General features: G+C 42.3%; 1 protein-coding gene and 1 pseudogene across 2 annotated transcripts; both read right to left on the bottom strand.

The window, feature by feature from the left end:
- Window positions 1-76,997: 76,997 nt before the first annotated feature.
- GRIA3 (glutamate ionotropic receptor AMPA type subunit 3) lies at window positions 76,998-344,191 on the bottom strand. Of its 2 annotated transcripts, XM_047844668.1 has the most exons (17): window positions 343,906-344,191; window positions 343,519-343,645; window positions 342,173-342,331; window positions 272,537-272,776; window positions 210,940-211,127; window positions 178,629-178,682; window positions 164,416-164,577; window positions 159,693-159,860; window positions 155,224-155,328; window positions 153,958-154,065; window positions 152,324-152,530; window positions 140,209-140,585; window positions 129,674-129,872; window positions 102,210-102,457; window positions 101,533-101,647; window positions 84,336-84,583; window positions 76,998-79,167 (listed from the first exon to the last, which is right to left on the bottom strand). In XM_047844668.1, exons 2-16 carry the CDS (start codon window positions 343,625-343,627, stop codon window positions 84,338-84,340), a joined length of 2,685 nt encoding a protein of 894 aa, XP_047700624.1. In that variant the 5' UTR covers window positions 343,628-343,645; window positions 343,906-344,191; the 3' UTR covers window positions 76,998-79,167; window positions 84,336-84,337. The 2 variants fall into 2 exon arrangements, with proteins under 2 accessions (XP_047700624.1, XP_047700623.1); XM_047844667.1 differs by lacking the exons at window positions 76,998-79,167; window positions 84,336-84,583; window positions 101,533-101,647 and having other exon boundaries at window positions 101,988-102,457; window positions 343,911-344,191.
- Window positions 344,192-364,556: 20,365 nt separating this feature from the next.
- Window positions 364,557-364,642, bottom strand: LOC125158051 (uncharacterized; annotated as a pseudogene).
- Between the last annotated feature and the right edge of the window lie 160,237 nt (window positions 364,643-524,879).

The raw sequence follows: 524,879 nt of genomic DNA, 5'->3' as shown, positions 1-524,879 counted from the left end.
AGAGTCACATGCTCTTCTGACTGAGCCAGCCAGGCACCCCAAGATGGCAAGCATTTTTATAGCTGCTAGAATGAAGCATAGAAGCATCATTTATTCCCTGCACAACACCCTGCCCTTGCCCCACCTTTTTTTTTTTTTTTTACCCAAAGCCTTTAGAGGTCAGAGAGCTAGTAGCCTGTAAACTAAACTTCTTTACCATCCTAGGTACTCCTGGTTCACTTTACACAATAACTATGTTCCTCGAAAGCTCTCCAGAGTGCACACATACATAAATCTAATAATTTTCTCATCAACTCACACTTTCACTTCTGATCTTCATTTGTCAACAGATTATTAAACTAACCCAGTCAGATACTTAATAAGAGGTACTTAAACACAGAAGGGGATTCTACTGTTTTAGGGAAACTCTGGTGAATTATTTCATGAAACAATGAAGCTTTAGGAAAATGTGTACTCTTGTGTCCTAAATTCAAATTTCATGCATTTCCCTTCCTGAAAGTGAGGACTGGCTGTGTTTTCTGTCTCTCATTTTTTTCTTTTTTATAATTTTTTTAATGTGTATTCATTTTTGAGAGAGAGAGAGAGAGCACAAGCGGGAGAGGGGCAGAGAGAGAGGGAGACACAGAATCTGAAGCAGGCTCCAGGCTCTGAGCTGTCAGCACAGAGCCCGACGTGGGGCTTGAACCCACAAACGATGAGATCATGACCTGAGCCGAAGTTGGACGCTCAACCGACTGGGCCACCCAGGTGCCCCTCATTTTTTTCCATGGCTATTGTGATATTCCCCCTGAATTCTAGAAATGAAATTTTCTTACTTCATTTATTCATTTTGGTTATTTGTTGTCAACTGTCACAGTTACAGAACAATCGTTTATTCTACAAATGGTGATTGATCATGTAGGGTGTGGGAGGTACTGTACTTGCCATGGGGATCCACAATCAACCAAGGCAAGATCTGTGCCAAGGTACTCGCCATCTGGTAAAGGAGAAGGAGAAGGAGACTCCATGGGCAGTTCCTATGCAGTGTGAATAGCGCTTTGAGAGGGAAGTGCAGGCTGCTGTGGGAGCACAGAAGATGAGTGGGAGGTTGGAGGGAGAGGGGTTCAGGGAAAATTGCTTGGGGTAGGCGATGTCTATAAAAGTGCAAGTCTCAGACAAAGTGATTTGTTAGCACATGTCAACGTTTTATTCAACCAATTAATGAAAGAATCAGCAGATACACAAGAATGCTTTTTCAAAGAGCATTTGAAAAACAGGGCTTCATCTAACCGGTTGGGAAAAGAATGCCAAAATAAGATGACTAAGTTATATTCAAAACTGACTAATGTTTTCTAGTGCAATAAACTGAAACTTTGGGGGTTATTTACTGAACCAAACATCCTCCAAAAAATAAATTGCATTTTGGTAGTTTTCTGCACGTTAGCCTCTAACTTATAGACTAAAATTCTCTGGACCCTAAATGAGTTGTAGATAGTCAAAGTTACAAACCTAGAGCCAGATGACTGACAGGCTTATTAGAAACTGTGCTGCCATGATATTTAATACATTCTGCAGTCATCATTTTTCCTTATTTTCAAGTTTTAGGTAAGTTTTCCCATATAGTCTTATGGGACCTTGGACCATTTCTTATTTTTTTAAACGTTTATTCATTTTTGAGAGACAGAGACAGAGTGTGAGTGGGGGAGGGGCAGAGAGAGAGAGAGGGAGACACAGAATCCGAAGCAGGCTCCAGGCTCTGAGCTGTCAGCACAGAGCCCGACTCAGGGCTTGAACCCATGAATCGTAAGATCATGACCTGAGCTGAAGTCAGACACTTAACCGACTGAGCCACCCAGTTGCCCCAACCTTGGACCCTTTCTAAAGAGTGGTCTTAGCCACGCACAACAAAGCTGGTCTCATTGTGGTTTTGTGTCAAGACAATTAGTTGGACTTATTACTTAGTTAATCATTTTCTGTATTCTTTTTTTTAATATTTTAATGTTTTATTTTATATTTGTGTGAGAGAGACAGACAGATAGACAGCACGAGCAGGGGAGGGGCAGAAAGATGGAGACAGGATCTGAAGCAGGCTCCAGGCTCTGAGCTGTCAGCAAAGAGCCTGATGCCAGGCTTGAACTCACGAACCTTGAGATCGTGATCTGAGCCAAAGTCGGATACTTAACTGACTGAGCCACCCAGGCGCCCCACATTTTCTGTAATTCTTGGAGGTGATGGAAATTAGATGTAGACTCAGTAGGGTAGATGATGTTGTTCACAGTTCTTTACTCTCCACCTTCCCTGTAAGAGGATTATGTATTCCTGCCCAATTGCCAGGTGACCTGCCACGCCTTTGGTGGCGGGAGTACAGATTTGGCTTGGGGCACAACTGACATGCTTTGGCAGTTAATAGAGTGTGAGTGGATATGACGCATGCCACATCCAAGTAAAGTTCAAGGCGATTACATAGTTTGGCTTAACCTCTTGTTTTAGCCAGGACAATAGTATAGTCCAGGTAAGGCCTCAGGCTGGGTCCTAGAATGAGAAGACATTTATTTATATCTATGAAGTAAAGCTAAGAGCTGATCATGGTTGCAACTAGCCTGTCATAAGGCCACAGCTTATGTGTAATATGAACAAAAAATAAAAGTGGCAAGCCACTGAGATTTCCCCCAAAGGTCAAGAATAAGATGAGAATGTCCATTCTTTCTGTTTCTATTCAACACTGTTCTAGGCAGGGCAAGTAGACAAGACAGTGACATTAAAGGTATCTAAACTGTGAAGGAAGGAGTAAAACCATCCCTGTTTACAGATGACATGATCTAGTAAATAGCAAATCCTGAGGAGCCCATTAGTGACGATTAGAACTAATAAATGAGTTCCACAAAGTTGGAGGATACAGAATGAATATACAAAAATCAAGTATATTTTTATACAATGGCAACAAGCCACCTGAAAATGAAATTAAGAAAACAATTCCACTTTTAACAGCATCAAAAAGATTAAAGTATATAGGAATAAATTTAATAGAAGGAGTGCAAACCTTGTCTTTTTAGAACTACAAAACATTATTGAAAGAAATTAAACATGAAGTAAATAAATAGAAAGACCGCTTGTATTAACATGGCGATACTTCCCCAATTTATCTATAGAATCAACTCAGTCCTTAACAGAATTCCAACTAAAAGACGGGCACATGAGGGGCGCCTAAGGTGACTCAGTCGGTTAAATGTCTGACTCATGGTTTCGGCTCAGGTCATGATCTCATGGTTCATGGGTTTGATCCCGTGTCAGGCTCCACACTCTGTGGGGCCTGCTTGGAATTCTCTCTCTCCTTCTATCCCTGCCGCTCCTCCACTCGCTCTCTCTGTCTCTCCTGAAATGAATAAGTAAAAACTTTAAAAAATGGGCAAATGATCTGAAATGATTTTTTCGAAGAAGATAGAGAAAAAAAAAGAAGATACAGAAACAGCCAAGAAACACACAAAAAGATGCTCAACATCATTAGCCATCAGGCAAATGCAAATCAAAGCCACAATGAGATAGAGACCACTTCACATCCAACAGGATGGCTATACTAAAAAAGATCGTAACAAATGTTGACCAGGATGTTGAGCAATGAGAACTTTCATATGCCCTTGGTGGGAATGTAAAATGGCGCCATCACTTTGGAAAAGAGTGGCTGTTCCTCAAATGGTTAAACACAGAGTTATAATTTTGCTCTACCAATTCTACTCGAAGGTATATACCCAGGAGAACTGAGAACATTCTTCTACACAAAAACCTGTATCCAAATGTTTATAGCAGCATTATTCATAATAGTAAAACAATACCATTGATCATCATCAATTGATGAATGAATAAATAAAATGTGTTATATCCATACTATGGAATATTATTTGGTCATAAAGAGGAATGAAACTATAACATGAATGAACCTTGAAAACATTACACTAAGTGAAAGAAACTAGTCTCAAAAGACTACATATTATATGATTCCAGTGATGTGAAATGTGCAGAATGGACAGATCTGTAGATGTTGAAAGCAGTATCTAATTCTAGAGGAATTATGGGGAATGATGTAGCTAAAAGGTATCAGGTTTTTCCTTAGGGTGATGAAATATTCTAAAATTGATTATGGTACTGATTGAAAAATCCTCTCTATATACTAAAAACCTTTGAACCGTACGATTTAAGTGTGTGAATTATGTGGTGTGTGAATTATATTTCAATAAAACTATTACCCCCAGACGGGCAGTTTTTTTGAACAGTGCTTGTGAGCTTGACTATGCTTCTGTCCATCCTGAGGGACACAGTAGCTGAAATACTCGTATTAAGAACATTTGATCTATAAAAAATACTGGTGGAGTTGGAGCTTCTCTTTATTTGGCAACGTTTCTCATATTGTGGGTGTGATGACAAGAAAGCCTTTATAATAATGTTCATATGATTTTAATTTTTTATGTTTATTTATTTGTTTTGAGAGTGGGAAAGAATGCAATCAGAGGAGAGGCAGAGAAAGAGAGAGGGAGAGGGAGCAGGAGAGAATGGGGGGGAGAGAGAGAGAGAGAGAGAGAGAGAGAGAGAGAGAGAGAGAGAAAATCCCAAGCAGGCTCCACACTGTCAATGCAGAGCCTGATGTGGGGCTCCATCCCATGACCCTGGGAACATGACCTAAGCCCAAATCAAGAGTCAGATGCTTAACCAATTGAGCCACCCAGGCACCCTCATATAATTTTAAAATATAAAACAGAGGCTTCTAGTAATTGTGGAGGAATGAAGTGGTCATATGCAACTTCTTGCAGGTAACAGTTATAAAAATTGATTTAAAAAACTCGTTAAAGACACCGGAAAGTGCACAAAATCAGACACAAGACCAAACTGCAAGGACTGAGTTGTGAGTTTGTAGCTTTCTGGTCTGAAGACATTTCTCGGTCCTCATGGCTATGGCTGGAAGAAGTCGCAGTGGGAAAACACAGCCTTATTGGCTCAAGGTACCTTTCAGGGCTGGAAAATCAGCTGGAAATTAAGTCAGTCAGAGAAGGACAGATATCATATGTTTTCACTCATATGTGGATCTTGAGAAACTTAACAGAAGACCATGGGGGAAGGGAAGGGGAAAAAATAGTTACAAACAGAGAGGGAGAGAGCAAATCACAAGAAACTCTTAAAGAGAACAAACTGAGCATGGAGGGTGGGTGGGGGAGAGGGGAAAATGGGTGATGGGCACTGAGGAGGGCACTTGTTGGGATGAGCACTGGGTGTTGTATGTTAGCCAATTTGACAATAAATTATATTCACAAGAAAAATTTAAAAAATGAGGAAAATCCTGGCAGCAAGAGAAGTATAGAAAGAATGAGACCCAAATTTCGAATATAAATTCTGCCCAAATCCTTTTTGACAGCTAAACTATGCATGTGCAAGAGGATTCATGAGACCCAACACAGAACAGGTAAAGACCAGAGAGAAATCTACACTTGATATATGGCACGACATAGAGCAAGATCGGGGTATTTGCTACTTTTTTTTTTTTTTTGGTAGGCTGTTTGGTTTAACTTTTAAAAAATTATCTTTATTTTTAAAAATCAACTTTATTGAGGTTTATTTCACATTGTATTTTTTTTCCTTTTTTATTTGGAATCAATTATAAATTCACAGGAAGTTTCAAAAAATAGTACTGAGAGATCTGTGTACCCTTCTCTCAATTTCCCCCAGTGGTTATATATCTTACATAACTGTAGTACGGTATCAGCACCAGGAAATTGACATTGATAGACTGTGTGTGTGCAGTTCTGTGCCATTTTGTCACATGTATAGATTAGGGTAACCAGCAGCACAATCAAGATGCAGAACTATCCTGTCACCACAAAGATGTCCCTTGTGCTTGCTACCCCTTTATTAGTCCCATTCACCGCTCTCCTCCCCACCATCCCTAACCCCTGATAACCAATGATCTGTTTTCCATCACTGCAATTGTGTTACACGGAGAATGTTATATAAATGGAATCATATAGCATATGAATTTTTTTGACCCTACAAGATTAGCTTTTTTTCACTTAACATAATTCCCCTGAGATCTATGCGTTTTCAATATTTCATGCCTTTTTCTTTTCTTTTTTAATTTTTTTTAACGTTTATTATTGAGAGACAGAGAGACACAGATCATGAGCAGGGGAGGGGTAGGGAGAGGGGGAGACACAGAATCCGAAGCAGGCTCCAGGCTCCGAGCTGTCAGCACAGAGTCTGACGCGGGGCTCGAACTCACGAACTGAGAGATCATGACCTGAGCTGAAGTCGGATGCTTAACCGACTGAGCCACCCAGGCGCCCCGCCTTTTTCTTTTTTTTTTTTAAGTTTATTTATTTATTTTGAGAGAGAGTGAGAGTGCAAGCAGGGGAGGGGCAGAGAGAGGGAGAGAGAATCCTGAGCAGGCTCCGTGCTGTCGGTGCAGAGCCCAACATGGGGCTCGAGCTCACGCGCCGTGAGATCATGACCTGAGCCAAGATCAAGCCTCAGAAACTTAACCGACTGAGCCACCCAGTCGCCCTGCCTTTTTATTTCTGATTAATATTTCATGAAACAGGGGCGCCTGGGTGGCTCAGTCGGTTGAGCATCCCACTTTGGCTCAGGTCACGATCTCGGGGTCCGTGAGTTCGAGCCCCGTGTCGGGCTCTGGGCTGATGGCTTGGAGCCTGGAGCCTGCTTCAGATTCTGTGTCTCCCTCTCTCTCTGCCCCTCCCCCGTTCATGCTCTGTCTCTCTCTGTCTCAAAAATTAAAAAAAAAAAATGTTAAAAAAAATATTTCATGAAACAGATGTACCACAGTTTATTTAACCATTCACCTATTGAGGGATTTTTTAGTGGTTTGCATTTTTTGGCTATTACAAATAAAGCTGCTGCGAGGGTTTGTGTACAGGTTTTTGTGTAGATGTAAATTTTCACTTTTCTGAGATAAATGCCCAGGATTATGATTGCCGGGTTGTATGGTAGTTGAATGTTTAGTTTTGTAAGAAACTGTCAAACTGTAATCATTGATTTTACGTTCCCACCAGTAATGTATGAGGGATCCAGTTGTTCCATATACTTGACAGCATTTGGTATTGTCACTATTTTTTATTTTAGCTGTTTTAATAGGTGTGTATTTATATCTCATTGTGGTCTTAATTTGCATTTCTTCAATGGTTAATGGTATTGAAAAAATAAGAAATAACATTGCAGTGAAACTCACACAATGTAAATTAATTATTTTAAAGTGGACAATTCAGTGGCATTTAATATATACATGTGAAACCACCACCTCCATCTGATTCCAAAATATTTCCATCACTCCAAAGTAAAAATTCGTGCCCATTAAGTGGTTTCTCCTCAGCCCCCCCCTCCCCCCAGCCCCTTGCACTCACCAATCTGCATTCTAGCTCTATGGATTTATCTATTCCAGATAGTTCATATAAACCGATTCATGTAATCTGTGATCTTTTTGTCTGGCTTCTTTTACTTAGCATCCTGTTGCACTTATAATCATCCACGTTGGAGTGGAGATCAGTACTTCTTTCCTTTTTCATGGCCGAATAATAGTCCACTGTCTTTATATACCAGAATTATCCATTCATCCATTGATGGACATTCAGGCTGTTTCAACCTTTTCGCTATTGTGAACAGCGTTGCTATGAACATGCAAGCACATGTGCTTATTTGAGTTACTTGTCTGCAGTTCTTTTGGGTATATATCTAGAAGTTCTTGGTTTTTTTTTTAACTGAATGCATTCCCATCTGTGCTTTGATGGAGCAGCAGAAAAATGAAGCCTGTGGACTTGAAGGCCAGCAGGACAGCTGGTAATTAGGTATAAAACCTTAGAGGCAAGGAAGCCATGGAAAAGCTCAGCCTCATCTCTGTCCAAATTCTTGGCCGACTGTCAAATTACATGGGCCCATGAGAGACTCCATAGGGAGTCAGGCTAAAAATCCAAGTGGATAGCTATAAGAGCAAAGCAAAGATATCATTTGCTGCATACCACAAAGGACACAAAGTTCACAGTTTGAATTCAGGTAAGTTAACTGTCTACTAGATTAAACACCCAGTAATTATAGGAATACATCAGAATCCAGAGTCACTACAGCATATTTTCTATAATGCCTAATTTTCAAACCAAAATACCAGACCGTGAAAGAAACAGAAAAGTGAGACTCAGGCCTAGGGGAAAAGGCAGTCAATAGAAACGGACTCTGAGTGGATTCAAATATCAGACTTAGTGGACAAATTTTTAACATCTATTATGAATATGTTCAAAGAATTAAAGGAAATTTTTGAAAGAATTAAAGGAAAATGTGTTATTGATGAATAACACACATATATGTGTGTGTACATGTGTGTGTTTCATACATATGTAAATTTGAAGAACAGAAAAGACTGAAGAAATTGAAACACGAAGAGACACTAGTCCAATATATGTGTAATTGATATCCCTTAAGGGGAGGAGGAAAAAAGGAAGACAAAATATGTGAAAAAATAGTGGCTGAAAAGTTTAAAAACTATCAAGTGCACCTAATTCTTTCTAGCATCCTCTTTGTTGTGAGTGCTTTGCAAGAGGTTACAAAGGGGAGGAAGCAGCCTTTGGTGCTACCTAGGGGCCATTTGGAAGTGACAGCAATAATTTGGGTATAAAAAACACCCAGGTAATTTTAATTCTTTGAATCTTGGAATTTGTGGCTCGTCTCAGAGAAGGGCAACATCAGCAAGGGTTTCTAGTTAATAACACAGATCCCCAAATAGGAAATGGCCACAGCCTTGTCTGTGTTATTAATCAGGAAACAAATACTTTGTAAGAACTGAAAGAAAAAAACAAGGGTTAGTAATTTCAGCTACTTTATAACTGCGGAAGCCCTTACTCTATTTAATTGTAATCATGTATAGTTTTAAAGTATGCAAAATTAGCACAAAAACAAGAACACTAACAGACCCCCTTTGAGCTATTGTATTTGGGTAGGGTGAGAAAAACAACCTTCTGCCATGTGGGTAGAACCTGCAGAAGTAAATAACATTTTACACCCTCATGGTTGAGAACAAACCATATACTCAAAGACCACCTTTTTTTTTCTGAGTTACCAGTCCTCTACATAGCTTCTGTTTTTAAAATCAAATAGTTTTTTTTTAATGCTCATTTTATTGTTGAGAGAGAGAGAGAGAGAGAGCGCGCGTGAGCGGGGGAGGTGCAGAGAGAGAGAGGCAGACAGAGGATCTGAAGCAGGCTCCACGCTGACAGCACAGAGCCCGATGCAGGGCTTGAACTCACGAACTGTGAGATCATGACCTGAGCCGAGATCAAGAATCAGACGCTTAACTGATTAAACCACCCAGGGGCCCCAGTCAAATAGTAGACTTTAATATGTACATATATAAAAGGATAGATGACCTCACTAAAGCTTTAAATGTTAGCTTAAAAGTTAATCTTACAAGCATATTGTAAGACCTTTTATTGTCTGGGTTTTCCCTTGTAATCTAAATGTCATGAAGAACAAATACATTTATATATTAATGAGTGAATTAAAAGTGAATTTTTATAATGACCAGGTATTTTCACTTTTTCTGGATCTCTTTATTTGAATTTCTTTAAAAATTGTTGCATGTATGTAATGCAATATTACACTTGCGTTATAGTCTTTAACGGAGTAAAATCAAGGAGAAGACATTCAGCTTCTTAGAAACCAAATTTGTCAAATCACTGATTTGTGGGAGGATTCACTCTGATAGGAATATTAGATGAACTTGGATATGTGAATTTTAATATTTATTTAAAAATATTAAAAATACTTCACAGAAGTTTTCAGTAGTGCTTTTTTATGATTACTAGTTGATAGCTTGATATGTATTTTCATTTCTTTCTTTCTTGGGAGCCTAACATGCAACCATTTGACTGTCTCAGGTTGTCCGTTTCTGAATTGGTAGTTTCTGTGTGTGAACAAGTTTTCTTAAAAGGTCAGTACATTTAAAGCATCAGAAGCCTCGAGGTGCCTTGGTAGCTCAGATGGTTAATTGTCTGACTGTCGATTTTGGCTCAGGTCATGATCCCAGGGACATGGGACCAAGCCCCGTAATGGGCTCTGTGCTGAGTGTGGAGCCTGCGTGAGATTCTCTCTCTCTCTCTCTCTCTCTCTCTCTCTCTCTCTCTCTCTCTCTGCCCCTCCCCCTCTTGCATGCGCATGTACTCTCTCAAAAAAAAAAAAATCAGAAATCTGATTTCTTCCTTCTGTAGGAATTCCTGAGTTCTTTCCTTCTAGGTTTATATAAGCACTTGTTACTCTCAATAAGCTAAACGGAGCAGAATGTCTTCTTAATTTTAAGACCTTATAATCAAATTTATTACCTCTCTCTGAAGGTAAGAGGGAATGTTTTAAATTATTTCTCTAGAAAATACTTTACATTCATATAGTGGAAGAATCATATCACACTTTTAGACAAGCTGGATATGCCCAAGTTGGAGTTCATGGCTGAAGTTTTTGCTCCTCTATTTTGTTATGTGCTATTTTCTGTAGCACTTATCCAGTCAATGTATGAGCTGAGCTAGAGGTTCAATGCCAGCACACACACATTTTTTTTTTTTACATTTTGACTTGGCTTAATCATGTATGTCTATAGGATTTCCTCACTTCTTACAAGAGAGAGAAAAAGAAAATGGACTCAAGAATTCTTCAGATTTCTCAGATAATTAGAGGTCACAAAGTTTCTGGACAAACCAAAAGCAGACGGGCATACCCCATTTCCTGTTTTCTCATTCCATGTAAAATTTAAGGCTTTAAATACCTATATAAACTCATTCATATTATTGTTATACAGGCCAGGTAAATTCTTTAGAAGTGAAAACTCTGCTCGGTAAGCTATGCAAAGCCCGTTTCAAGTCTATTTCTCTTACTTGGATAATAAGTCTGTCTGTTTGGATTAAGTATTTACATCACGTGCACAAATGGCAGATTCCTACATCGATTAATCTCTGAAAATGCTCCTCCCAAAAGCCAGACACAAAGGGTTACGATTGCAAACAGATGAATGTACATGGCTAATTTCCTCTGTGAGGAGGGAGTAAAGGTTTTTCTCACTTAAACACACACTTAATTGTCTTTAGCCCGGGAGCAAAAGGAAATACAGAGACAAATACATATGTGACATTCACTAGAGGGAAAAAGAAATAAAAATACCCATCCTAGGGACGCCTGGGTGGCTCAGTCGGTTAAGCATCCGACTTCGGCTCAGGTCACGATCTCATGGTCCGTGAGTTTGAGCCCCGCATCATTCTTTGCCCTCACAGAGAAGAGCCTGCTTAGGATTCTTTCTCTCTCTCTCTCTCTCTCTCTCTCTCTGTTCCTGTTCCTCTCTCTCTCTCTATCTCTCTCAAAATAAATAAACTTTAAAAGTGCCCATCCTAATAATTTTTTATGGGATAGTCACCATTATTCAGCCATATGACACACTGCTGTGAACCACTAGTTTCTTTCTATTTGATCTGGGACTTATCATCCCTAATCCATGGAATTACTTAAATAAGAGAAACACTGACAAAACCCCTGTAAGTCCATAATTCGACTTTTGAAACTTTTAAAAACTTTCAGGTAAGTCTTACTGTAGCCAGGATGATATATATCCAGACTTTTGGTCTCAAACTGAAAGACAGGTGTCCAGTCATATCCAGCCAGTTTTCACCCTGGAAATGTGGTTGCCGTCTTGACCTCTGGCTGAAAACCAGACTAGGTTTTTCAAACTCTTAGAAAAACTTAAGGTCTCAGGAGCTTCTAAATGGCAGACAGTCATGATTTGCAAATACAAATTTTCTCTGCAGATGAGAGAGGGGAGAGTTAGAAGGAGCAAGGCCCTGCAGGAGTTTATTGTCCTTTATTGTTCTGATCCCAGCGGGTCCCTCTGGAGCCTGGGTTGTCACCTTTTCCTGTCATTGCTCTTGTCCTAGCATGTGGGGTTGGATCATGATACTATTCCCTAAGTGAGATGAGTGCACACAGTCCAGAAAGAAGAAGATTAGGCCCAGCTTCATGAAGCATTTCCAAGTCAGGCATTTAATTGTTTATACTTTTGCTGGTATGTTTTTAAATTTTTATTTCTAGACATTTAAAATTTATTTTTTTATTTGAGAGAGAGAAAGTGGGTGAAAGGAGCAGAGGAAGAGAGAGAAAGAGAGAGAGAGAGAGAGAGAGAGAGAGAGAGGGAGAGAGAGAGAAAGTCTTAAGCACCCTCCATGCTGAGTGTGGAGCCCAATGCAGAGCTCAATCCCATAACCCTGGGATCATGGATGCTCAAGTGACTGAATCACCCAAGCGCCCTGATTTCTAGGCATTTATTAAGGAAACTTCCACTCCACAGAGAATGTGGTTTGAAGACCTTCTGATTCCCATGCCATGTTTCCTCACACTCTTTCTCCTTTTTATCCAAGAAGATAAAAGTTATTTGATCTATAAAAGTGATTTGATCTATAACTACTGTAATCCTAGGCCAACTGATAGACCATGCCCCAGTGGAGTGTAGATGGAGGGATTCTTGGTACCCTTTATTCAAAACCATCTTTGAAAGCTGTAAAGAGGGCTGATGTGGCTGTTAGGGATCATTATGGGTAAAAGGGGGTTGGAATTTTTTCTGTTTGATTTTTGACCCTATTTATTTATTTGTTTGTTTGTTTATTTATTTAATGTTTATTTATTTTTGAGAGAGGGAGACAGAGAACAAGCAGGAGAGGGGCAGAGAGAGAGAGAGAGAGAAACACACACAGGATCTGAAGCAGGCTCCAGGCTCTGAAGCAGGCTCCAGGCTCTGAGCCACCAGCACAGAGCCTGATGCGGGGCTCGAACCCACAAACTATCAGATCATGACCTGAGCCAAAGTCAGACGCTTATCCAACTGAGCCACCCAGGCGCCCCTGATTTTGACCCTTTAAAATATTGGTATTTATATGCTAAATACAGCTAGAGGAAATAGGTTGGGGTAAGTTACATAGCCTCTACCTCTATTTTTAAAAAAAGTTTCTGAAAAAAATTAAAAAAAAAAAAAAAGAAAAAAAATTGGGGTGCCTGGGTGGCGCAGTCGGTTAAGCGTCCGACTTCAGCCAGGTCACGATCTCGCGGTCCGTGAGTTCGAGCCCCGCGTCAGGCTCTGGGCTGATGGCTCAGAGCCTGGAGCCTGTTTCTGATTCTGTGTCTCCCTCTCTCTCTGTCCCTCCCCCGTTCATGCTCTGTCTCTCTCTGTCCCAAAAATAAATAAACGTTGAAAAAAAAAAATTAAAAAAAAAAGTTTCTGTTGTTCATTTTGCCTTGGCCTCTGCCTGTTAAAATACTGATAATGACAGGATTCTCTTAGAGAATTCTAGAAAGTTGGTCAACAGCTGGCTCTGACAGGCCATTCCCAATTGCCCTTGAGAAACGATCAAATGCAGGATCCAGCCTAAAATACGAATAGACTGTATGCTAAAATGGCCGCTCTGAATCATGTTGGTAAGTTTGCTGGTAGCTGGCCTGCTTCCTGGTAGCATCTGTATCAAGACTTTTGTTCTGTCTTGACATAATCAAGATGGAAAAGGTTGTACTTGCCTAGAGGGAAACAACAAGCATCTTGCCATCATTGCATATTACTTTAGGTCATTGCAGACTCTTCAGTCTTGCCCAGACTGAGGACAGTAGCTTGCACTGTGCTTCTACATCCAATGTGCACGAAAGCCTGGCGGAGGAAGCACATGCCGTTTAACATACCAGAACTGTTCCAGCAATACCCATCGCTTAGCACCGAATGGCCTTAACTTTTGCACATCATGTTGCAGACCCAGACAGGATACCTGACAAGATACTTCTGTAATATTGCAGTGGTCCTCATTTGTGGGCATATGTACTAAAAGAATGAAGTCGATTTTAGATTGATACCTATTACATAATTTAAGCAGAAGCTCGACAGGTCCAGGATTACGAAGTGCATGTTGGACCAAGTTTGCCAAGATCAGCATCTTTCAAGATGGCAGGGACCACCCAGGTGATGTTGTTGGGAGATAGCTCATCTTTCCGCTTTGAGTACTGAGTAGCAACTGCATGCCAGGCCAGTTTATGCTTGTTATCACTCTAAAAAGCCCCTTGTGAGACAATGGATTCCTGCCACTGGAAACCAGTGTCCTAGGAAAAAAAGCCAATACAGTAGGGCAACCACAGGAAGTTGTTGATGAGTTTTTTTCTGGAAGATTTTCTTGGGGTTACTGGGAACCTACTTTGGAGCATCGAGGATTAAATATATGTAGCAACTGAACCCATTCTCTTGAGTGAAGGCAATGAATGCAGCTTTGCAACATGTAGTATAACAAGAGCAGAAGCTTTGGGAACAAACGGACCTGGGTGTGAAACACATTTCTCTTACTTAACTTGCTGTGTTACCTTGGGAAAGTTATTTTACATTTCTGAGGTTCAGTTTTCTTATCTGTAAAATAAGAAGGCTAATACTACCTGTTTCATAGGTAGGAGGATTCTGTATCTCAGTTTGCCTGGGACTATCCCATGCATGATTTGTGTTTTATCCATGCATGATTATGTAATAGTGCCCTCTTCCTCTTCAAAGTGTCCTGATTTGGGCAGCAAATTATATCACCACTATCATCAGATTCAGCAATCAATATAACGAGGCACAGTGTCTGAACTGTAATAAGTTCTTTTTTTTTAATTTATTTTTTTTTAATGCTTATTTATTTTTGAGAGGGAGAGAGAGAAAGACAGAGTGCAAGTGGGGGGAGGAACAGAGAGAGGGAGACACAGAATCCGAAGCAGGCTCCAGGCTCCGAGCGGTCAGCACAGAGCCCAACGCGGGGCTCCAACCCACAAACCGTGAGATCATGACCTAGGCTGAAGTTGGACGCTTAACCGACTTAGCCACCCAGGCTCCCCTTAATTTAATTTTTTTAAATTTACATCCAAATTAGTTAGCATATAGTGCAACAATGATTTCAGGAGTAGATTCCTTAATGCCCCTTACCCATTTATCCCATCCCCCCCTCCCACAACCCCTCCAGCAACCCTCAGTTTGTTCTCCATATTTAAGAGTTTCTTATGTTTTGTCCCCCTCCCTGTTTTTATATTATTTTTGCTTCCCTTCCCTTGTGTCTCTCTGTTCTGTGTCTTAAAATCCTCATATGAGTGAAGTCATATGATATTTGTCTTTCTCTGACTAATTTCGCTTAGCATAATACCCTCCAGTTCCATCCACATAGTTGCAAATGGCAAGATTTCATTCTTTTGGATTGCTGAGTAATAGTCCATTGTCTATATATACCACTTCTTCTTTATCCATTCATCCATCAATGAACATTTGGGCTCTTTCCATACTTGGCTATTGTCGATAGTGCTGCTATAAACATTAGGGTGCATGTGCCCCTTCAAAATAGCACACCTGTGTCCCTTGGATAAATACCTAGTAGTGCAATTGGTGGATTATAGGGCAGTTCTATTTTTAATGTTTTCAGGAACCTCTATACTGTTTTCCAGAGTGGCTGCACCAGCTTGCATTCCCACCAGCAATGCAAAAGAGATCCCCTTTCTCCACATCCTCGCCAACATCTGTTGTTGCCTGAGTTTTGAATGTTTGCCATTCTGACAGGGGTGAGGTGGTATCTCATTTGTATTGCTTTTGGTTTGTATTTACCTGATGATGAGTGATGTGGAGCATTTTTTCATGTGTTGGTTGGCCATCTGGATGTCTTCTTTGGAGAGTGTCTATTCATGTCTTTTGCCCATTTCTTCACTGGATTCTTTGTTGTTTGGGTGTTGAGTTTGAGAAGTTCTTTATAGATTTTGGATGCTAACCCTTTATCTGATATGTTGTTTGCAAATATTTTCTCCCATTCTGTCGTTGCCTTGTAGTTTTGCTGATTGTTTCCTTCGCTGTGCAGAAGCTTTTTATTTTGATGAGGTCCCAATAGTTCATTTTTGCTTTTGTTTCCCTTGCCTCCGGAGACGTGTTGAGTAAGAAGTTGCTGTGGCCAAGGTCAAAGAGGTTTTTGCCCACTTTCTCCTTGAGGATTTTGATGGCTTCCTGTCTTACATTTAGGTCTTTTATCCATTTTGAGTTTATTTTTGTGTATGGTGTAAGAAAGTGGTCCAGGTTCATTTTTCTGCATGTTGCTGTCCAGTTTTCCCAGCACCACTTGCTGAAGAGACTGTCTTTATTCCATTGGATATTCTTTCCTGCTTTGTCAAAGACCATATAAAACCCATACGTTTGTGGGTCCATTTCTGGGTTCTCTATTCTGTTCCATTTATCTGAGTGTCTGTTTTTGGGCCAGTACCATACTATCTTGATGATTACAGCTTTGTAGTATAGCTTGAAGTCTGGAATTGTGATGCCTCCTGCTTTGGTTTTCTTTTTCAAGACTGCTTTGGCTATTCGGGGCCTTTTCTGGTTCCATACAAATTTTAGGATTATTTATTCTAGCTCTGTAAAGAATGCTGGTGTTATTTTGATAGGTATTGCATTGAATATGTAGATTGCTTTGGGTAGTATCGACATTTTAACAATATTTGTTCTTCCTCTCCAGGAGCATGGAATCTTTTTCCATTTTTTGTATCTACTTCAATTTCTTTCATAAGCTTTCTATAGTTTTCAGTGTATAGAGTTTTCACCTCTTTGGTTAGATTTATTCCTAGGTATTTTATGGTTTTTGGTGCAATTGTAAATGGGATCGATTCCTTGATTTCTCTTTCTGTTGCTTCATTGTTGGTTTATAAGAATGTAACCAATTTCTCTGCATTGATTTTATATCTGGTGACTTTGCTGAATTCATGAATCAGTCCTAGCAGTTTTTTGGTAGAATCTTTTGGGTTTTCCATATAGAGTATCATGTCATTTGCGAAGAGTAAAAGTTTGACCTCCTCCTGGCTGATTTGGATGCCTTTTATTTCTTTGTGTTGTCTGATTGCTGAGGCTAAGACTTCCAACACTATGTTGAATAACAGTGGTGAAGTGGACATCCCTGCCTTGTTCCTGACCTTAGGGGGAACCTCAGTTTTTCCCCATTGAGGATGATATTAGCGTTGGGTCTTTCGTATATGGCTTTTATGATCTCGGGGTATGATCCTTCTATCCCTACTTTCTTGAGGGTTTTTATCAAGAAAGGATGCTGTGTTTTGTCAAATGCTTTCTCTGCATCTATTGAGAGGATCATATGGTTCTTGTCCCTTCTTCTATTGATGTGATGAATCACATTGATTGTTTTGTGGATATTGAACCAGCCCTACATCCCAGGTATAAATCCCACTTGGTCGTGGTGAATAATTCTTTTAATGTATTGTTGGATCCGGTTGGCTGATATCTTGTTGAGGATTTTTGCATCCATGTTCATCAGGGAAATGGGGCTGTAGTTCTTCTTTTTAGTGAGGTCTTTGTCTGGTTTTGGAATCAAGGTAATGCTGGCCTCATAAAAAGAGTTTGGAAGTGTTCCTTCCATTTCTATTTTTTGGAACAGCTTCAAGAGAATAGGTGTTAACCCTTCCTTAAATGTTTGGTAGAATTCCCCTGGAAAGCCATCTGGCCCTGGGCTCTTGTTTTTTGGGCGATTTTTGATTACTAATTCGATTTCTTTACTGGTTATGGGTCTGTTCAAATTTTCTATTGCTTCCTGTTTCAGTTTTGGTAGTGTATATGTTTCTAGGAATTAGTCCATTTCTTCCAGATTGCCCATTTTATTGGCATATAATTGCTCATAATATTCTCTTATTATTGTATTTATTTCTGTTGTGTTGGTTGTGATCTCTCCTCTTTCATTCTTGATTTTATTTGGGTCCTTTCCTTTTTCTTTTTGATCAAACTGCCTAGTGGCTTATCAATTTTGTTCATTCTTTCAAAGAACCAGCCTCTGGTTTCATCGATCTGTTCTCCTGTGTTTTGGTTTTGATAGCATTAATTTCTGCTCTAATCTTTATTATTTCCTGTCTTCTGCTGTTTTTGGGTTTTATTTGCTGTTCTTTTTCCAGCTCTTTAAGGCATAAGGTTAGGTTGTATATCTGAGGCCTTTCTTCCTTCTTTAGGAAGGCCTGGATTGCTATATACTTCACTCTTATGACCGCCTTTGCTGCGTCCCAGAGGTTTTGGGTTGTGGTGTTATCATTTTCTTTGGCTTCCGTGAACTTTTCAATTTCCTCTTTAACTTCTTGGTTATCCCGTTCATTCTTTAGTAGGATGTTCTTTAGTCTCCAAGTATTTGTTACCTTTCCAAATTTTTTCTTGTGGTTGATTTTGAGTTTCATAGTGTTGTGGTCTGAAAATCTGCACAGTATGATCTCGATCTTTTGTACTTGTTGAGGGCTTATTTGTGTCCCAGTATGTGGTCTATTCTTGAGAATGTTCCATGTGCATTGGAGAAGAATGTATATTCCACTGCTTTAGGATGAAATGTTCTGAATATATCTGTTAAGTCCATCTGGCCCAGTGTGTCATTCAAAGCCATTGTTTCCTTGTTGAGTTTTTGATTAGATGATCTGCCCATTGCTGTCAGTGGGGTGTTGAAGTCCCCTACTATTATGGTATTACTATCAATGAGTTTCTTTATGTTTGTGATTAATTGATTTATATATTTGGGCGCTCTCACATTTGAAGCATAAATGTTTACAATTATAGTCCTTCTTGGTGGATAGACCCCTTAATTATGATATAATGTCCTTCTTCATCTCTTGATACAGTCTTTATTTTAAAGTCTACATTGTCTGATATACGTATGGCTACTCCAGCTTTCTTTTGATGACCGTTGGCACGCTAGATGGTTCTCCATTCCCTTACTTTCAATCTGAAGGTGTCTTTAGATCTAAAGTGGGTCTCTTGTAAACAGCATATAGATAGATTTTATTTTCTTATCAATTTTGTTACCATATGTCTTTTGATTGGAGTATTTAGTCCACTGACATTTAGAGTGAGTCCTGAAAGATATGAATTTATTGCCATTATGTTGCTTGTAGAGTTGGTGTTTCTGGTGGTGTTCTCTGGTCCTTTCTAGTCTTTTTTGCTTTTGGTCTTTATTTGTTTGGTTTTTTTCATCCCTTCTCCCTTCAGAGAGTCCCCCTTTCTTGCAGGGCTGGCTTAGTGGACACAAACTCCTTTAATTTTTGTTTGTCTGGGAAACTTTTACTCTCTCTTTCTAGTTTGAATGACAGTCTTTTTGGATAAAGAATTCTTGGCTACATATTTTTCCAATTCAGGCCATTGAATATACCCTGCCACTCCTTTCTGGCCTGCTAAGTTTCTGTGGATAGGTCTGCTGCCAACCTGATCTGTCTTCCCTTGTAGGTTAAGGACTTTTTTTCCCTTGCTGGTTTCATGATTCTCTCCTTGTCTGAGTATTTTGTGAATTTGACTATGATATGCCTTGTTGATGGTCAGTTTTTGTTGAATCTAATGGGAGTCCTCTGTGCTTCCTGGATTTTGATGTCTGTGTCTTTCCCCAGGTTAAGAAAGTTTTCTGCTATGATCTGCTCACATAACCCTTCTACCCCTTTTTCTCTCTCTTCCTCCTCTGGGACCCCTATGATTCTGATGTTGTTCCTTTTTAATGACTCACTGATTTCTCTAATTCTTAAATCATGCTCTTTTGCCTTAGTCTCCCTCTTTTTTACTGCTTCATTATTCTCTATAAGTTTGTCCTCTGTATCGCTGATTCTCAATTCTGCCTCATCCATCCTTGCCGCCATGGCATCCATTGGAGATTGCAGCTCAGTTATAGCATTTTTTATTTCATCCTGACTAGCTTTTACTTCTCTTATCTCCAAGGAATGGGATTCTAATCTTTTTTCAACTCCAGCTAGTATTCTTATTCTTGTGATTCTAAATTCTGGTTCAGACATCTTGCTTGTATCTGTGTTGGTTAAGTCCCTGGGTGTTGTTTCTTCCTGCTCTTTCTTTGGGGTGAATTCCTTTCTTTCATCATTTTGTAGGGAGAAAAGGAATTAATGAGGTAAAAAATAAAATAAAAAAAATTAACATTAAAAATATTAAAATTAAGGGGCGCCTGGGTGGCGCAGTCGGTTAAGCGTCCGACTTCAGCCAGGTCACGATCTCGCGGTCCGTGAGTTCGAGCCCCGCGTCAGGCTCTGGGCTGATGGCTCGGAGCCTGGAGCCTGTTTCAGATTCTGTGTCTCCCTCTCTCTCTGCCCCTCCCCCGTTCATGCTCTCTCTGTCCCAAAAATAAATAAACGTTGAAAAAAAAATTTTAAAATATTAAAATTAAAAAATTAAAAACAAACACACGCACACACACACAATCAAATAAATGATGCTAGATCCTAGGTGTGTTTTGGTCTGGGTGTTGAAAGGGGCTTGATAGATTGGAGAAAAAGGGGAAAAGGAAAAAAAAGAGAAAAAAAGGAAATCATTTGAAAATTTGAAAAAATGAATAGTCACTGAAGTAGACTAAAATGAAATGATGGAAGTAAAATAGAATTTGAAAAAAATTACCCAAAAGTAAAATATATAGTAGAAAAAAATTAAAGAAAAATATTTTTCATAAAAATTGAAAATAAAAATGAAATTTTTCTTTCTGTTTTCAAGAAAAAGGAAAGAAACGCAAAAGAGAAAAAAAAAGAAAGAAAGAAAATTGAATAGATGGACCAGCGAATAGGCTGAAATACGACCGAAATTACTTTGTTTTCCCTCAGAAGTCAACTATAAAACACTATATAGTCCATAAAGTAAGCAGGTGGAGAGACTTGTGTTCCTGAAGGGCGAGGTTGGCCCAGTTGGGCGGGGCTTAGTGTAATGGCTCCGTTCTCCACTAGGTGGCGCTGCTTAGCTTACCGTGGTGGATTGTTGTGGTGCTTTAGGTGCGTATGCGCATGCGCGGAAGCAGTGAAAATGGCGTCACCCGGCTACCGAGTCTCTAGTATCAGAACTCTGTTCTCCCCGATCAACAGTCATGCACCCGTCCTTTGTCTTTGGCCTCTGTCCGCTGCCTGCTTTCACACTGTCCATGACCAAGCCCCACGCAACACCTCCCTCCTGAGTTTTGTCTCCGATGTGGCTGTTTTTCCCAACCCCTTACTTCTGAGGGACTGTGGCTTTGACGTGTTCCGCCCCTCTGCAGAGGGTCTCACTGAGCAATGGCTGAATGCCGGCCACACCCAGGAACGTTTGTGGGTCCGTGCTGCTGCCAATGTCCAGAGAATCTGGCCGGGTGCCAGCCCGCCCCAGAAAAAGTTCACGAGATACTGTAGCAGCAGCGTTTCAGGGATTATGGAAAAATCACCACACATTTCTGGCACCAGGCTTCACCCTCAACGACCTTGTTCCAGCACCGGCAAATGTGGTTGTTCTCCCGGGTCCATTGGGGCCTTGCCTTTGGGGGACCCACACAGCCTCTACCAGGTGTCCTCGCAGCAGGGGAACTGCCTCTCCCCTTGTGGGCTGAAGAACCCTGGACCCCACTCTGCTCCTGGGGAATCGCCCTTCCCACCGGAGCACCGCCAGGTATCAAGCTGCAGAGTTTCAGACTCTGCGCTCCCCCTGTTTATAGTCTTAATGGAATTTAAATCCTCTCCTTTCTCCTTTCTCCCTTTTTAGTTCAGTCCCTATGGCTGTTTCCACTTTTCCACTTTCTCTCCAGCTGCTTTTGGGGCGGATGCTTTTCCTGTATTTTCCCCCACCCCGTCTCCATCCTCTCTCTGCGCATAAAATTGGCTCCCTGCCCTCCATGGCTTCTCTCTTTCCCAGTTCATCTCTCTGTGCCACGTACCTGCTGAATTCTGTGGTTCAGTTTCTGCAGATTGTTGTGTTAATCCTCCAATCAATTTTCTAGGTGTGTAGGAGGGTTTAGTGTTGGTCTGACTGTATTTCATGGATGCGAGACACACAAAAAGCTTCCATGCTGTTCCGCCATCTTGACTCCTCCCCCCAGTAAGTTCTTAATGATGCTACTTTCTTATTACTTTGCTATTAGGGATAATAACAAAAAATATCAGGAAAATACTTTTATAAAAAGTCTTTTTTAAATTTAGGAAAGATTAATCACTTGAGAAGCTAGCTTGAAGAGAGTGAAGAATTCTTGCCTTAAACACAAAACATGAGATCCTTAGCAATTAAAACTCAGGTCATAAGTTTCATGTAAAGAGTAGATTACTGACAAAGGATAGAAAGAATTGCCAAGTTTCAATAACAAAAAACTAGTTAGGAGACATGGGTTGCAGCCTGAACTGGTTAAGACAAAGGTTACAAGCAACCAACAATGGAGGAAGAACCATGCTTTGATTTTGGTTTTGGATGGCAGGACGTCCCCTAAATTGCTTCATTGAAGGAAAGCCTAAGGGTTCTTTTTTTTCTAAGAGTTGTTTTTTAAAATATTTATTTATATTTGAGAGAGAGAGAGAGAGAGAGAGAGAGAGCATGAGTGGGGGAGGGGCAGAGAGCAACGGAGACAGAATCTGAAACAGGCTCCAGGCTCTGAGCTGTCAGCACAGAGCCCTATGTGGGGCTTGAACTCACAACCCGTGAGATCATGACCTGAACTGAAGTCGGACCCTTAACCTACTGAGCCACCCAGACGCCCCAGGAATCCTAAGGATTCTTCAACTTGGTGTTTAAAGTTATTGGACATTGCACTTCCTCAGGAGTCACCAGATTCACAAAGCAAAAAAAGTCCGCTCTTTTAGCACCACCACAGGTTCTAAAAACAACATCTGGAAACCCTCCCTGCCTAGTTTATCAAAATTCATGTTTGTTAAATGTTTGTTAAAATTCATGTCCTGCCTCTCTTTTTATAAACATAAACATTTATTATCCTTTTAAAATCTGATTTAACATCCAATATAAGTCCATATGGTGGCAAAAAACAAAAACAAAAACAAAACAACAACAAAAACCAAAAACCAACCAGCAAAAGGAAATGCATTTCCAGAATGGTGGATTAAGGACTTCTGAAAATTTGCTCTATCATAAAAACAAGGTCACGGGCAAAAATTGTCAAAATCAACTTTTTTGGAACTTTGGAAATTAACCAGAACTTTCAGTGATATGAGGAGTATTTATTTAAGAAAAACAGAACCTTACAAGTTCTAGATTTAAGAAAATGTGCACTCTAGTAAGAACAGTGAGCTTTGTGCCATTTTAACTTGCCTAATCCCATTCCTTCCTCACCATTTCTGCGACAATAGAAAGCCAGCAAGTTTTTGAAACCATGATAGCTATAAAACCCAGCAAGCCTAGAAACCACTGGAGGGGTTAGGAGTTTCCCGGAAAGTTCTATCTTAAGAGAACTGTCACTATTTGACCCATCTGAAACTTTCTGAAAAGATCCTTTCTCAGGGCTTTCGTTTATTTGACCTGACTCAGAGCTTGTCATGTATGAAGAGCTCTGTCTCCAGATTACTTGTTAAAAACAGTCAGTGTAGGGGCGCCTGGGTGGCACGGTCGGTTAAGCGTCTGACTTCAGCCAGGTCACGATCTCGCGGTCTGGGAGTTCGAGCCCCGCGTCAGGCTCTGGGCTGATGGCTCGGAGCCTGGAGCCTGTTTCCAATTCTGTGTTTCCCTCTCTCTCTGCCCCTCCCCCGTTCATGCTCTGTCTCTCTCTGTCCCAAAAATAAATAAACGTTGAAAAAAAAAAAAGAAAAAAAAAAGAGAGTGGTAAATAAGGGGCTAACAGGAAGCTGTCCAAAAAACTTAACCAGAAAAACTGAAGAATGAGATGTCCACGGGGAAGTTTGAAAGCTCTGACACATTCCTGGGAATCTCAAAGGCCACATGCACATTTGGGGCTGTGTGCATGCAAGACTAAGGCTGAGTTGTACACTGCCGGCCAGAGTGTTGAAGGCATGCCCCAACGCAAACACACACACACACACACACAGCCTCTTGGAAAAGGCTCAGAGACTTATTGTTTCAAGGCATTTGAGGAAATCTCTGTTCACTAATGAGCTGACCGCTAATCTACCCAAGTGGAGACTATAGGGACTACATTTGTCAAGGAATACAAACTTGAGGAATTAGTGCAGTAATATCACCAAACAAACATCAGCAGCAACAACAAAAACAGCAAACCCTGGGGAGAAGGAAAAACCGATTTTCAGAGTTGACACATTGTATTATTTAACATGTCCAGTTTTGGGCAAAAAAACCCAAAACAAAACAAAAACACAAAACAAACAAACACACGGAAAACAAACACGTAAGTATGGCTCATACTGAAGGAAAAAAGGAATCGATAGAAACTTCCCTCGAAGAAGTCCAGACATTAGAGTGAATAAACAAAGACTTTAAGGTAGCTATTAAAAATATGTTCAATTAACTAAAGGAAACCATCTCTAAAGAACTAAAGGAAAATGTGAGAACAAAATCTCACCGAACAGAGAATATCAATAAAAAGAAATTAGAAAAAAGAGGCAAGTAGAAATTCTGTAGTTGGAAAGTACAATATAAGTGAGTGAAAAACTCCCAAGTGGGATATAACTCAAGATTGTAACTGGCAGAATAAAGAAGCATCAAACTCAAAGGTAGGTCACTTGAGATCATCCAGTCTGGGGAGCAGAAGGAAAAAGGTGAAGAAAAATGAACATAATCTCAGAGACCTCAAGCAATACCAGCTTATGCATAATGTTGATGGGCATACACTGGATAAAAATGTGGTTCATATGACTATATTAGCACAAAGGAGGGGGGTGGATAAGGATTTATATAAGAGTAAAGTTTTTGTATACTATTGAAATGAAAAACTAGATTTTTATAAATTAAAACTAAATATTTATAAATCGAAACTAGATCTTTAAAAATTAAAAAGTATTCTTAACACTAAGAAGATGTCAGTAACATGATGATTCCATTCAGTTTAATAATTACATGGGTATTAAAAATGGCAATTTTGTAGACTTGTAAATGTAAGTAGACATGCATACATATTGGGTAACCAAACAGTACAAAAATAGTATGCATAAAATATTAGAACTATGCCTTATATCTTCATATATGCCGACAGATTAAAAGTGAATATGGAGTCATAGAAGTAGAAAAAAAATTAGTTTAAAAATTTTTTTAAAATGTTTTTATTTTTGACAGACTGAGAGAGAAAGAGCATGAGTAGGGGAGGGGCAGAGAGAGAGGGAGACACAGAATGCAAAGCAGGCTCCAGGCTCCGAGCTGTCAGCACAGAGCCCGATGCGGGGCTCGAACCTATGAACCGTGAGATCGTGACCTGAGCCGAAGTCTGAAGCTTAACTGACTGAGCCACCCAGGTGCCCCAAAATTAAGTTGTTAATAGTAATCCCCAGAACAACAACTAAGAAACTGACTAAGAATATATAACATAAGCAATGATAAAGGAATGCAATGATACACTAGAAGGTATCTATTTAACACAAAAGAGGCAGTAATGGAGGAAGATAAATAAAGAGGACAGAAGCCATATAGAAAACAAAATGATGGATATAAATGATACTTTATTAACGATTACATTAAATAAAAGTGGATTAAACACTCCGATTATAAGGCAGAAATCGGCAAAATGGATTGAGAATACATGATCCAACTTGATGCTGTTTACAAGAAACATACTTTAGATTCAGCAACACAAATAGGTTGAAGATTAAAAGAATGGAAAAAGACAATGACCCAGCCTCAGTCTTTTTGAAGTATTATTATTTTTAATTGTTGAAATTAAAAATTATTGGAAAAATTTCAAAAAAATGTGGACAGAGTAATATAGGGAACCTCTATGTCTTTGATGACTTCCTTGCTTTCTGGTATGACAAGAGTTCCTAAGCTCATTTTGTACAATTTCTCTCCCCTGCCTGGAATCAACCATTTCTCCAAGAAACCCTGGTTCCTTTTATTTGTTGGTTGTTAAATTTGCAAATTAGTGCTCACTGTCTAGCAGGCTTTCATATATTATTTGGCAAAAGTATACTAGAAGGAACAAAGTTTACAAGTCAGGGTACTTTACTGCAGGGTCTTAAAATTTCCTTGTGCTCAGCACAGGGAGTGCCTCTATGATTCAGGAGAGGGGAAATATTGAAGTCATAGGTTAACAAACATCCAAAAGCTGATTTATTCATCAAAACATATCCCTGTTCGGGGGACCCTGGGTGGCTCAGTAGGTTAAGTCTCTGACTTAGGCTCAGGTCATGATTTCAGGGTTTGTGAGCTCGAGCCCTGCAGCGGGCTTTGTGCTGACGGTGCAAAGCCTGCTTGGGATTCTCTTTCTCTCTGTTCCTTCCCCACTTGTGCTCTCTCTCTCTCTCAATACAAACTTAAAAAAATATATATCCCTGTTCAATTAGTATTCTTTCTCTTGGTCAGGCACAAAGTCTGGGCGATTCTATGATATTTGAGTCTATTTTCTGGAATGTCTATCATGAATCAGTTCATATGCAAAATTAGTTTTGACTTTCAAAACTTTGTGTATTTCAAGAGGAACCACATTTGAGTAAGGGAAAAAAACTACCTCTCAGCTGGTTTTGATCCAGAACCCGGGTTGAGAACCGTAAATGTTTTCTAGTCTTATCCGTGATTGTTACTCCAGACACCATCTTGATGCTGACAGCTTCCAGAATTCTGTCTTCCATCCAGTCTCTCGCCCAACATTGGAACCTACTAGATATGTCCACGTGGGTGTCCTACAGGCATCTCAAGTGCAATGTGTCCAAAATTGAACTCATCAGTTTCTCTTATCACACTTGTTCTTTTTCTTCCTGTGTTTCATTGAATGGGTCCTCACATATGCCAGGCACTGTTTTAAATCATGGTGATTCAGTAATTCACAGGATAGACAAGGTCCCTGCTCGTTTGGGATTTGGGGAGACAGTTAATAAATAGAAACATGTATAAAGAAGGAAACTATTTGCTAGAGGTGTTATGTGGAGAACTGAAGTAGGGTAGTGTGATACATGGTTAGCAGATTGGACTAATGGGGCATTTCTAAGGAGGTTACATTTAAGCTGATATCTGAAGGATAGTAAGTAGCCAATAGAGCAAAATTGTTGTAAAAAGACTCCATCCAGATAGAAGAAATAGCAAGTGCAAAGCCCCTGAGGTAGAAAAGAATTTGGTCTCTTCCAGAATATGTCTTTGTGGAAAAAGTGTAGTAGTGAGCAAGGGGGAGAGTGGTCAGTGGGGTTGGAGAGACAGATAGGGACCAGATCATGCAGACTCTTGTAAAGTCTGGTAAGGATTTTGTATTTTATTCTGAATGCAGTGGTAAACCATCAGGGCATATTAGTTATAGGAGTGATAAAACTGGTTTGTAGTTAAAAAAAAAAAAATCAGGGGCACCTGGGTGGCTCGGTTAAGCTTCCAACTTGAACTCAGGTCGTGATCTCACAGTCTGTGGGTTCGAGCCCTGCATCTGGCTCTGCGCTGACAGCTCAGAGCCTGGAGCCTACTTCAGATTCAGTTCTCCCCCTCTCTGCTCCGCCCCTGCTCACACTCTGTCTCTCTCTCTCTCAAAAATAAATAAACATTAAAAAAAAAAATCAGTCTGGCTGTCGTGTGAGCCAGAGGTGAATGAATTTACCACGAAACTAATCGTTCCCTTCTAAGGGCCTATGGGGAGCCCTAATAGTGTGTGTCCATGGCCATATGTTTTAATAATATTTGCACAAGTCAGATTTTTAACAATTTGTTATAACTTCCATCTCTTTTCATTGAGCCTTCCATTCCATCATATTTCCCCCGTTGTTGGTTGGTGGCCTATGGGAATCCCTGGGATCTGGCTACTGGGTAATTGATGGAAATGCATTGTGTGTAGTTAGGTTATTGACAATGTAAGAATGTCTTCCGGGAACACTTCTACTCCCCAAAGTGTGCCTAAAGTGTGAGACCACGGGTTGTGCAGCAGTAACGAATGTGCCTCTCATGCCTGGCATAGAGAGTATGTGGTTCGTGCAGAAGGAACAAGGCTGGAAGTGTACAGAGCCAGAAGCTAGTCTATAGAAAGTTCTTCTAATTGCCAGACTTGTAACATTTTACATGGAGGATTTGGTTCTTAGCAATACCTAATCAAAACGTAAGTTCTGACCTGACAGGGATAAAATCAGTAATGCAGCATAAATGATGATAAATATACCATAAACATTTTTCTTTCTTTTTGATGGAAATATAATTAAAAGGACTTTACCGGAATTTCTCTGTAAGCTCAAACCTATAGCAGTACCATAAGCAATTAGTATGTGTATGAAGTCTCATGTTTTATGCATCCCAGCGTATTGGACTGTGTTTTGTATATATGATCCATGCTTTCCAGACGGAGTCTGGCAGTTTTGCATGGACCAGCTTGTAAAATTGCCACTAATACAACAAAATGGCTTGCAGAAACAAATGCTCCAGTGGCAAATGCCTACACGTAGTGTCCAATGTGTCAAGGTCTGGAGCATAAGAGTGATGTGATGTACAATGGATAATATGTATCCTATGTGGATCCCATTTTAATTCAGAAATATTCACTGACCCAAATTCGAATAGGACCAGAAGAAAAGTGTACTGGAAGCCAAAAACAAAACTGAAAGAAAGACTGTCAGAAGCATCAACGTGTTAAAACCTCTTCTATCACAATCGAAACTAAACACTCTAAAAATAAAAAAAAAATTGTAGAATGAAGGAAAAGAACAACCATAACCAAGAAAACATTGATAGTGGAGATGATGACAAAAGAAAAGAAAGAAAGTTGTAAGCATCAGACACACCTCAAGAGGAACTGAAAAAGTGGAGGATGAAGGTAATAACAATGTAAAACACAATTTGTAGGGTCAACCGAGCGTGTATGAAAGTTCCATTCATTGACTTCAGTAAGAACTGTGAACTTTGTGATGAAGAATAATTCCATTTCACATTGTTTAATGAAAGACATGTTTTCCCCAAGTCATTATCCCAATAGTATTTGCACAGAATCAAGCACAATGTAAAATGAATCTTATAAATGCTTAAATTAAGCTGTTATGAGATCCTCTTTAGCCTATCTCAAGACTAAAGATTATTGTTTTGCTTCTAAACTCTTCATCAAAACAGACTGGATGAATATATTAATTCATGAAGACTCCACAGAGCACCAGGAGACTATGTTTTTTTAAATGTTTATTTTTGAGAGAGACAGAGAGAGAGCGCAAGCGGGGAGGGGAAGAGAGAGAGGGAGACAGAATTCAAAGGAAGCTCCAGGCTCCAAGCTGGCAGCACAGAGCCCGACACGGGGCTCAAACTCACGAACCGTGAGATCATGACCTGAGCCAAAGTCGGTTGTTTAACCAAGTGAACCACCCAGGCGCCCCAAGAGGCTATGTTTTACTTGGAATACCTGAAAGTCAAATGAAAATGCACTAAACCAGTGTCTTGAAAAACAGATAAGAAAAGACATTCAGTATAGTTGCAGCTATTAAATTTTTAAGTGAAAGAGGTTTTCTTTTCAGAAGTTACAAAGAAAAGCAGCATTCTTCAAAAACCAAATTTCATGGGAATCTTTCAACAAATTAATAAAGTGGGTTGATTATTGCATAAGTACTTGGAAAAATGGAAAAATTAAATGGGACTTATTTATTCAAAGTAGCTTTTAAGAATTTATGGAACCAATGAGGAAATGAAGGGGGAAATGAAGTTAGCAAGGCAGACACTAAATACTACCCCCTTATTGTAGATTCTACATTGGATGTGACAAGCACTCACCAGTTGGTCATAATCGGGCACTACTGTTGTGGATATTCCTCGATAATGCACCAACATTTGACAAGTGGAAGTTTCTTAGAAGTTAGTTCCAACATGGAATCCGAAACAATATCCGTGAACTTTTTGTGTTTTTGTACATGAGAAATCCATTACTGTCTCCTCATGTCGAATGGATATTTTTTAGCTATGCATGATTTTGTGACATCACGCATTGATCCTTTGAAAAATATTGCTTCACTGAGTTATGTAGATCTTCTAAATATTGACCTAATTCATGATACGATATAAAAATATCACGTTTGTTACTCTAGCCATGGATCGCACCGGAAAAGTACGTTTTGGAAAGTTGTCAAGCTCCTGGTGGCAGATGCAAGTTTTCTAAATCTCTAATTTTTACTTAAAAACCTGAATTTTCTAACTGGCAAAAAAAAAAAAAATGCTGTCAGTTGTTTTCCTTGAAGTGACGGTCTCACTTTGTTAATTTTAGGGGAAATGGCTGCCAAGAACCCAAGTCTGAATAACCAAAGTTTCCCTGTCGGTGGTTCCTCTAGGTAAAAATGGTGTTTTGTGAAAAAGGTGGCTTTAAATTTTTTTTTTCAACGTTTTTTAAATTTATTTTTGGGACAGAGAGAGACAGCATGAACGGGGGAGGGTCAGAGAGAGAGGGAGACACAGAATCGGAAACAGGCTCCAGGCTCTGAGCCATCAGCTCAGAGCCTGACACGGGGCTCGAACTCACGGACCGCGAGATCGTGACCTGGCTGAAGTCGGACGCTTAAGCGACTGCGCCACCCAGGCGCCCCAAAAGGTGGCTTTAAAATTGCACAAGTGTTTGTCTTTGAGGCAATTATTATACTTCAGGATGCAGCTCAAGTGCTTTATATGTGGTTCCCAATGTGTCGTACAGAATATTAAGAAACCGTGTACTTAAGGGTCAACATAGATAACATAGAGAATTTTCACTGCTCCATCGAAGACATTCTTTTTATTATTTATTCATTTTGAGAGAAAGAAAGTGAGAGAGAGAGAGAGAATGAATCCCAAGCAGGCTGCACGCTGTCAGTGCAGAGCCCCATACAGGGCTTGAACTCATGAACCACGAGATCATGATCTGAGCTGCAACCAAGAGTTGGCCGCTTAACTGACTGAGCCACCCAGCCCACCCCCCTTGTCAAACACATTCTTAAGTGCAGCTGGCCTTTTCTTTTCTTTTTAATTTTTTAAGTTTATTTATTTTGAGACAAAGAGAGAGAGTGTAGGGGAGGGGAATAGAGAGAGGGAGAGAGAGAATTCCAAGCAGGCTCCACACTGTCAGCGTGGAGTCGGATGCAGGGCCTGAACCCATGAACTGTGAGATCAATGACCTCAGCCGAAATCAAGAGGGAGACACTCAACCGACTGAACCACTGAGGCACCCCTTGGCTTTTTCTTTCTTTCTTTTTTTTTTAATAAAACTGCTTATGGTGGTGACAAAGACAATGACCACTAGTACCATTTGGTGCTACTTCCTAGTTTCTTAGGGCTACTTAACAAATTCCTACAAATTTGGTGATTCAAAACAACACACATTATTCTTTTGCAATTCTGGAGGTCAGAAGTCTGAAATTAGTTTCACTGGACTGAAATGAAGGTGTTGGTAGGGCCGTACTTCCTCCAGAGGCTCTAGGAGAGAATTCGTTTGTTTGCTATTCATTTTCAGCATCACGAGCCACAGTCCTTCATTCCTTGGCTCATGGCCCCTTCCTCCATTTCAAAGCCAGCAACACAACATTTTGTTTTAGTCATTAGGTTACCTTTTTCTGTTCAAATCTCCCTGTCTCTGCTGTGATTGTTGGAAGAGGTCAATAGAGAGGACGTGACCACTGGTTGACCCTTGAACCGATCTTGGGCAATCGGAGGCTCTGCACCCCCTCTCCTGTCCTTGGAATGTACACTCTACCCACTGTTCTCTCAGTGGGAGCCATTTTTAAGGATGCAGTCTTGAGAGAGCAAAGACTTGTTGAGAACATTGGGACTGAATAGGTGACAGAACCCCACTAAGGCTTCTATATAAACTTTTAGGATTCTGGTGGGTGGATGTGGAGATCAACTCTTCTCACGGCCACCAAACATAGGCCTGGTATTTAAGTTTCCTTGCTTATGAAACCTACCACCTTCCAATCTGGAGCGGCCAGCCTCTTTCTTTGGTCTCTCCTTGCCCTCCCTGTAGAAGGCCAGTTTGCAAACCAATAGTGACCATCCTAAAGAAACACGATGGAACCCCACTCCCCCAAATTGGTCTGGATGTCAAGACTGATGGTGCCACACATACACGAAGAGGGTATGAAAAGCTTTATTACTGGGGCCCCTGGGTGGCTCAGTCGGTTGAGCAACCCACTCTAGGTTTCAGCTCAAGTCATGATCCCAGGGTTGTGGGATCAAGCCCCGTGTGGGGTTCTGTGCTAGACGTGGAGCATGCTTAAGATTCTCTCTCTCTGTCCTCTCCCCTGCTCTCTCTCTTTCTCTCTCTCTCAAATAATAATAATAACAATAACAATAATAATAATAATAATAAAATATAGAACTGTCTTTAAAAATGTTTATTTTTTATCTTTGAGAGAGAGAGAGAGAGAGAGAGAAGACACAAAATATGAAGCAGGCTCTAGGCTCCAAGCTGTCAGCACAGAGCCTGACATAGGGCTTGAACCCACAAACCATGAGATCATGACCTGAGCTGAAGTCAGACGCTTAACTGACTGAGCCCCCCAGGTGCCCCTGGAAGCTATTTTAAGCTATCTCAACTTCATTTATGTGGTTGAAAACAAAGAACAGAGAAGTTCACTGTCTCACTTTTGCCTTTCCTCCCTTCTTTCAGTCTCTCTCAGAACTAGAGTAAGTAGCTAATTCAGTTAGTGCAGAGGGCCTCAAACTTCTTATGTAAATAGCCAGATAGTAAATATGTTAGGCTTTGTGGGCTGTAAGGTCTCTGTCGTAACTACTCAACTTACCATGCAAAAGTAGCCATAAACTCTGTAAGTTCCAAAAAAGTTCTATTTATAGATTTTGAAATCCGAATTTCAGACAATTTTCATGGGTCACGAAATAGTCTTCTTTTTCTGATTTCTATTCAACCATTTAAAAATGTACATAAGACACCGAGTAGCATAGAGCCTGCTTGGGATTCTCTCTCTCCCTCTCCCCCTGCCTCTCTCTCTCTCAAAATAAGTAAATAAACATTAAAAAAAATAAGAATGTACAAACCGCTCAGCTCACAGATCGTACAAAACCAGTTGATGAGCTGGATTTGTCCTATAGGCTACAATTTGATGACCCCTGGATTCGTGTTTCAGAAGAGATGGGAGAGCTATCACCTTACAGTTATTTAACAATTCCCAAAACATTTTCCCGCGTATTATTTCATTTGATTTTTAGACCAACTCCCCGAAGTATACATTCACATCTTCTCATTTTACCGAGGAGAAAACTGAGGCTCAAAGATTGGTCTAAAGCAGTCGCTCTCAACCCTGGCTGCACATTGGAATGATCTGGGGAGCTTTGAAAGAATATCAGGTTCTACTCCGAGAAATTCTGACTTAATTGGTCAGAGACCATGGCTGTCAAGTGGGGGCACTCTTGCTCCCTGTCTACCAAAGGACTTTTGCCAATGTCTAGAGATAATTTTGGTTGTAATGACTGACGAGGGGCGGGCAGTGAACCAGCACGTAGTTGGTAGAGTCCAGTGATGTTTCGAAACATCCTACAAGGCACAGAACAGCCCTTCACTACAAAGAATTATCTGACCACAATGTCAGTGGCGCCAAACTTGAGAAACCCCGGTCTTGGGCAAGGCCCCGCTATTGATCTACACGAAAAGCTCCCCGAGTGAGTTTCCAGGTGGTAGCCTGTTATCTATTGTCTACCTGTGGCTTGAAGCCTCAGTCATAACTTGGATAACTCATATCAAGAGACAATTGTGAATTTTCAAGGAAATATGATCCTAGCTCTTCACTGACAACTTTTTTTTTTCTTGAGCTGCTAATAAGATGCTAAATGCATGGGTTTGAAGCCCCTTTGTTTTATCTTGTCCATTCTGTGAGGTGATATTAAGGACAGAAAAGGCTTAGATAAGTCCTTCTTTGTTAACAGGGAGGTTTGCAAGAAATAGAGCTTATGTATTGACTTGAAAAGCTCCTGCTTTGAGACACACAGGAATCCGATTGGCTTAGGGAAGACTGCAAGTCTTCCAGAAGGGTGCAGTTAACTGGTGCTTTCAGAGGGGAAGGCACATGTGTGAAGGCCTGAGAGGTATGAGTCTGGAGAAGGAAAATGTAGAGAATGTAACTTTTTCCAGTACAGGCTACTGAGGTGGGATGGGGCCCTGGGAATATTAGCGCAAGTTGATTAGGGCATCCAGAAGGCACTCAAGAGAAATGCCGGAAAGATCTGTACACAAGGGTTCAAAACAACTTAATGCAAAGGGAGAAGAAAACATTGTGTGGGTCAGTGTTTCTCCCAATGTGGTCCTTGAATCATCTACAAAACTACTATCTGGGCTATTTGTTAAAAGTACAGAGTTTTCAGGCCCCGTGAAGATCTTTGGAATCAAGACCAGTGTGGGGCCCTGGAATCTCCACGTTTAACAGGCTCTCCAGGTGTTTCTGATGTATACTGAAGTTGGAGAAGCACGGGTATAAGCAGAACTTTGGCTCTAAATGGAGGATGGTTAAGATGACAGTGTAATTTGAAATAAGTCCCTTGCCTTAGGAAAGCATGTCTTCCTGAGAAGTCGTGTGTTAATGGAGGGTTTCTATATTTACATTTATTGTAATTGCACCCATGGGACTCATTATTACTCAAAGGAGGCCAAAGGTTTAGACTTCCGTAGCGTGAATGTTCACATTCAACCGATGTTTGAAAACATTTGGGGGATCTTGAATCACTGTATTGTACACCTGAAACTAATATAACACTGTATGGGTCTGGCGAAGAGACTCATTCTACTGGAATTTAAATACAAACTTGAAAAAATTGGGGGATCTAATCTATTATTATCAATATTTGTTAGCTATCTAAAACAAAATGTAGGCATCTAAAAGTATTCACTTTATACCTATTTCTGTGATCCTTTAGCATTTTTGCCTTTCACAGAAACGTTTTATGTCAATTTTAAGCTCAGAAAATAGAGCGAATTAGGTTTAATGAAATTTGACAACCATGATAACATGCTTGTTATGATTATACAAATGAGATTTTTGTGGCTTCCATATCTGTTGCATCTCGTGTTCAAACAAAGATCTCACATCGGAGCAGAAATATGCTGATTAGATGAATGACATTAAGTACAAAATTGTATTGTGCTGTGTGCATTTGAATTTTACACAAAGAACAGACTCGGAGTCTGATTATCCCCGTCTCTGATTGCTTTGTCATTCACAGTTTTGATAAATGGTTTAATCATTTAATGAATTGATAATTTGCTATTGAGTCAACAAAATATCAAATTGCAAACCTTACTTATGAAAATCTGAAGACTAGCTGGGTTTTCATCCGTTGCGTTATTTAATCGTGTATATGTAATTGTTTGCATTTTTTCTACTGTCCTTAATCACTTCCACTTGATTTGATAAGGGCCTCACAGGCTCTCTGTAAGATTTTCATTTTGACGAGATGATGATAATACATGGCACATTGAGAATTACAGCAACTCGAATAGAGGAGAATAATGGCTTTATAGTGTGGAAATGTAGAGTCCCTATTTAGAAAATCAAATCGGTGGATAAATGAAATGCATTCCCAGCTTGTTTCCAAATTATCTGTTCAGTGAGGCCCATGTCAATCCACAGTGTTTTCAGTGTAAAGGAATCCGGAAGAGTATAGAATTTCGGAATTAAAGATTGTTAGAGCTGGAAGGAACTTAGGATTTCTCAAAGTCAAATATCTAAAAGGGCCAGGTAATTAACATAAATGAATGATGTGCAGCAAACTGCAGTATAAAGGGGGGCCCCTCCCCTTGTTGGTTGTGGAGGTGTGGGCTCCGTGTTTCTAAATATTCTGATTTTTCACGAGGTGCCCAAATTTGGTGTTCTCTTTTCATCCTCCTGCTGAGTCGCTACCAGGACCTGCTTCTTAGTCACTGCTGATTGCACCAGGGACAGATGCCTGTATTTGAGGGATGCTGCTGACCCATAGGATGGCAGCCAACTCTTGTGGCCCCGGCTTGAATCGAACAGGGGCATATTATTACCTCGGGAAGTTTGTTTCATGACACGTCAGAAATTTACCAGTTGGTAGCAGAGCAGAAAGAAGTAGACACGGAGACTGGAGCCAAGTCATGTTAATTGCAGAGCCCTTGCCACAAGGTCACACACTTCTGCAACTGAGGTCCTCAGGGTGGCTTAGTAAAAGGTGAAAGATTTATGCGATCTAAAGAGAAACCAGAGAATTCCTCAGGGTGGCTTAGAATCTAAACCCACACACCACCTAGGTCCCCACGCTAGGTAAGGTGTCTTATTTTAGCAGTGATCTAAGCCAGAGAGAAATGGACATACTGTATTCAGAAATGTGTATGTGTAGCATTAGGTTAATAGGGATAAATGTACTTATCTTCCAGAGCCATTCTAAGAATTAAATGAGAATATGTGGAAGGGTCTAGGTTAGTACCTGACACATAATAGGTACTTAGTCTACCTTCCTGGCTCCCTTCCTTTTTCCTCCCCCACCACCTATGTGTGGATATGTAGTGCTGGGCTCAGTCAAGGGCAGGATGCCAGTATCTGTGACTCAGGCCAATAATGGATAAAGAGTTTTTTTTTTTTTTTTTTTTTTTAATTTTTTTTCAATGTTTTTATTTATTTTTGGGACAGAGAGAGACAGAGCATGAACGGGGGAGGGTCAGAGAGAGGGAGACACAGAATCCGAAACAGGCTCCAGGCTCCGAGCCATTAGCCCAGAGCCTGACGCGGGGCTCGAACTCACGGACCGTGAGATCGTGACCTGGCTGAAGTCGGACGCTTAACCGACTGCGCCACCCAGGCGCCCCTAAAGAGTTTTTTTTTTTCCTATTAGCCGGCTGTTACCTGAAAGGCCTCTGTATATAACTCATATTTTTCCAGACTCAAGTCTTGAGGGGAATTGGTAAAAGAACTTGACCCTGACCCTGTCTGCCTTTGTCTGTCAGAAGCTACTCTAGGTATTTCCAGAAGAAAGGGATTTAATAAGGAAATTAGATTTGAAAAAACAATTCTTGGAAGGACTGGAAGAGTGGGCTCTAAGATGGGCCTGAAGAAATGGCTCTCAGAATCTTGTAGAACTGATCTACCAATTGGCTACTACCTCTGATACCACCACTGGAAGGCTCAGTTCAAGAGCATAGCACCATGGCTATGGCCCCAGGAATAGAAGCTGGCATCAGGAAATGCCTCTGTCACTGATGGGAACTGCCTCTTGACACCAAGACGCTGGAGACTAGATTCTGGTACATGGCTGTAGAACTTTCTCAGGATTATCAGGGTAAAGGAGCCCAAAAGGTCAGGGAAAGTGGCCTTGGCTTAACTTCTGCTTTCCAAATCTCAAACGAGTGCACATAATTGGTAGAAGCTATTGCACACCCAGAATTCTAGCTATGAGTCTGAAATATTTAATACAATCCCTATCAAAATGCCAATAGCATTTTTCACAGCACTAGAACAAAGAATCCTAAAATTTGTATGGAATCACAAAAGACCTTGAATAGGCAAAGCAATCTTGCAAAAATAAAACAAAACTGGAGGCATCTCATTTCCAGACTTCAAGTTATATTACGAAGGTGTAATAATCAAAACAGTATGATACTGGGACAAAAATAGACACATGGATCAATGGAACAGAATAAAAACCCAGAAATAAGGATCAATGGAACAGAATAAAAAGCCCGGAAATAAACCCACAGCTACATGGTCAATTAATCTTTGACAAAGGAGGCAAGAATATGCAATGGGAAAAAGACAGTCTCTTCAACACATGGTGTTGGGAAAACTGGATAGCTACATGTAAAGAATGAAACTGGACCACTTTCTTATACCATACACAAAAATAAACTCAAAATGGATTAAGGACATAAATGTGAGACCTAAAACCATCCAAATCCTAGAGGAGAGCATAGGTAGTAATTTCTCTGACATCAGTCATAGTATCTTTCTAGATAAGTCTCCTGAGGAAATGGAAACAAAAGTAAACTATTGGGACTACATCAAAATAAAAGTCTTCTGCACAGCAAAGGAAACAGCCAACAAAACTAAAAAACAACCCACTGGATGGGAGAAGATATTTGCAAATGACATATCCAGTAAAGGTTTAGTGTCCAAAATATATAAAGAACTTATACGACTCTATACCAACCTCCCCCACAAATAATCCAATTTAAAAATGGACAGAAGACATGAATGGATATTTCTCCAAAGAAGACATACAGATGACCTACAGACACATGAAAAGATGCTCAACATCACTCATAATCAGGGAAATACAAATCAAAACCATAATGAGATATCACCTTACACCTGTCAGAATGGTAAATAAAAACTCAAGAAACAAGTGTTGGTGAGGATGTGGAGAAAAGGAACCCTCATGCGCTGTTGGTGGGAATGCAAACTGTGCGGTCACTGTGGAAGACAGTATGGAGGTTCCTCAAAAAATTAAAAATAGAACTATCCTATGATCCAATAATTGTACTACTGGATATTCACCCAAAGAATATGGAAACACTAATTTGAAGGCATATATGCACCTTGATGTTTATTGTAGCATTATTTACAAGAGTCAAACTATGGAAGCAGTCCAAGTCTCCATCAATAGATGAATGGATAAAGAAGATGTGGGGTGTGTGTGTGTGTGTGTGTGTGTGTGTGTGTGTGTATAATGGAATATGATTCAGCCATAGAAAAGAATAAAATCTTGCCATTTGCAACAACATGGATGGATCTAGAGAGTATAATGCCAAGCGAAATGAGCCAGAGAAAGGCAAATACCATATGATTTCACTCATATGTAAAATTTAAGAAACGAAACAAATGAACAAAGGAAAACAAAAGAAATAAAACAAAAGAAACAGACTCCTAACTATAGAGAACAAAGTGATGGATGCCAGAGGGGAGATGGGTGGGGGATGGGTGAAATAGGTGAAGGGATTAAGAGTACATTCCTCTTTTTTGTTGTTGTTTGGTGTAAACGTAACTTTGTTTTTTAAAGCATTGTATTAGTTTCAGGTGTACAATACAGTGACTCAACAATCCCAAGCATCACCTGGTGAAGAGTACACCTACCCCGATGAACACAGTAATATATGGAGTTGTGGAAACACTATATTGTACACCTGAAACTAATATAACACTGTATGTTTTTTTTTTCAACGTTTATTTATTTTTGGGACAGAGAGAGACAGAGCATGAACTGGGGAGGGGCAGAGAGAGAGGGAGACACAGAATCGGAAACAGGCTCCAGGCTCTGAGCCATCAGCCCAGAGCCTGACGCGGGGCTCGAACTCCCGGACCGCGAGATCGCGACCTGGCTGAAGTCGGACGCTTAACCGACTGCGCCACCCAGGCGCCCCATAACACTGTATGTTAACTACACTGGAGTTAAAAGAAAAAAGAAAAAAGAACAAACAGGAAAATAGGGAACATATACAGTAAAAACAAAAACAAAAGAGTCTATGAAATGTATTTTCAGTTTTCCAGTCTTTACAGCACAGAAGGCACACTCTAGGAGCAGGTGGGAACAAAGGTGGGAATAAAGGGTGAATCCACAGTGTCTTGAATGCTATCCTACATATTAGTCTGTGAAGGCTCTCAGGATCCCCTTGGACTGGGCCTGCCACCTAGTACCATCTGAATTCTAAACTGCAGTAAATCCTGATTACATTGGTAATTCTGATAAAACACATCTGTCGTTTTGTGCCTGTCCTTTACCTGCCCCCAGCTCACTAAGGTCCTATATTTTCTGCAGGGATGGTGGTGGGTGGGGGAGGGATGTAGGAACGACTGTCTCCTGATCACTGGGGACTTTTCAGTTCAGCATAAGGTCTCCCGGGTACAGTAAGTTTACCAGATCTTTACTTTTGCGCTTCTTGAGACAGTAGAGACCAAGTGAAAAATATGTCTTTTTGTTAGCTTTGCAATGCTATATGACCCTGCATTTTATGTGATTAAAGTTTTGGGCCTCACTTATAGCTTTTTAAAAACTGTTCCATACTTGCTTCTTGATTGTATTTTCTTTAGTATACTCTAGGGTTTGAGATAATGCTTTTAGTGCATTTAAACGGGGGGGGGGGGGAGGGGCAGGATTCATTATACCTGGGTTTAAGATCATTATCTCTGGCAGGATCATAGCATGAGCCCACATCCTGAAGGAAAAAGTGCCCATCTGTAGGGGTATGTATCAGTCAAGGTCCCAGCTAGGAATAGTTGACACAATTTGAGTAATTTGACAAGAATTTAATTAAAGATATAGGTAGCTCTAAGGAATCCTCAAAGGAGAGTACAGGACTTCAGGGCTAGCAACAGTGGAGGATTTATTACATCTGATGCCTAAAGGGTGGTTACCAGAATGTGGTTATGACATTACCAGTGGTTACCAGAATGTGAGGAAGGTAACTATGTGGAAAGATCCTCTTAACAGCAGCTTGTTGCCTTCAGTAGGTCCCAAAGGGAGAGAGCTGGGAGAATAAATACTCTCTCACCATCCTCTAAACTCCTACTGGTGCTCCCCATTGGCCAAACCCAAGCAGAAGCCAAAAGGCAAGGGAGGCCATTGGCTAAGTCCATACAGGCCAGTTTTCTGAGGCACAAAGCATGGTAGAGAAGGTTGAAGATGGAGTTGATGGGCAAATGGAAGATATCCAGCACAGGCAGGATGGAAACTACTGTCTGAGCAAGCCTCACAGAAGCGACACAGCCCTGGAGGTCCTCATTCTTTTCCTTGGCTCCAAATTTGTACATTTGCATCTTTGGGAAGGTTCACTTTTCTCACGCCTATGCCTACAGGTGTGAATGTATACATCTGCTGTGTCAGATAGTGTGGGTCTCCTCTTTTGTGAAATGTCCAGCTGCTACAAGTGAGGGAAGAGGTGGATCCGTGGAACAGAATAAGAAGCCTAGAAACAGACACCATCAGAAATCAATGCTTAATAATTGAGAGTGGCAAAAAGAAGTTAAGGAGAAACTGTTATTTCTTCTAGTTAATGATTGTGTCACCATTATTCAATAAAGCTATAGTCTGACCTCACATTTCACCAAAATAAATTGCATGTGGATGACATAGTTAAATGTAAATAACAAAACAAGAGATCTAGAGGAAAAAAATATAATTTAGGAAAAGGGAAGACCTTTTAAAACAAGGCCCCCAAGACAGAAACCATAAAGGAAAGGATAGATGTGACTGTATAAAAATCAAATCTCTGGGGCATCTGGGTGGCTCAGTTGGTTAAGTGTCCAACTCTTGGTTTCAACTCAGGTCATGATCTCATGGTTCGTGGGTTTGAGCCCCGTGTCAGGCTCCACAACAACAGTGTGGAGCCTGCGTGGGATCCTTTCCCTCTCTCTCTGTCCTTCCCCTGCTCATATGCACACACTCTCTCTTAAAAAAACAAATATACTAAAAGAATGAGGTTTCAGCTGCTTAAAGTAAATAAAACAAAAATAAAATTTCTATATGCTGAAGAAATAAAAAGACAATGATATGCTGAGAAGACTCGTGACCTATGAAAAAGGGTTAACACATATGGTGTTAACAAATCAGTAAAGAAGATAAATATTCCAACAGGAAAAAAAAATAGGCAAAGGACAAGGACAGGCAGTTTACAAAGGAACAAATACAAATAGCCAATGAAAAAATGAAAGCAGTTCAAATTCACTGATAATAAAAAAAGCACAATGAGCTCAAAACACCATGCCATTTATCAATTTTTCCCCACGTTTTGCCGATCATGGCAAAGAATAAAGGTAATGATAATAGCCGGTGTTGACTGGGGCGTGAGGAAATAAGCACTTTCAAATACAGTTGTTGGGAGAATAAATTGGTATCATCTTTCTGGAGGGTACTTTGGCAGTATGTTTCAAAAGTACGAAATGTGCATGCTCTTTCACAGAGTTGTTAAAATCACAGGCATTGATCCTAAGGAAATAATCAGATATGTGATTTGTAAGGAAACTCCTAAAACACTATTTTACAATGTTGAAAATTTAGAAACCATCTGAATGCCTTAACAATATGGAATTGGCTAACTAAATGATACATCCACCAGTGAATCACAGTACATCCATGTGTTGGAATACTATTCAGCCATTAAAAATAATGTTATACAAGAATGACATGGAAAATGTCTGTGGTATACCACTAAGTGCAAAAAGCAGGCAACGAATCTGTGTGTATTGAGTGTATTGATAACATTGTGTTATTCATAGAAAGAAAGGAAATAAAATATTAATGAGGTTTATTTCTGAGTGGTAAGGTTATGGATGATTTTAATGCTTGTGTTGTTCAGCTTTTTGTTCCCAATTGTTTTGCATTATGAAAGCATTTTCTAGGGAAAAAAACCTAGAAATCACTATTACAGTGTAAACTCTTTTGGATTTTTCTCTTGTCTATAAAGGCAACTGACTGAGGATAAATCATTTGTGTTCATAGTGGTCTTGGGCCAAGTCCAGCCTGTTAGACCTATACTAAATTTCCATAAGCAATAACAAGAGTGGATCAGATTGTGAATAGTTCGAATGAGAAAATTGCTGGGAAACTCACCTTACTCCATTCTGCACTACGAAGACATTGCTTTCTCGGACACTTGCTTTTCAACCTCCAGTGGCCACCGAATGTCCCTGTGGCTCCAAGGAAATGCAGTGAAGACAAGCCTTTTTGGTCTTGGTAATGACTGTGGAGATTGGGGCAAGAAAAATAAATAGGCAGAGCAGCCCCAGAATTCTCTAGAGCCCTGCATAATGCCTACAGCCTCCTGTTTCTACTTACAATACATTTGGGCTGATAATGAGCAATGAGAACAAAGTGTTTGAGTCAACACTTCTCAGACTTGAAGATTTTCCAAGTACCATGTAGTAAAAACCCAAAGCCCCGGGTTGTGACCCTGGTTCTACCAAACACTGGCCAGATTCCTTCAATGGACAGATGGGGAAACTGAGCTCAGAGATGGAGAACCGCCTCAGGAGGCAGAAAGGGGTTACCCAACAGGCTGACTAGACACCTGCTTAGGGTACCAGCCAAGAGCAAAGGGACCAACTAGTGATGCCTTTCCTGGAGGCAGAAGCCACGTAGCATTCACTCATCTCCACACACTGGGGTACAGTGCGGGGTCTGGCACATAGTAGGTGCTAAGAAAAGTTGGAATGGCATGCCTGACTACCATCCCTTCAGTCTGAATTAGGTGTCCCTCCCTAGTGGTGCCACAGTACTTGCGTTTACTTCTACCATAACACTTACGGTGCTGAGTTACAAGGATCCACTGACATGTCGGTTGGTTGCTTGAGGCCAGGGACTGTCTTTTGATACAATCTTCTGCACTTAGTGCAAAAGAAAGAAAAGTTTTTATAATCCCTCTCTGCTCTCCCCCATCCCTCATCCCCCCAAGGCGGCATCATGGTAACTATCAAATCCTCTCCCCCTGCCTCAACGGGCCGAGTTACAAGTTTGGAGAAGCTGGAGTTGGATCAGGGGTAGGAATAAGAGGTCCAGGAGTAGAGGTTAGTGAGGCTAGGCAGCTCTAAGTCGGCGGTGCCAAAAGTATCCCATTGGTGGGGTGGTTGGACAGAGAGACTGAGAGTAGGAGACATGTCAAAAGGGGGCTGATGACGTTGCATATGATGTAAATGTTTCCTCTATCTCCCTGTGAAATCTTCAGTATAATCTTCAATGTTTTGTCAATAGGCTTTTGGGTGTGTGTGCGAAGAAGTATTAACACTGGTGAGCAAAAACAGGTGCTGCCCCTGGGAATAATGAATCTATGTGTTATAGATGCACACACGCACCTCAGCCCCACGCTCTTTCCAGGACAGCTGATTTGTCTTATTCAAGTAGGCCTGTTATCATCAGCTGTCCTGGTATCTGAGATCCTCAGAGACCAAATGTGACTCTGTATAAGGTCAATCCCAAGTGTTCATAGAGTGGCTACCTCTGTGGTACTGACCCCTCTCCCTCTTTTTTATCTTTTTTTTTTTTTTTACTGAGGTATAATTGACATAACACTATATTAGTTTCAGGTACACAATGTAATAATTCGACAACTGTATATACTGCAAAGTGATCACCACCACAAGTCCAGCCAATAATCGTCACTGTACGTGGTTACAAATTTTTTTTTCTATTAACCGTAGTCACTATGCTGTACATTACATCCTTATGACTTATTCACTTTATTTTAAATTTATTATTGTTATCATTTTGTAAAAATTGAAGTACAGTTGGATTATATTATATTAGTTTCAGGTGTATAACATAGTGATTCTACATTTATATACATTATGAAATGCTCACCACATTAAGTGTAGTTACCATCTGTCACCATACAAAGTTATTACAGTATTACTGACTGTATTCCCTATGCTGTACTTTACATCCCCATGTCTTACTTTTTTATAACTGGAAGACTGCAACTCTTCATCCCGTTCACCTATTTTGCCCATCCTCCCCAACCCCTCTCCCCTCTGGCAATCACTAGTTTGTTCTCTGCATTTTTGAGTCTGTTTCTGTTTCGTTTCGCTCCTTTGTTTCATTTTTTAAATTCCACATATAAGTGAGATCATATAGTATTTATTTATTTCTGTCTGACTTCTTTCACTTACCATAATACGCTCTAGGTTCATCTATGTTGTCACAAATGGCAAGATTTCATTCTTTTGAGCGGCTAATATTCCATTGTGTGTGCATATATATACTACATCTTTTCTTTATCCATTCATCTATCAATGAACACTTAGGTTGCTTCCTTGCCTTGGCTATTGTGTAGATAATGATACAAAGCCACACAAAGACACTACAAAAAAAAAAGAAAAGAAAAGAAAAGAAAAGAAAAGAAAAGAAAAGAAAAGAAAAGAAAAGAAAAGAAAATTATAGGCCAGTATCCCTGTTCAACATAGACACAAAAATCCCTACCAAAATATTAGCAAACCAAATTTGACTTATTCATTACTGGAAATTTGTATCTTCTGATGCCCTTCCACCCATTTCACCCAACCCTCACCCCCAACTTCAGGCAACCACCAGTCTGTTCTCTATATCCATGACTTGGGTTTTTGTTTGTTTTGTTGTTTTACATTCCACATATAAGTGAGATCATACAGTATTTCTTTTTTCTGTCTGACTTATTTCATTTAGCATCATGCCCTCAAGGTCCATCCATGTTGTCATAAATGGCAAGATTTCATTCTTTTTTATGGTCAAATAGTATTTCACTGCGTATACATACATCACGTTTTTGTTATCCATTCATCCATTGATGGACATTTAGGTTGTTTCCATGTCTTGGGATTTGTAAATAGTGTTGCAATAAACATAGGGATGCATGTATCTTTTTGAATTAATGTTTTTGTTTTCTCTGTATAAATACTCAGCAGTGGAATTGCTGGATCATATGGTAGTTATATTCTTAACTTTTCGAGGAACCTCCATACTGCTTTCCACAGTGGCTGCACCAATTTACATTCCCATCAACAGTACAGTAGGGTTCCCTTTTCTCCACATCCTCGCCAACACTTGTTATTTCTTGTCTTTTTGATAATTACCACTCTAACAGGTGTGAGGTGATATCTCATTGAGGTTTTGATTTTCTTTTCCCTGATCATTAGTAATGTTGAGCATCTTTTCATGTACCTGTTGGCCATTCATATATCTTCTTTGGAAAAATGTCTATTCACGTCCTTTGCCCATTTGTAAATGGGGTTCTCTATTTTTTGCTACTGGGTTGTAATATATTTTACATATTAACCCCTTATCAGATGTGTGATTTGCATATAGCCAGTTACCTTACTCATTAGTCATTGCTTTTTGGGTAATGGGAGGAAATATTTACCTTGAGCCATGACACCCATTGTCCTCTTCCCTGGACACTCCCTTGTCTATTCTCCAGATCATCGTGCTTCCTATCTGAACCATCCCCATTCCATCCTCTCTCCCATTCCTTCAAGGACCTACTCTCTGTTAAGTTTCCAGGCCACACCTCTTTCTGAGGTTGAGGACCCTGTAAACACCCTTGACTTCTCTCTTTCTCTTTTAGCCTTCATCCAATTCATCAGCAAATCCTTTGGCTCTACTTTGAAATACATTTAGAATCTAACATCTTCTCCCCACCTCTACTGTTACCACTCTCGTCCAAGCCATCATCTTCTGTCTCATTGGGACTATCGCAGTAGTTTTGTAAATATTCTCCCTGCTCTTACCCTTGTCTTGTACAGTCTATTCCTTCCTTCCTTCCTTCCTTCCTTCCTTCCTGCCTTCCTGCCTTCCTGCCTTCCTGCTTTCCTGCCTTCCTTCCTTTATTTTTGAGAGAGGGAGAGAGAGAGAGAAAGAGAGAGAAAGAGAGAGAGAGAAAGAGAGAGAGAGAGCGCATGGGTGACAGGGAGGGGCAGAGAGGGAGAGGGAAAAATCCCAAGCAGGCTCTGCGCTGATAGTGTGGAGTCTGATGCGGGGTTTGATGTCATGAACCATGGGATTGTGACCTGAGCTGAAATCAAGAGTTAGATGCTTAACTGACTGAGTCTCCTAGGCACTCCTCTCTTTTCTTAACATAGCAGCCAGGTGACCCTTTCAAAACCAAAGTCAAATCATATAACTTATTTCTCCGGGTAAAAGCCAAAGTCCTTACCGAGATCTATAAGCCTTTCCATGACCTCACTGACTTCATTTCCTATTTCTCTCACCTATTACTACTTGCTGCACTCTAGCCACAGTGATTTCTTTGCTGCTCAAACACACCAGGCATGCTCCCATCCCAGGATCTTTGCTTACTATTTTTCCTACTGGCTGCAATGATCTTCCTCTAGATATCTACAGAGATCATTCATCACCTAAAGGTCTCTTCTTAAATGCTGACCATAGTAGCTTTTGTGCAAATTGTTGCTTTGGGAATGTGATCTAAGGGAGCAGGAGTAAGGGGCAAGGAAAATGAAACAGGAAAGGAGGGAGAGCCAGTATAAAGATAAGTTATGGAGTTGACCATAGCTATGGGACAGTGTTTTCTCAATCCTGCTGGATATCTGAGATATGCATGCCACGTGTATCAGCACCATTTTCTGGGAGTTAGAAAGGGAAAAGCAGAGGCTCCTAGGTGGCTCGGTCGGTTAAGTGTCCAACTCTTGGTTTCAGCTCAGGTCATGATCTCACAGTTTGTGAGTGTAAGCCCTGCATCAGACTCCGTGCTGCCTGTGCAGTGCCTGCTTGGGATTCTCTCTCTTCCTCTATCTCTGCCTCTCTCTCTCTCTCAAAACTAAAGATTTAAAAAAAAGAAAGGGAAAAGCATTTATCCATCAGCTCCCCATCCCTCCTGCAGGACCAGCTACATAATTTGAAGGACTCAGTGCAAAATGAAAATGCAGGGCCCGGTGTTCTGGTTAGATCAGAGAAAAGAACTCTTGATAATGTTACTAATTCTCTTCTTGTTCCTCCATGGCTCCTCTTTTCCCTTTTCCGAAGGAGTTAGGGAAATGTGCAAGCATTCCTTAGCACAATCTGTACCGTCGTGGGTCATGGCATTAATACATTGGGGGATGAACAATGTTTTTCTTTCTTATCCTTTCTCACATTGGTGAGTTTGCCTGGACTGCTATGTTCCTTCCTCTAGTTTGTGGCTTTGGTTGGGTGATGGGTGCTGACATGAAAAATGAAACGCTATCATAGACCTTGTGCTGTGTACAGCTTTTCATCCCAGTGTTTGTTTTGAGTATGCAAACAGCAAAATAGGGGCAGTCTTGACTCTCCATCTGTGGCAAAGACTGCTGGTTGATTACCAAAATATGTTCTTTCCATAGGAACATGGTGTATGGCTACATCTTCCCCAGTCCCGTGTGCGGTAGGTGGAGCCATTTGACTATGTTCTCCCCAGTGGAATGTGAACGAAAGTGATGTGTGCCACGTCCAGGCCTTCAGAAAGTGAACGTGCCTCCTGGGCACTGCAACCCATCATGACCTAACTTGAACCAAACATGATATCCATGATTTAAGAGCTGGAGGGGCAGGCCCATAAAAGGAAACCAGATCCTTAAGTGATCACAGGTCAGAGCTGCCTTGTTTACCATGACTTTTGTGTTTACGTCACAAATATTATGAGAGAGATATATAAACTTCTTTTTAAAAAATCCCTGTATTGTTAGCACTCTTTGTTATATCAGCTTAGCATTTTGCCGTAATCCACTGCAAATGCGCTCTATATGGACTCATACCAGAGCCCCAGTTAGTACCTGTTTGCTGCTGTTAAACCTTGTGCAGGTGAAGGCAAGCCTTATTATACCTGTGAATAGAGATTGAGTTATTCCCCTGGTAGGAGCGTTTGCACAGACATGGCCATCAAGTCACTTGTCCTTCTAGGGCGGAAAGTGCCTTGGCCAAGATCAGAGGTCACATTGAAGTTGGAGTCAAGGGTGCAGCCTGTCTCTGGAAAGCCCAACTGGCCCACGCAGGGACTGAATCCATTAAGACCTTAGCCTCATTAACAATAAGCACAACTCAATTGAGTTAATGATCCCAGGGAAAAAAGCCTGAGCATATGATAAGTTGTTTTCTTGAAAAATAATAGTGAAAGAAAACCTTTAGAATTCTAATAAAGGATCCTAGACACAGAAGAGAAAAGTCACATTTTTGTCATTCTAACTTGATTCTACGGTTACTAAAGATTGTATTCTGTGGGAAATTTCACTTGAATGAGTTATTAGAGCTTCAGATTTACTTGAGAAAAGAAAAGTAGGGTTGTCAAAGAGTTGCCAAACCTCAAAGACACTTGATACAAGGTATTATGAATCTTTATGGTGCAGACAAGCTATCCTTTCTTTAGGTGGCAAGAAATGGAATCTTTTGTCTTCCTAGAAAGCCATGGGAAGCTTTTATTGATTTCATGAAAGCAGAATTGTGGGTTTAAGAAACATTAGCTGCATCACCTCTTCAAAGACACTGAGAAATGTGCACCCTTTAAACATGAAAGAAGTAGAGTGCGAATTAGTTTAGCTGCAAGTTTAAAGGGTGATCTTAGAAATCTAATTCTTTGGCAAGTAAGATGTACCCCTCTTTATAAATGGGGGACAAGAGGTGAACCTGCACAAAGAATTAAGCCCATGTAAGAATTAAATATTTATTTGACTTAAAACAAATGGAAGCAATAAATTATAAAAATGTCTTTGAAAAAAAAGTCTTTGAAAATAAATTTTCATCTCTTTCAGGGAAAGAAAATCCATCACCTGGTTAGCACCAGGTGGTATCAGTAGTTGATTGATATTTTTCTTTTTTTATGTTAATTTCTTTTTAAAATTTACATCCAAGTTAGCATATAGTGCTACAAAGATTTCAGGAGTAGTTTCCTTAATGCCCCTTAGCCATTTAGCCCATCCCTCCTCCGACAACCCCTCCAGCAACCCTCAGTTTGTTCTCCATATTTAAGAGTCTCTTATGTTTTGTCCCCCTCCCTGTTTTTATAATATTTTTGTTTCCCTACCTTTATGTTCATCTGTTTTGTCTCTTAAAGTCCTCATATGAGTGAAGTCGTATGATATTTGTCTTTCTCTGACTAATTTTCCTTAGCATAATACCCTCCAGTTCCATCCATGTAGTTGCAAATGGCAAGATTTCATTCTTTTGGATTGCCCAGTAATACTCCATTGTGTGGGTATATATATATATATGTATATATATATATATACACACACATACATATACCACATCTTCTTTATTCATTCATCCATCAATGGACATTTGGGCTCTTTTCATACTTTGGCTATTGTTGACAGTGCTGCTATAAACATTGGGTGCATGTGCCCCTTCAAAACAGCACACCTGTGTCCCTTGGATAAATACCTAGTAGTGCAATTGGTGGATTGTAGGGCAGTTCTATTTTTAATGTTTTGAGGAACCTCTATACTGTTTTCCAGAGTGGCTGCACCAGCTTGCATTGCCACCAACAATGCAAAAGAGATCCCCTTTCTCCACATCCTCGCCAACATCTGTTGTTGCCTGAGTTGTGAATGTTAGCCATTCTGACAGGGGTGAGGTGATATCTCATTTGTATTGGTTTTGGTTTGTATTTACCTGATGATGAGTGATGTTGAACAGTTTTTCATGTGTTGGTTGGCCATCTGGATGTCTTCTTTGGAGAGTGTCTATTCATGTCTTTTGCCCATTTCTTCACTGGATTATTTGTTGTTTGGATGTTGAGTTTGAGAAGTTCTTTATAGATTTTGGATACTAACCCTTTATCTGATATGTTGTTTGCAAATATCTTCTCACATTCTGTCGTTGCCTTGTAGTTTTGCTGATTGTTTCCTTCGCTGTGCAGAAGGTTTTATTTTGATGAGGTCCCAGTAGTTCATTTTTGCTTTTGTTTCCCTTGCCTCCGGAGACGTATTGAGTAAGAATTGGCTGTGGCCAAGATCAAAGAGGTTTTTGCCTGCTTTCTCCTCGAGGATTTTGATGGCTTCCTGTCTTACATTGAGGTCTTTCATCCATTTTGAGTTTATTTTTGTGTATGGTGTAAGAAAGTGGTCCAGGTCCATTTTTCTGCATGTTGCTGTCCAGTTTTCCCAGCACCACTTGCTGAAGAGACTGTCTTTATTCCATTGGATATTCTTTCCTGCATTGTCAAAGATTAGATGGCCCTACATTTGTGGGTCCACTTCTGGGTTCTCTATTCTGTTCCATTGGTCTGAGTGTCTGTTTTTGTGCTATACTATCTTGATGATTACGGCTTTGTAATGCAGCTTGAAGTCCGGTATTGTGATGCCTCCAGCTAGCTTTGTTTTTCTTTTTCAAGATTACTTTGGCTATTCGGGGTCTTTTCTGGCTCCATACAAATTTTAGGATTATTTATTCTAGCTCTGTAAAGAATGTTGGTGGTATTTTGGGGCGCCTGGGTGGCTCAGTTGATTGAGCGTCCAGCTTCGGCTCAGGTCATTATCTCACGGTGTGTGAGTTCGAGCCCCATGTTGGGCTCTGTGCTGACAGCTTGGAGCCTGGAGCCTGTTTCAGATTCTGTGTCTCCCTCTCTCTCTGTTCCTCCCCTGCTCGTACTCTGTCTCTGTCTCTCTCTCAAAAATAAATAAACATTAAAAAAAATAAAAAAGAATGCTGGTGGTATTTTGATAGGTATTACTTTGAATATGTAGATTGCTTTGGTTAGTATTGACATTTTAACAATATTTGTTCTTCCTCTCCAGGAGCATGGAATCTTTTTCCACTTTTTGTGTCTACTTCAATTTCTTTCATAAACTTTCTATAATTTTCAGTGTATAGATTTTTCACTTCTTTGGTTAGATTTATTCCTATGTATTTTATGGTTTTTGGTGCAATTGTAAATGGGATCGATTCCTTGATTTCTCTTTCTGTTGCTTCATTGTTGGTTTATAGAAATGTAACCAATTTCTCTGCATTGATTTTATATCCTGTAACTTTTCTGAATTCATGAATCAGTTCTAGCAGTTTTTTGGTAGAATCTTTTGGGTTTTCCATATAGAGTATCATGTCATTTGCGAAGAGTAAAAGTTTGACCTCCTCTTGGCTGATTTGGATGCCTTTTATTTCTTTGTGTTGTCTGATTGCTGAGGCTAAGACTTCCAACACTATGTTGAATAACAGTGGTGAGAGTGGACATCCCTGCCTTGTTCCTGACCTTAGGGGGAAAGCTCTCAGTTTTTCCCCATTGAGGATGATCTTAGTGTTGGGTCTTTCGTATATGGCTTTTATGATCTCGGGGTATGATCCTTCTATCCCTACTTTCTTGAGGGTTTTTATCAAGAAAGGATGCTGTGTTTTGTCAAATGCTTTCTCTGCATCTATTGAGAGGATCATACGGTTCTTGTCCTTTCTTCTATTGATGTGATGAATCATATTGATTGTTTTGTGGATATTGAACCAGCCCTACATCCCAGGGCCTAAATCCCACTTGGTCATGGTGAATAATTTTTTTAATGTACTGTTGGATCCAGTTGGCTAATATTTTGTTGAGGATTTTTGCATCCATGTTCATCAGGGAAATGGGGCTGTAGTTCTTCTTTTTATTTTTTTATTTATTTTTTTTTTTTAATTTTTTTTTTTTTTTAACGTTTATTTATTTTTGAGACAGAGAGAGACAGAGCATGAACGGGGGAGGGTCAGAGAGAGAGGGAGACACAGAATCTGAAACAGGCTCCAGGCTCTGAGCAGTCGGCACAGAGCCCGACGCGGGGCTCGAACTCACGGACCGCGAGATCATGACCTGAGCCGAAGTCGGCCGCTTAACCGACTGAGCCACCCAGGCGCCCCTGTAGTTCTTCTTTTTAGTGGGGTCTTTGGTTTTGGAATCAAGGTAATGCTGGCTTCATAGAAAGGGTTTGGAAGTGTTCCTTCCATTTCTATTTTTTGGAACAGCTTCAAGAGAATAGGTGTTAACCCTTCCTTAAATGTTTGGTAGAATTCCCCTGGAAAGCCATCTGGCCCTGGGCTCTTGTTTTTTGGGCGATTTTTGATTACTAATTCGATTTCTTTACTGGTTATGGGTCTGTTCAAATTTTCTATTGCTTCCTGTTTCAGTTTTGGTAGTGTATATGTTTCTAGGAATTAGTCCATTTCTTCCAGATTGCCCATTTTATTGGCATATAATTGCTCATAATATTCTCTTATTATTGTATTTATTTCTGTTGTGTTGGTTGTGATCTCTCCTCTTTCATTCTTGATTTTATTTGGGTCCTTTCCTTTTTCTTTTTGATCAAACTGCCTAGTGGCTTATCAATTTTGTTCATTCTTTCAAAGAACCAGCCTCTGGTTTCATCGATCTGTTCTCCTGTGTTTTGGTTTTGATAGCATTAATTTCTGCTCTAATCTTTATTATTTCCTGTCTTCTGCTGTTTTTGGGTTTTATTTGCTGTTCTTTTTCCAGCTCTTTAAGGCATAAGGTTAGGTTGTATATCTGAGGCCTTTCTTCCTTCTTTAGGAAGGCCTGGATTGCTATATACTTCACTCTTATGACCGCCTTTGCTGCGTCCCAGAGGTTTTGGGTTGTGGTGTTATCATTTTCTTTGGCTTCCGTGAACTTTTCAATTTCCTCTTTAACTTCTTGGTTATCCCGTTCATTCTTTAGTAAGATGTTCTTTAGTCTCCAAGTATTTGTTACCTTTCCAAATTTTTTCTTGTGGTTGATTTTGAGTTTCATAGTGTTGTGGTCTGAAAATCTGCACAGTATGATCTCGATCTTTTGTACTTGTTGAGGGCTTATTTGTGTCCCAGTATGTGGTCTATTCTTGAGAATGTTCCATGTGCATTGGAGAAGAATGTATATTCCACTGCTTTAGGATGAAATGTTCTGAATATATCTGTTAAGTCCATCTGGCCCAGTGTGTCATTCAAAGCCATTGTTTCCTTGTTGAGTTTTTGATTAGATGATCTGCCCATTGCTGTCAGTGGGGTGTTGAAGTCCCCTACTATTATGGTATTACTATCAATGAGTTTCTTTATGTTTGTGATTAATTGATTTATATATTTGGGCGCTCTCACATTTGAAGCATAAATGTTTACAATTATAGTCCTTCTTGGTGGATAGACCCCTTAATTATGATATAATGTCCTTCTTCATCTCTTGATACAGTCTTTATTTTAAAGTCTACATTGTCTGATATACGTATGGCTACTCCAGCTTTCTTTTGATGACCGTTGGCACGCTAGATGGTTCTCCATTCCCTTACTTTCAATCTGAAGGTGTCTTTAGATCTAAAGTGGGTCTCTTGTAAACAGCATATAGATAGATTTTATTTTCTTATCAATTTTGTTACCATATGTCTTTTGATTGGAGTATTTAGTCCACTGACATTTAGAGTGAGTCCTGAAAGATATGAATTTATTGCCATTATGTTGCTTGTAGAGTTGGTGTTTCTGGTGGTGTTCTCTGGTCCTTTCTAGTCTTTTTTGCTTTTCGTCTTTATTTGTTTGGTTTTTTCATCCCTTCTCCCTTCAGAGAGTCCCCCTTTCTTGCAGGGCTGGTTTAGTGGACACAAACTCCTTTAATTTTTGTTTGTCTGGGACACTTTTAATCTCTCTTTCTAGTTTTAATGACATTCTTTTTGGATAAAGAATTCTTGGCTACATATTTTTCCAATTCAGGCCATTGAATATACCCTGCCACTCCTTTCTGGCCTGCTAAGTTTCTGTGGATAGGTCTGCTGCATACTTGATCTGTCTGTCTTCCCTTGTAGGTTAAGGACTTTTTTTCCCTTGCTGGTTTCATGATTCTCTCCTTGTCTGAGTATTTTGTGAATTTGACTATGATATGCCTTGTTGATGGTCAGTTTTTGTTGAATCTAATGGGAGTCCTCTGTGCTTCCTGGATTTTGATGTCTGTGTCTTTCCCCAGGTTAAGAAAGTTTTCTGCTATGATCTGCTCACATAACCCTTCTACCCCTTTTTCTCTCTCTTCCTCCTCTGGGACCCCTATGATTCTGATGTTGTTCCTTTTTAATGACTCACTGATTTCTCTAATTCTTAAATCATGCTCTTTTGCCTTAGTCTCCCTCTTTTTTTCTGCTTCATTATTCTCCATATGTTCGTCTTCTATATTGCTGATTTGCTGCTCTGCCTCATCCATCCTTGCCCGCTGTGGCATCCTTTGGAGATTGCAGCTCATTTGTAGCATTTTTTATTTAATCCTTACTAACTTTTACTTCTCTTATCTCCACAAAGGGATTCCAATCTGTTTTCAACCCCAGCTCTTATTCTTATTATCGTGATTCTAAATTCTGGTTCAGACATCTTGCTTGTGTTTATGTTGATTATGTCCCTGCCATCACTTCTTCCTGCTCTTTCTTTGGGGGTGAATGCCTTCATTTAGTTATTTTGAAGGAAGAAAATGAATTAATACAGTAAAAAAAATTAAAATTAAAAAATTAAAAACAACACAAAAAAATCAAATAAATGTTGCTATATCCTAGGTGTGTTTTGGTCTGGGTGTTGAAAGGAGCTTGATAGATTAGAGTAACAAGGAGAAAGAAAAAAAAGGAAAATGTTTGAACATTTGAAAAAATGAATAGAATGAAATAGAATAAAACAAAATGATAGAAGTAAAATAGAATTTGAAAAATTTACAAAAATTAAAATATATAGAAAAAAACAAAGAAAAATATTTTTAAGAAAAATTGAAAATAAAAATAAATTTTTTCTCTTTCTGCATTCAAGAAAAAGAAAAAGAATGAAAAAGGAAAAAAATTGAATAGATGGACCAGTGAACAGACTGAAATACAATTGAAATGACATATTTTCCCCCTAGAAGTCAAACTCTGAAGCACTTTATAGTTCATAAACCTATCAGGTGGAGAGATTTGTGGTATTCCTGAAGAGCAAGGTTGGCCCAGTTGGGCGGGGCTTAGTATAACAGCTCCGTTCTCCATTAGACGGCACTGCTTTGCTTACTGGGGTGGATTGTTGTGGCACTTGTAGGTGTGTATATGCATGCGCTGAAGGGGTGAAAATGGCATCACCCAGCTACCCAGACTCTAGTATTGGAACTCTGTTCTCCCCGATCAGCAATTGTGCACTTGTCCTTTGTCTCCAGCTTCCGTCCATTCCCCGCTTTTACACTGTCCTTGACCAAGCTGTCAGGTTGCCAGGCAACACCTCCCTCATGGGTTTTAGCTCAGATATGGCTGTGTTTCCAACCCTTCACTTCTGAGGGACTTCAGCTTTGACCTGCTCAGAACCTCTGGGGGAGGGTCTCATCAATAATGGCTGGTTGCTGGCCTGCCCCCAGGAACATTCGTGAGACTGTGATGCTGCTGATGCCCAGAGACTGTGGCTGGGTGCCAGCCCGCCCCAGAAATAGTTCACGTGGCTGTGTAGCAGTAGCATTTCAGGGATTATGGTAAGTCACAACATGCATCTGGCACCAGGCTTTCCCCTTAATGTCCTTGTTCCAGCACCAGCAAATGTGGTTGTTCTCTCTGGTCTGCTGGGACCTTTGGCTATGGGGCTGTGTGGGGGGGATGTGCACAGCTTCTACCAAATGTCCTCCCAGCAGGGGAACCACCTCTCTCCATGTGGTCCGAGGACCCTGGACCTCACCCTGCTCCTGGGGGTTTGCCCTTCCCACCAGAGCACCCCCAGCTGTCGAGCTGCAGAGTTTCAGACTCTGTGCTCCCCCTGTTTATAGAGTCTTAATGGAATTTAAACCCTCTCCTGTCTCCTTTTTCCCTTTTTGTTCAGTCCCTGCAGCTATTTCCAGTTTCTCTCCAGCTCCTTTTGACAGGGGTGCTTTTCTTATACTCTCCCCCATCTCCATCCTCTCTCTGCCAGGAAAAAGAGTCCCTGCCCTCTGCAGCTTCCCTCTCCCCCAGTTCACCTCTCCATGCTGCATACCTGCCAAGTTCTATGGTTCAGGTTGTGCAGATTGTTGTGTTAATCCTCAAATCAGTTTTCTAGGTGTGCAGGATGGCTTAGTGTTGATCTGGCTGTATTTCATGGGCATGAGATGCAAAAAAACTTCCATGCTATTCTACCATCTTGACCCCCCCTCCCCGCCCCCCGATTGATGTTTTTCAAATGGGAGAATGTATTTCGAATTAGTTGGGGATGTTTGGGATATTTTTCTTGAGAGTGAATATTTTCCTCTCAGGTCTCAAGTAATCAGCATTTGCATGCTGTGAACTTTTTGTTATTTCACATCTTTGGAGCCTGGAGGTGCAGTATTGTCCATTCATAGCTAAGCAATGGCTCAGGTAGCTTGGTTTCATGACCATTCATCCCAAAACTTAGGGGCTTAAAGCCCTAATCATTTTATGTACTCACAATTCTGTTGGTCAGCAAACCAACAGAATTTTGCTGGTCCTACCTGGAGTCACTTATGCAGTGAAGCAGGAGGGAAAGGGTAGAGCCAAATGCAGAATGGCCTCCCCCTTCCCTCCTTCTCCAGGAGAAGACGGAAGGGTCTTCTCCTGGCCAAAGCTAACCAGAGCCTATCTGGCAAAGAGAGTCTTGGTAATGTAGGTTTTCTACCTTTCGGCAGTACAGGGGAGATTATAGAAGGCCAGATGTGGACTGAAGTACCTATGGACAATATCTGATGTAACTACTCTACCTCAAAGCAAGTTGAAAGGATTAATGAGATAACAATATACAAATTGTGTCATATGGTGCCTTGGCACATGGTAAACACTCATAAAGTGGTTCTGCTCTGTGTAGCTGTGGGCATAAATACACATAATAGTCCCCTTAGATGTATCTTTCTTGCCTCTGCTAAATATTTTTTTACAAACTAGAATGTTTTTTCCTCCCTATCCTCTCTTAGACTACATTAAGAGCTCCATATGAAATATTTTCTGATTTATTTCAAAATATTTAGCTGCTGGCTTTAAAACTGTTTTTCTGTAAAGTGCTCTAAAATTATTAATGTAGCTTGTTAGCTGCTTCTAAGATACTTCATTTTGCTTCAATGGCTACAAAGTGTCAGTTACCACTTGTCTCTAAGTCAGTTGTGGAACTCTACCAAATAGGAGTATCTCCGTGACTAATTTTCCTTTTATTTCTATGTTTTCTTTACATCTTGTTGCTCAAATTTTGGAGCTTTAATGTGTGATGAATTTTGCATTAACACAAATCATGGAGATGACAGAATTGAAATTGCTTCGTGAAAGCAACTTGAGATCTGAGTTTTTCATCCTGCCAACATTGGCTAACTTCTTAGACTTCTTTGCAGCCATCATCAAATGGTCTGTTGCTCTGAACTCAGTTTTTCTCCTAAGGATGGATTTTGAGGGCCATCCACCAGGACAGTTTCTGGCTGGTAGAAATAGTAGAGGCTTCTCTACACTTGGTGTTCCTGTGCACATGCTCGACAGTTGAATAATTGCACTGAGTGGCAGGAAATGAACAGGAAAAATGAGAATGAAATGAAAAAAAATTGGGAAGAAATCCTGTATGAGAAACCAGGTATCATTCCAATTCACCTTTGTCCAGACAGTTGTCAAGTAGATATTAGTTATGATGGCACAGTCTGCATTAGACAACGCACTACTCTGCTCTTGTGCTGTGTCAAATGTATACATACCATTGGTTGGTCAGCCACCTTTGGCCTTACTTTACCGCATGATTGTCTCACTTATACCTGACCATGTACTTGATACCTTTATACCTGCCTGTGTATCAAACATATATCTTTAAAATGATTAAGTGGTTCCTATTATCTTTATGATAAAATTCACATCTCTTGCCAAGGTGGCCAAGGCCTTCCCTTTCCCATCCGGTCTAAACTCCTGCTACTCCCCACCTCATAGGTTATACTCCAGATATACTGAATTTCTTTTTTAAAATTTTATGTATGTATGTATGTATGTATGTATGTATGTATTTATTTATTTTTTAATATGAAATTTATTGTCAAATTGGTTTCCATACAACACCCAGTGCTCATCCCAACAGGTGCCCTCCTCAATACCCATCACCCACCCTCCCCTCCTTCCCATCCCCCCATCAATCCTCAGTTTATTCTCAGTTTTTAAGAGTCTCTTATGGTTTGGCTCCCTCCCTCTCTAACTTTTTTTTTTCCTTCCCCTCCCCCATGGTCTTCAGTTAAGTTTCTCAGGATCCACATAAGAGTGAAAACATATGGTATCTGTCTTTCTCTGTATGACTTATTTCACTTAGCATAACACTCTCCAGTTCCATCCATGTTGCTACAAAGGGCCAGATTTCATTCCTTCTCATTGCCACGTAGTACTCCATTGTGTATATAAACCACAATTTCTTTTTTTTTTTTTAATTTTTTTTTCAACGTTTATTTATTTTTGGGACAGAGAGAGACAGAGCATGAACGGGGGAGGGGCAGAGAGAGAGGGAGACACAGAATCGGAAACAGGCTCCAGGCTCTGAGCCATCAGCCCAGAGCCCGACGCGGGGCTCGAACTCACGGACCGCGAGATCGTGACCTGGCTGAGGTCGGACGCCCAACTGACTGCGCCACCCAGGCGCCCCTAAACCACAATTTCTTTATCCATTCATTAGTTGATGGACATTTAGGCTCTTTCCACAATTTGGCTATTGTTGAGGGTGCTGCTATAAACATCGGGGTACAAGTGCCCCTATGCATCAGCACTCCTGTATCCCTTGGGTAAATTCCTAGCAGTGCTATTGCTGGGTCATAGGGTAGGTCTATTTTTAATTTTTTGAGGAACCTCCACACTGTTTTCCAGAGTGGCTGCACCAATTTGCATTCCCACCAACAGTGCAAGAGGGTTCCATTTCTCCACATCCTCTCCAGCATCTATAGTCTCCTAATTTGTTCATTTTAGCCACTCTGACTGGACTGCAGCCCTGCCCACCAACATAAGTTACTCTGGACAGCACAGGGGAAGAGCCCTGCAGTTTGGAGCCACCACAGTGACTACCCAAAATGACAAAACAGAAGAATTCTCTTCAAAAGAAACTCCAGGAAGTGGCACCAGCTAACGAATTGATCAATAACGATTTAAGCAATATAACGGAACAAGAATTTAGAATAATAGTCATAAAATTAATCGCTGGGCTTGAAAAAAGCATAGAGGACAGCAGAGAATCTATTGCTACAGAGATCAAGGGACTAAGAAATAGTCATAAGGAGCTAAAAAATGCTATAAATGAGGTGCAAAATAAAATGGAGGCGGCCATAGCAAGGATTGAAGAGGGAGAGGAGAGAATAGGTGAATTAGAAGATAGAATAATGGAAAAAGAGGAAGCTGAGAAAAAGAGAGATAAAAAATCCAGGAGTATGAGGGGAGAATTGGAGAACTAAGTGATGCAATCAAACCAAACAATATCCATATCATAGGAATTCCAGAGGAAGAATAGAGAGAGAAAGGGGCTGAAGGTGTACTTGAACAAATCATAGCTGAGAACTTCCCTGATCTGGGGAAGGAAAAAGGCATTGATATCCAAGAGGCACAGAGAACTCCCTTCAGACGTAACTTGAATCGATCTTCTGCACAAAATATCATAGTGAAACTGGCAAAATACAAGGATAGAAAATTCTGAAAGCAGCTAGGGATAAACACGCTCTAACATATAAAGGGAGACCTATAAGACTCGTGACCGATCTCTCTACTGAAAATTGGCAGGCCAGAAAGGAAAGGCAGGAAATCTTCAATGTGATGAACAGAAAAAATATGCAGCCGAGAATCCTTTATCCAGCAAGTCTGTCATTCAGAATAGAAGGAGAGATAAAGGTTTTCCCAATCAAATAAACACTGAAGGAATTTATCACCACTAGACCAGCCCTATAAGAGATCTTAAGGGGGATTCTGTGAGTGAAATGTTGCAAGGACCACAGAGTACCAGAGACATCACTACAAGCATGAAACCTACACACATCACAATGACTCTAAACCCATATCTTTCAATAATAACACTGAATGTAAATGGACTAAATGCGCCAACCAAAAGACATAGGGTATCAGAATGGATAAAAAAACAAGACCCATCTATTTGCTGTCTACAAGAGACTCATTTTAGACTTGAGGACACCTTCAGATTGAAAGTGAGGGGATGGAGAACTATCTATCATGCTACTGGAAGTCAAAAGAAAGCTGGAGTAGCCATACTTATATGAGACAAACTAGACTTTAAATTACAGGCTGTAAAAAGAGATGAAGAAGGGCATTATATAATATTTACAGGGTCTATCCATCAGGAAGAGCTAACAATTATAAATGTCTATGCGCCGAATACGGGAGCCCCCAGATATATAAGACAATTAATCACAAACATAAGCAACCTTATTGATAAGAATGTGGTAACTGCAGGGGACATTAATACTCCACTTACAACAACGGATAGATCATCTAGACACAGGATCAGTAAAGAAACAAGGGCCCTGAATGATACATTGGATCAGATGGACTTGACAGATATCTTTAGAACTCTGCACCCCAAAGCAACAGAATATACTTTCTTCACGAGTGCCATGGAACATTCTCCAAGATAGATCACATACTGGGTCACAAAACAGCCCTTAATAAGTATAAAAGAATTGAGATCCTACCATGCATACTTTCAGATCACAATGCTATGAAACTTGAAACCAACCACAGGAAAAAGTCTGGAAAACCTCCAAAAGCATGGAGGTTAAAGAACACCCTACTAAAGAATGAATGGGTCAACCTGAATTTCATCACCCACACCCACCAGCCACCAGCTCACCACCAATAATCAACAACCACTGACAACTCACTAACCCTGCCCACACCCTTTAAGCCCTGCTTATCGCGTCTGTCCATTAGGACTCTCCACTTCCAGCCATAACCAACAGTCCTGGCCACCACCATGATGTCTGTCCACCAGATATGTACCAACAACAGCCCAAGTTACTCCTCCTACTGCTCAATCCTTTGTTTTAGTCCTGTTGATTCTCCTTAGTATCTCATTAAATGTCCCTTGCATCAGTCCTCTTCTCCCTAATTCTACCTTGCTCTAGATCAAACCATCACCATCTCTCCCCTGGAATACTGCATCAGCCTCCTGACTAGGCTCCCTGCCTCCAGGTCAGCCTTCCCCCAATCCATCCAATGCATGCTGCTAAAGTGATCTTTCGGATATCTAAAAAGGACCATGTCCTCCCCTTTATAAAAGACCGTGATGGTCATTAGTGCTGTTCACCAAATATATCGCCTGTCCACTTGTCGAGGCACACGGTAGGATCATACTTGAAATGATCATACTCCAGCCCCTTGAAGTTAGGTGTGATCGTGTGACCTGCTTTAGCCAATGAAATGTGAGAAATGATGAATGACATCTTGGGGCAGAAACTGTAAGAGTCGGTGTACAATTTGCCCTATTCTCTGTCTCTCTGGCTCCAGGTGGTGGCTGTTCTGTTGGTCTGGATCCATGAGTGAGAGGCCCCCAGACTACTCACAATGGATATGTAGAATGAGTAGGAAATAAACCTTGTTGTTTGAAATCACTGATTTTGGGGGTTTTGCTGCAGTATAATCTGGCGTACTTTAAAGTTCAAACTCCTCAGCAAAATATTGATATCCTGTATAATCTGACCTCCACCTCCCAGTGTTACTTTATACTGTTTCTCTCCTCACATCCTATACTCTACACAAACTACGATTCCTGGTATGTGCTCTTGTGCTTTCCTGCTTTGATTATTTGCTGTTTCACTTGTGCTTCCAATTCAGCATGTCCAAAATCCATCTTTCCCTCTTAAAACTCTGATAGCATTTCATCTGGGTCATTTTTCTATTTATACCAGGGTTTCTTATATATGTATTTTATCTACTCTGCCTTGAATCTCCTTCATGCCAGGGTTTGTGTCTAAACTGTCTTTGTATGCATCTACATATGTAGATCAATGCCCTTGATCATGTGAGTGCTTAAAAATTTGTCAAATGAGTGTACTCTGTTCCTGAAATACAGTATAATTATAATAGTCATCTTAATTTCCTTTTAATTTTTTTAACATTTATTTATTTTTTGAGAGACAGAGAGAGACAGAGCATGGGTGAAGGAGGGGCAGAGACAGAGGGAGTTACAAATTCCAAAGCAGGCTCCAGGCTCTGAGCTGTCAACACAGAGACTGACATGGGGCTTGAATTCATGAACCATGAAATCATGACCTGAGCCAAAGTCGGATGCTTAACCGACTGAGGCATCCAAGCCTCCCAATAGTCATCTTAATTTTTATGGTAAGTTTTTTTAAATTTAAAAAGCACCTTTAAAATAAAATAAAATAAGTCATTCAGAGAAAGACAGATATCATATATTTTCACTTATATGTGGAATTTGAGAAACTTAACAGAAGACCATTGGGGAAGGGAAGGAAAAATAAGTTACAGAAAGGGAGGCAAACCATAAGAGACTCTTAAAAACAGAGAACAAACTGAGGGTTGTTGGGGGGTGGGTGGCGGGGAAAATGGGCGAGGCGCATTGAGGAAGACACTTGTTGGGATGAGCATTGGGTGTTGTATGTAAGGGATGAATCACAGGAATCTACTCCTGGAACCACAAATACACTGTATACACTGTATGTTAGCCAACTTGACAATAAATTACTAAAAAAGTAATAAAACATAAAAAGCACTTTTATTGAAGTGTAATTGATATACAAAAAAAACCCTGTGCATTTTGAATGGATACAACTGATGAGTTTGGACATGTGCTTTCAGCCATGGTACCATCACTACAGCCAAGGTAAGAAAACCTATCCATCACCTCTAAAAGTTTCCTTGCACCCCCCTGCTTTTTTGTTGTGATAAGAACACTCAATATGAGATCTACTCTTTCCACATGATTTTAAGTGCACAATACCATGTTGTTAACTCTAGGAACTGTGTTGTTTGGCAGATGTCTAGAAGGCTTTCACCTTGCATAACTGAAACTTTATACTCCTTGAACAATCATACCCCATTTCCCTCTCCCTTCCAGCCTTTGGTAAGCACCATACTATTCTCTACTTCTAGGAGTTTGACTCTTTTAGATACCTCATATAAATGGAGTCATACAGTATAAGTCCTCCTGAGACAGGATTATTTCACTTAGCATAATGTCCTCAAGGCTCATCCATGTTGTCACAAATGATTGGATTTGCTCCTTTTTTTTAGGCCGAATATTATTTCCTTATATGTTATACACCACATTTTCTTTATCCATTCATCTGTTGATGGACATTTGGGTGGATTCCATATCTTGGCTATTGTGAATAATGGTAGAGTTTATTTGGGTGATTGGGTGGGTTAGGGAGTAGCTCTGAGGAAGTGTAGGGTAATTGATTAAGGGGATGGGATGGAAAAGGAAAAAGGGGAGAAAACAGTGAAGTTCATGCATTGTTACCTGGCATCTGCTCAAATCCTGACACTGTGCTAAGCATTGTGAAGAATTTCTAGGGAGAAGACACCACTCTTGACCCCGTGAACTTATTGTTTGGTTTGGTGACAAAACATGGAGATTATAGTGCAGACCTGAGTTACTAAAATCCTGATCCAGACAGTGAATTTTCAACTATTTCTGCAACGTGCTATTGTGTCTCTAAGGCTGTCGCACAAAAATTTGCAAGCAAGGTTAACGATAGTTTACCTCCATTTAAAAATTGCCATGCATTTAAATTTAGGAGGAGGGGTCAATTCACAAAATCGTGATTATTGCAAATCCAAACCATGACAAGCTGTTTTGAATATGAAAGAACTGGCTGATTGGAACTTGTTCCTACGAGGCTTTCTGTGGTTGATTCTATTCTGTGTGACTGGATAGCATTTTTAATCTCCAAAGCTCTTTGAAGCAATCTGACATGATTTGAATGTAGTGTGTGTGTGTGTGTGTGTGTGTGTGTGTGTGTGTGTGGTGTAGTGGTCAGTGGTGACAAATGTTTCATGTTTATCCTGGGGGGCTGGGAGGCCCTAGTTTGTAACGTTTGCCTATTTCTGCAGTATAAATACTTCCACTATGGCCAATTGTAAAACCTCCAGTTGAACACTGCGTGTGGAGTTGGGAAGAGAGGTATATGATTAGCTCTCCATAGTTCCTGTGTGGGGCAAGGGAGGCAGAATGAGGGGTGAGGGAGACAGGGAAATAAACACCAAAGGAACTGCTTTAAAGACTCTAAAGGAAGAAGCAAGGCCGGAGGTTTGGATAACTTTGAACTACAGCAGACCCTTGAACAACACAGGTTTGAACTGTGCTGGTCCACTTATATATAGATTTTTTTTTCAATAAATGTAGTACAGTACTGTAAATGTCTTTCTCTTCCTTATTATTTTCTAATTTTTTAATTTATTTTTTTAGTTTTTGGAGAGAGAGAGTGAGCCAGGGAGAGGGGCAGGGGGAGGCAGAGAGAGAATTTTAAGCAGGTTCCATGCTCAGTGCAGAGCCTGATGGCAGGCTCAATCCCACAACCCTGGGATCATGGCCTGAGCCGAAATCAAGAGTTGGATGCTCAACCAACTGAGCCACCCAGGCACCCGTCTTCCTTATGAGTTTCTTAATGGCATTTTCTTTTCTCTAGCTTCCTTGATTGTAAGAATACAGTATTTAATACATATAATATACAAAATATGTGTTACTTGACACTTTATGTTATTGGTAAGGCTTCTGGTTAACAGTAGGCTATTAATAGTTAAGTTTGGGGGGAGTCAAGAGTTGAATGCGGATTCTCAACTAGGCGGGGGTCGGCACCACTAAGCCCTGTGTTGTTCAAGGGTCAATTGTACTTTATCAGCTTCCTAAAAAAGCAAAAGTTTTGTTAAACTGCACTGCTAACGGTGACGGACTTTCACCTGAGCTGCCTTGGCAGCTGTGACAAATAACATCAATCTTCGCTTTAGGAGATTTTTAGGCACTGATTTTGCAGTTTTAAGAAGTTACTTGGGGCGCCTGGGTGGCTCAGTCGGTTAAGCTTTTGACTCTTGGTTTCAGCTCAGGTCATGGTCTCACGGTTCCTGAGTTCGAGCCCTGCATGGGGCTCTGTGCTGACAGTGCAGAACTTGCTTGGTGTTCTCTCTCTCTCCCTCTTTCTCTGCCCCTCCCCACTTGTTCTCTTTCGCTCTCTCAAAATAAATAAATAAATTTTTAAAAAGATGAAAATTAAAAAGAAGTTACTCACTTTGGAACTAATCTATGGTGATAAAATCAGAATAGTGGTTACCTTCTGGGTATGGGGGGGAGGGGACACAGGGGCACATTCTGGGGTTCTGAAAACTTTCCATATCTTGATCTGGGTAATGATTATGTCTGTTCATTTATATCTCAATAATAAATAAATAATCAAAAAACTTTGCTCACTTTGAACATCCTGTCCCCTCCCCGCCAAATATTTCTTTTAGGCCTATGTTAGATTAAAAATAGTGGGAAGAGAGTGAGGGGCAGGGAAGAAATACAGATTATCTTATTAGGCAATGTACATCTCAGTAACTACTATATATGATGTGTTTTGCACAGTGTACATTTCACACTGTGCATTATTCATTACACACATGGTGGTATTAGCTCGGAAATTGGGATCAGGTAAATAACATCAGGAAGTAATGACTGTTGACATTACATGTAGTAATCTGTTTTCCCGGAACAAACTGCAAATGTATTCTGTTTGGAATTAATACAGTATTTTAAATTTTATCCATAAAAATGACTTATGAGATTGAATCCATTAGTTTAATGGAATATCACGATCATTATTCCAAACTTATTTATATTGCAATCAGTAGAATGGGATGTCTCTTCTGAATGAGAAAATGAATGTGAATGCCAAAGATTTTCTCTTATTTAATTTTAATAATTGTAAATCATCGTATGTGATACGTATTTTTCATATTTATGCCTGTAAGTAAATCCCACCAGAGAAAATAGAATAGGGGAAAGACACATTAAAACCTACCAACTGTTTCTCTCAGATGGTTTTAGGGCTTTATGTTTCCATGATAACATGATCAGCATTAAGGCATGATCCCTGTTGAGGGTCAGGTGTAGGCCAGGAGTGATGAGCAAGGGAAGGCCAATGGCATGGCGCTCATTACTTGCGACATTGGAGGAGCCTGGCATTTCACCAGGATATTTGTCAAGGCTAGAGCTTCTAATCAAGACCTTGGAAGATCTTGGGATGGCAATTCCTTTTGGAAAGAATGCTAAAAAAATCTTTGGGTGGGATGTTCTTGGTGCCACTGACTCTAGAAATGAACCAATCAGCAGGCTTGAAATTTTACTATTAGACACTCACTCCTTTGGTTTGTAGTAGCACCTCTGCAGGATGGTCCCATTAAAATATCCTGCCGCTTACAAGTTGTGTTTAGCAAGTTTCTTAACCTGTCTATGCCTCAGCATCCTCATTTTTAAAATGGAGAAAATAAGAGGACCCACATCATAGGCTTGTGATGATCAAATGGTAAATGCAACTCTCACATCAAGGCATGGTTGATTTATCATATTGTCAAATCTCTCTCCTAAAGATACAATTTCAGAGACGACACTCAGGAGGAATGAATGAATTTGGAAGCTTCTACATGGTGCTGTATCCCTGATAGAAAAAATAGAGGGTTCAGGAACCAAAGAGTGGAAACAGGAATGGCCCCACTAGTTATCACTCCCAGTGATCCAATGGAGGATTTTGTGTCTCCTGTCACTGTAACTCTATGCTTTACAGTGTAAAGGGGCTCACTCTCCCCAGGGGGACACAACAAGGATCTCATTGGCCTATAAGCTACAACTGACACTTGGATCCTTTGTGTTCCTTGTGTCCAATGACCAGCACCCAAGAAGAGGACCCACCATCCTATCAGGCATAATTGACCCTAATCGGCAGGAGATGGGAATAATATGTCCTTCCTTGATGTAGACCCCGCTCAAAACTGTCAGCCTTTTGTTTCGCCCACTATATGTGTATGAATGTCTTGCCTCCAGAACCCAAACAGACCTATCAGACATTGTGTTTACTTCTTTGTAGTAGGGTTTACAAGATTCAGCATTTTGTCTCTTACTTGGGAGAGGATATTCCTGCATGCCTCTGATATTACACCTCCTGAAAACTGTACTGAGTTATTAGGTCCCTGAATCTTTAAAGCATTTATTTCTCACCCTGTGGAGCATGTATCTTATCAAGGCCATCATCATGCTGGTCACCTCCTTCTTATTCTTCTGGATTGGCATGATGAGGTCAATTGATGTAAGAGATCAATGTGATCATGTCCTGAGGGATGTCCAAGTGGTCCATATCTCTTTGGACTCCATTATGACAGAGGGTATGAGAATTAATTAGCTCTGAGGCAAAATCGTACATGTATTTGTTGTCTTTTTCATACAAATGCTCCCTGTTTCTGATCCTCTTTCCCGATTGAAATAGGAAAGAAGACATTTACCAAATCAACAGCTGCATGTCATATACCTGAAGCCATGGGGCTAATTCTTAAACAATTGTTTAGTTTATTTATTTTGAGAGAGACAGAGAGAGAAAGTGAGAGAGAGAGAGAAAGAGAAAAAAAAAAAAACATGAGCAGAGGAGGGGCAGAGAGAGAGAGAGAGGAAGAGAGAATCCCAAGCAGGCTCTGCCCTGTCAGCACAGAACCCAACATGGGGCTTGATCCCACGAACCATGAGATCATGACCTGAGCTGAAACCAAGAGTCAGACACTTAACTGACTGAGCCACCCAGGGGGGCTAATTCTTGGTTGAGTTGGCAGTAGTCTATAGTCATTCTCCAGGATCCATCTTAGTTAATTCGGGGACTAGATTTTTTAATTAAGCAGGATATTATAGGAACTGCCATCCTTGCATTGTTTAAATCTTTACAAGTGACAGTGATTTCCACCATCTCCCTCGAGATGTGATATTACTTTTGATGTACTACCTTGTTCAGTCCCTGGGAGTAGGGAGGCAGCTTTAGAAACTTCTACTTGGCTTTCTCTACTATAGCAAGGACTCAACGTAGGGATTACTCCAACTGCCAAATATGTTAATCCCAACTACATATTCAGGTACCATGAAAATGACCATCAGGTGAGCCAGCAGACCCCATGGATCCACTATAAGTCCGGCCTTGGCCAGGACTCCATTTATTACCTGACCCGCATGTGACCCCAATCTAACAAGGGGACATGATGATGTTTCATGTCTCCAAGTGTCAATATCAATTCAGATTCTTGGTTTAATAGGCCTTTAAATGTCTGGATATTTCTCTTTCCACAATGTACAATAAATGGGCAGTATGTACAGTAAATTTACCCAAGTAAATGACTGTGGGTCCCTTTGGTAATGACTGGGGGAAGGGATGGTGTTGCAGGGCTCTTTCCCTGGGCCATCTCTTCAGTCAGTGGGTTCTGGAACTAAAAATTAGCTTAGATCTGGAAACCAGACTAGGAATCACGATTTTGCTAATTGGGAAGACTGACCTCAAATTTTGTCTCATTTATTCTTACCCTTTTTATTTTATTATACATGTTAAACAATACCCTGTTTGCCTATCTATTTGCATCGAGGAATGCTGTGTTTTATCAACCCTCTCTTTAACTTTATACAAATCAGGCCCGCATGGTTGCCACTCTATTCTTGTCTGTTGTTCCAATAATGACCAACCCCTGGCTGCTGGTGGCTAAACACTATCCCCAGGACTCTATTGCTGGGAGGTAGAGAGGGTTGCTTACCTTTTCCATTTCTTTCAGGGATTCAGGGACAGCCTCCACTATCATCTGCCCTGGCCCGCAAGGAGAGCCACCACTGAGCTTCTTGCTGATGCTTCTGTCCCGCTCACCAGCATTCCTCATGGCCTTGATGAATGCTGTGTTCCCTTAGCCCTTACATGGAACATGGTCCTCCAGTGGGTCCTCTGGCCTCATATGATATATCCACTCTAGTATGTCAACTTCCCCCTCAGCCTTTTAATTCCTTCCTCTACCATCTGCCACAATAATTCAGGAGTTTTCAATATCACTCAGTGTGGGCTACTGTTCTATCTAGGCTTATCGAGGAGACACCTATAAACTGCGAACTTAAACCAACCTCTGGGCTCTCTGCTAGGGTGTTAAGTCTTGTATCCCAAGAAAGTGCCCCCAAGTCAATGAACTCTCCCTTATCCAGTCTTAACACAAAGCAGCCCTTGATCAAGCACCTTCAGAATCTAGCCCCACGGGTACTCCCTTGACTCCTGCCAGCCTGTGCTGGTTCCATCTCCTAGTTCCTTCAGGGTGTAGTCCCTTTCCTCCTCTGTCAGGGTTAGCTAGTTCTTGGGAGGGCCATGCTGCTTCTAGGCCTGTTGTTTTGTGTGGGAAAGACCACTGTATTGTCTCCTCATACAGAGGAAGTACTAGCTCTTATTTGGGAGGAGTGGACACAGAAGTTTCAGAGAAGACCGGGGAGTCAAAATCTTCAGGAGCTTCCACTTAGATGTCCCCACCCTCTGTGTCAGGGTGCTGGGTTTTCCCAGCTAAGGACCCTGACTTTCGCATAACATACCTGCCTCAGTTGACCATTCAGCTATCCTTGAAATTCAGCTACTCTAATGATCAAATGCTGGGTTTGAGCTTCGCCTTTTTATGCTCACCACTGCATGAAATGAGAGTATCTGTAAGCTAAAGAGACTGTTGGGTTCTCACATTTAGTTTTTAATTGTTATTTGCACTCAGCTTTCTATTATCTGTTTTTAGGGCATCAGTGTGACTGAATAACAAGTATCAGTTTCCATTTTCTTTATATTTATAATTCTCCCATAGAATCATTCCACCAGCTAGTGTCTCTTCTCCACTGGCACTTGCTTCCAAAACACCACAGATGAAAGCTTTAACAATTAGGCTGCTGCCTCATGCCAGGGGCTGTCTGGGCACAGCTTCCCACCAGGAATAGGGTCCTCATTATGACCCTAGGGGTGAAGGATCCAATCCTTGAACCCCATCCACAGCCTGCTTTCTTGGGACCACTTCTGCTACCAAATGTCATGGGTTGGACTCTCAAAGAAGCAGGTGTTGAGGAGTTAGGAATGCAAAAGGCTAATTAGAGAATAACAGCGGGGAAAGAAGAGGGACAAAGAAGCAAAATTGAGCATGGGGCCGTCAGACTGTGGTGTGGACCTGCTAAAGTCTCTACCAGCCCAACGGGGCTTTCTGGAATCAAGATTGCTCACTAGAGAAGTCCTGTGTTGGGTGGACATGACTAGGTTCTTGTACCACTGATTTGCTTAGTCACTAGCTGGGGGTTACCCAGAGAGAGTGTGACTTTATCACCATTTTGCTCAGTCACTGGCTGCAGGCTGCCCCAATAAGAATGTGATCTGAGTTCAAAAGCTTAGGTGGAGTCTGAAGATGCTAACAGCTGGAGGCTGTCAGGTGCCTACACCGCTTGCAGCTGGGCAGTAAGTCATTTCTTTAAGGGGGAGGATGAAGAGTGCATAATTATGTCTGCCACATGGACTGAGCCTAATACCGCTGTGTATGAGCTAAATTTATCTGTTCCGATTACAATTTATGTTGCCCACCCACTATCCAGTGGTGAGTCTCACAAAGGAGATTAGATTTGCATACCTGAGTGTCCCATGAAATACATAACCTTGGAGGAGTGTAGCAACTTGGGGCATCGGCCAGGGAGGAGACCCATAGGGGTGGTGATGGTGCCCAGTGCAGGAGATACTCTGCATCCAAAGGAAGTTGAGGGCCTGGCTGCTTGGATAGCTGGAGATGAGGTGGGGCTTCTTTTGGGGGATGAGGGACATTGAGAAGATGCGAGGCTTTGAAAAACTACCTTTAATGATAATGATGTGGAAGGTGGACTCCTTTGGTTACAGAGTTTGTGAGGTTTTTTCATTTTCATTTTGTACAGTATAAGGTGGCACTTCTTCTCTGTCCTCAACACTGCTTCCTAAGTTATGCCTCTGGGTTATTTTTTTCATTTCCACATTTCATTCATTTGTTCATCAAACATTTACAATTCTGTTTCACTTATGGAAATGACTAAGAGAGACTCTGCCCACGGTGTCAGCCAGTGATCTAGTAGGGAAGACGATATAACATCTTAGCACTAGGAAAAAGGCAAGTACTACTGGGACAGAATACTGAGAAAGAGTCTGTAAACCAATCCTGGGGGCAGAGGATGGTCAGGGAAGGTTTCCCAGAGGAAATGATGCCAATTTGGTCTTAAAGACAAACCATGAGTTAATCAGGCATAAAAGTGAGGGGAAGGGACTTCCAGGCAGGTGGAGAAGCGTGTGCAAAACCATGGAAGCACGAAAAGACACGGCAGAGCCAGGAATGCTAAGTAGTTGGATATGACGAGGCCTCAGTAGAGAATGGAGGTAAAGGGGTGGTGAACAAGGAAGCTGAAGAAATAGGCAGGAGGCAGATTATGAAAGGTCTTTCATGGGGGCTCCTGGGTGGCTCTCAGTTGGTTAAGTGTCTGACTTCGGTTCAGGTCACGATCTCATGGTTCATGAGTTTGAGCCCCGCGTTGGGTCCTGTGCTGTAGGCTGTGTCTCCCTCTCTCTCTCTGCCCCTCCCCCGCTTGTGTGCTCTCTCTCAAAAATAAATATACATTAAAATTTTTTAAAAATGAAAGGCCTTTTATGATAAACTAAGGGATTTAGTCTTAGCCAAAGGGCAATGAAAAGTGATGAGATCCAAAGAATCATTCTGGCTGCGGAGTGGAGGGTGAATTGGGGGATTAAAAACTAGAAACAAAGGGAACAGTTAAGAGACTGTTGCATTTGGCCATATGGAAAGTGTCACAAGCTCAAACTAAGCTAGGGATGGATTATCAGAGCCAAGACTTGTCTGAGGGTGAAAATGAGGGAGGGTGCGCACAAGGTTGATAACCAGGCTTTGGTTCCTGGATTGGGTGTTTGGGTTTATGGTGGTGATTACCACCCTGTCCCATGGTCCTCTCTGCACAGCCCAGCTCTCTATGGCCGTGGCAAGGATAAGGAAGGAGCACCCCCCCCCCATCCTTCCCTTGTTCTTTCTTTGATTCCATCCGGGTCCTACCTCATATCTCTCTGAGGGTGATCAGAACCATCTTTTTGTATTATGTTTCCAAAAGTGATCTAGGTAGCTTGTTTGGAATGTACACATTCCTTTTTTCTGAAATGTTTATTTATTTTGAGGAGGAGGAGTGGCAGAGAGAGGGATAGACAGAATCCCAAGCAAGCTCCGTGCCGGCTGCCAGCACAGAGCCCAATGTGGGCCCCGAACCCACTAACCGTGAGATGATGCGCTGAGCTGAAACCAAAAGTCAGACACTTAACTGACTGAGCCACCCAGGCGCCCCTGCATGTTCCTTCTTTGGTGACAGCTCTAGTTGGTTTTCTTCCACATGAGCACAAACCGTATTATGATTCTGAGATCCAAAAGGTAAGAAAAATCATACACTTACTTTTCATTACATACATCTTACAGCTGTACAAGTTGATGTTAAACTGACCCATTTGTTTTATCATTGTCACTGTACTGAGAATTCTGCTTCTAAGTGCAAGCCCATTTTTTCTCAGATTGTTACACCTACCAATTTTAAAGTTTATTGGATTTATTCTTCTATCTCACTCTACTCTCTGTCAATGGGGTTTTAAATCAGGATGGAGACTTTTAGTGGGAACTCTGGCTTAGTAGTGGGGTGAGGGTAAGAGCAAACAGTTCCTATGTTGGGCATATTCAGTTTGATGTGCTTATGGGATTGTCCAAGTGAGGAGGTACCACAGACATTGGGATATACTGCCTTGGTGCTCAGGAGAAAGTTTTGAGATGGAAATGAGGACTAGAGAGACATCATAATATAGGTGGAAATGGAAACTATGGGATAGCACCCAGGGAGAGTGTACAAAGTGAGAAGACAGGAAGAAACATGGTGGAACTCAGGAGAACATTGACATTAAGATTTAGAAGAGGAGACCAGGAAGCAGGAGAGAAATTAGCAGTAGCAGGGTAGGAGGAAAACCAGGAGAGAGTGCTGTCATGGAAGTCAAAGGAATAGACATTTTCAAGGTGGGACAGGCTAATAGCATCAAATTCTGGAAAGTGGCCAAGTAAGACAATGACTATCGAATAGGGTCCAGTAGGGGTTAGTGAGCTTTTTATGTAAAGAGCAAGTTAGTAAATATTTTAGGCTTTGTGGGCAATACTGTTGCATCCTTTCAATTCTGCCATTGTAGGCTGAGAGTGGCCACAGACGAGATGTAAGTGAATGGGTGTGCCTGTTTTCCAATAAAACTTTATTAATGAAAACAGGTGGTGGGCCACATTTATCCTGTGGGCCAAAGTTTGTGATCACTTGCTATAAAGTATGCTGGGGCACCTGGGTGGCTCAGTCAGTTAAGCATCCGGCTTCTGCTCAGGTCATCATCTCACGGTTCGTGAGTTCGAGCCCCGCGTCGGGCTCCGTGCTGACAGCTCAGAGCCTGGGGCCTGCTTTGGATTCTGTGACTCCCTCTTTCTCTGCCCCTCCCCCACTCATGCTCTGTCTCTCTCAAAAAATAAATAAATGAGGGGCGCCTAGGTGGCGCAGTCGGTTAAGCGTCCGACTTCAGCCAGGTCACGATCTCGCGGTCCGTGAGTTCGAGCCCCGCGTCGGGCTCTGGGCTGATGGCTCAGAGCCTGGAGCCTGTTTCCGATTCTGTGTCTCCCTCTCTCTCTGCCCCTCCCCCATTCATGCTCTGTCTCTCTCTGTCCCAAAAATAAATAAACGTTGAAAAAAAAATCTTTAAAAAAAAATAAATAAATGCTAAAAAATCAAATAGGAATACAGTTTACTGATGACCTTGTCAAAAGCAGTTCTCGTAGAGCGGTGGGGTGGAAGCCATAGTCCAATGATGGGGAATAACAAGCTTTTCCAAAACTATATTGTAAGTGGGGGGGAAATGTAGACCTTACGAGCCACTACTAGGTTGGGAGAGGGTTTGCAGCCTTTGAAGAAAATTAGCACTCTCATGGGGGAAGATGGCAATGTTGTTTGGAAGTATTTGCAAAATTGTCTCCCCCATCAGCCTACATTCAAGCTTCCGGTGAGCTACTGCCAGGGCTTTGGCTTGTTCAGGCTTAATGCATATTTATTAGGAAAAATTTAAATCAGTCATTTTTGCTCCAGGATTGAAACTCAGTGAAACCACTGAAAGGCTAATTTTGTCAAATCTGCTGACACGGGGAGAGGATTATTTCTTAGGCTGACATTGCAGGTTCTTTTATACTTTTATAGTGAGGGCATCGTGAGTCAATACATAAGCAAATATCCGCTGCTCAGAGGGTGGGCAGACTGGCAGGAAAGTGGTCATTGTGAGGTTCTCGGCAGCTAGCGGCCTGCAGGGCCCAGGTGTGACTCCTCAGTTGAGAAGGCTCACGGCTTTGGAGGCACAAAAGTTCCACCTGTTTATATTAGAAATCAGGCTCCACCCGGGTGTATTAGGAAGCACGGATCCAAGTGAAGAGGCAGACAGAAAGTCTTCACTTTAGGCTCCTTACAGTTCTTTGTCTGAGCAAAGCGCTGGGCATGAATGGATGTCGATTCATCCTCTACCTTTCCACCAAGACTGCAAGCCTCCTGAGGGCAGGAGCCAAGTTTGCTACTGTATCATCTGTGAAGTTACAAGGACAACACCTGTCAAAGAGCTTGGGTGTCTTGCCCGTCCAAATGAGTTTGTGAACCCTCGGTTTAGAGGATGCTAAGGAAGCGGCAGCAGGTTCGGGACAATGACAGACCTCGCATAAGACCTCCCTCCAACCTCTCCTGACAATAGTGCCCTCCCAGGGAGCCTTTCGAGAGAGCCCGGAAGTGTGCCACACGTCTTCACTGAATAGGAACGTCATGTCTCAGACTCCGAGTCTTAGGTGTACAGGAAGTCTCTTAGCGCCTCATTCTTTCACCTTCAGTTCTAGAGGCAAGTTCCATTGAATTCTGAGCGCCACTGGTCACTCTCTTCCAAGACCTTGCCTTTCTTCCAGTCCGGAATGATGGGGGTGGGGAAGGGGTAACTGTAAGTCCCTCCAGTGGCCCCGGATTCAAAAGAGATTTCCTGTCGGGTCGCCAAGTGCTGTGTGTGCCCCCAGCCGAATGCAGATATACTGCTGCTGGGTGTCATATCTGCCAAGTGATCTGCTGGTAAATTGCTTCCCCAAAAGCCCAGTCCAGGAGGGTAAGGGTAAGAGGGGAGGGGTCTTGCCCAGAGTAGCCGAATAGCTGGCTCTGGCTCCAGTGGAGAGTAACTTTTGGTGGTGTAACTGGTTCACGACCCTTATGGGACCGAGGATTGATCTTCTGTTTCACTGAGTCTGCATTCTGAGGAATAATGCTTCTGCTTCTTGCTTCTAATTTGTTCTCCTCCTCCAGGCTCATGTCCCCAAGTCACAGTGAACCCTTTGTCCCCACCCAATGGCAGGAAGGTGATGGGCCGCGCTGTTCTTCCACAAGCCTACCAAGGTTTCCTTAAATGTCTTTGCCCTTCCTTTTGGAAGATTTTACCATACGGTGCAGTCAGATGTGAGTCTTGACAGGCAAGGAGACCAGTGCAGGGACCAAAAGGCATTGTCCTTTTGTGCGCAGGGGGAGTGTGACATTTGAAACTCAAGACCCGTTTGCAGACCTGGTTGGTGGGCAAGGATGACCCTATGTGTAAGCAAGATATATAGCTGCCTACAGTCTGGCCTGAGAAAGACTATCTTTTTTGCTTGTCCCTTCCTCCACGGAGGAAAAAAACCCCAAACCCCTGCTAACCCAAACTGCAGTCTATCGTCATCTGCCACAGTACCTGAGAGTGGCTATTCCTTTGGGGTAAGGGATTGAAGTTCCCGTTAAAATAGGAATCTATTATTTCAGAAGATCCGGGGGCATCATTTGGTACTTGAATTGATTTTATCAGCCAGCTAGGGAACCATCACTCCAATCTAGTCACGGAATCTGCTCCCTAGAGAATCAGTTCTCTTCTGGTGGGACCGCCGTGGGTGACCTAATCGAAGAAAAGGAAAGCAGCTGAAGAGCTGTAAAGCGTGACGGTTCGTCAGCCAATCGGCATTTCTGACGACGGTGAAGATTGGAGTAATGTGCCGAAGCCTCCAGGCCAAATTAACCTCAGCGTGTTTATATCAGCCTATACTTCAGACTCTTCTGGGTGATTTCCTTTCCCACTCTGAGTTTTCTTTGTCTCCAAGGCCTCGTGCTCTCTGTTCCACACTCCCCGACCCCAGATGGCTTCCTTCCTTCCTCTCTCTAGCATCTCAGCTGTACTTTTCTTTGTTGCTGGCCCAGCCGCAAATTATCCCTTCCTTTCCTATCATTATCTCCTGTTTTCTAGGGCGGCCATCATATAAAACTGGCCTATATTTAAACACTTGCTTTATGTATTGGGTAAAACTGTACTCCATGTTCAGAGTCTACAAATCAGACTTGATTAGCAGCCTTTTGTCTCTCCCTCAGAAACACTGTAGAATCAATATAGTCCTGCATTCATTATTTCTCTCTGAACTCTAGATCGGTGACGCTTGCTGGAATGAAGGTTTTTCCAATGGAATGTGTAGTTAGGATGAGGGCTCGGAGCGTGACTGTGGTCGAAGATGAGTTGGGGCGGGGGGGGGGGGGTGCTGGGGGAGGGGAGCGGCGTAATCTTTTATGAAAACCACCGGCGAGGTAACTGTGATATCATTGGCAAAGCCTCTGGCGGGAAGTAAATTGATGAATAATAACTTCCTGGCACCTGTATCCACGTCCGTTTTAAACTGTCAAAGCACAGAAACAGACTTCTTTCTTTACAATTTTATTTACAAAATGTATTAAAACTTTGTACAATACCTCATGGCAATGAGGCTCCGTAGTTTATGCCCACACATGCAATTTACGCTTTTACGGCCATTAGTTGGCTTGGCAATTTTTCTGTTCACTGAAGTACAGCTTTAACAACAAAAAGAAAAGAATTGGAAAAAAAAATCCTCAAGTGACTACCGCCAAACTCCCATAGTTTGAAGTTAGTAGCAGAAATTTGAAGCAATCAATGTTTGTTTTTTAAACATGCAAGTTTTTAAAAAATAACAAACCGATTTATCCGCCTCTTCATTCCCAGCAAAGTTTCCTCTGAAAAACTGATTTGAGTCCATAAACATACATTTCTCCTTATACAGTGCCTACGAAAACATTTGTGTGTAGGTCGGTTGATTTGTTTTATACAACTTCATATTTGCACAGCGTTAGCTTCCTGCTCTGGACATTATAGCATTCAGAAGTTGAAAATCACAGTTTCATGAAAACAAAACAAAAACGAAAACACAACAGCTTCCTTTTTTTTTTTTTTGTTCAATACCATTTAAAATTTGACAGGTGAGTTACTCACTTATGACACCATTTTTGGAATGAAAGTTTATATTACACTTTTCTGGAAACGTTTCATCGGAACGAGACTTCCTCCTTCCTTTTCTGAAGACAAGAGCAAATGGGCAGCGAGTCAACTAGGCATCTAAAGGTCACACTTGGGAAATGAATTCAAGCTCCTAGTTTTTACAGTCTGGAAACTTCCCAATGCACGTCACTGATGAGAGCAAACTACTGAACTACAGAAAGCATACGTCATTATATAGGAGGTAATTAGTGAGCGGAGACTATTTCCTCTGACTGTTCTGATGATGCCAACGGCAGGTACGCAGTTAGTTACTTCATAGCCCGTGGAGCAGTGGCGCGATCTTCTGAGAAAGTCAGTGGAGAGACTGCTCCGAGCAAGGACCTGGGAGTGATGCTGAGGCCCTCGGTTTAGCAGTAGGTTTGGGAATGCATTTTAGTCTTTGCAAACTAGAAAAGGACACATGCAGTCTGACGGAGAGCCACGGGCAGTCACAGGCAACAGCTGGGAAGACAGACCTAGCAAGAGTAAAGTCAGACCGACAACCGTGGTCTGAACCCACTGGCCCGCCTTGCAACGCGGTCCTGTCTCCGAGGTGTACACTTGAAAGGCATACTTAGCGGAGAAAAGCGGAGCTTAAACACAGTGTTGTTTCTGAGAAAGATATTCTAAACACATTTGGGAGTGTAGGCAGCATTTCCCTCACCTCAATGCTAAAGACTCAGCTGTATTGACTTAAAACGCACACCAAAGCAAGAAAAACAGATCTGTGAGCTGCAATTCCAGGCTTCTTGGAAAGCCCCGGGATCCATTGTAGGAAAGCACCGAGAGGTACGCCTGATCGTGCCTCGCCCCTTGCTACACACACAAGTCCATTTCGAAAGCTCTGGGAATCCCTTCACCGAGTGGGAAGTTATCAAAGCATTCGCACAAAACCATTTCAAGAACACAGAGAAGTCACGGTTGAGTCCCTTTTCCAAAAGTGTTTGAATTTTCTTAAGTGTTGCATTTACATTCTAAAGATATACACATTTCAGCAACGTTGAAAGGAAATAGGGTGCACAGAACATCACTACCAACAGGAAATACCAAAAACATCTGGTCAGCAGATCCTAGAAGAAATGCCAGTCTGTCTTCCCAAACACAGGGAGTCAGAGATTTTTTTTTTTTTCATCAGGAGGAATTAATTATTTTAGCTGAGATGGGCCTATTGGCTGAATTGGAATTTTAAATTTGTGTGCGTGCGTGCGTGTGTGCGTGCGTGTGTGTGTGTGTGTGTGTGTGTATTAAAGAACATGGTGTTTGTATACTGAGCAGTGGTATCAAAGAATGGCTTTTGTTGAATTGACTTTTTGTAATACGATTTTTTTCCGCATACTGGAATCTTGCATGTCCATGTTTTTTGTTGGTTTTATTTTAATTTTTTTCAAGCAAAGCAAAACGATTTCAGTGATGGTTTGCATTGTCGCGAGTCTCAGAGTGTTCCATAAGGCACTGAAGGGAAAAACAATCCGTTTTTCCTATTGAAAGGTCATTGCACCATCAACAATATTCGTGTCATGCCCGACACCAGGGAGAGTGAAGTCTGGCTCAGGATCCTTGAAGCGGCCACGTTTTCGGTGATTCCTCTCATCACATGCCTCCAACGGGGCGGGATCTGCAAAGACAAGGGGAAACTTACATTTGAACGGGCTTTCTTGTAGGGATTGCAAAGTCTATTATGGCTCAGTCTATCTTGGACAAGAACCGTGAATGTTTTCTCAGATGGGCATCTCTGGGGCCGCACCCAGATTGACTGGCTTTAGGCAACAAGTCTGCTTAAATTCTTTGACCTGATGCAAATGCTTTGCAATAGGTTAAATTACGTTCCTTCTCCACCGGGCATTGCACTAAGGAATATACAGACATTACATGAAGTCTAACTTAGGGCACTGATCACTTAGGATGCAGGTATACTAGAAAGCCTTAGGAGCACTTATATGTAGATATTCAGGACAACTAACCCGCGGAGTGTATTCTGATTGCAGACCCTATGACAGAGGGCTGTTTACCTAAGACAGAGGATAAACAATGTTCTGTGGCTTGCTTGACTGGAATCCATTTGACTGTGAGAAGGAAATGTGCCGTTCATTACCGGAAAGGTGACAGCTTGGCTCTCTCAATACCTACAACCTTAGTTATTCAAATCTGAAAATAGCACACGGACTTCAAAGAGACAGCACATTCCAGAAAGGGGCCAGAACAGTGATACCCATGAAGGGGCTTGGCTGGCATCCGTGGGGTCTTTGCCCAGATATTACGGACCTGATTGGGATGCTGGTGCTGCCTTCCTGTAGGAGGCATTCACTAGTGCAGGGGATTCATTTGCCCCTGACTCTGAAGACTTAAGGGCGCTTTTCTGCCTTCACTTTTCTGCCTCTTCTCCATCCTTTCCCTGTACACGAAGGGAACCCTTCTTTTTGTCTTGAGCTAACAATGAGCTTTGCCCAAGGGAATGACATAGTCACATTCCACCGCTGGCCCTGGAAGGCAAGTATCTGTAAGAAGACTGTCAAAGACGCACCTGAAGGCCAAAAGCCCCCAAAGAGGGCAGAATGAGAATAACATGGAAGTAGGTAAACCTCTTCCTTGGAATCTCTAGAGTCCAGAGTCATATTTGTCTCAGAAGCTTGGAGAAATTTTTGTATCTAGAGCAGAAAGATCGGAGTCCCCATCCTCCCTCTCCATTGGCCATGGCATGTCATTTCATAGCTGCATAACTTTGGGACAGCCCCTACATCTGTCACTGCCTCTGTTTCCTGCTTTTAAATGGGGACCGATGAAGTATCATCGTGAAGAGTCCTCTGGGAACAAAGAACATCACCACCTCAGTTATCCAGAACGTGGTTTCCACGTAACCTTGAGATGAACTCTTCAAGTGGGAAACTTTCCCCAGCAAATGGTCTGGGGAACCATAGCCCTAGCCTATGCGTAGGCTGCAGAAGGAAAATTGATCCTTTTGAAAATGGGTTGTATGAACAAAGTTAACATATTCTGGGAAGGCTAAGCAGAAGCATCGTAGAGGAAAAATGGAAATCTTTTTCTTTAACTTCAGGCAGCTTGAGGTCTTGAAAGTGAGAAGCATTTCAAAAACATTGTTGAAGAAACCAAAGAAGCTAGAAGTAATTCTTGACAGCAATGAGGAAATTGGGAAGAATCTCTTGAGACAGTTAGCAGAGTCAACCGTGGGGTGCGGTGAGTCAGTCACCTGCCAAGGCACGCTTTGGGGGCCACGCTTCCGGGAGTTGGTCAGTAACTCAGAGAGGCAACAGGCAGTCGGGAGGCTGTGTGCTCCCTCCTGGGCGCTGGCTCTGAGGCTGAGGCACGCCTTCCCACAAGTCCAATAATCCTGACTATTCTCACCCATACAGAAGGAGAGATGACTCTGCTTTCAAAGGACGTGTTTGGTTTTTTTTTAAGTTTATTTATTTTTGAGAGCGAGTGAGAGCACAGGTGTGCGAGTGGGGGAGGGGCAGAGGGAGAGGGAGCCAGAGCGCAGAGCCTGACGAGGGGCTCGAATGCCAGAACCGTGAGTGCACGACCTGAGCTGAAACCAAGAGTCGGACGCTTACCTGACTGAGCCACCCAGGCACCCCAAGGATGTTTTTTATTAACCACGTTTCAGCTCAATCATATTTTTGCAGGTGATTTGCCCTGGGGTCATGTTTCCTCAAGAGTTACTGGCAGCCCTAACTCCTAAGGCTGGCTCTGATAATTGACAATAAAAGTCAAATCTCAGGGTGCCTCTTGATCTCTGTGCCCCTGCATAGACCTTGACAGATCTAGGCCAACTCAGAGAACTTCCTGGGAATTAAAAGATGAATGGATAAAGGGCTCGCCCTTCACTTAACCAACATTCCCCTACCATTACATTACCAAACTGGCTGAGGACAGCAGAGAGGTTTCTGTTTCCTGCTCAGCTTGCTTTGTGCCTCTTGGACTGACACATGGAAGGATTCTTCTGGCATCCCGTGAGGCTTCTCCTTCTTGTCTGGGGACTTCACATAGGCTCAGAGGACAGACTTGTTTGTAGAGGCTTTTCTCAGCTTTTCTTTTCATCCTAGGGATAGTTGCCAAGGTACTAGCTAACTGGGCCGTAACCACACTGGCACTGATGTCTATTAAAATGTGAGTTTTGTGTCATGTAGCCTGAATTTTGCTTCAGAAAATGGATCAACAACCAAGGTGACTAAAGAAAAGAGAGCAAGTCAGAAGTTGTGGCAATTTCACTTCAGGGCATTCACTTCAGGACTGCAACATTCTGCCCACAGGTTTGCTGACCCCAAGTTTCTTTCTTTCCCTTTCTCTCTCTCTCTCTCTCTCTCTGTCTTTTCTTTCCCCTCTGTCCTTCCCTCCCTCTTTCCTTTCTTTCCTTAAATTACATGCCCTGAGACAGTTTTCTCTAGAATCTTACTGCTCCCTGGACCAGCGGCACCAACAATGCCCGGGAGATTGTGAGAAGTGTAGCCTCTCAGGTAGCATCCCAGACCTGCTGAATCAGAATCTGCATTTTTTTAAAGTTTACGTATTGAGAGCAAGCACAAGCAGGGGAGGGGCGGAGAGAAGGAGGGACAGAGACTTAAGCAGGCTCCGCACCGTCAGCGCAGATGTCGGATGCGGGGCTCCAACTCACGAACTGCAAGATTATCACCTGAGCCGAGATCAAGAGTTGGACGTTTAACTGGCTGAGCCACCCAGGTGCCCCAGAATCCGCATTTTTATAAGTTCTCCAGGTGATTCACAAGGCACACTGACATTTAAGAGGCACTCTTCTGGGGCTTGAATGAGAGGTTGAGGCTATTGTGGTCCAGCAGAACATGGATTCTCAGATGGAATGGCTGCTAATAGAGAGGCTCTGGAGGCTGTGTGACCCTGAGTCCTGATCCTGTCTCAGAAAGAGTCTTTGTGGGGAAAGTAGGAGAGATTGACTATACTACCTCGTGTCGAATGCATAAGAAGTGAGGCGTGTGCCTTTTTTGTAAAAAACTGGGACACAGACTTTGGATCTGCCTTCGGTTTGATGGGATCCCATTGGAATTTCAAGGTTCCTGGAAACCACCAGGCCGCCGGTGGTTAGAGGCAGAATGGATTTGCGAAGAGACTACTGTAGGAGGAAGAGCGTCTGGGCCCTAGTTCCAGAACTGCCACGAAAGGGAAAACACTTTGCGACCCCTTACCTTAAACGAGGCAATAGATGTGAAAAACTTGAAAACCTGTTATGAGGATTTCAGATGTATTCTTTTTTTTTTTTGGATGCCAGTATCTCAGAATTTGGGATAATTAAGGTAAGCTGAAATCACCCAGCACTACCCTTCGGAGAAGCAGATCATGTGCCCCAAATTGTAATGGACCAATAGAAGCTACTCAAGAGTAAAATATTTTAAGCACCCTGAACATTAAACACTTGCACACAAACAACACTAATTACAGACGAACCTGTGTACTGTACAATCAGCGATGTGCTGGGAACACTCAGGGGGTTAGCTTGGTGTACTGGGTATGTTGTGGCACAGGCTTGCAGTCTATAGCAGGAAAGGACAACCAGCAACTTCCTCAAACAAGGTAATACTTTCCGTGGTGAAGACACAGGATTTGTTTGGATGAAATATTATTTAAAAATTGGCTGAATTTAGCTCCACGGTGTGAAATACAACGGCACCAAAAACACAAATACTGCATTTGTAGAAATTCAAGCGCATTCAGGAAATTCATGGTGTCGTTGATTTGTGGGGTAACAAATCTCCCACCTGAAATAAGTAAGGGCTACGAAGTTGCTAATTGTTCTCTTTCCTTGCAGAGAGGCATGTTGGTGATGACAGATGCACTTGAAGATAACAGCAAGACTGTATTCTTTTTAACACGTCCAGAGTGGACAGATAGATGATCATTCTACTTCAAGCTTGCCTTTGCACGTGTCTGAGTTATTGGTTAGAGGAAGGCTGGGGAGTTGGCTGTAGCTCCCAGTCAAGGTGGCACCAGTCAGGTTTATCTAAGTATGGATTTGGAGCAGCCAGCAGCAGGGAGCCTCAACTGTTCTTGGGGAGACACTTCCCTGAATATCGCTTCCAAGAAACGGACAACAAAGGCACTCAAAGATTCGAGAAATGGTCTCAGGCTTACACTTAAGAGAACCGCCGTGCCCCATGGAAGCACTGCCTTTCTGAAGGGGGCAACGTCCTGCCTCCATTCCTCATTTTACCATCAGTTCCAGAACGGCTGCTCTCTGTAGAACTGCGCTGTCCAAAACGGCAGCCACATGTGGCTACCGAACCCTCAATAGGTGGCTAGGACACGTTGAGATGTGCCATGAGGATAAAACACACCCCAGATTTCCAAGACTTAGGGTGAAGAAAATAATGTAAAATATTTCATTCGTTTTATATATCGATAACATGTTGGAACGATATCTTGGGTATATTGGGTTAAATACAATGTCTCATTGAGTTAATTTCACTTGTGTTGCTTTAAAGAAGTGTAGCTACTAGAGCGCTTCAGATTACACCTGTGGTTCACATGTGCAGCTCACAAATATTTCCACGGAACAGCGCAGCTCTAGAGAATCTCTCTTCCTTTTGGGTTGCAGGCCACAGTATAATTACGACGGTGCTATTAGAAAAGCGCTACTGCCCGACGAGAAAGCACAACCATTGTTTTCAAAGAAACAAATGGTTGCAAAGACTGGACAATACTTGAAACAATAAACCGAAGTAAAAAACACAAAGAAAGAAAAAAGAGATTCACATACAGTCATGTAAGGCTGATTAGTTTACTAGACCTTGACCGTACCCCTAGATCTTAACACTCTCTGTTCCATACACGTTGTAGCCTTCTCTGTATGTAGCGTAATTTTGAGTGTTGGTGGCAGGAGCAGGCTTAAAGTTTTGGGTGTTCTTTGTGAGTTTCATGCGTTTGGACTCTGCCCGTGATTTGTAACAGAATTCTATCAAAGCCACCATCATGGCCAGCCCCAGACCTCCGACAAGTATATAGAAAACGCCTGCCACATTGCTCAGGCTCAGAGCGCTGGTCTTGTCCTAAGAGAAATGAACAACGTGATTAGTTCTTGGGGGCAACAAAAGCAATGGGAAATTATAACACATGACAACAATATAGGATAGTTCTCGGTTGTAAAACAACTAAACATTGATGTAAGTGTTATGGCTCGACTCTGGCAACCGGCTGCTGTTTCACAGCGGCCCGCAAGATGGTAGATTGTGCTTCTGTTGACAGTTGTGATCCTCGCCTAGATGTTCTTTTATTTGGACTCCTTAATTCCTTCGGTGCCTCCGAACGGTGTCAGCAACTAAATAAAACAGCACTTGGCCATGGGAGCAAAAGTGTAAACACAAGCACAATGTGTTCCTCTGCCAGCCTCAAGGTGCCATTTGCCAGAGTTGAGCCGTGGCATAATCTCTATAAATGTTAACACTCTTCTCATTTGGGGACTTGAAGCACTCTTTCCCCTCTCTGGCCCGCAACACCCCTTTCTCCCTTGTTCTCCCTGTGACAAACTTGTCAACGGCTTGTCTTTAAGCTACCAGGTGAGAATATTAGAGGTGCCTGACACTCTTATCTGGGGAGTGACTTCACAAGGGTTTGTTTAAAAGGGATTATTAGCTCTCCCCTTTCCCCTGGTGGCTGAGGAATTGCTCCCTTCGGGGACTGGTTGCTAAGTTCTCATCCTCAGGGCGGCAAGTCTTTGTGCTGCTGGAACGAGGGCACAGCATAAAGAACTGGCTCCCTTCCATCTTCCTGAGAGTTTAGGGAAACTGTCAGGAGGACCCACTGGGTCCTGAATTGGCTCCACACACCAATCAGAAAGCTTCTCCAGGAGGCTGATGATGAAAATAAATAAGTAAGTAAGTAAATAAATAAATAAATCCAGCTCGTTTTTAGCTTTACTCCAGGGAATGTAGTGAGTAATTAAAAAAATACTACACTTGTCTGTTTTCTATTTAAAATGGGGAGGGGGGGGGAATTGAGGAAGCCGGTCAGTGACGTTCAGGTCAAACTGTGCAAATCTGACTAAGCTATCTGCCTGTATGAAAGAGCAAAAACTGAACTGCTGAACAATGGAAAGAAAAAAGTTGGTGTCTTGAGCCCTACCTTGAGGTAGGACACACCAAGGGCCAGGAGCCTTTCTTTGAAAAAAATAAATAAATAAAATAGCATTTTGTAGTCTTTTTAGAGGGAATGTAACCATTTTGCTGCTGAATGCAATCGAATGGAATGCCCACATTGTTAAGTGGGTGAATTGAGTATCTTACTCAAATGACAACGCGGTGAGCAGATTGATGGCTGTAAGCTGGCGCTCAGCACTCCTGTGGCTCATCTAGTCCTGGTACCATTTAAAGGATTAAATGGAGAGATGACGTGGCCATGTCCTGATGCTATTTTTATGAGAGCCAGTCCCATACTTGTTTACCTCCATAAAAAGGCCAATAGGAATCGAAGTGCACGGCTGGGGAGGGCCGGGGTATGCGTGCCTCATGTCCACAATAAACTTGCAGACAGTCACTCTTCCAGCATAAAAGACAGGTAACTGGAGAAGTGGTAAGAGTTTCTGTCACTGATGAGACAGTGGATCATCTCCTGAAGGAGGCTGGTGAGGCTATCTGCCAGGAGGTTCCACAGTCCATCTGGAGATGGACCAGTGCTGGTAACCCTCCCTCTGCCAGGAGATTGTTCTATGCATGCGGTATTTGACGGGGGAGACGTGGCCTTTGACAGAACCCATGCTGTGCTGTAGCAACAAGGAAGAGTTTTGCGTTCTTTGCATTTAAGCTTCACAGAATTTCCCGTTGTGGGCTGTGGAAAACCAGTAGCAAAATGGTTCACGGCACAGGGAAAATGAGTGGCACTTCATGAAATGAATTAACTGATACCACAATATTAGTTCAAAAAAAGGCGAGGCAAAAAACTGAAACTAAAAAGAACTTTCTTAGGGGAGCAAAGGGGGGCAGGAAGGAGGCGGGGAAGAGTGTTTCATGCTTCTCAATGTGATGTTATCCTGACAATGTATACCCTTAAGGAGCATGCGACTCAATTTCAAAAGTATTACGTACAGAGATTCAAATGACACCTTTGGAAGAGAGGAGTGTGACAGACTTAATTATATTTGAGATCCAAATAGAGGCTGAACTCAATACGATAGCAGCTGGGAGGAGACTAAGCATTCTGCTTACAGAGACCAGTCTTGGTTATTTATTTCTTTGACTGTTTTCAGATGGGATCGACATAATATATTAACAACCAAAGGAATTTACAACTATAAAGTCTCTGACACGGTAACAGGTAAAGAAAAAGTACTGTCACAAATGGATCTTTTTTGGGGGGGAGGGAGGGGTTGTTGTGGTTGTTAGATTTTTCTCTTTGAGCTTTCGAAATGTGAAATACAGTAAAACCCCTTTATAACACAGCTCGGTATTTTACAGCTTTGGAAGTGCGTTGGGCCGGATTGCGTGGCCATGTCAACAATTGCTCCTTCCGGGTCAAGGGTTGATGTCACCTGGCAGGCCTAGAGGCTGCTGTGGGCCTGGTCCCTTTAGCGCCGGTGTTATAAAGGGGTCCCACTGTGTCAGGGAGTGTGTGTTGGGAAGGAAAGCCGTTTGGGGGTGGAAAATAAACAGTGGTTCAAAACGTGATTGCTAATCAGTACAAAAAGACCTTCAGCGACTGACCTTACTCCCGGAGTCCTTGGCTCCACACTCCCCCTTATCGTACCACCATTTGTTTTTCAGCTTGTCTAAGATGCCTTGTTCACTGAGTTTCAATACTGCAAGGTTTACAGGCGTTCTTCACGTGGGAAATAACATAAATAACATTATATTATGTTATTTTATGTTATTCAAGCTTCAAACTACTTTAAAACTATAGAAAGCGATAAAGCAGGGGGCCCTGGCCACAGAGTAATTTTAGACACTGCAGGCAACCTGAGCATTACCTTATAAAAAGTTAACACTACAGCAACGCTATGTTTACCAGGGCCTGCCCATATCGCTTTGAGTAATCGGCACACACTGTTAAATAATGAGGATACGAAAAAACAAAGGCACTCCTCGGATGGGCTGTGTGTGGTGAGGGGGGGGTCTCCCCTCAGGTGACAATCGTCGGCGGCAGCTTGCGGTAGCTTTGTGACGGAGGTGGGTTAGGTTTGATCTAACCGGGTGTCTTGTTGTACTTCCAGACAGAAAGCGAGTTCTATGGAGGAGTGGGGAAGGGGATGGGGCTGGAAGGGGAAGCGTTTCCATATGCGGAACCAGGCAAAGGGATGACTCTGAATAGAATAGGATATGGATTCTACGTGAGTAACATGCCTTCTGACCAGTTGTCGTTTAGTACACACAGCTGTCGCCCAGATGCGCATGATCTCAGAAAGAACCGTACTGTACACGTGTGGTCACTCCACCCTCATGCACGGACCGGTCTTAGGAGTGATGGTAGAACGTGGAGCTCTGAGTTTTGGATGGGGGCGCTTTCAACAACAAGAGAACTGGCCCGTGGCTTCTTTTTGTTACTGACTGGCTGTCTCTCTGATATGGCCGAAGGTCTGCAGTCAGCTCAGATGACCGGAGGGTGAAGCAGGTTGTTTAAAAGCGGATTATTAATATGGCCCGGTCTAAAATGGCCAACTGTGGGTAGTATCGTAGAGGAACACTTTAGGTAAGCTGTTCTAGTAAGAGAAGACTGCTTCAACTGAGAGGCTGCTGCATCCCCAGGAGGCCAGCCATGGCTCCCTAGCCCTCCACCTCTTAAAGTGCAAGGCCTGCAGTCAGAGCCACTGAGCAAACGCAGGAAACCCTACTGGTCCCCAGGTTAAGATTTCTTCCCTTCGCAATTTCTTCAGCTGCAAAATAGGAATAATGACCTTTACCTTGTCATCTTTCTAGAGCTAATGAATTTTAAATCAAGCATCTCTCACAACCTCAGATAACAAATGCATTATATAGAGAGGGTGGCATAATTGTGTTACGAGGCAATAAACTACCGTGTGTTCAGATTCACATGAGCAATACTGCCAATACCAGAGCGTGTTATTCTGAATGCCACCAACTTACGAGAAGGAAAGCAGACACGTTTCTGTTACTATGGACATGCCATAGAGTTTCTTAGCTTATCTGGGATAAGTTGGACCCGCCAACATATCCACTCACTGGTAAGACTTTCTATAGTCCCAGAGATCTGGCCTCTATCAGACTCTGACAGACCCCAAGCCTGTTTCCTTTCTTTCCCCCTTGGCTGTTGAGAGCAGAGAGACCATCTCATCCTGAGACATTCCGAGAAATGTATCATCATTTAAAACAATATGCAATTGCAGAGTACTTGAGATTTGAAAAACCGTAAACCTTGAGTGTCAGAGAGATGACCCTTTCTCGGTTGGTGCTGGGGCTGGCAGCCAGGACATCTGCATTTTGTATCTCACCGGCAAATTGAGGTCCTTTTTATACTTTAAACAAGTTCCTTCAATCATTGCCCAGAACCTTAGCCTTCTCAAATGCCAACCAGATTTGCTTGGGATGCAAAGCAACAAAAGATACTCAAATAAAACTTTGAGCCTCTTTAAAATACTCTTGGCAGTGAAAGTCAAGTCTTAGACTTTTAATCTTATTTATTTATTTATTTATTTATTTATTTATTATTTATTTGTTTATTTTTTAAAATGTTTAGTTTTTAAGGAATCTCTACACCCAATGTGGGGCTTGAACTTATATCCCTGAGATCAAGAGTTGCACGGTCTACCAACTAAGCCAGCCAGGTGCCCCAAGTCTAAGACTTTAAAAAAATTTTTTTTTAAATGTTTATTTATTTTTGAGAGAGACAGAGACAGAATGTGAGTGGGTTAGGGGCAGAGAGAGAGGGAGACACAGAAGCAGAAGCAGGCTCCAGGCTCTGGGCTGTCAGCACAGAGCCCGACGCGGGGCTCTAACTCACGAGCTGTGAGATCATGACCTGAGCCAAAGTCGGACGCTCAACCGACTGAGCCACCCAGGCGTCTAAGACTTAAAGGATGGACAGGCCATTTGTGGCCCTGAGATCAGTGTTGGAACCGCCTTCTCCCCTGCTTCCCGCTGTCTGGCCCCCTTTGGTTTCTCCTTTCCCCTTATAGGTTTTGTGTTATCACCACCTCTCCCCCAGTGCTCACTGGCACACAGGCTCAGATGGCAGGGGGATGCTTCCCAATAGCACCTGGGTGCCCGATTCCACCAGGACCACAGGAAAAATCACAAAGCATGTTCTTTCCCCTTTCTGTGCTTCGCCTTGTCTTCCTGCAAAGGGCGCAGTGTCCTCATCCTGCTCTCTAAGTCCTTACCAGTCCCTGTCCTCCCTCAAAGTACTATGTTCTTCAAATGACTTCACCCCATTTCTTCAGTACGGTGGCTCTCACTAGATCTCAGGAACAGAGCAGACTGGTCTAAGGCACTCACACTATGGTCCAAATAGCGATCTCTCTCTAGAGATCCTGGGTTTTAAAGAAGCTTGTCAACCATCAAGGGTACGAGGTTGATAATAGTGTTTGTTACATGTTAGCTCAGAGTAATAGTTCTCAACGTGTGGTCCAAAAACCCCTGGAGAAATCCCTGAAACCTTTTCATCAGAGGGTCTGCCTGGTCAAAACTGTTTTTATAATAACACTAAGACATCCCTCACCCTTCTCGCTCTTATTGTCTCATGAGGTACAGTGGAGTTTCCTGGAGGCTTCATGACATGTGATATTGCAATGAAAAAGCAATTGAATGAATTGCTTGAATTGAATTGAAGAGAATCCGATTCTCTTATAGGAAGCCAGATATTAAAGAGATTTGGAAATCATGGGACTCCTTACTAATTTTGTTTTGGAAAAGTATAGTTTTCATAAAAAGCATGTTATTTATGTTAACATATATTGGGTTTTTTATTTTTAAAATAAATTAATGAGTACATTCTTTTAAAATTCCATTTTAATTTCAGATACGGTAAATATTAGTAGGACACACATCAACAAAATCTTTCTGGAGTTCCCTATACTTTTTAAGTGTGTAAAGGGGTCTTGGAACAAAAGAAAGTTTGAGGAGCACTGGTTTTGGAGGATGGAAGGCTTTTCCCGTGCCGGGGCCTGTTCTGGGTTGCCACCGTCCGCTCTTACCAAAACCCAGGCTCAGTGGGCCAGCAATTTGGGGTCCTACTTCTGACAAATGGCCTGTCCCTGGTGTGGGCCATCCGGTGGCTTCCACAGAATGGCAGCTAACTGCTCTCCGTCGCTACGGCCTCCACGGTCACAGTGGAGGTGAAGTTAGTGCAGTGGTTCTCAATCAGGGGTCATTTTGTCCTCCAGGGGGATATTTGGCAAAGTCTAGAGTCATTTTTCATTGTCACAGCTGGGTGAGGGGGCCCTGCGGGCGTCTAGTGGGCAGAGGCCAGGGATGCTGCTCAACGCCCCACTTGGCACAGGACAGCGGCCACAACTAAGCCCTGAGTGTCAACTGTGCCGAGTTTGTCCCAGAGCAGCCAGACCTCATCCAATGCCCAGGGACTTTAGAGAAATCTGACAAATGATATACTTTTAGAAGTTTAGTCTTTGGGGAAAAAGAAAATCGCAGGGCTTATGAAATCTGCAGCAAACCAATGGGCGTGTGGGAACTTCTAAATAAAAATGAAGGAGAAAAACAAACATTCCAAGCAGCAGCGCAGCCAAGGAGCATGAAAACGGTCATCAGAAATCACAGATAATACCACTGAACAAGGTGAGGATAGCTGCCAAGAAAAGAAAATACTTTAAAGGCCCAAATCTCCTAGAACTGTTGGTTGCTGCAGGGGGGAATAAATTTCCGAGATGGCAGAGCAAAACTGCCGTTTTCTCTCTTACTGTACTTTACTGGATGTACTGCCCAGATCAATCCAAATCAAATGAACGTGTTGACACCCTCCCCCAACACACACACACACACACACACACACACACACACACACACACACAATTTGGTATTTTAAAGAGAGAGGAATTAGGTGGGCATTTGGTCACTTTAAACATCACTTTCCCCATGAAACCATTTCTCCCCACCTCAATATTTTCTTCCCTCCTTCATCTTCTTCCTGGCCTTATAATTTATACCCATGTCTTGTAACTCCCACTAGACCATGCGCTTTCCAAGTGCATGGACCATGGCTTAGGTATTTGCATCCCTGCTTAGAATCATTCTCTCAACAAATACTTGTTTTGAGTAGATAACTCTCTTTTAGTGCTTTGTTTTCAGCCTGGTGTTTTACAAAATTATCATAATTATTGTTGTTCGAGCTTAACGATTACTCTAAGAAGGTAGATTTATGGTCTCTACTTTGTAAGTGAAGAAATTGAAGCACAGATAGGTTAAGCAATCTGCTTAAACTTGCACAGCAAATTATGGGGCAGGCCAGAGGGCAAATTACTATATATTCAACTCTGCACTGTGCATTCTCCAATGGAACACACAAAAGGGTAGCAGTGCTCCTTAGATTTGTTCTTTGCGCTTGGATGTTCATAATGAAGTTTGTCTTTGGGGACCACCGTACTCCAAGTAGCTCTCAACCTAGCAAGGGTGTATCTTGCAGCGGGCCGTTCAGCGTGCTGCGGCTATATGTCTCCAGGGGAATGTTTCACAGCAATTACTGCAGGCCCTTAACTAGTACCTAAGAGAATTATGTCAGAAATATTTATTGTACTCACCTCAATAGAGAACAGAAAGAATTTAAAAAGTAGGTCAGATTCCTATCATGGAAATTACTCAGGAATTCTCCCCTCTGAAGGGCTGGCTACGAACCTTCTGCTGAGTACAGCCCTCCCAAGACAAAGGCAAGGGTCAGGAGGCTCAGGGAGCGAACAGGAGAGCTTGGTGATGTAATTTCAGGGGGTCTGGGAATATCCCGCTGTCCCAAACTATTTTCCTCACGGGTACCTGAAATTCCACCCTGAGAATCACACCCCTCTACGTGTGGACATCATTCCTCGTTAAAATGCAAAGCTTCTTGGGAAATGGGAAATGAACCGGAGTAACTACTTACAAACTCCAACCCTTTGTTCCATTTTGTTTACACAATGTTCAGAGAGTGTAAAGCTCCCTCAAGGAGAGAACGGCGTGTGCCGCGCCCGAGTCATAGAAATGTATATGGATTGTGGATCGGATGGAGAGGGTAAGAGCAAATGTGAGTTAGAGAGTCATTTAAAAGGATGTGAGGGCAGTTCTGAGCTGTGGTGGGACAGTGGATCCTGAGTATGGGGGACAGGCATGGAGTGGCATCTCTCTTTTGCTCTCTTTTAATAGAGGTAGTCCTATAATTCGTAGCGCCGTGAAAAGGAGTTCTACTTTTGAAACAACAACAACAACAACCCTAACTGGCTGATACAAATTTTTGCTTATCTCTGCCATCCACACTGGGCAGTACCTCAGCTACAAAGGACTGTGCTCACTAATCCAAAGCATCCAGCCCCAGGTGGCGGTTGTCCAGGTTCCCAGCTCATTCCTGGGCTGTGCCAACCAGTTCAGTGTTCTCTCAGTGATGGCCAGCATTGCATCTGGAGACTATTTTAGGACAAGAAGACCATTTTCTTTTCTGTGAAGGTAGGAACTATTTATTTAAAAAAAAAAAGTAACTAAAATTTTTGCTCTATTTCCAAAGAAGTGTCCAATTTATTTATTTTTCAATTTCAAGTTCAGGAAATGCCCCAAATAGGCAGTTTGGAGTCATGAACAAAGAGAGAAATGTGCCGAGTGATGGGAGGGTGTGGAGTCTCGCCAGAGGGGGAAAGAAGAAAAAATGGCCTAGTGAGTTAATGACCAAGCTGATTCCTCCAAATGACGATCCTGAAAGGGTTGGTATAAAAATCTGTACTGTAGATATATGTCTCTGAGCCTGAAAAATATAGGAACCTGGGGTGCAGTACAGTTTGTTTACCCTAGAGACTGTGGGATATATCCTGCTCTCAGTGGCTTCACTTCTCGTCTCTGAGCGGGGACACCTAAAGAGCAAATGTCTGCTTAATTAATGACACCAGAAGATCTTCAATGGCGCCCTTAGGAGGGAGAGGGATAGATATATGGGTAAATATGTAGGTTACAGAGAAAGACAAGGAGCTCACAGAGAAGTAAAAGAAAGAGATGAGTAAGGGTGGTGTATTTGCATAATTAAGAACCTGCTCTAACAAACACAGTGTCCGGATGATGAAAATGGAAGCTTATCACAACCTAAGCTGGAAGCCCTCCCCTCGCCTTATGCCTCATCTAAACCTCACTCCAAGTTACTGACACTTGCTTCTTGGTACCTAGTGATTTTTGGGGGGTGACTTTTTAGAACTGTCTGCAGCCTGGTGGAGGGAGGATATCCATCGTCTCTTTCACTGGCTTTTCTGCTGGAGACCTTTCAGCTTTTCATGGTGACAACTCACCTTTCCCAATCGCTCACTTCCTTCCCTAGATTTTTCTGGAAAACTCCTAGCATCACTCGGGAAATCACAGGCATGTGCACTCAGGCAGCTGTAGACAGCTCTGCCCAGGTAGGTCTTGATTTATTAAGTTGAAGCCACCTGATGACCAAGCAGGAGAGGATTCCTTGCTAGATGGAAGGATTTGCTCTGAGGTCCTTCATATTGTTTTCTGTTGGTTATCTTGGGATATGTGACCTCTCCGTACGGTAGCTGTTGGAGGTCACTGCAGCTCAAAATATGCCCTAGACTATACCAGAATCTGGAGTCTTAAAAAAAAAAGTCTCTATCTGATTCTTTTCACAGGGCTTTCTGGATGTAGGATTCTAGGAGAATGAGGGTTTATTTCAATTCTTCTACCCTTGGATCAGCGTGAGCTTTCTCCACAACCTGGGAGCACGTACCTATGACTGCTGGCATTACTGGGCTCTGGCCACCCAAGCAACCCTCAGTCCCAGGGGCAGCCCTGATGATTGGCAGTCATGCAGAGCTTAGTTGCTAGAAGCTCCCTCTGAGTGAGAATTTATATCTGTGTAGTTCACAAATGTAGCTCAAACCGATTTAACTCCTTGCTAATGAGATCATAATTTAATATAAGTGCAAAGAGCAAATTCAATAATGCATGCATATAACATCGGGAGTTGAAAGCTGTGAGTCATTTTACTAAGGGCCTAACAATGCTAGTGACTGAAACCTATTGATGAGCATCTGGGCTACAGAAGTTACTTGTGGATATGTGAGTGAAGCCAGTGCATTTCCAGATGACAATCTCTCAAATTCAACGGGATAGACCCCTTGATTCTACAAGTTGCAAATTTCACTGATGATTTCTGCCAAACCCGGCCTTTGTCCAACCTCTCCATGTGGAACAGGAATCCAAAACCATGGTTGCTCGTGGACTATCTCACACACCCCGATTTGTGTGGGAAGACTCACTCAATTCATCCCTGATGGAGAGAAGGGGCTCAGGGAAGTTGTTAAGCATCTGGAGACAACAGTTTTGGTTAAAACGTGGCCACAGATATTTCCCCAAGTCATAACGGACATGATGCACTGGAAAACTCTGTTTTGAGATCCATTAAAAACTCAAACTATCAAATTTGGTTGGGTTTTATTATGTATAAATGTGTTTCCTTTGGTCCATCCCAGTGGCACCGAGAAAGAAAAACATAGACTGAGAAGACAGAAACTGATCTCACATTAGATCGGAAACCCACGTGACATGTGTTTCTGAAGATGTCGAGGTCATGCCCCCGACTCTAGGCAAAACGTTCACTGAGAGTTGAATATGATGGATGCCAGCATCTTCTTTCTTCCCCGGCCCCCCCGGCCCCCCATAGGCCTCTCTTGACCGTGAGCCATAGAAAGATAATCAGTCTTAGCTTACACTCCATTAGATCACAACAAATGGGGTCTGGATATCAGATCTGAAACCTGACTACTTGCTGCCATGCCAGGGCACATACCACCCTCTCCTAGCACGCATTCCAGCATCCACTTATCTGCACTTTCCAGCAGTGATGTTACTAGACAGGACGCACCAGCAGAGTCCATCTTTTCCCTCTCATTCTCTCCCTCTCTTTCTTTTCAATGTAAAGTATGCTATTGCCTTAGTTTTATATTTTGAGAAATATTTGCTTCAAGGCCAGATGAAATGAAGCTTTAAGGTGAATTTAGCACTTGGAACACACTTTTGCCACCTGTGACCAATGGGGATTTGCCTCATGTGCCAAGGGCCAAATGCTATACCGCTCTCTAGAAAGTCAAAAGAGAATGGATTTCAATTGTTCTCCATAAATTTTACCCCCCACCCCCATTCCACCAACTTCCCACCCACAGTGCATGTATTTCAATCATTTCAAATCTTTCATGTTTCTTTTCCATGGCTGTCTTGCCTTTCGGAGAGTGTGGTTCTATAACCTTCTCTCCAAATGAAAGGAAACCAAACGATTTGGTCTTAGTGGGGCAGAAAGGGTATAGACACACACCGTTTCACTCTGCCACGGCAGCGGTGTCTTTCCTCTTGGCAATTGTACAATAGCATTCTTACCTTCAGGCCTTTCACTCCTGCTGCTCTTTCTGTAGCTCTGGTGTTGAACATTTGGTCATTATTTGTCAATAAGAAACACATTCAAGTTATCAGGATAACACCAAAGGCAACTAATCATGTCTTAATCATAGAAATCATGTTAAGGCCACGCAGTCAATTTAAAAAAAAATCATGAGAATGGATTAATTAATTTTTTTTTCTGGATTACATTTTTTTTTTTCCGGTGGTAGAATTTATTCTTTAACACCATCTGGCAAAATCAATGGTTTTGGCAGTCACTGGACTGGTTCAGTTCTTAAGGCAAAAAGGTCCCTTGCTTGAAGCAGCCACTTGAGAGAAAGTGAGGGTTTGCTCTTGGGAAGAAGACCTGAGTAAGTTCAAGGAGCAAATTTAGTCACTACCAGGAAAGAAAACTGTCAGGTTCTTCATACTTCCAGGAGGCAGCACCAGCACAGAGACATGCAAACCAACGAAGAGCATAACATACTCACCCTACTCCTTGATCCCAAACCAGCCTCGGTGATTCACAGGAACTTCTTCTAAGACCCAGGAAGTGCCATCGATCTGTAATGATTCTTGCCTACACACATAACAGTGTCAATAAAGAGTCATTGGGATCCGTCTTAACCCTGGGCATCCAAAATGTCTACCTTTAGGGATGGCTCCTGCCAATAAAAGGTCCATCTTGTTGCCGGTAAAAGACAGATGTAGATTCACATCCGTTACCCAAGGCCCAAGAATGTCAAAGAATTCTGGGTGTGGAAGAGAAGCGGTTAAGAGACGGCGGCATAGGAGAGGAGGATTGTAGACATACATGGAAGAAGAAATACACACAAAACGGAGGATCTCATTTATACATATGGGAAACATAGCACCACCTCATTCATCTAAGTACCACCAACTTTTTACTATCTTTGGATACGAGACTTGCTAAGCAAATGCCTGAGGTTTAAAAAAATGTCTGCTAGCGATTAGAAGGAAGGATGACTGAATTTCTTAAGAGAACAAACTCTTTCCAGGTACTATAAAAGCACCCACGTGAAAAGAAACACAACTCATTTTCACTGCAAGCCACTTTTTGAGTTTCTGAAAGCAAGTTCCCTAAGCGCTTCCTTCCCTAGGGTCACATTGGTTAGTTTATTCTAGTCTCTGTATAGTTTTGAATATAACCCCGCTGCATTTCTCTATCAATATCCTAGAAATCATAATGATCATTCAACCACTTCAATCGATCAAAGTTTAACTGCATATCGCATCGTCATCGCTTACTTCCCTAGACGCCTTGCAAGCTAAGGCACCTATCATACAGCTCTCCTTCCGGTCAAGGGGTTCAGAATGGTTCCATTTAAACGTTCTGCTCCAATGTTCCCCCAAAGCACAAAGCCTGCCGGTTTCCAGCTTGCAACATACAGACACTGGAAGTCTGAATCCCTAGATGGAACTGAAGCCAGGGCCACTTTAGGGTGAGGTAGGGTAGGGTCCATAACGCCTTGTCACTCCAGTCACAGATAGCTTCTTTCACAGACCAGACCCCCTCTAGTAAGGTAAGTCTACTCAGGAAAGCTAAGCTGGTGCCCTTTCCCCAAGAGTAAGGGAGTGAAGCAGGGTGGGTGGGGGCAGATCAGAAGAATTTGAAAGTCTGAGGTGACGGGCAGCTGTGGAGGGAGGCTGTGCTTATGTGGTCATTCAGCAGCTAAATCCCCATTCTGCTGTGATTCACAGCGACAGGCTTTCGCTGGCTGTGTCACAAAGCCCTGGTGCTTGGGGTTTATTACCGAAACAACCTACTGGCTCTTAATTACTGCATTTGCGCACACGCCGTGATAACGCGCTAACACAAAGGGTGATTCGCAGGTTAAAAATTCCCCGACCACACCTCTAACTTTCATGATCCTTGCCTGTACATTTGTAGGCCATCAAGGAAGGATCAGGTATGATTTGTTGGGGTCCTATTAGCCCAGGTTCAGGAGACTGGTGAAACCAAGCAGTATTTCAGTTCTAGTCTATAGGTCTGGCTCAGGGGCCACCTCAGTGACTGACCTTGTCTTAATCCCCTGTATTCAAAAATGAAGTAAATATCTATTTCATTAGTTTGGGCACGTGCACATTTAAAACAGCCCGAAAATATTGCTGGTTCCTTCCAAAGAGGAGTAACTTTTTGAGACTAGGCTTAGAACGCATGACGGCTCATGCCAGGGGGTTAAAGTCAACAATTTAACATAACTGCCCATATTAGCGTTATTTTAAGGTCGCAGGAGAGAGACCGGAGAGATAAGTATTACAGGTTTTTCCACCTCTCCCCGTTTCAGAGATAATAGGTGTGGGAGTGTTTTTGCAAAAGTAAAAGCACTCATAAATGTCAGGCTTTGTGATTATTGTCATTTTTAGTAATCAGTACTGAGGGCTGAAATGGCTTAAATACGCCATTTGCCTTGTAAGCCAGGTAGTTGTGAATGAACCTGATTCTTAGGGAAATCTATCACATGCAATCAGATTCACATTGCTCATTGGATGGATACATGTGATAAATTGCTGTCTGCAGTATCATCGCAAGAGGTGACCCTGAAAGTCAGCAGAGATTTGTGGCAGCATTAGCTGTGTGACCTTCTCAAAGTCACCACCATCTCTGGGTCTCATTCTCTGTGAAATGATGCTATATATTCAACAGTCAGTTGTCATGGTAACTGGGGATGGAATACAATCAGGAAGTGTAATTCCCAAGCCATTTTACTAATTCAGTTAAACTGCATGGATCTGGACCGACGGAGGGGAAGGACTGTCTGAATGGGAAAGTCCTAAATTACAAAACAGGTTTGAAGAAGGACGGTTTTATTACTTCACGTCTGTTTTGTAATTCAAACCTACTATACTACGTTGCCACCGTGGAGGTCCTTGTGAGAAATACTTTAGCGGATAGGTCTGTGACCCATATGATTGTATCTAACACATGCTTGCAACATTTGAGAAAAAAATTTGTTCTCTTAAGGAAAAACTTCAACTGACAATCTAAAGTCTTCATTTGCTTAACAAACCTCTCTTGGCCCCTTTCCCGATACTCTTGCTCACGCCCAGAGAACCGTAGGTAGCAAGGAGGAAGAAGATAAAGGCAAGCTCCTTGTAATCCGGAAACAGAATAAGCAATCGTTGGATAGGCAGCACTCATTTTACTATTATCCAGAGCTGAGAAAAGGGTTGACTTATTTCAAAAGGCTGGCTGGAGGGATGACCAAAACAAGCGATTTGAGAGATGCCTGGCAGGTAGCACTAACGCCAAAGAAGTTGGAAACATTTAGGCTCTACTGAGATCTTTCTCTATTTGCATATCAAAAATCAGATAATCTGGAAATCGTGGGCTGGCAATAAAGTTACTTGATAACTTTGCAGCAGTATCAGCTGAGGAAAGAGAAAAGCTTGATTGCTCGTTGTAATTAGCAAATAGCTGGTCTAAAGTGCTAGGGGTCTTCATGATATACCAAAACATCTGGGTGGAAAGTAAACATTCGGCCAAATACATGCAGATTTTTTTGGTTTGTGTAACATCACACATCTGGTTATTTGAAAACTTCTGGGCACTTGGCATCATGTGGATCTTGACACAGTCCATGGCTCCTTCGTAACCATGCTGAGTGAATTCTCGAGAGCAGTGTATCCAATCCAGCTCGGGTTTCATCCTGCATGATCTAATTAGGTTCTCCGTGGCCTGCTAACAACATGAGAAAAAGACCAAGAAGAAGGTGCTAAATACTCTAGGTGTCAGGTTAGCCATTGTAAACCTCAAAGGAGCCCAAAGCTTGGCTAAACTGTGATTGTCATCAGTTCACACTGGTGGGAAAGGAAGTTACTGCTTTCTGACACACGGTAAAACCTTGATTAATTGGAATCCATAAGGGATGAATGGAATTTTCGATAAGAGTACTCATTTTGTTTCATTCTTGGCTAATGACTTTTTTTTTTTTTTCCTCAAAATGCTTGTATCCACTTTCTCGCCTCCGGGAAGCAGCCTCTAATGTTTGAGGGTCAATCCAGATAGAAGATATGGGAGACAAAGCTGAATGTGACCTAACCACAGGTCATCTCGTGGCAAATGATTAACAACAACAACAAAAGATCAATTCGTTGCAGTCTTCTGTTTTGGTACTATTGCTGCTTTCTCATCAATGTGGAGTACTGAGGAGGGGCAATTCAGTTAGTTGGGGTAGTGGTTAGGTGAGTTCTGGTTAATCAAGGTTTTACAGCAAAAGACCTCACCAATGCCTGGTAAGATTATGTGTTGAAGAAAGTTGTATTTGAATTTATCACTTTGAAAGTGCTCTGTGCTCTGTATCAGTGTTTCCAAACCCATGTTATCCTGCAGACTGGCAAACTAACTTTTCCATCAGGATCCTGCGGAATGGAGAGAGAAAGAGGAGAGCAGAGGTGTAACCATTGTCTCCGAAGGAGAAAAGGTTTGGCTTGCCTGTCTGTTGGCCTGTGTGTGGGAAACACTGTTCTTCACCTTAAGAGATGCCCATGGTATCTTGGTTGTACAAGAGTCGATCTTACATGCTTCAATATAATTGTCATGCCCTTTGGGTCATGGAGGATTGTGTTCTCAGGTCCTCTCCTGTACTTACCCAACGTGTCCTTCCACTACTTGCTGTCATGGCTTCTGAGCTTGCAACTACTTCTCGTTGCTTGGATGAGGGTTATTCGTTCTTTCTAGTCCCGAAGAGCATTATGGAGCCAAAGGAATGCCAAGTGAGATGGGTTTTCTCATGATGGCAGCCTGGATAACAATTAGACCTACCTGAACCAAGAACACGGCTACGGAGAAGCCAAATCAGGGATTCATACACATGGAGTATCACGGTTAGGCGACGCGCTTGTTTAAAGATACAAAATATCTTTGCCGAGTCTGTATATGGGGTGGCCTACTGAAGAAAGACCCCATTTAACTTGAAACCGAGCTCGTTCTTTGGCTTTTCAAGTTAAGTGGGGCCAGCTTAAATAGGCCACCGCATATGAAGAACAACATCTCATCACTCATACACACGACTGAAGAAGGCAACTCTAATCAACCAATCAACCTCGGTGAGCAACCATCATGCCTTAGGGGGAAAAAAAGGCCGTAACCCGACTTTTCAGTAGATAGATTTGACTTCTCACACCGCTCATGTGAGGCAGGCGGGGACAGTCTCAAGGAAAAGCCTTGGGCTCTTGAGAGCCTAGGCCGTGGAGACCCACACCGTGGCCTTCATAAGGCAACCGGTCTGGCGTGTGAGGGGAAGGAAGGGGTGTGGAGGGGGAGCCTCTGTCTGGGAGTTTAAGAAGGGACCCAAGTTAGATCAAAAATGCGGGCAGTGCCCCAAAGTCTTTCTGGTTCCCAAAGCTGCCAGGCAGCGGAATAACCTGGTCATTCCACTCTCTGTGTGCGTCTTGTGCTCTCTCCTCAGTAATAAGATAACAGTCTTGCCGATTACTCGTCACTAAGGGTACCCGGTTGTGGTGACATTGAGGCTGACCTTGGAGTCACCGCCCCCGCTGCCGCACTCTCCTTTGTCGTACCACCATTTGTTTTTCAATTTGTCCAAGAGGCCTTGCTCATTCAGTTTTAATACTGCCAGGTTAACAGCATTTCTTGAAACGATAAAACATAACTTGTAAGAAAATGCACAAATGCGTAGGAAATCGTTAACGTATAAAAAGGAGCACAAGAGGACAAATTGGCTAAATTTCACAGAACGTGGAGCTAGAAAAATGTCTGTACAGCGAATACAGGGTTAAATATTGGAAGGTGGCATGGAGGGTAACATTTGCTCAAAACCGAAGTGTGCGGGATGGGGAAGTTGTCTTTGAGAAAAAAAGTAACAAGAACACCACATCCATGCAATTAACATTCGTCACATATGGCACCATAACTTGGCTTTTACCATTTAAATTGAAAAAGCCGTTGAACTGTAAAATTAAAACAGCAACAAACAGTCAGAGAGGACAACACAGAGAGAGAACATTAAAAAAAAATGGATGCATTAAATAGATGAAACCATAATTTACCGTCTTATTTAACTCCATGGAATATTGTAGGTTTTAAACTTTTAAAAGTTACCTCAAAATCCACAAGAAAGAAAATGACAACAAAATGCATCAGGGTAGGTGGAATACTATAACAACACGGATATTGTTATATTATTCCACCCACCTTAATGCTGAGCCTTTAGGGGTTGCCACACCATAGCCTTTGGAATCCAGATTTCCACCAACTTTCATGGTATCACACGGTTTTCTCTGCTCAATGTACTCATTCATGGTTGACTCCAGCAGGAAGGCGAACTTTCCCTTGGACTTCCGCACCCGGGCCACTCCGTCTGCTGTTGTTTTGGTAAACACAGATGGCTCTGCTGATTTCATGTAAGACCACATTTTCTCATAGACAGCAATTTTGGACCTCTGCAACAGAGACAAGCATTCTTAGACACCAGATATGAAAACTGGAAAAGGTCTCGGTGCAGTGGGTTTCAAACAATTTCGATCGCAACCCATGGTAAGAAGAGCATGTCACGCTGTGGCCCAGTAGGTACATTCATACATATGTAAACATGGTTCCAAAATCGGCTACTCAACACCGCACTCATCTTTGCATCTTTGTGACCTGCGATGCTCTCTGATACTTTCTATTGTATTCTAATTCACCGGAAAAAAGAAAGAAGCGCCAGTCAGGACCCACCAAATTGATTTCATGGCTCCACTAATGGGTTGCAATCTAGTTGGAAAAACACTTCCTCAGTTCAATCTTCTTCTCAATTCAGAAATCTCCCCTACAATATCCTGCTATGTGATGACCCTTTACCTGCCCGGAAAAAAAAAACAAATGCGATTGGAGGGGAGCGTACAACCATTTCAGTTAGCCTACTCCAGCACGGGACATTAATTATTGTAAGAAAGCACTTTCTTATTCTGAGCTGAAATTTGTTTCTCTAGGACTCCCAACCTTTAGCACTATCTGCTAGAGTACGTAAAGCAATTCTGTTCCTTCTTCTGCATGACGGCCCTCCAAGTATTGCAAGGCTGTTGTTATACCCCCCTCTTCATCTCTCCATCAGGTTGAACTCCACTGGTGTCTAATACTATTTCTGGAACACTCACAATTTTGGTCTATCCCCCACAGGATTCTAGTCAGCGATGCCTCTCTTCAATTAGATTGTCTAGAAATAGACATGGTACCCCAGATATCTGACGAACACAGAATGAAAAATAAACTGTTTGCTTCTTGTCGCTGGAGCATTATTTCCTAGCATAACACTGCCTGAGTTTGCGTTAATGTATTTAGCCTTTCATCCATCCTTTTAACAAATATTTGTGGAGCACCTGCTGTATCTAAAGCACTCTCCTGGGTGTGGGAAGAGTATGATAGACTGAATAGTCCCTCTTTCAACTCAGGTTGAGGCCAAACTGTTAGTTCTTTCAACCAAGCCAAGTTTCCCTCATCTTTACCATTTTGGATTTTGAATTTAATGCCACTAAATGTCATCTCAATTCAGGTGGTCCTTAGAACACATGCTAAATGCTTATAGATCTATGATAGGCATTCTGGAGAATATAAAGGAAGCATGGTCTTAATGACCCCATGACTTCCAGTTGAGTTGGGAGTTATGTCCTTGGGAATGAAAACCCAACAGAAAAATTCTAAAGTGCTATTTGACCAGAGGTGAGGTAGCATGGTAGAGACTACTGACATGCCAGGATTTCAAGTGTCCTTTTATGGGGTTTCCTGGCCCCTGCCTCAACTTTTTTGATGATTTAGTTGCTCTTCTCTGGACTTTGGCTGGCTACATTCTTGAAGCCTGCGTTGACCTGCTTAAATAATTCCAGAGGGCTGGAACTTTCAGAGTTATCGACATGCAAATTAAACCTTGTGTTTACGGTGATCGGACACCCACTGAGGACCTTACTGAGTCACTCAAACTGTTCACTTGGATTGGGAATCTGGATTCCATAGTTGGTTTGCAAGAAGAACAGGAAAAAAAAATCCAATATGGCTGAAGCCAAATGAACAAAAGGGAGAATGGTAGGAAATGAGTTCAGAAGGATAATCAGAGGTCAGATCTTGTAGGGCCCTGTAAGACATGGCAAAAAGTTTGGATTTATTCTGTTATTTATTTCTGACATTTCTGAAAATTTCTGAAAATTTCTGAAATTATTTAAGGACTTTGAGGAGGCATGTGATAAGATCTGATTTAAAAATTTAAAACATCACTCTAGCTGCTGTATGGAGAATATGCTCTAAGGTGGGCCAGAGTGGTTAGGAGGCTATTCTAATAGTCCAGGGGAGAGATGGTGGTGACTTGGACTAGGTTGGGAACAATGGAAGTAGAGACAAGAGGTTGAAGCCAAGGTATGTATTGGGGAGACAGCAAACAAGCCTTGCTGATGGACATCTCCACCTGATGGTCGTGTAGATACTTTCAGATTAAACATTTCCAGACCAAACTTACTATCTTCCTTATAAAGCCTGGCTCTCCTAAGTTCTATGAGGAAAGCACCGAACATCCAAGCTTGGTTTTTACTCCTTCCTCGGCCTCTTATTACGCCTTGTTTATTCGGACATAGAAATGTCCTCTCTGTTCTTTTGTCTTCTTTCCATTCTCGTTACCATTGCCCTGGAGCGGGCTCCCACCATTTTTTGGTCTGGACTACATTGCCTCCCAATTACTCTCCAGGCTTCACCTCTCTCTTCAGTTTATCTTCCAGCGATCCTTCCAAAATGTGAACCTGACCATTCTTTAAAATCTTCTCATAGTTCCCTAAAACCTACAGAACAAAATTCAGACTCTTATGTATGATATTCAAGAGTCCTTATGATCTGGACTACACTCTCCTATGATCTAGTCACACTGGACTACTCACTGTTCACTGAAATGTGCCACACACCTTCACGTCTTATGCCTTTGGTTATGCTTTTGCTTAGGCATAAATTATCCCTATTCATCCTATGAGGTCCAGAGCAAATACCGTGTCTTCTGTGAAATCTTTCCTGACTCCTGCTCCCACGGAAATGCTTTCTTGGATGTTCCTAAAGCACTTTTGCTCTTACCTTGGCTACAGAGCTTACTGTAGTGCATTACGGTGAGTTGCTTATGTGGCTGTCCTACTCACATTACTGGGTGTTCTTGAGGACAGAGTCCACACCTGATTCATTTTGGTAGCCCTCTTGGCAGCCAGCACAATGTACATAGTAGGCATTTAAGATGTATTTGCTTAATAACTGAAGCTTAGCTGGATCAGGGTGACATCTAGATTGTTGGTCAAAGGCATCAGAAGGTTGGTGAAAAATGGTTACTAACACTGGTTTTATAGCCCTGTAGAATTCTAGAGCTGAAGTTACTCTAAAGATCGTTGACTCCAACTCCCAGCTAAACCAATCAGGATATATGCTTTATAATCCACTTTGTTTTGTTCTTGTTTTTGCCACTGAGCTTGCCTTTGTTGTCCACACCAATAACTTTCTCCCCCAATAATCAAGGTCTTCTAAGATTGAGATCTCACCCGTTGACATTTATGCTCATTCCAGAGCACGTTATCCTCATCTGACGCATAAAACAATTTCGAAACATCATAACGAAACACACTCTCAATGACTTAATTTTACCTCAGTAGGAATTTCCTAGTCAGTGGCTCAAAGAATTTTATAAACTAGTAAATAATTCAGCTGCACTGTAAGATATGAAACATAATGTAAGGACACCTCCGTACTTGCCACAAAACTCAGTAGAACATTATGAAGTTAGTTGAAGTCTGCCTATACTCCCCTCTCTAACTCCATACCCTTCCTCCAGGCCAGAAGTAGCCATTATCCTGAATTTGGTCTTTATCATTCACTCCCTTGCAACTCTTTATATTTTTATGAGAATAAACATCTCTTTTGTAATGACTGCAGAGCATTTCCAGCTATGGCTACACCATACTTTACCCAATCTCCTATTGAAGGACTTTTAGGTCAATTCCAATTTTTTTTTGGCATTGGAGACAAGCCTGTGGTAGGTGTGTATCTCCATGCACTTGCAAAGAGGTACTTTGTGTTCATCTTGGTCCAATTGAACCTGAGCGAAAGGGGGAGGGGGCAGACCAATTTGTCTCTTACATTATTTGCAAACGGGCTATTACGTCCAAAGATAAATTTATAAGGGAAGGGCAAAGGGTTTGTGAATTGTGATCTGAATGCACTATAATTTGGATTCATTTACTTCATCATTTACTTGAGCGCTTTGATTGCTGATACAGGTTAAAAGGGTTTATTCCCTTAGGTAATGATGCATTTCTAGGAGAATAAATGGCGGTGCTTGAAGTGGGCACTTTGAATGTGTGCAGTGTACAAGCAGCAGATATTAATGAATTCAGGAAATGAAAAGTTAGTTAGTGGCAGAAATGACTGGCTCCTGGTTGATGACTGAATTCTGAAGGAGGTTAAGAAGGGGAAAAAGCAATGGCTCACAAGTGAGAAAAATTGAGCTGAAACGTTTATCTTCCTAACTGGTATTTAAGTGACTGTATAACATTTAGACCAAAAAGAAGAAAAAAAATATCACTAGCATTTTTTTTTTTTGCAGTCTGTCTTATTTTGGCTGAAATACTGAAGGCAATAAAAGGAATTGAATCTTAGTTCAATCATCTGGGAGAAATTAAAAAAATTATGGGCAGGATGTGTAATAGCAAGTTCATTTTTCTCAAACCTGCCACGATTCATTTATTTCATCCCACAGAGCACCATTTTGTACCTCAGAACGAATAAACAACGGGTATGCAGAGAGGCCACGCGGAATTCTCTTAGCACTGCTAGAAATTAGCATATGAAATCCAAAAGGAGAAATACATGAATGGAGGAGGAACAGATTAATCCAAAACAGGAGATCAAGCAGAGCTCTAGCATTCACGGATTCAACAATCACCCTTCCAAGTATTTGTCACAGGTCATGAAGGTCAACTGTACAAAGAAATTTGCTTTTGTTGAGTGGAAATTTGGATCTTGGGCCCAGTGAGGCTGATGTGTAGAAACGAGTGATTAGTGACTGCACTTAGCCCACCACTCAGACTTTGCCTCTCTCTGCAGTGGCGCTGGCTGCCCCTCATCGCTGCGCATGACTGTTCCTCCGTAGACCAAGAGCATGACGTAAATGTCTGGTGCCATGTTTGAGAGTGTGGAGTCGCATCGCTTGGGTTTGAATCTCACTCGCTACGTGTCGAAGTTATCGAGCCCCCACGTGCCTCAATTTCCTCATCCATCAAATGGGATAATTTTTTTTAAAGTGCCTACTTCAAAGATTTCTTGAGAGAAATGACATGAGTTAATACGTACATGTCACTTAGAACAGTGCCCGGCATACGAGAAGTGCCAAAAACATTACATATTTTTCTAGCACAGAAAGCATCATTTGTTTTAGTGACAGAACTTAATAGCATGATAAATTACTTTAATCCCCTATTTAACAGAATCATTGCTTCATTTTATGGAGGGAATTCTATGTTCAAGTGTTATTCACATATTTGGGTCTTCGGATACATTCCGGTGAATGCCCATGGTCTGCCATTAATAAAAGTAATCATCATTTGATTTGGATTTAAAAAACATTTTTGAGGAAGACATATGGGGAGGATGGCAAATTTTCCTTTAAAACTTACGTTTGATAGTTAAGTTGAGGCTCACACATTAAAGTCCCCATTAACCAGAACACTGCTACTGGGGAGACCTGGTGAACGAAGCTTTCTGCTTCCCTAAGAGTTAAATGAGAACACCCGCTTGATCAATAGAACATCCAATTGGAATCAGTAGTGTAACAGCCTTTCTTTTAGAAATAGAAGAAACCTTCAAAACCATCTGGTTCAGCTTCTCACCCCATGCAGCCTGGCTTCTCTGCTCAAATGTCTCTGGTGGTGAGGCACTCCCGAGCTCAGAAGAGGCTCATAACTTATGACAGTTCAAATTGATAGAAAATTCTTTTTGTTGGGCTGACATCCTTCATGACAGTCTCTCTCCCCTCCAGTCCTATCCTGCCTTCTGCCTGAATTGGGTGGTCTCTTCTTTCCGCTTCCGTTTCTCCATTGTACAGAGCACTGGTTGTACTGCTTTCTAATGGTCATCTCCAGTGCAACCTGAGCTCCTTGGGAGTAGGAATTACGTCTCTCTCTCTCTCTCTCTCTCTCTCTCTCTTTCTCTGTATTCCCAGTGACTAGCATAATGCCTGGCATGTATGAAACCCTCACTATGTATCTGTGGGATGAATGAATATCACAACTGCAGTTCCACCTATGGGTCCTAATTCTGCACTCTGCAGTACATGGAACAAATACGCCCTTTTCCACATGGTGTGGCTGCTGAAGATTACCACTGCCGTGTCACCTGTTAATTGTCTCTTTTGCCGACTAAACATTATAAGGGCCTTCATTTATTACTCTTATGACATGAATTCCCGTCACCCCCCCGCCTCTTTCTGGGAAGCTCCATCTTCTAGATGCTTTTTAATTTTTCAAAGTCCCTCCTAAAATGGGGCCCCAACAACTGATGATAACGTGCTCGATATAGCGGCACTAGCACAAAGGACAATAACACACTCTCTTCTCGTGATGTGGACATGAACACAATTTTTCATTTCAACAGGATTCAACAGGCGTTTTTTTGATATGTTGAGAGTCGAGAATTAACATTAACACAACAGACCAATAAATTGGAAGCTAATTCACTCACGGTATTCATTTGCTGTCAGCATGTAGACAAAGTATTACATTTTGCAAAAAAAGTATTGGTGTTTGTGACATCGCTATACCCCAATCATGTACAGAGTGTTCTAAGTGAATAATTTGAGAGGATAGAATGAAGGAAAGGTCAGGGGACGATGGTTTTAGGTACCTTTTTGGGAGGCAAGATTTACTTTTAAGTAATCTCTACACCCAACATGGGGTGAGAACTCACAACCACGAGATCCAGAGTTGCCCGCTCCACTCGCCAAGCCAGCCAGGTATGCTGGTTTTAGGTATTTTGTCCTCCAGCATTCCCCAAAGGGGAATGGGCTGGCTTTATGCATTTATTTTTTGGCCACTGCAGGTATCATGCCTCTATTGTCCATTTCCACCACTGTATGTATAAAACTAGCTTTGTACATGCCACAGAGAGGCTGGGTTCTCAGTCTCTACCTCTCTCACCCGACTTCACTGTCTTTTTGGCTCAGAGATCCATTCTGTCCCTCCTTTCTGGCATCAGGAGTCTTGGTCCTCATGGAGGCAGTCACTGATGTTACAAAGGTTTCTGTTACCTTTGAGCAAGGGATCCTTTTTATTTGAATAGGGGATGGGTGTCCCAGAAAGGGGAGTGAGTTTCTTGGCATTGTAAAAGGTGCTGTTCAGAGGCTGGAAAAAGCCGTCCCTGCGAACAGGACACTAACGAAGGGGAAATGGCATGTTTCAAACAAAAATGCCTTACCCTCCTTCATTTTTCCTTCTCTATCTACTATTATTGTAGCTTATTTATTGCTTAAGAATTTGGTCCATTTCTTCTGTAGGTTGTGTATCTTTAGTTAAGAGAACATCATTAAAAACTATAATCTGCTTTTTCTTCCAAATTATTTAGCCCCCTCTAAAATTGCTACTTTTAATAAAGGCTCAGGCGGCACTGCTAGCTGGTACAAATTTGAAAAGGTGGCTTCGGTCTGCTGTCTGCCTGAACCGGGCACTATAGACTCCTGTGCACCTCCTGGGCCCTCCTTCACCTTCACGAGTAAATGTTGTGTCTTTGCGTTTCTCCAAAACTGGGATATGGACAGGTGATCCTTGCAAGGTCAAGTACTTGCAAGGTCAAAAGTACTGCAACTTTTACCCTTGCCTAGCAGTCCGCACGGTCCTTTTGTGCACAAATTGGATCATGTCATTCCTCTGCTCAAACCCCTCAGAATGGCTTCCTATCACACACAGAATAAAATCCAACGTCCTTACCAGGGCTTGGGAGGCCCAGCACAACAGGCTCTGGTTTGTCTGGTCTGCCCTCATCTCTTACCCTTCCTTCCCTCTCTCGCTTTGCTTCGGCCACGCGGGCCTTCATTCTCAAACTGACCAAGCATGTTCCCCGGTCAGAGCCTTGCTCGTGCCGCTGCATCTGAAATGAATTTCTCCCCACCCCCTCCACCCCATGTTTTCATGGCCTGCCCCCCACTTCATTTAGGTGTCTGAGCAAATGTCACCTCACCAGAGAGGCCTTCCTCAATCAGCTGAGATAAAATAGCATTCCCGACCTGTTGTCTCCTTACCTGCTTGTTTCATTTCACGTAATGCCAACTGAAACATACACGTTATTTACATATTTGCTTATCTTTTTTTTTGTCTCATCCACAAAGACAAAGTCCAAAAGGACTTTGTTTCATTTGAGGACTTAGAACAAAGGCTGTCACATAGAATGCCCTCAGTAAGTATTAACTGAATGAATGAGTGAAGTAGCTGCGATTTAAACCCAGATCATTTGACATGGAAGTCTATATTCTTGATTACATTGTCATCATTAGTCTCCCCTACCATCCTTCAAAGCTTAAAGAGGTAAGGTGATAATTGCAGAGGTGCGAAGTGGCAGAATTAGCCCTCAAATCGGGGTCTGTTGGGTTCCCAAACCCGTTTTTTCCTACTACTCCACACTGCCTCCCAGGGAAGAAATTGCTGGTGACTACATTGAGCAAAATGCCGGTGACTTCACTGAGGTTTACATCTTTGACCTGTCATTTTGACATGATTTTATATAGCCTTCATCTTCTTTGGTTCAACTTTGAAGCCTGTTAAGTATGCTATGGTGTAAAAGGCACCAATATAATACTCCACTAGTCTGTCACAAGGCCCTAAATCCTACCATTATAGATCATGCCTTCTGTTGGACTTGGACAAATTACTTAAATTCCTCTAACACTCTAATAATTATCTCTGAAATGGAGATAGAATATGAAGTGAGGTCATTCCTATAAAGCACCCAGCACAGTGCCTGGCATGTAGTAAATTCTCAATAAATTAGATTACGCTATCGTGGTAAATGGGAGGGTAACGAAACTCACACCCACCACCTTTGTATAATTTGGTTTATTAGAGAATTTGTGCCAGAGGAATACGGGAGGGAAGGAGAATCAAGATAGGTCTTGGGGATGGCAGGCAAGCTGGGATGTCATGGGGTGATAAGTCAGGGGCACACTGAGGGCATGGGCACATGTGGGCGGGAAGAAGGATGATGCCAAGTTATGTGCTGTCAGTGCTACCGAGGCAGAGACTAGGATCAAAGCTAATTCATTAGATGCTTAGCAGAGAATGCCTTATAAGTCCAAATGCGGCCACCAAAATGTTCAATTTCAATATATTCACATTTCACCATCTCCCGTGGCTCTCAAGTTTGAACAGTTGGGTTTGGATTTAAGTCTTTTCCTTCTTGCTGTTAGGAGTGTTCCAGTAAGTATTCTTTCTAATGGTGCTACGCTGATTTAAAAAAAAAAAAAGTGGCTGGCTGGGGTTTTGTCTGGCAAACACGCTGACTGTGAAAGCTGCAGGAAAATTGATTTTCTGGCGTTTGCGTGTCCTGGCACAAACCCTGCGGCATGGAAGCTCGAGTTACAGAACCTTCTGGTAAGTGCAGCTTGCGGGGGTGACTTCAAAAAATGATTAGGTTTCACTAATCTTCACCACTGGGGGCCAACGGCAATGGTCTCCATGTATAAAATGGTAGTTAAGGCTACTACTTTGCTGTTATTTCATTTAGAGAAGTAGTCAGCCACCTAGTTTGATACCCACACACAAACACAAGCCAACATACTTCTTTACACCCCCCATTCTTCATGCTTCAGGCCTTGATCCCAACTTGTCTTTATTCTGCCTTGACCACATGAGTCCCGTGGAAAAGCTACCCAGTCACCAGCGTTCTGCAAGAGGCTGGCCTGTCCGTGGTGAAATGTGCAGTTACGTATTTTCTTTTGGTGGTGCACAGAGCAGAAGTTAAGAACGTAGGTCCTGAAGTTATAAAGACCTGACTTTGGTACTTGTTAGCTGAGTGACTTTGGGTAAAGCATTTAAACTCACTGAAATGCCCTTGGGCATACACAGGAACTAAAGAATTAAAATTCTTTTAAATTTATTCTATTCATATAAAATTGAAAAAAGATGAACTCCTGGGTCTAGGTATGCCATGAAAGAATATTCTTGTTACCTCAGTTTCCTTATCTGAAAAAAATGAGGACGGTGATAGGATCTACCTCACAGTGGTCTTGCAATGATGAAATGAGAGATTGCTTATAATGGATTTAGCACAGCTCTTGACAACATAGTAAGCACTTAGTTACTTCGTTGGGAAACTTAGTTAAATTCCACCCCCCCCCCCCCCGTCCCCCTGTTCAGTTGTATCAGGCATTATGGTAGAATGGCATAGGGCATGGAGATGTGGAAGATATGGTTTTCACTATCAAGAAACTGAAGAAACAGTCAGAAGCACGGTCCAATAGAACTTTCTGAAATGTTCTATATCTGTGCTGTCCAACATGGTAGCTTCTAGCCACACATGCCTGTTGAACATTTGAAATTTGGCTAGTGCCACTGAGCAAGTGAATTCTAAATTTTATTTTAGTTTTAATTTCTTTAAATTGAACTAGTCACATGGGGTTAGTGGGTACCATATTGGATGGTGCAGGTCTACAGCTTAAGTGAAGCAGAAGGCAAAGAGGGACCAGAAGGCAGCAAAAGGGCACCAAGAACGACTTTGTCTGTCTCACAATATTCTTCTTGTTTGCTCTGATGGCAGAAGTGATGGCCATATCGATGACTGACGGCACCAGTTGGAGGGATTGGCTGTAGCCTAAGTTGAGGGGCAGGGAAGGAGGAAGCGAAACTCCTGCCCCATTCAGGTCTGAGCTGTAGCTCTGGAACAGCCTACCCAGACTGTTGTTTATGAAAGGCCACTCTAGAGAAAGGTAAGCTGTATTATTTGCGTGGGGAAAAAATCCCTTGGGGGTGCACAGGAACTGGTTCTTTTAAATTTAGTCTATTCATATAAAATTGAAAATAAATGAACTCCTGGGTCTAGGTATGCCATGAAAGAATATTCTCGTTATTGCTGCCTGAGAACTATACTTTCCTTCAAAAGAGCAGATCATTATACAAGGAAATATTTGTGGAAAAAAAATAGAGTATGCTTCCTAAAGTTCCACTTAGCCTAATTTTCTCTTTCTGGCTCTGTGAGTTGTTACATTAAGTTGTTTGGACACCCTCTCTCTGGTTCTCCTTTCCAAGAGAAGAATTCCAACAGAGGTGGGCAGGCAGGTGACCGGTTCACAATTCCCCTCAGTTTTTCAAAAATAGTACTTCCCAGTATCAGCGCTGATAGATGGGTTGAAGAATTGAGTGTAATCAAAATTGAAAGTGGTAGAATCTCCAGGGATGCTTTCCACTAAAAATTCCAAGTAACTTTGTCAAGTACTCATTCCAAATGCCTTTGCCTAGCATTTTCAAACTGTGTTACAATCATATTAAGGTCACAGCTGTAAATTTGCCTTTTCTGAGTCACCAAAGGGAGGACGGGACCAGCATTTCATATGGAGGTATGACTGGGGGAAATTAGACAGGTTGAATGTTACGGCCACTCGGCTTGGTTAGAGTCATACGGTGACCAGGGTCTTGAACCACGCATACCAAAAGGCCCACACTGAAACCAGTGCTGCCAAATCACAAATTTGCAAACCAAACCCCATTAGGAAGAAGAAAAAAACCCCCAGGGAACAGATGCGTGAGCTGAAGCAAAATTGTTGTTTTTAAAGAATCATCTAGAAAACTAGGTTGTTTTATATTCAGGCCTGTGTATTCACTGCTACTATTGAACAGAAACAAAACCAAAGTCTAAAAACTCTCCAGGGTAAACCTAAGCAAACCATTATTTCATTTGACTTGCGTTTCTGATAGAAAAACAGTTATCACCTCCACTCAGTAAGGATCAACAGTCAAACTGCAGAAGGAAGCCATGTTGAATCCTAAAGGATTTAGAAGAGTAAAGGGAACTTGAAAGTCCAGGTTGCATTTCCAAATTTCCTGTTTTCTAGCACCTGTGAAACCTGTGGTCTGTGGGATAATTTATTAGGAGTCGTTGGCTTGAAATGCATTCTCCTTAAGTCCTGCCAGCACCTTATTACCAAAGAAATACAGTAACTTGAAAAACAGGCCCTTGATCTCTCAAGCAAGACCATTATCATCTGGAGCTATTCCAGAAGAGTGGAGGAGGCCAATAATACTTTAAAAAAAAAAAAAAGTTCTTTATTTTTCCTCTAGGACTTTCCTGCTTGCCCTCTGTTCCAACTCTGAGCAACCAATGGCAGCCCTTTATCAGCTGAAATGCTCACTGCTCGCTACCCCCTACTCTGCACCCCCGCCAGTGTGCCACTAACAATAGTGAACTCAACAAATTAAAGGATGTTTACGCAGACCCGTGTGTTTTTCAGAGCCCATTAGGGTAATCTGTCACTACGAGTTATCTGGTTTTCTTTTTCATAATTAGATGGCTTGTCTCTATTAACGCAAGATTTTTTAAGTCACTTGCAAATTTTAATTTCCGTCAAGGTGCCTCTTCCTTCACAGTCCTGCATGTAAAGACGACAGACTATTTAATTAAGAACCCTCCTAGACAGTCGTCTCTCTTTGAGGCTTGCTTTCAACACCTTCTGCCTCGAAATTGTTTGTCAGTATGGTGGAAAAAGTGGACGCCTCCCCCCCCTTCTGCGCCTAATGGCAATCTGCATTTCTACTGATTTCTATCCAGGTCATTCATTATCCGCTCACTGAAAAGTATGTTATTAATGAGAAGCAGGTAGGAGTCATGCTGTCCTCCCCAGGTTTAAATGAATCTTTAAGACGGTACAATCAAACAGATATGCAAAACAGGCCATTAATGCAACATTAAGGTTACAAATTTAAATACAAAATCAGGGAATGCGGAACTTTTTAATTCCGTCTTGGCAACATGAGACGTGCTGAATATATGGTACAGTGTTGGGAAGACACGGATCCAAAGTATTGAAAAAAATAACTGATGTTTGTACGGGAGACTCCAAGATTAGCTACCAGACTTCTGGAATGCTGTAACCGTATCTATGTAGATTGGCTCAACTTCAGTAAGTAAGTTTTTCAACCCCTTTGAACTTTTCTTTCCCTGCTTGGTGCTGCTATGCCTAGATAAGAGTATGCCTTCCATCATGTAACAGATGAATTCCTAGAAAAAGCTGTGCCATGAATTAGATTCATTTTTGAAAATCAAATTTTATTTCTCTTTCGATGCATGGGCTGTTTTATGTTTATTTCTGACAGCCCTCCTCTTAGGTTCTTCCGACAAGCAGTTAATGATCTGTAAACACCAAAATGCACTAGGGTATCTCCATTTTCCAGGGAAGAATATATTTCTAATGTGAGTAATGTGAGTAATTTCTATTTATCGCTTTCATCAGTTGTGAATTTTCTGATATATGGATTAGTTAAGGATGGGTCTGGCTGTGTTGCGGAGCCACAGGTTTGGCAAGAAAAGGGAAGCCTTAAAGGTAACAAATGGCTTTAACTAGCCCCTGTTAATCTCTAGACTGGCGGAAGGGCAATCCCAATAATTGCCCAGGAAGACGAAAAAGCCCCTACAAAGCCACTTAAGGCGGGAGGTCCTGATACAGTGGATCTTGGGCCGTTTCCCCCACAGTGCCCCTGGCCACTGGAAGAGGTATCCGTGGCAACAGCAAGGGCCCCCAGGGGGACAGAGGGGAAGAGGACTGGACGCTAGCCTGACAAAAACTTATCTGGTCCCCACGGAAGAGAGCAATTACTCTTCAGTCGGGGGGACGGTCCCAAGTCTCTTCTCCGTCCTAATCGGCATCCACACTTTTGGTTGGGGGATGCTGGCACCCCAAGGGAGGTTAGAAAGGAGGAATGGTTCCTCTCAGGTACTCATCAACAGCTAATCTGTGGTGGGGATACTCTACCTACCTGGTTAACATTTCCCCACGCCGGCTTAACCCCGTAGGAGTCTTGGCAATGCCCCCAGCCTGCACTGACTGGAAAACCGACCGACTGCCCTCCGACCGATGGCGTGGGTGAAGGCCGGGCAATCTGGTCTCTGGGCTGGAGAGCATTGGTCTCCTGCCTGGGAACTGGAATGGCCCGACCGGCACCCTGGTGCATCACACCTGTTTACCTGCTGCCCACAGCATGCAGAGACGTAGAAGTAGCAAAAGGGAAGGAGGAAGAAGAGAGCGCAGCAATTTCACTTCAGTCTGGTTACGAATGTCCACCATATACCACTCCTTTCTAGAAAGATGAGCCGTCACTAACCCTTCTTAGTAGAGACACCAGAAGGAGGGGGCCCGCTGAAACTCCTCTCACCAGTCACCTGCACTCACTCCCAGGAAGCCTCACCCTGCCATGTGGGTACTCGGGGCTGTCCACTCCGCAAGTCTCCTGTGTGGGGAAGGTCGAACCTCTGGTGTCCCTAATGCCTCTGTAAGAAACAAATGCAATTGCATTTGTTGCCCGAAGCCCAGACCCAGGAGGTAAAGTAGGGAAAGGGAACGGGTAAGGAACAGAGGGCGATGCACTAGAAACGCGCTTCCGGCTTCTGAAGGAAGCCTTCTGGGCCAGTTTTAAAATACATTCATCTTGCCTTTTTAAATCTTTTTTAAAAGTTGATTTATTTTGAGAAAGAAGGAAAGAGAGAGAGAGAGCATGAGAAGAGGAGGGGCAAAAAGAGAGGGAGAGAGAGAGAATCCCAGGCAGGTTCCGCCCTGTCAGCACAGAACTTGAACTCACGAACCACGAGATCATGACGTGAGCCAAACCAAGAGTCAGATGCTTAACCTGCTGAGCCACCCGGGAGCCCCTAGAATACATTCCTCTTCCTGATAGCATTTAGGTCCTCCTAATTCTGAGCTCTTCGCAGTGACCGGGTTCATGTCTACCCAGCTAAGTTTCCCCAGGTTGGGAACTTTGAGGCATGAGGCTCCCTGAAGCATCTGAAAAGCAGTAACATGGTAGGGCTACCACATCATAAAAAGCATGGAAAAGGACCAAGAAGAAGGGAGGCGAGAGGTCATGTGACAGTAGAGAGCGCCTTGCCCCATGGCCGACAAGAGTTCAAAACTCTTGTTGAAATTTCTCATCCTGCCCCTTCATTCTTAAGGCCGTTTCTCTCACCCATGGTTTCCAACTGTATTTTGAAAGATTTTTTTAATTTAATTTTTTTTAGAGTGAGAGTGAGTGAGTTGGGGAGGAGCAGGGAGAGAGAGAGAGAGAGAGAGAGAGAGAGACTCCCAACCAAGCAGGTGCCAGCCACACGGTCAGTGCAGAGCCCAACGCGGAGCTCCAACCCAGGAACTGTGAGATCACGACCTCAGCCAAAACCAAGCCGGTTGCTCGAATGACTGAGCCATCCACGCGCCGCCCGCCCCCCAACTGTATTTTAACAAACTTCCTGAAGTGAAGGCCGGATGTTCTGTGTGTCTACCTACTGCCCTCTGGCCTGGGGCATTGGGGGTTTGGGATTGCCTGAAGCGTCTGTGAAACCGCCAAGCCAGCAGCCCCGACCATGCAGGTCACAGGGGGACAGAGACTGAGGGAGCGCTGGCAGCTTCTGTCACGTTGGCTGGTGGTTTCTAGCTCCTGAACGGTCTCTTCCTTCTGTCCCATTGTTTTCTTTCTCTTTGTGAAATGTCTTGTGCCCCTGCTTCTTTCGAGGTTTGACTGCTTTTGTTTTTCCACACTGACTAGCCCCTAGGGATGCTTACCTAAGTTCTTCCGGGTAGGGAGGGCCATTCGAGGTAAAGAGGTTCTCTGAAGCCTTTATAAAAGCGCAAACATAGCAGCCCTGACCACTTGGGACCCAGCAGGTAAGAGAAGGAAAGAAAAGGGAAGGAAGGGGCAGTTACAGGAAAGTAGGAGAGAGCTCCTGGTCTGTCTTCCACTTGTCCCATTGTCCCCAAGAAATTCCTCTTACTCTTAGCCTTTACCTAGGTCATATCGATCACCATCTCCACCTACGACCAATGCCTGTACCCGGTCACCTGCAGCCCTCTAGGATGGGAAGTTTGAATCAGGGGCTTGCTGTAGGGTGATAAAGATGCTAATACGATGGTCCTGGTCACCCAAGACCCATGCAGTAAATGAGCATGGAAAAGGAAGGGCGTCATAAGGATCATAGGAGAAAAAATTATAAATATTTCAAAGCTTCTGGACATTATGCCCCTGCAGTGTCATTTCTTCCTCACTTTTAGGACTTGTATTACCCATAGTCAGATTCCACTGCTTGAGCTTCCCTGTAGGTATCTGTCTGCACTTGGGGTCTCCCAAGGCCTCAGATTCCAGTCCCTGAAACAATCATCTCCCATTGGTCCCTGTGGATCAGAGGAAAGTTTCTTCCTTTCTCTCCCTCCCTGACAGGAACACTGGGAAGGGGAGGCCACCACTCAGCCAGTCAGCTGTACTCACTCTCGAGATACCTCTTCCTGCCAGACAGGCCTAGCTACTCCTACTCAGGCTTCTCTCTGCCCTGCAGGCCCAGCCTCCAGCCTTCTCCCAGCATCTTTCACATAGGAATCATAGAAAAAAGGCAAATCCAAATCATCAAAGTATAAATTATCTTATAGGCTGTATAGTCAAACGTTCTTCAAAGAGTGGCTCTTAGTCATCTGTGTTAGAACCACTTGGGGTGCTAGTTTAAAAAATGCAGATTAAGGGGCGCCTGGGTGGCTCAGTCGGTTAAGCGTCTGACTCTGGCTCTGGTCACGATCTCACGGTTCATGGGTTTGAGCCCCGCATCGGGCTCTGTGCTGATGGCTCAGAGCCTGGAGCCTGCTTCGGATTCTGTGTCTCCTTCTCTCCCTGTGCCCCTATCCTGCTTATGCTCTCTCTCTCTCTCAAAAACAAATAAACATTAATTTTTTTTAAATGCAGATTAATAGAACCTATGGAATCAACATGAGGGGAGGAGGCATGAGACCCAATAATCTGTGTTTTAAAATAGCTCTGGAAATGATTTTACACACAACCAGTGTTGGAAAACACTGCTCTAGTGCAGTCATTCATCAGATTATTGAGTCCCCTATTTGACATCCCTGACAAGTGGCCATTAGCCTAATCTTGAATCCCTTCAAAGATGAACAGCTCGTTATCTATGGAGACAGCCCATTCTATTTTTGGATTGCTCTATGAGAATCTTCTTTTTACAATGAGCCAAAAATCTCTATCCCTGTAATATCCACCCTTTGAGTTTTGTTCTGTCCCTTAGGGCCCCACAAAACAAGTACAATTCATCTTTGAAATGTCTACCCTTCAAATATTTTAAGACAATCCTAATATATTCCACTGCTGCATATTTTCTTCAGGCTAAATAGTCTCAATTCTTGTGATGTGAAAAACAATCTTGTAAAAAATTATAGACTGGTCCCTGTAGGGTCAGCTCTTTGGGTGATTCGAGCTAGGAGTGTTTTAAGATAAGGTCAACAAAGAACTATGAGAAGCCATGCCTGTCCTCTTGATGTCAACTCTAAACATCTGAAGGTGTCCTTCAAGCACTTGCCTCTTACTTTTAACAACTTTCTATGGCTCTGTATTACATGAATTTATCTAAGCCTCCTTGAATTTATTTATATTTCTCCTCAGTCATTGACCCTGCTATTCTCAACCTTCTTGCTCATCCAATTGACTGAAACCCCAGGCCAAGAAAATAAAGCAGAAATGTTCTTCAGTATTTGGCCAGTGGGGCAGTTGGCTCCCTGCTGATTTCATATATAGTAAACTTCAGTTATTTGTTAATCACATTTACCCAAATGGTGGTGGTGGCGTGTGTGTGTGTGTGTGTGTGTGTGTGTGTCTGTGTGTATGCACACTCGTGTATGTGTGTCTTGTCTGGAAGAAAGGGGCAAGATACAAGTATTTGGAATCAAACTTCAAAATTTTGTGCAAAGGGGCTTTCATGTGATTCCCTTCATGATTACCTCATTAGTACTACGACATTCAGGAAAGGAGCTGTTTATTTTGGTGAAATAATGTCTATTGTAGTAGGGTTATTTTTAAAAATGAAGGGTTGGTTATGAAATCTTTCATTTGGTATTGTTTTCCAAAGCAGAGATAGATTTTGCTTTTCAACACTGGTTCCTCAAACTCATTTAAAAGAAAGCAAAGTATTCCTTGGAGAGTCCCTTGTTAATGAACCTCATCTTCACATGCCAAATGTGAATTATGAAATTAGAAATAAGACAGCGCTCAGAGCACCTTGGTCTCAAGCAGTGATTTCCAATTTACCTGTGGCAGTCTATAGATTGGTTTCTACCATGGTACTATTGTTTCAAAGCAATATTTTTTTTGGAAACTGTTTTTTCCATCACGAACTCCCTTCCCCAAACATATATACATACGCTATCTTATGCAGACAAATCTTAGTGTGAATCTTACAGAAACTAACAGTTCCCCAGTCAATAGTAGCCATAGTCTAACATGATATAAAGTCATGGTCTTGTTGTTTATTTGTTCTTGGGGGCTTTTTTGGGTCCCACATATATTCTCACAAACCCCTTGAACTATTTTTAAATTCTTTTCTCTCCAAATATTTTTAAGATGTCCTTTTCTCCAGAAACCTTTCCTGATTAGTCCACCCGACTCCCCTATTGTCTGCATATTGGACTCAGGGGTCTGGATGGCGTCTCCTACTCATGCCCAGAGTGTGTAGGACAGGGTTCTTTACTCAGCGGGTTGGAATACCAGTGCTACTGAATGATACAGGAAATAGTCTGTAACCCAGATGGGAGACTCAAAGGAGACAAAATTGAGACTCAAATAAAGCAGGCTGTGAACACATAAGAATTTTCATAAAGCTGGGAAGTAAGATTCGGTTCTACAGTGCAGGCTTTGTTAGGCATAGCAGCTAACCACCTTCAGGAACCTCTTCATTAGGGCACCAGGAGTGTGCAGATAGATTCGTTTTGGGGATAACATACAGACAGATGCTCACAATCAGAAGAGGGAAGAAATGCAATAGATCATCACTATCCAAGTCCGTCCTTCAGACAGGTGACATTCTAAACCGTTTCAAACAGAAAGAAGATGGGTTTCGCTCTACCATCCAGCGGCTGCCTTCTGGTGCCATCTTGCTGGGGCATCAAAATTGTAGCCCAAACACAGAAAGAGAAAGCATGTTTCCTCAAAGTTTTGTTACACGCTGGAATCGGTAGCTAAAATATCCAGGACCCTCTGTACATATGTGTGGTATAGACAGGACTTCAGGTTTTTTTCAACACTTACACACATACACATCCTCCTCCTCAACTCCAGTCAAGATGTATCAAGATGAAACTTTGTGATACTAGCTAAAGCTCTGCCCCAACAGCAACTACCTAGCGACCCTCTTCCTATTGGGAGAGAGGCATCTATGGCCTCTGAGAAGATTAGGATTGTTTGAGCAGCAACGGGAAGAAACCAGAATAGAAAATGCCCTCATCTTTTGTATCAAAATAGACCCTAAAAGTTATAAAAGACAAGCAAAGGATTGTCGTACGATCCAGCAATTCCACTCTGAAGCATATGCCAAAAGGAATTGAAAACAGGGATTTGAAGAGCTGTTGGTACACCCATGTTCACTGCAACATTACTTGGATACGGTTAATCCTCAAAGAATTTTTCAAGTCCGGAAGTCCCTAATGATTCATGCCTCTAGTGTGTCTTACTGCTTTCTTCTCAGAAGACAGTTTTGTGGTTGAAGCGTATTTTCACAGAGGACTAACTCCCTTTTGCGAAAACGTAACTATTATAGCCCTGGTGCCTAACTTGATATTATAGACTCTCAAGACTTATTTACTCACTGTTTAAAAAGGTAGAAGACTTTGAAGACTGGAATGCATATGACCACAGGACATCACCTAGTAGTTTTTTTGAGAAAAAATTCATAATGAGATGCCACCACACACCAGTCAGAGTGGCTAAAATGAACAGCTCGGGAAACAACAGATGCTGGTGAGGATGCGGAGAAAGGGGAACCCTCTTGCACTGTTGGTGGGAATGCAAACTGGCGCAGCCACTCTGGAAAACAGTATGGCGATTCCTCAAAAAATTAAAAATAGAACTACCCTACAACCCAGCAATTACACTATTAGGTATTTATCCAAAAGATACAAAAATGCTGATTTGAAGGGGCCCATGCACCCCAATGTTTATAGCAGCACTAGCAACAATAGCCAAAGGATGGAAAGGGCCAAATTTCCATTGACTGGTGAATGGATAAAGAAAATGTGGGGTGTGTGTGTGCACGCGTGTGTGTGTATGGAATGCTACTTGGTGAAGAAGAATGAAATATTGCCATTTGCAACAACATGGATGGGACCAGAGGGTATTATGCTGAGCTAAGTAAGTCAGAGAAAGATATCGTATGATTTCACTCATGTGTGAAATTCGAGAAACACGAGAGATGAACATAGGGGAAGGGAAGGAAAAATAAGATAAAAACAGAGAGGGAGGTAAATCATAAGAGACTCTTAAATACAGAGAACAAACCGAGGGTTTCTGGGTGGGGGAGAACGGGTGATGGGGATTAACGAGGGCACTTTTAAGGATGAGCACTGGGCATTGTATGTAAGAGATGAATCACTGGGTTCTACTCCTGAGCCATGACAACACTGAATGTTAACTAACTTGAATTTAAATTTAAAAAAAAAATGAATTTTGTCCCCCCCCCCAAAAGAAAAAAAGTCAGAGCAAGGTTTTGTTTGTGTGAGTTGCTTTTTCCTTTCAAAAGTGGAGTGCAACCAAGCATTCTAGTTAACCTAATGTTTTTGTTAGTTGAGCTTCAGGATGTTGAAATTTTATTTGATCCTGATGGTCAGGTTTTTAGACGTCTGCCTGGTGATGAAGGAGAACTTAAATAATTAACCTGCGCAGGCTTGCCAGGTGAACTCAAGGAAGGTCTAATTGAACAGATGGGCCCAACCCCTCCAACTAGAAGCGCTGAGGTGATTTGATTTTGTCGGCTAGGAAAAGAAAGTGAGATCCTGAGGTGAATTACTCTCAGAAAGAGGGTTGAGTTCTCCCAAAGATCTGGGGATCCTGCGTGGTGTTAATTACCCTGGCGTTGTCTGCTTGTCTGCGTGAGTCAGCAACCTCAAAGAAAAGGAAGACTTAACTCCCTTAGGCTTTCTGGGCTGTGAAATGCTCTCATAAGCAAGTAGGTTACCTGAGAGGAGTAACAGAGCTAGGCTAATGAAATCCATATGGTTGGTTACTTTGGGCAGATGGCCTGCGTGCCCCCTTGGAAGCACCTGAAGTTTCTAGGTGGTCTTCAAGGGCGGCTCTAAATTGTGTGTTTTGGAGTTGTTGAATCTGCAAGCCACAAAGGAATGACTGAAGATGGAGAGATGAGGTCAGGAGTAATATTTGATAACGGGGGTAGGGATGGGATCAGGATGGGGGGGGGGGGGGAAGGATACAAATGAACTTTCTCTCTCCTCCCAAAGTCAGGAAAAAACCCACCTCTCTTCCACTGAGCCAGCAGAGATGATTTTATTTTATCTTATTTTATTCTTGAGAAGTACCCCTCCCTCACATCTCCACGGAGCCTTGCCTGGACAGTCTTTATGCTTTAGTTGCTCTATTGTTGGGCCCTTTCCCTAAAGTCTCCTGGCATTTGTAGAAACCTTCATCCTTTTAAAGAGCTTTTTGTGATATTATCCTCTTACCAACCCCATAAGGAAGGTAGAGCAGAGAATATTCCCATCGGTACATGAGGAAACCGAGACCGAATGCTTCTCACCCAAAGAAAAACAAGGAAGTCGTCAGTGGATGTGGAACTAGAAATCATCTTTTCCCTCTCTCTTTTGCTTTCCAGTTTTATCCAGCTATGACATAACCCTGGGCATATCAGAAAGTATAATCAGCTGTGAATTATAGAGGTTTGATGTGTTTGTGGCATTCGCTATAGTTTTATGGATGATCTCCTTTTCCTTGGCTTCTTTTCCTGGATCCTTTTGAGGCTATCAGAGCATGGGAAAATGTCATTTAAAGTGGGTATAGGTTCTCTTTTCCAACTGACCCATCAAGGGAAATAAAAGATCAACCAGGAGATAATACAGATGCCTTAGCACGTGCTGCACCAGAAGCTTGATTCATGCCTAACGCCCCCCGTTTCTGTGAACGCTCACACCAGAAGGGCACTGAGACGGGCTGGAAAGGGGACCCGATCTGGCCTCAGAGTTCTAGCTCTTCCCCATTGAGCCCAGTGACATTCATCAAGTCACAGTGTCATTTTGTCTCACATGTATTGCAGGATTGTTGTGTGAATTGAATGTGGTAATGTGTGTGAAAATGTGTTGAAAATTGGCGGCCCTCTAGATTGTGAGCTCCCAGAGGGTAGAGGCCGTTTCTGCTTTATTCACCACCTAACTGACCCTCGTGTTGGGTTATGGAGAATCATTAACCCTTTTGTTATTCACCATGGAGTGTAACCATAGATTGGTGCGTGCAGAGAAGTAGCAATATAAAAATAAACACTGTCAGCTGTCCTGGAGGGTGTGATCATCTAGGTTCCTGAGATGCCTATATTTCAAGTCTGTCTATCCCCCAAAATCACCTCCAAATATGGTGGAGGGCCCTGTGTAAGCATTTTCATGCGATTTGGTAAAAGACAGAAAGAAATTTAATTTTGTTTACAGAGATGGATCCTCAGTGCTTAGCCTGGAACTTGGCACCTAGAGAGTGCTCAAAAAAAGAGTTATTGAGAGGCGCCTGGGGTGCTCAGTCGGTTAAGCGTCCAACTCCGTTTCGGCTCAGGTCATGATCCCACGGTTTGTGAGTCTGAGCCCCATGTCAGGCTCTGTGCTAAGAGTGTGGAGCGTGCTTGGGATTCTCCCTCTCCCTCTCCCTCTCTCTCTCTACCCCTCCCCGACTCACGCTGTCTCTGTCTCTCTCAAAATAAATACATAAACTTAAAAAAAAAAGAGTTATTGATAGAGTGATGAATAAATACTAGAATCTAGGGCGTTATTCGTAGCCTGTCTTCATTGCTGCATTTCCGCCTTTCTCTTGGAGACAGATAGGAGGTGTGTGGTCAGTTGTGCACAGTTGTCAGGTCAACCAATGTCTACTCCTTTGGAGAGCGTGCTCTCCACCCAGCTTGAGAGTTGCCTGCAAGGAAGGCCTATGGAACCACAGACCCCTGGCCGCCGAGGGGCGGGAAAGGCCGACGGCCGTCTGAGTGTCCCTTGCCCTCTTCCTGAGGCCTGTTCGGTCAGGCCTCGGCAGCCTCACCTTGTGTCTGGTGCCCCACCCCAGTCTTGACCTGTGAGGTCTAGGTGTCTTGTCGTGCAACGTACCATGTGACATTGGAACAGACTGGTTTTGAGAAGGTGGCATCAAAAGATCCACGTCAAAATTAAAAAAACGGATTTTCTTTTTTAAAAACTGCCAAGTAGTAGGCCCAACAGATGTCTCTGACCTACCATCCCTTGGTGTCAGACTCCTCTCTTATTGTCACTATTGTGTGTTCCCTAGTATGTGGTTTGGCTGTGTCCCCAAACATTTGGTCACATCATATGTGTCTTCAAACTAATTAAATCTGGTTGTAGTTGTCCAAGTCTATTATCTGTCAAAATTGCAAATCCATTGTAGTACTTGGTGCGAAAATTTTTAACCAAAGGCTCCCATATGTTGGCGTGTTTCCTGAGTCTAGGGGAATGGGTTAAGGGGTCAGGGAGGTCCGACGTGTACAGAGCTCAGTTGTAACATGTAACAGAGCGTAAAGGTCAATGGTTGGTTTTCTCGATCATGTGAAAAGGTCAGCATAGCATAGGTGCAAAGGAGACTTCTCTCCTTTCCCTGTGTACTTCAAAGGCCCTGTAATAGGTAACTGAGGGATATGGAAATGTGGACTCCAATTGAAAATGTGTGTGTGTGTGAGAGAGAGAGACAGAGAGAGAGACACACACAGAGAGTCTGAATGTGTAAGCAGGATCTAAATACTATTAGTAGGGACTACTTTTCAAATCAGTTCGAGAGCTCTTCATTTACAGCCTACATTTAGAAAAATGAATATGACCGATGACAACAGCTCGTCATAGACTCTTGCGTTCCAATAAAACAGTTTGCACGAGTAAATTCAGCTGTGCCACGTGGTACAGTGTCTGCAAGTCAGAAGATGGGACAGTCCCCTCTGTGGTCTCCAGATAAAGCTCAGTTTCTCTGTCCTGCCCAGCACGTGAGAGCAACTTATTCTCTCTCCACTCCTCTCCTTTTATATTTAGAATTTCAAAGGGCTTTAAATTAATATTAAACATTTCATTTAAAAATGCAACCTTCTTTAATGTCTCGAACTACCTTTAGTGGGGATTCGGTCAGGTATCTGGAAAAGAAATCAAGCATCATAGTCATCGAATATTTCCGGGGGTCTGGAGGCAGAGAGAATTTTGGAATTGCTTTTTCTCCAGTGCTACTTTTTAACATGAATCCGTATCAGGTTAAATTTCCAAAACCTAGTGGAGAATGATCATTTCGGTGCAGCTTTCCAAATCATAGTGGCATTTCTCTGGGCAATGACAATAAAGCTGTCGACGTGTTTTTTAGCACGGGTGCCTCCACTGCAGTTGGGACATTTAGTTTTGGAGCTGCTGTCTAAGGAAATCAGTTTTCAAGTCGAGAGGGCTCACGGCAATATTTCAGATGTCTCTTCCGGCTACATGCATTTTGCTCAGTCCCTCCCTGCCTTTCCGGATGGAACAGGTCTCTCTGTGCCAGTGACTTTATGTGATTGTAAGATAACAGCTAAGGATAGCTGGAAAATGAGAGAAACAAAGGAATCATTTTAAAATACCATCATTTCAATGGCAGCCTTATCCAGGAAGAGTAAAAATGTCTGCAGGGCAATTAGAAAGGAATTGTATTTTATTTATTTCTCTCTCTTAGTGGAAGCACTAGAGGGCTGGCCCCGGGCTGTTTTATGGTATTACTATTTGGTCTCTGTGGTTTTAGTATGCAGTGAGAATGGGAAGAAATGAGCTTATGTCGTGTTTGTAAATGCTGCGCGTGATCTTGTTTTAGTCTCTAAAGTTCAGAAGGCATGCCATCTGAGGTCCTCCCTTTTCCTGTGTGCGGAGGAGTGACCATTCTTAAAACTGCCCCCAGATCAGTGAGGGCTGGGGGAGGGGTGGTGACATACTAGTTCAGTGGAGTCCCTGGGAGAGAGATGAGGGGTTCTGGCTGGCTGTCTTCTCCGATCTATGTGGTTCAAGGAGGGTGGGGTGGAGACCATGGAGGGTACAAATGGCTTCAAGACCGATGGGTTGGGCTCCCCTGTATTACATGAATACCAACCTTACCCTTTGTTAGGTTTACATAACATTTCCAGCACAAGCAGGCTTAAAAAGTTGATTTTTCTAGATAGCTCAGTTATACCCTTCGATCATCAACCTTCGTGTGCTACCCTGAAGAACTTCCCCACAGAATCCTAATGCTGTCACGAGCAACCAATTGGGGAAAACGAAAAAGTGGTGCGTGAGAATTAGAAAATGATTTGCATTTCCTTATACCTGGAAATATCCAGCTCCCTCTCTAATCAGATTCTCATAACAGCCCCATTTCCATACGAATTACTCATTGGCTGTAAAGGTCACTAGGAATCGGTGAGCATTAGAAGCTGCAAACCAATTAGAATGTGGCAATAGCTTTGCTCAGAATTGGATGTTGATTCAAATCGGCTCTGGTAATGTGAGGCTTTTTAATGAAACCATCATCGAATAGATTAGCAGGCACTTTCCTGGTTTTTGAGAAAGACACAAAATGTGTGGCGGGTGGGGTCTGGGTTGAGGGGACAGCGACTGTTTGGTCATGCTTTCAAGCCTTTGCCCTCATAAATCTTCCCAGGGAGGGTCCTTTGCCTGCAGTATGGATGAATGGCCTTTGAAAGCTTAATGGGAATTGATGCCGTCTATTGATTACCATTTAAAGTACACCTTCCTAATTTCGAATCGTTTTTGAAGGCAAAATGCTTTCCAATGGAACAAGGGCCTCTTATCAGAGGGTCCAAGTCTGGTATCTTGGTAGCCTAAGTGATCAATTACTTCATATAGCAACTTGATGCCTCCTGGGATGCTTTTGAAGGTGGATACCAAACCAGATTTCCATGGAGCTGATAATGTGCTGACCACTCAGCAGATGGAAGTTGCCCGCTTGTTGCCCTGAAACATGTGGGTGATTTCATGTAGTCAGGGGATTATTTCTAGATAAGTTTCTGGGACTTCCACAGTGGTGAGGGTCAAGGCCAGGTTAGTTCCAGAAGGTCTTCATTGATAGTTCCAATACTGGGCCCCTCTCTCTCTCTCTCATTGGGGATTTTGATCTGCTCGGTAAACAGTGGTAAAAGTGAGAAAGGGATATCCAGAGCCGCTAAGAATGGTGGAAAGGGCCCTAGAATGAACGCTTTCTCCTTCAGGGAATGAAAACAGTTTTTAGCTAATTGCTACAATTGTGAGAAACCTACTCCTGGTTTTCCATGAAATAACTGGGCAAATCTCATGATAATACATGCAGAAATACATTTCTTACTGATTTCTTAAAGTAAGCTGGTTTAGCACCAACATCTATCTACCCTGGACGTTAAGGAACAGTTAGTAGTTACACCTGCCAACCAGCTTAATTATTGGTTGCACAGACTAAACGTTTCCCTTTTACCTACTCTACAAGTGGCCTCTGTATCATTGCTACAACCAGTTATAGTGGTTATGGTAGTAGGCAGTGGTAATGTAGAGAATGGGTCCATTTTCTAATCACCGTACTTTCCTGGTTGGGGCAACTGAAAAACATTTGAGTTCTTAAACACTCCACTGGGAGCCTTTCTCGTAGTCCAGTTGGCAGAACAAAGATCTTGATAGTTTATGTAAAAGGGGCTTGTCCATCATATCATCCTTCTAGAACTTTCTGCTTTGATCTTCTTTCATCTTTCCTCTTGACAGTGTTTCTGTAGCTTTCCTACCTTTTGCTAGTGAACAACTTGCTGTTTCCCCACTAAGATTGGGTCTATGATGGAGTAGAAGGGGGGTATAAGTGTACTCAAGAAACTAAAACAATCACCAGCTTCCTTGAACGTTGAATTATCAGCATGTATATGAACGCTTGAAATAAGTGTAAAGCACTTCAATAGGAAACCAGTGTCTGACACAGAATATCTAATTTTATAGTCTATCACTCTGCAGAGTCTTAGAGCCAAGTACCTAAGTTCTGTGAAACGCTGAGACATAATATCTACCTTTATAAAAGCTCAAAAGGAGAATGCATATCATTTAGTTCAGCCCCCTCAGTTTTCAAGGAAGGTGATCGAGGCTAATGGCTTGCCCAAGGACAAACAATCGCTTTGCAACAGGGATGAGATTCAGACCTGGGAGTTCAAGCTCAGTGCCCTTGTATCCAACTTGTTACATCGCGCACGAGTCTTAATTGAAGCAACCATGAAGTAGGTCACCAGCCAAGCAGGGCCGTATTTATGTATTATGCTGTTTTATGCTGCACTTCGATAACATCCCCACACTTTCCCATCCCTCCCTCAAAAGTACTGTGAATTTGCCTTTGTGAGAAGATGATAAAAGAAAAAGCAGCAGGCCCAATTAACCGCAAAGCACTTACTCTGAAAAATTCTTTCGTTGAACCGGAGTCCAGGGTCCCATATGCAATTTCAGTCTGCTTAGCTAAGTCTTCAGCACTCTCTATGGGAGAGACCATCCTCTCCACAGTCAGGAAAGCAGCAAGATTGGCAGTGTAGGAAGAAATTATGATCAGGGTGAAGAACCACCAAACCCCTCCGACAATCCGCCCGGACAGCGACCTGCAAAACAAAACAAAGACCAGTCCGGACCCCGAGGGGCCGGATTTCAGTTTACAAAAATCATTATCTTAATTTCTGGAAAGAGAAGTGGTTTCAGTATAGTTGAAGTAGGTGATGTCAGGGAATCAAACAAACAGCAAACAAAAGTAACATATTAACAACATCCCATGTGGTGATGGCATATGATGATGGTACATGCATAGTATAGGCCCTTCAGGCCTATCTGGCTTGCAGAGCATGATTTTTTTTTTTAATTCTAGAAAAAATATCTTCTTTTTACCAGCTCCTGATGACACATAATAATTATACTTATCAGATTCTCTTCCTGTGTGAGCTCTGTGTGCTTCTGAGCCTGCGCAATAGAATCACCTGGGACCTTTGTTAAAAACCAAACAAAACACACACACACACACACACAAAACAAAACAAAACTCATGTCCAGCCTACCCGACACCAGTTAAATCAGAACCTTGGAGGTGGGATCCAGGCATATATATTTTTTAAAGCTCGCCAGGTGATTACAAGGCACGGCCAAGGCTGAGAGCCACGGATGCGAGATGATGTCATGGGAGAAACCGAGTCAAAAGCCCTTACGTATTTGAAGGGAAATGGGTGGGTGTGGGTGGACTCTGAGTTTAGTAAATTTAATAAAGACTTTTGCCATTTTGTGGAGCCGGTCACGCGTGAGGCAAGGAGCCATAAGATAATATGTATTATGATCTTTGTATAAATGGCTAGCCAGGGATCCAAACTCTTTGCTTTTACAAACTAAGCCTTAGCACACAGGACAGCCTCGAGTGAACTAAGGAACTACCAGTATAATAGAATTTGAGGGGCACTAAAAGTTTTGTTTCCACCTCCACCTCTCCCCCCCAAATAATCAAAACAAACAAAACCATCCTCACAAGGCTGCCATTGAGAATCTTCGTGTTGGAATCACCTTCTGCATTTTCTTCAGAAGACTTGGTCAAAATGTTAACACACAACTTCAATAGGACCTCTTATCACATTATCGTGGATTAGTCTATGCAGTTAGTAGAGAATCGGACAGAAGATGGGTAAGTTTAAAAAAAATGTTTTTAACGTTTATTTATTTTTGAGAGAGACAGAGACAGAATGCAAGTGGGTTAGGGGCAGAGAGAGAGGGAGACAAAGAAGCAGAAGCAGGCTCCAGGCTCCGAGCTGTCAGCACAGAGCCCGACGTGGGGCTCGAACCCCACAAACCGTGAGATCATGACCTGAGCTCAACCGACTGAGCCACCCAGGCACCCCAAGATGGGTAAGTTTTAATAAGGGAAAAATTTGTTGTTGAATGTAACTATGCCTTTGGCATTACCTGGGGTGTTTGTGAAAAGGCAGGTTCGGAATACGTGAGCGCTCAAGAACCCGCATTTCTCACCCATCCCTGGTGACTGCAGTGGTCTGCAGACCAGAACGAGAAATACTGTCCTTCTTCTACATCAGTGATTCTCAACTCTGCCTGCACATCAGAATCGTCTGGGAAGCTTGAGGCAAAATAAAACAAAGGACAGCGGCACACAAAAAACGCCTAGGCTCCACCCCAGATCATCTAAGTCAGACTCTCTGGGGGTTAGGCCTAAGCAGCAGCATTTGCGGAAAGCTCTGGTACAGCCAGGATTGAGAGTCGTGGTCCCTACGTCATGAATGCTGCTCAGGGGAGGGTCTGTGGGAAGCAAGGGGGCCGTGAAGGCACTGAGTGCTCAGTGATGGGTTGGGGCTGGTGCGGAGGCAGCTTCACCTCCATGACAATGTTGCTCGAGGCTGGCTCTGTCTACAGAAATGAAAATCTGGTCCCTAGGTTCTAGAAAACTTTGCCACATTATCTCTAGGATAGTTCTTTCTGTGGCGGAGCTCCAGCCTGATTAAGCTATGTTCTCCCGTGCCCAGAAAAGCTCACAGGAAAAGAACCCACTGTGATGGAAAGTGAAGAATGGGCATAGGAGCCTGGCACATCTCCAGGCTCTGTGGGAAGAGGGAAGTTCTGGGCTGAAAGCTAGCAGGTCAAGCTCTTCTCTGTTTGTGCTTGCATTTTACCATGTCCAGGCAAATTTAAATTCCCGTGTCCCAAGATAAACTTTTATTAGCCTCTGGAAAATTCAGCTGTTTTTGATTTTCCACTCTGATCAAATCATTTTGGCAGGTGTTTTGATAAATGGCATTCTTTACTGATTAACTGAAACAAAACTACTTGATTTTTTAAAGTCTGCAATTCCTATTGGTTCCCGGATGCTTAAAGCAACCCTTCTTGCTTTACTTTTGAACACAATCCCTTTTAGCCTTTCAGATGTGAAAATCTGCCTTGCGACAGATTTCTCTAACTAATAGTTATGTTCTCTCAGGATTTCATCTGGGAACACGTCCCTTTTAATCAGAAGACATAAAAACATCTGGATGAACCAGAAAGAATGTGTTACTCTTCCAAATGCTAAAAGTTTATAGGATGTTTCAATGATGAATTTGGACCCTCATCGTCTTTCTTCATCGTTGCCATATATATTTAATTTATTCTCGACTTATGTGACTCTGGAAAGAATTTTACCGTATAAAAGATTAATGTTCCAAGGTAGCATCCATAGTAATAGGGTAATAAAAATGATAACAATAATAGCTAACCCTTCCTGAGCACTTCCTGTGTGCCAGACCGTTCTGATTACTTTGGGTTGACATGGGTCAACTCTTTCCAGATTAGAAAACAGAGGCATTTAACATATGAAGAGACTGAGGCACAGAGAGGAGAAATCAGAAATCAATCATCTATACTTATACAACAGGAAAGAAATGCCCACATTTCTGTGCTACCAAACAGTTACATTTTCTAGAAGACAATCTAGAATGGTGTATAAATTATAGAAGGTACAATTTTCTGACAATAACTGAGAATTATAGTTGCAGGAAAACCAAACATGCTCGGATAATTATTGTTTATTATCTGTTTGTTGTTCCTTTGGAATGAAACTGTGAATGCCATCCTTATTTGGAAGGATAGGGTTTTCCTGAGACCAAGGGGAGAACGGATTTTGGAGTGGTTCCAGAATCATGGTTTGGTATGGAAAGGGGTGTATTAAGCTGCTGCGAATACCAGTGGTAGTTTTTGCATCGTCTACTTGAAACATGGAGAAAGATACAGTAACTTATGGAAATTAGACTTGTGCCATTCTATTGAGGCTAATGGATCGTGTCTGTATGATCTAAAATCAAGCCTGCACATGATAATCTGGTTATTTTGGCCACCGTCATAGGTGATTCAGATAAACATGTGGTTGATCTGCAGGACTTAGCTGAGATTGGCTGTTGACATGAATGAAAACAAACCTCAGTGCAAAATGGTCATTTTGGTGGCCCCTTTATACATGGTTATTGACTTTGGCAACTACACGGTTAATACGATGATACGCCTATGAGCACGGAGAATTTTGGTGAATATTCACATAGAGATGGTGTAATAGCATCCAGAAGCCTCGGCAGAGATGGAAAAGGAGCTTTCTTGGAATCCATGTTAAATGCACAGGCTTGCGTTCAACATTCTCCCCTCAAGGCAGTAGTAGCTTTGACAAGAGTCTCGGTGGGATTTCTACCACTTTCTTTCCTTTATGGCACGGACACCTAAATCCTTCCTCACGGAGAAAAGGTGCAGTGGCACTCAAAGGGAAGCGGCTCTGTAAGAATTTTTACATTTCCCTTTTCTCGTTAATGAAACCAGAGCCATTTAAACCCACATTTCACACGGAGGCTATATAAAAAGTGACTGATGGGTCAGCCCCATGACATTTTTAAAAGGATCTATTAAAACAAGACAAGACTTTATAGTTGAGTTAAAAAGACCTGTCATTTTCCAGTTTCTTTCCCCCCATTAACGCAGCTTCAAAATGTTTAACATTCATTTCAAAGAGTTTTGTTGCACAAGACAGATTTTGAGGTTAGCATAATGAAATGGCTATAAAATGCTACACATTTAGTATTTATAAAAATGCATCATAAGGAGCATATCGTACCTTTTGAAGAAATGTAAGAGGAGGCGTGAAGTTAATGAAAGTAGATTAGCAACAAGAGGAAAACAGACATAAAAACACCACAAAATAATATACAATGCTCTTGTTATCTGTAATAATACGGAAGTAGAGTTTCTGAGTTAATAAGAACATGTATTTTACGACCTCTGAAATGATAATAAAAGTGAGCTATGTGCTGTACCCTTCATCCTGTAAGGAAATTTTGAAATGTTCACTTTACTAGCTTCGCAAGATCAAGAGCTGAAACTGTAACCGCTTCTCCTTTGCACAAACTCTTCATCATTCTCTTTTCTCCCCCTCTTCTTTCTTGCAAAGTATGGCTCTTTTCTACACTCTATTCAATGCTGTATCTATGACAGATTTTTAAAAAGCGTGCAGAATCAATCTTTGGCTCGTATAGTATTTTCTGATGGGAATAAGTAACCATCTTCCAAAGACTGAAAACTACGGCTTTCAGCCAGAACAGTCATGAAGTAGTCGCAATAAAAATCCTGCTCTTACATCATTAATTTATCACCACATCACTCCTACTTTGAAGAGAATTTGCAGTAGGATGAGATGCTGGTCGGACATCGGCAAACGAAAGGACGTTGCTTAAAATGGAGTACAAAAACAAATCCTGTTGTCTTCCATCCCATTCATTCCATGCCCTTCGTGTCTTTTATCATTTTGTACATATTTTCCACTTTACAAAAGGATTTAGGTGTCAACTAACCTGGACAGATGTCCTACCCACTCCTCTAAAGTATTTGAACATTTAAAAAAATGTTTGTTTATTCTTGAGAGAGAGACAGAGACAGGGTGTGAGCGGGGGAGGGGCAGAGAGAGAGGGAGACACAGAATCTGAAGCGGGCTCGAGGCTCCGAGCTGTCAGCACAGGGCCCATCGTGGGGCTCGAACCCACGAAACCGTGAGATGATGACCTGAGCCGAAGTCGGACGCTTAACCGACTGGGCCACCCAGGCGCCCCTGAAGTATTTTATATCTTGAAGAGTTAGAGAAGAGTGGTGTCTTTTGAATAATATGTACACAGTAATCAGGTTCAAGTTAGCACGTTCTCTGGGTCAGAATTCCCCCAATCCTCACATCTACTTGGCTAGCCCTCAGATGTCCCTGCAGCTTCAAAGAAAGTCAGCAGGGGGAGCATTTGCCTGGAAGGACTTGCACTTCAGACTGCTTAGCAAGGTTCTATCAAAGTTTTACAAAGGAAATAAATTTCAGATTAAAAAACTGTAACATTCTGTCACCATCCGTAAACCATTATAGAATAATACAGTCAAAATATTTGCACCAGGTGAAATCCTTAAGGAGAGCACTTTGTGGATTCAGGAAGGAAGGTTGTTGGTCATTTCTCATCAGAAATCAGCTATGCCGCACTGGCTAAAATTTGAGCTGTATTCCTAAGGAGTTTCAGGGACTCAAACGCAAGCACCATATTAAGTGTTAGTGTTTGTGAAATCAGGGCAGTTAAGAGCAGCCGCTTTAATAATGACGGTGGCTAACCTTTACCGAGAGCTTACTGTCGCCAGGTACTGCACTTTACATTTCTCGGAGGAGGAGCTGAGGCTCAGGCAGATTTAGTAACGTGCCCCGAGTTACACAGCTGCTAAGCCGACTGTGAATCTAGTGAGCCGAGCTCCGGCACCCACGTACTTAACCACTACGCTACCTCCATCTGGCTGCACCCGCGGCCTAGCTCCCCATCCCCCGTCAAGGGGAAGAGGGTTGAATGGAATGTCCTTATGCTTTCTTCTCCCGACTGCCCCCCAAAAACACATTTGTATATGGAGAGGACCTCAGCTCATCACATGGATCACCCTCTCGCAACGCGATTCAGCCTCCAGCTGAATTGCTCAGTCTGAACAACGGGAGTGGTTGAAACTATCAAACCGAACCTCGACGTGGGCTCTTTAAGCTTCTAGGCCCCCGTCCGTACCAGTATTTGATGGAAACAGAATGATGCTCGGTTTTTCTCGTGATGTCTCATTGCCGATTCCCTGCTCTTTTACTTTGGGGGAACACCCGCTCGGCAGCATTGTGAGCGCTCACTGCCCTCTTTCTTTACCAACCGGGGCAGGGGCAGGGTTTCGGCAGAGGTCGGGAGACTGGAAACTAGCTCCCGGGCACGAACGCGACCCGAACCCGAGGAAAAGAACGGACCAAGCCGCGCGCCTGTAGGTCGGTAGTGGGAGGCGGCGCGTGCCGGTGGGAACAGTTTGTACCACTGGCCCTCCGAACCCCTATGACCCCGGCCTCCGTCGCATTCTCTCTCTGGGTCCTGTTCTTTGGTCTACAATGTGAGAAAAGCAGCCCGAAGCGGAAAGAGCACAGCGTGTGGACTTGGAGTCTGGTCTGAATACTGGCTCTGCCAGCAGCGGCGTGAATGGGCCAATTATTTAACGCCAGCGTCACCTTCTTCAACTTAAAAATAAGTACAAGGCCCACCTTGTGGCAGCGCCTTGAGGGTTAAAAATCCGTATGATAACGCAGGGAAAGTGCCCCTACGTGGCGAGGTGGGGGAGCTCAGGGAAGGTCACTGTCCCCCTGGAACGGAAGCAGCGGGGTGAATTTGTCTGCCATCTCCTCCCGCTATAACAGTTGAGAGTTGTACTTTAAAGTGCGGTCTCTTACAATTCCTTGAATCGCCTCGATCGGGGGACAAGCCAGAGTGTACGGTGTATGTTCGCACTGGGGGCTTTCTGGAGAGTCTGCATTCTAAGTGGGGCCCTTCAACAGAAGTAAAGGGGAACGCAGGCATGTTGCAGTCAAGGCAACCGGGAATCTGAGGGCGCAGCCATGTCATTACCAGGAAGTTCAAAAGCTGTTAATAGGAAAGCACATTTCAGTGGAGTTTTCTGGTATACAACTGAGCACAAATATAGAACCACTAGAGCTCTCAAGATGAGGAGAAATAAATATGCTAAAAAGCATAAAATTGTTTCAAGAGGCTGAAAGATATAATTTCCTTTGAAGGCCACAAAAAACAGTATTGAAGGAGGAATCACTCATATGGTAGAAAATGTACAGACCAATCATTTATTACTCAAAAGCACAGGAAGGATCATGCGTTTCTCCAGACCAGTGTTATTCCATGGGCTGTGTGCTCCGTTGCTGGGTTGAGTTGCAACCAGCATATAAAACAAAATGAGGGGAAAACCAACAGCCCACTTTACACACTGTGTGTTAGCCAATGTGACAATAAATTATATTAAAAAAATAAAACTAAAACAAAATAAGGGGCACCTGGGTGGCTCAGTTGGTTAAGCATCTGATTCTTGGTTTCGGCTCAGCTCATGATCTCATGGTTTGTTAAGTTCAAGCCCCATATCGGGCTCTGCACTGACAGTGGGGTTCTCTCTCTGTGCCCCTCCCCTGTTCGCTCTCACTCTTCTCTCTCTCAAAGTAAATAAATAAAACTTAAAAAAGAAAACAAAATGAAACAATATATCCAAGTTCATGGCACACTGCAAGGGTAACCTTTGGTGAAGCTTCTGTTACATACATATACATGTACTGACTCATCGTGGGAAAATGTATTTTGTACTGAGGGATATAGTCAAAGAGTTTGAAAAAAAAAAAAAGGATTTGATATATTTCAGTGCCACAGAAGAGCCACAGCTTAAATTCTACTACAAAAAAAAAAAATCTGTCCAGCTTGTCGTTTTCAGGTCATCATCTTTAAGTTATTACTTAATGAAGCAATATGCATAAATACTTCTAAAAACAAATAGCTTTTGGAGTCCTGTTTGAGTATGCAGAGTAGGATGCAGCACTCCAGTGGGGCTATCACAAATTTAGTTCTGAAAATTCACTTACAGAAACCAGTAACATCTCCAGCCTTAATGACTCTCCAGCATTGCCTCAACACAGATTGCCAGCCATGTTAAAAAAATCACTCAATTACGGATCGTTTGGAAACCCTACTCTCCAAATGAACATTCAAAAAAAAAAAAAAAGAGAAAAGAAACTCGCAAAACAAATGAACTCCCGTGTGGTATCACAAAATGACACACGTAAACACAAAAGGAAAGGGCAGTGAAAGAATTTGGGAGAGTCTAACCAAGCAGATTGAGAGCGGCAAAAGGTGTGACTTAGACAAATGAGGCTTGCCCCAGACACCTTGTACTAGAAAACAGAGGATGGTTACCATGTTTCCAGTCTTCAGTTGAAATGCTTCACGCTCCAAGTGGATAATCTCAAAATGAAGTATGCTGTAAAACCATAGTGGGTGACCTTCTAAGTCCTTACATTCTAAATGAAAATCCCCATACATTTGTATAATGGACTCTGGCCAGTATTTGGATTAATGTTCAATTTTACCAAAATGACAACTTTTTATTTCAGAAAAAAACCCCACTCCCCCCCCATTTTAAAGATGTTGCATTTGCTTACAGTATTCTGTGATTATGAACTCAACACTTTTTGTTTAGGTGAGTTAACACTTAAACTAAGTGGGAGAGGTCCTGGACACTCACATTTCAATATTTTCAGTAGCTTCACTGAGATGAAATTGGCATATCATCAAATTCACCAATGTAAGTGTACAAAGAATGGTTTTAGTAAACTTAAGAGTGTGCAGCCATCGCCACAATCCAGTTTTGGAGCATTTCCCTCCCCCCAAAGTTCCTTCATGCTCATCTGCAGTTAATCCTGACAGGGCCGGTGCTGGGGGCAGGCAAGTAAAGCATTCACCCCACGCACAAAATTTAAAGGGGTACCAAAATCTCATTAATCACAATAGATAACACTTTAGTGCAATATTAACAAAATCGCAATTCAAAAAAATCCATGATGAACAAATATCACAATTTTAAATAAAGACTGAATTTGACCCTTGAACTTGCTGTACCCAGCCGTACTCGCCTCACCCTAATCCACTACTTATTAGCTTCTCTCTGCTCCTCCTATGTCCCCAGAAACCACTAACGTAATTTCTGTCCCTATGGATTTGCCTATCCTGGACAAATGGAGTAAATCAACATGGGGCCTTCAATAAATAGAATTCAATAAATGGAATCACATAGTCTGTTCTTTTTACAGTATTCCATTGGATGGAAATGCCGCATTTTGTTTAGCCATTCCCTTGCTGATGGATATTCGGGTTGTTTCCACTTTTTGGTTATTATAAATAAAGCTCCTATGAACATTTATAAGTCTTTGTGAGGATGTAGGTTTTCTTTTCTCCTAAGTGAATAGCGAATTGAAATTGCTGTGTCATATTTTAAGTGTGTATCCGACTATAAGAAACCGCCAAACCATCTTCTAATTTGGTTGTAGCATTTTGCATTCACGCTACTGACGGATGAGAGCTACAGTCATTCTACATCCTGGCCACCACTCAGTACTGTCATTTTTACTATAGCCATTCTAGAGGGTATGTAGAGATATCGCATTGTGATTTAAATTTGCATTTCCCTAATGACTAATGATGTTGAGCATCTTTATATGTGATTATTAGCCATTTGGATATCTTCTTTGGGGGAAATGTCTATTCAAATCTTTTGTCCATTTTGAAAATTGGGTTGTCTTCTTTATATTGGGTTGTAAGAGATCTTTATATATTCTGGATATAAGTCCTTGATCAGATGTATGATTTGCTAATGTTTTCTCCCAGTCTGTGACTTGTATTTCATTTTCTCATGATGTCTTTTGAAATGCCAAAGTTTTGAATTTTAATGAAGTCCAGTTTATGGAATTTTTAAAAACGGATTGTTCTTTTTGTGTTTTGAAAATTCTTTGTCCAATACAAGATCACATAGACTTCCTCTTATGTTTTCTTTTAGTAGTTTTATAGTTTGAGTTCTAAAACTTGGGTGAGATGCTACAATGAATAGTTGTAGGCAGTCTAAGAGCAAAGTGAAAAAGGTCACTGAAAGGGGAAAGTAGGAGGGTTTTTAGGAAGAGTTCTATATTCTTTCCATTTTTTTCTAGATCCAATCTCTAGACGAATGAGAAAATGTTTCAGCTCAGTTAAGGAGGAAACCATGCCTGTTTGATCTGATCAAGGCTTAGTACTAGCTTTATCCGAGAATTATTAATATTAGCTGACAATGTTGCCTTTATCCAGAGCCCAGATGTTTGCTATAATATGTATAAATATACAATACTATAGAAATGCATGAAGGACATTCAAAACAACACCGGTAACACACTCAGTTCATGGACGCAGGCACACAAAATGGCTTGATGGTAATTTGTCATTGGATGGAATGCTAAACGAAAGAAATCTGGACTTGAGATGGGTGAATGCCAGATGTACATGAATGGATCACAGCCACAGAATGCAAGGAGGCATGGAAACAAACCTTGGAGAAATATCACAGCCTTGCTGCATAAAGGCACCCAAGGAAAACCAAAGACTGTTAAATATTCCAAATTCATTTGGAGGGTCAGGAGGGCTTTGCGGATCACGAGGTTCTTCATTGTTGTCTTCCAAGTGCCATTCATAGGGGCTGAATCTGCTGACCAGGAAAAGAACTACACTGACTCCAATGTAGGCGAAGACGATGCACATCCAGATTTCGTAAGCCAAGGGATCCAGAAATGAGAATACGCCTGGTTTTGATTTCTGAGGCTTCTTTATCATGATGGAGATGCCCAGGCTCATAAACGGCTTTGAGAAATCTATGACCTCTTCACGGACCAGGGTTATGGTGAGTGGAGCGACAGCTATATCAGCCCTCTGGAAAAAAAAAAATTTTTTTTCTTTTAGAGATAGCATTTCCATTATTCATTTGCCACTTACTAAACCTCCTTGGTGGAAATATAAACTCTTAGATCACTACAACCGATTGATTTGTCAATGCTTTGATCAGAAAAGTAGTAGCATTCAATGGGTTGTAAAAAGCTTTAACTTGATGGTAAGGTGAGGAAAGGGCACTGGCTGGCTGGCCGCTTGGCCTTTTGTCCTTTGCAACCTATTGTTGACTTATGGCAACTGCCTCAGTTTTTCTTTCTTAGAATTTTCCTGCTACCTTGCAACTCATCTTGTACTCCCTTGTGACATATCACTGCTTAACTCTTTTTTCTATAACTTTATTTACTTATTTTAATGTTTATTTTTATTTTTGACAGAGAGTGAGAGAGAGAGAGAGAGAGAGAAGCAGGCTCCAGGTTCTGAGCTGTCTGCACAGAGCCCAACCTGGGGCTCAAACCCACAAACTATGAGATCATGACCTGAGCCAAAGTCTGATGCTTAACCAACTGAGCCACCCAGGCTCCCCCCCCACTTTTTTTTTTTATTTTAAGTAAGCTCTATGCCCAACGTGGGGCTTGAACTCATGATCCTGAGACCAACATTCACATGCTCTACGAACTGAGCCAGCCAGGTGCCCCGATCACTGCTTAACTCTTGTTTTCTTAATTTTAATTTTCATGCTCTTATGTCTTATCTCCCTCATGTGACTGGATATTTTTGAGGGGCAAGAAAGTAGTCTAGACTCTGTGCCTCCCTCCCCACCATGAGGTGCAACACAGGACCACAGTACTCAGTGTAAAATTTACTTGAGTGTTTGCTATTATTCTTGAATTATTTTTTTCAGAGCATGTCTATTAAAACATAGGTTCTTTAAAGGCAGGGACTCAATCTTCTGGGTTTCTTTTTTGTATCTGTCACTGCAACGCATTTTAAACCAAAGAAACTAGAGATGACTAAAAAATAAGTGGCTGACTTTTTTTTTTTTTTCAACGTTTTTATTTATTTTTGGGACAGAGAGAGACAGAGCATGAACGGGGGAGGGGCAGAGAGAGAGGGAGACGCAGAATCGGAAACAGGCTCCAGGCTCTGAGCCATCAGCCCAGAGCCCGACGCGGGGCTCGAACTCACGGACCGCGAGATCGTGACCTGGCTGCAGTCGGACGCTTAACCGACTGTGCCACCCAGGCTCCCCAAGTGGCTGACTTTTGAAAATAATCTATGTAAAGATGAAAGAATTCTGCATGGGCAAGAACAAAGGTAAAGCTGTTATTAGAATACATATGATTTTATATAGGAAACCATCATGTCTAGTGATAAATATCAGTGCGGCACTCACATGTATTGGATCAATAAAATAAATGTGTCAGTAGTACCCTGCATAATGGGCTCAGGCAAAGGCAGGCAATGTTTTTATATTAATCCCGTGAAAAAAGACGCTAGAAATTTTCTTTTCTCTTCTTTTCTTTTCTCTCCTTTTCTTTTTGGTGCTAGCAATTTCTACACTTCATTCTTTTGTCTTCCACGATTTTTCTTTTTTAAAATGTTTATTTATTTATTTTGAGAGAGACAGAGAGTGCGAGCAGGGGAGGGACAGAGAGAGAGAGAGGGGTAGAAAGAGAATCCCAAGCAGGTGCCATGCTGTCAGCACAGAGCCAGATGAGGGGCTCGAACTCATGAACTGTGAGATCATGACCTGAGCTGAAACCAAGAGTCGGATGCCTAATGGACTGAGCCCCCAGGCGCCCCCACAACTGTTCTTCTACAACAGTAGTAGGTTTAATAGACTTTAGTCTGGAGCCAGGCCTTAAAATGCATACCTAGAAAAATGCTTCTAAGGAAAGCTTTTTGGATGGTCCATCAGATATGAAGTGAACACACCAATTTTGAGGATCTTTTTTTTCTTTTTTTTTTTTAATTTTTTTTTCAACGTTTATTTATTTTTGGGACAGAGAGAGACAGAGCATGAACGGGGGAGGGGCAGAGAGAGAGGGAGACACAGAATCGGAAACAGGCTCCAGGCTCTGAGCCATCAGCCCAGAGCCTGACGCGGGGCTCGAACTCACGGACCGCGAGATCGTGACCTGGCTGCAGTCAGACGCTTAACCGACTGCGCCACCCAGGCACCCCAAGGATCATTTTTTTCTATGTTACATAGGGTTATATCTCAATATCCTTACCAGTGAGGGGGGAGATAATGATGAATTCTGAGATAGAAGATGTTTTCAAAGAAATGTTTTACTACCTTGAGCTCCATATGGTGACTCAAACTGGTTCAAAAACACATCTTAATTAATTTAAAGAGAAATGCAGATAATACACAGCCAGCTACCATTTATTCGCTGCTTACTCTGTGTGTAAGCACCTCATATATATTATCTCATTTAATTCTCACAGCAAACTAATCATCCTCATGCTAATGAAGGAGAAACTGAGGTCTGGGATTAGAATCCTGGTCTTCAGATTTCAGAACTCATACTCTTTTTCTGGTTTGTTTCAAGTTATTTAAATTCTAGTTAGTTAATATATAGTGTAATATTGGTTTCAGGAGTAGAATTTAGTGATTCATCACTTACATTTAATACCCATAGCCCATCACAAGTGCCCTCCTTAATGCCCATCACCCATATAGCCCTCCTCCCAACTCTGCCCTGGCAACCCTCAGTTTTTTTTCTATTGTTAGAGTCTCTTATGGTTTGCTTTCCTTTTTCTTCTTCTTTCCCCAATATTCATCTGTTTTGTTTCTTTAAATTCCACGTAGGCGTGAAATCATGTGGTATTTGTTTTTCTCTGACTGAATCGTTTTGCTTAGCATAATACACTCTGGTTCCATCTATGTCATTGCAAATGGCAAGATTTCATTCTTTTTGAGGGCTGAGTAATATCTATTTATATATATATCACATCTTCTTTATCCATTTGTCAGTCGATGGACTTTTGGCTCTTATGGCCAAAGACCATAAGGACTTATGGACCAAAGACCATAAGAGCCGTATGGACTTATGGCTCTTTCCATAATTTGGCTATGGCTGATAATGTTTGTAGAACTCACACTCTTAACCACCATAATGTCCTAACTCTATAGACGTGTACAGGTTTCTGCTATACACTACTTTTAGGTACGACAATCAACCCCTCTCAGGTTCCCTCCAGTGTATATCTGAGTGCCCGTTCCGTGCCAAGCACTACTCTTGGTGCTGGGGATGAAGCCGTGAGCAACAGATAAAGCAGGCACAACTCCTCACCCTTGTGGAGGATGTCCTGTAGCCCAGGGGAGCTTCAGAAAGTATGTATTTCTTGAAGCCGACAGTCTGCTGACCAAATCTACCTAAAATGCTCACTAGCATCTCAGACCTCCCCAATTGTGAAGTTAAATCCATCATCTATCACACAAAAGCTGATTCTCCTCTAAGTCTGTGAGTGATGCTTCTTCCAAACTTTTTGCGGTCCCTGATCCTTACCAGTCCCATCATCTGTGCGGGCGATCTTGCCTCTTTCTTCACTGAGAAGATGGGCGCCAGCTGACACGAGCTCTATCGTCTGTGTCCTTTTTCTTCTCAACATATTGCTGTGCCTTCACCTATTCCTTTTATAAAAAATATTTTATTTTTTCTTAACTAGGCTCCACGCCCAACTTGGGGCTTGAACTCGTTACACCAAGTTCAAGAGTCGCATCCTCTACGGACTGAGCCAGCCAGGCACCCTGATTCACCTATTCCTTCTTTCACTCCCATCTCTTAGCAAACGAACTTTCTTTTTTTTTTTAATGTTTATGTATTTCTGAGAGAAACGGGGGAAGGGCAGAGAGAGAAGGGGACAGAAGATCCTAAGCGCAGGCTTGAACTCACAAACCATGAGATCATGACCTGAGCCAAAGTCGGACACTTAACCAACTGAGCCACCCAGGCGCCCCTGAACTTTCTAAGATTTAATCCACTTATTCCTTGAATCCCATATTCTTTTGTCTCTGCTTAAAATTTAGCTCCAGGGCGCCTGGGTGGGTCATCGGTCAAGCGTCTGACTCTTGATTTTGGCTCAGGTCACGATCAGGTTTGTGACATGGATCCCCAGGTCAGGCTCTGTGCTAACAGCACGGAACCTGCTTGACATTCTCTCTCTCCCTCCCTCTCTCTCTGCGCCTCCCCAGCTCATGCTTTCTCTCGCTCTCAAACAAACATTTAAAAAAAAATCAGCTCCATTTATTCTTATACTAATTTTTCCTTCTTGACCTATCCCAATGGTTCTCAATGGGTGGCTCCCTGGACCACCAGCATCAGAGTCACCTGGAAACTTGTTAGACATGCCAATTCTCAAGCCCGATCCCAGATATATGGAATAAGAAACTGTGGGTGGGATTTGGGTGGCCCTCCAGGTGATTTGAATGCTTGCTGTCATTTGAAAACCATGACTTGGTCTTATTCACTTAAAATCAGATTCAGGTAATTCTGTTTACTGACAGACAGAAAGGAGACAAACCCCGCCCCTCCCACCTTCTTTGCTCCTGCTACCTTCTTAACCATACGACATCTTTCTCTATTACCTGTAATCTTGTTGAGTAAATACACCTTTACCATGTCTTGATTTTTAACACCACTTCGTCCTTATAAAACACCCGTGATCTACCTTCTACTCCCCACCCTTCCGATTTATTGACATCGCTTCTTCAACTATATACTTGGTCACCAAATTCCAAGTCCTTCCCTCAGACATTAACTGCTTATGTGACCCCACTAGCCTTTTGCACGATGTGCTCTCTTTCCTTGGCTCTTTGACCCTGAAGACCATGGGTCCTCCTACCTTATGGCATGTTCCTTCTCTGGCATTTGTTCCCGGATTTGCTCTCTTGACCGGCCGAGGCGTACCTTTGGAGCCTCAGAGTCTACTCACGGGGCCGGCTTAGGGGACATCCGATGAAGGTTTGTGGAGTAATAAGCGAGACTCCTTGAAGGCTCTGTCCTTCACTTTCTCCCCTCAGGATCATCACCTAAGGCTTCAACACTCCCCTCCTAACTGCAGACTCCTGAATCACCAGTTCTGCATTTATAACCAGAGGGAAGCCAAACAGCAATTTTTTTTACCTGTTTTACCCTTTTGCCTGGGGCCAGACCTGATCTTAGAAACAAAAGCTACCGAGGAGAATGGAATTGGCCAGAAAGCGAGAGGGTCTTTTTCTTTTCTTTCTTTCTTTTTTTTTTTTTTTTTTTTTTTTTTTTTTTTTGGCTGAGAGAGTCGGAATCAGCTAGAAAGAGGCTTGGTGCGCCAACAGAAATCACAGATAAAGCCACCTTCTGTCCTTGCCAATGTGTTTCGACCTCCATGCAAATGCCCCTCTCGTATCATTTCCCATTTGATCTCATTTGAATTTAATTCGTTAATTTAACTAGTTTTCTTGATTTTTTTTAAGTCTAAATAATTGAGAGTTCTAAGAGAAATGGCCATTTCTTCGTTTTGGAAGGAAGAAATAAGGGGCATTTGGGTGAGAAAATCACTTTGGATTGAATTTAGGGGACCTGGGTTCTTTTCAAGCAGGTAAAGAAAGGAGTTTGAGAATTTTGACACCCTTTATGGGGGGAAAAACCCCAACATCTCGGCAACAAACAGCCAGCAGATGCTAAGCACGGCTGAACACTAACAAGAAGTGGCTAGAGAGACAAAACACAGCTTCTCGTCTGTTTCCCAGGAACACGCAGCAAAAGAACAGATTCTCAAAGGACGCCATTCCTAGTAGGAGTACTTTTGAAGTCACAGAAGACAACAGAAAGAACTTGCTCCCCCCAGGCACTTGGCTTTTTCCCTCCGTCTAGCTTTTTAACCTTTTCTGAATTGTTTCTTCCTAAGGAGCTTTTTCAAAGAAGGCGGTGTTAGTCTGTTTTTTGGAGGGTGCTCTCTCAACGAAGAATAACATTAAATCTGTGCTCAACTAAGCCTCATTGATGTGGACCTGGCTCCAAAATGAGAATTCCCATGCTGAATCTTAAAAAAAAACCAAAAACAAAAAAACCCAAAACCTATTATGGCCGGAAAAAGACAAAGGAATAGCAAAAATCAGGTGGAAGAAGGCTCAATCAATAGAAAGGGAGGAGCTAGTGATCAGCCAGCCGGATAGGGGACTTAGCAACCCATCCCGTCTCTTGTATGCCTGGTGGGGCCAGCGCGGCAGAACTGTCCTGTCCGCTCCCAGGCAGCTATGGAGAGGCCCTTGCCCTCTGCCGCCACTGTCCCCTCCTCCACGTGAAAAGGATGTTGTTATGGTCAGTTATTTCAGGGCCCAAGATCTGCTTGGCATAATGTCTGTGGAGCAATCAAGCTGGTTATAAAGGGAAATGGGAGGAGCCGGGAAGTAGTGTCAGAAAACACCCATTTAGCTCTCCTGGAACTGCCACAGCACGCAGACCAGGAGGAAAGTCATTTTCGAGGCAAGTTAAAGATTTAGGAGGCCAACATAAAGGCAACTCCCCACCCTCTCTGCTCAGAATGGCAGACCTCCGTGCGTCATTAATGCTCCTTCCAGGAGCATTTGAAAGAGAGCACACACATCATTTGAAAGAGAGGGGCACTTTTATCAAACCATCAGCCCTTCTGCCAAAGCCCAGTGTAATCACCTGAAGAATAGAAAAGAATATTTGGCGTCTGTTACTGCACCCTTGCTTCTCTGCCTTTTAGCTGGAAGGACAGATCGACTTCCTGTCTTTCTTAATGGAAAATGAATCTATCTTAGGATAGTGACAACCTAAGAGATAATTTCTTCTAGGTAGAGAAATGTCAGTGTGAATAGCATCTATAAAATTGTCATTTGTCCTGGGAGTGTGAAGGGGTCTGAGGGTGCCCGGGGGCTGCGACCTGGAATCAACCACCCTCCGACCCCATCTCCATCCCCAAGCTCTCTGCTCTCTTTTAAGCCAGAGGTGCCAATATGGGCAGTGGTTTGGCCTTTCCCAAGGCAACTCTCTCCCTCCTATCTTCATCTTTAGTTCTAAGTGCTGGGAACATAAGGAACACAGCAGCTGCCTGCTGGCAGGCGACCCTTTGTCAATTAGAACCTCGATTTCTTTCCAGCCCTTTCCCTGACTCCCTTTTTCTGTTAGATTATATCTCCTCTCAAAGGGCAGAAACCCCCAGCTGCCTGCTTTGGGTTTTCAGATATTTCAAGTGATAACTAGAGATGTGTATGGCATTATTCTGGAGGCCACAGATAGGCAGGATGGGTATCTTGGACGGAGAAGCTCATAATCCAACTAGATTGCAACCCCCTTGAAGGCAGATGGGGATGTTGTATCTGATATAACACCAATCTTCCCATAATCTGGCAAGCTTAGTAAACTGAGCCATTGTGAGCCAGTGCACAGAGCACTGGGCCAGGAGTCAAGAAACCTGAGTTACAGTCCAAGCTCTGCCAAGCTTTGCAATTTTGCAACCTTGTCACAATTCCTGCCACTATTTCTGTCATCCCATCAGGGCTTGGTTGCCTGGTTTACCCAAATGGCAGTTCTAATGGCCATTCCTGGCTGATCCCCATATTTATCTGTAAAACGACTGAAATGGTAGGCTAAAAGATGTCTAACAGCCCTGTTAGCTACAAAATGTTTTTAAATGTCCTCTTACAACACATGCTATTTTGGAGCCATAAAAACTTGTGGTCTGTAAGCCATTTAAGCTGGGGACAATTACCATGTGGTGATGTTATAGACATCCAGCTCAAAATCAAAACTGCTAAAAGCAGGTGGACAGTTTCAAGTCCATAATGTTCTGAAGAGCTTACATAATGGGGCACATTGTGTCCTACTGACGTTTGTTTCAAAAATAGCCTTCTTAGCAATACAAGGTGCCCCAAACATCAACCTTGATTTGGTTTTCTTTAGAGGGAAAAAACCCATTTAGGAATCATCTGAAAAGAGGCTGATTGGCTTCTTTCTTCCTAAACAAATTTAATTCATTTGGACTCTTTCAGGAGACTTTGTGGTAGATACTGAAATCTTCTTTGCGAAGCTTTTTTCATCTCTGCCTGTCTTCATTTTTTTTTCCCTACTCTGATCTGTTTTACATGCTAAAAGCAGAAGAGAAAATTCCCTAAAGATAAATCTGTGCTTATCTGTGTAGGTTTCATGTTCATTGCAAGAACTAGTTTTCCTCCCCCCCTTTTTTTTCTTAAGCAACTTGCAAACTACAAGAGCCCAGGCCTGCCAGAAATGAATGCCTGCGTTTTCACTTTTCTCCATTTCTATCATTGAAAGAGAAGTGGAAAACTTCCCAGTGCTGAAAGATTACAACTTCTAAATGAAGAGGAGGACACATTCCGCCTACAAGATCATCCGCCTTCACCGAGAGGTCTTACTCCAGCATTACAAGAACATCCATTTTTCACAGCCACAGGTTTTAGAGGAAAGTGGAAATCGGCAATTGGTTTGCTGTCAATTCCCTGGAATCACCTTGTGTTGTTATCCCAGAAGGCATCAGAAACTTGTTCTAGGTTGGAGGAGGGAGGATATTCCTATGAGAGACTTCCCTAGCTATTGCTTTTGTCTTCAGTAGAAAGAACTGGAGGGAATAGAAGGGAAGGCTCCTTCAGAAGAATTTTTACCTATTTGGCAGTGAAGAGCTGATTTCTAAATCACTCAGCAAGGAAGGGACTCTCTAATTATCAAGCTCCCTCACTCACACTTACCCACACTGGAAACAGAGAGAGAATGTGGAGATGAGGTGGGTGACACGCCAGAAGAGAAGCCAAAACCCAGTGAGAAAGCTGGGTCTTTGTCCAAACAGTGTCAGGAAATCTTGCTCTATATCGCTGGGACTAACGTCTTGCTCATTGCCAGGAGGGCACTCAGCTATTCACAGAATGTGACAGGTTTTCTCTTGAGACACTAGACAGCTCTGGCTGTTGAGTCACAATGGGCTGGTAGAACTCACGTCAGTTATTCTGGCCTGGTAGAAATCGACACCTGAAATTCATGCTTTTGTGGCCGGTCTTCTCCCCAGAAAGGCAGAGGCACCAAAAGCTTTTCAACAAGTTTCAACTATCTTTTACGATGGGATGGGTGTGAAATAACACTTTAGCTGTTGAGCAGTCTAGGGCGATGGTTAAAGAACATGGACTTCACAGTCAGAGACCTGGGTTCAAATCACTGTGTCACTACAGGCTGTTTGGTCTTAGCCTAAGACTTCACCTCTCTAGGCTTCAGTGTTTTCATCTGTAGAATGATTAACATGATGGCATCTCCCTTGAAGGTATGTTATGAGGCTTAAGTTACATAATGTCTACAGAGCATTTAGCACTGAGTCTGGCAACTAGGAAATATGCAACAAATGGTAGCTAATAATAAGAATAAATAATGATAATGATAAAAGATTGCCTCCGACCATGAGCTAAATTTAATGAATAATGCCTGGGCATGACTGTGTGCCAGGCATTCGCTCGTTAGAACAAAAAGTGAGGATCTACTATGGACCACGTAATGTGCTAAGTGCGGGGGAATGCTGTGAGCAAGACAGGACCTCTTGGAGCCTGAGTGCTGGGGAGATGAGGGATAGAAAAGAGAAGAAGACTTGACTGCCAACTCATAAAGAGGTTAGAGTTGTGTCAAGATGGTTCAGAGCTTCTCAGGGTCCTTAGGAAGCATGACAGGTGCTCTGCCCCTTGTTCAGCCCCCTGTCTCTGGCATTACAGGTTCTTCTCTTTCTCATCACTGAGTTCACTTGAGTCTCATCTGCAACTCAGCCCTGCGCCAGTTCCCAGGGCCAACCTTGACCCAAGACGGGAGATAATTGGCTCCAGCCTCATAGCTGGGGGCTGAGGTTCAAACTGCCTTCCTCCTTGTCTGACTGGAGGATGGTGCCCTAGTTTTGGTACTTGAGGTCCAATCTCATTTTAAGCCTTAATTCCTTTTCTGCGCCCTTATTTTTAGCAACGAGCTTCTCCCTTTGTACTTGTTCCTGAGGACCTGTTCCAAAAACTTATTTAGTGACCCCAGTACTATCTTCTGATGGGAGAGCTGTACCTTATTCTTGCTGATTCCCATCTGAACCTCATCCAATCCAGTCCTTAGCTTGAACCTCAGTCCAGTAATTAATTTTGATGGTTTCTTCTTGCCAACTTCATCTCAGTATATGCAGCCTCTAGATTCCTCTGTCTCCCCCTAACCTGCTGTCTAGGCAAGGCAAGTCATTGCAAGTAATCCTTGTCTGTTAGATCTAAACGTCTGCAGAATACACTTGTCGCAATGAGCACCGGGTGACGTATGCAAGTGTTGAATCACGATATTGTACGCCTGAAACTAATACAAGACTGTATGTTAACCAACTGTAATGAAAATAAAAATCAGAGAGAACTAAACATCTGCTGCCACCATCTACACTTGGGTTAGTTCTCTAGTGACTGGTTCACCCAATGGGCAGCTCTTATGCCCAGTTCTGCCTGTGTCTATATGCCTCAGTGGGTGGCCCAAGATCTGACATTCCCAAACAGAGGCCAAAACCTTTTAAAGTAAAGCCACTGCAGAGCTCTGAAGATACAGCTGTACCCCTTCTGAAAGCCCTAATTATCAGTGTAATTCTTCTGTACTTGGCCCATGGGCAAGCCCTTAGCACAACGATTCTATTCCTTTATTAATTCATCCAACAATTATTTGTTGAACTTCCATTATGCGCCGTGCTCTGGGATATTGAAAGAAATCAGATACGGCTTCTGTGCTCAAGGAGTTCATAGTCTAGTTGGGGCAAGTTCAGCTGAACTTGTAAACAGATCATTATAACACAGGTTCAAAAGCACTACAAGAAAGCAAAAAGCAGGGGTATCTAACCAGACTGCAGGTGGGTAAATGGTAATCCCATTCAGGAAGGCTTCCTGAAAGTGGGGACACATCAGAGTTCTGGAGGACTGCTGGGTGGCGTTAGCTGACTGAGAGAGGCACAGGTACTTCCGGGGATGCCCTAAGTGACCTTTAGGGAGCAACACATACTTTTCAGTAGCTGGAACATTGAGTTCTGGGGAAAGAGTACGAGATGAATCTAGGGAGGGGCAGAGACAGAGGGAGACACAGAATCCAAAGCAGGCTTCAGGATCTGAGCTGTCTGCACAGAGCCCGACGCAGGGCTTGAACCCACGAACTGTGAGATCGTGACCTGAGCCGAAGCCGGATGCTGAACCAACCGAGCCACCCAGGTGCCCCTTTATCCTGATTTTTAAAGTGGGAAACTACAATAATGTGGAGATCTGATTTGCCAGGGTAAGAGTAGAGGCAGGGAAATCAGTTAAATGACCGACAAGTGGTGAGAACCTTAACTAAAATGATGATAGTGGGATGAAGAATGTGTCTGAATTTGAGAGAAGAGTAGAACACAGGACATGGTCGCTGCCTAGAGATGAGAGAGCAGCGAGCAAAGGTGACCCGTTTGTGTAGGCAAAGTCGCTGAGGCAGCAACTTCTGCTGCCTGACGCGGAGAACACAGAAGGGACAGATTTTCAGTAGAGGGCAGGCTGTATTTAATGTTGCCAAATAAAGTTCCCCGATTTTACTTTGCTTTTAGCCACATAATCCTGTTGCCCAAATGGTGCTATTGACAATCCTACCTTGACAGAAGTCAATTGGAGAAGAAAATGTTTTTTTTTGTTTTTGTTTTTTTTACAGACCACATGAAAACTCTACAATTGAATAACTGAAAATGAAATCCTCTATCATTGATAAGTGGAAAGCATAGAAGTAAGTGAAAATAGCGTTGAAAAGACTTACCCCATAGACAAGTTCCCCAACCATGCCATTCCATATTTTTGTCTCTGGATCCCTTGCGCCATATTTCCCGTCACCGACAATGGACAATTTGTATTTGATCCTCACGTGTTTGGCTATTTCATAGGCTAAGTCGACACAATAGCCTTCATATCTCTCATTTCCTTCCAATTGCTCATGGTTCTTCTTATACATTACATATGGTGATTCCTTAGGGACCAGAGGGAGATCAGAGGATTACCCCTACACGTTATTCTAAGAGATGATGAATGTAATAACTGTCCCCCCCCACCATGTGCCTGTTGAGGTTTGGTGTGTGAAGAGAGCCTTTAAAAAATGTTTGCTTAATAAGCAGAGGAACCTCAATAGACTGACTGTTCGCTGGGCTATCTATTCCTTGGAGTCCCTAACTGATGATTTAAAGATGTAGAGAAGGATTTAAGTTCTTTTCGAGGGTTTGAAAGCAGGACCAGTTTCCACTTGTAAAGCCTTTGATTTAGGCAAACTGGGTAGAGGTATTTCTCTTACATGAAGGTGAACTGCCTTTGATTTCTCAGGATTTCCCATGCAGGAACCACAGCCAGCCCAGGCAAGCCCTTAAGAACCACTGTGATCTTTGTGAGGTCAGGGTCTGTGGCTTATTCGTTTCTACATCCTCATGGCCTAGTACCGTACCTAGGACAAAATGAGGATTTGACATGTCTGTTTACATGTCAAAGGTAAATTTCAGCTAAATCTCCATTCATTTATTTACATCGTCAGACCTAGGGGTATACTCATTTTCAACCCTGGTTTGTACTTCACGTAGTAAGAACATACCGGCTTTTGGAAAAAACATTTTAAAACTAAATGAGAATACTATCTTGCGTGTCAACCGTGCTTTGAATTTTGCAGAAAAGCTTTAAATGGTGAATATTGCCTTGAAACAGTCTTGTGACATTATGATACCCATTTCATAAATTAAAAGAAATGTAACCTGTGGCTCAGAGAAGTTGTGACTTGCACAGTTAAACACAGGTTAGTGGTAGACCTAACATTAGAGCCCTAACCTACTCTCTCTTTCACATAATGCTGTGTCCCCCATGGTGAAAAGTTAGATTCCAAGTCCAGATGAAACCTCAATCCTTTAGTGAGTGCATATGTGTGTGTGTGTGTATGTGTGTGTGTGTGCGCGCGTGGGGGGTGGCAAAGAAGAGAATGATATACGGAGCTGTCCCAAATTCTTATTCTTTTTCTGTTTTTTTAAAAAAAGTTTATTTATTTTGATAGAGACAGAGAGTAGGGGAGGGGCAGAGAGAAAGAGGGAGAGAGAGAATCCCAAGCAGGTTCTACAACTGTCATCGCAGAACCCGATGCAGGGCTTGATCTCACCAACCATGAGATCATGGCCTGAGCTGAAATCAAGAGTCAGACATTTAACTGAAAGAGACACCCAGGCACCCCCCCCCCCATATTCTTTTTCTTTTTAAAAAGACATTCTGTTCATGATCATAGCAAGATACTTTGAGAGATTCCTAAGCTGACCTGTTGGATGTTTTCACTGCTTGAAACTGAGGTCTTTTGTACTGGCTGAATAATGCTTTACAGAAAGAAGTCTTGCTGTACAGAAAGCCCACCTACCTTCCCTTCGTACTTACCAGAATGGTAGTCACTACAATGGTCCGGTTCTCTGAGGATGCGCTGTCATTGCTGATTTGCTGATCTGAGAAAGGCACAAATCTTTCATATTCATTCCAGTAGCCAGCCTAGAAAGAGCAGACATTTGACCTGGTTGCCTTTTTTTTCACTCAAAAAGTACTGCATGAAATTCAAGTGCTGTTGTGGAATAAAACTTTCTTTTTAGTTACTGGAGCTTTCCAAGCATTGATGTCCTGTCTCCCTCTGTCTTGGCACCCCCACCAGGAACCCAACTGCGATAGAAAGCTTCATCCTGGGGTTCCCATCCCCACTTCGCCTTTAGTGGTATTTTGTAAAATAATTCAGCCCACTGTAGGACGGTTAGCCTTTTGTTCCCCTTTAAACTCATACAGCAGAAGAGCGCTTTGCTCTGAACTGTGGGAAAGCTAGGATGTGAGGGTGGGAAACCAAGGAGTGTCCTGTAGAAATGACCCAAGCTGTTTTACATTCTAGGATTTTATCAAATGGCTGCTAAATCCTCATTTCATGCCTAACTTAACTATTAGTATGATAGAAGCAAAGTGATCGTTGTACAAGTTAGCTGTAGAGAAAGGTACTTTGTCCAGAGTCCTTTGCAGGGGGGTGAGGTGGCAAAGATACCTACTGGAGAGGTACCTACTTTCTGATTCTTTTGCTAAAACTGTATGTACCTTGGCAGTTTGTTTAAATAACAACATGCTATAAAATTTGTGATTCCTTCCCTCTATTGTTAGAAGCTGTTAATAATTCTTGAGTCTATCTCTTTTATTTTTTTTATTTTTTATTTGAGAGAGAGAGAGAAAGAGAGAGAGAGAGAGAGAGAGAGAGAGAGAGAGAGAGAATGCACACGAGCAGAGGAGAGGGGCAGAGAAAGAGGGAGAGAGAGGATCTTAATCAGGCTCCACACTGAGAGTGGAGCCTAATGCAGGGCTTGATCCCATGACCCTGAGATCATGACCTGAGCTGAAATCAAGAATTGGACTTCAACTGACTGAGCCACCCAGGTGCCCCAAGTCTATCACTTTTATAGGAGAGACTCCGAGGGAAACACTCCTTTCAGAATGCGTATAGATGGAACACTCTGATTGCAAAACAACTCTGCGTATCTATACTATTTGCCAACAGAAAGGCAAAAATGATGTGTGGGAATTTGCTTTGTATGTGTTTTCTAACATCTCTTTTCTCGCACCTGAGTGCTGTCACCTTGTGAAAGACTTTGTCTTTGTGTATCTGTTTTGGCTACTTACTTTTCGAGAGCCAGTGACTTTCATCTCGTACACATCGATGGTATAATTTGTCCTACGTCCGTAAGTGTCAAATTGGATGTTTCCGGTCATTCCTTGTACTTGTACCTGGTAGGAAGGAAAAATGTAAAATTTTAAAATACCACCGCATTACTGCCTTCTAGGTCTCTGGGATGAGGTCCGCTGACAGATCTTAGAAGCTTGGAGAACTTTTATCTTGAGTCATTGAGCTCAATCCGCCAGATCAAGTCCATATGGATCTTTATTTCTTCTCTGGCATTTTGTGAAGCTTTGAGTGGGTGGTAGGCAGTTACCTATGTGATACAGGGAAGGCCCTACCTCCACTTTTTCAAGGGTGTGAGATTTCTATCATTAGTCTCTTCTCAAGGGGGTAGCCTGAGGGTATTCTTAACTAGCATAATGCATTCTTCTAAACTATGCGTTCCATGAGGGCTGTGGCTGTGTCTTAGCATTCCCAATACAACATAAATTGGTTTCAGTAATAGGGGCTCTGGAGCTCCTGGATTCGCATTCTAGCTTCATCACCTACTAACTGTATAACCTTGGATGTGCTCCCTAATGCTTTTGCACTTCAGTGTCCCCATCTGTAAAATGGGAAATCCCACTAGTACCTATCCCTTAGAGTTGTGGGAAGATTAAATGAGTTCTACACATGTAACGTTCAGAACTGTGTCTGGCACGTCGTATGTATGCATTGTAATACTTGCGGGCTATATTGATAATTATTGTGAATTGAAATGAATTTAGTTCTTTTTCTTGAGAGTGTTATTTACCAGCCTCCACAGTAACAGGGGTGGATTCTCCTCTTATTTGACCTATGCCCAGCTACAAACAGGTAAGCAGCGAGCCAGGCCTTGGAGGGATAAACCATGCACTGATGAAATTTGTGAAGTCTAAGGAATCAGGGATATGTGGTACTAGATAAGAAAGACAGAGGTACTAGAAGAGCCTGGACACCCATGTGGGATGCCACCTGAAGATTCACATATGTCACAATTTTTCCTGGGTCTGTCCCAGTATTGTGAACTAATAAAAGGCCATCCCTCCCAGGTGGAGAGATTTCCTCACCAATTATTTTATGGTTCAGGGACATTGCACGCAAGACCCTCTATAAATATAAGTCACTGGAATGATTCATCTGGTAAGGGTCAAGCCATTTGCTTCAAAGGAAAAGCATCTGTCTCTTTTTCCTAGGATGAAAGGATAGAATACTTTTTTATTACTTACAGAAAGTGACAAGCTACTTAGCAAGTCAGAAGTGGTAATGGGCTTGTGCTGTGGAAGCGAGAACTGAGGTCAAATATTAGGGAGCATCTTTTGAAAGGAAAGGGAGCTTGTTCATCACCGATGGGAAAATGAGCTTCTCGTTCAAAGAGAAAGGCTCCAATGTGACTTCCTGAAGACAAGATGATTGTTCTACTGACCCAACAAACCTAAGCACCATTGTCAGCTCAGGCTTGCAGAGAAGGTGATGTCACACTTCCGGCTAAAGTAAAAGTCCCTTGTTGAGATAGAAATTGCTTAGCCTGTCTGGGGTACACTGTGATGCAAGAAGGGTTCTTGACACTCCATTCTGAGCTTTGAATTCTAGGAGAGCAGGTAGGTCGGGCAGACACACTGGCATAGGTACTTACTAAGGAAATCCTTCATTCCCGAAAATAGCAAAGGCTTCAAGTCTCGTTAAGGATTGTATATTTCTAAAGATCTAGCGTATTTAAACACAATAGACAAATTGGACACCAGTCTAGGTACATCCGGGAGATTCGAGACTCCACGATGAAAACTTCTGGTGAACAGAAGTAGAATCAGAGGGAAGTCTATTTTCAATGACGTGAATGTCAGTTGCGGTTCCCCACCATCCCACCTGGGAACTTTTCTTTAATCGCCGCCCCCCCCCCCCCACCCCTGCTCGACTCCAGTCTATTATTAGGTGCTTCTCCTCTGGGTTCCCATAGCACCCTCTGGAGAACCTAACCATAACATTTTAATCATCTCTGTATTTCCATCTCCCTTACTAGTTTGGGAACATCTCAAGATGAGAGACCTTCTTTTCCTGTGCTCTCAGCAGCTAGTACAGGAACTGGAATAGAGCAGGTGCTTAATAAATGTTTGCTGAACAAAGGGACAAGCTTTAATGTTTTAGAATCGTGACATGTTCCAGCAGGCTAGGCTCAGGCTGATCTTTGCACAGTCTGTAGATTACCCAATTTTCAAGTGGCTTTAAGTACATTTATTTACATATTAATAATTCTTTAATGTTTATTTATTTTTGAGAGAGAGCGAGCATGAGTTGGGGAGGGGCAGAGAGAGAGGGAGACACAGAATCTGAAGCAGGCCTCAGGCTCCAAGCTGTCAGCACACAGCCCGATGCAGGGCTCGAACTCATGAGCCATGAGCTCATGACCTGAGCTAAAGTGGGACGCTTAACTGACTGAGCCACCCAGGTGAGCCTACATATTAACAATTTAAGTGTGACCTCTCCTCACCTTATTTCATGTTTGCATACTAACTTTGAGCCTGATACACAGTCATTGGTGCTCAATAAATATTTACTGACTGAGGGGTATGCTTATTTATTCATTAAAACAGGCCCCTTCGGAGCCTCTATCAGGCAGTGATTATGTTTGCCAGATTTCTTTGAAGGAAGAGAATGATTTATTGAGCAACAACTACGTGCTAGTCACAGCGAGGGAGGCATTTACACATGCATTGTCACTTTTAATTAAATAAAATGGGATTTTTTTTTTTTTACTATAGTAAAACCTTTAGTACTTCAGACCGTCTTCCCTCGCAGTCCCTCTGAACAGTGGAATTTTACTGAGCATTTATCACAAAGGGAACATGTGCTTCCGGAAAATGTTGATACTTTCCAGCCTCTCTGCTGCAGCAGGAAGAAGTTGGCCTGTAGAAATTGGTAAAGCATCCCTTTGGTTGAGTGTTTGATCCTTAGGGCCCGGGAGGAAGGTTACTTACCAGGCTTATAACTCGAGCTTTATAAGTGAGTTCGATGTGCAGAAACTATTTGCGCAATGGTGTGATCAATCTAGTATTTTCCCTAGCCAGATAGATTTCTTATCCTTCATTCCGGTAGCCATTTTCTATTTGTTGTTCGTGCCGTGAATGGGGAGTCCGTTGGAGATGCTGGTACTTGCCCCTTGAGATTTGGTTGACGAAAACTCCTTTTGATTTACTCGGAGGGAGTTTTGTATTTCAGTCATCATTATGTTTCACCTGACAGTACAAATCTTGTAACTGCTATGAAGGTTGAATTTAATTAACTGCTCTTCAAAATTGTGCAGTGCTACCTCCATAAAACTACACTTAGGGCATTTGTTAGGGAACTGACATAATGACATAAAAATCTGCATGATGGGAGAATGAGTCATATCTCTTTCTTGGAGAGAGACACAGGGGCTACTAACCCCTTTTGATTGAGTGCTTCCAACTTGGCAAATTTAAGGCAGCAGTAGGAGAGCCAACTACACAAAATGATGTACGTTATGAGGCCATGACGGATTCTTCATTACTGGGTTGGGCACAGAATTATCTTATCATTGCCCATCAGTTTGTTTCTTTGGATATCCCAAACATTGGGATAATTACATAAGTAGAAATAAGAGGCGCTTGTACTCTGGAAGGCTCATTTTAATGCAGGCAGGCACATGTAGCATCAGACGAAATATTCAGGAAAGAGCTCTTGCTCAGAAAGCTGCAATGAATGACCGACGCTGCTCCTGGTGTAAAGAATGAGATCTGTTCAAAGGGTACTTCCTGAAGTCTTAAATGATCGCCTACCAGTAAATACTAAAAACAAGTGACCTATTTGTCTCCTGGTTTGTTGTACTTGTCTTTAGGTTTTTCTCTGGGGCATCGGGAAAAAAGGTTTCCTAAGTAGGCCTAGACACGTATCATATTTCTGCATTTCCCCATGTAGATTAGCACGTTGTAAAGGTTCTTTCTGGCAACAGAACGACTGCCACCCTGGCTCAGCTCCACAGTCCATCCGGGCTAATGAGTTGTCTGCTGAGCCAGAGGATGCCGCTGTCCTTTGTGATGTCTACCTTCAAGTTAGGAGCATCCTACAGAATATCCCAGCCCCCCAAAGTAACACCACATGCCTGGAAAGGTTAGAAAGTTTGAAGTTGTTTACATGTTCAGTCCATCAGTTTTGAGGGCACTGGGTTTGATTTACTACCCGCAGTGTAGCACAGAACTAAATATTCATTTACCCTCAACTGACAATGTTTCAAGCTTCGAGGAAGAAGCTTCTGGTTTGCAATTTCTAGATTTTGATGAATAAATGCCTGTGCTCCTCTTCTGCGTGCTCTGACCTTCTTAGACTCGGATCCTGTTCCCTTTAGGATGGCTTTTTTCAAGACTGAGGTGTTACTTTTTTTGTGTCTTTATAAGGCCCCCCCGCCCCCACCCCAATAACCCAGCGTGGTCTTTACCATTTTTAGAGCTCTCTCGATATCAATTCCTTGACTCCAGGGCACAGCGGGATTTGCCAAGCAGTCTCCAGCACTGCCTCTTCGGGATACATCCACTCGCTGCCTCCTCAGGTAGCGGAAAGCTTCTGCGATGACCAGTATTGCATCGTGCGTCAGCGCAGATGTATACTGAAATGGATATGTGGAAAACAAGGTATCACGACAAACGATACCCTCAACACGTGCCTTGCTCCTTAGAATTTTCATTTCGTACTCTCCACCTCGTACTCTATGAAGTCACCCTCTTAATTATTTGAATCAAGAGATCTCTCAGGGCAAGCCTGACTTTGATTCATTCTAGAATGATGCCTCTTACCTGGTGTGTGCACATGTTAAGATTTTTAAGACCGAATGGCTCAAGGGAGTCTCTCCCTTGCTCTCAGTCCTGTGTTTTGTATTGAGTGAGCGACTACTAAAAGGCCAGGTCCTTTATAGAGAAAAAAATACATGTGCAGCTAACGGATGGCATATGTAGATTGGTTATTGCTGTTTGTAATAGAAAATTCAGGTCTGGTGTTTACTTAGGGGAAAATGGAAATAGCTAAGTTAGACAGCTTGAAATTAATTTGGAGGGAAACATTAATCATTTCTGTCTGGACCATGTTTCTGGCGAACTAGGACCTCTGGCCAGCAATAAATCAGTTTTTGTTTCGTGGGGGGAGCAGAAAACCAAAGCTGGTTTTCGATTGTAGAAAATTACAATTGTTATTGAGTTTTAAATCTGATAACGGTGACAATTCACAGGCAATACTTCACGATGCTACCTCTTTCAGGCAAGAACACTTCGTTTCTATTCCTTGGATATACTGATAGGCTACTAGGGATGAGGCCAGTCACTTAATACTGGGGATTTGATTATCTGCAATTTGACAAGGAAGATGCCTTTTCATTAAATGAATCAACAAATCTGATTAAAATAAGCTGGCCCCTGTTTTTCGGGGGTGACAAATACTGGGAGGATATAGAATTCTATTGATATTTTTAATGAAGCAAAATGTCCCAGGAGGAGTTTTTCTCTCTCCCAAATACACCCGGGAGCGAGTACGTTGTCGTCTTTACAACTATCCGTTTACTTTTTTGACTTTTCTCATGTTACTTTTCTTTCAGGAGCAAATCTTCAAGTGTGACTGTGACAGGGGGCATGTGTTCTTTCATGCAAAAAAAAAAAAAAATCTTTGTGTCTGTCCACTCTAGCACTACACAAAGCCAACACGGTGGTGATTTCTTTTCCAGCTGACTGCATAAATTGTCTGCAATTCCAAGCCATGCCAAAATAGCTATTTAATTTTCTGCTTTTTCAGCTTCTACTTACCAGTGTGTGAGCGTGTAAAAAGAAAAAAAAGCCCCAGAAGGAAGCATTCATAAAATATAGAATAAATTAAGCAGTAGGATTTTAATCTGGAGACAATTTTATTTCCTAATCAAAAATATTATATGTCACTTTTTTTTTCAACGTTTATTTATTTTTTTGGGACAGAGAGAGACAGAGCATGAACGGGGGAGGGGCAGAGAGAGAGGGAGACACAGAATCGGAAACAGGCTCCAGGCTCTGAGCCATCAGCCCAGAGCCCGATGCGGGGCTCGAACTCACGGACCGCGAGATCGTGACCTGGCTGACGTCGGACGCTCAACCGACTGCGCCACCCAGGTGCCCCTATACGTCACTTTTTGAAAGTGGGCTTTTTGTCTGATTGGTGTAGAGCAAGTTTCCATGACTAATACTAGGCAAAAATAATCTGAAAGTCGAACCATCTCTTCAAATATTCCATTTCTTAGGGATGACTGGCCTCATCCCTAGCAGAGCCTGTCAATATATACAAGGAATAGAAACTAAGTGTTTTGCCTGAAAGAGGTAGCATTTAAAGGGTTTTACTCTTAAATGGTTCTTCTCAGCAAGTTCTGAGGACTTGACTTTATACACACCATGAGTTATCGATGACTAATCCAGAGCTAAGCTTGTTTTTCTTCTCCTTTGTAGAACCTCTATAACTTCTGAGCAAACACAAACTACCCTGGCGTAGCCTTTTCATCCTTTTACCCTTGTCCGTTGTTTTGTGGCTAACACAGTGCCTGGCACATAATGCATACATGAATTTCTTGCCTCTACCTATTACCTGCTAAATCTAAGGATGGAAAAGCAGTGGACAGGCAGTTTCTGAAAAATCTACATTTGTGTAAGCTCACCTAAAGGTGGTGGGTGGATTTAGTATATCAAAAAAATTGGAATCATCAAGGAAACGCAAATCAAAATCACGGGAGATAGCACCGCACACCTGTTATGATGGCTGTTATCAAAAAGACAGGAAATATGGAGTGTTGGCAAAAATGTGGAGAGAAGAGAACCCTCTTGCCCTGCTGGTGGGAATGCAAACTGGTGCGACCACTGTGGAAAACATTATGGAGGCTCCTCAAAAAATTAAAGCTAGAACCACTGTGCAACCCAGCAATTCCTCTTGTGGGTATTAATCCAAAAGAAACAAAATCACTATTGCAAAAAGATATCTGCGCCCCCACGCTCAGTGCAGCATTATTTAGAGGAGCCAAGACAGGGAAACAACCTACCTGTCCATCAACACATGAGTGGTAGGAAAATGTGGTACGTACATGCAGTGGAATACTATTTGGCCACAAAAAAGGAAGGAAATCCTGCCGTTTGTAACAACGTGGATGGACCTTGAGGGCGTTATGCTAAGTGAAATTAAGTCAGACAGAGAAAGACAAATACTGTGTGATCTCACTTAAATGTGTAATCTAAAAAACAAAACAAAAATCACCCTGAACTCATAGGAATAGAGAACAGATTTGTGGTTGCCAGAGATGGGTGATGGGTGGTAAGGGACGGGGGAAATGTGTCAAAGGTGCAAACTTCAGTTATAAAAGAAGTAAGTCCTGGGGATGTAATATACACCATGGTGACTATAGTTAACAATACTGTATGTATGTATGTATGAATTTAAGAGAGAAAGAGAGAGAACATGAGAAGGGGAAAGGGGCAGAGGGAGAGAGAGAGAAAGAGAGAGAGAGAGAGAGAGAGAGAGAGGGAGAATCTTAACCAGGCTCTACACTTAACATGGAGCCTGATGTGGGGTGTGATCCCAAAACCCTGGGATCGTGATCTGAACCAAAATCAAGAATAGGACGCTCAACCGACTGAGCCACCCAGGTGCCCCTACTGATTGTGTTTTTGAAAGTTGCTAAGAGAAGTAGATTTTAAAAATTCTCATCACAAGAAAAAAATTGTACCTACGGTGGTGATGGATGGTAACTAAAGTTGTTGCGGTGATCATTTTGCAATATATACATATGTCAGATCATTATGCTATATACCTAAAACTAATATAATGCTATATGTCAATTATATCTCAATAAAAACCAGATAAAATAATTATCCTAAAAAAAAAGATCTGACTGTGAACGCTAACCCTAACATCACAGGGATTGAGACCATATTTGCTGAAACATCCGAGGACACCTGATCTGACCATGGGACAGAATGTTTTAAAATGGGACTGCCTACGAAAATCTGGCATGTATACTATAATCACTACAACAACAGAATACCACTTAACTAGTGAGTGGCTTAAATGAATGAATAAATTAGGTTTAATGCACAACTTTTCTAGAACATACCAATTGTATAAAGTAAAGGCCCACTTGTATTATGTTCTGATGTGATTCATTTAGGGTGAAACTGACTAGGTGATACAGAATGTGTCTCTTCTCTGGTCCATGTCTCTATTGTTCTTGGTTATTCTATTCTTGCCAGGAAGAATGTGAGGATGGGTATCTTGAAACCATGAGAAAAGAAATATTCACCCCTTTTCCTTTTTTAGGGAAAGGCCTTAACTGTACTTTGATTCCTGTTCTTGATCACAAGGATCCCACAGCTATGGTACATACATACTTTCACTATATAAGGAAAGAAGAATTTAAAGTCAGTTTCATACTTGAACCAATGCACCAAGGGAATGGTTACTTAAAACATACCCTTGATGGATCCTTTGTGTTACACTAATAACTTTTCCTAATTTATCTGTTTTAATTCCTGATTTTTAAATAATAGGATTTCTAGTCATAGGGGAACACATGTGAAAAATGTGCACTCTAAGCATGACTTTCTACCTTTAATATTCTTATTTTGATTTCATGAAAATGAGCAACATAGGTAATCTAATTATTTTTAAAGATACTTTTCCAGGCAGGAAAACATTTCTGCTCAATATACGTATAGGCACCATGCACTCTGTATTGCAGCCCAATTCACTCGGGTGTACTGAGATTCATGAAACTTATTAACACAAAGTAATCACATAAATAATGTAAAATCTAATTTTCTGTTGCAGGCTATCAATCTTCTTTACCTATTCCCACTGCCCCCACTCTTTGCCCAACTCAGGTTCTTGTAATATTGTAAATTGTTATGAGCATGTTACAAATGAAATTCATTAAAAAATTAGTTAACATTCCCAAGCCCCAGGTTTTAAAAGACCTCCTTCTCCTTAGCGTCTTTATTTGCAATTGTAGTTTTCAAATGCAGCAGTGGCACCTGCAATTTGGTTTTAGCATCCTTGAAACCTTTCTGAGCGAAGACGACTTGGTCACAGGAAGGCCGTAAATATATAAAGGCCACACTGAGATGCTGTGAAAAGCTGGCCTAAGGTTTCTGCATGTCATGGAACATTACCTTTAGTGGTGCATTCTTGGCTTCAGGGAATTCCCTTTCATCTAGCCTCACCCAGCGCTGAATAAACTGCTGAACCATAGGGTTTTCATTGTTGACAATCTGGAATCCTGTAATGTTGGCTCCCCCATGCATGACTCTTTCTAGCAAAATATCGGTAAAACCCTAGAAAGAGATCGAAAGAGAATCATTAATGTTGGAGGTCGTGAGTTCTGACCGTATCTGTTGGTTAGAATGCTGAGGAGGAGATGGAAGGGCCTTCTCCCAGGATCACTCTTCAACAATCAAGAAAACCCTGGACATAATGTTATATGTCAATTACATCTCAATTACAAAAACAAGAAGGACGATGACGACAAGTACCAAAAAAAATGCTGGATATGGGCTAATTCTTAAGGCAGTATGTCTCCGAAACTACAGGCACGATGCAGAAAATATGCATTCTTCCATTTTAGTGCTTTGTGTCTTTATTTAGTATAGCTCCTGCAAGGACAAACACAGGTGCCAACTTCAAGCAAATGTTTTGTTTCATTTACCTGTATTTTTAGTCTTTCTTCACTGAGTACAAATACAATGCTTCCTGTAACTGGGAAAGTGTTGAAACGTTTGACCCTGACTAGAGGTATAAAATCCTTTTCTTCAGCTTAATGTGCCAAACACAGCAGATTGCTTTAGATTCTAATGATGAGTACTTTCAACATTTGTGACTTAAAGAAATGCCAAAGAGAGAAACTGACAGCTTGGTTGTATATGATGGTGCAAACCCAGGTTATGTCTCTCATGTGTTTATAAACAAGTCTCGACATCTACTTCGGATCACCCACCGTTTTCTTCTTCTCTTGCTCTAGTTACCATCTGGTGTCTCTGTCACCTAAGCCTCGTAAAGGAATCTCTTCAGGTTCACACCAAGCCATCTCTGCCTGGGTGCCACCAGCTCCACTGGGCATTGCTATCTCCTGAAACACTTCTCCCAGGAGTTGTGCTATTTCTGCTGGATACCTATCTCTTGCTAGTTGCAGTGGACGCGTTTAGGTCCTCAATGGGCTGAAGCCAACATTTATCTTCATAAAGAAATGGGGAGAATTCTTCCTCCATTCCTCACACTATCTTGTTCAACATTTTAATGTAACATTTTCAAATATGCAAAAAAATTGAGAGAACTGTATAGTGAATACCCATATAGTCTCAACTCAGACTTTAAAATTAGTATTTTTCTATCCATCCATCAATCCATTTCTTTTTTTTTCTTCAAAGTTTTGATTATTATTATTTTTAAAAATTTTATTTAAATCCAAGTTAGTTAACATATAGTGTAATCATGGTTTCAAGGAATGGAATTTAGTGATTCATCACTTACATATAACACCCAGTGATCCATCAATCCATTTCATGTTTTTGGATGCATTTCAAAGTAAGTTGTAGATATTAGTATACTTCAAACTAAAAGACTTTGGCAGGCAGATCATTAACTAGAGTTCAGTATTTGTTTGTAATTCTTTTTCTTTCCTTTTCTTCTTTCTTTCTTTCTTTCTTTCTCCTTTGAGGTAAATTTGCATCCAATGAAATATACAAATCTTAAATGTAGCTCTTTTCTTTTCTTTTCTTTCTTCAAGGTAAAATTTACATCCAATGAAATATATAAATCTTAAACGTAGCACTTGATGAGTTCTGATAAATGCATACACCTGTTCCCCAAAGTTTTCTTTTTTTGCATTCTAAGTTTTTATTAAAGTATAAAAATCATATAGAAAAGTGCACATATCTTCAAATACATGACCCGACAGATTCTCACAAACCGAACGCAAAAATGTAAGCAATACCCACAGGGCCCCCTGTGTACCTCTCTAGCCACCATCCCTCCCCCCACTTCTTTTAATTCACCTTTCTTTATATTTTAGTGAACCAGCTTTTCCAGTTACTACTCATGGCCCCTTCTTTCTTCCTTTCAAAAGCGGGCCATGAGTCCATGGAGACTGCACAAAGAGCCAAGTAGTTTTTGCATCACTGGGAATCATTCCTCCTTTCTGATAATCAAAAAACCCCACCTTTTAAAAAAATTAACATTAACTTGTTGGGATGAGTTTTGTCCCAAAGTCCTCTTTCATGAAGGAAGCTAAGACTGTTTTCTCCCCTTTGCTGCCCTCACACCACGATCAGCCGAGAGACTTACTTTGTATGAAGTCTAGTAGAAGCCCCAACTGGGGCTGTCTCCCAACTCCCCAATCCCTCCCCATAACACATATACAAATAAAGAGCCTGGGACAAAATTTTAACAAATGGCTTTAATTCACTCACTGTGCCAAACCACATGTGTCAGTTAACAAGTTTTACACAAGAACATTGACCAGCTGCCCACCTGCCTGCCGGAGGGGCTGAAGAGTGGCCCCTCTCATGCTGTCCTGTGTCTTAAAAGCCTGGACGGGACAAGTGGAGCTCCTTTCCTTGAAAGAAGGGGGTTGAGAATGCTTCTGTCACCATCCTCGTCTTCGGGGCCGATGGCTACAACCTGCACTAAGAAGCAGTATCTCTTGCACCCCTCACGCTTTGATAAGTGTCACACTCCTGTTTTCCTAATATCCATAGCATGGTAAAATGGCAACACTGAATTAACAAAAGGGAAGGAGAGAGAAAGTATCCCAGCACTCTCACATCTGTCCTAAGGCGTAAGAGTCAGTCCTTCAGTCTGGTTACGCACCATACAACTTCTTTCCAGAAAGATGTTCCCTCACTCTCCTTTTCTTGGCAGGGATACTAAAAGGAGTGGTCCAGCTCAAATTTACCTCACCAGTCATGCCCACTTCCTCCCAGAAGGCTTCATTCTGTCACGTATGCCCCATGTATTCCTGCTTGGGTATCTTCCTCTCCAGTAAACATATTATACTTTGAAAACATCTCCATAGGCATACCCTGCACCCCTCTTTCTACCACACATCAACCATGCCATTGTGGACCTAGAAGTTTCTCAGTCAACCCATGTTTTATGACAAACATGCCTGGAAATGAGTTCTGGTGCACCTCAGACTGGAATCAGCCTTGCTGTCCTTGTGGGATGAACTGCATCCACAGCAACACAAATCAAGCCAGGGGAAGGTCACCTCAAGCTGTTCTGGTGGCCAGACTTACATGACACTGGCCCCTACCGATTGCCCCGAAGCCTCATCCATCCGTATGGGCAGAAAGTACTAACACAGCCCCACAGACAAAATGGGGAGAAGAGAAGTATAGTAGAAACAGAAAGGAGGTAACAGGTATTTAGGGAGATGAGACATCCTGTTGCTTAAGGCTAAGAGTTGGCTGTCTTCTGGTCGCCCTCTGTTTCGTTTGTGTACATTTTGCTTGTTTGTAATGTCTTAGATTCTACAGCCTGAATGTCTCCCCGGTGTCCAGCATTTAGATGCAACAGCCCACGTCCTTGAGGTTGAGGCAATCAAGACTAGATTCTCCCTAAACTCTCTGAAAAGACGTGAACACAGCAGAGCTCATCAACAGGTATCAAGGAAGAAGAGGAAAAGGGAAAAGAGGTGAATGGTACAGAGGGGGCTATAGAGAAAGCGGCTCTGCCTAATAGGCATAAGTCATTGACCCTATCATCTTATTTCTAAAACTCTTTTTTAAAAAAGAATTTTCGGGGCACCTGGGTGGCTCAGTCGGTTGAGCGTCCGACTTCGGCTCAGGTCATGATCTCACGGTCTGTGGGTTCAAGCCCCGCGTCAGGCTGTGTGCTGACAGCTCAGAGCCTGGAGCCTGTTTCCAATCCTGTGTCTCCCTCTCTCTCTGCCCCTCCCCCACTCTCACTTTGTCTCACTCTGTCTCTCAAAAATAAATAAATATAAAAAAAAATTTAAAAAAAAAAGAATTTTCTGGGGCACTTGGGTGCTTCAGTCAGTTGAGCGTCCGACTCTTGGTTTTGGCTCAGGTCATGATCTCACGGTTTGCGGGATTGAGCCCCGTTTTGGGCTCTGTGCTCACAGCCCAGAGCCTGCTTGGGATTCTCTCTCCCCTCTCTGTCTGCCCCTCCCCTGTTCTCTCTCTCTCTCTTTCAAAATACATAAACTTAAGAAAAGGAATTTTCTTTTTGTATCAGATATTGCTAAATTCCATGGTTCAAATGGCCGCTAACAGTCTTAGCTTCCTTGTCCCCAAGATTATAAAAATTAAAATGGTTAGATTTTTCTTTTTGAAATGGCAACACACCCGCCTCAAGTCTGGAAATAAATGCCAAGTACCTCTAAATCCTTTATAAAAGACTAATGTAAAAGAAATGACCACTACAGGTAAAATAGGTAAACAGATAAAATAAAACAGTGAAGATCAATGGGCATAAGAAGGGAGTTAGGAGAGAGCTGTTGGCTGGAGAGCAGAAAGTGCCTGGCTCTTAGCTGCCCTTCCATTTCTGCTCAATCGTTTTAACACATGTTCTGTTTTCTTTCACATATTTCTATTGTAGTTGTAGACAAGCACAGTCCACGATGCTTTGAAAATTGAGGCCTGACTCCCCTCAAATCCTCAGCAAAGACACTATTTCATAGGGATTTTAATAACTAGATGTGATGATGAGGTCCTCTGATTTTTGCTTAGACTGGACTTAACGACTTAGCAAGCCTTTATAAACTTAACGACTTACCTTATCGGTTCTGTTTGGTTAAAATTGTTGTTGTTTTTGGCAAATTGCCTTTTCCTTTGGTTGGCCAAAAACAGTGTGCAGAGGGAGAGATGAAAGGAGATGAGAAAAGGCAGAGAAAGACTGGAGGCAATCATAGTGCTCACAGATAGGATGAGTTGAAACTCTACTTTCTCAGTTTCAATGGTTTAGCTATCTGCGCAGTTGACTACTTGCCTCTGTGTAACTAACAATGGCAGTGTTTGTTAGAAATATGGATGTTGTCTCCAGGAGTTAGTCCTTTGAGAGGGAAACTACTCATTTGGATTCGTTAAGTTCTGGTGTTATTTCCTCAATGTATCACTTCTTGACCACGTCACATCTGTCTGATCCAGATGTACTGTTGCCCACATCTGAATGCAACTTTATAAAACCAACTGTGACTTTTGTGTCTATGCAGTTCATCTGGGGACTTGTAAGCCACCCTTGTCTTATTCTCCAAGGCCATCTTTTATACAGATACTGGTTATACAATTGGCATCCAAACACAGATTGTCCCGATTTGAGAATAGCCAGACAAGTCAGTCTTGCAAAGATTCAAATGACTTTAGTATTATCCTGTCTCCCTTGATTTATACATACTGTAATTCAGTTTCCTTCTGGCCGTATGGATAATGGAGAGTTGCAAATAAATATGTTCAAAGCTTCCTTTTAGAGCACTTGTTTTCCAGATATGATGTGCAGATTTCCTTCACATAATACTATTCTTAGGGTACATTTTGTACAGAAAGGAAAACAGAGACAAGATAAGTTGGATGACTTTCATTGAGTTGATGGTAGATTATGGGTGAGAAATGGGAAAGGTGGCATGCCTGTAGGGAAGATAAAAGCAATAGAATGAGGATTGGGAGGCTGCCGAGGGCAAGTATCTATCTCACGATTTGGATGAAGGCTGGCTCTGTCTTTAGTGTTATTTGAATCGTTCATGCGGGTGATGCTTCAACAGGGAAATGCACAGTGATCGTGGTAACTCAAGTTATCAGGTTGCTAATGAGAAGCACAAGTCTTTTTCTAGGAGCAGGTCCATTCCCTCGGGAGGGTGTTGTGTGTGGAGTTGAAGATGACACCACATCAATTAGCACTTGATTATAGGTTGCTTTGTATTGTTCACTTGCATTTTATTCTCTAATCCAATCAACATACTTTGAAACCTTTTAAGTGCTATCCATTGGTAAAATGGCGAGCCATATCAAACTTGCCCTGACCTCATGGCACTTTAGTCCAGTGAGAATTATTAGTATGAATATACAAATAATTACAAGTTGATATAAGTGCTATTTGTGGGAAAAATAGCCACTGATCTTTTTATTAATAGTTATATGGAGGTATAATTTAAATACCATAAAATCCATCCATTTGACACTGAATTATTTAAGGCAAAAATCAGATCATGCCCCACCCCCCACTTGAAATTCTTCAGTGGTTTTTTGTCACTGTTGAAAAAAGCTAAAACTCTTTAACCAGGCTTACCAGCCTTACATAATCTGGAACTCACTCTGCTCTAGCCAAAATTGCCTTCTGACAGTTCAGAGAAGGTATCAAGCTCTTTTCTGCCTCAGGGCCTTGACACATGCTGTTCCCTATGCATGACATGAACTTCCTCTGATTCTTCATATAACTGGATCTTTCTTACAATTTGGATCATTGTTTCAAAGTCACCTTTTCTTTTTTAAAAAAAATGTTTATTCATTTTGAAAGAGAGAGAGAGAGAGAGAGAGAGGGCATGCGTACATGAGCAGGGGAGGGGCAGAGAGAGAGGGCAAGACAGAATCCCAAGCAGGATCCATGCTGTCAGTGCAGAGCCTGACACGGGGCTCGATCCCATGGACCATGAGATCATGACCTGAGCCGAAATCAAGAGTTGGACGCTTAACTGACTGAGCCACCCAGGTGCCCCCCAAATCACCTTTCTGAAAGACCTTTTCTGGCCATGCTATGCAGAGTTTTGATTCTTTTTTTTTTTTAATTTTTTTTTCAACGTTTATTTATTTTTGGGACAGAGAGAGACAGAGCATGAACGAGGGAGGGGCAGAGAGAGAGGGAGACACAGAATCGGAAACAGGCTCCAGGCTCTGAGCCATCAGCCCAGAGCCTGACGCGGGGCTCAAACCCGCGGACCGCGAGATCGTGACCTGGCTGAAGTCGGACGCTTAACCGACTGCGCCACCCAGGCGCCCCTGGAGTTTTGATTCTTGATACTCTGCCTTCTCTTCATTCCCTCTCCTACTACCTGTTATATCTCCAGGCTAATTATCATAAGCTGTACAAGTTTTGTCTGTGCATTATGACTACAAGGTTCTTAAGGACACTACCCTCTGTCTTCCTTGCAGGGGAGTGAACAAGGTATTGGGCATACCAGTGATACAGAGGAAGAAGAACTTACTATAAAGATCTTTAGAGCAGTATTGCCCGAAGTATATGTGGATTGGTGCTGGTCTGCTGTTTGTTGGCAGTCAGAGATGAAAAAAGGGAAGAACTAGAAAGCAAGCCTTTATAAACCTTTATAGCAGTTTGACAGGGTGATATTATGGCTATTAAATGTAACACTTATATTTTATCTATCTTGTTTTGTTTATTTCATGTTTTTAGTAATTTACTTTTGTCGCACTTTTGTTGATCTGTGAAGATTTGGGGGAAAAAACTGGCCCTTCTTCACAGGTAGTTTGAGAAGCACTGTTTTAGAGGACATGATCTGAGAGAGCTTGGGAAAGAAAACAGAATTCTTTCCATTTACCTTACTAGAACATTGGGTAGAGAGTGTCTTTCCTTGTTAATTTCAGGCAGGAAAAAAGAGAGAAAGAGAGAGAGAGAAGGAGAAAGGGATGGGTGATTACGGTTGGGGCATTTTTAGACAGGGAGAATGAGAGTCTCAAAGTTGGCAACTTTAAGTTGACAAGAGACTGTGGATTTCTAAATGCCCGGTAGGAAGTTGGACCCCAGCCCAGTCCCCAATTCCTCATTCCCTTGGTGCTTTGCTGTATCCTATCTCCATTTGGAGAAGAAAGTGAATCCTCTGCCACCAGAGAAGCTGTGTACCCAGGGGAGGTGACTGGGTTCCCGGCATTTGGGACCAGTGGGGATTTTTCCCTTAAATCCCACCTCCTTTGCTTGTCAAGCCAGGCTCCAGCCCAGTGAGCTCTGTGTTTACATGCCCCCTGCTGAGGTGTCATTGTATACAACATGTGGCTTTGAGCATTTGAATTTTTTTTTTTTTTTTTGTAGAACATAAAAATAGGAGAACAAAGGAAGGGAAAGAGTAGAGAACAAAACCAGAAAACCCGGAAGGGGAAGGGAGAAGGGAACAGTTGTTATTGGCAAGCAAAACACATGACCCCCATCTCACTCAAACTTGTTTTCTCTCTAAACAAAGTGGCCCCTTCTCTGTTTCAGGTAACTTCCAGGGCTCAGTAAGCTGCAGAGTTCACTTCTTCAAGCTTAGGTTACAGCTGGTTGCCTCTTTTGGGTTCTGTTTTATGAATGGTGCTTTTGTTTGAGTAAAAATTTGAAAAAACTAGATGTAAGCTAGTGCCCTTCACCCCCACCATTATTTCCTGGCATATTAATAATATGAATGGGGCAGATGGGAGGGAAAGAGAAAAGAGGGAGCAAGAGCAAGAAGGGATATGAGAAAGCAGGAGAGAAAGGAGAGAGAGAGAGAGAGAGAGAGAGAGAAGGACAAGGGATTGTGGCAGGAGAGAAGAGAGTGATCGACAGATAGAATTGGTACCTGCTAAGATGCATTTCAAAATGGCCTTTGGACAGGTTTCAAACCCAGATGCACAAGGCTGTCCTTGGTTTTTAAGCCTTTTTGTCTGTAATCACTTTATTCTCATAACTGTATAGTTTGTATTTCATTCATATGCATTTATATCTTTGCCAGTGTTCTTCCGTGACCTTTGTGGGGCTAGCCTTTTGTCTCACTGAGATGCTCGACTGGGTCAAATGGGAGGAGCAAGGTGCTCTGTCAGGAGTCTGAACAACCCACGTTGGAGCCTAGCTTGACAACGGATTAGCTCTGAGACTTTGGGCAAGTCATGTATTTTTTTCAGAGCCATTTTCCTGATGTCTAAAAGGTTTGGGGAGGTGAATAGGTCAGTCTCTCCTCATGGGAGTTCTGAGTAAATTTCGTAAGAAGTCTATAGAAAATAGCTGGCACAGGGGCGCCTGGGTGGCTCAGTTGGTTAAGCGTCCGACTTCGGCTCAGGTCATGATCTCACGGTCCGTGAGTTCGAGCCCTGCGTTGGGCTCTGTGCTGACAGCTCGGAGACTGGAGCCTGCTTCGGATTCTGTGTCTCCCTCGCTCTCTGCCCCTCCCCTGCTCATGCTCTGTCTCTCTCTGTCTCAAAAATAAATAAACATTAAAAAAAAAAAGAAAATAGCTGGCACAGCAGAGAAAAGTGTAAGATATGTTAGCTTCCTTCCCTTTGCTGCCCTAGCGCGATGACCTTATTGATGGACTGCTCATGCGGCCCTCTACTGGTGGCAGCTGACATGACCTAGCTTCCACCTGCAGGGTCAACAGCAGTCTCCCACTCTGGGGTCAGTCTTGACCTAGGCAGGGAAACTGCTGGATCTTCTAAAAGTGGTTAACTGGTACAGCACTGAATGAGTCCACTATGGTTCATGTTCTTCCCTGGCACCTCAAATCTTGGGGTTTTTTTTTTTGGTCTTATTTTGGGGGCTGGGTGCTGAACATCTGTCGCTGGACCATCTCAACCCAGATCCAATTCACTTTGTGTCAACTGCGAGTTGGTTTGGATTGATCCTTCAGATCCTCAGTCATGTTTAGAACTTAGGGAAAGGGTACTCATACCTTCTTGGCTTCTGCCCACCTGAAATGATTTTAAGTCTGCTTATGACTTTATACTCCTAACAGGGCTCCAGTTTTGTTCTCCCATTTGTATCCTCAGTGTTGTCCTAGCTGCTGTGCCTATACTCTTGCTCCTGGCCTTCTCCGGTCCCAACTGACCCTCCACGAGGGAAGAGATGTAGAGCCGGAAGTGATCTCGGAGTGTTTCCCAAATTGTAGTCATTAATATACCACCTTTATGGTTTTTTGCCATATAGGGAGATCATCTGAGCCACAATTTACCTAATATTTTTCTTTACGTTGACTAAATTCTTTAACTTAAATATCTACTTTACCCTCATTCTAAGGAATGGTATTTATAAAATCACAGACTTGAGATGGTAGTTATCGTTCTGCAACACACAGTTAGTATAAATTCAAAAGTAGTAATTTTAAGGGCTTTTGCTATGTACTTTCTTATGTACACTAGCTTGTGTCTAAGTAACAACTCGAGGAAATAGTGATCTGGTCTACCTCTCCATTCTAAAGATCAGGAAACCTGCTTCCTAGCTCCGGGTCTAGTGCTTGTTTTCACTATGCCTGGGGTTGTTAGTCTGGGGTTCTGCACACAGTGACTCGACTATCATTGACACATATGAAAAAATTAAATCACAATACACACATGCCTGGGAATGCGGCGTAAAGGATCCTGATCCAGGGGCTCCGTCGGTTAAGCATCCGACTCTTAATTTCAGCTCGGGTCATGATCTCACGGTTTATGGGATCAAGCCCCATATGAAGCTCTGCACTGACAGTGAGGAGCCTGCTTTGGATTCTCTCTCTCCCCCCATCTCTCTCTGCCCCTTCCCTGCTCTATCTCTCAAAATAAACTTTTTTTTTTTTAAAATACCTTGCCATGAAAGAGAGACAGGTTGCCTCACTGACAGATTGTATACATGCTGTTTACCTCTAGTACTAAAGCGGAAAAACATTACCACCTTAGAGTCCTGGAAGAGAAGACCACAATTAATTATGGAACAATCCCTAAAACATGGCATCAGCAACTGATACAGACTTTGTAAGAGACTTTCCTGCTCTCTCCTCATTGGGATGTCCACTTCTGGGCCTGTGTGTCCACCGGGTCCCATCTCTGCCTGTGATTCTAATAGAATCTTTTGCTTCTTCCAAGGACTTCAACAAGCTAAAACTTTCTACAGCTTATTTGTCTGCTCTGACACGTACACCCTGACCTGTGAAAGGCCTGTGTTGAAGCATTCATGGACTATCCACGGCTTCTCAGTTTAAGATTACCGCTGGGGAAAGTCCACGTAACAGCACAAAGAAGTCTTTGCCAGACAGTCGGAGTTCCACGGCAGAGGGCATACAGGGGCTCTGGTGCGGGTGATTCCAGAAAGCTTAGGTAAGTGCTGTGACTGTTTTTGACTTTGCATTTGTAGAAGAAGGCAGTGGTCCTGCACTGTTGTTATACCAAGACCCAGATTAGACTTTGTTCCCCTGTGCATGTGTTCTCAGCTTTCATCCAGCTGGCTCATTTTGAAAGGAAGCATCTAAGCTCCACTTACCCTTTTTTGACCATCTAAGTAACTTCTAAATAGTCTTGGTGTGTGTGTGTGTGTGTGTGTGTGTGTGTGCATGTGTGCACGCAAGTGTGTGTGCGTGTGCATGCATGCACGTGTGTGTGTGTGTGTGTGTGTGTGTATCTGTCTGTCTGTCTTTGGTGGAGGTGTTTGGAGGTATTTTTATCTGCTTTAAAAAGCCTGGAAACCATGGTGGGATAATCTATCTCATTTTTATCAGAAACTAACAACAGTTCCCATCTCTCTTGCCCATAGGCAATTTGCTATAGAGTACAGGGACTCATGGAAACATGGCTGAATTCAAATGAAAAGTAGGTCACTAGAGAAAATGGAGTGGCAGCTCAAAGTGTGGTGAGTGAGTTCATGTTTTCCCTAGGCAGACTGACATGACGCTATGTATTAACGTCCTTTCTGAAGGAAGACCACTTGTTCTCGTAGTCGGCTTCCACCCAATGTCTCAGGATTCTGAGTCCTGGTTAGGCGTTCAGCTAACCATTCTTCTCCCCAAACTTGTCCTAATGATTCTCCCTTGCAGTTCTGTCACTCCATAGGCTTTCATTTCTGTCAGGTCTGGGTCTCAGGTTGAAACCAAAGCTCATCTGAAGGATTGTTGGTAGGAAACAGGGAGGCCCGGTTACAATTCTAGAATGGGGAAGGTCTTTACATATCATCTGGTCACTGATGTGCATGGCTCGGATCTCCCTTTAAGATGGAACCTGGCTCGAGGAGTTGAGTTAGCTGACAGCCTCCAGTTTCAGGATCTGCCTCAGCTTTCAGGAGGGAGGTATGTGCTTCCTGGGCAGCTGCCAGCCAATGGCTGAGCAAGGCAGTGGTGCAGTGGCTCATGGGTTCGGGGCAGCACGGGGTTCTTGGCACTGGAGCTCCCGGTTGTGCTGGCCAAGACTTTCTCGGAACTGTACCGCCGTCTGAAGCTCTTCTCATCACCCTTCCTTCCTTTCCCTCTCCTTTGCTGAGATCAGAAACTCTTCCTTCTCACTGGCGACCCTCTCCCTTTTATTTTGCACAGGCGTCACTCGCAGTAAAGGTCTTGCACTTCTAATTGTATCTTAGCATCTGCTTCCAAGGGACCCAACCAATACAGCAATGAACTCCCCACTCCTGTCTGAGTTTTACAGTAAAGGGAACTGAGGTCCCAAGGAGGTGGAAGTGACTTACCCAAGATCCCACAGCTAGTTAGTAGCAAAGTCAGTACGACAGCCCAAACCTTCTGACCTCTAGTTCAATGCTCTTTCCCAAACTTCAGCAGTCCACGCACCACAGCCACATATACAAAAGCCAGATTTTGCTATGTGTGCATCCCCGTGCTCTTGTTTACATGACACATTTGACACATTAAGAAATTAATTCGTTTGTCGGTAAATCCCTACTTTAGCCCTGTATGAAACAATAATATCCATGACATTTGGCTTTTGATGTGCTACTTTTATATTTTTCTAGCACATATCAAATAACACATGGCCATTATAATAAAAAAGTTTGTGTGTGCACTACTTAAACTCATCTCATATGCTGTCAGTGATGGGTGAACCCTGGCATGTATAAGGCCAGACAGAAGGAAAAGGGAGAGGGAGGGAGGGAGGGAGGCAGGCAGGAAGGAAGGAAGGAAGGAAGGAGAGGAAAATACTTATTGATGAGAAAGAAATTGTAAAATCCCATCAATAACTGCCTCAGGTGCCTTGCTGGGACATCTGTGTTTCCTGCCAGGCCCTGGCCTAACTTCCAATGAGTCAGCAAACAGCCTTTACTTATTGGTTGCCCCAAAAAACAAATTGAATGCATTCACATGTAAATGAAGAATCAAGATTTCTCCTCCTAAAAGAGTCAATTCATTTGTCCCCCGAATGGTCTGAAGTGCTCCACTTTGAGCAATTTATTGGAGAAGATGCACACTACATTACAAGGCAGTAGCTCTAATCTTCCTCTTATAAAGTGTTTCAATGAACCCACTTCCTAAGAAAGAGGTTTAAGTAACATTTCCTTTCTCGTTTAAAAAATATTAATTATTGGGGCGCCTGGGTGGCGCAGTCGGTTAAGCGTCCGACTTCAGCCAGGTCACGATCTCGTGGTCTGTGAGTTCGAGCCCCGCATCGGGCTCTGGGCTGATGGCTCAGAGCCTGGAGCCTGTTTCCGACTCTGTGTCTCCCTCTCTCTCTGCCCCTCCCCTGTTCATGCTCTGTCTCTCTCTGTCCCAAAAATAAATAAACGTTGAAAAAAAAAATTAAAAAAAAAATATTAATTATCAAAAACAAAATAAGATTTTTTCTTTGATTTAAGAAATCTAAGAGCATAATCATAATAATCTTTCACCTTTGTTGCTATTCTTTTGGTGCAAGAGCTTTATAATCATCATCATTCTGTTGTGCTAATGAAACAAAATCGGGGTTAGAACTCATGTTATGTAATAATTTAATAGATTCTTAGTATCATAGTGATAATTTAACATTTCTCTTTCATTGCATGGAGATGGTATTATTCAGAACCTCTGCTAAACAGATATTACTGATTCAGAAGCCATTTTGTTAATTCCTAAACCAATTGGCTTTTTGGAGAAAGAACTATAAACTAACCTAATGAAATGGTAGCTTCTAGAATAGCACAAATTTTAAAGGCATGGGAAACATGAAGGAAAAGATTCAAGTTGTGTCTTTTTAGAAGTATAAAGGGGGCCGTACGCTTTGACAGGCTCCCTTGATGTTCTGTTCAGACCTGCTTCTGGCATCTGGTTTGAAAAGATCTGGTAGGGGTCTGCTTCTGGAAAGACAAATCCAGTACTGATGGACACATGTACTTGGGTTAATTGGGGAAAGAGTCTGCTTCCTGTGTCCCCTGTCTCTTGTGTTATATTTCAAACCTGGGTAAGATGGTTTACATTTCAAATCCAAATTGAATCTAAGAATAATTGGTGAGGAATCATGTCAAATTACTATGTTTTAAATGAGGAGAGACTATCAGCTTCACAGTTGAAACAGAGACAGTGTAATTGAAAACAAGGCTATTGCATTCAGGGGTTGGTATTTACTGACTCATTTCTTCAAGTGTCTAGAGAACACGTTAGTTTCTTCATGTATTTCTTTTTTGGATGATCGCAGACGACACAAACTAAATAGAATATATTGCCTTGGGAAACAAAAACTCTGCTTGTTCTTACCAGGTTAGCAAGCATGTAGTGATAACCTCTTGAATGTTTTCCCAGGATCACAACCTGCAGAAGAAATAAGAAATCCTGTTTATTTAAGAAGGGCATTTTCAATTACCCAATCAATGGGAAATGCAACAATCAATCAATGGGCTAGAGCAAATTGCTTTTAAGTGATCAACAAAGTGTCAGGTCTTTTACATACAGTAAAATCACAGTTAGCTGGAACAGAGTTCCTTCTGTACATTTCAATTTCAGGCAGAGAATATAGGAAGGATGGCTAATATTAAAGTTAAGAGTGCCAACGACGAGGGAGAAAAAGCTCTCTAAACTTCCAGGTCAGTTGCATCGTTGTCACTTAAAACAGATGGCAGAAGCGATGATGATCCTCCACCCATGAACTGGATTGTGTACTTAGCTGCTGAGACGGAAAATGGGCTGAACTTGGAATACAAATTAGAAAATAGAACGTACAGTCCATTTTTTTTGTTGTTATCTGGAATACTTAGGGAATAGAACACGTGAGGAATGGGGTTAATGGGATTTTCAGGTTAATCGAGGTTGCTTTCGCCTATTGAAACTTTTCGAAAATGCTTACCTTCCTTTTCCTGCCTAATGTGAAAGATTTGTGACCATTTGTCCAGCTTTTGGTACTGAATGTGATGCCTTACGGGAGTGGGGGTGGGGATTTCCCCCGAGAGGACATTTGGAGATGCCTGGGAGCATTTTTCGGAGTCACATCTGGAAGGGTATCTAGTGGGGAGAGGCCAGTGATGATGCTAAACATCCTACAGTGTGTGGCGCAACCCCCCAAAACAAAGAATTATCTGGTAAAAAAGATGTCAATAGGGCCGAGGTTGAGAAATCCTGCCTTGGGGTCATCATTCTTATGGTCATTTTCATGAGTAACGCTGTATTAATTCTAAGCCTGACAGTTTACCAAATGCATTTTTGTTCTTTCAAAATATATGAGTGGATTGAGTAATTTCCAACCAAATATATTGGTTGTCAGTCGGAAGTTTTTGACTGAATAGTTGACGTTAGCTTATTTCCAGATAGCTGAGATGAGCAAATTCTGGTTAATTGAGGATTTTATAAAATGTCATTTTATTAAGTACTGAGTATGTACAAAGTACTGTACCGAATACAGGGAGTGGGGACAAGGAGGGGGTGACACAGACGTGAAAGATACAACCAGAAGTGGAAAAAGGTTTTGTGCTAGGTCTGAAGCCGATACCACTTTACGAGCCCTCTTTAAGAAAAGCAGTACAAAATTACGAACAGTAAGGCCTTGGAAAGAACCCATGCGGGTAAGGCACAATTAAGCTTATGGTTCGTGTGAAGTTCCATCGTGGACACAGGTATCAAAGGGTTTAAAAACAGCTTGGGAAGACAACAAAGCTGCATACATGTCAAACCCGAACTATATGTGTCAAAGGCCACAGTAATAGTCAACACAGCCGCCCTTCATCGAGTACCTAATATATGCCAGCCACTGTCCTGGGTGTTTTACATGTATTTAATCCCCAGAACAACTTAACAGATTAAATGTCATTAGTTTTATTTTACAGATGAGGAACCTCAGCTAGAGAGAGTTTAAGCAGCACGCCCAAGGCCACACAGCTCAGAAGCAGTAAAGCTGGGATTAGAACCTGGGTCTGTCTGCCTCTAGAACCCGTATTTTTGGCGGTACGTTACACGGTTCCTTAATATGTGCTAGTTGTCAAATAGCAATACTTGTTCTATGTTCTTGGAGAAGAGGAAGAAAACGTATCTAAGGTCTGCTGGGATGGATCAGGAAGGCTTCCTGGAGAAGATAACTTTTAAGCTGGCCCAGAGGAGTGGAACCACATGTATGTATGTTTGTTTGTTTAAAGTTTATTTATTTATTTTGAGAGAGAGGAGGGCAGAGAGAGAGAGAGAGAGAGAGAGAGAGAGAGAGAGAGAATCCCAAGCACAGAGCCCATGCTGTCAGCACAGAGCCTGATGCAGGGCTCGATCCCATAAACCATAAGATCGTGACCTGAGCCAAATCAAGAGTTGGACGCTTAACCGACTGAGATACCCACGCACCCGAGAACCACATATTTAAATATCATGCTGGCATTAGAAGCTCTCCATGCATTTCAAGGGCTGAGAGAGAAAGAGAGAGAGAGAGAGAGAGAGGGTGAGAGAGGGAGAGGGTGAGAGAGAGAGAAAGAGAAGGCTGTTTTCGATTAATTTAAAATATGAGCCACATTTCTGACTGATTATTTATGGAGGAAATGAAAGGTTAATGAATGTCTTGAGGAAGTGATTTCTCACGCTGCCATGACACAAAATGAGCTGTTAGGTATCTGCTGGGATGTATTCTTCAGTGTCCGCTTTTGAGAAACATCCTTACTAGTGACATTTGTTAACTTTTGATGGCAAGTTGGAGCCATACATTTGTTGAATTTTTAATTCACTGACAACCCTCAACATAATAAAATCAGAGGGTTTTGAATTCCGCCAGAAAAATGAGCAAGATTCCTAAGGACATCTAGCAGAGAGAGCTTAGGGCAATAAAGCAGCAAGCCCAAAGGAAATGGAGTCTTGGTCACCAGAGGAAGGGCTTAGTGTCCTTTTGAGCAGAGGGAAGGTGAAGGGATCCATAGCAGTATTGGTGTTGTGAGCAAAGCCCCGAATGAGAACCCAGGAGTCCAACCCTGTCACGTACTCAACTGTTTGCTTGTGGGCAAATCACTCAGCTTACCCCAGTCTCCATGTCCTTATCTGTCATCTGGGGCAATGAACCTGACCCTTCCTGTCTCAGCAGTGCAGTCAAGATCAAACTGAAGAACACGTACAGAAATGGTCAGGACGTGCTTCATGGAACCACGTGAGGTTAAACAACCGTGGGAGGGAGTCATTCCCTGACACATTGTGTTTTGGGTTCAGAAAACCCTGAGGCTATTGGAATATCTGCCTTGGTCCCTGCCCAGAGGGTCTGTCCAAAAGAAAGCCGCTTATTTGAAGATAGCTGTCTCACATCATCACCTTCGAAAGCTTAGCTTATGCTGTAAGAGATGGGAAAGTTCTGTAAGGAGAGGAACCTTTTTGTGTCACAGAGCTGCCGCCTCGAAGGCCATAATTATTTCCTCACCCTTACTTTCAGTGCCTTCTTAACTCTTACTTGACACCCGGTTCTGAACAATCTTGGTTTTTCAGTTCACGGTGAGTGAGAAGCTGTCAGTCAGAAGGGGTGTGTGAAGAGGGAGGGAGTATTAGAAAGAGGTATGTGAGCAGCAGAGGAAGCGACAGACTGGTTTAGAGGCGCAGCAGACAACATCGTATGGTGTGATCATGGATGTTCGTTGTGAATGCCTGAGTCATCGGGGTATGGTCTGTCGGCATTGGTAATTTCTGCTGAAAAAACCCACAATACATGTTGTGGGAGGTTGCCATCAGAAATGGTCAAAGTCCCAGTCCTTAAAAGGGCACACTCCACTCTCTCGAATTCTTACTTACACGAGGCAGCAGTGATCCTCCTGATGTGAGCTAAGTGAGGCCTTGCTGTGAAAAGTGTCAGGTTTTGCTCTCCGTCTTTCCCTTTTTTGAATTTTTGGTGCAGGGCTTGTGGGAGTGCGGGTGGGGTGGGAGGGTTGCGTGTGATAGCATGCACAAAAGAACTAGTTAATGGGAGTGATTCTTGTTCAGTTAGTCCTCAATCTTTATTCTTTCCCTCTGCTATAGACGAACAAGGCATACATTGTACCCTTAGTTATTTAATGACTCTGCTAACCAAGAGAATATTCAACTTGGCTTTTACAGTAATTATAATAGCTCGTTCTGAATTAGTTTCAGAACTTCAAGTATAAAAGCTGTCTTAATGGTCTACTTTGAAATTTAAGGAGGAACTTCCAAGTTCCCAAATCCATGAGCGGTATTCACTGTGCCTTTAGAAGATCTGTTGGAGATGATGGGTGGCTAGATATGATGGCGGATATGATAAATGTAATAAGGAGAAGCGCATGAAGTGTAGATAAAATTCATTGTCTTAAGGACAGTTATTTTTATCCTCACAAATAGGACCTGAAAGAAAATAATGCCACGATCCCATTTCGTCGAAACTTAAACCACAGTTTCATTTGCAGATAAAAACAGCTCTCACATACTAACTCACTGAGTCGTGCATACAGCGTTGCATTAAATTAGTTGTTAAAGCAGTCAGTGAATCATGGTCTACCTATTTGGGGGAAGTGTTCCCTTATTGACTCCCCCATCCACTTATCCAGGAAATTGGAGGCTGGGTTTCACCGAATAGTTAAAAATAATTCAGAAAACGTTCGGTTGGTTTTCTAGGTAGGAGGCCATTTCTTTTCCAGTCTAATGCTCAATCTACACATTTTCATAATTTTAGAAATTTGAAATGAAATTGCTCCATAAGACTATTTGAGAAAGGCCCACACACCCTTTGGGAGCAGAAGCATCTGTTTTTCTATGCTCACATTAAAAAAAATATATATGTGTGTGTGGAAAAGTGTCTGTGATTTGTTCCCCTTAGATCCATCTGGTATGTAGACCTAAGTATCTCCATGTTTGGATTTTCTGCATCAGTGCCAAAAAAGGATCTATGTATAAAGATCGATCTTGCTTTGGGTACAGAACATGCCTTCCCACTCACCTTAATCTGCTCCTCTTTGATTTAGGTACCCTGAGAACATTTGGGGGGCTGGGGAGAGAAATGAGGGAGGTTTCCAGTTTTAATTCACCAGACTCGCCTCTTGTACAGGTATTTTCTCTCTCAGGAACAAAACACTCTCCTTGTGTTCGAAGGGAAAACATTTTTTTCAACATTCCCCCTCCCTTTCCTGCTTCCTCAGTTATAAAAAGATATTGTCGTTCTATGGCAACCTATCTAATTTCAGCTGTATTGGGAGTTAAATAGTAGTATGCTACAAAAAATCAGCCTTAGAATATGCCACACTGCCCAGAAGAAATCTTCCATCAGATATGATAAAAGGCGTTCATTTTCTTGAATGAAAACCCCAAGCTACTAAATTGCTTTAGTCTTAGTATACATATATCAGAAGTCAATTCCGTTAGAATTATTTTGTAATAATCTCAATCTGCACACACATGCTCTCCTCTAACGGAAAGACAGTGCTTCATGTTGCGGTCATCTGACTTGAATAAATGTGCTGGATTAGTGAGGCGGAGAAGAGCCAGTCGCCCATCCCAGAGTTAGCCCAATGGCGGTGGGGCTGGGGGTGGCGCTGATGGAGAAAGAGAGGCTAAAGCTTTTCATAAAGAAGGAAAACGGGAGTACAACCGAGAAATCTCATCAGTGTTTATGCTGTCTACTGGGGAAGCTTATGCAGAGAGAAGGCAATTGAATAAAGCATCAAATAACATGCTAGGATGTGAGGATTAGAGGGCAAGGATTTCACCAAAGAACACATCTTTGGGAAGTTTCACTTCCCAGACGTTAATAGTGCATTCACTATGACTGAATGGAATATGTGGAAGATTTAATGCTGAACAGCAGGGCAGGCAAAGAGAATGTGCAAATGAGAGGCAATACATGGCCACAAGTGAGTCAAAGGAGCAACAGGTTATTCCTGCTCCTGTGGATAAGGGGCCATTTCAGTGCATGCTGACCTTGGTGGGAACACCTCACTGTGTTAACCCAAACACAGTATTTCTCAAATTTCGTTCCTTCACAGACTTCCTTCCATTTGTGTCCTATCCACATACCACAATACTATTATTTACTTAATATTTACCTTCATAGCTACTCCTTCTCTTAAATTTAGCCGTGTCTAAAGCCTTAATATCCATGAAACTACATACAAGAAAATAAATACAGCTGTATAAAAATAAAATATATTTATCGAGACCTCACTGAAAATCCTACAGTATACCACAAGGGGCGGTGGGAAATACTGCCTTAAAGCCTTGTCACATCTTTAGGGAAGAGAATGTAGATCATGTCTCCCTGTCCTGATAAAATAAGGTTAATTTGCCTTACGGTTCAAACATGGAGCATCCTTATCTACTTTCAAAGGTTCATGAGTTTTGTAAGAGAGCACGATGGGCAGTGTTTTGGGGGTAACAAATAATGCCTGGGACTGGGTACAAGTGACAAATCTGGAAACTTACAAAAACATTTCTCAAGTCAATTTACATGTACTGCCTCACGTGCGGGAAGTCCAGCAGCTTTGATGGGTTAGAGTCCTTTGTCATGGGGTCAGTAATTAATATTCAAACATCGGGACCTTTCCACCAGAACTTCCTGTAAAATGATGTATTTCCAAACACTGTGCCTTTTCCTGGAGTACCTCATCTGGAAGACCTTTCACAGTACCCTATTTATATTTGGAAATATTCTAGATGTTTCTTCAGGTAGACGTAGGGTGATTCTAACTAGTATTTAACCTAGAATAATACAGCAAAAAGGACCTTAGTTTCTCTTCAACATAGTCATATGTATGACTTTTGTAGTCTCTCTCTCTGCATTTTTATTGGGTACCCTTCCAAATTATTTTAAACAATACATTTTTTATTAAAAATTAAAAAAAATGTTTATTTATTTTTGAGAGAGAGACAGAGCATGAGTAGAGGAAGGGCAGAGAGAGAGAGGGAAACACAGAATCCGAAGCAGGCTCCAGGCTCTGCGCTGTCAGCGCAGAGCCTGACGCGGGGCTCAAACTCCTGAACCTGGAGATCACGACCTGAGCCAAAGTTGGACGCTTAACCGACTGAGCCACCCAGGTGCCCCTAAACAATACATTTTTAAACAACAGTGTTCTTCATGTATTCTTTAAAATTTACTGTCCATTATTTTATGTTCACACTTACAACTTGGGCTTTCATATTTACAACTTTATTCTAAATGTCAAATGGTATCTTTTTTTTCTTTTCTCTGTAGATTTTGTAAAATAGTTTGGGCCCAAAGCACTATAATCCTGAATGTCTAAGACCTACTTGAAGGACTATACAGGTGGTGAGCAGAGGGCTTGGGAATGCCAGTGGACTCGTTCCTTGTATTTTTTCTTCATTACTTGGATTAAAAAGGAAAAAAAAAAAAGGAACGGCAACATGTGGCATACAGCCAAGCAGTTGCTCAAATATGTGTTGTTTCCAACCACAACCATGACTACAACCACGACCACGACCATGACCACGACCACGACCACCTGGGGCTAGGTGGAGTAGTGTAGGACTTACTTCACTCACCAACGAGTCACCCTCTCCCACCTTTAGGTATCAATCAGGATCAACAACTCTAGCATCACACCTAAAATGACACCTTACAGCGTTTATACTTCTCTTTATAGATGTGATCTCAATCACCCTTGAAGCTTGGAACAAATTGGTATTTATTAATGGTGATGTACTAGAAAGAGCCAGATGGTTCTGGATTCAAATCCTGCCATTTACTCGTTAGCTCCATTACAGTGTGCAAAACTGAACCTTGGATGGTCGGGTAGAGTATTGGAAACCCAGGGTCAGCCCGGAATGATGGAGCCTCCATGTTGGGAGGGGAGAGAAAGGAACGTTTGGTGTGGGGATATAGAGAATGAGATGTCCTCCTTACAACCCCCTGCGGGCTCCTCTGTGGATGTATCTTCTGTTTGTGCAATGCTTCCAGCATTCAACATCCTAGTCTGTGAGATTTTCTGATTGCTGAAGGAAGTGAGTAGACAAGTTTATATTTTCAAATAAAAGTAAATTATCTCTTAGAAACCCAGTATATTCTGGGGCCTTTGTTTTCTTAGGATAGTTGCTTACTTGGCAAGTTTCTCCCTCTTCTAAGACCCATGTCACTGAAGTGTCTGTCAATTTCGAAATGGATGACAAATGATAGAGGCTTAGGTCATGGTAGGCCAAACAGAATTCTCCTAATTTGCAAATGTTCTGTTTGGTTTTTCACTCCTTTTTTTTTTGTTTGTTTAAGTTTATTTAGTTTGAGAGAGAGCATGTGCCACTGGGGGAGGGGCAGAGAGAGAGGGAAAGAGAGAGAATCCCAAGCAGGTTCTGCACTATCAGTGAGGAGCCTAATGTAGGGCTTGAACTCATGAGCCATGAGATCATGACCTGAGCTGAAATCCAGAGTAGGACGTTCACCCACCTGAGCCAGCCGGGCGCCCTGGTCTTTCACTCTTGCTATTTGCATTCAGCATTATGTTCCCCACTCTGATAGCTTATCCACCTTTGTGGTCCCACTGACATGACGACAGTTCAAGCACTCTAGGCAGAATTACAGACTTTCAGCCCAAAGCAGGGCTCCTGAAAGCTGATTATTAAATATTCAGGAATTTCATGAGCCAGTTATTAAACCACTGGTAGCTTGAAATCGGCCATGGTAGTAGTATTTACACACTAGAAATCAGCCAACACTACAAATCAAGGCTTTTCCCCCTTGAGAGCCAGTTTACTCAGAAGGAATATGGATCAAGGTCCCTAGTGGATGGAAGAGCTGCCTCTCTTCACATTTCATTCACCTCTTCTTTTTATTATTTTTTTAAATGTTTAGTTTTGAGAGAGAGAGAGAGAGAGAGAGCGCGCGGGCACACACGCGCAAGTGGGGAGGGGCAGAGAGAGCAGAACAGAGGATCCAAAGCAGGCTCTGTGCTGACAACAGAGAGCCCGACATAGGGCTCGAATTCACGAGCCATGAGATCACGACCCGGTCTGAAGTCAGACGCTTAACCCAGACGCCCCCACTCGCCTCTTCTTCTAATGAACATTTGTTGAGTGCCTGCTCTGTGCCAATCCTGGGGGGAGGCAGACACTGGCGAGACAGAGGTCACCAAAACCTGGTCCCTGGCCTAGAGGATCTCAACACCAGAGTAGGAAAAACTGCCCAGTTGACAGACAATTACAACCCAGTGGGAGAAACACGAGAGCAGAAATATGTACGTGGTACAAGTGAGGAGAGAATGATGAACTCATAACCCACTTGAGATAGAAAGTACTTTGTCTCCAACTAAAGACCTAAAGAATTTTTTCCCGTGGTTTTTATAAGTGGGAACCTGACAAACAGGTGACTTAAAGGGAATGCTATTTTGAAAACGGAGAGATGTATTTCAGAGGGCCATTTCTCTTGATTTCAGGAGAGCCTTGCTGTTTTCCAGTGCTTACCCACTAGAGGAAAGATTTTTATTTAGACCAAGATAGGCATTTGTTGTGATGGCAGCCGGGGCTGGCTCCAATGAGACGTCGTGAATGAAATGATTGCTTGGAAAGGCCAAGTTAGAAGGGGGATAAGTGGTTATATGGTAAACAGAATGGGATCTGCCAGATTTACCAGTTACAGGCTGTGTAACCTTAGGCGAGTTACTCAACCTCTGAAACTCAGTTTTCCATGTAAAACAGAGAACATAATAGTTAATAGGGAGTAGAGTAAGGTGGTCAAGAATGCAGGGTAGACTGCCTGGTTTAGAGTCCCTACTTTGCCCTTTATTATTTTTTTAATGTTTATTTTTGAGAGACAGATTGTGCAAGTGGGGGAGGGAGAGAGAGGAGGGGACAGAGGATCTGAAGTGGCTTCCGCACTCACAGCGGCGAGCCTGATGTGGGGCTCAAACCCATGAACAGTGAGCTCACGACCTGAGCTGAAGTCGGATGCTCAACTGACTGAGCTACCCAGGTACCCCCTACTTTGCCCTTTAATAGCTGTGTAGATTTGAGCAATTAACTCTCTGTGTTTCAGTATCCTCATCTGTAAAACGGGTCTGTCATTAGTGCCTACATCATAGAATTGCAGCAAGGAATAAATGAAATAACGCATCTATAGTTCTTAACATAGTGCCTGTTGCTTATCCTATATTAATGGATTCCCTTCCTTATTCCTATTGCAATGGCCCCTCCCTCCATTCTTTGCCACAGAAATCACATCTATCCTACAAAACAGATGAACATAAGGGAAGGGAAGTGAAAATAATATAAAAACAGGGAGGGGGACAAAACAGAAGAGACTCTTAAATATGGAGAACACACTGAGGGCTACTGGAGGGGTCGTGGGAGGGGGGATGGGCTAAACGGGTAAGGGGCATTAAGGAGTCCAGTCCTGAAATCCTTGTTGTGCTATATGCTAACTAACTTGGATGTAAATTAAAAAAATAAATTAAAGTAAAAAAAAAAAAAAAAGAAATCACATCTATCCTTCAAGGCCCAGTTCATATGCAGCCACTTCCACGAAGGCTTCCCTGATTTCATGTCCCTCACTCTCAAAATGTACAGAAGTGGCTTCCTGCTGCCCTGGGGTAAAGGATATGGAGAGGCATCAGGATTTGGTGCAGAGCGGGTACTGGGGCCACTGATCAGGATAGCACTGGGTTGGAGGTGCAAGGAAGGAGTTGAGGTTTGGGTGCAGAGTTCAGGCATTTGAGTCGAGCGTGAAAACGGGACGGGAAGCTGGGGGTAAAACAACAACACGGTAACCAGCACCGAGGCCCTGCACCGCCCCCCTCCTCTCGTGCCCCCAACGCTGATCAGGAACAGGAATCCAAGGCACATTGAAACCACGGTTGAGAAGATGTGTGTGGGGAGCTGGAGGGGGTGGGGCAGGGTTCTGCCCAGAGACAAAGAAGCACAGGACAACTGAACCAGTCCTGTGTAGTTACCACAGTGTTTCTACCACAGGCGAGAATGGGGGTTGGGAGAGGGTCTCCACTCTGCATGGTAGGCAGTTGCCCGGGACACTCGGGCCGCCCCACCCTGACAGTAACAACTGGTCCTTGGCGTTATCCACCTTCATTTTCAGAGCAGGGAGGCAGAGCTATTCTGGGCTTTCCTCACTTCAATCCGCCGAGGCCCTGGGGGACAGAGAGAACACTGGGAACACGATCCACATTCCCCGGAGGCCCAGGCTACAGGAATGTCGTAGGACGGTTGTTCTCAAAGTGTGTGCTGTGTGGATCATCTGGAGAGCCTGTGAAGAGGCAGGTCCCTCAGCACCTCTGCAGAGAATCTGCTTCAGAAGGTCTGGGTTAGGGCCAGGGAGTCTGCCTTTTAGCCACCCCCCCCCATCCTGTTGCACACTGAAATCTAAGAAGTACCTTTCCATACGATAATAAGTGCGCTCGGAAAAGCTAAAAGCAGGATCCTCGGTGATGGGATTCTCAGGAAAGGGGATAAGAAGGGACACGGTGGGCTTGTGGCGTGCTCCCTTGGGATGTTTCCACGGGGAGGGAAAGGGGGCGGCCCGAGGGCACTCGCTCAGACTCCTAGAACACGAGCCAAAGGGGGGAGGTCTTTGAAAGACTCTTGTTTTAGACGGGACAGCACCGGAGGCAGACCCTGAGACAAAGACTTGGGGGCCAGCAGTTGCGATTCCAGAAAGTGCTGGTAGGGGAGTGAGGAAATGAGACAGCAAAGGGAAAGCGGTCAATCCATATGTTGCTTCCCTCTCTCCCATCCCCTAGGTCTTCGCTCACGTACCCCACAGCACGTAGCCCCAGGGCATGGCACCAACGTGATGGTCACTAAATGCTTCTAAGAGGCAGGGAAGGCTGGCTCCTGCAGAGGATGAGGCCTTTTAGACTAGACTTTGAATAATGGGGGGCAGGGGGCTGTTGCTGGCAGACAGAAGGGAAAAGGGGATCCGGGTGAGAAGATGCCCTGGACGAAGGCCTGGTGGTGGGAAGTGACAGAAGACAAACATAAGCTAACATTTGTTGAGTGTTTACTGTGTACAAGGCTCCGGGTACACTGGCTTTTCATGTGCTTTATCTCCCTGAATCCTCACCACAACCCTTGAAGGTGGGTACTAGTATTCATTTCATCTTCCCTGTCAGGAAACTGAGGTCCAGAGAAATCGGGTAACTCGCTCGAGGCCTCACAGGCAGAAAGTAATGGAGCCTGGAGTCGAGTCAGATCCGCCCGACTCCCAGGCCCAGTCATGGAGCGGCAGCAGCTCTACTAATAATTACTGATCATAAGAACTATTATTCAACAAAGACTGAGTGCCTCCTGTTATTATGTATTATTACCTAAGTGGGGAGCAGTTATGGCCTGAATCTTTGGAAACTCTCTTTTGTTGCGGGGCATCCTGGGAATTTCTCTTTGGTTTCCCCTAATTATTTCTCAAAGCTTCGGGCCTGGTTCATATGATCATGACTCCAATTTTCGATTCCCTATCAGCGTACGACATGAGTTGCCATTGTCTAATCACAAGCTGCGCTTGTGATGAACGCCGGATAATCAGAACAAAAGCACAGGAAAAATAATTAGGGAAGCAAAGGGAAGAGGCTCAGAGCCTTGAATAAGAGACTGTGTGAAGGTTTCTAGGACTCAGTCCCTGAAGCTCTGACAATGTATTTTGATCCTTGTCTGAATGCAAATGAATGACTCCATCAAATCATAGGCAGTCTGTCACCGTGCAGGTTATTCGGCTAGTCAATTAAAAGTCTGAGGGAGCCGGTGCCTGTCTGCACTGGGCTCTGAAGATAACCAGACCTGTGTCCTGACCAGGCAAGTTAATTTAAAATAAGTGACCTCAATTGGGTAATGGCTGCAAGTTCAAATTCAAGAATCGCTGTAATTAGTCCCAGATGGATCTTAATTGTTCTTTCAGGAAACAGAGTGGGGAAGGGACAAAGAAAAATGCACAAGCCCAAAGTAAAGGTTATTGGCCACACCTTTGAAAGCCAGGGGAGCTTATCGGGGCAGGGCATAAGTACTGTGGTATAACGAGAGTTTCATTGCTGCTTTTCCAAATGCATCCTTCGAGATGCAGTAAGTAAAATGGGTCCAGCTCTTGGGACGCCTGGGTGGCTCAGTTGATTAAGCGTTCGACTTTGGCTCGGGTCGTGATCTCACGGTTCTCGGGTTCGAGCCCTGCATCGGGCTCTGTGCTGACAGCTCAGAGCCTGGAGGCTGTTTCGGATTCTGTGTTTCCCTCTCTCTCTGTCCATCTTCCACTCACACTCTTCGTCTCTCTCTCAAAACAAATAAACATTAAAAAAAATGGGTCCACCTCTTTTTGAAATAAAGTCTTAAAACTCAGCACTCTGAACCATGTGATCTCAGGTAAGCGATTTAACCTTTTTTCTTTTTTTCAAAAAATTTTGTCAATGTTTTTATTATTTTACTTTTGAGAGAGACAGAGTGTGAGCAGAGTAGGGGTAGAGAGAGAGGAAGACACAGAACCCAAAGCAGGCTCCAAGCTCTGAGCCGTCAGCACAGAGCCCGACGAGGGGCTCGAACTCACGAACCGTGACATCATGACCTGAGTCAAAGTCAGATGCTTAACTGACTGAGCCACTCAGGGGCCCCAGTGATTTAACCTTCTTCTGGCTGTTTCTCATCTCTGTAACAGAGAAAACGTTATTAACCCTACTTCCCTCAGAAGATCAAAGAAGATACGTTGCAAAAAAAGCTTTGCAAAAAAATATGGAAAGCTCTACGGGGCAGCATTTATTCTTTCGTTAATCCAGGAAAGTTTCCTAATTAAAGATTTTTGATTTTAGAGTATAAGGCCCTACATGTGGGCCTCTTTCTATTTTGCCCTTGGACTCTGCCCTAGACCAGGTACCTTCTCAACTCCACCTCCCGAAAGGTGAAAAGGTCACAGTGGGTGGTATGTTCAGCACCATATCTGTGTGGAGGTATGTGATGTTCTAATTTGTTAGGAGGTGCACCAACAGAGCCAAAAATGATTTTGGCTCTGTGGGCTTTCGCAAGAAGTCAGATTATGAAATCGGATCCTTCTCCATTCGTGTTAAAATAAATCTTAGACTTGAAATCACATGTTGGCACAGCACTGTGCTACCACGACTTTAGTGTAAGTCATGGTGAGAGCAGGATGGCATTATCCCCACTTGTTTTTTTTTTTTAATATATGAATGCTTGGGTTTCCCTACAGTGTTCTGGTACATTCTAATTATGCATATCTTCCCAAGCCCTGGAAGCCAAATTAGTAAGAATTTGTACAATGGTAAAAATAATATGAGTGAAAAACTCCTCACCCAGTACAAAGCCTTGGAAGACCAAGAATTTGACTATGTTGGGCTGTACAAATGACTGCTTTTGAAGCTGCTTTTTTTTTCTTGATTCCACTTTTTAAAGGAAATTGTATTGTGATACCCATTTGAGTCCCTCCTAATGGAACATAAGCATCTAAGACAGATTTACAACCTATGCCTACTGACAGTAATCACAACTGTTTATCCTTCAAGCCTAACCAAAACTCATTTAAGGAGCTTGCTTTTAAATCAGAGTCTGCGTTCTGCCTTGTTAGATGAGCCAAGCAAATAATGGAGTTGTGTCTCCCAGAATTGCATTGTTATTGAAGGGCTGTGCCTTTTGCTGAAAAGAGCTCGAGGTCATAATGAACAAGTAAACAAACAAAAAACCCTGGCTCCACATTACCCTTCATCACTGGGAAACACTCATCCGTGGTTAGGGAGCAGCAGAGGACACAGCTTTGCGAGGATTTTTGCAAAGCTTTAAGTTATAGGCTGAGCCGCCGTTTCTACAAATCTCCCCGGGGAGTTCCTGCAGTGCATCATGAATAAAAGGCACGATATGTGGTGCATGCAAGACTGGTGATTACTCTCCGAGTGATAAACGTCAGGACTTTTTTTTTTTTTAACTAAAAAGCCAAGAAGCTATTTATTTAATTTAACAAATATTTATTGAGCACTTACTAGGTTCCAAACTGTTTTGGATGCTGGGGATACAGCCGTGAACAAAACACAAAGGACCCTGCCCTCATGAAGCCTAGATTCTGGTTCGGTTGTCTAGTGATTACTCCCTCCTGTGAACCCCTATATGGTTCCCGCCTCTCGTCTGTCTCTCCGACTGCTAATTATTTACCCAACTGAAGCCTGTGCCCTGCCATCCCAATTAGACGCTAGGTGCCTGTAGGTGGGGCCTCCCTTTGAACTTGTTAGTGTGTGCGTCATTCAGCACAGTGCCCCGTGGGCACGTAATCAATCAGTGTTTGCAGAAGATGGGAAAGAAGAGGACTCCAACTACCAGGAAGAAGGATGACCAGTGATATTAACTTCAAACTTTCTCTTTGTGGTGTAGTCTGCTTTTGCGTGAGCAGACTATCTGAACCTACACGTGCATCCCAGGCAGTGGGATGGGAGGTAGGATGGGGTGAGGAGGCCGGTGGCCCCTCTGCACCTCCGTCGGTGTCTTCACTGTCAGGTAAGACTGTAGTGCAATCCCTAAGTAGAATCATCTCATTTTGGAGACCGTGTTACTTCATTTCCGGGTGGAAAACTTCCGTTTCTTGAGGATCAAAAGGGCCAAGATGAAAGGTAGAGTCGTGTTCTGGCCGGTGTGGCCCGTGTTCTTATTGGTATCAAGTTTCTACCATTCTGCTTTCTGACAACTGATCTATCCTTAATTTCCTGATTGGCACTGCTTATTAGCATTCACTCTGACAAGTGAGTGGGGTCTATCATTCCTGTGCGAATATCAACTTCTACCCTCTCCCACCAAACCAGATCAACTATGGGATCCTTATGGACTCAGTTCAACAAATCATCAGAAGTCCTCCCTGATCTCCAAGTCCGGCTGAATTAGGCACGTTCCTTCTGTATTCCACTGAGATCTGTGTTCCCCTCTGTCACCGCACTTAGCACACCAGACCACGATCATCTGTTTTCTCGATGGCTCCCCTGTTAAACCACGAGCTCCTTGAGTGCTGGAACCGTGCCTCATTTGTTTTCCACTTTTTCTTTGAACTTCTTACTAGTTCTTAGGACAACGGGCATAGGCAGAGGGAATAGGAATGTTGTCTTGCTTTCAAGCAGAGCTCGAAACCATCTTATGTTTCAGCAGATCTGCTGGAAAGGCTTGTGCATAGGAGCCTTCTGTTTCTCTTTTTCCTTTTCTCATGCAGTTAAGAAGATAAAGCCATTCGCTTGTTTCTCCCACTTCAAATAGTGTTATTATTTATGTAGGTTCTCTGAACAGGATACTTGAGTGATGGGTCCTTTTCAGTTTCCATAAAGAACCAAGTCTGAGCTAGTCTTCTTTATGCAAAACGTCTTTGTTAGATATGTTGGGTTCTGCTGAAATGAGATTGCAAATGGAACCATTCCTCTCTTCCTCTGGAGTATACTAAAGCGAAATTCATTGCCATCTGACAACTTTTCAGCTAAACTTTGAGCAAAGAAGTAGCATGGAACTCGTGAAATCAGTTTGCAGACCGAACAGCTTTCACCGTGTTTGGAGAAACCATACTATTTTCTCTTGGCTCCTAAATCCCCCAGTACCTGGACCATTATTAACATTGCTCTTTTTCTTTTAAAAAAAATACAGGGGCACCTGGGTGGCTCAGTCAGTTGAGCGACAGGCTCTTGATCTCGGCTCAGGTCACGATCTCACAGTTCATGGGATGGAGCCCTGTGTCGGGCTCTGCGCTGACAGCGTGGAGCCTGCTTGGGATCCTCTCTCTCCTGCTCAGTCTCTCTCTCTCTCTCTCTGCCCCTCCCCCACACTCGAATGCATGTTTTCTCTCTCTCTCTTTCTCTCAAAATAAACAAGTAGGGGCACCTGGGTGGCTCAGTCGGTTGAGCGTCTGACTTCGGCTCAGGTCATGATCTCACAGCTCGTGAGTTCGAGCCCCACGTCGGGCTCTGTGCTGACAGCTTGGAGCCTGGAGCCTGCTTCAGATTCTGTGTCTCCCTCTCTCTCTGCCCTTAACCCACTCGCATTCTGTCTCTGTCTCTCTCAAAAATAAATAAACATTAAAAAAAATAAGTAAACAAGTAAACATTAAAAAAATACACTTCGATGGCAAGATTGTCATGCACGCGTTGACATGACTTAAGAAAGTTAAGAGAATGAGTTGCAGGTCACTGAGCGGTGAGGACCGTAAAAGAAAGAAGCGAGGATTTCACGTGTAGTCTTTTGAGGGTTCTAGATCACTGGCTATAGTTTAGAAAACAGGCTGCTGTGGTGGCGGCTGTGGGGGACAGAGTCGCCAGAGAAGTAGACCATGGGGAAATTTTCTCAAGCAAAAACCGTCCTATTGGTTTCAATATTCCACAATCAGTGTTTTATCTTCAACAGGTTGGGCGTGAGAAGCAGCCCATGACTCTTCTGGGGAGAGACAAGAAAGACATTCCCCCTCTCTAATAAAAGCAGATACCCAAGGGATAGAGCTGCTGCCACCTGCTATTGATGTAGCTAATACAGAAGAGCTAAAGGCTCTGCTGGGAGACGCACTTTCCTGTCACTCCTCACAACCCGCTCCCAGCGGCTTGGTGGTCGTCGTTGCCATGGACACCAAACAGTGAAGGGGTTTGGGTCAGAGTTTGAAGGATTGCGCTGTGCTTGAGTGGGTGAGGTGAGAATTAAGTTAACGCATGTACAAATAAGGTGCATTTCTTCCCTTTGCGCCTTAGAGAAAACTACAGCGAAGCAGTCTGTCAAGCAACAATTGATTTCATATTGGCCAGGGAAGGTGGGGGAGGAGCGATTTATCGAGTACGAGCTTCTTAAGTTAAGTACAGGCCGTAGTTTGAAATAGGTCAAGAGAAGTGAAAAGGACTCTCAGAGCTGTTGAGAAGATAGCAGTGAAGGCACTTAAGAGTGGCCATTAAGAAGCTTTGGACAGGGCCTTCTTTGACTGCCTACTTCATTGCTTTAGTGTCCCTGGATCTTCATGTCTCAATCCAAGACACGGTTCCACTATATTTCGGTTCTTCCCTCTTATTTACCTGTGCGTGTGTGTGTGTGTGCGTGCGTGTGTGTGTATGTGTGTGTGTCTTTTAGATAGCATCGTTTTAAGGTTCTGATTTGCAAATCGGTTCACCCAGTTCTGTGTCCCCATTCTTAAGACTGGCGGGCACATTTTCCGGCAATGCTGAACTTTGAAAGAGAGGGCACCCTTCCTGCCCCTGTCCTCAATAATGATCCACTTATGCCTAGAGCTAGAATTTCTACCGTTGGGACAGTTAAAGGCATGAAAAGGACATACATAAGTTAAACCGTGTATGTTTGAGTACAACGCCCATGTTCGGGGCAGACCCTTTGGACCCCAAAACCATAATCAAAGCACTTGCTGCTCTGTTGGTAGCACTCACAGATCAAACCTTTAAGGTGACCCCCCACTTCAGTCTCCCTCGCTTGACACCTGCCTCAGGTAATGGAAGAAGCTGAAAGGCATTTTGAGCTCTCGGGCTCAGCGACCACATGCTCCTTTCCTTATTCATTTTCTCCTCCTTAAGAAATGAGGTGCAGGGACTCTAACTATAATGCTTGATATTTGTAGACTTAGCCTCTCTGAGGATCTTAGAATACCTTAGAGAAATTGTCTGATTCATCTTAATGTCACCCTAGCAAGGCAGGGAGGGGTTTTTATATTTTATGGCTGAAGTTGCTAAGATGATAAAAGGTGAGGTGGCTGTGCAATGTCCACAGTGATCTTGAGATAGAACTCAGCCAGCTTTTGGGTCTTCGGCCTATAGCACTGGATTACTTATAAGACACTTGTCAATCGCTCTTCTTTTCCAGAGTAGGGTGTTGGTGGTTCACGTATATTTGCGAGGCTCTTGGTAGCTATGTTCATTTAAAAAGTGGGAGAGAGGGATGCCTGGGTGGCTCAGTCAGGTGAGTATCCGACTCTTGGTTTCGGCTCGGGTTATGATCTCACAGTTTGTGAGTTTGAGACCCGAGTCGGGCTCTGTGCTGACTGCACGGAGAGTGTTTGGGATTCTCGCTCTCCCCCTCTCTCTGCCCCTCCCCTCCTCAAAAATAAGCAAATAAAAATTTAAAAAATTTAAAGGTTGGAGAGAGAACAGTGGTGCCTGGCTACTTATCTCTTCCACTTGACTCTACCTTTAGTGACATGACAGTGATTGTCACCAATCTCCCCAAGCCCTGGCCCTAGGCTGTTGAATTGTGCCCCCTACTTGTCAATTTGTTATAACCCCTGGGCAGAGACAGATCTGAACTGAGGGAAGGCTGCCCCGGCAAACATGGGATTTGACCAGAAGGTCCAGGTGGGTGGTTGATAACAAACTGACGAAGGGCTCTTTCCCAGACTTCGTGTCATCAAAGTCCTGAGCTTGGCATGGATCAATCAATCGTCGTTGCCTTTCAGTGTTAGGGCAGTAAGGAACTTGAGTCTGCATATTTTATTTTATTTTTTATTACTGGACTTATGTTGCTTGCTGTGTCTCTGTAGGAAATCTGAGAATCTAAATTATTTTATTTATTTTTAACGTTTATTTATTTTGAGAGAGAGAGAGTGCCAGAGTATGAGTGGGGGAGGGGCAGAGAGCGAGGGAGACACAGAATCCAAAGCAGGCTCCAGGGTCCGAGCTGTCAGCACAGAGCCCGTCTCAGGCCTCGAACTCAAACCGTGAGATCATGACCTGAGCGGAAGTTGGCCGCTTAACCGGCTGAATCACCCCGGCGCCTCTCTGTTGCTGCTGTTGTAAACTGTGCTTGCTTCGCGCAGCCCTTATGAAACTGTTTGTTACAGCATCTGTTAGGATCGAGGACAAGACTCCTGTCCTCATGCAGCTGTGTGATGAACCTTCTAATTGCTACACTTTTGGTGCTCTTAATCTGGGAAATTTCTTAATTAAGCTAGATGATGAGTCTAAAAAAATTCATTAATGTTCACAAGGCAGTGATTCTAACCCCTAAGACTTAGTCAACTTCTCAGTGCCTGTAAAGGCTTAACTGGGAGTTCTCCGTGTAAGCCATACAGAGGGACAGGTATCAGGGTGTTTTCCTCCCATGCTAAGTGAAAGTGCCTGTGGGAGAAAAAACAGCTATATATGGTCAATGGCTCTTTTCTTTCTATTTCTTTTTAAAGGCCTGAGGCCTCACGGGATTCAGTGATGGGATTAACTCAAAACAAAGGAAGATAGTTGTATTAGTTGTATTTTTGCATTTGAATTGGTTCCTATTTTTATCATTTTTGGAATAAGGTACCAGCCTTAATCCTAAAATGCTGGTGTTCATAGGTGGGAGAGAAGGTCTTCCGATTTAATAAATCTTTACTGCAATCTACTGTACATTGCTACGTGCAAAGAACATCTGAGCAGGAGTAGGACAGGGGATGTGGTCTCGTGGGGAAATTATGATAGGCTTGCAATGAACAAACAAACCTCAGTTTAATCAGAATCCAACTACCAGAAATTCTTACTAGGAATTTTCCCCAGTCATTTTCCAGATATTAGAAGGGCTGATGTGGTATTTATATATACATATGTACACAGCTTTGATCAACCAAAAAATCCTATTGATGGTGGTGTGGGGGAGGGGGGGCATTTGCTATTCTAACTCTAAGGATAGAGGCACATGATAAACTTCCAGATTGTGTCCTGGCCTTGGAGCGTTACCGTCTCAATCTCCCTGTTCATCTAGTGTCTCCAAGGCGAAGCAGAGCTCACTGACGTGGAGAGGCTGGCAAGATTCGTAGTCAGCAAAGAAACATTCCGTGATGGTCACTAGCCTGGCCATCTGAGAAAGTAGGGAAGTTGACTCACACATTTTTAGATAGTTCTCCTACTCTGCCTTCCAGAATGATTGCATTGCTGCTTACTACTTAGCAGGAAAGACATGTCCTCCTCCACCCTCATTATCTAGACCTGGGTATGATAAAATCGGTAGGGACTCAATATTTCTTGAATTGCCTACCTTGTTTTTCACAGCTCTGGGAATCACAGCCTGTTGGCACTGGAAGGAACCATCACATATAACACAGTCATTTTACAGCTTAGGAACTGGAGGTGCAGAGAGATTAAGTGATTTTTTGGAGTCCTACCGCTTGGGGCTAGAACCCAGGTCTGCCTCCGGGCTTCTGTACTCTGCTTTATAAAACTCCAGGATGCCTCCAGTCATCCCCAAGACTCTCATGAAATTCCCTAATGGAAATTCATTTGCATTTGTGTTGATTTTTTTAAATAAAACCCCCAAACCTCATAGGAAATAATCAAGCAAATAATTAGATACCACAATTTTTTTTTAACGGGGGGAGGGAACTGTCGGTTGAGCAGGAACGTTTCCTTTTTGAGACCAAAGCTTCTATCATTTGAAATAAACAAGAGTCTTGCTGTTTCAAAGTAATGATCTTGAATGAGTTTTTTCTTTTTCTTTTCCCAGAGGGGATTTGCTTCTAAATAGTCACAAAGCCAGCCTAGCCAGTCTAGTGAAAAGTATGACCAGAGAATCAGACCATCTTTTTTAATAAGCCAAAGAGAAGATCTCTAAATATAGAATGCTGGCGTCTGCTACCAACTCTTAGGAAAAATATCTTTGCATTTTAGGGAACAAGTTTGTTTAAGGCTGCCAGTGCGTGTTGAAATCCCCTAACATGTGGAAGACTTTTGCTGCAAGTACAAGTGTCTGAATCTCCCCACTCACTTGGGGCCTGGAGGCCGGATGTGAGACTGTACTTAAGAGAAACGATGTCAGCAGTGAGCATCTTTAGGAAATTCAACCATAGGTTTGACTTCTGGGACACTGTTCTTCAGTTTTGCGGCACATTTTTGCTTCACAATAATTATTACGGTGGTCCAATATACGTTAAGTACTAGCTTTACATTTTTTTTTTTTTTTTAGTGTTTATTTTTGAGAGAAAGAGACGGAGTGTGGAGCGGGGAGGAACAGAGTGAGAGGGAGACGCAGAATCCGAAACAGGCTCCAGGCTCTGAGCTGTCAGCACAGAGCCCGATGCGGGGCCTGAACTCCCGGACTGCGAGATCGTGACCTGAGCCGAAGTCGGCCGCTCAATCGACTGAGCCACCCGGGCGCCCCAAGTACCAGCTTTAGATCACCATGTCAGTAGGGTAAGAACTAGAGACCACGGGACACCATGATGGGTGAGGTAATGAAAAGGTCCCTGCAAAGGATGGACGGGGCAGCCGATTTCACTTCAGAGAGAAACCTGGGAAGGTTGGAGGTGGCAGAAGGAAGGGAACACGTAGCAAGATACAGCAAGACATGAAGGGAGGCCAGAGGGTGTGCTTGGCTATGTGTGACATGTATGTGTCTGCAAGCATGGCCATTAGGAGATTGGGGAGCAGGGAAAGCAAAGAAGAATGGGCTCTCTTTGTTTACATACGGGCCTTACCATGTGCCTGGGAGAAGAAGATGGAGAGGCATAGGTCTTAGAAACACTCTGACTCACACTTTATGATTAATTTACTCATACGTGAAAAAAAGCTGTAGGCTTTTCTAATTCCTTTTATCCTACCAGCACGTATGTACCTTGTCTTTATTATATTATTTTACATTTGTTGAGATATCCGGCTCTCTGATTTACGTTGCTCGGGGCTATTACACATTTTAAAAGGAAAAGAAAGAAGGAGAGCTTTTGTTTCTTCTAGTAGTGCTCAGTACAGTACTCTGAATATAAGCCCTTGTGTGATGTTAACTTCAGAAGAGTTGACTGACCCTTGTCTTGGAAGTTTTTCAGGTAAATCACAATGCCGGTTCCGGGGGTCTGATCCCTTTGCCTTCCTTCTTCCTCATGAGTTACCTCGTAATTATGCAGTGATTTCTTAGATGAGCAATTATTTATCCCCTGCAAAAGGTCCCATTCTGTGTGGTCTTTTTTCTTTATCATGGGGGTATGGCCCCAGACCACCCTTAGAAACACAGGTAAATAACACCCGCCAGATCCCTTACGTGTCTTTGTCTTTAAAGATTCGTAGGGCTGCCTGGGTGGCTGTTGGTTAAGCGTCTGACTTCGGCTCAGGTCGTGATCTCACGGTTCGTGGGATCGAGCCCCGTGTTGGGCTCCACGCTGTGTGGAGCGTGCTTGGGATTCTCTCTCTCTCTCTCCCTCTCTCTGCCCCTCCCCTGCTCGTGCTCTCTCATGTCTCCCTCTGTCTCAAAAATAAATAAATAACCTTACATTTTTTTACAAAAAATTCTGAAAGACTCCTCAGGTAGTCCACCTCTAGACCCAGGCTGGTAAAGAAACGGCATCCCACTTTGGTTCCAGGGCTCTCCAGTGTGGCTGCATCATCTCCTATCTAGTACCAGCCCACCATATAATGTGAAGGTCATAGAGGACGTAGATCTAGGTGTGAAGTATAGAACCACGACCATGTGGTGGCAAAAGGATGTTTAGCCCTCAGTTTATAGCCATGCCTCTGAAAGCAGGGTTCTAGAACAACTTTGGACTTCTAAGCATAGAGAATCTTTCCTAGACACTCCAGTGTCGAAAAGCATCTGAATCTTGGCTTCGGCTCAGGTCATGATCTCATGGGTTCATGAGTTTGAGCCCTGCATTGGGCTCTGTACTGACAGCATGGACCCTGCTTGGGATTCATTCTCTCTCTCTCTCTCTCTCTCTCTCTCTCTCTGCCCCTCCCCTGCTCACACTGTGTCTGTCTCCCTCAAAAGTTAATAAATAGGGGCGCCTGGGTGCCTCAGTCAGTTAAGCCTCTGACTCTTGGTTTCAGCTCAGGTCACGATCTCACGGGTTTGTGGGCTCGAGCCCCGCGTCGGGTTCTACACCGATACTGTGGAACATGCTTGGGATTCTCACTCTCCCGCCTCTCTCTGCCCCTCCCCCTCTCACTCTCTCTGTCTCTCTCAAATAAAGAAATAAATAATTTAAAAAATAAATAAACTTAAAACAATCTTCTGAGGGATGGGAACATCACTCTCTATTCCAGTTCCACAAGATACTTGATTAACTTTCCATAGCATTTAAGCCAGTCAGGAAGAGATTCCATTACTGTGAAAAAGCTCCCTCCTCAACCTGCCTTGCCAAACAAATGTCATGATAGGCGATTGGAAGAGCTGTATTTACACAGAATGAGACTAGAGTGTTCAGAAAACCCTACTCTTCAGCAATAACCTGGACACGTTGACAGGGGCATTTATATTTTTAGGCTACGAGAGATACAGGTGAATAGAAGCGGGCTCACCCTTAACATTTTTGGAACCATGGCAAGAATACAAACGGAGGGCCACGGTCCATACATTCAAATGTTAAAAAGTCCCAAAACAAGGCATGCCTTGGCCTGGCTTGTGTATCTACCTGTTAATCCAAATAAAGAGGTAGACTGAAGTAAGCTCAAATGACCAGAAATGGAATTTGTTTAGCAACTGCAGAGGGATTGCTGTTCCAGGAAACACAATCTGTAGTGCGCTCCAGGGGGTCTGTTTGGAGTGTGGGGTGAGCTGTGTTTATGGGCAAAGTGTGCAAAGAGCAGGGGAGGTCCAGTCAGGGCCCGAGCAAGACGTTTATCGGCTTGAAGACATAGAGAGATTCTGGCCGGATGTTCTGGTTTTCTACAGAGTCAGGCACTTATGGGAAATTTGTCTTTCAGTTCTTGTTTCATTTTCCTGAAGGCGCATGTGTGAGATTTCTCTATTTCACATCCTCTCTTTCCGTTTTAGATTGACATCCTTTCACACGACCAAAGCTCTGCAGGCCACTCTCTTGAAGTAGATGAGGGCGCTCAAGGGGTCAGGCTCTTTCTCAGGCCAGCCCTACTCCCTGTGAGATCCAGATACGCTGCTGGGGCCGGTCAGGGTGGGGTGGAAGCTGAGCCCAGGGCTGAGAACTCCTGCCTGGAGACTGGACCCACCTGAAGCCGGGATGGGGTGGACCTTCCCAGTTCTCCAAGAAGTCGGGGACAGTAAGTTCTCAGCCCCAAGAGTCACTTTTCTGACCGGAGTTGGCCAAGCACTTCTACGCTGTGTCTTCCAAAGCTCCATCACTCAAGTGCAGAGGGAGGGGGCAGTTACCTGGAGAAACTTATCTGCCAAGATCCTGCATTCAGGCCGATTTGGGGAGGCCAATCCGGAACAAGATTAGCCACTTTTCTCCTATTTCCTATGGCATAAGTTGCCATTTTTCCCTTCACTGCCCTGCCCTTCAGCCACCCCCCCTTAACCCCATGTGCTTTATCTGGGGAGCCTGGTTTGGCTTATGTGTCCCTCTCCCTGTTCCCCCTGATGCCCAGCCAGCTAGTAACCTTTCAAAACGTCTCAAGACCAAAGAGGGGGAAAAAAGTGTCTGTGTGTTAGTGTTGGCAGTACGTGGGGTCCCTCTAAAGCACGGAGCTCCAGGCCGTGGCTCCTCTCACCCGGGTTTAAGGGTGATGTTGAGTGAGAGTGAGGACCATGCTCCTAGGAGCACCGCTGCTCAAATCCAGTGGCCCATAAAAGCTCTGCACCCACCCCAAACACTTCTCCTATGGGCATTCATGATTTCCCAGAACAGTTCTATCTTCTGCTTGGTTTTCTGGGGGTTAATGAAGGGAAGGGGACGTGCACCTTCCAGACTTTTCCAGTTACATTCAGGGTATTCCCTTGCAAGAGAAGGGGGAAATGGGCCACATCTAGGGCAGTTCTGGGTAATATAATGGAGACTGTGGTTCTTTACCTGAGAAGAAATGCACACAGGTGGGAATGCTAGTTGTACTTCTATATCACTCTGATAAAGTACCTCTCACGACGTATTCCTGCTCTTGTGGGGCCCATTGCCTAGTTAGATTGTTTTGGCACCGTAAGTAAATGAACTTGTTCATCATAAATGAGCTTTTCACCAAAGGTAGGTGGAAGGGGCATATTTTCAATTCTGTGTGTTAATGGAATATGGATCCTCGTCAAGTGGAGAAAAGGTCTGCGGAATGCTTGTTGTTTAACAATATTTGTTGTAAACGAAGCTGCTCCAGGCCCCAGCGGGATGCTTATCTCTTATAACCTCCGGTGGAATCTACTCTGATTGAAAACTTCAGTCAGACCCAAGGCTGATTAGTGCAGTGATTAACAGCATTTGGAGTCAGACTCCCTGGGTTCACATTCTGGCTCCCCCAGTTATTAGCTGTACGACCTCTATGTTTGGTTTCCACATCTGTAAAATGGAGGTAATATTCCCACCTACCTTCTAGGGCTAATATGGGGATTAACTCAGGAGAAACGTATAAACACACATACCCACACACATTGATTCAAACGGTATCTGGAACACTGTAAGCACTCAATACCTATTTGTTATTTAAAATGCCCGGTTGTCCCATGTAGCTCAAAGTTTCAATACCTTTAATTATTTTAAGTGATGCCGAAAAAGTGATGCTAGTTAATTCTCAAATAGTCCTCGCGCTTGTCAATCACTATGTGTTACCCAATGTCACACTGGAGAAAAAATAGGTCGTGTAACAGGCTAAACTCACACCAGTGAGGCCTGAGGCTAGCTGAAGTCTTAAACTCTGTTCTCATGTGAAGACCTTAGGTTGGACTGATATCTCGGAAAATCCACGAAGACACCCTTGTTGAGTGACAGTCCCTGAATACCTCATTTCCGTAAGCACAAAAACCCGCCGCTCGTGAGCAACTAGCTACGGCTACCTGTGCCAGGCGCTCTCCACATATGTTATTTCATCTTCACAACACAGGAGGATTACATGAAAGGAAGGGAGTGGAGCCGTCTGTCGAGGTGAGAAAATTGAGCCTCAAAGAAAGGAAGTCCACTTTCTTCAAAGTCATGCAAAAGAGAAGTAACAGAGCTAGGATTTGAAGGCACATCTATCCGATTCCCAGGCCGGTGTTTATTCACCTGTATGACAAACAAAATACTCCAAGAAGGGATGCGGACCCAGCTGTCTTAGGGGCTGGTAAGTCAGCGAAATGGTCTACAAGGAACATTGAAAGGAAGGGCTGGGACAAAGCGAGGAGAAAACCCAGGGGAAGAACTGGACGGTACCACTGTGTGCTGAGAGGAGGGTGAGGCAAGGAGCAGGCCTGAGGCTGTATAACATTTGTAATTCACTCGACCTCGGCCTAGCCATTTGCAACAGTGCTCTAATGACCCCGATCGCTCTACACACTTTGGAGTGAGCACTGTCTCCTTTGCGGTATAGCCTCATACTTTAGAAGGGCCCCTGATACCATGTATCTTGCTTAAACTGTTACCTTTAGAGACCTGACTGACTCTCTTGGATGTTTCATTTCTTAAAATGACTATCTTTGAAGTGACAGTCAGAGTTCTCGACTGAAAGGAACGCAAAGGTTTGACCTGCTTCAGGATTCTGTCCTCAAGAAGTGGTGCCTTCACATCATCCACGATGAGGTGATTTTAGCCTGAAATATTTCCAGGGGATATTGTATATTCTGCACTTTTTCCCGGGAGTAGCACGTTGCCACATATTGGTTTGGGCCCTGCTAAGTTTGCATCTGCCATCATTCAAGCGGGGGCTATGCTGAGATTTACCTTTGAATTATCGACGGAGAAAATAAGAACGTGCTAAAGACCAAAGGGCAGGGGGTGTTTAAATGTCTTTAAAGAGACAAGCTTTTAGCCATCCAATGGATGGGCAACTTAGGCAATATCCTTATCTATTCATTAAACTGAATCTATCAGGATATTTACTTGTCCACAGCCAGGATGGACTCGGAACACTTGTCCATTCTCGAAAACAATCTTAAAACTATTCTAGATTTGACTTTTCGCTACTTCAGAATGGCCTCACCTTCCTATAGCCTCCACTGGTGAGATTTTACGTGCTTCCAGTTTCCTCTCTCCTTGTACGGAGCCCTTGAATGCCGACTCTCTCTCTGGTCCTGGTGAAGCTCATTTGTGCTGGTACCGTCCTCAGGCGGGCAGAACGGTTGGTCAGTGCCCACTTTATGCTAACTCTTTCTACTTGGGGATGGTGATTAAACTGCCTCTTGGTTCTCTTTCACCAGGCTAAACAACCCCAGCTCCATTTAGCCTTTCCTCGTAGGGGCTATTTCCTAACGCCTTAATCATTTTTTGCTGCCGTTCTCTGGATCTTCTCCAGTTGCTTTGCAAGTGTTTTAAGATGTAACCTGAGGAGTAAGCCTAATCTAGGGTTTGGCTTCGGCTAAATATTTAACAAATTGCCTTAGAAATTGAGGGAGGTGGTTCAGTGTAGGGACAAGAGCACTGGACTAGGGGTCAGAAGACCTGAGTTTGTCTTTGCTTGGCCACTTACTGGGATTGAGTGGAGTGCCACATTTGGGTAAATCATCATAATGTCTCTAAGCATCAATTTATCATCTGTAAATTTGGGATGGATGCATCTGCCCTGCCTACCTCCCGTAGCGAGGCTCAAAGAAGATAATGTATGTGAAAACACATCATTTAGCATCAAAGCACTATACAAACACTATGTGTCAGACACTTTTCTAAATGCTTTGCATACATTAAGTCATTAAGGTACACTTATCATTCCCATTTTACAACAGGAAATGGAGGCACAGAGAGTTGAGTAACTTGCCTCAGGTCACACAGCTAGTCAGTGACAGAAGCCATGCAGACTGGCTCCAGAGTCCATGTTCTGAAACTCTCTGCTATGCTGCCTCTCCAAGTAAACATTAGATGTCCAACAGAGCTGTATTGGTTTATGGAACCTGACTTTCAAAAGCAGTCCACAGGGAAGGAGGATCTACTCCATCATGGATAAGTAAGTCCATTAGAGACAACCTTTTCTTGTTTTTTTTTTTTCTTTAAATTTTTTTTTTCAACGTTTATTTATTTTTGGGACAGAGAGAGACAGAGCATGAACGGGGGAGGGGCAGAGAGAGGGAGACACAGAATCGGAAACAGGCTCCAGGCTCTGAGCCATCAGCCCAGAGCCCGACGCGGGGCTCGAACTCACGGACCGCGAGATCGTGACCTGGCTGAAGTCGGACGCTTAACCGACTGCGCCACCCAGGCGCCCCTGTTTTTTTTTTTAATTTAATGTTTTTATTTATATTTGAGAGAAACAGAGACAGTGTGTGAGTGAGGGAGGGGCAGAGAGAGGGAGACACAGAATCCAAAGCAGGCTCCAGGCTCTGAGCCATCAGCACAGAGCCCCCCGCGGGGCTCAAACCCACGACTGTGAGATCGTGACCTGAGCCAAAGTTGGATGCTTAACTGCCTGAGCCACCCAGGCACCCCAGAGAGGCAACCTTTTCAAAAGTGAGTGTTTAGACTGGTCATTGCATTAAGACAGCTGTCCACCCATGGGGAGGGCCTGATGAACACAATCCGGTTTTGGGACTGCCATGTCAGGTCAGATCAGTGGTTCATTCATCCTAGTACACCGAAATCTCCCTGTTTAGATTCACAATCTACAGTTTCTAAATATTCTCTACGAGCCCTGCCAACCTTTCATGGCTTCATTTGTTTCTAGCTCTTGTTCTATGTGAATTCTTAGAGCTATAAATTTGGAATACTTTCCTTATAGTTCAACTGTTCAGGAGAGATATTAAGGACAGATTAGTACCTAATTGAGTCTTTTTTTTTTTTTTTTTTTTTTTTTTTTTTTTTTTTTTGCTGCTGCAGTCTGAAAGTTTGAAAGAGTTCAAAAAAGAGCTTTGGAAAGAAATGTTACAAGAATTTTTATTCACCCTGTAAGTGAACATTCACAGGGAAAATTAGAACCTATATCATGAAATGGGGAGGTTATGCTATATAACACTGTGTTGAAGACCTGTTTATATTTGAAAAGTTGTACCATATTGAGGATTTTCCAGTCACACCCATGGGATACAGAGTATAATATGAAGTTTATGCCCAAATCAAATCTGTAGGGAATAGTGTTACAGTGATGTAACAGGCTCTTCGACCACACATAGTGGCATGAAGTATCATTTTATGGGAGATATAGAAGTTTCCTTTCATGAGGGACACCTGGGTGGCTCAGTTGGTTAAGCGTCCGACTCTTGCTTTCGGCTCGTGTCATGATCTCATGGTCATGAGACTGAGCCCCGTGTCGGGCTCTGTGCTGACAGCGTGGAGCCTGCTTGGGATTCTCGCCGTCTCTCTTTGCTCTGCCCCCGCTTCTGTACTCTCTCCCTCTCTCTCTCTCAAAATAAATAAATATAGATGAAAAAAGTTTCCTTTTATGAGAATAACCTCAAAGTTGAAGACACCTTTGGGGGATAGGGGCATCTTTTCTAAGAACTTAATACGAAGTGAATTATAAATGCTATCATTCTAGCCAGGATCTGTATATATGAATTATGAGAAGTTTGTCGAAAGAATGGTTAGAAACCAATGAGAAAAGCGACATCTCTCTATTTTAGCATTTCATTCATTTTTACAATGTTTCCTCTAAAGAAATATCATGTCGCATTCATTGCTTAATTTAAATAATTGGCTCAATGCGAAATCTATCTTCACATAAAAAATAAATTATGGCAAATTCATGATATCATCAGAAAGAGGCTTGAGCCGAGAGCCACCATCTTAAACCTTTGCAGAAACACGTGCTCTGATCATCTTATCATGTGGCTGCCGGCACTTGTTTTTTGCCTCTTCGTGGAAGCATAGCAAAATCACAACAGAAGTGACTTAAATGTGCTTGTGCGATATTCACGCATTCATCCGTCCATCCACCTATCCGTCCAACACTGTATGGCGGGTACTCTACCGGACACTGGAGATACGACTGTGAACAAGACAAACATGGCCCCTACCTCATAGTACTTAGGGCCTGATAGAAATCCCTTAAATGGCAGGAAAACAATCATGAGTTGACGGTTCTATAACGAGTCTTTGAAAGAGGGGGGAAAAATAAGTGAAAGGAGCTCTTTAGCCTTACCTGGCTATTGCCAAAACGTTTCTTTGAACAATGTTCCCTAAAAAATTGTACAGGAAGCATTTTGAGGGATACTGTGAATGTGCAGACCGAGGAAAGGAAGATAGAAAGTGATGCATGAAAAGAGAGAATGGGGTTTTTCAATAATGTTGGTGTAGTTTGCAGTACTAACGACTATTATTTTCTATGGCAGTGTATGTCTTTTGAAGCAATTATACCAACCATGTGAGGTAGAGCAAATTTTATTGTCCCCATCATGGAGATGAGAAAACTGAGGCATTGGTATTTTAATTGCCCAAGATCCCCAGAGCTACATAAAATTCGGAGTTCACCCACTGAGTTTTCTATGGCATCATGCCGAAGAATCCCAGACTCCAGGGTAAGATTCTACAAAACCCAGAAGACTTCATGGAATGCAAGATATTCAAGAAGCCAAAGTTCCTAATACAACAGAAGGAAAACAAAGTACAACCAGGGGGATGTTCCTGTGCTTTAGGCTATTAAGTAGGTCACCCACTAAAAGGCTATTTTGGTATAAATTTTAGAGGGCGTGTAGTGCATGCACCAACATCACTGACCTGATTCTTTGCTTTCAAGATCTAAGAAAATCAAAGGCTTTTTTTTTTTTGAAGGGGGGGGTGGATCATTTGGGTAGCTCAAGAAAATGTTAGTTGGGAAATCTGATTTAGCCAGGCTATGCTCTAGATTTCCTGTGAGCTGTGATTCACTAGAGGTGATGCCGTTCTTAGGAAGGGGACAGCTTTGTGGCTTTGTATCTCTACGATGCAGGGTCAGCGATTTCTCTCTTCCTTCCTCTCTTTCTTTCTCCCTCTCTCCCTCCCTTTCTCCCTCCTTCTTCCCCCTCCTCTTCCCTTCCTTATTTTTTTTTTTGCATTCTCTTCTTATGGGGGCATATCTGACAAATTATTAATATTTAATTTGCTGTAAAACTGCTTTCCCAGGCCATGGCTGCTCACTCTAATTTCAATCTCCGAAGCTACTTTGGCCCCCAGGTACGCTGGGATCGAATTAGAATGGAAATGTTTCCCCTACAGTTTTGTTTATGGCAACATAGGCACTTTGTTATTAACTGGAAAATTGAGACTTCCGAGGAAAATAATACACTTACATCACGTTTCACTTGGACTCTTTACTCCAAACAGAGTATCCATATGGCTTACGGTGAAACATTTCTTCTAATATTTTTTAGTCTTAAGTTTAAATACCCGAGCTTTGTCACGTATGCATTTTGGCCCACTGAGTGGTATTTTCCCCTCAGTCTAAGTCTTTTTCAACTCGTTCACATTTTAAAAACCATAAACACTTTCCCCCCCTGTCACATGCCATCCTACTTCCACAATGGTCTACACATTCTCTCTGCCTCTCTCTGGAACCAGAGGGATATTCTGCAAAAAATATCCACAAATTCGAATCCAGGGATTGCTGTCTTGACACTCTGCAACTAGGCCCCTGAAACAAAACCCTACCCTTCTGCCCTGCCTAATCCCTTGTCCGTCCCCTGCAGGGAGGAAGGCATGGAAAAAGAAGGGGATTACTTTGAAGCAGTCAGCTGTCCATGAAACAGAGGTGTAGAAGGGTGTGTTTATCTGATAGGTAGCATTAAATTGCAGAGACTTCCAGATTAATCATGGTATGCAATTTTCAACAGCTTAGATTTGCTTTTCTTTTCTTTTTTTCCCCCTGCAGCCACTGGGGAGGAAAAAAAGAGATTAGAGAGACTATCAAAAACTGTTGGCAAATCTAGTCCGTTGGCTACTTAATTTATTAGCAGAGACGGGAACTGCCTGAGGTTGATGATTTAACATGTCGGCTGGGGGTGGAATAAATCTCCAACGTACCTGTTCCAAAATTGTGTTAATCCTTTCGACTTCACAGTCAATCAAGTATCGCTTTTCCTGCCTCCTGTCCATTTCTTCAATGATGCGCCTGAATTCTTGGACGTCCTTTATGTTTCCCACAGACCTTGCTGTCACTTGCCAGTTGTTTTGCACGGCTGCTTCCATGATCGCTTGGAGAATGGAAAATCCTGAAAGAAGGAAGAACAGTTACGATGATGTTTTTCTTTTTTAAAAATCTTCCTGTAGGTATTAAAGGTTCTACTGAGTTTCTATTACAGTCCATTGGGTCCCTTTGAATCATATCCACTGTGGAAAGCAGGCTTACTCATAATCCCAGCTTTACCCATCCACACAGTTGGCATGTCTATCTTGCTTTAAAAGAAGAATCTAGGGGCGCCTGGGTGGCTCAGTCGGTTAAGTGTCCGCGGTCAGCTCAGGTCATGATCTCACAGCTCGTGAGTTTGAGCCCCACGTCGGGCTCTGTGCTGACCGCTCAGAGCCTGGAGCCTGCTTTGGATTCTGTGTCTGCCTCTCTCTCTGCCCCTCCCCCACTTGCACTCTGTCTCTCTTTCTCTCTCAAAAATAAATAAACATTAAAAAATTAAAAAAAAAAAAGAAGATTCTACGACTTGTGGGCACCATGCTGGGCGTTTATCGAGGCCAGACTTGAGCAATCACAGCTGAATTATAGTACCTAACTGTTTTTATTGACGTGCATGATCAAACTATGGCCTGAATGCCAAAGCTTTTTCCTTGTTTCTGACCTCAATGTTTCCTGTTGCAGCTCATGTCTTTCATCTTCCACTAAACATTCTTTGGAATGAGAAATAGCTTCAGTAGGGGGGGCGCCTGGGCAGCTCAGTCGGTTAAGCATCCAACTCTTGATTTTGGCTCAGGTCATGATCTCACGGTTTGTGTTAATGAGCCCTGCATTGGGTTCTGACCTGATAGCACAGGGCCTGCTTGGGATTCTCTCTCTGTCCCTCCCCTGCTCATGTTCTCTCTCTCTCTTTCTCTCTCTCGAAAATAAACAAATAAACTTACAAAAAAAGAAATAGCTTCGGTAGAGATAGAACCTTATTATAATATGGCTGATTCTTACATGGATATCACTATCCAACAAGATAAATTATGTCTCTCAAGTAAAATAACTCTAAGAAAACCTGACAAAGACAGTCTGTAACAAAGATATCATACTGGTCCTTTGATCACAGTTTTATGAAAAAGTTCAATCATGTTAAGTCTTCCTGAGTTCTTCCCCTTTCTTAATGAAATTTACCGGGGATTCTTGGTTCCTTTTTAGTTAATTTACATCTGACAGCTATTACTACTAACACCCTGGATCTAGGCTGAATGGGAAAGACGGAAAAGATGTGATGCTAAGTTCTGGGTAACCCTGTAGGAGGTAGCGTTTGAGAAGTTGGGAGGAGAGGTGTATCTTAAAGTGGGAGCCACAGAACAGCACAGGGTTTTCCATGTTCTGGTCTTTTAGAAAACCGACATCTCTAACACGATATCATGACTATTTTTGCTTCTGGGAGGAATTCATAATCTGAGTGTAATTTCGTCAAGTACAGACATCATTTTACTTGGATATGGTCAAAAGCAGCTCCCTTATTCCCATAAATTTAAATTGTTTTCCATTTCTATTTAGGTAATAACTAACGGAAATGGGTAATGGGAATGGTTTGCAAAGCCAGAACGATCTATGGCATGACAATTTGGCCACTGGAGCAGTAGAGAACGGAAGATCTCGGTGCCCTTTGAACACATTCCAGGGCTTGTCCGATAGTGTAAGCAAGCTACGGTTGGGAATCTTCGTCACTGCACCAGAGAAAATGGTATTGACATTTGGAGAGCACGCTTCAGGGAGATGGCAGCAGTGACTCAGCCGGTCATTATGACTCCTTTGTGTGCTGGGTGTATGCAGGAAGAAGATCACAAATGAGACCCAAGCACTTGGTAATTTCCAAATGAGCAATTTCAGCACAGGAGCTCAAAATTACAGATCAGAGTAAATTACCATTGCTTTAAATGTTAATTCTTACTCTTTTTAGACCAACCACGCATATTTATTTTTCAGATTTACATTTTCGTGTGGGTTTTCTGTGTGCTCTCCGCTTCAGTGGGAGTTGAGGGCACATGGCGGGCCAAGGCATGGGATTAAGAAACAAACAGGAAGAAGGAGATGAAAGTATTTGAAAATCTTTCTTAAGTACTGTACAATCAGGTATTATTTTGAATCCTACTAATTAAGAATTTATGAAATTTGGCAAGGACTAGGTTGAATTTTACTTCTGTATGATTTACGAAGAAAGTATTGGCTAAATAATTAATAATGGAAAGGAAATTACATCAGGGAGTCTCTGATATGTTTAAACTTTTTCAAAGACCCTTTAGCAAAAGACAAGGAATTTCTGTGTATTGAGTCAAAATCTACATTCTTAAAATTTCTTTTTTTTTTTTCAACGTTTATTTATTTTTGGGACAGAGAGAGACAGAGCATGAACAGGGGAGGGGCAGAGAGAGAGGGAGACACAGAATCGGAAACAGGCTCCAGGCTCGGAGCCATCAGCCCAGAGCCTGACGCGGGGCTCGAACTCACGGACCGCGAGATCGTGACCTGGCTGAAGTTGGACACTTAACCGACTGCGCCACCCAGGCACCCCAACATTCTTAAAATTTCTATTGGCTGATCCTATTCGGCCGCTTGGGGTGACACAGATAGGTTTAGTCCCTTTTCCATGTGACGGTCCATATTTATTAAAGACAATTAACACATCTCCCCTTACTTTTCTTTTCTTCAGGCTGAAGATGTCCCAATCCGACAGCATTTACTTTTATGACATGATGATAGGTTCCCTTCCTGTTGCGTCTCTCTCTCTTATGGATATTTGTCAATATTTTATTGATCCTGTTAAATCAGATGTGATCTGACCAGTGTGGATGACAATGGGATTACTGGCCGCTCTGATATGGGCTGCTATTTTAGCAGCCTAGGATGGCTAATATTTGTAAATAGCCACATTATATTGTTCACTGATATCAAGCTGGGATTCAACTAAAGCATGTCGCTTCTCTCCATAATGACTTTGCTACGTAATGACTCAGCATCCAGGCCTCAACATTCATTCCATTCCAACCTGCTTTGATCTCCCTTTCTTTAATCCCTCACCTCATACCAGTCTGTATTTCTCCCCTATGTTCACGTTCACTCAAATCTGGAAGATGGTTTTGCACCTTTATTCAGTATTCTCATTGTTACCTGCTCAAGGCAAATAGACCTGTATGTCTCATTTGCCCCTACCTATAGACCTTTGTGAATGATTCTCTTCCCCTATGAAGCTTCCCTTACTGACTTCTCATTCATTTCTCCAGAGAGGAGTAGACCGGAATGCGAGGGTAATCAGTTACAAACAATAAAGAAGCCGACTGGAAGAACTGTATGACCGATGTTTAAAAATTCCAAATAAAACTGGATAAATAAATTATAGTACAGATACCCGGAATGCTATGCTGCTGTCCAATCTCTATATAATAAAAGATTTATGCAATATTTTTTTTCATATAGAAAAAAGCTGAAAATAGCACTTAGAGTGTAATTCTTTTTTTTATTAAAAAAAACCCAGGGGTGCCTGGGTGCCTCAGTTGGTTGAGCGTCCGACTTTGGCTCAGGTCACGATCTCGCGGTCGACAAGTTTGAGCCCCGCGTCGGGCTCTGTGCTGATGGCTCAGGGCCTGGAACCTGCTTCGGATTCTGTGTTTCCCTCTCTCTCTGCTCCTCCCCTGCTCGTGCTCTGTCTCCCTCTGTCTCAAAAATAATATAACCATTAAGAGTTTTTTTAAAAAACCCATATATTTGTATATGTATAGAAAGAAATGCGAAAAATTGGCAATAGTTATCGCTGAGGTATAGGATGACAGAGAACCTCTACATGAACGGCCACTTATTTATGTTAATGTTCAACTGTTTCACAAGAAGCAGTATTATTTTCAGTAAGTACAAAAACAATAAAGATTAAAAAATATGACTCAACGCTGTCCTCTCAGAGCATAAGCTCCTGGAAGACGCGGATGACAGTCGAGTGTAGCTCTGCACGCAGTCCACTGCCACAAATAAGAGGCCTCTTCATAAACACCGATTTTATAGATCTTTTATACTTTTGTTCTTTGAATCATGTGAGTGTCTTACCTACTCAAAAATTAAATAGAGAAAGCCACTGATTTTTTAATGAGCTGGAGGCCGGGGCCTCCTGGGCTATGAGCCTTGCTCCCGTTTTCTGAGGAAGTCAGAACCGTGGCTTCACACTGCAGAATCTTCCACTGTCGCAGAGTTTCCCCGTGTCAGCTCGAGCATGTGGCTGTGTACCGGAGAGCCCTGGGGGACGGTGCTCACCTCAGTTCCGTACGCGTCTGTGAGTAATCCCCCCAAAAAGCTTTTATTTGTTTTTGTACCTAATTTATTATAGTTTGGCTGTTCCCTGTTGCAGCTGCCCAAAGAGAGTAGATATGAGTTTGCGGGAGGAAAAAAAAAAAGAAAGAAAGAAAAGAGAAGTCTGTCTCTGGAGGCAGAGCAAAAGCAGGCGTTGGTGCTTGTAGGAGGTGAGGTGCTTAACAAAGCCTTGGCTTTGTAAAAATAAGCCTGCTGTTTTAGCAGCTTTAGAATTGTCCTCCACTCTGTGTGAGCTTTCGCAAGCCCAACTTTGTTAATACTGAAAGCGACTTTCGTTTGAGCAGCAAATTCTCTCGATTCTGGACCACTGTTGCTGTCCCCCTTCTTTCTCTTCCTCATTTGTAAAGACTGGGCGTGACCACATAGGTGACTGGGCGAATGCTGGGTTGTCATCTGAGTTCAACCAGGAAAATGTAGGAGCATGACAGCAGAGGGGAGGCAAGGTGATGGTGGATGGAGAACCGGGCCACGGCTAATGACAACCCAATCCTGGTTGTTGGGCTATTCTTGCTAAACAAGGAAGCCACTGTGGTAAAGGCTAGTGGGGCTGCTGTGCTGTACCACCCAGATCCCCCTTCAGCACCATAGGGCCTATTCCTTTAGTTTCTGGGAAGGTTGTTGGCTGAGGAGAGCTTCCCGGCTTCAGGTCCTGCTCCCTCCGCAGAGCGGCCTGCATCCAATGACTGCTCATTACAGGATATAAAGGCACAACCCCTTTAACCCAAATGGGATAACGCTCAAGGGCCATACCAACTTCAGAGCTCCCTGAAGGGTAGGCTGAGGCCTTGTTAGGACTGCACTACCACCCATCTGCTCCTTCTGCTCAACCCTGCTTCCTCCTTTTTCTCCCCCCCCCCCCAGTGTCGGTAGTGAAGCCACACCCCAAGAAACTTTAGCATGCTGATCTCCACCTCAGAATCTGCTCCCAGGAATTCAGTCTGAGACTATTGGGTTGATCTCATGACAGGGGGGGCAGCAGACACACGAGTCTCTCAAATCTACAACTGTCAAAATCATGTTCACAGGGGGAAAGAAGGTCAGGATTTTGTTCACTATACAAACGAAATGAAACACTGCTCCACGCCGAACAAATTTGGTACTTGATCTAAAAACAGAAGAATGACAAACTTGCCTGTCCTGTGTCCCATTGTCTCAGCATTCTGTCCTTTTCCAGGCGCCAGTGTAAGAACGGCTCATGGCTTAATGTCTTACCCCTCCAGCTAACACAGCTGCATTTTAGCAGTGGCCTTCACACAAGCAAATTTGGAAGGAAAGGAAAAGGACTGTTGAGCATCACCTTGGGGGCTGCCCATTCCATGAGGTCATTCGCATGATGACTCTGAAAGGTGGTGATGTGCTTAGTGGGCTTCAGACTGTGACATTTAACACACGAATAGCTGGTAGCTGGTGGGTATCTTAGAGGCCAGTGGGGGGTGGTGTCAGGTCCATCCTGCCTATGTTACCCAACTGAATTCAACTGAGGAAAGTGTTACTCTGTTTTTCTGCATCTTTACTTACCTCTGTGGCTCTCCACTCTGGCTGCACATTACAATCACCTTGGGAGCTTTACAAAATGGCTGTCCAAGCTTCACCCTGGACCAATTAAATCACAAGTGGTTCCTGGGCTTTTCTTTATTTTATTTTAAATTCCCTGGGTGATTCTCACATACAGCCAGGGTTGAGAGCCGTTGACCTATTCTAATAGCGACCCAACACAATGAGGAATGTGGAAGTGGGTTTCTTTTTTTAGGTGTCCTTCATGACTGGAAGAAAGGTTCTGGGTGAGAAAAGTATGATCCAAGAAGGGATATTACCATCCAGAAATAAGCAACCAAAGGCACAGAGTCAAGATGGGAAGACTCAGGCCAGGGTTACGAATCGCATCTTCCTGTGGTAAATGAGGAATCTGCGAACACTGAGTATGTGGGAAGCAGACCCTAATGTATTCAGAACACTTTACGAATGTTTTTCTTCTTCTGGGGTAGCATCTGGGTTTTTCTTTCTAAGTATAAAATTAATATGTGTTCATTTTGGACATTTGAGAAGACACAAAAAATGTAAAAAAAAAATATGAGTATGGGTGACTCTTGTTCCTCAGGGATAACCACTGTTAACATTTGATATTTCTTTCTATTTTATTTTATATAAACATACTGCATGCTCTTTTTTTTTAGTAAAACAGATTGTACTATTTGTGTACTTGTCTTTAAAAAGCTAACATTATAAGGGTGGCTGGGTGGCTCAGTCGGTTAAGTGTCCAACTCTTGATCTTGGCTCAGGTCTTGATTTCTTGGTTCGTGAGATCGAGCCCAGCATCAGGCTCTGCACTGATAGCGCGGGCCAGCTTGGGATTTTCTCTCTCTGCCCCTCCCCCACTCATACTCTCTCCCACCTCTCAAAATAAATAAATAAATAAACTTAAAAAGACTAACATGATATCTTGAACATTGTCTTATGTTAGTCAATGTTTTCAAACATGGCTTTAATGGCTACATAATATTCCATACCTTAGACATATTTAATTTTATTTAAACATTCCCCAGTATGAAAATTTCGATGGTTTCTTGTCACTCCCTACTACGAATAATGCTGTGATGACAGCATTCATACAGCATCTCTGCTTATTTCCAGAGGATAAATGTCTAGAAGTAGGAATATCAGGCCAAACAGTTATGGACATTTTTAAGGCTTTTGATACATATTGCCAAATTGTCATTCAGAAAGGTTGTACCACTTTATGTCCCCATCAGCAGAATATGAGATTACTCGTCTCTCTTCACTTTTGTTAGCATTGAATAATACATGTGCCCATTTGATAAAGGGGTATAAAAAGATTCTCTTTCTTTTTAGCATTTCTTTGACTGTTAGTAAAGTTAATGACTTTTAAAACTTTTTGTGTCCATGTTTATTCCTTATTTTGAGAATTTCCCATTTATTTCCTTTGTTCAGATTCCTACTGTGATATTAATGGCTTTCCTTTTCTTTCTTTTTGTTATTTTTTTAAAGTAGGCTCCATGCCCAACGTGGGGCTCAAACCCACAACCATGAGATAAAGAGTAGCATGCTCTACCAACTGAGCCAGCTAGGTGCCCCAATGGCTTTCTTATTGATTTACAAGAGTCTTACTATATTAATGATAAGTGTCTGTAACATATGTCACATATATTTTAATTCAGTTTATTTGACATTTAATGTTTCCTGTGACACATTTTAATTAACAGAAGTTTAACATTTTATGCAATTAATATTCTTGCACATCAAAAAATTATGTGGGGTGCCTGGGTGGCTCAGTCAGTTAAGCGACCGACTCTTGATTTTGGCTCAAGTCATGATCTCACGGTTTCGTGAGTTCAAGCCCCATGTTGGGCGCTATGTGCTGACTGTGAGGAGACTGCTTGGGATTCTCTCTCTCTCCCTCTCTCTCTGTCCCTCCCCCGCTCATCTCTTTCCCCTCTCAAAAATAAATAAATAAACTTAAAAAATTATGTGAGATGAAAGGAGGCAAATGACAATTTCTCTTCTGCTCTTATTCCTGTGCTCACCTGGGCTTTCAACCCGAAACTTAGGTGAACCACTCTCTTCGTTTCTTACATCTTTGGTCTCCATGGAATTTCAGATAAAATTATCTTGTATATTGTGGCAAAGTAAGTGAATGGGGGAAGCTACATATGGTACATGAAGGTGGTTTCTGAGATGCAAGTGGAGAGCAGAAAAATAGAGTCAGAGGAAAGAGAGAGATGATAAGCCCAATTCAGTTATTTTGAGTTATATTTGGTCATATCTAAGAAATCTGATATTCAAAAATATGAGCTCAACTCCAACACTCCAGGGTATGTTTATTCATATTACAAATGTACTTTTCTTTAAAAAGAATTCATGGAAAGATTCCTATAGTACATCTGAATCCACGTTTTGTTGTTTATTGTTGTTTGTTTTTGTTTTAATTTGACTGAAACACATTTGGTGTCCACCAAAATCAATATATTGATTGTCTAAATTTGAGATGCTAATGCAGAAACTCTTCTGTGTATGAGGAGCTCGAGATGGAAAGATCAAGAATCCCTCTGTGTTTGCATATGGATGTCAGTCTGTGGATTTTAGGGAACAGGATAAAAACAAATATTCACCCACGCCCGGCCCAATTTACCCTTAGCGAATTAAGATTTCCCTGAGGTCTTCATTCCTCATAACTGTGTTTGTTTAAGTTTCCCTTTAATTAAAAGCTGACCCTCAGCAAATCTTCTCTTCCTTGCACCTGCATTATTAGGATGGGACCTTAGCTAATTTGGGAGTCTGTGAACAGAAGGTCCCCCTCCTCCCCATGTCTCAGTTCCATATCCCTTTCTTCTTTCCCCATCTAGATCTTCTCTCCAAATCAAACCCTTTACTCATACTAGACTGCCCATGGCAGATTAAAGCTTAATGGTGACCCCCTCCACGGAGAATTGATGTTTTCAATCAGAATCAAAGACTGAACGTAAAGGGGCAAACTCTAATGGAGAAATTGTAGACAATAGTAAGTAGGAGGTATTGTTTGGCTGCCTGAAGGATTCCTGACACTCAAATATCCCGGTCGAGGTGGTAACTACTGACCGACTACTTGTCAAGTTTCGAGTTGGTTCTGACACTGGTGGTGCATGTAATTCTGCCTTTCCATCTTTCTTTTGTGTCCCGAACTTTGTCTCCCTGCTGGCGAATCACATAGCTCTATTCTCATCATAAGCTGAGAAAGCATGCCCAAATAGATACGTCAGTGTTGGGTGAAAGTAAACTTGGTTTGCATTGTCAGCTGAGAGGAAATTTGAAAGACCATCTGGAGTAGATTTGCTTAACGTCTGGAGAAAGCAGAACAGGCAAGCCTTCTGATCCTCAACCACACAAAGTCTGATATAAAAAAAATAATACAGAAACAAAAGCAAAAATTTTTTAAAAATGGGAATATATCAAACTAAAAAGCTTCTACACAGTGAAAGAAACCATCATCAAGATGAAAAGGCACCCTACTGAATAGAAAATTTTTGCAAATCATATATCCAACAAGGGATTCGTATCCAAAATATATAAAGAACCCTTACAACTCACCATCAACAAAAATAAACAACCCAATTAAAAAATGAGCAGAGGATCTGAATAGACATGTTTTTCAAAGAAGAAATACAAATGGCCAACAGGCTCATGAAAAGATGTTCAGCATCGAATTGTTAGGGAAATGCAAACTGAAACCTCACCCTCTTAGAATGGCTCAATAAGATATCACCTTGCACTGGTTAGAATGGCTAGTATCAAAAAGACAAGAAATAAGTGTTGGAGTGGATGTGGAGGTAAAGGAACCCTTGTGCACTGTTGGTGGAAATGTAAATTGGTGCAGCCACCAATGGAGATTCCTCAAAAAATTAAAAATAGAAATACCGTATGAGCTAGTCATTCCACTTCTGGATATTTATCTGGAAAATATAAAAAGGCTGATTCAAAAAGATACATGCACTCCTATGGTCACTGCATCATTATTTATAATATCCAAGAAATGGAAACAACCTAAATGTCCATCAGTGGATGAATGGATAAAACACACACACACACACACACACACACACACACACAAAGGCTTTCCTTTGTACACAGTAGTTTATAGCTTACATTGTGGCCTGTGCCTAGGGAGAAGTAAGGTGGATTGACCCAGGTGGGACTTAAGCTCAGAAAATATGTGCTTGCATTCTATTAAGAAAAGATTTCTTATCAGGAGAGTGCTTATCTGGAAACATTCTTTGGCATTCTTAATTTTGAGAAAGCAAGGCTAAGCCAAACCTCTTAACATTTCTGAGATTTGAGGGTCAGGTATGGGTGCTGGCTACCAGTAATAAGGAAAGGGGGTAGAAAATGAAGGCAGATTTATGTCAAAGATGAAAGGGGTCTGGATGTGATTGCAAAGGACTGAGGCCTATTCTGCCTGCAAGTGCAGAGATTTCTTGATCCTGATACTATTGGAAGGCTGTCAAAGGTAATATTAAGGGCAAGCTTTCGCCTAGAGGATACAGAGGGGCTAGAGATACAGTCCTAAGGACAACGGCGAGCATGCTTTTCCCTTGAGGGAAAAAAGTTCCCTTTGACTTAATCCTGTGGTCTAAAAACTGCTTTGGAAACACTGCAAGTGAGGTGTGCAAACTTACAAGGTAAATAAGTATTTTCACATGCCCTCTCGTGCTAAAAAGAGAAACACACACATAAAAACATCACGAAGATCAACTCGTTTTGATTAGTTGTTTTCTTTCCATTGAGTTTTTCCAATGGGGATATGACAGTGGATTTAACAGTGTGAAGAAGGGTTACAGGCTAATGTTTCATCTTGTGCAGGCCTTGGGCTCCAGGAAGAGTGGCTGAATCTCTCCTGAACTGTAGAGAAGTTAGGTTGTCTGAGATGGCCAGGATTCTCCTAAGTCTCTTAGCATTCTCAAATATTAGAGCCAGAATTTAGTGACAGCCCCAATCTCTTCCTTGTACAAATAGGAAACTGAAGTCCAGAGGGAGAAAATGGTTTTTCCAGTGGTGGATCCCAACTTGACCATGACCACAACCCTTTTCATGTTTTAACTTTCAATATTAATGTGAAGTGATGTTTCTGTTGCATTTTTCTGGATAAAGATTCATTTTGGTATTGAGTAAAAGTTAATATTCAACAGGAAGGATGCCTAGGTGGCTGAATTAAGCATCTGACTCTTGATTTTGGTTCAGGTCATGATCTCATGGTTTGTGAGTTCATGCCCCAAATCTGGCTCCATGCTGATTATGTGGAGCTTGCTTGGGATTCTCTCTCTCTCTCTCTCTCTCTCTCTCTCTCTCTCTCCTCTCCCTCTCTCTCTGTTGCTCCCCCACTCATGCTATCTCTATCAAAGTAAGTAAATAAACTTAAAAAAAACCCAACAGGAAAATCATTGTGGATATTCCTTGTAACTTTGCCTACAAGACTTCTGTGGCTTCCTTAAAGTCTCTGTTCCTCTTTTCTTCAATGCCTTTGCAGGGGGAAGCCAGAAATTCCACAAGTACGTTTGTGTATTAGAGCATAACTTCCTCCTCAGATCTAGCTGGGTCTCCCTCCCCTTTGGTACTGGGGCCCATTCTAATCTACACAGGCTTTGAAACTCATGGCTTGATTCACCTTGCCTAATCACACCACCCTCATGCAGGCACAGCCATCTCCAGATTCTCCCATCTCTAGTGGTTTACTCTGGCTGCCCCTCAACACCTAGAAAAGCCCCATTTCCATCATATAAACTGCTCATTCATTAAAACTCAGCTCAACACATATCTCATCAAACAGATCACCTGACTGAGACGGCAGGGGAAATCAGGGTTCTAAGCTCTCACACCCATCTACTATTAGCTTGAGAATCTTAGACTACAGACGGTGATGACTATCTCTCAGGGGTTATGGTTGAATGCCACCTTTAAGTCATTGTTGGAATAATAGATATTTTCATAGTTTCATGTATAAATATTTTACTCTCATTCCTCAGATTTTATTTCATGTTTAAAAATTTTTTAACATTTATTCATTTTTGAGAGTCAGAGACAGAGCGTGAGTAGGGGAGGGGCAGAGAGAGGGAGACACAGAATCCGAAGCAGGCTCCAGGCTCCGAGCTGTCAGCACAGAGCCCGACGCGGGGCTCAAACCCAAGAACCGTGAGATCATGACCTGAGCCAAAGTCGGATGCTTAACCGACTGAGCCACCCAGGCACCCTCATTCCTCAGATTTTAAATTGAACTGCTTTTACTTTCCCTGTAAAGTATGGGATAGGAGTATAAATTCACATTTACCGAATGCCTACTTTGGGGTGGGCAGTGTGGTAAGCATTTCTATACATTATTACATCTAATCATCCCAACAACGCTCAGCATAGGTAGTTCTTCCCAATTACCAGATGAGATTGGGCCTCAGAGAGGTACGCGTTTACAAATAAATGCACATAACTAATAAACTTTGGAGCTGAGACTGACACCTGGGTTTGACTTCCAAGCTCAAACTGTCCTTTCTCTTCATCAGTGGCTGAAATTACTCCAATATGTGCAGTAGTTCAGGGAATATGGAGTCATACGTTGTTTATGTATTTCTCCATGACAGCGAGGGCTTTAGAACACATTGTTGTATAACTACCTGAAGACACCCTGGAATTTTTCAGGCCCACTAGGCTACTTACTGTGCCATCAACTGTAAGTGAATGCTTAACAGAAACACAGCCGGGGTTCTCTGGATAATGGCATATCGCTCATCAGTTAATCGCCACCTTTGGAGTTGAGTTGGAGTTACTAGACTTGGGTGCGTTTTATCATGGCTCTTCTTTCTCACACTGTCTCAGATGCCCCTAGCCTCCAAAGCAGCTGTTTTTTTCCTGACTTCCCTATTTCTGTCAAATTTCCTAGTTAGCAAATCTGAGCATTATCTTTGGCTCTTCCATTGCCCTGAGCAAACATGGAGTCAAATTAATTCATCCTTTCTGTGTCTTTGCCTTTCTTTACATTCCCATGATGGCCAGCTATTGTGAAGTTATTACTGGTAGTTGCTTGGGCTGTGGCAACAGTTCTTCCCCTTCCAGCCAAGCTGTTCGTTAAGACTGGCTTTCACGTTCTCATTCTTTTGATTGTGGAACAGCCATGCTCATTTTCAAAAATCTTCAAATGTTTTTCTTTGCTCCTAGGATAAATTTCAGAGGAGGTATTATACATGTCTCTACTTCCCTGCAATCTAGGATTTTCCTTCTAAGAAAGTCGTGAGAGGTTCATTAAACTGGGTGAACTTGTGGTTGTTCCTTTCCCATTCTGGGACTCAGTTTCTTCAATATTCTATTTTGAGGGGTCCCTTAAGGACTATATAAATAGGTACTGTCAGACAGAATTTGGAGAGTGGATCAAGAACATTCTGTTCTGGGGCGCCTGGGTGGCTCAGTCGGTGGAGCATCCAACTCTTGATTTTGGCTCAGGTCATGATCCCGGGTTTGTAAGACCAAGTCCCACATCAAACTCCACACTGAGCGTGGAGCCTGCTTAAGATTCTCTCTCCTTCTGCCCCTCTCCCCTGCTTGCGTTCTCTTTCTCTCAAATAATAATAATAAAAAGGATCATTCTATTTTGCTAATAGGCAAATGGAGGCTAGGACTTAGAGAAAAGGAAAGATAATCTGAAAGAGGGACAGTGAGAAAACATCTTTATAAAAATTTCTGTTCACTTACCCTCATTGTTCCTAATGAGTGTTTCACTTAGAAATGAACACTTTCACTCAAGCTGTGGGTGTGAAGTTAAGAGATGCAAACAAAGCCAGCCCCACCATTAGGCCCAGCCTCTCGTGCCACAAATGGCACATATTACTAAGAAGGTTGGCTGGCCAGCATGGAGGAAAAAGTATAGACCTGTGGACTAGAGGGAGGCTAATTGTCCCTAGCAACCATCAAAGTCATGGCCTTGGCTTCATTTAGCCAGGGGACCTACCAAGCTGAGCTAATGAGTCGCAAATGACAAACAACCACATGGCTATGACCGAATTTAGGAGTGCTTCAGCAAGCTAGAATCTGGAAGGCTTACGGAGGGAGAACCCTGAATCACTTACAGTTAAGATGCCGACTCTAGTGATGGACTGCTGGGAAACTGCACTGGCTAGGAATTTATTTGAATAAAATGAATCTAATTAGGAACCATGTAGCTAGTCATCATAATGATTGGGTTAGAGGAGGGACTAGTCAACCATGCCCAAAAAGCTTCTGTGCTCACTGAGGCAAAGTGCTCAGTGACAGAACTTAACAAAATGGCTAAGTGAGTTCCTCTTGGCTGCAAATTTGAGCCCAGTGGCCAGTGTATTAGGTCTCTATGTGTCATTTTGAAGGAGAGGTGGAGTTGTAGGGTCCCATGCGGATGAAAGTATTTATTAAATCCTCCAGGAGAGGCAAGCAACTGGCCTAGGGGGGCAGGGCCAGTGGACAAGAGGAAAACAGTTAATGGTGAATATTTCTTTGGCTTGGAGACCCTACCAGAGCCAGCAATGGGTCAGTCCAGCAAGACCTGTTCCCAAGCGGCTACCGGGGAGTATAGGTTTGGGACCATTCGGGATCCTCAAATAAGCCTACTTTTAAAACCATCTTAAATTTGCCAGTGTGTTTTAAAACATTGCTTGACAAGCCCCTTAGGCCATAAAACATGTTTATATTTTGGATCAAAACCACATAATCACAATGCTCTGGAATCTTCTTAGGGAAATCTTCCCATCTGCAGTGTTTAGCTCTGCAAATATCAGTGTAATAGAGCATCCCCTAAACCAAATACAATGTTCTTCAAGGTTTATTTTGAGTAAAGAACCTAATCAGCAGCGATGCTAAAGAGGAAAGGATTCAGGAATTAGTTTAGGAAAGAAACAAGGCAGTGAATTTCTCCAGCAAATTTATGTTTTGACAACTCCAGGAGTTATACACCTTGTGCTTTAGAGGAGAAGTGGGCTTGCTCTGTCCAGCCCAGTATCAATGAAGTAATGACATCTGGGGCCTCCTCAAGGGGTACATTGCTCTCCACTGAGGAACTAAATGGTGCAAAAGGCATATTTCCCATAAACTCGAAGCTGTGGCAACTGCCCAGCTTAGCGGGCCCCACTTGGAGAGAAGATTGTTTTTTTCAGCATGAAATAAGTGGATTGTGCCTTGGATGATGTAGCTGCTTCCGTTGTCTTAGCCACTGATGCAGATCACAGCATGAGTGATGTGGCAGCAGCAGCCATCCGGAGCCACTGTGAAAGGAGATGCAATAAATGGAGTGGTTGGACCCAAAATGAGTTTGGCCTGCATGATTGGCTTCAGGAAGCAGGGCAGGTGCCCAGAAAGGCTTATTCACATAACCCAGGTCCCAAGAATGATAGTCTATGCCAAGGTCCACATTTGCCACGCCCTCTGCACAGCTCTGGTTACACTAAAGTGTTGTTTTAGCCTTCATATGAAAGGATGCTATCGTGAACTGCCAAGAAGAGAGGTCACTATCTCTTACTCCAAGCGGTGCAGTTGGGTTAAACTCATTCAGAAGATGGTATATGTTCTCGCTGCGTAAAGTGCGGCCCCTAGATCAGCATATCAATGATAGAAGGCCCTAAACATGCTGTACTGACATCTTTGCTACTTCAAGTATGGTTCATGGACCAGTTCTTGGCATCACCAAGGCTGCTTGTTAAAAATGCAGACTCTCGGGCCCCACCCCAGACTTAAATGAATTAGAATCTGCCTTTTGACAAGCTCCCCAGGTGATCTGTAAGCACAGCAGAATGTAAGAAGCACTAGTCTGGTCATTATTATATATCTACTGAGAACCGCACTTTGGCTGATTAACACAGATGGGTGATTCAGAAGGAAGGACAGCCTAGGCTTTGGTAGAGGTTATGGGTGGGAAGTGTAGGGCTAGGAGGGGACCAGAGCACGAACTGGCAAAGGCTGGAGGGTGACTCAATTGTTCAACCTAGGCCCAGGACAAGTCTCTTGACATTTATGCCGATGGCTCTATGATATACTGAGTAGCAAGTCAGGGTCTTCATCTACGGGGGATATTTCAAGGTTCCAACCAAGGTAGACCCGGGGAAAATCTTAACATTACCAGGCTGGAAAGAACTCTTTACTACTCAGTCCAAATGGGCAGCCTAACCTCATCTATTACTCTGTCATCTTGCCTTTCCCATCAGCCATGGAGGCTCACAACAGGCTGCAGCCAGAGAGCTCTGGGCAGAAAGACTATAGAACACAGTGGCTTCCCTCACAGGCGTGAAGGGCTGCATGTAGGGGAGACCTTGGACTGAGTCGTGTAGTAACGAGGAACAAAAGACCCAGAGGACTATACCCAGGGCTATCTGCCTAGGCAGCACGGAAGCTGTAGATACTTGATGAGGAACTCTCGAAGCCGCTCAGAGGTGAGGTATGGGGAATTAACGCTACTAGATGGAGAACTGCAGCGTTGTTCCCCCTCAGTTGTGTCTCTGTCCTATGTGATAATGCTGCTATTGGATTCCAGTTTAGGAAATGCTCCTGAAGTTTTGCCTCCAGTGGTTGTTGCCAAAGAACAAATTCCATAAATCCCACATCAAATGCCACCCACTTGAAGGCATCCGTTTTTGGTCTCCTTGAACCCACCACAAAGTCCAGGCAACAATACAAAGAGATATGCTACCTACTATGAGCAATCCCCACAGCCCTGATTCCAACTTAGTCAGCCAGTTCTATGGAGCTCGGCAAAATTTGATAGCTGATGGGATGTTTACGTTGATGAAAACTCTGAAAGCAGTCCTAAAGGCATCCCAAGGTTGTTTCCAGGGTGAGGATGCTAGGAGGACTCTGTCCTGACTTTGCCTTGATGGCAGCTGCTTGGAGATGAAAGGCTTGTAAATGGTTTCCTGTCCCTAGAGCCCGACAGTCCCCTGTGCCATTTTAATTTAAGCTTTCTGGATTGGAATAGAATGAACGAGCAGGGGAGGTTAATTATCCTAATTAGAAAAGAAGTGAAGTTATGGCCCTTCTAGGTCAGGCATTTGGACAAACCTCCCCCCTGGCTCCGAGCTTTGGGCATTAGCTCCTCACTTGAAAGCCAAAGGACACACAAAGCATCCTCCCCAGCCTTCTGCCAAAGTCCCTGGAGAAAGACACAGGATAATTCTTTTCAGGAAATCGTGTGTGATCAGCCTGTGTCCCAGGGCCAGAGAGAGGGTTATCTGGAGGTGGCAGATATGTGGGTGCGGCTGGGTGAGCACAGGGGTGTGGGTCCACCCCAGGGCCTCGCAGCTCTGGAGAGCCAAGCAAGCTCAATGTAACTTGCTTGGAGTGTGGTCATCTCAAAAGATACGCATCTTTCCCCAAGCCTCTTGATATCCTAGCTTCGGTCGGCCAAGGATGTTGGGATCGCTCTGACAGGCAAATTCCTCTGGTACTCTGCTGCTACTTCTTGGATCAGTATTTTGTTGTTGGATTTATTGAGTCCCAAATGCAATACCTCCTCTTCCTCCACTCTCTCAAGCACCAGCTATTCTTTGAATAGAGCAACCCTGCTTCCAATACAGAACATGCTTTAGATGATGTGTGTGAACTTTCTTAGCACAGTGTCTGACACACAGTAGGTGCTCACTAAATGTTAGTTTACTCCTTTCCTTCCTACTAGAGAAGAGTGTGTCTGGTACACAGTCTTAATCGTCACTCGTTCTGTTCTCTGAGCCTTGTACTTGATGTATGATGTGATAGCGATTTGTGATCTGGTGACATAAAGGGAAGCATAAAGCCTTAGATACAGCTAGAGTAGTAACTGTATAATATTAAAGATCAAACTGGCCAATTATTCAGACATACTCAACAGATATGTCTAGTGCTTGCCTTTGAATTATCCACATACCCAAGGGATGAATAAAAAAAAAGACCTTAAGCACCATCTTTCAAAACAGGCCTCAGATTGTTGAATGATCAATTTGTGGGTCTATTACAATTTGCCTTATTCATACAGAATAGTCCAAGAGCATTAACATCAATGACTCCTAACAGAATGATAGAGCAAGTGGAGGTCTCAATAGACCGTTTAATCTACCCAACCCTGCTTCCCCTGGCCTCCCATCTCCAGCCATTCTGTCGACCTGCTGGGTTATTTGCAATAGGGACACGGAATCCAAGGCGTGAATAGTACCGAATAGTGGCTACACTCAAATTCACTGGTAGTTAATTCTAGAATCTTTTTCGTACTTTATAACTGAATATGTGTCCGCATAACTGGATATGGGAATGAATTTAAATACAAAGGCCTGGTGCTATTGGAAATGTGAAACGGCCCCACTTTCTTATGCTTATCTCTTGTGCAGTTTGTACGCATGACTGTCTCCGTGCTCAGCTCCCAGACTTCTACCAAATATTCACCTCTGTAGAACTGCACTCCCCCAAATCTTCCCCAGTGCAGAGGGAGCGGCTGTCAGTCTTGAAGGATGAATGGAAAGTAAACAGAGGACGTTTGATATATTGGGAAGAAAAGTAATGAAGAAAAATGGATGCTAATGGACAAACTCAAGGGCAGTATTGGCATTGAGGATAACCAACTCCTATAATTAGGCATGGGCAATACAGGAGACATGTCTTCTGAAGTCTTGTTTATTTTTTGCTTGGTTCTGTTAGTTCCCAAGTTTTGGCATCACGCCCCTTAGTAAGTGGAACCAGTCACCCTCCAGCGGTAAACTTTGGGTGGGCGTGGGTTCAAAATCAGATCATCTGGGATAAGCTCAGTTTGAAAGTAAGTTTCTCTTAGACTCCTAGAAGCCTAAGTCCCACGTTTGAGGACTGTGGCTCAGGCAAGCTTCTAGAGCAAGTTCTTCTTATGGGAAGAAGTATCCAGGTACTAGATTTACCTGAGGGATGAGTTATGGCCTCAGAAATATTTATCATTGTAGAAATTTCAAGGTTTTTTTTTTTTTTCCTGTCATTGAAGCTTTATACGATCACCGTTTAGGGGAAGAAGGACCGGAAATACATTTGGACCTGCTGAGAGCTGGCAGAAAAAAATCTTAAGAAGATAAGGCATTTTTGTTAACACTGCCACCAAATCCCAAGACTGCCTGTGGCATTATTGACAGTAAGTAAAATCATCTTTTTATTTATTTTATCTGATTTATTCCAAGACTCTCTTCTTGCCTTTCAATTAATAATGCAAACTTAATTTCAAACTAGCTCCAGGCCAGTAAAACCCTCTTGGAAGCAGTTGCCAAAACTTTCTTTCATTTAATTCTTTATTTAATAATTCCACGCTTGTCAGAGGGACTTGTGTTCTTATGTGGGAGTTGGCCTCACTGGCCTTCTTGAGGGTTGTCATCAAAAGGGCCCTGCTAGCCTTCACAGATGGGATCAGCAAAACCTCTGCCCCTAGTCAGTGTGGGCTAATAGTCCCGAGACTGTGTCCCTGGCCTTTGGTACTTCAAAGGCATTGAATGACAGGGGGAGACTCAGAGGAACTGTTTTCCTTCGAGGCAGGCCCTGCTAGAATTACGCACAGTGCCAGAGACGTAGAAGCCATGTTAAGAGATCCTAGAGATAAAATAATCATAGAATGTCAGAATGGAAAGGGACCTTAGATATCATCTACTTTAATGTTTTTATTTCATGGATGCACACACTAAGGGCCGGAGGGGAATGTGGCATGCTCAGAGGATGGGAAAGCCAGGAGGAGGGGGAAAGTGCCTTCCAGTAACGTGTATGGAATTTTCTGGGTATCCGAGTGCTTGACAGAAAGTCCTTGTGTTGGCATTATTGAAATGCTACAGAAAATATCTCTAATGCACACAAGTCCACTTTTCTTCCTCAACAAATATAACCAAGTGAATATTGTGGAATCCTTCTTGGTGCCCAAGGATCTTGCAATGCCTCAGGGCCCTCGGTCTGAATGTACGTGTTCATTGCCCAGGACTACAGAAGTCGAAAATGGACTTCTATAGTGGGCCAAATGTGTACTGACCCTGGTGCAGGAAATTGCCACTTTTACTAAATCTCTGATATCACCTGCTCTCTCTCTCTCTCTTTAAAATCGCTTCTTTCTTTCCTAAAAACTCTGGGTAGAAATTCTGGCTATTTGAAGATTCTGACCCATCAGACTCTGAATGATTGAGATTTTACTATAAAAAGATAGCTGAATGTTATTTTGGAACCTGAAATTAGGGCAGACACATTGTATGCCTTCACTGGATTCTCCTTGGGCTTAGCACTAAAACTGGAGCCTTTGGGTCATGGGAGATTCTCCCCACAGAGGAATGCCTGAAGCAAGCCAGGATGTTCCCGGGACATGGAACTCAGACATCAGGGTAGAGGGGGTGAGATTGTGGGATCAAAGAACGTGGCATTATTGTGAAGAGTGGCACTAGACCAGTACTGACCCTGCCTGAAATCATTGACAACAAAAAGCATGAAGCATAGACAGAACGTCACGGAAAGGAATGGACCTTTTAACCACAGTGCCTTCCCAGATACACATTTCCTTAGAATGTTTAAATGGTGAAGCATGTAAGTCTCAAAATGATGACAGACCACTGCCAGCAGATATCCCCCTGGGTGAATCATGCACTTCATTCACCTTAACATCTCTTCCTGAATCCAGCCCATTGTCACCCAAACCAAGGCAACAAATATTCCTTGGAAGTGTCCTTTCATTTATCTGGATAGAGAGAACTATCTCCCTCCGACTAAGGAGAACTAAACCTTCCTACTGGGACCAAAGCACGCCTCTGAAAGCAAAGGAGTGCTTTTATGACTTGTTTGGTTGGTCAAACTTACATTCTGCCCACTGCTGAGTAGTTCTGCTTCCCTCTGTGACTGATCAGGAGCCTGGACACACCCTTGGTAGATCCCACAGCCTACCCTTCCCGCAAAGTGCCACAGAGCATAAAATCTAAATACGCTAAAATTAGTTTGACTTTTAAGAAATTTTGCAGTGGTCCTTGAAGTTATAGGAGACCCTTCAAAGGTGAGAAATGGTGAAGGGCTTGGCGGTAGAAATGTTATGCTCCAAAACTTGGATTTGGAACACTCCCCGGGCACCCAGCCATAGGAAACAAACTCTGTTGTAGGAGCGTCATGGCGGACACTTGCCCTTTCAGGGCTCAGAGGATGAAATCGCCAAGGGGAAAGCCATGACCTTTGAAATAGCTGCTTCCCCAGACTTTCTCTGACCTTATCAAGAGATTAAACCCCTCATTGGAAACTGCGCGAATAGCGAATGATTTCCATATTAGGAGACTACGTGGGCTCAGGTTACCCTTGACTTATGTTAGCATACGAAAGTTGCTCAGTGTGGATAGAGCAATAGGTCCATATAATGATCCTCAGAATGTCAGGAGGAGACTTCCAGCAGTACTCTGAGTGCCTTTTACTACACAAAACCACGGGCAACCTGGGGGATGGGAACATTATAATCTCTAAGAGGAAATTAAGGCCCAAAGAAGGGCATGTTTGGGCCAAGATCATCCAGCTTCTGCTGGGAGCAAGGAGGCAATCCCCAGGTCTGTCTTGTTTCAAAATCCGTGCTCTTCCTACCTCATTAGAGACCTGGGAGGAGAAAACTGGTGTGAATGAAAGATGCTTTCAAAACCGTAAAGAATATATTGGGGTTAGAAAGACCTTTAAAGATCATCCAATCAGTCTTACTTTATAGACCTGGAAAGCGAGGTCCAGAAAAGGATACTGACAGCCTCAAGATTACACAGAAGAGAGCTCAGCCAAAATTTTAACACCGAATTCATCTTATCTGAACAAGAACCTGAGTCTAAAAAGAACTAAAATCTACTCTCTGATCCAGTAACATCAGATTCCATGACTGAAATATGATTCCAAACTATCCTAAAAATTTTCAGGGCTGTCTTTTAAATTTTTTTAAGGTATATTTATTTTTGAGAGAGACACACACACAGAATGTGACCAGGAAAGGGTCAGAGAGAGGGAGACACAGAATCCGAACCAGGCTCCAGGCTCCGAGCTATCAGCACAGTGCCTGATGTGGGGTGCAAACTCACGAACGGTAATCAGACCTGAGCCGAAGTCGGACGCTTAATTGACTGAGCCACTCAGGTGCCCCTCAGGTCTGTCTTTTAAAGGTGTGGTTTGCCCAGAAGCTCCATTTATTATGTAACAGGCTCATCAGGGGAAGATACCTTTATTCTAGGTCTTGGGAACAACCTGAGCCCCTTACTCTTGTAAAGTTTCTCGGATGTCCCTGCCACTGGCCATGAAGTTATCCAGGCAGAAGAATGAGAATTGTTTGGTAAATCTATACCCACTCCTTGAAAGACAAAAGTTTTTATGAACTTTGTTTCAAACAGTGAAATCTGCTTGAAATCGTATATGAAGACATTACCACAAACATTTTCAGCTAATTCTTGTGTGAGCCCAGCATCCACAGTAGGATTGGACTCACAGTAATGTGAGAAGTTTAGATTTAGAATTGTCTTCTCCTTCTCCAACCTCAGGCACATTTTAAGTTATGTAACAGATTTAAGAGTGTGGGCTCTGGGGGCATCTGGGTGGCTCAGTCGGTTGAGCATCTGTCTCTTGGTTTCGGCTCAGGTCATGATATCACAGTTTGTGGGTCTGAGGCCAGCATCAGGCTCCACGCTGTCAGCATGGTGCCTGCTTGGGATTCTCTCTCTCTCTCTCTCTCTCTCTCTCTCTCTCAAATAAAAGAAAAAAGGTGGGCTCTGTAGTCACCCAAAGCAGTGTTCAAGTTGTAACTCTACCACCTATAAACTGTGTGACTTTGGAAAAGCTATTCAACTTCTCTGGGCATCACTGTCCCCATTCATAAAATGAAAATAGTAATATCTGGTATTTATTAGATGGCTATTATGTGCTGGACATTGTTCTCAGTGTTCATCCATTTCAACCCCTTTAATTCTCACGGGTAGCTGTCCCCTGAGGTAGGTGCCATTATTTCCGTTTTATAGAGGAGGCAACTGAGGCACTGAGAGTTTAAATATCTTCTACATTATCACACAGCTAGTAAGTAGTGAAGACAGGATTAAACCCAGACCATCTGATTCCAGAGCTGGCACACTTAGCCACTACACTATACCTGGCTCGTTGAGTTAATGTGAGGAGTAAATGGCATAATATATTAAAAACTGAAACCTAGGGCCTTGACAAACGGAAGCACTTGGTAAACATTAGCTATGGTTACCGGTTTTCGCTACTTCCCCAAACAGCAATTGGTAGCCTGTGAATAACTCCGTTTCTACAAAGCCTTTCTTGGATAACCCAACCCGCCTGATCTTCCTTATGGTTGCGTTATTGCAGCATAAAGCATACAATTTAGGACTAGATTATATGTTGTCCTGGGTAAAAAAAAAAACAAACAAAAAAAACCCATGTCTTTTCCTTTTCTGTATTTTCTACAGTGCCTAACAGACCCACAGGGGCTCACAGCGTGTTTGTGGGCTGGAGTCTGCAGGGTGACTATCAGTGCCTGGTGACAGGAATAACTGTTCCCACAGCACAGTGCTTCCCAAACTCTTATGTGCATGTGAATCACACGGGGATCTCGGGAATGTGGATTCTGATTCTAGGGGTCTGCCGTGGGGCCTGAGAATATGCATTTTGGACAAGCTCCCAGGTGATGCTGATGCTTCCGGCCCATGAACCACACTTTAAGCAGCAAGGTTATAGGGGACGGCCTCTTAGGGTCTTCTCCGTAATTGGTATGTTTTGGGAGAGGCAGGCTTGGATCCCTTTAATACACTAAGCTATACAAGGACTTAGATATCACAACATAAGGTGAAATCAGGCATTTTACTCTCATGGAATAAACAGTAATATGGAAATTCGAGACCGGTCACGAGCAGCTGTTCATTCAACAAGCTCTCGTGAAAACCCTACTACGTGTAAAGCTTTGTGCTAATAGTTACCATGGGCAGTATAAAGATGGGTTTAAGGTATGTATAGTAGGCGACACGTTACCATGTGGGTTGTCAGCTTTGGTAAAGGCTTCCGCTTTCTGCTTCAGTGGACTAAGTGGACTTTGCACGTTTAAATTGAAGTTTGGAAGGAAAGTAGTATAATTACTTATTTGTGTGCAAAAATTAGTAATGCCGATTAAGGCCATTTAGATTTTCTGATCGTACTTAACACTGTATTTTCCACTGTTTATTATTGGAGTAATTATTTGTGTCAAAGTAATTTCTGAGGGAACATGGTGTAATTTATCTCAAGTCCCAGTTAGATGATCTTGATATTTCAGCCTCTTGAATAGTAGCAGGAGACATAGGTTTTTAAATGGGTGCTGGTAATGGCAGGGGGGAGGTCAACCAGTTTGAGTCATGAGCAATGGGGTAAGAAAACAACATCCTGGCCATTCGTTTACATACTTTTCTCAAAGTAAATGAACTAGGGGAAGCGTAGGCTATAGATAGCACAGTTCAGTAGTAAGAACATTGGGCCGGAAGTCGGGAGACCTGCAATCTAGTCCCTCTCTTCTGTTGGTCTAGTTGTGGGACTTTGCATAAGTCGCCCCACTTCTCCAAAGCCTGCCGAAGTAGAGTGAAGCATACCAGTCTTAGCAGTCAGATCCAAAAACATTATCTGAGAACAGCAGGTTGACAAGCAAAAGTAATATAAAAAGTCAAGGTAGCATTAGCAATTATTTTGCACACATTAAATCAAAACTTGTTCCCCAAACTCCCCAAATATATCATGGAAAACCAAAGATCATTCTCCCTTCATTCTAAGTGGGAGTGGAGAAATACTGTTCCACTCGCAGAATACCTTTTCCGCCAGACAAAGCCAGACTCTCTTCCCACATATCATTTATTTTAGTGACACATTCCAAAAACTTTAAGGATGGAGATAGAAAAGAGGTTCAGGAGATTGGACCCCCTCTCACGCTTCCACCAAATATGTCCTTCATTGAAAACAATTGTACTCTGAGCCTTGCGTGCATCTTTGTGTCATTTGCTTCTTACGTCTACAAATCGGAGTGTGCCAAAGCCCCAATCAGAACTAATAAATGTTTCTGATCAATCTGCTCCCAGTCGACTTGGGTTTTATTGGAGCAATTATTCATTCGCTTTCTTATAGATCCTAATTCTGACTCAGTGCGCGTTTGGCTCCAGCTATGGGCCATGACACTTAAATCATGGTGTACTTTGGGTGGTGCCCCTTCTTGCAGGGTGACCATAACTCAGAACACTTCCTGGGTATGCTATTTAAATATCCAACTCAGCATCCTGTGATATAAAGAACCCCTCCATGCCATTTGTTATGATAGGTGCTGTGAGGCACGACTCTGATTCCGGGGACTCAGATGTACAATAAATCCGACTACACTCTGCTGGCAGTGCACATAATTATAAAATATGCAGAATGCTTGTTATTAACCAGTCTCATGGAGAAGATCTACTGTGCCATGCAGGATATATTTGGGAATAGAGCTACAAACAGTGATTGATTTTTTAAAATTCATGTCTCTCCTATCCTTTTAATCATTCAACCTCTAAGAACTAGCAAACATTTATAGACATTTAATGAATGGGCAGCAAGGCCCATTTGCAAAGGCTGATAAAAATTATTGTTTGCCTCTTAAGTGAAGATTAAGTTCCGGTTTTGTTTTTAATATGAAATTATTTAACATAGCATTTTTTTTATGGTGGCTATGCAGAAATAGAGACCAAGATATAAATCAACTGGGAATTATCAAGGGAGCCTCCTAATAGTTATAAAAACAATGAAAGCCATTCATAATCTTTAACTGTTTGAATCCCAGTGGAATAGGCTATCATTTTTCGGCCAATATTTATTCTCAGAAGACAGGCTTGCGTGTGCCTTAAACATCAACATCAACACGAAAAACATACACGCAATTCCTTCTTCGGCAGTGAAGCTACAGCAACTCATTTGTTTGTAGGGCCCTTGGAGAAGAAAGAATGCCCACGGGGACTGAGTGAAAGCCATAAGGATGATGCCAAGCTCCATCACAGGGAGAGGCTGCAGGCATGTAAGAGCAGAACTCGGCTTTGCTCAATTGGTGCTGGCTTCGCAAATCTTATTAGTCTGGTGCTTCCCAGGGTCTGATGCTACTTGGTCTCCTGTTCGAGAAAGTATTCCCAGCCATAGCCACCTAGAAAGATGCCTTCGACGCAGCCTCTTCCTTTTCCTGTTTGGAAGGAAGTTGCTTGGGCACAGGAGATCCCCAAACTCTCTTCTGTTAGTGCTAAGTTACTCCTCGCTGGAGAGTCAAGGCTGAAAGGCATCAGAAATAACAGTTTCCCAAGATTAAGGAGCCTCCAAACAGATGTTCAGCCATGTCACAGCTGATTTCTTGGAAATAGGAGCAGGTGGCTCTAACTTTATCAGGTTACTCATTAAAGGGAACACTTTGAATGTGGCTGCCTTCGGTTTCTGCTGTTCACTGCTGAGTGGTGACATTCTCTTCTTCTCTGTGTCTATTTGCCCACCAGAGTTTACGAGCACGGTCTAGAATCAGACTGTAGGGATTTATTTCTCAGCTCTGCTACCTATTAGCTGCGCAACACTGGGTAAGTTATTTAAGGTCTCTGTGCTCAGTTTTGAAATTGTCAAAATAGGGGTAATATTAACAGTATTATTAACCCATTGGGTTGTCGGGATTAAATAAAATAACGTATATGAAGCCCTTAACCCAGTGCCTTGTCCATGACATGCAGCCAACAGATGTTGTTGTTTCTTCAATTGTTAGTAAGGTCTCTTTGGGGTACCAGGGGCAGAAACCTGACTGAAACTACTTTAAAGAAGGCATTATTGGCTTAAGTAACTGAAAAGTTTAGAGATCGAATGATGTCAGGACACAGGTTCTTCATTGCTTGTCCCTACTTTACAGATATCCAATTTTGACATAAACTCTGTACCTCAGTTTCTTAGTCTGTAAAATGGGATAATAATAATACATTTACTTCACAGGATTACTATGAAAATTAAATGAGTTCATGCGTGTGAGGTGCTTCCAACAGATCTTGGCACATAGTAGGCCTTGTCCAAGTGTTAGCTAATATAATTATTATTGTCACCTTTATTTACTTAGAAAGAGAGAGTGTGAGCGGGGGAGGGGCAGAGAGAGAGAGAGAGAGGGAGAGAGAATCCTAAGCAGGCTCCACACTGTCAGCTTGGATCCCGATGAGGGCCTGAACTCATGAAACTGTGAGCTCATGAGCTGAGCCGAAACCAAGAGTTGGATGCTTAACTGATTGAGCCACCCAGGCGCCCCTGTTGCTGTTATTTTAATATGCGGCGTCTCTTCTTCCTGTGTTTTCCCTTCTCCCTTCTGCTTCTGCGGTTGAGTGCTTCTTTTATTCTCCTTCCTAGGTCCCTTCCATACCTATTCGACTTGCCCTAGTCTGCAAGCTATTATCACCCTTCCCACCCACCAGTTCCAATGCCTCTGATCTATGACGATGTTGTGGTGGGCAGTGTTTCATATCAGGTACGGGTAAGCACAAGTACCGGGGATGCGCCAGATGGCACGGAGTAGGAAGGAACCCTTGCGTTTAATCCACTGATGTTCTGCCCTTCCATCAGCCTTATCCCCCCCCTTAAATTTCTTCATGCAATCTTTGATGATTGAGATTTATCAGCTACTGTCTCTGAGTATCTAGAAAACACTGCCACTTTCCAGTTCCTTTCTCCAGAGTCCAGTGGCCACCTGTTCTTCCTCGTCTATTCTGGACTTCCTCCTGGGACACCTCTGCCTAAACTACAAACCTTCCCTTTCCTATCCACCAAAACAGAAACAAAAACAAAAACAAAAACAAAACTGCCCATTTTTTGCACCATACCTAAAGGGCACTGATGTCAACTGCGTGACAATGGTCCGACCAGATAAAGCAATACCACAGAACGTGTTATCCTTCTCTGGGAATGGAATGCGCTGGTCATCAGAAGGCCCCCAAGAAACAACATCAATGGGACTTTCACTTTGACAGGCCAAGGAAAAAAAAAATCTGCGGGCAAGAAATTTCTTCTCATTCACATTGCATGGGTAGTTTTGCCAGCCTGCAGAAAGGTTAATTTTGAAGAGTCTCAACAGTGTGGCCCTACTGGCCACTCCCAGACTTCCCCAAAGTCCTTTTCCATTCTGCCCTTCCTAAAAACAAAATGTCACTGAACTTGGGTTTCAAACTACAGGGGTTCTGTGGCCGGCCCCAGCCGCATCAAAGTAGCGAAGATCCTTCCTTTCCAGAGAGCCACTCATTCATCTCTCCTTGGAGAGAGAATTCCCAGGAACAAACCCTCAGTAGAAACCACTCTGGGGCTCTTGGTCATCTTGCCTTTTCTCTTTTGAGGGGCAGAGGTCTTCAAAGCTCACGTTCGGGTTATAAGAAGTCCTCTGTACCGACCAGTCAGCAGCCTAGGATGAGACTGGAGGTTGTCTGGGAATACAGGTGGAGAGGCGAGCTGGCACCTAGGACGCCCATGCCATTGTACTGCTGTCCGTAGCTGGAATCTATTCCGCAGCCCAGCCTCAAAAGCAATTTGCAGTACATCCAGGCACAAATCCAATTAAAAAGCAGAAAGGGATTTGCATGCATAAAATAACTCTGATGCACAGTTTTAAAAAATGACCCTGATAGCTAAAATTCAAAGGCCTTTGTTTGTGAAGGTCCATCTCTGGGGCGGGTGAGCTGATGTTTGAATCTCTGCCCCCAAAGTATCTGAAAGATTAGATGAAATTACGTTCTCAAAGCTCAGGGCAGCTTGGTGGTCGGGAACAAAATAAAAGCTGACACACAGCTAGACGCTAGTTTTGGTCATTTACCCCAGTGAAGAAGCTTCATTCTTTGAATTCTGGATAGCCTGAGGCAAAAGCCAGATGTCAAAGCACATGGCACAGTGGTTGGCACCCAGTAGGTGCCCAGTGAGTATTAGCTGAACTGAATGAGTGGCCAAAGCTCCCCTTTGGTCTTTGGCAGGCACTGTTTGTTGTCTACCCAAGATCAATTTCCCTCTTCTTTGCTAACATAATCCCGGTTTTGTTTAAGGTGGCAGCGTGCCCAGCTAAATACTCTCTTTCCTAGTCTCCCTTGCAACTGGTGTCGAGTGGGTGGGGCGCGTAAGATAGTGCCAGCCAAGGAGACTTAAATGGGAGCCTATTGGGGAAACTGGCAAAGGTTTTGTTTTCCTGATAAAAGGTGATGGATGTGATTTGTACCGCTCTTTCTTCATCTTCCTGCCTCTCGGGAGCACTGATGTCACAGCCATCTTGTGACCATGAGGTAACAACCATGAAGGTGAAAGGCAGCATGCTAAGGACGGTGAAACCGAAGGGAAGGACTTAGGTCTCTGACGGCATTCGTGAACAGCGGAAGCAATGCCTACAACTACCTACTTGGAGGTTTCCGTTACACATTGTGGAAAGCCCTATGTGTTTAAACTGCCAAGAGTCAGGATTTGCTTACTTGCAGCCTAATGTGATCCTAATAGATACGGATCTCCCTGTCGCCAGGCTCCTGGGACCTTAACGTGAGCTCCTGGCTATTCAGTGCGCCTCACTAGAGCGCTTCGCCCGAGTCAGGCTGCTATGCCAGCGTGCCCAGCTCCCCAGCTTCGGGCCTTTCCTGACCTCCATCCACCACCACCACCACCACCAACAAAACCAAAGCTGAACCTGTCCTGTGTCCTACTTCCTCAGGGCCTTGTGACGTAATAGCTAACTGAATAAATGCCTGTATGTTAAAGCTTTAACTCATGACAGAGTTCTCCAATCTGTTAGCCTCAAAGGGTTGCTCCTTCTATTCTGACCACTGGGTTGACAGGTGTGGCAGGGACATCAAAGGACACATTTGTAGCCAAAGAAAGATTCCGGGTGTCCATCTACCGCGTGTTGGAAGCAATCACCTTCCAAAGGGCTGGCTCTATTTGGAAGTTTCGTGGGGATGACTTTTTGTTCCTTTCACAGATTTTATTTAGTTGTCAGTAACATTTGCATGATTCTAGAAAGTAATGCAAAAAAAGAGCACTGGATATGATCCTCTGCAGAACTGTAAAAGCTACTGTGCTGTATAAATTGAGAACATGATTATGATGTCTAATGCAAACACATTTTTAAAACTTTTATTTATTTATTTTGAGGGAGACAGAAAGAGTGCATGCGCATGCGTGGGGTAGGGGCAGAGACACAGGGAAAGAGAGAATCCCAGGCAGGTTCCGCACAGTCCGAGCAGAGCCCGACGTGGGGCTCGATCCCACAAACCTCGAGATCATGACCTGAGCTGAAATCAAGAGTCAGATGCCCACAGGGCGCCTGGGTGGCTCAGTCAAACACCTGACTTCGGTTCAGGTCACGATCTTGCAGTTCACGAGTTCGAGCCCCGCATCAGGCTCTGCGCTGACAGCTCAGAGCCTGGAGCCTGCTTCAGATTCCGTGTCTCCCTCTCTCGCTATGCCCCTCCCCCACTTGCACTCTGTCTCTCTCTCAAAAATAATAAACATAAAAAAAAAAGACTCGGATGCCCAACTGACTGAGCCACCCAGGCGCCCCGCGAGCACGCTGTTTTCAGGCATAGCCTCTCTTACACACACACACCCTTGAAGAGAGGGAGCAAGAGAAACAGAATTTAGAAGCTCATTAAAGCTGAGCATTGATGAATTGCACGTGGTGGGCACCCCCTCCCCCACAGAAGGCCAGAAGGCTCGCTTATTTGGTTCTATGTCTCTGTGTTCTAGCAACGTACGCCCCCGTGGTGTTTTCTGACCTTCATTAGTTAATCCACCGCATGTGGAGTTGTACTGCCCATGATGAAAATAAACAAGTTATACAGTGACTAGCCAGGAGACATAAACTATATACTTGTTCTAACTCAACAATGAACCCCAAAGCAAAAACACTGGCAGACTTACAGTGAAAGGATTGCATTTCATCCTCAAACTTCTAGAGTCTTCCCCACTCTTGAAAGATAGGAAGAGGAGCGTGCCAGGTAATGAACTGACAGTATTTCAGTGCCGTGGAAGGAGACTTCCTGCCCTTATGTCTGACTATCTTTCTAATCAATGCTGCTCTCAGTTATTCTCCTCACCAGTTCCCCCCCACACACCCGCCCGCCTTCTCTCTTGTATCTTAGTGCATCATTCCAATATAAGCTATGGCATTTCTCAGAACATTAAAAAGACTAAAGTCAGTATGGAATATAAATAGCTTTGAAACATCTCCAGAATGTGTCATAAAGAAGCAGGGGAGATAAAAATTTAAAGAGAGAGAAGGTATAAACATAAAATAAAATAAAAGCATCTTAAAAAAAACCAAATCTTTTTTTCACTGGGTGGAATTTGTCAGGGACTTAGGTGTGTGTGCTTTAAGCAACCTGAGAGATGTTCTAGGCAAATGGATTCATACTGTTTGTGGGGGCGGGTCATGTGGAAGGGGGAAGGAGGGAGGAGCCTAGTGTCTCTCTTAGTGTCATGAGGTTTCCTGTGGGACACGTAGGTCCAGGAAAGGGGAAGTGGTGGTCCATTAAGAGAAATGAGACTTCCCTTAGGGTCCCTGGCTAAACCTAACATTCAGTAAATCCTTTTTCTAGGAGTTCTCCCATTTTAGCGTGTACCAGAAACACCAATAACCTGAAGCACGTAAGCACCTGATGCACCCACTTTTCTGTCTCACTTCTGGAAATTCTGATCCACTAGGTCTACAGTGAGTCCCATCATTTTCTTTCTTTCTTTTTTTTAATTTATTCATTTATTTTGAGAGAGACAGAGCACAAACGGGAGAGGGGTGGAAAGAGAAGGGGACAGAGGATCTGAAGCGGGCTCTGTGCTGACAGTAGAGAGCCTGAAGTGGGGCTCGAACTCAGGAACCACAAGATCATGACCTGAGCTGAAGTCAGGTGCTTAACTGACCGAGCCACCCAGGCGGCCTGCATTTTCATTGTTAATAAATACCCCAAGGTGATTCTGCTACTGTTCATCTGGGGGTCAGACTTTGAGAAGCACTGCCTGATGCAGGGGGGAAGAGACCTTCCGGTCCCTCTGCTGCTTCCTTCTAGACTCCAAAGCAGGGGGCTCTTCTATTTCTAGAGAAAGCAGGGCATGAAGGAAGCAAATGTTTCCATTAGAAATGGTGCTAGCCGGTGCATTTGTGGTAGGCAAATGGCATTGTTTTTCAGAGGTCAGAAAGATTTCTTTCTGCGACTGAGGTGCCAGGATGCAAAACATTGTGTGGTCAGGGAAAGGGAAAGAGGAGGACACTGAAAAGGCAATAGAACACGACAGGTAATTTTGTCTTCTTTCGTTTTAATTTTCTCTTACACATATATTCCAAAATATCTCTTTTATTTATTTTTCAATATTTATTTTTAAGAGAGAGAGAGAGAGCGCGTGCGTGTGCGCAGGGAGGGAGACAGAGGATCCAAAGCAGGACCCGTGCCGTCAGTGCAGAGCTGGCTGTGGGACTCGAACCCAGGAACCATGACGTCATGACTTGAGCCAAAGGTGGCCACTTAACTGAGCCACCCAGGCACCCCTGAAATATCTCTTTCAAACCCTAAGACTGCCATGAAATTTAACATGACGACTAGGCTAGTGGTTCTAAAACGCGTGGCCCTGGGACCAGCAGCATCAACATCACCTGGGAGCTAGTTAAAAATGCAGATTCTTGGCTTCTGCCTCTCGGCCTATTGAGGCTGAAACTCTGGGGCTGGGGCCCAGGAATTCGTGTTTAAAAAAGCCCTTCAGATGATTCTGATGCATGCTAGAAATTAAGAATTCATTGACTTAGCAACAAACTACCTTCTAAACTCCCGAAGGCAAGAGTCTGAGTCTCTTGCATCTTGTATGTCCCCACTGCTACCCCACCTCTAAAGTGGGGTATGGTGCTGATCACCAGTGTGTGATCACGAGATTGTTGCTCTAGGCAGCTGCCATTCTGTAGTATCTTAATCCCTTCATTTTCGGTAACAAAATTAAAATGATATCAGCTGATCTTAATCTCATGAGGTTGATAGGGCAGGCAAATATATATATTATATATGTATATTATATACATATAGTAATATATAATATATAATATATATGTAATATACTATATACTATATGTAATAATATATAATATACACATACAGTATATATACATATATCCTGGAAATATATATCCTGGAAACTCTCATTCAGTAAGTCTGGGATGGAACTGGGAAAGCTGTATTTGTAACAAACTTCTGGGGCATTCTGATGAAAAGTGAGCTTTGATAAGCACCACAGGGGAAAGATTTGTGTAGCCAGGTTTAGGTTACCATAGCAACCAAGCTGAACTTCAGGACCACTTCTGCAAAATGGGACCATGACACCTGCTCTACCAACTTCGTAAGATTACTATAAAGATCAAAGGTGATGATTTATTTTTATTCCTTACAAGACATGCAAGAAATCTCAGATCACACATTCTCCCTTTCTTTCCAACATTAGCATTCTCTGGCCACTCAGAAATCCAGCAGTGTATCTTTGGAAACACCAAAACCTTTCTGAAAAAAATTCATCCCCCCAGACAGTGATGCCACAGACAAGGAAAGTGTCCTCAACACAAGGATGCAAATGAGCATTTAGTATGCCAAGATCATATTATGCAAAATAAATAGCTCTCAACTGGGGTGTTTAAGGACACTATTATCATGGCAGCAGCTATTACATTAGCCATGACTTTCACCTAAGCTATTCTGAGAGCTACAAAAGTTGGGCACACACTCAGATGTTTCTCTAACTGCGGTGGGATTAGCTGAGTCCGTGTGGCCTGCTTGGGAGGAAGTGAGCACAAATATAGGGAAATTAGAATCACCATGGGTATCGCAGTGGGCTTTCTCCTGAAAGGACACGAGACTGAGACTGCAGATGCTTGGTATGATCTCAGCCTTAGGCAAGCCCTTAGCATCTGCAGGCCTCAGTTTAGAAAGTGAGGAATCTGCCTCCCAAGAGTACAATAAGGATCAAATAAGATCTAGACATCAAAATGTATGGACAAGTTGAAAGTATTGTCACAGCATTGACCTCTCCCTATGCCTTTGATGTAAGAGACAGAGGCCTCTAAAACTGGGGATGCCACCAAAGTTGTGTCCCAAGTTCAATCTATGTTGTTGCTTTATGTATCTTCATTTCTCCCCCTGGACATCAACAACGCATGATTGAAAACCCCAAAGCCCTGCATGAGCCTCAAACACCAAAGATTCAATGGTACTTTTAAGGCAGGGACACGAAACCAGACATTTTAGAAAATTTGCCCAAAATAGACCAAACTAAATGGGTCATCTCAATATTCTTCTAATTTTAGCTCAACAATTTATCAGAAGATTCTGTTAATTAGAAGAGTCCATTCCCTGCGAATTTTGATTAATCCTCAGCTTCCTTATTGGTAATAATAAAAAAGTGAGTTATTTAATTTGGCTTTCTGCCGTAGAACTGGTCCGATAGCCCAACCCTAAAGCACCACAAAGATGAAACGTTTTCTGTACTGTTTACGGGCAACAGTTGAACAAGAAATCAGGTGAGAATATAAGGGAAAGAAGAAGCATCTGTATTTGGGCTTGGTGTCCAAAACCTTGGGGTGTCTTTTCAAGATTGACTCAGGAGTATGGCTGTGATTGATAACTGACATACCAATGACTGGTTTGCCCCGGAAGCCCTTTTTGGAACTATGACACTCATTTGTGAAGTGAGAGCTACCGATCTCTATTTGATTCTTTTCCTCTGGTTGGATGGACTTACAAACACCCACCGTCCTGCCCATTTTGTTTTATGTCATCGGGAATGGGGTGCCTCAATTCATCAAATATTCTGGCTTAATAAAGTACTTCCCTCGTCACCCTTTAGGGATTTCTGATTTTCAATGAGTGAATATAAAGCAAAATATAATTAATAATATCGCATCAGGTTGAGCATCAGTTTTATCTTTCTCTGGTAATTTAAGGAGGTGCTTCAAGGCCTTGAAGGGTTCCTGAGCTACGAGGTGAAACGGCAAGCTTCCATGTGTTCTGTTGATGTGCAGAAGGGCTGGCTAACAGAGAGGTCTTTGGAGCATTGAAGTGCTGGGAAATGAGCCTTTGCTCTGCTATTCTACTGGGGCACAACAGGATGCTCTCTGCATTAGTTAGAATCTTCCCTCCCATCTCCCTCTCCCTCTGCCAGCTCTTCTCAGCCCTCTTCACCTTGCATCCCTCTGCACTCCCATCTGCCTGCTGTTTCCTTTTTTAATTTGAATTCCAGTATAGTTAATGTACAGTGTTATATATTTTTTCTGCTCTAAAAAGTACCTTTTTGATGAAGTTTTTCTTTTTATTCCCGTAGAGTTACCATGCGGTGTTATATTCGCTTCGGGTGTACAATGTGGCGAGCCGACAATTCCATACATCACTCAGTGCCCGTCAGGATGATCGGACTCTTAATCCCCTTCATGTGTTTCACCCATCCCCCCCCCCCACCTCCCCTGCCCACTGCTTTGAAACTTCTATTTCCTTAAAATAAAGCAATTTTATGTGATAGGAGAAGCCTTTGAACCGACATCCAAACTCTAAATCCATTGCCACTCTAGAATGACCGGTCAATGACTCTATAATGACAATGAAAACACACGGTATTACAGTCCCGGGCTGGAGGGTCTGGGTGCATCTGTCACTTGGTGGAGAGGGACTCTGCCAAGAAGCCAACACCGGCCCTGCTCTCTCATCAAGGAGGCTGCTCAATGTGCAACTCCGGGCTGTCCGAGATGGCTGCCGCACTGACTGCTCGCGAGGCCCATAGCCTGCTGTGGGGACCCAGGTATTTTGTCCAAACTGACTTCTGATCTTTCTTCCTGTGGGCTTGAACCTCGAAGCCGGAAGGGACCTCAGAGGGCATGTAGTTTAACGATTTTCAACCCTAGCTACTCCCTAGAATCACACAAGGGGGGAGTTTGAAGTCCAGGTCCTACTCCAGACCATCAGCTCACTGTCCTCGTTATCTTACTTGATTGTCACACGTGTCTGGAGAGTAGGTATCACAGGCTCTGTTTACAGAGAGGCAAACAGATGCTCGATGATGTTAAGTGGCGGTGCCCAATATGACACAGCTAATTAAGTAGCGGAGCTGTGATTTGAGCACAGGTCCTTCACTCCATTTTGAATGTGAGAACTTTCTCTGTTTTTAAAGCAGTGGAACCCTTGCTGTCACTGAGGGAAGCGGCCAGTCATCAGGGGGGCATGATCTTCAGACCTCTCTGGTCGTTCACTCAGACTTCCTGAGAGAGGTGAGTTTGATTCACGTCTCAACCTGCACTGGCTGTGTCCCTTCTCAGGAAGAAACCCACCATGTTCTACAGGGCGAGATCTCCCTTCTGTAGTGTGGTACCGCAGGCCCTTCGTCCTCAGGCCCCTGCTCCCTTCTCCAGCCTCATTTCTTCCTCCTCAATTTCGGCCTTTGTGCTAAAAAGTTGGTAGGAGCCAGATGGAAGAACACTTGAAATTCCGGGCTGAGGAGTTCAAAGTTTAGTCTCTAGAGAAGTGCTGTCCAACAGAACTTTCTGCAGTGAGGGACATGTTCTTGACTTGTGCTGTTCAATATGGTAGCCACTGCCTGCATGTGGCTTTTGAGCACTTGAAAAGTGCCTGATGGGGCTGAGGAACTGCATGTTAAATTTCATTTCATTTTAAGTTATATTTATTTTTAAAAATATTTTTAAAATGTTTATCTATTTTTGAGAGAGAAATGCAGAGGGAGAGGGAGACAGAGGATCTAAAGCAGGCGCTGCGCTGACACCAGAGAGCCCAACGCAGGGCTCGAACTCACCAATCGTGAGATCATGACCTGAGCCGAAGTCGGACACTTAACCTACCTAACCAGAAGTGTCTCTGACAATTAAAGAATGTAACATTCAGAAAATCATCACCTAGCTATGGGAGTTTGTGGCATGGATAGAAAAGTGATCCTAAGGTAGAGGAGTAGGTGGTGGGGAAAGGGAACAGAGTGAATGTTTTCCAAGTGAACTTCAAAAGCATGGAACCAGAAGGTTCTGGAAGTAAAAAAAAAAAATGCACTAGAAGAGCAAGAATGTAGAGGAGAAATCATTGCTTAGACCAATGTCGTGAAGCTTTTTCTTTATGTTTTCTTCTAGGAGTTTCACAGTTTGGGATCTTATGTTTAAATCTTTTTCTTATGTTTATTTATTTATTTTGAGAGACAGAGAGAGCTGGGGAGCGGCAGAGAAAGAGGGAGAGAGAGAATCCCAAGTGAGCTCTGCACTGTTAGCACAGAGCCCGATGTGGGGCTTGATCTCATGAACCCTGATATCATGACCTGAGCCAAAATCAAGAATCAGACACTTAACCAACAGAGCCACCTAGGCGCCCATTCTGTTTAAATCTTTAATCCATTTGGAGTTGATTTATATGTATGGCATAAGATAAGGATCCAATTTCAGACTTTTGCACGTGGATATCTAGTTGTCTCAACATCATTTGTTGAAGAAACTCTCCTTTCCCCATTGTGTGTTCTTGGCACCCTTGGCAAAGATCAGTTGACTACATATGCGTGAGTTCGTTTCTGGGCTCTTTATTCTGTTCTGTTGGTTGATATGTTTGTTTTTATGCCAGTACCATACTGGTTTTACTGACCATAGCTTTGTAATATGTTTTGAAATCAGGAAGTGTGATGCCTCCAGCTTTGTTCTTCTTGCTCAAGATTGCTTTGACTATCTGGAGTCCTTTGTAGTTCCATATGAATTTTAGGAGTATTTTCTATTTCTGAAAAAAATAGGGATGGATAGGGATTACACCGAGTCTGTAAATCCTAAACAATGATGTCTTGGATATGACACCAAAATCATAAGTAAAAAATAGGTAAGTGGGACTACATCCAACTACAAAAGCTTCTATACAGCAAAGGAAGCAATCCACAGAAGGTTGAGAAGACAATCTACAGAAGGGGAAAAAATATTTGCAAACCATATATCCGATAAGAGGCCAATATCCAACATATACAAGGAACTCCTGCAACTCAATAATTAAGCAACCAAATAACCCGATTAAAAAATGGGCAGAGGACTTGAATAGATATTTCTCCAAAGAATATACGAATGCCCGACAGGTAGATGAAAAGATGCTCACTATCACTAGTCCTCAGGAAAATGCAAATCCATACCACAATGAGATATCAGCTCATAACTTGAGGATGCTTATTATTTAAAAACAACAACAACAACAACAACAACGGAAAAACCCAAAAGATAATTGCTCTTGAGGATGTGGAGCAATCGGGACCCTCGTACACTGTTGGTAGAAATTCAAAATGGTGCAGATGTTATGGAAAACAGAACAGAGGTTCAAGAAATTAAAAATGGAACTACCACATGACTTGGCAATCCCACTTGTGGGTATATATCCAGACAAATTGAAGGCAGGATCTTGAAGAGAGAGCTGCACGCCCATGTTCCTGCAGCATTATTCACAATAGCCAAGATATGGAAACAACCGAAATGTCCATTGACAGACGAATGGATAAACAAAATGTGTTACGTTCTTAAAATGGAATAGTATTCAGCCTTGACAAACAAGGAAATTCTGCCATATGTGACAGCATGGATGAACCTGTAGGACATTGCACCAAGTGAGATTAGCCAGTCTCAGAAGAACGAAAACTGTGTGATCCCACTTTATATAAGAGATGAAAAGAGTCAAACTCACAGAAACAGAGAAGGGTGGTTGCCGGGGCTGGAGAGAAAGGGACACGGGAAGTTGCTGTTCAAAGGTATGAAGTTATACGAGTAAGTTCTAGAGACCTGCTGTCCAACACTGTGCCTGTAGTTAACAATACTGTATTGTGCACTTCAAATTTTTTAAGAGGGTAGATCCCGTGTTAAGTGTTCTTACCTCAGTAAAAGCAAAGTGCAACTAAACTAAATGGGTCAGGAGAAAAAATAAAAGAATGTAGAGGAGAAAAACTGAACTGGTTTAGAATCTTCCAGAAAAGCATCCTTGGATAGCGGAGGCAGCAGTGGATTGGGTGTGAGGAGACAGCTGCTGACCTGCTGTGTGTGACCTTAAGTAAGTCACTTCCCCTCTCTGGGCCTTTGTCTTTTCATCTCTAAAATGAAAGATTTTAGACTAGCTTTCTTTGTTCAACACACTCAGTGTGTGTGTTTGGGGAAAAGTATGCTTTAAAGGTTTGCTTTTATTATTTTCATCACTGTTAGGTCATTATTATTACTGCTCAAAAACTTAACTTCCAGAGAGTACATTCCTTAGCTTCTATTGTTGTCCGGGAAATGAGTCCATCCAGTGTTCGTGCTCTCATTTGGTCGCTTTCTCAGGCTGAACTTCTCAGTAGGCGCCTTAGCCACTGGACTTGGCCAACTAGCAAGATACTAGCTCTCCCCCCCACCCCCACCTTGGGTCCGGCTCGGCTTCCATAGTCAGTCCACGAAGCTGCCTGACACTAGCAAAATTTTTAACACTGCAGTTGTGCAAATTGCTAATTAGGCTTGTAAACATTCTCCACTTCACTACCCTAATATTTTTGGCCATGGAACTCTCCCCACTGGTACCCCTGGGGTCTGCGCCTGGCCTTTGATTACATTTGGGCAGCCCGGTCAGTGCAACAGCCTGACCACGCCCCTCCAGCCCGCCTTGCTGTTTGCTCACAACATGCCTGCCGAGGCCCAGATCACCCTCAGAAAATGCAAGGCTTGCATGTGCGAAAACTTGTTCCTTTTTCTTAAAAAAATTTTTTTCTAATGTTTATTTTTGAGAGAGAGTCAGGGCAAGAGCAGGGTGGGGCAGAGACACACACACAAACAGGATTCAAAGCCGGCTCCAGGCTGTCAGTGTAGAGCCCCGTGCAGGCTCGAACCCACGGACCTTGCGATCATGACCTGAACTGCAGTCCGACGCTTTACCGACAGAGCCACCCAGGCGCCTCGAGAGTGGCTCCTTTTTCAAAAGGGAGAATAGCATAGCAGATGGCTGCGAGGGGAGGAGCTGGGGGCGAGAGGCAAATAGCACTAGCTATATTTTCTAAGAAGGCCAGGTGCCATTACTTTTAGGTCATGCACACGTGACTAAGACCACTCTCATGATAGGCTGGGTGCTACATGTGTCCTTCTCCCACAGCCACTCTTCCTTCCTCACCACCTCTCACCCCTCCGGCACAGTGTCAGGTGCTATACAATCAGTCACAAGCAAGCAAATGCCCAGTTGCACTGTTGTGATGGGAATTCTCAGCAGGCCAGGTCTTACAGGTAAGCTGGGGTTGACAGATACAGCAAATAAAAACCCAGGAAGGGGTGCCTGGGTGGCTCAGTTGGTTCAACGTTTCACTCTTGATTTTGGCTTAGGTTGTCATCCCAGGGTTGTGGGATCGAACCTCTCGTGAAGCTCAGCACTGAGTGTGCAACCTGCTTGGGATTCTCTCTCTCTGCCCCTCCCCCCCACACAAGCGCATGAAAAATCTTAAAAAAAAAAAAGCCCAGGAGATTTCAATTTAGAAGAAACAATGTAAAATTGTTGGTGTAAGTACATCCAATGCAATATTGGGGACATACTTATACTAAAAAAAACTGTTATTCATCTGAAAATCAAATTTACTTGGACATCCTGTATTTTATCTGGCAACCGTAAATTAGGTCACTTAAGTAGTGTGAGTTAGAGAACTATGAAGTTCATTTGCACAAGGATATTGCCCTTGCTGGCCCGGCTTACTGCTTGAAATCTTTGCCATCCACAGTGTCCTTCACGTAAGGCATTAGAAGCTCCTGGCATTAACCAGAAGCCATTAACCAGTATTTACTTCCTAGCCCAGATGAGTTCTACAGCTGACTTCACTGATCATCTCCCGAAGTTTCGATAAAGTGAGACACAAAACAGGTGAATATAACTTGGGAGCGAGGAAGATGGGGGGCTGGGACCAGAGCCAGCATGGTGCCGAAGCACCGAGAGGTAACCTCACACGCAGAAAGTCATTAATGCGATAGGACTGAGGAGGTGTTGAGTACAGTCCCAGGCATCCCCAAATCCTTCCCCCGCTACAGCCTCCGTGCCTGATAGGTCATTATTAGCCTTCCCTTTGGGTTGCCATTTCTTTCTCTCCAGTAGCCTCCTAGATGAGAGGCAGCTGTATGTAATGAAAAAGTCCCTGAGCTACGAGTCAGACCTGAGTTTGAGTCCTAACTCTGCAAGTCACTGGCTGTGGGACTTACGTTGGGCAAGCAGGATGTCCTCTCTCTTATTTCTTATGTCTAAAACTAAGGATTCTTGCCTTGAGAGTCTTGTAGGATTGTTCTGAGGAGCACAGAAAACCCTGTACGTATACGTGCTTTGAAAATAAGTGCTGACAAAATCCTTTAGTATTAAAATGCATGTTCTCTTGGGAAGGGGAGCACAGTCCTGGTTACTTGGTATATGACAGAACTGTCCTCCCTCCGCGGGAGAGGTGGACCTTAGGAAGGTCAGGGGCATCAGCGGTGGTAGCTGCTGTGGGGCTAGTGCGGGCAGGAGGGAGTGTCTAGGCGAGGAAAGCTGTGCCCGCCCCCCCCCCCCCCCCCGCCCCCAAATAAACTGCCAGCTCCAGCATTTTGCCAACGACTGATCAGAGCAGGAAGGCAGGCCTGGAGGGAGGAGGCACAGAAGACTCCCTTGAAATAATGCGGGTGGCATTCACCAGTTCTCAAGGAAGAGCTCCAAGTTTAGGGGGGCAGGTGGCCAGCGGAGGTTTTGAATCTACCAGAGGAAATTATCCTCCCTCTGTGTGCCCAGGATAAAATCTCAGAGCCAGGGAATGTTTGTAAATGGACTCTCTCATTTAAATAAATCCCACTTAAATATTTATCAGATCATGAATATGCATGTTTCTCTCTCAGCGCTGGAAAGAGAACGGGCATGTAATTTTTAGATGGCACATAAATAATGTAAGGGGGGGAAAAAGGGATCTTTGTTCTGTGTTGACTGTGTATTTACAGCATCTCAAGAGGTCTTGAAATAATGAACTGATTTTTCCCCTTCCTGGTGTAAATGTGCACGTGGAACTTCACCTTTCCTGTCTTTAGGGTGATTTGCACTCATCTGTATCCCCAGGGAAAAATTTCTGGAAGCCAGAAAATGAAGCTGGTCAAGCTCCAATTAACAGCGAGTTCGTTCGTTAGCCGTAGTAACCCATACCTACCCCCCTAACTGGCTGCTCCTCCTCGTGCTGGGACGGGAGAGGGGAGAGGGCTGTGCGCAGAGCTGGCTCTCCATCCCCCAGTTCAGGTGCTCGGAAGGTAAAGGCCTGGAGGCACTTCTTTTTTTTTTTAAGTTTATTTATTTATTTTTGAGAGCGAGCAAGACAGCGGGCGGGGGAGGGCCAGAGATAGAGGGAGAGAGAGAATCCCAAGCAGGCTCCGCGCTGTCGGCACAGAGCCCGACCTGGGGCTGGATCCCACGAAACTGTGAGATCGTGGCCTGAGCTGAAATCAAGAGTCGGACATTTAACCGACTGAGCCACCCAGGTGCCCCAGAAGGCACTTCTTTTCTTTTCTTTTTTAAAAAATATTTATTTATTTTTGAGGGGGGTGGAGGGGCAGGGTGAGGGAGACAGAGGATCTGAAGCAGGCTTTGTGCTGACAGCAGAGAGCCCGATGTTGGGCTGGAGCTTGTGAATTGTGAGATCATGACCTGAGCTGAAGTCGGACGCTCAACCGATTGAGCCACCCAGGCGCCCCTACAAGGCACTTCTTAAAAAGCAGATGTCGGGGCACCTGGGTGGCTCAGTCGGTTGAGCGTCCGACTTCAGCTCAGGTCATGATCTCACGGTTTGTGAGTTCGAGCCCCGCATCGTGCTCTGTGCTGACACCTCAGAGCCTGGAGCCTGTTTCAGATTCTGTGTCTCCCTCTCTGTCTCTGCCCCTCCCCTGCTCCTGCTCCCCCCCCCCCCCGAAAAGTAAATAAACATTAAAAAATAAAAAAACAAATGTCACTGACGTGTGTAGCACTTGTCCTCCCCAGCCAATTTGGACCTGGTTCACGGCATCCGGCAGAGTTGTAGGGACAGGAGAACGAGGGTGATCGTGATGAGAGATGAGGGACGGGGACAGACTAGAAGCCCCCCTCGGAGGGGAAGGGAGCAACAGACCGAAGCACTCCTACTTCACCCTTCTGTTTCGCTGAGAACCATTTGTGGCTGGAGCCCAGGGCCCGAGCAGGGAAGAGGAGATGGACCCCTACCCTGCGTTCCCTGCTGGAGTCTGTGTCCCTAAGTGTCCTGTCACAGCTGTGCAGTCAGGGCTTTGGGATTAGGCATGATTTGCCTGCTTTCGGTCCTTCTCTATCAGCATGAGGAATTGAGAGAGGACTGGCTTATCTTTTTGCCCTAAAGCATCTTTAAAAATAACATCCTTTCCTCGTTAAGAAGAGAGCTGGAAGTTCCTGTCAGTGTGGAGTAGCAGAAAGCACACTTGACGGGGAGTTCGGAAACAGGGCATCCAGTACTAGCTTCTGCGCTCACGTAGGAGTGTGGCGTCGAGCAAATCACTTAGCTCTACTTCCTTATCTGTAAACTGAGGATCGGGCCAGGACCTCCCTGTGAAACAGCTGTGCAGTTGAAAGTGGATGTTGCAGTTAGAGGGCTTCGTGCAGAACCTGGCACTTCGAATGCTCGCTCAAGGGAGGGTATTGGTCTGAGGGACGAATTACTCATTAGCCCCCTCACGTGCCCCACAAAGCCGGAGCCCATCCTTGTCAGTAAGGAAATGATCTTTTGACCTAAACTCGTGCAGCAGGCTGGTGGAATGGAAAGGATTGTGGGACTGGGTGTAAGGACGCTTGGACTTGGGTCCTGTTTTCACGGCTCATCACCTGTGTGACCTTGGACAAGTCACTTCCCTTTCGTGAGAACGTAGATTTTTTTTTTTTCCATCGGTAAACTGGCAACGATGAACCTTCACTGCCCTCCTCACAGCGTGGGAATGATGGCAAAACACATGGGAAACGTGCTTAGAAGGGTAAAATGGTAGGTTTTCTTGTGAACAATATTCATTAAAATGACTGCTCTTCCAGTTAAGCAATAATTTCAATCTCTCAATAACCAATTAGGTGAGCTCACACACACAAGTCGTTTCTGGAGATATTTCTCTAATTTCAAGTTGGAACATTCAAAGAGTGCAAAGGATTGGGGCCAGGAGAGAAATCAGATTTGCCGAGCTCTAAATAGCTTATCAGTAGCGACGAGGAGTTATGAGGTCAGCGAGAAGGTTGCCTCCTTTCTCTCCCTTCTTCCAAGATGCCCTGTTAAACTGACAGGGAAGCAGTACCACCCATACAGTGATAAGACATCTAGGATTTTCTGGGGCAGGCCAAATTTCATGTGTCTTTCTCCTTTTCTAATAAGGTGATTCCTGAAGTTAGTAACTAAATGAGGTTTCATGTCGATGTGTTTGCAAAGGCATTTCGATCATTACCCTAAGTAACAATCCCCATCATCTTTTGGGTGCATTTCTGTTTACCGGACACTCCACTAAGTACTTTTCACCATATCTCATTTAGGTTTGTTAACAGTCCAATTAGGTGGATACTATAACCATTGCCACTTTATGGATGCTTACAGAGGTTTCTGCCCGAGGTCACACAGCTGATCGATGTCAGGGGGCGGGACTGAAATCCTCAGGCCCGCCTTGGATAAACCAGAAAGAAAAGAGAACACGTTGTCAGACGGTGTTCAGAAAATATGGCCACGGTACCATGGAATCTCCAACATCTGCTTGATGGAGATGAAGTGATGAGGAAGCTGGGGTTTGGGGGGATGTTGACTTTAGATCTGTAAAGACTGTCAGTGAGGGTAATTGTTGTATCTTATCTGTTCATCTCTAAGGTCATAGAAAGAATCCTTCCCACCATCTCTCGCCAAATGACCAGAGACTCCCCCTGTGCTCTCTGTTGTTCACTTTCTTTTCATGCCCCTCCTGGTGGGTGAGGCACGCAAAGGATGGGGTCCATCCAGTCCCATGGCCATGGCTGCAGGGAATGGGCCTACAGGTGAGGGAGACTGGAAGGGAACCTGCAAAAAAGACCTGATCATTCCTTTCCTTCCGAACAGTTGCCAGCTTAAGCCAAACAAACGTAAGACCATAAACTGAGTTTTGCTTCGCGATTCTAGGATTCCGTATGCATACTATGAATCCAAGAGAGCCTAAAATGTGTCAGAGAAGACATATGCTCCACTTTCTGTCAGCTTATTAAACAATGAAAATATGGATATATTTTTGGTGGAGCCACTGGCTTCAAGATTTTCCAAAGAGGTTGTCTGTTCAGCTTAAGTTGCCTTTGGGCATTTCTATTTGCTTGTGAATGAAGAGAATGCTATGTTCTGTTTTATTATTCTCCAGAACATGTGCCCGGTAAAACCACCAACAAGCGCTGGTCCAGCGCGTGCAGTCCTTCCCTTGTCTTCAGCAATGGGCCTAGCCTCAGCAGTATGTGGGACAGACGGAGGGCTGGCTATGAAGTTAGGACTGCAGAAGCCAATGACCCCCCTCCTCCATCACCAGTATCACAAGGCTTCCTTCCTCTGGCCCGAGGCTTTCTGCATTCGCCTACAACATGAGATATCTGTGTGCAGCTGTGCATCAGTCATTTCTACCTCCATGCAATGTAAATAAGCCTCCCAGCTCCTTTCCTAAGAACAGGTTCTGATTCTGATAGAGGAGAACCAAAATTAGCACATTGGAGAGGCGAGCAGCGTCGCCGCAAAGGTACAGAAGAGACCAGATAGGTCAGCTGAGGGTCTTTGTTCTGTGTCTCAGTCATCTCCCCTTTCCTGTGACCCTTGTAAGAGGTAATAACGATGCTAACACTGACAGAATGCTAACTAGGCGCCAGGAACTGTTCTAGGTGCCTTCCATGGATGTGATCTTCTCAACAGTCTTCTGATTTAGGTACAATTCTGATCTCACTTTAAGGTTGAGGAAACAGACAACCCAGAGCCTAGAGACTGTGGCCATTCTTGCTAGCCATGGTATGGCCCCAGGGAATAGATTATGGGAGCCCCAGGGCTGATTAGCATTTGTGGGCTATTCCTGGTGATGGTGACATGTTGACTTGCTAATCGATGCGAAGAAAGGAGAGAACTGGCTGGATCCTCTGGGTGGGTGAGTACATGTGGAATGTGGACAGGTGCGTGTTCTTTCGGTTCCAGTGGGTAGAGCCTCATGGGGAGCTCTGTAGCTCCATGGGCACAGAGGATGAGCCTGCCTTCTTGCATCTTAACCACTTATCTACACAGCAGTTCTTTGAGCTTTACGCAACTGAGCAGTCGTATTCAGCATTGATTTTAGCTTACGTCATTATGCCATTCCTCTTTATTCCTGCGAGATAGGGTGCAAAGTATATTACTGCCATTATGTAGATAAAAGCATTGAGACAGAGTAGAAAAGGCTTAATATGATAAATCTGTGGCTAGCCTTTACATTTTTGGAATCCCACATTTTAAGTAGAATTACAGATTAGGAGACTTACCAACTTGACAAAATATGGGGCCAATCCATTTTTCAGAACCTGAAACCTCAGACTTAGGAACTTTAAAGACCTTTCCAGCTTGACATCTAAGGTTTTGTTTCTGTTTTTGTTTTTGTTTTTTATGCTACCATCCAGCACTGTGCTAGGTGGATAAAAGTGGCAGGATAACAAAAATCCCTTTGATAAGTCCTAGTGCTTACTCTTGAAAGTTACCACATTGTTGACAAGCGATAATACACTTATATGATTGAAGAGAGTCAAAAAATGAAAGACAATGACTAGTTTGGGCAAATAATATTGTATGGCTTCCTGCCATACTGTGCCAAATGGAAACCAGTTATTCCTTCTCCAGGATTTTCAGGAGGAATACACCTCTACCAAGAGCTTCCCAAGAGAGGAAGAGACCTGACTAATCTTTCTTTTGTTGCTTATTTATTTTGAGAGAGAGAGAGAGAGAGAGAATGTGTGCAAGTGGGGGGGCAGAGAGAGAGTGGGAGAGAATCCCAAGCAGGCTCTACACTATCAGCACAGAGCCCGACATGGGGCTCGATCTCACAAACCATGAGATCATGACCTGAGCCAAAATCAAGAGTCAGACGCTTAACTGACTGAGGCACCCAGGTGCCCCCTGACTAATCTTTAAAGACTTTTTCTCAGCTTCTCAGAGTATAGAATGTTCTATGTAATGATTCTGTAGTTTGCTTATTGAAACCTGTAAATTTTATAGCTGATGCAATCCTTATGAATTCCTTTAATTTTTTTTTTAATGTTTATTTATGAGAGAGGCAGAGAAAGAGAGAGGGGAGCGAGCAGGGGAGGGGCAGAGAGAGAGGGAGACACAGAATCCAAAGCAGGCTTCAGGCTCTGAACTGTCAGCACTGAGCCCAACACGGGGCTTGAACCCATGAGCCGTGAGATCATGACCTGAGCTGAAGTATGACCCTTAACCAACTGAGCCACCCAGGTACCCCTGAATTTCTTGAGCAATATAAAGCCTCACATCAAATCTCTTTAGCAAAAATCACCGAACTTATGACGTTTATTGTTGATTGTCTTTGTTCCTGATTTATGCCTGTCGGTCATTACGGTTTCAGGAACAGGCCTGGTCATTGTAAGATCCGCAAAGTTTGTTTTGGGGGCCTTGACATCACCGCTTTACTCCTTGGATTCAGGATCCCTCCCTCTCTTTTCTTCTGTGTCCCCCTCATCCTCTTCTATCTGTCCATACAACTATTTTGTATCCTTTTCTTGCTGGTTCCTCAAAAGGGTGCTTCCTGTCTTTGGGGGAATTTATAATTGAAAGGACATCTTTAAAGATCCCTTTCCCTGGGTACCTCCCTTTATTCCCATGCTCAGCCAAGCCTAAGTAGTATAGAAACAAGAAGGAAAATCTGTTATAGAAAGGCAATAATTCATGTGACAGAAATGCCCTTTGGCTTATCTGTGCTTGGCTCCCTTCATCTTGTATGGATAACTGAGAAGTGACTGCATTGGCTCTCGGGTCACTTCTCATCCTTGTCACATTGCCTACACGGACATTTTGAAATAATTTGCTTTATTTACCCTTTCAGTAGGAGCTGTGGAAATTGATATCATGCTACTCTTGTCTTTAGAAAATTCATGTGGATCTCTAAATACCATTGATTGGTATAAAACAGTACAGTGTCTATACATTAGCTCTTAAGATTCTTCAAATGTTAATGACTCTGTATTGGCTGAGACTCAGGGACCAGCACTGTAAGGTTGTCCTCTAGCCGGAGTCCTAGAACGAAAGTTCCCGGCACTAAAATATTTATTCTGCTTCCGAGTTGGTTGGACCAGGGAGGTGATACCATTTAGAGAAACATTTTTTTTTAAAGGAAGGTGATATCTTCTGTGAAGAGGTTGGGTCACAGAAGGATTCAAAGTCAGGGTTAACCCAATATATAAGAGGTAGATGGGCGATATCTAATGTATGACCCGAGGATACAATCCACCGAAATCCTCCTTCCCTGGCTCCTCAGGGCCCCTCAAATCTCCTGTTTTGTTTTTAGGAAGGTTCTGTCATTCGCTCATTCATTTGTTCAATGTGCAAATAATAATCACCATCTGGGTACTGTATTGTACTCAGCACTTAGCACAGTGCTGGCAGAGATGAGTAAGATTACAGTCTCCAATGAATTCACAGTCGTTTGAGAACAATAAACACATAAACAGATAATAATAATAATAATACTATAGTACGATCAGATCTATGCTGGAGGCATATACAAAGTGCTTGGGGACACAGGGCAGGCAGTGGTGGACACCTAGGCTTGGGGAAGTGAATATTTGAGAAGAGCTTTGAAGGACATGTCATTTAGCAGAAAGTGTGTGTGTGTGCGCGCGAGTGTGTGAGGGTGGGGGAGTGGGGCGAAGGGGCTAAGTGCCAGAAAGTCGGGACACTATATGCAAAGGCATGGAGGCAAAACACTCAAGGTACAGCACAGGTGGCACACTGAACGGAGCACACTCCAGATGGCGCGAGTATAGAGCACTAGCGGGTAAGCAGTGGGAGGAGATGAGGCTCCGGAAACAGGTCGGAGTTTCGTTGGATCATGCAGGGCCTTCTGAGCCACACTAAGAAGCTAGGACATGATGCCAGGAGTAACGGGTCACCACCGAAAGCTTTTAGGCAGGTGAGTGATGTGAAGGGAAGATTGTTGCCTGGAGGCAATGTAGGGGTTAGGATGAGGGAGATCAGTTAGCAGGATGGTGCGGGAGGTGATGGCAGCCTTGCACTCGAGTCAGGGAACACAGAAGAGGGTCTTGGGTGGTGAGTGTGAGGAACAACGAAGAGGGAAGATTCAGGAATGAAGTTTCTGCTTCAGGCAGCTGGGCAGGACCATGGGAACACAGGTGGAGAAGGGTGTTTTCTAGAAAGATGATATTCAAAGGGTTCAGCATATTGAGTTTGAGGTCCCAGTGGGGCATCAAGGTAAAGGTTTTAGGGGGAAACTAGATATATGGATGTAGACTTGGGGAGAGCCTCTGAAAAACCCATGCAAAACTGGAACTGTCTTGCGTGGGAAAGCATTCTAAATCTTTAGAGAATGTGGATATAGTGAAGAAACAAAACTGTATTATTATTCAGGAAATCCATAACATTTTGGGTAGGAAACAATGCATTCATTTTACAGAAGCCTTGAGACTTAGAAAGGGCTGTGTGGGGCTGTGGTTTAAGAATTGGAAGGCAGGGGTGCCTGGGTGGCTCAGTCGGTTAAGCGGCCGACTTCGGCTCAGGTCATGATCTCGCGGTCCGTGAGTTCGAGCCCCGCGTCGGGCTCTGTGCTGACAGCTCAGAGCCTGGAGCCTGTTTCGGATTCTGTGTCTCCCTCTCTCTGACCCTCCCCTGTTCATGCTCTGTCTCTCTCTGCCTCAAAAATGAATAAACCTTAAAAAAAATAAAAAAAAAAAGAATTGGAAGGCAGTAAAGGTCTTAAGTGGGGGGAGGAGACACCATTCAGGATTGCAGCAAAAACCTTATTAGAAGAAAACCTGTTAGAAGCGTGTTATGGCAGTTCCTGATTTGGAGATCTAACATGATGTGTTCTAAGATCTATTGGGTCATCCTACTCTACCAACTAGGGCTTGTTTCCTTTTCTCCTTTGCTTGGCAGGGTCCAGGAAAGATTAAGGGCTGGGCTGGGCACTACGGGGTGAGAAAGAAGGAAATGTGAGTGTGCCCAAGTTCTCTAGCTCATTTCCAAAGCTGATGTCGGTGAATGTTTGGGTCTCCATAACCCACCCCAAGAGTGGTCATTTGAAAAGGAGTTCTGGATTCATTACGGGGAAAGAAGAGAAGGAAATGGATGTGCTATAATAGCCCACAGCATTTTAGAACCTAAGAGAATCACTTGCAGATTCTACTTACTTATTTGCACGTGTTTACTCCCCTTCTAAACGGTGAGCTGCTTACGGGTAGGCACTCTGTTCCATTCAATTCTATAACCCTAGTAATGCCCTTTTTGACATACAACTCCTACACTCAGGAATTGTTAGTTGAAGAATGATTGAGTCCACCCCCTCGTCTTGCAGCTGTGGGGTCTGAGGACCAGAAAGGCTCTGTGACTTGCCCAGGATCCCGCGTGCTACTTAGCGGCAGAGTTGGACAGGGTTTTGTTCTTGATGTGTGGTTAGGGGCTCTGATTATCTGAGAGTACAAAGAATGTTCCTGGGGGCACCAGGGTGGCTCAGTTGGTTGAGCACCCAACTTCGGCTCAGGTCATGACCTCACGGTTCGTGAGTTCGAGCCCCGCGTTGGGCTCTGTGCTGACAGTTGGGAGCCTGGAGCCTGCTTCAGATTCTGTCTCCCTCTCTCTCTGCCCCTCCCCCCACTCGTGCTCTGTCTGTCTCAAAACTAAACATTAAAAAAAAAAAAAACAGAAAGAAAATGTTCCTGGTGAACGTTTCTCTATTTCTCAACATTCTTCTCCACCTCCTAGATGCATAGCGGACTCTTGAGATTATCTTTAAAAACCCAGGGCATGGAATGGCGGCACTCTGTGTGACCATTTGCCTACGGGAAGGCAAATATGGCCCCTTAAGTCCACCGCACAATTTGTGGTGACCTCAGTTTAGAGAAATCTCCAAACATCTCTTTCCCTTAGTAACTATCGGTCTGTCATCCATGAATTCATCTAAGCTTTTATTGGGGGGAGGGAGAAGCTATTTTTATTTTCAGTCTAATCCACCACTTGGTGTAATGAGTTCCATATGTTTCCTCCATTTTCTACCTGCTGTGAGAAGTAGGGCTTCCTTTACTTGTCCTAAACTCACCTCTATGGGCTCTATGCAGGTAAGATGCAAACACACTCTTGCACATGCTCTCACACACGTGATTTAGGAGGGAAAACGGCCCCACTATTAATGGTTCTCTTTGTTTACAAGCATATTAAAAATTCAGATGAAAGGAAGCTGAAGCAATGGAATTCAAAGTGAACACAGTGGCAGCTCACTACCCCAAGGAGAAAGTTGTAAATACTTGACAAAACGGAGACCCACCGACGCAGGGATCGGTGGAAATAAATGAGAAGCCTGCTACGGAGTGGGTGTTTGGCCAAGCAGTGCCTGCCTGCAGTGTGGCTGAAGCGGCCTCGAAAAGTTCAGTGTGGCCCAGGAACATAACCTGTCAGCCTCCTCGGCTGACATGATCTTAATTAGCCTCTGTTCTACTGCCGAGAAAGCCCGCTGAGGCAGTTAGCACCAGAGAATTAATCAGATCGTTTGTGGAGTCGACAAAGCAGGACAGCAGCCGACACTGGCAACTTATTGACTGGAAAGGATCCAGGAAGATGGGGAGAGATGTAGTCTCTGTTTGTGCCCCGACTTTCCCCCGCCCCGCGAGTGGAGGTGATCCACAGGGACTGGGGAAGGGGTGCGGGTGAGAGGAGGGCGGGGCAAAGAGAGCTGTGCTCCGCCTTTACCTCCCACGCATATCCCGTCTCCCTTGCTTCCGTACACTTTTCTGCCAAAGCATCATGTGTAGCGGTGCTGATGCCAAACGATGTGTTTGACTGCAAGAGAGAGGGAGAGAGAGCACTGTTGATTTTGTTGCAAATTGCACTTTTGCTACAGGATTAGTTCGGAAGATGGAATTTCGCCAGTATTTTCCTCCCTCCTTTTGTTTACCGCCTATTTTCAATAGCTCTGTAATTGCTTTCCATTTAGTAAAAGGAACATTGTTCCTTTTTTGGGTTTTTCTTTTAATTGTGTTTCTTGCCCTGAGCTCTGAAGTTTGGGAGCGGTTGACGGGTGTGCCCTGTTGCTTCCCTTCTAGATACCAACTTGGCCTTAGCAATCAAGGCAACGTCATTGCTAGGGGAGGCCGCTGGGAGGTGGGCTCAGAAAAACATAGAACTTCTTCCAAGGAGCCTTCCCGGGTGGGTCCAGCTTGTCTACTGCAAACTCTCTCTTATTTGGATTCTCACGGTCCTTCAAATCCGCACTACACAATCTAGCTCTTGTCTTATGTTGTTTTGTACTTCTCTTTATTTCATGTGCATTAATCTTATCCTGTCTCTCTGACCATAATATAAGCTCTTCAAAGCCAAAGGCTCTACCTTCTATTGAACATAGCTCTTAACACCAATCTAGGCACAGTAAGAGACACTCAAATGCTAGGTTGGTTCATTGCCAGCCCTTGGAGGAGTTCCTGCAACCATTTGTCCTTTGACCCTGCTGCTACCCTGGCACTGTTGATATTTTGTTCCAGATAATTCTTTTGGGGGTGGGTACTGTCCTGTGTGCCGTGGGATGTTCAGCAGCATTCCCGGCCTCTACCCGCTACTGGAAATGTCTCCAGACATTGCCAAATGTCCCTGTGGGGGGCAGAATCACCTTCCCTCCCCATGGAGGACCACTGTTCTATAATGATAATAAAATAATAAGAGGTAAAATTTATTGCGCACATTACCGTGTCCAGCTTGGTGCTAAAGATACCATGTGCCTTCTTTTGTTTCACTTCCTTAGCGCTCCTGCCCTGGCTTTAATTCTTTTCTAAAGGGGCTCCAGGGGACAAATCTTACAGCCACGGTTGTAGGTCCACACCACAGTCTGTCTCTTCCCCTGAGGAACACTTAGAAGAGCCTTCCTCAAGGACCTCTTGGGCTCAACTCTGAATTTACTGAACACATCAGCTAAGCCTTAATAATGTCAGGACCACCCATTCGTTGACAACTAGGTATTCAGCTTGGTGAGGGTTAATTCCTCAAGGAGGTCGATGAAAAGCAATGGAAGGTCAGGGCAAAAGTAAGCCCGCCAGCTGTCACCTTTTTTCAGAGATGTGAATACCATTCCAAACAGCTCACGCGTGGTAGGGGGGCTAGAGATTTATTTCTTTTGCTCTTATGATGGCATTTCAGCTCAGGAAGCAGAATTTCTAGCGAGTCCACCGAAGTGTCATTCCTGCCCTAAATCCTGACCAGCTGTCTTGCAAACAATGCAATCGGTCACAAGAGGGACAGGGCGAAAGAAGGTGGACAAACGGGTGCAGATTTGTCCTTCTGGGGGGAAGGGTGACGACTCGAGGCACATCTCCTGATGGTAACACCGTCTCCGAATATGAAGGACAACCCAAGAGAGAAATTTTGACACTTGGGCTTAATGTGTCTCTGGAGAGGGACATACCTCTGCCTGTGAAGTCAATTCAACCTCAAATTCACTGCCACCAAGGAGTTAATGATACATTAAAATTAGTCATGTTGTCTGATGGAGAAATATTCTACTTATGGAAAATACCTTTATAGGAAAACTGCCTTTCTGAGTCTGAGCTGGAAATATTACAGTAAACAGGATCTAATCACAGCGAAGCCTTTTTTCAGCTTTGCATGACAGCTGTAAAATATGACAGTATTTATTAATAGTTGCTGCAGTCTAATCTGCAGCATTGGAGAGCTACAGCAAAATATGTTAAGCTACTGAGAGAACAATTTCCACAGTAACTAATATTCAGCTTTTGAAAGGGTAGTTTAATGTCTTGTGATTTTTTTTTTCCCCTACTGATGGTCCAACCCCAGGAACAAGCTACTAAGCTAATAACCTTTGTGGAGAGGAAGTGTTTAAATGATAATTTATTTCAAGAGCTGACAACAAATTGCTCTGCACTTTCTCTTTTTATGCCCCAAAGCAGTCAAGGATGTGCAAATCGAAGTATTAAAAAATATGACAGCTTCAGTATTTTCATTTTCAATGAAATTCTCATTACAGACATATGTACGGTCTTTTATTCACAATCCAGTCCAAATAGTCATTCACTATTATTATTGTGCAGGCTCTCAAGATGCTCTCATAGTTGAGGACTCATCACAATAGATTAGGCAGGCTGCAGAAGCTACCGAATGTCTCAGGTATTGTCAACCCTGATTATTGGTGCTCAAACGGGAATTTAGTATCTGTCTCTCACAGGATAATGTACTCTCTGGGCCTTCCTAATTTATTCAGATGTAAAAAGTAGCTTGAATTTCAATAAAAACTCTCCTGGCTTTGCTTTTCCCAGAAGGCAAATGGACATGACTAGAATTGGAGCCATCTGTTACCTTCGCACATCTTTTAATCAGTTCTTAAAGTGAAGGAGAATAAAACAATCCATGATGGTCTCTCCTCCTCCTCCTCCTTCTCCTCCTCCTCCTCTTCTCCTTCTCCTTCTCCTTCTCCTTCTCCTTCCCCTTCCCCTTCCCCTTCCCCTTCCCCTTCCCCTTCCCCTTCTTCCTCTTTAATCAAGGTACCTACTACTTTTTTTAAAAGTTCCTGCCAAGTAGCCATGGTAGGACCTAACATCTATCTTTCCTTGCTTTCTTCTTCTCCAACCAAAAATGGCACCTTAGTGATGACGGCCTACAGGGTCAGATCTTCCTATGCTCTGGGAACTGTTTCTGCCTCAGAGAGGAATCTCTGAGTTCACCTCACCTCAGAGCCTGGTCCCCACCACAGGCACCGCCCCCCTTCCCCCGCCCCAGTCTGGCTGTATTTACTACTTTGGCTACTCATTTGCCCCTCGATCTGCATTTTTGATCCGCTGCCCACCCAGATCCCTGGAACTCTGGGACCACGATTTCTTGTGTTCATTTGTGGACACCAGGCTTCAAGAACAAAATCGTCCCCTGGAGTACATCCACAGGAAGACACCTAGGATAGGGAGGTCCTTTGAAGAATGGCAGAAGGAAAGACTATGGGAACAGGTAGTAGAAGTTTTCAAATGTTACAAGTGTTAGTCCAGAGGACAGCACGCATAGACTATGAATGTGGCTGACCTGGGTTGACATCCTGGTTTCACTACTTCAGCACTGTGTGACCCTAGGAGCCATCAGTTAGCCTTTTTATGCCTTGGTTTCCTCAGTTGTAAAGAGGCAAGGACACCATGTGGATTCAATGTGATAATCCATAAACTCAGGGCCTAGCGCATAGTGAGTGCTTATAAGAAATGGCAGCCGTTCTTATCAAACTGTTTCATCTTATTTATAATTTATTTATCTTATTTATAATTTGCTTTATCATTTTATTGTATGATAAAATGATGCTAATAATAGAGATTTATTGATTTGTGCCACTGATTGGTATCGGATGTGTATGCGCGTGCGTGCGTGCATGCGTGTGTGTGTGTGTGTGTGTGTGTAAATAGGGAGAGGGAAGGAGAGAGGCAGGGAGAGCAAGAGACAGAGACAGAGAGGGGAAAGAGAAAGAGATTCTATGCTTTATTTGGGAAGGTAGAACTGGATGAGAGGGACGAAGCCAGGTTGCATAAGTAGGTGGTAAACAATAATGTGCAGGAGGGTGTGTGGAATTGAATCTAGTCAATCTGAAAATATTCCTCCGAGGAAAATCCCTTTCTCCTGGTCTCGGGGGAGTCTCTTTACCTCTTAAGCCCTCAGGCTCTTCCCACATTTTCCCATTTTCCTCGCTCTCTGGCAACACTTTTAATCTTTTCACAGTGGGTCGGCTCTAATGAATGCAAATGTCATTATTGGATGAGGGAACAGTTGGGTTAAAAATTAATTTTTCCCAGGCCCCTGAGATAAATCACTGTTTCAGCGACAGGACTGTCAACTCTTCAAAGGCAGGGCCTAATTCTGCCTCTCTCAAACACTGCCGGTGGTGTGGCACAAGCTAGCACTAGAAAATGTCCAATAATAGCTTATTGACTGATGGACTACCTGTTGCCGCCGCCCATGTTACTGCCACAACTTTCTAGAGCAGATAGAAAGGTCTTTTAGAAGGCTGTTGACTTCCAGAGAGTTACTTGGGAACTGAGTAGGGAGTTTCAGGTTGAGAATGGGAAACAGCAGGAGTTTATTGAACACCGGCAAGAAGGTAGGGACTAGTTGCCTCAAAGGGCACTTAGAACTATTATCTCATTATCTAAGCTGAGAGCCGCAGCCTGGGCCAGAATCTTTGATCTCTGTGGGCTGTGCCCATTGAAAGCAAGGAGAGTTGTCGAGTGCACGAGAGAGTCTGGCTGCAGTTCTCAAGTGTGTTGCCGTTCCGGGGGAAATGTCAGCACCACGGAGAACTAGGTCACTTGTACCCAAAAGATAGGTCTCGCAGAAAACGGGAAGAGGTGGCCACCTCCCTGACATGGCTTTAGAACTTTCTGTATAAGAACGTGTGTGGACAAGGGACCTCCCAAACCGGACTTGCGGTGCCTGGAATCCGAGAATCAGAAAGCCACCCTTTGGACTAGGGTTCTATTCACAGAAGGCCCTTACCCGAATAGAAATTTCCTCCCTGGATGTAATAACACATCAAGTCATTAATAGCCATGGATAAATTAGCATGAGTAAATTGGTCAGCTGAACTGTTGTCACTTGCAGAGAAAGACTATTAATCGGTGGAAATGGAACGTAGGGCAGGGAAGTTTTGGTGGAGGAGTAGAGGCAGGTTGGGACAGAGATGTCAAGGCTTTGCTCCCACCAGGGACGGCAGGTGTAGGTTAAGTGTCATAGTGGGGAGCCCTGGGTAAATAAAAGGATGTCACTAAAGAGGAGAGGGTACAGAGGGGCAGATATCTCACGTAGTCAACCTCATACTTTTTCCAAGAACTGGTTTGCTGTGCATACAGCACCGAGAGCACAGTTTTCAACTTTGTATTAATGAAACAACGTGGAAACCAGATGTTTCTCTGCAGACAGAAATCCACGTGTAGCTGACAAAGCCTTGAAATCCATTCATTGTTTCATAATTTCGGAGAAAGAGAGAGAGAGAGAACGAACGAACAAGCAGGGGAGGGGCAGAGAGAGAGGAGACAGAGAATCCCGAGCAGGCTCCACGCTGTCAGCGCAGAGCCCAATGTTGGGCTCGATCCCATGAAGTGTGAGATGATGACCTGGGCCGAAATCAAGAGTTGGACGCCGAACCACCTGAGCCACAGGTGCCCCTGTGCTACGAATCTTTTAAATGACCTTGCTGTTTAACCCATTTCTCAGCTTCTCGCTTATCCCTGCCCTTATACAGTAGAGTCACATCATGTGTATATTTAGCTTATTTGAATGTAATTATAGGTGCTCCCTTCTGTTTTTCTGTCCTCCATTTCCCTCCTAGGTGATTTAAAATATTCTACAATTCGATTTCACAGTTGTGATCCCTCCCCATAATTTTTATTACTAAAGCAATAGATGATTATTGTAGAAAATAAGAAAATACACAATAGATACTTTATTGAATATTTTAAAGAACTGTACCTCATAGTCTGATTTATAAACTGGATTCTCTCTCCCCCCTCCTTTCTTCCCTTCCCATCTTCTTTCTTCCTTTCCTTTCCTTTCCAGCCACCCTTCCTCCCTCCATTCCTTCCAGCCTTGCTTGCTTGCTTCCTTCCCTTCTTTCTCCCTCTCTCTCTCTTTCAGTCCAACAATGAAAAACAGACATGGGCTTACTCCTGATGAATCAATAATGGCATTTGGGAAAACGCTAAATATGTCTCCAGGCCAGTGCTATGTACCAGTGTCGGCACAAAGTATAAATCTAGGGGCTAACCAATTGTTTTCTCTCACTCTGGAGAGAGGGGCTTGGGAAGGTATATAGCAGACCCAGTGAAACGACAACAGAGAGCACTTATGTTAAGTGCCAAGTGAATGGCCTGGACAAAAGGGTTCTGTGGGTGTTCAGAGGTGGGCAAGATCTCCGCTCCTCAAAATCAGCTCTCCTCCTGCCCAGTCACCTCAGTACACAGCATTACCATTTTATCCAGTCTCTCAAGCTAAAAGCCTAGTAGTCATCCATGAACCCTTCCTCTCCCTCACATCCCACAGTCAATCTGTCTCCAAGTTCTGTTGATTCTGTGTCCAAAATGTATTTCAACTCCATCCACTTTTCTCCATCTGCAGCCTAGCCTAAGCTGCCATCATTTCTCACCTAAATAACCACAATAGCCTTTTGACTGGTTTCCCTTCTTTCACACTTGCACCACATTCTACTCCCTACAGAAACTTAGATCCCATGACTCCCCTGTTCAGAATCCTCCAAAGACTTCCCAATGAAGGTAAAATAAAATTCACACTCCTTCCCATGGCTCCTGTCCATTCTCCATGACTATGATCTGCTTCCTGTCTACCTCTATGGTCTCATCTCAGGCCACTCTCGACCTCCTCACTACCCTTTAGCCTCACTTCTCTTCTTTCAGTTCTTCAAACATGCCCAACTCTTCCCTGCCACAGGGCCTTTGCACTTACTATTCCCACTGCTTGAAACTCGTTCCCTCCATTCTTCACATGGCTGTCTCCTTCTAATCCTTTAGTTCTCAACTTAAATGTCCCTTCTCAACAAGGCTATCACTGAAAATCTTTTTTCTTTAATTTTTAAGTTTTATTTATTTATTTTGAGAGAGAAAGAGAAAGAGAGCACATGAGCGGGGGAGGAGCAGAGAGAAGGGGAGAGAGAGAATCCCAAGTAGGCCCCACACTGTCAGTGCGGAGTCTATTGTGGGGCTGTGAAATCAAGACTTGGATGCTTAACTGAGTCACTCAGGTGCCCTGTATCACTGAGAATCTTTTTAAAATTAGGTCCTATCCATTAGGATATGTGCAGAAACCATGTCTATCTTATTCACGATTGTAACCCTGGCACCGATTGAATGAATGAATGAATGAATGAATGAATGGCTACGAGCTGGAGTAGCCAGAAAAGGCTATCTTGGAGAGGTGGAATTTGAGGTGGGCTCTGAAAAATGGAAGCATAGGCAGGATTTTCATCATCAAGATGAAGGAGAGAATTCTAGGTAGCAGTGGAAGTGAAGTTGCTGAGACCAAGCATAGTTCTGGCACATTTGGGAAACACTGGATAATGGGAGCTGCCTCCATTGGAAGGTTCTCATTAGGTAACATGGGAACAATAGGTCTGTTAGTTGGATGAGGCATAATTACGTTGAGTCTTAAAGAACAGGCTACTTTGTTTCTTCCCAATGTGGTCAATAAAAGTTATTGAAAGTACTGGAATGGGGTCATGGTTCAGTGTTTTAAAAAGGCTTTCCAAGGAAGAAATGAGTGTAAAAGTTAATAGAAAGTCTTTCCTTTTTTTAATTTTAGAGGTGGGGGAAGAGGGGCAGAGGGAGAGTGAGAGAGAATCTTAAGCAAGCTCCACGTTCAGCACAGTGCCTGATGTGGGGCTTGATCCAATGACCCTGGGATCGTGACCTGAGCCAAAATAAAGAGTTGGACACTCAACTGATTGAGCCACCCAGGCGCCCCTACAGAAAGTATTTCTTAAGCAGACTAGATTAGTCTCACCAGCTAAATGGCTATAGAGAAAACAAATATCAACACACAGGAGTAGGTTTCTTTTGGCTCTAAGACCTTAGTATTGTCCAAACAACTTAGTGAGGTGATTTGAGAAGAGGCGCAGGGATAAGGAACAGACCTTGATGGACTTTTGTTTCCTTTCCTCCAACAGACAGCTAATGGGCAAAGAAGGGTCATGGGAGATGAGGAGAAAATACATGAACTCTATCTTCTGCTTTGCAATAAATCTCCCTCTTCTCTTGCAATCCACAACTCACACATCCTTTAAAGCCTAAATCCTCTAGCCATCCTTCTCTGAAAACTCTACTTTCCCGGAGTGCTTCATTTTCACAATTCTTATAGCAATCAGAGTCTGTAGTGTAGTATTCAATTTGATAGTGTCCCGTGTTGTTCATAGATTGTTTCATGAATGTCCTTTTCTGTCCACTCCCATTGGAACTCTATTATATAATCATCTATCATGAGACTGGAACACACCATTGGGCGTTGATAACAACTTGCAGAATTGCTTGACTAATTAACTGAAGTTACGGTTAGTAGCCAGAAACAAAGTATCCTGTGTCTGGTATAATATCTCAACAAAATTATAGAATGTTACATTAAGAAGTGGGGTGCCTTAGGGGAGGAGACAAGGCCAAGAGAGCTTCAGTGCGTTGGTCAACATCAGAGAGCTAGTTAATGGCAGAGCTTGAACTTGGTCTCCTGCTTTAGGTTCATGAAATTTGATAATATTTTAGAAGTAAGTACCATGGGGCAAATACAGGCTTTAGTATTTCCTTACAGTGTTTGATGATGCAGCAAAATGGGAGTGAAGTGAAGAGTTCTTTGGGTTTCCAAAAACAAAATGGTCCTTCAGGTTAAGTTACCTAGAAAAACCTCTCTGGGTACTACTTGGGCAGACAGGCCTTCCATTTGCTTCTGCCTTCTCTGAGTCAGAAAGAACCATGCCCAGCCTATAACCAGAGTTACGGGCAAACACATGGTTTTTTTTGAGTCTTCCAGTAATAGGATTCCTTGGTTTTCCTGAGGAGCCCCTCAAAGATAACTGGGCTTTAGAGGAGTCTACTTAGCTGAATTATAACGTGTGTGCTTTAGATAATTAACGAATACACCTAACTGTATACCACTGAAGATCAGACCCTTAATTTCTGAGACTGTCTCAATAGAATGTGTCCTCGGGATGTTACCTCACTATTTGAAAAAAACATCCGTTCGCAAAGCCCAGTTTAGCTACTCTCCATTCAGTATTTCCAGAAGATAATTGCTGAGGCCCTATAAGCTGAAGACTTGATGTGGTCTGGTAGAACAAGCCCTAGAAGCAGGAGACCTTGACACCAGCCCCACCTCTGTGGTGAAATGGTTGAGTGAAAAAGCGCATTTCTTCGGGCTTCAGTTTCTGATCTATGAAATGGGGATAATCACACTCTGTGATAGGATTAATTTTCCAAGACTTTCCAGCTTATGCCTCTTTCTATTTTAGACAAAGCTGCTTTTACTTTGTGAATTTTAGACCACATATATTATTTTGGGGGGAGAGGGTTCTTTTTTCACAACAGTGACTCATCCAGGAGAGTCCCAAACCCCTTTTCAGGGCCGGGGGTGGGAGGACATATGCAGTTTGAAAAACTAGATTCTAAAATTACCAGCGCATCAATTTTTCGGTCTTAATTGAAATTCTTTTTTTTTTTTTTTTTTTTTACACACAGGGCTTGAACTCATGACCCCGAGATCAAGTTGAGCTGAGATCAAGAGCTGGATGCTCAACCGACTGCGCCACCCAGGTGCCCCTTCATTTAAATTCATTTTGAATTTAAATACAGTTTTAAAAGAGTATTCAATTTTATTTATTAAAAGAGAAGGGAACCAACATGAGTTGAAGAAGGCTGAATACCACTGTTCCACGAATATTCAAAGAGGAGAGCAGATGCCTCTTCTTACCTCTTTCTGTGTCGTAGAGGTACACAAACTTCTCCCACTTGTAGTGACCCAGCAGACTCAGAATAGCGCCCTTCAAGGCTGGGCGCATCTGGATGACAAACTGCACATCTGCATCAGTGGGGAAGCTGGGCGTCACAAAGGATGTGTGCAGGGCCCCACAGAAGGAGGTCAGAGTGTTCATTGACATCTGGTCATAGAATCCAAAGATGGCGTACACCCCTCTTGAGAACTGGGAGCAAACTGCAATGAGAAAAAGAGGAAGAAACTTCAATAGCCCCACAGTCCCTTGCTGCAGCTTGTAGGGTTGGAAAGACAGTGTATAGTTAGTCTTGGCTCTAAATGACATGCCTCGGGGTGCCTGGGTGGCGCAGTCGGTTAAGCGTCCGACTTCAGCCAGGTCACGATCTCGCGGTCCCTGAGTTCGAGCCCCGCGTCGGGCTCTGGGCTGATGGCTCGGAGCCTGGAGCCTGTTTCCGATTCTGTGTCTCCCTCTCTCTCTGCCCCTCCCCCGTTCATGCTCTGTCTCTCTCTGTCCCCAAAATAAATAAAACGTTGAAAAAAAAAAATTTTAAATGACATGCCTCAAGGGAAAACCAAGGTCTCTGAAATCTCCAGAAGCCCTTGCCCAGTTGCCCAGCAGGGGAAGAGTAAGGAAGGGAAGAATTTATTTGATAGAGTTGCATATTCTCTATGTCTACCATGAGCAAGAAACTAAGAAACTGGGAAGGAAAGAGGTGAAGGTTGCCTTGCCCTCTTTCAGCAACCTTCCCAGCTCATCCACAAGGCACTTGGTGTTCTCGTACTCACAACACAGCTTCCCAGTGGTCTCTTAGTGTACCCATGCCAGTATCAGTCTGGTGTCCCACCCCTTTGGTACTTTCTCCAGTAGAGGACAGTTTGGACTGATGATTTTGTCAGGCAGATTGCTAACGTGTCTGCTAGGAAACGTGTTACTCCTCTTAGGTTATGTAATGCTTCAGCCATAGTTACGTTATCATGAAGACCCTTAATGTAGGCCACTGATGAAGATTCCAGATTCTAGGCAGGCCAATGGAAGGACTGGCCTTTCGGTGCCCAAGGAGTCACGTGAGGGAGGTGTAGTTGGCAAAGTTCTATCTTGCTCCTTTTGCGTTTACCTTCTAGATCTACCAGTTCACACATAGAACTTTTATGTCTTTCATTTCAAAGTAGGCCACACCAGCACCTCTTCCCTCTTCTGGCCCAGATGAGCTTAAAAAATGTGAACCAAATTCAATATTAGCTTAAGTAGAACATAATTAGCAAAGCAAATCAGCTACAACAACACCGTGTGGTGCATTCCCCAACCAAGTGGAAATGATCTTTAGATTATCTGCTCTACCGCTCCCTTCCATTCATGCGAAGCAGACAGAACAGGCAGCTGATAATGCCGTGTGATTTAAGGAATCCTGCACGGCCTCCCTTATCTGCTAGGAAGCCACTGTCAGGCTTACTTTTTCAGGTGTTGAAAAAAAACTCTGTGGCTTGGGAAGGGGATTAAATAGAATCTTTTTAAGCTGTTAGCATGTTAAGATGAATTAATGTATCCTACGTCCTCTTAGACACTGGGGAGGGTGTGTAAACAGATAGGTAAGTTTCGAGAGGGAAGGGTGGGTCGGAGAAGAGAACGTAAAGGGTCTGGAGTCCTCCCTGAAGAGAGAAACAGTGAAGGCACGGGGCACCAGAAAGAAGGAAGGTGTTGGAGTAGGAGGAAGGCAAGTGGAAAACCAATTAATTTCTTTCTTCACCCTGTTGTGAGAAACAGAGAGTTCTCAGTATCTTCGGGATCTTGCTTTCCCTGCATTCTATTCAAACTGATTATTGATCAAAGCTGTTCCCCTTTGTTAGCCAAACTCATAAGTCATTGGCTTAAGGATAGCATCTCAAAGGTGATTACCAGTCACCTAAGCATCTCCAGCAGGGAAGACAATAGCCTGCAACTTGAGGAATTCTAAGTGACGCCCAAACACATACATAAAAAAGGTCTTTATAGTAAAAATAGAGAGCCAATTGCAGAAATGAATCTGGGGCACTTCATGACATGGGGCCAAAAGAAGTATTCAGAAACAAAGAGGAAGAGGCTAGATGCTACTTTGCCTTGGTCATCACGAAGGAAGACGCTAAGGAAGGTCGATTCCCAAACTGATCTGTAAATGGAGGTCAGATCTTGGCTGATGCACATGATCTTCTATATAAAACTGACAATAATGATAATAGCCACTGAGAGCTTTGTATGTACCAGGCACTATGCTAAGTACAATACAAGTATTATTTAATATTCCCAACAACCTGATGACATATTGCTATTATTTCTATTTAACAGATAAGAATTCTGAGGCAAAAATGTTCTGTCTTGAGTGGAGGAGCCAGGATTTGAACTGGAATCAGTCTGACTCCAAAACTCATACTCCCTAGGACCCCAATCCAATAATGACATTAAAGAGTGGTTATTGGCCCAATGGGATAGGATTTCCAGATTTAGCAAGTGAAACAGAGGATTCTGTATGCCTCAAATTCATAAAAATACTAAAGAACTATTTGTTGTTTACCTGAAATTCAAATTTAGCAATCACGTATTTTATCTGGCAACAAACACTCATGGCCCTTCACTGACCTTCATTCAGGCGGCAGTTGGTAATTCTTGGATCCATGCAACTAGCACGCAAGGCCCAAGATAAGAAGAGGATCCGTGAACCGTAGACCAAAGTAGTTTCATGGGGAAATGCAATATATTTCCAACAAGGAGAACCCCAATCTAAGTTATGGATAATAACTGAGGGGGAAATTAACTTGAAGAGAGGCAAACTTATAGCTATGATCCACTTAGAGTTTTAAAAAAGCCCTTCACATTGGAAGGAAACAAAATAAAAGTATATTATGGAAGTGAGATTCTGGCTAATAAAAAACAAATCTCGTATTCCTCTTCTAATCATTGTTTTTGAACCTCCGGGGTATAGAATTAAACATTACTAGTTCATATATGGACCTGTCATATTTTACTTATGACATTTATTTATTTATGAACACCCACACTGAACACTCATGAAACTGTCACCCAACCCAAGAACTATGACATTACTGATAACTTATTTTTACCTGTCTCCCCCCTCTGTTCCATCTCCCTGTTTTGACATCCCCTGGCCCTCCCTCCATAACTACTATCCTGAATTTTGTGTTTATCATCACCTTGGTGCTTTCAAATGTGCAGACACACACCCCGAAGCAATACACTGTGATTTGTGCTTGTTTTAGAACTTTATAAAAAGGGAATCATATTGAATATGTGAAAACCAGACTGCAGGAAGGAGTGCCCAGCGATGTCTTTCAGCCTATGTATACGATAAGCAGAACGAGACAAAGGAAAACCTTATACAAATGTGTGAGTGAGCAGGTGTGAGGGAGTGGAATTGTGGCTCAGACAAAGGACTTAGGAGTATTGTAGATCAGTAGTAACCCTCAGGCAACACTAGGCTACTGTGGTCCGAGAGACACACAGTGGCGGACATCAACAAGAAGAATGTTAAGAGAAAGTCAGTAAATGTTCTATTCCCTTCATATAAACAACAGAGGCACAGCTGTCCTGCAAATACTACTGGGCAGAGTCACTTTTGCTCTATCTCAACATATACAAGTAATGTAAGTAGAAGGCCCAATGGGAGGGATTCGAGAGTACACGTATCGTGATGAGCACCGAGTCATGTACAGAACTGTTGAATCACCATCTTGTACGCCTGAAACTGACGCAACACTGCACGTCAACTATACCGGAATGAAAATTAAAAACTTAATAAGAAAAAAAAAGGAAGTCCCAATGGGGAAGACAACTGCCACGTGAGGACAGGGTTAACGACCTCTGAGAGAAGCTGGGGCCCAGGGGACCTGTGAATGGCCTCTCACAGCATGTCGCTGGGCCCATCCCTAGCTGTAGAAAGAAAGGAAGGCTGAATGGAATGCTGTGCTGACCCAAAGGACAGTCTCCATGTTTTTAGATTCCGGGAAGGTTTGAGCTAGAAGGAACCAGAGACTGTTTTGTGAAGTGATTTTTTTAAAGCACGGTTTTTCACGTGGAATCATTTCTCCAAATGAAGTGTTATGTGGAAAAGTCCAATATGTGAAGGGATAAAGTAAAGCTCTCCTGATTCAACCGAGCCCACCGATGCCTCCCTATCATAAAGAAACTGCGACACAAAGAGAGGAAGAAACTACCATCCCTACCTCTGGAGCTATGTAGGACGGCATGGGTCGGGATTTGCCCGGCATGAAAGCAACTTCCCCTCAATGCCTGGCTCTCAGCATACACGGCTCCACCAGGGTTTCCCATGCCTCATCTGCCTCCGGCCCCAAATACCAACAGTAAGATCAGGTGGCAGATTGGTGATCTGTTGGGACCCGTGATTCTTTTGGATGAATGCTGTTACCATTATCTGAATCCTTAATGAACCACACCCACTTGCTTGTATCAGAAGGTGAGTCCTTGGTACAATGATAATGGAAGGAATCACTATCTTGGCAATCTTCTGAAGCAGGGAAGTACAGAAGAAAGGGCAACAGTTTCTGGAACAATCAGACCTTGGTTTCAACCACAGCCCTGCCAGTCTTAAACTGCATGACTTTGTGCAAGTCACTTATCTCTATGAGCCTAAGTATGAGACAGTGATTCCATAGTCAGGTTCTGGAGTTAGACTGTCTAGGTTGAAATAATCAAGCCATCACTTACTGGATAAGTCACTCAGTATTACTCAATATCTCTGCCTCCAACCCAGTTCTTCATCTGTAAAATTGGGATAATAATAGTGCCTGTCTCAGTATTGGTTGTGAAAGTTAAAATGAGTTCAGTCATGGGAAGCCATCTATTACAGTGCTGGGCACATAATAGATACTCAATTAATGCTAGCTACTTATTCATGCAACAAATATTTACTGAGCACCTATTATGTGCCAGGCACTGTTGTAGGCCCTGGGAGATACAGGAGAGAAAAAAAAGATCCTGTCCACTTGGAATTTACATACTAGCGAGGGGGAAAGACAGTAATAAATGACATGAGTAAAATATAATGTCTCAGTTATTAAATGTTGCTTTGGGAATAAGGTGAGGAATAAATGAAATGGTACATGGAAAATGTTTACGGTGCCTAACGTATAACATGGGAACCAAACAGTTCTTTCTCTGTTTCCTTCCTCTTTCCAGTTCTTCCAAGCATACTTTGCCCTGTTAACCCCATCAGGTTACTCTCCCCACAGAAACCACTACCCTCGGTGTCACACTGAGTAACCAGGTGAGCGTAGCTTTTCTTCTCTTACCCTTCCCCTATACATTTCTTCAGTGCTCTTTCCTATTTTAATTCCTGCGGAGTAATAGTTTAAGAAAGCAACTCTGCTATTTTGGCTTGAGAATGTGCTATTTCTGCTGAATCTTTCCCTCCCCATATAACGCACCAAGTGCTGGTAAAATGCTGTCTCTTCTTGGGACCTCTGTGCCCTCCCAGCAGGAAATACCTTGGTCATCTCCTTCCTAACGGTGCCTGTCTCCATCTCTTCCTGCTAACAAAACACCAAATTCTTGTTTAAGATGCCATTTCTGACTACATCCTGGATTCCTGGGGACTCTCGTGTAGCTCCCAGCTGTGTTCTCTTCAATGGTGAATGACAAGCAAGGCTGGAGCCAGCTGTCACGCTTTTATTTATAGTCCCCAAGTCTATAGGGTCGGGACAGGTATTGTTAATGTACAATGTAGCAGCTAATTACACCACCCATATTCCAAAAGGCATCATTACAAAAATGTCAAACAACTTGATTACCCCAAAGATCAGAATAGCAATATTGCATATCATTTACAGAACACTTTTCATAGCCTTTTGAATCAGGGGGAAAAAAGGAAACTGAAGTCTCTTGCTGACTTAATGATCACATTTGAAGCAAGCAGGAAGAAGAAAAATATAGCTGTGAAGGGACTGATGGAGACACATCACAAGAAGGTTCTCCAGGTAATACCATAGTTCAGTGAATTCTAGGGGATCAAAGAAACTTAGAACTGTGAGGGATCTTATGAGATTATATAGTCCGGTGCTTTCTAAAGCTGTAGTGTTGGTCCATGGTGAGTTTTCAGCCTGGTGAAATATGCATGTGTGTGTGTGTGTGTGTGTGTGTGCGTATTAAAGTAAGGTTGACAACTGTTTTGTTTTAGGAATGACAGTCCTTTTCTTTATATCATTTTTATTTCCATTCCTGTATGTAGTCCTTTCTCTTCTGAAATGGTGATGATGTTAATGAGGAATGGTGTGTGTTTGTGTGGCTGTGTACATGCATACGTACACGCATATTTTGTCTGTGTGGTAGACCAAATAATGTCCTCCCAAAAGATGTCTATGTCTTAATCCTCCAAATCTTTGAATTAGGTTACATGCTGAAGGGGAATTAAGGCTGCAGATGGAATTAAGCTTGCTAATCAGCTGACCTTAAAATAGCAAGATTATCCTGGATTATCGGGGTGGCTCAGGGAAGCACAAGGGTCCTTAAACGTGGAGGAATGAGGCAAAAAAAAAAAAAAAAAAAAGAGTACCAGAGTGATGTTGTATGAGAAAGACCTGACCAGCCACTGCTAGCTTTGAAGCTGGAAGGGACTGTGAGCTAAGGAATGTGGGCAGAGTCTAGAAGCTGGGAAAGGCAAGAAAATGGATTCTCTCCGAGAGCCTCCAGACAGGAATGCAGGCCCACTACATTCTCTGGTGAGACCCCTTCCAGACTGCTGACCTACAGAAGTGGAAGATAATTAACCTGTGCTATCTTAAGCTGCTAAATTTGTGGTCATTTGTTACAGTAGTAAGTAGAAAACTAATGCACTTAACATAGCAAAATTTAAAAGTTGGTAACTCTACATCGATCTATACTCCACTCCCCCTTTCCCCCCCGAAAATATTACGGATATGAGACATTCAAAGTTTGGAGACCGATGATCTAGTCTAATTTCTGATTCAGTACAGGAACCGCCTGCTGTGAGGTCATATTACCGCTCCCTGAATACCTCTAGTGACAAGGGAGCTCACTACTTACAAGTACCCTTCCCTTGCATGGTGGCTCTGACAGCTATGGAGCTCTTCCTTAAATTGAACTGAACTTTACCTGTTGGGGCTCCCGAGTCCCACATGATATACTGAACTCCAATCGCGCATGACCTCAACTTTGTTTTACAGGAAGCTCAAAAATACAATTGATGTACTCAGGAGATACATAATGGCTATTAGCTATTCAAGTTTGTGCATTTAGTCTCTCAATGCTGTCTTCTTCCTGTCATGCGAAAAATTTGCTAAAAGATCCCACCTCCCCTTTGATCCATGCCACCTCCTTAAAACATAGTTCTAACTCCTTTTTTTAAGATTTCTTAAAGTTGATTTCTTTTGAGAGAGAGAGAGAGAGAGAGAGAGAGATTGAGCACAAGCCGGGGAGGGGCAGAGAGAAGGAGAGACAGAATCCCAAGCAGGCTCCACGGCATCAGAGCAGAGCCCGATGTGGGGCTCGAACTCACAAACAATGAGATCACGGCCTGAGCCGAGATCAAGAGTCAGACGCTTAACCGACTACACCACCCAGGTGCCCCTAATTCCTTCTTTCCCATCGTCACTAATGATGGGATGAGGACCCAGCTGCTGCTCCCAGCATTCCACTGAACCTGCTCTCTCAAGTTTGACGGTGACCTGCTCACTGTCAAACCCAGCTCTATTCACAGACATCATTCAACTTGACCGCAGAGCAGCATTTGATATTGTTGGCCAAATCCTTTCTCTTGAAACTCACTTCTGTTTTAAGAGCACTAAACTTTACTGTTCCTTCTCACTTTCCTCTTGTTCCACTCCCTCGATGAAGATGTGTCCAAAGATTTTGTCCTGAGCCCTCTTTTCTTCTTACTCCAAATGATCTATTTTTTTTCATTCAACACACACTTATGGAGCTCCTGCTATGTGTCAAGCAGGGGTCTTGGCTCGCCATGTCCGTGTGGTTGCCCTCCAAGTAGATGCCTCTAGCCTCAGACACGTTCCTGACCTCCAGATCCATGCTTCTGAGTGCTCACAGAATAGCCTCCCCTGGAGGCCTGCATATTCACACGCTCAGTGTATTATTTCTCTACTCCCACCTGCCGCCTGTGGATCTGCTTCTCTTGTCCCTGTTTCTCCTAATGCACTGCTCTTCTTCCAGTCACCCAAGCTGGGGTCTTGGGGTTATCTCTGACTTCTCTCTCTGCCTCATCCCCGTGTGCCATTTTCTTGAGATGCTCCATCAATTCTACCTCTAAGGCGTGTGCGGTATCTTATTTCCTATTCATCGTCAGGTCATGTTCTCATCCCTCCTCACAGCTGGTTACCGGCCTGTCTTTCCCCCAGTCCATCACTGGCACTGCCATCACCTCACTCTTCTTTCTTTCTTTTCCAGGTGTCCTATCCAAATATACCACCCCCCCAACTCCCATTTCTGCAAGAATCTGCCCTATGTATGAGCTGTTAATGGGCTAAGAAATGAATCTTCACTGGGGCGCCTGGGTGGCTCAATCGCTTAAGCATCCGGCTTTGGCTCAGGTCATGATCTCACAGCTTGTGAGTCTGAGGCCCGCATCGGGCTCTGTGTTGACAGCTCAGAGCTTGGAGGCTGCTTCAGACTCTGTGTCTCTCTCTCCCTCGGCCCCACCCCACCCCCCAACCCCACCGGGGCTCGCGCTCTGTCTCTCTCTCTCTCTCAAAAACAAATAATAAGACATTGAAACATTTTCAAAAAAATGCAACGAATCTTCACAAATAAGTCAGTTCAAGGTTTCTCAGCCTCGGCAGGCCTATTGATATTTTGTGCTGAATAATTCTTTGTTGTGATAAGCAGTCCTGGAGTCTACTCTGATATTCGATACCAGTGGCACCACCCGGAAAGTGTGAAACCCAAAATGCCTCAGCACATTGTCAAATATCCCCTAAGCGGGGTGGGGGGGGGCAACATCACCACCTGTTCCCTCCTCCCTCCCTGCCCCCCATATGAGAACCGCAGAGTTAGCTTATGACTTACTCTCTACAGAGAACAATACCTTAACCTAATGAAAATGCATACATGTCTAGAACAACCCAAAGGAGTTGTAGAAAGTCAGGAAGGGTGGGTATTTTGAACTCTTCAAAGCCCACCATACAAGCAGACACCTCCCTGGTCTTGCTCTTAAATTGGCTATTTGCGTTTAAACTGGGGATGTAGGAGAGAACTAGATAAAAGTTGGGGGTGGTGGGCTAGGTGTGGGATAGTAGCCAGCTCATACCTTCCCTGGGTTCATCTAGATCAGCCTCTTCCTCCCCACTAAACACCCTTTGGTCTTGGGTTCTAGTAACCACAGTGGGTGCTTCTAAGGTATCAGAGGCAGAAGAAGGTATCAGCCCCATTCTCCAGCTGATGATTCCATGGTTTAATTACCATCTTTGGGTTAATTCCCTTGAACATTTTGTTCAGCTCTCAGGAGTACACTGCCTTCCGACAGTCTAACTAGTTATTTTTGCAATTACATGGCACGTATCTAAACGCTGGCAAAGAAAACATTCATTATCAACATTTGATCCTACTTGAATATAACGGCTTGCAAATGCAGGCATTAACATATGAACACATGTATTTTGGAAAATTCGTTTTGCAACTGTAAGTGCAATCCACCCTTCCATGACAGCATCAGAAATGGCACGAGAGATGCTGGGGTGGGTTGGGGTAATGGGGTGCTTTTTAGGCCCTTTTATATCACGATAATACGGTTAAGCGTTGGAGCGCAGTAGTTTTAAATTTTTTGCTTGTTCATCAATTAATTTCTTCATTCACCAGATAACATTTTGAGTTCCTACGGTGTGACACAAAAGGCCTAGGTGCTGGGATGCAGCAGTGAGCAAAACAGATAGGGTCTTTGTCCTCATGGCACTTAAAGTCTAGAATTGGCAACAAATATTAATAAAAGAACCATACCAATGTATGGTCATCATGTTGTAAGTATAAGGAGGGGCGGTATTAGGATGCCCTGAGACCATGTGACAAGGTGACTTTCAGGGAAATGTTAACTGAGGACCTGCCATTTGAGCTGACACCTCAGAGTAGAAGACCATCCCATGCAGAGAGAATAGCACTTGCTAAGGCTCTGAGGGAGGGCGACATCTGACACATTTGAGGCACTGAAAGAAGATTCGCCTGGCTGGAGTGTGGCCAGTAAAGACGAAGGTGCAGGAGGAGTCTGGGAGGAGGTAGGGACCCGACCGTGGAAGACCTTGTGAGACCCTGGTAAGGAACTTAGACTTTATCCTAAGGACCATGGGAGGAAATCTGGGAAAGATCAAGGGCATTGCACGAGCTGATTTACATTCTTAAAAGATTTATCCAGCTGCCGTATGGACACTGGATTTAAGGGGCATTAATGAAAGCAGGGAGAACATTTGGAATGTTGGCCCCGGAGTCTTGGTGAGAGAGGAGAGTAGTTTGGATCTGAGTTGTGGCAATGGAGGTAGAGTTATTTGGAGTTTATTTTTGAGGTCAAAATTACTGGTTGAACAGCCTTGAGATAGTTACTTAAACTCTCCAAACCTCATTTCTATACCTATAACAATTGGGATAACAAGTTTCTGCCCCATAACATTGTTGTACTTATTAAATCAGTATGTTCAAACATAGGACTCTCATACAAGACTATGCTCGATTGATCAAATGGTGTCTGTTACTAATGTTATTTTTAAAATTATTTCTCAGTGCTTTTGCACTGCAATGGGTTTTTATATGGTCCAGTCTCTAATTTGCTGTGTGACCTTGGGTCAGTTACCTCACTAGGCTTCAGGCCTGTCATTTGTAAGCCCGCAGACCTAACACCTGCTCTGCCCACCTCAAAGGGATGTGCTGAGAATAAATGGAAATAATAGCTGAAACTCTCCTTTGAAAAATTACAAAAGCTGCTATCTGAGTGTCAGCGAGGAAGTAGTATTGGTCCTTGACTCTCAGCAATCATTATCCCTACAGCAAATAACTCAGCAGAAATCATCATTCTTCCTAGCCCCAGTGTCTGCCTTTCTTCTTTTTTTAATATGAAATTTATTGTCAAATTGGTTTCCATACAACACCCAGTGCTCATCCCAACAGGTGAGCCTTTCACCCACGTTTCTCTACCAATCATCTAAAGTAGTCAGGGACCCGTCTTGACTCGCAACTCATTTGACACGGGATTTAGCACAGCTCTTAATTGAAAAACCAATTGATCCAGTGATCCAGTCTCAGTCAATGAAACAATTTCTAAAGCCAGGCAGGAAAACGATGCACTCTTATGATGCCTTTGAATCAGCCCTAAGATTTGTCATAGACAGGTAAGAGCTTCAAGTTTGATATCATACCATGAGAGCATTTGAACCCCATTTTCTTTTTCTTTAATTTTGCCGCCCATGCTCCGGGGGGGGGGGGGGTGAGCCAAGGCCCTAAACAAAAATTATTCTTAAAAGTTAATTAATGGTTGTCTTGTCTTATGTATGCTTGAAAGATTTCAGCATTCAAAACAAAACCATATAAACATAATAAAATGTGTAGGTCCATTGTGAGCTGGGAAGATATTCTTTTTCCCACTGTGTTTGAATTCCTTAGCATCACATTCTTAATATTGAGTGTAATGGCCTAGGTCACCCCCTCTAGCTTCGTAACAGTGCAACAATCTCTTCTGTAATTCGATTTACAGGTGGCCATTCCATCTCCCCTTGGGCTCTTCTGATGATGGTGAACTCACCACTTCCCAAAGTAGTTCATTCTAGTTTGGGGTGGCTCTAATTATTCAAAATTTCTTTATTACACCGAGCGCAAATCTACCTCTCTGCCACTTTCACCGCCTATGGTTCCTTCTTTTTTTCCTGAAGTTCACGGAAAATATCTGTTTCCTCTTCTAATGGCCAGCCTTCAAACATCTGAAGATATACATCCTACCTGCCTGTGCCTTCTCTTCTGCAGGCTAATCACCTCTAGCACGTCAGATGTAAGTCACAGATCCCAGGCTTTCAACTCTGGCAATCTTCCTCTTGACGTGTTTCAGTTCATTAAATGTCACTCTTAGAATTTCATGTCAAGGAGTGGGTGCTGCACTGCAAGTGAGGTTGAACCCACCCAGAAGGCAGTAGACTCTGTTTTGGATTAGACATCTTATATATCTATCAGTGCTGACTAGGATGGCATTGATTTCTGTTTAACCTTTCTACTATCCAATTCTATTGGGTCTCCTTCTACTTTGTGGTCTTAAATTTATATCCTAGGTATCTTGTGGAAGAATTCTGCCAAGCCAGGCTTCTCCCAAACTTGGACATGTGCTGTTGATTTTTTTTTTTTGTAGCTAAATACCTTTTCTGGTACCTTTTACCCTTTTTAAATAGCCTCATGATTTTGACCCAGCCTTTTAAATCTTGATTTGGTTAACAAGTTTATTAGCTATCACTCCCAATTATTTGTCATCTACAAATTTGATCAGCCAGCTTTGGGTAGCATTATCCAAGTTATTGACAAAAGTGCCGAAGAGGACAGGGTCAAGGACAGAATTATTTGGCAGGCTATTTCATTTTTCGCCCCTACACTTTCCAGGATGACAACAATTAGGTAATAAATACTCTGGCTAGAGTTCTTCAGTCTGCTCCAAATGTATCTTTAATACACTTGGGGTTTAGGTAATACAAATGATCCTTAATACTGACCTTGGTTCTTCAGACATGTTCATAGGTCTGCATTTTAAGGAAAAAAAAAAGTAACTGGAATGATTTTCTTCTTTCCTGGTATCATCATCTTTGATCATGTATCTTTATCATTTATCACTGAGTTTTATGGGGAGGAAGTGAAAAAAGAAGAGAACACTGAAAGGAGACAGAGAAGTGCTTTCTGGTAAAGAATGAACTATCAGAAGAATTGGGAAACTATTCCAGTCTACCCTTTAACTCAAACAGTCTGTCATTACCTAAGGTCAAAAAGCTGATTCATTGCCCTTTATGGCCAGGAAGCAAATGGCCTACCTATTTTGTAAGTGGAATAATTGATGCCTGCTCAGCTCCTGGGGTCCGTAGTCCTTGGCATTCCTGCTTGCTGGTAGACTTTAAAGAAACTGTAAGCAGTCTTGGGGCACCTAGGTGGCTCAGTCAGTTGAGTGTCCAGTTCTTGGTTTTGGCTGGGGTCATGACCTCATGGTTCGTGATATCGAGCCCCGCGATGGGCTCTGTGCCGACAGTGAGGAACCTGCTTGGAATTCTCTCTCTTTCTCTCCCTCTGCCCCTGCCCTGCTAGCTCTCTCTCTCTCTCTCTCTCTCTCATTCTCACTCTCTTTCAAAATGAATACATTTTAAAAACCTAAAAAAAGTTTAAAGAAACAGTAAGCAGCCTTATAAAATTGCCCAAATGTAATCCTGATGGGAAACAACTATTGAGAAGCCATCTTCACAATACCCAGGATTGCTGGTTGTGAGAAACAGTTCACCTTACTGCTGTGTTAAAAATCTCTACAATCTCAGTTCCCTCGAACATGTTCTGCCAGCCTGGAGAACAAAAAATCCATTTGTTCTCTAGGAAAAAAGGGCAAGTTTAAATTAAAAGCACTTTTTTTTTCTAATTCAAATTCAGGTGGTTGGATTTTTGAAAATAATTCCTCATTCTAGGTGTGGGAGGACGTACAGGGTCTGTGCAGAACTTTATGCCAAAGATGTCCATTCAGACGTGTCTGTCTTGTCAAGCACAGAGCTTACATTCAGGCAAACCTGAGCAGCCCTCTCAGGACATTGCAGGGTCCAGCTACCCTCTATTTAAAAAAATTTTTTAATGTTTATTTATTTTTGAGAGAGAGACAGAGCGTGAGCAGGGGAGGGGCAGAGAGAGAGGGAGACAGAGTCCAAAGCAGGCTCTAGGCTCTGAGCTGTCAGCCTGGAGCCCAATGTGGGGCCCGAACCCAGGAACCGTGAGATGGTGACCTGAGCCGAAGTTGGACGCTTAACCAACTGATCCACCCAGGTGACCCAGTACCCTCTATTTTAAAGATAGTTTGATCTAGGTCTACAGCTGCTCTAGCTCAAATCTGAGAACACCATCCTCTGAAACCAGCTTCCCTATGTCCTCCCATATTCCTTTGCCTGAAAAAAATAAGGACATCTCTTGAAAGAGAGGAATTTCGGGTCTTGAGGTTTGTTTAGAAAAAGACCCAGCTTGGGGCCCCTGGGTGGCTCAGCCGGTTAAGCGTCGGACTCTTAGTTTGGGCTCAAGTCATGATCTCCCGGTTCGTGAGTTTGAGCCCCATGTCGGGCTCTGTGCTGACAGCACGGAACCTGCTTGGGATTCTCTCTCTCCCTCTCTCTGCCCCTCTCCTGCTCACGCTCTGTCTGTCTCTCAAAAATAAATAAATTAAGAAAAAAAGAAAAAGAAAAACACCCAGATTTTTACCAAGGGTGCTAACAAGAGACAGGTAGTCACTCAAAATGTGTTTCCTACATGTAGTGATTGTCTAGATCCGTCTGGATTGTCTAGATCATCTGATCTGGTAGCCACTGACCACATGAAGCTATTGGAATTAAAATTAGTTGAAGTTAAAGAAAATTAAAGATTCAATTTCTCAGTGACGCTGTCCACACTCTGAGTGCCACAGGCAGCGGAAAGTGCAACATGGTAACGTGTCCCTCATCGCCGACAGTGCTGGTCTAGTAGGCCCCGTTACAGTTGCCTCCCGCGCCTGCCCAACCAAATGTGTTAGATTCTCATTCATCCAGCACTTATTTGCTACTCTGTTCTAGGCCTTGCGCTAGCAACTTTCATACTTTTTTGTTGTCGGGTATGGTGTTGTTTCATGGGTAATGGAAGCGGCTAATGGGTAGGCAGAGTAAGTAGTTGCCTTGTAGTGTGGTTTGAGGGCCCCTCGAAAGCCTTCTTGCCTTCCGTTGTCTTCTCCATTAACTACTACAAGGTTTGAAACACCCACCTCTACTGGCTAGGATGGTGAAGTCCCCTGGTGGGTGACAAATGTGGCCTGGAAGGGCAACCTGCGCTTGCTGTCACTCATGACCATTTCAGTGTGGATTGGTTGGCCAGATGAACTCTAAGAACACGACAGTATGGAGGACGTCTGCCACCCAAAGGCAGTGCTGGGCGTTATTAGGGCAGAGACCAAGGAGAGGGGTGAGACTGCCAACAATACACCACTTCGGCACTGCTATTTGCTAAAGGTAGATTCTGATCTTCACCGTGTTTTGATCAGACGTGAACGAGGCTGTTCAGGTAGCCTCCAACTTCTCTGTGTCAGTTCAACAGATGGTTTTCATTAAACATCTATTGAACGGTAGCAAGTACCATGCTGGGTGGTGAAAGTGTAGAGTTCTACTTTTGAGTGCCATTTCAAATGATCTCGTACTAGGGCCTTCAGAGCTGGCCCAGTGCCAGCAAAACCTCATTTTTCCTTGCCACTTTTCTCTTCTCCCTCTGTATGACCTGGAACCCACCTTCCCCATGCTTGTCCTACTCCCCAGTTTTTCAATCTTGCTTCTGACTTGTTGCACACCAGGGTCTATGATAAGGGAAGGACAAAGGAAAAACTAATCCTGCCTCCCTTTCCTTATAGTAAGTGTTCTGCAAATCGAAGGGCACAGCTCACTAATAAAGTCAATGTAGTGAGTCATGACCTGGCCTTTAAAAAAATACATGAGGGGTGCTTAGGGGGCTTCAGTCAGTTAAGCATCCAACTCTTGATTTCAGCTCGGGTCATCATCTCGGTTTCGTGAGTACGAGGCCCCACGTTGGGCTCTACACTGCCAGTGCGGAGCCTGCTTGGGATCCTCTCTCTCCGCTCTCTCTGCCCCTCCCCCACTTGTTCTCTCTCTTTCTCTTTCTTAAAGTAAATAAACATTAAAAAAACAGATGAAATACAACAGAAAAATGCTAAAGTGTATCCATGTAGTGAGAAGAAGTACAGTTTCACAAAACTTTTGTTTAGGTTATCGAATACATGCATGTGTGTTTGGGGTCCTTAAATAAAATGTATTTCGTGACCACCTACGCCACTGTAGCTCTACAACCTGTCCCAAGCCTAGCCCTGCGTGTCCTCACTGTATCACCTTCTGCAGAAGTCCCATCTTATTCCTTTTCCTGTTTTCCCAATCCATTCCTCCTCCCTAGACCCTCCCAGCCCCCATCTGAACTTGCCTTCCTCCCATCCAGCTGGAGTCCCACTGAATTGTCACACGGGGATGGGAGCTGGAGGAATCTCTGTTCCCACTGTCTCAGATGGGAGTGATTGGGGAACACGTGTTACTCGGCTTTCAAGTTGCGACTGTCAGTGCATCTTCCCACCAAAATAGGAGCGCGCCGTGGGGCTGGGTTTGGTGCCCTAGAGTCCTTCTGTTCCAGCCTGCAGCTGACGTGCTACAACGGACAGCTCCGGTACTCTGTGTGCCGGCCAGAGTGCGTGTCTTCTTCCAGAACTCGATCCATTTGCGAGCCGCGAAGAGAAACCCCTAGTGCAGAGCATCATTTGGATGGATTCCTACTTGAACTTCTTGCAGCGACACAGAACAGCTGAGTCCTCTTGCATCGACCCTGCACATGCTCCTTCAGTGGTTTGAAAGCAAGATTGTGTCTCCCAAAGTGCCTAACTTGCTCTACGGGGAAGAATCTGACCAAAAGTAGCTGCAAATAGCTAGAATTAAGTCAACACGTTGAACCTGTAGAAGGTGGTTTTAGCCGCAGACAGAATAAGTAGCCCCCGCTAGCGCTTTGCTTCTCGGTCATGTATTAAACTTGTAACTATGTGCTACCAGTGAGCACATCCGACCATGTCAGAGTTGTCCATTTGATCAAAGAAAAAGAAGAATTGCCAGGCCTCTGTAATTCTCTTCGTGCAGGGCCACGCAACCTTAAAAGCTTCATACTTTCAGATAACAGTGGCATTGCCTGAGAGAAACTGCATGTTTAGTCATAGAAACACCCTAGTTAAATCCTCAGAGGCTGACCAGGGTCATGTGAGTGAGGTGATTGAATACACTGTCTTATTTTAGGTATTGGGATGCAGCGACTGGACCCTCAGCTCCCTGTTGCCTGTCACATAGTCCAAACCCTTCAGCCTGGAATTCGCGTTAGAAAACATGAATGCACAAAGCCATATGTGGTCGGTACTCGGTAAACAGTGCATATTTGTTTTCTGCCCCATGGTCCGACATCATTAAGGCTTATGATCTACCCAAAATTGCCTCCCACAATTGTCCAGTAGAGAGCAACTTTCTGCTCCAACCAAGTTGTTCTCTCTGTGCTCAACATACTTCTTACTCATTCCTACTGCTTGGCATTTTGTCACGTTGTGTTCTCATCCATTCCAATTCTTGCCCACCTTTCAACACCTGGCTGAAGCTCCCTCCTCCATGGAGCTTTGGGTGCCCATTGAATCCCCCACGAGACCTATTTTGTCTGTCTGAGTGTCAGCAGCACTTGGACTGAAGCCCCCATTTGGGGCACTTGACCATAGCATGCTTCAACCAGGCTGTGGCCCGCTGGCCTCGTGTGTGTGAAAGTGAACTTCTACCTATGGCCGAGAAGCTTTTGGAGAGCCAGGACGCACATAACATGTGTGCCATTAGTTTTGTGTCCCGTTCAGTGTAATCTGGTTCATACTGTAAGCACTTAATGAGCTCATGGCATAAACAGGTACTGAAAAGCAGAATTCTCCAGTTCTATCTCTAAGTCACTGCTGACTCTGTGAGCTTCACTTTACCTTTTTTTCTGAGCTCTCACTCTTCTCCAGCATACTGGCAACACAGTATTTATATATCCTAAAGAGATGTTTTGTGGATTAGCCATAATGAGTATAAAACATGTAAAAATATGAAGATCTGTAGAAACCCTATTATTATAGGAATAATAATAATTACAGCTGCACTTGGTTAAATGCTCCAGAAATCATATAGAAGACGCCTTCTCTGGGGGGAAAAGCAGCCAACTGTACCAGTAATTAGTCAATTATGAGTATTTATTTTATTGCTTGTGATGTTTCTTTTTTTTAATTTTTAAGAGTTTCTTTTTTTAAGTTTATTTATTTATTTTGAGAGACAGAGCATGCGAGCAGAGGAGGGGCATAGAGAGAGGGAGAGAGAGAAAGAATCCCAAGCAGGCTCCAACAGCACGGAATCTGCCCGATGTGGGGCTTGATCCCATGAACCATGAGATCATGACCTGAGCTGAAATCCAGAGTCAGACGCTTCACCGACTGAGCCACCCAGGTGCCTCATGATTTTTGTCTCTGTGCACAATAGGAGCCCAGTTGCCTCTTTTTGCTTTTGCAAAGGCATCTCTTGTGAAGTTGGTTGGAGATCAATCTTTCTGGGGCCCAGGCTTCCCAGAGCAATGTTACAGACACGGTGACTCTACGACTATATCTTAACTACCCTTCGCCCTTGAGACGCCCACTTCGGCCAATGTCCCTTCCCCTGTTGGTCTTTATCTGTCCCTAAGAAGGAGTCTCAGCTCCAAAAGTACTGAACAGAAGCGTTGGCCAGGCAGAATGGCATCTGAAGGCACAGAGTCCTCTGACAGGTGCCCGGGAGAGACACAGAGGAAACAAAGCACGTATTCCCTTAGCCGTGAAAGGGTCTTTTGGTCTGTAAGAGGCTTGAAAAAACTAAGAGCGGCCCTTAGAAAATTGAAGAATCTTTCTCTCTGGAAAGCAGATGCACTTAATTTATTCAGAGAAGCTTCCATGTATTCCTGGTTGGAGGCACAGCGATGACCTCTAGATAGTGCCGCCTTTGCTAAGAACCCCCGACTGGAAAATGTTTGCAAAGTATTCTTAGGACTCATTCTGTCCCTATCTTTACGTTTGTTTATCTGACCACTGGAATCATTCTACACAATGAATTTCTATCTGAGATTTCTAAGTCAAAATTCCTCTTTTGTGCATAATTAATAATTTCTCTGAGTAGAGCGTGTGAATCTATTTGATACAAAAAAAAATAATTGAATGATAACACAATTTCCCTTCTTTCGCATCTACCCAGCTAATACAGAAAAGTATTATCAACGTGCTGTCACTCATTAAACAAATATTTATGTGTCTGGCCATCAAAATTAGAAATCATTTGGAAGATGAGTTTTTTTGTTTTTTGGTTTTTTTTTTTTTTTTTTTTACTGTGCTTCATGTTCATCAGTTAGCAAAGCACCGGCTTTCTCTTTTTTTTTCCGGAGCTTGGATTGCTGTATTCTTATGTATTATAAGGTTTTTGTTGTGCTTTTTCTGTGAAGATCTCGACATGAGCAGCTTTGGAAGGATTACAGGGAAGAGACTTTAAAAGACATTATTTGAGTACTACAAAACATTCCTCCTCGCAAGGACTGCTTTTGCTTTCCAAGTTTTGTGAATCCCTCTTTGGTGGAGAGTCACCTGCCTTCTGGCCCTGCCCGCCCTATCGCTTCCTCCCTTTCCTCTGGAGCCACCCCAGAGCCCAGCAGCCGCTGCTTTTGAGGAACTGCGAAGTCAGTTGGTGACCCCCAGCTTCCAGGGGCAGACGCAACTGCTCTGGAATCTGCTGTGCAACGAGGCGGGTTATTTGGAAGTGTGCTCTCTTCCTACATTGTTCTACACTGTTTGGAATGTTCGATTTTTCTACTTTCGCTTTTTCCTTTTTTTTTATCGTTTCAGATTTTTGATTAGGTATTCAGCACACAGCACAGGATGCCGATTTAATTTTATTGGCCCATTTAAAGGGCAAATAAACCTTCGTTTTTATAAGGAGAGGATAAAGGACCAATTATCCTGGCCCTCAACGCATATTTGCTGTTTGGGCTTATAATCCAGTTATGCGTCTCTAGAAGAGATTTTGCCATTTGCACCCTCTTGCCTTATCTCCTGGTGTATTGTTGCTTTGATCTCACACACTTGCCAGTGAATTCCTTGCCCTTTAACGCAGACTTATTATTTCATTAGCTGCCATTGCCTTATTTATGTTTTAAGCGGCTATTACATTAGGAGCGGGCCAAGCACTGAGGAGAAAATTCCATTGTCCTGAACTGAGGAGTCTCCTGATCCCACTATGTTGCCACAATGTATGAAACGATCAGATACATGTTGTAATTGGATTGTCACCCAATCAATTTCAGGGAGCCGGGATGGCGCCGCTTGCCTGCTTGGAATGTAATTTCCTCCAAGAAGCTCACCCTGAACTGGCCCATCCTGCAGATAATTATTGCCTCTACGTATCGCTTGGCCACTCTAGTTATAATAGTACTGTCAGTATTCCGGAGTCAGAAACATTTGTGAATTGGATTCCAGGAGAGGAAGCACAAACCCTTTCAGGGTAGAAAAAGCCTTGGGGAGTGGCATGAGGACCACGAAGGTATTTGTGGCCGTTTGTGCAAGTGACAGACTCCCAGGCGATGGCGGAAGCGGCTGGCAATTCTCTGCCCTGCTGAGGCTGAAGTCAGAGGCCGGCTGCTAAGAGGACCAGTGGGACTTGCATCATTGGTCAGACCCCCGGCACCCAGGTGAGAGCACTCTTCTGATGACAGTTCCTAAGAAGGAGTGCCTGGGACAAAAGTATCATTTTCACGTATAAGGATAGCATTATTTTCCTAGGGTCTCATGATGTTACTCATGAAAATGGAAGGAAGCAAGAAGAAAATGTGCGGAATATTTCTGGCTGTAAAACGGGGGCTGTTATTTTCCCAATTTTAGGAAAGGAAAACATGAAAAAAGGGAAGGACATGGCAATTATTCACAGGAAGGCTTCCAGCTCCTCCCAACTAGCTAACAGCTTTATGTAGCTAATACTTCCCCTCAAATACTTACTATTCGTGGCTTCAACCCCTGATCGTCAAATTCCCTGGCAGAAGACATCTTAGTCATTTTTTCATTTCTAGATCTTAAGCATAAAAGGACTTAGGTAGGGATAAAGGCAGAAGTGGGGATGGCTCTTCAAAACAGGTGAGAAGTCGCTGAATTCTGCATATTTGGTAAATGCAGGCAGGTTCCTTAGTCATGGAAGTCCCAGCAAATTCTCGAGGCACCAGACCTACGTGCAGGATTTCAGCAAGGGGAGGTAAGCCATTAGGGGTGGGAAGCTGGAGATCTGGGGTGCCAGTGTGTAAGTCATGAAGGCTGGAGAGCCGGAAGGAACCTGGGACATAAACAAGAAACCGGGGCTCCGGGAAGGCGAGCGATTTTCCAAGGGCTTCTCCATATCACAGATAAAGAAATCGAGGCTCAAACAAGGAACATGACTTGGCCAGAATCACATAGCAGCAAATGTCAGAGCTGGGATGTGAGGGTGGAACCATCTGACATTTGGGAGGCTGTACATTAAGGGGTGGCCCTAAGCTTAAGTGTTATGTCAGGAAGGGTCACAAAACTCGGGGAGCCTGGGAATGGCAGTGAAGATGAGCAGCTGGGAACCCACCACGGTTTCCAGATAAGAGATTATAAGGACTTAAAGAGATGAGGTGTAAAGGGATAGCAACCCCGGAGGCAGTGTGTTCAATGGGCAAGTCTAATCTGAAAGATTCCAGCTCCACCAAATATTTACTGAACAGTCCGTTCTGTGTCAATCACAGTTCTCAACGTTGGGGATATGGCAGTGAGCAAGGCAGACAACAATCCCCACCCTCGGGGCACTCATATTCTTAGGGCGGGAGATTTATTATCTGTGTGACTTTGGCCGAATTGTTCAGCTTCTCAGAGGCTCAGCTCTCTCACCTGCAATATGGCAAGAATGGAGCTCAGGTCAAAGGGCTGCTGTGAGGGTTCAATGATAAAATGCATCTAAACCAGAGTGCCCGAAACGGTAGCTTTTAGTAATATTGAGCTGCCCGTGACTGATCACAGTTTAACATTAACAGTTAATTTTAACCCGAGGTGAAATGCGTGGGGGGAGGGCTGGATTATAAGCACATTCAAACTGACATGGCAGAAATGGGGACCTCTGAGAGCCTCAGAATTGTCCTTCCGCATCCGGGATGCAGGACCGCAAATCCCTTGTGGGGTTAGCACCTGCTGCATAGTTTTGTGGCTTGCCCTCGTGGACAAGGCGCCTCTAATGAGAGCTGGAAGGGGGTAAGGCTTGGTCTCTGCCTGCTGACATATTGCTGTGTATATCCTTTTCTGCATACATGTGTGAAAATTCCACCATTCCAGATTTCTACTTCAAGCTGTGGACTTGATTTCAGTGAGCGTCCCTTAAAATCTACTCTTTGCCTAAAGGTTTATTTTCTTTTCAGGTGCCTTGCCAAAGGATGAAGATGTGACCTTTTCAGAAGCTCGAAACACTGATTATCTGCCTCGGTGTAGGGCACTGGTAAGTAAAAATAACTGTTTAATCAGAGAAGTGATTTAATAATTATTTTAATAGGTCCAGATGGCTACCATGCCTTTCTTTCCACCATACCCATACTTCTGAAGAAATAAAATATACTGGAGGTCCTGCTGCTTTATAAAAAGTGGAGGATAGGGGCGCCTGGGTGGCTCAGTCGGTTGAGTGTCTGACTTCAGCTCAGGTCATGATCTCACGGTTCATGAGTTCGAGCCCCACGTTAGGCTCTGTGCCGACAGCTCAGAGCCTGGAGCCTGCTTCACATTCCGTGTCTCCCTCTCTCTCTGCCCCTCCCCTGCTCACACTCTGTCTCTCTATCTCTCTCAAAAATAAACATTAAAAAACATTTTTTAGAAAAGTGAAGGATATCTGGACTCTGAGAGGGGAGCTGGGATTGCTTTGAGTTGACTGCACTTTGCCATATGCTATCGAGAATGTTCTCTCCCTTCACATCTCTTCCCCCCACCCACAGAGACAATTTTATCCTTCTAGTGGACTCGCCCTCATCCCCTGTCTCTTAGCTTGAACCATGACTTCCTCAGGGAGACCTCTTACCCCCTCAACAAGGCTAGATCGCTCTCACAGCATCCTGTACTTGTCTTCACAGCGCGGATCATACTTATAAGCAACTAGTCACTTGTCCAATGCCGGTCTTTCTCAGCTTTATAAGGGCAGAGAGAGAGACCACTTGTGCAGCCCCCGCCTCCGAACTTAGCATACTGCCGGGCACATAGTAAGGTGCTCAAGAAATTTAGTTGACTGACTAGGTGAATACATAAGTAGCATTCAAGAGTTCTGGGCTCTGGTCCCAGTCTTGCTATTTGCCGGATGTGTGGTCACAGGCACGTCACTTGACCTCTTTGGGCCTCAGTCTCCTTACCTAAAATATGAGGATTCAATGATCTCTAAGGTTGTTTCCGACTTGAAGAGTTTACCATTCCATTCAAGTCAGGATTTTGATTCTATCAGTTGGCGGGGGGGGGGGGGGGGGGGGGGGGGGGGGGGCGGATAGTCCAGTTAAATCACCAAGGGTTTGCTGCCATTGGTTTCCAGGGATCTTCAGTATGTTACTGCAGTATGCTAATACTTTGAATTGTCATGGTAAAAACGGGCTTAATTAGTGGATTCCTCTTCAAAGGCCTCGTGGAGGGGGGGAGGGACAGGGTTGGTTTGTTTGGGAAAAGACTAGCAATTTGCCCACTGAAGACTTCACTCCTCTGATCTCTGGCTCTTTGTTTAGCTTTTACCTCTAAGATTAGGTGCTTTCACATGGAGATCTTCATCTTCTTTGTGTTTGAAACAAAAAGAAGTATTTAAACAAGGGAGGGAACTCTTTGATGGGAAGTGGTTAGAAGCAAACAGCTGCTGGCTTTTTCTGCTGTTTTATTTCTTCTGTCAATCAGCCACGCAGCTTGAAGTTTCCTTAGAGACCCCAGCTGGACTGCTGAACTGAGAGCCCCCAAGATGTGTCACAGCCTTCTTTGTATCCACAGCAGCTAGCACAGCGCCAAGTTCAGAGTAGGTGTGCAAAATGTCTACAGAATTAGATAAGGTGACAGCTGGGAGGCCCTACATATAGGTTGAGTAGGCAATTTTCCCATATTTTTTGTTATTTTTATAATTTGTACCCAGTTGTATTTCCAGAGCGATCTGAAGCAGAGTTGACTACATAGTGTGCTTTGAGGACTACCAAAATGCTCCTAGAGGTCTCTGAATCGCTCCCCTACCAGCCTACTGAGGTGCCAGAAATTTCTACCAAGTTGCTTTGGGTTGACAGGGTGGGTTCATTCAAATAAAAGTAGGACACCTGGATCAGCTGGAATAAATGAGATATCAGTGATCATTAACACCCCTGAAAAAATTCGTTTCTGTATTAGCTAATGCCAGTGTCCTGAGAGCAGAGGACACAGGGTGGGTTAGGTTTGGTTACGACCTTCGGGGTGAATTACGAAAATGCCAGAACATGGGGTAGTATTCAAGAGAAGATTAGGAGGGCATCCCAATAAGGTTCCCTCAAGTAGCTAACGTTCAGCCTGAGGGCACTGGCCTCTCCCACTTGGAAGTGGCACCAGAAGTCTCGCAGGCACCAAAACCCACCCACCCCACCGGGGACTAGCTGAGACCTTGCATCCGGTCTTGAGATAGCTTCAGCACCTCAGCTGCAAATGATGACAGGTTGTCCTTAAAGAACTGGGACTTCTTTAGCTTTCTTCTTAACACCCCCCCCCAGCCCCCACTGCCCCAACTTCATGCATCTGGCACTTCCCTCTCAGCATCCAATTAGTAATCCAGAGCCCCTGGGCACACGTTTTTGGTTTGTTTGTTTGTTTGTTTGTTTGTTTGTTTTCATAATAACAGTACTCATTGAATACTATTTGATGGGTATCTGCTATTTGTCAGACATCATGCTAGGCCCCTACAGGTGTCATCTCAACTGCCAGGTCCATTTAAGTACAAAAGGCATGATCCTTCTGTGAAACTATAATGACTTGTCTTACTAGGCCCATGGCCCTCTCTCTACTCTATCTTCAGTAGAGCATCAAAGACCTGGGACCTCTGTGGATCAACCAATGGGCAGTTATGGAAATTCCTGTGTGTTCCAAACTATACTAAGTGCTATGGAGGAAACGGAAAGGGAAAATATTGTCCCAGACACACACCTTGCTCTGAAAGCTGGCATCTGTCCTTTACTCTGGTTTCCTTTGTCTAGTTGTTAGAGTCATGGGTCCCCTAGGTAAGCCAGGGGAGGGCCGCCGAGGGAATGAGCACACTCCGTTTCCCAACGCAATATGCTATGTGGCAGGGTAAGGGAATAGGCTATTCAGATTAATTGAGAGTTGTGTTTAATGGAGAGTTCTCATAGATACAAATGTGCAGAAAAGTGAATTCAATGAAATTCATAGCACACCGGCAATGGAAGAAACAGAGTACGATTTTCTCTAATAATTCAGAAGGCACTATAAGATCTTTTGTAATTTTAGGGGCATCATGATGAAGGCATTATAAACAGTGAGAGGTAGTGTGGTATAGAGGAAAGTGTGTCCACTTGGGGAGTCAGAGAACGCCGTAGTCCTAACGACGCAACCTTGGGTATACCCCTGGGCCTCAGTTTCCACGCCTGCAAAGAGGAGAGGTCAGTCTCTAATCTCCAAGGAATCTTTCAGCTCCCAGATTTTCCCACTGCTAATTTTCACTACACAGCATGGAGATGGGCAAGGTCCTGGTGAGTTGACTGCCTGAACAGAGAGTTTCCTGCATTTTACCCTCAGTGAGACACTCCTCTTTTTGAATTAAACAAGTATGTTGCCTGTGGTGATCAGGCTTCAATGAACCGTGTGCCCCATTTCATAACAATGTGTTATATAATCAAACCAACTACTTTGCCGACCTCCGTGTTGAACTGCCCTCCTCCTCTGGCAACTGTAACTTCCCTCCATCAGCGACATCCTAATTTTCCCCGGTCTCTAGAAATCCAGAGGAGCCTCTTTCTTTCCCCAGCTCTGCTAGGACAATTGCCTGATTCGTGCCTTTGGACTGGACATATTTTACATGTGCTTGCCTAAGTGCTGGGTAGGAGTGAAAGTGAACGATGTTGGACATGGTGGGGCACTGTCATAAAACCTCAGATTCAGACATCTGCTTTTGAATGGATCCTTAATACCAGAAGGCATCACTGAGGCCAGGCAGTGAACTCAATATTGTTATTAAATCTCTTCATAAAAAAATATTCATTTCTGGCTCACCTGCCAAGTACTTCAACTCTCAAAAACTGTCCGTGATAGTCCTAACCAAATTCCCAACTTACAAAAATAATGGTCTCATCATTGGACCCATTAGCTAGCCTTGGGCTCACCCCTAGCACAGTGGTGTTTCAAGCCACTGGTTGGAAATGCTCCTGTGGCCCTTTGAGGCTTTCCCAGACACCCCGGGACTCGGTAAATGTACAATAATACAATTTACTATAATATCCTTTCCCTTTTCAAGCAACCCAGCTGTCTGTGATCTCCAAGTCCCAGCTCACTATATTTGATGGAGGGTATATTTAAAATGAACAGCTGAAATGGCCCCATAAAAGTCTCCTCCATATTCTTTTTATCCCTTCATTGACAAGCATAGGGCAGCTCCAGGAGGCTGACCGCTGAAACGCTGACTGACGACGTTGGGGCAGCGAGCCCATGTTGTTATGATAATTCCCATTCTTCCTTTTGGTGCTCTGTTATTGTTACTAAAGCAGATCTTTCCTAAGAGAGGCCAGAGAGACGGCAGGGGAAGCTAAAAGGCTCCAGCTCTACCACGGGAAGCAAAGGATGAACAGGGAAAGTACAAACCCCTTGAAAGCCACACCTTCCTCACACCCTATGGCTTCAGTGACTTCACCCCAACACTGAAAGTCTCTCCAGCTTACCTTCCCACTGGCTGAAAGGGAGGACAATAGAGCAAAGAAGACATAATCATAAAGGTGATTACACATCCCAGTGCTTGAACCATTCAGCTCAACTTCAGAGAATCATGCAAAAGACAGAAATATCCTGTCTCCGAAATTAGCTCGCCTCGTGTGGTGGAGAAAAGAGTTGGCTGTGCTACACACGGATCACAGTGACAAAAGTCAGGCAATTGGGCAACTGTGTTCTACTTTGTTGATTTCCAATTCTAGGCCGACCTTCTCTTTCTCTCCCTGAATATCCGTGTCCGGCAGACAGAAGGTGCTCGATAATTGTAACTGTTGACTGACTTAACACTTGAGGTCCATCCTTCTTGCGGGCAGGTGCTGTGAAATGCATTAATCGGCCAGGTAACATTCCTGGGTGCTGCCTCTTCATCTGTGTGTTCATTAAGCCATTTCTTTCTCTCTTCACTCAATATGGACTCGATTGAGTCTCTCCACTAAGGGGTATGACAGTAAGGGCTGGGGAGACAGAGGTGAGCCAAACACGCTCCCTGCCTCAAGCAGCTAATGGTCTACATGACAAAAACCAGAGCAGATAGAAGGAAAGCACTTGGTATGAACTGTCACATAACTGACGATCTAGTTGAGGAGATAAGCCTCAAACATATTAAATGATTCAAGAGCAACATAAGGTATTAGGAAATCAGCATTAAAACATGCAACCTAGGTAATTAGGTGGGGAAAAGTGTTCAGAGGAGGGGGAAGCGATGTGGGTTTCAGGAGGGTATGGAAGACTTAACAAAGAAAGGCCAGGGGCGCCTGAGTGGCTCAGTCGGTTGAACGTCTGACTTTGGCTCAGGTCATGATCTCACTTCATGAGTTCGAGCCCCACGTCGGGCTCTGCGCTGACAGCTCACAGCCCGGAGCCTGCTTCAAATTCTATGTCTCTCTCTTTCTCTCTCTGCCCCTCCCCTACTTGCACTCTGTTTCTCTCTCTCTCAAAAACAAAAACAAAAACATTTTTTTTAAAATTTAAAGGAAGGCCAGTTTGAGAAACAAAGGTAAAAGGCCCTAAACCTAAGCTTTCATTAACTCCAACATTAGGTTTTCATGAACACACAAAATGTAATCTAAAACAAATATTATCCTCAGTGCGTGTGGGCACGTGAGTAGTGGGGAAAGTGGGACGGGAAGCTCAAGGTTGCAGATAAATATTATTTAACACACCTCAAAGCATCATCTCTTTTCTGTTCTAAAGGATAATCAAGGATTAACTGCATACAAGCATGACTGTTCGCATATTGTATTGTTCTTCTTGGATTGGAATGAAATTTTTCAATGTTCTCTGCCCTTTTATTTTTTAATATCATGAAGATTGAAGTCACAGTCATTAGAGAATCCCCTTCTCTCGTCATGCCATTTCTCTTTCAGAGTCCAAGTTGAAGTAAAAAGGGCGGGTCATTACGCCATCTGGACGCTCAGTGTATTTTTTATTTTTTCTCTGAAAAGCTGAAGCCATGGGAAAACCTTCTGGCAGTCATACAATTAGAATTACGGTTTTTCTGAAGTTCGTAAAATCTTCTTAGTGGACCCAGAATGCTTAAGAGCCAAGCTTTGAAAAAAGTGCAGGCAAATGAAAACGAATGGAAAAATATACAAAAATGAAAGTGAATGGAAAAATATACAAGAATAATTCCGGGTGGATAATAGAATTTGGGGTTTGGATGAGCCCGCACTCTCATCTTCCAAACTTCCTGTATTTTTCTTATATTGTTTTTTTTAATAATGATACTTCAAATGTCTGGCTTCCACACTCATTCACAATAGACGTGACATATTTTCCTCTGGACCTTTTCTGGGACCACCAGAACACTACAGTGTTTATCTTTTCCCAAAGAGTGGAACTTCTCCTGAAAGCATGCCAGAATTGGGCATTTTTAAAGGATATTCCGTATCAAGGGACATTAAACAGATTATTCTGGGTTGAATATGAAAGGTAATCTTTTAGGATTTCATGACTGAAATGGAGGTCAAGAGATTAAGATGGATTATAGGTGAAAGGGGGCCAAGAATCAGAAATGCCATTAATTTAAATTTTGTTGGTAGAGGAGTTTGGAATGAGTTAAACCTCTAAGGTCCCAACTTCAACACGTGTTGCTGAACCTGACTCAGAATGGTATTTTCAGACATGCTGGGCTCAATTACCATTACATCTTAAAAGTTATTGCTTGCTGTATTAAATAATTATCACATTAATTAAATCATCCTATTTGTCAGATGTTCAAGTTGAGAAAAAAAGTCTGGGAAAAGAAGTTTGAAATGCACACGTCAAAACTTGCATTTGCCGTGCGAATAAAGATGTAATAGGTTCAGGTTCAAAAGATAAAATGCACGTACAAAGCTTTTGGTTTCCCCAACTGCTACTGTAATGATCTGACTACAGAGAAAGAAATTCATCACACGACTCAATTTTCATGCCTCTGACAGGGATCCCAAGATCCCACAAAGGAAGAAACTGTCCATTTTGTAATTATTCTTCAGTCTTCCATGCTATGATTAATTTATTCAGTAACCATTTATTGAGTACTTGTTCTCTGCAACACCATGTGCCCGTAGCATAGAAAAACAGTTATCGCTAACATTGATTGTTTATTATGTGTCAGGCACTGTGTTTTACATGCATTAGCTCATTTATTCTTCCTGAAACGCTATTGTTGCCCCAGATTTGCGGATGAGAACATTGAATCTTAGAGACATTAATGAACTTGCCCAAGATCACACAGCTAGTAAGCACGAGGGTTGGTACTTAGATCCAGGTGTGTCTAATTCCAGAGTCTGAACTATGAAACACGAAGGCTAAGGCAGGATCCCAGCCCTTAAAGAACTCTCCCGTACCTAATTGTAAAACAATGTGCCTGAGTGCTAGAGCTACGGTCTGTAGAAAGTTCAGAGTTCACAGAAGACTACAATTAATTCTGGCTGGGGATTTTACACAGGAGACGACATTATGGTCGAGCAAGGCGACATTTTCAAATATGAGTTGAAAATGGGAAGGAGAGAAGATTCTTCTAGCTAGAGGAGGTAGTGTGAACCAAGACACTGAGACATGAGAGGTGGGATTGAGGTGTCGGGGAGTGATCAGAATGTCAGAAGTAAAACTAGAAAGGTAAAACAGGGCCAGCTCATTAGATGCTTCGAATATTATGGGGTGCTAGATTTATTCTCTAAGTAGAGGGAAGCTCCCTACCCCCAAAGTTTTTGCACAGAGTGACAAAATCAGATATGTCTGTGTTTTCTAGAGAAAAATTCTAGAGATAATGAGAACAATAAATTACAGGTAAGAAAGAGATTGCAAATGAGGAGACCAATTAAAAAAGTTATTGTAGTAGGGACGCCTGGGTGGCTTAGTTGAGCGTCTGACTCTTGATTTTGGCTCAGGTCATGATTCCAGGGTCATGGGCTCGAGCCCCACATCAGACTCTGCGCTGGGTGTGGATCCTGCTTGGGATTCTCTGTCTCTCTGTCTCTCTCTCTCTCCCTCCCCGCCCTTCTCCCTGCCCCCCTCTATATCTCCAACTAAAAAAAAATGTTATTGTCACAACTAAAACAATACAAGAGGAAGAACAGATGGGGAGTGAGGATGAGTGTGGACTGAAGGTCCTGGTGAAGATTATCCAAAAGAGCATTGACCATTAGGGACAAGAGATAAAGATTTGAGAGTCATATAGAAGTCATATCATGGGAGCACTTATAAAGTGAGAAGAGAAAAGGGCCAAGAAAAATGTCCATCATTTAAGAGTTGGAAATAACAAGACTAGCCTAAGAAGACAACTGAAAATAAAAATAGAGAAACAGGGGGAGAATCTGGAGAGAGATTGTGTCACAGAGGTCAAAGAAGGAGAGAATGGTCAACAGTGTCAGATAATGTAGAGGTGTCGATCAGAATGAGGATTAAGAGCTGAGCAAAGGGTTTGGCCATTAGGGGATCATTGACGTCTTATTGAGGGCAGTTAACAGCAGAGTGGTGACTACAGGAGACAAATTTGAAGAAAGAACGGAAGATGCAGAAGTAGAGACAAGGTGAATAGATAACTACTCTTCCCAGGCATTTGGCAACGAAGGGAGGAATGATCTCATGCACTTCTGGCAATTTGTCCAAGGGTCTACAACAAAGCACCTCTGTACTTTCCCACCCTTGAAGGGCACCTAAGCTGTATATCGCTAAAAGGCCATGCCAGTTTCTAATTTTTCAAATCTGTATTTTAGGATCTTGGTGATTTGGGCATGTTTCATTAAAGGTTCCTGCCCTATGTTTCCTTTCACCTTTATTCTGCCTTCCAGCCTTTTCTATCTACAAACAGAGTAGGCAAATGTTTCTGATGGAGTGCCTCTAGAATAAAGCTGTCTTGTGACCTTGAGGGACCCTCTGTTCCCTGTATAGTGTTCACACTGTTCATCTGAGAGAGAGCCTTCCTTTAGAAGCCCTGTGTTCTGAAAAAGCATTGTTGATAGAATGCTAGTGGTTAAAAAGGCTCATGTCTTTTTGAAAATAGCCCAGAATATTTTAATTTGACATTTCTAAATCCTTGGCATGTCTGCTCTTCAGCAATCCCAGAGCTCAGGGATGTTTTGACAGGTTATGAAAACGCTAAGATGTCACTATATTGGTCTTCCTGGCCGATGAGGCATTGGTTCTTGCTGTAGCATTCAAGGGCCATTATGTGGTTTGTATGTTAAATCGATACCTTATAAAACTCCTGCGTAACTGTTGGCTTATTATTTAAAGCAAAGGAAGAACAAATCAATTCCATAAGTGTCAAGGACATTCTTGACAAAAGACCGAATGGAATGGGCAGGCTCGGTGCCATGAAAGAGTCCAGTGAAATGGAAAGTTGTGCATTGTGCTTATGGATTCCTTCCAGATCAGCAGGCGGACTCCAGGCTGCTCGTATTTGCTTGTTGGGCTTTCCCAGCCTGGAAGCAGGGCAGGGTGGCCAGTGCTTTAGGGACACATCCTGGGATCAGAGGGGCTTCTTTCATGGCAAAATAACCAGTATAACATTAACAAGCAGATCTCAGTAGCAGTGCTGAGGAGCCCCAAGTGTTTGTACAGGGTTTTAAGCCAATAGGTAAATGAGGTGAAGTGAGAGGGTAGGTTGTTGAACGATGCCATTGATAGATTCTGTGGTGTGTGGTATTAGAGAGGAAAGTGGAGAATGGGCAGGGCCCCCCAGATATCAAGAGAGACCCGGCTGTAGTCAGCACAGTGATTTTCAGAGTAAAAAGTGGCCTTATGGGGCACCTGGGTGACTCAGTCGGTTAAGCGTCCAACTTCGGCTCAGGTCATGATCTCGTGGTCTGTGAGTTCAAGCCCCGCATCGGGCTCTGTGCTGACCCTCGGAGCCTGGAGCCTGCTTCGGATTCTGTGTCCCCCTCTCTCTCCGCCCCACCCCTGCTTGTGCTCTGTCTCTCTTTGTCTTTCAAAAATGAATAAACATTAAAAAAAAGTGGCCTTATGGGTCATCTAGCCTAGTGCTTCTCAACCCTGGAAGCATATCAGAGTCACTGGGGAGATTTGAAAAAGTACCAATGCTCCGACATCACCCCACAGCAGTGAAATCAGAAACCCTGAGGAGACGATCCAGCCCCAGTAGTTTCATAAGCTCCCCAGCTGATTCTAGTGTGAAGTCAGAGACGAGAACCACTGATCTAGCTCAACACTGTTGGTTGAAAAATTGGGAAACGGAGGCTCAAAAAGGGGACATGTGCTAATTCCTCTGGCTGGTGATGAGAGACTTGGGACTAGAACAAGTGTTATTGGATTAGTGACTAAGAAGGAGGGTTTCTTGGTAGAAGCTAATCATTAGTTTCCTCTCAACTTCTTACCTTTTTGTGTGTGTATAATCTCTGATAAAATTTCCCAAGGACGCTAATAAAATTAAGACATCTAGGACATATTCTTATCATTACACATAGTCTTTATTAATCCATCAAGTATTTGGAGGGTCTCCTGTGGGACTATTTGGGTAGGAGGCTTCATGGAGGGTCTTGGCCTTCAAGCTGAGCAAAGAAGGATATGGCCATGGATGAGTTTGATCCCCTGGGAGGGTCAGTTAGTTTTGTTAATGGACAACAGCTCTGTTTCTTGGTCATACGTTCTACTCGCTTTGAACAGGGAAACAGTGATAGCACTTGTAGGAATGCTTGCAGAACTTAGTCACGGATTACCAGCAGGGTGGTCATGGTGAGGGGGTGCTTAGGTCAGAAAGGGCCAGGAGCAGTGTCTCACTATCACCCAAGGGTCTGGCACCATTTCTGAGTGAGGGAATGTGGTTTAGGGAAGTGGTGGCCTTTCTCGTAAAAGATGTGGGTATGGGAAGGTCATATATACTTTGGCTTGAATCCCATTTCCCCCGTTATTAGCTGCAGGACCAGGAAAACAACTTTCGGAGTCCCATTTTCTTTGTCCAAGGGGAGGACAAGAATGTTCACAACTCCCATCTTTCTGCTGTCTACTGTTGGGCGGGTCTCATCCCTGCTTTGCTAACTGTAAAGAACACGGTGTGGCTATAGCAGCAGTGTGCTGTAGGGGGAGGCGATACGGGTCTGCAGTGCTGGACATTCTCACAGGGCTGTTTGCCTTTTAACATCTATACAAGTCAACCCTCCTTTCTCTGTTTCTCTCTTTCATCTCCGCCCACGTTTCTACCTCGTCCTGCCTTCAAGGCGGTCTGTAGGCTCCCCTGGTAGGCCACGCAGTGGTGCTACCTTAAGCCCGATATAAATTCGCATTTCTGCTTCTGTGTACTATGTCACTTTCACACGGGTCGTTGTTTGGACTTAGTGGCTACCTTTTGAGCACCCACGCATTCCTTCCAGGGTGATAATCCTTATCCTAACTGTGTTTCCAGTTTCTGTGAACTGTATTATATGTCTGTGACAGATTATGGAAGGTATCACCTGTTTACTTTGAAAAAAGTGTTTATTTTTGAGAGAGAGAGAGGGAGAGGGAGAGAGTGCATGGGGGAGGGGCAGAGACAGAGGGAGACACAGAATCTGAAGCGGGCTCCATGCTGACAGCAGAGAGACCGATGAGGGGCTTGAACTCATGAACTGTGAGATCATGACCTGAGCCGAAGTTGGACGCTCAACTGACTGAGCCACCCGGGCACCCCTCACTTGTTTAGGTTTTTTTTTAGTTTGAGAGAGAGAGAGAGAGAGAGTGAGAGGCAGAGAGAGAGAGAGAGAGAATCCCACGAGGGGCAGAGAGAATCACGAGATCATGAACTGAAGTCAGACTCTTAACCATCGAACCACCCAGGCGCCCCTTGCCTGTTTGCTTTTAATTTTACCTTAGAGATGCGCATTGATGCTAAACTGACGTGTTGTGTCATTGTCATTTGTAATTTGGATCGTATTTGTGTATGTGCAAGCCTGTTTTTCTGTAAGATCAAATCTACTTGTTTCTAAAATCAAATTAGAATTTGCATATGCCGACATATTGTCATTTTTATCCCTATTTTACATGCAACAACTAACATCTATTTCATAGCATTGTTGTCAAGATAAATTAATGGACATGAATGTGCTGGGTACACAGCAGGCATTTGATAAATGTTCGTTTCCATATACCCCTTGAGTATTTCTGAAGCCAGTCCTATTTCCTTGAATGTTTGGAGGGTATTGGAATGTTTACAGAGTTTTCTTGTCTATAATATTTTCTTCCTATGCCAACCCAGGAGGCACGTGGTAGTGTTATCCCTAGTTTACAAATGAGGGAAACGAAATGAGAGAGAGAACATGCCTCCCTTAATGTTCCCCAGGGAGTCAGCAGCATCAAGACTAGAACCCAGACCTTAGCAACAAAACAAAAGCGAAACAAAACAAACAATTCAGATCGAGGGCTCTCTCCGCTTTCCTTTATCACAAGCCAGCTTTCTGCAGTTGTAATGACGGACAGCATTAACTCATTAGTTAGGGCACAGCAATCAGAATTAATGGGAAGCTGACCGCTTATATTGGCGTGAGGTTAACAGCAGCCAATGTGCACTGGGAGAAAAGAGCGAGCTTTTGTCGGAGGCAGAATGAATGAGATCCTTCTTGAGTTACAAACAAAGACAGCAAGCAGGAGCTCAGTGTACATTCACCTGTATCACGAGGCTACCACAAGTCTGGGTCGCGGGGACAGCTGATTAAAGGGAGACCTACCACTATCATCCTTCTTCCTTACCTATGTGCATTAACATCCTTCCCGGGCCATTCCTCAAGCTATCTATAAATAAAGCACATGAAAGGTTTGGCCAGGCCTTTCTCATAGGTGGAGGCAGCTCAAGTTAACCCTGTTGTGGGTTGGTTGTTCTCCCTCTCCTTTCACTCGCCACTCAGTAGCTGACTCATCATATGACCTTGAATGGAGGATTTTGTTCTAAACTCAGCACTTGAAGCATGAGACTAAGAATACAGACCCGCTCCCGGGGGTGCTCAGGTGGACTAGATAATTTCTGCTTTCCAAATGTAAAGGATTTTCTAGTGAGTCCCACGGGGCTGAGGATCCCCTGAGGTGATGTGACAGGGGGCTGGCCCATCATGCCCACAGTCTGTGTCTGCTGTCCCCATCGGAGTCTAGGCTGCCTGCCAAGTGCTATTTTGGAAATGGCTCAAGTCGTCCGTCTTTTGAAGGTCGTGGATGCTCTGCTCCATGGGAATGCATGTGGCAGAGTAGACGAAGACAAACCTCGGGTGTCACTACTAGAGCTGTAAGGAAAGTGACTACGGTGTACATTCAGGGTCAACCCCAGTACCTAGTACCCAGTAGCTTCGGCCTCACGGATGATATGCATATGGCAAGGCACACGAAACCACAAATCAGAATAGGTTCTAGCTATGGTCCTGGAGCAAGGACCTGAAGATCCTTTGCCATGCCAGACATTACATATTAGTCATCGGATCTTGTGGAGGTCTGGGGATCTCAGAGTAGGGTCTGAGGGGGTCAAGGCAAGGTTGTAGTCGCTATTTACCAGCTGGTATGGGAGTAAGTACCATTTTCACAACAGGTGTGTGCTGTCGGCCAAAGATTAGCCTTGCACTTTTTATTAAATGAATGGATCGGATGATTTGGAATTCCTTACATTATAGATCACTCAGTGATGCATGTTTCCTGGTACTGCCCTTCCTCTATACACATCTTGCCAGTAGTGCAGTTGTTGGTTAAAATGAGGTCTACTTCTGGAGCCTTAACAGAAGGTGAAGGATGAGGATTAGGGGTAGGCTCATTTTAAAATATTAGTAAGGAAAAAACATATTTAGATGGCTCAGGAAGAAAATGCAATACCAATTTAGCAACCTTATTTTGCTTCAGGTGGACTCAGGTAAAAAAAAAAAAAAGGCAGACACGCAAGAGAGCAAAAATCATGGGTGAAATACACCGCCTGTTAGGAATGGACACCTGCCTGTGCCTGGATTTTTGGCAACATTAATAGGTTATTTGTGAATCAAGCGGATTGTTTTCATCCCCTGAAGCAGCCACAGCACTTCCTCTGTCCTGTGTTTAGGGCAAGGAAGGCAGCCATTTCCACTGTGTGATGGGAGGTGTGTCAAATGGTGTCCTTGTCCCCAAGTACCATCTCCACCAGCCTGAAATGCTATCATTAGAAACTCATTTCTTGTTGGGGCGCCTGGGTGGCTCAGTCAGTTGGGCATCCAACTTCAGCTCAGTCGTGATCTCACAATTCGTGAGTTCGAGCCCCGCACGGGGCTCACTGCTGTCAGCGCAGAGCCTGCGTTGTATCCTCTGTCTCCCTCTCTCTCTGCCCTTTCCCTGCTTGCTCTCTCTCAAAAATAAACATTTTAGGGGCTCCTGGTTGGCTCAGTCAGTTGAGTGTCCGACTTCAGTTCAGTCATGATCTCAAGGTTCTTGAGTTGGAGCCTCATGTCGGGTTTATAGCTTGGAGCCTGCTTCAGATTTTCTGTCTCCCTCTCTCTCTGCCCCTCCCCCGCTAGTTCCCTCTCTCTCAAAAATAAATAAACATTAAAAAAAAATAAAGGAAATTCATTCCTTCTCAACCAGCCTGCTATAATTAGAAGGAGTAACAGTTAACTCATTATCAGCCATGACCACTTTAACACATAACAACTCATTAGCCCCCAGGTGTCTCTGGAAAGTAGGCAACAGGGCTCTCAGAGGAAGGACTCAGGATAGAACTCTGGGATGGGAGGGAGGGAGGTGGGAGAGAAAGTCCTGGAGACTACGGAGGCATCATGAACAGCCTGGACTGAGTTGGCCACGGGGAGCCCTAAGCTGCCAGGAAGTGGGTCCCAAAGGCAGGGGCGTGGGGAGACTGAGCTGTGGAAAAGGAGACGGCAATCAGACAAAACACCTGAATGTTCTTGGACTGCTGCTCACGGAAGTCCCCTGCAATGAGCGATCGGAGATCGCAGCACTCTTCGCCCAGAGAAGTCTCATTATTAGACAGTAATGCTCATTAGGAATCAGCATCACTGGATGTTTTCTTAGATACTCTGGAACTCAGAATACTATATGCTTTTCTTCCGAAAACTCAGCTGTAACTCAGGACTCAGGCTATCGAGTCCTCAATAGTCTACGGCCTCTAACAAAATGGATAACCTAACTGCCGGGGGTTTAGCTCATCCCAGCCATCTTAGCAAAGGCCTCTACTACCGACTACCACCTGTTTCCTTCCGGCAAAGCCCCCGCTCCTCACTCCCAGCTGTCGGGTGCACAGGCTAACGCCACGGGCAGGCCTGCCAGGGTCTATGCTGTCTTATTTAGATCCTTGGGATTTCAAAACTTCTAGGTGGACTATTTTTGTCACACTGGGGGTTGCCTTAAAAATGTTCTTCCTCGCGATTTGATAATAGGACAAATTCTCTTAACTCCTGTATTTGCTTTTTCCCCCTAAGCAACGATATCACAAATTAGCAGTTTGCAATCTGTCGGAAATAGCTCAGATGAGCTTCTTGTGTTTTGGGGCCCCTAGAAGGATGGATCTTGATATTCCGGGCCCTGATTTGGTCTAGGCTTTTGACCAGGTGGATATCTGCCGGGCTGGCTTATGCGTAAACAGGGAGGTAGGTGGGGACTCTTTCACACGGAATTGAATGCAGGGCCCCTGCAGGACTGCTCTGCTTGAGGTCCCCACTTCACTGGAAGTCCTTTTACTACATATACTCTTTGGAGTGAAGGTATTCTGTTGCTCAGAGACAGCTGTTTAATTACCAGTATGTGACCCTGGTGGGAACCACACTAACTCATGAATAGCCATTGGTGCCCTGGCCTAGATCAGTTCTCATGAAGTGAAAAGTCAGAGCAGTGCGGAGGGAACGTGACACTGCTTTGAAAGGCAGTGGGATACTGGGGAAGGGCCGAGGAAGGTGGGCCTGTTGCGGGAGCGAGTGACCTGAGAGTTGTAGGAAATGCCTAGTCAACTGGCATCGGCATGGGGGGCTCGGGCGCTTTGGGAAGGGGGAAAATATTTGAACATGTTTGAAGTGGGATAGGAACCCGTCAAAAAGAAATCTGGCCTCCTTTCTTCTTTTGCCAAGGCTGAGGGCAGGTAGTTTGCTTCCTGTCACTTCTTCCTTTCACCCTCTCCTCCATTATCAGGATGTTCCAGGTTCTTCCAGAGCTTTTTCCTTGGCTGTCTTATGAGAGGCCCGGCTCTGGGGACTGGCTGGGCTTCCTCAATTCTCCTGACTCATCCTGCAGACTCATTGTCCTCTCTAGCGACCTTCTGTGGGCCCGGAGCTCATGGCCTTGACTTTGCTGGCTCAGGGAGGTCTCTGATGAGGGGGAGTTTGCAGCTGACCTATGCTGTGGTTTTGTTGGCTTTGCAAGATCTGAACACTGTTTGTTCTGCGGGGGGGAAAAAAGGCATTGCGGAAATGTCCATGGTTACTGTCAGCACCTTTTGCCCTTTAGCAGTATCAGATAGTCAGTACTGAAGGCTATGTGAGGGGTTGGATGTTAAGCATGAAGGACACCTGTCTAGTGGATTCTAGGCTGAACGGCTGAAACTAGACCAGAGCTTTAAACCTCACTTCGACTAAACCATGGAAGCCATCTCAAAGGAAAGCCGAGGTATTTATTCAGATATGGCTCTTCAGATATGGCTTCTCAACCGAGTCTCTTCCTACAGACCTTTCTGGAAGAAAATCAGGGGAAAGAATGTTTGCTGAATTTAATCCCTTCCCCCATCACTCAGGTTTCCTATTTAGGACCGAAACCTGTGCTATCCATAGGGCCTTCTTTAATCACACTGTGTTTTCCCCTCAGCGGTGGGGGAAAGGGCTGGGCGTAGGGTGAAAGGAAAGGTCCTCTAGTTCTGCCTCTCCGCCACCACTGCCCCTCCCGCCCGTCTCTGAGTGGTGTCACCCTTGTCAATCCCGAAAGCCCCATGAGGTATGGGAAGATGTGCCTGGGAAGAGGGACATGGTGCCAGCTGCCTGTCCTTTGTCCCACTGACCACAGAAGCGTGAGGCCCAGATGGGAGCATTAGTAAGAAATATTCCACGCAAGCATTGCTGGAACCTCACCTCTCTCTCTCGCAGACAAAGCCCCAAGAATCGCTAAAGGAGGAAGAGCCATTACGAAAGCCATCTTCCGGCTAGTTTGACCACTGATTGTCCTGCAGCTCCGGCGAAATCAATGTTTAAAAAACAAAACAAAAGAAAAGAAAACCGGTGGCAAGAATCTCCAACTCTCTTGACAGATTGCAGAGGATCTAAGCTTTTCAATCTTAGAGAAAAATGAACAGGAATCTGAGAAGAGAATGATATGAGTGAATGCGGTATTTATTATTGTTTGCTTGGTGCTAACTGTTCGACCGCCTTCAGGTGCTCCATAAAGGCTGGCCTTCATCAGTATTTTGCCTCCTAAAGGGCAGGGGTCGCCTCTGCCTTCCTGGCTCTGTCCTATATGTAGTCCAGCACCAGACACGAAGCGCAAAGCAGCCTGTGACCGGGCTTGTGCTGGCTGCTGGAACACAGCCCTGGAACTGCAGCCCTGGGTTAGGTCAGTGCCTGGCTTTTCTGGGTAGATAAAGATGACATTGGGTGTCCTTGGATTCTCTGATTTAACTCACCCTAGTGCGCTTTGCATCAGTTTGGTTTGCGTCTCTGGCCAGCTGCGCTCCTGTCTCTGGCCCCCAGTAAAAAGGGTTCCCATTGTATGCCACGACAGGCACACAAGGTGTTTTCACTTCTGCGTCATGAGCAACTTGTGGGCAGGACTTATCTGTTCATCTCTGTGTACCCCGGTGCCTGCGGACTCGTAGCTAACTGAATGGAATCGAGTGGGTACTTTCGTATCTTGCATTTGACCTTGTATCACTGACATGGGACTCATGAAAGAAAGCGCCCCTTGCAAAAGTGTAGCTGCTCTGAAACCAACGGGAAAATTTCCTGTCCCCACCCCCCCCACACAATTAAGCTGACGTCACAGTGTGACACCAGAGGAAGAGGGGAACAGGAAAGGGGAGAAAAGAACTCACGTTTTTTAAGCTTCCTCTTTGTAACAGAAACTGTCTACATAAACTGCCTTGTTTAGCCGTCACAGTGGTGCTCTGAGGTAGGGATAGCTGTTGCCATTTTACAGATGAGGAAACTGAGAGAGCAGTAAAGGGACTGTCCTAAAACTCTACAGCTTAGCAAGTGGCAGAACCCATCTGCCCACCTATGTTCTATTGTGCCCTGAAGTGGCAGCAGAGCTCTGGGGGACATTGAGTTGGGCTTGTTCGGTGCACTATTTCCGGATCCCTGTTACTTATGGACAAGCATTTCCCTTGTGAACAGCCCAGTTTTGGGGACCGGTCAGATGGTGAAATGTCTTATTTTCCATCTTTAGAATTTGTGTAATTTTCAGCCAACCCTGCCAACGTAGCAATAAAGATTTCCCTCAGTTGTCACCTTTGGAGCAACCACGGATTCTTCTGCTGTAGGCTCGAGCGTGGTATTTAAGAGTTAACTAAGAATGCAGATTCCTTATTAGCCAAGCCCCTGCCCCCGCCCCCCGCCCCACCTTCCCACAGAGATGGATTCTATAGGTCTGAGATGAGGGCATCGTGACGCCAACAACATTTTGAGACACAGAGCTGCGCGGCAACACAGCCTCAGTGTGCATCAGGAGATTTTCTGCATAAAAGGGGCATAGGACCACGTAGCTTTTGGTAACTCTGAGTGAAGAAACAAATGATTTCATTCCTGTAAGACCTTCTTGGTGCTCTTAATAGGTTCGCGTGCCTTGTGAATGTCCCAGAGGTACCGACAGTAGGCAAAATTATCTCATGATGGGACATTTAGTACAGTATTTTATGTCTGTAATAGTGCCTGGTACACAGTAAGCACTCAGTTACTACTTATTACAGAGGCTTCTATTCTTGCTTTAGACTTGACTCAGTTGTGAGAAGAGAAATATAGTTCAACTTCATCATTTAGGGCCAAAGTGGAAGTTACGATCAGTCTGAGGGTAAAGACTCAGTTACAGAACGTTCTTTGATGAACACTGAACTTTATATAGGGACCTTCAAAGGCTAAAGGAGAGATATTGAGATATTTTGCACCGACACATTCCAGCTCCTGTGTCCCACCATAACGAAGAGGCAGAAGAATGTCAACCAACCTGAATCGCCTCTTTGCCAATAAGTGCTTCTAAAGTACCATTAAAGCTTACGTGTACTAGTTTGTTAATATTAATTAATTCACTGGAGCCTTCTCCCTCCTGGTATAGGACGAAAATAAATTCAGCTCATCGGTGTGTGAGCATCCCCAATTCAGAACTCGTAAGGCCTGAGAGAGGAGGGTTTTAGTGATTCGTGCGGTAATACGCAAACGTTATGTATGAGTGAACTGAGGCATTCGTTAAAATGCACATTCATAGGTCCTGCTCTCAGGGGTTGGGCTTGGGTATCTGCATTTTAAAAAAGCACTCCAAGGGATTTCTCTGCAAAATGCTGATGGAGTGTTTCTATTTGGAGAGGAGGTTAAAGCTTTCAGGCCACGAAGAGTAAAGGCACTGGCTTTCTGTACTAAGGTGTAGATCTGTTGGCATGGAAGCGTTAACTCATCGTCTCTGAGGAGGCAGTCCTGCTGCATATGAGTAAGTTTAGATAATTTGAACTTTCGGTGTCTATTTTTTCTTTATTTGTCCTGAGATAATTCTGGAGAATGGCTTCAGCCAGTTCTCATTCACTGCTCTGAAGGCTAAAAGTGATCTGAATGCTGTAACCCTCAGAGCTCTGAGTACAGGTGAAATGGAGAATTTACTGTTGGCATTGACTTTGGGATTGGCTTTTGTGACTAAGGTTTTAGTCCAAGGAAACACAATATGGAATTCATTATTACACCGTGTTCTCCCTCCTTTGCTGGTTTGATGTTTACTTTATGGTGGAAAGAGTATGACCTTTAGGGTCAAACCTATCTAAATTAAACATCCCAGCTCTGCCCTCATCGGTAGCATGACCTTGGGGAAAATTCCTTCACTTCTTTGATCTTCTCTTCCCTTCATCTGTAAAGTGTGTTTAAAAATAACAATCTCATAAGGTTGATGGGAGTATTAAATGAGGCAAGTTATGTAAAGCACTTGGCCCGGTTCCTGGCACATGGTAGATGCTCACTAAATATTAATGCTCCTTCACAGGAAACAACGAATGCAATCCTAAACGTGTTCCTCTACCCAGGTCATTTGTCTCAGCAAACAGTCATTTGTCCGTAGACACCCCACTTCTCTAGGCTTCAGTGTCCTTATTGGTAAAATGGTAAAAGGCTAACAAAGATACCTGTGATATGGGTTGACCGAATGGATTTCAATAACCAAATACATGCAAAAGCATCTAGCGAAACGCGTGGCACAGCAGAAGAGGTCAATGTCAGTAGCTATTATTACTGTTTTAGTATTACTCAGCATTCTCTCCTTGACACGGCAAAAACTCCGCGTGCTAACACAGTGGTGTTTGCTCTGGATGGGAGACTGTCGCGGTGATCTCTTATTTTTATAAAATGTTATAAGTAATTATTACTTTGTGCCAGAAGCATAAATATAACTTTGGGCACGAAATAGCAAACCCTTTGTTGCTGGCACCGTACCACCTGGAGCTCTTGACAAATAAGTTGGCATTTTTGTCCAATGTATTTTAAGTCTGAAGTTATGACAAAGCAACATAGTGAAAATGACCTCTCAGGATAATGGCTTAAAGGCCCAAAAGGTAACGATGGTTCTAGAGAAGGAAACTCTCCGAGTGCCAAAATGAGATATCACATTATTCCTTTTAAGAGCAGGGGGTTGGGGTTTCTTATTTGAAAGTAAAGGAGAGACACGGTGGTCTGCAATCTCAAGATACAGTTTTTTAATGCTTTTTATGGCACAATTTGGGCAACGTTTACTCACTTTGAAAATAATCTAGGTTGTTTCTTTGCCGCGAGACCTTAGGATCAGTTGTTTTACCTAGAACAGACTCCCATGGTCCTGTCATTCCTCAGATGGTACCTTTCGCTGAACTACACGAAGTCCTTCTAGGGCAGTGCTGAATCATCAACGAAAAGAGAACTTTATGTGCAGGGCGTTGTTAGTCACGAGTACATTTTATTTCTTCTAACTCTTAACGACTGGCAAACCTTACGTGGAGAATTTGGCGGCTCTCTGGTAACTTGAATACCCAAGTCTATTAATGTGAGTGTTCCAGTCCCTGACAACACTTGATAACAAAACTACGTGATACAATAAAAATCAGCCCACCAGGCAGATTTCTGAACACTCAAGTGGTACGCGGTGCACGTGTGTGGGCGAGACGAGGGGAGGGAGGGGGAAAGAAAGAAGCAGCATGGGAGAAGTAAGAGTGGCAGCCAGCTGTTGTCCTGTTCTATGTACATGAACAGTTTTTGAATTTTCGACAGAGATGTAGGGGCCTGTTGACTCAGCCACAGACTCTTACAGCTCTGGGCAAGTCACTGAATTTCTCCGGGTAGAGGAGGTTTGATGGAAGAATATCACGCCTTGATGAGACACTGACGGGTTTGTGTTCCATGGATCAAGAGAACGCCTTTGTGTGCAAGGTCTTTCAAATTCAGATATTATTTGGTGATTAAAAAAAAAAACAACAACACAAAACGTCAGCTGCTTTTTTTAATGTAGCTTGCTCTGGGAATAGCTTGGGGATCCTTATCCTTACTCTTATCTGGCTTCCTGAGCAGGGGCAGGCATTTTCTACCTTGTACACTCAAAGTTGGCTTCCTTTGACCTCCTCACTACCAACATATATTTATTGTGTCCCCTGGATTCAGGCATTGCATCACTTCCTTTTCATTAGGGAAAGGGTAACTTCTTATTCAAAGGATTTGAGAAGATGGCTTTGAAAGGCATGGATTGTCAGTCTTTTGCCCTGGGGTCTTGGGCAACTCTCTAGAAGGTGTCCTGTATAGCACCTGAATTGTGTGTGAAGGAAAAAAATATCAGCAGAAATTGTATTGTAATAGTAGGCCCTCTTGATTGTCTTCAAGTGATGTTACGTGGAGACTCAGAGTTTAATACCCCCCACTGTGTTTCTGTGTGATGTATGAATTCAGTATTAAACTGTTTTATTTGTAGCTCTTTGTTGATGACGTGGGGGAATTCTTATGGTTGATCAAAATGCCGTCACTTTGCTTACAAAATTGTTTAATTTTCTAAATATCCAAATTAAATGAAACAAGGTGAATTATTTCTGACCTGTATACATTTTTGAAAGACTAATATTAAGCCTAAGCAACAGGAGATTGTCCTAGAATGTACCTTGTATCTATTTTCAAGAAAGGCACAGTGTAGTATCCAAGCATGCCAAACATATGTATTCTCAGATAAAGACGGAAAGCAAACACAGATTAAATATGTATAAATCAGCAAAGGCCCAGCTTTATGAAGTTTGTACACGCATATCAATTACTAGAACACTGAAACAGGCAGGAGTAGCTACAAAACCTTCAATATTAAAAACATTACAACATGTCGTAGTCAAATAAAGGATCTTGGGTATATATCATTGATTCTCAGAGCCACACAACGTTAGAAATGGAAGACACTTTAGATATCATCCTGTTTAAACCCCTCATTTTACTCAAGCCCAGAAGACAGAACTGACTCTCCTGATGTCACACAGGGAATAGGTAAAAAATCAGCGAAAAATCTAGAAGGTGCAGTGTCATAGAAGCTAAGGAAAGAGAACCTCAAGAGCTTAAGATAAAACCAGTATGTCATCTTGAAAAGGTTGAGGATGAACAACGGAAAAACTGCCCTTGGATTTGGCAAGAAGGAGCCCATCAGTGATCTCCAAGGAGAAGTCTTGGTAGATCCGAGAATAGAAAGCAGACTGTGGGATCGAAAATGGAGGCAACTCACATTAGAAGAATTGAGAAAGCAAAAGGAGGGAGATGGCTAAAGAACATGGCAGTGTGAAAGAGCGATGCTGTTTTCATATAGAGCTTTGAGCATGTTTTGAAAAGGTAGAAAATGAACACTAAGCCTGAAACTTACCGTGTTTCTATGGTAGAAAACGATACATTGTAGAGTTGATTAGCCCCTCACAACCAGCACTACCTCCCAAAGAAGGAACACAGTAAGACCGAACCCCAAACCTGGCCACATTCACTCAAGCTAATGGTGTAGAAGGAAGGACACAGGCCAAAATTTAAGTGGTGGAGACCTGAGGGCTTTCTGGCAGTTATGACCAGAGGCCAGCCGCAACCTTCCTATAATTCTCTTTGACAAGCCTATGGGCTTAGTTGGTACTTTTCCCTAAACCTAAAACTCATCCTAAAACCATGACATTTCATTTGTTAACTCTCTTCTCTCATAGTAAGATCGAAATATATGTTGGGGACATTGTTTCAAGAAAGCCACTGAGTAGATCTACTCCTAGTTGCAGCTAATTAATTAGGAAACCACTCTGAATTCCTACTAACTGGGATTGAAAATGTGGTTCCTCTCAAATTACGAACATAGAGCTGGTCCCTCTGTGATTGTAAATCCAGATCAAGGTCTAGGTTGGTATTTCAGTTGCGTAACAGTTGATGTTCTGGCTGGTGCTTGAGTCAGATATTCAGCCAGCTCCACGAATGGTTAAGACCACTTGAAAGTTTTACTGGTGGCTGCAGACCTGTGCATCAACACCACTCATATGTGTGAGCACCACAGAGGCGTAGTCAAGGACAGGGGCATCAAAGGCCATCAGTCTAGGGCAACACAGCGGATTCAGGGCTGAACGCACATTTAACTCAAGTATACTGCAATTAAGGCTTTGCGTGATTATCTCCTTTAATTCTCAGTGACATCCATGTGTAGTGGATACTATTATCCCCATGTTTACAGTTGGGAAAACAGACTCAGAGAGGTTAAGAGACTGCGACATGGTGATACAGCCGTTAAGCGGCAGAGCTGAGATACCTACCCAAGTCTGGCTCCAAGTTGCTACCCATTCTATTAGGCTACCATATTCGGTGCTTCACCCTCCCCTCCATTCCCATTCTATATAACTTTTCCCTGTCACTAAAGCCTGTTTCACCCTTTTCAAGAATTCTGTAGCTCTCAGCTCCCTTTCCTATTAAAACCCGCTTTCCTGATAGGATCTGCTGTGTGAGTCACATGCATCATGGTATGAATTTAGACAGTGCCACCTCTGCCAGAGGGAGGTGTATCTTGTGTATTTTCAATGTAGAATTAAAGTCTAGGCCTTCTGTTACAGGGGCTTCTGGCATCAGTGGGCAAGAGGAAGAGCTATTTGGGGGCGAGGGTCAGAGGACCCATCCCAGCACCGGTGACTTCCAGCCAAGTGAACGACGTCTCTTCTGCTTATATATAAAGCTGGCACTAATCCCATGCTTCGACTGGCTATGTTTGGACAAAGGGGAGCCCAGCCCTGAAGGGAGATGGGAAAAGATGACCTTTAAGGTCCTTTCCATCCCAGGGATTCAATAAGCCCATGATTCGATGACTCAGAGGGGTGAGCAATTATCTAGCCTTATCAACTGGGAGAGACCAGAGCAAAAAGAAATCTACTTTCTGACTCCAGTGGTCCGAGTTGGTTGCTCAGAAACTCCCCAAAATAGCTCAAATCGTCGCTTCATTTGGTCAAATCATCCTCCGAGTATCCTTGTTGCCCTGGGGAGAATCATCTTTCATTAAAAGTGTGTGTGGGGAGCTAAAATCAGATCAGATTTAATGCTGGAAAAGCCCTCAGAGTCTATTCACTCCAGCCCTTTCATTTTAGAAAGGGTCTACCTGAGACCCAGAGAGGTCATGTCTGTTAGAGACAGAGCCGGAGCTGGAACCCAGGACACCTGGCTCCCAGCCCAGAGTTCTGTTTAACATACCTTGCTGTCTGGTAATAATCCTTTCCCAAACTCATATTTTCATTTAGACCCCGGCAAGGCCAGAAAACGACAACCACCAAAGTGGGGGAAACAACGGCCTCTCCACTCAATCCTTTCCCACTAGGGACCTTTTCTCTTGAACGACTTGATACCCCGGTAAATCCGTGGGCTTGGAATGTATATATTTAATTAGAGAGAACTAGCTTTTACTGTTTCCAATTGAACTGGCTTCCGAGCAGCAGGAGAAAGGCTGGACTTCAATGGTGTTTAGTTTGTGTGGTGGCTCTGCCCACAGGTCGAGGGAAGCGCTGAGCCCGAAGCAGGGTGACGGATGGGTGTGTCCCAGCAGGGTCCCTACCTGGTCAACGGGTGCAAATGGGGGCCTCGGGGCCCTTATCTCTTTGGGCCTTCTCTCGTCAGCACCGTTGGGTGGACTGGTGCCCAGCACGGAGGGGACTGATCTAATGACTAGCACCCCACCTCCCACCTGGAAATCCAGGCTTTCTGCCTCAGCCCGATTTGCCTGATTCATCGTAGTCCACGGCAGTGACACATGCAAACAGTACACGCATTTGGCAAGCAGCAAGCCCTGCTGAAGTAGAAGACTAATTCTAACCTGCACCGCAGTTTGGGCAAAGAAAACCTCCCACAGACCCGCAAGGAAACAATAGCTTACTTCCAAGGAGCTTGGGATGTGTGGCTCTTCCAGCATAGTCTAGCATGGAATTGTGGTGAAAAGCGAAGGCTCTGGGGCCAGGCTAACTGTGTTCATCTTCAGCCGCGACACTTACTAATTGTGTAGCCCTGGGCAAGTTACTAAACCTCTCTAGGCCTCAGCTTCCTCATCTGTGAAACAGACCTAAGTAGTAGGGCTCTTTGGATGATGGCAAGAGTAAATAGACGTAAATCACTTAGCAGGATGCCCGGGAGGTAGGAAGCACCGCGATGGCGCTCATTATTCCCAACGTGATCCCCAGCAGAATCTACAAATCGACCAAACAGAATCACAGGAAGAATCACAGGCGGTTGTTTGACGCCGCCGTTCTTTTGGCTTCTGGAGTTTGGGGCAAATGAAACTATTGAGGTAATTTCTCCCTCGACCAGGTATGTTAACATAACAGTGGTCCGTTCCTCTCTAAGCTGAAGGTGACATTTGTCTTGCATACACGATCTTGCAGACACACACACTTTCTCCTGTTGCTGCGGCAGAAATGAGTCCTGTGCTGAGTGCACGGAAAGCAAAGGGCCCTTGTAACGAAAGTAGCAAATTAGCGGTGATCTTGCCAGCAGTTTTAAAACAAATGGATTGAAAGAGATTTCAAGAACTACGTGCCTAAGTTGGAGCTGCACTCGAAGCATTTAGTAAACATGTCATTCCAGTACTGAAAACAGCATCTAATCAAAGCATGTTTATAATTAGACATCACATATAATATCTCTCAAAATTATGTTCCTCCAGGTGAGGCGCCTTTCCCTGGAACACTGAAATTGACTGTTTGTTAGGCCTTTGTTATTATTAAAAAGAACAGGTTGGGGGTACCAAGAGAGACTCCCATAAATGAAGGTGCTTCATTTTAATTAGAGAGAGAAAAAAAAAAACCCAATATGTATGGGTAGCCTGTACGGAGAACCTTGTGCCTGCCTCAAAAGGTATGACTCTATATTAATTTAAATCAGACAGACATTGGCACTGTGTTCTTTTATTTTTCATTAACATTTTGATTTAGAACAACAGATTGCTGCAGCGAGGGGACAAGAACGGCAGCCAGTGAGCCATCTGCCTAGCATCTCGCTGACGACTCCACTAGCGAAAGAAGCCAGTGACTCTGGAATGTATGCAAGAGGGACACACACCATTAGCTGAGTGACAGGATGAAAGATGGGAAACTTTGCCGGGTCAGAGGAGACAGAGATGGAGAGGGCAAAACGGAGCCCCCTCTGATTGGAACTTGGAAAGATCCAAGCAATTGCGGCAAGCCAATAGGATGGCGATCTGTGGTGGGTTTGCGCGAAGAGATTTTTTTTATCACATGGGATGCATTTTTCCAGATCAGTGCAGATTGGCCCCTTTCAATGCGCGCAGTCTTGAGCCGTTTGAGATGGAAATCTTTCTAAAATGGAAACCCCCCTCCCTGCCTTTTTAAACCCGGCAGAGCAGTAGCACACCGAGGCAGCGGGGGAGGGGTCTGCCCGGGGAGCAAACAAGAAGAGGGTGCATTGTATGTATAGAATTTAAGGGCCATAATAAACTGTCAAAAAGCCTGCCTTTTATGGCCAGCATGGACAGGCAATTCTAAACAATACCAGTGAAAAATATACTCCTCCCGGCTGGGAAGGACCTCTCTCTCCCCATCACAAGCTCCCCATGGGAAACCAGTGCAATTAAATCAACACAATTCAATTTTCTATTGGGGGGTTCTGGGTCTTTATCGGGAACTCCAGTCCCAGGGCTGGCTGTGTCGTCCGTGAGGCTATCTGGCCTCTCGGGCCTCTTTGTCCCCATGCTAAATAGCCCTGGATTGTTGTACCTTCATAGTTGCCGATTCTGCATGCTGTTCCCTTGTGGCAACTGCCACATTTCAGTCTGCCTGCTTCTAGAAGCACCCCATTTCTAATACGCTATCTTCAGTAACCTAGGGAGTATTGAACGGTGTCAGCCTCACAGTGAGAGAAGAGATAGAAAGCTATGAAAATAGAAGATTAAAAGCACAGTAATCTGTATTCTCTGCATAATAAGGCGTGGAGGTGTGGGATGCATTGTAGAAAGTTTTTCTTCAAAAACAGTTAAAATAAAAATAGCACTTGTACTGCTGAGAGGTGTGTGCTTCAAGTATCTGGAAAATTAGCTTCCGCGCAACCACTCATTCCGCTACAGTGCCAGCTACATGGAGCTGGCATGGTGAATGGAAAGAGCTCAGGATCAGGAGGCAGATTTGGGTCCTACCCCTGCCGCTTACTGGGAACAACACACGAAGGTCTCTGGGCCTCAGTTCTGTCAGCCATGAAATGGGTATAGTGATAATATCTGCCTTGCGTCCCTTACTGTTTAGTGGATACTACACCCCCCTTCATCGATGCGTGCTGGTGGAGTGCCACCAGTCAGCGCAGGTCGCCGTCTCTGTCGCCCTCCTTCGTACTGGACCCGGCACCTTTCTGCGGGAAAGATCTCTCTTTACATCCTTCCTTGATCCATTAAACTCTGAAGGCATGTTTATGTTCATGCATGTGTCCCAATTCATTACTGGGGTCTTTCCTCCAAAGATTGAGGGCTTCTCAGAAAAGCCTACAGAAAGGAACTATCCTTAGGTAGCCCGTGTAAGATGAGCTATGGGGTCCCCAAGTCAGAGCTGACAGTCTGGTCAACTGGAATTGCATTAAGAGAAGCTGATTCTCCATGCTATCTGTTCCCATCTCCCCACCAGCCCCCAAACACACACACACACACACACACACACACACACACACACACCACCCAGCAGAACACGGGGCTTGAGGAGTAAAGTAATGGTCCTTTAGTAACCTTTCTTGCAACTTCATCAACTTTGATGCTGTTCTATCTCCACTTCATCTTGTTATTTTATCTCCTATGTTGAAAGTGCATTTGGGCTCAACCTGCCATCTTCCAGCTTCACACACTGAGCCTCTCTCTTTGTTCTCCCCCCAGGCCCCCAACCGCGGAGGAGATGGGCCAGCTGTAGTAGCCTCGTTCTTGCCTCACAGTTCGACGTGACACCTCAAACAGGAGGGGGGCATATTGTTCAGCACTATGAGCAGATGAGCCATATCAAGGAGTCACCTTCTGGATCCCGCCACTCTGTCTGCCTCCCTACAGGATCCCTACAGGCTGGGCTGGCTCCACAGGGCAATGAAAGTAGCATCCATCTAAGTTGGTATGATTTGGAGGGTAACCCAAATGCCACCAGAAATCACTCTCCTGTTGGCCTGTGTAGTTTCCAGAATGCCCCCACTAAATTGTGAATGTGCTATTATAGGGACCAAAACGGGGGCAGGGGTCGTGGGGGCTGAGAAGCTGAATAATTTGCTACTGCTTAAAAGTTACGTCTTGATCATTAGCTCAATATCAATCGATTTAGTGGTTTTGATTTTCAGCTCAACTATTTAGGGAACAGGAGAGACGTATGCCCATTGGTGGCAGCATTTAGTGTGTGCCGGGCATTATGCTGAGTATTCCACGTGAATTCTCCCAATCGATCCTCAGTCACTCTGGCAGGGAGGCACACTTGTGACCGTCATTCCACAGAAAGACACCAAAACACAGAGTGTTTCGGTAACTTGGTGGAGGTCACACAGCTGGAAGTGGCAGAATCCGTGTTATAACCCAGGTCAGCTCGACCCTTAAAGCCCACACAACGCTGCCTCTAATCTTTGGAGCCCAAACTTGCCTAGTGCACTGAACAAAACCAATTGCCTATAGAGAACCAGTTCTACCTCCTTACATGGCAGCTGAGGGCTTGGGGAGTAGAGGAACTGACCTCGAAATATAATTCCAGAGCATGGGCTCTGCCGTGGAAGCTGGTCTTGAGCCATCTTGGTGGCGTCTGGGGCATCCTCTGAAAGCCCTGAGCTCCTGAGCAAGGGACAGCAAGGGAAGATGCATAGCACCCTCAAACTCCCCAAGGGAACTTTGTGATATCATTTGAATTAAACCAATTTGAAGCTAGAAAGGACTTTTGGGGTCACCTAGGTCTAATGCCTTGATTGCACAAAGAGGAAAGGGGAAGCCTAGGGAGGGGCGGTCATATGGCTAGTTAGTAGCGGCTTCTATCTTCCATAACACATCACCTTCCTTATACGCGTGGAAGAATTTAACTGTGAACAAACCAGAGATTTCAGCAACTCAGTTTGAGCCAACCAACCCTAAATATCCCCTCTTTTTTTTCCCCCAGCTTCACTGGAACATACAACCACAATCCTAAGACCATGTCTTCAGGACTCCTTCACTGAGGCTGTCAGAGGACCTAGTTGTCCTCACTGATTTTGAGCTCAGAGATTAAAAGATGTCCCCAGACAGCAAGAAGGGACTGAAACTTATCTGGCTGTATTTACATTCTCAGCTGCCACCAGCTCTGGGCTGAGGGCTCCATGTGTTTACTTCCCAGTGCATAAAGGAGGCCTGCCTTTGACTTGCCCGAAATTGGTTCGTTCCTCTACAGCTTCCGGGGGGAGCCCCTTGTTCTACATTAACAGGGCTTGGTGAGCAAGGTCATTTCACCTTTCCATCCATCTTGCTGATTTCAGACCATGGCCACTTACTGCAGACGCAAGAGACCTGATTTTGGCTGGCCCCCGCGGCTTCATTTTGGGCCCAGCGACCAGTAAGAGAACTTTCTAACAGCTTTCTCTTCCTTTCCCTCAGTGCTTCCCGGCCAAGGCAGGGAGACCCTCTCTGCAGGAGCTGTGCCGAGGGCAGGGTGACGGTGAGTTGCCTCTGGCAACGGGGTCTCCTTCAGCTGAAGGGAGGGAGGGGGGCACTTTGGGATTGGGGTACGGGGTGATCCTTGATGGACCTCTGTCCGGGCCACAGTGGTGGCTGGGGAAGGTGGCCAGAGTTCTGAAGCTAAGAATAGTGAGACCTCTTTCGGGTTTATCATATTGACACATTTCACGCTACATTTCTTAACGGGCTGCCTTGTTGGATAGCATTTTTAGTCACCTTTGGAGTCTGCTATTGAAAAACCCCTTTCTTGTTTCTTTTTAAAATAACCTTCTGTGGTGTGGAACTTGAAAAGGTTGTCAGATGGAAGTGTTTATGTGCTCTCATCTCAGCTAAAATAGCGTAAAGATGAAAGTAGCCAACACATATATTTACCGAGTACCTGGAGGGACATAATTCAGGGGGTGCAGTGCTGTATGCATGCCGGGGGAAATGAAGAGTCCTCTGGCTGTAATCAATTTACTTCATTCAAACAATTGGCAATTGTATTTGCAAGCAACTGGCAATTTCATCTGTTTTACCAAGTTTTCCAAAAACACACAACTGAGGACTGACCGCGAAGATAAATATTAACAATCAAAGAAAGGCCATCTGCCGCGGCGGTCATTGCTGGGAACAACACAAGTCCCTTGGGAATCTGGCCAAGCCGAACGGCACACTCACCTCACCTGACTGAGACCCCCTCCCCCATCACCTTCCTTCCCCTTTACTGTCCCTTACCTGGATGAGGTTGGCATTTAAAGATCTAGCAGAGCTATGCCAGATGTGGCTTGTCCTTGCGACAAAACTCCAGCTAATCATCTCCCACCTGCATGGATTCCCCAAATAACCACATTTTTTCCTGACCCCCTTTGAGACAAAGGTCAATAAAGAAAGAGCTGCGGCGATTGCTTTAGGACTCTGCTCAGGAAATCGGGAGACTGGGTTCTAGTCTCGTTTCTGCCACTGGGTCAGTGCCGTCAGGCTCTCTCTTCTCTGAAACTCTCTCTCACGTGTAATGTTAAGTCATTGGGCTAGATGATCTCTAGGGTCCCGAGTGTCTCTAACAGTCCCTGTTCCAGCGGCGGGTCTCCTTTGGGAAACCACTCCCCAGGCTCGGAGTGCTCCTCCTCGTCTCTCACCCCTTCTGCATCTCCAGTCCCACCACCAACAATCACACGTGACACGTGACCTGACATACTTAGCGGTCATACGTCATAGTTTTCAAAACACTTCCACATTCGTCCTCTCATTTGATCTTCTTAAAATCCCTGTAAGGTACACAGCTCGGGGATTATCAGCCCCATTTTGTTGATGAAGAAACTAAGACCTGGACGCGTAAACTGACTTCTGCAAGATCAGAGGGCTGGACAGATGCAAAGATAGAACAAGAACCCAGGCATTCTGACTCCAAGTCTGCTGCTTTATTCCTCTGACAGATATAATGCTCCTAAGGGCAACTAACATTTGTTGGGTCCTTACCATCTACCAAGTGCTTTCTTCATATTTTATCACTTTCTACCACCACTTATGGGGTGGGAGCTACTATTTCCTCCATTTGTCAGACAGAAAAAGTGAGGCTTGGAGGGATTAAGTTCCTCACCCGTGGCTATGCAACCAGGAAGTGACAGGTCCAAGACTTGTGCCCAGACTCTGACTTCTGAGCATAAGCACCGTTGCTATACAGCCTGTCTTGAGCTATTTAACACGTACCTTAAAGAGGATGGAAGGTCAAGTTCTCACTCTGGCTGTCCCACCTGGTGGAGGAATAATGATCCCTCCAGAAAGGTCAAGGCAACTAATCAGTCAGCAAGTATTTATTAAGTATTTGCTGTGTGTTCAGACCTGGGCTAGGACGGAGATATTACAGGAGACCAAGGTGCAATTGTAAAAAGCTCAGTGAATTGGGTATCCGGCTAAATGCATAAGACTAGGTAATGGTTATATAAATCATGGCATATATATGCCATAAAATGACACTGTACGACACAAAAATGTATAGACATTAAAAAAACAAATTGTTGGAGAACATTTAAGGAGTCTGGAAAAATGTAATACAAAGTAAAAAGGCAGGATACAAATCTCTACATATGGTAAAACCCAAGTTTGGGGTGATTTTTTTCCTTTTTACAAAAATTTTTAATATTTATTTGTTTTTGAGAGAAACAGGGACAGAGCATGACTGGGGGAAGGGCAGAGAGAGAGGGAGACACAGAGCCCGAAGCAGGCTCCAGTCTCCGAGCTGTCAGCACAGAGCCCGACGCAGGGCTCAACCCCACCAACCGTGAGATCATGACCTGAGCCTAAGTTGGACGCTCAACCAACTGAGCCACCCAGGCGCCCCAGAGTGGTTTTTTTACTTTACTTGGATGGTTTTTCTTATCAATATTCTTGAGGTTTTTTTCTTTTTTACAGTGAGCATGAATTAATTTTCAATTTTAACTTCTATAATCATAAAAAATGTCCTTATGCTTTAAAACTCTAGTTGGGCTAATATGACTTGTTTACATAAAACAATTAGAGCAAAAAGACACCAGCAAAGGGTAATGTGATAAAACTTAACGGTGTTGGTTTAGTAGAACACTCTGCCAGTAAGGTTGCAAAACGTGGTGGCAAAGACCCCACACTGGGAATCTGGCAGTCTAGACCCCTAGCTGGCTTCCACCACTAGGGAGCTGCCATGCATCACCCTTGGCAAATCTCTTCTCCTTTCTTGACCTCACGTTCCTCATCCACAAAATGAGGTAGTTGCACTAGAACTACCTGATCTATCTCCAACAGCCCGTGATCTATAACGGGACTGCAAGACTTCATTTTGCTCATTCCTGACTATAAATCGGAGGGTGGTAAAATGACAGCTTAACATTGGAGGCACTAAATAGAAGATGCCCTTAAGCGTGGCCCCCGAAACACATGCTTTCCTGCATTTCTGATTCGCTTGTGGGGGGTTTATCCTTCCTCTCTGCCACCTATTTGAAAAAGACAAGGCTGTCGTTATTTGCATACATAACACCATTGTGTGGCGGTGAAAGTTAAAAGAGAGAGCATTATGTTGGGAAGACAGACCAGAGAAGTGCCAGAGTTAGAAGACCTACACTATAATCTCAGCTTAGCCGGCCGCTGGCTGTGTGACCTTGGGAAAGTCACTTAGCGTCTCTGTTTCTCAGTTTCCTCATCTGACAGGGAAAAAAAGATCAGTGCTGCCTCGAGGCCACATAGCAGTTAGTTGGCTTGAAGAGGAAATGAGAAGGGGAGGTGATGCAGGCAGGGCAAGGGCACCCTGAGGTATAAAGGGAAAAAATTGCTTTTGGTCATCACCCAGGTTTGGGCCTGCTGGAGGCACCATGCTGGTAGATCAGCCTCAGATTACAAAGGAAGAGAGGATAGGAAGAGGACTGCGATGCCTTGTGGTCCTCAGCAGGATCCTTTCTAGTGAGTCGGTGCTTGTGGAATTAGCTAGTTAACCTTTGCTCTGGAGAGCATGGAGGCTGAAAGGCTGGAAAATCACATTAGCAAAATTTCTCTTTTAACCTTTTCCATATCTCCTTCCTTTGCTATTTTTGGTCTGACTTAGGCAAGCAACATCAAAAGAAGAAAATCCAGCCTCTCAAACTGATATGCTCTAAACTTCCATCCACACATCACCCTTAATTAAAAAGAACTCAGAAAAATCACAGCTGGGAGAGCTCAACTGGCACCACATTCTTCCTCGTCTAAGTGGAGATTCCAGGAGCCACTTTTCCACTCTCCCACTCTCAACACACTAAAATAGACTTTACATTTGACAAAAGGTTGTTCTTTCCTTCAAGCCGGCGAGTGCCAAGGTTATCATATTACTATCCATGCTGCTTTTTCCCAAGCATATCTAGTTCAGATAAAAAAAAAAAATCAGAACGGGTCATGTCCTTCTGGATGATTCGATGCAATGATGGCATGATGGCACCTGATGGTGTGTATGCGCTGGCCTTGGGGACATCGAGTCAACTCTTTCTCCTCTGCTTTGCCCCAAAGCAAATCCCTATGCCTGAGGCAGCACTGTGAGTAGTCAAAAGTGACCCTATCAGGCCTGGTTTCAGCTCCAGACCCACAGAGGGTACACACGAGTATGGAGGGCTTTAGGGATGGCCACAGATGGAAAGAATCTCTTCCACAGTTTGGTTTTGACTAATCCTATTCCTTTCCACTTACCAACCCCCGCAGTGCTCCATGTTAATAACAGCTACCATGTATTGAACACTTACTAGATGCCAGGCATCACATTAAATGTTTCACATGGATGATCTCAGTTAATCTTCCCAATAACTTGATGAGGCAGTTACTGTTACATTCATCTCCATTTCACAGATGAGGAAAGTGAGGTTCAGAAAGGGTAAGTAATTTTACCAAGGTCATATAACTAGTAAGAGACAGAGGTGAGATTCGAATGCAGGCATTCCAGTTTGGAGTCATTCTTTGTCCTCTGGTCGCTCCCAAACAAAGTGGGAGAAACAGCGACCCCTTGCTCCAGAGAGTTTTGTGAAACCCAAGGGCCGGCAGGGAGTGTAGCAAGAGCTTGGCAGCTCTGGGTCTCTTTACCCAGGGGCAAGCTCAACTGTCCTGTTGTTGTTTTTTTTATCGTCATGGTTTACAGATCTACAGGCAGTAGAGGGAAGAACTGGGGACAGTAAAAGTTGGGATCGACAGGAACCAGGAGGTCAAAGGGGTCAAAGGGCACCCTGAGGAACCCTTGCGCCAAGTGGACGCAAAGGGCTTTGAGTGATCTTTACTCAAAAGGCTGACTAGACTCAGAGATGTGCCAGAGGTGGGTCACCACTGAGCTGTCATCATCTGGATGGCAAGGGACTAAAAGGATTAGGCTAAAAGGATTAGCAAATGCTAAGTGTCACCAGGAAGTAGGAAGGACTATGGCAAGAGGAATATGATGCATGCGTGCCAGGACGCTGCCCGCTTTAGAAAAGAAAGGGCTGTATGGAGGGCCTCTCTCCTCAGTTCCTGGGGCTCTGGTCTCTGAGACCCTTGGAGAAATCTCACCCAACGACGGGCCAACAGTGCCCAAGGATATGAAGGGGCTCCCTCCAAGAAGGCCCTGAGCAGTTCCTTGCTGCTTTTCCTTGAATCCCTCAGCCGGCAGCCCCGTGTCTAAGAGAAGCTTTAGGGCCTGGCTGAAGCACCAGCCCCCTGGGAGAGTGGCCCACGTGTTTCCTTCTGAGAGACTCACGGATGCCTCCTGGGCCTTTGGAAAGTCAGGGGGACTACTTGTGTCCTGTTCGCACAACGCGTCGTCACAAAGAGCAGAAAGGATGACTCATCTTTGTGATTGGAAGTAGATGGACTTGGAGGCAAAGAATCCCATTCATTTGGGAAAAAAGACTCCAGGTCTTCCCTTGGACCCTTAGTCTGTAGATTATGCAGAAAAATGCATCTCTGAGTTCTTTGACCACAGAGCCTCTGAGTAGCTGTCGTTCCCCAGAGACGCACTACGGGCAAGTCCGGATGCGTGGTGGAGGGATGCAGTGGGTCACGGTGGGGGGCTAGTGATCTGAAGGGGTGCTGTGATGGCTTTCTTGGCAGGAAAACATAATTTTGGGTTCTGGGAAGAGCTGAGCACTATAGAAAGGCTCAGACTGGGGTGGCTGTTCAGGAAGGAAATCTGGTCCGTCAAGGGACACGAGGTCATAAGAGGTTTCTGTTTTCAGGACTAAACGCTCAAAGGATTTTAAACTCATGATTATGTTGATAATAATAATATCCAGTATATGCCAGGCGCTATTTGAAGTACTTTATGTGGACTTACAAAGTGTCTCATTTTGACACTCTCCACAACCCTATGAGGTGAAGACTATTACTACCCCCATTTTATAACCGGGAAATCTGAGGCACAGCGGAGTTAAGTGAACTTGCCCCAAGGTCTCACAGCTAGTAAGTGGAAGAGGTGAGATGGTAAGCAAGGAGAGGCCACCACTGGCTAGAAGCACTGGTTTTGGTTCTATTGGTTTGGGTTCAAGGATTTAATAGTTTTATGGTAGTCCTGTAAAGCCAGAAAATAGATCAATATAAAGAGAAATTTCTAGATGTAGACAAAGAATTTGAGGGGCTTCATTCTGCATGATCTTACCTAGGTAAGAAATGTCAGTGAGACTGTGACTAGAAGACTGTGACTAATTTCTAGAAATTAGACAAGACTGAATGATAGGATGTCAAAAATGGAAGCCTCCTTAGAGATCATCCAGAAGAACCTCCCCATTTTACCAATGATAAAAAGCACAACCCGAGAGTTACACTGCTAATCCCCCTACAGCATACACTCCTTTCCAAGGGCCATAAGAAATATGGTATCTCAAATGTTAGGTTTTCTGTAATTTACTGTATAAGACTTCAACATCAATTGTGTGGTGTAGATGTGGGCTATTTAGTCTGAGTCTACACCCTTAAGGGGGTCAGTTACTCTTACCGGAAAATACACAGTGCAGGTGTGGTTATCTAGCATTTGAAAATTCCAGTCAAGAAGTAGTTCTACAAGCACTTCGGGTATCTTTATCTCTAATGAACACCAGAGGCTTTTAAAATTAACATTAAATTTCTCATTGGTGACCTCAGTGGTGTTCAATATATGTTGATCGGCTAGAAATATGGCAGAGGTGTTCCCAAACCAGCAGAAAGAAGACATAAGAATCTAACAAGCTCTATAGTGTTCTTCCTTACAAATGGTACCCTGGACTTAATTCATAAGTAGTCCTGGGGGCAGCCGCTAATGAGGATTCTTGGGTACCTGCAACCCACCACTAGAATATTGTTTGTCTGCCCCAGGTGAACCTCCGTGCAAGGTGCTGTTGGAGCACCTAACAGGAGAGGCAGCTGGACTTGACTGAGCCTACAGAAGAGGCTGTCCAATTATTTTTATGCCTGCCTGCTATTATTTTAATGAGAAACAGAATTTTGTCTGAGGCTTACTTTTAAATCTGATAGTGAGGTTATGGGGAGAAGACCTATAGCACTCGCTCTAACTATTGCAAGCTACTGATATCCGACAAAACATACCTAATGATTTGAGTGACCTGATTGGCTTAGGTCAATTTACGGCTCCACACAACGAACTATACGTCTCTAGTTTGGACCCAGGTCTAAAGTTAGCAAGCCTCTGTCTTGGGGTGTATGGGAAGCTCCTACGCTGGGTGATTGTTGGCAGAGCCCCACTTGACCCGGTGACCTCCCGTTTGTGGACCTGGGATTTGCATTGGCAGAATCTAAGCCGTTTCCCCTATAGCACCTCCTGACCGGCGGAGTGCCTTTCTGACCGGCGGAGCACTTGGCAATGACCCTGCGCGAGCTATCTGCTCTTGCTGCAGGCCTCAGCATTGCCTGGAGGAAGGTCAGTCAAGGTTGGTCAACCGTGAAAGGCCACTGGATATACAGTATATGCACATAGGACCGTAAGTATGTGCACAGAAGAAAGTTCTGGCATATTGAGGTATCTTGACGTCACGCTAAGAGGAGATGGTCAACTAGGTTTTTTTGTGAGAAAGAGATTTTCTGGATTTCTCAGTACCTTTTTTTAAAAAAATTTAATGTCTTGTTTATTTATTTTTGAGAGAGACAGAGAGAGAGAGAGAGAGAGACGGAGACAGAGAGCATGAGCGAGTGAGGGAGGGGCAGAGAGAGAGAGAGGGAGATACAGAACGAAGCAGGCTCCGGGCTCTGAGCCATCAGCACAGAGCCCGCTGTGGGGCTTGAACTCACGCACTGAGATCATGACCTGAGCTAATTTGGACGCTTCACTGAGCCACCCAGGTGCTCCTGGTTTTCTCAGTACTTTTAACTATGAGTTAATAGAACTTCCCTCAACGAATAACTTTGGAGCTAGAGGAAGGGGGATAGTGTAGTGCAGGGGGCAGAGACTCACCTTCGCCCAGTTTTGCTGGTCCCCAGTTTTTTAAAAAATTGGATAGGAGCGTCTTCAGGTAGGGACATGGACTGTCCAGATTGCCACAGGCCCCACCATGCCACACCTGGCCCAATTTACACCTTTGTGCCATCCACCTGGCCCCTGTAATCATCTGAGGTTCCCACCCCAGCTGAAATGGAGGTCCAGGCTCCAGAGGCAGAAATACCTCGGCTAGAATCCTGGCTTCACTAATTAGCTACCTGTGTCACCTGAAGTCAGTTGCTTATGTAGACTGTGAACCACCTGATTCCTCTTCGCTAAAATGAAGGTGAGAGTATCTCCTTTCTAGCAATGTCGTGATGATTCCATGAGGTCAGGCAGGTAGAAGGCTTAATGCCATGTCATCTACATGGTATGGGTTCCGTGAATGATAGTTATTATTATTAGTGTCATGATAGCCCTGGTTTTAGATTTGTTGATAGCAAGGATAGCACAATGAATAACATATAAACCGCGGTACATCTGCTTTTGAACACACGGGCTGGCATCTGCCATGACATCTAGTTTATGGGACGGCTAAGGACCAGTCGTGAGCTAACAAGCAAAGAAGAGAAGCAGCACTGTCAAAAAGAAAACCATTGCAAAGAGCAGTTTTGCTTTGTTTACCTCAGAGACCGTGACTTGAGGCTAGTTGGAGTCCTTTCAAGTTTGGATTTCCAACCCAAGAGCCTCTCGCTAACGCTTGCGTGGGCCAACAGCCCCTCACTTACTCACAGAACTAACGTATGTGAACGTGCCTGAACCTAAGAGCCTGGTGCTTAGTGGGTCCTCAACAAATGTGCTATCTGAATCCATAGGTCTCCGTTTATGCTACGAGGGCTAATTAAACTAGTGAGTCCCAAACTGAGTGTCCTTTAGAATCACCCATAGAGCTTGTGTTTTGTTTTGTTTTGTTTTTTAAAAAAGGCCTATCCTCATATTTTCTAATTTAAAACATCTGGAATGTGACCTAGCAAACCGTATGTTTAAAAAGCATCTCTGGTGATTCTGATGCAAGTGGTCCAACTGAAGAAATACTGTTTTAAGCTAACCAACAAGTAGCTTTGGAAATCGTGAAATAGAAGAATATTTGAGAATCTGTAACCGGTTCTGGCTGACTGTGGGTGTTGGCAGCCTTTCTACCTTACATATATAAAGGTGTTCACCCACTCAGAGACCCACACCCACGTGGGCACAATTACTCCTCTGCAAGCTGGGTTCGGATCCCTTCCTGTCTCATTCATTGCTGGTAGCCTGATCCCTTTCTGGGCAGCTGCAAGAATGAGGCCCCCGTTGCAATGAGTAATTGGCAAGGTAGATCAGCCAATCATGGATAATTGAAAGGGAACTATTTTTGATTGCAGCATTTTTAAAAGGGTTTTTAAAATCCTCACCATCCCTCATCACAAACTGGTTTTACTTCCGAAAATATCCCACAGTAATTGTGGGGAATCTAGAGGCTGAGATCATCTGTTGCAGCAAACAACCATTCGTGAAAGAGATGACAGACCCACCACTATCAAAAGGGTGCGACTTGAAGGGTCAAAGGCAACTAAAAAATCTTAGGGAGTAAACTACCAGAATTTATCCATGGAGAAAGTCAAATGTTGCAAAATAGGTGAAGTGTATTTGAGGGACTTTTCCTCATCTTCAAGACTATCTCAGTGCCCCCTGAATGCCCACCATCCATTTGATGCCCCACTTTCTTGGGAAGGAGCCTTGTTTTGGTTCACTTATCTGTCTCGGAAAACCTCCTCTAAGGATTCTGCCAGGTAATAATAGGTGGTAACCTGATCAAAGAATTCTGGTTGAAATACTAATGGCTGATAAGGATTTAAGTCATTCACTTTCAGATAGTATGCTTGCACAGGCCTAAGTGCGGTGACGCAAATGAACGAATTTGTGGAATTTCAGACTAATGGCAGACTGCTGAAGGGGGGCAATATTTGGGGTAAAATTTGGCAGTCTTCAAATGACACTGAGTAAGCTTCCTGTGACTTCCCTGGAACAGCCCTCAGCTTAGATATGTTGGAAAGTGACATCACTTCCCTTTCCTGCCCTCTACCTCGCCATGTGGTCTTGGCACCAGCCTCAAAAATGAAGTCGATTTTTCAAGTTGTTAGGGAACCGGGCAGAATTCGGGTTGTGGTGTACTTCTGGATTCTCACCCCGTTGAAGGAAGTCAGACAGCTGAAGAGCAGACCCAGAGAAGCAAAGTGGAAAGGCAGTTGTAACTGCATGCCAACCTTAACTCTCTCAGGCAGGTTGCTTCTTAAAAGGGACACTTTGGGGTGTGGCAAGGAGCCAAGACTCTGTCATCCTGGCTCATGAGCTGTCTCCTCTCTCAGCCTGCCTTCCAGTATCTCCCAAATCCCTACAAAAAGCAACTCTATGTAGACGCTCTCATCAGACATCTAATCCTGCCGCCTATAGACATGGCTGAAACGGACACAGGGTTGTTGGGAGTATGATAGGGACATCCCGGAGCCAGAATGGGCCAGCTGCGTCCCTTACAGAACCTTCTTTGGAAGGCAAAGAGGAACAGATCTGAGTAAGAGCTTGTCTGCTAGACCCTTTTTTCTTGGGTAATCACAGTCTCCCTGCTCTGGTCTCTTTTTACTCAAAGTGGTTTGAGTCCCGGCAGCATTGGCATTCCCTCGGAGTCTGCTAGAAATGCGAATTCTTAGAGGACCCCACCGGGGACCTACTACTGAATCAGGAGCTTCATTTTAACAAGATTCCCAGGTGACTGGTGCATACACGAAAGGTTGAGAAGTGCTGTTCTAGACCGAACAGTGTGTCACAGGGTTAAGGGGTCATTACCCGCTGTGTTTCCTCTCCACCTCCCTCCAGAGCTACCACTTCGCGTCTGTGAGGGGGATGCTGCTGTGTAATCATGGCATTCCACGTGCCATCCCAGGGAAAGGCAACTTGCAGGATGAGACTTTTCGGCCTCCTCACCACCTCTCTCCCCTCCTCGGACCTCCGTTTCATGCGGGCACATCTCCTGGCAGTGCCCACGCAGGCACCTTTGGATTCTACAGCAGCCTCCTTTTTTTTTTTTTTCTTTTGGTAGTACATATAAAAAGTTTACCCTTTTTCAGACCATTTAATTGAGGTATGGTTGACATGAAAAAGGCTATATATATTTACTTCTTTAATAAAACGAATCCTTACGAACCGTGGCTGCTCCCCAAGGCCAAGTTCAACATGCTGAAGCTGCACCTGCCCCGTGCCATGGGTGTACTTACACCGAACCTACTATGTGCAAGTCTGCACATAGGTCTTCCATGACCAGGGCCAGCTGATCTTTGCTTTGGGTAGAGTGAACAGCCACCCCGTGCATCATGTCCAGAAACACGCCCATGTGAGTATCTTTCGTTCCTCGAAACTGAGGCATTATGGTTCCCATAGTCTCTGGTTTTACAGCAAATATTCCCCTGTTAGGTATACTAACCCCTTCAGCCACTTTCAGCTAGATTCCTGTATTAGATAAAATGCTGTCACCCCTAGAGTACAGGCCCTGAACAGGATGGATCAAGAACAGAGATATTCTGACAGAGAAGGAGCATTGGGTCTGGAAAAGTCCGGAGCGGAGAACAGTCGCTAGGTAAGTTTATTGGGGATGGGCTGCCAGAATCAGGGCCTACCCGGGGACTGGCAAAATGGTGTGGGCTAGGCACACAGAGCAGGATGGGGAGATTATGGCAAGAGAAGAAAAGGCAGAAGTGTGAAACAGGACAAATTCGGTCTTGTGTTCACCTTTTGCTAAGTACTAACCCCTTTTCGGAGGGGGGGGTGCTGCCCTAGCTCAAGGCTCATCCCACACATAGGCTGAGGCTATTTGTAGCTCTACGTCTGGAGCTCAGACACTTCCCGAGCAGGGGGTTCCTTTTGCGTCTGCACAACTCCTACGCTCTTGCTGAAGAACACCCAGCGCCCCCACCTAGGGTTTTAACTGCACCCTCCTGCGGACATTTTGTCTAATCAGATCCAAAGTATCAAAGCCAGAGGAACAAACTCAACACGGGATTTACTGTGACGGACCAGGTAAAAGTAGGTAGATATATTCCCGACCCTCAGAGAAGACAGAAAGTTGTGTGAAAGGCCCTTCAGATAGCTCTGTAGTCTCAGGCTAAGAAGTTCAAAGTTAAATCATCTGGACAAGCATGTTTACGCTCTCCCCCAAAGTTACGAATTCTATCTTCTAAAATTCTGGCCCTTTCTGAAAATCCATGCTGTCTTTTAATCCTTTAACCCACCATATAAAAATGACAAATCTCTTATCCACAAAAGAAGACTGATAACAACGCTTGGGTGGCTTCATTTATTTTCCAGTCTGTTAAAATAAAAGCAGCCAATCACCTGTGCCTACCCATAATAATGACATCTTGAAACAAATACATCAGGAGCCAAAAACAGAGAATAAAAATCCCAACCAGCCCCCCACTATTCTCATTCCATCTTGGGGAGCTGGGGATGGAAATGCAGGTTTAAAGAAACCTCAGCTAGAGGCCAAAGTGGGGGATGTGGAAAACTAGTTTTCATTTTAAGGAAAAAAGTTAAATTTGCTGAGAGGAAGAAAACCCGTGGCTCCTTTGGCTGTGAGCGCAGAGAGAGAACAATAGTTTTCTTTGTTCTTTCCTCTTAAACGCTTCCTGTCCGTCCCCCGCCCCCACTTGGTAGATCAACAGGAAGCTGCCTTCTAGGGGAGGTGGTACACTTTGCTGGAAACTCACCTTTACAGCCTGCTGATTGCCATCTATTTTTATGGCCCAAATGAACAGCATCACCTTCCTCCCTCCTCTCCACATAAAAAATAGATTAAAAAAAAAACCCATAATAAACCTTGTGAGAAGGTGACTTAAGTCTTTGACGGGCACCACGGAGGCGACCTCTCCGTGCTTCAGTGGGCTAAGCCAGCTGGCCAGAGGGGCGGAGAGGTGAGCTAAGCCAGTGAGCTTACTGAAGACTGGCCAGCAGACAGAGGACAGGGACAGCAGCAAAGAGGGGGAACTAGGGGTGGGAGGTAGAGCTGGAGCGGTCGACATTGGTTAGTATAATGAAGATCTGTTTGAGGACTGGAGCAGGTCTTCGCCCTGGTTCCAGAGAATACGTGAAAAAGACCAACACGAAAACAAAACAGACCCCACCAAAGAGCAGAGAATCAGATCAGGGGACACGTTGCCTTCCCAAACGGACCTAAACAGTTAAATGGATCCTGGCAATTAGAATAATTAGATAATTAGATTGTGACTCTGTGGGCAAAGAGACGGAAACCTGTCTCAGCTAAGTACACTTGGTAGCGAAACGCGCTCAGTTATGAAAGGAGCATGCTCTCAGCAGGTATATTTCACAGGGCTTGGGGAGAAAAAATTAATGGAATAAAAATTTGCAGCTGATGAGTTAGATTTAGGCAGCCAAAGGGATTTTGCCTGGGGCTCCATTAGAGCCTGCGCTCCCAAGTCCCACTATCACTATTGCGCCTCCATCAACAGATTTTTATTTAAGCCAATGCGTTTAGAGCACAATTCCGTGGTGAATAACCTTTAAGGTTACATTTGCCTTTTCCTTGCTTCTTGCAAACAGTGCGTAATCCACGAGCACATTTGTTGGCTGTAAAGGTGTACAACAGCAATTTTTGCAATGACAGTGCGGAGAGGGAATATGAGATCTGTGTGCTAATGAGCTGACACTGCAGAGGCTGGGGCGATGTCGTGTGGAGCACACCACAAGTGCACAGCAGCAAGACACAGGAGGGGACTTCAAGGGAATCGGGGGCGGTTCCGAGGAACCGGGGCAGCAAAGCTACGCAAATGAGACGTGGCCCTCCCTTGGTATTACCACATCCCCCAAAGCCCTAGAACGATCAAATTTGGTTTTTAAAGAACAGACATGTAACTTACAATGTGTGTGCATATCTCTTTTCATATATACTGATTGGGTGTGAGGGTGCCCCTGTTTGTGCGTTTGAATGCACGTACCCTGAAATCATGATTTTCACACCATCCCTCTTTCTGGGGTCATCTAGCTAAACTGAAAAATAAGACTGCAAACTCGATGAATTCCTATGAAATGGGAACATGTTCTCCAAAACAGAGGAGGCTCTTGTATACACTTCAATTCACCTCTGAACTGAGACCCCAAATGAACCACCCTTCAAAGCCAAAGAGGCTTTTATTGGCCTCTTAAGACATAGAGCGAAGTTGGAGTCTGTCTTAAGTAAACCTCTTGGGGGTGATGCAAAAAAAAAATTGGTTACTGGTGAAGAATAGTCTTTAACTGATGCCTGGGACTCATTGCAAGGAAGCCTCCTGGAAACATTGGGGGAGGGGGTGCAGAGGGAGAGAGGAGAGGAGGGACACATCCAGAAAACATTACCCTTTGTTTATTCTCTGAGTGTTTGTTTACCTGCATACCTCTGCCCTGGAAAGTGTGTGCCTGACCAACGATTGGGGATGAAGGGACTATCATGGGAAGAAATCAATTCTAGTGCTAGGATAGGCTGAAACTAGGAATTCTGAATGGGGACAGGGACAAGTTCCTTTAATTTTTGCCATCCTGTTCCATAGTGAACCAGATAGGAGAGGTGGCTGACCAGATTTGGACTCATCAGAGATTTACTTGAATTCTTCCTAGGTCTCCAGGAAGGGGCAGGATAAAAAAGCTAGGGGTTTCTCCTCCGTACAATAGTGCGGTCAGTTGGAAGACTGGAACCTGGGGTCCCTGCCAGGCCCCGATACTGAACTAGTATTGTTATGCCAGTATTTGTATTTCCATGAGAAAAAGAACAATTAAGGCCACAGGCCAGGGGGGGGGGGGGGGATGAGATACACCTCCAGGGATTCCAAGGCCCCTTGAAATGCTTGTTTTCAGCATTCAGAGACTATCTGCCTGTGGTTGGACTAGTCCTCTTTCTCATACTAAGCTTCTAGGCAGCAGCTGCCCGGAGACAGCTTTGAGATCTGGCCCCCATTCAATGATTGTGACATTCAGAGAGGAACTGTTTCAGGGACCAGAGAAGATGGTAGCTTTCCTCCTCTGTCTTCTGAGCTGTAAAGTCTGAGAGTGCAACAGGCAGCTGGGTACACATCACTGGTTTCTGGATATTTCTCCTGTGTGTGTGTCTTTGTGTGCATATATGTGTATTTGGCATAACTAAGAGCAAGGTCACTTTTTTGTTTTGTCTTTCTTGTTGTCCAGTGAGCCACACCCACTATCCCATATAACCTAGCCTTGTAAGCTTATAAACGGAAGTGCTGTGGATTTGGGGGCTACGGGGGTCACTGTTTCTTTTCCTACCCCATGGTTGTTCCTTTATTGCCTGAGAGGTTAAGACATCAATGCACCTCGACGCTGATATGAATATGAATGACTTAGTGCCTAGATTGTTCTCAAACTGAGCTGTTCACAGGGCAAGGATCACTTCATTATTGCTCCCTGGTAGGGTTCCATGGCCTTTGGCAGGTGGGTGTCAACTGATTGGACCATAGAAAAACAGGACCAAAAACCTTGGAAATCAATCATTCCTAAGAAGTCAATTGGCACTCTTATCCCAGTCCTCATCAGTGGAAAGACACTAAAGTGAGTTGAAGTAAATATTATTCATTATTAATAGTAAATCCTGCTAGTTTTATGTATTTGGCTTTAAATCTGTTCTAATTGATACTTAGGAAGCTGCATTTGAGATTCAGCCTCTTGACAAGATCACAGTGCTGCAGGATTAAGAGTCAGATGTGTGTTGTAAGTGCTGTAGCGACAGGCTGGGATTACTGAAATAAGATGCAAAGTATAGACAGACATTTTGTAACTTTCACACTTAGCTGGAATTAATAAGTTCCTATTTTTGTCAATGTCGGAAAGCCAATGAATGTCAAATACAGAGTATCTCAGAACATGTTCATATAAGGATCTGTACCTTCAGCTAAAATTTTCTTAAAGCTGATAAGTGTCACATTTCTTCAAAGTACCTCACCCCATCCCCTTGACCTAAGTCTTCAAACCCAAGGAACCTGTGCCCTTGGTGACCCTTACACCAGTTTTTGGAAGCGACACATCCTTTGAGACACAAGAATTTGAAGGAAGTTATATACAAAGTTTCACCCAACCAACCAAATACCATTTCTCTCTTAAAATAAAACTCAAAAATTCCAAATGCCAAACTACGCCAGCCATAAAAGCAAAACATATTTATGCCATCATCAGCCTCACTGTTGTGAAAACTTTGTAAAATCAGCTTAGATGAAGAACCATCAGTCTTTCCCATAAAACATTCCATTCAAGAAAAAAACTGTGTCCAACAGGCTATTGGTCATTTGGGATCCCATGGTTTTGCCTCTCAAAATGTCCCCTTTCCAGAGGGACAATCACAGAGCACAGCTAGATATTTCAGAAACAGCTTTGGGGCTGATGAAATTCCTCCCTTTTCATATTCAGGTTTTCAGCTGTATGCCCCCTCCACCTTTTGCTCTAAGAACTGTGTGGGCCTTAAGAATCAGGGGGTGAACAACACTAGGGGAGACAGAAGTAGCTTTCCAAATAGTAAGCTGAGCAGTGTCTTCTCCCTTCCCCTCCGTTTGCCAGGCGTTCATTACTTGTAATGAGTTTGTTGTCTTATCAGTTCCTATCAGAGCTCTCACAGTAAGAGAGGTGATATTATAGGACAGAAAGAGGCCAGGGAACCCAGCCTGATCTGTGCCTCAAGGTCACTTGTTTGAAGAATTTCTCATATTTGGCTCCTAAATATTAGGCGATTGTCAAATTCAGCTCGTTCCTACAGCCAGGCTCTAGCTTTAACAGTCAAGTAATGTACATCCTGAATTATCTCAATCAAGAGGTTTCTTTTTATTTTCATCCCATCTGAAGAAATCTCCCTGAACAGCCATGCTATTTTTTCTTTATTTTTCCAGCCTAAAGAGGGGAGGGGGAGGGTGTGGAGGAGGGAACGCCAGTTTGGGGGGGGGGGAATAAAACTTTCGCATCTGACATTATTCACAACAGAGTTTTGTGCCCTACCTCAAGTCCCTCAGCAGGATCCTATGGAGTTGATTTAGGTCGCATGAAACCTGGATTGACTAGGGCCCAGACAACGTCTACTGAGGCAATCACCACCACCCCCAGCACACACGCAGACCCCAAGTCCCACAAGCAAAATACAAATGCGGTCCCCAAGGTCCCAAAGGGAGGAAAAGCAGATCTACTTACAAGCATTAGTCACAGAAAAACTATTGGAAGAATCCAAGTGATCTACGTGGTAATTCAAATGGAAGGGCTTCTCCGTGGTGTTCTGGTTGGTGTTGTATAACTGCACGGCAAAGCGGAAAGCGCTGTGCTCCTGCACCGTGTTTCTCATGAAAAGTCCACCTATAAGCAAAAGGAACCGAGATTTGGCTTGTGCACCCCCCCCCCCCCAGGACCGGTTAGAAATTGGGGAGCGCTACAGACAGGCGATATCTCTCAATGGTACCGGGCTGTGCGGTGATTATTGATTTTCAACCTGTGTGTCTTTCTAGACTCTTGTGAACTCAAATTTTGGCCAAGAGAAACCTGGTTTTCCTCCTGACTTGAAGAGGAAAAGAAGAGGCTGGGAGAAGGGGGAAAGGGGACAGACGGGAGAAGGGGCTGCTTTGGAGTCGGACGACGGAACCAACATCGGGACTTGGTTTTTTCTCAGGCAGTAGCTTCCTCTCCACTTTTCTCCCCCCCGCCCCACCTCCTACCCCGACGCCCATCTCCACAAGCTGGTTCATCTTTTCCTGGTGCAACGGGAAGGATTGGGAAGAAAAACAATTCCATTCCCCGTGCTGCCCCGTCCTGTTCCCCATAGCCATCCCCCCCCCCCTCCCCCAGGACAATACAGGGGTCTGGTTCAGTAATGGCAACAATTCTAACTTCCGGACTTGTAAATCCAAGACAGAAGCCGAGAGAACTCTCTCCCAGCGCCCAGGAGCCGGGCTCCAGCCAGACACAGCGGCAATTCATGAATTCGTGGTCTGCGTGACTTCGCCGCCCGCTCCTCGCCTCAGCCCCCGCCTCCTACCCCATCCGCCACCGGCCCCGGCGGCCGCCCGGGGTCCGGGCGCTCCAGGGTGGGCTTCCAGCTCCCCCAGCGCCGGTCGGTCTCCGGTAGGCGGACAGGCGGGACGGGGCGCCCTGGCGCGGCCAGACAGGCGGCATCACCCTGGGACAACTTCCAGCCGCGGCACGCACGCCATGGCAAAGTCCAGAGCAGCCAGCCGAAAAGCCGCGACTCTTCGCCCCTTTGCAGCCTCCCGGCCTCCTGCGTGCCTCCCCTGCTCCGCTCGGCTCGCAAAACGCGGCAACCCACCGCTCCCACCCCCAGCCCCAGGAGACCCCTCTCCCGTCCCCGCCACTCCCCACACCCGCCGGCTCTCCGGGGGCTCAGGTGCCCTCCGATCCTGTCCGGTCCCCGGCCCCGGTCCCCTCCCCGGGCCGTGCAGGACCGGGACCCGCGGCCGCGGCAGCCCCGCCAGGGCAGGGGTCTCGGGTGCAGGGGAGCCCGGCCCGGCCGGCGGCTTGCTCTCGCTTACCGATGCTGATGGTGTTGGGGAATCCTCCGTGAGAATGACCCAAAAGCCCCAGGACTAAAAGGAAGACCGCCCGGAGCACGTTTTGCCCCATTTTCTTCTGCCTGGCCATGCTACGCCTAAAACGGAGCTGACAAGAGCATGGGCGCAACTCAGGAGTCGTCAAAATAATAATAGAAAAAGAAAAAGAATTCGCCGGCTCTTACACCCCCTCCCCTCAACTTGCTCTCGCTCACTCTTCCTTTCCACCCCACACTAGTCCTCCTCCTCCACCGCCTCCTCTCTCTCTCTCTCTCTCTCTCTCTCTCTCTCTCTCTGAATCTCGCTCTCTCTCCCTTTCTTGCTCCCTCTCGCTCCCAGGCTCTCTCACACCCCCTCCCCGCCCCCCACCTCACTTCTGTCTTCACACCAATCTGGAAGGCGGGTTCATTGGCTGCAAGCTCTGTTCGCCAAAGCGATCTCTCTCCCTATCACTACGAGAGAGAGAGAGAGAGAGAGAGAGAGAGAGAGAGAGAGAGAATGAGAGGCAGAGAGAGAATAAAAACCTAAAACACCAAACAAAACAAAAAAGACAGAACACCGAGAAACAAAACAAAACAAAACCCAAAGAAACAGAGAGAGAGAAAGAAAGAAAAGAAATTCTAAAGAAAATCCGAGACTTTTCTTCCCCCAGAAGATGGTGGGTCTAAAGAGGGGAAAAAAGAAGGAAAGAGCGAAAAGGCTCAGTGCCGGTGAATTGGGCTCTTCCAATTGGGCCGGTAGGGGGATATTGATCAAAGTTGATCTGACGTGGAATTAAAGCCGCACACCGCTTAGCTCCACTGCAAACTGCAGCCCCGGACTGCAAAGCCTCGGCACTGGCGTTTGTCAACACCAGAGATGGGATCGATAGAAATCCACTAGTCTTCACGTGGAACTAGCCTTTCAAGCGGCAACTGGCCCTTCAAAAAAAAGAAAGAAAAGCTGCATTGCCTCTGCGTTTGTGTGTCTGTCTTTAAGAAGGGGGGTCTTGGGGGGGCCGTTAGTGGTTACTCCGGAGTCTTTGTAGAGACTCGGAGAGGCAGTTCCCATCACAATGCGCCCGAATTTGCTGCGCATGCCTGGTCCCTGCCGCTCAGTTTTTACAGCAGAGCTCCGAGGGCGAGTGAACAACCCCCCTTCCACTCCCACGGCCCTGAGAGGCGAGTATCTCCCCTTGTCCAAGTGCAGAGCTGGGATTGCGGCGGGGAGAGGGCAGTGATGGGCAGTGTGGGGCTGACTGCTTTGGGGGTTGTAGAAAAGTGTGTGCGTGGAGTGGTAACTAAAAGGTTAATGAAAAGGACGCTCAGTCCCACCGGCCAAAGGAGGAGAGAGGTGTGGGAATGAGCTAGGGTAAGGGTGGGGATTGGAAGTTAAGGTTGGGGGAAACTGTCCCCAGCTACTTTGCTCCCTTGCTGTAGCCTCTGGACAAAGCAGCCGGGGCCCCTGCCCCATGACCCCAGAGGCTATCAATTCTTCCCCAGTCCTCTTTTATTCCTTGCTCTAAGGGGAGGAAAGAACCTTCCAAGTCAGGCAGCAGGCCTGGACCTCTGTTGGGGGATGGTCCCCTCCACAAGATATTGTGCGTGAACGTCTTAGACTCTTCTCCCTAACCCCTTTCTCCAGTGGTGGGAGGAAAGAAGCTTCCTTATCTTCTATGTCTTTCATTCCTACCCCAGCTTCTCTGGAAGAGACAAGTGTTATTCCTTTCCATGCCAGCTGCTCTCCTTTTCATATCCTCTCCTCCTGCTCTATGTGGAAAATGAACTCTCCTGCCAATGTACAGCAAACTGGTATACATGGGGCAGGGGCCCAACTGGTCCACCAGTTACTCTGGAACTTTGGATTTGGCATAACACAGGTTGGAGCCTGGAATAGCGATTTTCTAGGGGCACCTGGGTGGCTCAGTTGGTTAAGCGTCTGACTTCCGTTCAGGTCATGATCTCAAGTGGTGAGTTTGAGGCCTGCATAGGGCTCTGTGCTGACAGTGCAGAGCCCGCTTTGGATCCTCTGTCTTCCTCTTTCTCTGCCCGCCCCCCGCCCCCCACTGATTTTTTCTCTCTCTCTCTCTCTCAGAAATAAACATTTAAAAAAAAAAGAGTAAAGAAAGTTTCCAAACCCTCAGGCAACCAGAAAAATGGTTCTAGGCTCTTGCCAACCTTCTATCCCTTCTGAGAATGCAAAATCTCTTTCTGCCCCACCACTCCTAAGAATCTTTCATCTCCATTTGCATAGTCCGTTGCTAAAAATGAGGGAGAAACTTGGGCATGGCAGGAGACTGAACTTGCAAGTGATTGGAGCATTAGACCAAAGGAGGCAGCAGAGACGAGGTTAGCCACCCCTTGATGAGTGTGGAGACTGACAGCATGGCTCAGGGATATAGGCATAGGAGACAGGTCTAAGTTCAAGTCTATATTCTATTACATACAGGCAGTGTGTGACCTTGAGCGACTTTCTTAATCTCAACTCCAGTTTTCGCATCTGCAAAGTGGGAATATTACTGTTACTTTCCCTATGAAGTGGTCGTGGATTAAATAAGGATTAAGTAAAATAGTGGGTGCTAAAACATCTAATTCAGTGCCTGATTCATAGAAGAATCAATAAATGTTAATTTCCAGATGCCCTTCCCCCCTTCTCACCCTTTAAAAGTGCCCTTTCTCCCCAAAAGTGCCTTCTGTTGTCAGCCTCCCCTTTCTCCACCATCCCCCAAACCTCAGACTCTGCTACCAAGTCTTGGCCTGTGTTCCATCAAATTCTTCCCATCAGGGTTCCTTAAGAGCCCTAGGAGACAGGAGAGAATTTGGTAGATGAATCTTTACTAACGTTCTCATGGCAGGCAGTGACAACTTAATATTAAAAATGACGTTTAGAGAACCTCTACTCTGTGCCAGGCACTATATGTTCCTCCTTTTAGATAACATAGTTGCATTTTAATAGAAGCCTTCAATGCCTTGACCCGGAGGGATAACTCTAAGGAGGAGTTTCAGTTGTGATTTCAGGTGGGGAGACACTACATTTCAGATGGAGGGAGTAGCTTTCAACACACCTCATTTCCCTCCTGAAAGCAAACAGGTCCCCATCCATGTTTGGCTAGCCAAGAGAAGAGGTGGAGGAAGAGATCTGTGGCCTTCTTCAGTGTCATTTGGCTTGAAGAGTAATGGGCTGGATGAGTAACAAGAGATGAGAGGAAGAAAGGCATTTCAATGCCCGTGCACTTGAAAATCCTCCATTGCATTCATCACTGTAAATGGGCACCTATCCTTTCTGTTTTCAGTCTCCCCTGCCCATTACCTGTTTTCCTCTCTTTCATCTGCTGCCACTTTTTTAACTTTTAGCTGTCAGTTGCAGCTGTTGGCAGAATTGGATTAGTCCCTTCTGAGCCAGCAGGGACACAGTGGTGAACTAGGCATATTGCTGTTGGTTGGAAAGTCCGTATAATACATGCAAATTCTTTTGCATTCAATCCCTCACGGAAGAAAGCGGTGAGATGCTTTTTGAACTTCATCTTTGTTTTTCCAATGAGGAGCTAGAGATTGTAGTAGCAAGTATCACAGCCGCCAGAAGTTGCCAACTAAGCCCCAAATCCAGCGCCCTCTCTCTCTCTCTCTCTCTCTCTCTCTGGTTAAGAGGTATCTCTGCTGGATTCAGAATTACCTGGCAAGAAAATAATTCATTGCAGTTCTTACTGAGAGGTTGTGTTTTTTTGTGAAATGGTTAGTCAGGTGTAGCTGCAAGAGAGGACACAGGAGAGGCACAGGAAAATAAAGTTTATTATCCTCACAAGTTTTAGAGAAACTGAGTCACTGTACGCCATGAATGGAGGCCACACAGGGTGGGGGAGCAGCAAATGTGTGTGCTCAGCCAAGCAAATAGGGAGGAGAGAGAGAGAGACAGAGAGAGACAGAAAGAGAGAGAGAGAGAGATTGCCCCTTGGGCAAGTGCCTTTATCAGGTTGGAACATACAAACAAAAGGCATGCAGGAGGTGATTTCATTGGTACATTTGAATGACAATAGGTCACAGTCAGGGGAGGGCAATTAGGGGAACTTGTGGCGGGGGCCAGCCTTGTCACAGTGATGCACCCAGTCACCTGGGTGGGGTCCTCACAGACGGTTTGTGGGGATGTTGAGGCAGAAGGAAAATACGAAGTTTTAAAATTTACAATATGAAAGTGAAAATAGTACTCCTCTTCATGAGGTTTCTGTTTGTTTCAGGCTTGGGATAGGGCTCTTGGAGAAGCAGAAAGAATGTCAGCCAGTGAACTTTGGAGAAAAGATCTAACTATACATTAATCCTCATACTCGTTAACTTGATACCTTGTAAATAAGGAAAATAATGACAAAAATCATTGTGATTCATTGGAAGGAAACTGCCATACCCTTTAAAAGTAATGAAAGCAAGATTCTATATCCTTTGCCTAATAGAAAGATAACTTCCTCACTATTTGACTTGAAACTTTGATTTCTTGAACAAACGTTTGACCACCTGCTATCTGACAGATTCTGGGAGGCACCAGGGATATAAGGAAGCAAGACAATTTCTGCTTTCAATGAATTTCAAGTTCCGAGAAGGAGCATATGTATTCAGTGGCAAGGACAATGTAACATGGTAAGTGCTGTGAAAATAGTTATGCACCAAGTACCAAGTGCAGAGGAAGGTGTTCAAATATCTGAAGAAAGGTACTTTCCTTCTCCCAGATTCAGTCCCATGCCATCACAACGAGAAGATAAAGCAAGGTGATTTCTAAAGACTTCCCACTCTCATGTTCTATGGTCCTATGATTCCATGAGTCAGGATTATCTTAGGGTGAGGAAAAACTGTCTAACCTTCAGCCTACAATTCTCATCAAGGAACTACTTTAGGGACTCCCAATTCTTTATGGCTGTCTCTTACATTTTCATTCCTGGATTCTTGGGAAGAATAGAGTCCAGTCATATCTGGAGACTCAGGTTGGGTTTGACATCTAAGAAAGCTTGGGTCTTCCATCTAACTTCTCTATCCTTCAATCTTTTCTATGATACCGCCCTTCCAGAAGTCCTCTATGTAGATGCCAACCTTGGTGTTGCTGAATGAATCCACAGCCCTGAGGAGCTGAAATTCTAGGCACAGGCCTAGTTGGAACTGCTTCTGATGGGAGTTTATGTGTATCTCAGAGGAGAAGTCTTATGAACTTGGGTTTGATATGCCCAGAAATGGATCCATAGCAACTTCCAGGAGAAGATAGTCACACCAGGTGAGCATGGCCATAGAAGCAATTGTTTATCTTAAATTGTTTTCAGATTGGCTTGCTTTTTATTTTTTTTATTAAAAAATTTTTTTAACATTTATTCATTTTTGAGAGTGAGAGAGACAGAGCATGAATGGGGGAGGGGCAGAGAGAGAGGGAGACACAGAATCCGAAGCAGGCTCCAGGCTCTGAGCTGTCACCACAGAGCCTGATGCGGGGCTTGAACTCACAAACTGCAAGTTCATGACCTGAGCCAAAGTCAGACACTTAACCGACTGAGCCACCCAGGCACCCTGCTTGCTTTTTATAGATGGGGAGGGTGTTTAGAACTCATTTTTTTTTTGCCCTGAAGATATCTCTAGGAGCTATTTGGGGGCACAATGACTTGGAGATGATCCTTCCCTTTTAGTACCTCATTCCAACTTTTTCTCTCTGGACTAAGCACTTTCACATTGCCTCCTTTAGGTATTCTCAGGGCTGGTGACCATGCCCTTGACTCAGTTCCTATATCAGTTAAGATGTTCATGCTTCAGCTAAGACAAAACCCACTAAAGCTAATATAAATGATAAGGGAGATGCACTGATTTACAGATCTGGAAGGGACATAGGTAAGACTGCTTGAGACTTGATTAGCTTCAGTAGTTCAAAAATTGTATCAAAGGCCTAATTTATTTTCCTTTCTCCTTCTTTGCCCACCATATGATGGCAAAATGTCTGTGGCATGTCTTGTCTTCACATCTGCATCACATGTTATATCATTGGTTCTAAAGGAATCACATGAACATTCATGCTTGAATCCTGTGGTCAAGTAATGTCATCCTTAGACCTGAACTGCCTGAGCCACTCACTATGGCAAGGGGACATCAGATTATACCCTATCCATAGGGTCACTTCTTCCCTACCCCTCTCCAAACCACATGATTGACACACAGTGGGATAGGGAGACATGGAGTTGGGAAACAACCACAATAGCCACTAAAATCCCTATCTTCCCAAAGGTCTGCTCCCTGAGAATTGTGAGTGGTAATCATTTCACTCTTGAAATGTCCACAGGCCCATTGCAACTTGCTGAATGGTCTTGTCTCGGGTCTCTTAGAGGTAGGCTGCTCCATGGTGAGATCCTTCTGTTACTTTAGTAACTCATCCCCCTAAATTCAGTTCGTGATGCATCTGCCTGATATTTAATTCTGCTCCTAAAAAAGTAATTTTATATTGAGTGTCCAGGGTGAGAAACGAACATAGAAACAGTTGCTTTTCCTAGGGGTAGAGGCAAATGGGGTTCCAGATCTTTTCAGATAGTGACTCTTTTTTCATGTTCTTCTCTGGGTAAGCGGAGGTCTGGGGCGTTACTCCCGTAGACTGTGAAACTGAGGAATCAGAGAGGTTTAGTGAACAATTCAAGGTCACACAGCCAAGTGGTGGGGAATGGAGATTTTTTTTTTTTATCCCTCTAGGGCTTTATCCACCAGACCAGAGTCTCTTTCATGCTGTGAGAGAACTGAATCATAGCAAATATATTCTGCTGGGATGGGTACATCTTAGCAAGTAATTATCCCCTGTTGGGCTCTGAATGGGCTTGCAAACTGCAGATGGAAGTCACATGGCTTTGGGACTCCCACTTCTCGCAAAGTGACATTCTTATAAGCTACAACATCTCTCTGATGGGAAGTGTTAATTTATTGTGAATTATTCCAGGTTACCTCCCAAAGATGTTATTGTTGATATTTTTATTAACGTATGCTTTTTTTTTCTTTTTTACCCCTCTGGGAAGGTTAGGAACTGTCACTGTGAAATAGCACCGGCAAATCTGGGGGAAATAGCCCCCAGCCTAAAACTGGCCCTGCCCCCCAGCCCTAGCTGGGGATGGGTTGCATGCTTTAACAGATTTGAGAACTTTATTGAGGAATTCTGGATGCCAGTTGGTTTTTATACTCAACTGGAAACCTGTCCAATTTTCAAAGTACTTCTGAAACTAGAAACTGACTCTGGATTCTGAAAATTACGTGACTGTATGTCAGGAACTGAGTCAGCATCATGTCATATCGTATGAGGGCAAACAGATTACCCCCCCCCCCCTTTCTGAGGTGTGTGTATGTGTGGGGGTGGTGGTGATGAGGTTGGGACGGGCGAAGCATATATGTTAGATTGGACAAGCGCTCCAATTATTCACTCCTTCCCGCATTCGTACCTTTATCAGGGCCTCACTGTGAGCACCATATTTCTCTGCCCCTTAATTTTGGGCTTGGCAGTGTGACTTGCTTTGGCCAGTGGCATGTGGGCAGAGGCGACAGCACGCCAGTTCCAGCCCACGTCTTAAGGAGCCTCATGGCGTTCTGCTCACCGTCTTCACCTCTCTGGGTGTCATGAGAAGTACACATAACAGATAGTTTTCTGGTTCCGAGAAGGATGAATGGCGGGTGGAGCAGAACTGGCCCAGTTGACTCACAGACCCGAAGTGAGACACAGAGCCCTTCAATTATTGCAGTCTGTGGCCGAGCTGCCCAGTTTAGATCAGCTGAACCACAGCCAACCTGCAAAGGGGTGAGAAATGAGAAATGATTTTGTTTTAAACTACTAAGATTTGGGGCTCACTAACGTAGCAACCATCTGGCAGCGGGCGTGTTTCCATGAGTGATCTCAGGCTAGGGTGACCACCCTAGGCATCATGGTTTGGCCAGGACAGTTCGGCTGATGTGCATGGTCCCAGCACGATCATCACCAATGCCCCTCTTCTCGCTCAAGAGTATCTTGGTTTGGGGGTGAAACCATCTGGTCCATCCAGCTGAGGCAGGGAGCAGATTATGGGTTGCTTCAAGGCCCAGATAGAAGACTTGCTATCTGTCTGCCACTTCTACCTCTTAATTTCTGTTCCCTAATCTGTCAGCTTGGGGTTTGACCCTCGCTGTCTTTAGGAAGAGGGTATTTTGGGGGGCACCTGGGTGGCCCAGTTAGTGGGGTGACTCTCGATTTTGGCTCAGGTCATGATCTCATGGTGTATGGGTTTGAGCCCCACGTTGGGCTCTGTGCTGACAGTGTGGAGCTTGCTTGGGATTCTGTCTCCCTGTCTGCCCCTCCCCTGCTTGCTCTCTCTCTCTCTCTCTCTCTCTCAAAAATAAATAAACATTAAAAAACGAAATAGGGTTTTTTTTTAACACTCCTTTAGATAGAGGAAGGTCTGTGTTTCCTGCTTTAAAAGTGAATTCAGAGTATTTAGGGGAATGAAAAGATAACTGGAAACAGTTGACTTCTTAGATACTTGACTGTAGCTAATTCTTAAAGAGGAATTGCTGGATTTGCTAAAGTTACATCTGTTCCGATCTGTATGCTGCAAGCATATTCTGCTGAATCTTTGTGGCATCACTCCCATGAACATAATAATATTTTGAGGGAAAAGAAAAGCATCACATTTTTCTGGGTGATTACCCCCACACAGCCACAATCAGTGGTTTTCTCCTTTGAAAGAAGGTATCTTCTAATTTAAGAAAATCTACTACGTGGAAATACACATTTGGAGAGAGTTTTGTAGTTTACTAAAGGATTCACCACATGTTCCCTTTAAATAGTGAAGTGCTCTCATGAAGTGGTTATCAGTTGGCTGTGGTTTGCTCCCCAGGGGACAAGTGCAATGTCTGGGGACTTATTTGATCGTCACACCTGGCGGTGGGGGGTTACAGGGGATTTCTACTTACACTTAGTAAGTAGAGACAAGGGACTCTGCTAAACCTCCCGGGGACACAGGACAGCCCCCAGCAACCAAGGATTATACCGTTCAGGAGGCCAATAGGGCCACTGTGAAGAAACCCTAATTCTCTGTACTCACCCAGAATAGGAGTTTAAAAAAACAAAATGGTTTACACACACCTTTTCAGAAATGTGAACATTGTACCAGGTATCTGAAAACCTGGATTCTAATTGCAGTAATTTCCAAATTATACTTTCGGAGCCTCAGTGTTTTGAGCTGTGAATTGGGGGTACATCTTACCTGCATTTCCATATAAAGCACTGTAGAGAGAGAGAGACAGAGAGAGACAGAGAGACAGACAGAGAGAGAGAGAGAGAGAGAGAGAGAGAGAGAGATCATCAATAGAATCCACTCAATATTGTGACATTAGGATTGGTAGAGTGGATTAGTTTAAGTTAAAGAAATGAGGAACTATGAACTTTCTCAGAGAATTTCCATTGCTCTTGCTTTTCTAGACATTCTAGAGCAATAGCTCACTAGTGAAGAAACTGAGACAGGTCAGAATTCCTGTCACTTCCCTCACCTGACACCGAAGCTGAGGCTTTCTGCCTTCCTGTGCTGTGTTTGCCTTAATTCACTGCACGCTACCTGCAATGCCTGTTACTAGACATCGGTACTTCAAGGGTAGGAGAACATCTCTAGAATGATCCTCAGAGTACAGGGTTAGTCTGAGGGCCACTGAACCACTGCACTTAGTGGGACTCAAGGGTGGGGAGTGACGTGGACTCTCAAATAACAGCAGGGGGAGAAACTAAGAACAAGGCCCACCCAGTGTTCAGAAACTCTTCGGGGCAGAGAGGACTTGACTATATAGTTTGTGGGGTCCAGGGCAAGAGGAAAACGCTGGGCCTCTTGTTCAAGCATCAAGACTTTCAGGACAGAGACAGCAGAGCATGAAAGCAAGGTCCTTCTAGCAGGGGACCCTGTGTGACTGCACAGGTCACACTGGGGAAGCAGGCCCCCGAGGGCAGTGCCTGCTCTGGAGGAGAATGGGCAGTATGGAGCGACAGTTCCCTGGGCTCTGGACTCCAGGCCCCAGGGAGAAACTCATTCACCAAGGGCCCTACGAAGTCTAAAGGAAATGAAAGGACTTCCTCTAGGGAGGCCGCAAACAGTTCCTAGCTGCTTCTCCTGGCCTCCCTCAGTGGGTAGCCCCAGTCCCTAGAGAAGTTCTGTGTTACAAAGGAAGTGAAAAAAAAAATCACTTAAAATCACCGTAGCTTGGCAGGAGGCCAGTCCAAGAGTGGTCTTACAATCTTACCTACCCTGCTGTCTAAACTCACATTGAGTTCCCTACGGGGAAGATCATTTTATAGCCAGAGGCACCCCACTAAGAAAGTCCTTGTGCGGCAATGCCTTTAAATTCAAAACCAAACAAAACGAGACAAAGGGATGACAAACGAAGATCCCGTCCCCCCTTAAAGTTTTGGTTAAAGGTTTCCAACATTGTCGTGCTTTGCTAACAAAGGGGAAGCGGTGACTTCTCTGCAATTCTGAATCGACTTTACTGAAATTTCTGGTACATACAGATGAACAGGTTCCCCCCCCCCCCCGCCATGATGATGATGATGACGACAGGGACAACGATCATGACAGCAATGACATGGATGGCGACTTACATGTATTTCTTGCCACATGTCGGGTACTTGCTAAATGGTTTAAGTGTACTGTCTCATTGGATCTTTACAGCCACCTTTTGAGGTAAATGCTGTTATTATCCCCATATTTTATGCAAACCAAGATTAGAAGCATTTCGTACAAACTTTAAAGAGACCCGAGAAGCATCTACTAAACAAAGAATGGTAAACGGAAAGTAATTGTGCAGTTCCCATTATTAACAAGTTAGAATGTGAAAAGTGTCGTTGCCTTTTCCTTTTATTTAGGATGCTTCCTGTATTGTATATTTTGTGAACACAAAATTCATTTTTTACATGCTTTTCATAAAGCTTAGTACCTAGAAGCTTCTCAAGAAAGGTGTGCTCAATGAATTAATGAATGACGGCTTTCAGGAGCTCAGTCAAGATCTCAACCTTCCTAAGAAGTTTCTTGAAAACATCCTAAGCTCTTTAATCATGAATTCTGCCATAAGGGTTTTGAGAACCAAATTTCGTGGTTGGAGAAGTACACTGTACCTTCATTTCAGGTAAATCACACCTGTATTATCAGCTTGCTCCTCTGATATGGTTATAAACTAAGGTATCATTACCACCACCTTGTGGGTGTTTCTAATAATTGCAGACAAATTACCCAAGCGCAAAGCCATAGCATCTTGACTCTTGAAATCCTAACACTTCTCCATCAGTACGTTATTTGATTTGGCTTTAGTTAGATTCATGGCTAACAAATTAAAGCAAGAAGTTTCTATGTCTTTTACTGTAGGTTATTTCAAAATCTTTTTGGAATTAGGAACAGTGTGATTAATGGGTACATGAATGAATGGAATCCTTACATTCCCCAACTAATATTTTTTTTGAAAATTATAAGCACTATTACTTTTCTAACTAGAATGAGGCTTAAGGGAACTGACTTCCTTGGTATTGGAATACAATGTAATTCTATATCTTCACTCTAAGTAGATATTTTACTAACTTGGTTTATTTAAGATGGTGAGCTCCGGGAGGGTGGGGATTTTTTTTCCATCTATTTTGCTTATTGCTGTAATCCCAGCACCCAGAAAAAAAATGCGTGGGCTGTAACTGATGCCAAATAACTTTTGTCAAGAGAATGAATGAATGTGTGACTTAGCCAAAAGCAAGATCCAGTGGTGTTCTCTTTAACATTATGGGTCATAAGGTAGGAGGAATACAAGGGAGAAAAAATGTCTGAGTTAATGGATGGATTATAATGAGGAAACCAAATGCCCTTTCATCTGGATGGTTAGATTTGGCAAACTTGGAGAACAGTGGCCATATCTTGTGGCTAGGACAGGAGCACCACGGAGAGGAGTCTGGATCTGGTGGGAGACATTAGGAAAATAACCTTTTTCTTCTTGCCCCCTCACGGTCAAAACTTCCCCATCCTTTCTGACCTCTTTTCAGGATTCTGTTAGATAAGTGGTTGGTACAGCCCACAAGGCACTTGGCAAAAAGTAGTCCTTGTGTTACCATTGAGGAATGGATGGCAGCTGAGAAGAGTTGAAGGTTTGAGTTAGTATAACATTTCCTGTTTCTTAAGAACATGGAAATTGGCTGAGTGTGTCTGTAGCCAGCCACAGCGTGATAAGAGGTTGGGTGGCGAATGCCGACAAAGTGGAAATGGACATCAGCAATTTGCTGCTATATCTTATAATATGGGCAAGTCTTGCTTTATGCAATAGGCGTGCATCAAAAATTTGTGTGGAAAATGAATTTAGGTAAATTGAATTCTATTTTAAATCCAGGACACATGCTTGCCACTTAAAGGAACTCTGGAGCAAATCATTTTCTCAAGTGAAAAGATCTGCTATTTTGTCATTTTTGTGGTTTCCCTTATGTACTAAAAAAACCCCACAGTCCCCTATCATTTAGAGGGCAGACTCCTTTAGATAACAAGATGTAGTATGGGACTGTTTATCTTTTTTTCAGCCGTTTTATTTTTTTATTTTTAAGCTTTCTGTTACCAGAGCTTAAATCAGGAAATGTCTGGCTTCCTCAAAACCCCAGTATTCCAGTCTGGTATGTTTTCAAAGTGTACTTCTGAAGCAAGGTCAGTAATTAGCCTGATTATCTGGGTCAAAGTCGAAGTGTTAATGAAATATATATAGTACTGCCCTCCCCTGCCTTGAATTTCCACCATTCACTTCTTCACGGAATCCGTGGATGTATAACAGAAGTTGTAAATTTCAGATCAGTGGGAGAGGAATTATAGAATATGAGCTGTTATTTATCAAGTGCCTACTATGTGCCAAGCGTGTGCTCAGTGGTTTAACACGTTAGCTCATCTAATCCTCATAGTCCTCATGAGGTAGGTAGTACTATTATTTCAATTTTATAGCTTGCAAAACTATGACTTTTAAGAGGGATTACGTGACGTGCCCAAGGTCACACAGCTCTCAGTTGTGGAGGTGAAATGAGATCCAGGACACCTCTAGGCCACCCTGCCTCCACATCGCACTGTGTATCCATATGCGTGCGTGTGTCCTGACATCCCAACTACTTCGTCTTTCTCAAAGGGCGGGGAGCAGATAGCGGCCTCTAATGTTGCACAAAGTCAGGGGCCACTCAAGCAGCATTGTAGACTGGAGTAACAAAGACTTGGGAGAGAGTCTTATTTTGTTTTTCTACATCTCTCTATCTTAGCTAAAGCAGATTGATTTTTTTTCAGGGGATGGAGGAAGTACTGTTTGTGTGTCCTGGAAAATAGTTATGTACTGAATGCTAATCCCATGCCCTGGAAGGGTTAACTCCATAGTCTGAGAGGGGACAGGGAAATGTGTAGAGTGGTGCACTTGTCTTCCTCCATCAGAACCATGGTGGGTGGTTTAGAGCGAGGACCACTCTCGCTAGGTTCAAAGTCCCCTGGCTACACCTAGCATTCGGGTGAATTGACTTCCTTGGGCCTCCAGTCCCCATCAGTACGATGGGGGTGATAATAGTAACATACCCCCCACAAGGCTATTGTGAGGATGAGACAAGGTAAGCAAAGTGCATAGAATCCCACCTGGCACGTAATAAATGATCAGTAATGTTAGCTATTGTTGCTATTAGCTCCAGACCCCGCAGCATATTTTGGCACAGTTTCCCCTGAGCTGCTTTGGGTTCTGGGGGGGCTCTGAGAGAGTCCATTTTGCGGGGTTGGACAAAGCAGGAAAGGCTTGTGCATTTGCAGAATCTGTCAGCGTTTGAGTTTGTTTAGCCCTGGCAGGAAATGGCTTCCTGCTTTGAAAACAAAGGAAAAAACGTATTTTAAAGTGAAGAAACACCTTTTTAAAAATACTCAGAAGACTTATTAGACAGAAAACAGCTTTTACAGAGCAACGTCGTGGTGATTGAGGGGAAAACAGCGTCAAGTGTCTGAATCAGATCGCGTTTAATGGAGAAGAGGAGCTGAGCGTGGCAGAGCCGGCTGGGCTGGTGGGGAGAGAGGGGGAGGGCAGGGGGATGCAAAGGTTTTGCCAAAGAGCCACGGAGATTGGATTGTGCCAGCACAGAAACCACTTGCCAATGAAAGCTGCAGTCACTGTCACCCACTGCCGCTCTGCGGTAATGAATGCATTTTTGATTAATTTTGCTGATTACCTGCTCTCTATGCACACAGCACAAGATAGAATAGTCGAGTCTGGGGCTCTCGGTGGAAGACTTTAGAGGCAAGGAGACGGGGTGGCAGGAGGGCTTTGATTATCTTTTTTTATTTTTCTCTCCTCACCTGCTCCCCAGCGTACATTGAGATAACGCTGGCTTTTGCTGGCAGCAGCCAAGAGGCCAGAACCTTGGGGTTTTTTCCACACATCGGTGCTGTTGCAGGGTAATAAAGCTAGTGCCAGAGGGGCAAGGAGCTACCGAGAAGCCCCCATCCACTCTCCTCTGGTTTCCTTGTAGTGTGTAACTCATCCCCTCAACCACAGGAGACGAATGTCTTTGCATATATTGAAAAAGAAATTATGTCTTTGATTTCCTAGATACATTACAAGTATTTACCAACAGATGAGAATTAGGTGAGGAAATCGGTTTTAAGCTCATAAGGCAATGTCTCTGAAGATTTAGTGCAATTTTAATGGGAACACAAACTTTGGGAAGGGAAAACACAAGTTATCAATTTTGGAACAATTTCCTCTCTGGTGCTGTAAGATGAGAACTGAAATCCAATGTTTATAATCAAATGATTCTTCTCTTTTCACATCAGATATAGTGGATTATTTTCATGTATTTTCTCTGTGTACAGGCTATTCATTTTTTTCCTTTTTGGTTGTCATAATTGTTGTTCTGGATTTGGCATTGCACGAAAACCGATCTGTTTCTAACAAGTTGAGGGCCAAGTAAGTGGCCAGATGCACCTGTGAATATTATGAGCCCAGCCCAGGACTGAGTGATCTTGTCTAGAGCAAGCACTATTTCCTTTATGGGCAGAAATGGAGAGTTTGGCAACTGTTCGGATACCTGGATCAGGTCTGGCCCTGTGTTTAGAAAGAGTGAGTTCTTCCTTTGAGTGTGAGTTGAAGGGCTTCTAGGGCCTCCAAGTCACCCTCTTAGTATCCTCCCCACTGGCCTTGTTTTACTTTCTGAAATTCTTGTCTTCACCCCCTCCTTCGGGAAGCCCTCTGTTAAAATGGTGGCACTTTCTGCATTTGGTGCATGGCTTCCCAACATTTTCGCAGCGTGGTGCACAGGCGGTTCCTCAGAACCGGAGTCAAGAGGTTGAGAGACTCTGGCCACTCCACGGCCTTGAGACTTGAAGGCACTTAGTAACTCAGCACAGCTCTTATCTATCCACATGACACGGACACCAGTCTCTCATAAGGGTGACTATATTGTTTATTGTCCAAACTGGGACACTTTTGAGAGTGGAAGAGGACACTTAATAATTAAACCAGGACATCAGGCAAACTACAATCTAGGAAATGTGTTCGGCCTAGTCAATTACACCTTAACCCTGATTAGTTTCCCAGACTAGCCCTGCGATACCAGACCTTTGAAATGTGCAGTCTTCTAGTTTGTTTCCTCCATTAGCCCATTTCTTTATCTGCCTGTCTATTTATACAGCTGCTATCACTACTGTTATGTTTTGTTTCAACCTCCATTTTACAGATGAAGAGACAGATAAGAGGCTAAATATTCTTTCCTCCCTTCATATTTCCACGAGAAGTAAGTGATCAGGTAATATGAGGGTCGCTGGGGGCTCAGGGGCAAATCGGTGCTGTTTGAGTCTTGACTAGCATTCTCTTTTGGTATTTTTCTTGTCTCCTTTACCTCTTCTCTTCTTCCAGCTTGCCAGTGCCTATGTTCCCACCCATGTCCACATTCATTAAAGCTTACCTGTTCTCTACAGTATTCCATTCCCGCAGGACTTTGCCCTGTGTTCAAAAATAAATGCTGAAAAATTAACGTATTAGCTTCTGTAGAAGCTAATATTCACATTTTAATAGGGGACTTCTGGGGACATAACTGCTTTAGTTCAGTGAAGCAGTGATAATGGTGGGAGTTCAGGAACCCGGCAAACTAGGGGCGTTGGTTTGGTTAGAAGATACAGTTTCACTATGACCTGAAATATACCACCTAAGGCCTGCCTTGGTCAGGGCTTTCTAAGTTGGATAAGCTATAATGCCTCTGTACAAGAATTCTGCCATCATCTGGATGACATGCTCTATGGGATTGTGTCATTATTTTAGATTTACTTGAATTTATGAAAAGGAAATAACAATGCTTTTCATAACAGCAAAATATGATGAAAGGGTAAAGAAGTAATATAATCTAGATTATGTGCCTGATCTGCTCCAGGCAGGAACATGAGCTCACTTTGGTGTGGTAGAGATTTGGGAATGATTCTTTTGTCTTGTCTTCTTGGGATGATGAAACATAGATTGCCTGGGGGATGGACAAGAGCTCTTAGAGCCCTCCATTATATTTTATTTTATTTTATTTTATTTTATTTTATTTTATTTCATTTTATTTCATTTCATTTCATTTCATATTTTTTAAAAGATTTTATTTTGGGGGCACCTGGGTGGCTCAGTTGGTTAAGTGTCCGACTTCGGCTCAGGTCATGATCTTGCGGTTCGTGAGTTCAAGCCCCGCGTCGGATTCTGTGCTGACAGCTTAGAGCCTGGAGCCTGCTTCAGATTCTGTGTCTCCCTCTCCCTCTGCCCCTCCCCTGCTCACGCTCTGTCTCTCTCTGTCTCTCAATAATAAATAATAAAACGTTAAAAAAAATGTAAAGATTTTATTTTTAAGTAATTTCTACACCCAACGTAGGGCTTGAACTTGCAACCTTGAGATCAAGAGTTACATGTTTTATTTATTGATCCAGCCAGGTACCCCTAGAGCCCTCCATTTTAGTATCTTCCCCATCTGCATTCCTTTGAAACTAAAGTTTAAAACATCAGGCATCAGAATTCTTTGGGAAATCATTTTCAAAGGACAGTTATTTCTTAGAGTTTGTATATATCCTCTGCCCTACTCATGACCATCTAAGCCAGCTAGTTGGTTCTCCCTGTGGATGTGACATTTGGTCATTCATTTACAAATATTTCTTGAGCACCTACTATGTGTTGGATACTGTGGTAGGCACCGGTGAACACAATAGACATAGATATGGATTCTGTTTTATCGAAGTTAAACAAAAAGCAAACAAGTAACAGATATAGTAACAATCCATTTGGATTTGCTTAACAAAGAAAGCCAATAGGATGCTGCAATAGAGAATAGAAGATGAGGATCAACTTTCAACACACAGTAGTGGAAAACCAAACTAAAATTAGGTCAAGTAATATGGAGTTTATTATCTCACTGATTAAGAAGTCTGGAAGCAAGGCATCTGGGGTCAATTCAGATACACAATATAATTATTATGAGGGACCCAGGCACATTCCATCTTTCTATTCTACTATCCTTAGCACATGGATAATACTTCACTTGTGATCGTAAGAGGCCTTCCACATTTGCAAGCATCACATGTAGACACACAAAAGCTAAAGAAAATTGGTACTTTCTGTCTGTCTCTCTTTTCTCAGCAAGGGCCTTTCCAAAGAAGACTTCCTTTTGTGTTATTTTGGTTAGATCCACATCGTTTACTCATCTCTAAATCAATCACTGACAAAAAGGCCAGATATGACCATGATAGGCTAAAAGCAATTATTATCTACTATTTGATACCGGGGAAGGGCCAGGCTCCCTTGACTATGTGACAGCCATATCCTTGAACAAAATCATCATTGTGCTAGCAAAAAACAGTGTAGGTGGGGGTCGTTGCTGTGGGGGCAGTCCATATTTTCTGCGTTGGTTACAGTGGTGAGGAAAGGCCCATTTGTTGGAATGATGTGTGAACTGAGACACTAAGGATGAGACACATTCAAATAAAGTGTGGGAGATAGGGCTTTCAGGCAGAGGGAGGAGCTGAGGCAAAGTACTAGACACTGATAGAGTTTGGCATCTTTGAGGACCCGGAAGAAGACAAGTGTGACCCAGATATAACAAGTGAGGGGAGAAGTCCTTGAAGTGAAGTTTGGGAGCAAGACAGGGGCTGGTAGGGCATGGTGTAGGTTTAAGATTTATTCTCAGGGTAGTAGGAATGCACTGAAGGGCTGTAAGTAGGTTAAGGACATGACCTCCATTTCAGGGCCCTCTTGCTGCTATACAGAGAATGAGTTGAAGGGTGGGTAGGAATGGAATTTGCAGACCAATTAGGACATTTTTGCAATGCTCGGGGCAACAAATGGTGGGAGCTTGGAATAGGGAGGTAACAATGTAGGTGGAGAGAAGAGGCTTTGGCAGAAGTGAAAGTGTTGATCCAAGGGTTCTGCTTAACCATGTTAAGTTTGAGATGTTTGTGAGATATCCAAGTGGAATGGTAAAGTAGGTAATTGGCTAGGAGACTGGCTCAAAAGAAAGGTCTGGGCCAGAAATACGTATTTGGAAGTCAGCCGTATATAAATGGCATTCAAAGCCAGAGGACCGGATGAACTCACTTAGTTTTGGAAAAGGAGTAGACAGAGAAAAGGCAAGGGTTCAGTACCAAGTTCTAAAGTACACAAACACTGAAACATTGGGCAGATGAGGTAGAGTGTGGAAAGGAAATTGTGAAATGGAAGCCATCGAGGTAGGAGGAAACCCAAGAGACACTACATGCTTTTCCTAGGGTCACACAGCTCATACTCCTGTCTTAGGGACTCAGGAGGATGGTATAGAAGTCTTTGAAGGGACAAGGTAGATGAGAATAGGAAGAAGTAATTTTACACAAATTTTTAAAAAAACACTGTTTTTTTCCTCTTAATATAAAAACTATATTCATTGTTGACAATTTAGAAGGCATATAAACATACGAAAATGAAAATCATACATTTGTTATACTTTTTGTGTAGAACTCTCTAGTCTTCCCCCTCCTTCTCCTCCCCTCCCTTCTCTCTCTCTGCCCACAATACACACGAACATGCACACACACGCATGCACACACGTGTGCCCACCACACGGTATGAGCAAGGGTGGGCTAGGCTATGTTGTGATAACAACCACCCGCAAATCTCAATGGCTTCACACAATAAAAGGTCTTTACATATCCAGTCTATGTGGGCAGGGAACCTCTGCACATTATGGTCACTTAGGAGACCCAGGCTGATAGAAGACTCTTTTCAACACATGCTTCCACGATTATCAAGGCAGGCAAAAGCCGTGTGGCACATTGATCACTGGCCTTTAAATGTTCCCCTCACATTTCACATTCCAGTTATGTTGCATGACCATATGTATCTTCAAAAGGATTGGGAAGCACAATCGTACTACATGCCTTAAAGGAGAATGTGAAAATATTTATGAATAGTCTTAATGGTTACTATAAACATGTAAATATAATGTCATACTCTACATACTATTTTGCAACCAGATTGTTAACTCACTATGTTTTGAAAATATGTCTTTAAACATTTTCCATGCCATTAAATCTTCTGTAATTTGCTTTTTAATAGCTGCGTGTATACACATAAAATAATTTATTTAGTCAATCCCTTAATATTGCTATTTCAACTGTTTCTAATATCTCACTATGGAAAATTATGCTGTAGTGAAGCCCAGTTAACATCCATCTTTGTTTTCATTTATGATTCTTTTTACAGAATAAATTCCTATATGGTGTGGCAGAGTCAAAAGACATGCAAACTGTGGGGCACGTTGGTGGCTCAGTTGGCTGAGCCTCTGACTTTGGCTCAGGTCACGATCTCACAGTTTGTGAGTTCGAGTCCCGCATCGGGCTCGCTGCTGTCAGCATAGAACCCACGTCAGATCCACTGTCCCCATGTCTCTCTGCCCCTCCCCTGCTCACTCTCTCTCAAAAATAAACATTAAAAATGATATGCAAACTGTTAAGACTTTTGCTACTTATTGTTGAATTTTCCTCCAGAAAAGTTTTATCAATTTATGCTCTTACAAGCAATATGCAAGAGTGTACATTTCCCTGGATCTCACTAATTCTGGCTGTTACCCATTTCTTTTTAGCATTTGCTAATTTTCTCAATAAAAAAATCACATTGTTTTCGCTTGTGTTTTTTATGGACAGAATGAGCATTTTTATGTGCTCTCTGGCCATTCTTATTTTGTGAATTGCCTATTCGTGTCATCTGCACTTGGTTTTGGAGTGCCCCTTATGCCAATATCCATACTTCACTGTTACACAGCCCCCACTCATGAGCATACTTCTTTTCTCTCTTTCCCTCTTGAGCTTAAGATGCTTCATAGTAACTAAGGCAACAAAACATGCTAGGTGGTTGAACTCCAAAATAGTAGCTGTAATCATCCTGAAACCCTCAACGGTAACTTTTATTAACTATTTATGGCCTAAACACATTTGCACATTCTGAGTGTCTATCAGGGATGCGGAGTACTTTTCTAGGGGTGTGGAGTCCCTATCCCGAGGGCAGGGCTGCTGCATTCTTTTATTTTTTCAATGTTTAGTCATTTATTTTGAGAAGGTGAGAGAGAGTGAGGCAGAGAGAGAGGGAGACAGAGAGAACCCCAAGCAGGCTCCACGCTGTCAGCATGGAGCCTGATTCAGGGCTCGATGTCACAAACTGTGAGATCATGTCCCAAGCAGGCTCTGCACTCTGAGCACGGAGCCTGATGAGGGGCTTAATCGCACGACCCTGAGTTCATGACCTGAGCTGCAAATCAAGAGTTGGACACTTAACTGACTGAGCCACCCAGGCGCCCCATGACTGCTTTTTCTTAAGAAAAAAATAGTAGCACAATAACTGATTCAAGTAAAATCTGACACAAAACCTCAAAATCTAAAATGGATGACTGTGAAGATGCTCTGATTGGAGCAGCCGTGTGCTCTCTACTCGGCCTCACCTGCATATTCCCTGCACAAGTCAGAATTTCCGTGGAGCATAGTCTGAGAACAATTCGTCTAATGGAGTGAGCACTGGGCCTGGAATGAGGAGTGGAACTAACTGGCTGTGGGACTTTAAACCGATAAGAACAGATACTACACTTGATCTTAGCCAAAAGGCCGAGAAGCGATTGGCTGTGGGGACTTTAGATGTGTTGCTTAATGTCTCTGAGCATGGCTTTCTGAATCTATGAAATGGAGAGAATATTAAGTTGGTAGTTAATCACTGAGCACTCACTTTGTATAGAATCACCCTATTGGATACCAGGGAGAATTCAAATGGCATGAGTCAGTCCTTGCCCTTAAAAGGTTTATAACTCGGGGCGCCTGGGTGGCTCAGTCGGTTAAGCAGCCGACTTCCGCTCAGGTCACGATCTCGCGATCCGTGAGTTCGAGCCCCGCATCGGGCTCTGTGCTGACAACTCGGAGCCTGGAGCCTGTTTCCGATTCTGTGTCTCCCTCTCTCTGACCCTCCCCTGTTCATGCTCTGTCTTTCCCTGTCTCAAAAATAAATGAAATGTTAAAAAAAAATTAAAAAAAAAATAAAAGGTTTATAATTCACTTAATACTTTACCGATCTTCTAAAATGCTTATGAAATCCAATAAAATAGCAGGTGCAAATAAGAATAACAACTTGAAAATGCTTGGAAGAAGTGAAAATCACACAAATGCGAAATAACGTTATACGTATTGAATTATCGTTAATGTTTTGAGTGCATCAGAAGGTGGGAAGTTCTGTAAAGGTTAAATGAGACTCCTTTATAGACCTTGAACTGGTCAACTGAGAAGTGTTGTTGCCATCTTGCCCACATCTCCAGAGCTCCCCAGTATTTCAAAGAGTCATGACAAATGCGTCCCATCTGGAACTACTGTCAAGTCCCGAGACCTGGCATGAAACCCACCCAAGGAGAAAGGGCAGTCATTGAGGGAACTTTCCAGGATGCGGAACCTGGGTTTGGCTTGAAGGTATAGCTCTCTCAGTAGGACTCAAGCGACGGTCAACACTACAGTGTACCTTGTTGTGTTAGTGTGTCAGAAAGATAGATGTGGCACATGGCAGTGGGTCCTCAAGGCTCAGCAGACAGATGCATTTGGGAGCTCCATGAATTGGTAGCAGAATCCTTGCCGATGGTTGGAGATCCAGGGGAGGGAGCTGAGCCCGGCAGGAATACTGGGGCTCTAATCAGAAGAACTTGGAATTAGAAACCAGGTCAGAAGCCCATGCTAAGTGGAGGAGGCCTTTGAGTTCTTAGGGTCTTTCAGGCTATACATTTATACAAGGTGAGTAGAATGCGAGAAGAATTTTTTTCCACTGCAGAACTTACGAGGTGGTAGCCAAAATGGAGAGAGAATAAACGGGGCATAGTTGCTAGAGGAGTTCCCTGGAAAGAAAGTCTTTCCATACCCCTCCTCCCCTGGGAAAGGATATCTCTTTGGGAAGAATTTAAAATGCCCTTTGTTGTTACATTTCCTGTGCACGGTGGCGGTGGCGCAGGGCGCAGTGTATTAGGGGAGGCCATGGGTGACTCAAAATGTTTCCAGATGCTAAAGCTTTTGTTACTTTTCACAACAAAAGGCAATTGAATTCTTTAGACTGTGATTATGGTAATGCTGCATTGTTTTTGTCTGATCAAGAGCTGAGGGCAAAAGCTTTCCAAATTGACAGTTCTTTGCTCTCACAATGCAGGGTAGAGGATGAATTAAAGAGGGCTGGAGTTGATATGGAGAGGCTACCTGTGTTTGGATTAGAGAATACTGCAGCAATCCAAGTGAGAGACACTAGCGATTTGCCTGGGAGTGGCGGCATTGGAAACAATGAAAATAGATTGCAGATATAAAATCAACAGAGCTTGATGATGAGTGGGACACGTGTGTAGTGTGGGAAACGTGCGCTGGGGGGAAGACGACACGAGTGGGAGGGAGGTGTCAAAGGCACAAGTCCTGGGCTTCCGGCTCACACATCCGGATGTATGACGATGCATTAACTAGGAAAGAGGACACTGGAAACAATTCGGTTTGGGCATAGAGAACTCTGAGTTCAGATTTGGACATATTGCATTTGCACTGCTTTTGAGACTTTAAGAGGCAACGTTGAGTGGGAAGCCTGAAGTTCCGGAGAGAGGTCTATGCGGGAGCCATAAATTAGCTGAGTCATTTCTGAGTCACACTATGCATATTATTCTGGAATTTGCTTTTCATTTTTAATATGTCCTGCACATCCTCAATTCGATACATATTAATCTCATTTAATAGTCGTGTAATATTCCATGGTATGTACAAAGGTGCTTTAATTATTCAACCGTTCCCTTATAAAGTCTCTTATCAGATTTAGACTGGCTTCAGTATTTTTAGAAGTATTACAAATTCTGCAATAAACACATTTACATATATATCTTGATATACTAGTGCATTTATGTCTCATGGATAAATTCTCAGAAGTGAGATTGCTGAGTCAAAAGCTATGCACATTTTAATTTTAATAAATGTTTCCAGGTTGCCAGTATAGTGTACTGGTTGAGAGCCTGAGTTCCAGAATAAAAGTGTCAAGTTTCAAATTTTGACTCCACCACTTACGAGCTTCATAACCACGAATAGGTTATTTAATCTCTCCCTTATTCAGTTTCCTCCTCTGTAATTAGGACGTATATATCTCCTGTGGCTATCGTGAGGATTAAATGAGATTATAGATTTTCATACACAGCTTGGAAATTTTTTAGATCTATAATACGTAAAACAACTATTGACAGGTATGTGACAGTGATCCAGGTGGGACTGCAATCCTTGAGAGAGACAGGAAGTATATGATTCAGGTCCAACTTCTACCCAGGGGGAAATGTTCTCCCTGGCTGTGTTTCCCAGGATGGCGGAACCCAAGCAGAGAATGGTAGGTAGAAGAGGCAGAGATCACAATTCTGGGACCGACTAAAGTGGTTGGAATTTGTGAGCAGGTTGCCAGAGAGATCAGAGTCGTGGAGAGGTAACCCCAGAAGGCTGAATGTTGCCATAGCAATTCCTAGCATGTGCCAGGCAGTGGCCTAAGTGCTTCTAGCTTTAATTTAATCTTCATAAAAATCTGTAAAATCTATAATTTATTATTATTCCCAGTTTACGGATGTAGCTTTATTATTATTCCTCTTTGTAGACAAAGGGAAAACGGAGGTACAGAAGGTTAAGTAACTTTCCAAAAGTCACATGGCTCGCAGCGGTGAGCTTGGATTTGAATCCACGCAGCTACTATATCAAACTGCCTTTCTGAAGAGCAAGTGTGCATCTAAGTGTCATACATACATTAAGCCATAAAACAGCTATTATTATCATTCCCACTTTAAAGTTAACTTCCTCCAGCTAGGAAGTAATGGAGCTGAGATTCAAACCCACGTAGTTAGGTTCCAATGTTTTTGCTCTGAAACACCACATAATCTCTACGTTTTTTTAATTTTTTGGAGTTTTTATCAGGAATAGTTACAGAATTTAATATCTTATTTTGATTTTTTTATTTGAGAGAGAGAGACAGCACGAGTAGGGAAAAGGGGCAGAGGGAGAGAGAGAGAGTCTTAAGCAGGCTCCATGACCTGAGCGGAAATCAAGAGTTGGACGCTCAACCGACTGAACTACCCAGGTGCCCCCAGAATTTAATATGTTAATTATTATTTGTTGATATATTTGTTATTGGATTTTCTCTTTTTAAGTTTTTTTTTTTAAGTAGGCTCCATGCCCAACGTGGGGCTTAAACTCATGACCCGAAGATCAAGATTTGTTGCTCTACTGACTGAGTCAGCCAGCGGCCCCTCTTTTAAATTTTTTAACACAAATTACGTTGTTAGATTTCCTAATATCTTTCATGAACTGCTGGATTTTTTTTGCTATTTTATTTATAATTTTTATATTTATATGAATAAATCACTTTGTTTTCTTTTTTTGCATGTTTATAATGCTTTATATTTAGGTTATAAAATTATAAATTAAATTGGGAAGTTTCCCGTCTTCTATACACATCCCATAGCTATTTGATGTTCTTTTTTATCTTTCAGATTTTTTCACTCTGGTAAAATACACGTAACGTACAATTTACCACCTTAACCGTTTTGAAGTGTGCACTTCATTGGTATTAAGTACATTCATATCATTATGCAGCCATCGCCACCATCTATCTCCAGAACCCTTTTTATCTTGCAAAACTGAACATTTGTACTCATTAAACTATAAGTCTCCAATCCCTTCCCCCAGCCTCTGGCAACTACCACTCTACTTTCTGTGCATATGTATTTGAGTACTCTGTGTACCTTATAAAAGTGGAATTGAATAGTATTTGTCTTCATGATATGCTTACTTCACTCAGCATAATGTCTTCAAGGTTCATCCATATTGTGGCATGTGTCAGAATTTCCCTCCTTTTTAAGCCTGAATAATAGTCCATTGTATGTTTATACATTTATACCTCCTTTTCTTTGTCCATTTATTTGTTGACGGACACTTGGGTTGTTTCTACCTTTTGGCTATTGTGAATAACGTTGCTATGAACACTGTTGTGGAGATACCTCTCCAAAACCTTGCCTTCAGTACTTTTTGGGTGTATTTGCTGGATCATACGGTAATTTTATTTTTAATGAAAAAAATGTTTATTTATTTGCTTTGAGAGAGACAGAGACAGCACAAGCAGGGGAGGGGCAGAGAGTGAGGGAGAGAGAGAATCCCAAGCAGGCTCTGTGCGGTCGGCACAGAGCCCGATGTAGTGCTCGATCCCGTGAACCGTGGGATCGTGACCCGAGCCAAAATCAAGAGTCAGACGCTTAACTGACTGAACCACCCTTTTCTTTCTTTCTTTTTTTTTTTTTGTTTTGTTGATAGTAACTATCCTAATGGGTGTGAGGTAGTACCTCACTGTGGTTATGATTTGTATTTCCCCAATAGTGATGTTGAGCATCTTTTCGTGTGCTTGACATTATTTTATCATGGGAGATATCATGGGAGAAATATTTGTTTAAGTCCTTTGTCCATTTTTGAATTGGGTTGTTGTTTTTCAGTCGTTGAGTTTTAGGAGTTCTCCACATATGCTGAATGTTAATCCCTCATTAGATATATGGTTTACAAAGACTTACACATTCTGTAGGTTGCGTGTTTACTTTGTTCATAGTTCCTTTGATGCACAAAAGTTTTTAGTTTTTATGAAATCCAGTTTGTGTGTGCCTTTGGTGTCCTATCCAAGAAATCATTGCCAAAGCCAATGCCATGAAGCTTTTGCTCCACATTTTCTTCTAAGAGTTTCATAGTTCTAGCTCTTACTTTTAAGTCTTTGATCCATTTTTAGGTGATTATTGTGTATGGTGTTAGGTAAGGGTCCAAGTTCATTCTTTTGCATGTGAACATCCATTACTATTTGCTGAAAAGACTGTCCTTCCCCCATTGAATGGTCTTGAAACCCTTGCCAAAAAAATCACTTGGCTATATATGCGAAGGTTTACGTCTGGTCTCTCTACTCTATTTTGTTGATTTGTAAACCTGTGTTTATGCCAGTACCACACTGTTTTCATCTCTGAGGCTTTGTAGTAAGTTTTAAAATCAGGAGGTGTGAGTCCTCCAATTTTGTTCTTCTTCAAGATCGCTTTGGTTATAGATATATGAAATTCATGACAATTTATTTTATTTTATTTCTTATTTTTAATTTTTTTTTTTCAACGTTTATTTATTTTTGGGACAGAGAGAGACAGAGCATGAAAGGGGGAGGGGCAGAGAGAGAGGGAGACACAGAATTGGAAACAGGCTCCAGGCTCTGAGCCATCAGCCCAGAGCCTGACGCGGGGCTCAAACTCGCAGACCGCGAGATCGTGACCTGGCTGAAGTCGGACGCTTAACCGACTGCGCCACCCAGGCGCCCCCCTTATTTTTATTTGAGTATAGTTGACACACAATGTTATATTAATCATATAGCTACAACCTTCTGAAAAGAGGGCTATCTCCCCTTTTTCCATTTTGGGTGAGAAGATTGTCATAACCCCTGGAGGTTACTGATTCATGAAAGGGTGGGGAGCTGTTGACTTTGGGGACAGGGTTGGTCTGAGCAACTTTGGGTCAGCTTAGTGACTGGAGTGTGGGTGAGTGGGGGGTGGGGGAAGGTCCTTTAGAGTCAGGGAACAAAGCAGGACAATGGAAATCCTACCCTTTGGTGCATATGTTATGGGGAAGAAATATATAAATCATATTTGAAATAATTTTATCTCATAGATGAATTTTTTAGCATTTCTTTCCTGTTTTTAACATAGTTTTAAAATTATTTTTAAATTTTAAAACATGTTTTTTTCTGTATTAAAAAAAGAGATATATGTTCACTAGAGAATATTACAATACACAGATAAGCAAAATTTAGAAATGCAGAGTACTTCTGCAAAAGAGCAGATCAGTGAATGGGGCTGGAAGTTGTGGGAGGTAGAATTGATTAAAAGGGGCGAGAAGAAACTTTTGGGGGGAGATGCAAATGTTTTCTCTTGATTGTGGTGGTGAATACCAATGTGTATAAACTGTCAAAATTTGAACTGTGTACTTAAAATGGGTGTATCTGATTGTATGTAAATGATACCTCTATAAAGCCAATTAATAGTTTCCAAAGTACTGCTGTCATCACCCATATGAAATTACTGTTCATGGGTGTACCCTTGTGTACATTTTCCAGTGATTTTGTATGTATCTCTATATACACATATTTGTTTATGTAAAAATGGTATCATTTTTGACCAACTGGTTTTTAAAAAAAATTTTTTTAACATTTAATTATTTTTGAGAAATAGAGCCAGAGTACAACCAGGGGAGGGACAGAGAGGGAGGGAGACGCAGAATCCGAAGCGGGCTCCAGGCTCGGAGCCGTCAGCACAGAGCCCGACGAGGGGCTTGAACCCACGGACTGTGAGATCATGACCCGAGCTGAAGTCGGATGCCTAACCAACCGAGCCACCCAGGTGTCCCCATTTTTGACCAACTGTTAAAAAAAAGATTGCTTTGGTTATTCCAGGTACCTTGAGATTTCATGTAAATTTTGGGATCAATTTTTCTCTTTCTGCAAAAAGATGTCGTTGAGATTTTGATATAGATTGCACTGAATCTGTAGATTGCTTTGGGTCGTATTGACATCTTAACCATATTAAGTCTTCCAGTACACAAACATGGGGACATCCTTCCATTTATTTATGTCTACTTTACAATGTTTTATGGTTTTCATTATATTAGCCTTTCACTTCCTTAGTTAAATTAATTTCCAAGTATTTTCTTTTCTTTCTTTTGTTAAGTTTTTATTTATTTACTTAGAGAGAGAGAGAGAGAGAGAGAGAGAGAGAGAGAGAGAGAGCTGGTGGGTGGGGGGGAGAGAGAGAGAGAAAGAGAGAGAGGGAGAATCCCAAGCAGGCTCCACACTGCCAGCAGTGCACAGCCCAGTAGGGGCTCAAACTCACAAACCAGGAGATAAGGACCTGAGCTGAAATCTAGAGTCAAATGCTCAACCGACTGAGCCACCCAGATGCTCCTATGTATTTATTTTCTGATGCTATTGTAAATGGAATTGTTTTCTTAATTTCCTTTTCAGATCATTTATTGTTAGTATGTTGAAATGCAACTGATTTTTGTGTGTTGACTTTGTGTCCGGCTCCTTTGCTGCATTCATTTATTAGCTCAAGTAATTTTTCCCTTCGTGGGACCTTTAAGGTTTTGTATATGTAAAATCATGTCATTTGCAAACAGAGATAATTTTACTTCTTCCTTTCCAATCTGGATGCCTTTTATTTCTTTTTCTAATAAGAAATAATAGCCTAATTAGCCTAATGGCCTAATAACTTCTACTAACCTATTTGCTGTGGCTAACATGACCAGTATTATGCTCAATGAAAGTGGTGAAAGCGGGCCTTCTTGCCTGTTTCCTGATCTTGAAAAGCTTTCAGCCTCTCACCATTGAGTATGATGTTAGCCACAAGTTTGTCATAGATGGCTTTTATTACACTGAGACAGTTTCCTTCTGTTCCTGGCTTGCCCATAGCTTTTAATACAAAGTGAAAAGTACATTTTGGGGATACATTTTAGATAAGTCATGATTTCTATTTTAACTTCTTCTTTTTATCCAAGCATTTCTCAGTTTCCAGATCCTTAAGATACTGTTATATTTTTGCTGTTGTTTCTAATTTTTTGTGCCATTCTTAGGGAAATATGGCTTTTTAAAACTTTATGAATTTCTTAAGGTTTCTTTGTGTCAAGTACATGACTGATTTTTACAAATGTTCCGTAGCCATAGAAGAAAATGCGTATTCTTTCCTTGCAGGGGACAGAAATCCTTCCTATCCTTACTAGTTTTTCTGAAAGACATCTATTAACATTTTTCACTTTATATAGTTATATTGCTTTCTCTCTGTAATTCTGGGAGCGTTTGCTCTTATGTTGTTTGGTGCATAAGTACTTGTGAGTTATATCTTACATCTTCTTAGTATCTTAGTATCTTTTACCATTACACCTGTTTTAAGTCCTTGCTCAAATGTTGCCTTCTTAGATAGGCTTCTCTAACCTCAGCTAAGGTATTTCTCACTGCTCTCTCCTTGTTTTTCCTCTCCACAGCATTTATCACATCTAATATACCAAATAATTTACTTTTTTTGTTTAGTATCTATCCTCTGCTACTATGATGCAAGGTCTGCAAATGCAGCTCTTTTATTCTGTCTGGTGGCTGGTTTTTCCTTGTATCCAGAACAATGCTTGACACATAGTAGATGCTCAATAAATAAGTCAATGACCAAATGTTTCTCTTTGTGCCATTTAATACTTTTCACTTTGATTCTCATTTCCTTGTACCAGTATCACAATTCTTGCTTTCTTTTTAATATTTGCCTAATATTTTTTTGCTTATTCCTTTATTTTCAACATTTATTTCTTAATTTAATTTGCAATTTGTTTCTTTTCCTTCCTTCCTTCCCTCCCTTCCTCTTTCTTTCTTTCTTTCTTTCTTTCTTTCTTTCTTATCTTTTTAAAGGGAGTTCAATCCATTTCCATTTTGGGGGATAATTGATATGTTTAAATTTTTCCTTTTTTCTTATTTTATGTTTATTACTTACTATTCTTGTTATTATTTGCTCATTTATCCTTTGTCATATCTAGATTTCTCAGAGTGAGAACATTTCTCTTTTGTCCTATGTTAATTCATAAATTCTCTATTTCTCTAGTGATATATTTCTACATTTTTGTATCATTTAAAGCTATATTCTTCTATCAAAAGAACAGAATCAAATAAGGTATGTTTTCCAATCCCCAAAATGTTTTACCACTATGTTCAAAGAAATTTCTTACAAAGGTTTAAATGCCTCACTCCCTCTTTTCTGTACCAAATCCCAAACTTTGTTTAAAAAAATAATTTATTTCCAGTATATGACTATATATTTTACTTTACAAAATGTAAATTATAGTCCAATACACCTTTCTTAACATTTATGCGACAGTTTGTGCTCATATTATCATTCATTTAGGTTTTAACAATACATTTTGCAAGAAGGATGGCTCACCACTCTTTTGTATACATTTTACCTTCCCTCCTCTTGAGTTCTTTCATCTGCTATAATTTTCACTTGGAAACAGTCTTTCTTTGAGTAATTTACTTATAAAGAGTATATGAGTAGTACACTCCCCCCCCCACTTTTATGATTTTTTAAAAGTTTATTTCTTTGAGAGAGAGGGGCAGACAGAGGGGAAGAGAGAGAATCCTAAGCAGGCTCCGCATTAATAGTGTGGAGCTCAATCAAAGGAACTGTGAGATCATGACCTGAGCCAAAATCCAGAGTTGGATGCTTAACTGATCATGACTGAGCCACCCAGATGCCCCTTATGATTTGTTAGTTTTGTACCATGTATGCTATTACTGGCTTAATATTTTTTTAGTATGGTTGACACACAGTGCCATTACAGTGCCATTACAATATTGACTGTATTCCTTATGCTGTGCCTTTTATTCCTGTGAATTATTCATTCCATAACTGGAAGCCTGTATCTCTCACTCCCCTTCACTCATTTTGCCCACCCCACTCCCTCAGGTCTGATTCTGCTTTTTGTTCATTCATTTTTTTTTATTCCACTTATGAGTGAAATCATATGTTATTTGTCTTTTACAGTCTGACCTCTAGTCCATTCATGTTGTCTCAGGTGGCTTAATCTCATTCTTTTTTTTATCATTGTGGATGTATGTATACACACACACACACACACACACACACACACACACACACACAGCATCTTCCTTATCCATTCATTTGTTGATGGACACTTAGGTTGCTTCCATATCTTGGCTACTGTAAATAATGCTGCAGTAACATAGGGTTCGTGTATCTTTTTGAATTAGTGTTTTTGTTTTCTTTGGGTAAATATCCAATAGTAAATTATTGGATCATATGGTATTTGTATTTTTAATTTTTGAGGAACCTCCATACTGATTTCCCTGTGGCTGTACCAACAGTGGTATACTTTCTGAATTTTCTTATGTTCATGATATTTTTTGCTCTCACATATGAATATTACTTTGAATAAGTCTGTTTACTCTCCAGAATATATACATATTGCTTCAATGTCCTCTAACTTCCAATGGTGAAGGAAAGAAGTTTAATGCTAGTCAAATTCTCTTTTAGTTATTAACAACCTGTTTTATTTATCTTGGTGTCTCTAAGATTTTACTTTCTTTGTAGCTTAGATGTTTCTATAGGCTTTCTAGGTGTGCATGTTTTTTTTCATTAACAGGTCATGAGATTTGGGGATCCCTTTTTTTTAATTTTAGAGAGAGAGAGAAGATGAGCAAGGGAGAAAGACAGGGAGAAAGGGTGACGGGGAGAGAGGGGGGGGAGAGAGAGAGAGAATCTCAAACAGACTCCATGCTCAATGATGAGCCCAATGCAGGGCTTGATCCCACGACCCTGGGATCATGACCTGAGTCCAAATCAAGAGTCAGATGCTCAACCAAGTGAGCTACCCAGGGGTCCCTGGGGATCACTTTTAATCTGAAATCTAAAGTCTTTCTAGTTGACAGAAATTTTGTTTTTTTGTTTCTTTGATCATTGATTTCCATCTATTTTTTTTTTCTCTTCCTATACAACTATTATTTAGTGGTTCGTTTTCTGGAAGTACTTTCAATATGTCTTATCTTTTCATTAATAAATCCCATTTAATGTATTTTTCTCTGTGTGTTAAAAGATCTTTTATTTTATCTTCCAATTTTAAGCATTGGCCATTCTATTTGCCATTTTCGTTACTGATTTTTTTAAACTGTAAAAAAATGTTTTCTGGACTCCCCTGTTTTGCATTCTAGTTATGTCTTTTTAAGGGTCCTCACCATTTTTCTTGAAAGCTCTCTTCTTTCCCTTATAATTATGTCTGCCTCAATAACAGTCACAGTATGTTAAATAACTAGAATTTAAATAAAAATTTGAAAAGAAAAAAGAAAACAAGCCACAAATCCTGGTTGTTCATCTTGGCTGTTCCCTCAAGTTGCTGAGTCTCCTTAGCTGCATTGTGAATTTACTTTTTTTTTTCTTTATTTTAGAGAGAGAGACAGAGACAGAGAGACAGAGACAGAGAGAGAGTGCATGCATGTGCCGGGCAAAGGGAGAGAGAGAGAGAGAGAGAGAGAGAGAGAGAGAGAGAGAGAATCCCAAGCAGGCCCCACACTCAGTGCGTAGCCTGATGTGGGACTTGATCCCACAACTGTAAGATCGTGACCTGAGCAGAAATCAAGAGTCAGACACTCAACCAACTGAGCCACCTAGGCACCCCTGGATTGTGAACTTTCAATGTTTGCTCATGGGTGGGTTCATTCGGCACACATATAAGTCAGCTTGTTAGGGGTCTCAGGCAATAGTGACCCAGAAGGTGTTGGAAGACAGAGTTAGCATTTTTATTACAGTAGTCCCTTAGTAAGTCAAAGAAAAAAATAGAACCTTTCTATGGGGTGTGGGTGTGGGAGGGGGTTCTCTTCTCATTCTTCTTTGGGTGCAAGTAGGAAAGTAGATAAAATGGGAGCATTGGAGCTATTGCTCTCCTGGAATGCCTGGGGCCAGGATGAGGAATTACGCTCACTGGATTACTCTAGAAGGTGGAAGAACTGGTCAATGGCATTCACTCATTTCTTGATCCCTCCTTTATTCTGAAAATGACATCATGCACTTTTTATGTCCTCAGGAGATGTGGCATTCTCAGATGCAATTAAGATTTTCTCTAGGTTTTTTCACCATCAGTCTATAGTTATTTAAACTAATTAGCTCTCAAATATATTAGCTATGTTATTCTAGATATTAGAATCACTTTGGGGGCATATAAATAAATACTGATTATATGCTTCTGTCTCCTCTCTCAAGACAATTGAACCAATTTTTGGTGGTTGCACCTGGACACTGAAGCCACCGTTTTCCAGATTGTTTGCTTGGTTGTTTCCTCTGCCGGATATCTATGTTTATTGCTCTACCCTGAGGTAAGAGGCCAATAAGGGTTTGCTAAATGAATCAATTAATGCAATGTAATTTTAAAATTATAATAATTACTCATTTGAATATGTTGCATTTGCACATTATATAAGCCCCTAAAGCCCCAAAATATATACAGCAAGTCTCCCTTTTGCCTTATATTTAAAAAAAACTTTTAAAATGTTTATTTATTTATTTTGGGGGGGGGGGGAGAGTGCATGCACGCATGCACAGTGGTGGGGAGGGGCAGAGAGCAAGGGAGAGAGAGAGAAAGAGAATCCCAAGCAGAGAGAGAGAGAATCCCAAGCAGAGAGAATCCCAAGAATCCCAAGCAGGCTCTGCGCTGTCAGCACAGAGCCTGATGCTGGGCTCAAACTCACAAACCATGAGGCTGTGACCTGAGGCAAAATCAAGAGTCAGATGCTTAACCGAGTGAACTACCCAGGCGCCCCCCTTTAGCCCTATTTCTTAGTCAACCAGTTCCTCTCTCTAGAAGAAGCCACTTGTTGCTAGTTTCCTGTATACTCTTCTAGAGACATTCTATGCATATTTAAGCATGTAGTATCAACCAGTCTCCTGTTAATAGACCTTTATATGGTTTTCCCTCTGTTGCTATTACGAACAATGCTGCAGTGAGTAAATACTTTTCCTACCTAAATCTCTTAACATGTATCTGTATGATTCCTAGAAATGAAATCATTGGATTCAAGGGTATGTAATGTTTTTCTATTCCCAGCATTAGTTCTACTTAATTATGATAGCTCATTCTTTTTCTATACTAGAGGTTTCTAGCTGATAATATTTAATTTAGGGTTTTTGTATAACTTTTACGTAGCCATTCATAAATAAGACCCATGTATCTTTTGCCCCAGTTTCCTGTTTTTTTAATTAAATAAAACTTTGATAAGGATACCTAAAATATTAATATGTTACCCCGCATAAATAATGTATTTGTATAAAAATCGAAGCTTTCTGGAAAATTGTGATTTGAATCACTTGTAGAACTTTAAAAAATTATAGGCTTCAGGACTTGTTTGAGAACAGGGGTCAGAAAACTGTGGCCTGTGGGCCAAATCCAAGCTGCCACCTATTTTTGTAAATAGAAGTTTATCGGAACACAGATATATCTTTTCATGTATGTATGGTCTGTGGCTGCTTTTGCACCACAGTGCAGAATTGGATAGTTGTGACAGAGTCCACGTGTCCAGGAAATCCTAAAACATTTACTGTCTGGACCTTTATGGCACAAGTGTGCTGACTCTTGCTCTACATCCATGGAATCAAAATCTGGTACTGAGGCCATTGTGTATGTATTGTGAAAAAAAAAATCCATCAAAGTTGGCTCATATTTGCACTAAAGTTTGAGAGCCAATATTTTCATGCAAAGTTAAATAACTAGGTGAATGTCATTTTCTTTCCATGCCAGTTTCTTATCTGTCTCCTGGTCTACTACCGTGTTCAGACCTTAAAATTCCAACACTTCAGTTGGGGCTCTGTGAATTTCTACCACATACCCCTGCCATTATATTTTTCTTACCACCTCCTAATCAAAGCCATAGTGACCAGTGAATCAATGTTTATTGAATAACTTGTCCATCCCTATTTTAACATTTCTTTAGCATGTATTTTGTTGGATATATGCTTACAGATATATAGGCATGAATCTCAGTCCATAAACCCATGTGTATGAAAAAATGAAACTCTTTTTCTAATAAATTTCAACTTGAAAGTTTCATGCCAACAGAGTTTGGAAACTTAATTGTAGTCAGTCTGGGCATTTCACACTTCTTGACTTGGGTTGTGTTTAAGTTATTGAGGGCTAGATGGAGAACTCACGTAGTGCCAAGATATTGGGAGGATATGTTGTATCTTCAATTGGATATGCTGTATCTTCAATAAATTCTGCCCATGTAAGTATCTATTGAGATACCCATGCCTCATCTGAGCCTACATCAGTGGTTCATAAACACCACCAGGAGGGATGATCCTTGCTCTTCATGGCTCCCTTAGGTTGATTGGTTTTTTTTAATGTTTATTTCTTTTTGAGAGACAGAGAGTGCAAGTGGGGGAGGGGCAGAAAGAGATGGGAGGGGGTGGACAAAGGATCCCAAACAGGTTCTGCGCTGATAACAGAGAGCCCGAGGGCTCAAACTCATGAACCATGCGATCATGACTTGAGCCAAAGTCAGACGCTTAACCAACTGAGCCACCCGGTGCCCCTAGGTTGATTGTTTTTCAATGCTACTTCATGTCACTCTTGTGCTCTCAGAAATCAGTCGGCTGTTCCTGCTCTACAACAAGGTGTAGTAAAGCGCAGTGAGGCTAAGTCCCCTTCTGCTGAGACATGTTTAAGAGCTACCTGTCCCTCATGTATCTTATTGTCTCCCAAAGGCTTCATCTGAAAATGGGGTCTAAATTCCCTATATCTTAGAAACCAAAAACCTATGTGGCTTTTTATTTCTGGCCCCCTCTCTTGGAACACTTGACATCTATATTCTCATTGCTTCCTCTCTACCTTTTCTTAATTCTCTCATCCTAGGACATCTTTTCCTGGTCTGGTGGGGGATGGTTGGGGAAATTTTTACTTTTTCACTAGCATTATTTGCGTTGTGAGCCCTTTGCTAGGCTTTTGAAACCCAAATGCCAAGATGAGATGCCTCTTGCTCCCCACTGCTTTATGCCATTTCTGCTGTCTGCCAAAGCAAATGAGCACAGAACTGTTTAGCTGTTCAGTGAGGGGAAGGGCAAGAAAAAGGAACTGTCAGGAAGAAATGGGTGATACTTAAAAAAACATCCTGCCAACAAGGTATATTACTATCACTTAATGACCATGAATTAGCATCAATGTGCCTTGTCATTGTTTTCTCCTTCCTAGTATGTTCCTTTGTCTGTCCCAGTTAGGTCCCTAAAGAACATAAATAACTCTCATACAAGAATTATTTATTAAGCACCTATTCCAGGCTTAGCCATGCTTCCTTGAAGTGACTCAGGCAGTGAATAAATGTGAAATCCCATTTATTTGCTTTTGTGGCTTCTTCAGATACTTCTTTTTCTTGCAATGGTCAATGATCATAAAAGGTTGAGTCCCCGGTGGGTAGAAATGTAAATCTGGGCAAGCAGTAGAAGACAAATCAACTATCCAAAAATAAATAGAAACGTTAAGAAAATTCACAGCCATTCCTTTAGGTCCCCAGGTTAAGTATTCCATAGAGACAGTAGGTGAAGTTTATATCTCACTCTTAGAATTTAATATGCTCTATTTCATATTGTATTAGTCTATTATGTTTATATGCAAAATGTAGTGAGTTAAGAATGGGATGGAAAAGTCTTGCCTCTAGAATTCATGTTTGTTTTTTCTCCTTCCTGAGCCAGACCTTTTTGCATTGGTTTGATGTACTGTAGTTACTTGGGGTTTAATCTTGTATAATAATTAACTTCAATTGATCCACTGCAGTGTGTTAGCAAAGTGCCCAAGCCTATTAAATCCGACTAAGAATCCTCCATTGCTTTCCTAATTTCCAGCATCATTATGCTGCCGGGAAAGCTGATTAATGTAAAGGCATTCCAAACCGGGGCTTCTGCCTGGTGAAATTTTGGAGAAGGTGCACATAGAGGATCTCTATTCTTAGGAGAGTCCTGGATCTATGAGCGAGGTTTCTTGTTCTTCTTTAGAACAGAACTCTTAAAGAGGGAAACCAGCATCATCGGAGCTTCACTTCTTAATGGAGGCACATATGGTTGATTTAAAAACAAGTAGAAAATGGAACATTTCTGAAAGTGTGCCATCCTCAGTAGGCCTCTGGAAAAGAAAACAAAGCCTGCCAATAAGAGAGAGGACAAGAAGAAGAGATTAGGAAAACAAACAAACAAAGCAGACCTCTAAAGGATCAATGTAAATGAAGCCGTTACATTGAATATTCACAGCAGATATTTTCAGCCTTCGAGGAAATTTTAAATAAAACATCCAAATCGGTCTGTCGAAAAGCTGTGGATCGGGGGATTTCTAGTGAAATGCTCCATGTGGACAACTTTCCTGGGAGTCGACTGTATGGGAGGGAGACAAAGAAGATTAAGACTTGGTCCTTGTCTTTGAGGACTTTACACTTTCTTTTAAATAGTCTGTCTTGATTGCCTGGGTGAAGTACAGTCCTATTTTGGTTTTCCTCATGTTCTTGGAAATTTTTTTAGTCTGAGTCTACTTTCCTGCCTTAGCAAGTAGAATCTAGTGAGCATCTTTACTTGTGTCGATTTGCAGGCTCATCATCTCAGGAATCAGCGAAATGTTTCCAAGAATGGATGGAACAGATGTTGGGCATGAGGCTGAGACACGCCCTGGAAGGTAACTAGAAGTCGAATTAGCTTTATTTTTTGTTTGCTTTGCCTCGTTATTTTAAAAGTTGTATGTAAAAGAACTCTACTTAATTAAGGGTTTTGGTTAGTTTGGTTTCAAGTAGATCTTTTCACTGTAAATGATTATATGGCTCTCAATTTTATCATTGGAAGGGGATAGGGATTATCTTGATGATTTCATTAAAGTTACCATGAATGTTAGAGTTGGTGAAAGTAATGAAACTGAGGTTTCTCAGAAAGATATCATTAAAAAAATTTTTTTAACGTTTATTTATTATTGAGAGACAGAGCGTGAACAGGGGAGGGGCAGAGAGAGAGGGAGACACAGAATCGGAAGCAGGCTGCAGGCTCCGAGCTGTCGGCACAGAGCCCGACGCGGGCTCGAACTCACAAACCGCAAGATCGTGACCTGAGCCGAAGTCGGACGTTTAACCGACTGAGCCACCCAGGCACCCCAAAAGATACCATTTTTAACCCATGGATTGCAATTCCCACGAATGTTTTCTTTATTCCCTATCATGGTGCAGTTGCAATTTGAACAGAGGCCACTGAGGACTGCAGGTGTGGGGGGAAAGCTCTATGGATGAGGTAGGATTTGTGTTAGCCATAAAGAGGAGGTAGATTTTCCATTGTAGGGGGAAAGAGGAAGGGTATTTCCACTTAAGGGAACAGCATGAACAAAACTGTTGAGGTGGTTGCGAGCATGATGTATAAAGAGGGTGATGATGAAACTTGTTTGACCCGAGGGTTGGGCTCATAGGCACAAGTAAGTTTTGGCTGAGAGTAGGGTGAATTTGAAAGTCTGATGAAAATTTTGAAAACTACACTTGAGGTGTCTGAATTTGAACCAGGTAGGGTGGTAATGCAGGTGTTACAAACATTGAAGAAAACGACTGATTAAGAACTGCAGTATTAGGGAGGAATCTATAGCAATTATTAGTTGGATGTTATAAAAATTAACAACAGTTTTGGGCTTTTGTCCCTTTGCCTGTTGCCACATATAGGATAAACTGATTCTTTTAGAACACAATTAATTAAATGAGTTTGATGATAGGCAGGGAAGCCAGACAATGCTACATCACAGACAAGCTAGAAAAAATTTTTTAAAGCTTTTGGAGAACTTGGAGGCTGCCAAAAATAATTTGGGAAAATGTCCTCATAATAAAATTCAGACAAATTATTTTATGGCAGAGAAACACTGCGGGTCCCCTGTCCTTCTCCCTCCCCTCTGTTGCTATCCCAAAGTCAAGCAATTACCATTAATGTATGTGGAAAAAATTTGAGCATACCCACACCCAAAAAATAACCTCACTTAGGCGTTTCTGATACCTTAGGACACATCTTGCTAACAGATGCATGAAATAAATCTAGATAAAGCACAGATGCTCACAGACACAGTTAAAAGCTCTGGTGGCTTGATGTGGAGATACTGAGTATTGTTCCCAGGGAAGGAGTCGGGTGGGGCTGCTCTCACTGCTCACGGTGCTTCTACAGAGGCTGGCTAGCTACAAAACAAAACGCTAGGCACTATTTTGGCCTTTCACCTTTTTTCGTGGAAATGAAAATCCTCTTTGGGTTTCTTTCAGTTAGCAAAAACAGGTTCTAATGTAGGTCTTTGGTAAAAGCCAAGTGGCCTAACGTGAACTTTTGAAAAGTGCGGGGCTCCCTGTATTAGGTAGTCAGTGGAAGAATAGGATTTGGGGTTCAAGTTTGGGTCCTGGTTTTACCAGTAATCCTGATACTGTCAATAATTACATTACTCTCAGTTTAATCATCAGAAGGAGATAAAGAGAGATTATCTTTTTCTTCAGTTGTGCTCTCTGTGTTATTAGGCAAATCATTTAACTTTCCTGAGCTTTTAGTTTATATATCTCTAAACTAAGAATAATGGTACTTGTTGCTATGTTGTTAAGAAATAAATGAAACAGTGTGTCTTATGAACCTTAAAGACCTACTCAAGAATAAGTGATACTGATAATTAATTTCCATCAAGTAATTACAGGTGATTATAACCTGAATAATGAAGCCATCCAAAATATGTCATAATTACATGGATTTGGACATGAAGCATATGGCGAGGGTCTCAGTAGAAGGTTGTCAGTGGGGAGACAGCAGGAAGCTAGGACTTGGAATCAGGACTAGGCCTAGTAGGCAGTGAACTTACTGGATCTGGCCACAGAAAATGGTGGCCAGTAGGCTAAGTAGAATATTCCAGGAGAAGGTGTGGAAATCCTGTGTGGTTTCAGTAGCTACCCACAAATAATATTTTATTTTATTTTATTTTATTTATGTATTTATGTGTGTATTTATTTATTTATTTAAATATAGTTTATTGTCAAATTGGCTAACATACAGTGTGCAAAGTGTGCTCTTGGTTTTTGGGGTAGATTCCCATGGTTCATTGCTTACACACAACACCCAGTGCTCATCCCAACAGGTGCCCTCCTCAATGCCCATCACCCATTTTCCTCGCCCCCCACCCCCTCCATCCACCCTCAGTTTGTTCTCTGTATTTAACAGTCTCTTATGATTTGCCTCCCTCCCTCTCTCTTTGTAACTATTTTTTCCCCTTCCCTTCCCCCATGGTCTTCTGTTAAGATTCTCAAGTTCCATATATGAGTGAAAACATATGATATCTGTCCTTTTCTGACTAACTTATTTCACTCAGCATAATACCTTCCAGTTCCATCCACGTTGCTGCAAATGGCATGATTTCGTTCTTTCTCATTGCCAAGTAGTATTCCATTGTATATATAAACCATATCTTTATCCATTCATCAGTTGATGGACATTTAGGCTCTTTCCATAGTTTGGCTATGGTTGAAAGCGCTGCTATAAACATTGGGGTACATGTGCACCTATCCATCAGCACTCCTGTATCCCTTGGATAAATTCCTGGTAGTGCTATTGCTGGGTTGTAGGGTAGTTCTATTTTGAATTTTCTGAGGCACTTCCACACTGTTTTCCAGAGCGGCTGCACCAGTTTGCATTCCCAACAACAGTGCAAGAGGGATCCCCTTTCTCCACATCCTCACCAGCATCTGTAGTTTCCTGAGCTGTTCATTTTAGCCCCTCTGACTGGTGTGAGGTGGTATCTCAGTGTGGTCTTGATTTGTATTTCCCTGTTGATGAGTGACGTTGAGCATCTTTTCATGTGTCTGTTGGCCGTCTGGATGCCTTCTCTGGAAAAGTGTCTATTCATGTCTTTTGCCCATTTCTTATGAAGATGTAAAATTGTGCAGCCACTTTGGCAAACAGTTTTAGCAGTTTCTCAAAAGACTGAGCAAAGAGTTACCATATGACCCAGCAATTCTACTCCTAGGTATACATCCAAGAAAAATGAAAACATATGGCCACTCAAAACCTCATACTCAAATATGCATAGGAAGATTATCCATAATAGTCCTGAAGTCATTTAACTTCCCTGAGCCAAAGTGAAAGCAACTCAAATGTACCTCAAGTGATACATGAATGAATACATATGGTATATCTGAACAATGGAATATTATTTGGCAATAAAAAGAAATGAAATTCTGATCTACACTACAAAATAGATGAACCTGAAAGCATTATGCCAAGTGAAAGAAGCCAGACACAAAAGGCCACATATTATTTGATTTCATTTATATAAAATATCCAGAGTAGGCAAATCCAGAGAGACAGAAAGTAGGCTAGTGGTTACCAGGGTAGGGTAGAGGGAAATGGAGAAAGAATAGCAATGGGAATGGTGTTTCTTTTTTTTTTTTTTAAGTTTTTAATGTTTATTTATTTTTGAGAGAGAGAGAGACAGAGAGACAGAGATAGAGACAGAGCGTGAGCAGGGGAGGGGCAAAGAGAGAGGGAGACACAAAATATCAAGCAGACTCCAAGCTGTCAGCACAGAGCCCAATGTGGGGCTCAAACTCACAAACCGTGAGATCGTGACCTGAGCTGAAGTTGGACGCTCAACCGACTGAGCCACCCAGGTGCCCCGGGAATAGGTTTTCTTTTGTGGGTGATGAAAATGTTCTGGAACTAGGTGATGCTGATGATTGTACAACTTTGCAAATAAGCTACAAACCATTGATTTATACACTTAAAATTTTTTAAAATGTTTATTTATTTTTGAGAGAGAGAGTGAGACAGAGTGTGAGCAGAGGAGGGCCAGAGAGAGGGAGACACAGAATCCGAAGCAGGCTCCAGGCTCTGAGCTGTCAGCACAGACACGGGGCTCGAACCACGAACCGTGAGAACATAACCTGAGCCGAAGTCGGATGCCTAACTGACTGAGCCACCCAGGCGCCCCTGATTTATACACTTTTAAAGGATGAATATTATGGTACACAAATTATATCCCAATTTAAAAATTGGGGTGCCTGGGTGGCTCAGTCAGTTAAACGTCTGACTCTTGGTTTCTGCTCAGGTCATGATTTCACAGTTCGTGAGCTTGAGATCCCACTCTCTCCCTCTCGCTCTGCCCTTCCCGCTCTCTCTCTCTCTCAGAATAAATAAATAAACTTAAAAAAAAAAAACCCAAATGACACTACATGATCCATATGAAGCTTAACCAAAACCAGATTTCACCAAAATAGAATGAACTCATGATACACAAAGATGAATGTAAAATTTGTCTTTTATACATTTTTGCAGTCATATAAAGTGTTTGACATTGTGGTTTAGAAATCATAAACTCTTGGTACTGTCTGATGCTGGAGTATTCCCGGGGTCATTTTACTGCATATTGGTGGTCCTAAATAAATAATCATTTAAACTGAGGCTTAAACATTTTTAATGTTTATTCAATTTTGAGAGGGTGTGTGTGTGTGTGTGAGTGGGGGAGGGACAGAGAGAGAGGGACACAGAGAACCTGACGCAGGCTCTGCACTGTCAGTGCAACCTCGATGCGGGGCTTGGGCCCACCAACTGTGAGATCATAACCTGACCAGAAGTCGAACACTCAACTGACTGAGCCACTCAGGTGCCCCTAAACTGAGGTTTATATTAGAGTAAGATAGTTATAGGGATAGGTATAGGGTAACTAATCTTTCTCTAACACTTCCTTATTTTATTTTTAAAGTTTATTTATTTGGGGGTTATGGGGGGAGGGGGGGAGAGAGAGAGAGAGAGAGAGAGAGAGAGAGAGAGAGAGAGAATCCCAAGCAGACTCTGTGCTGAAGCAGAGCTTGAACCTACAAACTGTGAGATCATGACCTGAACTCCTCGTGACTCTTAACCAACTGAGCCACCCAAGCGCCCCTAACACTTCCTTCTTTATTCTTACTCTGTATTCTTTTTTTTTTTTAATGTTTATTTATTTTTGAGGGAGAGAGAGAGAGAGAGAGAGTGCAAGTGGGGCAGGGGCAGAAAGCGTCATACAGAATCCAAAGCAGGCTCCAGGCTCCGAGCTGTCAGCACAGAGCCTGACGCAAGGCTTGAACTCATGAACCATGAGATCATGACCTGAGCCCAAGTCTGACGCTTAACCGAATAAGCCACCAGGCACCCCCTTATTCTGTATTCTTTATTCTGTCTGGATCAAAGACAACTTATCATGGAGGTTTGGTATTTGATTTGGGGGTTCTTTTCCTCACGAAATTTTGAGATGGCAAAATTAATATTCTGTTTTTAATTCTTTCTCTTAAGATGTGCATAATGTTTAATTATGACTTTTTCTTTGAATAAATGGAATTCAATATCTTTAAATCAAATAGAGGTTTTAAATATCACTTTATTTAACTAGTATACCAAGTAATTTTATAAAGATGCAAATTAGAAAATCTAATATCCATTATTCAGCGTTTATAATGATTATAATATTTATAATAATTTTATAATAATTATTATGTAAGTATTTGCCCTTGTAATAATAAATATTTATAAACATTTGGTGACTCAAAAGTATATCATATTCTTTTTAATTTTATCTGGCTCAGGCACTCTTTTAATATTTGCGTTAATTGTCAATCTGTTTCCCAATTTATTTAAACACTTGGAAGTCTTTAATAATTGCTTTTGTATTTAAAAATAGTTTTTACAGTCTTCACTAATCATTAAAATATTTTATTATTGCAATAATATGTATATATTTACACTTCAACTGGTTAATGAGAATTTCAGTATATAAAACACAAAAGATTTTTACTTCAGGGTTCAACAGGAATGCTCACCTATTTTATAGGTGAATATTCAGATATTGATAATGAGTCTAAATGGTGTGCTTTGTTTCTATTACTGATATTGGTGTGCCTACTAGATGTGATGGTTAACTTCATGGACTCATGGGTAATAATCTTATGTGAATTCAAGAATGCTAAATATGTTATTGAAGTATGTGCTTGGCCATTTGGCCTTGAGGTTGAAGCTCAAGCCAAATATAATTTGCCTGAGTATGGACACTGATACGTGCTACGTCCTAGAACATGAAGCCAGATTTTGTTGGAATTCTAGCATGTGGGTTCTCGAGGCTCATCCCAAGGATACTAAGTGCTAGTTTTTAGGAGGCAGACTTATTTCATACTTCTGCCCTCTGTATTATAGAAACTCTTCATCTGTTTATAGCACTGGTTATAGCAAGGTTTTCTCCTTGCTTTGATTTCTCCTTTTTCCTTTAGACAACCGAGGTCCTTTCCATGTCATGCCATCCTAATCTGCCACCTGCTACCTCTCCTTGTTATCCTCTAAACCAGTCACTTCCTTTCATTCAATAAATACTTCAGGATACAAAAATAACCGATTTGAGGGAATACATGCACCCCGATGTTCTTAGCAGCATTATCAACAATAGCCAAATTATGGAAAGAGCCCAAATGTCCATCAACTGATGAATGCATCAAGAAGTTGTATAAACAGGGCACCTGAGTGGCTCAGTCAATTAACTATCTGACTCATGGTTTCAGTTCAGGTCATGACCTCGTGGTTCATGGGTTCGAGCCCCACATCAGTCTCTGTGCTGAAGGCGTGGAGCCTGCTTGGGATTCTCTCTCCCCTGCTCTCTCTGCCCCTTCCCTGCTCTCTCTCTCTCTCAAAATAAATAATAAACTTTAAAAAATTATATCTATCTATCTATCTATCTATCTATCTATCTATTGGAATATTGCTTAGCCATGAAAAAGAATGAAATCTTGCCATTTGCAATGACATGGATGGAGCTAGAGAGTATTATGCTAAGCGAAATAAGTCAGTCAGAGAAAGACAAATACCATATGATTTCAGTTGTACGTGGAATTTAAGAAGCAAAAAAGAGAGAGAGAAACCAAGAAACAGACTGTTAACTATAGAGAACAAACTGACGGTTACCAGAGGGGAGATAGATAGGGGGACGGGTTAAATAGATGATGGGGATTAAGAAGGGCCCTTGTGATGATCACTGGGTGTTGTGTGAAAGTGCTGAATCACTAAATTCTGTACCTGAAATTAATATTACACTGTATGTTAACTAAATGTAATTTAAATTAAAACTTGAAAAAAAACCCACTTCAATACTTGACCCACTTTCTTCCTCTCCCTCCTTAATGTTAATCATATTCTTGGTGACTTCAACATTCATTTAGAAGATTCAGCCAATCCTCTGGCTCTTCAGTTCCTTGACCGTCTCATTTCCAACTGTCTTTTTCTTTATTCTGCCTGATCAACTCAATCTCGGGGTCATATCCTTGAACTGTCCTCACCAAAAACTGAACCACCTCAAAAATCTTTTTTTTTTAATTTAAAAAAAATTTTTAAAAACATTTTTTAATGTTTATTTTTGAGAGACAGAGATGGTGTGAATGGGGGAGGCGCAGACAGCGAGAGGGACAGAGGGTCTGAGGTGGGCTCCGTGCTGACAGCAGAGAGCCTGATGGGGGGCTCGAACTCATGAACTGTGAGATCATGACCTGAGCTGAAGTCAGATGCTTAACCGGCTGAGCCACCCAGGTGCCCCCAAAATCTTGATCTTAATTATCATTAGAGTCCTTTCCTTGTGTACCTCTTCAGCTCTTGCCCATCTCTCCTCCAGCTGTTCTTTCCTTGCAAAATCCAAACTCTGTTAATACCCTGCTCTCTGCCTATTCCAGGCCTGTATATGAGCAGTAGACACTATTGGGAAAAATATACAATCATTCTGTGCTCATCAGAAAAATGGCCCCCCAACGATATCTGTGTCCTAACCCCAGTAACCCACAAACGTGACCTTATACGGCAAAAGGGCTTTGCAGATGTGATTAAGACCTTGAGATAGGGGAGGTAAACTTGGATCATCCAGGTGGGCCCAATCTAAATCCACGAGACCTTAAAAGTGGAGAAGCTTTCTCAGCTGTGGTTAGAGAGAGACGTAACATAAGCACTCCTGGTATTGCTGGTTTTGAGGATGGAGAAAGGGGTCCAGGAATGTGCGTGGCCCAAGACACGCTGGAAAGGGTACGGAAATGGATTCTTTCCTAGAGCCTCCAGAAGGGAAGGCAGCCCTGCAGGTATCTTGACTTTAACCCAGTGAGACCCATGATGGACTTTTGACTACAGGGCTGTCAGGTACATTTGTGTTCTTTTAAACCATGAAGTCTGTGGCCATCTGTCATGGCGTCAATAGAAAACTAGTCCATGTGCTAAGTGGTCTCACTTTATATTTGTGTCCTCAAATTTCAGGCTTACCTTCCTGGGAATTCTATTATACTATCTTTGCATATTTGCCTTTACTAGTCATTTCATTCATTTTCCTCTCTGCTGAAACTTCTAAAATACTCCACCCCCATCGAAAACCACATTATCATAGGGGAGTTCCCTCACCTTTCTACTAGTAAATCTATCGAACCTACTTCCGTATATTCTTTGTTTCTATCCAAGGCGATCCCTCCACTTGTGCTCTGGATCCCATCTGCTCTTGACTCCTCAATGACTTTTCACCTGTCATTGTCTCCTCTCTGTTCTGCATTGTCAGTTCTTCTTCTGTCGTGGAATATTCCCTTTCTCTGTCTATATGAGTATGTTCCTGTGTTTCCCTGGATCTCACATCTCTCCTTCTTGATATACCACCCCATTTTCTTGATCCCTTTCATGAAAAACTTATTTAAAAGATTTGTTCATCGTTGCCGTCTCCATTTCCTCATGACCCGTTCTCTCTCTCCAACCAACCACAATCAGGCTTTTGTCTTTAATACTACAATGACTTTTATGTTTTCAAGTCCAGTGGCCAATTTCTAATCCTTGTTTTTTTTTGACTTATTTCATTTTTTAAAATTTCATTATTTAAATCGAAGTGTAGTTGGCATACAATGTTACTTTAGTTTCAGATGCAGTTAATAGACTTCTTGTAAACATCTGACACAATTGACCACTACCTTATTCTTGAAATCACTTCTTTTTTTGGTTTCTAGGACACCATATTTCCTTCATAACTAGTGGCTGTTCATTCTTAATCTGCTTTGCTGGCTCCTTTCCTCTGCCCTATTTCTAAATGTAGAAATGCCCTAGGACTCAGTCCTGGCCCACCTTTCTTCTCTATCTATACACTCTCTCCAAATGATTTTATTTAGTCCCCTGACTTTCAGTACTGCCTATAGGCCGATGACCCCTCAATTCTCATTTCCAAACCTGATGTCTCCTCTAAACTCAAGATGTATAACTGTTAACTTGAAATCTCCATTTCCATATCTAATAGGCATCTCAAACTTTATATATTCAAAATAATTATTTATCAAGAAAGGGGTGGATTTTCTATGAGTCATCCATAATTTCCCACCCAGTGAAATCTATTTGCAAGATTCTTGGCTTGGGTAAAAGCTCTAGTCTGTGACTGAAGAGCCAATTTCATAAAGAATCCTTGATTTTTCCTAGTCTCATTAATATTGTGGGTTGAAGTTTTGTTTGGTTGCAAAGAATAGAGGCCCACTCAGGCTAATTTGTCTAAAGGGAGGGTGATTTTTAAAAAAAAAATATTTTAAGTTTGTTTATTTATTTTTGAGAGAGAGACAGAGTGCAAGTGGGGGAGGGGCAGAGAGTGAGGGTGACACAGAATCTGCAACAGGCTCCAGGCTCCCAGCTGTCAGCACAGAGCCCAGTGTGAGGCTTGAACTCACGGACCATGAGATCATGACCTGAGCTGAAGCCGGACGCTGAACCAAATGAGCCACCCAGGTGCCCCTAGGGAGGGTGATTTGATAAAGGAAAGTGGCATTCAAATCCAAGTAAAGAAAATGAAATGTAGCTAGGCCTCATTGAAACTGTTGGCCAAACTAAAATATCATCCATTTCTCAGGGGTGAAGTCTCTCTCATTATATCCCTGCTTCTCTCTGTGAATCTGCTCTATTTTCTCCTCTCTTCTGGCATCTTCTGCTCACCCATTTTCCACATGGTTCCTAATGACTGTGCCACCAACCAAATCAGCCCGATGGCCATAGGTTCTTTCCTATCGAGAAGTAAATGCAATGATGTACTGGTAAATGTTTAATAACTGGCTCTTGGTGTGGGGGAGAGGGAAATGTCCCGGTTTGTCACATTTTTCAATCTCTGTGGTTTAAAGATTCTCACCATGGCTTATTTCAAGCTACCAACATGACATGAATGAGCTTGCAAAATTCCTGAAGGTTTCACATTTTTCCTGCACAGATGGGTATGGGTTGACTCTAGTACACTACTACTTAAAGAACTCAAGCTTCATGGCTTCTCACTTGCATGAGTCCCTTCCCAGGCCTTGTGCCTAGTTTCAAATTTTGTGTTCTTTTCCTACAAATTATTCTGCCCTGCCCCAGTGGTATAAGGTCTATGCTGCACAAAACCTGGATTTGCCTTGTTAATGACCTTTCAGTTCAGCTCCTATAGCTAACTTGCAATTACCCTGTGACTTCTCTGTGGCTTTTTTAAACTACCCAGAAAGGAGGTTATTGATTTAGCTCACCTCTTTCAGGGCTGATCTCTTTATGCCAGGCCAAGCCTTAGGTCAGTTATGAGTCTGTGGCTGAACTTGTCAGGTTTAGGTGTCCATCTCTAGTCTAAAGAACTGTAGCTGGGAAAGTGGAATCATGTGTTTCACTGCCAACTTAACAAGGGCTGTGTGGGGGCCAGTTTCCCATAGAAGAATCTGTCAGTAGAACGCGTTTTACTTAGAGATGTCAAACTTCCTGAATGTCCTAGCCATCAACACAAATAAGACTTCTAGCACAATTAAAGCACAGTCTGTATTTGATATAGTAGCTGAAAATGATCAGCCTGCCTTCTAAGTAACACCTTGAAGAGTATCATCTGATCTAGAGACATGTTACTTTTTGATCTAGACTGCTCCAAGAGTTATTGAAATAAACAAGCAGATAAGGATGCAAGATTTATGGTGTTGACCAAAATTAACAAATGACCACATGGGATTTCCAAGTGGAGATGGGATACAGTAGACATGTTAGCATTTATATAAACTGAGTCTTGTATTTGTATGACCCAACACATAGGATGGTTCAGCAGAAATGAAGACAGATGGTAGGTGATTAGCCTTGAGGATTCTTTTACACCATCGCCACTGTGGTGAGTTCCTTTCTGTAAGTAAACCCTTCTCACAAGAATATTCCCACTTCCAACTGGCAATAATTTGGAATACATAAATTCCTGAGTTGCCCTAAAGCCTCTGAAAAAGACTGTCTGAGGGAGGGGCCCAGGAACCTGTCTTTTGGATAGGTCTGGAAGCTATGTTTTATTATATTATATTTTATTGATGTACACTGAAGTTTGCGAACCCTGTGCCAGACTATCTGGTACTGTTTGCCACTGTATGCCCAGCACCTAGAATAACTCCTGACGCTGAGAAGACTCTAAAAATGGTTGAATGAATGAATGAATATGTCCCTTGGGGTCTGGGAATTAGTCGCCTACATCTTCTTTAGAAATCATAGGGAAGAGGACGTGGAGATATGTACTACATGCTTTTTAATTGCTGGAAACGCTAGGCTGTTTCGGATGTTATCCAGGACATATGTATAGAAAACCGAATCATTTTTATTTACCTCCTTCATCCACCTAGTTCTCCAAGTCTCTGTCTTATTCAGCCCATTTAGCTCTGTAGGCTGCCTTGCTCAAGGGATTCACTCTAATTGCTCACACCATCAGGATGGCACTTCTCAACTTGTCATTGTCATCAGGGGTGAGAGTCAACATGTTTAACAACTGATACAGGGCAGGCACCAACCAATCAGTACAGATTCTGGCTGTGAATAACTGGGAGGGCCATCTCAGTCCATAATTGCTGAAGATCAGCTTTGATCATTAGCCTTGTGTAGAAGACTGTGCTCCTAAGCATTTGGCTCTGTGGGTCCTTACCAGAAATGATCTATGAAAGGGTGAAGCTTTCTGGGTCTTGGGTCATAGCTCAGATTATCCTGTGATAGGTGAGAATAATGGCCCTTTAAAGATACCCATGTCCTAATCCCCCAAACCTGTGAATGTTAGCTTAGATGGCAAAGGGGACTTTGCAGATGTGATTAAGTTAAGCATCTTGAGTTGGGGAGATTATCCTGGATTATGTGGGTGGGCCCAGTATAATCACAAGGGGCCTTCTAAGAGAAAGAAGGAGGTTGGAGAGTCTGAGTCAAAGAAAGAGACATGAGGAAGGGAAGGGAGGGAAGGGGGGAAGGGGGAAAGATGCTATGCTGCTGGAAGATAGAGGAAGGGGCTATGAGCCAAGGACCAAAATTTGTCTCTAGAAACCAGACAAGCTAAGGAAACAGATACAGAGTCTCCTCTAGAGCTTCCAGAAAGAGTACAGCCTTGTTGATGTATTTAAAATTTTTTTTAATGTTTGTTATTTTTGAGAGAGACAGAGGCAGAATGTGAGTGGGTTGGGGCAGAGAGAGAGGGAGACACGGAATCCGAAGCAGGCTCCAGGCTCTGAGCTGTCAGCACAGAGCCCGACACGGGGCTTGAACTCATGAGCTGTGAGATCATGACCTGAGCCGAAATCGGACGCTCAACCAACTGAGCCACTCAGGTGCCCCAGCCTTGCTGATATCTTGATATTAGATCTTCTGATCTTCAGAACTATCAGCTAATAAATTTGTGTTGTTTTAAGCCACTAAATGTGGGTTGACTTACTACAGCGGCAATAGAATACCTTTTGTAGCTATGATTTTCATAGCCAAATTCAAGTATGTAAAGAGGTAATTCTCTTTCCCCAGTACTGTATGTAGTCCATGTTCTGTTCAGTCTCAGAAATCTTAATGTTGACAATTAAAGAAAGGTACTCCTAGACAAATGTGTGATTAAGCATTTTTTTTTCCAAGGAAAAACCCAGTAGAAATCAAGGTTTTGTTTTTCCCCCTTCTTCTTCTATGGGGTAGCATCTAAGTATCAAAGTGGAAGGCAGAGTATTTTGTCCGTGATCATTCTCTGCTTTCTTCTGGTGTCTGAGGAGGGGAACTGAGCTCCTATTATATTTGAGTTGTTGGTCTTTATCCCTATTGCAGTGTCTCCTCATGTCCACAGTCCCAACCAGACCTATGTTGCACTGTTAATGTAGAATTCATTGTCAGTGTTTCCTTATTCAAATTCCAAGGCTCCTACACATCTTTCTGTCATTTGTACCCTTCTTGAGGGCACAGATAGCTTTGACCTATCATCCCATCACCCTCTGGGATCTTAGGATATTTGGAAGACTTTCTGGTCCTCTCTATCTAGACACATCTGGCCACGATTTTTGCAAAACTTGCTGTTTTCTTGAGCTTTCATCAGGGAAGTTGAGCACAGGTCTCTTCTCTGAATATTCTCCAAATATTTCTGGGGTTTCCATCACCCCTCGTCCCAGAAATGGCTTTCAACTCTCCCCCTTCCTCAGCCAATCTAACTTAATTTCATTTTGGATGAGGAAAATTGGCTCTTGTTTCACCATAAATTTTGCCCAACTCCTTTGTTTGTGTGATAACCTTTGTGCTCTAGGTCTTTATGCTAAGTCTTTAAACTTTTGAAACTCAAAACCATTTTCTCCCTTCAAAATCTTGGGTTGTGTAGTCTAAAGCTTTATCTGTTGCAACAGTGGCTCTGCGAGGGCTTCAGGGGTCGAATTCCAAAGTAAACTCCAAGAATGTGACTCTTTGTTTTAGGCATCGGGCTCTTACCTGAGGTAATACGTCTCAGCCTCAAGGTCTAATTTTAATGGGAAATGTTGAGGGGTAATGAGGGGTAAAAACAGAATAAAAACCCATCCGTTAATACTTGAAGATATTATGCCTTTACGTTTTTCTCCTTAGTAAATCGTTGCATTTGGATTCCTCCGCATAGGTCTCCCCTCCCCGTTGCTCCCCTCCAAGTTAGGCAAGGCCATTGCGAGACTTACCTGACCTCTGTGGAGGCTCTGCCTTCAGTTATGGCAGAATTCAGAGGGGAACTAAGTCTCTGACCAGAATCTGTGCCTCCAGAGTAACAGCTCCCAGAGTTTGTAGGGGTAGTTATTAGGATAAGCTCCAACAATAAAGGTGACAGATTTTTAGCTCCTGACCTCAAAAGACAAAAACAAAAACAATCCCACGACAACCAAAAACTCAGCCACTTGTTTCCGTATAATGGAAAAAAAAAAGTTAGGAAGAATACAAGATCAATGTGAACACTTTCTCCTGCCTTTTCATACTCTCCCCATGTCTACCACGTGTGCAACACACACATGAAAAACTTTTCAAGCAGGCAATGAGAAGAGCAGAGAGTTTTGGAGAGGTAGAAAGAGAGTTAGACGTGCATCTGGAGGTTCTTGTGTTCTGTCCCCTCATCCTGTTGGGCCACATATGAGAGGCTGTAAAACATGATGAAAATCCACTTGAAGGTTGAAGAAATCGGAGGAAGGATTTATATCCTAGGTGAGGACCAGAGAGCTGGGCAGCCTGGTCGAGCAATCTACTTCTTTTGATCCATTGCAGGAGCCTTATTGTAGAGCTGAACTGTGTGACAGGTCTAGGCAAGGAAAGGCAGAGATAAGTGTCCTCTACTCTTACTGCTTGCCAACTCCCATCCCCTAAGTTCTCTAAACCCTCCAGGGACAGGGGGAGACCATATGAAAGTGCCCCGTGGTTCCCTGAATTGAATGGGGGAGGTTAAATGAGGGAAAGAGAAAGAGAACCAATGTGTTTGTAAGGTGCTTTTATCCAGGATAAGAGGATTCTGTGTATAATTCGAATAGTCTCTGCTATGAATTGGGATATATGATGCCTCTCACTGGCTCATCATCTGACAAAGAGCTAAGTGGGAGCTAAATGACTAGAAAACAAGCAATTTCCATTTGTGGCAGGTTGATGCAGTATTTCTAATTTATTCATGCCTTTCTTTTTCTATACTCTTTGATAGCATCCTTCACATGGACTGTGAAGCTTGGTCATGTTGCCTTTTGTTTTTTTTTTTGTTTTTTGTTTTTTGTTTTTTTTGGCCCATGAGGCAACAGAAAATATGACAGCTAGTAGAAACTTCAAGGAGTGCTCACATATTAGGGTTTGCTTTCTCTTGCTTCTGTTGGGATTCCAGATTACTCTGTGATCAGCCTGTTGGATCATGAAAGACATGTGGTCCAGTTACTCTCTCATCCCAGCTGACAGCCAGCCAATCTGCAGACATGTGAATGAGGTCCTTGACTGCCAGCTGACTGTGGATGCATAAATGAGTCCAGCTGAGTCCAGACCAAATTGCTTACCCACAGAGTTGTGAGCTAAATAAATGGTTGTTATTTTAATCTACTAAGTTTTGAGGTAGCTTGTTAAACAGCAAACATCAACTGATAGAAAATTCGAGGGAGCATCGTGCAACATGTGTGCCTAGGAACAGATGGGATGAGTTACATCTGTGGCAGTAAGAAAGCAAGGCCAGCACAGTGGCATTCCCTTTAGCTGCCTCCTCTTTCCCAAATATCTCCAGAGCTGATCATTGATTCTGAGGACAGCTTAAACTGGGAAATGTCTGAACTTACCTGGAAAGAACTGGCTGCAATTTTCTGTATTAGGCAGAATGGTGGTGGCTCAGAGGAGGGCATTTTTTTCAAAGCATGTCTGAGCCTGTGACCAGGGAAATCTGTGCTTGCTGTATTTGGTATTTCTGGGGTTGATGCCCTAGACTGAACCTGATGTATCTGGATGATTAAGCTTAGAGCTATGTATCCTACTCATGTACAGATATGAAGACCTGAGTCAATACCAGTTTTGAGTTACTTCCCAAGGTGCAGGAAAGGGGCTGCCTTGCTGTGAGTTGGAGAAACATGAGAAAATATAGAGACCCATAATTGATTGTCATTATTCCTTTAGCTTTGCTATAATGGAGAGCATGATGGAGAGCAAAATAGCAAGGGGAAAAAAACATTTTCCATAGGTTACATTTATTAATTTTAATATTTTAACACTTAACATTAGATTGAATACTTACTCAGCACTATGCTACACCCTTTTATGCATTGCCTCATTTAATCCTTGTAACAATGTATGAGGTAATACATTATTTCCCCCATTAAAACATTTTTTTAATGTTTATTTATTTTTGAGACCGAGAGAGCACAAGTGGGGGAGCAGCAGAGAGAGAGGGAGACACAGAATCCGAAGCAGGCTCCAGGATCCAAGCTGTCAACACAGAGCCCAATGTGGGGCTCGAACTCCAAACCACGAGATCGTGACCTGAGCCAAAGTCGGACGCTTAACCGACTGAGCCACCCAGGTGCCCCCAGTATTTTCCCCATTTTATAGGTGCAGAAACTGAGACTCAGAGATGGAATTACTTAAGTTCATGCAATGAATAAAGTGGCTGAAATCCAGAACTGTCCGTCTCCAAAGAATGTGATTTCATTTTGGCAAAACCCTGCTTCTTAAATGCATGGTAGAATTTTGAAATTTATTGCTCACCATGAGTTTTCTTACAAGAGAAAACAAGTATTGAGAAGGACTGGAGAGTAAAATTAAGTGCTGAAGAACCAGTTATAATTTCATTGGGGGACTCAGGACATTGAGCAGAGCAAAGTTGAGAGAGGGGCCACTTTGTTGCTTTTGGATGACTGATCTTGCTCAAGGGGCTTCCTGTAGACTAGAGATGATGGCAATGATTCATATTGAATTTAGCCAGGGGAAGGAAAAGCCAAGTTTTTCTCTTTAAAGTAATAGTGCTTTACAATGAATTGTCCTGATAATAGCTTTCTTGTAAAGAAAATAAGATATACAATCAAAGAAAGCACAACTGGTCTTCAGGCCTTCCCCAACATCCAGGTAAGTACTAATTCCCTCCATTTAGAAATTGGTATATTGATAAAATGTGTCCTGATTGTGATTTTATACATCTGATCTCTAATTAAAAAATGAAATATTTGCAGGCCAAGAGATGCTCATCTGAAATAACTTGCTAGGTACTATAGTCATCACATCTCTCGATCACCACTCTTAGGTTCCAGCAGAGGCCATGGAAGATAGAAGGCTCTTTGCTTTCTATCCATTCTACCTTAAAGTATCATCAGTGCAGTACCAAACGTTGGCAGAGCCCTTTGACTTAGTGCTATTCTGACATTCTTGCAGTCTGTGCTAGACATCGACATGGCTTTGCCTTGTGTTACTGACCATTTTGGCCGTTAGGTCACCGGAGCCCCAACTACCCCAACTGCTGCCACATACAAATTCATCCTTGAATGCCAATCAATGCACGATCAGTGCCAATCATTCAATGGAGTGGCTACACTTGCCCCCCAGTTTTTTCTATGAAAGTCAAGTATGTTTATTAGGAAATATCTTTCCTGGAGGCAGGAAACAAAATGATTAGGTTGAATGTATGGTCTAAAAGCAATCTATAGATTAAAAAGACATCATCATATGTGTGGAAGCATGTAGGTAGAAGGCACTTACAAAACGTGTTTCCCTCCCTTTTCACTTCCATTTTCACATGAATGAATTTGTGGGAAAATACAAGGGTACTTTTTTTTATGGCAAACTGAGCTATTTTGAAGATTGTCAGTCAACAATTAATCTAGTTTCTAAACTATTTTCAATGAAATCTCCATAAGTTTTTGAAATGTGTGCCCTTTGGTTAGTCTAGCGATTGTCACCGTTTGTTCATAAAAACCACTTTCAATATCTTTTTTCGAGTACATTCAATTTTCTTTAATACTAGGCAAAATGCATGATTCTGTATGAGATACTGTAATCCTTTTAGAATATAGTTTCTGAAATCTTAGAAATTTCATTTTAACTCCAAACAACCAGGTTGTTAGTTCCTTGTTGCTAAGGAAACCATTGTGTATAAATCACCAGTAAATACAATAGATGGTAGTTAGACTCTTGTTTGGTGGGGGCAAATGCCTCTCCTTTGAGATTAGAAAATTACTACCTTTTGATTGGAAAGAACAAGTCATGTGGGTTTAGGCTATTGCTTTAGAGAAACACACCTGCAGGATTCTATTTTTTTTTTCTTCTGTTTTAGTCATGGATGAATAGGCAGGGAACCTAGACATAGTTTTTAGAATGACCTGGTAGACAGGCAGCCCTGTCTTTCTCCTTTCCTGCAGATGTCCTGTTCCTAACAGTGAGAGGCAGAGATCCTTTACCAGTGTCTCCCAAATCGATTCTTTCCTTTCTTTTCCACCTCTATCTCCCTGATCCAGCCCTTGTCCTCTTGAACTGAGACTTGACAATAACCTCTACATTGGTCTCACTATGTCCAGACTCTTTTTCCTGTATTTCATCCTTCATATGTTGTGTCAGATTAATTCTGAGCCAGTCTGCTTGTGTTTAAATCTCAGCTCTGCCACTTACAAACTGTGCAACCTCTGGACACGTTACTTAACCTGTCTCAATTTCTTCCTCTGTAAAATGGAGATAATAATGTCTGTTTCATAAGGTTGTGAGGAATAAATAAGTTAATTCATGTAAAGCTCTTATTACCATGTCTGATACAAACACTCAATAAAAGTCAGCTCTTACTAGATTCCCTAAAACATCACTTTCCATACCACTATTTTCTCTTCTTGATTCAAATACTTCGATGATTCTCTATCATACTCTTTGCCTTGACATTTAGGGTCTTCTCTGAATGTCAATATATAGCAATATACAAGGCAATAAATGGCACTCTGTAGTCAATTCTTACATATCTGAAAGAGCCTCTCTAAGTAGCCCTGGGAAGTGGCAGTGTGTAGTGACAAGGATACTGGCTTAGGAGTAATTCACATCTGAGGTTGAGTATCAACTCAATAGCGGTATAATCTTAAGCTGTTTGGTCTTCAGTTTCTTTGTCTATAAAATTCAAATGACAAGTTCCATTCTCATGGGGGTTCTTTGGAGAATTAAACAAGAATGTCCTTATAAAAGCACCTAGTATAGTACCTCCTATAACAGGTGCTTAACAAACATTATTTCCTTTTCCCATTCCTTCCTTTCCTCTTCGGTCATCCTGGTTGTTATGGGCTGAATTTTGTCCCCCTACATACAAATTCATATGGTAAAGCCCAGATCTCCAGTATTTCAGAATATATTTGGACATAGTGCCTCTGAAGAGGGAATTAAGTTAAAACGAGGCCACTAGGGTAGGTCCTAATCCAATCTGAGTGTTCTTATAAGAAGAGGAAATTTGGAAACCTGGAGAAAAACCAGGGATGTGCACCCAGAGAGGAAAGAACATGTGAGGACACAGTCATCTGCAAGCCAAGGAGAGAAGTTCAGGAGAAACCAAATCTGCTGACCCCTTGATCTTGGACGTGTAGCCTCCGGAACTGTGAGAAAATTACTATCTGTTGTTTAAGCCACCCAGTGTGTGGTATCTTGTTATGGCAACACTAGTAAACCAATACACTGATCTACTCATCATTTCCCAAAGGTGTGTAAGTTGCCACCTTTTAGTTTCCAGCTTGGTGGACAGACCATGAAAGGTGGAACCAGATATACTACCTGCTGTGAGAAGTCACCCACATGGCTTCTTCTAGAACTTTCCCATGGGTTACCACCATGCTTTATATGAGATGACCATACCATTCCAGCCACAACTGATTGGGCCTTACCAAAACTCAGTCATCTAGACAGGTCAGTGATCTATGGGTGGCTTGGCATAGAGCTCTCCTAGAAGGGGTACTCTAAACTTGACAGTGATGATGCAGCCCGTTTAGATTCTCTGTGTTGTGGCACAGGTATGAAAAACACACTGAGTATCAGTAGATGGAAGAGTGGGCAAGAACCTAGACATACATGGGATAGGATAATAATCAGAAGCTACAAATAAGCAGAGAGATAGTTGAGAGAGAGAGAGAGAGAGAGAGAGAGAGAGAGAGAGACTATCAACTCATTTGTAGGAGAATGGGAACATCGAAAGATGTAACCAGAAAGTGAAAAACATACAAAAGGTGAAAATAGTTGAAGCTGTGGGAGTAGAGTTGAAAGTAATACATGTCTACCTGTGTGGTTATCCGTTGGATTTTTAGAGTTGCTATTCAATTACTGAAACCACACATCCTAAAAGGTATTGAAGGGCCACACGATGCCTGGCCGTGGAGCCGCTGAGACCATTTCCTGTATTTCCCTACTTCCCCACAGAGCCTTGCACTGGAGGGTTACTTCTCTTCTCTCTGAAGTACCCTGATGGTACCTTTGTTCTTGAACTTCAAGGGATTAACACACTTAAAAAATCATTGCCTCTCCTCTTTGCTTTTCTATGTCCTGCCCTTCCCTTGTGACCTAACTCAGATCCTGCTTTGCCAATAAAGCCCTCTTCAGCTGCTTCAGTATTGGAAAATACCTATAGCACTTATTGGCTTGACTGTGTATTTGGCCCTTATCAGTTCATTGAAAATATTTCTTTCTGCATTAAAGAACCTTTGCTTATGGACTCCTGAGTCACTGGATATGTTTGAATGTCCTAAAGCTCTATGGGTTCATAAATATGGAATTTCGACTCACATTAATGAATAGTCTCTCCATATTATTCAAATTAGTGAGGTAAGATTGTCAGCCCAACCTCACATCTGGTCTTCCTTGTTATCAAGAGAGGTCCTGATAGGGCTTCATTTGGCACCTGACCTTCTAGTGCCTTAACGGCTGTGGCACTCGGATGAGGCCTGATGTCACCTGAATCGTATCGAGGCACCAGATTTATTTGCAGAGTCACGCTCTAAAGACCAAAAGGTCAACATTAAGCTGTGGGATGATTCTGTTGTGTGTCTTTAATAAGCAGCCATCAAAAATGTTGTCCATTCCCCCCATGCTGCCCATTGGGATGGACCTCCCCTGTAGTAGCATGAGGGCATGCTGACAATTGTGAGGGCCTGGCTGTCTAGAGTAGTAAAGGTGATGGCCACAGCCAGCTCCTCAGCTCCTGTCAGAAAATTACAATTTGCTCTTCTGTGAATTAAACCCCAGAGGAGTCAACTAGCTGTCTTAGTAATGACCTGATGAACAAAGGTGTTTCTAAGCTAATGTCTGGCCCTCTCTGCCCCCTGCCCTTTAGATGTATTAGTGTCCAACGATTTGGGTGAGTTTGTTTGAAAATGTCTGGAGTAGCTGTTCTGGGAGGGTGAAGGCCTTTGTACAATATTTGAGAAAAAAGAAAGTAGAAGAGCTATACTATGATCACTCTGAGGGAGACAGCCGAGATATTTCCTGAGCACTAGAAAGAATGGATTTTTCCTGGAATTACTTGACTCTAAACTCTGGACCCTCCCTTTACTGTCTCTTGCCTAGTTCCTTTGATATTGATTAAGCTTCACTAAATGCCTTCGGAAAAGTGTTGCACAGACCGGAAAATGTTAAATTGTCACCTACTCTGGATAAATTGAAGGCATCAAAAGCCAGCAGTATCTCTGGAATAGGAGATGGAACAATATTGTAGTCTTGGTTAATTAATAGCCTTCCAGGGCATATTTCATGGTGCCAACATATTGGGCTTTTGGTTCCTTTATCATGATCACTGGTTAATTGCATAAGTAGAGTCAAAACAAAATACCATTGAGAGCTAGAACAAGTAAATTGTTCAGGCAAAAACATGGAGATTAGGAAGGGAGGGACAGGGGCAAGACACTGAATACCTTCTTCGTGTCAGGTGTTCTGTTTGATGCTTTATCTAACGTAACACAAAACTGTGTAAGGTAAGAGCTACTCAAGTTCCCAGGATGGGGAAACTGAGGCACGCGGGGTGGTTAAATCATTTATTCAAGGCTACAAAGCTTATAAGAGTGGCAGAGCTGGGATCAGAAACCATAGTCGTTTTACCCCAGGGCCGATATTTTAAACCACAAAAGCAATATATCTTAATATAATTTCATGTTACTACTAGGCCTTAAGTGCTCACTGACGCATTTGATTGATTTATCAGATTAGCTAGAATTCATCTTGCGTGGGCCTGAGCTTATGGTACACAGGGGAGGGGAGTTTTAGAGGGTGACTTAAAGAAGGGAAGCATAGTCCAAAGCAAAAAGATCTGAACCATATTTACTTACTGGTATACTGGGAAGTTAGAACAATTTCCACAAGGGACTTCCGAGGGGGTAACAGGAATAACCTCAACAAGAGATCACCATCTACCAGTAGATCGGAAAACCTTACCTGGTAGGTCACCAAGTTGTTTGTCACTGTCATTTCCTATTCTTCCATCAAAATGTATTCTCCTGACAAGGTCAGTTACATCTTAGTGTTTAGTGCTGACAAGGTTCTAACATGGCAAGGATACTAAATAGTTTTAACACTTGGATTCATTGTATTGTATTGTATTTCTTTTCTTTTATTTCATTTCATTTCATTTTACCATCTTCACAAAGACAATTCTAAGGCGGGGCAGGGCTAAGTGGTTGGGAATTGGATATTCCATGTGGACAATGACTCTATTTGCTAGAGTCAACTTTTGGCTAACCCCAAGGACAAATCTTTATAAGTCCTTACTGACATTGTCTACCTAGTCTGCTGATTTAAGCTTTTGTTGACAGAAAGAAGATCATTATTTATTCTAGCTCAGCGCGAATACAAACAGCTCTCTCCCCTCCCCTTACCCACCCCTCCTTTTACCTTCAGGCTGACTTCCTCATTACACATTAGAATCCGAAAATAAAGCTTTTATCTATTGGCCATTGAATCTTGCATCATTACAAGCTTTAGAAATCATTGGCTAATACCATCATTGACGCATAGATTGAAAATGGAAACCACAGGGAATGATGTGACCTGCATAGTTTTCCAGCTAGTTATTTAGTTAAAGGTAAAATAACAAATCCCCTGATCTCACATTCAAGGCTGATACTCTATGAGGGTGTCCTTTTTTCTTTTCTTTTCTTTCCTTTTTTCTTTTCTTTTCTCTTCTTAATCCAGGAGTCATAGTAGAAACTCTTATTTCTCTCATTATTATTATTATTATTATTGTTATTATTATTATTTACCCAAAGTTTTCAGCTTCTGAAAAATGGCTTCAATCGTTCTTGATCTTTGTTTCCTTGTGTAATTTTCCTGACTTTGGGAATTCATCCCTTAGCTGGAGAGTTGGGGGGTCGGAGGGAGAGCCACAGATAGTTTAAAAGGTTCTCTGTTGCTGCAAATTGCATTTCTCTCACAAACAGTTTCTGCAGTCACCGGTCCTCTATGTCTAGCTTTTCAATGTCAATGGCCGCTCAAATTCCCACAATTTTCCAGTCCCTTAGGGATGGAATTTCCTAAGTGGCAGCACAGGGGATTGAAACACAGATTCCCTTTCATGATCAACATCTCAGATTACAAATAATGTATGAGGTTTAAATATTCCCTCTGTCTCAATCTTTGCGTTTTTATTTTCTGAAAAGGCTAGCAAAGGTTTTCCAAAATTCCTTTGCTGAAATATTCATGGCTGGTCTAGGAGGCTGAAGGACACATTTATAAGACAGAGGTCTCTCTAACATAAACAGGAGGCTTTGGGCTCAGCTGGTGTTTGACAGTGGGGATGTTTATCTTCAGTTAGCTTTTTGTTGAGGGACTTTCCTCCATCACAAAAGCCCCCTTTTAGTATTCACTAGTAGACTTCGTTAACTCCTTTGGATCTGGACCATTGCTATTACAAACTGATATCATAAGAGAAATCGATTTATAGGACCCTATCAGACATCAAAATCAGGCAAGAATACAGCTTATTTGGCAAACGAGGACACAAGTCCGGTATGAAAGTAAAAAATCTGAAATGACCATTTGGAAAGAAATAGTTTTATTCCTTTCAAAGAGAATGTTAAGAATTAGCACAGATGAACATATAAGCAAAATTTTTCCACATTGCCTAATTTTGTCTTAGAAACCAAGGGCTCTGAATATACAAATGGTATTTAGTTCCAGGTGGACCCAGGCATTTTGAAAAACGTATGAATCTCTTGAGCTCTTGGAACTAAGAAAGGCAGTTAACATGTATCGAGCGCTGTTTTGTACCAGGCACTACATTAGGCACTTTACATAGACTCCATAATTAAATTGTCTCAACAATCAGGGAGGTAGGCACTATTCTTCCTACTTTATAGAAAGGGAAATAAGTGTGCCATTTCTGGACCTGTTTGCCCCAGATCCATTCCTTGCCTTTTCCCTACCCTGCTTCGTAGCACAGGAATGCTAACCCCTGCAGACCACATATCTCAGGCACCAGTGAAAGCTAGCTTTCTGGCTACGTACAGCCAAAGAGGGATGCAGGTAGGAGACTGGAGGACAGGAGAGGGAAGAAGCCATGGTATTTCTTACCTTCCTTCTGAACCCTCCAGCCTGGGGCAGCACCTTCAGAAGTGGTTGCCTTTCCTCTGTGGTTCCAGTTCCACCAGACAGGCTCCATGTAGTTCTAGCTGCTTCTGGGTAACTCTGGCCCCTGGGCTCCAGAAAAAAACATTTCCTTTCTTTGCCTTTCCAGTCCTAGGGGCCGGTCCCAGTCCTAGTGGCCTCCTGCTGTTTCTAATCTCTGGGCTGCCCACCTTCCCTTTATTTGGTTTCTCAGCTCCTCCATCAACTACATAATGCATTTCTTGTCTTTTAAAAAAATTTTTTTTAGCGTTTATTTCTTTTTGACACAGAGAGAGAGACAGAGACAGAGCATGAGTGGGGGGAGGGGCAGAGAGGGAGGGAGCCACAGAATCCGAAGCAGGCCCCAGGCTCTGAGCTGCCAGCACAGAGCCCCACATGGGGCTTGAACTCCCCGGCTGCGAGATCATGACCTGAGCCGAAGTCGGATGCTCAACTGACTGAGCCACCCAGGTGCCCCATGCATTTCTTGTCTTAAATACCCTGTATTTCCAAGACTATATCAAAAAGAGTTTCTGGTTTCCTGGCTGAGCTCTGACCAATACCCCAAATCATTCAGCTAGGAGGTGATTAAGTCTCAAAAGTGTATACTCTGTCTTCTTGGTTTGAAAATATCACAGATTTGTGATTCTCAAGACTTTGAAAATCTTTGGCAGAGAAACAGTTTTGAAATATTTAATCGACAAAATCCTATTTCCATTTCCCCAATAGTCTCCATTCGTAAGTTATTAGACTCCAAATTGATAAGAGTTCGTTCTGTTACCTTCTAGTTAAGCATTGAAGTATTCATTATAGAGCTAGTCCTTTGCTAGCCCAATGGAAACATCTTTTAGGTTTCTTACTTCCTCAATGTCATCCCACTCCACTCTTAGAACAGCATTCTGTTGTTTCCAGTTTTCATTCTTTTAGTTATGTCAACTCTAGTGCGGTGGATTTTTTTTGAGGCCTGGACCTCTGCAGAGAGAAAAGTGCCTGAGGTCATACTGTCAGTCTAGATCTGAGTTTCCTTCAAGTCATTGAGAGAGATGGGAAGGATGAATGCAGGGAGGGAGGGAGAGAAGAAAAGGGACAGGGCAGGAGAGAGGGAGGGAGAGAAAGTGAGGAGGAGGAGGAACACAAGAGGAAATGCGGCAAGAAGCAAAAGGGGGGAAGACATAAGGAAGGAGGGCGAGAAAAATGGTTTTCATGGATTAAGGCAAATGTCATGTTGGGTTTTGCAGTATATATTTAAGAATATGAATATGGGGATTTGTAATGACAGAATAGGAAGGTAGTAATTGTCAACTCTCCTTCATTATCAAATCTTGTCCTTTTTTCCCTCATGGAACTGAGACAGTTTCCTAAATGAAAACTTATCACCTTGTATAAATGATAGATGTTGCTTTAAAAGAACTTGCCATTATTAAAGAACAAATCAGCAGAAAGCCAACTAGTCCTTCATCCTGGGAATATAGCTGAGATTGGCTTGATTTGTTAAAATGTTTATTGAGAGAGAGAGAGAGAAAGAGAGAGAGAGAGATGGGTGGGCAAAGTGAGAGGGAGAGAGAGAATCCCAAGCAAGTTCCGCACTATCAGCACAGAGCCTGACATGGGGCTCATACTCACAAACCTGTGAGATCGTGACCTGAGCCGAAACCAAGAGTCAGACACTTAACTGACTGAGCCACCCAGGCGCCCTAGGTTTGTTTAAAATCTTTTTGTTTGAGTTTATAAAAATTAAGTTCCACCTCCCTCACTCCATATGCATAATTAAGAATGTTTTATTTGGGGCTGATAGTTGGGGTGGGCACAGTGATTTGCAGAAGTTTTGTAAGATATCTGGTGCAGCTGGGTTTTGCTAGCCTCATGTTGGAGACTTTCTTTCCAGGAGACACACGAAGTGGCAGAAGCTTGGTTTAAAATATAGCACAAACCCCTTTTCGGTTGGTTTGGAGATTTATTACTGACCTCTGTAAACAGGCAGCAGGTGACTTGATTTAAATAGAATTTTTAGTTGTAGCCTAGTAGGGGGAGTCCTCAAGCCTAAGGAGGGGGCTTTGGGAAGTTTGTTGTCACCACCTTTTTCCTCCACTGGCACCTATACTAGACCCAGGAAGACTGGGAGGTCAGTGACCTTTTTGTTGAATGCCCCCTCCACTTTTAGTGACCCTTTCTGTCTACCTTCTTTATCCACCCTTCCTACAAAACACATGCGCATAAATGCACACTCCTTGTCCAGAACCCCAAGGACCTCAGGGGACTCTTCCCAGTAAGTAAACAAGACTCTTTCTTCTTGTTCATCATTATGTTCACGTGCTGGGCCTTTTCCCTTGGGGAAGACTCTCCAGCACAATCTGAGATTGCAAATTCTGTTTTAGAAATGCCTAGAACTGTCTTAATTAAGTGTCTTAGTCCCTTTCTCAAGCATTTTGTGTTTGCTAGGGGTCTTCAGTTCATAAAGGCAAAGGAATGGGGAATCTAGCAATTTGCAGATCCTGCAGGGAGTTTTGTTTTGTTTACTGTTTTTTTTCTTTTCAAATTCTTCTTAAATCAGGTCTGCCTTAGGGCTTTGGAGGTGGTGCAAACATCATTTACCCTCAAGTCCAATGTCTGACACTGCAAGAGGACTTGAAAGCTGTGCCGAAACGGAAGCCAGTGTTAGAAAAGTCTCATCACTTTTATCAGCAAAAGTGCCTGCTCTGCTCTTTTCTTTGGTGAAGATTTGGAAGTCCCTTTAGTCAGGAATCTAACATTAAAATGTGGGAGGGATTTTCAATGAGCTAGTTAGGGGCTATCACTATTTAAACTGCACCTTAGAAACTCAACTCTGAGACAGTCCATCTCATGGTCTGACATGTCCCCATTAGTGACATTCCTTTGGGCTAGAGCAGAAGAATTTACTGGATAATATATTCGCTGGATACTGATTACTCAAACATTGCCATTGGAAAATGTGTCGGGGCAAGGAGATTGGCCCCATGAGGCAGTTTTGATCCCGTTGAATGCTGCAGCTCTGGGGCCAATGGGAAACCTGGGGGACAGAGTGTCAGAAGAGGGCTGATGAAAGATTCAAGGCAGTGACTAGGATTGACTGTGTCCTGGGGAGAAACCGGACAGGAAACCTGCCTGTATTCTGTTCTTGGCTGATGATTGGGGCCATTCTGCATTCCACTCCAGGAGTCCGTTTGATTTCTTAACCATTGTTAAGAACTCTTAGCTTTTCTTCACTTATTCAGATGAAGTTTTTTTTTTTCTTACATGGGGTAAAGTGTTCAGAGAGAAAACTACTTTGACCATTTCTGTTTTTTTTTTGAATTTGACTATTTTTTTCCCCTTCGAATTGTTTGAAATTACCTATTTCTTCATACTAAGTGTCATCCCTAATTCCTCTCTTTTCTAGACAAATCATGCATTTGTCTCACAGCTTTTGGGGTTATTTGCCTGAAGGCTAAAATAGCCTGGTTGATTTCTACAAAGAGAATGTGAACAGGTGGAAAGGAATATTCTTGGTGTATAAGCCTTGCTACTACTCAATCTGGGTCAAATTCTGAAAGTTACTCAGACTGGCCTGCCGGTCCACAGAGAATCCAGTCTCTCCTCTTAATCCTCATGACTGTACCCACCTCTGGAATGATGTCATTCAGCTTTCTCATTTGGAGAGAAGGGGATGAAGAGGCCATTCAGAAAATAAGTACCAGAGAGCTACAAATATCGGTATGATAGCTTAATTTCTCGGAGTAATTTGGTCTTGACTTTCCGTCCATACACTGGCAAATATATTTGTAAGCATTAACTGATGTATGGGTATAAGGCAATGAGCAGTCATTTTCCAGAAGTATTCTTTCCTAGTCCTTTCTATCAGCAGCATGCCTGTAATTCAGTTGTGTATCTATCGGAAGTGTTTCTTTATGGGGTGAGGAGAATGAACCCCTATGCATAAAGAGTCCTAATAAATTTTGTGCTTATTTCAATCTATGTTTACCTAGATCCCATCCTTCTTAGTAACACTGGTGGAAACGGAGGCAGCTTAATAGTTTCAAAAGTAGGCACTGTGATTAAAGCCTTGCTCTGTATGGACATAGGGCTTTGAGGCCACAGGCCTGGAGTTAACTTCTGGCTTTGTCACTTATTAACCATGTGACATTGGGGTGATCTAGTCAGACTTTCACTGCCTATTCTTCATCTTCCAACTAGAAATAATAACACTTGCCTTGTAGAACTTCTAGGAAGATTAAATGAGCAAATGTGTAAAAGCTTAATCTAGTACCTGGGATGCGGTGGGACCCCAACAGATATTTGCCAAATTAATTAATTCCTTTCTGGAGCACCAACAGTAAAAAAGAACCAGTCTTTTGATGCTAACAGACCCCAGTCCCCTTAGATGCGGTCCCAGTTTATACGGATGCCGCCTCAACACAACTGGGTTGTCATTCGCCTGACAGGCCTGTAGTCCGCATCCCTGTTTATCTTCTTTGAGCCATTTATCATCCCTTCCTCTTTGCATAGTAGGGAATATTTGGCTTTGCGCAATAGCTATGTGCGTATGCTATTTATCAGCTTCTCAGAACGCGCGGCAACTGATTCGTTAGCAAGAATTTGGTGACCACACTGCATTTTCCCAATTTTCTATACTTTTCTATAGCTTAGGCTACATAATACTATTGGCCTCCCAGATATGAGGAATGAACAAATTAAGTGCTAACTCCAAGCTCCCTTTGATTGGGTTTGTTGGAATAGGAGGCGTGGGGGCACCTAGGTGGCTCAGTCGGTTAAGCGGCTGACTTTTGGAGCCCTGCGTTGGGCTCTGTACTGACAGCTTGGAGCCTGGAGCCCGATTCAGGCCTGGAGCCTGCTGTGTCTCCCCCTCCCCTCTCTCTCTGCCCCTCCCCCACTCACGCTCGGTCTCTCTCTGTCACTCAAAAAATGAATAAACATGAAAAAAAAAAGACTAGGAGGCATGTATTCCTGCCCTCCATTCCCTTGGCCTGTTTGCCGTGTGTCCTCTGTGCTTACCCATTAGCAAGTGTGCCTCCTCTGCCAGCATTTTTTTGGGTGGGAAGTCTGGGGAGTTCCATTCCAGATTCTCTAAGGACTTTCTCTCCACTTTCTTCTTCAGAGTTCTGGATCTATACTTTGGAGCTAGGTGAACTTGACCAACTGCTTCACTTTTTTTTTTTTTTACATTTTATTTAATGTTTACTTATTTTTGAGAGAGAGAAAGAGAGAAGGGGAGAGGCAGACAGAGAGAGGGACAGAGGATCTGAAGCAGGCTCTGTGCTGACAGCAGAGAGCCCGACGCGGGGCTCAAACCCATGAAGCAATGAGATCATGACCTGAGCTGAAGTCAGATGCTTAACTGCCTGAGCCACCCAACTGCTTAACTTTTTTTTTTTTAATGTTTTTATTTTATTTTTGAGACAGAGACAGCATGAGCAGGAAGGGGAGAGAGAGAGGGAGACACAGAATCTGAAGCAGGCTTCAGGCTCTGAGCCGTCAGCACAGAGCCTGACGCGGGGCTCGAACTCACGGACTGTGAGATCGTGACCCGAGCTGAAGTCAGACGCTTAACTGACTGAGCCACCCAGGCGCCCCAGCAACTGCTTCACTTTTTAAGCTTCGCTTTCCCATCTGCAAGATCTGGGTAATATTAAGTACATGGCAGGACTGTTGTGTAGATTGTTTAAAAAAAAAGTGATTAAAATCCTTGATGTACTAGAAAACACTGTACAAATGTGGTATTAGGAGAGAACTGAAGAAACACTCAGAGGTGGGACGTGATGGGCATATTCTGAGAGCAGTGCAAGTAGCTAGATCTTCCGGAGGAGCTAGGTCATTCCCCCACTTACCTTCTCTTCTTGCTTTCTCCTGTTTTTTTTGGCCCCACAGCTAAGAGTTGTCAGTGTTGGAGAAATATGGGCAGGGTTGGGTAGAGGCGAAGGAGAGCTGAACCATGCTAACTCAACACTCACTGACATCCTAGATCTCCGGCAAGTTTGCTGCCCCCGGTCCCCAAACTGGTCCTTTGGCCCTCCTAGTGTGTCCCTGCCCTAATCCCCAAAACCTGTGAATGTCACCTGAGATGACAAAAAGTGCTTTGCAAATGTGATCAAGTAAAGGATCTCAAACTGGAGAGATTATCCTCAATTGCCTGTGTGGGCCAGTGTAACCACAAGGGTTTTAGAAGACAGATATGCAGGAGGAGCCAGAGACAGACAGAAGGTGATAAGAAGATGGAACTGGAGAGACTGAAGCTGTTGCCTACAGTGCTGGCTTTGACGCTGGAAGGAGGGACTGCAAGTCAAGGAATGTAAAGAATGCAGCTCTAGAAGCTGGAAAAGGTGGGGAGACAGACTCTCCCTAGAACCTCTGGAGGGAGCGCAGCCTCGTGGCCACCTTGCTTTCAGCCCAGTGACACCCATTTCTGACATCCGTCCTCCAGGTTTGTAATAAATTTGTGCTGTTTCAATCCACTAAGTTGTGGTATTTTGTCATAGCAGCAAGAGGAGACAGATCGCGCCAGGGGCAGTGGTCACACAGTGTTTACAGATTCTAGGGGTGACTATATTAAGTGGTCTCCTCATCTTTACCTCCACCTGGCTTCCTAACCAGATGCACCTGGAGTGACCAACCATCCCGGTGTATCCTGACCAGCTCTGGAAGCCCCGTGTTCCGTGAAACCCCTCAGTCCCTCGCAAACAGGGACCAAGGGGTCACTCCACACACTGTCAATTCTCCAAACTTTTACTAGTCTTGGTTATAGGGCCTCAGTCTCTAAGACGTCTTCTATTGTTTATGTTCTTAATTTGTTACCCATTTTTAGTTTCAATTTAGGCACCAAGTGGCTTCTCCTAGTACTTCCGGCACTGTTCCCGGCCTCCCCCTGAGTCACATTTCTCTTTGCTTCGCGTCCCGGATGGCGGCTGCCGCTGCTTCTCTGATGATACGTCCTCCAATCCCCACGCTGCCCGGTCTCAGTCTTGCTGTTGCGCGGTGTTGCCTTGGGCTTGAACAACCTTGTTTTGCTTTGGAACATGTCTGCAAAATTGTGTGACTCTTGCGTGGACTGGGGCGACGGAAACAACCTTGAATCACTGCCTTTTAAATGTCACATCCTGAGCCTGCCAGTGGGAGGCATGTTTAACTCTCACAAGTGGTGCCTCAGTTCAACATTACTCCTCCTCCTGAAAGGTTCCCACTTTAAGGGGATCTGACACACAGATACACAAACATACTCGGGAGAAATTATTCACATAACACAAGAGATTCTCAACTTTACAAAAGGTTTAACTTCATGGTTTACTTAAATAGCAAGTCCCCATAGTGGACTTTACATGATTTGATTTTTGAAAGGGAAATTCACAGTTTTCAAGGGCATTTATGGTGATAAACGCTATAAGCTCGCCTTAACTCTGTATGTTCTGTGGCTAATTGAATGTATGACATTTGAATTCATTTTATGGAGTTGATGCATCTCTGATCTTACAGAGTACTGGGTCCCAAGGAAAGAAGGGTTTTGTAGCTCGCTCACCTGTTCTTAGCCCCCTCCGAGAGGCATGTTACCAGCCAGTCATCCGCATGGACATGATGCTGGTTGGTAAGGCTTTGTGTCCCTCTTTTCTTCTCTGTGATGGGTCCCTTCCTCCCTTCCACTATTCCAGTGGCAGGACAGTTGATTTTGACTCTAGGATGTATCTTTGCCAGATGCTTTCAACAGTTCCAGACCAATATTCTCGGACTCATCCTCCATTCTCTTTATTGCCAGGCTAACCCTGACCTTTTCTTTCCATTCTGATAATTGGCCAACTGTCTTATTCTGAGAGCCAGTCCTTACTTTATATCTTGGCTCTGATTAATGTCTTGTTTCCTGTGCTTGAGACTGTGTCTTGTTAGCCTGCCCAACAGCCTCCTTCCCCTAGAACTGACCCCTATCTTGATTTTGTCATCACTACTGCCCCTCCTACCATATTGTGAAGACTCCCTGAATTCCATCTCGGTGTCTGGGTCCATCGCTAACATGTCAGTAGAAAGCCAGCTGCAAGGACTAGCTACATACCAGTGTTTCTTGAAGTTTTTCCCCCCATTTTCCATTGGAAAAAATCTGAGGACAAGAACTACATCTCACTCATGTCAATTTTTCAAGTACTCACCTCAAGGTTTTTTACATGCTCAGTGAGATTTGTTCAATAGGTGAGGAATTGGATAAATGATGAATGAATAAGTGAACTGATAAATGATATACTCCCTAAAAGCTGGTGATTGGTGGACACCAGCCTTTCAGGTGTTACATGACTTCTGGGATGTGACCCTGGCCCGTATGGACTCCTAATACTAATGTGCTCGCTAGGGTCCTTGGGAGATCTGGTTCATTCATTCCTTTTCTTCCCTGCGTACGATGTGTTGAGATATAGGGAAACAATTAGCACTGAAAGCCAATAGCAATAAAAGCTACAAAGCCTGTGAGAGTAAACCAGCAACAAAGCAACCAGCATCAGGCCCCTGTGAAAGAAATACTTAATGCACTAATACAGAATGTGATGTTAGATGTTGGCTGGTCCTACAATAGGAATTTGTGGCAGCTGTACAAACCAGAGGGCAGCCATCCATCTAAGGGAATTCACATATGCAATTTAGAACCATACTGTGTAAGGCAAGCAAAACATGTCTGAGGGCAGCATCTGGCTTTCAGGTCTACATTTTATGACTCTGAATTCTTCTTGGCTGATAATCGTGAGGGTGATAAGTGGCTAAGTTTCCAAATGGGGGTATTGTAGTAAGATAGCCATACTGCGGGTAGCTGAAAGGTGGAGAGAGGCTGTTAATATTCATTGGAAGAAAGACTCAGGAAAATATTCCCTGAGATGACTGGAGAGTTGTCAGGGGATTCTGGTGCTACTCTGGGGCCAGTCCGTGGAAACTTGTTTACTGCTGGGCTTCTGAGAATGGCTTATTAATGAATAATGTACTCTTCTCTCACTGGCTCTCACATGGGAGAGATTTAGGGAGCACTGGGCCTAACCAAGCAGGAGATAGCTTAAGCTATTTTCACAACTATTATTTTTAAGATCCATATAAATTCTTAGAGAATAGAATATTTGAGTTAGATATCAGCATTACTTTAAAATTTAGTGCAATATTTATTCTTCTAAGCAAATCATGATAAGATTAGCATTAATCTGATACAAATGTATTAAGTTATCCGATTCTCTGTCAATTTTGTTAGACCAAAATTTCCACCTTACTCTTTTTTAAACTTCGTTTTTAAAATGTTTATTTAGTTTTGAGAGAGCAAGAGAGCGAATGGGGAAGGGGCAGAGAGAGAGGAGGACAGAAGATCTGAAGTGGGCTCTGTGTTGACAGCAGAGAGCCCGATGTGGGGCTTGAACTTACAAACTGTGAGATCATGACCTGAGCTGAAGTTGGACACCTAACCTACTGAGCCACCGAGGCGCCCTTCCAGCTTATTCTTTAGTATGCTCTCTTTGACTAAATGTGTGGCTACCCTCTCAGCCCCACCCTCACAATACACTTGTTAAATCATTTCTATTGTGAAAACCCTTGGATGTGTTTTGTAGTTACAGTAGTTTAAGGAATATGAATATAGAAGAAACCAGGACAGGAGATTGTCAGAATTTGAAAATGGGGCTGGCCGGGAGAGACTTAGATGTTGAGCATTGCCAACAGATACCACAAATTAATGTACAAATGGGATCAGTCCATAAAGGCCCACTTAAGCCATGGGGTGACAGGCAACGTGCGCAGTCTTAGGGGGTCTGGCAATATGAATGGTTGGGTGTATCAGTTCTGAGACATAGTCCTCTGCTATCTTGAAGCATTTGTAAATCCACAGAGCTATTCTGCTGGTGATCAGGTAGCCAAAGGCCTGTAGGTCAAAAGCAGAAGTATTGGGGTCATGAGATATTTTTCATAGATGATTTTGTACTGTATATATTTTAGGTAATACTATAGTCAACCCAGAATGAAAACCTGGCTCTCAAATAGCCTATCTGTCCTATAAGACAGTTATTCCAAAATGGACCTGGGACAGCTTTATATGCAGATGTAAATTGGCTACTGCTGATATCTTCCCAGAAATGAAGGAAGTTTACCAGATTTAGGCAGTGACGTTGAGTGAACTTCTTATAGGCATTCCAGAACATAACTCTTGGAAATTATCCAGTTGTCATGGCATCTTGCCATTGATTGTGAAGGAATGGCAGGCATTGAAAACTCCTGTACATTTTAAGTTTTCAGGGGAATAGAAATAAACTTACATATTACAGAATCCAAATAACATACTTAGGTTTTATTTTTCCACTGAATTCAACTGCCTTAATTTTTTTTACTTTGTTCAGTCACATTGGTTTGATTTGCTATATCTTTGTACAAGTATGGAAGGGAAAAAAGAACCTTCACATTTATTGAGCATTTACAAAGGGCTGAGCATTCTACGATTTACCTACATCATTGTAGGTCACCTAATCAGGCAGAAATTGTTATCTTCATTTTAGAAATAAGGCAACTGAGTCTTAGAGAGGTTAAGTAGCTTGTCTAAAGTCACATAGCTAGTAAAGGGCAGAGCCAGGATTGAATCTCGAGTATTATCTGTCTCCAAAGTCCACGTTCTTTTTGTCATAAGCTGTGTCCTTGAGCAGACTTTATGTTCAGACAGTTTGAGTCCCATTCAGTGACAACAGAAGTGCAACTTATTTTGTAAGAGGGCACTATGCGTGCGGTAGACATGATAAATTTTGGTACGTTAGTAAAAAGTTGAATACTTTAAAATACAGTGGTTTAACAGGAAGACTTGGATTTGACTTCTTTTGTACAAAACCACAAATAAAAGAAAACCTTTCTGAATTTTAGTGTGAGATTTCACCTCCTGGATTTTAATTACTGTATTTTTCATTACCCGATGGTGCTTCTGTATTTTAATAATCATCAGCTTTCAGTAACTAATACCAGTGTGTATCAGTAATAAGCTTTGCTTTATGAATGAATTAATGAATGTATCGGCCATCTTTACCCCAAAGGAAATGTTAATGACGTTTCCTGAAACCCAATGAGTCTACTGAGTCTCCGAAATGTAAAATTTTAAATCTGCGATTTTAATCTGGAGATTGTGCATTTTACTTCACTCTGGGGGGAACCCCAATGTTGCTTTGTTGTTATTTTCTTAGTTGTTTCTTTTGAATCACACGATTCAAGTAATGCTTTGGAAAATATGAGAAGCTAAATGCCACATTTACAATTGTTTTTGAAAGGTCTAACCTTTATTAAAGTAACTGGGTAAATACAATTCAAAAGGGTTTACTTCTCTTGTAAATTAAATGGTATGTTTGTAGACTGAAAGGTCAATTTTTCAGCAGAGTCTGGTTTTTAAAAACTATCACTTTTTGCCTACAATAAATCAAGAAAGCTAATTTGTTTTACATGTATGATACATAAGCAATAATGCTGTTCGTCTGATTTCAGGCTCAGTTACCTGTGGCACAAAAGCACTTTTTTTGTGATGAAGTGTAAATGTTGGCTTCTGAAGACAGATGTAAGAGAACTTTGGACTGAAGTATTTGGCTTCTTACACTCAAGAAGTGAATTTATCTTTGGATATATGTAACCCAATCATGTTCTACGTGTCGCTTTGGGTCTATTGAGTCATTTCATACCACGCCACAGAAAATATTATTTTTCCTCTTTTCATTAGAGACAAAAATCATCTTTTCCTTTTCATTATCCAAAAACTCTTTAAAAATTATAACCCACTTAAAAAATGCACACACACACACACACACACACACACACACACAACGTCAGAGTCCTCCTTCAGGCTTTGTTTTTGGATATTTGTTTTGGGTCTGGAGTCAGTCTTGAAATCCTGTTAATTTAAAGAAGAGATGCATGAGGGAAATCCTGCTTTGAGACCGCTGGCTTTGAACAGAGCCTGCCCAGAGCAAATTTAATTGATAGATGGAGTCTTGGGCCTGATTCATTCCTTGGGTTTGAAGGGCTTTGGTTGGTTTTACACAAATGAACAGGTAGCCATCTATAAAATGATGGAACTACGTGAATAATAATGGCAAATACTAAATGTTAAGTAAATGCTAAATTCAAAGAATAATAAATGCTTGTTCCAACAAGAGTATTTGAGCAATTGTTTCTCTTAATATGCTTGATTTTTTTTGTCTGTGTAGGGAGTTCAGCTTAGTTCAACACGTTAATTAAGCACTTACGTGATAGGCTTTGTGCTCAGGAGTGGAAATTCAGAGAATATGAATATGGCACCAGCTGTACCTTCCTTTTTCCTTTCTTCTTAATTCCATTTTTTTTTTTGGCCACAGAAGCTCGCCCTTCCTTCCTTCCTTCCTTCCTTCCTTCCTTCCTTCCTTCCTTCCTTTGTTCCTTCCTTTCCTCCTTCCCTCCTTCCCTTCTCCTTCCTGCCTTCCTTCCTTCCCTCCTTCCTTTCTTCTTTCCTTCCTTCCTTCCCTCCCTTCCTCCCTTCCTCCCTCCCCCACCTTCCCTCTTTCCTTCCATCCCTCCCTCCCTTTTCTTTCATTCTGAAGTCAGCAAAATGTGTGAAAACTTCTGTTCTAGAATCTTAGATTGAGGGATCGTTGACTTTTTTTTTTTTTTTTTTTGCTTTTGTTTTTGATACTCACCAGCTTGCCTCGGGGACAAAGTATGTGGCAAGTTGTTATCCTGGTTTTATGGATAACTACAAGTCAGGGATATGACAAATCATTTTACCTCTCTGAATTTGTATTAGATTAGCTTCTTATTTTTTACAGTCCCTCCCGCCCCCCGCCTTAGTGGCTCAAGATGTTCTGCTTAGGCTCCTCGTAATTTAACCTAACAATATGTTTGTCACAACAGCACTGGATTTAATTTAATTCAACCAATATTGTCATTTTACAAAAGCACTCTGCTTGGCCCTGTGGGGGCTACAACAAATAAGATCCAGTCCTGTCCTTGGGGCTTTCCCAGTTTTGCCTGGGGGGAAGATAATTATGCAAGTAATTATAATAAGGCAGGATATGAGAAAAGCTATAACAGGCATGAACAAAATGCTATAGTGACTTGAAGGAGGGAGAAAGCACATGTAACCGGAAACATCTGAAAAGGTTTCCTGGAGGTTGTAGCGTTTGAGATGGCCTTTGGAGAATAGGTATGATTTAATAAGCAGGATGCACAGAAGTTCCAAGCAAAAGGAGCGAGAGCAAAAACGTGGGATGGAAACACACAGGGAATATCTGTCTGCAATTCAGGGTTCCTGTTGGGGCTGGTGGGAGATAAGACTTGGAAGAGAATCTGGAATCCTATTGAGGAGGGATTGAGCCTGTTGAGCTGAGGCATTTCTACTTCATTCTGTGGGCAGTGTTGGGATGGCAGTAAAGATTTAAAGACATCCATACATAGATTTATTGGTTTATTATTTATTTATAACAGGGAGTGACGTGATCTTGCAGAGGGAACGATCTAGCAGTAGGCTGGACTGAAAGGGGAAAGCCAATTTGAAATCATGAATAAAATCTTTTCCCTTCTGATTACAGCAGCAGAACAAGCCCATTATAGAAACTCCAACATAAAGAGAAGCACAAAGAAAAAAAATTACCTGTGATTTCATCATTTACCCATTATTTACATTTTAATGTATCTGTTGCACACTCAGTTATTAATGGCATTGTAGATCATCTCCTTCTGCTTCTTCATATACCAGGAGTGGTTATCAGGCCATTCAACTGAATCAGGAACTCTGTTTTAAAAAGGGAAATTGTGTTACTTTTAAGAACAAAAGGTAAGTTTACAATGTCATCAAGTAGAGGTCCTGCTAAGTCAACTCTAATAAGTATAAGAATTATTTGTAGGGGCGCCTGGGTGGCTCAGTCGGTTGAGTGTCCGACTTCGGCTCAGGTCATGATCTCACGGTCCGTGAGTTCGAGCCCCGCGTCGGGCTCTGTGCTGGCTGCTCAGATCCAGGAGCCTGTTTCAGATTCTGTGTCTCCCTCTCTCTGACCCTCCCCCGTTCATGCTCTGTCTCTCTCTGTCTCAAAAATAAATTAAAAAAAAAGAATTATTTGTAATTAGGATGCCAATTTTTTGATTAGTTAGTACTGCTATGGGGTGCACTTTTTGTAAGTCAGTTCAACATGCTACTCTGTCATATTTCTTCCATTGTTAGCTCACTGATATTTAAAAAAAATAGCATAATGTTAATACGTAACTTTACTCCTGTCCAGCTTTTCAAAAACTCCAAGTTAGTGTGTTCTAGATCAAATGTGATTTTCAGTAAGTTTATTTAGGAAGAGAATTTTTCATCCCCCACTATATATTTTTTTCTTTTTAATGATCATTGAATGGATCTTTTTCTGGTCAGTATTCCTTGATAATGTTTCGGTTATTTGGAGGGATTGTTTTGATATTTGAACTGGATTTTAAAACACCTGACACATTGACACATTTTTTAATAAGAATTTTTATTTTATTTTACTTTTTTAACGTTTATTTATTATTGAGAGACAGAGAGAGACAGACCGTGAGCAGGGGAGGGACAGAGAGGGGGAGACACAGAATCCAAAACATGCTCCAGGCTCTGAGCTGTCAGCACAGAGCCCTACACGGGGCTTGAACTCACAAATCGCGAGATCATGACCCTGAGCTGAAGTCGGGCGCTTAACTGACTGAGCCACCCAGGCGCCCCGACACATTTTTGTTTTAAGGTGTACATATTTATCAGAAAAATGTAGCTGTTAAGGGATCCGAGAACATTCGGTATTAGGAAATCCTGCTTTTTTTTTTTTTTAAATGAGATTTGGTTTTTGATGTTTTATTATTTAATCAAAGGATTAAAAAATCACTTCGCCATCTCTCTTTTCATCATTAATCCCTTAAATTCAGTTGAGTGCCCTTCCCGCTCTGGGTCATGGTAATGCCTCCGTCGTGTAAACCTATGTTCTATCTGTCACGAACTTTCCATTAATGCGATGCTTCAGCGCTGCTTACTCAGTTCGGCTTGTAGGCAGCCTTCCCTGGATTTCCATCTGCTTTATAGCCCTGTATTTCATAACCAGGATGTGACTCCACCAGGCTCTTGTGGATGATACTATAAACTGTGTTGTAATGGCTCGTAGGATTAGATAGAGGCTATTATACATCTAGCCTGGAGTGCTAATGTCTAAAATTAGGCATGGATTTTGTAAACTGTAATGAAATGGAAAGAAATGACTTTCAGATGTATTTTGGCCCTGTGCTATGCAATCACAACCCTAATGTAGCAGGGAACCGTGTCCTTCTCCCCCTTGTGATTAAATGCTCTACCCTTCCTTAACTAGACTATTGAATTGTGTGTGTAAATCTCAGTGTCCCTTAAGTATTATTAATGCCATAAAGCTGGGATGCTCTAATTACCAATATTTCTCCCTTCTTGAATTGTTTGCTCTTTCTGGGCTGTCTCTGTGACTTCAGTACATTAGTGGCTGACCCAATCTCAGACCTATGGCCTTTCCCCCCTCATACAGCGTGTTTTGTTTAAAGAGGTGGTAAGAATGCATTTACAACACTTCCCTTAAACGACAGGGTTGAGAAAATGGAGTCCTTTCTGTTTAAAGGGTCTCTGAAAGAGAAGAGTCTGTAAATCATTTTGCAGGATAACCCTTTATCCTGGATTTAAAGAAAGCACAAACTTGCCTGAACATAGAAATGTATGAACATAGAAAGCATATCAATTAGTGATTGATTTACTACATCACAAGAGGAACTTTCATTTAGTAAAAAGATGTACCATGAGGTTCCTAAAATGGAGGGCACTTCTTAGGGCATGTAAGGTTTTGACAGATGATTGCCTGTTTGGCAATCACTGTGGATATGTGCAAAGAGAACATGGAAGGGAAGAATTACTGCCTGTGGAAGATTTACCCCCACAAGCCACCTTGTTTCTAAAATTAGTGGATAAGCTGATGGGAAAAATAAGGGTCATTAAATTTGTTTCTGGAGCACTTACTATGTTCCGGGCACTTTATACACGTTATGTCATCTAACTATCACATCAACTCTACGAACTGTAAACCAGCTTTACAGACGGACAGACCAAAGCTTGCTTAGTGTTATATAGCAAGTCATTTTTGTCTCCAGGGATTGTAATCTTTATACATTATAAACTAGGCATTTATTTTTTTATTTTTATTTTTTGAATGATTTATTTTTGAGACCATGTAAGTGGGGGAGGGGCAGAGAGAGGGTGGGGGCAGAGGATCCGAAGTGGGCTCTGTGCTGACAGCAGTGAGCTCAATATGGGGCTCAAACTCATGAACTGCGAGATTATGACCTGAGCTGAAGTCTGATGCTCAACCGACTGAGCCACCCAGGTATCCTGCTAGTGGAATTTAGAAAACGTTCATGTGTGTGCACTTTTCCCAGACTCAAAATTAGTATATTTAGTAAAGGACACATGTATGGATAAATCTGGTTTTAAATCTCTGAACATCATTCAGTAAACAGCCCGAGATTCTTTCTCTTATTCATTCTGTATGGTCTCTGAGAACTTCCTTTGATAGGAAGGTACATCTGCTATGCCAGTGATCTTAAAAAAGCATTTTGAAGCCAAACAGAGGAGGTTTCCAAATTTGCCTCTGATTGGAATGATCTGGATTGCATCTCCCTTCCATTAGAGTGACTGTATCATGTATAATGTCAGATTTTGAGGTTTTTAGACAAGTCCAATTAAGCTGCATTTCTTAAGACAGTGTGGTACAGTAAAAGGAACATGGACATTGGAGTTCCACAAGACGGGGTTCTAATTCCTCTTTTCCTAGTTGTTGGTGGCAAAAACTCGGTGAAATCACTTAACCTCTCTGGGCTTCAGTTTCCTCATCTGTTTGCCATTTTCTATTTTAAAAGGGGCGTCAGCTCTCCTCCCTCTCTGCTTTCATTCCCAGTCACAGAAGAGTTTCAGTCAATCATACCCCTAATCACATGGATGGGTTCTTTTTGTTGTAACAGACAGTATTGTATTCGTTTCAGGTGTACAATGTAGTGATTCAACAGTTCTGGACATCACCCGGTGCTCATCACAAGTGCCCTTCTTAATCCCCATCACCTGTTTCACCCAACCCCCACCCACTTCCCCTCTGGTAGCCATCAGTTTGTTCCCTATAATTAAGAGCGTGTTTCTTGGGGCCCCTGAGTGGCTCAGTTGCTTGGGCATCCGACTTCGGCTCAGGGCATGATCTCACGGTTTGTGAGTTCAAGTCCCACATCGGGCTCTGTGCTGACAGCTCGGAGCCTGGAGCCCGCTTTGGATTCTGTGTCTCTCTCTGTCTGCCCCTCCACCGCTTGCACTCTGTCTCTCTCATTGTCTCAAAAATAAGTAAACATTTAAAAAAAAAAGTCTGTTTCTTGATTTGTCTCTCTCTCACTCGCTTTCCCCTTTGCTCATTTGTTTAGTTTCTTAAATTCCACATATGAGTGAAATCATATGGTATTTGTCTTTACCTGACTTATTTCACTTAGCATCATATCTAGCTCCATCTATCATTGCAAATAGCAAGATTTCATTCGTTTTTATGGCTCACTAATATTCCACTATATATACAATCTTCATTATCTATTCATCTATCTTCATTATCTGGTCATCTACATTATCTTCATTATCCATTCATCTACCAATGGACACTTGGGCTGCTCCATAATTTGGCTATTGTAGATACTGCTGCTATAAACATAAGGGGGCATGTATCCCTTTGAATTAGTTACTGTTTTTGTATTCTTTGGGCAAATACCCACTAGCGGACCATCGGGTAGTTCTATTTTTAATGTTTTGAGTAAACTCATACTGTTTTCCAGAGTGGCTGCACCAGTTTGAATTCCCACCAGCAGTGCGGGAGGGTTCTTTTTTCTCCACATCCTCGCCAACATTTGTTCTTTCTTGTGTTGTTGAGGTTAGCCATTCTTTTTTTTTTTTTTCAGTATATGAAGTTTATTGTCAAATTGGTTTCCATACAACACCCAGTGCTCATCCCAAAAGGTGCCCTCCTCAATACCCATCACCCACCCTCCCCTCCCTCCCACCACCCATCAACCCTCAGTTTGTTCTCAGTTTTTAAGAGTCTCTTAGGCTTTGGCTCTCGAGGTTAGCCATTCTGACCAGGTGTGAGGTGATACCTCGTTGTAGTTTTGATTTGCATTTCCCTGATGGTAAGTGATGATGAACATATTTTCATGTGTCTGTTGGCCATTTGGAAGTTTTCAATGTAGAAATATCTGTTCATGTCTTCTGCCCATTTAAAAAAATTTTTTTAATGTTTATTCATTTTTGAAAGAGAGAGAGAGAGAGCATGAGTGGAGGAGGGGCAGAGAGAGAGATGGACACACAGAATCCAAAGCGGGCTCCAGACTCTGAGCTCTCAGCACAGACCCTGGTGCAGGGGTCTAACTCACTAACCATGAGATCATGATGAGCCACAGTTGGACGCTTAACCAACTGAGCCACTCAGGTGCCCCTGTCTTCTGCCCATTTTAAAATTAGATTATTTGTGGGTTTTTTTGGTGTTGGATTTTATAAGTTCTTTATACATTTTGAATAATAATATATCTGATCAGATATATCATTTGCAAATATCTTCCATTCTGTAGGTTGACTTTTAATTTTGTTGCTTGTTTTCTTCACCATGCAGAAGGTTTTTATTTTGATGTAGTCCTAATAGTTTATTTTTGCTTTTGTTTCCCTTGCCTCAAGGAGACATATCTAGAGAAAGTTGCTATGGCCAGTGTCAGAGAGGTTACTGCCTGTGTTCTCTTCCAGGATTTTTATGGTTTCAAGTCACATTTAGGTCTTTAATCTATTTTGAGTTTATTTTTGTGTATGGTATAAGAAAGTGGTCTAGTTTTTTTCTTTTGTATGTTGCTGTCCACGTTTCCCAATGCCATCTGTTGAAGAGATTGTCTTCTTCCCATGACAATTCTTTCCTGCTTTATTAAAGCTTAATTTACCATATAGTTGTGGGTTCATTTCTGGGTTTTCTATGCTGTTCCATTGACCTATGTCTCTATTTTTTGTGCCAGTACCATACTGTTTTGATTTCTACAACTTTGTAATATAACTTGAAGTCCAGAATTGTGATGCCTCCATTTTTGCTTTTCTTTTTCAAGACTGCTTTGGCTATTTGGGGTCTTTTGTGGCTCCATACAAATTTTAGGATTCTTTGTTCTAGTTCTGTGAAAAATGCTATTGGTATTTTGATAGGGACTGCATTAAGTGTGTAGATTGCTTTGTGTAGTATAGACATTTTAATAATACTGTTCTTCCAATCCATGAGCATGGAATGTGTTTCCATTTCTCTGTGTCATCTTTAATTTCTTTCATCAGTGTTTTATAGTTTTCAGAGTATAGGTCTTTCCCCTCTGTAGTTAGGTTTACTCCTCGGTATCTTATTATATTTGGTGCACTCGTAAATGTGATTATTTTCTTAATTTCTCTTTCTGCTGCTTCATTATTGGTGTATAGATATGCAACATGTTTCTGTACATTGATTTTGCATCCTGTGACTGTACTGAGTTCATTTATCAGTTTTGGCAGCTTTTTGGTGGAGTCACTCAGGTTTTCTATATATAGGATCATGTCATCCACAAATAGTGACAGTTTTGCTTCTTCCTTACTGATTTGGATGCCTTTTATTTCTTTTGGTCTGACTGCTGTGCCTAGGACTTCCAGTCCTATATTGAATAGAAGTGGTGAGAGTGGGCACCCTTGTCTTGTTCCTGACCTTAGGGGACAAGCTCTCATTTTCTCCCCATTGAGGATGATGTTAGCTGTGGGTTTTTCATATATGGTCTGGATATATTGAGGTATGCTCCCTGTAAAACTATTTTGTTGAGGATTTTTTCACGAATGGATGTTGTACTTTGTCAAATCCTTTTCCTGCATCTATTGAATATATATATTCATATGTTTCTTATCCTTTCTGTTATTGATGTGATGTATCATGTTGATTGATTTGTGAATATTGAACCACCCTTGCAACCCAGGAATAAATCCCACTTGATTGTGGTAAATGATTTTTAAGGTCTTGTTGGATTGTGTTTGCTAGTATTTCGTTAAGGATTTTTGCATTTATGTTCACCAGGAATATTGGTCTGTAGTTCTCTTTTTAGATGTTGTCTTTATCTGGTTTATCTGGATATCACAATCATATAGGCCTCATAGAATGAATTTAGAAGTTTTCTTTCCTTCTCCTTTTTTTTGGGGAGAAGAAATCTGAGAAACATAGGTATTAACTCTTCTTTAAATGTTTTTTAGACTTTGTTAAGCCATCTGGTCCTGGGCTTTTGTTTATTGGGAGTTTTTTGATTACTGATTCAATTTCTATTCTGGTTATCAGTCTGTTCAAATTTTCTATTTCTTCCTGTTTCAGTTTTGGTAGTTTATGTGTTTCTAGCAATTTATCCATTTCTTCCAGGTTGTCCAGTTTGTTGGCATATAGTTTTTCATAATATTCTCTTATAATTATTTGTATTTCTGTGGTGTTGATTATTTCTCCTCTCTCATTTGTGATTTTATTTGAGTCCTTTCTCTTTTTTCCTGACAAGTTTGGCTGGAGGTTTATAAATTTTATTGATTTTTTTTCAAAGAACCACCTCTTGTTTTTATTGATCTGTTCCATTGTGTTTTTAGTTTTTATACCATTTATTTAAGCTCTAATATTTATTATTTTCCTCCTTCTGCTGGCTTTAGGCTTCATTTGTTCTTTTTCTAGCTCCTTTAGGTGTAAGGGTAGTTGTTTATTTGAGATTTTTCTTGCTTCTTGAGATAGGCCTATATTACTATAAACTTCCCTCTTAGGACTGCTTTGCTGCATCCCGCAGGTTTTGGACTGTTGTTTTTTCATTTTAATTTGTTTCCATGTACTTTTTAATATCTTCTATTTCCTGGTTTACCCATTCATTGTTTAGTAGCATGTTATTTAACTTCCATGTATTTGTGGTCTTTCCAGATTTTTTCTTGTGGTTGACTTCTAGCTCCATAGCATTGTGGTCAGAAAAGTTCATGGTATGATTTCGACATTCTTGAATTTGTTGAGGTTCTGTGGGCTAATATGTGATCCATTCCAGAGAGTGTTCCGTGTACATGTGAAAAGAATGTATATTCTGCTATTTTAGTAGGGAATATTCTTAATAGATCTGTTAAATCCATCTGTTCCAGTGTGGCATTCAAAGCTTTGTTGATGTCCTGTTTAGCTGACTTGTCCATTGATGTAAGTGGGGTGTTAAAGTCATCTATTATTGTATTATTATCAATTAGTTCCTTTATGTTTTTATTTTTATTAACTGTTTTATGTATTTGAGTGCTTCTAAGTTGGGTGCATAAACATCTATAGTTGTTATACCTTCTTATGGTATCATTTTCTTTATTATGATATGGTATCTTCCTTTGTCTCTTCTTACAGTGTTTGTTTTAAAGTCTATTTTGTCTGATATAAATATTGCTACTCTGGCTTTCTTTTGACATCCATTTGCATTGATAGATGTTTCTCCATCCCCTCACTTTGAATCTACACGTGTCTTTAGGTCTAAAATGAGTCTCTTGTAGGCAGCATATAGGTGGGTCTTGCTTTTTTATCCATTCGTTCACACATGGATGGGTTCTCGGATGACTATATAATCAGGTCAATGAGAGTTGTACTGAAGATGTTTGGGGAAGAGAAACTGATTTCCCCTGAATGTGAAGCTGAGGTTATATAAGTCTGGTGCTGCTGTGGCCATTTTATCATTGCAAAGAGAGAGACTGTCTCAGAATAAACCAGATCCAAACCATGAGTCTGAGAGAATCAGGTCCTAGTGATATCATTTGAGTCCCTGTATCAAGCTCTGCCCAGATTGAGCAAACTTCACCCTTGAGGTTTTCATTTATGTGAATCAATGTTTCCTTTCCTGTCTTAAAAAATTCTCCTTTTCAGGGGTGCCTGGCTGTCTCAGTCGGTTAAGCATCTGACTCTTGATTGGTTTGAGCCTCGCATAGGGCTCTGAGCTGACGCTCGGAGCCTGCTTGGGATTCTCTCTCTCTCCCTCTCTCTCTGACCCTCCCCTGCTTGAGCTTGCTCTTTCTCTCTCAAAATAAATAAACATTAAAAAATTGTTTTTAAAAACTCTCCTTTTCAAAAGACCAGTTTGAGTCAAGAGAGTCCCAATTGTTATACAACCTATTAAGGCTCTGACCGAAAGGATTCAATGAAATGTTTAAAACATTGCTTGGTACCGAACCTAACATCTAAGGGTCTATGAAGGGTATCCTCTCTCTTCCTTCGGTAGGATCCCTGGGGTCTGGGCCCCGAAGGAGCCTACTATTTAATTCCAGTGATATCATTTGTGTCTCTGTGCAACTTAGCGGAGCTTTGCAGAGGAAGCCGTGAGGGTCATTCAGCAGGTGCCCAGCAGCTGAGCTCCACCGCTTCCTCCGATCTTTGTACACAGGCCATAGACCATCTCGGTGAATCCTCATCAATGCCCAAATGCTGAAGTAGACCTTTATTTCTCTGCCTACAGAAGCTGTATATAAACAAAGGTCCACTTCAAGTCCTGGGCATTGATGAGATGACTGATGGCTTATGTACTAGGATCCGGGAGAAGTATAGCTCTGCTCCTGACCACTGCTGCGGAGCTCCTGTGGTCACGGACTTGCGTATATTCTTTATCCATTTGTAATTTTCTGCACTTTTGTATAAAACTATTATTTTGGACACTTTCCCATCAGTTAATCAGATGGGTATGACTAGTGGAAACAGTTCATGCCATTTGTCTACATAAAACCCTTTAGCTTCTCATTACTTTCAGAACAAAATCCAAGCATTGTGCTATTACACATAAAGCCCAGCATGAACTGGCTTCTGTCTGCTTCGTCATACATTGCAATGTACTGTACAAACTCATGCTTCAAGCAGGTCAAACCTCTGGCAATTCCTTGAGCATTTCTGACTTCCACACCAATTGTTTCTGCTGTCTGAAATGACTTTTCCTCACCCTTTTCATCCTGCACACTTCCACATGCCATTTAAAACTCAACTCAAGCTACACTGTCTCTGTGGAAGATGTCATTGGGTCCCCCCTCCCCATGTGATTTAGATGCTCACTCTACTTAGCCCTATCAGCCTTCATTACCATCATGTTTGAGTTACTTCTCTGTCCCCTTCTCTAGACATGAACTCTTTGAGGGCAGGGCCCTATCTTATTCATTTGTGTTCCTATCACCTACTATAATACCTGGAACAGAGTAGGTGTTCAAAATATGTTTGATGCTACAACATGGTCTAATTTGTAGTAAACAGCAGAGTTCTAGTGATTGTGCCCTCACAAATAGAAGCGTTGTGTTGTGGTAAGATAAAAGTGAATGACTACTTTATAGTAATAAAAAATAAGATATTGTAGATAAAGTTGAAAAAAAATCTGAGTGGAAGTCTTGTTTTGTTTAAAGAAGGTACAGTCATTTTAAGACAGACTGGAATCAGTGCAGAGATAGTCAGATTAATCAGACAGAATAATAAAAAGCCAAGGCAGCAGCTCAAGATCATGTAAGAATTTAGTATTTCTTAAGGCATGCGTTAATTACACTTACTCAGCAAATGCTATTGGGACAATGGACTAGCCATTTAGAAAAAAAGAACTTTCATAGTATGCATCAAGGAGTTGCAGGTGGATTAAAGATTTAAATGTAAAAATTAAATGCTAACGTTTGCAAGGCAGTATAGATTGATGTTAAGAATGCCTGGATTCAGACTCTAACTCCATCAGATACTAGCTCCGTGACCTTGGCCAAGTCACCTCATCTCTTCACGCCTTAGGTTCCTCATCTATAAAAAGGAGATAATAAAAGTACTTACTTGGTAAGGTTATTGTGAGGATTAAGTGAGTTAATGCACATAAAACAATTGGAAGAGTATCTGGAACAGAGTAAGTATATAAATGTTGTATATTGTTGTTCCTAGAAAAATACAGGCAAATCTTTACGGCATCTTGAGGTGAGGAAAAGCTGTCAAGGGATAATAAATAGAAAAGGCACACTTGAAAAGGTATAGGTGAATATATTTGATTACATAGAATATATTTGATTACATAGAGTATGACCTTCTCTCGGTACCTACTTCAGCCTCTCTTATTCTCATGGCTTAGATTACATATTCTTCCCCCAGAGGAGCCTTCCTTGATGTTCCAATTTAAATCATGTATCTTCCCCCATTTTTCTTTCTCATGGCATCCTATTTTTTGCCTTCAAAATATTCATCACAATAAATAATTATACATGTCATTATATGTTCAATTTCTCCCTAGGCGGGTCCCTTCAGCAGACTCTAACTTCTATGAGAGAAGGAACCATATTTGTTTTTTCACCATCTTTTTAAGCCAAAGTCAGGCAGTGTCTGGTACCTAATAAACACTTTGTACATTTTGCTGAATTATTGAATTTAATACAATAAAATCCTGATTCATGATTATTCTCAAGCTTGTGTGCCAGAGTCTGACTGATCATACGTTTTTCTAGAAAGCTTTTTCTGAGAGGCAGTATAGTGTAGTGGTAAAAATTATTGACACTAGACTACCCTTTACTGGTTGTATAGCCTGTTGGCAAATTATTTCACCCTCGTTCTCCCTTGGTTTTCTCATCTATAAATTGAGGCTAATGTTAATGACTTACATCCAGGTCTGGGATGGATGTGGAGGAAGAGAGGCAAAACTATATAAGGGGTGCAGCTAATGCCTCTTCAATTCAGAGAATATGCTGCAGCTTATTTTCTTTTTAAACTAAGTCCTGGGTTTCTGTTTGTTTTCTTCTAAGTGGTATTGCATTTGTAATTAAGTGACCAAGTGAATGAATGAATGGTTTTGATATCTAATCATTGGTCCTCTTTTGGTTTTTTATTTTTTATTTAAAAAAAAATTTTTTTTCAACGTTTATTTATTTTTGGGACAGAGACAGACAGAGCATGAACGGGGGAGGGGCAGAGAGAGAGGGAGACACAGAATCGGAAACAGGCTCCAGGCTCTGAGCCATCAGCCCAGAGCCCGATGCGGGGCTCGAACTCACGGACCGCGAGATCGTGACCTGGCTGAAGTCGCACGCTTAACCGACTGTGCCACCCAGGCGCCCCGATTGGTCCTCTTTTAAAAAGAAATTGGCTATTTTTACCTATTTTTTTTCAGATAAGCATTATAATCATTCTGTCACAAGTTCCAAAAAGAATTTTCTTGAAAATTTTGATTGGGATTTCCTTCTGTTTATAGACTTAATTTGGGAATCAATTGACATTCATATACTATTGAGTCTTTCCATTCAGGAACATGGTATGCATCTCCACTTAATAAAATCTTCTTTTTGGCCCCTCAGTAATTTTAAAAAGTCTTTATTTTTTTTTAAATGTTTATTTATTTTTGAGAGAGAGTGAGCATGAGCGGGGATGGGGGTGGGGGCAGAGAGAGGGGGAGACACAGAATCCAAAGCAGGCTCCAGGCTCTGAGCTGTCAGCACAGAACCCGACACAGGGCTCGAACTCACAAGCCATGAGATCTTGACCTGAGCTGAAGTCAGACGCCTAACCTACTGAACCACCCAGGTGCCCCTAAAAAGGCTTTTAAAATAGTTATCCTTCATCATTTACAAAACTTATTGCCATTGTTAGTCTTATATTTTAAATAGTTTCTAACAGGTCATTTTGTGTTTGTATATATGGAAGATACATATTTTGAAGTAATATATTATAATTAGTCATCTTTATTATTGATTCCAATAAATTTTCAGTTGATTTTCCAGGTAATCAGCAGTATCTATGATAAATAAAACTTTTGTTTCTTTTGCAATATTTCTCTTTATCTCATTACAATATATAGAATTTCTGGAAAGAATGTTAAATGATAGTGGTGATACTGTCTGCATTGCCTTCATCCTTACTATGATGGTAATGCTTTAGAGGTTTATGATCAGCTACATTATTTTTTTTCATGTTAAGATAATACATGCAAAGTCCTTATTTACTTTTGTTTAGGGATGGATGGTCAATTCCAATCAAATGTGTTTTTTTCCTCTTTGACCTATTGATAGGGTAAATACATTCATCACACATCAGTAAAATGGCACATTATTGATATGGAGCATATAGATTTTATTTTATTTTTTATTTTTTAAAGTTTATTTATTTATTTTGAGAGAGAGAGGGCATGCAGGGTAGGGGCAGAGAGAGGAGAGAGAGAGAGAATCCCAAACAAGCTCTGCACTGCCAGCGTGAAGCCTGACATGGTGAGACCATGACCTAAGCTGAAACCAAGAGTTGGACACTTAACCGATTGAGCCACCCAGGTGCCCCATGAAGTATATAGACTTTTTTTTAAGTGTATTTATTTATTTTGAGAATGACAGAGAGTGTGAGTGGGGGAGGGGCAGAAAGAGAGGAAAAGAGAGAATCCTAAGCAGGCTCCATGCTGTCAGTGCAGAGCCTTACACGGGGCTTGATCTCACCAACCATGAAATCATGACCTGAGCCAAAATCAAGAGTCAGATACCTGACTGAGCCACCCAGGTGCCCATGAAGTATATAGATTTTAAACCATGAATGAATTCCTAGGAAAAGGTAAACTTGGTAATAATCACTACTCTTTTGTAACAACTTTTATTATTTTATTTATTTTTTAATGTTCATTTATTTATTTGAGAAAGAGGCAGAGTGAGAGTGGGGGAGGGGCAGAGAGAGAGGGAGACACAGAATCTGAAGCAGGCTCCAGGCTCTGAGCCATCAGCACAGAGCCCAATGCGGGGCTCGAACTCACGAACTGTGAGATCATGACCCGAGCCGAAGTCCGACGCTCAACAGACTGAGCCACCCAGGCGCCCCTGTAACAACTTTTAAATTCAATTAGTACCTTATTTAGTAGTTTTGCTTTTATAAAGGTAAATGAGTTTGGCTTGTCAGTTTTCTTGTGCTTTCATTTGACAATCATTTGTTGAGTGTCTATTTTATTTCAGGCACGATGCTAGGCATGGGGTGTTCTTTTTTCCACTTTTCAAGCCACAGACCTCTCCTATGTGTTGGGGAAATGTGAAAACACTACATAGCATTAGGGTTACTCTAACTTTATAAAGTGAGCTAGAATATTTTATATCCTTTTAAATGATTTATAATACTTTAAATAGCAAAAGAATTATCTGTGCTTTGAATGTGTGGAATAACATACCTGTAAAATCACCAAGTGTTTTTTCTTTAAGTAAATGTCTAACCTTTTACCAACTTTCCCTCCTGTCTTTGGCTACCATTAATTTGGAGGGTTATTCTTACATAAAAACATGGTAGGTCGTATTTTATTTGAAAATCAGCTATATTTTGACAAGTTTAATAATGCAGACCCATCTGTATGGAAGGGAGCATTGGGAACAGGGAAGAACACTCCTCTCTCCATTAATATCCTTGATATTTTTCTTTCTTTTTAAGTTTTTGTTTACATTTATAACATTTCCTATAAGAAATTTTTAAAATAAGGAAAATTGAAAAAGACTATTTGACAATTTAAATAAGGACTCAGATTAATGTTGAAGAAATCAGATATTTTCATTCATTCAACCAGATGATGAACTTTGAGAGTACTGGCTAGCAAGATGACTTTAAATATAGCTGCAATTAGATTCATCTGAGAGAAAAAACAGGAACACGGAAGAAGAGTCTGTGGAGATTATGCCATGCATTCTGATTTGATAAATAGAAATGCTGAACATTTGACATTTATTATGACTTTTCAAAGGACAAAAAGGACCAAATAACATGCTTTTGAGAACAATAGTAACTCAGGATAAAATCTGTCATTTTCAGTCTGAGGTAGGAAGACTGTCGTGGCAAAACCAACATCTTTAAGTCCTCAAAAGCCAACAAGACCGAACAACGTGTGAGGGCGGGATTGGTGTGCTTTTCTTATCCATAGTCATTCTACAGAGTCAAACGTTTGGTTTGGATCATTACATACTGATCGTGGAGCAAAGGAAGGGAGTCAAAGGACTTGGCGAATTGTACTGTACTGTGTAGGTATTTTCTCGTTTAAGCTAGATATCCACACCACCCTTATGAGTCAAATAATATTATGGCTGTGTCTTTAAAATGGAAAATAAGATCTCAAAGAGGTCAAATAAGTCACTCAAGGTCATACAACTAGTAACTGATTTTGAACGTGGGCTCCCTGACTCCAGTGTCTGAACATATTAGTCTCCAGGCTCCCCTTGGCATGGAAAGTGCTCAGGGGGTAATATGAGTGGACACTGCTGACGTGGCCAGATTTCACTGGCATATTTTCTCTCCAGATTTTGGTAGCCCCAGATTAGTGTGTGGAGGGTATTTCTTCCCCTAACAGGCTAGATCTCCCCAGTAACTTCTTCCCCCTCTCCATTGGCAACTGCCACACTGGCAGAATATAGCCAGCTATAAAGTCCTAACAGCAGAAGCCAAAAGAGGACTTAGTTGGCAGAGCAGTTTTTAGGAAGTGTTGGGGCAGGGCGAATACATCGTTTTCAAAAATGCCACCCAAACTCTGTCCTTTGAGCAGCTGTTTAGAGCACTCACTGCTGGCCACAGTCCTCTGGAGGCTCCTGATCCAAGATGGGGGTGGGGGGCAGTTAGCAAGAGTAATTGGTGATCCATCCAATCGTTACAAAACCCACACCAGCTATTGATACTGATCAATTTTTGACTTGCTTTATAAATATGAACAGAAAAGGAAAAGCCACTAGACATATGGACAGTATCCCCAGTTTGATAGAGAGTAATTAAGCTGAACAATCAGCACATTTGGCCCCACTAAAACGGAGTTAATATAGGAAACAGGAAATAGCTTTGAGAAAATTACAATCCAGTTTCTTTCTTTTAAAAAAAATTTTTTTTGGCGTTTGTTTTTGAGACAGAGAGAGACAGAGCATGAATGGGGGAGGGTCAGAGAGAGAGGGAGACACAGAATCTGAAACAGGCTCCAGGCTCTGAGCGGTCAGCACAGAGCCCAACGTGGGGCTCGAACACAGACCGCAAGATCATGAACTGAGCTGAACTCGGACGCTTAACCGACTGAGCCACCCAGGCGCCCCCAATCCAGTTTCTTAATAACGTTTGAGAGGTTGTAGCATCAATAAAATAAGACCAAGCTGCCATGACAAAGAGGAACTGTGGGGGACAAAAAATGACCTTCTCTGGCCCTCCACCTATCTTCTGCTAAACTTTATCTCAGTACTTTGTATTCTTCCTAGCACTTATTAAATTTTTGTAAGCAGTTTATTTTTCAGTTTACTTTTCCTCCACCTCCTTCTCCACAGTCTACTAAAATACACTTCCATGAGAATAGTTAGAAGATTGGTTTTATTCAACTGTTTATTTATTTATTTTTTTTTTTTAATTTTTTTTTTCAACGTTTATTTATTTTTGGGACAGAGAGAGACAGAGCATGAACGGGGGAGGGGCAGAGAGAGAGGGAGACACAGAATCGGAAACAGGCTCCAGGCTCTGAGCCATCAGCCCAGGGCCTGACGCGGGGCTCGAACTCATGGACCGCGAGATCGTGACCTGGCTGAAGTCGGACGCCCAACCGACTGCGCCACCCAGGCGCCCCTCAACTGTTTTTTTAAATCCCCATCCCGATTTTCTACTGCACAGCACTTGATGTGAAGTAAGCAATCAGAAAATACTTGCTGGATGAATTAGAATTTACAAACCCTATTAATAATATAAAATAAAGAAAATGACTCAATAGAGGCAGCATATAGAAGAAATGACGTTGCTGAAGCCCAAAGTACTGAATTAAAGCACCTACTTAACAACTCTCCCCATAAAATTGGGATGGGGATAAAACAGAAAAAATAGTTTTGGAAATTATGGCTTAAACTCATCAGTTTGAGGGGAGGTAGTTGATAAGGTTTAAATGATGCTATTATTGGGACGCCTGGGTGGCTCAGTTGGTTAAGCATCCGACTTCAGCTCAGGTCATGATCTCACAGCCTGTGAGTTTGAGCTCCACGTTGGACTTTGTGCCGACAGCCAGAGCCTGGAGCCTGCTTCACATACTGTGTCTCCCTCTTTCTTCCCCTCCCTGGCTCACGCTCTGTCTGTCTCTAAATAAATAAACAAATAAAAAAGCAAACATTAAAAAATTAATAAAAATGATGCTATTATTGATAAAAGGATGTAGGTTAAACGTGAGTTTTTTGAAATGTAAAGGGAAACTCAGAAACCATGAAACAAAAGATTTACATTGTTGGTTGCCTAAAAATCAAACCTTCTATATGACTAATATAAAAGTAGAACAATTGAAAACTGGGAACCATATTTATAACATGTAGGACAGACACATTTAGAAAATGCCTTTATGAATCAGTGAGAGAATGATGAGCGACCCATACAAAAATGCATAGAAGATATAAATAGGCAGTTTACCAAAGAAAGAAATAAAAATGACCAATAAATACATGTTATAATTCTCAACTTCACACATAATCAAAGAAATAAAGGTCAAAACAATGAGATTTCACTTTTCATTTATCAGATCAGCGAAAACTAAAAAGTGAGATGAAACCCAGTGTTGGTAAAAATGTCGGGAAATGAGCAATTTGCACATTGTTGATTAGGTTGTAAATTTATGCAAACTTTTGGAAAATAGTTTACAGTATTTATAACAAATTAAAGTAATTGTACATTTTGATTCAACAATTTTATTTTTAGCAAAATTTTAGTAAATATTCTTGCAAATGTTAACCTAGATGTTCGTTGTAGCATTTGTGTGTGCATGTGTGTGCTTGTGCCGTGTGTCAACACATAACAAAAAGTGAAAACAGCCAAAGTGTCCACTATTTGAGTACTGGTTAAATATACTGTGGTTAATTCATATGGTGAAATGCTATGTATTGTTGAAAGAATCAGGTATCTCTGAAAGCGCATGTGGGGAAGAGCTCTGAGATATGTTACTAACTGAAAAAGGCAAGCAAGGTTTGGTATTACCTCAGATAATATGTATAAATAAATATATATGTGAACATTCAGGACTTTGTATTTATAGAATAACAAGAACTTGTAGTTGACAGGTGCAGGGGGCTTTCAATTCTCATTTTGTATCTTTTCATACTCTTTGTTTTCTTTCTTTTTCACTTTTCAGAGAACAAGTGTGAGCAGGGGAGAGGAGCAAAAGGAAAGGGAGAGGGAGAGGGAGAGAGAGAATCTTAAGCAGGCTCCAGGCTGAGCATGGATCTCATGGGTCCAGCATGGGGCTTGATCTCATGACTGTGAGCTCATGACTTAAGCCAAAATTGAGAGTCGGATGCTTAGCCAACTGAGCCACCCAGGTGCCCCTCATACTCTTTGATTTTCAAAACTTAGTGTATATTACTTTTGTTTATAAAAATATCCTTTTTATTTTATTTTATTTTTATTCATATATCATCTGGTTTACATATGATTGGGATCTTTAACATCACAAGTTACATTAAGTATATTTTATGAAATAAATTTATTTTTAACGAAAACAATGTTCTTTTTTAAAATTCTTATCAGATGCATCTACATAATCTTCCCTATTATTTTAATGCCTGCATAATATTACACAGTGTTAATCTTCTGTTATTCCTCTGTTGTTGGATATTGAGAAGGGTAACGCCATGCCTTCACTTTAGATAACACTGTAATAAACCCATTTGTATACATAGATTTTCTTCTGAATTATATAATTACAAAAATCGCTTATGTGTTTCTTGTAAGTTATTTACTTAAATTAGTTGGATTGCAGAAAAATGTATATTTTTTCTTTGTGTTTTCTCTCTTCTAACTCTTATTTCACAGACCACCATCCTAAAGACTTTAATGTGTTTCCTTTTGCAAAGTGCTTATTTTTAATTTAGAAAAAATTAATCAGGAATACATCAATAGACACTCTTCCAAATAAGACATCCAGATGGCTAACAGACACTCATCATCAGGGAAATACAAATCAAAACCACAATGAGATACCACCTTACACCTGTTAGAATAGCTAAAATCAACACCTCAGGAAACAACAGACGTTGGTGAGGATGTGAAGAAAGGGAAACACTTTTGCACTGTTGGTGGGAATGCAAAATGGTGCAACCACTCTGGAAAACAGTATGAAGTTTCCTCAAAAAATTCAAAATAGAATTACCCTACAACCCAACAACTACAGTACTAGGTATTTATCCAAAGGATACAAAAATGCTGATTCAAAGGGGCACATGCACCTCAATGTTCATAGCAGCACTATCAACAATAGCCAAATGATGGAAAGAGCCCAAATGTCTATCAACTGATGAGTGAATAAAAAAGATGTGCTGTATACACACACACACACACACACACACACACACACACAGTGGAGTATTAGTGATCAAAAAGAATGAAATCTTGCCATTTGCAGCAATGTGGATGGAACTAGAGTGTATTATGCTAAGCAGAATAAGTCAGAGAAAGACAAATATCATGTGATTTCACTCATGTGGAATTTAAGAAACAAAACAGATGTCATAGGGGAAGGGAAGGAAAAATAAGAGAAAAACAGAGGGAGGCAAACCATAAGAGACTCTTAACTACAGAGAACTGAGGGTTGCTGGAAGGGAGGTGGGTGGGGGATGGGCTAAATGGGTGATGGGCATCAAGGAGGGCACTGGGTGTTATATGTAAGTGATGAATCACTAAATTCTATCCTTGAAACTAATACTACACTATATGTTAACTAGCTTGAATTTAAATAAATAACAATAAATAAATAATATAAAAGAAAATGTCTTCATAAATAACCCATGTATTAAAAAAATTGCAATGGAAAATTAAACATATTTAAAAGTGACTAATAATAGAAAATACTACAGATCAGTGTGCATCACCATAAGAAAAAGTCATGAAATCCCAATCAAGATTTTAGTTGAAAATGATGTTTTAAAAAATATTCTGATGGGTTATTAAGGAGGAGGAAATTTTGAGAGTCTTTTAATTTTTGTTTTGTTTTCTTTTTATTTCTTTGCATTTAGAAAACATGTTACATTAAAAAATAAGACAATGTATAGGTAGAGTGGGCCTATAATATGGTATTTCCAAATAATTAGTTATAAAAGCAGAACATACACGTGGTCAATTTAGCAAAGTCAGGAATACATAACAATACACGATTAGACTAGGGAATTTTAGCTTATCTCACTTGAAACTGTGAAGTTCAAGTAGACAAAAAATAATAATAGAAAGGTTTGAATAGCATTATTAGCAAGCTCAGTTTTATATAGGTACTCTTGTACTATGCACAGTATTTTAGAATAGCCATGGATACTCTACAACAATTTAACATATACTAGGTCACAAAGAATAAATGGAGGGACATCCTTGCATTCCTTGGGAGGAGATGGATGGAAGGACTCAATATTTTTTAAATGTCAATTATCCTCATGTAATTAGAAATGAATTTCAAATAACATATTTCAAAGACTTTGAGGAAATGTGAGAGGTTTATATTCTAGTTTACCTTGAAAAATAAAAGAGATAGGGTAGCTTAGTCAATTGGGGAAAAAAACTAGTTGTGGGGGAGGGGAATTGTCCTACCAGATGATAAAGCATTGTATAAAAATAAAGTAATTAAAGTGTGTGATTAGCATGAGAACAGCCAAGTAGATCAATGCAATTGAATAGGAGGTTCAGAAACAAATGCATATCCATCTATTTATCTAATAACATACCGATCTAACACATATTAAGGCATTTCAAAAGACTATATTATTCTGTAAAGGGTTTGGGGGCAATGTGTGAAAAAAATTATTTATCTACTGACAGCTCATACAAAAGAATATTCCAGAAGGATTAAGTACTTAGATAATGGTATTAGAAGAAAATATAGGTGAATGTTTACATAATCTTGAAGGTTGGTGAGGATTTTCTATGCTTGACATCAAGGCCAGGAAAAAAATGAAAGAAATTATTTGAAACATTAACACACACACACACATCTCTACATACACATTTTTTTTTGTATCAAAGGCCAACATAATGTTGAAAGAGAAATAAATTAGAAAAGCTATTTCCAATATTTATGACAAAAAATAATATTTTTAATATATTAAAGAACTATTGCAAATTGTTAGGTAGAGCACTTCCAGTTACAAGAGATAAAACCAATTCAAATAGAAAAAAGAGGGAAAAATGAGCAGAAGAAATAAGTTCAAGCTAGTAACCGACAAAAGATATTCAGTGTCACCAATAATTGACAGTGCAGTGGTTTAAAAGGATTAGGGCAATTTATAGATGCTAAGGTGGGTGTGTATCTATGTTATACTGTTAAGAGAAAAAAGCAAATTTCCATTTATGTGAAGCTACAAATATACAAATAAATCATATTCACACAGAAAAATGTAGAAAGATATATAGTTGACCCTTGAACAATATGGGAATTAGAGACAATGACTCTCTGTAGTCAAAAATGTGCATGTAACTTTTGACTCCCTGCAAACTTAACTGCTCATAGCCTACTATTGACTGGAAGCCTTACCAATAACACAAACAGTTAACACATATTTTGTACATTTCAATTATTATATACTTTATTCTTAAAGTAAGCTAGAGAAAGGAAAATGTTAATAAAATCATAACAAAGAGAAAATGCATTTATAGTACTATACCCTGTTGATGGAAGAAAATCCACATACAAGTGGACCTACATAGTTCAAGCCTGTGTTGTTCAAGTGTCCACTGTACTGTTAACTTGCTGTGTCCAATATGGCGGCCATAAGCCACGTGCGGCTATTGAGCAACTTGTGGGCTCCTCAGAATAGAGATGTACTGTAAATGTAAAGTACCTACCGGAGTTTGAAGATTCGGCACAAAAAGTAGGTAGCATATATCATTAATAATTTTAATATTTTAATTTTTATGTGTTGGAACGATCATATTTTGGATATATTGGATTAAATTAAAAATATTATTAAAAATATTATTTAATGTACTTTCCTTTTTTTGGTTGTTTTTGTTCTATTTTGTTTTGTTTTACATTTCAGTGTGGCTACTAGAAAATTTAAGATTATATATGTCCTCTCATTATATTTCTTCTGGATAGTGTTGCTATAAGCAGTTAAAAATGGTTGTTTCTGAGGTATTGGGATTATCAAGAAAAACTTTAACTTCTTACTTTATGCATTTATATATTGAGTGCATATTACTTTACATGCCACTAAAATCGGTATATGTTACTTTATATCAAGAAAAAATATATATTTATTTTGGAAGGGCAACTAAATGATGTGACTGGCTTCTTTATCTTAATGGTCTAGCTCATAATATCTGCTTCTGGTCATCAGGTACTGACCAGGAAATGAACTTTCCAGCTTACTCATCAGGCTCCTCCCCAAATTCCTTTTAGCTTCTTCCTCAAATAATGTTCATACTCCAAGAAGAGAGACTTTATGATGAGGTTGTCCAGACAAATTTGATACAGCTCTGAAAGTAATTCCCAAAGAGAAACTCCAAATGTGTGTGGAACAATGGTACAAGGTCTTCTCCAGGTGGAGCAGATATGGCTGCCTGAGGACATTAGGTATATGGAGGTCAAGAGTGATTCTAAAAGAGAGCCTTTAAACATCCAGGCCAGATGTGGCCTTCTAGCTGTTACTACAGCGTGATGCCTGATGGAGAATGGAAACATAGGTGTCACATTGGGACTTGGGTGATAAGAGTACAGAAGAATCTGGGAGTGGGGTCAGGCAAAGATGTTGATGTTCAGCTTCACAGAAGACATGCTGTTAGGTATCCCAAACCAGGCAGGCCTGGAAAATCATAAAAGGCAAAGAGGAGCAAGTAAGTGAAAGTGGTTGAGGGATTTCAACTAAAGAAGGAAAGCAGGATTCAGAATCCAGGGAAGTTAGGTAGACCATAAGTGTAAGTTTGAAGACTGGAAATCATGGAAGGGAGTTAGTAAAAAGATCTGGGCAACAGTAAAGTAGGTATCTAGAACTCAGGCTGAAAGTTCTAAGCGAACAAAGGTGAGCTTCTAGGTCTAGGTAACAGGTATGGGTAATAGCACTATGATTGAACCAAGTGTATACCTGATACTCCAAAACAGTCCTTAGACTCAGAGCTTGGGCATGATGTAGCTTTCAAGTAGGGGCATTTGATAGGATTAAGTGGGGGAATAAAGGGGGCAAGGAGTCAGTGGTTCTGATTTGAGAAAGGGGCTGCTGTGAGATTTTTGTATAATAGTCTGGGCAGATATTCTGGGGATGAATGTGAAGTGAGGTCAGGATCAGGCCTCAGTGTGTCATTCACCTTCAGTTCCCATTAGTTTACCTAAGTAAGGTTTTGAGGCCAAAGAATCAAGAGAAAACTCAGCCAGCATGGTTGGATTATGCTTTGGTGGTGAGGGATGGTATTTGTAATGGTGGATTATTCGGTAAGACTGTGACCAATGGAGAGATTATGGAGGCAGTATTGAAACATCTGGGCCCGCCCCAGGAGGGCATGGTGAGTGCATGCATCAGGAAGGAAAGCTTGGAGAAGGTGCTTCAAAGCTGATTAGGTCTCACAACTCACAAGTGTTGAAAACTTTGCTTCTCTTCCAATTATGGCAATATGTCTCCCCTCATTGGGAGACACTTGTACTTATTAATGGGTGAATTTTATAGTTTCTTCAAGTTAGCCAACTTAAAAGCACTGATTCTAACAGGCTGCATATTTATTTTTTTTAACTTTTATTTATTATTTATTTTTGAGAGACAGAGAGAGACAGAGCATGAGCGAGGGAGGAACAGAGAGAGAGGGAAACACAGAATCCGAAGCAGGCTCCAGGCCCTAAGCTGTCAGCACAGAGCCCTATGCGGGGCTCGAACCCATGAAACCATGAGATCGTGACCTGAGCCGAAGTCGGACACCTAACCGACTGAGCCACCCAGGTGCCCCTAACAGGCTGCATATTTGAGGCAGATGTTATGTTTCTGTTCCAAACTGTTTTCAAAAGCATAAGCACAATTAGTAAATTATGATACATCTATAAGAGAATACTATTTAGTCCTCACAGTGATGTTGCAGAAGATGAATGTGTTTTTTGTCACTTGAAAAAAAAATCCAATAAATGCTATTAAAAACTTTTTATGGCATTTCGAAAGTGTGTTGGCTTGGCTACCAGGCGGCCTGTGTTCCACAACCAGTTTAGCCACTGAATTGTTACATGATCTCAGACAAATCACACCTCCTGCTCTTCGGCTCAGTTTTGTCAACAGGGGGTTGGGCTGGATTAGTGGTTTTCCAGCAATATTCTGGGAAGCCCTGTGGTTCTGTGATGATGCCTCAGGGGCTGCTCAGGGAGGGGGAGGAGGAGACTGGGTGGGTGAGGTGTAGGTCTTTCAGATTACTCATATATGTATGTGTGTGTGTGTGCGTGCGTGTGTGTATACACATATATGTATGCATATATATGTATGTGAGTATATATGTATGTATATGATTATACATGTATATATGTGAGAGTATATATATGAGTATATAAGTATACAATATGAGAGTATATGAATATATGTGTGAGTATATGAGTGTATATATATATACACGTATACGGGAGAGAGAGAGAGGTTGAAGTTTGAAAATCACTGGGATAGATGATATCCAAAGCTCCTTCCAGCTTTGACAGATTCTGTTCTTTAGACTTTTCACAAATTCCCCGAAGCCTTATCCTGAATTGGTCTAAATTTGTGTAGGTTTATATTAAATTTGGGATAACATGCTTGGTGCCAAGAAACAGTCCCTTCTTGCCTACAAGGCTGTGTGCAGTGTTGCAGACGCTGCAGGGCCATGCAGTCAGTAGAATGAATTAGCTTGGTTTTGTACGAAACTGGAAAGCTAATCAGCAGGGGGAGAGTTCCCTGGTGGTCAAAGGCTCTTTTGAAGCCCGGTGCGGTATTTCGAGGCAGTTGTAAGATGATGTCTCTAACGACCTATGGCAAGAAATCTATATATTTTCTCAAGAAGGAGAGACAAATTAATCGTTCAGTTTTAAATATTGAGCCCTGGGGTGGGACGGGGAGAGAGAGCACATCCCTTTGTGGCTTTCCTTTTTGTTTCATGTACCTTTTGCGGCTGTATGCCTTGCTGGTGTGGAAGAGGGGAACTGAGTAATGAGGTGCTTAGTAGGAGAAAAGCAACTGCATCATCATGTTCCTTCTTAATGTCCCTCCTTATGGACAAGAAGTCTCAAGAGTGGGTGGGACTCCTGTGTTCCCAAACATAGGGAAATATGACATCACAGCTACTGATTAGAGGATTGGCTGGTAAGGTGGCATCTCAACGCAGAACTAGTTTTTTACTGTTAACCTAAGGGTTTTGTTGGGATTCAGCCTACTTGAAATGAAGAAAACAGTGAAATCGTCTCTGGAACACTCAGCTTTTCTCCAACCCTGCACCTTGTTTTTCCTACTCCTAAATCCTAGGGATCTCATAGTCACTTGCTCTCAATCAATTCTGTTGATTATAGAGCACAATTGTTTTACAAAAAATTTTTCATGTTTATTTATTTTTGAGAGAGAGAGGGCAAGCCGGGGAGGGCAGAGAGAGAGGGAGACACAGAATCCGAAGCAGGCTCCAGGCTCTGAGCTGTCGGCACAGAGCCTGATGCAGGACTTGAAGTCACCGACTGTGAGATCGTGACCTGAGCTGAAGTTGGACGCTTAACCCACTGAGCCACCCAGGCGTTCCTATCGCATAATTTTTGATAAAGTCATTCTCTAAGTTACAAATGACTGATCATATAACCTGACCCCCTGCCCCCAATAGAAAAGACCACTGATACCCTTAAACCAGAGGAATAAATTCACAATGGTAGAATCTTGGCGGCATTGAATGCATGGAGTAAGTTTCTTGAGGAGGGACGCTAGCCTGGGACTCCTGTCTACTTAGTCAACACGTTCTAAGTCCCACTCCTTGGGTAACCATCTAATCACAGGCCTGAGCCTGTTCTTGTTTTTCTAAATATGCGTTATGATAATTAGGAAAAGTGTAAAAGTGTAAAGATGGGGCGTTTATTAGGCCTGGTGATGTGACAGCCTCCCAGGGGGCCTAGCTGAGGACGATCTCTGAGAAAGCAGCCACTTTCCTTAGGGGCAAAGGAGTTAGGAGATAAACAAATCAACCTGTGAAAGTAATCCACAGGACCAAAGGATTTCTGGTAGAGAGTTAAAAGAAAATTGCATTCAGTCTATTGCCACTGTTTTGAATGGTAGTCAAGATTTATCAGAGGTGTTTAATTTTAGCACAAAAGAGAAGAAAAGTAGTTTAAAAATAAACCAGAGATTTAGAAAAAAGGCTGGTGAGCCTAGTTTAATCTCAGGCATAAAGGCACAAATGTCCCGAGTTGGATAGATGGGAAGGGGCTGAGACAACTGGGGGCCCAGATTGAGCGTTACCATCTGTGAGTTGTTAGGTCTGATTGCTTGTCAGTGGCATTTCCAAAAGGCTCATATCAGGCTAGATGATGGGGTGGGTGGGTAGTTTACATAATGGATATGGAAAACCTATTTCACATTCACTATTAGGGTTTAGTGACAAAATGAATCAGAACACAGTAGGATCGGTTCAGAAAGGCTTTCTACAGAAAGGAGGTATCCTTGTGAGGGGTGGTCGACATACAGCATGGCAGTGTTTTCCAAAGGAAGCTACACGTCAGAATCATCTGGAGCACTTTCAAAAAATACAGATTCCCCACGTCTCCTTCAGAGGTTGTGATTCAGTGGCCTGGAGCAGAGTCTGGGAATGTGGATTTTTTACAGGCTTCCCAAGTGATTGGGAAACACAGCCAGGTTAGCGCCTGACAGAGGGGATGAATTGCCCAAGGAAATAAGAAAACCATGGGCAGAGAAGCGTGGAGAAAAGGATCATTCATTCGTTTGGCAAACGTTTCCTGAATGTGTACTAGCCGGATCCAGGAAGGGGACAGATTTGGCCCCATCCTTAAAAGGAGTTCCCAGTCTGTATCAGTGGTTTGAGGCCCTCGATGTGGATCAGAATCACCTGGGGACATTTCACCTGTAAGATGCCAGGGCCTTCTGCGAGCATTTTAATTTCAATAGGTGGGTGTGGACCCCAGTCACCAGTGGTTTTCAAAGTTGCCCAGGTGACCCTAAAGTTCAGCCAGGGTTGAGGCAGTTAGGCAAGTAGACCTATTACAATCCAGTGGGGTAAATGTTCCCAGAGTTTCTCAGAATCTGAGAGAGACCTAAGCTTCTTCCGTGTTTTGAGGCACCTCATTATTAAAGAGATGAAGAAATGCCAAAAAATAAAAATGCTGTATTTAAATTTAACAACTGGATCCTTTTTACATACACAAAGAATACAATGTCATATAATTGTGGCATTCGTAAGATAATTACACAGAATTGAGAAACTTATTTCACAGTGCTCTACAGGCAGTGTAGTCTGGTAGTTGGATACTATTTAAAGTTGTGTGAAGAATTCTGTCTTCTCCAATCCTCCACTATATCTCTGGGACTATGTATTGTCTCAATGGAGGCCACTCCGGGCGCCGTGAGCACTGAAGGACCTCTGACCCAGTTTATGAGGGTCAGGAAGGGTTTCTCAGAATTGGTGCTGAATTCTCTTTCCGTGTGTGTTTAGTTATTACATGGCTACGAAACTGTTCTATTGTCGAATTATAATGGGTAGACTTTTACAAGACTACTTTGCAGTGTGAGGGAGGAAGCCACTGCGTGCGTGGGTCATCACACAGAATTCTCCTGAGGTGAAATGGTGACGCCAAAGGGAGGCAGGAAGGCTAGATCCATTTGGGCTCAGGGGGGCCAGTCTGTATAGCCTTCCCTGTCAGCTTGGAATTAGATCATGGCCCTCAGGCTGGAACCCAGAGAAGGATTGTGTGTGGGTGAGGCAGGTTTGGAAAAAGTTTAGTTTGTGGGTTTTTCTTTTTCTTTTTTCTTTTCTTTTCGTTTCATTTTGTTTCGTTTTGTTTCTTCTCTTTTTTCTTTTCTTTTCTTCTTTCTTCTTCTTCTTCTTCTTCTTCTTCTTTTAGCTTTGCATTTAATTCTTAAATGAGGTGACACACTCCCCCCTCCCCCCCCCCCCCCGAGGGACCAGGATTGGTTCGGAAAGGGAAGAAAAGGAAGGAAAAACCTTGAGGAAGGAACAAAAAACTTAGTAGAAATGGTTGGGAATCTACAAGAACAATTATCCATTACCCCTTAGAGATTTTCTTCCAGAATGCATCCTCTGCTTGCTGGAGAATATTTTGCTTATTTTTGGGTACAGATCCTTAAAAGAAGGCAAAGCAGTTGGTTTGCCTGGAGCAGAGAGTCTGTTTTGGGAAAATGACAAGACATGAGGCTGAGGGCAGCTGAGGCCCTTGTCGGAGCACCACGCGCTCAGTGTTGGAGAGTTGGCCTCTGACACGATGGATGGACGCTGTAGTGATCCTATGTAAGCCCAAAACACTGGAATGCTTGAAGATAATCAGGCCTTGCCTACAGCCAAGGGTGTTTACCCCCACCCTGAACTTTCAACCTGACAACAGGCAAGGCCTGGAATGACTTATGCTGCCCTGCATACCTAGACCCAGCCTATTTGGCACGAGTCCTGGGCACACACAGGTCCACTGAATTGCAGCTTCTTTCCTCACCGCGCTTGCAATCCCCCACTGGATTTTTCCATCAGTTTTCTATTTAGTGCTATGGTCCCTTGCTGGGACTGGAGCCTTGCCCTGATTTTCAGCCTACTTTCCCGGGCCCCAGACTTTCTGGTTCTTTCCATCTCTTCCCTTGAACTTAGTTTCCTCATCTATAAAACAGGATTATGTAAAATAGTGATAACAAGAACATATTTTATATAGGCTTTTTACGATTATTAAAATAAATATAAAATGCTGGCGTGGAGTAGCTATAGAACATCTGGTGGGTGCTTTCATTGTTATAATTATTAATACTGCTTAAATTTGTACTTTTCGCTCCCAGTCACTTAATGGGGTCTTGGTTCCTGATACAGTGGTCACGTAGTCCTAAAATGACACCTTTGGTGCCTATTCTTGTCATTCCCCACCCATGGGCCACTGGGAGATGGATATCAGACCACACAAACCCTGAATTGGTTATGCTCCTTTGGATATTATTTATAAGATTACTTGTATTAGTTTCCTATTGCTGCTATGCTAAATACCATCAACTTCATGGCTAAAAACCGTACAGAGTTATTGTACAGTTTTGGAGGTCAGAAGTTCACAATGGGTCTCACTGGGCTAAAACCAACATGTCAGGCTATATTCCCTTTGCAGGCTCTAGGGGGGCACCGAGTGCCTTGCCTATTCCAGTTTCTTGAGGTTGCCTGCATTTCTTGGTTCATGAGCACCTTCTCTGACTCTGACTCTCCTGCTTCCTCTTTCACTTATAGGGATGCTTGTGATTACATTGGGTCCACCCAGATAATTCAGGATAATTTCCTTTTAACACGTGAGGTAACATATTCGGAGGTTCTGGGTATTAGGACTTGGAAGTCTTTGGAGGGCCATTATTTTGTTTATCATACTTCCTCAATCAAAATCCATACCCCAGTGGCTGAGTCAGAAGGAAATAGAAAGCCAGATCCATGTGTAAAGGTGTTTTGGAATCTTGGCTTTCTCTTGGAGAAATCTTTAATACTGTCATTTGCAGCTTGAAGCAAAAGGGATCATCTGCTTAGCTGGCCTGGTGTTTACATGATATTCATTCTCCCCTCCAGGCCTTCACTCATACCTTGAATTCACTACGTGTTCATTCCTGAAAATTCAGATTCTTCCTATCCTTCATGTTTTAGCTCCAGGCCCAGCTTCTATGTGGAGTCTTCCCTTAATTATTTTTTATAGTAACCATCAACCCTGTATGTCTTCTTACCTGACATTTTACTTCTTCTCTCTGCTGCCTACTTTGGTGGGGGGTACATGGAAAATAGATTGGCATTACCCAGAAAGTGGGCATTTCAACTGTCATTTCAGAGTAAGGAAGAAAAAGAGTAGGAGACTATTTTGCCTCTGAGTCCCTAAGCATCTTGGACAGCAGAGAAGCCGCCAAATGTAGTCCATTGCTTCAAATCTGATAATCCTTTGAGGCTGAGCATTTGCTCTCGGTTACTATAACTACGGGTTTGTAGGCGAACATTAGAACATAAAAAGACGTGAGTCTTTCGGCTAGTTTAATGAAATCTGGAAATGAAATCTCCCTGAAAGATAGTCCTTAGGTCTAATCATGTCAACTGGTTACAATAATTGTGCCAGCCTGTGCCTCGGGGGTCTCCTTTCAGGATGGGCCTCAAAACAACCGGGAAATTTGTTAGAAAGCGTGTGTCAAAACAGTTGCTTAACTAAACTAACAAGTTAAGTTCAGAGTTCAGTCAAAGGAGCCTGGAAATACCACCTTCTAAATTAATGATTTCCTGATAAATGTCTGATAAATAATCATCAAAGTATATAAGAGTATATCTTTAAAAAAAAAAAAGGATGGAATTTTTTGTTGATTCATCTGCCAGAAATCTCCTGGAGACATGTCAAGTATTTACAAGCATTTCTGAACAGGCTGTCGGTAAACCAAAGCATGCCAGCCCCACAGGGCAAACATCTAAGACCAGTGGTGGAAACAGCAAACATCTGGATTGAGATGGAAAAAAAAATTCAGGAAGCATCCAAACCTTCTAAATGCCACCATTTTTTGAGTATCTATCTAAATAATTGCTTGGCTTTTCTACTTTTCTTCTGGATGTCCCTTGGCTTAAGAGATACAGTTTCGGTATCAAAATAGGTGTTGGGCTACATGGGCCTGGCCATTTGCTGGTGATTTCGATTACTTCTAAACGTCCGACTTTTGGGGCTCCAACAAGGCAAAGTAAAACCCATTCCAACAGGGATGAAATATAACAATGGGAGTTAAATTAATGCATGGAAGACACTGATTAAAAAGATATGCTGAGGCATATGCTTCATTGATTCTGTTCCTAATTCTTTGTGTACAAGTTTTAGCGGTAAACAATTTTTTACAGAGCTTAATGTATTGGTGTTAAAAAAATTCTCTTCTTGGCCAGTTGCCACTTGAGTAGCACTCAGTGTGCATCATAGGTAATATTTCCATTTGAGAATATTAATATTTTATGAACGAAGGTTTTGGATCAAGGCACACTATCATCTTTGTGGTCTTTTGGATTGAATTATCACTTATATTTATGCTCTCTTCTTCACTTTTCTTGGAATTAAGTCTTAGGTTGTATCCACATATCACCAAAAGTATTTAAAAGTGAGAAATCTAGTCTCTAAAGTGGGATTTATTTTGGTTGGTGTGTTGAAACAAATACACCAGAAAGCAGCCAAATCAGATGGAACAATTAGGCGTTCGTTGTGAACATAAAAAACACAGAGAAAGACACGCCAATTTTACTGTCCTCAAAAGATAGCTCAGATATGCTCCTGTCTCTCCCACTCCGCTGCTGCCCGCTTCCCCCACCCCGGCTTTGAAACCTCTTTTAAGTGGACCAGTGTAATAGTCTTCTGTTAGCTCTCTTAGTTTCCTCTCTTGCTCAGCGCGAGGCAAATGCAGGCTGGCGCTAAATACTGTGGAACCAGGGATCAGTGCAAGGTCCAAGAGGCCTAATTTTTAAGTTCGAGTGGCTGACTGAAAGTCCAGGAACTCTATGGGACACCTGCAGCAGCCAAGCTCAAAGGATTGCTGTACAGCCTTCTCAGGAACCTGTCCAGGTGGCTGCCAGGAGAGATCTAAGGTCATAGTTGTCGTGACTGCTTTCTGAAGGTGTCTGTAATCCTTTATGCCACAGCAGCTATACCTCATGGCTTGACTCCCATCCCTCCTGGCTAACCCCTCCGGGTTTAGAGAGCTCTTGCTGGTTTCTGATAGGGTTTCCTTCATTATCAGTCTTGTAAGTGAGCTAAGGCTTAATAAAAACACTTAGCATGGGGCCTGGCATAGGGTAAGCCGTCAGTAAATATTATCCATAAGATATTATAATACAAACATAATATATACACGAAAATGGTATAAATGTTATCTATAACATGAACATAATATACATATGTAAATGATACAAGTGTTATCTATAGGAAGATTATCTATATATTCCCTCCTCTGGCTACATAAAAAGTCGAGAGGAGCATGTGAATGCTCTGGGGCTAGGTCATCTGTCATCATCACTGTTGTCACCCTCTCAGGGCTGATCAGAGAGCCCAAGACTGGCTGTATTTTCCTTAGAGGAGAGTGTAGCGAGAAAATTCTGGAAATCTGAAGTTTGTATTTATAGAGTCCTGGTTAATCAAAGTTCTAGTGGGTGTCTCTGAAAGCACTGAAAAAAAAAATCTAGTACCCATCTTGTCTCTTGGGAAGAGTTTGGTTCATATTTCGCGTAGAAATTTCAATACTTTTTTCTCCCCTAAAGCATCCTTATGAAGTATATCTCCAGTTCTCTCCTGCTTAGATTATCAAGAGGAGTTGAACTGTATGGTATTTGAGAATGTTTCCAAAGGTTAACTGTTCTTACCTGCGGTATCAGCATAGGCTTCTTGAAAAGAGGTTTTGTTTTTTGTTTGTTTGTTTACTTTTGCTAAATGAAACTCCTTTTCTGGAGTGAAGGGCATTTGTTGAGGATTCTGATTTGTTTTTATTCTTTTCTGAGTTTGGTGAGTATATTAGTAATTGCTTTACAGTGACGTTATAACCAATCACTTAGGGCCTGGACAAAGAGAGGGCAATGAAAAAGGGAAAGGAGAGAATGTTTTCTAAGGCTTTATTTAGAGTTGATTTTGCTCCAAGCAATGGTTGCAGGAGTCTCAGATTTTCTGCCCTCGTGGCTATTGCACAATGATTTCAATTTTAAAGTAGAACCACAAAATATTAGAGCCATCTCTCTCATTTTACAGATGGAAAACCCCAGACCCAGAGAGGTGAAGTTGCTTGGTCACGGGCACACAGCAAGTGAAATTCCAGAGATTCACAGAGTCTCACTTTGAAGGGAATTTAGAAGTTATGTAGGTTGACTTCCAACCCATGGCAGATGTCCCCTCCATACTGTTATTGCATATTGCTTTTTCTTGTACATCCTGCTGACTGCTTTGTTCACTGGAATATGCAACCCTAAAAAGGAATGTGGATTCTTACTTTAAGGTAGGTAGAACAACATCAAATAATTGGTTCCGGTCAATTGGAGCCAACATTAGGCTAGTACACCGTAATACGCCATAATAACACAATCATCCAAACAGGAATAATTTCTCCAACAACTTTCTGGGTCCGTGCTGCTCATCTATTATGGGTTGAAGGCTGTTTTGTTTCACTTTGTACTGGTTTTACTAAATTGACTTTTTATAAGAATCAGATGGCCCAAATCAGCTGTTGAAATAGCCCCAGGATTATTTATTTATTTTTTCTTTTTTTGGCCTGGCTGAGGTTTCCTTTGGTAATTCAACAAACGTACTTCATTATGGGATAAAGAATAATGGTACTTAGATAATATTGATAGCTACCATTTATGGAAGATTTTCAATGTACCAGGCATTGTGATAACAGGTGCCTTCCATGTTTCCTCATTCTTCCTAATACCCTCCAGGAGGTAGTTTTTACTAAATCCATTTTGTAGCTAAGTGGAAGCTCAGTGATGCTGAATAACTTGCTTAATGGAAAGCAGTTAGCAGTGGAATGGCGATTTGATTCCAGGGCCACCTGATGCCAAAGCCCATGTATTCCACCACATTGCCCTGCGGAAAACATAGTTAAGAAATTTAGAAAATGAATGAAATAATAATTACTGTAAAGTGCCAGTCACAGAAGATAGAACTCATGGAGAGCCTCACAGTTACCAAACACTTTGCCCTTATTATCTCATGTATTATCCTGGCAGCTCTATGAGGTAGGCATTGGGATTATCCCCATTTTTACATGAGGAGACTGGGCAAGTTATGTCACCTTTTCTGAACCTCAGACTGTGCACACATAAGTGGCAGAGAGGGCAGTGGAAGAGTGGGGATTTAAATCCCTCATCTTCAAAGCCTCTGCTCTTTCCACTTTCCTGAACAGTATTACCAAGAACTGACATTTAAGTAGGACAGCTGTAAATACGATGCTGTTTCCAAAGCATGAGGGAGGCTCACTCTCTGAGCATCCTGTTGTGCGTTTGTTTGAAAAACAGTAAAATCTCTTTTTTGGGGGGTTTCTTTTTTTTAGACTGTTTTTGGGGAAGCAAATAACCACTCACTTTTAAATTGGTCTTTGGGATGAATTGGAATGTTTTGTACATTGCCTTAGCTTAATCAGGGCACGTCTATGGTATCAAATGGTTCCTCATTTGATGTTAGCGGTCATTGAATCTCTAATAGGAAACTAAAACCGCTAAACACTATTACTTCTGTGGTTTGTCTCAGTTGCATTGTACATCAAATGGTGGGTAATGGGGCTCGATTTGGCTAAAGATTGAAACCCAATTAGCAGAGCCAGATGAATGTTGTAGTATCTGAGTACAAAATAATCAAGTCTTGCAGGAGTGTTGGCTTCGCTTCTATTATAAAGGCAGGTTCCACAGCCTTCTGTGTAGAAGGTGTGACGACAGCACCTGACTGCTCATTATTATTAGAAGGAGCAAATTGTTTTTAAATTTTGATCCATCTCCTGGCCACTGATAATGTAGAGGGGAAAATGAAAGTTCTGAATCACTTCTGGTGCATTGGAGAAAAAAGCCAATGCACAGAATTCTTGCTTGGGTTTCTTTTGCTAATTGTGGAATGACTGCAAGTTTGATTTTGTCATTCTGGTCCAGCCTGGGGGCCGTGTATGGGTGGTTTGACTTGTCCCAGTGACACTAGTATTCACTTAATTTATTAACTAATTAATTAATTAAACAAACGAACTTAAAAATCCACTGTTTATTCAAGGGGTGTTTATTGGGCACCTGATGTATGCTAGCCATTCTTCTGGGCTCTAACAGCTACAACAGTGAACAGAACATATGTGACCGAAGAGGGACAGAATACGAAATCTAAGGTTCAAGGAAGGCTTCCTGGATGAGATCAGTTATATGAGAAAATTTGAAAGTAAGTGAAAATTAGCTAAGAAAATTGGAAGAGTAGGGAAATAGATAGGTGCAGAGAGGCAGGGAGGGGAGAAGCATGGAAAATAGCTCAACAGAACTAGGGCATAGAGTGCAGTGAGGGGAGTGATAACACACAGGATGAAAGAAATAAGCAGGGGCAGATCATAAAGCACTTTGTAAACCATGTCCACAGATTTGAACTTTGCCCTAAGGGAAATGGGAAACCACTGAAGAATTTTAAGCATTTGGTCTGGAACTATCACCTGATGGTTTTGGAGAGTTATTGTGGAATCTGGGGTAACTTTGTGCCTCGAGAGAAGATACTGCATGTACCATTTATTCCCGTGTCCCTTGTCTATGCCAGATCTCATTGTCTTTCCTGCAACTGAAGGAATGTCTGGTTGCAAAGACTATCATAATTATGCTATACAGAGGTACCATAAGGTACCGTTTTTGCTGTAGACATCATTGGTGTACTGGTTTTAGTATCCTAATCTCCTCTTATAGATCCAGTCTTCTTTCACTCTATTTCTCAATAGTGATCCCTTTGCAACTTCTGGTCTGTTCCTGTGCTCTGAAGCTGTTCATTTTCATATCCGCCCTTCTGGGCATGTTATATCATCCATCTGGAAAGGTGACCCCTTTTCCTTTTTGCCAATCCAAACCTTACCCGTCGTTAAGGGTACACCTCTGGTCTCACCTTCTCTGGGAAGCCTTTCCTGATTCCTCCTGCCTCATTGATCCTATTATTTTCTTACTTCCTGGAGAATTTTGATTATTTCTCCCCTCCTCCCAAATTAATCTATCACTCCTTTATGTACCCTTTTGTGTTGTCTCTCTTTTAGTGGTACCCCCAATTGGACTGATTATTAGAATTCCTGGAAGAGCTTGTTAAAAATATAGATTTCTGATCTCTACCACTAGAGATTTTGATTCAGTAAGTTGGTGGTGGGCCCAGGAATATGAATTGTTATAAGGGCCTAAATTAATTCTGGCAATTAACTGCTCTACATGATTCATATAGATGAATCTTTCCTTTGGATCTCAATGGAAGTTTCTTGAAGGCAGGGCTCATCTTCAAATTCCTTTGTACTTTTTCCATCACTGCCAATCCTTTTAGGAACCTACAGTAAATGTTTGTTGACTTGATTCCTTCATCTCATTATTTATTCTGTTATTTTTGGGTATTCAGTGATAATTCACTCTTCTTTTTCATCTCTTGATGAACAAATATACTATGCAGTACATATGCCAACATATTTGCAAGAATGTCTCTCTGCATGTTGTTTGGCATTGGGGTCACCAAAATTCAATCTCAAAGAGTTCCCAAGGCTTCTCATTGAAATACATGAGACCATACCTGCCTCCCCAGACCTCATTTAATTTTGCATAATCCCCATTAATATTGCAATCATCGGTATCCAAGGATGCCCTTTGCATTGGGAGTTTCTTTTATAACGTAATTCGGGAAAAGAAACAGTAGTCTTTGAAGGGAATTACGCTGTTGTAACCCAGGAGGGCTTTCTCGGCGCGAGTTGTTGCACATACGAATCTGCAAGACTGAAATATGAAAGCTGCCACTCCGTTGCTGAAGATGGTAGGTGTGTCTAGCATCAAATGCATTTATCTGAATACATCTGGGATGTCAAACTAAACCTGTTAAAGATGTGACCGATCTTTGTGCATGGATATTATGCTTTAGGCTTTTTATTAATTCTAGGATCTGAGAGCCAAAAAATTGTAGAGCTCTCTCTCTCATACGCATTTATGTACGTAAGTACGTATGTACGTACGCATGTTGGTATGTATCTATCTACTTATCTATTATATATATTGCAGAAAAAGAATGTACCTATGAAGAATCTGGGAAAACTTAATTTGAAAAATGAAGTAACACACACACACAAACACAGACTACACAAAACAGTGAGACTTAGGTTTAGAAATATAGACTCAATTATTCTGACTGGCTAACTCACTGTATTCTAACTCAGCTGTTCGTTTTGTTGTGGCGATGACCTTGTTTTTTTTTTTTTTAATGAAGTTCTGGATTGTCTCACTTTCTGATGATTTTTGTAAATGGCTTGAAGGTGACAGTGAGAGGGCAGGTATGTGTGGATGGGTGCGCCTGCTTATATGCCTGTTTGTTAGAATGTATTTGAGGAAAACGGCAGCATATCCACCCATGGTAGTGGACGTCTGATGGGTCGTAGCAAAGGGATTTCTTGCATCAAAAAATGAGTCTTAGCAGAGTTATAGGTATGAAAAATTTTGAACAAAGAAGGGAAATTCTGACACAATCTCTGATATGTGCCACAGATATCAGTAGCTTAAGCCACACTATTTTTCTCCCCTTCATTATTTTTCTTGCTTTTGTTTGTGGTGCAAATAACATATGAATGCATGCTTGTAAAAATAAGCAAAAAGTATAGGAGAATATTTAGTAAAAGATGAAAGTTCACCTTCAATTTCTCACCCAATCCCACTCCCCTCTATAAAATAAACGTTGTTAACTAGTGTCTGTTTATATGTCCCATTATGTTTTTAGGTGAATTTCAAGTACAGGGAAAGGAGGAGGCCAGTCCTTTATGGTTTAACATGTCATATGTTTTGCTTTGGTTTCTGTACTCAGGCTTCTGGGATGAGAAATCCTTTTCTTTTTGTGAGGACTGTGTGTATGTGTGTGTGCATGTAGGGCTGTGAGTGGGTGTGCACATGCCTGTATGCACTTGTGCATTTTGGATGCATACATTTTCCACACGTGTCAGTCAATTGATGAAGTTGTCTTCATGTGGTGGAGATAGGAATGGGAAGTTGTTTCTTCTTTAATTGAAGTCACTATAAACAATCAATTTATACTCCAGAGGGTTTTATAATTACTTCCTGCTATCTTTTCACTTCTCTGGGGCTCAGCCTTTTAAAGAAGATCCAAGAAGTCCCAAGCTTCCCTTTGCTCTCTAGGGTCTGTTCATTGGTTCTAGGGTGATCATTTGAGAGAGGGGCAGTTATCCCAACTATAGGTTCATTATAATTTTTTTTTACTATCTTTGGGCTGAATATTGACTTAGGGGTTTTCTTTTAACAGTAGTAGTAGGTACTCTAAAGCTACCCAAGAACTCTTTTCCAAATATCAATGCAGTGTGGTAGAAAGAAAAGTCTCTTTGGTTTGACATGTGGGCTGGTGATTCAATTCATCATGAAATCCATTCTACTTGCAAGCATGGATTTGCCTAAGTGGGGAAGTTTCTAAGTAGTTCGTGGTTAAAAATGGTTGCATCACTGCTGCTTCTCTTGAAATTAAAATAATTTAAAATGCCAATTGAGTCATGGCAAAGAGCTTTGTGTCTGCCAAATCATCATAAATAACTCTATAAATGGGGAAGGATTAAGGAGCTCAGGAAAAGAGCTGAAAAAAACAAAACTAATGAAAATCGTGGTTTGTGTCCCAAGAACAAGAAAGCCTGGGAGTGGGGAAATAATGACACTCGTATCTGAGTAGGTTCTCGTATTGGAAAAGTTTGTCTATGGCAGGGGCTTACATGATTAGTGTATGAGATTTAAGTTCTGGTGAAGGATTCCTTTCCCAACTGGACCAGTTCACTACACCTTTTTTTTTTTTTTTAATTTTGTCCATTGCTGACTTTTTTAAAAAATAGGCTTCACACCCAGTGCGGAGTCCAATGTGGGGCCTGAACTCATAACCCTGAGATCAAGAGTTGGATGCCTAACCGACCGAACCACCCAGGCACCCATAGACACACCAGTTGGCAAACATAAGTTATCAGTCACTCACAAAGAATTCCAGGAAAGAGATTCTGTGTACACAGTGCAAATCCATACCTACCCGCGAGCATCATAAATTCCACCGTATTTCTGAATATTTACTCTTTGCCAGGCATTTTGCTAGATACTTGAGGGTATGAAATGCATTACCCCTCTCTCAGAAGACCACCCTGGAACCAATGAACAGACTACAGAGTGCACAGGGCAGCTCGGGGCTTCTTGGGATCTTGTGTAAAAGGCTGAGCCCCAGAGAAGTGAAAAGATAGCAGGAAGCAACCATAAACCTCACTATTGTTTGTAGTGACTTCAACTAAAGAAATGAGTTCCATGTTCAAAGAAGTGTGTGTATGTACGTGTGGATATGTGCACGTGTATGCAGATGGCTGAACTCGCAGGTGTGCTCACTAGTGTACATGGCAAATAAACAAAGTGTTAGAATATGTTGGGATTTCTACAGAGCTTGGTAAACAAGGTTAAGGGAATGACTGTACATGGTGATGCTGGGATGCCTTCCCAAGGCTAGGTCTTCGATGATGATTAGAGAAGAGTACGAATGAGGGAAAGAGCAGGGGTGAAGGCAAAGAGGCCTGAAAGTGCCTGGTGAGTTAGAGAGGTGGCAAGTTATCTCCAGGTGTCAGGAGTGAGGTATTTTCAGGGAGGTTTGGGGGAATGGCAGCAGATGAGGTTGTAAAAGTAGGAAGGGACAAACTTGCCAAGGACATTACAGGTTGTAAAAGAACTACATCCTGAAGTGTGTTTGGAGCCACTGAAGATTTTTTTTTTAAAGCAACACGATTTATGGTACCTCAGTAGTGCCATTTGCTGATGTAACAGTCATGTACATTTCAAAATAAGGCTTTTGTTTCAGCCCTGAAAAAAACTTTAAGCGGGGCCAGCATTGCCCACAATTTGCCTTTGGCCTATTGCTTGTTAAACGGAAGGGTTAGTTTCATTCACTGCCAGTTAGAAAATCCAAGCATTTGGGCTTCGTCTCCACTCTCACTGCAATAGGAGATGGCTGCTCACAAAGGTCTTCAGACAAGTCTTGGAACTCTGGGACCCTAGGCTTTTTCCAAGTGGCTGCTTTGAGTCCTCTCATCTTCCTTCTGCAGGAGAAAAAAAGCAAATGATAATGATGAAAATATTCTAATGTTCCCTCCATATTTGTACCTTTTCTCTTTTGCATTCTTTAATCTTGACGGGAGAAGATTCGATATACGCTAAAAGGACTTGACTGATTCTACTAAAACTTTCAAAGCCTTGTGATTGTAACCACGGAGAGTCCATTTATTGTCTCCCTGATCAAAGTTACTGACATAGTCTGCGAATTAGAGGAAAGGGCTGTGTTTGCGTATTGGCCTGAAATAACTGTCAATAGATCATTTGTGAAAACATATACTCTGCCTAGCACCGTGTAGATTGCACTTCCTTTTCTCTTCACCATAGACATATGTTGCTGAGGCTCTGGGTAACCAATCTTAAATCAGTAGGATGCCTGCCAAGCAAAAAATGCAGTGTTCTACAGCACTGCACGATTCTGTGGCTTCAGATATTAGGGTTAAAGCCATAAGCAAATCTGGAATTCTTTTGTGAGAGAACCCCAGATTGGATGGAAAATGGTGTGTCACAGTCGGGCTAATCTCATGTGGGCTTTATGGTACCTGTTGGAACTTAGGTTTGGGAGGGGGCACAATCCAAACCAATCACTTGAAATTGTCTCATTAATAGTAATGATGTAAAATTTCCCAGGGTTTAGACCCCTTAGAAGGTTGGCTTCTTCATACTTAGATAAGTCCCAGCACTGGAGGGTGTTTAGAAGCCTTATAGCAGTCTCTATTAAATGATACATTGGAGCCGATGGCGAGAGGGTCCATGTGAAGAGCTTTTATTGAGTCTGTGTGAGTGTTCAAAGCCTTGGATGTGTCTTAGCAGCTGATTCAAGATTAGCTCAGGTGGGTGTGGAGTTACAGATGCTCAGAGCTCTGGGAGCCAAGATTTTTCTGAATCAAAGCTGGAAATCAGCACAGCGTCTCCCCACTCTTTACATGTTCTGCAAAGAGAAGAAATGTGCAGATCTATTCTGGTCACTCAGTCTCATTGAATATTTATGGAAGTTCTGAAGCGAGTGAAATATTCCCAGATATCTCTTGAAGCTGAAACAGGCGGCTTGGAAATAGATAACCGGCAGTACTGGGTTTGTCTGTGTAGGGCAGCATAAATTTGAAAAAAATCACACAGGAATTGTCAAATGTGCCATGTCCTGGTGATTTACCATAAAATTAGTGAATTCTTCTGAAATCCAAGAGATTAGGAAAGAGGAAAGCAAAGCAAAATTAAAAAGAAAAAGTGGCATCTTTAAACAACCGTTTGTCAGTGCTTAATGAGGCAAGTACCCGATTTAGTTGACCAACGGAATAGAGGTTTCTGTTTTAGTCCAACTTCTTGCCATTTGGTACCATGTCCTGTATTTGGTTGTCCCTAAATTATTTCTTCTAAAATTGAGGACTCTTTTAATAAGGGATCTCTTGATTGCAGAGAAAAGACATTCACTCAAGAAAGTTCAGGTAAGGAGGATTTGTTCTAAGTAATCTAGCCAATGTCACGAACCTAGGAAGCAGAGTATAGTCACAACTCTTAGGAAGTAGAGTTGGGAAGGTACTAAACCAAAGACATTCTTTTCTATTTTTTGTCAGAGGTTGTGGAAGATATATTGCATTATGGTTCTGATTAATGGATTAATGGTATTCCTATATATTCACCCCGTGCCCTGTAACTTTGAAGCCCTTTCCCGCTCTGACGCTGGGCTCAGCCACTTGACTTACTTTGGCCAGTAGGATATTAGCATGCATGATGTCAGCAGAGACTTGAAAAGTATGCACGTATTTCCTGTCTTACTCCTCTGACTTTGCCATGAGAACAGGCCCAGGTTAACCTGCAGGACAATGATACACATGGAGCACAGCCAAGTCAGCTTGGTTGTCTCAGCTGAAGCTCTAAATATGTGAGAAAGTCCAGATAACATTAGCAAAGCTACCTAACTAATGCACATTTGGCCGTAGATCCACAAAGGATGCCATGGACGCTTGGTTGGATCAAAAGAACTGCGTAGCCAACACAGAAACTCAAGACCAAAAATAGATATTTATTCTTGAGTGCTACTAATATTTTCTGGTTGTTTATTCTGCAGCAATATTGTGGCAATTGGATCATGGAAAAAAAGTTGAAATTATCTCTTTCATTTCTGCTTCTCCTTCCCTCCCTGCCATCCAGTCCCCAGCTGTACATTGCCCAGTTTCACTGCCAGACCTTTGTCTGCCTCACCTTTGTCCAGTGCACATGACCAACTACATACGGTCTCTTGGTTCCAATTCTTCACACAGGGAAATCTCTCATTAGTCTATGGAAAGCCATTGGATTGCTTTGCTTTGGGTCGGGTGTCCACCTGGTCCAATCAGCCATTGTTAAGGTGGTGGTACTGGTGAAAAAAGAACAATGTCACGTGACCTGCAGGGGCAGTTCAAGGAAAGCAGGTCTTCTCAGAAGGGCCTAGAGCCAGAAAACCACCGTATCTTATATCTCTAATCAAAGGGCAAGCCTAAAGTGTGGCAAGATGCACAGAAAATATGATTTGTGGATCAGTACACCATCTTGACATAAAATGCAAACTAACATTTTTTTTCAAATATGTCAATAATAATTCTCATAGTTTACATTAGTGAGTCTTGGCCACGTGATGACACTGTGATAAATATCTTATTTAATCTTCATTACAGTGTTATGAATATGAGACTGTCATGATCATTCCCATTTTACAGATGGAACTGAGGCTGAGGGAGGTTAAAGTAGCTCTCTATCATACAACTAGAGAAAAGTAGAGTCAGAAATAGAATCTAGATAAGCTGAATCCAGATCTCATGAATGTTATCTTTCTTCAATTACTGACCTTACCATTTATAAGGTATACCATTTATAAAATGTATAAAAGACTATACATTGATACATAATGGTAAGGCCTACCAGGTACGTGGTTGGGCGAGAGCGAGGTCAGTCAACCTATGCATGATTCAGAAGGGGTTTAAAAGATGGTGCTGCTTATCAAATTATAGAAATTATGGAAAGAGCCCAAATGTCCATCAACTGATGAATGGAGAAAGAAGGTGGTGTGTGTGTGTGTGTGTGTGTGTGTGTGTGTGTACACACACACGGGACTATTACTCAGCCATCAAAAAGAACAAAATCTTGCCCTTTGCAATGATGTGGATGGAGCTAGAGTGTATTATGCTAAGTGAAAGAAGTCAGTCAGAGAAAGACAAATACCATATGATTTCATTCATATGTGGAATTTAAGAAACAAAACAGGGTGGCTCAGTGTTTTAAGCATCCGATTTCAGCTCAGGTCATGATCTCACAGTTCATCAGTTCAAGCCCCATGTCGGGCTCTGTGCTGACAGCTCAGAGCCTGGAGCCTGCTTCGGATTCTGTGTCTCCCTCTCTCTCTGCCTCTCCTCCCACTCGCACTCTCTGTCTTTCAAAAAGAAATAAACAGTAAAAAAATAAAAAAAAAAGAAACAAAACAGATAAACATAAGGGAAGGAAAGGAAAAATAAAGTAAGATAAAAACAGAGAGGGAGGCAAACCATGAAAGACTCTTAACAATAGAGGACAAACTAAGGGTTGCTGGAGGAGAGGTGGGTGGGGGGATGGGCTAAGTGGGTGATGGGCATTAAGGAGGGCACTTGTGATGAGCACTGGGTGTTATATGTAAGTGATAAATCACTGGGTTCTACTCCTGCAACCAATACTATACTACATGTTAACTAATTTGAATTTAAATAAAATCTTGGAATAAAAAAAAAAATAAAAGGTAGTACTCCTGGGTACAAGGTTCCTTCTTGATTGCTTCTTCCTCAGAGATTTACTCAGCCATTCTTGGGGAATTAAATTCAACTTCCGTTTTCTGTACTCAGATTTCACTATTCAGTAGGAAGGTAGACTTCACTTAATTTCCCTGTTTTCAGCCTTACGCCCCACTCCTGTCTGGTGGTACCACATTCAAAGCCTCTCAGCTTCAATATCTTAAAAAAAATAATAAACCTCTTGTCTCCTTTATGAGGGAGGATAGTGACTCAGCTGCTCAGAGTAGAGGTTTGGGACATGGAGGTCCAACTGCTCAGTAAAAAGACTTTGAACAAATCTCATTGTTTCCTCTCCTTTGCACATTCCTGCCTTTTGTGGTACCTGATGCCTCCAAGACATGACATTTCCTTTGTTCTATAGGGAAAACTGATTTTCCTCTAAAGAATATAATCTCTCTTTGTAGGTTCTTAGATTGTAACATGCTCTGCTAAATTAATTACCTCACTCTCATATACTTTTGGTCTTCAAAAATTTCATTAAGATCTCTAGCCCACTGTTTCTTTTTTTCCTCTGTTCCTGGGACTTTATCTATTGTTAAAATTTGTTTACTATAATTATAGTTGGGTTTTAGGAAGAGATTATGATTAATCAACTATGGTTAGGAAATTGTCCCACCCCCATGAGCTTTTAAATAGAAACTTTTTCATTTGAGTTGTTTCAAGCCCTTATCTGAAAATTTTATCAGTAATATTAGTTAATGTTAAATTCTAGCATCACTTCCTTATGAAGCTTCTAAACAAATAAACCAAACACTTAAATTCTGGTCCTAAGTGCAGTGATGTGATTTTTTTCTACTGCACAAATCTCAACTTAATGGTACTCTAATTTTAATGGCACTCTCACTTCAAACATTTTTCATCTAGGGCAAATATTGTTTGTGAAGTAGTCCTTCATCTTGTTTTCTTCCAGGGCAAAGAAATACCCTTTGACCTTCACCTTGGGAGAAAGTAAAGGACAGTGCTGGGCTAAGGATTTGACATTTGAACACCAGTTATTCTGATGTGTTGCTAATTCTTACCACCAGTATCACCCCTGGTTCATAATTTGAGATTCATCTATTTTACTTCGGGCTCATGTGCTTTTGTAGTTTGTATATTGCTATGAATCCATAACATTTTAGAAGATTAGTTAGTATTGGTTTCCCAGAAATCCATAGAAATGTTACTTCTAACAATAACATACTCATGTCATTGGCATTGCAAATGCTCAGTTCTGCTTAGGAAGAAAGCTCTTAAGAAGGACTGCCAGGGCTTGTGAGGATTCATATATGCACCCCAGCCTACTGTTATTGTTGCCTAAGAACAAGACAGGCCTGAACAAGGCCTCATGTTTGTAGCCCCCATGCCAATTAAATGTGTAAACATTTAAAAATATTATTGTATTATTGCAGCTATTTATTTCTGGGAAACTCTGGGGTAAATATATATATATATATATATATATATATATATATATATATGAGAGAAACCTCCCACAAATCTCTCTCATATATATATATATATATATATATATATATATATATATATGGCTTCATTCATTCATTCAACACATATGTCTTAAAGTCCTACCCTGTCCCAAGCACTTTGCTAGGTCATTATAAGCTCAAAGAGTTTATAACTTAGTGTGGGTATATTAGATATATACTTATATGAATACGAAACAATGCAGTATAAGATAAATATCATATGAACAATATAAATGATGTGTTAGGGAAGAAAGCCTGACTACTTTAAGAAGGGGTGATTAGGTAATATATGCTATTTGAGCTAGATCTCATGGTTTAGCTAGCAAAGGGAAAATTACCTAGGAAGAGAGAATGTCATGATCAAAGTCATAGAAATGAGAAGACACAGGGCATTTGGGTAAACAGTGAGTAGGAGTTTTTGATTGGGGTTTATGATTCATATTGGAAATTATTGGAAAATGAGACTGGAAAGATAGTGAAGGGTGCCCTATAGGGAATTTAAATGCCAAGAAAAGTAGTTTAGGTTTTAATTTGTACTTGGTAGATAGGTATAGAAATTTTTGAATAGAGTTATTAATACAATTAAACAGGTGGAGATTTGCTGAATGATTTAGGGAGCAGATTCTAGAAGCAGGCAGGGAACACCTGAGTGGCTCAGTCTATTAAGTGTCTGACTCTTGATCCCAGCTCAGGTCTTGATCTCAGGGTTGTGAGTTCAAGCCCCATGTTGGGCTCTGTGCTGGGCATGAAGCTTACTTAAAAGAAATACATAAATAAATAGAAGCAGGCACGATAATTAAGAGCCTGAAGCAGTCATCTGGCCATGAGAAGACTGGAGCCTAAATTACAGAGATGACATTGAGAATGCCAAGGAAGAGAATACAAAAAGATACATTATAGCAACGTACAGTTTCAGGCAGCTGACTGGATATTGGGAGGGAGAAGTAATGAAGAATTCATAGTCATTCAGTCTTTAATTCTGGGTGACATACGGTGTTCTCAACAGAAATGAGAAACCACTGGGTCGGTGAGACAAACACTGAGTTTAATTTGTATTGTTGGAGGTTTCTGTAGAATCCAGGTGGAGATGTCCAGTAGATAGGCAGATACAGAAGTTTAGAGCTGGCAGGAATGGTTGGGCTTAGAAATAAAGATTATGTTCATCTTCACAAAGGTGATAGTTAAGCCAAGGGAGTGGAAAACACTTCAAGAAAAGAGAGTACACGGAGAGACATGGGCCAAACCTTGGGCAAGGGAAACAGGTCAGGAGACAGAGGTAAGAGTAGAACCAGAAGAATGAACAGAAGACAGTGAAGGAGCAAGTCGTTGGTCTAGAATGGCAGATGTCAAAGAGAAGCCACTTGTCTCTTCGTTTTGGGATGGAGAACTGGTCTTCTACAAACTAGTTCATAACAACCAGAAGTAGAAGGCTTTTGTTTTTTATCTGACAATTGCCAAGTACTTTCTCCTAGGAGTGTGCAATTTGTACTCAAAAATAACTTTGTTATGATTGTAAAATAACACATGCTTTTTTGTAAAAATTAGAACAAATCAAAAAGTATATATTATTAACCTTAAAATTACTCATAATCCTAATATATAGGAATAACCCATTTATTGTCTTGTGCATTTCTTTCCATTAATTTTCCTGTGTTTACTGTAAAATTGGGAACTACATATATGAACTTTCCAGCATTCTTCATGAACCAACCATGAGAACACAATTCTCTCAATATCTGCTTCTTTTCACTAAAATCATTTGATGAGTTCTTCATGTTTCTTTTTGTAGAAACTATTTTTAATGACAATTTTTCTTTTACCGATGTATCAAAATGTATCACCTCCTTCATAGACATTTGTTTCCAAATCTCACCCTTAGAAAATAATAATTTCTATCAAAATTTTTTGCAGCTTGGTTTATACCCTGAGGAATGAGTTTACTAGGTTAGAAGTTATGTACATCATTTAAAAAGATTTTGATACAAAAAATAAATTAAAAAAAAAGATTTTGATACATTTACCAAATGACTTTCCCTCAAAGTTGTTGTGGTTTGCTTTTACCTTTGAGGATAGGATGTTCCCTAGTTATTGAGCAAAGTGACTCCTGCAATAAATGAAGGTTGTCTTTAGTTTTCCATCTCCCTGGGTTACCGTTTTCCCACAAAACATTTTAACGAGCATAATTAAGAAATATTACCAATCAGTGCACATGGCAGTAGTCATAAGTTGTAGACAACTAATCTAATAAAAATCCCATATATATTTCTATCAAATGCTAAGGTCATTAACTCGTTTACACCTAAAAAGGTCTGTAACACCTTTCAATGTAGATGATTGAAGGTATTTACATTCACTTAACAAGAGCCAATGAAATTGACCCAGTCATATCCATCTTTATTTTCATTTCTCTTACTCATCTCCAGGTTTTAATTTCTCTAGAATCCAGTTTTCATGGTCAACTCATATAAAACTCTGATACCACGTTATTTAATTTAAAAATTGATTTTAAAATAAAAACTATGCAATATTTTGTACAAAAAGGGGGCATAAAAATACATATCCATGTTCCTTTTTAAATGAATAAAATGCCCTGGAAGGATACACAAATAATTACTAAGAGTGGTTACCTGGGGATATGGGTGGGGTGATTTCTGGGTGGATGATGGATGGAGTAGGAAGGAATTTTGAGCCATGTCGATGTTTTACTTATTCAAAAACTAAATTAAAAAAAGCGAGATCATGATTTTATGACTTAATAAAAGCAAAGAAACATGCAAAAGAATGTCTATTGCAGTATCAATCATTTTTATCAACAAAAAACTGGGAAAACCTAAATATTTGTTAAATGGAGAAACGATAAATTATAATGTAGTCAAAGAATTAATAGCATTTGGTAACCGTTTGAATAGAAGATATGACTCCAGATTTCACACTTGGGTGGGTGCTGGTACCATTTAGCTAAGAAAGGGAATAGAGGAGGTGTGGTTGGGAGTTCAGTTTTTTTTTTTTTTTTTCAGTTCAGTGGACATGTGTAGGAGGTGTTTGTGGAACATCTAGGTAGAGATGTGTAGTAGGCATTTGAATATTTGAGTCTGGGACTCAGAAGAGAGTTCAGACTGAATTTATAAATGTGTGAACCATCAGCATAAAAGTGGTAGTTAAAACCACATATATAGGGTGATATTTAAGGAAAGAAGAACAATTAAAGGCATGTTTTATTGCTGAAGACATTACTTTCATGGAGCAAAGAAAATAATCTCTATTATTTTGTAAAATCATACATAATTTATAAGGCCACTAGCATTTTTAATGTTCTTACCTGTTTCTATTTTATTTCTTAGATGTTTGGTACGTTTTCATTATTCTGGGTTTAACATAAAGACAGTAATTTGTGACTCGTGGGTCCTGGGTGAGGGTTATACTCTACCTTATTGGGGTCAGGGGTCAGGATTTTGAAAGATTTGACACTACAAAAATGTGAAACCTTAGTATCTTTGGGTGATCAGGCCAGCCACTCCGAAGGCAGGCATGGCAAAAGACATGGGAAAGAAAAGGAAACATTTTATCAAGCACCTTCCATGTGTCGGAAACTGTTAGGTATTATATATGTATATTACCATATGTAATTGTAACAATAGATCTGTAATGCTAGTAGTTACCCACAGTTTAAAGATAACATAACTGAAGATCAAAGAGGTTAAGTGACTTAACCTAAAGTTACTTTTTAGGAAAGGTATAACAAAAGCCAGCATTTCTTAACCCTGGTGTTGAGAACTGTCTTCCATGTGTGAAACTTCAAAAAAAAATATACACATTCCAGGGCTCCCTAGGAGATTTTGATTTCAGTAGCTTATTGATGTGGCCCTAGGTGATATAATTTTACAATGTTCCACGGGTAATCCGGCTGTGCTGTAAGGGCAGTGGTCATGAGCATTGGCTCTGGATTCAGATAGACTGCGGTATGAGTCTTGGCTCCAGTTACTGGCATTGTGATCTTGGGCAAATTAATCTCTCGAACCTTCCGTTTATTAATCTGTAAAGTGAGGATTATAGGAGACTTCCCTTGTGCCAATGTTGTAGACATTCAAAACACATGTGTGCTGAATTGTCTCCCATTTCCCCTCCAAATCCCAGCTCTTTTCTGTTCTATGTCCTAAGAGGCTGGCTTTGCAGTGCCTTCATCAAGGGGCTCCCTTGCCTTCCAGCTTCTGGTTGGGTTCAGCCAGCAGGAGGCCAGAAGTCAAGAGGAGAGCGTGCGTATTTATTCCCTGGGTTTCCTCTGATGGTTTGTCATGAGTTGGCAGTGGTTGTGTTCTTCTAACTTAAAGTCGCAGCTCCTGTCAGATGGCCCTCTCTTAGAGCTACAGCCACAGCTGTAATATTTTCTCAATCCCAGTAAATGCCTAACCCCTTGTCCCTTCAGCATAGGTGAGAAAGAGTTTCTGGCTCTTGCTATCCCTGGAGTACTGCATCATCCTTCAACCTTGCTCACCCTTTTGCAAATAATCTCTTCATTAAGCTCTTAATTAGACCATTTGAGTGTGCCATCTGTTTCTTTGGACTCTGACAAGGTACTACATATAGAATGCTTAGCACAGTTCCCTGCACATAGTACATCCTAAAACATTCTAATGTTTGTCATTATAGACCAAGTAGTATGTAATACATTCTTCAAATGTATGCATTTTGTTCACTCATTTGGAGTTTATGCTTTGCTTGGTTCTTAAAATGTAATTTCAGTAGAAACTCATTTGAACAGAGTTTATGTAACAGGGACCCTCAATTAACCAGATTTTCTCTTTTTTTTCCCCTGCTACATTTTGCTTTTTTAGAAAAGAAGATAAATGACTGGAAGATAAATTTATATTTAGGATTTTGTAAAAAGGGAAACAACTTTTTGGAGCATGTTCTAGAATGGGTGTACATTTAACCAATATGACATAGAGCTGGGATTGCATCCTCGCTCTGCCTCTACTAAATCACTTAATTTATCCTAATCCATAGATTATCTGATAATCCAATGAAACAAAGTATGTAAAGTGCCTAAAACAACTCCTAATGCATGGTACAAGTGATCCCCTTCTCTCGCTCTCTTAGTCTTTATCCCAGGCTTTGGCAGATAGATGGCCTTGAGTTCCTATAGGGTAACCACTCATCACTCACATGTTCCAAGTGGTTTCTAGACTGGATTTATTCAGGCAGGAAAGTAGGTAGCATGTTTAAAAAAGATGTTTAGCAATGATGCAAAATCCAAATTAAATTTTCGGTTATTATCTTCTGAAAACTTGAAAATTCCAATAACAAGATTCCTTGCATTTATACAGAATTTTGTCTAAAATGCATTTGTTTTATTATTACTACTTAAGGTAATTGTTTAACTCCAAGCTCATATTTCTTTTTTTTTTTTGCTTGGAATAGCAAAAATTTCAGGTATGCCAACTCTGTGTTCTCCATTGTATTAAACTCTTCCATTAAACAACAAGAACTGTAAGGTTGCTAAGTCTAATAGAATGGAGATAGGGCCATAACCAGAAAATCGCATCATGTATTTTGAATTTTTATTTCTCTACCACCTGCCAGTTACAAGACATTAATTAAAGGCCACTTTAAAGAGACAGAACTCCATCTCTCTTTAGGGAATACACATTAAAATATGCAACCCATATTTTATGCCATTGTCTTATGAAAAGGAGAGAACGAAAGTGGTACTTTAAAATGACATGTGATTTATTCTTCAAATATGATTTTTTCCTTGTGCTATATAAAATGTAGCTTGAAGACACTGACTAGTAATGACGGTGATTTTAATTTTTTTTTATTGTAGAGGCCTCATTACATTATGTTGTATAACTATAGAATATCAACCTTTTTTGTGACTTCAGTCTAAAGAATGGGTCAAATTGATAGGATGTATAAATGAGCAAAGTTGACAGTGATAGGCAGTCAGTTTTTTTCCTCTCTGTCATTTTGAACCAACTAATTGTTATTCCTGCAGATTCTGATTTATGGTTTCACATATCTACCACATGAATTGAAGAGAGTTATTCACCTTACATGTTAAAAAAAGGGTTATTCACTTTACAACAACAAATGCATTTAGGTGTTTAGTGATTCACTGTTGGAAGTTAAACTAAGAACTCAGGTGTTGGAAGCTACTTCCCTTTGAAAGTCCTTCAGAAAAGAGAATAACTCTAAATGATTGTGCAGACCAATGGGAAATATGATTGAATTGACAAAAGTCCCATTTATTTTATGTGTTTTTGGTAGCACATTACATTGCAAGTCTATACATAGATCCCGTCTCCTCTCTTGAGCACAGGATTCAAGTCCAAGGCTCTCCTTTCCACTCCTTTAAACCTAGGTCTGGTTGGTGATTCTGCAGGACTTTCATGGCTTACATGCCTGCTTACCTAAATATTCTATCTCCCTTTACACAATTCACATTACCATATTAAGGATTCTGCTATGTTCTGCAGAAGAGAAATCTCTTTAACCTTATTGAAACAAGCAGTTCCCAAACTTATTTGACCATGATTTCTCTCCTTTTTTTCAATGTAATATCTAAAAACACCTAAAAGGATTCATGAGAGGTTCCAAAGTTTCTGGTAAGCCCTTTTCCAACATTGCTCCTGCAGTCTACAAAGGAGGCCTTTAGAAAGTTTATTGAAACCAGAGACATTTGACCAACCACTCCTCCTTGTTAAAGTCACCTACTGAATTCCTGGTTATTATCCACATTCACTGCAAATTTTAGCTTTTGACTCACTACTTTCTCTCTATTCCCTTTCCTTTCATCATTCTTGGTGACTTAAGTGTCCAGGTAGGTATCCTTCCAACTCTCTGCCTTCTCTATTTCTTCACATATTCTCTTTGAGTTATCTTGACATTCACTCCACCTTCGCCAACACTACTCATTGTCATAGTTTAGACCTTGTCATTACTAATAAACTGCCCTCCCTCCTGAAATTTGACTTAGAGCATCTTACTCCCCGAGCACTGCTTCCTATCTTTCTGGCTTACTTAATTTGGTAACTCTAACTCAACAATTCTTTAAATACTTTGGGATCTCCAATCCATTGACTCCTCACCTTGTTCAACTGTCCATGATTCCCTTCATACCCTCATTTCCTCCTTACCAAATATAGATTTCATGTTCTATCACTATAATCCCAGCTTTGCAAAATACTGGATGACTTTATTTCTCTCTACCTCGATCATGTTTACCTGGGAAACCATTAACCCTGGTTCAGTCTGACACTCCACCAATTCAGAGTCTACACCCAAGCAGTCAAACCTGACTGGGAAAAAATCACAGCTCTCCTGACTGGATTAAGCTTAAATTTTAATCTATAAATTTCACTATCCCAACATACTTCTTAAATCACTTGCACTCCCATGTTCCCAGAAGATATTTTCACCTGTTCCCCTTAGAAACTTCCAACAGCTTCTTTATTCCTCAACCTGAGCTGGCAATCTTATTTCATTGAAAAAACAAAAGCAATCAGAATGAAGCTACTTCATCTTCCCACCTCCATATCTACCAACCCACCTCTAATGTCTTCTTATAATTGATAAACTGCCCCTGGTTTCATCTAAGGCCAGCCTTCTGCATACGTACTGGATCTCATCCCCTTTCAGTCTCTCACTTTCTCAACTATTTTGCCCTACAGTTACCTTCTATTTCTCTTTCAAAATTAGATTTCTCCCTCTCAAGGATCATTATCATTAATGCACAAGCACATAATTTGTTTCATCTTAAGAAATATTCCTTCATTGACTTCCAGCCTCCACCTTATGTCGCTGCTTTCTTTTATAACAAAAATTCTAAAAATAGATATCTGTACTCCCTGTCACTGTCTCCCATTCTTTTTTGAACACACTTGAATCAGACTCTCATTGCCATCCTTTGACTAAAATGGCTTCTGTTAACGTCAAAAAATGACCATTATCTTGTTCAGTCCAATGGTCACATATCTTTCCTCATCTTAACTTGTCTTTCAATATCATTGATACAATTAATTCTGTGTGTCAATTTGAGTCCTTGGAGGAACAGATGCAAGGTGGGATTAAAGATGCAAGAGAATTATTGAGGGCAATACCTATAAGTAATAAAAGGAAGGGAACATTCGGAGAAGGTAAGGAAAGCTTCAGTCTGTGATGTACATCAGAGGCATGTGAAAAGAGATAAGGGAAAGAATACAAAGTAGGAAGAGGCTCAGAGGAGTCAGTGAACCATGGTTGCCCATTTGGAGTTCCACATCCTACGGTAGAACTCTCTACTGTGCTCACTCATTGGCTGGCAAGGGAAGTGTGGCCTGAACACAAATGGCCTGGTGGATACAGAAAAATGGAAGCTGGCGTTATTGGTCAACTATATCCCCGAAGGTAGGTTGAATGGAGCATTAACATGGCCACACACACTCCTTTCTTTTTGAAACACTTTCTTCACTTGGTTTCTTGGATGCCGTATTCTTTTGATTTCCCACCTTCTCAGTGTTTCTTGTTGATCCTCCTCTTCTTTCTAACTGTAATGGCCAGAGTATTTCCAGGACTAAACCCTCCACTCTTTTTGTTATCTGTGCATACTACTTAGTGGAATTCACACAGTCCGATGGATGATACACAGATTTATACTATAATTTACAACTCCTTTATTTGGAAATCTTAAAAAATGCCTCAAGCTTAACATACCCAAACAAGAATTACTGGTTTTCTTACTGTCCCACATCCCACAAAACTTTTCCTTCCATAATGTTAACTAATTCCATAAAAGGCCACAAAACCATTCATTAATTATTCAAGCCAAAGGACTTGGAGTTATCTGTAAGTCCTCTCTTTTTCTCACACTGCAGTATTTAATTCATCACTGAATTCTGTCAGCTTTGGCTCAAAATATGCCCTCGTATGACTATTTCTAAACACCTCCACCTTTACCACCCGAGTTCCACAATACTGCTGCAGGATCCATCTTTTACCCTCCTAATAGAATTCTATTGTTTTTGTCCTGGTGTTTCTAGACTTCTGCATCTTTGCATTCCTCTTCCTAAGCCTTGAAACTGATGCTCCAGTTGACATATTTGCTAGACTCTTGATTCAAACCTCACCCCTGAACACTAGTTTTTAGAACTTCCTGTGACTGTGCCTGTGCAGCTGGCAACTCATCCATTCATTCAACAAACGTTTATAGAGTGCCCCCATGTATAATGAATAGTTTTAGGTAATGGGGATATAGCATGAACAAAATAAATACTGGCATGGCCCTCTATAGAACTTGTGTTCTAATGGAGGAAGACAGACAATAAGTTAATATATAATTTGTCATGTGGGATAATTGATGGCAACATAAAAACAAGTATGGGGGTATCAGAAGCACTGGGGCATGTCTGCCATTTTTATAAATGGTAGTTATGGAAAGCTACTCTGGGAAGGTGACATTTGAACAAAGCTGGGGGGAGAGAGCCATGTACCTATCTCATGGGTGTTCCAGGTAGAGAGAACAGTTACTACTAAAGCCCTAAAGTAAGAGTGCTCGTGGTGTGTTCAGTGGGGCTGTGTTACTTATCTATTACTGTGGAATACATTACCCCAAAACCTAGTGGCTTTAGATGAAAATTATTTATTATCTCACAGTGTCTGTAGGTAAAATATCTAGATGTGACTTAACTGATGTACCTCTGTCTCCAAAGGCTACAGCCAAGGTGTTAGCCTCGGGTAGGATCCACTTAGCTTACTCATACAGCTTCTGGCAAGGTGCTGGACTGAAGGTCTCATTTCTTTGCTGGCTGTTGCTCAGAAGGCTCTTTTCATGTGGCCCTCTCCATTTTTTTTTGTTTTTAATATGAAATTTATTGTCAAATCGGTTTCCATACAACACCCAGTGCTCATCCCAACAGGTACCCTCCTCAATGCCCATCACCTCCCTTCCCCTCCCTCCCACCCCCCCATCACGTGGCCCTCTCCTTGGGGAAGCTCACCATGTGGGAGCTGGCTTCCTCAGAGTTAGAAAGCAAGAGAGGGTAAAGATTCGGTCCAGATTCTTTTTGTAACCCAGTCTCTAAAGTGATCCCATCACTCCTGTCATATTCTATTTCTTAAAAGCAAGTCACTAAGTCCAGTCTCCACAGAAGAAGAGATGACAGGAGGATGTGAATACTAAGCAGCAAGGTTCATTGGGGGCCATTAAAAAAAAAACTTACTACTAGGGCACCTGATGGCTCAGTTGGTTAAGCATTCCAACCTTATCTTGGCTCAGGTCATGATCTCAAGGTTCGTAAAATGGAGCCCCATGTTGGGATTCTCTCTCTTCTCTCTGCCCCTCTCCCACTCATGTGCTCTTTCTCTCTCTCATTCTCTCTGTCTCTCTCTCTCTCTCTCAAAAATAAATAAATAAACATTAAAAAAAGATTCCTTACTACAGAGGTCACTGTAGCTGAGCAGAATGAGGAGATATAGTGATAGGAAATGAGGTCAGGAAATATATATGATCATGGACAGTATTAAAGGCTTTTGCATGGATCTGAATTTAAAAGAATCACCTTGGGGCGCCTGGGTGGCTCAGTCGGTTAAGCGTCCGACTTCAGTTCAGGTCACGATCTCGCAGTCCGTGAGTTCGAGCCCCACGTCGGGCTCTGGGCTGATGGCTCAGAGCCTGGAGCCTGCTTCCGATTCTGTGTCTCCCTCTCTCTCTGCCCCTGCCCCGTTCGTGCTCTGTCTCTCTCTGTCTCAAAAATAAATAAAACGTTAAAAAAAAAAAAGAATCACCTTGGCTGCTTTGGGGAGAATAGACTATATGAGAGCAAGGGCAGAAGAGGGAAAATCAGTTACGTGGCTACTGCAATAATCTGGGGGAGACATGAAGTTGTCTTGGTCCTTTGTAGTGCCAGTGGAGGTTGGATATTCTGGATATTTTCTGGATATGGAATATGAAAGAGAAGAGTCAGGGATGACTCTAAGTTTCTAATCTGAGCAACTGGATGAATAAAATAAATGTTAATTGAGATGAGGAGAAGTAGGCTTAGAGAGAAAAATCAAGATTTTTGGTTTTGGACACAGTAACTTTGAGATGTCCACTAGACAATGTCAAGTAAGAAGTTGAACATAATAGTCTGTTGTTCAGGGAAAAGTCCAGACTGGCTATATAAATTTGGGCAACATCAGCATAAAGGGTATTTAATGTCATAAGACTGGATGACATCACCTACAGAGAGAATGTGGAAAAGAGATGTCTGAGAACTGAGCTGTGGGACACCTCATTTGGAAGAAGGGGAGGGGCCAGCAAAAGAGACTAAGAAAAAGCAGCCAGTGAAGTAGAAGGAAAACTAGGAGCAATTCCCTCAACAGCATTTATTTGCAGTACCATTTAATTCTTGTGGCTTCAGATGGGGGTGTGCCTTGAAGATATGAAAATAAGAGTGAAAAGGTAACAAGTGCAGTTAAGATGATTTTTGCTCAGCCTCCTCAGCAGAGGATGAAAATTGGCTAGCTCTAGCCCAACATGAGAGTGTGTGTGGGCGGGGGGGGGGGACAGAGAGAGAGAGAGAGAGAGAGAGAGAGAGAGAGAATATGTGTGTGTGTGTGTGTGTGTGTGTGTGTATTCATACTCAAATATCCTCAATTTGAATGCTCTATTGTTTGACAGAGGGCCAACTGCTCCCTACTGCATAGTTGTTGCTGTTGTCATCATCGTCATTGTCTTCTTCTTCTTCTCCTTCTCCTCCTTCTTTTAATTAAGTAGGCTCCATGTCCAATGTGGGGGTCAAACTCATGACCTTGAGATCAAGAGTCACATGCTCCACCAAACGAGACATCCAGGTGCCCCGTATTCTTTTTTTTTTTTAAGTTTGTTTGTTTGTTTATTTATTTATTCATTCATTATAGAATTGCAAGCAGGCTCTGTGCCCAACAGCACAGAGCCTGAAGTGGGGCTCAATCTTACAAACTGTGATATCATGACCTGAGCCTAGATTAAGAATCACACGCTTAACCAACTGAGCCACCCAGGTGCACCCTCCCCCCATATTCTTCTTGACCCAAGTCACACATGAATGTCCCCTACCAGGGTCCTGGAAGCTTTTGAGTTTGGGAAGAATATAGTTGGAACCATTTAAAACATTTTACGTTTCTAAATGTATCCCATTCAGTTCAATTTAACAAAACACAGAAATACAAACAATCCATATAAATAAAAATACCAGCTAAGTCATTGGCGAACTAACCTAACATTTCACCTAACATTGGTGAAATGAAATAGTTTTTCTCTCTGGAAGAAAAATCAATGATATTAAAGACAATTGATATTTGTACAGCATTTTACTCACATTATCTCACTTGAATCCCACTGTAACAATAGGATGTGTTTGCTATTATTTTCATTTTATAGACGATGTAAATGAAGTTCGGAGAGCTTAAGCAGCTTGCTCAATGTCATACAGTCAGTAGGAGTCATATCTGGGTCTTGAACTCAGTTTGTGATCAATTTTCCATCCTAGGTACAAGCGATTATAGCGCTTGAAAGAAAGGTCATTCTCAGCAGGGGCTGTGGGAACAAACTCTGAATAAGGCTTTAGGAAGGTGCAGGCAAATCAGCTACTATGTGTGCTGCATAGACAAAATCATTTTCTCCGAACGTGAGGTTATATGAAATATTTGCTATGAACTGGATGGAAAGAAACTGCTTTTTGCACCTCAATGAATTCCTAAAGTCCCATTGGTTTCTCCTGGAAGAGAATCAGACTTTACTAGGTTTGCTAACACCTGTAGCGGCATCACTTCTGTGTATTCAATGGCATCATCTCCCCCCATGGTGGCATCCACTTAGCTCAGGTCTAAAGGCCTCTTGAATATTCACAGGCAGATATTATATTTAGGGAGCCAGATCCAGTTATCTCAGACTCATATAGCCAAATGCCACATGTATTTTTCTTCTGGAAGCCATTCCTGCCTTCTCTCACTTTTCTTCATGAAAGAAATTCAGAAGCCATAGTGACTCCATTGGCATCCAGGTCACCATCTTCCTTTTCTCTTGGGCTTCAAGGAGAAACCACGCTTATAAATGAGGTTTAAATTATGGTATGGTGAGGATGCTATTGCCACTCATAGTTCCTTTCTGCAATATTTCAAACTTTAATGCCTTAGCTAGTTACAGAAATAAAGCTTTAATATTATTATTGCATTCATATTATTTCTTGTAGAGGTACCTGAAGCTTACCCTTTGTCCAGGGATACAGCATTTATTGGAATTCTCAAATCTATCCCTATATATTTTTTAAATGAAACAAAATTCAACAGAATCAAATGTTGACAACATGGAGCTCAAGCCCATCTTCTGCTTTGAGCTGATGTCCTGTCTTTCTTTATATAATAATTTGTAGCTTCTTACCTGTCAGCACCAGAATTATGGATTGAGTCGTAAATTAAAGGTAGAGTTATCAAGTCTAGGCTAGTGACATATAGACTTCAAATCTTTTTAGTAGATTGTTTGTTCTAAATGAAATTTTCTGTGAAACTCAATATATTTTTTAAAAGATAAAAATGGAGTTGCTCTGGTTAAAGCTCTCATTGGTGGGGGTCCGTGAGCCACGTCCCCTGAGTCTCCTCTTTACTCCACAGTGGCCTTGAAGTAACTTAGTAGAACCCTCAAGACTTCTAGTAGTTTGAAAATCACAGGAGTATACGATTAGCACACGGGCACACAGCACTCAAAGCAGGGCTCAGAAACCTATGGTGAAGGATGGACCTGGAGGAAGGAAGAATTGGAGCATTCTGGAGTGGAAACTCATTTAAGTATTGGGGAAAAGTATGGACATAGGAGTCATACCCATGCAGGCAATTAAATCAGAGCTTCCCACAAAGAAGGAAGGTTAAGGTAAATGACACCTTCAAGACCAGGCAAACAGAAAGAAGGACAGGTGTGCAGGATTCCCCAAGAGGTAAGGAACAGATAGAAAATAGGAAGGGCAGGGGGGAGGGAAGGAGAGAAAGAGAAGGGGAGAGAGAGAGAGAGAGAAAGAGAGAGAGAGAGAGAGAGAGAGAGAGAGAGAAGTGAGTGAGGTGCCAACCTCAGTTTGAGAACTTATATAAACAAATAAGGGACAGACTATAGAAAAATATATCCTGCTGGGAAAGCAGCAGTTAAATGACTGAGGGTATAAAAAAGCTGACCTATTATTTATGAAATTAGAATACACAGTGGTGCCTGTTAAAATGTCAAGTACCACAAGGATCCAGGGAAAAATTGCCTTTGGAAGAAAACTTTTTTTTTTTTTTTTGCGAGGGATCAGACAGAATAGGGTTAAATAAATAAAATATGCTGAGGAGAGTCTAATGTGGAGAGGAACCATCTGGCAAAAATCTCCACTATGCCCACACTGCCTTCTTTCTCAGTGCCCTTCCCTAGGGACCTTGGAACAGCTGTGTTGAGATACTAGACCCAGAATTTTCATATTCATATCAAAAGTGAAACCCAAAATGTCTGCACTGCTGCTGATTAGAGAGAGCATTTGAGTGGTTCAATATTGAAAAGATTTGTGGCACATTGGACTCCTTTGCTTTGAAACACCCAACTTGTTATGAGTTTGTTTCCCAATGCTACTTGGCTCAGCTTTTATTTTTAAATCTTCCTGCTTTACTGCTGTATTGTCTCTACTGGTGATAAATACAGAATTTCAAGGAAATGCTTTTTAGACATTCTATTGAGCCAGGATTTCAGTGCTGCATGGTACGTTGAAAAGAACAAAAGGCTTTAGGGTCAGCAAGGCTTGTGTGAAAATTTGTCACTTAGATGTCATTTAAGCAAACTGCTTAAGCTCTCCAAACCCATTTCCATCATCTGTAAAATGGGAGTGGTCATGGTTGTCTTGCATGGTTGTTGTGAATAATAAAAGATACATAGAAAGTAAAGCAAAATATGGTGCCTGACACATAGTCTTTGGCCTATAAATGTTAGTTGCTATTATTGTTTTCATTATTACTAACTTCTCATAATGAAAATATCTGAAAATATATGCTTCTTAACTGTATGCACAGGGGTGTGTGTGTGTGTGTGTGTGTGTAAAACACATCTAAGTCTTTGATTAGTGATGGTCATCTGATTATTGTGACAAAATTTAGTATAACTCTGAGTGATATAAAGTGCAAATACTATATATGTTTCACCTAGAATTGTTCTTGGAACATGTCTTTTCATAGTTTGTACTTTTGAACCTTCTAGAGGCTTTAAGGATAATATTGGGTTACTAGAAGGCCATTATGTGTAAGGGAAGGAAACTGGGAGGCTTGGGGGTGTGGCTCAGGGACCCTACTCCTACTCTGCTTCAATCAGAAAAACTCCATTTTTTACCAGAAAAGTGTGGTAGTTTTGTGCTAGGAGCCAAGAAGGGAAAGTGTTTCAAGGAGGAGGAAGTGAACAACCATACCCGATGCTAGGAAGATGCAAATAGCCTCCAAGGGGAATGGAAAGCTTCAAAAGTTCATTGGCATTTGTAGAGAAGGTGGGAATCCTAAGCAGTGGTGACTTGATGGCCATGGCCCAAAATGTTGAGGGCCAGGGGTCCAAGTGTCTGATCAATAGGATGCCATGAAACCATCTACCAGAAGCCACAGATAAAATCAAGAAACTAGAGATGAAGGAGTAACCTTCCTAGCTCCTGGCACCCTGGTTCTTTGTAGGGATTAAGGCCTTTTACTTTCTCTCATTTGCTGGAAGAGGGAAACTAAACCCTATGGAGTTTCTACGAGGTATAATTAAAGACAAAGATCCTGGTGGAATATCATATCAGAGAAACTACAGGATTAGGCAGAAGATCAGCAGTTGATAAATCAGATGGGTCAGTGATCAGGCAAGTTCTTGAACAGCAATTAAATCATGAAATTGTAAGCCAGCACTGGAAAGTGGTAAGGGCCAAAAACAGGTATCAAAGTCAGTGATCAAGAAATGAGATGATCAAAATGAGGCAAAGGGATCAAATTCTTGGACAAAGGGGAAAGCAACCCAAGGAGCAGCCCAATGGAGTGTAGGGATAGAAATCAAAGAATTAGGTTGGCCTCCACGATCCCTGAGTACCTATGTAGTTCTGACATGTTATCTTTTTTTTTTTTTTTTTTTTTTTTTTTGTCTAGTGAACACACTATGAAGCATTGCCTTTGAAAATTTTGTCTTAGATGTGGCCATGCCTTCAGGGATCATGTAGTCTACTAGAAAGAATAGGACAGGATCTAAACAATAAGTCAGATTTGCAGAGTTTGTTTTTCAGGCATCCAATGCTCCTTTCCCACCCAAATCTGTTGTCAAGTGGAAAGAATCTTACATACTTTGGCATAATGTCTACTGTGGTATTCCAAGGGGATCTGATCTTACACGATAACTTTCTAGCATGTAGAAAGGTCAGTGACCTTTTTAGAATAATGAAACTCACTATGTTTGCTGGTGATTTCTCAAAGGGTGGCCTACCGACCAACTACATTGAACTCACTCGAAGGACTGTATTAAAAGTGTAGATTAACTGACTCTCTACTAAATTAGCTGATTCAGAATATTTGAGGGCAAGATCTGAGAATCTGCATTTTAACATACAAGGTGACATTTATCCACAAGTTTAAGAACTGCTGATGTGTGAAATCATCCATTCAACTTAATCATTTAGGCTAGGCTTCAGATGTGAAAAACTCCTTCCCTGGAGTCGCTGGTATACAGATATGACATCCTAAATACATTTGATTTATTTAACCCAAAAGGAATGCAGATCAGCTGCTATTGGATGATGCCCTTGTTTTTAGATGCTTTTAAACAATATTCACATACCTTTGAATCCCATTTGCACTCTGAGTATGATCTCAGTGCAGAGGTCAGGGTGGTGAACTTAAAAAAAAAATCTTTTGTTTTTAGTGGATCTAAGATTCATTTACCATAGTCCCTGGGAGCACAGGCAGAATACCAGTTTTGGCTTATTTTTGTATGAGATGCAATGAGGAAAAAGCAGAGGGAAATGCAACCCCAAATTTCTTTTCTTCCTTAATCATGTTATTCGAAGTTTGGGGAAATATCTGGGAGAAAGCATTAGATTTAGGGGAAAAGGCATCTAAATCATACCCAAGTACTAAATAATGAAAACATTGACCTCTGGATGGCTAGGATTGATCTTACAATAGTGGGGAAGAACAAAAACCTCCATTACCATAAAGGTGATTTAGGGATAGAAGTCTGACCTTTCTTCATTCTGTAAAAGTTACATTATTAAAGACCCAGTCAATTATGACACTGCTGAAGTGAAATATTGTTATTATGTTCTGTGGGGTTTTTGCTCTAAAGAAAATTCTTGATCATTTTATTTGTTTTGTGTGTGTGTGTGTGTGTGAAGTCTAACAGATAGACTAACAAAAAAGTACACATACTGTGAAATGCTAAGTAGCAGAACCCAGGCAGAGAAAATGAAATGTTTCTAGAAAGACAAACAAAAAAAAACCCCTAAAAGACCATTTTACTTTATCTCTATCCCTAGAGATATGATTAATCCCCTCACCCTCCAAAAGCTGTTGGGGTGGTGTTTCAGGGTACTGTGAGAGGTATTTACTGAGTATCCATACTGTGTCCATCATTGTGCTAGATGCTAGTTTAGGATCACCCCAATTTACTCCTTTTTGCATTTTTCTCTTGAAAAGGAAGAAGTGATGCAGACATTAGGTTTGCCTATAACGCACCTGAACCAGATGTCCAGTGGGTTCAACAATTCAGTCAAAAATGGATTTTTGGCATTTATTAAAACTACCCCCCACTCCTTTCTACGCATTGCCTTTAGTTAGTTGAACCCAACCTGTCTGCGTTCTGAATTTGGTCAGCCTACTTTGTGCATGTAGACACAGAATTTGGTATTCAAAAAAAAATATGCTTCACAAAATATCCCAAGCTACCCAACTTCGATTGAATTGCTTGAGTCGCTCTCGAAAAGCCAAATTGAAAACAGGAAAAACCTAGCCTTGGCTCATTCAACTTAAGGATTGAATTCCCAGACAATATCAACCCTGATAAAATATGAGGCTAGATAAAACACGGTACAAGAGGATCATTTCGAGGACTGATCAAGTGTGGGAAGGCGCTCTTTATTGCTACTGAGATTTCAAGGCAGAACAGAAGCTAATAGTCTCTTTGGTAGTTATCGTGGGGTAGGTGTGACTTCAGGGTCATAGATAAATAAAGGTGATTACCATCTGTATACCCAGACACTATACAGTCCCTCAACTCTGCAAATTCCCATTATGCCCATCCAACAAGATTTTATTACAGGTCAATAAATAAGAGGGAAGGAGTGCAATTGTAGCTGGTGCTCTGAGGCGGAAGGAAAGGAACACGGCTGCATTTAATTGTGTTGTGATTGTTATGTTTGGCTTCAGGTTTGCATTCAGTTAATCATAATTTGTTTCTCAAGCAAGTTTTTTAGGTCCCCCTTCATAACGGACTCTTCAATCTACCTCCTCAAATGGCTTTTCAGTGCTTAACGAGCTTACTACAGTGGTCTCCTGTGAGGTAATAGCAATAAAGTTAAAAGGAGGGGAATCATGAATCACAAGCTTTGTTCACGGGCCATGGTTTTTCCCGGGTGTTAGCCTTAAGATGCTAATTAATGGACACCTCATCAATCAGCTGGTAGATAGACACTTGCGTGCTTGCTCAGCCCAGAGGAGGATCTAGCCTCTGTAGCCCCATGCTACTTTGGGTTAATATCAATCTAACCACCATGCCTACGTCTCTATGTATTCTGGTGGAATAAAGAGGGGATGTGACAAAATGTGGATATAGGATGGAAACAAATCAGTATAGAAAATAAATAATAAGGCTGCTTGTTGTCAGGGTCAAGATTATAGTTGGTAGGTAAGATAGGGATATTTGGAGAGCTTTGCAACTTGTGTGGACATGGCAATGAGTCTGTGAAAACACATATATGGCCTATTATCTTGGAACACTGGCTCCTTAAAAAATATAATCTTAAAAAAAAGTGTGGCATAATGACCTCAGCTCTATATTTTCAATTCAGATCTTGCCCACTACTGCTGGAAGTCCCAGAGGGTGGTGGCCCAGTTAGCAGTGGCCTTCTTCTAGTGGGAATATTGAAGTAAGGAAGTAATTATTATGCTCTCATTGTAGACCCTGAACTTTGTTATAAACAGTAGGAATCTGGGGAATAAAATGATAAGAAAGGCAAGATTCTTGCTCACAATTAGCTTCCAGTGTAATGGAGGGGGGTGGGGTGGGTGGGAGTCTTATATACATAGAGAACAATGCACAAAATCATTGATTCCTAGAACCTTAAGGGACCTTAAAAAGCATCTAAGTCAACCAACACTCTGGTGCTCTCATATTCCCCAATCATATCAGTTAAAAGGTTACCTGGTATCTGTTTGAATGCCTATAGTAATAGGGATCTCAGTAATTCTGGAGGTCATGTACTTGGCCACCAAATTCTTCTCCTTGACACCACTCATCGTAAGTGTATTGCCTTCATTCATGTGATATTGAAAGTAGTAGCTATGTGTCATAGAATTTCTCTTCTTATTTTTAAAAACCTTATCTTGTTCCCTCAACAATTCTATTAAAAGACAATGAATAAGCATAAAATTTTATGACACAAAGAGTCCTTAATATAGAAGTAAAGAGAAAGGAGAGTTGAGTTGGGCTGGGTTGTCGAGAAAAATAAGGTGGTGATACTTGAATTATTTAGCTGTCTATTTCCTAACTTCCTAGAATTCAAGTTCCATGAGGGCAAAGACAGCCTTATTTATCATTGTATTCCCAGAACCTACAATTTTGCCTGGTAAATAGTGGGAGCTCAATAAAAAGGAGATAATTTGGAGAAAATAACCTGAAGAATGTCTCTTTGACCTGTCTTACCGTAATATAAACCATAAATTTAAAACCACTGAGTGAAAAGATATTTACTGGGATAGGCTTGCTGCATATAGTGAAGAATGGACATAAGTACAATAGCTGAAATAACAAAAGTGCCCTGGAAAATGTACACTTACACAGTCTATAAACTAATTGCTGTAAAGTTTGCCAAAAGATCTTATCTGCTGGAAACCTCCAAGGGGGACTAACAAAAGCATTTATTATAGTTTTGGCATTTGTTTCAATTTTGTACAGACTCTTACTGGTTTGGGAATTATGAAAGGAGAAGAGCAAAAGACAGGGGATCAGAGTCTGTTGCTTTAGCCAACCTACCAACATCTCTCCCTTACTTTCCCCACTTCTTTCTAGAGGTAGTGTCTTGTTTGACCAAAGACCACCAGGAGCACACCTCTAGTTGAATAAGTTGGAGTTAATACTCATTGCAATGAGGAAGAAGAGAAACCATAGAGAACCATGGGGTTCCTCAGTGAGAGAGCATTGGAAAGGACTTATTGTAGGATTTGGGCTGTGATTAGGTAATTTGAGGGAGGGCCTAAGGAAGCAGGTATTCTCTCTGAGGTGGGTGTTGGCAGCAAGTGGGGACAGTTCTATCATTGGATATCCCAATCCAGAGTTGAGGCTGAAGCTGTAAATGGTAAAGAAGACTTAGCTCCTTGTATTAGCCAGGTGAGAAAGATATTTGGTATTTTGTGGCTTGGGAAATATTCATGTTTTTGTTTGTGCTTAGATGAAAATTATAAAGTCACCTGTTTTCCTATATTATTGTGGTCATAGTCTGATATTGTCATTTAGTAAGATAGTTTATGCCCAGCAGGGAAACAACATGGCCTGTCTGTGAGTGCCAGACCAGCTTCTAGCAACACCGAAGCCAAAGTTTCAGACCTGTTCCCAGAAATCAGGGCTTTCTTAGCAACAAAAGCATGGAAGCTGGAGGTGGCTCCTACAATGGCAATATTTTCTCTTCTCCAAATTAATCATTCACTAGGCACTGACCCTACACTCAACTAAGGGAGAGTCTTGCCCGAAGGATTTTGTCAATGTATAATCTTGATTTTGTTGATTAATTTTTGTTCTTCACAGGGTCAATAGATACTTGTAGGTGCTACTACAATATTTTGTCATGGTCTATCTGTGGTCTCCAAGATGCTTTTGAAGGGCATTCACAGAATTACTCAATGTGGCCAGTCTCTTCCCGTTTGTTCAGTGTCCAAATTTTTCCTCTTCATCTCAAACATTGTTGAATGAAAAAGATACAAATACCCTCCTCTTTGCACACCGGGCTCCCTCCCATTGAGCACAAACTAATTGTTGCATGTACCTACATAGCCTCTGCTGGTGCAGTTATAAAGACTATTAGTGCTCACTGGGAATTGATTCTACATAATATATTAGGCCACATTCTACCTTTCAGTTCATTTAGGAATGTCCTCCCTTTGCTCAAGATAATTAATATCGTTTGGCCACCTGCAAAACATTGTAAACCAGCTAGTAAAGAGCCGAAAAAAACCAATTAATTTTTACTCATGGTAGGTTTTCTGAGCAAGACTTTCTGGGTCTCGTATAATGCTGTGGTTTGGACAATGATTAATTAAAAGAATAAAAAATATATCCGGTGGAACAGTCTCCTCCTGCTTCCCTAATGTTTCATGATTTGAGGAGCATTGGGCAATTTCACTGTGTGCCCCTCCTATGAAGAATGAGCTTTCCAAAGCTAGGACTCTGTGTGAACTATAGGGAATCTTCTGATTCTCATGCACATAGCCTGAGATGGTTAGATAAATACAAACATAACTGAGCCTTAGAAAGATAAGTAGCATTGGAGAGAAGATGGGTGAAATGACAGAGTTGCTGGAAGTTGCAGACTGGGTATTAGGAAAGAGCTGATTTGCATTCAAATGGTCAGATTGCTTCCACTGTAGCTCCTGAATAGCAAACTGTTGCTCAGTCTTTGCCTCTCACCAGACCATAGAAATGAGCCACAGAAAGTGTTATTGACTGAATCCCTTGGCCATTTTTTAAGAATTGAAGTATAGTTGACACACAATGTTATGTTAGGTTCAGGTGTACAACATAGTGATTCAGCTACTCTCTAGGTTGTGCTGTGCTCACCACGAGTGTAGCTACCATCCATCCGTCACCAAACAACGCTATTGCAATATCGTTGAAACCATGCCCCATAAGGTTACTGAGGTTGAAACTAGCAGAAAGTTTAAAGTTGTTTTTCCGAGAACAGCCTTCCCCCAATCAGCTATTGTGCCTCTTTAATCCCACCAGCAAACTCACTAGCTGTCTCTGCAGAAATCTGGACTCAAGATCACCTGATATTGTTCTAGCCGAGGAACAAGCAAGGCCCTGCATTCTTTACCCAAGATAACAAGCCCAAGACTCCATCCAGTTTATACCACCTCTCAGAGCACGCCCATGGCCCCTTCTTCCTGTGCTGAGAGAACCTCCTGATATCAGTAGCTAAAGGTTGCCTTGTTATGATGTGTGCACCCCAACAGTGAACATGGGATATATGTTACATACATGTTTGCTCAGTGCACATGCCCCATCTTTCCTCATGAATAGTTACAAGATTCCTCATCTTTTTCATCAATACAATATGTAATCTCAACCATCGTGATTATGAGGTGGATTTGAGCCTTGCCTCCTATTTCCTTGTTTGGCTGCCTCACATACCCTCTCCTTGCTGCATACCTGATGTCTCAGTGATTGGCTTTGCTGTGCCTCAGGCAGACAGACTTGGGTTTGATTACATCATTGACTATGTTCCCTATGCTGGGCCTTTCATTCCCATGACTTATTCATTCCATAACTGGAAGCCTGTACCTCCCACTCCCCTTCATTCATTTTGCCCATCTCCCTACCACCCTCCCCTCCAGCAACCACCAGTTTGTTCTCTGTTTCTGCTTTTGTTTGTTTATAAGTTTGTTTTGATTTTCAGATTCCATGTATAAGTGAAACCATACAGTATTTGTCTTTCTCTGACTTATTTCACGTAGCATTATACCCTCTAGGTCCATCCATGTTGTCCCAAATGGCAAGATTTCATTATTTTTAATGGCTGAGTAATATTACTTTGTATATATATATCACTTGGCTTTTTAAAAATCTACCTGGTAATACCATCAAAACAGGTTCAGAAAGAAATGATAAAATAGTATTTCGTTTTAGTAGTAGTAATAGTTTTTGGTTCCTTCCCACTTATCCAGCTTAGATCTTGTGTCTCCAAATCTTCCTTTTCAATTTTCATTTACAGAGGGAACTTTATTTTTTAGTAAGGTAAAAAATATATATAACCTTATATTAATTTCAGGTATACAACATAGTAATTCCATATTTGTATGCATTACAAAGGGATCACCACCATAATTCTAGTTACCATTCATCACAATAGAATTGACCCCTTTCACACTTTGTGCCCACCCCCATCCCTTCCCATTTGATAACCGCCAGTCTGCTTTCTGTATCTATAAATTTTGTTTTGTTTGTTCATTTATTTTGTTTTTATATTCTACACATAAGTTAAATCATATAATATTTGTATTTTTGTGTCTGACTTATTTCATTTAGCATAAAACTCTCGGGGTCCATCCATGTTGTCACACATGGCAAGATTTCCTTCTGTTTCCATGGCTGAGTAATATTCTATTGTGTATATTTACCACATCTTCTTTATTCATTCATCCATTGAGAGACACTTAGGTCATTTACATATCTTGGCTATCATAGATAATGCTTCAATGAACATAGGGGTACATATATATAACTTTTCAAATTAGTGATTTGCTTTCTTCAGATGAGTACTCAGAAGTGGAATAGCTGAATAATATAGTAGTTCTATTTTTAATTTTTTGAGGAATCTTCATACTGTTTCTATAATGACTGCATCAATTTATATTCCCACTAACAGTGCATGAGGGTTCTTTTTTCTCTACAACATCTCCAATACTTTTTATTTCTTGTCTTTTTGATAGTAGCCATTCTGACAGATATATCTCTTTGTGGTTTTGATTTGCATTTCCCTGATGATTACTGATATTAAGCATCTTTTCATGTGACTGTTGGCCATCTGCTAAGTTGTCTTTGGAAAAATGTCTATTTAGATTCTCTGCCTATTTTAAAATCAGATTGTTTTTTGTTTGTTTTATTTTGGAATTGTGTGAGTTCTTCATATATTTTTCATATAAGCCTTATTGAATATATGATTTGCAAATATCTTTTCCTATCCAGTAGGTTGCCTTTTTATTTTTGGATGATGTCCTTCATTGTGCAGAAGCTTCTTAGTTTAATGTAATCTTGTTTGTTTATTTTTGCTTTCATTGACATGGCTTTTGGAGTCATAATCAAAACATTTTTTGCCAAAAGCAATGTCAAGGAGTTATTGCCTATGTTTTCTTCTAGGAGTTTTATAGTTTCTATCATTACATTCAGGTCTGTAATCCACTTTGAGTTAATTTTTACATAAGATGGTGATCTAGTTTCATTCTATTGCATATGGCTGTACAATTTCCCCAATACCATTTATTGAATAGGCTGTCCTTTTCCCATTGTATATTCTTACCTCTTTTGTCATAAATTAATTGACCATATATGTGTGGATTTATTTCTGGGCTCATTATTCTGTTCCATTGATCTATGTGTCTGTTTTTATGCCAATACCATACTGTCTTGATTACTATAGCTTTGTAGTATAGTTTGAAATCAGGGAGCATGATACCTTCACCTTTGTCCTTCTTTCTCAAAATTGCTTTGGCTATTTAGGGTCTTTTGTGGTCCCATACAAATTTTAGAATTATTTTTTCTAGTTCTGTGAAAAATACTATGTAATGCCCTTTTTTTTGTCTTTTATTACAGTCTTTGTTTTAAAGTCCATTTTGTCTGATATAAGTATAGCTACCCCAGCTTTCTTTCCATTTCTATTTTCATGGAAAGTCTTTTTCCTTCCCTTCACTTTCAGTCCATGTGTGTCCTTAGATCTGAAATGAGTCTCTTTCAGGCAACATATAGATGAGTATTGTTGTTGTGTTTTATCTATTTAACCACTATACATATTTTGATTGGAGAATTTAATCCATTTACATTTAAAGTAATTATTAATAGGTATGTACTTATTGCCATTTTGTTAATTGTTTTCTGGCTGTTTTGTAGTTTCTCTCTGTTCCTTTTTTCTCTTGCTCTTTTCCCTTATGGTTTGATGAATTTCTTTAGTGTTATGCTTAGATTCCTTTCTCACTTTTTGTGTATCTACTGTAGGTTTTTGCTTTGTGGTTACCATGAGGTTCTGTCTATCTATATCTATATCTATCTATCATCTGTTATCTATCTATCTATCTATCTATCATCACAGTCTATTTTAAGTTGGTAGCAACTTAAATTTGAATGTATTCTAAAAACTCTACATTTTCCTACGCCTTCCTCATGCTTTATGTTTTTGATATACTTTATATCTTTTTATTTTGTGTATCTCTTAACTAATTATCATAGTTATTAATTTTTACTTCTTGTGACTTTTAACCTTCACACTAGCTTTATAAGTGGTTAATCTCCTACCTTTACTATATATTTGCTTTTACCAGTGAGATTTTTACTTTCATATGTGTCCTTTCTATTAGTTAGTGCCTTTCTTTTCAGCTTAAAGAAGATCCTTTAACATTTCTTGTAGGGCTCATTTAGTGGTGATGAACTCCTTTAACTTTTACTTGCTTGAAAAACTTATTTCTCTTTCAATTCTGAACGATAGCTTTGCTGGGTACAGCATTCTTAGTTGAAAGTTCTTTACTTCAGCACTTTGAGTATATCATGCCACTCCCTTCTGAATTGCAGAGTTTCCACTGAAAACTCAGCTGACAGTTTTATGGGAGTTCACTATACATAATAAGTTGTGGGGTTTTTTTTGCCACTTTTAAGTTTCTGTCTTTATTTGTAACTTTTGACATTTTAATTAATGTCTTGGTGTGGATCTCTTTGGGTTCATCTTATTTGGAACTCTCTTGCTTCCTTTCACAGGTTGATAAGTTTTCAGCCGTTATTTCTTCAAGTGAATTTTCTGCCCCTTTCTCTTTTTCTTCTCCTTCTGGGAATGTTACTCTGCTTGGTGTTGTCCCACAGATCTCTTAAACTCTCCTTGCTTTTTAAATTTTTTTCGTTTGGCTTCTCTATTTGGGTGATTTCAACTTCCCTGTCTTTCAGGTTGCTTATTTGTTCTTTTAATTTACCTAGTCTGTTATTGAGCCCCTCTAGTGTATTTATCAGTTCAGTTATTATATTCTTCAGCTCTGTGACTTCTGTTTTGTATTTTCTTATATTTTGTATCTCTTTTTTGCAGCTTGCAATATGTCCGTCCATTTTTCTCTGAGTTTAGTGAGCATCTTTTTGAATTACTTTGAACTCTTTATCAGAGAGATTACTTATCTCCATTTCATTATAAGGTCTTTTACTGGTGTTTTGTCTTATTCTTTCATTTGGAATATATTCATCTATTTCCTCATTTTGCTTGACACTCTGTGTTTCCATATATTCGGTGAACCAGCTACCTCTCCTAGTCTTGAAGGAGTGGCCTTGTGTGGAGGTGAATCTTACTGTTCAAACTTGTTCTAGCTTTTGGTTATCTCTTGAAACATTGTTATTGTCTAAGTAGCCAGATTTATTCTTGACAGGTCTCAGTTGTTGAGGCTATGACAGGATTTGTCAATATTCTAAAAGGAGTGATGTTAGCACCTAGATTAAGGCTGATTGAAAACCAAATATTCAGGCTGCAGCTTTAAAGTATGAAAATATGTATTGGGGCACCTGGGTGGCTCAGTAGGTGCAGTTTCCGACTTCAGCTCAGGTCATGATCTCACGGTCTGTGAGTTCAAGTCCCGCGTCGGGCTCTGTGCTGACAGCTTGGAGCCTGGAGCTTGCTTTGGATTCTCCCTCTCTCTCTGCCCCTCCCATGCCCATGCTCTGTCTCTCTCTGTGTCTCTCAATAATAAATAAATGTTAACATTTTTTTTTAGAAAAAATAAAAATAAAAACAAAAATAAAGCATGCAAATATGTATAGTCCTGTGGGACTGCAATCATAGACTCTGGTGACTTCCACTTCAGGAGATCAAAATGTATCTCCCGGATGACACTTGCAAGAACTGAAGCTTCAGATAAATGTATAAGCTCATTTCTGGGAGGTACCAACAAGCTGCAGTGAGGCTAACAGAGGGCACAAAGATAGTTCTCTACCTATGTTCCCCCTGAGAGTGCCTCTGTAGCCTTTAGATGTGTGGTAAACCTGAAGCCTGTCCTTCAGGTTGAAGCTCCAGGACAATTAAATGAGCCTTTTTCACATACAGACTGGGGATGTGTTTTGGTTGTAGTATGTGTTATGCCCTGGGTGTGGTATCCTGTCTTTCTACTGATACAGTCCCATGGGGCCCAGGAGTACAATCACGTCTGGCCACCAGAGCCAGACAACCAAGAGGTGTCCCTGTGTGGACTGTTCCCACCCAATGGCTTTAGCAAAGCTGCAGGAGGCTCTTGGGGGTGGGCCACAGCTTGTGGCTTTTGTGAGGCTAGGAAAAGGGTGTTGGGAGCAAGGCATGCTCATAGTTTTAGCAATGTCAGAGAAGAGTGCTGGAGGCAGGGCCACCTATGGCTTTAGCAAGGCTGGAGAAAAGTGTTGAGAACGAGGGATGCCTTCAGCTTTAACAAGGTTGTACCTGCACATGCTCATCTGCTGTAGTAAGGTAGAGGGGGCATAAAAGAAAATGGCATTCTCCAGCACCTCTGTCTGAGGGCAATCCCAACTAATTCTTGCCTGTCCAGCAGATGCTTTAAGATTAGCAACTGAATTTCCTTCGCATATAATCCAATGGCCTTTCAAACTGCTGCCTCTGTGCTGGTTCCTGGGACGAGTGAGTCCATGTGTGAGCCCTTCAAAAGGAGTGCCTCAGATCCACACAGCTCTGTAGGTCTCCTGGATGTAAGCCTCATGGGTTTCCAAAGTTAGATATTTTTGAGTCTGTACCTCTCTGGTGTAGGTCCCAAGGATTGGAGTGCCTAATATGAGGCACAAACTACTTGCTCCTCAGGAAGCTCTGGGTCATGAGATCCCCTCCTATTGGGTGTTACCATGCCAGGGGGATGGGTTTTTTTTTTACGAGACTACATCTCTGCCTCTCCTACTCATCTTGATGTGGCCCTTTCATTCCTTGTTTTGGAAGAATCTGTTCAACTAGTTCTCAAGGTTTTTTTCAGTAGGAATTATTCTGTATGTAGTTATACTCCATATATACCATATACACTCCATATATACCTCTAAATGTAGGTATACTCCATATACCACAGAATTTAGGCTGTCATTGACTCTGGCTATAAATGAAGCTTGCTCATATCATGTAAATAAAACCTTTAAGGTGACAATATCATGGGACTCCCTTAAAAGTCAGCCAGCAGAATAACAATCAGGGAGAGTGATGGTTAATTATATGTGTCAACCTGACTGAGCCATGGGGTGCCCAGACATTTGGACAAACATTATTTGGGTGTGTGTGAGGATGTCTCTGGATGTGATTAACATTTGAATGGGTAGACTGAGTAAAACAAATTGCTCTCCCGTATGTGGGTGAGTCTGACCCAATCAACTGAATATCTGAATACAACAAAAAGGCTGAGTAAGAGGGCACTCCTCTAGGTTGACAGTTGAGCTGGGACATTGAACTTTTCCAGCCTTCAGAGTCAGAGTGAAACACTGGCACTTCTTGGGTCTTGAGTCTATAAGCTTCCAGATTGAAACTTACAGCATTGCTTCCCTAGCTCTCAGGCTTTTGGACTCAGACTGGAACTGCACATTGTCTTTCCTGGATCTTAGCTTACTGGCTGCAGATCTTGGGGCTTTTCAGCCTCCATAAGGGTATGAGCCAGTTCCATATTATAAATAGACTTATTCTTTCTTTTTCTTTCTTTTTTCTTTCTTTTTTTTTTCTTTCTTTCTTCTTTCTTTCTTTCTTTCTTTCTTTCTTTCTTTCTTTCTTTCAACAGAACATGTGTGTGCACAAGCAGGGAAGGGGCAGAGAGAGAGGGAGGGAGAGAGAGAGTCCCAAGCAGTCTCTATGCTGTTAGTGTGGGGCCCAATGCAGGGCTCAGTCTCACAAACCATGAGATCATAACCTGAGTCAAAACCAAGAGTTGGACACTTAACCAACTGAACCACCCAGGCGTCCCAATTTTGTTTCTCTTGAGAGCCCTGTCTAATACAGAGAAGTTACTCTTTTCTCAAAAATGGTAAGACTATGTATAATTAGAAGAATTCAATAAAAATATTTTTTCAGGTTTTCCTACTTGCCATAGTTATTTCAATTCCAGATAGAATTAACTAATCAATTTAGGGAAATACTGATTTGGTCAAATAGCTGACCTGTTATAGTGCAACAACAAACAAGTTCAGTCAGGCAAGCTAGTCATTTTAATCAAACCACTATTCATCTTAGTTCTTATTAACTAGTTCAAACTTTCCTCAGCTGGTCAAGACTGTCAAAATCAGCCAAGGAAATAGTTTGAACTACTCTACCGTAGATAGGAACCACATATGCTAGTTAAGAGATATAATAAGGCTTCATCAGAGGGGCACAAAGGGCAAGCTTTGGCTGATATGACTGAATCAGGTAAAGCAGTTGCAATGGTTTGTCAGTCTATCAGTAAGTTTCATACAGCTGAGGGTAAGTTTAGTTCATCTTTCGTTTTGATTCATTTTGAATTATTTGACTGATCATTTTGGCCAAATTAACCAACCAATACCGTAACTTCATAGAGGCACACACTTTTAAGGGGCTGCATTTTTTGAATCTAATTAACAAAAACATACACATAGGTAGCACATACATAAGAGGTCCATGAACCCTGAAGGTGGTCAAGGCAAACTATTAAATGATTGAACCAAATGGTGTAACAAGTGTAATCTGTTTCCTTCAGTTGTCCATACTGGAAAAGACCCTGCTGAATAGAATCTATACAGGAAAATAGTATTGCACAGTCAGGATGGTTTGTTGGTCATCTCTCACTGCCAGTATAAAACCAAATATTCAAAGCAATGTATCAGAAAAAGTAATAAAAGAGAAAAATGGTTACAACTTCCTACCTGATCTCAAAAGATTTTATTCATAAGAAGAGAATCCCATATCCTGAAGAAACATTAATTCGATTCATGTTCTCCTTTGAGGATTACAGTATAAATTATTTCCCCATTGCCTGGCTCCTGCCCTGAATAAATTTCAAAGATTTTTTTTTCCTCAAAGAAAAGCAAATTAAGATTTTTACTTCTCCCTCAAAAGCTAACCATGTCACTGCAGTCCAGAATGGTGTCAGAATATAAGTTGAATTCTGTAGGTGGGCTATCAAAAACCAAACCGAACCAAAAACACCAAATTTTTTTCAAGGTTTTGGGGTTAGGAGAATAAAAGCTATTTGGAATATAATACAGAAACAAAATTCAGAGGCAGAGTGTGCAAAAGCAGTCCTGCAATTTTCTACTTTGAGGAATCCTGTGGCTAATGTTTAAACCCAGGCTGACATCTCCCTGCCACCCTGCATTCTTCCCACCTGTATCTTGAAGGGAGAATGCTTTTCTACACTGCACTGCGCTGTTTTTCAAACTGTGGTCACAGCCCATTAAGTGAATTGTGAGATAAATGTAGTAGGATAAGACTCACCTATTTTTTGCCTTTTCTTTCTTTTTTTTTAGTGAAACAAAATAGAGTAGAAAATATTAGAGTGCATGGCCCACGGTAATGGTAGTATTATTTTGTGACTTTTTGTGTGAATCCTGTGATCATAGTCTGTGTGTGCGTGCGTGTGTGTGCACGTGCGTGTGTGTCTATCATGTGTGTGTCATGTATGTGTGCTTTTACTGGGTCATATGTGAAATATATTTCTTACAAAAGCTCGTGGTCAAAAGGTTTGAAACATACTACTTCAATGTGAAAAGCATGTATTTTACAGTTACACAAATCTGGTTTCCAAAAGTGTACCCAGGGTTGGGGACTGGAGGAAAATTGGTCGGAGTGATCCTCCCAGGCAGGTAGAGAAATTATTTCTCTGGCATGTTTAGCATTGCCAGCTTATGTTAATCATAAAAAAGAGCTACTAACGTCAGTGTTATTGGTTTAAAATTCCTTACTGATGATGTACTTCCTTATTTCCTGTACCCATGATCTATTGTGCACAACAAATATTTTTGAGTAAATAAACCTAAGATTATTTTGGGCCTTTTACCAGTCATGTCATAATTTGGGCTTATATTAGCGTTGTGGTCAACACAGACTTCCAGTCTTTTTGGATGTAAATCTCTAGAAAGTCTTTACTCAGTGTGCCTTTGTTGACTCAATTTTTGAATATACATAAGAATCTTCTTTAATTTGGCTCTGTTGATTTGGGATACTTGTTGTATCTAATTGAGTAATATGAATCTTAATTCTGTCGTAGCTTTCTTTCCCAGCTGTATGAACTCTGGAGCAAAAAAATAAACGACCACCAAGAACAAAAACAAATAAAATAAAATAAAATAAAATAAAATAAAAGCAAACAGCAAATAAAAAACTCTAAATAAAATGACAACAAAATGACCTTTATATCTGTTCCCAAACTTGACTCAGACTATTTTTTTTAATTTTTTTTCAACGTTTATTTATTTTTGGGACAGAGAGAGACAGAGCATGAACGGGGGAGGGCCAGAGAGAGAGGGAGACACAGAATCTGAAACAGGCTCCAGGCTCCGAGCCATCAGCCCAGAGCCTGATGCGGGGCTCGAACTCTCGGACCGCAAGATCGTGACCTGGCTGAAGTCGGACGCTTAACCGACTGCGCCACCCAGGCGCCCCAGACTCAGACTATTTTAAGACAAATAATATCAAAAAATGTGCTGCAAAAATCATATGTGTTATAAACCTATTATTCAGACATTTTGCATTTAGTTCACTAATTTGGGGTTGATAATTCTGTTGGCTGACTATAAGGTGGATTCTCAAGCATTCAAGATGGCACCTTTTGTCCTATCTGGTCGGCCCCCAAATGTGCACCTTTGGTTAAAAAGGGCATTCCTGACTTAGGCATTAACTTCCCTACTAAGCAATCAACCCTAAGCACTACTTATGGGGGGATCAAAAGGGCAAAAACATGGTCGATGGATGACAGAGTGAGTCAGGAGGTGGCTAACTTAGGGAAAAATTGCTGAGAATATAGCCAGAGGTGTTAAGAGTAAACTGATTTTAAAAGAGTAAGATTCTGATGTCATATAATTCAGAACTCACACAGAGTTACCTTCTAGATAAGTTAATCTTCTCAGCTTGCTGATTTCTGTTCTGTTCAATCTTTCAGTATAAAAAACCTTATAACCATTGTTCTGTCTCTTCCTTTTTTCCTTTACATCTGATCCAAGGAAAAGTTCTTTCTTTTAAGTCCACCAGAACTAGGTTCAAATTCTGCCAGTGCTTCTCACTAGCTCATTTTCCTCAGCGATAAAATATCTTGTAGTAAGTACTCAAAAAATGTTTCTTTCCTTTTTTTCATCTTCCCTTACAATATCTTTCTAATTTGTTCCATTGCTACCACTATCATTAATCACTTCATATTCAAAATACTGAAATACATTTCTAGATCAATGATATTTTAACCTTTTTACTGCCTCAACATAAAGGGGATATGACATGTTCTTATCAGCTTATCAGTAAAGTGGTTCCCCATTCTAGTGATTATCATCTGGACATGTATGGTGGAAAGGAATTTATCAGAATCTAAAGGAGCTATGTCTTGAAACAAACAAAACAAATGTATGAAGAAAGAAGGAAAGAAACAACAAGACCCCAGAGATTCTGATTCACTTCTGTAGGCAGCTGCCCATATGTCACAAAGAATCACTGTCAACTTTCTTGCTTCCAGGATCCTCTAAGATTTGGTTTTGTCTACAATATAACAACAGATAACACTAACTGACAGTCACAAAAAACTTTACAGTATTAAAACTCTTTTACATATATGTTTAATTCTCCTCTAACACACCATATGGTAGGTATTGATATCCCTGTTCCACTGATGAGGAAATGGGCTTAGAAGAGTTCAATATCTTGACAGAGCTGACATAGAGAATATGGAGCAAAGTAGAATTTAAACCTCGGTCATTCTGCTCACAAAATATGTAGCCTGGGTCCTGGCCGCTGTTGGCCCTCTCTGGTTCCCAGTACTTTTCTCCTTTGCTGCTCTTTAGCTTCTGGGCTCTCTAGTTTGATTCATGCCTTTAATTAACACATTTACTTCTCAGATTGCATTGGTTGATTTGGGGCCCTGATCAGACATGGCTCCAGTTTCTGTTCAGGTCCTTGTATTACTCCCTTGCCCCATAAGACCGAGGTCAGATTGTTCCTGCAGATTTAGGAGTGCCCTTGGTCTTTTCTTCTATCGCTTCAAGTCCTTCAAGGCCTCACTGGATTCCTAGTCTCCACAAGGCCTTCTCTGAATAATTCAATTTAGTGTTTCTCCCTTGTCTGCCTCCCTTAAGTATTGTTTGTACTGCATAAATGAGCATTTTATCGTAAAATGTCTTTTCTAATAATTCTAATTCTAAAGGCTTCAGGGGAATGCCTTGTCTATTCACTAGGTTGTAGATTCTTTGTTGGCAAGGACTGTATCTCCTACATTATTGTACCCCTCGTAATGTCTGATGTCATGCTAGATGCTCATACAACTAATGGATCGAATGTTTTCAATGGGACAACATTGATAAAAATAAAATGGAAATGACCACTGCTTGAATGTAATGTTCTGAAATGTGCCTCAAACATGAGAACCTCCACGGGAATCTTAAGAATGTTAGAACCTGTCCAGAGATTCTTTTGTTTTGTTTTATGTTTGGTTTTTGCTGCTGCTGCTGCTGCTGTTGTTGTCGTTGTTTTAGTTTAGTTGCATTCATTGCATGCCATCTGGACAGACTTTGAGCTGAAGTCTTGCTGCTGAAGTACAGCCTGAGGGGGGCTCACTTTATGATACGATGAATGTCATTTTCTAATGTTCTATGTCCCTTTCAGAAGCTTGTATGGAGGTCATCTTAAAGCCCTTCCAATCTCCAAGATATTTGAAAAGCAGTAGTGCTTGTTCTCTTTAATTCTCTGCCTCTTATAGTCTCAGTGCTTATCACAGTGGGAGATACATCACAAGCACTCAGTAGAGTTTGTTGAAGGATGTCTTAATATTTGCATCTTTTGCTATGTGAGGCAGTACAGCTGAGTGACTAAGAACATACTCTGGAACCACAGTGCCCGGGGTTAAGTCCCAGCTCTAGTACTTACGAGTGCTATGACCTTCGGAAAGTCACTTCCGTTTATCTCAGTTTCCTCACCTATAAAATGGGAATAGTAATAGGAACCACATCCCAGGTTTTAGTGTATATTAGCTATAATAAATCTATATAATAAAATTCACATAATAAATCCAGTGCCTGGAACATAGCCAGTGTTTGTTGTCACTAGCATTTTCCTTTTCTTTGCAGCCAGTATCTGTCTCGTTTCACTGCTTGTCCATTTCTTCTGTATCACGTATAACTTACAGAAAAATGCAACCAGTGTTTATATATGGTATTTTCTAATTGTGTCCCATGTAGACTGTCTCTCACTGAGATATTTCCTCAGTGTGCTGAATCCTTAATATCTGTAATTACTGTAGAATCAACTGCTGAAATGCCCCCTCGGATGTGTGAGCAGTGTGAATGTGCAGCTATTAGGAAAACAGTACAGAAAAAGTAATAAAGTTGAATCGATTTGCATCATTCATGCATCATCCTTAATGTCCTTAAACATTTCCATTTATTGGGCTTAGTAAACTCAGACCAAGGTTGATATGTTGCCTGGATATTCTAGCGATTTTCCAACTTTAAACTAACTGTTCTCTAAATCTTCCTCTGCAGCTGCTAGTTGAAGCCAGTCTCATACATTCTTTGATGGGTTTCAGACTAAATCATTTTCCTGACTGAAGAACCCAAAAAGAGTCCTATATTTAAAAACAGATTTTTTTTTTGAGTGAGGCATTGGAGTGATAAATACTATATAGGTATTCACACTGCATCCTCCCTCCCAGTTTTGAAGAGTTAATACGATACTTTTTCTTGCTTTTCCTTGTGATGTCCTCAATAGAAATCTGAATGATCCTGTGTGCTGAAAGGCAAGAATGCATGCTCTAGCCACTGTTCACACTTCTATTACTCTGACAAACCCTATTTTGGCTGTGCTGGGAGCAGATCACGCTATAGATTCACTTCTGGCTTTGTGAAGAAAGAATAAAGAGACTTGGCCCTATAATTATATTTTACTACTTGAGCATTAAAATTCCTTTTAGAGTGCGATTGGGGATGAGACTAGATAAAGCAAGTAAATATGGGACAGCAGGGCAGAATTGTTAAGCTCCTGTACTTTGGAGCCAGTCTGCCTGGAGAAACCCTGACTCTGCTGTTATCTATTTGGCCTTTGGCAAATTACTTAACCTCTTTGCGCTTCAGTTTCTGCATCTGCAAATAAGCATTTGCAAGAGTACCTGGCATGTAGTAAGTGTGCAGTAAATGGTTCTGTTATTACTCTGGGGTAATATATGGAGGTTTGTTGAGGAGAGACAGTTGTATCTAGAGAAATTTCTAAGAAAGCTTCTAGCAAGCTCTTTGTTGTCATCTGGTACTGCGTTAGAATTTACCTATAGGCATCATCTTGTTGTACTGTTCCTATGCAACTGGAGAATCCAATGTCTTAGTAGAATGTGGTAGTTAAGATGAGCCTGCAAAGTTATTATTTCTCTCTGGATATTGTTTTCGTGTCCACTCTCATTGGGCATAGGGTGACTTTGGAGATGCGCTCTGAAAATCTCACTCTACCTGTAAGCATGAATGATAGTGAAGTATAGTGAGAATGGCATGGATTTGACTTCCATTTCTAGCACTATCATATATTAGATAACCTGGAAACTCTCACCCCACTCTCAGCTACGGAACACCAGAAATACTGGATAAATTCGCTTATTCGTTCACCAAGTATTTTTTTTTAAATAAGAGACTTATTGACTTATCATTTAAATACTATATAATTCACTCGTTTAAAGCATACAGGTAAAATATTTTTGTAGTCTGCTCACAGATGTATGCAAATTTTACCATAGTCAATTTTAGAATATTTTCATGACCTCGAAAAGAGATACCAACCCCCTAGCTATTGAACACCTTTTCTATGTGCCAGGCAGTGTTCTAGGTGCTGCAGAAATAAGTAAGCCAAATAGACCCAAATTCCTGACCTTGCGGAGTTACATTCTGGTGAATAGGACAAACCTGGTTTTCAAGGTATGCAAGTTTTCTTTTTTTTTTTCTTTTTTTTTTCAATGTTTATTTATTTTTGGGACAGAGAGAGACAGAGCATGAACGGGGGAGGGCCAGAGAGAGAGGGAGACACAGAATCGGAAACAGGCTCCAGGCTCTGAGCCATCAGCCCAGAGCCCGACGCGGGGCTCGAACTCACGGACCGCGAGATCGTGACCTGGCTGAAGTCGGACGCTTAACCGACTGCGCCACCCAGGCGCCCCAAGGTATACAAGTTTTCAAGACAGAAAGACATTTCCAGGGGCCAAGCACAAAGAAGAAACTGTAAGCCATGGTGATACCCATGAGTTAACACTGTGGTTTCCCCGAGCGTGTTGGAAATTTGGATATGAGTGACCCAGGTTTGTGTTCTAACACCCACGCACAGTGTGAGAGTAGAGGCCAAGACCTCCATGGAAAACTGGGTGGCTTTGGAGTTTGAATTCAAACTCTTTGCGTAGTCCAGAAATGTATAAGCAAAAAACAATAACATAAAAGTGCTGGCATTTGCTGCCAAATGTTCCATGGGAGCAATTCTGCCATCATGTCCAAATTCCAGCCAGCAGAAAGGAGGACGGGGAGAGAAGGTCTTCAAACCCCCTGTGATGACTACACTTGCAGGAGATACTTTGAATCATGAGCTAAAAGCCTAAAATTGAGAATTATGGACAAGTGAGATAGATTTGGGACCTGGATTCCTGATGATAATGGAGCCACCACAGTGGCCCTTGATTTTCTGCGTTAACATAAGAGAGAGATACACTTCTATTTTGTTTACATTATTATTACTATTATTTTCCTATTTGTGGCTGAATCTAATACCAATTAATACGAATAGTGTGAATAAAACAAAGGTATTTTCAAATAAACATCACTGAAAGAACCACCAAAGGATGTACTTCAGGAAAAAAAAAATTGAACTGAGAGGGAAGGCATGAGAAGCAAGACAGATTTTTGAGCAAATAAATTGGTATGTAAGTGAATATATCAAAAGTAGCATTGATAACCCCCCAAAATTATAATAGTCTTGAAAGAGTATGGATTTTTGAATTAGAGAATAGAGACGTTACTTCACTTGTCTGAGTCTCAGTTTTCTCCTTTGTAAATTGGAAGAATTACAATAATATCTACTTAACATTGGAAGAATTACAATAATATCTACTTAACATAGTTAACTTAAATATTGGAAATAATTTATGTAAGACTCTTGATATGCTGCTCAATGCATTCACTTACATTATGGCAAATTATAGTATGAACAATTATAGAGACAACAAATGTTTGCTGGTAATCACAAATGACATTGGAGATGGCTGGTCCTTTGCCTGGGTAATGGCCATTTGACTATTTTCCCCAAATAGTTCATTGGGTAGCATTTAGTACACTGGGTCTTGTACTTTGGTTTGAGATTTAGCCTTCAGCCTGTTTGTTTAAACATCGGGTATTGTCAGTGTATTTGGAATAGATCTGTCACTTAGAGGCAGATGCATACTAACTATTCTCGCAAGAGTAATGTATAAAACTAGAATGTCAGTGTATTAATGAATGATGAACAACATGACTGCTACACAGACCAAAAAAAACTTGTTTTGGCATGACCAGAAATTCTTGCCTTCAGGACAATCTACATGGGAAGCCAAACCATAATCAGAGTGTCAGAGTATTAAATCACAACAAGAAATAAATTTCATAGGAACTGGAATATATAAAGTCTTTATGACCAATATAGGCAGATGGGTATGGGAAATCAGGTCAAAATTGTGGGACCTTTAGCCAGTCATTTAATCATGAAATTTATTTAGCTTTGAATCAGGTTAAGGTGAGGCAGGTGAAATGAATATTTAATGGAATAAAATGAAGACTGATACATCTCAGATAAGGGGAGGTCTTGCAACAGGAATGACATACTTGATTTCCATTGTCTCAAAATTCTTATAGCCATTATCACAATAGAGATGGAAAGTCTTGCTAATGGAATCAGAACGCAAAATCCTTTGGCTAAGGTATTTTCTTGTCCTGGGCTGGGCACCGTCAAAGGCCAATATTTGTTCATTGACTATCATTTTTCCCGTGTCTGTCTGTTCAATTCCCCCTTCTCATAGCACACATTCTTCCTGTAGCTATGTTAGTAAAGTTAATCAGGTGACAGTATGATTCTGTTTGGCCTACAAAAATTCAGTTTTGACAACGATTTTGCCTATTATTCTTTTCATTTATTCTGTGTTTTCTTATTAATTCTGAAGGCAGTTTTATTGCCCTTGTTTTTAAGTACTTGTGTGTATATATATATATATATATATATATGGGGTGGAGTATTTTATTGTAGGAGGCTGTGTGAAGATGGTTAGTGATCCACCACTGATTATTTGATTAAGACACATTTTGGCTTCGTCTTATCACTGTGGAAAATACAAATGGCATATATGTTGTCCTTCTAATAGTGGAGATTGGATTTGCACTGAGTAATGTACACATTTGTTCACAAATTTCTAGTGGCTTAATTGCAGGGTATGTATGGTACTTCAGCAGCCCAGACCAGTGGGGAAAGAGAAGAAGCTTGGGACGTGACAGGATCAAGGCCCAAGATGAATGACGCACCTGTAGTATTGCATTTTGGAAGGGGACCCAAAGTCCAAAGTGTACTGGCATTACTTTAGGAGTTGATGATATATATAGTCATTCAGGAGACAAGGATGTAGTTAGAAAAATCCTTCAGGATGAAGCAGGTCTCCAGGCTGTAGCTGAAAGTACAAAGACAAAATTCATCCCTTAAGTAAGAGAAGTTGGCAATTGCTCAACAGGGAATCAGGATCCCAGTCACATGGGGCTGAGGTTAACACAGTGTCTACAAGGGATTATTTACCTGCCTACCCAGAAGCAGAAAGGTAGACAAACTGACTCGAAGGTAACACTTGAAACTTAAGTGCCATGATCTTCTAAGAATTTAGAGCATTGAGTGAGAGATGGGGGTCCGAGAGGCCCAAATTTATTCAGTTACTTCTGCTAAGATGAACTCCCTAATATAAGGGTTATGAAGAGAAAATTACTACTTTCTGAGAGTATTTTTAAGGAATATTTTTGATCCAAATAATCTATAATGGAATTCAAAAAGTATGGATGAGCTTTAGGTGGCAATGATAAAAAATAAGAATTGTGTATATAATCTTATATATAACATATATATGATATAACTTAAATAAGATATATAAAGATATACTATAAATCACATATAACTTATATAAGATATATATCATATAATATATGATATAATTTATACAAGATATATAAAGATACATATGTAAGATATATATAATATATAGCTTCTCTCACTATAGATGTTTGGCTTCTGTGATGAGAGGAAATACAGGTTTTGAGTGGCTAAAAAAAGGTTGCATATGTCTGGAATTGGTTTGGGTCGCTGGTATCTCCATGGCTACAAGAGTATCCAGCAGCAGAAGGCTACTAGTGAAAGGATGGCTTGAGGTTTTTTCTCCCTTCAAATATGTTTCTTGAACTAAATCTGAATTGATCAAAGGCATTTTTGAACAAAATCATTTTCCAGATATTGACTTGGATTATTATTTCTCTTTATTTAAAAATTGTGAGCTCAACTATCACTTCTGTGTTTTTGTGACTACTAAACCAATATTTCTATCCTCCCTCTCCTTCTTTTAAATCCTCCCCCCAATATTTCTACTGTTCAATGGATATATCCAATTGGATGTCATAGGGGGCCCTCAAATTTGACAGATATAAAAATGAACTCATCATCTTCCCCCTTTCCCTTACTATATTTCCCATTTTTGCATATTGTGTTAATGATACACAGGCTCAGGCCATCAGAGTATAATAGTTTTCCTTCAATTACATAGCCAGCAAATGGCAGAGCATGCACTAGAATCCAGATCTTCTCATTTCAGTCCTGTATGTTGTAGTGGATTGGGCCAGGTGTGAAATGATCAAACCCCTGAGTCTGACAGTCAAGGCCCTTTACCACTTCAGCCTTGAACCTGCCTTTCTAAACTCACTTCCCACCACTTCTTCTCACGTTCTTTTTGCCCAATAATGCCGTGCTTCTTTTAGTTTAATAAGCGCGCTTGGCATTTTTTAGTTCCCAATTTAAAAAGCGACGGCCATAGGATTATAGTCACAGTCATAGAGTGCAGAGCAGGTGCTAGTGGACCCCAGGGAAGTGTGCCTTACTCAGATTTGGAATGCTAAGGACAATCAGGAAAAGACTCTTTGAGGACTTGACACTGTAACTTCTTTATGGCAAAGTCCTTGCCCGATGAGTTTTCCTCTGCAGAACCCTCCAGCCCTATGCTGTGTACCAAGTAGGCTCTGTCTGGCATTGTCATATGTCCTTTCTGGGGCTACCCCCTTATTTTAATGTAGTCAGTTATACTTCATTCTTTTCCTGATATTGGGAATGCGGTAATAATTAATACTCGAGAGTATATATCTAGTGATAGATTGAAAATCTGAGTTAAGGTCTTTCCTAGATGGATTGTCCCTTTCACATGTGTCCTAGTATTAAACAGCAATGCAGATGACCACATTGTGGACCTCATTGTAAAAAAAAATCATATAGTAGCTAAACCTTGCAGAACAGCCTATTTTCCTTTCATAGTAGTTATCATGGTTTGTCACCATGTATGTGTATAATTATTTCCTAGATATCCATCTTCGCAAAAGATCAAAAACTCCATGAGAGAAAGTATTACTTCTGTTTTGCTCAGATTTGTATCCCCAGGGTCTAACACAGAGCATGGCACGTAGCAGCCACTCAATAAATATTTGTTCAGTGAATGAATCAATCATTTAAATAGCCAAGATTTGATATAATTATTTTGCCACTTACCTTTAAAGGATTGTTTTATTGATGGATATTGGAACAAAAAATGATGAGTGATTAAAACGTCTTTATATGTTGTGTTTTGCAATAAAAAGACAAGAGACATACAGATATATGTGTATATTCATAGCCTCCTAGTAGGTCTCCCTGCTTCCACCCCTATTCATCTAGTCTATTCTCAGCACAGCAGCCAAAGCAACCCTTTTAAAAATGTAAACTAAATCATCTTACTTCTAAAATCCTCTATACATTCAGAGTAAGACCAAATTCCTTACCATGACCTACAGAACCCTCCATGAACCTGCCCCTGCTTACCTCTCTTCCTCTTGCTTATTCTACTCTATGTTTCTGTCTCTTGAACTCACTATGTTCTTTCTCTAATAAGGACCTTGGTGCTGGCTCTTCCCTTTGGCTGGAGTGTTCTTCCCTGTGTATTTTGCATGGTTTGCTCCCTCCTCAAAGAGCCCTTCACTGGCCACCTTGTCTAAAGTAAACCCTATCTGCCACTTATATATATATTTTTTACCTAGTTCCACTTTTACAGCAATTCTCATTATCTGAAATCATCTTATTTGTTTGTTTACTTTTGAGGGGTCAGTCTCCTCTACTATAATATAACCTCCATGAGGGTAGAAATTTTTGTCTGTTTTGCTCATTGTTGTATTTTCAGCACTTAGTCCGGAATAGAGTACACATTCATTAAATACACAATATGCATCCTTATCTTTATATTAATATTGAATTAATAACTATTTTATTCTTATATACTTCAAAAGACTATAGCTTTTAGGGGAGGAAACCATGCCTACTTTCCTTCAGCATTTTAGCCCCAGTGTCTTGAAGCCTGCTTAGGACATAATAAATGCTCAATAAGCATGTTTGAATTGAACATAGTCATACCCATAGATACAGGGATTGAATGCACCAATTTACTTTTAACATTACTGAGCCCTTTCTGAAATGATAAACACTTCAGAAAGAACCCAGAAATTGAGACAAACTTTGTTTACAAACCTTGAGTATTTAACTAATGTGCAAATATGATTCGTTCTTCCACTCCACCTTTGGCAACCTCTTTGATTTTTTCAACCTAAAACTAGTCACTTAACAAGTCATACAGGTTGTATTTCTATGTCCTTTCTATGTCCACTGACATTCTTCTAATAAAGACTTTCATTGCCTTTTATCTGGACTTTTACAGAAACCTTACATGTCTCCTTGCCTCCTTTCTCACCTCCTAGTCATCCAAATACAGGATGCCAGGTTAATCTTCTTAGAGTTCATATTTGGTCATATAATTTCTCCATTCAAAAAACTCTAGACCCACAAGGTATGTATGGCCCTGTGTATTTGAACCTTGTCTACCAAATTAAGTATGGAATCTCACCCTCACTTTCAAAGCTCTCAGTGGTATTATACCGCTTGGTATTATATCATTTTCAGTGGTATTATATCATTTTCCAGATTTACTTTTTATTATCCACTTCACAAACCCTACCATCCTTTGAAACTTGAGTACTTGCATATCTTGGACACATCCGTTACTCTAGTCATGCTGTTTTTTCTAACTCAAATGCCCTCTTTTTCATACTTGTTTGCTGACATCCTTTCAACCGTATGTTAAATATCATCTCTTCTTTTCATGCCTTTCCTAAGGGAGATACAAGACAAATACCCAAATAGATGGCTTTCATGCTAGGTAAACTAAGATGAACTGAATCTCACACCAAAGTAAATAACAAATGTCTGTGGGATACAAAGCTCTGTGAGGACAGGGAATGTGTCTATCTTGTTCTCCATCATCTGCTCAGTTCCTAGCACAGCTTCTGGCTAAAGTAGATACTTCAGTAGATACTAAATAAAAATGTGATAAATAAATATTGAATGACCTAGAGAAGAGGAAAATCCTACTCCATATCTTGAAGACAGGAACTTCTTTTCTAAATTTATGCTCATGTCCCTTATAGCCCTACATAATAGATGCTCAAGAACTATTTGTTAAATGTAATGGAAAACAGTGTCCTATAAACAGTGTCATTACTTGAATACTGATTATATTTGAACTCCATTTGTACTGGGCCAGTGTCATCAACAAGATGTAGGTCTGGGGCAAAATGATGTATTGCTATTTTACTGACAGATTCAGGGAGGATGGAGTCAAAAGAGGCCAAACTGAGGGCTTTATGGAGTCAATTAAAGTCTCTACATAAAGAAGATTGAGTGGAAAACACTCAAAGGCCAAATAAAGTTCTCAGAAAGATGATCAGTCCAATGAAGCATTAGTTTTTACTGTTTATCACCAGTGAATCATTTCAGTTGTTTGTGAAGGGAGTTAGAACAGCTTCATCTTGTGGCTTCTGGACCTGTAGCTTGGTCCAGCCATTTGAAACAAAGAAGCAACAAAAAGAGCCCCAACGTGGAAGAGGTAAAAACTTAAATTGTGCTGACATCGGTGTTATTTGATGCCTTTCTTCACTTGTCTCTTTTTGATTTCTGTATAGGTGCATGGAACTGTTGTACTTACTCTTTTGTGGTGCCCTGTATTATACAGCAGACCCTCTATGACTTGGGTCTTTCCCCATATACTCTTTCAAAATCCAAATGGACATAGTCCCAGGTTCTCAAAAACCAATGTGGAAAAAAAAATAAGTCAAGCTGTTAAGTGGTGGCTTCTGGTTTCAAGTGTGGCATCCTTGCATTTTAATGGGTTTTTAAAAGCAAAGCCTTTACCTAACAGAAAACCCTATTCCGAGGTGATTTCAAGTGCTAAGGCAGGATTGGACAAACCAGGACACTTCAGAGTGGCCCATCTGACCCCGAGTCCCTTGAAAACCAAACGCAGTTATGTTAGCCAAGACTCTCAGGAGAGGAATCGAATGCTCACTTGTTACTGGGTTATTTGGGGACATCTTTAAAGCACTTGAAACTCATCAAAGACAAGTACTATTACTAGGTAACTTGAAAGCAATAAAGTAGAAATACCGCTTTATCCAGAAGGTGGTAAACATATGGAACCCATTACTTTAGGAAGTGGTGCAGGCTAAAAGTAGGAAAAGGGTCAAGAAGGGCTGAGAGAAATTTTTGGATTTTATATCCAAGGGAAAGATACATATGTCATGGACCTTTCAACCTCTTAAGGGGATGCCATAGGTGACACCCTCTTATAAGGTTTCTATTTGGCCGGGGGTGCCTGGGTGGCTCAGTCGGTTAAGCGACCAACTTCAGCTCAGGTCATGATTTCATGCTTCGTGGGTTCGAGCCCCATGTCGTGCTCTGTGCCAACAGCTCAGAGCCTGAAGCCTGCTTTGGATTCTGTGTCTCCCTCTCTCTCTGCTCTTCCCCTGCTCATGCTCTGTCTCTTTCTCTCAAAAATACATAAACATTAAAAAAAAAAAAGGTTCCCATTTGGCTTGATGATGGAACCAAGAATGGCATTTCTTTTTTTTTTCTTTTGATTAAACCAAATTGTTTTATTTTTTTTAAATATATGAAATTTATTGTCAAATTGGTTTCCACACAACCCAGTGCTCATCCCAAAAGATGCCCTCTTCAGTGCCCATCACCTACCCTTGCCTCCCTCCCCCCTCCCCCCATCGACCCTCAGTTTGTTCTCAGTTTTTAAGAGTCTCTTAAGGAATGGCATTTCTTATATTCTCATCTTAATTCTTTTGGAAGTGTCATTCCTTCTCTTTATCTCTTTAAAATCTACCCTCTTTTTCCCCCTCTTTGCTCCTTCCCCTTCCAAATCTAGAGGCATTTCAAGTATTTTCTCTCCCCATCAGTCACAGAATTCTGAGCACCTAGAGCCGCACTGTTCAATACAGTAGCCAGTAGATACACATGGCTACTGAAATTTAAATTCAATTAAAATTAAATTAAATCAGTATTTTAGTACCTCAGTTGCACTAGAAAAATTTCAAGTGCTCGATGGTCCCATGTGACTAGTGGCTAAGCTACTACAGCTCAGATAAAAGATATTTCTATTATTACAGAAAGTTTCGTTTGACACCACTGAATTACAATTCTATTCCCCTTTCTCCCAAAGGCCTAGACGTTCATAAATTTGACAACAGAAACATTTTTTAATGCATCTTATCCAGGCACTGCACTCAGCTTTTTACATGTGTAATCTCATTTAATCCCCTCAACATTCTTATGAGCTAGATACTACTATCATCTTCGTTTCATAGATGAGGAAACCAAGTCTCAGAGAGATTAAATAACGTGTCTGAAGCCACACAGCTAGGAACTGGGCCTGGATCCCCGGCCTGATTTTAAAGCCCATGCTCTTAACCATTCAACCAGACTATCTCCCATCAATTCCTCTTTTCCTCTCAAGTTCACGTTGTCTTCATCCTCTGATATCACACAAGAAGGAGGTGACATGATGTGGAAAGACCCTGGCATCCATCATGTTTTGAGCTACATAGATTCAACTTGAACATCTCCTTTCTCTCACCCATCACTCAGCTGTCCTTTCCTACTCACTTCCCCATCTTTCCTTTCCTATTCTGAAAGATGCATATTGCGAGAAATAATTGTGCATTACTGATTGATTTCCCAAAGTAAACCACACAAACATTGCTCTGGGTCCAACGGCTTTTCCTCCGGAGCCCAGTATGGGAAAAAGTTGGAGGGAGGACAGGTAACATAGAAGTCTTCCTGACCACAATCAGTGTCAGCGTTTTTGAAAAGAAAATGTGGTTATGTTGGAAGACTATGAAAATTTTAACCTCCACCCAACCCAACCCAACTCTGAGATTTACTCAGTGTCCTATTTAAAACTCAGGCAAAAAGGTCAGTATTTGTCTATATCATCTGTCTGCCTATATTCATCTTTATATCCATATTTTTAGTACATTTTCAAACATCCCATAACACTGAACAATGGATATTTCACTCACAAATTTATCTCAAGTGTTTCCTAAAATGGTGTGCTATGGAATACTATTATACAAGATGTTCAAATGTGTTCTATAGGGATAAAAGTCTTTAGTGATCAAACGTGCTTGGGAACTGCTAGATTAAAAATGCTAAGCAGATTTCTTTAAGGTGGGACTTCTTCTCAAAGTCTTGATGTAAATTGAGTAAAGCCACTTTCCTGCTCAAAACCATTTAATCCCTACCACACTTTACAAGGCCCTACATGAGCCGCCCCCTGCCTTCCTTTTCAGTGTCATCTGGTACCACTCTTCCCCTTAACACTACCCTCCAGCATATTAGTTTACTTGCTATTCCTTGAACACATTAAACTCTTTCTTGCCTCAGGGCATTTCCAGTATTCACTGTTCTCTATGCCTGACTCTTCCCCTTGCTACTCCAATGGGACAGCCTATAAGTTTCAGATCAAATATCACCTCTTGGAGAACTCTACCTTGATGATTCTGTCTAAAATGGTTCCAACACATCCTCCTGCCATGCTCAATCACATCCCTCTGTTTTATTTAATTCAAAGCGTTTATTATCAGACCAAGATTCTCTCATTTATTTATTCATTGACTTGCATATTTTCTGTCTTTCCACCCAAGATATTAGCTTCATGAGGGCAGGGACCACAACTGCCTTATTCACCATTCTGTCTCTAGATCATGCAATAGTTCCTGAAATATTTGCTCAATTGAAATTATAAATAATAATTGAAATTGTAGATAATTGAAATTATTAAAATGGATTGAGATTATAAATCATGTCCATGTATGTAATAATATGATATAAAAATTTCCCCAAACCTGTTTGAGAATGCAACCTCCTCCCTTCAACACACACTTAAACAAAATTAACTCTGAAGTCATGGTCTGTGGTACACAAGTTGGAAAAGGATGATCTAAATTTTTGAGGATTTACTTTTTCAATTTGGGGGTTCATAATTTCCCATAAAATCGATAGAGGCTTGAACAATTTTGACCAAAAGGCTGCCACAGTGCATATCCAAGAATAAAAGCCAGCAATTTATTTTCTTTCTTCCCACTTTCCCATCTCTCACCCAATCAAGTGCTCACATAAAGTTTCTCCATGGAAAGTTATCAGAAAGATAAAAAGAAAAACACTAAGAGGAGATAGCAATAAATAGCTTTTTTTCTGGGGGCAATCTGGTAACAGACCCTATTAGGGACAAGGAAATGAAAACAGAGGGGTCACTCTACTTCCTGAAAATGTCAGTGAAATGAAATAGCAATGCAGAGCATTTCTACCTGCAGGCTCATAGGAGGAGACTGTAACTAACAGGAATAGCAAGCCAGCACACCAACAGTTTTAATTTCATCTTGTGAACAGAAGGTGGCTAGACAGATGCGTGGTCCAATGTGATAATTACCAATGTCTGCTCGGAATATAAACTTTCTTGTCTTCTGCTTCATTTTCTTACCCAGTGAATGGGTTTAAAGAGCCATTTTTGAGATTTTAGTTAGGCTTTCTGCTTTTCTGCCAAGGACATTCATTAAATATTTAATGAAATTCTGGAAGTTGACTTTTAATTATGATATGCAAGCAGGCTGCTTAGTCATAGGTCAGAGAAACACCATAGTAATCCAATGAGAGGGGTCTCTGACTGAATGCAATTATAAAAGTAATGCTAATACGATTTTTCCAAAAAGAGGGGATTAGATTCTAGAAATTATAGGCCAGTGATGTTGACATCAATCTTTAGTGGAAATCTCTAGTGGATTCATAAAGAAATGGTCGCAAACACTAAGAAAAGGCAGTGGTGATCACGAGGACCCAGTATGGCTTCACCAAGGGTTCAGTTATGCATAGTTAATCCCATTTCATTTGGCCAGTAACAAACAAAGGAGTATCACCGTGACTGCATGCGGGCTCTAGCAGTACACTTCAGGTTTTAAGTCACAGCTGTACCACTTATTAGCTGTGCAGTCTCAGGCAGTTGAAATCGTCTCTTTGTTCCCCGGTTTTCTGATCTGTAATATCAAAATAAAAGTAGCACTTATTTCATGGGATTTTTTGTGAATGTAAGAAGTGTTTATACAGGTAAAATTTTTTGAACAGTAGCTAAGGACTTTAGAGCAATATCTAGTAATTGGTCAAAAACCATTAACTATTATTATTTGGGTGCCTGGAATGTGAGCCGTAGGGCAACAGCGTTAGGTGGCTCCATAACTAGCTGAATAACTCCAGTGCAAAGCTGCCTTCAGGAATTTATGTCAGTCAGAAAAGAAATTTCTAATGGTGTCTTGTTCATCATTTTTATCAATGAAATGGCTGAATGTTTAGATATAAGCCTATTAACTCTGTAGACGTTAAAAGAGACCTAGAAAGATAGAGTGAAAGTAATAATACTGGCTCATTTAATATGTGCAAATTTCAAGTCCCAGCTCTTGCGTTTAAAATCAACTGTACAAATGTAGGGTGCAGAAGATCGGGTCCAATAGGAGATTTTACGTGCAAATCCTAGAGGATTATCTGACTGCATGCTCAGTATGAATTACCACTGACCAGCCATGCTGATGGAGCCTTAGGCTACACTGGTAGAAATATAATATACAGAACAGGAGAGATGCGTTGGCCCAGAGAGTCCTTTCATAACATTTGTTTTTTTTTTTAAATATTTATGTATGTATGTATGTATGTATTTATTTATTTACGTCAACTCTGTGTCCAATGTGGGGCTTGACCTCACGATCCTGAGACCAAGAGTCACATGCTCTTCCAACTGAGGCAGCCAGGCACTCCTGGTAACATTTGGTTCTAATGTCCTATTTTAAGAAATGTTTTTGACCATTGAATAACATTTTTTTGAGGATAGGAGCTGTTTTAGTCATTGGTGTATCCCCAATATGTAGCATAATGCTTAGAATGTAGTAGGTGTTCATGAAATGTTGGATGAATAAAAAGATGAATAACCAAATATAACACATCCATAAAACATGACCAAGATGAGGAAGAGGCCATAGGCTATGTGATATAAGGAACTGTTGAAAACACTGAAGCTGTTAAAACTGAGGGTACATGGTAATCTGTCTCCAGATATTGTTATGTAGAAGAGGTATCAGACATGCTGTGCAGTATGAGGTTCGTTTTAGAACAAACAAATTTCAACTAGGTCTGATAACATTCATATGGCACTTTATAGTTTATTGAGCACTTTATCATACATCACTTCAAATGATTTTTTTTTTGCCAACCCTAGTTACTGCTGGAATTTTGCCCCAATTTAATGAAAACTAGTCACAGCTAACACTTCTATTGTGCTTACTGTGTACCAACCATTTTGCACATATGAACTCGTTTATATTTCATCACATGAGTTAGTTGCTCCTATTCTCAGGTACACCTCACAGACAACAAAGCTGAGGCATGAAGGGGTTAGGTAACAAACATTCCCAAGATCACACACTGGCAGCTGGCAGAGCCAAAGTTTGATTCCCTTCGGTCCAGACTCCAGTCCGCACTCTTAACTGTTACACTACACCGCCTTTCGCATGAGCACCTTTCTACAGAGGAGGAAACCGAGTTGTGGCTAGATCGAGTGATTTGTTTAAGATCACTCAGCTAAAAAGTGGCAGTCAGGATCCAAATTCTGACTAAAGATCCAGTGCTTTCTCCACTACCCCGAGATGTTTCTCTTGTTGGATGAAATTTGAACTTTTTAGAGGCATTCAACAGTGTGATCAGGTACAGGGGCTGAAGACCTACCTTTGAGGCAAGCTGAGGAGGTGCCTACAGAGAGGGTGAAAGGCACTTCAGTGATCTTTAAGGTTTACTCCCACTCAAGACTTTATGAGTTTATGAATGCAGGATTTCAGGAAGAGTAGAGGCAATCAGCTGAGGAGGAGAGGAAGATGGTGAGGGAAGGCCAGTCTGCAAGTGCTTCTCAAAATGTGGTAGTCAGAATATCTGTGTCAGAATCTAAGGCACTTGCTCCATGGCAGATTTCCAGGCTTCTCCTCAGACTTACTGAGCCTATTTCTGGATTAGGACAAACATACCAAGTGATTCTTGTTGACATACATTTTGAGCACCCCTCATTTACAGTTGACCAGAGTCTTACAGTTGAAGCAAGAGTCTTCAAAATCATGCTAGGGATAAATGAATAAACAAATTGTTTCAAGGAAAAGAGTGATATGAAAAGATTTTCTAATTAGGAAGTTCATCCTAGCTATCATGAGATGGATAGGTGAAATGAGATGAGATTCTCGGGCACGAGCCCAGGAATGTAGGTGGGGGGAATAGACAGGTGTCTGTTTTAGTAATCCAGGCAAGATATATTTCCAACTCAGAAGAGTAGTTACAGATAGCATTGTGATAGTCTCAGTTTGGTATTATAGATTGGGACTCTAAAATTCTTGGTTCCTGCACTCTCAGTGACCCCTTCTTGCAGTGTTCTGTGTCAAGGAAGCTATGGACAAAGAACAATAACCAAGTGGGAATTTAATTACCATTTCAGTAATAGCTGAGTCAATACTCATTAATCCTTTAATAAAAGCGAAAGAGATAATGGGACTAGACTGGTGGCTTAACGGAGTCTCTTACTCACCCCCACTCTAATCCTAATCTTGAGAACTCAGATGTGCCTGTTTGGGGCAGGAGGTAAGTGGAGGGTGAGTGGGGGAGAGAGAGAGCAGCCAGATCTCAAGAGGGGCCCTGAGTCCCTTGACTCAACAAGCTATATGGAGTGGCACAGATAGGAGACAAAAAGAATGCCAAATTTGTTCCTGAGGCAAGAAGGTAAGAAAGAGAACGGTGCAGAAAAAGGTTGATTGGCTCTGCACCAATGATATAGATTCTTTCTAGAGGTACAAGTGAGAGAGTGTTACGAACGGGTTCTGGAACAATAACTATATGCACCGTTCAAATGTAACACGATGTACGTTTCAGGCTTTGACCAATAAGTATATCAATTCTTTTTCCCTTGTGGAAGTGCTGTTAAGGGGACAGACAGAGGAAGAAGTTTCAAGAGGAGAGTGGAATTTCCCCCTCTGCAATACTCAGAGCAAAGAAACTTTTGTTATATGGTGACAGTATGTTCTCTAGCTCCTGGCCATGGTTCTAGTAGAAGGCATCCAGGAGAAGGCAGGGAGATAATTTAGAGGATGTAGATAGATTCTTTTGAGCCAGTATCTCACTGGAGAAAAACAAAGCCTATCTCTTGAGTTCCTCAAGAAGCATTTCAAATCTTTCTGCTGTGGAATGAGAATAGGCCAATAGCTATGCTACATGACCTATTCAACCAGAGTTTTGCAGTCCTTTTCACCAAATTCGACCACTGTGAAGAAATCAGGATGCAGGCCCAAGCCATTTGTCCCTTGGTGACATTACAGAAATGTCCCTCTCTGCTCCCTTTCCTCTTTGCCATTTGTTGATTAAAATGAATCATTCTTTACCAAAGAAAAGATCTCAATCTCATGTTCCTTTTGTGAACTTGGCTGCAGTGATTTGGAGCTGTATCCCAGTCTAAACCCCAATCAAAATTCCACCCACAAGTTTTCTTTCTTGAGAGAGTAGTCTTCTCGGGCACGAGCCCCGGAATCATTGCAGCCTAATCAGCTTGTCATCCCTTAGTGCCACATATTCTCGTCTTTGGCAAGCATTCATTCTGAGGTGCATCCTGTAAAGCTCATGATGCTATCTTCATTGAACTCATTCTTATAAGAAGAAAATAAGGGGCTATAGAAAACTTATTTTTAAACTGAATTTAAGTAGTTTTGCCACATTTTAAATGTCAGACGGAACTGTTCCACAGTACAAATCTGCCAAGTCTATGCAGGCGGCTGTTTTCAATAGGACTGTTCGTGCCCTATTGTACTAATCTTTTTTTAAACGCACACCTTGCTGGAAAAGGCCAAGAACACCCACACAGGCAGTGGGCACTGTGACTTTTTTCTTGCTCCAAGTGGATGAATAGGCTCTTGTTCCATTTGTTGTGTTGCACTGTGAAGGTTTCCCAATCGTTTTCTTTCCTTGATGGACATTGAGCCTTCCTGGGACACAGCAGGCGACAGTCCCTGTACTCTCCCACATGGCCATCCACTCCTCCAGCCATCTGCCCATTTATGTGCCTCCTCTCGATCAGCCTCCCCTCTTCCTCCACATAGATTGGATCCTCAGTTCAAGAATGATCAGGAATCACATGCAGCGGATAAATGTGGGGATGGTCTGCTGAGATAGAGCTCTCTATCTATTTTCAACCATGAATGCTGACCGTCTTCCTCTTAGGTACGCTTTTCCACCTTAGCCAGGTGCACTCTGGTTACCAGCAGTGAAGTAGGCTTTGATCATTTGTCAAGTTCTTAGGATAGTATCTGTCTCTTAGTTGGGCAGTATGCCTACTGGTTTAAAACTCAGATTCTGGAATCAAATGATACGGGTCCTGGCTCCTCCACTTACTAGCTACGTAATCCCAGAAAAGTTACATAACTTCCGTGAGACTCAGTTTCCTTCTCTGTAAAGTGCAACTAGTCATACCTACCTCACAGCGTTGTTCTGAGGATGAAACAACCTATCTGTCAATGCCTGACAGACTTTCTGCCATGCAGGAAGTACTTCTTGTATACTGTTTTTAGTAACTGGAAGTGTTCAATAAAATGTTAGCTGCAAATGACATTATTTATTATTTAATTTTATTCAAGCCATATGTCGCCATCCCGCCAGTCAGTGCTTACTGATTCTACATCTGTAGTCTTAGACAATCAACAGATATTTTGGGGGGTTCTACTTTTGTATAAAAGATGATCTGGGAGAATACAGAGAAGGTTGACATAACCCTAGTCCTAAATGACCTTTCGGTGTACTTGGGTAGATAAAATATTTGCACCCATAAATAAAACTAATGATATTAAAGTATCAGACATGTAATATAGATGCCGCAAGCTATTAGAGTTCAGAGAAAGCAGGTGCCCCTGTGGGCTGGGCTGGAGGTTGAGCTATGAGTTATGACTTAAAAAATGAAAAAGGACAATAATGATGACGATATATCCTATTTGTTGGAAACCTTACATGGCCTGGGTGCTTTACATGCATTATCTCATTTAACTCACTAATATTCCTACAAGGTGGAGAACGTGATCATCCCCACTTTTCAGGTGAGGGAACTGAGGTTTAGAGAAACTAAGAAACGTTACCTAAAGGCACACAACTGTTAAGTGGCAGAGCCAGGATCTAAATCCTGGACTTTTCACACTCTAGAACTCATTCTCCTTTCTACATACCAGACTTGCCTCTTGTTAGTGAAGAGAAGCAGTCTGAGACAATTGGGCAGAAGAGTTGATGCAAGCAAATGTATATAGGAACTTATATTCAGGGACCAATGAAGGGAACATCTGACTGGTACGGACAGGATTTGTGTGTGGGGATAAAGAGAAAAGAGCCTGGGAAAAACTGGGGCCTGGTTGTGAAAGGACGTGTAAGCTAGGCTGAGGAGATCAGTCTCTGTCCCCCAGGTACCAAGGAGAGGAGATGGGGATCAAGTTGTGTGGTGTTAATATCCCCTTCGAGTGGTCTGTGACTAAGTCTTTAATTTGGGCTTTGGTTTTGTCTCTTCCCTTTCTTTAGAAAGGGAACGATATTAATAATGCCATTTGTTTGAAAATTTGGGGTAGATTTTGTTTGTTTAGGGGTCATCTGGGAAAGCGTGTACATGTGGAGGCAGGAGAGATCGAGACAGTTCAATATGACTTGACCCACTGAGGATATTTTTGTAATGCACCAAGGCATCCTTATACCCAGTCTAAGAGATGCTCTCACTATACACTGGTGAGATGAAGCAAATATCACCATGCAAAAGATGTGGATTTCTTCTGATTAGCAAAAAAAAAAAAAAAAAAAAAAACAAAACCCAAAAAACAAAAACAAAAAACCACAGGATCTTCTATAGTATAGTGTTTAAAAACCTGGGAAAATGCCACGCACATAACATAAGCAGTTCCTAACTTGCAAATGGGTTGACTTCCAAAAGTTCATCTATCAAGCAGTTTTTGTAACTTGGAACATACTGTGCCTTGGAAATAATGCTGTATAAAAATGGCACTTCATTTTTCTCTACAATAGAGATGATAGAATGCTTATGATTCTTTTGTGTAATCTTATGTTCCATAGGAACGTGATGGCTGGCAGTAATTATGCTTTCAAAGGCCTGAAAGGAAAGCCAGTCAAAAGATGTTGGTCTGGACAATAAGTAAAGTTGTATACTTTCCCATGCAATATACTGTTGCCCATTTTTAAAATTAAAAGACTTACAGAAACTCCTGGTTTTCTAAGGATATTTCCAAATATTTAGAGCTGTGTGGGTAAAGACAGCTTTAGCAGGTCAATGTGATGAGATGCTTTTTTAGGACAATTTATTTCTAGCTTATTTATCTTCTATAAAAGACTGGCCCTTTGCCTAAGTGGAGGGTACCTGTGGTAGAACATGAAGGGTAACACTGTTATGTCCTTATATCCCAAGTAATAATCCTACTATGCTGCCAGAGCGCCAGAAACTCTACCATAGATATTCACTTTGTGCTCTGGCATTTTTTTCTTCAATAACTAAAGTGGGAATCTTTTTGTGTAGGGTAACTCATCAAGGTATTCCCAATGATCAATAACTCAGAATGAGTTAGTTTTTGCAGGTAGAGGGTGCTGAGGGCACTCATCAGGGAACAGGTGAATTTTATGGTGTATGCAGAAATTGGAAATAATATTTTCAAGTTTGACATGAACTTAGAAGGGGCAAGTGTGGGTAAGGTTGTAACAAGGAGTCTCGGCTCAAAGGCATTCGTTTTCTGATAGAGGCCAAGAATTGGCTCCAGGTGAAAGAGGGTAGTTTTCACAGTATAGAATAAGTGGTGGCAGAATAGAGGATGGTTAAGAGGGGCTAGAACTTGTAATTTGATTAGAAAAAGTGGGATCAGCAAAATGTTGCAGCTTGGAGGAACAAACTGGCTGTGAAAAATCCAGTTGACTTTGCTGATAGGCAAGCTTAGTTAATGAAAGGCAGCAGTGTTAGACAGCCAAGCAGCTCAGAAGTCACAACTTGTTAGGCCAGCTAAGACAGGAAGAGTTAAGGAGATCTATGTAGGCCCAGAGTCCAGAAAATTAGAAATGTTGACAACAATAAGCAAGAAATACTGAAGTTAGCACTTGTCTTAGAGAAGAACACACTCCACTTTTGTTCTTTGTACCAGTGAGTGTAACCTGGTTTTCACAAGTGTTAATTATATATATTAAATGCTTAGAAGTCTGTGGGTATACCTGATTCTACTTGAAGCAGGAAAAAAGCATCACCGATCTTGTCTATTCCAAATTCCACACATGACCTGCTATTATTGGTTATATGTGTATCTTAAAGGAACTCACTTAGGTCTCAGGCAAGAGAATCCCCTTGTGGCAGGCAAGATTAGTTAGGGAGATCTTCCTGGATCTGAGTCAAGAGCTGTGTTTTGAAGGGTGTAACTGAAATGGTAACAAGTTAGGGAAGGAAGAGTCTAGTTTTATAGAACTTTTCAAAAGCCTATCTGGCAAAAACTGGAAATAAGGGCACAAATGAAACTAATGAAAATCATAGAAGTACAAGTAAAATCTTAATGTAGTTTGTATTATTAGACTTAGTGTCTGATTCTCAGTATAAAAATTTCTTCTGAATTCAATGGTGCAGGACACTCTAGTACTGGAGGGCAACGAGCTAGACTAATGATTTACTGGGAGGGCCAATGCAGAGTTTCCTGCCTTTGGATGATATTAGAGACTATGCGACACAGCTTCTAAGATGGCCCCCAAAGGTCCCCAACTCCTGATATTTATGTCCTGTGTAATCTTTTCCCTTTCAGTCAAGCTTTCAGATGAGATTGCAGCCCTAGTGGACAGTTTGACTGTGACCTCATAAAAGACCTTGAGCCCAAGGCACCTAGCTAAGCTATGCATAAATTCCCGACCTACAGTAACTGTGAGATAATAAGTGTTTGTTGTTTTAAACAGCTGAGTTTGGGGGTAATTAATAATGACACAAAAGATAACTAATATAGAGACAAATCTTTTTACCTGTTACATATTTTGGCCTATTCTATGGCTACATACATCCAAATTCATTATTTGGTGTTTTGGTTGTACTCTGCTTTGTGATCAGGGAATTTGTCCACTTCTTGGAGGATAACAACATGTACCGATACTCTAGAGTTTCTGGAGCCTTTTGGGGGCTCTCCTAGTCATCCCTGGGAGGTACCCCCATCACCATATAAGTAACAAAGAAGTCTTCTTGGAGTACAATAGTATGGTGAAGTATGCTCAAATCTTGGCTTGGCCACTTATTAGTGTGACCTTGGACAAGCCACTCTGTGTTTCTATGTATCAGTTTCCTCATCTGTAAAACAATAATGACAATAATAACAATAATATTAACTCCTTTATTGAGTTGATGGAAAATTTTAACGAGTGGTTAGAAGAGTACTTGACACAAATGATGTGCCATAAGTATTGGCGAGGTGAAACACTCTTGTTCATGTCTTCTCACTCTCCCACACCCATAAACCCATTAGACTAGGAACTTATTGAGGGCAAGATGATGCCTTATTCTTCCCTATAACCCTGATACCTAGCACAGGATCTGACACAGAGTAGGAGCTCTGAAAATAAGAGTCGAATTGAACTCATGACGGAGTGCTCTCTCTTAGTATACAGTATAAATAGTACTGGAATGATGATCACAACACACCATTGGTTTCTTCTCTAACTCTGTTTGGGGCAACTGGGGTTTAAAATGCCACTTGCTAAGCATGAGATCTACCCAGCAAATTATACAGACATGGCTATTTGTGCTTAAGCAGTTTATTCCAGTTTGGAGCTCGGTCACAGCTCCCAGGGTGCCTGCTGAGGTGTTCAGGTCAAGGTGAAGCCCCATAGTCAGAGCTGAATGTTCTATAACTGGTTGCATATAGCTCACATTTGGTGAGCCCATACTCTGGTCTGATGTTTTCCTCATATAACCTTTTTTAATCTTCAAAGCAGTTCTATAGCAATTATCATTTCCACTTTACAGATGAAGAAAAGAAAGCTCAGAAAAGTTAGCTAATGTGCTCAAAGTCACAGAGCATGAATTTGAACCTAAGTGTTCTGACTTCAAAGCTTATTCCATAGAGTCAGAAGACATGGCCTCTCTATTCCTTAATGCCTTTTTATAAGAGCCGTTGACCTCATAAATTGTGCCTTCCTAGGGCAGAGCCCAGTACTTATAACTACTTAATCCAAAGTAGAAATGGCAGAGCCAGTACTTTTAGGGACTGTTCTAGAAATTTAATTGATTCTAGAGGTGAGTGAGGAATCAAGGACCCTAAGCAAGCAGAGACATGGTCTGTGGGCACATAATAAACTGATTCAGTGGCTTAACGGTGGCTCCTTAGAATTTAAGGCTGTAGAATCATTGGGTTCTTCTCACACTAGTTCAGGAGAAGTCAGGCCACAGCAATGATATTGAATCCCAGCACTGTCTTTTACTAGCTGTGTGATTTTTGACTAGTTACTTAGTATCTCTGATCCTCATATTTGACATATATAAAATGATGGTAACATTAACTACCTTATATGGTTGTTGTAAGGGTTATATAAGATAAATAATGCATGCAAAATGCTCGTCACAATGCCTGCATACAGGAATCACTTAATAAATACTAAGTATAATTATCACTCATAAGTATAATAAGTATATAAGTATAAATAATGATAAGCTATTCATGTTGTAATATAAGTACACAGACCCTTGAAGTGCTCCCATGAGATTTCTCAGCATCAAAATATTTTTTAAATGGATTCAGACATTTTAGAGGAAGCAGGGGATGGGATGTGTGCTTTGGAGTCAGTCTACTCGGGTCAAATTCTTTACATTTAGTAGCTGTTGTGATCCAGAGCAACTTGCTTAACTACTTTGAATCTCATTATTCATCTGTCAATGTGGTCTATCAGTCAATGTTCTCCAGAGAAACAGAACCACTAGGATATAGATAGATAGATAGATAGATCTAGCAGTTCACTTGATTGTGAAGGCTGGAACATCTGAAATCTGGACAACAGGCTGGGAGGCTGGAAACTCAGACAGGAGTTGATGCTGCAGTATTGAGGCAGGATTTCTTCTTCTCTGAGAAAACTCAGTTTTGCTTTTTAAGACCTCCCAACTGATTGGATGAAGCCCATCCATGCTATTAAGAATAACGTCCCTTACATAAAGTCAACTGATTGTGTATGTTAACCACATCTACAAAATACCTTTACAGTAGTAGCTAGATTAGTGTTTGATTGAAAAACTGGATACTATAGCCTAGTCAGGTTGACATCTCCAGTGAGTAATAAAAGAATCCATCTCATGGCCTTGTTAAAAGGTTTAAATGAAATAATCCACGTAGAGAATTCTGCATGATGCTTGCTCATATAATAAGCACTCGAAACAATGTTATAATAATATAGCTTCTTTACTTGGGGTTGCTGGAGAATGACACTCAGCTGTGCTGTGGGAGTGGGGGTGGCTTCTTGAGTTTCTGTGGAGCAACACCTAATGCCTTATTGGGCTGGTCTCTGGTTTATGAAGGCAAGTGAAATTCTAGTTTCCTGGCTAAAGGAACTAAAGGAACACCACTGAAGCATATTTTTCAGTCTCCAGGCACAGAACAGGTAGCAGTCCTGAAGTGACTAGAACTGGGCTGAGGCTAGATTGGCAAATAGATGACCTTGCTAGTTGCTTAGGCAGGTAGAGAGCCGCAAAAGAGGATGGATTCTGTAAACTTTAGCAGCAGTAAGGTCAGCAAAGGCAGGCCCAGGGATTCTGGTGTGCTAGTCAACAGAGGCAACAGCCTTTGACAACCTTCCTGAATCTATCTCCCTGGTCTTAGCCACTGAAGCCTCTTACCTGGACTAGAGTAATAGTCTCCTTACTGGTCTTCTGGCTTCTCCCCTTACCCCCTTCAATCAAGTATCCACATAGCAGCCAGTGTGGTATCGTTTAAACGTAAGTCAACTCCTGCCATTTTTCTGCTCAAAACCTCCATGGCTTCCCATCCCAATTTTAGTAAAATCCAAAGTCCTCACAGTGGACTATGATTGGGTCCTAGTTCCTTATCCCATCCCTTTGCTACGTTTTCCTCAGTTCATGTGACGTCAGCCACACTGGCCTTCTTAGTTCCTCAAACACACCAAGCACACACCTGCTCCAGGTTTTCTGTCCCGGCTGTACCCTTTGTCTGAAAGGCTCTTCCCCTCAGATATCCATGTGGTTCTCTCCCTGATCTGCTTCAGGTCTTTGCTCAAATACCACGTATTATTAAGGGCTATTCTGACCACTTTATTTAAAATTGCACCCCCCTGCCCACAAGACACCATTCTTCTTCCCTGACCCGATTTATTTTTTCTATAGCCCCCATCACAATATAATATTAATCAATTAGTTAATTTCATTTGTTTAATGTCTGTCTATTCCTGCTACACTCTGATGTTCATGACAGTGGGGACTCTATTTCTTGTTGAATCCCAATGAATGACACATGTTAGGTGTTTAATAATATTTGTTGAATGAATGAGTATATAAATGAATGGACAAGTGAATACAGCAGCTATGGGTTTTAATATCAGTGTTTCAGATTTGAATCAAGGGGCTATGAGTCTTTATATGAGTATTTCAGGCTTCTGAGAAACAAAAGGCTGGGTATCCTCTGGACTAGAGTCTCTCAGAAAGACGAGTTTCTGGTCTTGTGTCCAGGATCTGAGTCAAAAGAGATCACTGAGAATCCTGGGATTTCATCAGATATGTGACAAATTCTCTGGATATTTACACCCTGGAGTAGGATCCTCATAGGTAAGTGGGTATGATGATCATCAGGCTATTAGTGCCATTTCAGTAGAGTGAAGTGATAATCTCTGGCTAGAGTGGATGGAGATTGAGTAGACCAAAGCAAAACCTAAACAATGAAGACTTGTCATGAATGACCTTTGTGTTAGGTCCTTAGTAAGAATGACCACTATCCCAAGGTATGTGATAAGATACAAGAACATCTGATGGGATCTTGTATATAGGCCCAAGACTATGTTACATGTGTGGTGTGGCATGCAAGTTTATACCCAGGAGTCATGAAGACATGCCTTAGGTTATTGATATGGTAGTCAAGGACAACACTGTTGTCTTCTTGCCATAAACAGAAGCTTTCTTTGTTCTCTGCTCCTCCCCCCATCATTTGGAATGTAGCCAGATGGCCAATCTAGGTTGCTGGCTACTAATAGTGAGTAGGATTAGCTATGGGTCATGGGCACTCCCAGTTGAGATCCTAGTCACTCTGAGACTTTCCGGACTGTCACAACTGGGCCTTGGGTAGTAGTGCGATAATCCAGAACAAAGACAACTAAGGCCTAGAGTCCAGACAGACCTATTAGGAAACAGAAAGTGATCCTGGAAGTTCCTAGAAGTAGGCCACAGAATGAGCATGTAGAACATGGGAACCTTGAATAGCAGAGTTTTTTTTGTTGTTGTTGTTTTGTTTTGTTTTTTGACTTTTATAATTATGGCAGTGGTGACCCAAGCAGTGGAAAAAAACAGTCCACCCATTTTGGTAATATAGGTATAGTAAATTTGTGCTGATGCTGTGGGTGGTCAGAGACTTCATAGTTTCCTGGAGAGGTAGCCTCATTTGGTGATGGGAAATGCCT

This window comes from Prionailurus viverrinus, chromosome X (assembly GCF_022837055.1).
Source record: "Prionailurus viverrinus isolate Anna chromosome X, UM_Priviv_1.0, whole genome shotgun sequence".
Lineage (NCBI taxonomy): Eukaryota > Metazoa > Chordata > Mammalia > Carnivora > Felidae > Prionailurus > Prionailurus viverrinus.
Note: the sequence above shows the minus strand (reverse complement) of the source record. Positions and strands in the feature narration are given on the sequence as shown.

Bases quoted from the DNA above. Each gene is read 5' to 3' on its own strand.
- GRIA3 (XM_047844668.1), bottom strand. From the start codon at position 343,627: ATGGCCAGGCAGAAGAAAATGGGGCAAAACGTGCTCCGGGCGGTCTTC. The intron at 178,683-210,939 runs GTACGTTGGAGA...TTTCTTCTGCAG, and splicing joins TTAACACAATTTTGGAACAG to GTTGTGATCCTGGGAAAACA. The intron at 129,873-140,208 runs GTTTGTTTCCAT...TTTGTTTTGCAG, and splicing joins GGCTGTGATATTTCTCCAAG to GTCGCTGTCCGGGCGGATTG.